This window comes from Psittacula echo (genome assembly GCF_963264785.1).
Source record: "Psittacula echo genome assembly, chromosome: 7".
NCBI classification, from domain to species: Eukaryota; Metazoa; Chordata; class Aves; order Psittaciformes; family Psittacidae; genus Psittacula; species Psittacula echo.
The window spans coordinates 6,644,878-7,221,593 of record NC_137740.1 but is presented as its reverse complement, the minus strand read 5'-3'; the positions used below and the strand labels follow the sequence as shown (position 1 = coordinate 7,221,593).

Sequence of the window (576,716 nt, the reverse complement as noted above, 5' to 3'; positions counted from 1 at the left end):
TGTGATGACTATCTCCAGTGAAAGAGTTTTGAGGATATGCCTGACACTCCTTTTCAGGCTTTGGACCTTTCAGTATGGCACCTCCCCAGATTGTTCACCTTCTCACTTCTTCTCAAACAGAAGTGTTTAAATGTCTTTTTTCCTCAAGTCAAAAAACCACCTATTGCGAAAATACTTGTGGTGTGTATTGCTAAATGTTTTTCATTCTAGAAAAGCATACAAGACCTTATGTGGAAGATCCCTGTCCTCTTGATATCTTAGGCTGGCCAGGAAAAAACGTGAACAACTAAAGGCAGAGAATATTGGAATTTGGCACTTGCTCATCAACTTCTTCCAAACACTGACCAAAATGGATGCCAAACAGGTGATGATATTCGATTAAGAAGTGTGCTGTTGAAAAGCCAATTCTTCTCTCTTCTTGAGCCACACATCTGCTATAGTTGAGATAAATGAAGTAAACAATTAGGAATTAGCACAAGATGCAAAAGAAAAGGACTGGGTGAAGGAAGACATTGGAGATCTTGTTTCTTCACGAGAAGTGGAGACAAGTACTCCACAAATGAAGTACTTTACTCAGGAGCAAATAAAGACATTCTCCCTCAGGTTTCAGACTGGTTCTCTGTCAAACCTTTTCTTCTTAGGTTGAGAGGAAGTCACTTTGATCAGTGCTGGAGAAAAGTTGATAAATGGGATTGATATCAGCCTGTATCTTTTTGCCCACACTCTCTGTGGCCACGCTAGACTTACTGAGGGCAAAAAGATTATCTTTCAATCCTAAAGGCATGACACAGAGCCCAAAAGCAAAACACTGAAGAAAAGAAAACCCCAAAACAAAACCACAAGTAAGACTTATGGTCAAAGGTTCAAAGCAAGGACATCACTTGAAGATGACACACAGAGGACACCAGACAGCCAAAGATTCCAGGAAGCCTCTAGATTCCCAGAGGAGCTCTGCCAGGTGTGCAAGACAGAAAGTAGGGCTGGTTTCTCATGCACACAATGCTTCTTAATAAGTGGTGTGATCTGAACTGTGGATGCTCTTTTTAATCAGTGCCTTGAAAAATTTGAAAACCTAAAAGCCTTGGAAACTGAAGTTTGATGTATCCTCAGAGCAGGATAGGGTGAAGAGTTCCTTCCAATCATCCTACCAACAGACCTCAGCCAAGACTTGGAGAAAATGAACTAAATTGAGTTTAAAGCTTTTGGCACATGATATTTTGACCTTTTTATATGAACATTCCCAAGAGAACCAAAATGGGAAGTGGTTCCGAGACAACTAGTGAGAGACTAAAACCAATTCTGAATACATGGCCTGTGAAGCTCTAAGATTTGTTTATTTCTCATTCTGTTTCAGCAGTTCTTTTCTGGAGTGACTTAGTGTGGTCAGGCAGCGAATATGTGTTAAACTGGAACAGCTTAAGACGTCATTGCAGCTTATTTTTCTTCCTGAGAGAAAAGCATTCCTTATGAAGGCATGTAAGCATGCCTCAACCAAACCAACACAAAGCCACCTGACATTTCAAAAAGCCGCCTTCAGTTATTTGAATTGAGAGGGCAAGTTGTGTACTGAGGCAGTGCTGAAGCATGCTCAGGCTGTTCTGTCAACTGTTTCAAGTAATATCTAGAAGATGGTTAGGAGGAACAGATGTAATAGATCTTATTGCTTCATCCAGTTCTAAGAGAACATCTGACTACTGACTAACATAGATGAAATGAATCATTCACCTGAGATGTAGCTGGTGACCATTTCACCAAACCAGGACTGATGAGGTGAAGACCTGACCCAGATTCAAATGGCCTCATCTATCACTGAGAGTAATTCCACCTATTCTGGACTGCGTGGTAACCCAGTGTTCTGATAATGAGGGACACACAAGATTAACAGATAAGGATCACATGCCTCGGTTACCTTTTAATAACTATTGTGCAAACATAATATCGGCTGGAGACTGGTAACGAGTGGTGTCCCTCAGGGATCGGTGTTGGGACCAGTCTTGTTCAACATCTTTGTCTGTGACATGGACAGTGGGATTGAGGGGGCCCTCAGCAAGTTTGCCGATGACACCAAGCTGTGTGGTTCGGTTGATACGCCGGAGGGAAGGGATGCCATCCAGAGGGACCTCAACACGCTTGTGAGGTGGACTGATGCAACCTCATGAAGTTTAACCATGCCAAATGCAAGGTCCTACACCTGGGTTGGAGCAATCCCAGGCACAGCTACAGGTTGGGCAAAGAAGAGATTCAGAGCAGCCCTGTGGAGAAGGACTTGGGGGTGTTGGTCGATGAGAAAATGAACACAAGCCGGCTTCAGTGTGCGCTCGCAGCCCAGAAAGCCAACCGTATCCTGGGCTGCATCAAGAGGAGCATGACCAGCAGGTCGAAGGAGGTGATCCTGCCCCTCTACACTGCTCTCGTGAGACCTCACTTGGAGCATTGTGTGCAGTTCTGGTGTCCTCAACATAAAAAGGACGTGGAACTGTTGGAGCAAGTCCAGAGGTGGGCCACAAGGATGATCAGGGGACGGGAGGACCTCCCGTATGAAGAGAGGCTGAGAAAGTTGGGGCTGTTCAGCCTGGAGAAGAGAAGGCTGCATGGAGACCTCATAGCAGCCTTCCAGTATCTGAAGGAGGCCTACAAGGATGCTGGGGATGGACTCTTCATCAGGGACTGTAGTGACAGGACAAGGGGTAACGGGTTAAAACTTAAACAGGGGAAGTTTAGATTGGATATAAGGAAGAAATTCTTTACTGAGAGGGTGATGAGGCACTGGAATGGGTTGCCCAGGGAGGCTGTGAGGGCTCCATCCTTGGCGGTGTTCAAGGCCAGGTTGGATGAGGCCTTGGGTGACATGGTTTAGTGTGGGGTGTCCCTGCCCATGGCAGGGGGGTTGGTCCTTTCCAACCCTAACTATTCTATGATTCTATGATTCTATAATTGAGTTGAAACACCTCTAGTGTCTCAAAGACATACAAAACCATTTAAGCCCCAGTTATTATTAGTAGCCTATATTTGTTTAATTTTATGAAACGTCTCATCAAATCGTAGGCTATGTTAGGTGTTCATAATAAGAATATACCTTTTACCTTTCCTTTGAGTTATCGACATATGTTGGACAACTGCTTCCTGTCTCCACTGTGGAAGTGAAAAGGGATTTGAAACAGAATAAGGCTTTCGAGCTTCAGCCAAAGGTAGAAGGGCTATGGAAACAAATTCTTTTTGCAGCATCTCAAATCAAGTAGTGTTCCGAAAATGGAAAACAAACTCAACTCCAGCACCAGAAAAGAGGAATAAAAATGAGTTTTTGTGGGTAGAAAATAAAAACAAATCTCTATCAAGAAAGCAACTATTAAGAAAGGCACATCATTGCTTGTGACTAACACATCAGTATCAGGAGTGAAAAGGACAAATTCCCATCTTCCGTAACTACACGTAATACATGAACCAAGAAGGAATGCACTATGTGACTTTTTTGCCACGAAAATTACAGCGTTGCCATCAGTAATGAGGTTGAACTGACACTTCTATTATGATTCTGATTGCTTATGGAATTTTGCAGTATCTTGACTTCTATATTTTTAAATGAGAACACCTTTAAAGTGCATTTTGAAATGCAGAGGAAAAATGCATTTTAGTTGTCAGCCAAGTGACAGACAGAAAAGTCTCCTTTCCAGGATTAGTAATAATGGTTTTGCATGTTAATAAAATGTTGTTCTAGTCATTAGAAGCAATACTTTGAAGTCTTCTATAATTTTCTGCTCAAGGTTCTCATGCATTTTACAGATATTAAGTATGTCTCAGCTTTCCTGTAACAAGAAAAACTATTGGCCCTGCAATAGACAGCTGGGCCTCTAGAGCCAGGTGTGAGAAACAGGTATGTAACAAATTGTTATATCTGAAAAATAGATAAATATCCCATCTCCTCATCACACAGGGCTCTGGAAAAATGAATTAATATCTGCAAAGCAGTCGTAAGTGTTAAAAAAAAACAAACACAAGGCTGAAATAGTTCTGCATTTACAGTAGGTATGTTAATGTGCAGTACATAAACATTTGACCATGCATTAGAAAAGAGTAAGAAGATAAAATCTTTAAAAACTTCATTGCCAAAGGAAATGGAATCTCTTCAAAAGCAGTGTGTGATCACATTATTAGCTGTAAGTCTGGCATTTCTAAATTCTGAGCAACCTAATGTTCTTTGACTGTAATCTGTACATGTAATTTCTTATGTTTGAAAACAAATAGAGAAAACAAGAGCAGAATTTCATCTTGGGAACCCCATAGGTAGTCTGAAATATTTCAAACTATCATACAGAACTTTGCCACATGGATTAATGAAATAAATAACAGTCATTGTATGTGTGAAAGAGAACTAAATGGATTTAAACATATTTGCTGACAAAAGAAGGAAGGGGGCCAAACCTTGGTTCCAAGCTGAATAGGTAAATGACCTCTAGTGAGCACAGGCTTTTTTTTTTCAAATTTGTATCCTCCTATTCAGGTAGAAATTGCATTACAACATAGAACTGTATTTCTAAAATTACAAATAATTCTATTTTACAAGCAGAGTAAATAAAAGCAAAGTTAAACGATTGAGGCAGTGTCCCTTTGTGAAATTTTTGGTAAGGCGCATGTCAACTCTGTGCTAAAGCTCAGCTCAGTAAAAAGAATTTTCTCTTCTGAAAAAGAAATGAAAACTCTATGAAGACAAATTGCAGTCAAGACTTTTTGTCTAGGTTCATTGTTGGAAACTATATTATCCTGTATCATTCTATTTCTAGACAAATGAGTAAGTGCAAAAGGGTAAGATTTGCTTATGGGAGCCATTATTTTGAAATATTTACCAATAACAGCACATAAAATATCATAGATACTGAGGCCATTACACATACAAACACAAACTATTTATCAGAACTCCATCCTCACCTCAAAATTACCAATGTCAACACTGAAAATAGATTTTGCTCCTTCACTGTTTCACTGATTCTCCCTCTTCCTTTAAATTTTGACTGAAACCTCTTTTTACTTCCTGATACTCAAAATTACTTTCTCCCTCCTCATTATTTAGCTCTGTAAAGCAGAGACAGTATAAAGGCAAAATCTATACTATATATTGACTGGGGGAATCAATTAAAGAATCATGTGTATAAAAGTTAAAATTACTAGAAAAAATATGTAGGCTCTAGAGTGACATGAAAAAATGATAACGATTCTTTCTACATGTGTTCACTTTCACAGAGAAGACCTCAAAACACCAACTCTTTAGCAAACAAGTGTCAGGCAACTCCACCATTCTCCCAAATTTACAGAGTTAAACTGAAGGACAAACTGGGAAAGCAATTTGCTTACAGTGTACATAATTTGAATTGAGAGCAGAACCCAAGACGTATCATACTCTCTTGTCAGATTTCCATCCTTCACTAATGCACAAGAGTCAAATAAGGCAGTGCTGAACCAGATCCTCCTCTTTAGAATGCACCTAGCATCAGTCCTTCTTTTTTAGTCCTGAGTGACAGCATCTCACTGTACTGCAAACATGCACCCCTTAAACTTCTGTTTCCCTTTCAGTTTTAAACCTTATGCTGTCATCTGCCTACTACTTACGTGTGATAAAACATGTTGTCTACACTAATCCTGATGTCAGTTTGAGCTGTTACTCCTAATCAGGGCTAGTTACACCATCTTGGCATGACAGTTTGGTTTAATTGCATAATTTGCCACCAGATTACTTCTGAAGGTAATTTATGCAGCCCTTTGCCTATTAATAATTAGATTATGCTCCTAAAGAAAAACATTCCATGTAGGTCTGAGGGTGAGGATTGATGCAGATCCAAACAGCTCTATCGGTGGTTCATAATTGATCTGTTTCTTAGAAGCTTGGCTGGTAGAAATGTGTCCCAAGACTGTTAATGTGAATACTTGTTCTCAGCATTTAAGTAGTGGTCACTGCAGAGGTACAATTCACTTCACTGCAAATAGAATAGCTAAATCAGAAGGTTTAGCTTCTTCCCCAAGTCCCTTTTGCTCTAAGCAGTGTTCAGTCAGAGGAGCTCTTTCAATTTGCTGGAAAATTAAACCATCCCAGTTCTGGTGGCCAGTCTATTGTGAAGTTAGGATAATTAAATAAGAGGCTGCATACTTTTCACATTAATAGTAGTTTTGATGAAGATTGCAATTATTCTTAACAATTACAAGAATTGCTACTGTTATAATTATACATATGTTTATGTTTGTGACTTCACTGAGAAGGCTTGTAAACAGTTGTAAGATATAGAAAGACAAAGAGACAGTTCCATGGCACCAAGTATTGCGAAAAGGGGACTTAAGTACAGCCGAAACAATGTCTTGGAAGTCAGTATGAGCACCAGTAAGTCAGTTAAAGATTTGCAGAAGAGTCTGGGTTGTAAGCATCTGCCAAAGTTGGCAGGTTTTATCAGGCTTGGGAGAGCTAGAGCGTCACTGCAGAAAAGACTCGTATTTACAAGAATTACAGTTCAGCACTCAGAGAATAGAAGTATCCTGTTTTGGATACAGTTCTGAAAGCTGCTCCTGAATTACCTAGATAATTTGCCTGTTATTGAAGTGTGTCCTGCAAAGGTCTTTGATCTGTGTTTGTTTTTCTGAAAGCTGAACGACGTCGTTGTTAAGTTGAAACACACTCTTCAACAGAGAGAACCGTTTCAGGCATCTGTGTAGTAACTTAAATTGATATTAGTAATAGCGGAGAAAGAGAAAGGTCAAGATGTGTTACGGAGTCCAAACCAGTAGTTCTTACTGGAAGAGGTCTGTGTTTTGCAATTGGAATGGGAAAACAAGGTGATGTGGTTTTCTTCTGACATAAAAGATGGTGCCCATGGTCAGTGAACAGCCTCCCACTCCCACTTCAAGTCCTTAACATCTCATCAAAAGAGAAACTGCTTTTATTTCAATCCTCCAGCCATTACATAGTTAATTCAGTCACTGAGGCAGGTAACTCAAAGTTTATTTCTAATGCTTTATATAAATAATTCCAAATAACTGAAGAACAGAGCATGTTAATTATTCTCACCCAAGAATCATGGCAAGTACAAATTAATTGCATTATATAAATGAGTATACTAACTGATATAAAAAGATTTTGGCACTTCATAACATTTCAGCCTTCTTTGAAGCCAAAATTCTTTAAGTTTGGAGAAAGAAACCACCCTTACTTCAACTCAGTTCTACGTTATACTCAGTAAGTACAAGCAGAAGATTGTGTAAGACTGAGCATTAAACTGTGATAAGTAACTTTATTTGTTCCAAATCAGTGTTGTAATAATTCCAAGTAGAGAATTGTTATCTGGGTTCTGAAAAATAAGAGAAAAATCTCCAAAAGTAAAATAACATGAAATACAAAAACAACTGAGAATGTCCTATATTCCTAAACATCTCTTGACTACCTGATTTGGGAATACTCAAGTTGAAAAAGTGATTTGAACCCTTCTGGATTCAATTGGCTGATAAATCTCTTTTTACCCTGGTGGTTGAATTCTGGTATGAACAGAACCTCAATGGAAACAGATAAAGAAAGGATAAGATGGAAAATAAACAGAGGAATAAGGAGAATCAAAAAGAAAAACAAGGACAGGAATTCAGGTTTTGGAACAAAATAGTTATTAGCAACTGAACAAGATGTATGAAGATATTTCAAAAGACAAATACCTGATAGACTGGAATTAGATGTTCCTGCACCCCAGGAAGTTGTAGGACTTACATGAGTTCTCTTTTTTCAACACAGTATTAGTAACCTCACCAAATCTTGAATTGGACTCTGAAACCATGACACTTACTACTGTATTTGGTTTGGGTTTGTTGGTTTTTTTTGTATTTTCTTGCATGTCTTCTGCTTAAACCTAACTTAACTGGAGAGCAAGGTCTCTACAGCTGTGCTGCCTGTGGGGCTGTCAATCCTGCAGTTAATTAGCTGACTGATGCATAAACACTATCTGGCCAACAAACTGATGGCTTTTGAGCTGAGGTTCACCCATCCTTCCCTCACTAGACTCTTTTCTCAATCACAGAAACACAGTCTCCATGTCTTTGAAAGGCTAAGCTACTGTACTGAAACAAAACTCACTCTAAATCAAATGACCAGGGGCTTGATCTTTAAAAAGGACCTCAAGTATCACAAAAGTCATTATTAAATCCTAACATGTAGTGACACTAATGACGTAACTGAGGTTAAAAGGCTGCTTTCTAGTATTTTCCTAACATACATTCTAAATAAGTTAATCCTCAATTTTACCATAATTGATCTGATTAAATCTGATTTCATCTGAACAACATAAGTGATGAAATTACAACTGTCACAAGATCTGATAGCAATCTAGCTTTTTTCCTTGTTTATGTTCAATACTCATTGATTCCTCCTGGCCTCCTTTACTTGACTCTGCTCCAGCCACATCACTGTCATTCATCCTCTCACTTTGTACAGTACAACATCAAGCATTGAGCGTGGTTTTGAGGCCCCTAAGGTAAATTTCTCAAACTGCTCAAAATTAAGGCACCCAACAGTTGAATAATTTGAATCTTCCCTGGCTATTCATATATGCATCTAAATATTAGGAAGGCAAATCTGTAACTCAATAGATAGACCCTGACTGAATTTCTGACTTCAATTGGTGCTAAGTCAGGGTTGATTTCACAGAATAAAACCTACCAAGCAACTGAAGAATATTTATACTTTTAGGAAGTACAGTCAAACACCATAACATAGGGGGACTACATGTTGTGCTAGAAGATAGCTGTATCAGGGCTTTAAGTGACCCCTATCAGCCGCTCACCAGCATCACCTGGGTCCCCATCACACCCACAACCTCTGCTCATTGGTCCAGGAGCCACATTTAAGCTCCTGCCAGGAGAGCCTGACCTTCCTTAAGATACACCAGAGGTATGCCTGTGTTCATTGCTGTTTCCTGCTGGCCTGGATTGCTTGCTGGTCCTCCTGGATACACTTTAGACCTATGCTGTAGGTAACCTGCCTCCTGTCCTGTCTCTCTAGATGGACCCTGGACTTCATATGGTAGCCCATCTTACCTGGGACTGTTGATGGTGCCTGTTACCAGCCTAGAAGTGTTCAAATCCTGCACCCTGGTTGGTGAGGACACTGCCTCTCTCTAAACTGCCATTGCTCCTGGCTCTTGCTGTTGCCTGGCAGTTAGCTCAATGACGTTAAGTTCGTACTTGTTTGGAGTTCATCTCAAGGCAGGACCTGAAATTAAAAGTGAAGTGTTGGTTGAATTAATGTGGCCTTATGAATTTAAGTCAAGCTCTGCTGATATTGCACAACTTCCCTTTCTCTCTAAAACCTGAACTTTTCCTTAAGGCAGGTCACTGTGTGGCAAAGCACTTGATTCAGGCTCTCTTGTAGCCTGGAAAGGAGGGCCAGGTCCTCAGAGGGGATTGTGTCTACCCATTGCTCTCCTGGAAGCTTTTTATTATCCTTTTTTCCATGAGCGAAGTTGCATGTAGAGGTGCGCATTATCTTGAGCTAAGGTCTACCCACCTTTCCCTCAGGAGAGGACCTTTCATATAAGTAACAGAATGACTCTCTAGGGCCCACTTTTAAAACTAAAAGATGCCAAAAGGAAATGCCCTCTTAAGTGTAGGATACTGGTCTCTCAGAAATGTTAAATGCTACGTGGTGTTTTTACCTCTCATAAAGCCAAGGTGTGACCTCTCTTAATTACCTTCTTGCTTTGGCTGTCCTGAGACCCCACCGAGGCTAATGGCTGACGGCAGACCCCTAAAGTATCTCCTCAACGTGGGACCGAACGCTGAGGGGAAACCAAGATGAGGGAGAGACGCTGCGTGCTGCCTTTGAGGTGAGTACCCCGGCGGGCCTCAGCCCCTCAGTGCCCTCTCCCTCCGTCCTCAAAGGGCGGGAAGCGCTCCGCGCCCTTCCTCACCTCAGGACGCGGCCGGCTCCCGCCTTGCGGCGACCCCTCACGGGAGGGGGGCGGCGGTTCCCGCCCGCCGCCAGCGCAGCCCCCCTGCCCGCCCGAGCTCCGCCCGCTCGCCGCCCCACCTCCCGCCCGGGTGCCGCCGGAGCCGAGGAGCCGGGCAGCCCGGGGGGTGACCGCCGCACCATGAGCGCCGAGTGCAGCAGCTACCTCAACGCCGACAAGGTGCTGGTGAGCGGGTTCAGCTGCCCGCGGACGGGCGGCGACGCCAGCGCCGTGTACTGCTGCGGCTTCCAGGACGTCAAGTACTGCTGCGATGACCCGCACAGCTTCTTCCCCTACGAGCACAGCTACATGTGGTGGCTCAGGTAGGGTGCTGCCCGGTCCCGCATGGCGGGTGGTGTGGAGGCTCGACGGCCCCGGGGGGTGGGAGACCTGCGTCCGCCTGAGCTTGCCTGAGGGTTTGTTTCTGAGGGACTTGTAGCCTTTGTCCCGCTGAGAGTAGCGGCGGAGCTGCAGCTGCTACTCAGGAGTTCTGCTTGTACCAGGGTGGTTTCTGACGGAAATAACTTGTGGCTTTGGTAAGGAAACGCTCAGTGCCCGTGTACAGAGCATCTCTCCGACTTTTCGGTGTGAGGTGAACTGCTGGCTCGGGGCCTGAGCATGTAAGATGCTGTGTGAATAAAGTTCCCGATGACTTCAGCTACTTTTCTGTGTGTTTAAGGTCAAGCACTACATAACTTTCATCTTGGAAAGTGGCAGATAATCAGACGTGCTCTTCTGGGTCCATCTATATCCCAGTTCATCTCCAGCAGTGGCAGAGCTGCATACACGCAGCCCGGCTGCTCTGTGCCTCATTCCTCGCAGGCTCTTCAGTGTCCACGTGTCAGGGTGTTTGCACACCTCTGCATAATGCGTCTGCTATCTCTTTATGGACTTGTCTAATGATTTTGTCTAACCCCTTTCTGGACTTGCTTCTGCCGTCTGCTTCTGCAGTTCCCGTGGCAGCAGTCACTACCTGTTTTTTGAAGATAATATCCTTTACCCTGTTTTTTACTGTTTCCTACTAGTTTTCTGGAGTATCCTCTAGCATTTGTATTGTGAGATTTGGTGAACAACAGTTGCATGTTCCATTTCTGCACAATGTTCAAAATTTTGTGTTTGGTGTATCAGTTCAATGCTTTCTTCTCTCCAAACTGAACAGTCTTAATCCTTTTGAGTTACCATTAAGGCAGATGCTATGTCCCACTGATCATTTTAGTTGTCTGTCATCCGTTTTGCACTCCACAGTGCTGCTCTCAGAGGGACTATCTGGAGCTGTCTGCTCAAGAGGTGGGTGTAGCAAGGTTTTGCTACAGTGACAAAATGCTGCCTTTAATCCTGCTCTCAAAATCCTTTTTGTTGATGGCCAGAGCTTTGATGTCTTTGCCTGCTGGTGCACATTGACTGTGATTTCGGTGACCTATCACTAATGGTTCTCAAACTTCTGTTGAGTTCAGAATGGTTAGATCCAAGTTCACTGTCGTGTAGGCTTGGTTTATGTTTGGTTGTATATTACATTATGTACACTGAAGCTCATCTACATCACTTTTGCCTGCTCACTCAGTTTTTTGCAAGTCTTGTAGCATTTGATTGCTTGCGGGGGCTTAGGATCATCAGAAACTCAGGTTTCTTTGTTCTCCAGGTCATTGATGAAGACACTGCAGAAAGTCAGTCGCAGAACTGATCTCTGAAAGCTTTTCTTTGTATTCAAGACAATTCAATCCGGTGCTTTATATTTTTAAGCAGCGTTGAATCTGTAACAAAACCTTTTCCTAATCCTGCATCAGTTCAATCTTTTTAGACCCACTTTCAGTGTGGGGATTTTCCAAAGGCTTTTTGAAAAATCTGTCTGCTGGGTTCCTTTATCCATCTGCTTGTTGACACTTTGTGGACTCCAGCAGGTTAACAAGGCAGCATTTTCCACTTGTAGTAATGCTGACTCTATAATGAAAGATTTTTTTCAGGAAGCAGTGAGTGCCAGCAGCTTCGTGAGAGCAGAGTGTGGTAATAAATGGATGTGGGTAGTGGCTTCACTGTCAAAGGACTGGTTTCTTGCATACAGGTAGGGTGATTCTGAGACAGACCTGGGAATCATGGCTTGGGGGTAAAAGTCAGGGTCAGATACAACCGAGATGTGCTCAGTGCCCTGTTGTAATGGCCCTGATGCTGTGTCTGTCCCTTGGCCTTAATGATATTCCTTTTTTTACGGACCTTTTCTGTCTTGCTTAATGGTATTATTCCTTTTTTTACAGACGTTTCTGTCTTGCGAAGGGTGGAAATCATATTTACTGGTCTGTAGTTCCTGAGTTCCCCTCTAGAACTCTGTTTGAGGTTGGAGTTATGCTCCCTAGCTACCAGTCCTCTGACAGTGTCCTTTTTGTAATGATGGGTTGCCTTGGGCAGCAGTTTTACATTGTCACATGTGAATTCCTTCAGGGCTCTTGGGTAAATGTTATTGAGTACTGCAGGCTTGCTTTCATTTAATTAATCTTATCTACTATTTAATGTATAGTTATTTAAAGTCTGGATTGTCTGGTAAAAGTAGTCAGCTGAATGTGGGAAATCTCCCAAGCCATCCACAGCTGTGTCTGGCACGGAATTACTCAGCTTCTCATGTGAGAAGACATCCCTGAGAGTCCTCTTTTACACTTTTCTCATTAAACAGTACCCGTACTGTTTTAATGTTACATGATCTTTTTGCATAGTCTAGGGCTATTTTGGTCACAGGAAGCCTTCCCAAAATGGTAGAACTACTGAAAGATTAAGTTACTTTTGCTCTTGCATCTGGATGAGATGTTGCAGTGAAGACTGTTAAAGCTTCATCTTTTCAGAAGGTACCTCAAAGAACTGAATCCTATGAGAGGCTTTAATGAAGCACCTCTGAAGGATCTTCCTTTGCAAAGATTTTCTGGGTCTGAGAAGTGTGACTACTTGGCCTATACCTAGGTCATAAATTTGTGCCAAAACTTTGGAACTTAAGAATTTGTAGAGTTTTGGTTTTTTTTTATGTCTGTGATGGCTTTAAGCTACTGAAAGGATCTGAGGAAACTGCGATTGATGAGGTTTTGGTTGTGCTTAACTTCTGCCATAACTGTGAAGAGATGAATAAATACAATTTACACCTCTAAGCAAAATTATAGAAGTGTTTTCCAATAACAAATCACAAAGTTTAGTTGCTAACACACTGGAAACCCTATGGTATTGCAGCACTTTGGAAACTGGATACATTTGTACATGATAGTTCCCTTAGGAATTTAAGGAAAACATAAAAAAAAACCCACAACATTTTCTTGTCTCTCAGAATGTTTTGGTGATCAGTGCCTTGCTTGGCTTTGTTTCAGACCGTTATTTATATCAGTATTTAACAACAATATATTAAAATAGTACTTCAGATGCTTCTTATAGCCTTTGAGGACATGCTTTTAAGACTTGAAACCCTTAAGACTTAAAACTATTCAAGAGTTAGCCAAACCAGCCAAGGTAAGTCTGGAGATTGAATGTACTGACGAAGGGAAAGGAGCTGGAAACTCTGATGAGGTAATTGTTGCAGGATTTGCTTTACTCGGGAACTTTAAGTTTCTCATTCTAAATCTGTCTTTGCTTGACTCGCCACTGATTTGAAAGCAGCAACTGAATGAACCACCAAGTGGTTGGTGGCATCTCAGGGATTATTTCTGTTTGGTGACACACCAGGCAGAATTTGAGGAAGCTGTTGCCTATTTCTCTTGTGTTTTTCCTGCTGTGGGAGATCTGTTGCTGGACCACTTAGCAGCCAGCTCTGACGGAAGCAGTTCATGCAATAACCAGCAGCCTAGGCAACCTGAAGCAATAGTTGCCTATGCTATTTTTTTGTTACCAAATCACTGCTGCCTGTACTATGTTGAGAGCTGTATACTGCACTACTTTTTACCAAAATGGAATCATCTTTTCCCTCCCACCCCTGCAAAAACAGCAGTATTTGACAAGTGCCTCTTAATACCTGCTGTGTTAGGAGCTGCTGGACAATCATAAATGACCTTTGAGCAACTCTGACACATTTCATATTTTCCTCTGAATTTATTATCTGTGATACTATTAATTTCTCACTTATGCCTTCTTTTTTGTTGATACTTAAATAGTATAGGTTTTGAATTTGTTTTTTTTTTGCCAAGATTCCTTTCCTGCATTTCTTGTAAAGCTGATCTCAGCAAAGAAGAATGTTTCTTCTGTCTCTTATAGCAGTCAAAAGCCCATGGAACAGGGAAAGGAACATTAGGAAAAGTCAGGGGTGTACAGAATTCATAGAATCAGCTAGGTTGGAAAAGACCTTTAAGATCATCAAGCCCAATCAGAAGGATGTGCAGCTTTTGAAACCACAAAATGCAGGTGCTGTGAAACACTAGTGAGCAGAACACTAAACAGAGCTGTGTGCTGAGCATAACATGCAGTTATCATGACATCTACTTATACTGCAAAGCAGAGCGGAGGGGGAGGAATGCTGGACATGCGGTATTTGTACTGCTCTGTCATGCAATTAGGTTCAGTCAGCACCTTTTTTGTTTCTCATTAGTATGAAATATTTTAGAATCATTTTTGTCACTGTTCAATTAAGTTTTAGTTTGCAAATTTCATGGCTTCTTTCAGTATCAAATACAATTATAGTATCTATTTCAAATCTGTACTTTTTATAAGTTTCATGTCATATTACATACTCTATTAAAACTCCGGCAGGCCGAGTACAGATTTTATTCAAAGTGCTTTACTAATGAATACTCATAGAACCATGGTGACCCAATGCTGTAGCCTAGCTTTACCGTACAGATCTCCAGAAGTCTGTTTTCTCTCTCCAAAATAGCAAGTCTTCTGTTCCTGTATGCCCGTTCCTCCAGTCTCCTGGAAATATTTATCTGTTTGCTTTGCAAATACCATGTACAACATGTCGTTGCAACAGTGGCATTAGGAACATCTGATTCATGTGGATCCAGATGACTTATGAGCATCCTTCCGATATATCAGTGGACATACTGCATCTGCTTAGTGATATTTAAATTTTTCCTAGCTCTTGTTGGTGTGGATGGACTAATTTATGGACTAAAAGTAACTGCAGGTGTGTGATGCTGAGCATCCACTAACAGAAATGTCAATGACCCACTAAGCATCTCTCTGGACAGCATCCTGGGGAGTCTGCTGACAAACTGCAGTAAAGCCTTTGGCTGTGCAGAGATGTGTGGCAGTGCTGCAAGTGTGTGTGGTGGTGTGGCACTCGGTGCAGTAGGAGCATCACTGAAGTGTGTGGTATGGCTCTATGTAGAAGGTTAATTGGGAGAGTTCTGTTTGGTCTGTGGATCTTCTACCAAGCATTGCTCATGTTTGAAAAGCTGTGTAAATGCTGCCAGGGTTATCCCTGGCCCTTCCTTGCTGTTTTTATGCTAGATCACCATTTTGGGAGTGGATGAGAAGCTTGTTGATGCCAGGTTTTGTTAATGAGACCACAGCTGGGGGCAAAAGTGACTTTTTAGTTTGCTTGTTTAATGCCTCTGCTTTAATGCTGAAGACACCCCCTGAAGCCTGTGGACTGCTGAGTGGCATTTAAACACCTAGTGTTTAAGGTAAAGATGGGAATATGATAGAACATTTTTAGCAGAGACATTCCTAGATGGATACGCAGCACCATAGTAACTGCTGTAGAATCTAGAGGACATGCTGAAGTGCTGTCCTTATTTTCAGAGGAAACTGGTCATTAAAATGATCAAAGAACATACTTATTTTGATTCTGATATCAGTTTCAACTTTTTTTAAAAAAGAAAAGGCTATGTTCTGGCTGGGAAACTTGAGTGTTCAGAGCTGTGGAAGGCATACTGAATCTCTCTAAATTCAGCAACAACCCTCCACCCCTGAACTTTAACCCCAAAGTAACCTTAAAGAACTTGCTAATATATTTTAAAAGGTTGATGGCCTCAGAATGTTGAGAACAATCTGGTATTGAAATGTGGTGCTTAAAAACAGTAAGTACAAACTGAATCTTAATTTCCGATTGATTTAGGAAGTGAGATCTGGGGTGTATTTGGTTTTGTGATGCTGATCTCCATGTTTTGGATGATATTTTCACATTGCTGCTGGAGCATAACAAATACTTAGTGACACATAACCGATCAAAAGTCCTTGACCTCTACTAGGAAATAATGTAGAGTTCTTCAGGAACTGCTTTTCTTACCTTTGCCATTTGTAACTCACAAAGCATCTTACATAAGCTGTGTAGTGATACAGAAGATGTGTGTGCTATACAGTGCAGAACTGTATTGTATTCTACAACTGCATGGAGGAGAGCTACAACTAAGAAACAATAGATGCCCAAACAAAAACATATAATCCTTAATATGTACTTAAACTATTCAGCTTTAGAACAGCTGACTCCGCTTAATATTTGGATAATGGTGAGCAACTTCTTTTGTCCTGAACTGCAGACTGTTATTTAAATGGAATCTTAAAATAGAGCTAGTACAGACATGACAAAAAAGCACAAATACCTGTTTCTGAAGAGCCTTTGGGTTTCTATTTCTTCCTCAAATAGATTCAGCTGTGGAGATCATTCTTGGTTCAATGGCTGCTCACCTCAGCCTCCTGTGGTATATTTCTTGTGTTTTGTCCGTTTGGGTCAAGGTGTTCTACGTGAAAATGCATAAGTAAGACCAGAACCTAGATGACATCTCTGACTGCAAGGTTATATGCAGTTCCATATTGAGCAGAATACCGCTTGCCTGTAAGTTTTGTTTGAACCAAAAAAGATAAGGAAAAACTTGCTTAATATGTGCATATATACACAAACATATAAGAACACTCTAGTTCATGCAGATGATAAGTACCATGGAAGATCTGTATAAGGGTGAAGTTATTGTTTCAAGAACCAATCATTTTGCTGATAACTAATCATTTGAGTTGTGCAAAGAGCTAAATGTTGCACAAACTTCATTAATGGATCGGACCAATAACTGATGTGATTTGTATTTTAAAGTCATACTGATATCTGCTGATCTTTAGAGTTTCTTCTGTAGACATATCTTTCTACTGGTGTTACAGGAGCTTGGAGAGAAGCTTTGCAGTAGCTTGAATGTAAAATTCGTGAAAACATCCCAAGGCACAGTTCTTCTCATATCCCTATAAGGCCACAGTAGAATTGACTTCTCACTGATAGTGATGATATATAAAGGCATTTTTATCACTAGAGGATGGAGTTTGTAGAATTTAAGACATTCATCTCTCTTCTGTCTCTTTTATATCTGTCAAAACTGTAAATATACCAGAGTCGTAATATAAGGATTCTCAGTCCTTGGATTCTTCTTCGTCCGTGACCAAAAGGCTGCTGTTTAATTTCACCAGAAATCAGGGTCTTTGGCATGGGCTGTGGAATAGGGGACTGGAACACTGTAGGCATCAAATGGCCCAGAAGAGGTTAGTAAGTGATAGCTACACTATATTGCAGTCAGTCCTTTATTTCATCATGAGAATTTTATAGTAGGAAAAGAAGGGTTGGAAATAAGGAAACTTCTGAAGAGATTTCTGTATATACAGATACCGTCTCACTGAATGTTTATGGAAAAGTATAAAGTAGCTTCTATCCTGCAGAAGTAGTATCTTGATAAAATTTACATATACAGCTATATGTTTGGCCTCCTGAATAATTAAGATCCTGTGTAAATTAATTAATCTTTAGTCTTCTTTTTACCCTGACAAATATCATGGAAGAACTTATCCAGTCTTGTTTGGTGGTTTATTGCATGCCTAGCATGAAGGCACAACAGTGATCACAGTACTGCACCCTGCTCTACAGAGCTCCTAACAGAACTGAACAATGTGGCTTGCACACTTTTCACTCTATTTTTTACAGGCGTGTCAGCCTTGGTGAGAAGTCTGTGACAAACATGCACTTTGCTTGAAGTGCTCTAACAGGCTCTTCTTCCAATAAAAATGGTATTTCACACTTAAAATATAGCTTTAATAGTTACGATGTTTGAAAAAAAGGAGACTGTATGGGCTGCTTGATCTCTGGAATCCCTCTTTGCGTGTGCATGTGATATTTCTATAATCACAGAATCACAGAATCCCAAGGGTTGGAAGGGACCTCAAAAGATCATCTACTCCAACCCCTCTGCAAGAGCAGGGTAACCTAAAGTACATCACACAGGAACTTGTCCAGCCGGGCCTTGAATATCTCCAATGTAGGAGACTCCACAACCCCCCTGGGCAACCTGTTCTAGTGCTCTGTCACTCTCACAGTAAAGAATATCATGCTTATCTAGGAATATGCGCTACATTGGAAAAGTTCTTGATCTCACTGATGCCAGTTACTGCATGAAGTTATTTCTGATTTTCATAAGCACAGTTTAAATCAGACTCAGGATTACTATGCATAGATAACAGGAAATGTCACCAAGGGCCAGATGTCCAACTGCTGTGTAATGGCATTGATCCTTCTGAGGGCAATGAAATAATTCCAGTTTATGCAACTTAAGTATTGAGCTCTAAACTTCTGAGTACAGTAAAATACAGTCACTCCCCTGCCTGAATACAAGGAACCTGCAGATGTGATCCTGACCATTGTTTTAAAGGGTATCCCAGGCTGTTTGTGCACTTAATTTCTTTGTTTTTCTTCTCTTCTCAGTGTTGGAGCACTGGTGGGCCTGTCAATAGCAGCAGTGGTCCTCTTTGCTTTTATCATCACTGTGTGTGTTCTCTGTTATTTGTTTATCAGCACGAAGCCACGCAGCAAACTGGATACTGGTTTAAGCTTACAGATGGCAGGTAAGACCAGTTGTTATTGACATACATAATCTCCTGCAGAGATAAAGCCTTTTTCTGTGTTTAAATGGAATCCAGCAGTGTGTATTTCTCACGGGGACCTCAAGATGTAGACAAGCTATCCTGCTGTTTTACCTTCTGAATGCAGTGTATACCAAATGCAAATAAAAACCATGAACACAAGATCAGTGTATTTATTTACTAGTAGGAAGAGTAAAACTTTGTAATACTAAGTAAGGGTGCAACAAATAAGTCCCTTTATTAGGATGAGGTCTAATAAGTTAGTTGCTGTCAAGAGTACATAAACATACAGTAGTGATTTCATTCTAGGAATAAGAATATCAAAAGAGATTTTAGGTGTATTTTCTTGTGACAGGGAGAGATCATTCGTTTTTCTTTCTTCCTGACATAGGGTCCAGTCCAAATCTAAGACTCTTTGCTTCAGTTCCAGTAATCCATATCTTTGTGCCCAAACTACGTTGGCAGATACCAGCAGGAGCAGTGCATGTAGCCAGCACTGGTGTGGGAAAACCTGTGCTGCTGCTATGTTTCACTACCTTTGTGGAATCTGACTGCAAGTTTTGATGGCAAAAAGTTTCACCCTTTGTCTTGGACTTCCTGAGTGTTTAAATGTGACTTCCCACATCCAGTAAAGCTGTAGGAAGCAAAGAGAATGTTGTACTTGGAAGTTGAAAAAGGGGAATAGTGACCAATGAGTTACTGCAATTATAGTCTATTATACAGCAGCAAGTCCTATCCTGAGTGTCTAGCTAACACAGTCCACTTCATACCAAACTTCCTGTGTCTTGTTCTCCAAAGAATGCGGGCTTTGGTCTAAAAGTGTTTTGCAGGACCATCAGGAAATGCAAAGCCTTCCTTTGGAGCTGTATAAGCTAAGCAAGCTGCTGAAGTGGAAGTCACACATTCAGCAAACTGCTACTAATCTGCAAATTGAAAACTTGACACCATCCTGGAGAGAGTGGAAATCAGACCTGCTACCTAGAGCAACCTAAATAAACTTGTGGGTGGGATGAGCAAAATGCCTAGTGATCTTTTACAAGATGGTTATGTTCTAATTATAAACTGGCATTATGCTTTTAAACATGTTGCTGTTTAACTTCTTCCCTCAGGTTTTCCTATTATGGCATCAGCTCTTGATCCATTGCCAGGACAGTAGTGCTGTTTTTCTCATGCTTTGTGTTTTTATGCCAGACATGTTTGGCATGTAAGGAGCTGGGAAGGAGGCAGGTGCTTGTGCACCACTGCAGCCAAGTGATTTCATCTTTCTCTACAGACTCGAACCCTGCTGCAGAATCGCATCCTGCTTGGGCATTAGAGATTATTCCTTTCTTCCTACCATGAGGTGAACAACATCCTGAGCTTCCCCACTGATGACCCAACATTCATGTAGGCATCCTGTCTCTCATGATTCCAGGTGTTACGACTCCAGGAAGCTGAGGGATCTTTGCTTTTTCCAAAACCTGTGTTGTTTTGAGCTTTATTCAGCCTGCATTGCTTTGTATTTAAACACTGTTTTGACTTTGCTCTCATCCTGTGTTCTTTCACTTTTATTATTCTGCTTCTTTGGCTGCTCTGAATGACAGTTATTTTACATCTAAATTCTGGTAGCTTTAGCTGTTGATGAGGTGGTTTGCCAGAAATTGAAAGCCAGTCACTTTGCCAGGGTTGAGAAATCTTTGAAAATGTTAAAGGATTTCATTGACAAGCTTGAGTGCTTCCCTTCGTCATATCGGGTTTTCTTTTGCATGGTAGTCATGCAAGGGCTGAGTGTCTTACAAGATGACTGGTTAGCTGCTTTGAGGCCTGGGGAACAATAAAAGCAGCCTCTTTCTTCCTCTTTCAGTTCTTCTGAGATTTGAGCATAATCATATATAGGCAATAAAAATGAATTAAAAAAATTAAAACAGTTTTTAGAAGCTGCAGAAAATGTTAGGCCTGAGGACCATGTATTTTAACTGTGAACTTGGCTCAGCCCTGCTTTTTCTGGGCTAGCATAATCTGCTGTTGAGACAAAAGCTGCGTCACACATCAGGTGTTGTGCATCATCTGTCCCCTTGGAGCATTCAGAGAGCACTCATTCATAAAAGCAATTTTTTTATTATATTCAATTTCACTGATAATACATCAGCTCAGTTGGAGCTTTGTATTTCATTAAACATAAAATTCGTTATTGTATGCCTTTCCTCCTTCATGTAATAGTCAAAGTTGGTCATTGTTCTGTGGGCTCATCCAAGATCTCCTAAATATTGAAGTAGAATAGCTGACTTTTTTACAGAAATTACTTCAAGATTGATCATAATCTACCTTTTGTGCAGCCTTTGTTAAAGCTTCTGAGTTCAAAAAGTACACTGCCTGGAATTCGCCTCTATTTAGACTTGAACAAATGGTCTTTGGTAGCATTGATACAGATATTATATATGGGGTTCCTGAGTTAGCTAAGCATGTTGCTAGCCCTAATAAATACTAGCATTTTAATCTGACTTGAATTTCAAGAAAAATGAGCTCAGTCACTGGTGTAGATGAGGAGGAACTACTTAAATGTTAATAGTTCTACTCATTTCTATTTGTAGTAGCATAGTGTAGAGTTGATCCCGTATGTGCAAGACTGTTTCCAGGCAAATGAGGAGATCCCATATCTCAAGGACTTTACAGTCTAGTTTCTTAACAGATCTACTGTTTCTCAATAAAAAGCAGCAGCATACTGTATGTATTTAAATGAAATCCTCTCCTTTACAAGCCATGTCTCAGCTCTTTATGCATCACTTGTTTATTGTTTGCACTCTGCCTTAGGATGTGAGGTTCACCTAGGGTTTGGCTTGTGGGTTATAATGGTCTGCCTTTCTAAAATGTCAAAGTACTTCAGTTTTAGCTCTATCCTCACAGCTACCTCTCTGAAGTAGGGAGATACTATTAGCCCCATCTCACAGAGGCATAACTGCAGGGAAGTGTCGTATTTTTAATGCTTTGTGTGTCAGTTCAGACATTAGTGTCCAGTGGAATTTTGAAAGGGCACTGCTAACCAGAAGCCCTTTGTCCTTTTGCTTATAATATGTCAAGACTAGCTTGACACAGAGATTTTGTGGTACAGAGAATTGAGCCATGCTTTTTGAGACCAAGGGGAGTATTCAAATCATTGGAGCATACTTTTTCTTAGTATAGTGAACTCGCTTTTTAGTCATACAAGTTGCTCAGTGAGCTCTTCCTGAGAGAAAGGATTTTTTTCATTGTTTCTCCCATTTGAAGGCTGGAGAACTATAAGTGTTTCTTGGTAAACAAAGGCCCCAAAGAATTCCAAGCCCTGAGAATGCAAACTTTATGGATTTTCCCAAGGCGAAAGGGAATTTGGTCATCCACTTTGTCCTCCTCCTAACCAAAAAGCTTCTCTTTATGCAAAAGTTTTATACCTTTTAAAATGTAGGGAACTAGGGAGTCACAAGATTGCAAGTGTTTTGTTAAGGCTGAGTGAACAATACTAGAGCATCTGGGGGAGATGAGGAGGACTGGGTCAAGATGGCATAATTGTCAGGAGAGGAGAGATAAGCAGGCAGAAAAGGAAGAATCTAGAGGCATATCTGCTGCTCAGCTCTGGGAAAAGATACACATGTGCTTCTCTGGACCACACAGCTAATGGGAGAGGAGTGATCATCTCTGCTGGCCCCTTAGAATGGGTTTTGCCACCAGAGGTAAAAAGGTAGATAGAGACTTTCCACCTTGGTGACCCAAACAGTTTGTAAACACATTTTCTGAGTTGTCCCTGTGTTTCCGCCAGAAATAGTCCAGGAGGACCTTTGGGGCAAGGTGTCCTATACCACTGTAAAGTGAGAATAGCAAATTAGATTTTATGATGGTAACTAACATTTTCTTTTAAAGCTTAGCACAAGAAGACCTCTCTAATGCATTCAGAGTCAGACAGCAGGGACCTTTGGGTTGGAGTGTGAAGAGAACTGTGGCCTTCTAAATTACTCATAAGTGCTGGGGAAAAATGTTCTTTAATAGAAGAGATTAATTCTGTATTCTTACACAGCAGTGACATCATAGTATGCAAAAATTCATGGTTTCATTTCATAAGGAAAAACTCAGCTCAGAAAATAGCCAGATGACCTTCCTGTCCCTATTTCTCTCCTTAATTAAGATTCCTTATGGGACACTCTGCAAATATACAAAACATTCAGATACTTTGATGAAAAAGCACTGAACTCTCACATTCTCCTCCTTAGCTCTATAGTTATCTGACTGCTGGTTCTGAAACCAGAGAGTTGTTGTCTGAATTCAGTAACACTGTGCTTGTGTTTTGGAGTATGCATTGATAGCTTTGCTTTCTAGGCTTATCAATAATTTCCGCTATATGGTCTTTCTGCAGCTGGCCTTAAGTTTTCCCTAGTTAGGCTATCTTTTTTTTTGCCAGCCATTTGCCTCAGGTACTTGTATATGGGGAAAATCAGCCAAATGGGCTTCACTTTTAGAAGAAAAATAAATCCAAACCCCCCAAAATATTATTTCTTTTCCTTTAGGAAATGAAGAACTTTCCTATTTTGGAGCTGGGAATTCAAATTTAGTGGAAGGGTAGCATTAGCTCGAAGTTCTATTGCTAGGAAAGATTAAATCTGGAAATGTTAAATTGGACTCGTTAGCTTTTACATTTCCTAAACTTTCTTGTACCAGTGAGGCTTTTGCAGCTCATCGAGTCAGATTTTATACTGCAAAGATACCCATAGATGCTGTAAGCTGGTTTAGATATGAAATGTAGACAGAGCTCAAAACCAGGCTTCCTTCCTCTTATAGCTGATTAGGAATTTTATAGTTTTGCTTTTTGGGTTTCTTTTGATCACAGCTGAACTAACTCACTGAAAAGACTTGGTTTCAACTAAGATCTTGGCTTAAGTATTATTTTGCAGAGTTTTTGAAATGTCAAACTATCAAATTCCGAACTGCAGTTTTTTCCAATTCAAACGAAATAAAATGTAGCTTTCAAAACCAGGTAATTCTTTTGCCTCATTTTCTTGGCTTCCTTTTATTTTTTAAATGAAAATACTAAAATTCTCAACTATTCATCCCTTTTGGTTACAGGAACTTTTTTTAATCCCTTCCCCACACTCTTCCTCTAGACAGAAGTACCCTTCCTAGTTATGCTTCTCTCTTCTCTTCCTTTCTCTTTAATCTCTGTGTTGGCCCAAGCAGTGGGAAACTGGAAAATGAGGTCAGACAGTGCTGGACTCGAGGCTAATGGGAAATATGGGGAGAAGACTGATGAGATCCATAAGGAGACTTAGATGAGAAGGTGGAACAAGAAGTTTTGGAGCCAGTAGATAAAGAAGAAACTTCAAGGGCCTGGGTGCACCTGGGAAGGTGTGGAAGAAGGATGGGGCTAGCAGGGTTGAGAGCATCAGAGCAGGAAAGCAGGTGTCTGTCAGTTGCCTGGTAGAATGTTAATGAACTGTTACTTATTTTAACCTTTGAAATTGTGCTCTGAAAAACAACACTCAACTACTAGTGGGCTTCAAAATCCAACACTGAAAAGATGGGAGGTGCCAGAACTTAAATTTTCCTGGACGACAGGTGAAATGCCTAATTAAAAATTGCTTTATTTGCAATTTTTCCCTTTAATCTTTCTAAAACCCGGGGTGACACTTCTTTCATGCAAAGACAAATCGTAAGCCTCCCCCCATGCAGTGCTTTGGGGTCATTGGATGGAAGGTGCAGTGAAAGCAATAGTGACTGGTCATGTTTGGAGCAGGATGAATGTTTGAGATTTCTGATCTATTTTCTTGAGTAAGGGAAATTTTTATGCCATTCCTTTAAGGAGACACTCTGATTTCCTGCTATAAGTCCTTCTTATACCACAGTACTGCTACCTTATGTTAGTTTTGATCTTAATGTTTATTCCTTTTTAACATAAGTCATTAATTGCAGCCTCCCAGACGCTTAGGAACAGGAAGGGGAATAGCTCTAGTTTATCTCATCCTCCAAAAACTATAGAGGAAGATTCCAGGAACTGTGTTTTCTCTGGTACATCTGTATATTACTATGCAACTGAAGGAAGAATAATGCTATTAGTTTTGCTAAAAAGGCTTTTGTTTTACAGACAGTGAGACCAGAGGGAGTTCAATATGTTAAAAAAACAGAGGCACTGGATGGATTCTGCCAATGGTGTCATGAAAATAGGTACAGTGAGAACATTTGTTTTCCTCTTACTCTATTGTATTTGTATACCCTCTGATCTGTTTTATATGTGATGCAGATATGATAAGCATTTTTCAAAATGCCTGGAACCGTTATGTGGGTTTTTAGGTTTCTGAAAAGGCCTAGCAGATTGCTTATGATTTGAGTCCTTATATATGATTCTATATCATACAGTTCTTATGCATTGCCCTGATGCTGAACTTCCACAGGAGTATCTGCAGAGACTTGAAAACAGTCCTACCACAGAGAAATCTCTTCTTACTGATTTACTTGTACATGAATATTCCATCGTGGCTGTGTGCACCAGACATTACATTCCCCTTATGCTGCCTTTGGCCTTTTCCTTATGCTGTCCTGGATGTACCAGAGCATATTAAGGAGGCAGCCCTTGTAACTTATCATTTAAAACAAATTGTTTAGTGATGAACTGCTAGAAAGGCTCCTGTGTGACCAAGGGTAAAAGCAGTGAACTGTCTGGTGGGTCGTTTAGGTTAGCATCCCCTGCTTCCTGTGGATGCTACCTACAAGTGCTGAGTCAAGTCTGATAAAGAACTGAAGAGTATTATCTTGCAAAAAGTGAAGTCTCATATACTGACTTGATTTTTGTGCTGAAATCGTGTTTAAAGATCAAACTGCCTATGGCACAGACCATGCAAAATGGTATTTAAAATGTATGCCAGTACAGGTGAATTCTACTTCAGACTTAAGAGGAATTTATGAATAATGCAAAAGACTTCAGATGGCATGAAACTTGCATTTTACTTTCTGTAGGGGGTAAAAGCTCATGGCTGAACAGGCACAGAATGTGAGAATAGCTGTACATCAGCAATGTCTGTCACAGTTGAAACAAAAAGAAGTGGGCTTGTTTGCTCAGCAGTTGTTAGATGAACAGGAAAGTAAATGTGTCAGAGTTCCTTGCTTCATGTCTTTTCTCTTGTACCCCTAAAAAGAAAGCCACCCTGTGCATTGTAAGTGTAAATGCATCTTTCTCAAGCACTCTATTATCAGTATAATAGGTTGGTTTGGGCTGCTTGTCCTCATGCAAATACTTCAGTGTAACAAAAACTCATTTTGAAACTTCTAACCCACCTCCACACCTATTTTTTTCTTACTGCTGTTGCAAATGAAATGGCTTGTGGAAGCAAAATGCCACGGGAAGACTAAAAAGGATCCTGCAGTCAGAAAGCCGTCTGTGACGAGAAAATCCCAAAATATCTGAGGCAGGCGCTAAGTGCTGAGCTGAGACCTCAGTTCAGGTCTGTGAATGTGACATTGCTTTCTCAAGGCCATGAGCCTTTCATTTCCTCATGCTTCAGCTTGCCTGTCTTCCCCCATGTCATAGAGACTAATGTTTATGGAGTGCCCTGAAGTGTAGCCTGCACTATTGCTTGCAGGGAGCGAATTGCAAGGCCAGTTGCAGAGGATTTTATTGTAGGGGTTTGAATGCACATAATCTATAAAGACCAAAAAAATGAGACGCTTATTTTTGTGGATGAATTATCCAATTATTTTTTGTTGGCAAAGTGAAGCTGGTATTGTCATGAAGACTCAAAATACTTGAGACTTTTCGGGCTAAAATCAGGAAAACTATGCCCTTAGCCTGTGAGACTTTTTGCTTCCAGATCAAGAATGGAACAGCTGGGAACTTTCTGTGAAAATGAAATGGGAGGCAAAGATCTTTTCTGAACTTCAGCAGATTATCCCATAAAGTGTTGGTAGGAATTCCAGATCTCTACCTGTTTTCTATCCTCTGCTTTTCATGTAGTCTGGTTGTTGAAGATTTCATGCTCTCACCTGTTATGGAGAGCCACAGTGCAGTGATAAGCCAGAAAGTCCACCGGTGGCTGCAAGCCTTCCACTGCTGTGAGAAAGCTCCATGTGGCAATTAGATTTGATTTAGCATGTGTACTTCCTCTGCCAAATTCACAGGGTTTTAATGAGGAAGAGGACCCCCTACACCCTTGCAGCTGATGTAGCTCAGCACACAATTCAAGCCTGTTTGCATGATCTTTTTTTCCAGCAAAAGGGCAAATGCAACTCTTAGCTTTGAAAAGGGAAAACAGAGGAAGAAGGCAGCTGGAGGCATCGCTTCTAACTTGGAGTGGTAATGTATCAAATTATTAAACAATTGAGTTATGCATAAAGAAAAACCTAATACAGATCTCATGAAGGCAAATCATGACAAACCAATCTGATTTCTCTCTTTGTCAAGGTAATTTTGCCTGTCAGAGAAGTGGGAACAAGTGGTTCATAAAGACTACAGGTCTTTATGAAAAGGCAGTCAAAGAGAAGTTTTCTGTGGCTCATTCTCAAACACATTTTCAGAGGGAAGGATGCCTCAGTACTCCATCCCAGTTGAGTAGTAAGAGCTTGGCTGAAGGACTAAAGAGCATGTGTATAAAATTTATGATGGCACCACCCTGGGAAGGGTTGCAAGCCTTTGGGGGTAAAACTGCCTTTCAGAGTTATCTCAGTGCCCTGGAGACATGGTCTGAAATCAAAAAGGTGAAATACAATAAAGATAAAAGCAAAGTGCTGTATTTAAAAAAGGGAAATCAAATCCTCAAATATACCTAAGGGAGATTAACTAAGTATGTGGGGGGAAAAAACCGTCTTGGGGTTTACAGTATGCCATACATAGAGTATTGATGTTCTGGGGTCTTTTAGTCTGACGTATCAAAGAGGGGAACTGTATATAGGATGTAAGGTAGTAATTTGTTCCAGTTAGCGCTGGCAGTTTCTCTGTCAGTAATGCTTTTAGGTATTGATATACTGGAGAAAAAGAGAAAAAATGAGATAAAATACTTAGATTTTTGAATGGCAGGACAGGCTTAAGTGTAGAAAAGATGAGTGACAGTGTGCAGTTATGTAAAACAGGACAGTGAGTATCCTTCATGTCTGTGGCAGGCAGGGTAAGTACTGTGTTGAATTTCACTTTGAAGTAGATCCAGATTTAGTAATAGAAAATCTTCCAAACTATAAGGGCAGTAGTAGTACTGGACCAGCCAATGAGGCAACTTGTGGGACTTTCTTCCAAGGGTATCTTGAACAGATTAGTCTGAAGGATCTCCTCAGCCTTTGTGTGCGGCTGTGGATTAGCCCCAGGGATCCCGTAAGCCACACCAGTAACCCCTGGCTTTCGCTAGAGTCTGTCCAGGTCTGGGAGGGAAATGTGTGTCAAGCTGCTGTGATTAGCGAGGGTCTTGGATGCTGTATCAGGCTGTGTGTGGGTCTGGCCTTGGTCTGGAGAAGAAGTGTGGCCATAATAGGAACATCTGAGATCCCTTCTGATATGGTATTTAAGCAGAAATGCTGTATGCAGAGATAGACTAGACTATTTCAGTTGAAAGGGACCTACAGCAATCATCTGGTCCAGCTGCCTGACCACTGCATGGCTGCCCAATTAAGGGCATTGTTAAAATACCTCTTAAACACTGACAGGCTTGGGGCAAGGACCACCTCTCTAAGAAGCCTGTTCCAGTGCTTGACCACTCTCTGGATAGAGAAATACTTCCTAATGTCCAGTCTAAACCTCCCATGGTGCAGCTTTGAACCATTCCCATTGATATGATGTTATTGTAACCAAGAAGAAGAGGTCATAGGATCATGAAATCACAGAATGGTTTGTGTTGGAAGGGACCTTAAAGCTCATCCAGTTCCAACCCCCTGCCACAGGCAGGGACACCTTCCGCTAGACCAGGTTGCTCCAAGCGCTGTCCAACCTGGCCTTGAACACTGCCAGGGATGGGGCAGCCACAGCTTCTCGGGGCAGCCTGTGCCAGGGCCTCACCACCCTCATAGATCACCTCACAGATCACTTCCTCAGAAAGGTGTACAGAGCAATGAGGTTGCCCCTCAGCCTCCTTTTCTCCAACCTAGACAAGACCAAGGTCCTTAGCCACTCCTCACAGGACATACCTTCCAGCCCTTTCACCAGCTTTGTTGCCCTCCTCTGGACTCACTCGGTTACGTTAATCCTTCTTAAATTGTGGAGGCAAGACCTGCACACAGTACTCAAGGTGAGGCTGCACCAAGTCTAAATACAGAAGGATGATCACCTCTTGCCTGGCTGGTGATATTGTGTTTAACGCAGCCCAGGATGTGGTTTGCCCTCTTGGCTGCCAGGGCATGCTGCTGATTCATGCTGATCCTGCTGTCAACCTGATGGCAATACTGGGGGAGGGTACAAACCTAAGTTTATGTGTATGTCTTGTATGTTTTTATTTAGGTTGGTCAGGAACATGTAACTATCCCCAGCACCTTAAGGAGAATAAAATAAGAATCTATGAAGTATCACTGATAACTTAGATATGCATCATTCCTCTTGATGAACCGGCATTGGAAGTGATGTTCTTTGCTGTGATGCTGTTTGCTGCTAGTTGCCATTTGCCTTGTAATCCAAGATTTCACACTTCAGAACTTCTGTCATTAGCTGAATTTGCTGAGATTTTCTGGCCAGACTTCAGTGGATGTCCATTGTTTTTTGCATATCCAGACAATCTGCTTCTAAACCCAGCTGTACTAACAGCTGTTGTGCTTCACCTCAGAAGCAATCCTGTTTTAATGAGCAGTGAAGTGATTTCTTTGTATAGAAATCCTTCAAGTGTAGTCTGGAATATATTTTGGTATCCTTCAAGATTAAAGGCACACATTGTGAGTATGTCTATCATAAAAAAAAAAGAAATGTGTGGAATAATGTAGATATTAATGATGCATATTTCAGGAGGCACTGCATAGAAATGTTAGATGAAAGACACATCTGCTAAGCCTTTGTTTTGTTTTGTTATAGCACCATTGTGCCTTGAGCCTTCACATGTAAGGTGAAATCCTCACTTGCACAGAGGAGAAGCAACAGCAGATCTACCCGTCCACATATATCCACAGAGGAGCCATTTAGTGTTTCATAGTTGTAGTGATGCCCTTCAGAGGTGCAATTTTCCACATGATAAAGTAATGAGATGCTTGGAAAGAAGTGATGCCAGTGAAACAGATTGAACTGTGTGGTTTGTTCTGGATTTGTTTGCAGAATCTCCTTAACAATTCTGCTGTGCAGCACAGTTAAAAAAGTCTTCCTCTGTTCAGGCTAATTCTTAACTCTGATTGGTATTTTGCAGATAGAGAGCTGCATCCTTCGCAAAACCCCCACCAAAACAAGCTGTTGACAAAGCCAAGTGGCTTGAAGAGATTTCCTGAGCCACAAGGATGGACTGTGACTGTAAGCCACAAGAGCCTGACTCACTCTTCCAGAGGAGTTTCCTGGCTGTTACAACCACTGTTGACAGCCAGAGGCCAATCTAAAGCTGTGCCAGGATATGTATTTGTGTATGGTTGCTGTACTGAGAAGTAGTAAACTTTGATTTGCACACACCAGCTCCTGCTGCTAGTCATTTTCATGTAAACTGTTGTCTTTACCCTGTGCAGTTCCAGTGAGGTAACACAGTTGTCAAGCAGAGCAGAATCTGGCACACCATGTTGACCAAGCTTTGTTTTAAGCTTTCCCTGTATGCTGTCTTCATGTGGTGTCTCCACATCAGGAATATGATTGTCTTTTAGCCAAGTGTAATTGTTTGGTGCACAAACAGATGTGAATGCAGTACCTCAATAAAATCTGGCATTTGCGGTGTTGTATTCTTAATGTATTGTTTTCCCTCACCTTTGTTTCCTCAAAAGATTCTCATGGAACCTAAAATTACGTTGATGGAAGAATTTTCCAACAAAGTAGTGAAGTTTTGTAGGGAAGTTTTTGACTTCAGTAGCTGTTTTCATTGGAAACAGTAAACACTGGAATGAGTTGAAATGAACATCCACAAACATTTTGGAGGTTTTACATCAAAATATGTTGGAATATTTATTTTGAAGCAAGTATTAAAAATTTTCCAATAGTATTCCTGTTTGGAGCATTACTTGTGAATGCTGAAATTACTTCAGGTAATCAAAGAGCTCTAACTGCAGATTTTATTTCTCCAGAAGTCTTGGGAGCAACCAGCATAGTCTTAGCTGTTGTATTTTAGCTTTCAAGTCTTTCAAGCTTCGCCTTGAAATCATGAGCATTAATGATAAAGGATTTCTTTTTATCTTGTGAGGGTTTTTTAAGATCAGTGATCAAAAGAATTTCTAAGCTATTTAGCCATGCTATGTATTGTTAAGGCTGTGGACAGATCATCCCTTCCATTTGCAGATAAAGCCTTAAAATACTTACCTACCCCATCAGTTTTGTCTCTGGTTATACTTGACCATTTTAAGACCAGATCCTTAGCTGCTATTTGAGAGTGACACCCTTGTATGTGATAGTGCCTCTTTACAGCTATTTGGTATTCTGCATCAGAAATCCTCAAGTCACATTATTTGTGTGAAATAATGCACCAGTGCCTCCAAACTACATGGAGATGTGGTATATGATCTTTCTATAACTGTTTGCATGTACCATCTCACTAAACTGGGGTTCTAGAAAATTAAAACCACATTGGATGCACAAAGAGAATCTTTTTATAACGCTAAACATAAACCTGATCTTCCAGCCCAGTGACTGCCTTGATTGGGACTGTCAAAGAGCAGAAGGAAGAGAGATTTATGATTTTTGCCATCTGGTTTCCTTTAAAGATCCCAGCCTTGAAATACCTATTCCAGAAGCATATGCTTAATTTTAAACCACCAATAAAAGACATAGTAGATGAGAAAGAGGAGAAATTAAATATTTTCAACTTCATAAATACTTGAACTTTTGTAATTTTTACATTTTAAAGATATTATGAAATAATAAAAGATACTCTCCTGTTTTGTATGTTGCAGATGAAAATACCTTTGATTTTTGTCGCTTAGGTGATTTCTACATGCTTTATTGCTCAAATGACAAGATTCTTTTTCCCTCAAATATTAGGGTTTTTATTCATTTTGAGTATCTTAAAATACCGAAGTAAAAGAATAAAAGTAAAACCAGAAGGCAAAATAAGCTTCCAATTCTTTGCCTTCATCCAGTGCCTGTTTGTTTTCCTGGTACTATTGTTAGGAAAATCTATTTCTTTGCACTTTTAGCTCAGTATTTTGTAATTGAGGGTTTCTAAATGTCACAATAAAGTACCTCCCATGCTGGTTTGATTAGGGAATTCAGTACACTGCCCATAACTGCTTTCAAACGTAATGTGCAGTTGCAACAAGGGTGGCTCCCTGGGCTTAATAGGCATAATAAGGTTTAATGTACTTGTTAGGCATAGCCCTAATTTTTGCCCTGGGACCATTTTAAGCTTAAGTTGTTTAAATAAGCATAGTGAAGCAAATTCAGGGCTGTTCTGCTACTATCAGCCATACTGAAGCTGGTTGGAGGAGTTGCTATCAGCATTTCTTGGTTTTCAAAGTTGAAGAATTTTTCTAATCGTAAGTGCAAAATAAAAATGGGAAATGCATTGTGTATGCAACAGGCCTCATGGCCTATGGGATATAGAAAGTGTGCTTTGTCTCTGTGCATTTATAGATACCAACAAAGCAGCACAAGCAGCAGCCCCTGATTTGGGACCGGACTGGCTGGGTCTGTCTTTGGAGTCACACTGGCAGAAGTGGCAGCTCCATCCAGAGTGTTCTACCTTTCTCATCCCTACCATTCCTTAGATATTTCAATATTAATAACTGGCTATTTACTTGTAATCTCTAAACTGACTTTGTGTCTAAGCAGAAAATACCTACTCAATGATCCTTCAATGTCAATCAAGTACTTAGTGACTTTAATAATTAATTATCATTATTTAAGTATAATTCCTGAAGGCTTTGGCCTTTGCAATTTCGAAATTATGGAAGAACGACCACAGAAAACTCAGTTTCACTGAATGAAAATAATGTCTGTTTTAATTGTTTTCCTAACCTGATAAATGTTGGAGAACCTCACAATTGCTCCTTTCTTCAAGTTTTGAAAAACATGAGGCAGGAAAAGCATAGAGATCCAGCTACTTCCTGGGAAGAGAAATGAGAAGCTTTTAAGTTTTCACCTGTTGGCCTGAAGCTCACACAAATCCCATCTCTCTTAATTTGAAGTAAGGAATTCAAAACTTTATTGAATAGATTTGGAAGTTGTTACAGGAGAAGGTCAGAGGTGTAGTCAATTTGTAGGTGTCTGTGGAAGAGCTGCTTGTTCTTCTCTCACCTATTTGTTTAGAAGCTTAGAAAGTTAGGAAAAAACATAAGTAAACTTTACATTTTAACAGATTCTAAATAGTTGGATAAAGATCCATTAATATATTGCATTAAAAGCAGAGGACAAGGTAATTCTGCAATGAACAAGTTTCGGGACAGTCAGTTCCCAGCCATATGAAGCTATCTCTGGTTCAAAAAGAAGAGATCTCTGCTACACTGAGCAACTGAAAAAATTGATAACCTGATCTGAGGAACCACCAACACCAGGATGTGTCTGAGTTCCCACCGCCATCTGTTTCCAGAGTTGATCAGTGGAAGCAGGTGGTCAACATGGTTCTTCTAGTGGTCAACACGATTTTTGCACTTAGCTTCCCTTTTCTGTCATTCCGTTGTTCCTTCGTGACCATGAGAGTGTGGTCTACAGGTAGAGATAACTAATTTTTGTATGTGTGTGTGTGTGTGTGTCTGTAGAGCACATCTGTATAAGATGCCTTTGTATGGGAAGAATCCATCCAGGTATCTCTGAATCCGGAAGTCCAATGTAATAAAATTTCGATTTTAGGTATGTTATACACTTGCCACTTAGAAACATCTTTTTCGGCTTCTCCATTATTCCTCTGCTTTTTCCAATCTGCATCCTTTAGAAAAACTGTTGAAGATCTTTGCTTTATATGAAGAAGAGAGCATTTTGATGGCAACAGCAACACAAAGCATTAAAAAACTTGAAGAGCCTGAAGAGCCTTCCTTTATGTACAGAGGAGTACATTTTGATGGCAACAGCAGCACAAAGTGTTGAAATTGATTAGTGGAAACAGTGTAAGTACAAAGAGCTGCATATAAGTTCCTTTTTTGCAGATGATGTTTCAGGATACTCTGGCTTTAATTTCTTACAAAACCACAGCTTCCCTTTCCTCCTTGTTAAAAAGAAGCTGGTAGCAGTAGGGTATTAAGGACCATAATGTTTTTCCTCTGCTCCATCAACTGTGCTGAGCATTACAACAGCTGGGTCAGGCAGTGTCACCTAGAGGTTTTGGGAGAAAATGGGTTCTTTAGGCTGTGGGTGGACTTGTGCACAGGGGCAGGGGGGTGTTGATGGGACAGCCATGAGCATCCTGAGCCCTCATTCAGGCAAAATCAGTATCAATTTTAAAAGGGTATGCAAAATTGCCCCCAGAATTAGAGGGAAACGGTAGGGAGGGTGGACAGCTGGCTGAAGAACATTATATGTTGTTAATTCACATGTTTACTATGGTAATCTGGATTCCACTGGTAACACCTTGCAATAACATGGTCCTTTGCCATTATTTACCTCTTTGTTCTCCCTTTTCTTTCACACAGTGTGAAACCCTTCAGATGTTCATGTACTCAGGGCCAAGAGAGTACCAAAATGGCTCTGCAGGTGGCCTTCAAATAGCCATGGGACAGGACTCCATCTGGGAAACCAGAAAAACCTTGTGGAAACCAAGCCTCAGGTCAGAACCATCCCTGTCCAAAGCTATGACTTATTCCAGGGAGCAGTGAGATGTTCCTCTTGTTCCTGACAAATGACTACTTGGTTCTGCAAACAAATGTAAGGTAAATACATTTCCCTTAATGGATGTGCTGCAAAATTGAATCAGTACTTTTTGTCCTAAATGCATCAACAACAGAAATTCCAGTAAATTGAGTCTGCTCTTTTTACAGTGCTGAATCAAAATGTCAAACCAGCACAACTCAGTTATAGGAGAGGAAATAAAGCAACATGCTGAATACCAGCAAGTTATTTAGGAGAAACTTCACTTTGCCAATTCCGTAGGTACCTGTGGGAAATGAGAACAGACAAGAGCATAGATCCAGCTGCAGGAAAATTGACTCAGAGCAACTTGTTTGCAAAGTTTCAACATTCAATTTTTCACCCCATCTGAGCTTTATAGACTGGTTGCACCCTTTAGTCTGTTACTGGGTTTGCTAATGACATTTTTTAAGTGCAAAGAAGTGAAGGGAGGGAAAGGAAGAATGAGAATTAATGCAATTTGGCTTTTTAAAGAAGTAAAGGAACTCGTTACTGTTTCAGTGCAGTATTGTTTTGCATTTTGACATTCCTAAAAAAGACCTTTCACCCCAAAATCATTTCTACAAAGGAAACAATATTGTAGCTGAATAATTTTCCTTTGCATTTTTAAGCAGAGATAAGTACCTTATTTCTTATTTTAATGATGCTGGGAGATAAAGTGCAGTGACTTTAAGGTCACATGAAGTTGTATCTAAGTGCTTCCTATTGAATGAAAAGCCAGATATTTCCAGTGAAATAAATGGCTTTATTTATGACAAAGGCAGCGAATTCAGGCTCTTTTCACAATTAATGGGAGACATCAAGTAACTCCAATAAATACATTTGGTATTCATGCAGTACATTGGGTTTTAAAGGTAATGACAATAGTTTAAGCCACAGTTGAGAAATCAATTGCTAAAGTTATTGGCTCCAATGACTACATGTACAGAGCACCTCTGAGTAATACGATTCTTTTAAAGGGCAAGTTACTAGATCCTGTAATTTGTCAATATTGCCTATGTTTTCATTTTCTCCACTGCCATGGGAAGGCAGAAGCTGGGAAAGCAAACGATATGAAGTCTGGTTAAACCTTTTGAGGAGCTGGGTAAAGTGGTACATGTGTCCTACAGAGCCTTACCTCTGCAATGGAGTATCAACATACTGAGACTGAGCACAAGCTAGTGGTAAAGCTGGTACAACAGTACTTTGGTAGGACTGTGATTTTAGAGGGACATATATATACACACCATCATGACATATCCATATCATGATACTAATCTCATGCTTCATTTGGGGCTGTTCATGTGGTCTTGCTGTGCTTGCTTTTCATTCTTTCCTCTTCTCTCCCCATGGAGAGAATGATGCCCTGTAGAGCACCTGTACTCCAGGAGAAGATGGGCTGGAGGCAAACAGCACTTTCCTTTTCTTCCCTATCACATCCCTCTCTCTTTCAGCAAAGCAGCAGAACAGAACTGGCTGCCTCATCTGCAGTTGCTGGATCCCAGAAGAGAGGTGTACTGAAAAAGAGAATTCTATATGCTAAAAAGTAACTCTGCAAGACAGAAAAGGTCCCAGCAAGTGCATTGTTTCCCTGTGCTGGGGTTTATCACAGATGATCTCAGACCTCCAGTGGGATTGGCCATGAAGAAAGAAGTGAAGTAAGAAAGAAACCTACAATTGTCTGAATGTCTACTGACCTCTTCATACAAAGCTGTCAGAATGTGAGAGCAGTTTGATATCAGCATCATGAAAAATTCAGCTCAGTCCACCTGTACACTGTTCTCAGCCTCAGAGTCTGACAGCTGCACACCACGGCCATGTTGATGACAACAGTGTGAGTCTGAGGGGCACAGATGGAAAAGAAATGCACTAGAGCTAACAGAATAGAGGCAACCACTGCTGCGTGTACCTACTTATCCCACAAGAGCCAGGCTGTGAACTCAGGCCACTCAAACTTCTTTCTGGCAGCTCTTGAGTTTCAGTCATGTCCTGGCAACATTTTCTCGTTTTGGTTATGTGGAGGGAAAATGCCAGAATTCACTCAAGGCGATTGTATAGCAGGGAGTTTGTAAGATACGGTCTAACACGTTAAATAACTTCACTTCTCATTGACTAGATGGAGACTTGAGAGCACTCAGCCCTTTGCAGAATGGAGGCCTAAAGAGCAGTCAGCGAAAAACAGCATGCTACTTCCTGCATAGCATTGCCTGTATCTGAGCTGCGTTCATGTTCTGAGCTGCTGAGAAAATGTGGAGGTAAATGCACCTAAGCCAACACATTAGGGATGTTCATTTTGTGTTAGAGGCAAAAATGGTGTGCCTAAATTGCATTGGTCAGCTCATTTCTTCCCAGGCAAGAAATCTGAGTGCTCAGTCCGAGAATGTGAAAATTTCATTCTTAAAATCCCTACTGCATTTAATTGTCTAACATGTAATTTACTTTATCTGATACAGAGTAATTGATCACAATGCAAATAAAAGCATATCTGTCCCTTACTGTAAACCCAATCCCCTCCGAAAGCTTCCCTTTCCACCCATGGGGAGTTAAACTATCATTTACATACAGAAGCCTTTCCCTCTCAGATGTGAATATGAATCCCAAACCTGCAGCACATCTCCAGTGTTAGGGCAATAAATAGAAAGGATGAAACTATAAGGAAAATAAGTAGCTATAAACTTTAAAGTGACAATGAGCCTGAGTGGCATGACCTAGTGTTCGGCCAACTCAGACACACACGCTACCTTGGCAGGCCTTGGAGCTTGGAAGTAGGCAGATATCTGGGAATGTGTCCAGCCAGCACGGGCCTATAGAGAGGAATGATGCTGGCATGCTGTGTGTAGCAAATGATCATGGACTATTTTCAGATGTATTAACTGCATTTTTGAAGATGGAGTAATCAGATCATTTGACAGGAGGGGGGTAGAGGTACCGGTCACCCATAGGAAAGCAGAGAAAACGTCTAGGTTAATTATTGACAGCAATTTGGCATGGGTGGGAGGTGAAAGGGAGGTAGAAGAGGATGGGGCTGGCATTGCGCAGGGGAAGTCTCTAATTCTTACACCCTCTTCCCCTCTCTCTGACTCCACTTTTCATTCAGGAGTGGTGATTCACTGATTGATTCACTGATGTCTCTTTATTATTCTTTCTTCTTTGTATGGATTTAAAGCACCCAGTCAGCACGGAAAATACTTCTCACATAAATGTCATCTGCTCTGTGGAGAAAAGACAGAAACAGAAAGATCATGAAGTTACAGTAAATCTGTGCCAGCCTTGCTGGTGAGTAACATGCAAGTGATTGCCTTCAAGTTTTGACTAGTATTTGGGGTTGTAGTTTTGGCTCTGACTCTTCACTTTGCTGCTGATTAGCATGTTAATGGGTGGCAGTTGGGGTAAAGGTCCCTCCAATACGTCACAACTAGAGACCTTGTTCCACTCGAGGAAAATAATGTTCCTTGCAGGTTATCAACAGGCGATGTTTCATATTTATCAGCTTGGCAACAGCAAGTGGTATGAGGAGCTGAAGAGTCCTCAGTTGTAGCAGTATCATTTCAATAACGTCATTGTCTAATTTATCCAGGATACCATAGTACCTTAAATAATAATAACAAAAGAAGTGGTAAAATGGTTGCACTGAGCAGTCACTCTGAGGTGTTAGGCAGGGGATGTGGAATAATACTTTAACTCAGCAGGTAACTGTTAATTATGAGCCAGCCAAAAATAAAACCATTACAAAACATGATGCTTTGTGCAGCTGGCATGTCTTTTTGGAATGGCATAAGGAAACGTAAAGTATCCCAGGGGTGAGAATGAGGAAAGTGCAGCATTCTTTCAGTGATATAATGGGAGTAAATTAAATCTGGAAGTTATAGTTGGGGAATTCAAACACCCATAGAATGAATTCACTGGCAGATCATTGAGCTGTATCTGAATGGTGCTCAGCATCCACTGCTAATCCCATCCAGTGACATACACAAAAAGGGAAACAGAAGAGCCACGAGCGTGCACAGTAGGGAAAGATGCAGTTAGAAAGGGGTCTTTCTACAGAAAACCTGTGGAAGGCATTGTTCTGTTTGGTTGTTTACATTAGGAATAAAATCTGTACAATTATGCTGATATATCTTGTCAAAGACTGGCCAATAGACTGCCAGGTTCTGCTTTATCAGAATCTGCAAAAAATTCTGTGGTTCAGGCTCATTTGGGACATTTGGGACATGCCTCATTTGTGAGGTGCAACAACGAAGTTGTGAGGCATCTCTTTTCTTGTGCTATTTGAAAAGCTTTTAAAGAAAGAGGAAAGAAGGACTGGGTGAGATAAAAAGATTCTCCACCCAGGGCTTATTGACCCAGAGGGGATGCAGATGTGCTGCTGTAGCAAAAGAATTCAGTGCAAGTTATTTTCCTTCAGCAACTGCCAAAGCTCCCACGATTGTACTCATCAACACTTGCATTACAGTCACCCTTGTGACTTGCTTTTAATGGCACATCACACAACAGCGTGACACATAATCAGGTGTTCACACCCAAACGTTCACACACTTCTGTACTTTTCCTAGTGTCTAACATGGCAACAGACGTGTGAGAGAAAGATTCTTGGGAAAGCTATTTTCAGATGTCAAATTCTTCCTTGTTTCTGCCTCAGGAGGGAACAGTGTTTGTGCAGATGTCAAGTCTCACAGCATAAGATGATTCAGGGAAAAGTATTTGGAGTTTTGGCTTCTGGCTTATACCTCTCCTAACATTTACACTTTTCCAATTTGCCATTCCCTTTTGGGAACACAGTGGGAACACTTCAGCACCTAAAACTATGGGGTTTGACTGGAAAATGTTGGACTAATTCCTGGTAACTTTCAGAATCTAAGCTCTGATTTGTTTTAAGGTACGTCTTGAAACCAGTTTGGAGTACGAATATTTTAACAAAGGTTTGGGTAACATACAGCTTTCCCAGTCTACTATCTAGGAAGAGTATGATTCCACAGTATCAAAGCCACATAACAGCCTTTTGTAGAACAAGGTTTTAGGGAGCAGGAATGCTGCATGTGCTTAAGAAAGGGACTGGAAGGAAACATCCAGGAGCCCACATTTCTTTGGCAATTAAGGAGCAGATTTAATGTACTGTTAAGTATAAATGGAGCCTGAGAATTAGATCAGTGATTATCACTATTTTGTGCTAATGAGGAACATAAGTTTAAGGGGAAGAGTCATAGAATCATAGAATAGTTAGGGTTGGAAAGGACCTTAAGATCATCCAGTTCCAGCCCCCCTGCCATGGGCAGGGACACCTCACACTAAACCATGTCACCCAAGGCTCTGTCCAACCTGGCCTTGAACACTGCCAGGGATGGGGCATTCACAACTTCCTTGGATAACCCATTCCAGTGCCTCACCACGCTTACAATGAAGAACTTCCTCCTTATATCTAACCTAAACTTCCCCTGTTCAAGTTTGAACCCATACCTGGGTAAGAGATACTCTATTAAGAGTATCTCTTAATAGAACAAAAATATCACAATCAGTTTCTTATTTTAGCATAAGGAAATAAGTGGTTTCATGGTGCAGTTACATTATTAGAAGCAATTTAAATGTCAATCACAGAAAGTTTAGGGTTGAAAGAGACCTTTGGAGATCATTTAGTCCTACTCCCCTGCTAAGGCAGTTTCACCTAGAGCAGGTTGCATAGTGTCATGCCCAGGTGGGTTTTTAATATCTCCACAGGAGACTCCACAACCTCTCTGGGCAGCCTGTTCCAGTGCTTTATCACTCTCCAAGTACAGAAGTACTTCCACATATTCAGATGGAACTTCCTGTGTTTCTGTTTATGCCCATTGCCCCTTATCCTGTTGCTGGGCACCACTGAAAAGAGTCTGGCCCCATCCTCTTGACGCCCACCTTTAAGATACTTGTATGCATTTATAAGATCCCCTCTCAGTCATCTCTTGTCCAGGCTGAACAGGCCTAGCTCTCTCAGCCTTTCCTCATAAAAGAGATGTGTCTAACATTCCAAGAATGTTGTTGGATATTTTACTAATTTCAGGACACAAGAACTTTAGACACAGAAACCTGGAAACCCTAAGGAGCCACTAGCTGTCAGTGTTAGCAGCTTTACGGACTATCACTTGTTTATACTGAAATGATCACTTCTGACTGCTGTGACTGTGGCTCACAGGGGCTCTCAGCATCATATTCTGAAGCCTAAGAGTATCATTAGACATTTTTTCTTAGGCTTCTGCTGTGCCCTGTCCCACTCTTCAAAGCCCTTTGCTCCATAAGGAGACACTGAGCTTCATGGCTAATGGAAGTGCACAGGCCCCTCAGCATGGAGAAGGATCCCCAGCGGCACAGGGCAGCGGGTACAATAGCTGTGGATGGGTAGTAAAGAATTAAAATACTCACAGGATGCACATAGCTGGTATTTAACCGGGCACTTGCTGGACAGAGGGTTAGAGATGGTACAATGAGGGACTCAGGAAGGAATCTGGGTTTTCTGGGTTGCTTCTGCTTACTGCTTTGAGCTGCTTTGAGGGGAGGCAATTGCTCTTCAGTTGGCAAGGCTCCATAGCTGCAGGTTCCACTTCATATCTCTTGACTCCCTTTTTGCTTCCTACCTGCATCCTTGGCAGATGATGTTTGCCAAGCTGGACCTCCAGGGAATGATCCAGAGATTAGGCAGAGTGATGTGGCAAGAGAGAGCTGCTGTTCCTCAAAGAGCAGCAGCATGCTCCAGTCAGCCACAGATTTGCTGCCTTGTGCGACAAGCGGAGAACTGAACCCTCACTGAAATCATTCAGACGTTTTTCTTTGCTGTGTACTAGGGCTGAACAAAAGACTTAAGGACAACCAGGCAAGCATCACATGCCTCAGCAAATTAATTTCTTCCATTTTCCATTTTTTTCAGCAGCAAAAAGTAATGAGAAATACTTGGCTACTGCTATTTCCTGCTCTATCTATTCAGTCTTCCAGAACTGAATGATTTAGCTGGATGCTAGTCTATCAGAGCAAAAGCCTCCTCATCCGTTAGTGCTCAGAGACCAGCCACAGTGGGCTTCGTCCATTGGGGGCTCCTGTAGTATCTGTCCAACATATTTCAAGTCTGTGTTTAAGCTCCTAAGAAAATATACACTTGACTCACTCTTGGATGAGGCCCTGAGCCTCCCACTCTGCATCTGTGATTCAGAAGTGCTTTTGTCAGGTCAGAGCTGAAGGGCCTGATGCTGCCCTTGTGTGCCCTGGTGTAAGCTGATTCTTTCAGAGCCCCTGGTGTGAATGTGTCTGAACAATGTCTGAGTTAGGCCTTGAGTCTTAACTAAGTATCGTGATCCTTCTAAATTAGTCACTTTTCTGTCTTCTATTCTTTATTTTCTTAAATAACTCTTAGCACATGTTTAATTGTGCATACTGTGGGTATGCAGCAAGGTCTGGGCTAGAATGTCCACTCTGTATGGTTGGTGCTACGCAGTCCCTTTCCCCATACTCCTTACCATAGCCCTTCCAGCATGTTACAACAGCAGACAGAGAAAAGACTGTGTGATTTTTATAGAATCATAGATTCATTTAGGTTCTAAGAAACCTTTAAGATCATCAAGTCCAACCATTCCCCCAGCACTGCCAAATCCACCACTAAACCGTGTCCCTAAGTGCCACATCCACATCTTTTAAATACCTCTTATAAATCCATTGAATTAGGATATTTTGGGGAGAGGGGAAAATGAGTTACTTTTATACAAACAAATAATATCTTTGTCCCCAGTGTGTCTACCACTACTGAAGTACCAAAGTCCCACAATTTACAGGAAATAGATAATTAAGTCCAGAGGAGGGCCATGAGGATGCTCAGGGAACTGGAGCACCTCCCGTATGAAGAGAGGCTGAGAAAGTTGGGGCTGTTCAGCCTGGAGAAGAGAAGCTGCGTGGAGACCTCATAGCAGCCTTCTAGTATCTGAAGGGGGCCTACAAGGATGCTGGGGAGGGACTCTTCATTAGGGACTGTAGTGACAGGACAAGGGGTAACGGGTTCAAACTTAAACAGGGGAAGTTTAGATTGGATATAAGGAAGAAATTCTTTACTGAGAGGGTGGTGAGGCACTGGAATGGGTTGCCCAGGGAGGTTGTGAATGCTCCATCCCTAAAGGTGTTCAAGGCCAGGTTGGATGAGGCCTTGGGTGGCATGGTTTAGTGTGAGGTGTCCCTGCCCCTGGCAGGGGGGTTGGAACTGGATGATCTCAAGGTCCTTTCCAACCCTAACTATTCTATGGTTCTAATTACAGTAATAATCTTTTAATTCATGACTTCCTATTCATCAAAGGACATCTTAAGTACCTACTTGAAACTCAAAAGCACCTAAGTGATACATGTAAACATACAGAAGGAGAAGTCTACTGGGACATCTGTAGTATGTAGCTGCTTCCTTGCAGTTTAATTTGGTAGTTTTAGTACCTAATGCCTTGAGGCAGCTTTAGATGCTTACCTTTGTCCTTCCTGTCTCAAACATCTCTTCAAAAACTCATCTGTATGGTTGATGGGATTGTGGGAAATCAAGGGAAGGTAAAGCAACTTTTGTAGCTTGAAAAATGGAATGTGGACACTTTTTAAAAGTACTTTGATTGTCTTCCTGTGCCCCAATCTCCTCATTTTTAAGCAAAAGTGAGTGGTCCTGGGTACACTGTAGTGGTAATGTTTAGTAGTCAGGTACTGTCTGTTCCAAAGTGCTTTGCTCCCGAACCCAGTTATGGTTGCTAAGTGACAACAACCTAATTGTGTCTCGTAACTTTGACTAAGCCAAGCATTTAAAAGCAGAAAAGTGAAATGCTAAGGACAATGCATCTCTCCTGCTGTCCGTATAACAAACTAGGTTTGGTGCTAATCTGTTTTCTAGGGCAGACGAAAGGATTTATTTGCTGTTCTTCTCCAGTAACTTTATTATTCCCTATAGTATTATAGAGAATTACGTTAATTGCTGTGGTAATCACAACAGGAAGCAATTACTTTCAGAAAGTAACAGTTACTTCACCTTCCCAAATTTGTTTGTGAACACACCTAGCTTTAATCCCAGATTTATAACAAGCATTTTTCTGGAGACAAAAGAAGAACAGACAGCGCTTGCTCTTTGGTGGGGAGTGCTGGTGAATCTGCACGCTTAGGTCTTAACCCCTGCCAAAACCCAAGGGCATAAGCAGTTACTTAAAAATCTCATGCTTTTTGTAAGCATCTAATTGTACCTTCAGGGATGGCTTCGGGCTGCTTTTTGTGATTGGTAGCTTGGTGTAGACAAAAACGCAAAATACCTGGGAAAAGGTTTGAATCCATGTAAAAACTGGGACCAGCTTGGTTTCACTTGAGATAATCCACTATGTTGTTGTTACTTTCCTATTTAAGGAAGGTACCTGTGTGAATATAGATTTAGGAGAAAAATCTTAGCAGGAAACATCAGAGGGCAAAACTGTTTGGTGTGTTAACGTATGATTGTTACTATGCAAACTGATCAAATACTGTGGCATTAACAGTACTAAAATGTTAAAGAATGCCTTGCAAAGACAATAATGATGTCTGAAGATCAAATTCTTCAAGTTAATACTATGTATAATAGTTTTGCCCTGTGTTCCCTTTGGTTTTTAAGCAAACTTGTATTTTACCCAGTACTGCTTTATAAACTGTTTTTTTAAATCCACTGTTCCTTAACTAGATTGAAAATGTTCACTGATAAACAACCACAGCTGTGTTCAGCTATTCACAGCAGTATTCCTCAGCATCAGTAGTATTCATTAAACCTGGCTGAATGAGAAATCCCCAAAATACTCATTACCAAGGTGCTGTGCTGTTCACCTAAGGAAACTGAAAAATGTTTTGTCCTTGTTTTGTCCTAGGGAAGATGGATGGCATTTGCTGCTCTGTTTGTGCTCTCCAGTACAGGACCAGCACTTGAAAATACCCAGGGGTACTGCTAGCAAGGATGCTTTCATCTAGCCAGGATGAAGGTGTAGATAGGGGATTGATAAGAATCAATGCCCTGTTTCCCACCTAGCTTCAATCGTCAGAAGTGTTCTTCAGGGACTCCAGAGAAGTACAGTCCATAGCCGGAAGCTAGAATCAGCACAGCAGGCTAAGAAAATGAAAGGGAGCTCCCACTAGGTTGGCTTACTAAAATCTTCCATATGTACTTGGTAGCCCAGGTTCTGTTTGCCGTCACATATCCATAAGCTGTTTCATTCCTATAGCAACTGTTTTCTCTGGAGAAAAAACTCTACAATATTAGATAATGTTGAAGTTTTTCACTGCTACTTATTTCTAGTACAATAATTTATGGTTTTGGGCCTCATAGCCAGGCTAAGTAGATTCCCCATGGGTTTGCTGGATGAGAACATTTGCTGAGCCCTGAACAGCACAACACACAAACAGTGTTAAGGCCAGATTTGCTTTTAATCTCTGCTTCGCCCTGTGTGCCAGCAATTTGGAGGAGTAATTGATGTTACCTTCATATCTAATGGTCTGCCTACACTTTTTTATAAGCAGACATGATCTCATTGTGCTTGCTAGGAAAGTATCATCTCCAAACAACGGTTTAGCGAAGCCCTGACTCTGTGCTGGTTGGTGTCTGCATTTCGCTCATCTTCAGGACTGTGCTGTCATAGCTGTATGGCTTCTCAGACAGCCTGAAACCCAGGCTGGGAGAGCTGAAAGCTGGAGAAAAGAAAAGAAAGAAGGACCAGCCTTAAGGAAGTTGCCGTGAGATTTATAAAACAGACTGTAGGCTACTTCTCCACTAAAGTGTATGAGATAGGCACTTTGCTGCATCTCCAGATACCTGAATGTAATTGAAAATCTTGGTTAATGTGATTGGAGTCAGAATTCATCTTGCTAGGTGCTTTCTTTAAATGAAATATAACCTAATTATACATCCCAATTATCAGAGAAACTGGCATCAGAACTCCCTCAGCACAATTCCAGAATATGATTCCAATGGTTTGGTGTTTTGTACAATGCTACAGGTTTGGGCACCATGTGATCTTCACATCATACAAAAAGTCTGTAAACTGCCATTGTACAGAAGTTGTCTCCCAATAACCATTTTTCCAATAGCAGTTCAGTTTTCCAGCTTTGTTTATGCAGCTCAGAAGAGTAAAGCACTGAAATAAACTAGTTTTTCATAGAATCATATTTCAATAAAGCCATCTAATTAAAACCTGACACTCAGTCACTAAAGAGTTCCCCAGTGGCCAAATGAAAGCTGAAGAATGTCGAGGGATATCAGTGACGTGCTAAGTCATATCTGGCTTCCAAATTGCAAACAATAAGAATTAGTTGAGGGAAAAAAATGGTTCATTCAAGTCAGATTTTAGAAGATGCTGAATTATTGGAGTGAGGTAAATCCACAGGGAATGTGAAGGACAGCTGGGAATGTGAATTGATTGGCAATACGGATATGTAGATCGTGAAAACCAAATTGTTCAACAAAACTGTAGCAATGTTGTTTTTTATCTCTTCCCAGACAATTAACAAATGAGACCATCTTTCCATTTTAGCACTGATGAAAAGGCTGAGAAAGTCCCATTCTGATGTGCCAAAAGACAGCAAGAATAAGCATCCGGTTGTAAAGCCTGAGTAGTGCCACTGCCTCGTGCGCTCTTACTACTGACAAGTGCTCTTCAGTTACTCCCTAAATACACCAGGCCACTGGCTCTTGATACTTAAATTCTCTAGGTTTGCTGGGATTCATCACCAGCAAAGAAAAGATGTAAATACCATTAACCTAAATTACCAGGGAGCAGAGGAGTAGGCTGGCTAACAAATTATGTATTGTCATAAAATAAAAGCATCCTTTCGCATATGAGCCTTGATGATACATGGATAGTTAGGAACACATTAAGAAGCTGAAGAACTAATTTCACTGTTCTAGTTTCTTTAGCATGATCTCAGTGACTTTATAGGATTTCATCATGTCCATGTGGTAACTTCATTATACAATCCTGCCCTCAGTGTCTTTTGGGACCTCTGATCTTACCACTTTCTTACCTTTGACTCTAGGCTTGCACCAGTTGCAGCAGTGTGTCCTCCCTCCCTTCCTTCCACCAGACCCATTGGTTTCTAGCACCACTTCCCTGCTGTGCTCCTCCCTGGTCCTAAAGCGCATTGGACTGTTAGTAGTGAGGTTGGGGAAGATGATTACTAAATGCTTTGCCATGGTATGTCTCCCAGGAGCTTGCACAGATCTGTGAGGAATCTTCTCTCTACAAGAGCTACACTGACAGGTCTCCTGCTTAATCATGCTTGTGCACAGACTTGCTAATTCAGATTTTGTGGTAACTTCTACATGCTTGGTGAAGCTGTCTTTTAATTCCCTGTATTTCCTCTTGGAATACTTTTTGAATCACATTGTGCACTGGGGAACCAGTAAAACCCTTGAGCAGTTCTGAATGTCACTGCTTTCCAACAAAGAACTGCCCTGGTGTGGTGCTGTCCCCCTCCTTTTGTGCTCCCCTGCTCTCTCCACTTGTCTTCAGGCAGAAAGAAGTAAATACAAGTGAGACAATTAGATGGAATCATACAATGTTCTAGTTTAAAAAATCCAAACCAAACCAAAACCCAACACAGGCCAATTCCAAGTTTACATTAGCAAATAAAACCCCATCCAAACCATTCCCCCCAACTCAAACCCTGTTGTACAAGCACAATAGTTCCAACACAGCAAATAGGTGTAAAAGGCAGTTTCTCTCCCAGCATCTGGTATGGACTATAACTTGTGGCTTTCTATTATGGATTCCTCTGAGTGTCCTACAGATTAATTGCAGTTAATAACTACTGGTAAAGTCGTCTCTTATTTTTAAAAGACTTGGGGTTTTCTCCTTCACTGCATAGTTGATAGCAATGATATTAATTGATAGGGCCCCCTTTTAGTTTGCAGTTCTATAGTCAAGGATTGCTAATGGGCTGTCACATAAATAGAGCACTAGATAGAGGAAAGGGTTGCATGTGTTTCTCTTGTCAAAAGCAAAAGCCAGTCAAGGGAAACAACAGCTCAACACAGGTTTTACACTGGCTCTCTGCAGCATTGACTGGTAAAACAGACGATGTTCTTTCAAACTAGCAGTTAAAGAAAAGCAAGGAATGTCTACAAATGTCAACTTTCCAGCAGTGTGCCTGTGCATGATTTGGTGTTCCTTTCTATCAGAACCCATGTGAAGGTTCATTTCAATCCAGGAGCTACCTCAGAGTGCCCACTACCAGGTGCTTTGTAGGAAAGAGTTTAAAAACCAAGTAGTAGATGGCTAGGGAAGAATAACAATGTGCCAGTGGGGGAAGGAAGTTGCTTTAGTCTTCCTGGCTTTGTCCTGAAAGCAAGAATCTTGCTTATGTTTTGTAAAACCAAGCAGGTCTTTTGAAAGCAAAACAGAACAGATACAGCTGCAAAGGGCAGATTTGTCTCACCTTATTTTAACTATCGAAAAATTAGCCAGCTTCAGCTATTTGTCCACGCTTCTCCTGTAGCCAATGGAAATAATGAACAGCAACCTGCACTTGGCAATTCATCATGGCCCAGGAGAGATATTTCACCCTGTAGCAACATGTGTTCTTGCCATTTGCTGCTGGAAAGGACCCAGGTGTCTGTCTTGGAGCAAAGGTCTGCTTTTCAGATATTTATAGGCATGTGAGATGAATTGCAAAAAGCAAGACTGCAATGTGTTTACCATTAACAATAGGCAACCGCTGAAAAGCAAAGAGATGCATAAAGATTTTGTCCGTCCCTCACAGTTCCCACAAGTGTTTATGGAAGACACGAAATGCAGATCAACTCACACTTTGATAAATCTGCTATACTGATCCTATATCACTGGAATCATCCCAAAAAACCCCAACAAGCAAACATCCATTGGTACTGATATGAGTAAACAAGCATCCAAAACTACCCATCATGAAAGCTGCTGGTGGTTTTGCCTCATGATGCTCTCTTTGCTCCTACTACTCTCCAACAAAGCCATCAAGCATTTGCACAGCGCCAGGAGGGCTCTGGTTTGTGGGTGCATCTCTAACTGAGAGGAGCTGGGGAGAAGGATTTAACATTTAAACCACAAGCAGTGTGTGACATCCTCACAGCGCTGTGGGATGGCATCACTGCATTTTAGAGTGCAATGAAAATGTGTTGTATAAGAAGGTGCCGGAGGCTCAGAAAGGTTGAAACATTCATACAACCTGCAGATGGCTATTTTCGTGGAATATGGTTCAGGCGTTGCATTGATTAACTGTTTTTTGCCTAGTCTGGGTGGAAGAAATGCACTAAACCATTTATTCATTACTGAAACACATACTAAAAACAACCAAAAGAAAGAAACAGAAACCCAATTAATTTCCTAGGAACATGGAAAGTCAATAGAAACTTGCTTTGTAAGAATTGCTATTATCCTGTACCTGTGAAGTGTCTCTCATCCAGAAATGTTTTGGACACCCCACACATTTAGGCTGCTTTAAGGAGTGGTTCTGAGATGCAAAGAGCATGTAAAAAGCAATAATGGTCTGCTCAAAGAAAGAACATTTTGTCTGCTGACAATCAGATTCTGACCATGTTGAATAGAGCACAACTGCCCTGCTTCACTGAGTTTCTTTTACTAGCTCTCGTCCATAGCAAATTCATGTTTTATTATATAGATGCACATTACATTTATCCTTATGTACCATCTGCAGTTTTCACTGCTTCTCACTGGTGATTATTCCTCTTGAAACAAAAACATCAAGCAAATTAACGGACAGCATTTGCCATGAATCCTTCCTCTTTCCTTGGGACATTCCTCAAATGCAAATGAGAGCAAGAAATAGTTCAGTACCCTTTATGACAGATGTCTGTGTCTGGGTTAATTAAACTCTGTCAGGTAGCCAGCTATACCTACAGAGACAGTCTCTGTAATTAATAAACACATCTGGCTTGTGTTTTCTAGTACACTGTCTAGTTATATCACAGAATAAAAGACTGGTAGCTGACATGGGCTTTCTTCCCAGCCAGATTTGACTTTTACATTTAAAATGCATTGAGTCTGTCTTTCCTGAAGAATGAATTCTGACTCGAAGCACAACCTGGGAGCCAGATTCCCTTCAATAATTCAAAATCTGAGGCATGCAAATTATTTTCTAAAGCCCCAGAATGAAAACGGGTCATGGGTTTAACATGAAGCCTAATCTAAACCAGGCAGCTTCATGAACAAGGGTAATCATGTTGTGATGAAATCTGAGCTAATGGAACAGGCTATCACTGTAAAACCTTATTGCTCGGAAGGGCATTTCCGCTTCTGCTCACAGTCCCGCATCTCCTCCTCCCAGATGATGCAATTCCACCATAATCCTAAATCTGGTGTTGTGTAACAGGACAACTACATGGAGGAGGAAGCAGTGGGGGTGTCAATTTGAGGCAGAGGGCAGTTAATGTGGACTTGCCCAAGGGACTCAAGCAAGAGCAGACCTGGGAAGGCACCTTGACTGTTCTCACCCAGGACTGGGATGGATTGAGGTTCCCCTCCCCTGACAACTTTGGTTTAAATCATGTAAGTATCTTGCAAGAGATATGTGGCAGATTGGGAAACAAAACCACATTTGCTGTCAGGCCTTTGCAAACATGAATAGCACGTTTTGTATTTCCCTTGGCGCACCTGCATACACTCTGAAGGGCGTTTTTCTTCCTCTAGGACTCCAATGCCTTGCACCATGCCTTGCTAGGACTGCTTGCCCAGCAGTGCTGGCTTGGAGCAGGCAGGTTTACAGCAGTTCAACTGCACACAGCTGCCAGCTGGCAGCTCCACCGAGCGTTCTGAGGAGAGATAAAGCCAAACTTTTCCAAACTTCATCTCATTAGAGAGATTTTAATGATTTTTAAGAAGGGCAGAATTACTGCACCATGGCGCTGAAGCAGGGAGCTTGCCATTACGTCTCAGCAGGGACATAGGAGTTGCTGTGCTCTCTCAGATCAGCTCTTCATGTGCTCCAGAGGTCTGGCTCTGAAGATGCGTGGGATTAGCTCCATCTGACAGGGCTACCACAGAGAAGAGCCTTGAGAGACTCAGAGGAAATTATTACCTTTCGGGAACTGATTTATGCCAGGAAGCAGAGTCTTTTGCATCCCTTTCATGTTTCCCTTACCTGAGGTAATGACCGTGCTTATCTGTGATAATGGGCAAAAGGACTTTTTGCTGGAGAATGGCCTGCATGAGAAACAATATTATTTAAAACCTATCTGGAGAGCTGGTGTATGCATGTTCAGGCACATTGCATTTCAAGCATTCTCTTACGGCACATCCTTCCTTAGCATTGAGATGTCCTATCTTGGCATGCTCAAAGGGCAAATGTTTTATGCAGGATGAGCTCTTCACTGAGTCTCTGCAGTACCCAGAACCATAGGTTCAAGGTGAATGAGGAGGAGTCTTGGGCTTCTCGACAGTGGTAAGTAATATACTGTAACTTAGTAAAACAGGGCCTCAGTGTGGCCGACTTGGAGGCCAAACCCCTAAATTCCAGGTGCTGTGAGAAGTTGTTTTTCTTCCATAACCTTTATTCCTTCTCTGGTTGCATGCTTTTAATCAGTTTGCTTGGGAGATGCTCATTGATCAACAAACCATCATGGAACTGGTACATCTCAACATCCATCAGTGACAAGAATTAACCATTTTGCAAGTCCTCCACTGCAGATTCACGCTGTGAGGAAGCAGTGTGAGGTTGGAAGAGTGGGACAGGAGGCTCTTGTGATGCAGAGGGATGCAGGGAAGAGCTTCTTGGGCAGAGGGCTCAGCCACTCCAGCCTGCAGGTATGAGGAGATTTGTCCCTTGAGTAAATCCCCTCTTAAATGGCTATGGGGTTTCCACAGAAGGGTGCTTCAACTCCCTAGCTGCATAAGCACGAATAGAAATCACCTCCCTTCAACTGATGGCTGTGTCCAGCAGAAAGCTATTATGAAGTTGTTATTTCTGGGAGGAAAAAAGCAAATCAGGTTTCATGGCCTTATGTTAGTCCCATACATAGTTTTCAGTTTCCCAAACTAGGGATTACAACTGCAAGAACCTCTGCACAAAGTCCTCTTTCTCCCCTTGCACCTTTGCTGACATACGCAGGTGGGCACTGATGCATGGTTGAGCAGGCAGTGGCTATGATTATGGCCCTGTAATATATTTTGGTAAGAGAAGTGCAGCAGTTACTGTGATGCAGTATGAAAAGCCTATTTCTGTTAGACTATTTCAGCTTGAGTACTTGTGCTCTGTTCATGCCAGTTTCAGATGGAAAACAACACTGTGCTGCATCATGACAAATTTGTAAGTGAAGGTGAGCTGTTCCAAAAGCAAAAGCCAAGGTATTCTGGATAGATGTAAAAACAGCCACCAGCTGTGCTTTGGGATAGACCAGATGAAAAGACTTTGAGATGGACAAATGAAAAGTCACAATAATATTGGGGATAATCAAAATTCCTGCATAAAAAAACTGTGGAAATGGGGATTGGTTACTATAGCAGTTGCACAGATGGAGCGAGCTGCTGTGCAGCGCCTACCATGGCTGCAATGTGCTTCAGTATAGCTTGAGCAGTGTGCATGGCTCTCCCTCAGCTGTTGCAGGGAGCAGAGCAGCAGCTTCTGCTTGCAAATCAGGCTTAGAGTTCTGCAGCTCAGGACAAAACTCCTCCAAGACAAAGCCTGGCTTTAAGCTGAGAGAGATACTTCACACTGCATCGGCTTTACGTGCTCCAGTGTAAAACATCGCCAGGTCAGGATGCTGCATTTTAGAGAGCCATGGTGAAGAGGTAAATGATCACAGGGTGAGTAGAGCCTGGGGCAATGAAGGGTTGTTTTGTTGGTAATGGGAAAAAAGGCAGGATACAGAGCAGAGAGTGGTTTCCCAGTGCAGAGGGCTCCTGGGCCTCCCTGTTTTTGCTGGGAGCTGTGGTGGGAGGGGATTCACATACTGTGGGCTCTGTGCTGGCACCTGGGAGGTGGAGGGCTCATCAGCTGAAAGGTTGTGCTGCTGCTTACCTCTGCTCTTCCATCCACAGCCATGACATGATCCACTGGGCTTCCTTTCTGGAATTTGTCTTTGTTCTGAGTTTAATTTCTCCATCTGTTTTTCCTCTTCCAGCACAAGATGTTTCCCAGAACAAACATCTAGAGCAGAGCTGTCCCTCCACTCCTCCATGGCTGTCCTTCCCACAGTGGCTGCTCCTCAAAACGGGAATCCAACTGAAGCAGTGGGTAGGTTTTGCATACTAAAATCTGGAAACCTCCTCAGTGGTCCTTTGCAGATCTCATGTATGTCCTGTGTTTAGTCCTATACGTGTTTTCCGAATCACAACTCACGTGTAAACATGCAGCATATTTAATCTGGACATATTCTCAGAGCTTCTTTGCTGCGGACAGGACTTGCTCAAATGAGTAAAGAAATATATTTAACTCTTTAAAACTGAGTGGGTTGTTTTGTTAGACACAGATATCACCCACAGCAAACGTTTTTAGTTAGTATCTCTGTAGCCACTATGTTCCATTTCTGCCATGTTCCCTTTCTGCCTCATACTGAGGACAGTTATTTTTTGTGTTTATCTGGTCAACTCAGGATGTACATTATGTGCTAATAGAAAGAGAGAGAACAATAATGATGCTTAGCAATTATTCCATTATGCTGCCAAAATATTAATGGATGTATCCTCACAAGAGCCTCAATAATAGATTAATACTATTATCTTTCTATTTAGGGAAATAGAAGCAGAAAGGTGAAAGACAATATGAAAGGAAACAGAAATGCACAGATGTATTTTTCTGAATTTTTATAGCTTGTACATGTTGTTTATAATTCTGCTTACAATTTACCTTTAGGTGTAACAAGAATATTAAATCTTGCCTTGCTCTGGCCTTCCTGGGAACTTGACAAATGAGGAGCAGAAACATCCTGAGAATTTAACCAAAAAGTGAGACAGTTAAACCATCAGGGTGGATTTTTCTTCCAAATGTTTTATTTCAACAGGCATTAAAGATAGTAAAGACTTGGAAATAGAATGAATAGGAATCACTTGTCTGAGTCTGGCATTGCTTCCTTGCCGTTCCGCATTCTCCAGATATAATCATCCTTCTCCTCCACGGACAGCCCTGCTTCAGTACTTCGTGGGCTGCTTTTATGTCAGGTGTAGGTCCCTGCACCATGGTCCTTGGACTTGTGTTTTAAACCTAAACTGAGCAAGAAAAAATGGGACAGATGATAAGCACTGTCTGTTCTCTCACCCAACCTTTGAAAAGCTCTCCAGTACTTCTTTAGTGACATTGAGTATATTTAATTTCAAAGAACAGAAATTAATCCCTTCAACAATTAAGTTACTTCATTCTCTGACAGCATTACTATCCTTGAAGAAACACAATACATGAATGAATTTAATAGCTCCTATTCTCTGAAAGAAGCATTTGTCCTGTCAAAAGAGAGACATGTTCTTAAAGTCCTTTTTTAATTGAAAAGCCTCCCGCTGCTTGCATATAGGTATAGATGTTTTTGATTTCCGCTACTCAAACTTCACTGTTGATGCATTTCCCATTCAAGGGAGAGCAGGATAAACTCAGGTTAATGAAAGAGAGGAAGCAACATTAGTCTCAGGGATTAAGACAGATGGGCTTATCTTGACTTCCACTGAGTTTGCAAGGAGGGAGTGACAATTGATTTTAGATAAAGCATGTTCAATTAGGTGTAATGTTTTTGTATACAGAGTATATAATGAAAAATGAGGTTATATACTTAGTGACGTCTGCTCTGCAAGTTAAGGTATGAGTGTAACCGTGTCAGTTTGCCTCCTGTCTGTATGAGAGTGGTGCTGTAGCATCTTGTGGTTTAGCTTGTGAATAGCACTGCTGCCCTTAGGGCCAAACACGCTGGTGACATCTCTGCCGAGACAGCACCTACGAGTGTGTGAAAGGAGACAAGAGCTACAAGGCAGGAAAGCTAAACCAGAAAGTGCTTCAGGAGGACAGTGGAGGGAGAGAAGCTCTCAGAAGTACAAGTCCTCCTTCCTGGGCAGGCTGCTTGCCATGGGAGCCCCTATGTTGACACCACGTGTGGTCCTGGCCTGTTTTCAACAAGCACTGTGGGTAGCCTGTGCCCCTGCGCTTGCGGATTGCCAGGCACGTGCCAAGCAGGAGAAACTTCCTGGCTCCTGGCCTTGCACAACAAGCCAGTGTACACCTTGCAGCTCTCTAGCTGCTTTGTCAGCACAGCAGTGTAAAGGTGAGCTTGGCATGTCTTGTTGAAGTACAGACATGTAAGAACCAAAGCTAAAGAGAGGTCAAAATAAACAAAGCACATCACCTGTAGTTAGTTATCCCTGCTTTTAACAAGTGTTTCAGGAATTTCTTCCAAACTACCACAAGCTATGAGGTAACTTGGAGTTGAAGGCAGAGTCTAGTAACCATTCCCAAAGCTGAAAGTGATGCTGAGGACCGTGCCCACTGCTATGACCGTCAATCCATGTTTGTACTCCAGGTTCACTGGAATAGCCACGAGACCCCAAGATTTTCCTCCCCACAGTCTTTTCTCTGGGGAGATATTAGTGAATGTACAAATAATACTTTGACATTGCAGGCAGAACTGCCTTCTTCAAGTCTTCACTCAATATACACCTCGCATTCCCTAGTTAACACTTTTCTACTTCTTATCTGTTCAGGACTGTCATGGATCTTGTACCTTGAGAAACAGCAGTTGTGCTTTGTAGAGCTGTGGCTTCCAGCTCATGTGAACTTGGCAGTGAGTCTCTGCTGGTGATTTTGCTGCCTGTATTAGTTAAGTACTTTCTCTTAGTTAATGTTCCTCTCTGAACCGCACTTGCTGTTAGCCCTGTAGTCCTGGCACTGCAGCCTTTTAAGGTGCAAAATGAAGTTTGTGACTGGGGCCACTTTGAGAGTTCCTTGTTGGCAGTAAGAAAATGTACCATTTCCTCATGTAGCTGATGCAGCAAATGTTGTAGTTCACTTCTGTTAGTGGATTTTGCTGTAGAAAAAGGCTCTGTAATGAGCAGCAGTCCGGGGGAGACTGCAGCCATGCAGGTGAGCACTCACTGGCCTCCTAAAGTCAGAGCAGCGTGTGCCACTTGTAGGATCCTGCAGCGTCTGCTGCCTTCTTTAATGGAGTTTTTGCTCACAGCAGTTTAATGCTTTGTAGGGTTTTTTTGGTTCCCAAAGGAAAACAGTGAAACTACTTGCAGTGATGCCTCAATAAATGTTCATGTCAGTAAAATAAACCACGAGCAATCACAAGACAAAGAGGCTGCTACTGATTCACGCTGTTTCTTGTGATTTTCTTTTTCTTTTTAACAATGACACCTGCACCAAACACTGCACTTAAAAGTGTTCATTTGATCTGAACTGACCCTACTCAGTGTTCTGGCAATTAGAGGAACCATAAACCCCATCAGTGTAATTTTGTTTTCTTAAGTGAGCAAACACAAGCATGTGTTGCTATGGTCAAATTGAACCTCACTGCATCTCCTGGTCACTCTGGACCATTCACAGGCAAAAATCGTTCTAAATCTCTCCCTTCCACACAGCTGCTCCAGGTACTTTTGGGGAAGGTGCCTCCCCAGCAGGCTCTGGTAATTGGCTGTGGGTTTACAGAGGTCACATGGGGCTGATCTCTTGTATGAGCCCATCAGCTTTTGCGAGGGAGGCTTAAGGCAGAGATTAAAACATGTTAAAAGCCACGGGGTCCTAGCAAGTATAAAGAACATAGTTATCCCTTTGCTTTTTAATGGAAATTGCTCCCTTTGATATATATGAACGTATTGATTTCTCTTTTGAGTCAATGATAAACTGGTTTCACAGCTTTTTGTTCCGTTTGGCTGCATTTGTTACTTGCCATCAATAAATGATGATGTTGAGCTAAATGGAAACTATGGTCTGCTACCCGTGATGCTCCGACTGAGGCCATTGATCTGCTCTGTCCGAGGGGAGCAGCCTGTGGTCAGAGATGCTGTCTAGGGGCACCACTGTACCTGGGAGGCCCAAAGGAGAGGGTTAGGAGGTCCAGAGATTCTGGCAATCCTCCCTAGTGTTTGCTGGAGCTACCAAGCCAGCAACTAGGATTGTAAACTCTGAGACATGAGGGATGAAGTGAATATTAATTCAGTTTTACATACGACTGAAGCCGTTCTGGGGAGGATGATAAGGCAGCACTGACCTGGCAAGGGCAGCTCAGTTTAAATGCAAAGAGGAAAGTCAGCATGTGCAAATGGGATCTGATGTTTTATCCCATGGAAATCTAAGAGAATTGTCAGTGAAAGGGGTTTGAGGCCTTCTGCGAAATGAGACACTTGAAAGGAAATGGGCTGAGTTATGAGGTTGCACCAAGGGTCTTTTTACTGAGCTGGGCAGGTGGGTGAGTTCTGTTTTCACATGATCCTCACCGGGCTCCCTCTGATTTCCTTTGAAATGGGAGTTTTGGGCTGAAAAATTATATATTAAGCCATCTTTGCAAAGGACAATGTATTCTTCTCTACTCCATCTCATTAAACAAACATTTAGAGGCACATTTATCAGGTTAGGGCTGGTAAATCATCTCAGGCTGCTTGGTCAGATCAGCAGCTTTGGCCTCTCAGCTGTGCTTCCCAGGGAGGTGACAGAGCAGGGCTCTGTGTGCCAACAATGAACACTGCCACAGGCCCTCTTTTCCGTGGAACTGGACCGCAGCCACTGGAGAGCTTTCATTTTCAAATAGAAGTGATTTAAATAAAATCAAGATGTAATGCACTCCATAGCACCTGTCCTGGGACAGAAACTGGGAGTAGCAGATATCCACTATTTGCCTTTCCTCTAGTTACAGATATTAATCATCTGGGTGGGATTTCTGGTGCAGTCTTTGTACAGGTGTGAAACCAGCAGCACATCACATGGCAGGTAAGGCTAAAGGGAGACCTTATAACAGTCTTCCAATATTATAGGGGGCCTACAAGAAATCTGGAGAGTGACTTTTTACAAGGGTATATAGTGACAGGACAAGGGGAAATGGCTTTGACCTGCCAAAGGGGAGATTGAGATTAGATATCAGAAAGAAATTCTTCTCTGTGAGGGTGCTGAGGCGCTGGCACAGGGTGCCCAGAGAAGCTGTGGCTGCCCCATCCCTGGCAGTGTTCAAGGCCAGGTTGGACACAGGGGCTTGGAGCAACCTGCTCTAGTGGAAGGTGTCCCTGCCTGCGGCAGGGGGTTGGAACTGGATGAGCTTTAAGGTCCCTTCCAACCCAAACCATTCTGGGATTCTAGGTAAAGCTTTTTTCATACCAATAAATAAATAAGGCAGTTAATTTCTAGCATCAATTGCAATGATGGCACTAACAATAAAAATGAAGAGCAGCTTCAACTTTAACACAGTTGAAAAATAAATCTCAGCCAATCCTTATCACTAGTACAAGAGACTACTCTCATCTATTCTGCCTCTTTCTTTTGCTGCAATTAACTGCATTTTTAGATTGACCCTTTGCTAGGTACCTTTTCTGATGCTGAGGAATTGTTCTTCACCTCTACTATAGTCCACTTGAACTAAATAAACACTTGAACCAATCTGGGCTTCCTTTAGATTCCTGGGACTCCTTCATCTGTGCTGCTGGGCTGTTCCTGCTTGCTTGCATATTGCCATATTTCTCCATTCATTCATTGTATTTGTGGTCATTGAGGAAATAATGAGTTTTCTGCTGGGAAGATCCATAAACACAGGATAAAAATGATGGCGACTGTGAAGCCTCCAGTAGAGGTTAGACAGAGCAGATGTCTTTCAGATATGATAAATGCAGGTAATTCTGGCTTGAGACAGAGAAATAGACTGCAAGGCTCCTTCTAGCTCAGTTTGCCCAGGTTTCTATATAGCACATACTTTAGTAATTTGCCTATTAGTGTCCCAGTGTGGTTCATTTTAATATCACTCATACTGCAGTAAAATCTGATTTTGCCAGGAGAACATTCATACAAAATTACCTTGTGCCATCTGCAAGAAGGAGAAGTATGACTTTTGTATCTAAATACAATGATGTTGTCAGGGCAGAAAACTGGTGAACAGTGGCTGATGTGCTGGAGAGCAGTGCCTGGTGTGAGTGTGCAGTGCTGTGCACTGAACAAGGATGGGGCATGATTGAAACTGGTGCCTCTTGAACAAGCAAGGAAGAGCTGAGCCTCAGGTCATGGGTGATCACAGAGGACTGGACCTTTGGGAAATAGCTACACTTGCAAAAGAGACAGAGAGAAGTTTTGGAGAAATAAAAGGGAGAGTTCAATTTGTTCAAAAGGAAGATAGGTGCCGTCACAGTCTGGGCTGGGTGCCTGACTCAATGGACCCACTCCTTGGACCCCCAGCACTTTCATGCTCTTGGATTCAGGGCAGTTCTTTGGTCATAGCTCACGGCTGCCAAAGTGAAAGTGAACTCCAACACTTCTTTATGAGCAAGACCCTCTTTGGCCTCTGAAAAGAGAGGTTTCTGCCCTCACATCTTCCCAACAAGAAATGCAAAGCAGGTATGCAGGCTGCTCATCACCACCTCTGTGTTCTTGCATAGGCAGGAGCAGTGCAAATTCTTGGGAAACAGCTAAACCCTGAATGCAGCTCCTGCACCAATGCCTCCCCATGTGCCTCCTCCCCCGGCTTTCTGGTGGGCAAAGCCAGCAGCCCTGCTTACAACGGTGGGATTGATCAGCATGTGCACCAGGCACATCCCTGAATTATCACAGTTGCTCATATTTTCATCTGCTACGACCATACAGAAAACATGGGGGGTAGAGGAAGAGAAGGAATATAAAAGCAGTGTAGCCTTTCTATCTATCCTTGTATCTTTTCCTTTTTTCTCCCAATACGGATTAGTGGTGTCAGTATTTGCTTTACTGTGCCACAGGAGTTGGTGATTACAAATCACAAGTCCTTCCCAGGTTCCAGCTACCCAGTGTACAACTCTTTGTCCACTCACCACACTGATTGCCTCATTTTATCAACCTTCGTCTGTGATCTGATGGTTTCTGTTCATCTGCTGGACCTGTGTTCTTGCTTCTTCTTGTGCCCTGTCATTAGACCGGTCTCCAGTTTCCATAGAGATTGCAAGCCTCACCTTGCCCTCTGAATCACAGTCCCTTTGTTGTGTTTCATGACTACGGAAGAAGGACATTAGTTTGCAGCAGGCACTGAAGTAGAGAAAAAGATGTATTTGGTTCCCTCAGCATAACAGTAATTTAAATGAAAGCAGCCTCAGCACATGGTGGGACTACAGAGAGCAGGTTATTGTGCAAAGGTCACTGTGTGGAGGCTTTAATGAAACAGTTTCGTGGAGCGCTTGATGGCAAATGAAGGTCGGACCTTGAGGTCTGGAGACAAGGCTATTTGCATTGCTCTAATGTGAAAGCAACAATGTCCTTAATACAGAACGCCAGAAAGATTAAGAGACACAGATTACAGCTCTGGGGCATTAGCTGTCTGTGCTGCTACTTGCCCCTCCTGTTAATGTGAGAGTGGCTGTGAATGTTATGCCTGGTGATGTAGCGCTGCTGGTGAGGCATGTGGCTAAAGAGAAGTTCATCTGGCTGGAGCAGCTGAAGGCAAGTGTGTGCTATGTCCTGTGCAGGAGTGCAGAGAAACAAGCCTCAAACCTTACCACCCATTAGCACTCAATCTGACAAGGCAATGGCCAGCAGAACTGTACCGGAGCAGCACCTAGAAAGGTGCATCAGGGTAAAATCACATCACTCGATGCAGTGGTATCACCTGGAGCTGTTGCCTATTGGAAACCCATCCAGTTGTGTTCCCTGTGCTCCTGCAGGAATGCAAGAAAAGCACAGCAATGTTTTCATCCCGTTAGCGCCAAGTGCCCAAATGCCAACTATTAGAGGCCAGCACTGGTAGCCAAGGGAACAGTCCTCCCACAGGAAAATAAGAAAAACACAGCTGTGGAGAGGCCAGCACACAAAAGGCTCACCAGATCATGAGAACATTTGGCATTTGTTGTGGGGTTACGGGGGGGTTTAAATACAGATGGCTAGCTCTAATCTTTTCTCCATTCTGAGCACTTAGACCGCCTGCAATCTGAAGTGCTGGGGCACTCTTCAGCCTTTAATGGGTTCTGGGAAAGCTTCAAACAGCTCTTGCAATCCAATCAAATAAATGCACAGCTGGGTAGGACCTAAAAAACTTGCTCAGTTTCCAAAAACCAGACCTTTGTGTATGCGTATGCACCTACCCACTGGCTCAGCCTTGGCTGCAGATAGAAAACGAAGAGGCCTGTGGTGAAAGGCTGTGTTTCTGTCCCAGCCTCTGCTCCTCAGGGGCTTAAACTCTGTGCAGGCCCTTATTTAATACATGCACATTAACAGCCATGCATTGGTGCCATACGAGCATATTCCTACTGGGAGTTTCACCCTGTATGGATCGTAAAGGAATTAACAGAGGAGGTCTTGAACTTGTGACTGATTTTTGTTTCAGGTTGTCCAGACACTTTGCAGATATCTAAGAGCTAATTTGATCTGATTTGTGATTATATTCCAAGAAAAACCTGATCTGAATATGCTATGATCTGGATCTGGTTCCTTTGTTAAATGAAAAAAATAGTCTGGATTGTGATGATTTCCTTGAGGAACACTCATAGACCAAGCTCTAGAAATCATCATCTGTTTAACTTCAGGGCTAAACAAGGTAGTCTAAGCATCTGTAAGGAGTCCCAGCAGGCTTTTGTTGCACATGGTGTTACTGCAGCTCTTGCTGCACTCTGGAGACATCAGGGAAGAAAGCAGTTTGATAAGATGCTTTCCTGGGATAAGGAGATGCTTCAAGGGACAAATTTAATTACATGTTCTTTTCTTTTACCTATTGAGCAATAAGAAAATGTAGAATTCATTTTGAATTAATTAATCTGTTGTTTTTATTTCATATAAGAACAGATAAGCTTTAGCTAGAAATAATTCCTCTGCTATACAATTTATTGTGCCTCATTTTTGTTGTAAGCCCACCCCTCCTTTCAGACACTCTAGTATTTCTTCAACAGCTCTGCTATGAATGATCTTGGAATGTCTGGGCCAAGCTAAGTTACACTCCAGCAAGTCCTTGGAAACAACCGCATAGGTCCCAGCTGAGGGAAGCCAGCTCGATGTGCTGCAGACCATGTGCAGGGTCCCTTTGGTTTCAACTGTATTCATAGGCTGAGTTGTACTGCACATAGCAATTTCTAAGAAGAAACAGCATTTATGTTTGTCACTTGTTAGTTCAAGCTGCCAAACACAGAGAGTACTCAATCAGCTCTTCTCCACACACTTATCTCATCAATTTGTAGTGTCATGACAAAAGCAGAGCAGTATCCCAAATTGCACAAGGACCTTTCTGAAAGGAACATTTCCAGTATGAAGGTTCAATGCAGTCAATTCTCAAGGTTATATCTGTTTCCCAATCTCACAATATCTCTGATCCAGCCTGATGTACAGGAACTGAATCAAAAAGCCTTGTTCTTTCATACTTAAACTTATCAAAAGAAGTTACTAACTTTCTTTCTGTCACCGTATGCATATCCCCAGGCAATGTTAATGCCTCTGAAGAGCACTAAGTGAAGCAGCCTGAAGCTTGCTGCTCTTCAGCAGTGGCAGCAGTAGGCTCCTGAGCACCACATGTCTTCGCTTGCCTCTGTATGCCATTACCCCAGGTTGTGTGTGTGATGCTGGCATTGCATCCTGGCAAAGGACCTCCCCTTGGGTTCTCAGAGGGCAACATTTCGACTGGTGCTTGTAAGATGTAAAACGTCTACAATTTGGCCCAAAGTTCTCATCCATGTATCTGCTTGTGGGATGACAGCAAGTATTCTGGCTCAGTATGGCAAAATGCTGAGGGAAAATATCTACTGAGATCAGGTGGAGGTTATTTATTCAAAACATAGATCAAAACCCTTTCTTGAAATTGTTCCCCAAAGATTATAATAAAAAAATAAATAGTATATATAAAGGGTTTCCAGGGCTCTGCTATGGTATAAATATAGCCTTAGGTTGCAGCTTGTAACTGCACAATGTCTAAGGCAAAATCATTCTGCATTTGAAAGGACGGAATGCTTTACATCCTTACCTAAAGATTACTAGGGACACATACAGGTACTGCATAAGAGAATACATTCTGACTTTAACACACATAGGAGGATGGCATTAGATTAGGAAAGTTCATAGAGAATTAAAATTGATCACTAGGGATCACCTATCTGCTATAATTTATGTCATTTATCATTCATAGCAGCCTTCCAGTATCTGAAGGGGGCCTACAAGGATGCTGGGGATGGACTCTTCATTAGGGACTGTAGTGACAGGACAAGGGGTAACGGGTTCAAACTTAAACAGGGGAAGTTTAGATTGGATCTAAGGAAGAAATTCTTTACTGTGAGGGTAGTGAGGCACTGGAATGGGTTGCCCAGGGAGGTTGTGAATGCTCCATCATTGGCGGTGTTCAAGGCCAGGTTGGGTGAGGCCTTGGGTGACATGGTTTAGTGTGGGGTGTCCCTGCCCATGGCAGGGGGGTTGGAACTGGATGATCTTAAGGTCCTTTCCAACCCTAACTATTCTATGACTCCATGATTCTAACTATATTAACTAGCTTTTACTTTGTGTTGCAGTTTAAACCATCACTGGATCAGCATTGTTACTGCAATGTGATAGTGTGATCTGGAAATGCCCATCATCTGTTGTGGGAGCAACGAACAGAACATCCAGCACATACCACTCATTGTCATTTCATCCTGTAATACACAGAAAACAGGAATTACAAAGGTAAGTACAGTGCAGAGACATTTTTGTTACCTGTCTGTGGGAAGTTTTTACTCTTTGCTGTACCAAAACCTTTGTGCTGCTCCTACAGAAACCATTGCTTGTATTGAATATTTGTTCACACATTCTGGTGCTTTTGTGACTGTGTCAGTCCCTGGGTTCCGAGGAACATGTAAAAACTCACAAAACCCAGTGGAAAAGAACTTAGAAGGTGTTCAGAGATTCAAAAAGATCTAAATCTTTTAACCTCAAATTATGTATAATGTCTCTGAGGGCCAGTGTCTATTCATCATAAACACCATGGTGTGTGAGCTGCCACTCTGAGGCAGGTTTGGGTCCCTATGACAGCCAGCGTCACTCTCTCAGCCTACCTGACAAGTAAGATAGTATCTGCTTTCTTCGTACCAAGCACAAAAAAAACCAAAACAATGCCATAGAGAAAACATTCCACTTAAGAAGGCAGACAAGAGAACTTCCCTGAAAGTAACACAGCAAGATTGCTTGCAGTGTTGACAGTGTCACAGCTTCTTATTTTCTCTGCAAGGGTTATTAGTAACACTTGTGCCGAGGTGGCTATTGCATCTTCCCGGAATAATACTCCATAAATATTATCAGAATAACATTCAAAGGCCAGTTTCCCATTTTAGTGTATTTTGGCTTGTAAAGAATTGACAAGTCCTTGCCATGCTGAATATCGTTTGGAGAATGGGCTCCTACTGACATCAACAGTCATTCAATGCCTTGTCCTCCTTTCCTGAACTATAGAGATAATCCAGGTTTCCTTTCCAGAAGTTTGCAGAAAAGGTTGTTGCAAAGCAATGACAGTTTCCTGGGTAGGAAGCTCTACAGGAACACTGCATGCTTCCAGCTGCCCCAGACCTGGAAGGAAACCAGCTCACTTCCTTTCAGTGCTTTTTGTGAGCAGTGAACTGCTCAGACCAGGCCACTAGTGTCACCCAAGGACTGTCAGGATAAGGAATTTGTGACATAAATTCAGATTAGCCTCATCTTCAAGTTATGAAATCACTGAAATCATGGTCAAACAGTTAACATTTTTCTGTGTTGGTTTCCTTACCCCAACTCCATGTGTAATGGCTCTGTGAGCTGAAAAGCCACTCTGTTTCTTGTGATTCCCTGGGTGAAGTGCACTAAAATGCTGCAGGTGGCAAGTGCTGTATAAACATGCAGGGGTTTCATCTTTTTCTTTCTATTGTTTTACTCGAAGTCTCTCAGTTGCTAAGAAGAACTCTCCAGGGTATGTTTTAAGCACCATGTTTCAGTGTTGCTTAGAATGAAATCTTACAGAGAACTCCCACCATACTCGTGAACTGGAGCGTACATATGCATTACCATTACACTGCTCACAAATCCCCATCTGAAATCACCACTCCAAAGTGGCCTTGATTTTAGAGTTCCATATCACACAAATTTCTTACTAGTTGGTCTAGGGGGAAAAAGGGTTCTGAGAAAAGACTGTATCACAAAAACATATAACCATATGACAAAGAAGACTGTAGAACAAAGAGTGTATGGAAGAAGTTGAAAACATCATATTTGGAACAAATGTACCATTGGTAACTAGTAACCATTGTAACTAGGTTAGAGTAGAAGGCAGTAACACCAAATTATAAATATGTGTTTTAGTCTGAAATTAGTGTAATTTGTGGTTATTGTGTTTGCTACAAGTGTGGATACTGAAAAATGAAAGCATTGGGAGGCTACAGATATGCCAAATGAAATTAGACATTGAAAATTTGGCACAGAATTGATCATTAAAGTCTGAAGAGACCTGGACAAATCTGTTTTGTGAGGATTCTGGGCCATGTTGTTGATAGAGTGTCTGGAAAACCAGAACAGGATACTATGTTTGGTACTGAAATATGTAACTAGGGACTTTGTACAGTCCTGAAACTTAGGTTGTGGGTCTCTGGGTTGGGGATGTCAGTCACGGGTGCTCACAAATAGCCTAATACCAGGACCTGAATGGAACCCACTGGATGTTACCCCAGCACAGATTATGGCCATAATACAACTGGATAGTCTGCTTATTCTCTAATCTGTTTCTTGCTGTGCCATGAATCCTTTTCCTCCCTCTGCCTTCTTGCTTCTTGTCCAACCCTGAGCAGAACTGTATCATTCTGAGGTCTAGTGGGTGAGATCATAGAATCATAGAATCACAGAATAGTTAGGGTTGGAAAGGACCTTAAGGTCATCCAGGTCCAACCCCCCTGCCGTGGGCAGGGACACCTCACACTAAACCATGCCACCCAAGGCTCTGTCCTTGAGAACACAAGGAAGGATGCTGGGAAGCACAACAGAAGGAGGAATTCTTCCTTCTCCATCTACCAAAGGAGGAGAAGTTCTCCTGGGAGAACCTGGGAGAGTTCTCCTCTCACATGATGAAGTAGAAAAACTGCCAACAGAGTCAGTATCTTTCCTTACTTGAACAAAATGTTTGTACTGTAACAAGGAACACTACTTTGTTTTCTTGGTGTGGTGATCACACACACAAAGTCTCCCAGATGGTCCATGTGGGTGCATGTACAGCTACAGAACTACCTTCACACATACATTGCAGAGAGGAGTTGTTACTGACAGCTGAATAAAAGGTAAGCAAGCTGCAAACTGCTTTTATTACAATATAACACAGAAACAGAACCACCAGAACAAGTCTGGTTTTCTGTTTCTACAACGTCATGCAGCTTCACTACCCAACAGCATCTTTTGTCCAGAATTAATCCAAATGATATTTAACAACACAACATGATGTGGTGCCAGTGTTCTTTACAAAACCAGCACTCCACTGGCCATCTTTTCACAGCTGCAGGAAGCATCCTGCAGTGAATACTTTCATCATTTAAAGCCATGTATTCCTAAGTCTATTTAATTAATTAGAGCTGGTCACCATGCCAGAAGCATACTGCTGCTTTATTAAAGGAGGTTAGCTGTATGCTTAGATCAACACAAATGAAAGAGAAAGCACATGGTAGTTTAGGAGCAGTGAAGCTGAGGTAAACTCCTTTATTTCTTAGACAATTCACTGATCCTGAAGAGATCAACAGGTCTCCCATTTTTTCAAGTAGGCTATTATGATCATGTATCAATCACTCTTTCCTTCTGACCTCAGAGGCTTTGGAGGAACAATTTTCTTTCCAAGAGGAAATTTAGCCTTTTAAAAGAAAGAGCAGGAGGATACCAGCCGTTTGGTAATACCTTCATGTCAGAAGAAGGTGTTTTTAAGCCAAGATCTGCAGTAAAATGTTCACCTCTTAACTGATTTTGATTACATCCCCTGAACATAATCTCTAGGCTGAGAATCGACTGCTATTAGTAGAGTCCATAGTCTCAGCTAAAGACTCCATTAACCACATATCATTTATAATACCCTCAAATGAGACTGGCTGATCTTTTTTTTTTGATGCTTTGTCACTTTGGAGGGAAAAGACTCAAAAGAGAAGAGGGCCTCACCCATCTAATGCACTGGTTACAGCACCACTGATACCAGCGTAAAAGAGATAGAGGTGTGTCTGCAGCAGGCAGCGAACAGTTCAGAGTCAACCTAAAAACACCTTAAACTGTTTTTGATGGTGTTTTAGTGTCACTAAAGAGCCTTCCTTAATTTGGGTTTGCCTTTTCAACAAGTGGCACAAAACTGGGTGATGCTTCATAAACCTTTCTGTACTAACACATGGCAGCTTTCATGAAAATAGTTCATTTTATAACAGTAAAGCTCTGCAAGTCTCTGACTTCTCAAGTGCTATGAGGAAGCCTCCCCACAACATGCACTTTATATGTGGCTTTACTTGCCTGCAATGTGTGTCACTTGTATGGAGGATGTTCCCAGGTGCTCATTGTGTAGACTGGATGTTCCCACGGGGGATCACTGACAAGTGTTATTCCCAGTGGGAGGCTGCTCTGGGGAGGCAGGTTTGGACTGAGGAACTGAACATGCCACTTAGAGGCAGGGAGCATTAAAGACTGCAAAGAAGATCAGGGCTTCAAATGTCACCCAATTCTTGACACTATGAGCCACCTGTAATTGCTGGCTTCTGGACACATGGCTTCCAAACCGCTTTACTGTTAGCCTGTCACACTCTACAGAGGCAGCATTTTCTTACCTTCCCCAAGTGAAACAAATGCCCAGGATAGGATCTAGCAAAGAATCAGGCAAAGTGAATTTCTCTAAAAGAGCTCTATCTTCTCAAACTGCCACAAAACACTAACTGTGGTAACAGAAATAATCTCGCTTTTGTCACCACTGCTGGGTTTTTTCCAGGCTGCTGAAAACACGAGCCAATGGCCTAACACCCACTGTATGCAAGAATGTTTTTCCTATACTGCCACCTCTCGTTACACTGTGCCGCTGGGGTTTTTATTCCAGCAGCAAGCATGCCCTTCCCAAGGAGGCTGTTAAAAGTGTGGCTGAGTTGGAAGAACTACTTTAATTCATACATGCTCTGCCTGAGACAGCATGCAGTGAGATTCTGACAATGCAGTGGTGGCAAGAGCCAAATGAGTGTGGGGTTTTTTTCTCCCACTTAATTTACTTCAGTAGTAAGTTTGTACCTTTACCCAGACCGCAGCCAGCGCATTCATGTTCTAAATCAGTGGTACTTTGCATATATTTGTACACACCAAAATGATAAAAGATCTTGTCAGTGCATAAATACATACACATATATGGCAGTGCATAAATACATATACATATATTGCCTTGCTCATTTAGACAGCGGTTTCAAAATATATGGTTAGCTTGTACCTACAGAAGCTATGGATTTGAGCCCAAAATCTCATCAGTTAGCACCTCGTTCCCTAAATCCATATTATAAGCAGTAGAACATAATGTTTCAGAAGCTGGCAGCCAGGTAAATCAATTTGTGTGTAACTGAATAAGGGGTGATCACTGTGTGTTCCTAAAACGGTCAGGCATGCACGGCAGTCATACACACTTGGCAAGATGCTAAAACAACATTCAGGGTAAAGGTATTTAAAACTTGTGTGCCTGCCTTGTCTGAAAGGGAATCTGGCCTTAGGTACTCATCTGTAATTCCGTAGATCTAGGCCAATTCCTAGCTCTCTTATTTTCTCCACAAGCTGGAGGAGGTCTCTTAAACTCTGCCCAGCAGAGCCAATTAAGTTCCTTTCTCTCCTACCTGTTTCATTTGCAAGATCTATAAGTAAGATGTTTCTATGTACATATTGCCATGCAGGCTCATTACTGTTTTGGGTTTGGCATCATCTGAACACGACTGAAATGTTTCTAGATCTAAACTTCACACTTTCAGGGCCTAAAGCAGCATGTCCCTGGACCTGGCATCATTGCAGACAGCAAGAGGCACTGTCCAGAACAACCTGCTGCCTGGGTGGACTTCTCACAGCTAAAAAAGCTGACAGTACAATTGAAGTACAAGTGTTCAGAGAGAGTAAAGTAAGCTTGGTTTTAAAGTGAAGTGGTGAGACTTAAACATCATGTGAAAGCAGCTCAGGTTGGGTTGGGACTGGATGATCTTCAAGGTTCCTTCCCACCCAAACCATTCTACGATCTTGAAACTGGGTGCTGATACTGTTCAATACATTTGAAGCAGAATACATGCAAGAACCTTCTTTCACTTGTCTCTCTTGAGGCTGTCACATACAGACCGAACAAATCATACAGTATCAAGGTTTGCTTGTACACTGGATTAATCCTGCAATCTTCCTTTCAGTTTGCATCTTTTGATGATTTATTACCCTTAATTTTCCAAAATCCACTGTAAATGTAAATCTCAATTCTTTTAAAACAAGTATTTCCCTCTAAGACACTGGTAGTGAGCTTTGTTGATGCTGCCTTGAAGAGTGACGGTACAGTTGAATGAACCAATTAAGACACTAAAGCTTTCTCAGCATAGTGAAGCTTCAGTGACAAAGATGTTTAAGAACAGCTTTGAAAGAACTAAGAACTTGAACAACAACTATGTGGTTTGGGAATGTCAACAGAACACATCTAGAGTGTTTAGGAATCTGTGACTGCTTGTAAATATCAAGCCATCAGCTCTCACACAGGAACCATCTCACTGCACTCAACAGAATTACCCCTGCACATATTAGTAAGTTCTGGGCCTTCAACTTTTAAGCCACAGCTGAAGAGGAGGGAGAAAAAGCCAGCTGCTCTTTGTGTAAATCTGCCAAGTTCTGCATTTTTCAAGCAGTAGGTAGCAGAAAACATGCTGCCATGTTCACTACCGTGTGCTCCTTGGAGGAGAAATAAATCCACTATTTGCACAGGAGTGCCACTTCCCACATCAGGATGTTTCGGAGTTGGTGTGCAATGGCATTTTTCACTTGGACATAAAAATTTGGTGTGGCTTCAATGGAATGCTCAATTATTTAGAAATCAAATTATATCCAATAATTCTCTAACATGGATTTACAATTAAATAAACATTTGCACTAATGGAATAATTATACTAACAGCCTGTGAACCTTACAGACCAAATTGAGAAATCAAAAATTCTCAGATGAAATGATGACATTAAACATAATCTAATCATCAGCAAGATACCAAATTATTATTGCTGCCTCTAATAAGTCTTCTCTTTCTCTCCTAGTTACAAGTGTTGTTTACTGGTAGGACAGCAAAGTAAGTAAATCAGCAAGCGTAAATACAGCCTGAGGATAACAGATTTCACTTGCAGTAAATAGAATCATAGAATAGTTAGGGTTGGAAAGGACCTTAAGATCATCCAGTTCCAACCCCCCTGCCATGGGCAGGGACACCTCACACTAAACCATGTCACCCAAGGCCTCATCCAACCTGGCCTTGAACACCGCCAAGGATGGAGCATTCACAACCTCCCTGGGCAACCCATTCCAGTGCCTCACTACCCTCTCAGTAAAGAATTTCTTCCTTAGATCCAATCTAAACTTCCCCTGTTTAAGTTTTAACCCGTTACCCCTTGTCCTGTCACTACAGTCCCTGATGAAGAGTCCATTCCCAGCATCCCTATAGCTCCCCTTCAGATACTGGAAGGCTGCTATGAGGTCTCCACGCAGCCTTCTCTTCTCCAGGCTGAACAGCTCCAACTTTCTCAGCCTATCTTCATATGGGAGGTGCTCCAGTCCCCTGATCATCCTCATGGCCCTCCTCTGGACTTGTTCCAACAGTTCCACGTCCTTTCTATGTTGAGGACACCAGAACTGCACACAATGCTCCAAGTGAGGTCTCATGAGAGCAGTGTAGAGGGGCAGGATCACCTCCTCCGACCTGCTGGTCACACTCCTCTTGATGCAGCCCAGGATACGGTTGCTTTCTGGGCTGCGAGCACACACTGAAGCCGGCTTGTGTTCATTTTCTCATCGACCAACACCCCCAAGTCCTTCTCTGCAGGGCTGCTCTGAATCTCTTCTCTGCCCAACCTCTAGGTGTGCCTGGGATTGCTCTGACCCAGGTGTAGGACCTTGCACTTGGCATGGTTAAACTTCATGAGGTTGGCATCAGCCCACCTCACAAGCGTGTCGAGGTCGCTCTGGATGGCATCCCTTCCCTCCAGCGTATCAACCGAACCACACAGCTTGGTGTCATCGGCAAACTTGCTGAGGGCGCACTCAATCCCACTGTCCATGTCACCAACAAAGATGTTGAACAAGACCGGTCCCAATACCAATCCCTGAGGGACACCACTCGTTACCGGTCTCCAGCCGGACATCGAGCCATTGACCACAACTCTTTGCGTGTGGCCATCGAGCCAATTCTTTATCCACCGAGTGGTCCACCCATCAAATTGATGTCTCTCCGATTTAGAGACAAGGATGTCATATGGGACAATAAACCCACTCAAGGTTCTCAAACCATGCTGGTACAAAGCAGCCCTAGAGCAGCTCTCCAGAGCTATCAGAGTTCCACAACTGCTTGTAAGAGATCACACAGTTCTGACTGTTGAAGCTGGGATTACTTTGCAACTGTCACTTGTGTGTGTTAGAAATGGTCCAAACACAACCCTCAATACCAAAGCACTAGACATGAGAGAGTGCCTTTTGTATTTGAAATCATGGCGACAACCTTCCAAAAGGCCAGAAGTTTTTGGCTTCCTTAAAGAAGAGCAAGGATCTAAGCAATACAATTAAAACTTGTGTATTCAGAAACTCAGAAAGGCACAACAGTCGTATGTTGCATCCACAAAAATACAGCTTTATTTGCATATCCAAATACAGGATATTTATTTAAGTGAAGACTCTGCATTCACAATTTAACAAGTTCACTTACTATTTAAAACTGCAGTCTTAGTAACTGCAACTGACCATTTTACACCCCAAAAGTTATAGAACTTGAGGCTTCTTTCTGCTCTTTATGCAACTGTTTTGCCCTGTTTTTCAAATCCTCTGCCTTAGCATCATTCTTCTCAGTGCCATCTCCCAGACTGTACATTCGACTGGCATTGGCACAAGCCCACGCGTGACCCAGCTCACACCCTTTCAGTGAGTACTTCAAAGCATGGTTCATGTCCTTGGGGACCCCAGGTGCTCCTTGGAGGTATATTACACTGAGGTTGAAGCAGCTAGGAGCAAAGTTGCCATCGCAGGCTTTTGTGTAATAGTCTCTAGCAACAACGGGGTCAGGTTTATCACCATTTACTCTCCCATCATGGGCCAACAGCCCAACGCTGTGACACGCATTTACTGACTTCTTCCCACCTTTCTCACATGACTTCATAAAAGACTTGTAGGCAGCTTTCAAGTCTGGTTCGAATCCACCTGTAGGCCAAGAAACCAAAAGATTACAGTAAGGACACCTAAACCAGGTGGGTGCTCTCTGCTTTGCAGCAAGTACAGCATCCCTCACTTGAGATGCGGACTTCAGAGACACTATTACTGTCTCAGTCACAAAGGTTTTGCTCATGTCTTTCAGTTAGGAAACTCTCCTCCACTCCCCAGTATCACAACAGCTTATGCAAACAAGAAAACCCTCCCAAAGCTCTCAAACCACTCTTTCTGTTACTACATCTATGATTTTCTTAATAGCTTACACTAGGCAAGGTAGTCTTTTGCCAGTATACCAACACATACACTGAGACTGTTATTACTTTTGAACTGTAGTAAAAATACCATGTTCCTTGTAAGTATTGTTAGTATTGTCATTTGGAAGAAGCTTCAGTAGTTGAACTGCTTCCCATTACCGCACCAGCAGATACATTTTGGGCAGAATTGGGGCCTACTTATGGTTTGTGGACTTTTAAGCAGTGTTACCAGTCTACAAGTTTATTTCTTCCTTACTTTCTCTAAAAGAACAGCCAGAAGAGAGAATAAATTCAAATTTTAAGAAGAGAACACCGGGCAAAATTCAGGTACACTTACCACTTATGCAGACATAATAATACACGTGGTTAACCTAAAGCTGATTCTTCAGAAGGAAGCAATTTAAGGTTTTCCACCCTTCCCCACTGTTTTTTACATGGCCATAAAAGAAGCAGAACGGGCGGTTAGTTCCGCCTTCAACGTCAGGAGGAAATGCAGGTGCTCAGCACCTTTGCAAAGGGGAAAGCTGTTTCCCCACAGGCATCAACCACGCACCGGAGCCCGCACTCAGGACCACTACGGACGGCGTCCTCCGCGCCGCGGATGAGGAACCCGCGACCCCGCGGTACTCCGCCGCCACCGGAGGCGACTGAAGGCCGGAGAGGCGGGCCCCGGGGGAGTGAGCGGAAGCAAACCCGAGCCCACCTTTGCCGATGGCCTGGTAGGCGCCCAGCTTGTAGCAGCTCTCGCTGTGCCCGTGTGCCTCGCAGTTGTCGCGCAGCACCCGCCCCGCCGCCACAAAGTCCTTCTTCACGGCGTCCAGATAGTCGGCGAGCCGCTGGCAGCCTGCAAGGCACCGAGAGGGGCTTGAGGCTGCCGCCAGCCCCGGGGCGGCGGGCCGGGGCTCACGGCGGTGCCGCTTACCGTCCGGGTCCTTCTCCTTGAAGCACTGGTAGCTGTACTCGATGTGCATGTTCTCCAGATACCCCCGCACCTCCTCCTCGTCCTCGAAGTTGATGAACGCGGCCATGCCGGAGCTCTTGGGACCGCCGCGCAGGGCCGCCTGTGGCCGCCGAGCCGTCGATGCAGCGTCTTCCGCGAGTGCCGAGCGATCGATGCAGCGGCGCCCGCCGGGGCCGGTAGTTCCCCGGTCCCCGTCCCGCACCGGCGGGTACTGACGCTTGGGGCGCCGACCCGGCACGGCTCCGGGACCGCTCGGCGGTGGCAGACCCCCTGTTGGCCGGCGCTGCCTCTTCTCTCCCTCTCAGCATCACTGAGCAGTTTTAAGCAGTAACACACTAACAGCGTTTGACTTCCCGAGGTTTGTCCCGCTGGATGTGTACTGCTGAGGCCTTACACAGGACAATCAAGTCCGTAAGTGGAGACGTTACTACATATATATCCATACCCTACACATGGCCTAGAAGCCAGGGCTGCCCTAGTAATTCCCCAGCTTTCTGCCTGCACTTCTGTTATGGATTAACTGATTGATTTTCAGCTCAGTTTTAGAATGGGGGAGTTGCTGCTTGTGACTGCTACCCGTGACTGTTCTTTCCTGTGGTACAGCAAAATATCTTGCAGGTGCTTTGGATGGAACCCCATGTTCATCCGAGTGTCACCAAACAGGCAGTGACAGGGTTGTCAAAACCACCTGTAGATGGATAAGCGATTAACACCACATGACAAACACTAGTTCTCTAGTTATGGCTTAATTTAATCCAGATGTGATACAAGGTTACCTACACAAAATATGGCACGCTGTTCAATTCCAGCAGTTTTGAGCATAAACGGAGTGTTATAAATGTCTATTTTCTGAGACATTATAAATGTAATGTAACAGGTCAGGGTTAAAATGAATTTCAAAGGACGTCTGAGTTAAAATGAATTTTGAAGCATATTTGAGAACGCTTTGTCCCGGATTAGTTCAGTAACATAACATCAGCTTGGTGAGCTCCTGGGGTAAATAAACCCTGTCCATAGGCTCCTATAGGAAGAAACCCGGTTGCCGGTCGAACTGGCGGCACCACCTGCTGACGTGCTGCCGGAATTCCAGTTGCAACTTCTGATCGAGTGTTTCCTTAAAACTTGTCAGACCTTGCAGTATCTGGGTTGGAGTTGACACACATTGTCCACGTGGCGCTAAAATCTGGCTTTCAGAATGCATTGACCAAAACCATTGATGTGTCCATGAGAAACCAAGAAGATAGATGTAGTTTGGTCCATGCTGACTGCCACCTGGAAAGCTTTGTGCGCTTTCCTCTGCTCTGCAGAAGATGAGCTGCTTTGGAACCAGCAATGCTATTTCCCTGAAAATTCAGCTTTGAGGGATTTCCGTTTGCAGAAGCTTGGTAGAAATCCCTTTGAGTGTGTTGGTTTAAATCTCTGCAGGGTCTGTTCTCGCTGGGGTTTTGTCTGTGCAGTTTCTGATGCCAAGGTTGAGTCAGCGCCAAGTTAGTGGCACAGCCTCTCCGTACAAGGAGCGAGGTTGGAGTGGGTGAGTGAATTTGTTAATGGGTATGGAAAGAACAGCCTGAGAGCTCCGAAAACCACCAGGATGTGGAAGGAACACGTAATGGACTAAGAATAACAGCACAGGCCCCTTCCTAATCTGAGCCACTCTCTGTGTCCATAATTATATACATTATTTCTTCTAAGCAAAGTAGACTTTTAAGTAGTTAAATTCAGAGCCAGACACTTGTCAGATCCTGCATATGTAACTTGTTGTCTCTATGTCAATGTTCTAATCTAAAGAATTAGGACTGTAACTGAACTTTGCTATGTGGTCCCCAAACAGACAAAATTGAGAATATTTGTAGAATATTTTGCCATCTTACAATGAGGGAAACATAAATGGTATCAGCAGTTGTTCCCTAATGTTTATTTATGTGTTTTGCTGGCTTGCAAGCAGCTACTATTCAAAGCTGCTGCATGTAGAATCAGTAATTGTTTAAAAGGTTTAACAGTGAACACCTTATAATGTCATTTTACTTGGACACGGTAACTGTATCAATCTACTTTGTGTCCTGAAACAAAAATATAACTGTATTCTCTTTTCTAACAACACATTATAGTATGTATTTGTTGGGAGACAGGTTTTCACCCCTACTACTGCATCTGAAACCTGGAATTATTTTGTATTAAAGCTTGTGGCAAAGCTTCTCTGTGCAACTTTGAAGCAGGTGGCAAAACCTATTGTCCAGGTGCAGGTTATGATTCCTCTTTTCAGAATAAACTAGTTTGTTCAGGAAACATTTAAATTAGAGAGGTCGATCTGTGAGCAACAAGCTGATGTTGAACTCTGGGTTGTGAGAGGTTGCCCAGAGATAAGGCACTGCTTCAGTCCCCAGCAGCCTCCGCTTGGACAGACCCACTGGTCCTTTGCTCTCGCTTAGAATCATAGAAGCAAGTAGGTTGGAAAAGCCCTTTAAGCTCATAAAGTCCAACCATTACCCCAGCACTGCCAAGGCCACCCCTAACCCATGGCACTGAGGCCTCGTCTCCACGGTGTATGGACACTTGCAGGGACGGTGACTCCAGCACTGCCCTGGGCAGCCTGTTCCAATGCCTGAGCACCCTCTGGGGAAGGAATTGTTCCTCATGTCCAGTCTAAACCTCCCCTGATGCAGCTTGACCCAGGCTGAAAACAACCTGGCATCAGGGAAGGTCTCACACTCCCCGTAACACACGAAGCCAATGCGTTTTGCTGAGTAACAGCCTCTTCTCCTCACGTTTTGCACTTTACCATCCTTAAACCTGCATTTTAAGCTTCCCACTCAGCCGCCGAACAGGCAGCGTGTTCCTGGCGCGGCCCCTTTAAGGGAGGCGGGCTCGGCGCTGCCTCCCGGCCGGCTCAGGGACGTTCACTTCCAGGTCGGGGGAGGTGAAAAACGGGGAAAAGGCAAAAAAAAGGAGCCGTGCTCCTGGACCCGGCTCGCTGGGCGCTCGCCTCCGGCTCCCAGCGCCGCGATGGTGAGTGAGCGCCGCGGGCCGGGCAGCCGCTGCGGGCATGGGTGGGCTTCGCTGTCGTGCAGGTGAAGGCAGGGAGGGAGGCAGAAGGAGAGGCTGCCCCCCGCCTCAGGGTGACAGAGCCCGGCGGCGGGGCGCTGAGGTGAAGGGGCCGTTATGGCGGCGCCGCGGGCCCCGATCTGTCAGGCGGGCGGGGGGCAGGTGAGGCCGTTGGCCGCAGCGGGCGTGAGGCGGGCCCTGGGTGCGCGCCTTTTCCTCCTCACCGTTCCCCCCTGCGCCCCTGCCCGCGCTGAGGGGCAGAACGGGAACGACCCGGCGGAGCCGCGGCGGATCCTCGCCGCCCGCACACGCGGGGCCGGCAGCCCTCGCTCTTGTGTAACCGGTTATATAAACGGGGCGACCTAGCCCCGGCAGGGCAGAGGTTGGAGCTCGGCGCGATGCGAGGGGGCAGCGGTTCAGCCCTGCCCGTGGCGTCCCGGCATCGCCTCAGCGCCGCGCCGCGAGGGTGATGGTCGACCCGGCCTCGCTACCGCTGACCGGCTCCTCTCACGGCACTTTGTGGGGTCGAGGACCAGCGGCTGCGGCCCGGGTCCCGCCACACAGGAGCGGGGGTAGCCCGGCGGGCAGAGCCCCTCGGCCGGCCGGCATGGAGGGCAGGACAGCCATCTCTCCCCCCTCCAGCACATGCCTCCCGGCAGCCTGGGTGCCCTTCAGCCCTCCGATAGCGCTTTCCCACTGCGGCTTGCTTTATCCAGGGGCTGTCTGGAAAGAGCCGTGCCCCCGAGAGCACGGGTTTTGTGGTATGCACGGTACGTGGGCCTTGCTAAGCGGTGTGTAGTAGCGTGATCTTACAGCATGGAGCTGGACAAAACTGGCGCTGGAGAAACAACCCTTCTTTATGGAAGGCCGGCCTTGGCGCGGAACATATGGTTGCTGGTTTGGTCGCTCCTGTCTTCGAGATGAGTGTGCATATTTTGCTTTTAAAGGAGTAGCAGGAGCTTCCTGGGTTATCTAGGCGCACCTTTTGTTATTAAAAGCCTAATTTCATTTAGTCCCCTAATAAACTTTTTGTTTTTAAATAGGTACCTTTTGCACCTGCTCTTCTATTCAGTGGTTGAAAGTAGAGCTTCATTGTTTGATGTTTTGGAGCTGTATACTGACATGTAAATTTATGGCAAAAATTCTACTTCATGGCGTTTATGTGCACCTTTGTTGCTGTGCTGTCTCTGTGCTTGACCTTCATAGCTTTTCTGCTTCTATAGTTTTGACTTATTGTGCTGTATTTATAGGTGGCATTCATATCTCTCACCTTTTGAACTCCTAGCCTGAGAAAGCCGGTTTTGTTTCCTACTCCAGATAATCCCCCCCAGCATTCTAGTAGTTGTTTTGTTCAAACTGAAGTGCTGCAAGTATCTCTTAACATAAATAGCGCCATGGGGTCTCAGAGTGTCTTAAAAATGTCATAGTACGTCCTTGTTTTGGCTTGATGCTTCTCCTGATGACTTTTTTGGCAGCCTCACGTTGCTTTCTTGTGGTTAAGCTAACCATTCAGGTTCTTCAGTCATTTCTAATTGATGAACTCATATCTGAAGTTCTTGATACTGATCTTGAAATACATGGCCTTACTATGTAGGTTTAATGTGGCACTACTTAACTTCAGGCCTTTCGTGATCTCTGCCAACTTTGTATCACGAGCAACCAGCAGTTCCCACTCGTGCCAGAATAGTTAATGTTAAATTTGAGTTGTGAGCATAATCCTTCCTTGAGCCTGGTTAATAAATTGCCCGTATCTGTTTCATCCTGTTTAAGTAGGATAATCATAAAGTTTTCTTCGTAATGTAAATCACTGAACTATTTTTCACTGCCTTATTAGTGCTCAGAAGAATTTTGATGACTGCTGAGTTAGTATTTCTTGGTTTTAAGAATGTTCATTTTAAAAAAGTAAGTGAAGTTTTGGGGCTGTGGAGAGGCGGAAAACATGTTAGAAACATGGTCTGTCCAACGCAAAAAACTAAGGCTCTAAATAATCTCTTATTTTCCTGCTACCTCTGAGAGAAATAACTGCCACAGTTTGAAAAGTCCCTTCTCCTGTCCTCCACCTCCTTCTTTGGGACTTCAGAGAGGAAAAAAGCAGATGGGCCTGGTATACACTGACCTTACACACTTGGGTTTTGTCGTGCTGAGTCTGCAATTGGGTATGAATATTGAGGAGTACCTTGTAGAAGAGGCTTTATTGGAGCTGGAATTAGTATTTGTTTTCCAATGCTCTATACGGGTTTATTGAGGTGGGAAACCCTCACCCCAAAAAAACTACTTGTGGAAAAGGTTTTATTTCTTTTAATGAGTCTTAAGATACAAAGCCAGAAGGAACTAAATGTTTCAGTCTGGAGTTGGTAGGATCTCAATACATATAGTGAAACAGGCCCACACAGCAGCGGAATTTGATTTCTGTGTGAAGTTAGGTTAGAATTACTGATGGAAAACATGAGTTAAAACTGTCTCTTCTTTAGTTATTGTTGCATAATCAGGGGGTTGTGTGGTGATCCTTCCCCAAAGGAACAGGATTTTGTTTTGATACTCACACTCAGCAACTTAATCTAGGCATAATGTCTGGCTTAAGATCCTCTAACTTATTCCAGGTACTTTAATGCATGCCCTTAAGCTCTTTTTTCTTTTTGACTGCATTTTGAAATATAGGTTAAATATATTCTAGAATATTTATAGTTGATTCAAGGAGTTTTTAAAAGAAAATGTGGAGGGTGGTGTTCCTTTTGAGAACCTTTCCAACTGCACTAGTGTGTGAGCTATAAGCTGACCTGGGTAACATCATGTTGAAGTAGATATTGCGTTTCAGTCCGGTAGTGTATTGAATTACTGTCAGATGCCAGTAGCCATGCAGTTTACTCCCCCTTCACCTCCCTGGACACTTGGTTGTTTGTTTGTTTGCCTTGGTTATATTAAGCACATTACAAAGTTACCTGTTTAAAAGAATTAATTTAAATAAGCCTTAAAAAGCCCATCTAAATGCAATTATTCTACTTTTTTTGTACTATTCCATAAGCCAGTTGTTTTTTATGTGTCACGTTTCTCTTATAATATGTACTTTAGCTAATGAGGATACCCAGACTTGAATCATGTAATGCAGAATTGTGTGGTTTGGAGAATTTTTTTTAATACTTGTTTTCTGGCCAAATTAATTTGATAGAATGAAAGAAATTATGAGGTAACATGAAAGTACCAGATAATTAAGATAGCTATGAAGAAATCAAATACACATAATGATTTCTACTCAGATATTGCTGGATGATCTTCATTAAATTAAAAACAATAATCCTGAGCTATGGCTGACACACATTTACAGTGTCTTTTTGGGGTACTAGAACCAGAAAGTGAAATGAGCTGAAAACAAGCACCAGCTTTCTTTTCAAGTTGTCATCCAAAGCATAACTAGAGAAAGGAGCCACTTAAATCCTAACCTAAGATCTTAAATACAACTGACCATGTTTACTATGAGGTTTTTAACTGGGCAATATCCTCTTTAAGTACAGGGAAGTTCAGGAAAGGAATGCAACAAGCTCACATAAAAGGTTTACAGGCTGCATTCATGCTCTTCTATTTTGGTAGCAGACAGTCTAGAAAATGGTTTTATGATGTTTGTCAAGGGGTTTTATTAGATACAGATAAAAACGTTTTGCCTGTCTACCCAGGTCACCTCAGGAGCCTTCCTGAGGTGTATTTCTTCAGCCTTTTGGCAAAATTGAAGAAACATCACAAATGTCTCCTTGTAACTGGTATAGGTGGAGTTAAAAATGACTCTGTGGTGTTCGCAAGTGTAATTGATCCCTGCTTGTGGATTTTGTTCCTTTACTGTACAGAGATGTCCTGCAGGGACTTCTAAAGCGATTAATTCATATGAGAATTAAAACGATCTCTCTGAATTACACATTGGCTGGTTAGAGGTACTGATTGAAAAAATAATGTTCTGAGTCATATGCTAGTGGTCTATCTGCAAGGCTAAAAATTCCCAATGGAGTTTGCTCACTGATACCTCAAAGTGTTTTAATTTTTCTGGCAGAAATTGTGGAAGAGGGCCAGAAAGAATGAAGAGAGGCAGGATTCTGGTTTTGTCATGTTTAAGCGTCAAATTAGAAGCACAAGATCTAATGGGAGATGAGGATGTCTGTCTCAGTGGGAATAGTTTTCATATGCCTTTCAGTAAGGATTCTGATTTGTGTTTGAAGCTGCAGCTGTCACACAAATCCTGAGTGTGTGCATTAATTTCAGGTTAAAAAGAAAAACTTTAAGAAAAAATGTGCTAGTTTAAAGTAATTGGTTAGGTTTTTTCTGTTTAGGAGTACTTCAGGTGTTGTTGCACATTATAAAGAAACAAAAGATGTTCAGAGTTCCGAAGTCTGCCCTTGCTTTTCATATCAGCCTAAAATTGGAGGCAGCCAGATTGCTGTTTTCTGGTAATACAAGCAGGTTGCATCACAAAGTAAATCCTGGTTTTCAATAATAAAATATAATAATCAAGCTTAAAAAAATGCCACCAAACCCAAAAAGTAAGCACTTAGGAAAATGGAGTCAAAGGAGTTGGAAGTTGCATGTCAAAAGCTGCAGAAAGAGCTCGTATTTGAATAATTTGGAATTCCTAGTTCCCAAACCTGTACTTAAGTCCTCAGCTGCTATTAAACTGCAGTCTCTTATTGCTGTCAGTGTATGATTCATTAAAGATAAGTTCCATTCCATCTTTGCCCTGAAGTGGTCCCTCCCAGTCTCCAAATATATGCACCTTTTTTGGAAGACTTATTTCTGTCATTTTCTTTATATTTCTTCTATATAACCTTTCATATATATCTCTACTTCTGTGATGAGCATAGGAGGCAAGAAAAGCAACAAAAGAGAAGTTAAATGAGCTAGGAAAGAAAGGTGAAATTATCCAGAACTGTCAGTATAAAAGGGAAGCTGCAGTTTTTCCTACAGATGAGATTTGGCAAGAGTTCATGCTGTTATTTTCAATATTGTCTGGGGGAGTATGTACCAGTCACTCGCCCTTCTTTTGTGTAGTGCTGGGGATGATTCATAGTGCGGCGACTCATTCTTTATGTTGATTAATCTGTGTGGCTGAAAACAGTAGACTATTATTAGATATGGAATAAAAATCCTTTGAGGTTTTCATATAGCACTGGACGATCTCAAACTCTGGAAGAAGAGTTCAAGTTTATATTCTGCCTTGTCCTTTGTACCCTGGGTTCTACTGTAGATGATTTTCAAATACTTGGTGTCAAAAGGTGGAAGTTGGTATCTATAAGCAGGAGTACTGTAATACTTGTTACTTTGCTGCACAGAATTTGGAATTAAAATAGTTTTTTTTGAGTTTCCTTTTTCAGTATAAACTTCTAAGTGCCCTTTTCAGTATCAAAAATTGCTCCTAACAATATATGAAATTTATCTGCATTTCTAATGTATGTCAGTAGTAGACTTCTAATATGAATTGACTTAAATGAAATATTGAAAGAAATAGCTTAAATCAAGAAGTAAAATTTGATTTCAAATCTTCTCTCAGTCTGCCTTGCTTGCTTAATTCCCAGTAGACTTCGTAAACTCAAATGATCTTATCAGCAATTACTTTTCCTCCTCTGTGGATGTGAGCAGTGCTCAGCATGACAGATCAGACTGGCTGTGGCTGTTGGGGGTGACTGTAGGAAGAGGCTGCCCATCAGTTTAGTCAGTTGTTTATTGTGTGACCGAAGGCTCTAAGAGGGATGTCTCCTTTTCTAATATTTGCCTGTTCCAATGAAAATCAGACTATCAAATAATAATGATTTGCCTAAAACCAACATTATAGAGTAATGGAAGATCCGTAGATGGAGAAAATTATTTGACTAAATCTCCTTTGTCTCATTGTGTTTTGCATATGATAGGAGGAAGCTTCTCCTTATTCTTTACTTGATATCTGTTTGAATTTCCTGACTGCCAACCTAGAGAAGTTCTGCACAGAAAGGCAAGATGGAACATTGTGCTTGCAGGAGCCAGGAATGTTTCCTCAAGAAGTGGCTGATCGACTGCTGCAGACAATGGCATTTCATGGTAAAAGCAATTATTTGTGGGATCAGTGAAAATGTTTTATTGGAATGTGCTACTGAAGTTCTGGTGTGTTTTGGAGTAGAATCTGCTGTTAAAACTGTGTTCTTTAATCTCTTAATGGAAGATTTGTTATTTTTGGGTTTCCACAGCTTCAGCTCAATGTTGCATTGACATACAGATGATTCTAAATAGAAAGCCCTTTATCTTGGGTTTATGATTTTAATGTTCCTTCAAATGAACCTCCTTTTAATAGATCTTTCAGTAGCTGAAAAAGAATATACTATTTGATTGTGCTACTTCCAGCAGCACTCAAATATCAATATCTCTCACAGAGCAATTAATTGACTTTTCTTTACTGTGTGTCCTTGTGATTAAGCTAGGAAATGATTTTGTGATTTTAATTAAAATAGCTTCTCATCACTTCTAGCACTTTTGTTGAAGTGGAATTATTTGCTGGAAAGTAGTCAGTTTTAAGAGTGGTGTACATATCTATGAAGAACACCTTGTGGTGGTCTTATGTTTTATGTACTGGCCTATCATGTTCTCAGCACATCTTTGAGGAGAGGGCTGCCCTCTCCTTTGTTTGCTTTAAGCATGACAAAGAGAAATGTGTCAATAAAAGCTTCATAGCATAAAAAGAGTGAATGTACAGATTTCCCTAGAGGAGAGGCAGGAGACCCCTTCCTGAGGATCCTGGTTATTTAAGAGGTGAGACATGACACTAGAAAAATTACTGTAAACAGGCTAAGCACCCAATACTATAGGTGCAGATTTGATTGGGTCTTACGGTTCAAAAACTGGCATTCTAGTTTTCCCAAGTTATTCTAGTCATATACAACAGAAGGAATGTTCCTAAAGAAAGGCAAATTCAAAAATCTTTTACATCTTCAACATACGTGAACTTTCTGATAAGTAATTTTTAGAGTAGTCCCAAGAAATCAGATTCAAGGAAACTGAATTTGGGGCTGTTCATCCTGGAGAAGAGAAGCTGCGTGGAGACCTCAAAGCAGCCTCCCAATATCTGAAGGAGGTCTACAAGGATGCCAAGGGGGGACTCTTCATCAGGGACTGTAGTGACAGGACAAGGGGCAATGGGTTCAAACTTCAACAGGGGAAGTTCAGGCTAGATATAAGGAAGAAGTTCTGTGCTGAGAGGGTGGGGAGGCACTGGAATGGGTTGTCCAAAGAAGCGGTAAATCCCTGGCAGTTCCAAGGCCAGATTGGACAGAGCCTTGGGTGATGTGGTCTAGTGTGAGGTGTTCCTGCCCATGGCAGTGGGGTTGAAACTGGGTGATCTTAAGGTTGTTTTCAACCCAAACCATTCTGTGATTCTATGAATCACCAGAAACTTATTACCAGTACTAGTAGTGATGCAGGCAGTTTCAAACACTGACACATCCCAAACTGTGTCAGAGTGTGGGATGGAAAAATGGCATGCCAGGTCAATGGGATGTGGCTAAGGTAGACCAGGGAGAGAGCTTAGCTTGATCCTTAAATGAAAAGATGGAGGAAAAAAAAAGAAGAAAAAAAAAGGAAAGAGAAGTAATTTAGCTATACTTTAACAAATTAAACGGAATAAATAATGATAATTTGTTCTGCTGGGTACCAGTTGTTTTACCCCATATGTTTGCTCTCTCTGCGAAAGAGGAATGCCCCAGATACTTTGTCAGAAATACCTACACTGTTTGCTCTTTGGAACTGTCTGCAAATCTTAGTGTTAATTTGACTTTGTCACAGAGAAAATCATTAGCTTGTGACTTAAATCAAAACTATAGTGGAAATTATGCTTTTATTCAACTATATTGCATTTTCAGTTCTTGTCTATGTTTGGAATGCTTGGAGATAGGAGGTAAAAACCAGGGGTGTTGACATAACCCTCTAGATTAAAACTAGAAGGACATGTTCTTCCTATTCTTTTTCTGTGGATGCTTGTGCAATCTCACCCTTCTCCTATAGCTTTTTATAAAGCAGTAATCCTTCCACTGAGAAGATATGAGTAAGAAGTCTTGGTGTCCTCAATACGGTTGTGGGATAATCCTGTGCATAGAACTAAGTGTGTGTATTATTTCAGTTAGGATGTTGCCAATATGCTAGAAAGAAAAGACTACTTATGCAGAATTCTTGATACAGAGCAAAAGGATAATCTCAAACAAGATTGTTACATTTCCTTTTTCATTGCTGTCTTTCTCTCCTTCCCACCCTTTCCTAGTCCTCTTTGAATCAGTTCTTAGGATTCTTTCTCACATTCAGCTTGTTCCTGAGCAACACTCCTACCTTCTTCGTGAGGGATATATAGAACTTAATTATCTCAGTTTAGTTTATTGATTCTACTTATGAATTCAGTGAAATGCTGAATTAGTCAATTGAGTTAAAGCAAGATGAGGGCTGGTCATTGATTGCTGTGGTACTATTTTGAGGTTGCTTAGGGAAGAATAACTTCAGAAATGTTCAAATCCTGGTTTTAGCACATTTTTAACTGGTTCAGTGAGAAAATCCAGAAATGCAGGCAGCAGGCTGAATGCTTTGGAATCATATCCACATTTTATTTATTGCACGTTCCATGTTCTGAACCAGACAGGTAATGTGTGCATAGTACATCTTAATTTATCTGTCCTAGACTTAAACCTGGAAAATACTGAAGGTGAGATCATAATCTTAAAAGTGGAATCTCAAGTATAAACCTTTTCAACCCATGTCATAAAGATCTCAGAGAAACTACTTTGCAGTTATTTTTCTTTGTTAACACCTTGTACCCTTGAAGTGATGTTTTGTGCCACTGGAGCCAAACACTAATGCTGTTTTCCAACAGGGCTTCTCAATGATGGAACCGTGGGCATTTTCCGAGGCAACCAAATGCGTTTGAAACAAGCCTGTATCCGAAAGGCCAAAATCTCTGCTGTGGCTTTCCGGAAAGCATTCTGCCATCACAAGCTGGTGGAACTTGATGCTACTGGGGTGAATGCAGATATAACAATCACAGACATTATAAGTGGACTTGGCAGCAATAAATGGATCCAACAAAATCTGCAATGCCTAGTGCTGAACTCACTAACTCTTTCTTTAGAAGACCCATACGAGAGGTGCTTCAGTCAGTTGTCTGGGCTTCGTGCATTGAGTATTACCAATGTTCTGTTCTACAACGAGGACTTGGCAGATGTTGCTTCACTTCCTAGATTAGAAAGTCTGGATATATCAAACACCTCTGTCACTGATATAACAGCACTTCTTACCTGCAAAGACCGACTCAAGTCTTTGACCATGCACCACCTGAAATGCTTGAAAATGACCACAACCCAGATTCTGGATGTAATAAGAGAACTAAAATACCTGAATCACCTTGATATTTCAGATGACAAACAGTTCACATCAGACATAGCGCTTCGTTTACTGGAACAGAAAGACATCTTGCCTAACCTTGTGTCTTTGGACATTTCTGGAAGAAAACATGTGACAGATAAAGCTGTAGAAGCATTTATTCAGCAGCGACCCACAATGCAGTTTGTAGGATTGCTTGCTACGGATGCCGGCTACTCAGAATTCCTAACGGGAGAAGGAAACCTAAAGGTTAAGTGGGGGAATTAATATTCCTGAAAAATTACAATGTGCAGGAAAAAGAGAGCTGATCATTTGTAACAAATGTATGTGGGTGTTTCCGAAGGAGGCTGTAGGTTCATTTTTTTAACTGTAATTTTTTTAACTCTTAAAATTGTAACTACTGACTTTTATGTCAAATTCCTACTTGATTCTGGCATGAATAATGCTAAATTTACATAATACTATTGTAAGAAACATCTATTTTCTGTGCCTTTTCAGTGAGCCTTAGGTCTTGATTTAACATAGCAGATCTAAGAGAGCTGAACCTTGTCTAGTCTGAAGTCATTTACTGGCATAATACTCTCTGATTCCAGCACAGTAGCAGTGTGTAAGAGGTGGAGGTAGAATCTGCATGAGCTTTGAGCAGTTCGTGATTAACACAGCAGATATAATAAAACTAAATAACTGAGCTGCTGTTGTACTCTGTCACCACTTCTATTTCCTATTACAATACTTCTACTCATCTTGAAAGGTCTTTTGGTGCTGAACATGTAAGAAGCAATTACTTAGGATGAAAAACTTCCTCTTCTTGAACAAATCCTGAATTGCTTAGCCCCATAGGATGAGAGGATGCTTGCTGAAAGTGCATTTACCTTTTAGTGCCAGGCAACAAGATGTTGTTCCCTGTTCTGTCATTATGGATGCACTTACTGGACAATGAGCCTATCCTGTTCCTGCTGTGAAGGAGTCAGAATTAAAGAAGAAAAAGGGATGGTTTAGACATGTCAGTGGTATATCATCTTTGACTCTGAGTTTTGGTTTCTGCTGTGCCGTGAGGATGATGGAAACTGCAGAGGTTATGAAGAAGAGTTTGCATAGCGTATCCATAGCTTAGTCTGTCTCCTATGCAAGTTGAGTTTTGCACTTCAGTTTTAAAATGCAGAATGCTCTTGTTATAGGTAAGTGAGGTAACACAGCTACACAGTTGTGTAATCCTGTTCTCCTGGAACGTTTGACAGTTGTTAATGTCAGCATGTCTTGAGTTGTCACAGCTGATAGCGCTCGGAATGAATGTTGAAATCAGTCGTTGAAGGAAAGTTCCCGTTTGGCGTGGTGATGTATGGCATCAGGAAATTATACCTCATGTTTGGATAAAGTAATTAAATATAATCCTTGCTATTTAGAATATGTTTCATTAAAGTGACTGTGCTATGAAAAGGCAGGAAGGAAGAAGATTCTAGTAATGTGAAAATCATGATGGACTTGTAGCAGTGTAGCTTCCATTTTGTAATAGCTGTCAAGGATCTAAAGAAGAGACTGTAGGCAGTGGGTGGGGTTTCTGCTTTCTTTTTGTAACTATACTGAAATATTCAGGAATATTCAGCTGCTTAGTTAAGGTACTGCTAAAGAATACACAGGACACAGCACTTATGCAGACAGCAGAAATAAATATTGCTGTCTTTCCAGCAGTCCTGCGGAATTTGGTTATAGAAAATCCTTGAAAATGGAACACAAGGCAGACATAACTGCTGAGAACATGCAGCTCAAGTAGAAATTCTTCATATAGTGTATAATTGGCTGCAAAACGTGTCAGTAAATAGGATTGTCTTGTTCTGATCAGGAGAGAACATAAAGTGAAATCCAACATGGTATCAGTTCTCTCAAGGCTGTAATATACTCCTGATCTAGCAAGTTTAAAAATACATATATACAATACAGGATGCACAAAAATGTGGCACTTTAATCTATGAGCATTTGCTTCCCTTACGTGGCACAGTAAGAAGAACAAGTTCTGCATGCTTCCCTAAGAATGAAAAAAACCCAGAGATTGCAGCAATGATTCATTAACTAGTAGAACTGAGGAACAAACAGTACAACTTACAGTTATCAAGTAGATAAAATAGAGTTAAATGGAAAATACAGCAGATTGGGAAGTGGAAAATTTTGCAGCTAGTTGCTGATTTAATATTCTGAATTTAAGCTTATATTAGTTAACAGCTCATAGCTTCTAATGCAGTCTTCGCTGAATTTAGCTCATTGTTTAGTTTTCATATGCATCTAAAGTCTGGTTTTAAGAACTTTTGCAGAGAGCACAATTTAGTTCTTTAATAGGGTGCCGGCAAGCTATTGTTACAACTTACAGGAAACTGGATGTAGACAAAGAATGGAAATACCTTTTTTTAATGCCAGAGCTAGAACCCAGAGCCAAAAAATTACAGCTAAAATACCATCTTCATCAGTTTATCACCTGCGTTTCCCAGAGCATTCAGTTACAAATAGTGCTTTTAGGCATTTGGTGCATTGAAAGCAGCTTTTAGTTATGAAGCGCTGCTTTTACTTTTTTGTTTCATACAGTTCTGCTTAAAGACATGACTGAAGCCTAATTTTGTTTATAATGTGGATACTTCTTCATGGAAAATGTCTGAAGATTGTGTAGCTCAGGATTAAGATGGCCTGATAAAGTAATCATTGGGTTACTGAAGTATCTGGTTAAAAATATTACCACCTTTGAAACTGCAGCTTTGCACTTCGTTAAGAAGAAATATAAAGTAAAATGATCGCATCTGGAACTAAAGATTATTTCTCCGTTCATAGGTGTCAGGAGAAGCAAATGAAACACAGATTTCTGAAGCACTGAAGCGTTACAGTGAACGGGCTTTCTTTGTGAGAGAAGCACTTTTTCATTTATTCAGCCTGACACATGTAATGGAAAAAACTAAGCCTGAAATTTTAAAGGTAAAAGAATATAGTTTTGGTGATTGTCATGCATTGTTCCTTAAGCTGAGCCCAGCCCTCAAACCCGGGTATAAACTATTTTATAAGCTTTTACCTTTTTTGAATGTGATGTTTATGATTGAAATTGTAATAAAAATTAACAACTATTAAAACTATTAATAGTTTATTTTAAACAACTATTACATTAACAACTATTTAGAAACAGTGAAGTAGAAGATGCCCTGTAGTGTTTTATGTTAAGTAAAATTGATCTGAACTAAGGTATAAGTATCTAAATTTAGTAGCATCTGAGTTTTTTTCCATGTAATTTTGAAGATGATATGAAGTCCTCTTCAGATGCTGAATTCTGTCCTTAGAACATATCTGTACTGGGTGAAATCAAAGCTCTGTCTAGTCTTATTCCCCAGGTACAACAGTGACTTCTGCTGATGCTTACAAAACAGTAACAATAAGGAAGGCGTTCAGTGATACCTCTTTCCACTGTCACCTTCCAGTATGATAGCAAGTGAATAAGTACCATTACTGTTCTGTATTATGCTCTAATTTGGAAAATCCTAGAAATTTCGTTAGAAATCCATTCTAGGTATTGGCTTCCCATGTGTAGAATAACAGAGATGGTTTAATTTTTACTGTGATCATAAAAAGAGGCATCAGTAGGATAGATGATTTTTGTTTTCCTATTCTCTTTCGTGTTGAACAAGTGACCTTGAATTTGCTTTCTTCAATATCAAAAAGACTTTGGCAATCCATAGCCAATATGAAAAACGCTTTAAGTTAGATCCCAGTCAGCATACATAGTTGAAATTATGTTTTCAGCTTCAGGAAGAAGCTGCAAAAGCTCTCTCCTGACCTAGCAGCTTAGGATGTGATCTGAAATGTCTGGTCTCCAAACAACAAGCAGCTACATCATTACCATTACACTGCAGAAACTGTCCTACCTCATTCACCTCTGAAAGGGTTTGGTGTTGTTTTTATCCCAGTGTGTGTATAGCAAACCCTGGATCTTTCTAGGAATCTCTTGCATTCCATGCAGCCTCTCTTTTGACAGGCTGCCATAACCTGTGCAAAAGGACTTGGAGAAATAGAAGTTGTCAGCTTTGCATCACTTAGCAGAAGGAAGTGTTCCTCCTGAGATCTAAAATCACACCAGATGGATTTTTCCCTTAAGTGAAAGGGAGAAGAGGCAGAAATTGGGTGCTGTGAGTCATTGTGGCCTCAAGCAACAGTGGATCGCTCTTGGGGTATGCGTGCAAATGTCAAGGAACTAACGTGGGCAAAACTCTTGCGTTTCAGCTTGTGGTTATTGGAATGAGAAATCACCCCCTCAACTTGCCTGTGCAGTTAGCAGCAAGTGCGTGTGTCTTTAATCTAACCAAGCAAGATTTAGCAGCAGGTATGCCTGTGCGACTTCTGGCTGATGTCACTCACTTGCTTCTGAAAGCCATGGAACACTTCCCAAACCATCAACAGGTAACAGACGTTTCTTTATTTTCTGTAAGATTCCCTGTCTCTTTTGGATCTTAAAAGGATTCTCCACATCTCATGACCTCATAGAAATACATGTAATGATTCATAGCAAGAAAATACTCTGAAATACGTATGTATCTGATGAAGTAATTCTTTTTCCTCACAGCTACAAAAGAATTGCCTTCTTTCACTATGCAGTGACAGAATCCTTCAGGATGTTCCATTTAACAGGCAAGTTTTATATGTCAGTTACAGCAAGTTGTGGCATTGCAGAATATTCTTGCTTTGTTATTGTTCTTTGGGCAGGTTTGTTTCTGGTCTCAATTTTGCTCAGTTTAAATCATTCCAGTGTGCTGGATTTGTCTGGCCTATATTGTTTTGGGCCTGTAATTCACAATTGATTATAGGTCTGAAACTCCTTTGGTATACAGGTGTTTTTTACTTCACTTGGATGGGTCTATCACTAATTGTGTGTAACACAAGCCAGGATTTCTCTGAGGAACTATGGGATTGCTTTTTGTAGAGATTTTTCTACTTAAATGTATTGCCTAAATGCTTTGAAGTGTGTTGGTCTGATGCTTCAGATGATTGTGCCAAATTGTTCCTCCTTCTTTGGAAGTAATTCCTGTGCACTTTGATGTATAATTAGAAGAGACCCAAAGACAACTTGGAGCTGACTGAGGCTCATGCAGTACCTGTAATTTCACGATACACTTCTACATTGTTTTGGTACACGGCATAATATTCCAGTTTCTTTTGTCTTGTATGCATTTCTGTCTGATGCGTTGTCTCTGTACCTCTTTCTTTTACTGAGACTAATGAGGCTTCTGAAAACTAACATTATTCTTAACTTCCAGGTTTGAAGCAGCCAAACTTGTTATGCAGTGGCTGTGTAATCATGAAGATCAAAACATGCAAAGGATGGCTGTAGCCATAATTTCCATTCTTGCTGCAAAGGTACAAAATACAAGCTTGTGATTATAGGGTAATATTTCTAAAATCTAGACAAAATTGTTGATATGGTTTTATTTGTTTACAGCTTTCAACAGAGCAAACAGCTCAGCTTGGTGCAGAACTCTTCATTGTTAGGGTAAGTCAGATGCTTTCCTGACAGTCATAGAATAGAATCATAGAATAGTTAGGGTTGGAAAGGACCTTAAGATCATCCAGTTCCAACCCCCCTGCCATGAGCAGGGACACCTTACACTAAACCATGTCACCCAAGGCCTCATCCAACCTGGCCTTGAACACCTTTAGGGATGGAGCACTCACAACTTCCCCGGGCAACCCATTCCAGTGCCTCACCACGCTTACAGTAAAGAACTTCTTCCTTAGATCCAATCTAAACTTCCCCTGTTTAAGTCTGAACCCGTTACCCCTTGTCCTGTCACTACAGTCCCCAATGAAGAGCATCCCCAGCATCCTTGTAGGCCCCCTTCAGATACTGGAAGACTGCTATGAGGTCTCCATGCAGCCTTCTCTTCTCCAGGCTGAACAGCCCCAACTTTCTCAGCCTGTCTTCGTACAGGAGGTGCTCCAGTCCCCTGATCATCCTCGTGGCCTCCTCTGGACTTGTTCCAACAGTTCCATGTCTTTCTTATGTTGAGGACACCAGAACTGCACACAATACTCCGAGTGAGGTGTCACGAGAGCAGAGTAGAGGGGCAGGATCACCTCCTTCCACCTGCTGGTCACGCTCCTTTTGATGCAGCCAGGATACAGTTGGCTTTCTGGGCTGCGAGCGCACACTGAAGCCATCTCATGTTCATTTTCTCATTGACCAACACCCCCAAGTCATTCTCCACAGGGCTGCTCTGAATCTCTTCTCTAGTCAAAAGTGAAAAATACCATCCTCTCCAGCTATTCATGCTAACAGGATTCCTGAAGGTGCATAAGGAGATAGAACTCTTAGAAACATATTAGCCTGTATTCATTTGAAAGCTCTTTAGAAGGAAAAGCCTGGAGAATTTGTTTGAGATAATATCAGAGACAGTAGCAATGAGATGTATTGGCATAGATGAAAAGAAACCGAAGGGGGGAAATTGGACACAAGTAATACAAAGTAAAATAGCAAGAGATCTGTCAGATAAAGAGATTTGTCAGATAAAAGATGCTCAAAAAGAGAATATTTGAAGTAAATGTTTAATGCTGTCAATGTTCATGTGGAATCCAAAGTTCTGTGGATGGCTTTGTGCCATCTATAATAGTACTACGTGTGTAATTATGATGAAAACAAAGGAATTCATCTAGCAGGCAACCATGTTCAAAGGACAGGTAAAAAGTTTAATAGCTGCTTTGGTTTTGTGTGGGTTGACCCTAAACATGTACATCTTTGCTGTGCATTACTCCAGTTGGTGCAGAAAGAAGCAGAGGAGCTAATGCATTTTTTTGTATGCAATCATAACTGAGTTTTTTGTGTTTGCCTCTTTTTTCAGCAACTTCTACAAATAGTTAAACAGAAAACAAATCAGAATCTCGTAGACACTACCCTCAAGTTCACATTGAGTGCACTTTGGAACCTCACTGATGAATCACCAACAACATGTCGGCACTTCATCGAAAATCAAGGGCTAGAACTTTTCATGAGAGTCTTAGAGGTGAGGAGTACAGTTTTGGTGGTGGGTTATCAACATAGGTCTACAGTTAACATCGTTTCAATAGTAAACATAAATGGTTACCTATAGTTTTTCTTTTTTCCACAGTCTTTCCCATCGGAATCATCCATCCAACAGAAAGTTCTTGGACTTCTGGTGAGATGAAAAAGAAAACTTGCTTAGTATTTTTATGTTCTTCTTTAATCTTTATAGTGCCCATTAATCACAATTGACATTTGGTTTTGATTGTTATACCAGTTCTCCAATAGCACTAGTTATGTTGACATTGATGGTTATAGTAAACAAAAAGAGCTTTTTAAGAAAGGACAGAGAGTGAAGCTTCAGGTGAGTCCAGATGCAAAGAGTAGGTTGAAAATCAGTGGAATTCAGAGTTGTGCACTGGTGAAATTGTGTTTGAGACTGTTCAAACTAGCCTTTAGTTTAGTGTAATCTGCATGCTAATGGCCTGAATTACTGATAAGAAAAGCCTCTTTGTTTTGAGGTAAATTCCTACATTAGACTGAAAAAGTGTTCAAAAGCAAAATTAGTATTTTGGCATCTACTGGTCACCTGGATGTATGAAGGTCTCATTCTGGTGTTCACTTACACAATGTAATTCAACTTAAACATTTATCTCACTCATATCATATTCTTCCTGTTGATATTTTCTCTTTTCCCCCCTCCAGAATAACATAGCTGAAGTTAAAGAACTCCATTCTGAATTAATGTGGAAGGACTTTATAGACCACATCAGTAAATTATTGCACAGTGTGGAGGTGGAAGTTAGCTACTTTGCAGCAGGGATTATTGCTCATTTGATATCTCGAGGAGAGCAGGCCTGGACGTTAAGCCGCAGCCAGAGGACATCTCTCCTTGAACAGCTGGTACAGAAAAGATGGTGAATTTTATCATACTCTTTTATGTTTTTTTCAGTGTTTGAATTTAACAATGAGTGTTCTTGGTTCTGTGTTTTGCAGCATTCTGCAATCTTGAATTGGCCAACCCCAGAGTGTGAGATGGTGGCTTACAGGTAACTATTGTCTTCATTTAGAGTTTGGAAAATAAAGTTAAGTAGATTTAAAACTTTTTCCCAAAGCAGAGTGGACTGCTGGCCAGACATGGGTTTTGTCCAGTGGAAAAACTCCTATTGGCTTAAAATGCACAGTGTGTTAATGTTCCCTTTGTGACCAAAGAAAGTTAAGGACTCCTGTAAAAGACAAGCATAATGTCATTCTGCTGCTTTCCTAGTAAAGATACTCAGCTGCATGCCTGAAAGACTCAGACACAAAGACTAACCAGTAAGGCTGTGCTGGTGAGCTCTAGGTTAGCACTATCTGTCCTAGATAAAGAAGCTTGAGGCCAGAAAGTACAATTAGATAATTACTGCCCATCTGGTCTTTATAATTTCCACTGGCTTTACTTCTGGTTTTAAGGAGCAGGAGGCATCCAAATGCTATGGTAAAGCATAGCATATACTCACTGTATATGATTTTAACTAGTAATTGCCTTAAACATTAAAAGGCTTGCCTGCTGCATTTAAAACTAGCTTATCAACTGTCTCTCCTAGCTAAACCTGTAGCTGAATGCATAGACAACGTGTGGCCTCTGAAGCAGTAATATCTAGTAAAGTAAGTTGCTGTTCTCCTTTTCTTACAGGTCTTTTAATCCGTTTTTTCCGCTACTTGGCTGTTTCATGACGCCTGGTGTCCAGTTATGGGCAGTGTGGGCCATGCAGCACGTCTGCAGCAAAAATCGTATGTATTAAGATAATATCACCCTTAAAAGTTGTGTTAGTATTATTATTCACTAGCCTTAAATGGGGAAAAATGAGAAATCCTAGGGTATTCACTCCTAATCCTCTAGGAAAACTACATTTAGGCTTTGGCTAAATGGGGCAGGAGAGAGGAAAGTAATATAATTTCTTTATATCCTTTTTACTTACTGGAATTTTACTGTTAAATGCACAGTGTTCATTCCAAACTGTGGGCATGTGTTAAGATTAACTAAGTTTTTGGCTTGCAAAGTGTTTTTACTCAGAAATGTAAATATTAATAAGGGGCAACAAATTTCTTTTAACAGCAATGGCTGTAGCAGTTAGTGATGCCTTTACTATCAGAGCAGAAGTTTTAGGTAATCCTCATTGCTAATCACCTTTTTGCAATGACTTGCTGTTACGTGAAACTCAGTTTCTTGATTTGGCTTTCCTATCTGCACAATGAGAACACCAATGTCTTGTTTGTAAAATGATTTGGGGGCATGTGATGAAATGCCCAAATGTTGGGAAAGGAAATAAACCCCCCAAGCACTACCTAAATGTAGGAATGAACAAACCTTCCTGCCTTTTCATGCCCTTTTCTTGTTTTTGACATTAAGTTGGTATGATATGAATGCGTGTATTGTCATGAATTTCTACCAGACAGAAAGCAGCTTTCCTCTGAAGCATTAGAAGTGTTTTCTGTGCCTGCTGTTTTAATCTTCCTGATAGCAGTATATTTATGCTTGTTTATCCCTGTCCCATAAACCATTATTTTTACAATGAGAAGTCATCTATTTGGGATCAAACAAAAACATTGCATGTTATATAATTGCACCTAAGTGCAAAGTACTGTGAGGACTTTTCCCATGTTGAAGTAGGACTGTTCTGACAAAGCTGTTGTACTGGTCAGACCCTGGATAACAGTTTTTGATTAAGATCCTGTAATTTCTCTTTGGGCCTCATATATGTTCTATTTATTTTTAGCACCTATTTTGTGTTGTCGTAATCTCTGAGCTTTCAACATGCCACAGAGGTTTGTGTTGACAGTAACTGCTGTGTAGGATGGAGAGGCTGGAAGTACTTGGTGTACTCCTGATTCGAGATCAGGATGGTATTCCTGAAGTTTAGTTCTGATGGTAGTTGGTGCCAGAATCTTCTGGACAAAGTTGCAGAGAAACCAAACGTAATTAACTACTGAGGGGAAATACATTTAATTTTGAAATATGAATATTTATTTGATGCTTGGCACCAAGACAGCTTTTTGTCCTGGAGAGGGGATGCATTTTGTTTTGACTTCCTCTTTTTAGCTGAAGTTGAAAAGTAGTCTGGAATTAATGGGATTGATTTGTCTTGTTTATTTTTTCTCCTTTTGTTGTTTCTCTGTATGATATGAGCTAACTTCACAAAAATATTAGCAGCAGTACAGTAGATGTGATCTGCAGTGGAACACTTAATGTCAACATTTAGACAACTCTTGTGTTTCTTCACTGTGATGAATAATGAAATAGGGCACATCCGAGGTAACACTCTGTGGATTGCATTACAGCCCTCCTGACCTTTATGTAACAACTTCTGAAGCTTGTATGTTACATTAAACGTATAGCTCTTTTTATACCTGGTCCCTGCACTTAACACTGGAGCTGATGTAGGTATGCTTTCAACTTCATACAATCAATAATGAAAGTAGAAAGAAAAGTATTATTTTATCCCTGAAAAGGCATTCATAGCAGCTTCGAACTAGTTGAAGGGCACCATCAATAGTGTTTGGCAAACTGTTTCTGGAGGAACCAGGTCCTATATGCTCACACAAGGCTGTTCAAGTGATGTGATGTATCTGAAACCATTTTCTGGTACCTTTTGTACCAATGTTTGGGGTAAAGGTGATATTTTTACCTGGATACTCATAGATACTGTAGTATTTTAAAATACATGTATATGCACTTAAAATACCTGTAGAGGAGGTGGATGGAGAGAGGAAATACTATGCATATTACAGGGCACTTTTCAGTCAGCTAAGACAGACATGGAAGCACACTTGATTACGACTGGAGTCCTGTCCAAACACCTCTGTTGTTCTCTTGTCACTTGGTAAAGTACAAATGCATTTCTGCAGACACTTTAGGGAGTGTCCTAAATGCTGCCTTGTCTAGGAGATGAAAGTGGATTTGAATCACTGTTTCCAGTATCTGCTACATTTACCCTAGGTAATGGTTTTTAATTCCCTTTTTTAAATCTTATTACAGCTGCCAGATACTGCAGCATGTTAATTGAAGAAGGTGGTTTACAGCACTTATACAACATCAAGGAAAACGTCCAGACTGATCCACACGTCCAAAGGATTGCTATTGCCATCCTAGATAGTTTGGAAAAACACATTATGCGTCATGGGAGACCACCGCCCTGTAGAAAACAACAACAGAACAAACCAAACTGAATGCTGCAGGTATAGGAGTGTAAAGTATTGTCTCTGTAATAATCCTTTCTGATGTGTGTGTAGTTGGAGTAACTTGTAACATTGTGGTCACCATTAAAGTGATTTGCCAATAATTGTGGTACCCAGAGCCATGTACGGTAACTGTTGGTGAACGTCAACTTTAATGGCAACTGCATATGCACCATGTAAAGGGTCACTGCTTGAGCTGGTCACACCTCTAGGATTACTGCTGGCTACAAAGACAGGGACTTGTACTGATCTGGAAAAAAGACTTCTAGGAATATCTTGTTTTGTGACCTCTGGGAGAGAAAGTTATTTCATCCCTATGATTGCTCTTCATAACACTGTTTACCAGTTTGGTGTTTGAATAGAACTGTGTGTGGTTGTGAGATTCAACACTTTTACACATTAAAACAAAGGTACATGCATGCAGGTTACAAGAGACTTCTAACTAAGGCGACCAAAATGTCCATTGTCTCATAACCCTTCTAAACACAAGTAGGGTCTTCAACTTCCTTTTCCTTTTGCCTGCAAGCTGTGTTCTTTTGTTTTCCTGACTGTTAGAACAATGCATCTTTGCAGTTCAGCTCTCCTGAGCCCTCCCTGCTCTTACTAAGGTGAGGACTGGCATTGCATAAGGGAAAGGGGAAACCTGCTAAAGTAAAGCAATAGAAACAGGATTAAAATGAGACAATACTGAAAGGATGAGGTAAGCTTGAGATTTTAAATTTGATAACAAGAAGGAGGTTTTGTTGTTGTTTGACTGCTTTTGGTTGTGTGTGATATCTTTTGTTTTCAGAATACTGATAGGGAAAGGAGAAGGCTCATTAGAGCAAAATACTGACTTGTCTTCATCATGAAGGGGATTGCATGTCTTCGTAAGAGGCCCAGGATATTTGGTCACCTTATTTATAAGACTAATGATTGCTCTGTTGTTTTCTGTAAATACTCCGTCAGTATTGTGCAGTGAATTATATTTCCAAGTCATCACAATGCAAAATACCACCCAATGTTCTATGTAAGCCCTGTGTCAATTGCTTTTTGTGGAGTGTGTAATTTTACATAAAGATGCTAATTGTAACAACTTCTTTCTTTCTACGGGTTTCAGTGATGTGTTGAATGAAACATATTGCACAGCATACAGATGCCTGATAAAATGCAAGTGATGGAAGCAAACTGCATGTCCATTCAAATTCAGTTTAATTTCAGGTATTGTTTTTGTTTATCTGGTTAGTCTCCATACTTCCATGGCAACTGACTGATATTCAGAGACACTTCTGTAAATACATTAGTAATGAAGCAAAAAAGAAAATGTTTGGTAGTTTATTTGCAGGGATGGCTGCTTCATGATGACCATATTTTGCTATTTTTAACTCCTTCCTTCTCCCAACCCCCATCCTTCAAATAAAAACATCACCTCTAATCTTCAATAATCTAGTTATTGTGTAATTCAGTAACTTCAAAAGGTACTGATCCAGTAATTTAATCAATGTTGTGGAACTGCTTTTTGTATGAAAGTATAATTAGGCCTGCGTAATTTTCATGTGTGTATCTGGTTATATACAATTTTCTTGATTTGGTTGTATGGAGGTGGTTTAAAAAATGAAATTGGGCCTGCAAGCCTTTACTTACCACTCTTCTGAGCTGTCTGCTATAGGACTTCTGCTATGAACCTTCCGTTACATGAAATGGCACACAAAACTTGTCAAAATTGGTGTTAATAGAATGAAAATAAATCAATTGCTACAAGATTTTAAAATAAAGATGACAACTCTCCTTACAGTATTGTTTTTTCCTAGTAACAGGAGAACTTGCTGAAGCATCTTAACTAAAACTGTGTGTGTGTGTCAAGGGAAGTCTTCTACTAGATGCAGCTCAATATGAATGTGATAAAGTCTCAGTCAGATGGTGAAGCTGCCACTTCATGAAGTTCTGCAACCAGCAAGTACAGAGATTGTAAATAATCTTCCATACCCTTCTTGTTTTGTTCCCCCATACTTCAAGCAGTGAGCAGAATTCTCTTAAAGCAGAAAAGTATGTATAAATCCACTAGATTGACTTGCAGTTACAGGAAGGTCTTTTCACATTCCTGTGCAGCCTTTAGGCAGGGTAGAGTAATTCTGGAAGTGACTTTTAAACTCTTACATTTCACCTGTGGCATTTGACATCTTTTTTTTTGAAGGCTGAAGATCCTGAATCTTGTTTACCTTTGCAGATCTTTACATAGGAAACTTGTATATGTATAATCTGGTAAGGTTACCTTAACCACAGAATTGCTGGGTTAACCTTTGGCACAAGGGAAATTGTGTTTTGCTTTGAGACTGTCATACCAGGAAGTGATGCCCAGTTCCAGTGTGGTAAGCTACTTCTTATCAAGTATGTATTTGATGATCTATGCTGTATTTACTAAAAATATATTTCCCTAGCTCTACCAATTCACTTTTGCTTGAAAGCCCCAGTCTAGGGAAGTGAGAAGCTGTAGAGTTAAACTGTGTGGCATGTCTCAGTGCTGGAGAATCTCTAAGCAGGAGAAAAGTAACTTCAACTTCCAATCAGGCAACATAGGAAACCAGGTGATGGGAAAGTGGTGACATGCCTATGATGCCTGGCATAGAGCGATCTGATGGCCATATATATACACATACATACACATACAAGGTCATGCATTTTCCCATGCACTGATACCAAAGAGACCTAAGTTCAGCTGCCTGTAGTGGTAGTGCTTTGCACTATTCACAACAGATATGGGGTAAAACACCATTGCTCTGTGTTAATACAGCTTGTTCTGTCTGATTAGGTGGAAGAGCACTGATAATGAATGGGAAGCAGCTTTAGGAAGGGGGTTTTTTCCCCTCTGTAAGTTAACTCTCTTCAGAGTAATTTTTTGTCCTATCAGTGTTTAGATGGAGCACGTTTCAGCATTTTCTTTTCATCCTTTTAAATTTGCTTACAGTGAGTCAAAACTTCTCCTTTCTCCTTCCTTGACATCTGTTTGAGGGCCCTAACCGCTGCCTTAAGATGTATGCACTTTAAAAAGGTCAGCTGTACAAAGTTAATGCTTTATTTGGGAATTCCTACAGCAAAGTGATCCAGTGGAGTATTCAAAAATGCAGTCCAAGGCAAGGAACTAAGTACACAGAATGCAGTCATAAAAATAATCCTAAGAAATCAGTGGGTCCTCTTCAGTCCTCCTTTACTTTCAAAGGACCAAGGGGAAGCAAGGAAACATTATTTGCCAATAAACCGAGGTGGTCGTTTCTCCCTGAAGGCAGCCATCCCCTCCTGCCGGTCTCTTGTGGGAATGTTCTACATGTAAGGAAAAAAAGGTATGTTTTTCATTGGTAAGTCTGATGTGCTTTTTAAGTACTGATTAATTTGGCAGTAGCAGTCTAAGACTGCTTTTCCTTCAGTGATATATTAACTGCTACCTTTCATGTTTTGCAATTAGGTAAATAAGAGACTGGGTCGTAGTGTAAATCGCAAGCAAAGCACCTAAGACAAAGGCCATAAGGCCAGAGAACTAAAGAGGAAAACAAGTTTTCCATAAGTTTAATGCTTTACCATCTTAAAATACACTGAGAGGCATAACAGTTACATTGTTCCAATTAGCTGAGAAAGGTGCATGCTCTTAGAACTTGTCAAAAAGCGTGACTACAGGAGAAATCTGGATTTAGTTTAAAACCATTTGTAAGACTCATCCTATAATTAACGTTGGTGAAACCAAGACTGCGCAATTACTTCAGACAAAGGAGTATTTAAGGAAGGACTGTGGTCTCAGGCAGGCAGAGAGAAGGAGCTGTGCATGACACAACAATTAATATTTCAAAATAGAGATCTGGAACTGCATTCAAGTATGTTCTCAAGAGTTTTAGATTTAGCTGATAGTGCTCCCTTATGGAGAGGAAAATAGAAGAGGATGATGTGAATAGCTGGCTTTACGAAACATACATTTGTTCCTTTCAGGAATGCATTATGAAGGTAACCAACCTACCTGGGCGTAGCACATTCCCTCAATAGCCATCCCTGATGCAATGTCAACCTGGGGATAAGAGGGCAGGAGTGAGTTTTGGCTGAAGCATCACTCTAAAAACACTTCATAACCCTCAATAACCATTCTCTCCTAGTGAGGGACCTTCACTCCTATATTAGAACAACAGTGTTAACATCTGTCTAAAAGGAAAATTCTGCCACATTAATTTTATTTTTAAAGAAAAAAAGGCTTTAAAACCCCCAGAAAGGTTTTCAATGTCTTGTCAAGGTATGGATTATAACTCATCTGTCCCAAACATTTTCAGCGTAGCACTTTTTTTAAGAGCTGCCCGTCTGCTTCATTCACCTCAGTATTTAAAAGAAAAATAAGGTACCTCCATTCCTCTGTTTATTGCCAGTTTTCCCATTTTCACAGCAAATGGAGCCTTTATTAAAAACAAGATGAAAACCGATCAACTAAACCAAACCACAACAAACATTTAAAAATAAAGCCACATCAGTTCATAATAGTGTAGCTGCTGCATTGTTTTCCTAGCGCCTTAAGGACCTTCTTGCATATAGAAGTTTGCAGCATGTTGGTAAGTATTTTTAAGAACCAATTTGATGTTATCTGCAGTTAACAGATGTACACGGTGCAAGGTGTTGGTGTGCTCTGCAGCTCTGTGTAACCACAACTGCAAGGTAAAACTGTCCTGTGGGTTAAACAGCTGGATGTTAATGCTTGTTCCTACAGAAACTGCATTCACAAAAAGGACAGAGTTAAGAGACCTGCGGGAACCAAGGCTCTCATATTTCATAAAACTGAATTTCAGTTGTTTGCTCTCTCTCAAGGGAAGCAGAACTGCCTTTACACTGACCACAGGTACAATGCACTGACCTGAGGAAGGATTTCGTTAGCCAAAGTTAATGCTCTCTGGTAAGCTGCATCTCCTTCGTTGTTTTGTGGCACAGTGTGATTTACTAATCCAATTGAGGCAGCTTGTTGTCCATCAATCTGTCTACCAGTGAAAATGAGTTCCTTTGCAAGACCTATTCCAACACATCTGGGCAGGCGCTGGGTTCCACCTTACAACAACAGCAAAAACACCATTGTCCATTTCTGAGAAATACCCCAAAACAACAGTATTTTGTCTTCTTACATAACAAGGTTTGTGTTTCTTTAAGAACTGCTAGCTGAGTATGTCAGCATTTTGCAAGGCATCTGAAAGGCTTGAGCATCTCTGAGTATTGTGATAAACAGGAAAAAGTAAATGGACTTTCCTAAATTCATAGCAAGTCCAAGATAGGGCTTGGAACAGAACTTCTTTGTTCACGGATCTTTTGGGTCACCATGAGATGCTGCTTCTAATTTACAGTCAAAACACTTCAAGTGCTCCAATGGTAAAATATTTACTATATGGCTGAGAAAGTAAGAGACTGAAGACTTAATGAAGGTTACCTGCTCCAGGAAGAAGGCCCCTTGTGGTCTCAATAAGGCCCATTTTAGCTGATGAAGCTGTTTGTTAAAAAAATAAATATGGGGTTTAGGTACTTCTTAATCTTTGTAACTCCAAATTTTCCATAGTGAACTGATTAATGAAACTACAGACTGCCAATACTCAGCTGGAACTATTTCTCCAGGAAGCTGGAAAGTCTGAACACTACAGTGTTTATCAACAGCCATCTCAGGTCAGCTAACGGATGTGTTGTATTGGCTACTTACCCGTAATGTAGCAATTTTATCTAGAAAAATGAACCTTGGGTCCATTCTAGATTAAACGTGGAAGATGGAAGAATGGAAACAAAAGAACAAGTCTTCCACTCCAGACTGATTTAAGTAGGGAAGGTTAGATCTAGCCAGAGGGCTGATGCAGTATTACATGATAATAACTACTTAATTCTAACAAGAAATAGTTCTCTGAAATAATCCTAATCTTGTCTAAAACTGGGCTTTACTTTTTTAAGCAAGGAAACTGCTTTCCTATTAATAACTAAATGTCACGGTTTTGGGACAAACATTTATTCATTTCCTGAACTGTGCAAGTTCCTCTCTCTGGATTCCATCACCAGTCAGCTATCACTTGTGCAAGGTCTCTTTAAAATGCAGTCAGCAAATACAAGAAGATTCCTCTATTATGCAGCACACAAACCTGCTACTCGAAGGTCACAAGCTAACGCCAGTTCTAGTCCGCCACCCAGTGCATAACCATCTATTGCAGCAATTGTGGGTACAGGCAGGGCTGCTGTAGAAGAGAACACAGATTATACAGTTTTGTTCCAGAAGTTCTGTTCCACTCACGTCTGGAATTTCAACGCTTAAATTCTAAAGCTTTTAGTTCTCAAATTCAGAATGGCTCAAGAATTCATATTCTGCCACAAGACTTCTGACTGTCTCTAAATGGTAGGAACTGCCTTTCTGTACTTCTCCCTTCTTTGTGAGAAGGATGCAAACCATTCTTGCATGTGAAGAAGCATGTAAATACAAATACTACAGCACAAAACAGGATGAATTGTCTCCTTGCAAATGCATGGTGTGAATATCCAGCTGTTGCAGTTAAACAAAGACATAATTCCTAATCACTGTTACAAGGATTAGCCTTTCTGCTGCTTTCCTTAGGCAAGGCTTCTGAACTTGGTAAACACTGTTATCATCTTATAACTGAGGAGCCTGAGGTACATGGAGATTAGCTGCTTGATAAGATACCTTTTAAAATACTCGGGCAGCTGAAAGCAGACTTCAGCTGTGCTAGTTCTATGCTGAAACTATCCCCTGCATCTCCAAATGCTTCTCTGGTCTGAGAGACAGGGTTTTTCTCTCTACACCCTTGTCTGGTTTTTAATCAATGCAATTCTTACTGTTATTTTAGCCATATTTCACTTTGGTGTTCCTCCCCAGTGAGAGCAGAATAAGTCAGAAATAGGGGCAGAAAATCAACTGCAGAAGTCCATACTTCTTTCAGGGAGGAAAAAAAGAGGCAGGGAGGAGGGCTGTAGGTACAAAACCTCTGACATTTAACAAATCCATGTAGCAAATCCATCCAGAGATCCAAATCCATGTTCTTAGGTCATTGCCATATGATGAGTACTTCTGAGCATGTACTGAAACTGGGACAAATAACAGACCTCATTTCATCTAGCATTGTCTCCCAAGAAATATACAGAACTGCATATAGTATCCTTTGTTGTAGCAGATACTATATACATGTGTGTGTGCTACTCTTCATCATGGATAAGGCATCCTGTGTTTGGAGTGTCACCAGGATAGTTGGTATTTAAGTCTAATATGATCTTTGTTTCTTGCATAAGCTGGAGCCATTTGGGAAGCTACTCCTAAAGGGGTAACTTGCTGGGCCTAGCATCCTTCCCCTCCTGCAGCATTCTGAAATGTCTCAGTACAGGCAGTCAAGGACAAATTTCCTGAGATAGTGATTTACCTATTTCATCCATGAGATTCCTCAGCCTTTTAACAAAGTGCCCAACTTCTGCATCATCCATCTGTGCACGTTCCTTTAAGTCTGCACCTAAATAGAGGATTAAAAGGTTAGAATCCAGGAACAGGGAAAAGACATCTGAACTGCGTTACCTCCTGTCTCTCTTGGGGCACAGACCATTTCAGAAGTCACAATACAGTGTTCTGGTTAAGTAATGTCAGTGGAGGTTGGAGTGGGGCCATTTGGGCTGGAGCAGTGGCTAGGTTGCTCTTCTGTGCCCTTTGAACAGATTTCAGAGAGCACGAATCACTGTATGTAACTATGATAATCCATAAAACTGGAAACCAAGGACTTCCAATACCAGAGGTACCCGTGCTTGAAGACAGTTATAAATAGAAAGCAAATAGCAGCACTATTTGTGCAGCTCACTCCATCACATCTTCATCACCAAAGCAAGCCAAGAGGCAGAAAGAAAGAACAATGTTTATTTGCTACACAAAAGCCAGCCTGTTCTTCTAGCATGCATTTCCAACTGCTTTCCTGCATGATCTGATCAGCACACAGCCCTAAGAGCCGTCAATGTTTGTAAGCTTGCAGAACCTTTGTCACTTACCAGCACAAAAGACACCTTTCACCTCGCTCTTGAACACCACCACACGAACCTTCTCATCCAAGCGGAGCTGTTCCAGAGCGCTGAACAGCTATGAGAGGGAGTACAAACAAGAGAAGAAAAATTTGTAAGCATCTGAATCTGTATACCTGAATTACAGCAAGCTCCTAATCTATGATACGAATTGTTTTTCTCCCCCTGCAGGGGCCAGGAATTTCCTGGAAATCATGTATGTGGAGCTAGGAGAATCCTTCCACGACACCCTCAGAATGAGATGTTTCTACATCTCTTTCTTCCATTCAGAGATGAACTTTTCCTGTACCTTAACCTCTCCTGTAATTATGCAAGTAAGGACACTACCTTGAGTTAGCTAACTAAAATAACTCCAGTTATTAGTTAATAGTGCATGGTACGTTGATAGTGCAGTATCAACACGCCATGACCTCTTTTCTTTAGGCTAACCTGCCCCAAGGCAGTCTCCCACTCTTCAGCAAAAGATGAACTTTTTGTTTCAGATTTCCCACTACTGTTCTTAGTGCAGTTAGTTATTGATCATGATTCCAAACACGTTCACAGGCCAGGCCCATACTCACTTCATTTACAAATACTTTTCCCAATGAATTTCTCGCGTGGGGTCGGTTCATTAGGATTTCAGCAATACCTTAGTAATAGGAGACAATTTCAGTTATACTTCATTTAAGTTCTCTGACACAGTAATTCAACTGGGAACAATATCTGCATGTGCTGCATCTTCTCTTTCCTGAAAATGCATATAAAGTATATTCTAAAACAATTAGTTATTTAAAAATGGAGGTGCTAGACCATGTCTATGAAAACCAGTTATACAGGACAGCTGTGAAATTCAGCAGCACTGTGAATAATATAAATAAATAAGGCAGACTTTTAAAAAGAAGATGATATCCAAGTATATATGTCTTAGAATCATTGCATGGAGAGAAAAAAAACAACCCAAAACCAACAAACCCAAATGATCCAACTTAGGTTTCTGTTTCAAATGCAACTAAATGCAGTTCTTTTTGTCCAGTCTTCAGGTGCTGAGGCACTGGCACAGGGTGCCCAGAGAAGCTGTGGCTGCCCCATCCCTGGCAGTGTTCCAGGCCAGGTTGGATGCAGCTTAGAGCAAGCTGCTCTAGTGGAAGTTGTCCCTGCCCATGGCAGGGGGTTGGAACTGGATGAGCTTTAAGGTCCCTTCCAACACAAACAAGTCTGGGATTCTATGACTAATTACAAAAATCCTCCTGGGATTGCTGTTTGAATGAGAGCAGCACAAACTGGTCACCCTCACTTCATGCTTCAGAACCATTTTGAAATTGCACCTCCATTTAATTTAAAGTTAGCAAGCTCATCTGTGAAAGGACTTCACTCAAAGTTCGTAAGTCCAAGCAGAAAACCAAGACCACAACATCTACCTACTTCTCCTTTGCACTTGTGTTTTGTAAATTATTATCCAATGTTTTCTGTATGCTTTGGCAGGAAAAAACCTCTCTCCTGTTTCCTTGTGTGGACTTCTGCTCCCTTCCCTGGCCTTAATGTTGGCAGATGCTCTTTCTACTGCTGCAGGTGCACAGATGCTCCTCACATCTGCCATACTTGGTCCTTCTGCCCTGCTGGGAGATCTCTATTTCTCTGCCTGTGCCAGTGGCCAGTCAGTGAACAAGATACATATCACATAGGAACAGAGACACTGGTCAGGCACCCGCAAACAATGGAAACTCACCATTCCAGGAACTACATTCATGTATATGCAAAACTACTAGGAAGTGTTTACCAGCTCTTGCAGCAGTTGCTCTTATCATAAAGTAATTCCAGTGGCAACCTGCACCAAAACTCCAATTGCTGCTTAGTGTCCCATGCAGAGACATGCCCTGGTCCTACCCACCACGCATCACTGAGACCAGAAAAATCTAAGGTATGCAATCCATAACTTCTTGTATCAGTATCTCCTCCATACATAACTTTTAAAAATGGATCTAGTTAGTTATTTGGCAGCTGTGCCCTTGAAAAGCATCAAGGCATAACCTGAAGCAAAGATACCGTAAGCACCCTCCCTGCTGTGGACCCTGCGGGGCTGTTGGTCACCTGCTGGGCTACGAGGGACAGCTCAAGTGCGGCCAGGGCCCGCCTCAGGGGCTGGGGACACGAGGTGCAACCGGCGCCAGGTCAGGAGCTGGTGTGTTTTGACCAGGAACTGGTACAACGAAGCACACGACGCGCTCCTCCCGCCCGCAGCACCACGGAGCCGGCCTTGCCCCACTCAGCACTGCGGGCAAAGGAGCGCCGGGGCCTGCCCGCGTTCTCCGGGGCGCAGGTGGGGCGGGTCCCGCCGCACTCACCGCCGCTCTCCCCGCCGGCCGCGCTCACCAGCACCTCCGCGCCCCGCCGCGGGGCTGCCCCGCCATGGCCCCACCGCAGTAGCTCGCGTCCCGCCCGGCCCAGCCGCATCATGGCTGCGCGATTCGCCGCCAGCGGGGACGGGCCTCGGGAGACTACCGGAGGGGGCACTGCGCTTTTAAAGAGGAGGGGCGGGAGGGGCGGTGGTTTCCCGCCTCCCGGGCGCTCACCCCGCCCCTTCGCTCTGGGTTCGCGCTGGGCTGTCGGCGGTGGCGCGGCCGGAGGGGAGCGGGCTCAGGGGTGCTGCCGCCATCATGATGCATCGCCGGGTGTTCGTGGTGGGCGTTGGCATGACCAAGGTACGGGGCTGCCTGCGCCGTCCCCGGTGAGGCGGCGCGGGAGGGCACGGCGGGGCCTGGCGCCGCTGCCTGTGCCTGTGTGTGAGGGGGGTTCGGCCCGAGCAGGTCTGGTCCCCTTCGGGCGTCCCCGCTTCGCGCGTCCCCTGTGGTGTACGGCGCCGGCCTGGGCCTGCGGATCGGGCCTGGGCCACAGCGGCTCCGTGCAGAGTTCACCTTCGGTTGGTGAGAGCTGACCCACCGGCCAAGTTAAACATTAAGAAACTCCGTTGAGAAAGTGAGCGTAACAGATCCATAGCGGGCAGAGTGGGTTCTGTGTCACCACAGCTTCTGGTCAAGGGCTTGTCCCAGTGTTTTGAAGGGCTCCGGGGGAACTGGCAGCAGCAGAGCAGGTGCCCTGTAGATGTTGTGGTGGGGACTGACACCAAATCTGGTAATTTGGTGGCCGACAGAGTGCACACAGCGTGGCTCCTCTACAGCTACACGAAAGGCTGTAGTGAGGTGGATGTTGGTCTCTTCTCCCAGCTGTCCAGTGACAGGGTAAGAAGAAATGGCCCCAGCTTGCACCAGGGAAGGTTTAGATTGGATATTAAGAGAATTTTCTTCCCCAAAGAGTGCTCAGCCATTGGAACAGGCTGCCCAGGGCGGTGCTGGAGTCACCGTCCCTGGAGGTATTGAAGAGACATGTAGCTGTGGCACTTAGAGGCATGGGTTTAGTGGTGTTAAAGTTACATATTGCTCAGACTCACTTGTGATATGCTCAAGGAGGTAACAGTAGGGTGGAAGAGACAACTAAAACTTGTTAGACACCAAACTGCATCTTAACTATTCTATCCTGAAGTCCTTTAGCATTGTATCCTTTCTCTTTTTTAATCTTAATGATGTAATGTCTTCCAAAGATGAGTGTACCTTCTCAAAACAACAGTCTGTGCTTCCCGCGTGTGTAATTGTCAGTCCCACAGACCGTGCCTTGCGTTTTTATAAGTGGATGAACTGAAATCTCAGTTACCAGTTTAGTGAGAAACCATCAATATTCTTTTCCGCTCTTCATTAGCTATCTGCATCAGCTGCTCTTGCAGACTTTTACAGTGATCACCGACTGATTTTCCTTGTGACCTTCAGTACGAAGGTTCTCTCTCTAAATTAAGGAAATGAGGCACTACAGAAAGTACAGCTAAGTGTTGTGAACGGCTGGAGCTGGGTGGTGAGCGTGAGGAGTTAGCATATTACCTTTCCTATACTAACAGTGAAGGTCAAATAATGTGTAGAACTACAAGTTGTTAGTATGAGGTGGGGTTTTTTAGCAGCGACACCTTTTGTGAATGATGTAAAAATGCACAACATATTTTTGGGGGGTTTTTAATGTCATACTACAGAGGAAATAGAAATACCACCTCTCTGGTGAGAGGTAAGGTATGATAGGGTTTGTAACAAAAGGGAGTAAGGCTCAGGAAAGGGAGGCTTTATACAGAATTAAGTTCATACAAAACCCAGGCATTTTCATGTTACAGAGAGGAGGATAACCACATAAAGTGGAAGGGAAATACCTATCGAAGCCTTAGTGAAGATTATGTCATATGTTACAATGAATCAGTGAAGATGACAGTTATTCTCTGTGCCACCCAAAGGCTTTGGACAGGGTTACTGTATATCTCCATTTACATCGTGGATCTTCCTTAACACTGAGCAAAGATGGTCCTGAGTGCTATTTTCTGTTGTTAGCCATCACAAGCTAACAACAGGGCCTGTCAGTAGCACTTGGGAATTGTGCAGGTTTTGTGCATGTGCTTTTGAGTCAATTAAATGAAATTGTTTGCGTTATTTAAAGCTGATGGTTCACAAACCTATTTCCAAGTTAAATATAAAGCTTTAAATATACCAATTGGAGCAAAAGAGCTATTAAATCACTGTAATTTGTTCTTGTTTGTTTTCTTGTTTGTTTTCCTTGTTTTTTCTCATCAGTTTGCAAAGCCTAGTGAGAGCATGGATTATCCTGACATGGCCAAGGAGGCAGGTAATTTAATAATGAAGCATTTAGTTTGATTGCTGACACTTATTTTAAGTCTGACAATTAATATTTTTGTTATACAAATGAGGGAATACTACTGTTCAGTAAATAGATATGTATTAAAAGCAAATCTAAAACTGATAAAATCCTCACAAAATCCATAACTGACCTGTTCAACTTGCTGCCTTCCTGTGCTGAAGTCAGAAGGACAGCTTAAAATTGACTGGGACATTTATTTTAAGTGTCCTATATTATTACCTATATCCTACCTATATTCTTCAAATGTACTTTCATTGAGACAGACAATGTGCATGAACACAGATGCATGAAATTTTCTGATAGAGGAGCTTGTTCAGAGCTCAAAACACTGCAAAATTGTCTTTATGAGAATTAAGATGCAAGATTATATTAACCATCTGCATCATATAATAAGTAATTTTTACAGCTATCTCTTTTTCTTGTTTGTGAATGCATGAATAATACATAGTACTCCAGGTTTGCTTGTTCTGGTTGTGAGAGATGGGTTTGGTGGGGATTTTTTTTCAACTTTTAACTTCTTTTCAACTCTTTAACTTCTTTTAGGCCAAAAGGCTTTAGCTGATGCTGGGATTCATTACTCAGCGGTGGAGCAAGCATGTGTGGGTTATGTTTATGGTAAGCAATGTCATTTGGTTGAGATGTGACATTTGCAGACATCTGTGTAGATAAAGCTTGTCCACATACGTGTGGATAAAGTATGGGGGATCCCATCCATTTCAGGTTATATTTAATTGTGTAGAACTGTCTCAGACTTTAAAAAAGTCTGTTCTTTTTAGTGATCACAGATCCATGTCTGTGTATGTGTGGAATTTACAGCTGTAGTCATGGGTATGGAGAGACTTCTTCAAAGTTGTGTCTTGCAAATATGTTTTATGCAAGTAGCTCTTTCAGTAAGACCAGGTTGTGTATTTATTCAGGTGGTGCAAACCTTATGTATGACAATGTTTACGGCAGTGGACTTGAAGTTGTTTATTCTCTGTGTGATGCTGTGTGCACACTGGAGTGTATATGCTTGTTTGTCCACTGCTCTGGACTTGCTAGGGGGTATTTTGGGGATCAAAACTGTACCGTGTCCTTGCACTTTCAGTCCAAGAACACAACAGAGGTATGTGCTTGGACTCGACTCGTAAGTGATAGATGAGATGTACTCTGTAAGAGGTTCATAACTTTTTCAATCCTATGGACATATATAGGAAGATAACCATGATTTAATGTACTGTATAAGATTATTGAAGCACATGCAGTAGTGTGGCTCCAGAATAATGCTTTGCAACGGAAGGAGCCAAAACCAGCACAACCCTCCAAACAGTTTTCTAGTAGACACCCTTAGCAGAAGCTTTTAACTTGCAGTCACTGCTTAATGTAGTGAAAGAAGATGGTGTTAAGCGACTGGTTTGAATCTTTTCTTGCCACTCCAGTACATAGATGCCTGGTATATTTTTCAAAGCAGCCAAAGTCAGATTTCTATTATTGGAAATTTGTTTCCATTCCAGAGAGAGTTTTCTGTTTACTTTCTTCCTGGTTCTCTATTAATGACTGTATTGGGACATTAGTGGGGTCACTCAGCTGGGATACTTCTAGCAGCTTCCAAGCCACACCTGTAAGATGTTTCTGTCCTGTCCAGTTACCTTCCATTTATTCACAGCCTGTTATCACAGAAGCAGGACTAACTTATGTTTTTAAAATACAATGATTTTCATCTTGTTTCTAAGGTTCTTGTCCAGTGGATGCTTGGGAGATACTCAAGATGACCGTTCAAAAGTTCAAGTTTACTGTTGAAGTATTAGCATTGCACACACATGGTTGGATTTTGTTTTGCTAGTCAAGTTTGAGTATGTACCTTATTTTAATGTTGTGTCCATGCGTAAAGGTGATTCGACCTGTGGACAACGGGCAATCTATCATGGTTTGGGTTTGACTGGCATTCCTATCATTAATGTTAACAACAACTGTGCTACCGGATCAACTGCTTTGTTCATGGCCAGACAACTAGTAGAAGGAGGTGAGTTGTTTTGTTCTGGGGCTGGGTAATACATATTCTCTATTTCTGTAAATACAACTTGAATGAAGAACGGAACTAGTGAATGTGCGAGTACTGCAAGTTGTAAGTGTACTATCCTCATAGGCAAAATGGTGTTTTATGCCTCACTCAGCTGAAAAGGTTGATCACTTATATGCAAATACAAGACCAAACGCTTAAAAGAGCAAGGCTATCACTAGAGCGTCATGTGTGCACCTAAAAGACTATGTCAGTGATGCAGTCATATGGTGTCTATGGATAGAAATGTTCTTTCCTGTGTCAGAAACTGCATGAACCTAGTAAGTAGGAAGCCAGGTAAGTTTTTCCTTGAAGAATTGTCTGGAGTAGTGCAGAAGAAGTTGCATTATAGACACTAGACTCGGCAGGATGAAAAGGAGAAAAGAATCTGCTAAAAAGCTTGGCTTTTTTCTTCTTTTTTAACTTGAAGTTAACTCCAGTATTTGACCAATGCATTTTTTGGAAGGGAGGGGAAGAGAGCAATGCCTTGTGACAGACCATGCTTTGAACTGACAGATGAGTCTTTCCTTCTGTTTCTGCAATTCCTTTGTGAACTTTGATACTTTCTTGCACTTAAGTGCTGATGTTTCTGGAATGAAAACTATAGTAACATTCTGTATGGTTATTGTAGTATTTGTAGCAGAGATGTAAGTGCTTAGTCATCAGTGATAATTGCTGTCAAACAGGTTGGAAGTAAAACCAACCCCTGTAGTGATCTCTCATTCTTCAGTATCAATATGTTTGTATCAGTACAATTCCCATCCCAATTTGTCTCTCCTTCAAAAATGAAGAAAGGAGGAAGAACAGCTGGTAGGTATTTATGTATATCTCTTGTTATTGAATTGTTAGTACATAATGTCATTTATCATTACACTGTGTTTTAAATAGCCACAATTTTTATCTTCAGGTTTGGCAGACTGTGTTCTGGCCCTTGGCTTTGAGAGGATGGCAAAAGGATCCCTTGCCTCAGGTGTAAGTGTCTGAAACACTCCATACATTTCATGACATTCATAGATGAAATACACCTCCTCATTCTCTGAGACATATGCTGATAAATACCGGTTGCTTTAAGATGTTGCTGTAGATGGTTACAAAATAAGCCATAGTTTTGATCCACAGAAACTTTTAATGAGTTTTATGATTCTGATTGCAGCTGTGATACACACATTTTGTGGAATGTTCTAGAATGAATTTTTTGGTGGTATGTCATGCTTTTAGTATTTTGCCAAGATGTTAAAGGCAGGGTAAACGGGGAATAACAAAAACACTGGATAGAATACTGAAGCACTGAGCAATTGAAGTGTCTTTATCAAAATGACACAGCAAATCAAAGAAAGAACCTGGGTCTTCTGGCTTTTTGCTTGATGCTTACTCAGTTGAGCACTTTCCCAAAAACTAATGGCTTTTGTAAACCTTTCTTTCCTGCCTCTACTTTGTTTTTACTGGAGAAGTGTCTGTGTGGGTTGTTTGTATTCTGCCTTATGGCAAGCAATATTAGAACCCATATGCCTGGCAAGCAATATTAGAGCCCTTTTAACTACACAACTGCTAAATTTGCTTATATATGCAGAGGTTTGGGTGAGAAATGTTGAATTTAACAACTGATTTGGAATAAGAGTTATCTTTAACATGCTTTATGATACTTCATCTAAGCTTCATTAAAAATACTAATACAGTGTTGATTTTATAACTTGGAACTACATTAACTGTAGGATTTTAAACTGAGGTGAGAAGTCATAAAGGAATAGTCCTTGCCATGAATCAGTGCAGTGATTATACAGTTACGGATTTTCTGCTTATTTACTCTTTCTTATTGCTGGGAAGTTATGAATGCTTCAGTGCATGTCACTAAAGCACAACATGTCCAGTGGAGTTGTTAAAATATCAAAGCCCTCTGTTTTGCTTGAAATACATAGCGCTTTTGTGGTGATCTTGTAAAGAAAAGGAAGTTATGACTTGCTTTATAACTCTTCCTCTTCTTTTTAGTTTTCAGACAGAACTAATCCAATTGACAAACATTTGGAAATTATGATAAATAAATATGGCTTAGCAAGTGCTCCTGTAGCACCTCAGATGTTTGCAAATGCTGGCAAAGAACATATGGAGAAATATGGTATGTTAAAAGACATCATATTTTTTTCATTGTCCTCTTTAATGAAGTGAATTAAAATTTATTAGGATTTTGGTTTTTAAAACTGATGGTATTCAGTGTCCGTTCTTTTATCCAAGTACTACAACTGCAGCATCTACAGCTAACACATACAGGAATACATTTGGATAAAGAGTTACCTACAGAAAAGTTGGTGATGTGTAGGCAAGCAGAACCATCAGGAGGCAAAATAAGGCTGTGATACAGAGTATTTGGTAATCATGCTAATGAAATGGTTTGTGCTTTTGTAAGATCTAGGCAATAAGATTGTGTAACTCTCTGCATTTTTTCCATGTGTCTTAGGGTGGGTAGAGAGGCTTGAGACTCACAAAAGCTTTTGGGTATTTGATCAATCTATAGCACTAGGCTGCTGTCACTGGCATTTGTTACCCCCTCAGCAGACAAGGGAATTGGCTCCAAGATAACAGGCTGGTGGGTTGAGCATCTTCTATTTGCTCTTAATTTTAGACTAGTATGCGGGAAAATTTTAGACAGTATTTCACCACAGCTGTTTTGCACTGATAGGAAAATGGGCATTCAAGTTTCAGTAATATAATAATATCTCAAATAAAATGCACTTATTTTCTGTACTTTGATGTCCGTAAGTGTTAAATATCCAAATAGGATGTCTGCTAGCTAAAACTCAGTTCTTTTTAGTAGCCTTTATCTAATTTTTAGACCTGAGTTGAGTTCTAAGGAAAGCCTTGATGACAATGAGTCTCTTGTAAAGATGCTTGTAAACGTCAAACCAATATTTAAAATGCTGTTTTAGCACTGCTTGGGTAAATGAACATTTCAGCACAGCTTTCTTCCCCCTTCCAGGGACAAATCCAGAATACTTTGCAAAAATTGCATGGAAGAATCATAGCCATTCAACTAACAACCCGTGAGTTACATACTCTACCTCTACACTGAACATATGTTGCTGTTAAAAACATCATGCAAAATGGAGTATTATTTTTAGAGTATATTATTTCTTAGGGTGTGAAAACTATACCCAGCATAAACTCTATATCCAGTGCTTTACATTTTGTAAAATCAGCTCTATATCTGCCCAATAGTGTGATATTGGTGTGTCTACTGCTAAGGGCTGTACTAAAAGATGGTGTCTGTCTGTTCTTGCCAGGTATTCCCAGTTCCAACAGAAGTACACATTAGATGAAGTTTTGCATTCTCGCAAGATTTTTGATTACTTGACTGTCTTACAGTGTTGGTAAGGAGAGGACTTAGCATTGTGGAATAAAACTTGATGTTAAGCCAAATACGGTAGGACATCTAGTTAAATAAAAGTCTGTTTGCATGTGAATTAAAATTGACAGATTATTTGAAGTAAAATGTCTTATAAATAAAACAGATTCGGAATCTCTGTGCTGATCAAACACTATCTAGGTACTTCTTCACAGTATAACACAGTAAGCTGAAATATATTTAGTACTTTGGGGTTCTCTTGTCATTCATAGAATCATAGAATGGTTTGGGTTGGAAAGGACCTTAAGATCATCAAGTTCCAACCCCCCCAGCCATGACCAGGGATGCTTCACACTAGAACCTGTCACCCAAGGCTCTGTCCAACCTGGCCTTGAACATTTGATGCTGTATCTTCTATCAATGAGCATCCACTGCTGTTAAGTGTTAATTCTTCTCTTCAGCCTTTCCTACACCCTCCTGAAAGGCTTGTTGCTACCAATGTCTGTAGCCAGGTAGAAGGTCTGATATTCTTTCTAAATTGAAAAAAATCATAATGATTTGTTTGTATTTTGTTGTCATGCTTTTCAAATGTCTGTTAAGATTATTGCTTAAAGTGTCCAACAAACACTGATGGAATTTATAGTTTCTGTGACATCAGCCAAAGTGTCTTTTTGTTTGTCCTTTTTGGGTTGTTTTGGTTTGCATCAAAAGATAATTCAATGGAAGATTGACATTACTAATGCAGAGTGCTGACATAATTATTTTTCTTCCAATCAGTCCAACATCAAATGGTGCTGCAGCTGCAGTTTTGGCTAGTGAGGAGTTTGTGAAAAGGCATAAGTTGCAGCCCCAATCTGTGGAAATTCTGGCCCAGGTGATGGCTACTGATTATCCAAGCACATTTGAAGAAAACAGTTGTATGAAGATGGTAGGTTTACAGTGCTGTATTCCCTGGTACTCCTCAGTGCTGGGCTTTTTAATAACTGCAAGTCTTAATGATACTGTAGACATTTCCATGTCAGTTAGCAAACAAATTATACTCTGTGGCAAATAGAAAAGTAATTTCATTTGGGCAGGTGAAAGAAGCAGTGAGTATGGTTGTGGAATAATAGTCAGAACTTTATAAACAGGCTGTCAAACCCCTCATTTTCAACCAGTTATTTAAAGGCTGCTCTTAAACAATTGAAAAGCAAGAAGAACATTTCTTTATTTAAAACAATGTTACTTATGTCTGTGTAATGTTGAGCCTGAAATAACCTGTTGGGTATAGTCACTACTTGGTTAAGTAGAATGAAGGGAAAGACATGAACTGTGAAATCTGGATCCCACTGCAAACTGATAAAAATAATTGGATGTAAGTCAACCATTACAATACCCAATAGTTTCTACTGCAGTCATGTCCTGTTTGGGTTTCAAATATAATTCTAGTTAGATGGCTGATTGAAAAAGGCAGCAAGACAGTTTGAGGCTTTGTTTCAACGCTGTTTGCCTGAGTCATGCAAAGGAGCAATTTAGCTTGTGAGCAAGGTTGAGAAAACAGAGAATATTCCCCAGAAAAGCTTTGAAATGCCAACACCAAGACTTAGAATGTATTATTTCTTTCTATGCACTTCATACTCTATGGATATTAAACTGTGATATGAGATGCATGAAAAATAATTAGAATGCCACCTCCTACCTCAATTTCAAGATAGATAGAAACACGTTTAAAATTAAGTGTAGAAATGGAATTGCTTTTAATTTTAATGTGTCTTTAATGATATTTTAAGGTACGATTTCTTCTCCCTGCAGGTTGGCTATGATATGACTAAAAAAGCTGCTGAAAAGTGTTTTGAAAAAGCAGGCCTAAAACCTACAGATGTTGATGTGATCGAACTTCATGACTGCTTCTCAGTTAATGAGTTCATCACCTACGAAGCGCTGGGACTCTGTCCAGAAGGTAATAGCATCAATGGAGAGCTTTGTTTTAGTAAAATGGAAAGCATTAGAATTGCCTTTGTATCTGTTCATATAATCAAAACTTTGAGCTGTCTGTTGGACAGTCTGTATTTGAAAGTCTTATTGGCTGACTTCCTACGAGGGAAAAGCAGGTTACCACTGTGGTAACATAAGGAAGACCTGCGAACTCTAGAATCACTTTACTGTGATTTCTGAAGAAATCTACAAAGGTAATTAAAGTGTTGGGCAACTATGTGAAATCCTATGGCTAGCATGTGCAGGGATGGGTCTTTTAAGCAAGCAGAACAAGGAAACTGAGGACTCCTGTGATCTTTCTCGGTGTTATGCCCCCTTTTCAGGGCCATATAGCTACCTACCCCAGGATTTCCCTCCATCTTTGTATTTCCTTTTAAGAAGATAAAAATGAGACAAGAACTGCCTGTAGAGGGCATGTTACTCATCTTCAGTGTGACTTTCCTCAAAATCTTGAAACATATTTGCTGTTGAAAGTAAGGAGTTGTTGGCAAGTTGCAAACATGCCTCTAAAGTCAACAGGGTAACAATGCACAATCTGTCCAGATTAGTTAATTCATTGAAGTGAGTGGATTTACAACATGTTAAATGGCAGTGGGGCTTAGTTCTTTTATGTAAGTCCAACCGTTACAATTTTCTACTGAAGAGGTTTTTTGATTTCAAATAAATAATGCATTGAACTGCTACTTTGGCATTTGATGTATTTAAATGTATTCTTGCTTTGTAGAAATAACCATCTGATGTAGTCTTTCTCTAATTTGTTTTTAATTAGGGAAAATATCATACTCTGTCACTAGATGGTGTATTGCATTATGTCTAAACTTCTCACTGAAACAAGTTTATGGAACTTCAGGAAGACTTCATGTGTTTGTAGGTCTTCCAGTATTTGCCATTGATTGCTTTCTACTGTTATCCTTCTCATGGTTTTTATGGTATCTACGCTAAAACCAGTAAATATTTGATGCTGTTTAAATCAGAACATTAAGCTTTTTAGATTAATTCTTTTAATTGAAGATAAAGAACAATTCTGATGGTACTTGACTGTCCAGTAAGTCTTGTGTATAGTAATTTAATAGTGCAATTCTCACCACCTTTCAGTCAATCTGACCTTAATAGTATGTGAAACTTATCTTGAAATGGTAGGCTCATTAGACATTAGTCTAATTAGAGATTAGTGAAATGGCATAAACCACATTGTGGATTTAGATGTGCAAAACTGACCTGGTATTTGCAACTTGGTGACAACAGAATTGAAAAATCACTTAAAAGTGATTACTTTTGTAATTATTGTTTTATAGGAAAAGCATGTGACCTGATTGACAGAGGAGATAATACTTATGGAGGAAAATGGGTTATTAATCCTAGCGGTGGCTTGATTTCCAAGGGACATCCACTTGGTGCTACAGGTATGCAAAACCATGTCATTTAGTCACATCAGTTAGATACAAGATACAGCTCTTGGACCAGCAGATGCTTCCCACTTGCATTTGTCTGTATGAAACATGAGGGCTTCATGAGAGTAGAAGGAAGCTCCAGAGTTGATTCTCATTTCCAACTAAGGCAGGTTGACCATGTAGGATTGCTCAAACCAAAAGACTTGGAGTGTGATTTTGATTGTGAGCACTTACTTAATTTTATGGGGCTTTTTCCCCCCCTGTTATTGAAGCAACCTGCAAAACAGCTTAATTTTTTGCTAAATAATTGCTCAGTAGTACAACTCCTGCTGAATGTAGTTTGAATTTTCCTGTTTTCATCCTTTAAAATTCAGATTTGGAAGATTTTTACTGCAGCTGAATAGCCTGTACCCTTGTTAGCTGTAATAAAAGCTATTTCTATTAACACTTGGATGGCAAAATATTTACCTGATGTTTACAGCGGAAGCTCAGGCATCATTTCCCAGCAGCATGGACTTTCCTTTTTCCTTTTGTTTTTTGTTTTCTTCAAACTGCTATGCTTGCTTCCAAATGAGCAAGCATATATATAATGGATATATAAGTATATATAAGCATATATAATGGATATATAAGTATATATAATGGATATATAAACATATATAATGGATACGCAAGCATATATAATGGATGTAATGTATTTGGATTTGTGAAGATAATTCACCTTCCTTGTTTGGAAATGAGAAGCTGTTAGAAAACTGGAGAAGAGGAAACCTTGTAAAAAAACAAATCTTAATCTTAGCAGCTGGATAACCTGCAGTTGATGGGCGGGGAGAGTATTAGGCAGCTTTGGAAGGAGAACATACTGCATAAATGAGACTGTGGGTATCTATAACAGGATGGGAGCATTTCATTGCTAGGTTTGTGTTCAGTCTTTGTCAGTTACTCAGTGATATATGTAGAGGCAGTTACTGGTGTGCCCATTTCTATTGCCACAGGATAGGGGAAAGAGTTAACATGCAGAAAATGACCATGTCTACAGGCTGTCAGCTTAATTTCACTCTAAAACAGTCTGGAGGCCAGCTGTGTGCCCATCAGAGGTCATACAAGTCACCTTAAGTTTCCAAATCATTCCAGGGCAGGTTGTACCACTGTACACATTCTCTCCTTGAGGCTGAGAGAATGTAAGTGAAACCTGTTAATTCTCCTCTGTGCCTGGAATGACAACACTCTTACTCGCCCTGTTTGTAACGTTTCAGTTGGCAGTGTGTACAGTGCCATGTGTAAAATACAGATGCCTACACAGTTACCTGGGAGAAAGGAGGGGAAGGGATGGAGGGAAGAAGAAACGTGTGGTGGAACGGGATTGCAGTTGCAGAAATAGCTGATAGTAAGGGGAGATGGAGGGGAAATGCCAGCTGAAAATCAGAGCTGTAATGGAAAGGGATCCACCTTCATTCTATGTACCTGAATTAACGTTCTCAAATCCTATCTTTAGTAGTGCCTGAATGTCTTTCCAAGGAGGGAGGTTTATGGAACATACCCATTGTGCCTTCCTTGTGTCGCTCTGTGCTCGATTCCTCAGGCCTGGCGCAGTGCGCCGAACTCTGCTGGCAGCTGCGCGGCCTGGCCGGGCGGCGGCAGGTCCCCGGGGCAAAGGTCGCGCTGCAGCACAACCTGGGCCTCGGCGGGGCCGTGGTGGTGACGCTGTACGGCATGGGCTTCCCGGGACACCGCAGGTGAGACACCGGCACCGCGCCAGCCCGGGAGCCGTGCGGCTGCCTCTGCCGCGGCTGGATCCGGAAGAGACAGCGGGACCCTATAAAGTGCGCGTCCTTCACACTGCAGAGAGCGCTCCTGAGGGCTGCAGCACGGAGAAGAGAAGGCTCCTCAAGGGGAGGCCTTAGAGCAGCTTCCAGTGCCTAAAGGGGCTGCAGGAAATCTGGAGAGGGGCTTTGGACAAGGGCCTGTAGGGACAGGCCAAGGGGGAATGGCTTTAAACTGCCAGAGGGGAGACTGAGATGAGCTCTTAGGCAGAAGCTCTTCCCTGTGAGGGTGCTGAGGCGCTGGCACAGGGTGCCCAGAGAAGCTGTGGCTGCCCCATCCCTGGCACTGTTCAAGGCCAGGTTGGACACAGGGGCTTGGAGCAACCTGCTCTAGTGGAAGGTGTCCCTGCCCGTGGCAGGGGTTTGGAACTGGGTGAGCTCTAAGGCCCTTTCCAACCCAAACCGTTCTATAATTCTATTTTGTAATTGGAAACTTCAGCAGTGGGTTCAGTGATGGTGTAAACTAAGGTCACTTCGTGCTGACCATGCTCCCATGTCTTTGTGTTTCAAAATGTATTATTTTTAGTATTATTGTTTACCTCTGTGCAAGGAAGAGATTGCACTGTAAACTAGAACTTGCTCAGCAATTGGAACTGTTGTGTACCTGCAGCACCACAGGTGTATACAAGAGATTGTAACTTACACAGTGTGTATTCTTGCAGCGTGAGTTCTGAATTACTGAAAAGAACAGACTGGCCCATAGAAATGGCTCACATGAGTTCCTGTAAGGAAGAGTCTAATGTCTGGAGAAAAAAAAGAGCTAACAAAAAACCCATCCAAGAACAAACCAGGCCACATTAAAATGATGTAATTGAAACTAAGGACTTGCCAAAAAAAGCCAGACATCCATGGGAATAGACATACCCACTGTTTTCACTGCTACAATTGTTACTGGTTTGGTTTCATGAAGACTTGTTTTCAGCTCTGTATTACATTGGTATTCAAAGCAGTCCTCAGAATTCAGGCATGCTGCTCCTTCCATCCTGGCTCAAGAATTTGCACTTGCAAGGTAGCACACTTCAGGGTGAGAGGAGAATGCTGCTATGAAGCTGGCTTGCAGTCTGCTCTAGTTCTGTGCCAGGATGGACTGAGAGAAGATACTTCAGAATTGTAACTACACCAAAATTTCTGTAATGCTCTTTTAATACACAGGTTCCTTTATGTTTTTACTTTCAACTTCGATTAGAAAGATTGAGCTATTCTTTGTGGGTATTGGTTTTGTGGTTTTGGTTTTAAAGCTTGATACCAATACTTTGTATTTACTCCAAAAATGTATCAGGTATTGGACTTCCAGATAGAAATATTCCCCTCCCAACTCAGGTTTCTGATGTCTGTGTTAGCTAGACCTGTGCCATTCCTGGGAGGTGACAATGTAATCTTTGGATTAGGTAATGAGAGAAGCAGTTGAACTTTGAAGGGCTGTAGCAGTGATTTTCTATAGTTACAGTGTCAGAAGTGGCAATTCTATCACTTCTACGAGGGTAGACCACATGAGAAAATGCATGATACGTGTCTTCTTATAGATGCCCTTCAAACATGCTTGCAAAACTTGGCAGTGGGAGTTGGTGCAGTTTCAAATCAGAGGGCGAAAGATTTCTATAGGGAATATACTGCTTTTCATTGCTTTGAGCATTGTCTTACAAAATATCGTAATTGTATGGAACAGGGAATCTGTTGCTCTTTGTGTACTGTTAACCTTGAGGTACTACTAGAAGTAGTTCCTTCCTATCAGGAAAAGCTTTGCATGTATAGATAATATTTCTCCTGAAAGAACTTAAGCCTCATTTACTACAGCTCACTTCACCCTCATTGGTATGGAGATAGTTTAAGAGTCTTTCTTAGGCATAGCTCAAATCTCAGCAATACTAGCTTGATCTTGCATTAGAGAAGCTTAAAGCCTTTTAGTTCTCCCAAGGGTTTGGTGTGCAGCAGACACCTGACACAAGGATTTGCACTAATGTATATAAATCAGACTTTGGAATGAAACAGTGTGGCTGATGTCTCCTGACACTGCTTATGTAATTGAGTGATGATGTGTATTGTGTAAGTAAGGCAAAGGTGGTGACATTTCATGAATGGTAATGAAGATACTTTGTACTGTGTTTTCTACAGCAATGCACAATCCATCTGAATCACTGGATTAAGAGCTAGCTTGTAATTAGTGACTTTAGTAATAGCTGCTAAGAATGTACATCAAGGTAAATGACAGCAGGATTTGATTTGGTTTGAAACAGTTCTTTTTCTGACACATTACAGCTTTACATCCTGTTAGTACAGCCTTGGTTTATTAGCAAAATTGATGTGCCGTCTTCAGAGGAGACAGTCACTACTGCTACCGTTGCGTACTTCTGTGGAGTAGCGTTAGTACCACACAAGTTGTAGCGATGTTGTTTAAGCGATTCTGTCACTGTAACAATATCAGACCTGACCACAGCTTTGAACTGTGCTGCCAAGAGATAGTAATACCTATAAGCTTGTTTTTCCTGCTGCTTGAATTGCCATTTCTTTGGACATATGCATACTTCATCTTTGGGAGCCTCTGTAGAAATGGAGAATTAGGTTTCATGCTGTTAATTCAGGCCATGCAAAGTGACTGCTCCAGAGAATCGGGAATAATGCATAGTACCTCTTGTGACGGTTGAGACCCACATGAATTGGGAGGGAAACAATTTGTTTTGCCAAAAGAAGTATTTCTCCGAGATGGTGCATGTGCTGCTCTCCCCTCACACCAGCTGTGACAGTAGTGTTTGCTCATTTATCTTAAGATGGATGATCTGCTATCATTATAAGATTAGTGTCATGTCCATACATGCAAAGACATGTAGGTACTTCAAGTGATTGTCATTCAGACTGTCAAGCCCATCAGATAGTAAGCTTCATATAGATGTCATATATTTGCTCTGTCCTGCTGAAGTGTTTTGGTGTGGCTGTTCTCACTGGTGTGAGAGGCCTCTTGATGGTAATTTGAGTACGCAGAAAATGTGATTAAAGGGATGTAAATGACTGGGTTTCTCATTGCAGCTCCGGCCGTATTGCGGCTGTACCTCTCAGCGCAGAAGTGGATGGATTTAAGTCACATTTGGTCTTCAGAGAGATTGAAAAGAAGCTTCAAGAGGTATTTGACTACTTCTTTTACCTGTTGTAATTTATGACAGGACATGTGTGAAGCCTCATGGGTATATAGTATCATCAACCATTTCCTCAGTACTCCTTACTGAAACTAATTTTACAGCTTTGAGTTTCACTGTGCCAGAAATCTTTCTATGCTGTGCCATGATTTAAAACCATCTTTTTTCAGCCAGTTCCTACCTGCATAAGTGTATTTCAGAAAAGGCAAGTTCAGATTGTACAGGAGGAGCTTGGAGCTAATGAAGAAATTTAAAGTTTATGCTTGGTGTTTGTTGCTTGCTTTGTAAGTGGGATTAGAGGAAGAAATCACATTTTGTCAGGCTTGCATCAAGACAAGACTGTTAGGACACTGGGCATTTTCTTAGTTGATAGATTTTAATATAAATACCTGGATAGTCATAGTTTGTGGGGTTTTGATATTTTTGTGTGTCTTTATTTTTTAGTACATTCTTTAAATGAAGCCTGATAGAGGGAAATGGGGATTGCTTTTTATTGGAAAGGGTAAAGGTTTTTAGATTACTTTATTTCATTCAAACTATGTTAAAGTTATTTTGAAGTAAATGAATCATTCACACATTACATGGTCATTCCAGGAAGGAGAGCAGTTTGTCAAGAAAATTGGTGGTGTCTTTGCCTTCAAAATAAAAGATGGTCCTGATGGGAAAGAAGCAACTTGGATAGTAGATGTGAAAAATGGCAAAGGCTCTGTAGCAGTTAATTCAGGTGAGTGCTATTTTAGTATGTCATTGCAGAAAACACATCAGACTAATGACAAGAATATAAATTCATACTCTGTTTAAGCTGTAGTGACCTTGAGCAAAGGTGGTGTAGAGCTGCCTTAACTTTAAACTTAGCTACCTTCAGTTTAATCTTTTCTTATTACTGACACTTCTAATCCATGATGTTTGGACCAAGAATGAAATGTCTTTGAATTCTGTCTACGTAACTGCACATTTTGTTAGAAGCTCCAGACAGATCTGTCAGATGACTCTTACAGGAATAACAGTTAAAAAACCCCTATGAAATCATTCAGATCTCAGGGGTTTTGTTGTTCTCACCTTTTAAAATTTGGGCCAGAAATGTAAATTGTTTGAGACACTGGTAGTATCATAGAATCATAGAACAGTTTGGGTTGGAAAGGACCTTAAGATCATCCAGTTCCAACCCCCCTGCCATGGGCAGGGACACCTCACGCTAGACCATGTCACCCAAGGCTCTGTCCAACCTGGCCTTGAACACTGCCAGGGATGGTGCATTCACAACATCCCTGAGCAACCCATTCCAGTGCCTCACCACCCTCACAGTAAAGAATTTCTTCCTTATATCCAATCTAAACTTCCCCTGTTTAAGTTTTAACCCATTACCCCTTGTCCTGTCACTACAGTCCCTAATGAAGAGTCCCTCCCCAGCATCGTTATAGGCCCCTTCAGATACTGGAAGGCTGCTATGAGGTCTCCACGCAGCCTTCTCTTCTCCAGGCTGAACAGCCCCAACTTTCTCAGCCTATCTTCATATGGGAGGTGCTCCAGACCCCTGATCATCCTCGTGGCCCTCCTCTGCACTTGTTCCAACAGTTCCATGTCCTTTTTATGTTGAGGACACCAGAACAGTACACAATACTCCCAAGTGCGGAGTAGGCAATAAGCTGGTCTATCTCATCAAGTTACTTCTCTTCAGCGATAAAACTTGACTGATTTCAATCCTGTACGAGCTGATATAAACTTCAAGTTCCATTAAAAAAAAAAAAAAAGGCATAAATAAGACACAAACTGGGTGGTGGTGGGGAACCTCATAAAATTCTTGGATTTTATAGAATCCTTGGAAACAAAGGATTGTACTTCTCTTTATTGGTTTGTCTCGTTTCTGTAGTCATGCATCCTAGTGATATATAAAAAGCCAAAGACAATAGTTGTCAGAATTTCCATGAACCTGGATTGTAAAGCTTTTAATTAAAAACATGACAGAGGGTTTGATTTGGAATTCATTGATCTAAGTTACTACAAAAAGAAAAGCACCATTTTCTGTTCCATGGACATTTTACCAAAGAGTCAATTTTCATAATAAGATGAGTGTAGGAAAACATGCATGCAGGTTTCAGCCCTTTCGTATATACATCAGTATTTCTGTTGGCGCTTATGAGGATAATTTTTCAGCTTATTTCTAGTAAGAAGATCCTAAAAACTTCTGGAATTGAACTAATTCGAATGAGTGCTTTTAGAATGCACATGTTGTTCCCATTGAAGGAGAGGGCAGGAAATGCCAGAAATGTCAGTGACGAGTATCTTAAGAGAGCATCACAGGGGAAAACACATCTCTTTGAGTTGAAATATTAGCAAATTTAGACGATTGCCAGTGCTTGCAGTTAACATTCTGTCTGATTACAAGATTATTTCTTTACAAGGAATAAATTTGCTTAGCACACTTCAGAAAGGTCTATCTTTCTTCAGTGTTGGGATGTAGCACCTTGTCTGTGCTACAAGGTGGCACAGATGCCTCTTGGCTGTCTCTTGCTGATCTTGTGAGCTCTTGCTGATACTTTTAAAGTGGCCGCTATTTGTATTTACTTATGGTACCATTTTGCTAACTTGTAGTATCAACAGCTACTTCATAGAGTTGCAGCCTCTGTTGCTGTTTCGTTTCTCAGTTTAAATCTTCATAGTCAACTCTGTCTTACAGATAAGAAGGCGGATTGTACAATTACAATGGCAGACACTGATCTGTTAGCCCTCATGACTGGCAAAATGAATCCTCAGACAGTAAGTATACTGAAGATGAGATAAGAGGTCTGACTTGCTTGTTTTGGCTGTGTTTAAGTTGAAATCATTTAAATAAATCCCCCCTCCAAAACTGCCGTGGCAGATTTGAAGAATGACAGTTCTTGACTTCCCCTGAACAATTTGGCCAAAGTAAGATTAATCAAGGAAGACAGTATCTACTCTCTTGAAGAGGCACATATTATCTCAGATATCATATAGGTAATCCAGAAGAGGATATTATTATTGCTTGGTTTGCAGAGAAGAGGGTAAAACTACTGTTGGCAGTGTGACTTAAGAAAGGAAGAACACTGGCCCTCTGTTTGAAGGGCTTTACAGTCATAACTGGCATTAGTGTAAGGAGCTATCGTGATGCTGAAAACCAGAAATTGAGGTGAGCATACCCTGAATGTCTGTGATTATTTGGTTGGGATTTTTTATTCATCCGTGTCTCGAAAGCAGCTATAGTGCACAAGTAAAGCAGATGTTTGTGTTAATTGTAAGTTGCTGTTCTGTACTTCTAAATTTGAAGTGCTTGGGGTAACATTCTTTTAAGTTTTTGGTCTGGTAATACCATGAACTAACTTGTGTCTAGGAGAAATTTGAAGGTAAAGCACATTACAGAAATGTTGAAATGTACATATAGGAAACTCGGAAGCAATTGCAAATTACATCTCCAGTTTGGATATTCTGGTGTGTGCGGTTCATCTTTTTACAAAGTCTGCAGGAAAACCACACATCTTTAGTGTGTGCTTCACAGACTAGATTGGCAAAATTGAGTTAATCACTAACAGACCCAGTAATGGCTGGGGGGGATTTGAGTAACAATTTGTGGCATCTACTGTGCACTTACTGCTTTATTGCCTTCAACTGAAGTAGTGAACTTTCATTCTATGAACTGTCATCACTGAAACACTGGGTATTCTGTCCTGTTTTGTATACACATCCATCATTATGATAATCCAAGAAGCAAGCAATGCCAAGCTCATTCTCTTTAAGTGTCACAAATATAATAAGCATACAACTTTCTCAGTTTACTATTTTATCTTCTAACGTCAGAAGATACATTTCTTGGCGAATGCTGGTATCTGCTAGAGCTGTTGGAGTTACAGAACTCAGGCCAGGACCTGCACACGCGTAATAGCCTATAACTATGGAGGGTGTATTTGAGGTAATATGTTATATTGCATTTAATTGAATCTCTCTTTTTTTTTTAGGCATTCTTTCAAGGTAAATTGAAGATCTCTGGGAACATGGGCATGGCAATGAAACTTCAGAATCTACAGCTTCAGCCAGGCAAAGCTAAACTTTGAGCTCCTTAGAGAAAACAGTTAGTACTCGATAATTCTTCACAATGAAAAGTAGAATGAAACTAGGCATTATCAATAACATGGTGCAGGCTGGGTTTGTTTGGACCTCTCTCACCTAAATTATGTGGTTAGAAACCTTAATTCTCTTAATATATTCCATCGGTTTCTCTATGGCAAAGATTTTTAAGCTAAGCTTGAGGCACTAACTCTTACAAATGGTGTATGGTAGGTATTTGTGACAATTCTGTTTTAATCAATATGAAAAGTTTTATAAACCTTAGAGCTGAATGCGGCTGCATTACTGTTCAGCTTCATTAGGAAGAGAGGGAGGAAGGTGATAGTTTGACATAATCAATTACATTAGTTGCATATTTTTGAAGCTGTAATAATGCTTTCAGACTTCCATTCTAGCAAATTTGTTGCTGCTTAAATTAACGTGGTCTTGTACAGAGGATCTGTAACAGCATTTTTTTAGAACAGGCTTTAGGAATTTGCTATGAAATCCTTTTCTTATTACTTCTTTGGAATTAAAAAAGAAACAAAATACCCAGAAGTAAGTTGGAACTAGAATGTTGCTTTGAGATTCACAGGATTTGGTACCTTTCACCTTGGACAAAAGATCAGGTTTGCCAGGAGAGCAGAGAGGGAGTATAACCAGTGTTCTACCTGCTTTCTCCTGAGAAAATGTGATGTTGATCATTATGAAATGTAAAAGCTTTAAGTTCTGTTTTGGGAAAATGTATTCTGGTTGGAGGTTTAATAGAAAATTAAATATACTTTTACTGTTCTTCTGTGTGTCTCTTCCTCACATTTGTAAACATGGATTTCATGTTAATGCACTGAATTGACTGTTTTAGACAGGTTGTCATGAAGGGTACCTGCAGTCATTTGTTTTTAACTCCTTGGACATTGCCAGTAGATAAGCTGACATCTCAGTCCGGAATATACACCTCACATCCTCACACGTGTGGGCCATGACTGAGGAACTTGGGCATGAACTTCCACTTCCCTGGTTTAACTAAAATCATACTAAAATGAGCTAATTCAGGTTAATCATTCTGCTTACCTAGTGCAAATGCTTAACAGATTGCTGAGCAGTAAGAATGGGTGCACTGAATCAGGCCAAAATCAAGCTAGCCCACTGTATGTTCTGACCTTTGATACCTTGGAAGGAATAATAACATAGCCCAAATATCTGTTTATCCCAAATACTTTCCTAGCTGCAGGTGGTTTAATTTTCTTTTCCAGCTCACAGATGTGACCTGTGGTAGGTCTGCATCTAAGCTTCTTGGTGAATGGTCTTTCATGCATTTGTCCAGTCCCTTTTTGAATCCTCAACAGCTTTCTGACCATAGGTCAGGAATTTCTGTAGTTTAGCTACATGTCATGTAGAATTAACTCTACTGCTTTTCATCTTACCCATTGCAGTTTTGGTTTACACCTCCTAGTTGCCTTTTTTGTTGGTTTGTTTGTTTTGTACTGGAAGAAACATTGAACAGCTTCAAAGCACTTCTGGTGTTTACAGCCTCGCCTGATCACTTCCAGGCTTCACAGCTTGGAAGAGGACATTCTGTTTAACTGTGTCACATGGGGATGACCTTTTGGCCATCCATGTATCCTTCCTCTATGCTACATACCAATTGTCCTGTTGAAAGGCTTTCAAGATACAAGAGCATTTTCAGGTTTTACTTTTCTTTCCCCAGTTGCTTTTCTGACCCCCGCTAGCCTTGAGCTGATGGTTTTTTACATCTCTGAAAACTGGGGGTTCATTTCTTTCATACTAACTCAGTGCTTATTTTTGCACAGTGAAGCTGAAAGTTGTTCTATGTGCATTGCTTTATTTATACTGAATTTCAACTGCCTGTTTTCCTGCCCAGGCACTCACTGTTCAGACCTGCCTGCACCTCTTGTACTCAGCCCTGGTCTTTAATACCTGAATGAATCAACTTTCATCACCCTCTTTTCCAAGGCATTAGTTAAATAGGACATATGCGGCCTTGCTTCACTGTAAACTTCTTAAAATACAGTCTGATATTAATCAGGTTTCCTTTTGTGTACTTGTTTATTGACTTACCCAAAGGGTTGTAGTAGACAGGAATCCTGTCTCTCAAATGAAAGCAGTATTAGCTCTCTACAAACCTATGTTTGCTAATGTATCCACTGCTTTTTCCTAAATTCTTGCCGTTTGGCTTGTGGGCTAAAAGAAAGGGAATTACAGGATTGCAGAAGTAATTATGTACTGAAAGCAATTTGTTCCTCTGCACAAAGTTATAGCTACACCCTTTCATTAGCAAGCTTTGTCCTCTTGAATCACTAGTACTAGCAGGAGAGCTTTAGTGATGAATGTTAGGCAGCTCAGAACATGCCTTTTCCAAGAATTTTGAATACAGACACGTTTTTGTTGCTGTTTAATTAAAGACGCAAATGAATTTTGATGTGTAAACAGGCTGACACAGATAGTAGACCGTACCAATAGAGGTTTAAGTAAGATGTGCTCACCTGCAGATTGAGATCAGTTTCTAAGTGGGAGGAAAGCTTGCACAGGAGTATTGAAAACCAACCAACCAACCAAGGGGAAAAAACAACCCACTGCAAAAATGTCTTTGGAGTTTGCTACCAAGAGAAAGAATATCCAAGTGTGAGGCCCAGCCTTCAAAGGAATCCCTGGGTTTTCACAGGCCCTGGACTTTCAGGTTTGGGCGCTTGCAGATACCATGTCATTATAATGGGAAAATCCCAGATTAAATCTAGATTATTTTGCTTGTTGATCGTAGCTAGAGGATGTAATGCAGAGGTTTCACAGCCTGCTTGCCTGCTTGGGAGTAAGAGAACTTGTCAGTTTTGTATTTCTCAGTAGTGCTTAAGAAGATGGCATAAAGGACTCTATTTACCCTGTCTACCAGTCAGTGACTCACTTAACCCATCTGTCTTGTGCTACTTCTTCACTTTCAGCACCTTCTCTGTGACATAACTTGCTGAGTATTTTTAAAAGGTAAAACTTTTTCTACTTCTCCTTTTTCCAGGAGTGAGGTGTGTGTGCAGGGGGTGTCTTTTCTAAAAACCCCAGTCCCTCCATTTACATTCTTGTGTCTTAGAATCCAGTAACTGAATAAATAAATTCCACAGTGGGCAGAAATAATTTGCCCTGCTCATCATGATGAGGAAGGAGGCAAAGCCCTGTGATACAGCGCAGATTGTGACCTTAAGCTCTCTTACTTACTTTTTGCATTACTCAAATACAGCATTACCTCAGTTAGTACCATTTTAGAAGTCTCCTTATAAAATCTTGTTTTCTCAACCCATTCTGCTCTCTTGACCAAGCAGCATTAAGCACCTCTTCTCCAGCTAAAATCCTCTGTAACTTTAGATCCGCCTTTCTTACAAAGTTTATGTTCCTGCAGTTCTGTTACATTAACTTGTTTCCTTGAGGGCAGAATTAAAGGCAGTCAGAGCTACCAAGAGGTGCCCAGTCACTGAACATAGAAGAGTTTAAATTTCTGGTTTCAAAGGCTCTGCATAAAGGAAAAAAACCCTAATCCTCTAGGCAGGGGGTTCAGTGCTCTCAAACTCCCAGCTCACATGAGAGGAAACTTCAGCTTTAGACATTAAAATGCTTGGGAGGGTTGTTCTTCCCTTCATGGACTCTGGTGAATCCCGTTTGCAGCTATTGGTTTTGTTGGGGTGTTTTCATCAACTGTGATAAATGTGTTAATCATTTGACAGGCAGAGATGCTGCCAGATTGGCACCTCTATCTTACCTTTACTTCCTTTTATAAATTCATGTTATGTTTTCAGATAGGAATTTTCACAACGAAGGAAAACATAAACCATGTTTCATTGCTGTAAGAGAAGCATCTTTGTCAAGAGTTGGAGCCAGTGAGTAGAGTGGTGCCTGACTCAGCAGGTCTGGCTTGCAGGAATTTGAGGGAACGCTTTGGTTTGGGAGCACAGGTTTTACTTTCTGACTTTTACTTGAGTTTTGTGTTTCAGTCCTGCTGCTTTGCCTGGTCAGGAGTAGGTACAGTGCATACATTACACTTACACATTTAACCAGTATGTATTTTCAGAGGTGATCACTGCTTTTCTTACAATTAATTTGAGTCCTTAGAAGAAAAGCTGAAGGTCAGGACATGGCTCCTTTCCTTATGAAAGTGTGCTGCTTCAGGAAATCTCAGTTCCTGTGTCCATCAGGATAACAAATAGGAATTTGTTACAGAATTCTGAATTAGGCATATTTGCAGGAGAGCTCTCTGTAGGTAGATGAGGGCATATGGAGCAACTGACAGAGGGGAGATTTAGCATAAACACTGAGAAGAAATTCTTTACTATGAGGGTGCTGAGGCACTGGCACAGGGTGCCCAGAGAAGCTGCGGCTGCCCCATCCCTGGCAGTGTTCAAGGCCAGGTTGGACACAGGCGCTTGGAGCACCCTGCTCTAGTGAAAGGTGTCCTTGCCCGTGGCAGGGGGTTGGAGCTGAATGAGCTTTAAGGTCCTTTCCAACCCAAACTAGTCTGTGATATCCATGGGCAGATGAGGCAGTTTAGGGGGCAGGCAGTTAACTGCAGCTGTATGTTGCTGTATGGACTGACCTTGTCTGCACTAACTTCATGGGGGGGTGTGACAGTGCTTAGTACAGGTGTTTGTAACTGCAGGTGTTAGAAGGGGAATGGTGGATCTGGCAGGTGGCTCTGGTGGCTTTAGTTGTGTAAAGCAAGTCTTCCAAGTACAAGGTAATTTGGGATCCCACTGGTAAGCAGCAGAGAGAGATCAGTTTCCTCAAGGGAGGAGGTTGTCAACAGCTGAGCATGGTTTGTGGCAGCTGGGTTAAGGAGCTATTCTTCTGGGTGACAGACCCTTTCAGGATGCAGGAGAATGGGACAGAGGGACTTGACGACATCTTCCCTCTGACAATAGAAGAAATCTGAAATCATCACAAGGCTGGATTTGTCCATTTCCCATGTGTCCAATTCATCTGAGGTCAGTTTAAACTATTACCTCCTTGGAACAGGAAATACATCGCTTCCTGTTTTACAGAGCACTGAGCTGAATGTCAGCTCTCGTTAAACAGAAAAGAGTAAGAATGCAATTAGCCTGGTGGATAAAAGGCAGGAAAAAAACCCTGAACTGTGAAAAATCAATACTCGAGGAAGCAAACCACATGTGGAGAACAAATGCTGGAAAAAACCCCAACTGTTTGGAACAAATTCCTTTATTACTTAAACAAACAGCAGCGTAATTTGTTGGAGTGACAGTGTGAGCTGTCTGTACCCTGTGTCTGTAAGAAGAACTCACTGCTAACTTAAAAGCAGATGGCTTTATGTGGCCCTGGGTGGGTTCTCTGGGAAATGTTAGTTATATTCTGTGATACAGGAACAGAAATATCCTAATAACGCTGCAGCAGGCTGAAAGGAACATGGGGAGTATAAAGCAAGTACAAAATATGCTGTGTCTGTATCACATATTTCAGATAGGTTAAAAGCAGCCATGAATTTTCATTTCGTATTTTGTAATAGTACATATCCTCTGGGAGAACAGACATCTTAAAGTTCATTTGGATCAAGACACAGATGCCAGTAGGCTCATGGCCAGGGTCTGTTGTGCATTCTTGAGTTTGAAAAATACTTCCTTTCCTGCTTTGGAGACAAAAACCCCTTTTACTCTTTGTGTTTGGATTATTCATTTTCTGAAGCAAATGATGGCAAGTTACTAAAGAGAATTTTAATGGGCTTTTTTCTCTTTTCATTTAAAGGCAGTGAAAGTATCACAGTATCAGCACATAGCAGTGGGTGCTTCAGGAATGCCAGTATTTCTGTAGTCTTATTTAAATCAGGTAAATAAAGTAAAAGAACAATGTATATGATGCAGCTAAAACTCTCCTGAATGCCTCATGTCTCACTCATCACAAGTGAGCCGATGCCTGCAGAACCACTGTTTTTGGAGCTCATGCCTCATAGATCTACTTACACCTTCTGTTCTCTAACGCGTTGTTGCTTGACTGGGCTGTTATCTGAGTTTATGATATCACATCAAATTTAGCCTATAATCTCTTTAGGACAGTGACAATAGTTGCAGAGTCAGAGCTGAGCAAGTCTTTCAGGTTTGAGCTGCCTCTGCTGTCCTGATACCCTGTGGTTCCATGGGCAAGTGCAGCATTGGTGTAACTTAGATAAGTAATCCAGCTTTCTGAGTTACAGGAGTGGACTATAGTGTACTGCATACTACAGCTTGGCCTCGGACATGTCCTTATGCTGAAGTCTGCAAGAGCATGTTGTAAAAAGAAGAGCTCAAGTAGCCAAGTCTGCCCTTGACCACCACTGGGGGCTTTATTCTGCTGGAGCCAGAGCAGAAGGTTGATTCTTGCACAGCGCTCGGTGTGCCAAGCTCATTGTGAAAATACCATGGCACACGCTGTCTGCTGTAGCTGCCAGTTGTTCACTGGAGTAGCCAGCAGTTGTTTGGCCAAGGACTTGTTTCTCTGCTATCTATGGGATCTGAAGAAGTGATCATGCCCAAGTTTAAACTTTGTCTTGAGTCTTCAGTTTCTGAACCTGAAAATGTTTCTTCATTGAGGCTGCAACCACCACTCAACTCACAGCCATCAGCAGGGAACATGCAAGAGTACAAAGACTGGAGTTTGCCTGGAAATGGTTCCTGCAACCAATTCTATGTTGTGAGTCTGGCAGTGGAAGTTCTTTCCTCTGAAAACATCAGAAAGTTGTAGTGCAGAAACCACAGAAACAGTGGTTGCCTGAGTCCACGCACCATGCTAGGGCATAGCTTAGTGGTGGGTCAGAACACTGTTAGATAGATTTGACTCCAGCTCTGGTTTTCCTGGGAATTTGTGCAGGTTCTAATGATGGAAATGCAGCAGTGGGCCTGGATGACAGCAGATTGTGAGTTTGGGGTATGTTGATGTAAGAGGGTAAGATGTGGAGGAAGTGAAAGCTTGGGGAAAAAAAGAGATTATATAGGTGATTTGTAGCATAGTGTAAGGGTGTGAGTGTTACCTTTGCATGTGGGGCACCTGGTTACTGGCTTTGTCCTGCTGGATAATCCTGGGTTGGTTGTGCTGCTTGTGTGCCTCTTGTTTCCCCACTAAAGGAGGCATAATACCCCTCTTTATATTGTCCTGTAGTACATCCAGATGCTATGTGACAGCCAAGTACTGTACTTACACACCAAAAACAGAGATACAAATGCAGTTTTGGGGAAGGGTGAACAGCTCTTCCTCTCCTGTGGGCTGCTCTGACATCAGTAGCAAGCCCTGCTCTTCCTTCTGTCTGTCTGCAGGCTGGGGTACAGAGGGGTAGTCCCCCAACATAAGCACACAGCTTTTCTTCTCTCTGAAAACACTGTAAATGTTGTGGTATGGACTCTGTACTATAGAAATAGGAGCAGGCAAATGCATCCTGGGTCTCTGAATCACGAAGAAAAAGCAGGCAGCTTTGGTTTGTTATTATTTTTGTTTTAGGAAAAACATACTTCCCCCAGCAACTTTTAAAACTTACACGTGGCACAGAGGGGGATCAGTTCCAGTTGATATGAGCCTGGACCAAGAGAGGGAGGAAATAACTTGATTGCTTTAGACTTCAGTTCAGCTGGAGTCGAGAGGAAAGAATCAGTGTCCCTTTATCTGGAATTCAGCAAGGAGGTCGTGTTCCTGGTGAGGACAGATCCTCTGCCTGTCTTCTGGAGGTACTGTATGGAGCACTGTGAGGCAGGCACAAAGCAGGTGGCTTTAGATTTAAAACAGCAACTTTGCTGTTGGTGATAAAAAGCTGTGTTGCTTTCTTGAAGTATTGCTGCACTTGGAGCATACTGTGTTACAACAGCATGTTCCTCTTTTTTTTTTTTGTGCCAAAAAGGGAAAAATAAGAAATGTGAGGCTTCTGGGCTAAACATGACCAGGGCTGGTGTGTGTATATGTATGTATGTGTAGTGGAGGGTTGTTTTGATGTTTACTGCTGTAATATAGGGCTTAGAAGATAAAGAGATTGGGTAGATGGGGGTGTTACGTCAAATTGGGGGACTTTGCCTCTTAGACATTTGTAGTTTCAGCCTATCTACCTCTGGTCCCTAAAGATCAGTTGGTGGGTTGAAAACCAGGGGGTGTTAAAGGGGAGGGAGATGAAACGCAGGAAAAACTGCTGATCTGTCTGTTCCTGGCTAATTTGGACCAGACCCCCAGGGAATGGGAGGACATTCCCACCTGGAATTCAGATTTTGTGTTGAATGTGGCTAAAATTAAAGATCTAGTAACAGAGAGTGCAGCTCTGGTATCCTGCAAGGCAGTGCTAAAGCACACGCCATCTCTGCTGCTCTGCTGTCAATTCCAGCATGCTTTCTTTTGGCATCTCTCCTTGATCTTACAAACTGTGTTGACAAAAAGCAATGGGAGATTGTTTCTTCCCCAAGTCTTTATATTCAGAGCATAGCTGCTTCCTCTTTCCTACTCACATTTTCCCATATGGTGACTTTGGAAAATTCCTCTCCGATTTTGTTGGGAAGTGCAGGAAACTCTCGTTGGTAGAGGGTTGCCTGTTACTCTCTCTTAATTCTGCTGCTCACATCTGGAAAGGATCTGGCTTGGAAAGGGGAGACTCGCTCTGAGCTCAGTGCATGTAACTGACATGGCATGAGCCGCGGGAGCCTGTGGGGGCAAGAGAAATGTTCTTCTCCATTCATCTGATTTCTGACAGCAAAGGTGAGTTTTTCAGTACTTTATTTGTCCTTTTACAAGCTGTATTGTCAGACAACACCCAGCAGCCTGCCTTTCAGCTGCAGCTTTTAGAAAGGATATTCAGTGGAAGTTACAAACTCACTTAACCTGTTGATTTTGGAGGAGAGGATGGTTTTGCATCTCTGTGTGTGTCCTGAGAGAATATGCTTGGAGAATAGTAGAGAGATGAGATATTTTGGGCATGATTTTGTTGTTTATTGAGGTAACTGTGATCACTGAAAGCATACAGTAACTCCTGAAACTTCAGCTTACTTCTTGAGACAGTGCCTTTTGTAGCACTCTGCCTCTGGTGCTGTGTGGCAGCAAAGTCCAGGAATCAGTAGTGGTTCTGTCTAGACTCACAAAGATGCAGCCTCTGAGCTGGTTTCAGTGCAGCTTCTGTCCTTGCGTGGAAGGACCTGATCCAAACCCCACTGACAGCAAGGGAAGAGGGCTGATGCTTTCATTCAGGTGGGTTTTGAGCTACCCTTTAGTAAGGTTTCTTAAATAAGGCTTTGGATCAGGCCCATGGGAATGAGCTGAAATGGAGGGAGTTACTTCAGGCTTTCTTTGAACTAAACGAATCAAAATTGTGCCTGACTTTACTGCCTGCAGTCCAGATGCAAGCAGATGTTTCTGCATCCAGAGTGTCTCCCTGTGGCACCAGAGCAGCATGCACTTCAAAGGCATTGTAGCAGAATCATAGAATCATAGAAGCATGCGTATTGATGACAGCAGGGTGAGATTGCCTCAGAGATCTTACTGTGCCATAGATGCAGTGTTTCATGTTAATTTTTTAACATCTTTTCACCTCTATGTGTGGAAAAGTCAGATTGTTGAAAATCTGTAGAGCTGAATACCAACCATGATGTAACTGTGCTGTAGGAACAGCGTTGGTATTGTTTGTGGGAGGGCTGGTTGTGACCTGCATATAAAAAGGGTATTTTTCTTTAGTTTCTTTTGTAAGTATCTATAAGGATAAAGATATGTATAAAAAATAATCTGTTAGAAATGTGATAGATCATACTTTCTGAGATTGTTTCCTCTAAGGTTTCTGAGATTAGGTCACCAAATAGTAAGGATTTTACTAATCCACTGTTGGCATACTCATATGGCCAATTTTGGTCTCACTATTAATATCTAGATGCCATATAAGGAACACCATCTGATCTCTGGAATGTTTTATAAAGGAGATTAATTTCATTATATTCAGCTTTTACAGATATGGAAGCTGTGGAATAGTGGAGCAGGGAGAGGAGGTATCAAGCAAGCAGTGTTAAATGCTTAAAGTCACCCAGCATGCTGGTAGCAAAGATCAGGACCAAAACAAAACCATCCATGAATCAGGATGCTCTGTCCTGTAGTGCCACCTTCTCCCATTTCTTCAAGTATAAGGCAGTGTTTAAAGAAGTTGTTTTAAGATGTTCATGACTGTGACTGAGAGCAGGGGCTCTCCAGTGCTTCCCAAGCACCCACAGTCTTTTGCACAGCTGCAGCTGGTGCAAAGCAGCGAAGCCCTGTGTGTGTGAACAGAGACCTGCTAGTTCTGATACTGCCAGTCTGGCTCTGGCAGGTTCTTGTTTCTGATGTAAAGAAGGAACCTGGGCTGGCAGAGGTGAGCAGAGCACTTCATAGTAAGGTCATGAATCCATTGTGCTTTTTCACCCTCAAAGATAAGCCTAAATAAGACTCTCTCATCACTGTCCAATCCTTCTGTGCAGGATAGCTAAAGGATGTAAGACAAGCCATTACCAGCCCTTACTGCAAATCCTTAAGTATGAAACCTGAGAAGGGCAACAGCGGAGGCCGAGGGGGCTGGACTGGGGCCAGCTGGCCGGTCCTGTAGATATTGAACTTCTGTTGGAGTTATTTTAACCTGCTGCCAGAAAGATAAAAGCTGAACATTAGCTAGGCCTCTACGGTTCAGATCTGCACTGTCCAAAATCAATAGGAAGCCCATTTTGTTTTCAGTAGCCATGAGGTTTCGTTATTGTTTGAGGCATGTGAAGCAGCCCCTCTGAGAGGCAGCCCGGCAGCACCAGCCGCTCCTTTTCCAGGGCACCTTGTTTACATTAACAAGGAGAGTTCCTTCCCCGTGCACAACTGTGAGGAACAGTAGGACAGTCACATTGCAATAACAGTGCACAACCTCCTCTATAAACCTCTGGGATCATTTGGTGTTTCTCGATATAAAAAAGCAGTAAATGACCTGAGGAGTGAGGGATGGTGCAAGGGATGGTGCCAGGCCCCCAAACCACCTTGAGAGAATCACAGGATCAAGGAGGTTGGAAAAGACCTTTAAGATCATCAGGTCCAACTTGGACTGCCAAGTCCACCACTAACCATGTCACTGAGGGCCTCGTCTACACGGGTTTTGAGAGGACGCGACATCGGGGGAGCGGGAACCCGGGCTCCAGGGGCCGTCGGTGCCTCCCTCCCTGCGGGGCTGACCCCGCTGCTCGGTGTCACTTGCAGGGGCGATGCCGGCCGGCGGCCGGGCGCTGCTGGCGCTGCTGGCGCTGGGCTGCGCCGCCGCCGCCCGCCCGCCCGCACACAACGACTTCCCCGAGCGGCGTCCGCCCGGCCCGGCCCCAGCCTGTCCCCGCGACTGCGGCTGCACCCAGGAGGGCGTCGTGGACTGCGGCGGCATCGACCTGAAGGAGTTCCCGCTGATGCTGCCCGAGCTCACCAACCACCTCTCTCTGCAGGTGAGCGAGACGAGCCCCGGGCCGCGCACTGCCACACGCGGCCCACCCGCGGCCCACCCGCCTCAGGGGCCTCCGCGGGCCGTGAGGCCCAAGTCCTGGCCTTCACCCAAACCCGGGCCCTTCCCACTTCTTCCAGCAGCTCCTCGGCTTCGAGTGGGAGGCAGGAGGTGCAGCAGGCCCAGCACTTGTGCTTGACAGGCACATGGTTATCAGCAGTAATTCTCTCCCCACAGATCAAGGGAGGAAGCAAGATAGGAACATTTTCTCGACCCTCTCTCTCAGCTCTACAAAAAGAATGGTCAAACTAATAATTACTGTTCCTGGTGATGTGCCTTTGAAAAGGATGGGCTAAATTACTTCATTACTGAGAATTTTTCTGTCAGCACTACATGCTGGTTGAAATGTTGTGAACACCATGCACCAGTCCAGAGACAGACCCAGCACACAGACTTGGCAAGGAGCAGGTGTGACACAGAGTCACTGAGTGGTTTGGGTTGGAAGGGACCTTAAAGCTCATCCAGCTCCAACCCCTGCCATGGGTAGGAACACCTTCCACTAGAGCAGGGTGCTCCAAGCCCCTTCCAGCCTGGCTGAAGCCATCTGTCACCACATGGCATTGCCTGGTGCTGTGCTGCCTGCGGCTGGGAGACTAATGCCATGCCTGCAGCAAATGGTTCCGCTGCAGAGACGCCATGTGTTGTCAGGATAAGGTTATGTGTGGATATGGGATTTCAGGTAGAAGCAGCAGTCTGTCCTGAGCTTTCAGCAGGTTTCCATGCTCTGTCATTAGTTAAATGACCACTGTGACCAGTGTTTGGGCAGGCGTTCTGTCCCTGCCTGTGCTCTGAGACCCAAGGGTCTGAGCAGGGCCACAGCATGGCAGCTCTATGGGTGTTCCTCTTCCTCTGGGCAGTGGCAGCACTTCAGGCTTTCCAGTACCTCTTTGGCCCTTAACCAACTGCTTCTTGTTTATCGCTCCTGTTTGCCAATTCTGTTCAATGGGTGGAATGCAGATTTTGTTCAGAGCTTTCCGTCTGAGTGCAGCATACTCAGAGAAGCTGCAATGTTAGCTGGCACCTTCCTGAGCAGATCTGTCCTGGGCGTGTGCTAGCCATGGCTCCTGCCTCTGCTGCCAAAACCAAAGAAGCTTTTTGGAGCAGCAGCTGTCACTTTCTGTGTATTGGCTTGGCTTCATGCATGGTGGGTTCTTAACTGGTCCCTTAGATGCTGAAACACTGGAATCACTCATTAATGGTCAAAATGTTAGTCAGCATGTTAATAAAATTCTGATGGCAGTCAACCAGCAAAAGTGAGCCCAGTTTGGCTCTCCTTGCCCATAAACAGTTGTTTTTAAAACAACCCATAAATAACAGAAGTAATAAACTTGGAAATCCATGGTGCCAGCCTTGTAGCGAATGCTCTGCTGCAGCTATGAGGTTTGGCTGTGGCAGACGGATTGCAGGCCTTGCCCGACACAGTCACACTGTTTGTGTGCTACCAGTGCATAAGCTGGATGTTTCTCGTGGTGAGCACGAGCTACAAAGCTTGGTTCAGGCCTTCAAATGCTTCTGGGTTTGGATGTCTTGGTTTTGACATCTGGGTTTGGCTCACTGTGGGGTGAAGTCTTGACAGTGATTTGACACGGTGGGTTCATTTCCAGATTTCACTGGAGTTCACAGTCTGGGTTTATTGGGATCCTTCTTGAACTACTTTGCTGGTGATTAATACTCTTCATTTTCTTAGAATAACCAGATAGAAGAAATCTTTCCAGAAGAGCTTGCTCGGCTTTACAGACTCGAAACTCTCAATTTGCAAAACAACAGGCTAACTTCAAAAGGTAAGCCAGCAGAGCCACAAAGTGGACAGAGCCTCCACAACACCAGCTTATGCAATGAGGCCAGTGACAGTTGATAAGGAAAGCCGAAGAGTGATGGATTAACTTGGTGGGAGTAGTTAGCTATAAGCCTCACTCCTTTGGCCATCACACAGGTCATGGAGGCACTTTATCATCTGAAACATTATACTCAGTATATAAGAATGCAGCCTTACTGAACCAGTGAAGAAGACCTGGCAGCAGCACTGTGTACTGCAGCGTGAGGTCTTCTCATCCAGGAAACTCCCGCTGGTCCCACAGGCACATCAATGCAGCATGCTGGAGAACCAGAAACATCTACATGCTAAATGATTTCCTTGTGACTGACCTTGTTTCTTAATCCACTTGTTTGGTTCAGGCTAGCCGGTCAGTGCAGTTTAGTCCAGTTCAGTCCTTGTTGAATTGGTGTAAATACAAGTAATATATATTGCAAATAAGACAACTTCTGCCCTTATAAAACCATTTTGATTTATGTAGGGAGGTTTTGCTTGCTAGGTCATAGAATCATAGAATAGTTAGGGTTGGAAAGGACCTTAAGATCATCCAGTTCCAACCCCCCTGCCATGGGCAGGGACACCTCACACTAAACCATGCCACCCAAGGCCTCATCCAACCTGGCCTTGAACACCTTTAGGGATGGAGCATTCACAACCTCCCTGGGCAACCCATTCCAGTGCCTCACCACCCTCTCAGTAAAGAATTTCTTCCTTATATCCAATCTAAACTTCCCCTGTTTAAGTTTTAACCCATTACCCCTTGTCCTGTCACTACAGTCCCTGATGAAGAGTCCATCCCCAGCATCCTTGTAGGCCCCCTTCAGATACTGGAAGGCTGCTATGAGGTCTCCACGCAGCCTTCTCTTCTCCAGGCTGAACAGCCCCAACTTTCTCAGCCTGTCTTCATACAGGAGAAATTCGCCAAGGGGTTAGTAAGGAAAGCAAAAGAAATGGAGGAATTGGAATAAATATTAAGAGAAGAGGATATGCAATACAAAAGATATAATAATTGTTAACTTGTGTGTCACCCAGTTACTCTGAATGCTGTTGCTACCCTTATTCCAGTAACAGAGAACAGGCTTTATTGAGAATGTGGAAATACACGTGGTGCCCAAAACACGGCACTCATACATAGCACAAGGAAGGCTGTGCTTAATAGATTCAGGCTTTGACATTATTACCTTTGGGGCTTGGTGTTTCTTTCCTAAGCTTCAGTGTAGCCCTGAGTTTCCAGTATGTTTTGACGTGGGAAATAGCTTCACCTTTGACTTACGATTATCTAAGTGCCAGGTGAAAATGTTATTTGCAGCCTTCCTATTGTGATAGCAATTATGCTTGGATAAGCTGGATGTGGAGTGATTCAGCTGAAAATTAATAATTATTGGGGATAATAAGCTCCAAGTTGGATCAGCTCTCTGAGGGGTTTCCTGCATGGCTATATGGATTGTGGCAGAGCAGAACAAGAGACGGGTTATGACATGCAGGTGTTGTGTTACTTTGGTAACATCATGGTCATAGATCAGATTGATCTGATCATTAAACAACCTCAGATTATGCCCTTCCAGGAAGAAGGATTGGCTGATCCATGAGCAAATGACCAACTTCTCAATAGCATGGTGCTGTGAGCACTGATAATCAGCTGTACAGTGAGTCAGCACAGCTCTGTACGTGACACTTACCACTGGGGTTGGCCACAGACCAAATTAAAATGCTTCCATAGTTAGGATTTTAATGGTCTTCCATTATTGTTTACAGTCTGGGGGGGGGTTTGGTGGTGGTGTTTTGTTTGCTTGTTTTTAATTTTGAAAAACTAAAACAGAGACAACAATAGGTCTTTCAGTGGCAATAAAAAATACTTAAATCTCACATTAAATGTAATATCTGAGAGAGGAAGCTGCCCTCTGGTATCTTCAGTCAGAGAGGCAAGAAGATGCTGATGTCTCTGATGAGTTATTCCTGTTCTTAAGGGTTGCCAGAGGAAGCCTTTGAGCATCTGGAGAATCTGAATTACCTGTACCTGGCAAACAATAAGGTAAGAAAAGCTCACAAGGCTTTCATAGTTATTTTCTAACCAGGTTCTGAAAGTTAAGCAAGAAAGTCTTAAATTCTTTTAATAAATACATGCTACATAAGTACAGTTGTGCTAAAGTGATATTCTAATGCAGGTTCATCTAAGGTCAAGACAATCAGTATGCTAAAAGATTAGAGGGTACACATGCCAGTGTATTTTGAACACTGATTTATGTGTGCAACTGGTGAAGGGTTTCCTTTGTATGTAGGGAGGTACAGGGAGCCCCTGTATTTATAAATTACCACTGTCTGCAGTAGGTTTTGGTGCAGCTGCATGCAGGTGTGGTAGCTGCCTGTATGCAAATAAACTGGGGGGTAACCATAGAATCACAGAATGGTTTGGGTTGGAAAGGACCGTAGGATCATCCAGTTCCAACCCCCTGCCATGGGCAGGGATGCCTCCCACCAGACCATGTCACCCAAGGCTCTGTCCAGCCTGGCCTTGAACACTGCCAGGGATGGAGCATTTGCCACTTCTTTGGGCAACCTGTTCCAGTGCCTCACCACCCTCACAGTGAAGAACTTCCTTATTTCCAACCTGAACTTCCCCTGGTTTAGTTTAAACCCATTCCTCCTTGTCCTATTGCTACATATGCTTCATATCTCATCAGAGGAGGCTGGTTGAAAAAATTTGTGAACAAACACATCCCAGTGTTTTAGCCATCAAGATAGATAAAAATCTATCCAATTTTCCCTGACTCCCATTCTTACTATGTTTGATAGAGAGGTGGGATATCCACATGCAGTGAAACTGCAAGTTATGAATTTCTTCTTTTAGCTGCAGTGGTAGGAGCTGGCTTTCTGTTTTAATGAAGAAGATCCTAGGTGCTTTCCTATTAATGGCCCAAGTTGGATGTCCTCACAGAAGCACATCTTTCCTGCCAAGCCTAGGAAATGAAATAACTTCTCACATAGACTTACATCTGGGTGGTTCCCATTATGGCTTTCTTTATCCCCAGTGATTGTCCACAAATATTTGCTACAGAAGAAACTGGGATGCCACAGAGAAATGCAAGTTAAAACATCAGACAGAGCTTCTTTTGTCTACAAAACCCTTCCATCCCTCCGTCTCTCTCTCTCAATATATATTTATATGCATGCCTGTATATATGTTTTATTATCCTCTTAAAATCTGTGACCTTTTAATGTTTTGTTTATATACATGAGCCCACATTCAGGTTACAGTCAGGCCAAGACACATCCAGAATCACTCCACAGATTTCTGTATAGAGTGACTGAGAGTAGAACCCATTCCTCAGTACAGTAACATTGTGTTCTTTTCTCCCTTTCAAGCACCATTTCCATATAACAATCTTGGCAGTTAAGAACTCCATAAAAATGAACAAGCCAGACTGTGACTAATATTCCAGAACTTTGCACTCCAATTTTCCCTGTGTGACAAAACAAAGTGTTTGGTTTTTCTGGCTTTACTGCAGAGAGAAAAGGATCCCAAAAGAAAATGCAAACATCAGCTAATGTCAGAACTAGTTATACTGAGAAGTTGTGGACCCACAAAAATAACACATTTCTTTATAAGTCCCAAGCCAGGACAAACCAGATTGGCTTCAAACTGCATCCACTCTGCAGCAGGAAACGCTACAGATCAAGTAACTGTGGTGTCTGGAGGAGAGCAGGGATTTGCTGGTAGTTTGCTCCTTGTTTTATGGATCCTCTTAATGCTGCTTTATCTCCAGTTGCGATCCCATCGGATGTGGCTGAATTATCTGCTGTTAAACTTGCATAGTTGGTCAGAGAAAAGAAATAGAACAGACTAAAAGCCTTCTGTGGCTTACAAGTAACGAGAGCTTCAAGATAAAGATGAGAATGAGCGGGTTCTGTAGTTTCCTTTTTAATTTTTCAGCCTACTCTCATAATTTGGATCTATTACATCACATCCACACTAAGCCCTGTTAATAGCAGAAGTCTATTCCACCAAACTGTAGACCAGGTCTCAAGCTGTCATTATTATTTACTATAAGCTGATGATTTTGGTGACAGAAGGTCTTACATTTCCTGATATCCCCAGAGTGATTTGGGATTCACTTGCACCAGTACTTCTGTCAAAGCTTGTTAGAAGCAAGAAAACTTGTTCTAAAACTGGCAGTAACTTTTGTATAATCCTTGTGAGTTCATTGGTTAAGTCATTAGTTAACAGTAGAGAAACACTATCTGCCATATGAAATGGAAGATCCAGCCATAAAGCTGCAAGATAATTGTAGCTGGAGAAACACAGATTGGTACTAATTAGGCAGTGTGCTAGATAAAGCTATTCTGTCACTTACTTTTGCTAACAGTTGCAGCAATCCAGCACTAAGCCTTCAAGCAGTCAGCCAGTGAGGATCAATTAGTCTCATGACTAAGTGCTGAAATGCCAAAGCAAAGTCCTGAGCAAGTGAAAACTCTTTTGGGATGAAACTTCTCTCTTTCCTCTTTCTTGTGGTTCTGATGGCTCTCATTTCACATATCTGAGCCATGCCCTTTGTTATGTATAAAAGTTATGACCTAACAGACCGTGTTTATGGAGAAAAGCTTTCATGTGCCACTGAGTATGAAAGTGATTAAGTTGGTTTCTTGTGTCTGAATTCCCAATATTATGTCATGGTAGTGTTTTATTTCTGAGGCAGTGCCAGACCTTCCTAGTCAGAGATGAGTGCCTTTATCCACCTCCCTGAAATCATATCTCCCAGATCAGGAGCTGAGAGATTCCCAGCAAAGCCAAGAGCAGGACTGTGGCACTTGTAGCAGTATGTCAAATGCCTATTACCACTGCTTACATACTCTCTAGAAACACTGATAGGAGTGTGATTTGTGGGAAGGATCTTTCTTGTGTTTGTGACCATTAAACATTTAACACAGCTGAAGGACGGAGGTTTTGGCACAGGTGAACATGAAAACCAGTAAATAATGTACTTTAATCTTTTAAAAACTAGGACTGTATTATGAGTCCAGTAAATTGCAAGTTCATGGATATAGTCCATCAATTGACACTTGACAAATGAGTGAAGACAGATCTAGGCAACCTTTAGGTAAGTGTGTATTTCAAGGCTTGGGTTAGGCAGTTCTCCAGTGAAGTGTCTGTTCTCTCACACATTGTTCATCTTTTAAGTATTTCTCAGTTTGCAATATTATTAATAACCAAGTGCAGTTTTATGGTAATAAAAACTTGAAAACTAAGTTTCCCCATCATGTGAGCCTTGCTGTGCCTTGCTGGCTGTAAGGGCTGAGCTCTGCTTCATGCAGCAGTGCTGTGAGGAGGAAGCTTTACAGATTCAAAGAATTTCAAGTTAGAATGCTTGATCTCTTCCATTGCCCAGAGTTTCCCATCCTGATCTTGAAGCTTTAGATGACAAAGAATTCAGAATCTCCCCAGAAAAGATGTTCTCTCCAGAGCCCTTCAGAGTGGATGTAAAATGCAGTAAGAGTGGTCTCATTAGTACTATACTTAACATCTGTAACCATGGTAATGGCACCTGCCTACTGCTGTGTGCTCCAGGATCATGCCTACTACAGCACTGTGTTAATAATCTGTTTCCCAAGGGCTTAATAGTGATGCACAAATCTTTTAGGTTTATGCTTCCCAGAAAGCTGTCCACCAGCCTGTATTCTTGTTCCTAGGTTTGCTGTTAGCAGCCACTCAGTGAATGGAGCTATTGTATTATAGAGGTACTCTGTAAGACTGAGCTTTTTTGATCATTATTTTTCACTCCACCAGTTTTTGTTCAGGTGCAGATGTTCTTAGCATTTTTTTATAAAATCACTGATAAAAGTAGCAATAGACCAAGAGCAAACACATCAAATCCTCTTGTCAACTGTCAGCTTCTGGAGACAGGACTTTTCTATATGTTGTTTCTCATACATCACTTGTTTAATGAACAAAGTACCACTATACAGTAGGTCTTTACTTTGAAGTCCTGTTTGCTTATTCCATCATTTGGCTCAGAAGCATCCCTGCCCTTTGAGAACCTGAATCCTCCATTGAAAACATCATCATAAATAGATATAATATTGGAGCAGACATATGAAGTGACACTCCTCCCCTACAGTATACTTTGATAAGAGGGTAAATAGTAGGCCAGTGTGAGGTGGGTTGGATTGTTTTGGCACAGCAGGCTGAGGAATTAGGAACAATAATAAGCAAAGTGTTTGCTCTCTGAATAACAGTTTCTTGATTTCTTCCACCAAAAGAGGACTCCTCCAACCAAAACAAACATTCACTTACCTTGGAACAAAAGTCTGTCTCCTTCCTGGAGAGATTAGTGAGTGAGGACAGTTTGTTTTCATTCATGCAATCTGCATTCAGTTTCATTTATTTTTGCCTGTTTAGAGAAAATAAATCTGCAAGTATTTTGTTGCTGGTCTAATCACTGGTTAAAAGATTTGTTGCATTTAATGGGAATACTCCTGTACATTTCTTTTACAGCTAACAGTGGCTCCGAAATTCCTACCAAACACCTTGATCAGTGCAGACTTTGCAGCCAATTATCTCACTAAGATCTATGGGCTCACTTTTGGACAGAAACCAAACCTGAGGTAATGGGTTGGGAAGTAAAACAATGACAGTGTTCTGCCACTGCCTGGATGCAGTTGGTGGCTGATAAGAACTATCTGGCTAAACCATGTTATTGCTTACTTACGGTTTTTGGAAAGAAGCTGCCTGTTTGTTATTCTCAGCATGAAAGATCAAATAATCCCTCAAACAAATACATTCCAAGGGCTTCTCCTAGCTGCCAAGCAGTTTTCATAGATAAAAATTAAACTGTCTCCATTTTCTTTGTGTGTCGGTTATGAGTTGAAAAGAGTTTCTCAAAATGGAGATGAACTGTTTAGAAATCCCTAGTTGTATAATAAGTCCATTCATTTAAAAATGGAATCAGGTTGAGAGTACAGCACTTTGCAGTACTCAACTATATTAAAGCTAAGCACTTCAGCACCTTCAGAGTGGTTCATACCCTCAGGTGTGGTTTCAAAGGTCTCTCTGCTAGTTTCAGGTTGTGATCTTCTCAGCTGGATCCAATGCAGCACATTGGCCCCTCTCAAATTCAGATGCACATGGATGACCTCCTGTGAGATATGGTCTTTTCCAAAGGCGTTTTGAGTAATCCATAAGGACACCACAGCGTCTAAATCCTGCAAAGACAACTCAGACTCTGTTGGTAGCAATGTACACATCCAAGTTGGGAAGCAGTTAATAATAGCTGACCCAGTTGAGCTCCTAGAGCTCAGTCTTGTGATGAACTGAAGAACTTTCCATTCCCACTGAATTCATTGAGAGCTGAATCTACACTAAACTTGGCCTTTAGTCTGGTAGGCTCTTGGTAGCTGAAAAGGCTGATTTGCTCACCGATTCCTGGCAATATCTCATCATGAAAGAAGTTAGATTTATACATGTGTTATTTCTTAATCTAAATTGCAGAAGCTGCTGTGTTTTGATTGTGTACTAAAATTCTTGCGCTCTTCTGAAGTGACTTTCACACTCCTCTATACCAGCACTGCTTTTAATCAGAATAATAACTCATTGATTTCCAAGATTGCTGATATAAAACCCTAACAAACACAGTTGTTCCAGTTGGTTTATTTGCCCTCAGTAGAGTTCATAGTCTCAGATGGATTGTTTGAAAAGCAAGGTTTTAGGAAAGGCAAATATTTGTGAGTTAAAAGTACAGTGGACCAGGCAGGATGAACAATATTTGCAGTGTGGCTCTGAACTCCCTGGAGTGTGTGATCACATGATTGTGTTTCCATACTGAGCCTTTCCTTCCTTCCAGGAAGATGTTGCCAAGTTCTCTGCAACTGGTAAAGAATCCAAGATCAAGTTAGAAAAGCACACTTTGACACTGTGCTCTCGGAATTTTAACCTGCCTCCGCAAGTTTAGGGGCTTGCTGCATCTTGGGGTAAGCACAGGGAAGGAAGAGGTAATCAGTCAGTAAAATCCTGTCATTTCTTTTGTTAAAAATAAATCAAATGAGTTCCTTTTGCAGTTAAAGCCAGTGAAAAGCAGGAATAATTTCATAGGTGTCCATTGCTTTATGCAGAATTAAAACCTGTGTAAGAAAGAACGAATCCATTCTTAAAAATCTGATTGGAGAACCTCTTCCTTGAATATTAAAGGCTAAAAGTAAGAAGAGCAAAAGGAGATTAAGAAACCCTCTTTCTCTCAATCCCAAAGGTTCATTCAAAACCCGAATTCTTCCAGATTGAGTAAATCTGCTCTTCCTATCAATATTCTTTGCCTGAGTTCTAGGAGTAGAACAGAAACTGTTTCCTGGGGCATTTCCAGCTGTCATGGGAACAGAAAGAATGGAAGGGTGAGAGACATCTCTTTCTTGAGAGATCTGCAGGTTGATTTTGCCCAGGTTTGATTCCAAGCAGAAGTTAAAACTGGGGACATATCAATTATTCAGATATGAGTTTTAACCCTCTCACATGAGGCCACCACACTGACATTCTCTATTTCAAAGCACTGCACAATCCCAGACTTGCACTCAGTTTCTTGTTAAGAAGATAAAGCTACATGTGAAATCAGTATTCATGTGCAGGTTTGGATTTTGAATAGAGCTAAATTTCAGAGAGTTTTTGGACTAACCGATTGGTTTTGCATCTGTATTCCTTACTGAATTAAAGGGCACATTTTAAAACCAGATTGAATCATCTCAAGGAAAGAAGATTGAAATACAGGTTTTAAACAGCCCTCTCATGGTAAACAAACCCTCCCCAGATCTCACTGTCTGTTTAACTTCATCTTTTTTCTCCTTCTAACAGATCTGTGTATCTTCATAACAACAAACTTTCAGATGCTGGGTTACCTGATAATATGTTCAATGGCTCTAATAATGTGGAGATACTCATCATGTCCAGCAATTTTTTGAAGTATGTTCCAAAGAATCTCCCTCCAGCACTATATAAATTACACTTAAAGGTAATGACAACAAGGTTTTGTATTCTTTCACGACTGTGACAAAGTTCTGTGTTTGTACAGCCAAGCCATTTCAGTGCACTTGGAAACATTCCCGGGCCCATTGCAAGTCTTGTCTGCTATATCCCCAACAGTAGCTGTCTCCCATGCCCTTGCTTTTTGTTCATAAGCAACAGTTTGTTTTTGCAAAACACTAAAATGCTCAGAGGGAGCAAAATGCTTTTCTATTTTCAGGGGAATGTGTTGCCAGTGCCTGTGTGGTAGCATTGCTGGCCTCTTCCCTGCATGTAATGATATTAATACATGTTATTGCAAGAAGGTAGATCATTCTCTATGGCCATCCAGTTGTTGGCTTCCCAGTTAAGTTTGCCACTGATGATGCTGGTTTCCTGACAGCTGCTTGCCCACTGTGTGCTGGCGTTGCTTGCTAACTCACTTCAGACAGACTACTGTTTCCTAGCATCAGTGGTTTTTGTTTGCTACCAAACTGGCGATTCACATGACACAGAGGAAGTTTGGATCGGTGATTCTTTGCTGCTACAACTTCTCCAGCGATAGTGCAATAGCAGAAGTTCTGGTATTAAGTAGTCTCCAGTATTCTTAATTCCATGTCATCTGATTTTGATAAAAACACTTCATCATGTCTGTGCTAGAGATCTCAGCCTTGTTAATGATGGGAGAGCAGTAGCAGTGGGGAGTCCTGGTTCTACTTCTCCAAGCGTTGACAGCTCCTTGGACGTGTGTAGAATGGAGCCTGTTATCAGCCCCTGGACTTAGGCAGTTCTGTGTTGCCTCCCAACTTTCTTTTCCCTCGAAGGTTTCACCGCTAATTCCCATTAAAGTCTTCTAGAAAAGAGGCTTCTTCAGCCTGAAGAAAAGTAAAGGCAAACAGTCTGATCCTTTAAATTGCTGGAATTTCTCTGCAAAGTGTGAAGGCACTAGTCCCCTGCATTGTATTGCCATTTATAGGTGATTATTATCTCCCAAAGGGATCTCAGACTTTGAGGATTACACTTTGAACTCATATCGTTCCCTGCTGCCACCAGTTGTGTTCAGAGCAGAGCAGCTGAAGAGAGAAATGAGCATTTTGTTTTCATGTGCACTGCCTCTCAGTAGTAACATTTACCTTGGTATTTTGACTGAGAAAAAACCAGGACAATGAGAAATGAGAGATGGCCAGTATAGTGGACCAAGAGTGTCCAAAAGGTGTACTTTAGATGTGGCAGAGCTTTGCTTTTTCTTTCACTATTCACTGAGACACTCAGCCAAATCTGTCTGTGATGGCATCCACTTTATGTTAGTTGGCACATGAATCCAGTTAGTCTGTCCACCGCATTTTTGTGTATACATGGATTGTGGGAAGTTTAACAAATCCAGTGGCTGTGTTTCATACATCCTTTTATAATTCCTACAGTTTCCGTATGGAATTTCTAAGTGGATTGTTTTGTTCATGTCTGCCCACTGGCTACTCCAGAGTGACGCTAAGGCAATAGAAGTAATTGTTTTGGGATCTACACTGCAGGAACTGCACCTTTTGGAATACCTGGGAGGGTGGCAGGTTCCCAGCTCCCAATTGAATTCTTCTTTATGGTGAAATCTGTCTTAAAAATTCCAGAAATCTTGAGCAAACTCCAGAGGTAGTTTTCTGGATCACATTATACATTTGCACGTAGGTGGGAGGGCTATGTGAATACAAAATAAAACTATCTGGGAGGCAGGGGGCAAATTCTACCTTCTTAACCCAAAGATTTCATGGGGAATCAATAAAGGTCACTTGCAATATTTCAGTCTAGTATTTATTTCTTAAGCAGAATTATCATGCTCCCTGAAATATCTTACGTCTGGCCCTTTTGAAGTTTGATTGCCTGATGCTAGTTGAACAGAACCTGAATGTCTTGTGTCGTTTCGTGCCAAATAATGTGCTTTGTGCTTCCGGTGGCTCTAGAACAACAAGCTGGAGAAGATTCCCAAAGGAGCCTTCAGTGAACTTACAGGTCTGCGGGAGCTGTATTTACAGAATAACTACTTGACAAATGAAGGAATGGACAATGAAACCTTCTGGTGAGACTGAGATCTGTAGCTTGTACCTATGTGTCTTCTACCTCCTCTGGTACAGTAGTACATCTACTGAACAAAGTATCTCTTAAAAAGTGCATTTATTAAAAGCTGAATGATGTTACACATTCCTCTGCAAAATCTACATGAAAAGTCTTAGATTCAGATGCTGCCATTCAAAAGCAAGGGTCTGGGTGAGTGGTTTGAATTCCCACTGCAGAATACTTTTATACAAAAGACACAACACATCAGCCTGTACCATTCCCTGATTGCCACAGACACAGTCACACCAGGTACTGAGTGCCTTCTGGGAAAAGGCTACCCAGAACAGTGTTGAAAGCTGGTCTCTGTTCTTCCGAACTAGCCAAAAGCGATGTTACTTGGGACTTTCCAGTTTCAAGGACAGATCATTGGAAGTTAAGGCCAGATCTTCATCTTTGGTAAAGCCACTTCTGTGTTTCTGGGAAGATGACTTGAAAGCAGCCACGGATAGACAGCAGATGATTGCTGGAGTAGGCAGGGATGCAGTGGTGCTGCTCAATAGCCAGATGGCTGCAAAAGCTTTGCTACAAACTAGTGCAACAGAAATAACCTTGGGCTGTCCTAAATTTAGCTTGGGACTTAGCACTTCAGAAAGTTAATGGTGTCTCTGCCTGCACTGAGTTCTGCCCTTCTTCCGCTTGAACATCCAAGTCACATAATCTGTCCTGCCCATAAATTCTGTAAACTTTTCTAATGTCCAGACATGAAAATGTATCAAACTGTACTTTCCTTTTCCACGTCCCACTCCCAGAGACCTCCGTTAGCAATTTACCATAGCTGTGTTGTGTCCACCTCCAGGTCATGTTGGACATACCATTTCTGTTAAGATTTTGATAAATAGAGTTCAGAGGCTATAGCCAAGGCACCAGTCACAGCAGAGGGGTGGATTTTGCTCCTTGCTCTCATGATACTGACTGTATGCCACAGCATAGAGCTTCTGAGATGTACCCAAGCAGGGAAAACATTTCAGCTTGAAGCAATGAACTGCTTTATCTGAAGAGTATTATTTGCTCATTCAGAGCATGCTTGGATAGTTATGAATAGCAGCATAGTAACCAGTAAGTAATGTCTGTAATACATTAGTTCTTGCATTTCCTGAAGACTTTCTAGTCATCTGTAGTGGGTTATGTAGTGCCATGTGCAGATTAAAAGCCTCATTTGAACTGAGAAACTGACTTGATATAAAAGGGACTACAGGGAGGGCTCCTCAGTCTTGGCATATAACACCACTGATCCACATCCAGTTGGTATAAGTGGCTGGTGTGGGGATTTATTTTTGCTTCAACTGAGTCCATGGAATCCAGATTCAGTAGCTTACACAAAGCAGCTCTAGCCCTGACTCACTTCCATAATGCTGGAGGGTCAGGAGAAGTTCACCATCTTAGCCTAGGCCACTGAATTAAGCATTTCTGCTTTTCCTAAGAGTAATATTTTATCATCTGGAAAGCAGACCTTCAATATACACTTTTAGAGTGACAGAAAGACTCATGCTCAGGCTATGTTTCTGTGAAACCAGGGATAAATTCTGTGTTCTAATGGCACTCCTGTGGCATCTTTCGTGTGGTGTTGGTGCACCGAAATTGCTCACATGTTGCTATCTGTGGTGTCAAATAAGAGAGCAATAGACTGCAAAACTGATCTTGAGTCTCAGCCCAGAGGCAGTGTGGATGTCTGGGGACTTCAGCAGGTAATGTTGCAAATGTGGCTGGGGAGCAATGGCAGCACCTAGTCCTGATCCTCATGGCTCCCTGTTTTGCTGTCCACATCAGTCACATCATGAGATCAAAAAGGGCAGCAGTGGGAGCTGTGCTGGGTAAAAGACTAAAGCAAAGATTGTAAAATCTATGGGGAAGTTGGTTATCGTTTCACCTTGCAGAATCTAAATGGAGAGTGTTTTCTTTCCTGCTTTCCCAAGGAAATTGTCTAGTCTGGAATATCTGGATTTGTCCAGCAATAACCTCTCACAAATCCCAAGTGGTTTACCTCGAAACATCATCCTCCTTCACCTGGAGAAGAATGCAATTAAAGTGATTGGCAGAGATGTCTTGACCCAAATTAAGAATCTGGAGTATCTTCTCCTCCACAATAACAAATTAAAAGCCCGAGGTATTCACCCATTAGCCTTCCAGGGCTTAAAGAAGCTGCACACTGTCCACCTGTACAACAACATGCTGGAAAGGATACCCAGTGGGCTGCCCCGGCGAGTGAAAACACTTATGATCCTTCATAACCAGATCTCTGAGATTAACAGGAATGACTTTGCTACCACTTACTTCCTTGAAGAGCTGAACCTGAGCTACAATAAGCTCAAAACTCCCCAGATCCATCGGGAGGCTTTCCGTAAACTAAGGCAACTAAAGTCCTTGGATCTCTCTGGAAACAACCTCAATACGGTGCCCTTTGGCTTTCCAAAGAACTTGCAGATTCTGAAGCTGAAGGAGAATGAGATAAGTGTCATCCCAAAAGGGACTTTGTCTGGGATGACAAAGCTGCGGGAATTATATTTGAGCAACAATAAACTGAAAGTAAATTCAATTTATTCAGGAGCATGGAGAGAACTCAGCAGTCTCCAGGTAAAACATTACCTTCTCTTATTGTTTTAGTGATGCTGATGTCCTCGTCTGTCTGCTTAAGCCACTTTGTATGGCACCAATACTAGATGTGCTTGGTCCTCATGTGTGGGGCTTGTAAGTGCTATGCCCTCCGTTTCTAGACTAGAAATGATGTGCTATTGTGCCAGAGGTGAGTGCCTCCCACTGCTGACCAGGGTGCTAATTCTGGGAAGTGTAAAAACAGCTTTGTTTTTGAACCCTAACAGTGTCCTATATTTCTAGATTAGTGAAATGTTGTCGTTATAAACTGAAACTAGGCCTTTCAAATAGCTTGTCTCCCAAAAGATTTAAAATCGGCTCTGAAGAGAGACAGCAGGAGGAAAGAATGCATAAACAAAAACACTCAATTCTCAAAGCCCCCACATCAGCTTATAGTCAGACAGGCCAAGCTGCAGGATTTAGCAGCTGAGCTGGCTAAGGCACCTGGATAGCCGCTGGGAGGCCTGGATTCAGTCAGCAGCCTTCTAATTTGCTTAATTGTTAGAGAAAGTTAAACACAAACCATAAGGCAAGCAGGAGAATCACATTTGTGCTGTGCAAAGTGCCCTTTCAAAGTTGTTACATTACCTGAAGGATTTGTCTGCATTTCCTTTTAGGCAACAGCCTGTTTCCTGCAGTGAAAAGTATTACCTGTGTCATATGGCAACCAGCTAAGGGTGCATATGGTTAGGTCACTGTACAGGCAAAGTTTGTACATCTCAGAGCAGACCAGGTATAAGGGACATGGAGCCTATGTCACACTGGCTTCTAGTGTGTTCTCAGATAATGCAAAAAAAATTTATCTGTAGGAACCTTTCCCTTTCAGTTGTTTCTGGGAATAAATAGTAGCTGGGTTTTCTGTTAATGTGAATCAGCAATGCAGCAATAGTATCTATAGAGCTTTTGGCTTGCATCAGCTGCAGATTTGGTCCATGGCTTTAATAATACTTTTTGCATTTGTTTGGTGCCTCACTGATAGGTATAGGGGATGGATGGATGTGTGTGTGCATGCAAACGCATCTAAGATGAAAAGTAGCCTGGAAGGAAGATGCTTTTGTGAAACACAGATGCTGGAATTGACAGGCACTGTCATTTGGGTTGGGTCTTCCCTCAAACAAAAATGGGTCATGAGACCTGTTAGGCAGCGTTGGTTGTTGGTTGGAATCACAAGCTCTTGTTCTCAAAAGGCCTGATTCATAGTTACTTCATGTTACTTTTATTCTACTGTCACTCCCTGGTAGTCAGTGTCAGTGTTGCTGTGTAAAACATTGGTCTTTCAGTTGTGCCTACCCCCTTGCAAACCCTGTTCATGTTAAATAAGGTTAAGATAATAACACATACGTAAAATCTGATTAGACTAATGGTGCATTTTTGGCTGTTTCTTTTTTCTGGAACAGCATTCCTACTTGTAATTTATTTCCATGATAGTATATTATGAATCTTTTTAACGTTAAAGGCTTAGATGTGCCATTGGTTTATGAGCTGGTCCACTGGAGTTGATTTGAAAAAAATCATCACATAAGATCCTGATGGTGCATGTACTTAGCATACGCTTCGTCCACACTGTTTCCATGGAAATCACTGAAGACTATCTGCAATTGCAGAGCCAGACATTTGCATAATTGTTTGCCACATTAGGATTATGTGGGGAATAAACCTACTGAAATAATGACAGTCATTTGCAGAAGTATAGCTTTGAGTAATGTGCAACTAGCGTGTCAGCTTGGTGCAATGAAAATGCCACAATACAGGATAACAAAACACTTCTATTGATCCATTTTCTTGCGTAAAATCCCTGGCCTTTAGTCCTGGTGTTTTCATACAATCTCCTTGTTAGAATATTTGCAGATGTTTTTATGTGTAACTCTAGTCACTAACCTTAGCTAGGGAAGTGTTTGCAGCAGCAGCATCTTCCAATGACTTCTCATGCAAATCTGAAACCCAGTCTGCTTTTAATTCATGTAAAGCAGGCATGGGCTAAAGCTTGGGGGGAAAAATGCTGGGACTCCTGTCGTGGTTTAAGCCCCGGCTGTAAATTAGAACCACGCAGTCTACTTCCCCCCCCCCACTCCCCAGAGGGATGGGGAGGAGAATCGAAAGAATGTAACTCCCACGGGTTGAGATAAGAACAGTCCAGTAACTCAGGTATAACACAAATCACTACTGCTGCCACCAATAATAATAATGATAAGAGAAATAACAAGGGAAGAGAATATGATACCGCTCGCCGGAAAAGAGCCCGACCGAAAAGAGGACGTGCCCTTCCGGGTAGCTCCCAGTTACATCCCCGGGCATGACGTGCTGTGGTATGGAATACCTCTTTGGCTAGTTTGGGTCAGGCGTCCTGTCCCTGCTTCCTCCCGGCCCCTCCTCCTCCCTGGCAGAGCATGAGACTCACAAAGTCTTTGGTCAGTCTAAACATCACTGTTATCAGCTTTGTTCCGAGGCTGAAAGTCAAAAACACAGTGCTGCAACAGCTACTAAAAAGGAGAAAAACTGACTGCTACTGCTGAACCCAGGACAGTATCCACCCCTTATTCCATACCATTCACGTCATGCTCAGATCCCACATTTTCCATATACCCTCACTCTCATTTCAGTGCACTCTTATCTTAGTGCACGGACCAATTCCTATAAAGCTACTGAGTCCGTTCGGTTCATGATGTTGGGCTCCATCTCTTGTAACAGTCTTTCAGGGCAGGAGAGGCTGTGTGCAGTGTTGGATCGTTGTCTGCTGATGCTGATCGTTCCTTCACTGTAAAACTCATCCGGTTCTATCAAAGTTCATTCTCTGTTGGGATGATGGTCGGAGGGAAGTCAGGGCCAGTCGCTGGTGCCCTGCAGACTTCTAGTTGATGGCTATAGCAGGCAACAGCGTACAATTGAGTTCATTGTCTGTTTTCCCCTAAAATCAAATCCCCTTGAGGTACGCATCGGACTTCCCCATCTTCCCGCATTACCCACCAAGTATATCCAGGTCCCTGAGCAAAAGCAATCCCACGAGTGAGTTTGCCTTTACCTGAAGCAGGAATAACCCAGACTGTCTTCCCCAGCAAATTCTTCATGTGCACCACAGGAACTTTGTCCCCCTCTACAATATGTAAAAGTTCCGACTGGGCTGGGCCAGCCCTGTTGGCAGATCCTCTGGTGTTGACCAACCAGGTGGCCTTTGGTAAGTGTGTATCCCAATGCTTGAAAGTTCCCCCGCCCATTGCTCTCAGTGTAGTTTTTAACAGCCCATTATACCGTTCGATTTTCCCAGAGGCTGGTGCATGGTAGGGGATGTGATATACCCACTCAATGCCATGCTCTTTGGCCCAAGTGTCTATAAGGTTATTCCGGAAATGAGTCCCATTGTCTGATTCAATTCTTTCTGGGGTGCCATGTCGCCACAAAATCTGGTTCTCAAGGCCCAGGATAGTGTTCCGGGCAGTGGCATGGGGCACAGCGTATGTTTCCAGCCATCCGGTGGTTGCTTCCACCATGGTAAGCACATGGCGCTTGCCGTGGCGGGTTGGTGGGAGTGTGATATAATCAATCTGCCAGGCCTCCCCATATTTGTACTTCAGCCATCGTCCTCCATACCAAAGAGGCTTTAACCGTTTGGCTTGTTTAATTGCAGCACATGTTTCACACTCATGAATAACCTGGGCAATAGTGTCCATTGTTAAGTCCACCCCTCGATCACGGGCCCATCTGTATGTTGCATCTCTGCCCTGATGGCCTGAAGTGTCATGGGCCCACCGAGCCAAAAATAATTCACCTTTATGTTGCCAATCTAAGTCCATCTGAGCCACTTCAATCTTAGCAGCTTTATCCACTTGTTGGTTGTTCTGGTGTTCCTCAGTGGCCCGACTCTTGGGTACATGGGCGTCTACATGGCGTACCTTCACCACCAGGTTCTGCACCCGGGCAGCGATATCTTGCCACAGTGCAGCAGCCCAGATGGGTTTACCTCTGCGTTGCCAGTTGCTCTGCTTCCATTGCTGCAACCACCCCCACAGGGCATTTGCCACCATCCATGAGTCAGTATAGAGATAAAGTACTGGCCACTTTTCTCGTTCAGCAATGTCCAAGGCCAGCTGGATGGCTTTCACCTCGGCAAACTGACTCGATTCACCCTCCCCTTCAGCAGTTTCTGCAACTTGTCTTTGAGGACTCCATACAGCTGCCTTCCATCTCCGATGCTTTCCCACAATACGGCAGGACCCATCAGTAAACAAGGCATACTGCTTTTCACTTTCTGACAGTTTATTATATGGTGGGGCCTCTTCAGCACGCATCACCTCCTCCTCTGGTGACATTCCAAAATCTTTGCCCTCTGGCCAGTCCATGATGACTTCTAGAATGCCTGGACGACTGGGATTTCCTATTTTCAATTCATGCACCCGTTCCTCCAAAGCTGAAGTAGGTTTTCCATCCCACTTCGTCATGTCTTCTCCATGATCCCGCAGGTAAAACCATAGGGTGGCCCGTGGTGTTTGCCTTCTATATCTTCTGTCTCGAACAATAGGACGTCTTTTGTTAACAGCTGAGACCTGTGTTGGTACACGTGAGGAGCTGGATAAATCAGATAGATCGTCCCTCAATTGTTTGACATCCTGGGACAGTTTTTCCACAGCTGAGATGATGGAAGGGGTGAGATTGTCTTCGAACTCTCGGAGTTTATGAATCATTTCATCCACTGTTGGTGTTACTATGTCACCCCAGGTTACTGTTGCCAATGAATGGGCATATGATGACGGTGCATTCCGTGTAAGTTTTCGCCACATGGGTCGTGTACATTCGACTTCATCTGGGTCTATGGGTATATCTCCGTTATTCGGTTTGATGTGATAGATCATCTCTACGATGGCTGATTCCCTCAGAGACTGGATGCCTTTGTCTAAAGTAGTCCACTTGGCCGAACGACTCGTAACATCGTCCTTGTATGGAAATCTTTCTTTCACAGCTGCCAAGAGCCGCCTCCAAAGACTGAGGGACTTTTTCTCTCTTGCAATTGCTTTGTCAATTCCCCCTTCTCTAGCAAGTGATCCCAGCTGCTTGGCTTCCGTACCTCCTAGTTCGTGACCATCGGCCCCATTGTCCCAGCATCGCAGCAACCAGGTGATGATGTGCTCCCCTGGTTGACGGGTAAAATCTTTTCGCATATTCCGTAGCTCGGTTGAGGTCCGAGGTCGAGAAGTCACCTCTTCTTCTTCTTCGTCATGTGATGATGACTCCTGACCAGATGCTGTCCTGAGTGGTGAATACATTGTTTCTTCATCTCGCTTCACCCTTCTTGCCTCTTTTTTGCTTTTTCTCTTGCGTAGAGGGGCAATCGATATTGGTACGAATTGGTCCTCTGGTTTAGCTGCAGTCATCACTGTGGTTTGAGTAGCAACAGTACTTGTCGCTGGGGGTGGTGTAGCTGCTGTGGTTGGAGCTGGGGTAGCTTCGCTGTCTGTTGCAGTTGAAGTTTGAGTAGCGGCTGTACTTGTCGCTGGCGGTGGTGTAGCTGCTGTGTTTGGAGCTGAGGTAGCTGCACTGTCTGTTGCAGTCGAAGTTTGAGTAGTGGCTGTACTTGTCGCTGGGGGTGGTGTAGCTGCTGTGCTCGGAGCTGGAGAAGCTGCGCTGTCTGTTGCTTCGCTCTCAGATCCAGGGACATTTTTTCCCTTTTGAAGGTGCTGGATAGCGTTGAACAAGGCCCGGTAGGCATAGGCCAAGCCCCAGCACGTTGACATGATTTGTCCCTCTCTGGTATGACCAGGATGACAGCACACCTCATTTAAGTGTTTTACTAATTCTTCTGGATTTTGCAGTTGTTCGGTGGTGAAGTTCCAAAGCACTGGAGGGGCCCACTGACCTAGATACTTGCCCATACTATCCCACACACCTTGCCACTCATGGCTGTCCAGCCTTGGGGAAAATCTCTCGGTCCCCCTATTTTGTCGTCTAACCCCAGACAAGACCCAAACCCGACTCTGCTTAACTCTTGAGATCAGACGTAATGGTTGTGGACAAAACACACTCTGTATGCGTGCCAACATAACAATACAACAGTAGACTGCGTGGTTCTAATTTACAGCCGGGGCTTAAACCACGACAGACTCCTAAACAAAACAACATGATGTCTCATGCGAAATCATGGTGCTAAATTGTAGTGTAAGAGAGCGTAATTGTCATGGCCACACTTAACCTTGATGCAAATTAAAGGTAGTTTAAATTAGTTTATATTATAATAAATACCGCTTCAGTTTTTCCACCACAAACTCAAACTGCACCTTTTTGTATGGCTGACAATCTGCAATTGCCATTGTACACACAGTGTTTGTATTTGCCTGACCTCACCAGAAGGGAGAGGCTCTGCAGCAGACTCACCAAAGTGCCATCTGCAGAATAGAGCCTATTTCCAGATGATTTTGAGACACAACAAATCCTGGATAAGCTTTGCATAAACATCTCACTTATGCAGTGTTAACGTACTAAGTTTTCTATAAGGGCATATATATACCTATAGGTATTTTTATAGACTTACATGTATGTGTGTGTGTATATATATATACACATACATATAAAAAAACCAATGGGTAAACTTCCAAAGGAGGAGGGGGTGTGTATAGGGCCAGCCTTTGGAAGCTCATTCGTTGTCAGATCTCTTTTTGGAGTGCTGCCAATATTTAAATTCAGCCGTTTATTTGACTCATTGTCTGTTTCTTGCAGTCCCTAGACATGGCTGGCAACCAGCTGACTGCTATCCCATCAGACCTGCCAGAATCTCTGGAGTATCTCTATCTTCAGAACAACAAGATCACAACGGTTGCAGAGAGTGCTTTTGAATCCACACCCAAAATAAAGGGGATTTACCTCAGGTAAGGTCAAGTTTCCACTTCAACACACACTTTATAATGGCTTACTTCTTGGAAAATACTTAAACCCCTAACTTTCAAAATAAGCAATTTTGTTTTCCAGTAATGTATGCTGAAACTGTGTTCATCTGCTCAGAAGAGACATGGCTACACATAATAAGGTCTTTCTGTTTGGAGAGTGTGTCCTCTCTGTGCTTGTTAGAATGGATTAGGCATGTTAGAAATTCTCGGAAATTAGTGTTTAACATTATGTCATACTCCAGTGTTCAGCTGTGAGCTCAAAGTTTACACTCTGCTTGTAACACTACAGCTTTTCTTGTGTCTTGGATTTTGACAGAATCCCCCTTGAGTGAGGCGTGAATGACTAATGTTGGAGTTGTGCACATTCCCTTGACAGCTTTGTCAGAAATAAATGGCAAGTTACAACTTACGTAGCTAAGTTTAGAAGCTTTTTTATCCTACTTGGTCAGCTGGATGAGGACTTTGTTTTTATAGGTGACAGATACAGACCTTTTTTACATACAGTATAAACTCACAGTAATGTAACTGGTTTAAGCAGAGATCTATACCACAAGAAGTGAAGCAAGAATCTGTTCCAGTAATATATACAGTTTTAATCTGATGGAACATTACTGAAAATATTGCTTAGAATTAATCTATGAACCCTTATGGAACATTTCATTAAGGTGATCCAATGGATATGTTCAAAGAACCTAGGCTGCCTGCTGCACAAGACTAAACATGGCCTTATTTTGTCTGTATGCAGCTAAACTGTGCTGAAGAGTTCTGAAGCATACCTTTTCCGATGAACGATTCCATACCAAGCAAATAAAATTACAAAGTCTGGTGTAAATTAGAGCAGTCTGTCTATTCAGCTGCTCACATTTATGAGATTTTAGTGAATGCTTGGATGCAACCCAGAAACCACATACCACATTCTGTATTTCTATCTAAAGAGAAAAAAAGGAATTTGCAAAACTGTTTTGCTGATGTATTTAGGAGGCAACTCCACCCAAGCTATGTTTCTTAATGGGAGGCTATTAATCACTGCAGTACTGTGAAACAACAGTATACATCTGGAATATTAGACAGAATATGATTTGAAGCTTGTTCAATAGTAACAGACCAAACAGTATAGGTGAGAGCTTCTTAAATTGCAGATTAGTTCTTGGAAACCCAAATAACAGATGAAAAATTATTGCATGTTGCTTTGTTTCTAAAGGGATTCTTTGTGCCAGTGTTTTGAATTTCGTGGAAGAAGAATTAAACTATCAAGGGATGACACTGAATCTCATGAAAAATCAAGTTACACTTTGAAATGTGGGCTGTGGAGCAGAAGCCTGTTCTCTCTGTGAAGGAGAAAGCAGAATACCAAGAGAAAGAATTTGTGGGGGTGGAATTCCAATATTATGATTTTTTATCTTGTAGAATACAGTTGTAGAAGGAGGAAGAAGGGCTGAGAAAATTAGGAGGTTTTTGAAAGCTTGATTAGTGAACTTGAAATCAATGGGAGATTCTTAATGTTTCCCAATAGTTTCCTGCAAGGTCCTTTGTGGTGGTAGAAAGTGCTGTCAGCAAACTTTGTTCAGTCGTTTCATTTGCCTGCTTGAAAATCAGAACCTTCTTTTCCTTCCCTTTCCCATCCGGAGTAGTCTGTACTCCTAAAGTGCTGTTGTGAGTCAGTGTAAAGTTAAGAGTAACTTATGTCAGTGTAAGGATGTAACTAGGATTAGAGTAACTGCAGAATAGTTTCCTCCTACTCTACACATTTGTGTGTTGGATATGAAAATGGGTTTATTTTAACAGGAAGGCCCTTTTGTTTGTTTAAAGGTTTAATAAGATTGCTGTTGGAGCACTGAAGGAAAGTATCTTCCAAAACCTAAAGCACTTACAAGTCCTGGATATTGAAGGGAACCTTGAATTCAGCAACAGTTCTAAGAATAAGGATGACTCAGAAGAGGAAATGGAAGATGAGGAAGAGGAAGAAGAACTGAGATAAAACATGAACTCACACAATCACATCATGTGGCAGGTAACAACTCTAGTTAAATCAAGGACCCACTTCTCAGACTCTTGCTTAAATAATTCCAATTTACAAGTGTGACTAAAGCATAACAAGTGCGTGTCTGAGCCCTGGACTCAAAGACTTCCACTGAAACATGGCTGGGAATTGCAGAATCAAAAAAGTTGAAAGTATGTCATTTTGTAAAATGAAACAGTATATATCTGGTTTTTATCAGAGGCAGTGGACTGTTCATAGCGACCTCTGCTTATAGCTACAACAGACACAAAAGCTAAATACGAAGGTCATTATTTAGTAATTCTGATAACAAAAAAAGAGAAAAGGTCTTTAATGTTTTTAAGCAACTGGTTCAGAAGGAAAATAGAACCACCTGTAAAGCTTACTGAATGCAGAAGACCATGTGAGCTGAAAATGGATTAAAAAATTAGACAGATTAAAAGAAGATAGACCCATTGGTGTCTGTTAAACATGGCATTAAGATTACAACCTCTATCTCAAGCAGACCTTACATCACTGACCACTTAAAATGGGAAGATAATGCTATACTTGGCATATTTCTTAGGGAAAGGGTATCTACTGCAGATCATTTTTGGAGACAGTATGTAGGGCTGGATTAATGCCTGATCCCGAGTAGCCAGTTCTCACAACAGCCTGTGGTTTTTGCTTTTGCGAAGTCTTGGTGAGGTCTTCATTGCTCACCTCACCCAGATTCACTAAGAGGAGTCTGGGCAGTTACAGGTGGTTGCTGCTGAATTTGCACTGGTAACTGAAATTAAGATCTCGGTGTTCCATAAGCAATCTGGCCAGCCACTCAATCTCTCTAGAAGAGAAGAATCTTTTCTCTTTTCAACTGCAGAAGAAAATGTGAAGGGAGAATAATGTTTGAAGACTATCCAGGTTTTTTTCCATAAGAAAAATGGGGATCTGCTTAGTGCATCTCTTAAGCATTTTATGTTCAAAGATGATGAGGTTCAAGACACTACTCTCTACTTTTGGAGGTCTAAATTCTATGACTTGAAAGAAAAAAAGGTTTAAGTTTTTCATTTTGTCCCTAATAAACATTTTGTCATGAAGAATGACACAAGGAATTGCTGGGAATAGTGCTAATACATTGAAAATATAATGGGGCCTGAAATGAGCAGAAGTTACTTGGCAAGTCAAACATCAGACCTCCTAGCTGGGCCATATGAAAACTTTGTGAAAGAAGAAATAACTCATATCTGCAAATTTCAAGTACACATAACTTCTTAATCAGTACATCTCTGGTTTAGTTTGGGGCACGTGTAGCATGTCAGCAGGTACTAAGTTTAATATATTCTGAATTCTGTATTCCATTATATAACTGATTTTGTTTTTCTGATTTGCAGGAAAGCATATGGAAAATTACATATATGTCTATGTGTAGATATCTATACAGATATACAGAGAACACTTAGCAAAATGTGCAATGAATTATGCAGAAACTGTCATGGCACTGGGCCAGGCTTATGGAAGACAATGTGTTACAGTGCCTTATTCAGGGAGAGACCCTGAATGCCTTTCCAAAGCTTCCAAATCATCTTATACAAGACCCAGGATCATAAGGGATTGCTCTGGAACTCACAAAAGCTGGCTTTTGTTTCTTCTGTTTCTCTTCCTTCACTGTTTCCATCTGTAATAACAATATGGGACTGTTTTGAAACATGCCTTCAAAGGCTGGTTTTGTCACTGCATTTTAAATGAACCATGTATATGCTTCTTTTCTTTTCCTCCACCCCAAAGAAGCTGTTACTGATCAGGAGAGATGGATTTTTGCAATAGTTTCATGTGTGGAACAGTATATGAGGCATTTTGGCCATCAAGCAGCAGTAGTAATTCTGGATGCAACTCTTCCTCTGTTATAACAATGTGTATATTTGGATGAGAAAAACAAAGTAAGGCTGGATCCCATAATATTTTATCTCTACTGCCAAAGCCTGCAGTATATTCCTGTTTTAGAAAGGTTTTAAGATAAAACAATTGCTCTTGTGAATATATATATATATATAAAAAATCTGTATGTCTGCCTTCCAGAGCTCTGGTAAAGTTTCTGTCTTGGTGTTGTTTGCCCATGTGGCAGTTGTGTAAATGTCTCTGAAGGTATACCCAGAAGACTGAGTAACAATATGCAGCTTAATGTATGTGGTAGAATCTTTCCCATATTGTAGATCATTCACATTAAGAGTCAGAAGTGAGACAACTAAAGCAAAATGGATAAGTGAGTGTGGGATGTCTGAGGAGAAAGCTGTCAAGTGTCAAGAGCAATTTGTTTAGTTCCAGTCTGGAGGCAGTACCTGCTGTCATACTCTTTTAAAGCCTCACCTATTTTATGGTGTTCAGTATTCTCAGCTCCTGTTGGAATCGTGAAAATTAAAGAAACCAAGATAAAGAAGACCTATAGAGGTACCTGGATAGCAAGTTTCTTTTTTGATTAAAATGTCCTTCGTCTGAGGCAGCTAATCTGCTTGATGAAATGGTCTTTTCTTTTGAGGATTTCCGATTGAACACATGTTGTTTTGCATACTGCATTCCAGGATTTACTTGGAAACACAGTTGGCTCTGTTTTTTAACAGCTGTTTTTCCTGCTGGAGAAGATCTAGTTCCACGCTCTTTCTTTGCATTTCCATCACACATGACAGTCATTTCAGGCTGATGTTTCCTACCTTAGACAATTCAATACAATCATGAATCATAGAAGGAAGTATTGCTTCCTGGAAAAAACCAAACAAACTCAAAACTTTACCCTAAAAACTGCAAAAAACCCCACATTTTTTAATTTCCACTATACAGCCGAGCAATAAAATAGCTTTACAGCTGATAGATTTCTATGTAAAATCCTTACAGAATACAGCTCAAATCATTTAGCTATCTCTAGCAAACCCCACTGGAAGTTTTGCTGGTCTTTGGTGAAACAGACCAATTTAGTACACTCCTGAAGAAGCTGAGAATATGCAGATTTGTACAGTTTTGTGGAGAACAGTGCTATTACCTTTAAACTGCAGCCCCTTATACCGTGATTCTGTGAGAAGTCAGGTGCCCCAGACTCCCTTTAAATCCCCTGAGAGTCTGATATGGTAAATTCAGGGGTGAAGGTACATTTTAGCACCTTGTAAAATCAGGCCCAGAATTTCAGGCTGATAAATAACGCTGTTCAACTTCTTAATCAAGCAACAGCTCTTGCCAAAGGACACCTACCCACAGTATGTCCTGTAGGCCACGCAGAGTTAGGAAATCCTTTTCCAAGTTCATTTCAAGCTAATTGCATGCAGAATCTGTCCTTGAAAGGAGAGAATGGTTTCAATCAGAGGGAAGAAGAAAAAAGAAGATACCTCTATTCCCCAGTGAAAACCTCAAAACCCAAGAGGAATGTCTACTGATTATTGTCTAAGAGATTGATGAGAGAGAACCACAGGCTTGGTTCCTCACTTAGCTGGTATCATCACCTATGACACTGGACATAAAGCTATCAAAGCAAAATGGTAGTTTCTTTCTTTCAAAGGAATATCATGAGAGATGATGAGGAAAAGTCAGAAGTCCCCAAGACTAAACCCACATACTTTTATGGCTAATCTGAAGGGTCTAACTTTATTAATGCCTTCAGTGAAAATGAGGGAACTTGAGAAGCTGGCCTCTTAAGCCACAAAATTGGTCCAGAAAGAGACACCACCACCATTGTTTTCATTAACTTGATTCGGTAAATTGCTTAGATTTGTGCAGAACAGAAAGTTCTTCAGGCTGAGATAGATGTTATGGATAGTGAAAACGTGAAGTCTAAAACATTCAATTGGCAACTTTATTCCTAAGCATGCATTTGCACATGCTTTGTATTCATGTGTGGTCAGTATGCAAACTGAGGTTTAAGTTTATTTGCTATTTTAAAGGCCAGTTTCCTCATCACATAGAATACTGCAAAAAAATGGGGGGGGGAATGGGGTTTCTTTTTGAGATTGCATATGATTTTTTACAGCAAGAGGAGTACAAATGCAGCCAGTGAGCTATCGAGAGCTCAGCGGGTGCCAGAAATAGCCCCTGGGTAATGAGCTTTGATTTCAGATGGTGGGCACCTAGCCCGGCTGTGTCTGCAGTGGGGACAGACCGTTCTCCCCTTAACCCCTTCCTTCAGGCTCCTCACCCCCATGGCCATCCCCTCCCAAGGACTAGGGCACCCAGTGTCTCCCCCTCACTCCTGCCCCACACCGCTTCACCCCAGTGCCTTGTTACTTGGGGGCTTCTCAGAGAAAAGGCCAAGGATGACTGTATTTTCCCCAGAGGTTTTATCCCCTCACAAGGGGGTACGGCCCCTTTTCCTGCCCTGGGTGCTGGGAGGGGGCTGCAGGGCTCACGCTGAGGCAGTGGGGGTCAGACAGGACGCGGGGGGCCTGTTTCCTTCTGCTCCCCACGTTCACAGAAGTGGAGGGCTCCTCCTGCCCCAAATGGGCAAAAAGGCCTCACAAAGGAGCTGGCACCATCCCGCCTGCAGTGAGGAGAGAAGGAGCCATGGCAGCTCCTCTGTGGAGAGGGGAGTGGCACAAGGCGGTTCGCTCCTCCAAGATGGCGCCCTGGCACAAGCCCGAGGCCACCCCTCCTCCAAGATGGCTCCCTGTGAGCCCCTCTTCAAGGAGCAACAAGACCTCATGGGTGACCAACAGCCCTCGGCTGGCAGGAAGGGTGAGTTGTGGGGGACACCAGCAGCCATGCTGCCAGGGAGGGAGGTAGGGTGAGGGGCTGGGGAGGCCAAGTGCCATTATGTGGTGAAGAGGCCCCTGCTTTGCCCTGAGGGCCTTGCCACACCATGCTGTGTGGTGTTTGGGGTTTAAGTGTTATGTTTAATGAAAAAGAGGTGCTTTATACAGTAAGTAGATACTCTTCTAGGGAAAAATGGGTTAAGAAAGAAACAAAAGAACTCCAAAGGAAAACTTTGAAGTCAATTTGAAGAGGGATGTGGTGGGGCAGGAAGGAGGCTGCAAAGTGCTCCCTTGGGGCAGCGGCAGCAGCTCCTAACAAAACCTGCAGACTTCTGGCAGCAGCACAGCATCTTTGCAGGGCTGCTTCCCCCGAGAGCTGCCAACCGCCCTCCTCGCAGTCAGCTCTGGGTTAGGCAGCCATGCCCAGGGGGCTGAAGATTTACTGGATCATCTGAACAAAAGAATAACTGCTCTGGGGACTTGGAGATTGTTTTTCTTAGCTCCCTCCCATAAATACTACAGGATTGTCCATTAAAATGGCAGTTGGGGAAAGGATCATCCAACTCCTCCAGATGCTGAAGAGTCGGGCTGGCAGGCCTGCTTCTCAGGCATAGGTGGTACAAACCCGCTCCCCTTCTGCTGCTTTGCAAGATGGATAGAGGGGACTTTTGCCTGAAAAGACTGAGGATCTGGAGTAGCAGAAGACAGGTATGTGCAGGAGTGAGGCTATGGTCCTGCATTAACAAAGTGAATGAGAATACGAAATGTCCTCCCCCCTGGGACCCTACTGCCATTTCTTCTGTTCCTCAGTGGCCCACACAGTGGGGAGGCAGGAGGGGCATGAGCAAAGCTTCATGATCTCTTTCAGCAGTGGTTCCTGATGGTTATTCCCCCTCATCCTATCCCTACATGCTCTTGTAAAATATTCCTCTGCAGCTTTCTTGTAGGCACCTTTAGGTACTGGAATGCTGCTCTAAGGTCTTGTAGAGTTTATGATGCCCTTTGTCACCATGTTGACTGAGCCCACTAATGTTCTTACATATTTTGCTTACAAAAAAGGTAATGAGAATAAAAACGTATTTCACACATAATATTTTTTATGGAAAGCAATCTCTTGGAAAGCTTCTATGATACAGCCTAATATTCTAGTAATTTATTTCATTCTATACTGTAGTATTGGTGAGTCTTTCTTATTTGGTTTGAGAACAGTTGTTCTAAAAGCTTAAACATACAGAGTTTTATATAATATGAATTCAGCCTTGTTTTTTCAAGATACTTCCTTGTCTAATGGGATTAATTTATGAAGGTCATTGTAATTGTTTTACTATGTTGCTAACATAAGAACAGTGAGTAAACTCTCTAAAGAACTCCATTTCATTTAGTGAGGAAAATACTGGTGTGCCCTGTAGCTCTGATTCATAGTGCTATTGTAAAGTCAGCCAGCTGTGAGATGTATGTGGAGGATGGATGATAAATGTGTTCTAATAATCCAGTATACAAAGTGTTTCCATAAAAATTCTTCAGTAGTATCCAAGCACATTAAACAGTCCATCAATAAAGTCCTTCTTCAAATGGTTTTGAATCAGGCAAAGGCTGTTTTTAATGCACAGTTATACAGTCTACCTCAAGTTTTCCCCATGGTAGTTCCAGAATCTGTTTTTTAGCATACGATTTTGATACTGCCGAGAACGTTGCTTCTGATAAAAACTGAGATTGATTTGCAGTATTCTCAGCTCCAGTTGCTGAAATGAAATGAATGAGTTTGAAATTAATGAGTCTCATGCTTTTATTACTTGTGTGTTTGTTCAGTCATCAAAGAAATTAGCTTTAAAACCTCTTTACTTAGGATATAACTTTTACGCAGGATTAAATTAACTTTGATTACTTAAATAGTACTCTAGATCTCCCCTTCTTTGCAGTGGACCTCTGTTTTGGTTCTGTTTAATTCAAATGCAGTAGTGGGATAAAACTCAAAGCACTACTGATGTGCTGAAGACAGGAGAGTTGCTGCACTGAGAGGCACCCTCATCACCCACAGCTTAAAAGATCTGGCACTGGAAGACTCACTTTGGTTGTTCCTTCTCTCTCTGTGAAGCAGGTAGGAAAAACCAGTGAATCTTCCAATGCCAAACCAGACAGGAACAACTGAAGTGAGTCTTCCAGATTGTTCCCACCTGCTTTCAGAGAGGAGACAAACAAAACATCTGGGACACAAATAATCTCTAAGACCTTTTGTGAAATTTGCTCTGCAGAGCTGCAGATTACTTGCTCAGAAAAAACAGTCTGAAGCTGTACATCAGTCCTGTGCACTGCACCAGTGAGAAAACAACTAAGAACGAGCAGTCACAGGGGAAATTCTCTTCATTAGAGAGCTTTGAGCCTTTCTGTCTGAACTTTTTGCCGGAGCTAGCTCCAACCACAGTGGTGGCCTGATACATCCTGTCCATCCGGATTCCTCCTTCCCCAGATATTTGGTTAGGAATGATTTCATGTCAGATAAATGCTTTTTTCTATTAAAACCTGAGAAGATTGAATGATTTATTCTAAAACAACGATCATACATTTCCTGAATAAACTCTAAAGAAAATATAGACTGTACAGATCTCTGTACTTTGTTTTCAACAAGAGTCATGAAATATAGAAGAACTATTTAAAATATTTAAATGGAAAAGAAGATGGAAGATTAGGGTTGAAAATACTTGGTTTGACTTGGTTCTGTCTAATCTCCACATGTTTTTAATAGCCTAGTGGTAAAACCCAATAAAACCACTAGAAGCAATGAAATCATAATGAAACATCTCAAGGTCAGTCTTGTTTTTCTTTTGGTTTTGCCATTTAGCCCATACAGTATTTGTACCAGATGTAATGTGAGAGATCTGTGAACATAAAACACTTCTTGTTTTGCTTCCCCTGTTTTTTCCATCTTATTAAAATACCCTTCTTTAGGGTGGGGGGAAGCTAAAGCTATTGTATACTTATTAGGAAAGTTCAAAAGCAAGAATTAACTACAGTAAGTTTCATGTGGTGGGTCAAATCCTGACTTTCAGCTTGTGTTGTGTGCAGACACACGTAAGTGTATGTTTCATTCCTAAATGAAGTGCAGATACCTCTTTGTGATGAAAGATGACTGCTTTTAAAGCAACAGATGCAGAACTCTGTACCTTGCAGCAGAAAAACTCCTATGATGGAACCTGAAACGCAGAACTGTGATCTACCCTAGCACATCTGGAATTTCCAGTGGCATGGGAAGTCTAGGGTTCTGTAATGACTTAATTAAAAGCACTTCAGGAACAATATTTGCTTGTTTTTGTGCTGGACTGATTGTGCTATGCTCATTTGGAATGAAGAACAGCATGCCCTACCACCAAAAGTCTTTGAGGGAGTACAAATCAGTTTTCATCACATCACAAAGAGGAGAAGGAAGAGTTGTTCTATTAACTGCATAGTCTGTTCCAATAGTTTTCAGTGAGTGAAGAGATAGCCAAGAATATAAGAATATAGCTTATTATAAGCTGCGTAGGGATGACCTGTGAGTCACAGACATGGATACCTGCAGATCTGTCTTTAGTGGCTGTCCACCAGCAGAAGCTCTGTGAGGGATGGCTTGCTCCATCCCTGCATCTGCAGCTATTGGTACCTTCTTATCTTGGAGCCAGCATGAAAAGGAAGTTTGATTTCTATTGCAGGAGAAGAAGTGATTAAACACTTCACTTTATGGAAGACTCACCATCTTGTCTTCCTGAAGCCTTCTTTATTCATTCCCCAAAATACCACTCTCCCAGTAACAGATTGCTGTGATTTTACTTTGACAGCCTGTAAAATATCTAAAATATCTTGTGACACAAATCTGCCAAAAGTCTCAGCTGTGCCAAATCCGTTCCCATCCATCATCTTCTAAGCTATGGAGATGCAACTGTTGCTACTTGATAAATGATGGAATCTGAGGTTTTGTCACTTCAAACAGGAGCCTGGCAATTCCTGTGAATATTGTGAGTAGTGAAGCTGTGCTTCTAGAGAGATAGAAGTGGCTAATCCAAGGTAATCATATGTCTTATGTAACTGTCTCAGTCTTCAGCTGATTTATCCTTATCATGCAACACCCTGCTGAATGAGAAAACTGTTTTTTCTCTGTTTATAGATGGGAAGCAAACCCTGAGTTCTTGTGGTCACTTGACCATGAGATCACAAGAGAAGTCTGAGGCAGTGAATAATGAACTGAATTGAAGCGGTGACCATCCTTCCTGTTCTGTTGATCTCACCTGTTTGTAGTTTTGTGAGACAAACTCTCTTATAAATTCCAGAAGTATCAATCAGTATGCTCCAAAGTAATTGGTGAGGAATGTAATTTTGAGCATCTATTGCTGCCTTAGCTGTATGTGAAATCACAGGCTAAAGTGAGAAGTTTAATAAATGTATTTAATTTGCAGCTCATCCCTTAGTGAATGGATGCATTAAATTTGTCTATACTGGGGCCTCTCTTCCAAATGCAGCACAGTCAGATATTTTCCAGCCATGATTATTGCAAAAAGATGTGCTCCCCACTGCAAGACAGGCAGCGGTAAGCATCCCTGTAGGAAAACCTCACTGCTATCTCTCCTCACTGCATATAGTCCTCAGCTGGAAGGCTGTGATCTCAGCCAGCTTAGTGCCTGGAGGGGAACAGCAACAATTTCTCACTGCCACTGTAACTGTAATGAAAGATAGCTGTCTGGATATAAAACCGCACCTGGTCGTTCAGTAGAGACACAGGAGTACTTAGCAATGGGCAAGATCAAAGGCAGCCTGAGTTTTCCAAATTCAATTCATTTCCCAGGTTACACATTTTGCTTGCACACATCAACCACCTTCTGCAAGTAGTTACCTCATTTTTATGGAAAGCACAGAAAGGACTGAGGTCATTTCCAAGATCATCCATCTGGCTTGAAGATGGAGCTTTCTGTCTGCTTTGAAAACATTATGGATTAGTTTTCTATTGGTAGAAATGAACTGAAATTGATGTTTTTTGTAGAATTGAAAGCAAGAGCTCATCAAATGGGGATGCCACAGAGTTACTGTATTTTCTAAGTAAGTGCTTCACAATTGGCAGTATAGCATGGAGGAAGCCTATGATTTCATATTTCATCTAATTTAGATCATCATTTGTATGTTGGGATACATATTCAGGTGGCACAAAGAAAGCTTAGCTACAAATAAGTAATTTAAGCTGCATCAATTAAGACTAGTTGGGAATATGAGCAACTCTATTAGTTCCATAAGGTTGAGTATTTGTGTTGGCAAGCAAAAGTTCTTGGGAGGTAGTGGGATGTGTAAGTGCTCTGGTTGTGCCTCTTTCTCCCAGCTCTAGTTCTTGCACATGGTTTTATTACAGCAATTCATTACTTCAAAACTTCCTTAGCATTTCCAGAATCCTCAAGAACCTATTTTAAGATGTCTTTAAGGATCTTTTTATAGCCCAACAATCTGCAGTGGCTTCTTTCTTCTCAGTAGTATCTCTAAAGCAATGCAGCTGCAAAATAATCAGCATACAACTTCTGTCTCTGATAAGTATATGTTAATTTGGGTTATTTCCCAATGTATTTCTTCCATAGCTGTATACAACGCATCACTCTTCTTAATCATCTTCTCTCTCTCCTCAACATTCTCCTCTAGTGTGTTTTAAGTATACTTTTATTGGCTAAGTTCCCTTTCTTTTTAGCAGGGGGAGGCAACTTCAAAATAAGATTGAATGTTGCCAGTTATGAAATATGTTCTTTCCACATATACTTGAGATTATTCCATGCAAACTGTTGTAATTAGTGATTGATTGATTGACTGATCTTTTTCATATGAACGTTTTGAGACTATAAAGGTCACATGTTTGTTTTTATGCTCTGAAAGTAGGAGAAATATATTTACCAACACAAAGCTTGCACTCTAACTTGATAAGCAACAACTTCATTATTTTTGTTGGAAGGAAGTGTGATTATAACTGGAAAATATGAACAGATCCACGCATGCAATTATCATATGGAAGCTTCTGCTAGCCTAATTGCTCTGTGTGTCAAGCTGCTTGACAACGAACACTGTGAGACACAAAAAATAGCTAACATAAATGAAAACTTACCATCAAAATTATTTTACCTTCTGTGTTTGCCTCTTCCCAATTAACAGAGGGGTTTTGTGTTCAGTACAGGAGGACTGTTGCAGCAGTCAGACGCTCCAGTCAAGGTCACACTTCTCTAAGCAATGTGTATTTACCAGAACAAAGCACTAAAGTGCTCTAGGCCTACAGTTAGCAGTATTTATACCACAAAGAATAAAGTTATTTAAGTGATAAACTGGACCATTGCCTTCCTCCCAGCTGAGTGGGAGACATATATCAGTATAAACCCCAAGGTTTAAAGATGTGAACAGTAGAATGTAGAAATCCCCAAACAACTGCATTTCAAATTTGCAAAGCAAAACTGGACATTCTTTGAATAAGTTTTGAATGCTGAAGGCTAATTTTAAAACAGCCTGTTGATTCCATAAAGATATGCCCTCACACGAGACTTCCACAAAGATATGCCCTCACACGAGACTTCCACGTTGCCTACTTGCCAGAGTGTAAAGGGCACATTCATGGTTTTCTTTGTTGTGCAGGACTTGTGTAACACAGCTGGCTGCTTCTTCTGATCTTTGATGCTTTATCTCATCTGAAGCTCTCCTTGTAGAAGTCACAGCTTCTTAGTACTGGGGTTGGCTTAGACCTTTTGAAACACGACTAAGCTGAAGAGTGTCAGACTATGTAAGCAGTCTCAGAGAAGCAGACAAAAGGATTTACACTTTGTAGTTAGCCAAAGGTCATAGATGACTGGAGAAGGTGGTGGTGGTAAGGCTAGCAGAACTTTCTGCTTGGCAGACCATGGCACCTTGGCACAGTGTGTGGGCAGACTTAGCCAAAACCATTTAGTTTGGAACTACTCATTCCAAATCTTGGATCTACTTCGCCCTTTCTTCATCATTTTTATCTATGCAAAGTTATTGTAAAGTGATGACTGGCAGGGTTTTACTATCACTTCACATAGTTAACTGTGAAGTAACTGACTGTATGAAGTTAAAACTTTGTTTTCTTTGCTGGCAAAGGCACACATGCTTACACAGTTCCATCCCTGGCTGCTTGTTCTTGTCCCTGTGTTACCCCTTCACTTGTGTTGACACAACTGCCTGTTACGACTGTGCTGAGAACATATGTGAACTGGTTTGAATTAAAAGTACTTCTCATCTGATTCTTCATCTGGTTTCATAAATAACTGAGCCTGTACAGCTGGGAGAGGAGAGAAGGAAGTGCAGGGAGGAATGGGCAGCTGGGGAAGGAGGAAGAGGACCTCCTGGAGCTGTCAGTGCTGCTGAGATGAAAGGATCAGATGCTGTGTCAGGTCATGCTTCTGCGCATTCACAGAGGCACAGACCAGCCTCAGCTCTCTCATATCACCCATTTTAATGGCACTCCATAGAGCAGATCCATTACAGGACCTGTTCAGGAGCAAATTGTTCTGATTATTCCAGTTCTTCCCTATTCTTTTGTTCTGTGTTTGTTGTTTTCACTCTAGGATCAAATGAAGTTACCAACTGTGTGTATTTTCTATTGAATACATCATTTCTCAGGAACTATAGGCAAATAAGACATTTAAACTACCCATATAGACCCCTCTCAGGCAACTAATTAGTGCATGGCAAAAGAAATAGTCTGAACAGCAGCCCTCAAAGAAGAGGTAAATACCCACTTCCAAGGAACACCATTAATCATGTGCATGAAGCACCTCTGCTTATGGTGAGTGCAGAAATTGTCCTTTTTGACTGGGTTATTTTTACTCTACAGATGAGAGAAGTGTATTATAATACAAGGCACATGTTATCTGAAACTGATATACCACAAGTAGCTAAATATAGTCAAGTGTACTGGTATGAACTAATATGTCATCTCTGGATTGAATCCCACCATTTGAAAAGGTCTCCTCACTTCCACTCTCCATTCTGGCACAGAATGAAGCAGACACTAATAGCAGAAGTGCACAGGCAGCCTGTTTTTAAATGGCAGGTTTATTAAAAATGTTCTCTATCACAAACATTGGAAACATACTCAGCAGATTTTATTGTAACTGAAAGATTCAGTAGACAGTGGAAAGGGAGTAACCGTCAATGTAGATCAACCACTGAATCATAAAAAAGACCAGGCCAGTTCCCACAGCAATCTCCTCTCAAAACCCCCATGTTACTTCAGCACCATCAGGTTCCAGTTTGTGTCCAGTCTGCTTTTAGGAGGAAGCATATGGTTCACGAGCTTGAGCTTTGTGTTTATACATATTTACAGTAGAACAGCCTACAGATTACAGGAGAGGACACATTAGCACCAGTGCTTACGGATTAGGGCTCACACTGCCTCTGCCACTGCAGGTGCATGGTACTGACTCTACTGAAGAGTTAGGTTAAAAAAAGGTTAATAAATCTGGCACTTGGAAGGCAAACTGTGCTCTGTAGTGACCTAGGAATTCTGTGTGTTATGTATCACGCCTGAATGCCTGTCTCTGAAGGCTGCCCATCAGAATTACCTTAATGTGCTGTCTTGCAAAAATGCATGCTCTACTTCACCTCTGCTTGAAGTGTTATTTAGTAATACACATAACCCCTTGAGATGAGGAAATCAGTGTGATTTTCTTCCTGCTGTTCTAAAACTAAGCACAAACTCTGTATTTAGCAAATACTAGACAAAACCTTTAGCAGTCGTGGTGAAACATAGCAAAAAATACATAAATCACATAGCAAAATATCTACATAAATACAGTGTTCATAATTACTGAGAATCACAAAAAAAAGGCTTTGGTTAAAAAAAAAAAAAAAAGGGTCAAATAAAAAAACTTTAAAAAAATAAGCCAAGGGAGTGTCAAATATTATATTGGAGTCAAATGAGTGCAGAATAAACCAGCAGTTGTCCATTAGTTATGTTTTTCAGTATTGAAATCTTTCACTTAAAGAAGCCCATGTCTTGTGCGAGCTGTGTGCCTTTCCTGATGGTCACAGCTGGTCTCCTTCTCCAGTACAAGCAGAGTGGTGATAATCACACATTTTCCCACATTTTCCTGTTCAAGGCAAAAAGTCCTTCTTCCAGCTGTGAGGTAGAGATTGGTTATCAGGTCACTGGGGTATGAGATACCCCTGAGTGTAGCAGTTACACATTTGTTTCTAGTTCATTTATTTCAATAGTGCAGTGGTCTTTACTGTTGGATTTCTTGGTGTGATTCTCCACTGGACTTTCTTCTTGCTCCGCTTGTACAGGTATGTGGTGCTGAAATGCTTTCACTGTTTCTGGTCCACGAGATGCATTCATGGTCTTCACACAGCCATTTCTCTGGTAAGCCACAATCTGATGGACGTTAATAGGCTTAGTTTCACAGATCAGTGGTACCTATGTGAAAAGCATTAAGATCTGGAATACTGCCCCTGTGTGCTGTATACAAAAGGAAAGGAATTTTTACTTTGAAAGCCTGTGGTCTGCTTTACATTCACCAGGATTACCTAGGGCCTCCACAGGCTTTCAGGACCTATTTCTCATATACACTAAAGCATCTTTGCACCATCCGGATAAAGTGAAGGTGTCTCTAAGTATTTAAAACAGCAAATTCTATCACAACTCTATTTTAACTTACAGTAACTGCTTGCATCAGTAACGCAATAAAAGTACAGTAGATAAAGACTAAAATTTCAGGGCTAAGTGCATCAGTAAAGCAATAAAAGTACAGTAGATAAAGACTAGAATTTAAGGGCTAAGTGCATCAGTAAAGCAATAAAAGTATAGTAGATAAAGACTAGAATTTCAGGGCTAAGTTTGAGAGAGGTGGGCTCACAATGACCAGTATGCTCAGCTTTGGGCAGAGCTTGCTCTTGAGTGCAATTACATAGACCAGTAAGTCATTTTGCTGTTGCCTTCTGCCTTTCTTCTAGCCCAACAAAGTAACACCTGTTTTTTCAGTTTGCACTGTTTCAAAAGAAATAAAGGGGATTTTATTGACTGTTTCGTAAGTTAAATATTGAAGTGTTCTTTAAATCAAACCAGAAGTTCTGATGAGGAAAATAAGACGTAAATACTGGCAGAGAAACGAGGTGGGCTTGCAGCTGAGAAAATTTGGCCTTTGGGTATACATTACTAAGTCCACATATTATGCAGCCAAAATATATGGCAGACTAATGGTATATTTTAATACAAATATAGAGCATGAGGCAAAGAAAAATCTCATTGCAGATGACTAAATAATCCCTTAGGAGGGATTTTATATTCTTGAAACATCTCTTCTTGAGTTCTGAGTGAGTTCTAAATACAGTAATGAAATGTCAGGAGGCCTGTGTTATGCAGGAACTCAGACTACACTTCTGGCTTTGTAATACACCTTACCATTAGGCTGGATGTTTGTTTTTTGTAGTTAGCTATGTGTGTAGCCCATATATTCAGGCCTAATCCTGTCATCAGTAATTACTGCAGGTGCAAAGTATCTCAGAGGATAAGACTGTCTTTCTGTATAAAGCTTGAAAGAGCAGGAATTTTAAATGCATATTGCAGGAAGGCATGAGAATGGGATTTACCAGAAAGACTGTCTGTAAAATAGGAGAAACAATAATAACAGAAATTAAACTTTGCTATTAATCCTGTTGTTCTTTGTAGAATACTACAAGTGATGCACAGAACTGAAACATGTCTTGTGAAAATCACTCCTCGGGAAGAAACATTTCTTTGTGGGAGAAAGGTAGTTATGCTATGAGCTGACATGGTTGGAGCTTAGCACCTCCAAGCATGGTGGGCTTAGTGGAATTAGGAATCTTCTTTGGCAAGGATTTGAAGGAAGATCATGAGAAGGAGTTCCTGGTGTAAGGAACGACTGAATGATGCATGCCAAGGAGGAAGGAAAAAAAGCATAGGACTAGATGGAGGCAGGGGCAGAACGTGTGTGGTGTATGGAATAAGACATAGAAAAGGAAAAACAAAGATGTAAGGAGGCGCTTGTATTAAGTGTAGAAGGCATGAAGATGCCTAAGAATGAAGTTTAGAATGGAGCAATGTGTTCAGAAAAGAAATCATTGCAGTGGTGCCTTCAGATCATGCTAACACAGATGCTTGAAACACCCACGATTGCTGCTTTTGTTGTGAGCTTACTGATGATGCGTATACACGCTCATGGGTAACTTTACCTCCCGCTATACACAAACACTCAAGGATTATTTGTCACCCTGCTCTGTTGCTGGTCAGATTTTCAGAAGCAGGATGACTTACTGGCCAGTCAGGACTTGGCTATTGAGTGCAGGACTCAAGTTCCAGCCTCTTGTGCATCTGCAGGACAGTGCAGCTGCTTCTGCTCCCAGCCCTGTGTGCCAGACACAGCTGGCTGGCAAGCTCTGAGCTCGAGTGGCTTTTGTGCATGACCTCATGCAAAAAGACCCTTTCCTCACATGTGGCCGAGCAGCACATTGCCCAGTTCTGTCCTCTCTCTGAAACACCCTTTATAAAGTAGATGAAACAATCATGGGAGGCTGAGAGCTTGCAGGTTCTTTGCCATAACATGGCACACACTGGCGCACCCCAGCTTGTAGTGCTGTTACCTCATCACCATCCTTGATAAACTCCTTCCGGCAGATGTGGGCCATGATCCCAGCAGCCAGTGCATCTCCCAGGACATTGATCATTGTTCTAAACCTGTCACTGGAAAATGAAATAGTAATGGTAAGTTGTTGGCTCTTTGGGTACATTCCTAAGACTGCATCACTGCAGTAATTACAGCTGAAGGCCAGTTTCACCAGTTTTATGAGCTAACAAGGTTAGAACTGGTAGTAAGGAGTTGGCACAGGGCAGCCACTAGTTACAGAGCTGCTCAGTTGGGTCTTCCAGCCTTTATTGAGCTCAGTGTGCTGTGCTGCCATGTACTTTAATTTGTAACTGAGCTAACCAGAGCAGCTCTGCCTCCCTGTATGTGCAAGTTGATTCAGTGCCAAAAAGGTTTAGCACAGCAGATCAAGACTGCATTTATGGCTGAGGTTTTGTGTTAAGGTCCAGTGTTATGGCCTGATTCGGAAGCTGGTGCTTGCAAATATCCTAATTCAACAAAAGTAGAGGGCATCCACTACAACCAGTACCTTCTATTAGTTATCAAGGTCCCAATCTCAGCAACTGAAGTGCTAGTTAAGAAGAATATTGTATTAGTAGAATGTGCAGAATACAATCAAAATGATTCAGAAGATTGCTAAATAACTCCACTCACAAACTGAGCAGGCACTGACTGTGTTTAAATCATGTTAGTTTCTGAGAAAGCTGTGGTTGCTATGGCTACTAGCAGCTCTGAAAGCTTCTTCATTTTCAGTTATCATCTTTTCCAACTTCAATTTAATATGCTTGACTGTACTTTATATATGTAATTTCCCTATTTTTGATTTATTAATTGATGGGATCATTTCTTCTCTGTTTACACCTTCTACCCACTGCCTAAAAATTAAGTCTATTAAAAACCAGCCTGTAAATACACAAAAGAAAGTGGTTGTCATAGACAAATGTTACACTTGAAGCAGCTTGGAATCTATTAGTTAAAACTCACCAGCTTTCAAATAGATTATCTAGCTTCTAAGTCTGAAATATAGCACGTCTTTTCCAAGAAAAACATACACATCTGAAAACTGTGTCACATTAGTAACTTAATTTATAAATGTGGGTTATAAAATGGAGGTTCAGAAATCTCCAGATGTTTGGCTTATTAAAGTCAGTGATGGTCCAGTATCAACACTGCCACATTTCTGATCCTGTAGCTTAATGCAGTAAAGAATTCAAACTCTGTGCTGATTCTTTTTCAGATATTTTAGGCATTTGCTCTGTGCATGCAAATGTTGATGCAGTTACTTTGCCTCATTAGCATGAAAGCTCCTGCATGAAAGGTTATTTGTGTGTGCAGTTACCCAAATTGCCCATGCCATTGCAAGTAACTTCAGCAATAATATTCCACAGCCTACACCTGGATGTGGTTGTTTGCTCCAGGACACAGTCCTACACTTGTTTGCTGAATCCATTTTTCTAATTCCTGCTGTTCTGATTTTGGGTTTTGCCTGGACGAAAATTCCCACAAGAATATATTAAGAGGGGAAAACCACTGTTGCAGCACGTACTGATGGATGTTCCTGCTACACATGGACTTTTCCTTTTCCTTGGTTGATTATCAAATTTTGATTCTTGGAAAGATACTCTGAGTCGTTAATTTTGGATTGTGCAAAGAGTCAGCTGTGGTAGAGCAGTTGTATGAGCAGAACTCAAGAGTTTGCATTCTCTTGTGGGCCCTGATTAGCATCTCTTTTGAAGATAGGATTTATCTGTGGAAACGGGGCACCACACTGTAAATCTGAAGCAAATAGATTGCCTGGCATGTTGTTTGACCAGTTCTATTCAATGTTTCTGTTATGTACGGAGTAGTCTCCACTACACATAAGTAGAACCACGCTGCACACCACTGAAATTTCCATACCAAGAGGCCAACCTGCTGCTAGTGGCTTTTTCAGTGCAAACACGTGAGTCAGGTGTTGTAGTGGAATTTTAGCTTTTGATGATATTATTTAAGATGCAAAACTTTTACCTTGTGTTTGAATTAGATGAGAAATGTCTTGGTATTCTTCTTTATGCCTCTAAGTACTAGCTGAAGGTATGAAGTTCACATATATGTTATAACTACCTAAATGCATTGTAATACCTGCAGAGCATTGTAATGGTATTTCAGTCTCATGAGATCATCTAACCAGCCTTCTTTAAGCATTCTTCATACTCCAGTACTTCCAAAACTAATACTGAAAATATTCACCATGTCAACCATGTTGACACTTTGCATCTGCAGGCTCTTGAAACCACCAAGTGCTGAAATACAGAGATACACTTTTTGCATGAAAGGTCATCTGCAAAAGACAGAAAATTGGGTCTGTTCCTCACTCACTTTTTAATACCATCTGGAACTAGAGCCTGAAAAAGTGTTTGGTCTGTTGTTTTGAAAAGTTTTGTAAGACAAAAAGAACCCTAATTCCCATATATGCTGGAAGCCTTACTGGAAAAACAATGAAATGTTGATTTTGCAAGAGCTGGGAGAAAACTGAGCAATATAGAGGGAAAAGGCTTTTGTAATACCGCTTAAAATACTTTTACTTTATTGTGCTTCATTAACTATTGAGTTTCAGTGAGTAGTGTGAGGCAACCCTGACGATGGCAAGGGGTTGGAACTGGATGACTTTAAGGTCCTTTCCAACCCAAACCATTCTATGATTCTATGAACTGCCATTCCAAAGTTTAGGTGTCCACAGCAGATATTATTTATCCTTCACAGAAGAATATTCATGATATTCCTAAAATAAAATATGTCTTAAAATATAAATAGAACACTACACTCATGACTCCTATTACTAATAATATCCTATTACACTGAACGGGAAAGTAAATAACTTCTCACAATTCCATGAACAAAAAATCAATGGCTTAAAGTTCACTAAAATAGGATATGTAATAGAAAGGACTCATAACACACTTTTAGCCAGAACCTTGATGTAATGAAACTCCAGTGTATGAATAGAGATATATAGATTAAATAAGAAATAATTTGGGCTGTTTCTTTGTGGATGCATACCCCAGTTCTGTAGTTAACTGAAATGCCAATGAAGTAGGGACCAAGATTTTACAATTCACCTTCCTAGACTCTTCAAAATTGTTTGACTGATTTATAGACATTGACAGAAAATTTAAGAGTTCAAATAAATGACTCCGTATGAGTTTTTAAAGTGGCTCTTCTCATGGGTGGCACAAAGTGCTTTTACTCTGAGTGTGTTAACTTTTAACCTCTGCCTCTGCTGTTAAATCCTCAGTGAATAAGGATACAGCAGAGTAACCTCTAGAGAATGGCTGCTCTTGCAAAACATGGCTCTGTGCAGGAGGGCTACAAATTGCTGCTGCCTATTTAGCACTGAAATCAGAAAGGGAAGAATTGCACCAGGATCTGTAATAAAAAGATATTATTAGTCCTAATGCAGTGCATTGCATGTATTACATTCAGGTTTGTACCATGGTTCTAGTTACAGCACTAGTAGCTATGTAGAGCACGAACTGTTACTGTACTGTCATGGTTGTTTCAGGCAGAGTGGTATCTATGGTGCAGGAGTACTTGCTTGCTGTAGCCCTGATTCATGCCTCTGCAGAGTGCTTGAAGTGTTATTGAGATGTCCTTGAAGTGTCAATGGGCTCATAAGCAGAGTGGAAGCAAACCACATTTCCTAGGAATGTTGGTCCCTTGTCCTTGTCCAAGGCAAGGTACCAGAGCTGCACCTGATAGACATTTGTCTGGCCTGACCTTAAAACTTCTCATGAAGGTCATCCTTGAACCCAGCTAGGTGCAGCCACTTCCACTGCCTGACTATCCTTCTAGACAGAAATAATTCTGAAGTTTTCCTGTGATCTGACTTAAGGTAGTTAACTTTGGTCTACTTCATCCACCCTCCCCGTGAATGGGAAGAACAATTGATTACTGTCCTATTCAGAACAGTCTTATCTATATCACAGACTTCTGTGGTGACCTTTTTCAGCCTGCTCTGGTTTTAGACTAAACAAACTCCACTCTTCAGTCTTTCAATGTAGGTCATAATTCAAGTCTCATCTAGACTCTCTTACTTCCCTATGCCTTTTGTTCAATATAATGCCCACTTCAGCAGAGTATTCAATCTGAGGCCACATTAGCAGCATTTCAAACAAAATAATTACTTCCCATGCCTTTTATGTCTCTCTGTATTGCTATACCCCTGGAGACCATTTGCCTTTTTAGCAATGTTGCCACACTGGAAACTTCAAAAGCTGAATGTTACTTACAGTGCCCAGTCAACGGCAATGATCAGCGTGATGTCATCTGTTGGGAGCCCAACTGAGGTCAGAACAATGACCATCGTCACCAGGCCAGCTTGTGGGATCCCTGCAGCACCTATGCTGGCAGCTGTTGCCGTGATACTTATAGAAAGAAAGAAATAAGCTTTACTAGTGATGGGTTACTCAGCAAGAAACTACACCATGTTTCTACAGGAGCTTTCCTTAACCATCATCCTTATTACACGAGCCACTGCACAGAACTGCTAGTGTTTTATGGACAGAGGCCAGGTCAGACAGCAAGAGCAGGCCAAATTGTCTGCTCAGGGCTAAATTCTCACCCTCTATCTTTGCACTGGTGGGGCAGTTCTATCGTCTCCTAATATCACAAGTGCAGAGAGAGCAGGGCAGCCAGGCTGTGGTCTTCTCTGAGTTATGTCATCTTCCTGTGGGTCATGGCACCATGCAGCGCTGTGTGCCATGAATCTGCCAGCACTCCTCATTGCTGCTTCCCCCTTGGCTGCAGAGCTCCCAGCAGATGTCACTTAGTCATCAGCAGCAGTCCCTGTGCCAGGCAAATCCACAGCTGGCTGCAGCCAGGGCCTTTAATATCAATCCATCACCAGGCCAGGCCAAGGGTAAAGACGCTGGGCCAAGGGTGAAGTCCTTTCATAGCAGATGGCTTTGCATACTTGGATCTAACTGTGAAGCAAGCATGAATGTGACTGTACCTCTTCAGTTTCTGGAAAGTATTTTTACTTGACCTTCACACCATTTTTTCAGCCAGGCAAGCAGAAATGAATGGGAGACAAGGGCACGAGTGGACCTGGCAGGATTAACATTTTTTTTTATAATGTTATTTTTAGGGGAGGGATTTCATTCCTTTTCCAGAAGCAAAAGTAACTGGATATATTCATTTCTGCCCATCTGGCTACTTCCAAGAGCTAGGCCATCCAGGAAAACAAACTCCAAATGTTGACAATTGTAAAAGAATGGCATAAAGCATATACACTGATAGTCCAAGCACTTACGTCTCAACCTCCTATGATGGAAAATGAGGGTAACAGTATTTGCCCATATGGAAACTGAGACACAGAGATATCCACTCTCTTGCTCACAGATGCACAGTGTACCAGTAGAGCAGAATCAGAATTTATAACTAGAGCCCTTTCCTGCAATAAAAACTACACTTGCCTGTGGGTGTGATGAGAAATGAGAAAGATTTAAAACTACGTTTTGAAAAGTCAGCTCATAGAGCATCCTAATAGCATTGTAGCAGGCAGAGGGTAGATAAGGATAGAAAGGGCTCATGACTTAAATGAGAGCGAAACTAGAAATGTTTAACTAAGATGCACAGGCAGGCTCATCTGCTATTCCATTAAATGTTGACCTTAATGTAGATGTATCTTTCTATAATATACTCTAGTACTGGGAATAGGGTCTTTATTCTCTTTTCCTGCTACGTCTAGGTTTGCATAATCACACTGATAGAAACTGTCAACCTGGATTTTACAAACGATGAGCAAAATAGACTGATTATTTAACTAACACTTTTTTTCCCTTCTGGCAAAAAATATCCTGGCACTCAGGCATAATTGAATTTTAAATATCCAGGTCCTAAATTATCAACATCTGGGGCAGGTTTAGTCCATAGAATACAGTTAGAATTTGGCTTCAGATATTCAAGGTACTGAATCCACGGTGACCTCCTTTTTAATCCCTTTTTGTAAGTAAGTGAGTCTTTTTCCTTTCCTTTCTTGGATTTTCCAATCTTCATTTGTATTTTCCTTCTACTGTCTTTACTTCTGTCTGGTCCTTATGTACTAGCACTTAACATTGGGGCTGAAAATAAAGAGATAAAATAGGGTTCTGCTAAAAGAAAGCTAAAACTTACCTTCTGTCCGTTTACTAGGACCCTCTTTCTCCTTCATATTTCAAACCACATTCTCTACTTCAAGGTGTATGTCATGTCTACCCATGCTCTGGGCCATGTTTTGGGACCACATGCTAAAAATATCTTCAAATGCAAAATCATGAAATACTAAAGTTTAGCACACTGTCATACCAATAACTTTCAGAGAGTGAGCCTGAAGCAAGAGCTCACATGGGCATGGTGTATTTCTTCTGCTCCGAGTCTAACCAGCTCTTGACAGAAGCAGTTTAACAAACCTAAGCTGTCCTCTGGGGTTAGTTTCAGAACTCTCCTCTTCTTGTCATGAAGGTTTTCAAGTCCTGTAGAAGGCGGGCAAGGCCCAGCAGTGTAAACAGGGCAGTGACAGGGTCACTGGGTGGGTAGGGCAGCAGATCTCAAACATGTTGCACAAGGCTCTGACTATGAGGAATGTTTTTCTAATCATTCCCTGCTGGAAACCTGCAGGTTTCAGTCCCTGAGGTGTTCTTTGGCAGCCACTGGAGTTATTCTGGCGGTAACTGTTCAGCTGGATCTTCTAGTCTTTTGGATCTATTACAGACCTTTCAAGGACGGAGTATGCAGCTATAGCATTCTCTACTCTCTGACAGCATGGTTGTTTAGGAAGTTTTTTGCTTTAACAAGCAGCAGAGGAGACATTTAAGAAATATCTGAGTGATATAAATCTGCATGAAAACCTGCCCTGATAGCAGCATGTGGCCTCCTTCCCTATTCCCTTACTCCTCCAAGGTTTGACAAAGAGCTTCCTAGCACACACTATTCCCTCTTATCTGATACAGGACTTGTAGGTTTGCGTATTTTTGACCTTTTCCTCTCATACAAAGATGAAAACCAGGACTTGAAAACAATTCTGACATTTAAAATAGTTTTTTAAGCCAAATAATAATATTAAAATGTTTCAATCCTAGAAAACAATCAATGCATTGCCTGTAAGTAAAAGTGAAGCAGTTATCCTCAAACAGAAACACATTTCCTGATGTCCATGTGCTTCTATTGAACAGTACCACCACAATTTCTCTTGTACAGCCCCTGATCTCCATGTTACTCAAAAATAACCATCCTACAAGGAATGCATCCTTTGATAAGTTTTGTTCTGAACATTGCTACACACAAGGATCATTAAGAGTGTCAGACTCAACAGCACATCGAATTTGAGGTTTATACCTTATCGTAATAATCTGCCCAAAGTCCAGCTCATAGTTGTTTACTTGTGCAATGAAAATGGCAGCCACTGCCTCGTACAATGCCGTCCCATCCATGTTGATAGTGGCTCCCACAGGCAGCACGAACCTCGCAATCCTCCTGTCCACATGGTTATTCTCCAACAAGCACTTGAAAGTAATAGGCAGTGTGGCTGAGCTGCAAACAAGAGAAGCACACATGGAATTATTTTTGTTTCTGGGGAATAGAAGGAATTGTAGCAAAACTTCTCCAGGCAGGGTACAGTTTATGCTAACCATCTGAGCACTGCTTCTCATTGCCTGGTCGGCATGTGTAGTCACTTGCTGTGTAATGCTTTTGCTTGAGGGAGGATGAAGACAGGGACATGTATAAATGCTAGAGTCAGTGCAAATTTTGCTTCCCCAGAATTAAAATGTTGTTCTCTTTTCCTCTTTCTGAAGAAAAGGGACAGAAAGCTCACATAGGAAGCATTGTACACTCAAATGCAGGACAGGAGAAACATCCTATGCAGTTTATTAGTAAAATCTCTGAAAACTGTTGTGCACTCGTGGTATCTAAAATTTTCCTTCCAGACCTTCTGAAATAGAAAGCCATTTATAAACAGCAAGTGTAACCATAAACCAAAAGGTAAAAGCAAGAAAGGCTCTTCACTCACTGTAAATAAATGCTATATAAGTGTCCTTAGGAATTGTTCCAGTTCTCACTGTATACTGACAGTAATTAGATGACCAGTTTAGGCTTACAAGAGATTGGAATGTTGGGTTGAACTCTAAAACATCCCAGTGGACAAGCTCCAACCAAGAAACTGCTCCTTCTTTTGCACACACTGCATTAATGCAGTTATGTCCTACCTCATATGTAAGCAATTTCTTTTTTTCTACAAGGTGGGTGGCAAAGATCTTACCAGAAGCACACCTGAAAATCAAAGCTATAGACCAAGCTCCTGTATTCAGGAATAGACAATCCCATTTCCTCTCTGGAAGAGGTCTGCCTGTGTTCCTTGTGTGCCCATATAACAATCACATAATTGCAGGTCATATAATAATGCATACCTATGTAATTGAGATATAAATATGTATGTATGTGGAATGGTATGGAATGGAGTGGAATGGTATAAGGCTGTTTGTCAGGTTTTCATTTTAAAATGATCTTGACCTCTTCCAAGTTTTAACCCTTGATTTCATACTCTCTTAAAACATCTGATTTTTGTTTCCATTAAGTGAGACAATATTATCTGGGTATAAATTTCCTCATTTTCACAATGCACACACATCATAAGATGTCTGCATTTTTAAACAGTAACACACCTAAACATGTTTCTCTTCGTACTTTATCAGCCTTCTTGTAACATTTTGCATTTTACCATATGGTGCCACATTCACTAATATGTCATAAGAAATTAAGCTGCATTCAAGTGAGTGAGGGCGTATTTTTTATGGCACATCATTTTGTAAGGGAAAAAAGTAATATCATTGAAGAAAACATACAAATGGCAAAATATTTTCCTTGTTATCATACTGATTTTAATATACTGCTCAGTGTCTGAGACTGTTTAAATAGATGTAAAATAGGAAATTCCTACAAAAGCACAGAGAGATGCAGAAAGCTCTGAAATCATAACTGCCAGTTTGCAGGAATGCATTAGCAAAATGTTTCCATGAGTAGGAGTTGTCACTTCGTATTTGTGCAAGCTGTTGTTTGAGAAAAGTAACAGTGTTTGGAAAGGAAAAGTAGCTTCCTGCAATAAAAACACAAAGGGAAAAAGACAAGTCTATGCTTCCATTACGATATCTTTCTATGAATTATGATTTACTGCAGGCTGAGAGTCACTGCCATGAAAATCTGGACAAAAGTCATTCTCTAAAGATGTGAATAAACTGAAAGGGCAAAGAGGCAATAATAGAAACCTGATTACCTCTGGTAACTGGAGTATGTTAAACCTTTTAATTCCAGCAGTCCTAATCAATATTTACTCTGAAAAACAAACATAGCAAAGCATAAACCCCCCCAACTACACATTAGATGTCATTTCTCTCTGGGGCACCCCTATCATTTTTCACACATTCGTGAATGACTTACATGTATTGTTTACTGTAAAATATTCATACAATAGAAGGAGGAGGCTGGGGCTCACAGATAACCTCTGGTGTAGCTGCAACTATGAGCAGACCTCCACAGCAGCACTTCTGGATGTTCTTCACTACAGGCATGGCCAAGAAGCAAGTACTAGAATTATTCATTGTCTCCCTTCCCTGCAGCTACTTCAGCTGTGGAGGGTGACTTGTTTTTAAAGACAATCTTTCTGTGGCCATTTGGCTTTTCTGTAACAAAATCCTGTCTAATTTTTCTGTGGGGAAAGAGGAGAAAAAGGTAACCTTACAAGTCCCTTCCACCTTGCCCACACTTTGACATTCCAGGATTTTAAACCTATATGTCTTCCTGCTGTTAGGGCAGAGAGCTGAGCTGTGAAACATGCAAACTTGAAGTGACTGACATGTTCTGATTTGGTTGACATGTGACAAAGACTGTGCAAAACCATCCCATAATACCAATGGTACAACCAGCAAAATTTGTATCTGTTTCCACTGTTGTAAACAGAATATATAAGATGGGTTTTGCAAGAATTCAACTTTAAACTTGTGCATTATCTCACAGTCAGCTGCTTCTTTCATTTTAATTTTGGTCTGTTAGAAGTAAGATTTCTAGGACACATAACTAGTATAGCATTTGTTATTTATTAAATATTATAATATAAACCAAAATGGGCAGAATGTAAGTGTAATGATGATAGTGCAAGATATTTAAGCAAAGGCCACATATTCTTGTACCTTCATAGCACAGGCAACTGCTACATACAGTCTCAGTCAAATTTATGATAGCACATCTTAGAGCTAGTAGCCTGTCTGTCCTAACTATCCCTCTTGAAAGGCTTTCCAGAACTCACTGTTAAGGTGTGAAATTTGATTTATGGTGTAGATGTGCTCTTTTCAATTTACACTAAATGTGCTTTTATGTGCTTTATGCATTTCTCCTTGCACAAATTAGTCCTGCTGTTACAACACATATTGTGAGGAATCACTTTTGTCCCCTCTCAGCCTGAACTGACCCAATCAGACTTTTTAAAGTCTTCTCTTACAAGACTGCTACTTTCCATCCCTGATTACCCTTTTTATACCTCTTTCAATCTGGATGAACGTTTCCTGAATGCAGGTGACAGAAGTTATGTGGAGTATCCTAGGAGAGGTTATCTTGTTCAATGGTGGTTCATTTTTACTCAGAATGTATCATCCTACTGTCTTTTTTTTTTCTTATATTAATACATAATTTCAATTGCTGAAGAAAAAACATTATCAAATTAATACTTTCATTTGTCTTCCCAGTTAAATGAGGGGAAGTTTGTTTGCTTGAAAGCTGCTTTATCTAGTGTTAAAACAGTGAAGCAGTAATATGGAAGCTTAACATTTATTGGGAGGAAAAAATACTCTAAAGGACTGGTCTTAATCTCTTAAGTCTTTTAAAAACTGTCCTAAAGCTTTGAGCTAAGACGAGAGGTATCTTCTTCCAGCACTAACTCTAACAATTAAAAAAACATTTTTAGAGTCTTATCTCAATTTTGGGATAAAATGCTGCAGCTGCAGAGACTGAGCATAAGCCAGTGCTGGATGAGGCCAAGCTCTTCCTCGTGTGAGCCACGAAGACAGCTAGTCACTGTGGAAGAACAGCTGCTCAGCCTGCTCTGTTTATCTTATCATTCAAATGCATTTTGGTATTTGCTCCAAAAAATCAACAAACTTTTCTCATCCCCCTTCTGCTAAATCTGCCTTTAATTTACACTGCGCAATAGCCAAGATCTGAGTGTTTCATAAGCAGTAAAACCTTTGCAAAACTCGTATTTTATCATTTGTCTTCAGAGAAGATGAAAATTGCTTCTTGTAATGGTATGGGACGTACCACTGAGAAAATGCTGCTTTAATTCATTAATGATATGGAAAGATGACCTAGAAAAAATTTCCTCTTGCCATTGGAATGAGGAAGGCTAAAATCAAATGGAATTCTGCTGTAGACTGCTTTTTCAGTACAGTTAAGGGGTGACAAGATCAGGAGCAATGTGAGGAGAAGAAAGCAGCAAGTCAGAAATCTACCAGTGATGCAGCCTGAACACCACAGAGCAGGGCAAGGTAGGCAACGACAGCATGTGTTGTACACACCTTACTGCTGTAGTGAAGGGGAGCTGCCAACATTGCTGTGGGTGCCTGCTGCCAGCCTGTACTGGGGCCAAGGGTCTGGCTTCGGGGGCTGGCTGGCCAGGTGACTGGTGCAGGGACTTGGTGCTAGTCATAGAAATTGAGTTCATTGCATCCTAAATGATGTACCAGAGGAATAAGAGAACTTCTCTGTCCCTGCCTCTCCAGTAATGTCTGTGCAAACTGAAATACTGCTGTGATTGAGATTGCTGAAGAAATATAAAGGGACTGATGAGGGGATGCAGAACCTTTCACTAAAAGGAAATGGGTTCAAATAATGTTCAGATTGGCAGGAGATGGCTGCTTGGTGACTTTCAGGTTCCCTTGTGCTATATTCTTGGATTTTGTTCATGTGTTGTTTTTGATGCCTGCAGTTTTACTTTTAGCTTAAAAAGAAAGCTCTCCACAGGTACAAAGTAGCTGGAATGAATATCAGGACACTGATACTCATCAGATTTTCTTTCTGTCTTTAGAGGTAGTCATGAATTGACACATAAACATCTCCAAGGAACACACCAGTAGGCTTAAACCAAACTGTACTTCTCTAGGACAATCTGAAAATCCAATACCCACATTACAAGTGTTATATAATGCCCCTGTGGCAAGTATTATTTAACCAAATACAGATGTGTTGACTGTCAGGAGAAACAGCTCTCCTGTCCAGTCCCAGTGATTTGTACATGTTCTTTTGGCAACAGCTCGGTTATGTGCAGTATCCATTCCTTCGAGTGTAACGAAGGTGAAAAGTTCAGCTATCTCTAGACAAGGCACTGCTATTTGAGCAGAAAAACATTAAATACCACGTTGGGCTTGTGCTGAATTTGCACAATATACACAATCTTAAGAAGGGGCAAATAGAGCTAAATCCATCAAATATGTCCAAGCCCCAAATCCGTAAGTTCAGAGCCTTTCCTCAGGATTCACCTTAACTTTGGTGGTACATTAGCTTCTGATAATAAAGATACTAAATCTGGTAGGAAGTCCTACCTGGTGGTGATTCTGACAGGCTGAGCTGCCAGCTGGTGCCAGAGCTGTGATCCCAAACTACATACTCTCTGGGCCTATAAATATGGAGCTATTTCCTTCACAGTGAATGGGAGAGAGCACTACCTCAATTTGATATAGAAGAGGAGCTTTCCTGGTACTGGGAGCTCAGGAAAGTCAAATTCAGCATAGGTTTAAGAGAAAGATGAATTCCCCGTGTATTCCCCACTGTCAGTGGGCAATCTCAGATCAGCTTGGGGCTGGAGAACACCTCAGGTAAGGACTAATTTACATTGAAGAGACAGCAGGGAGAGACAGCTCTCTCATCAGTTCTGTAGGTTGATGTTTTTGCTTTATATCTATGCCTGATGCCTGTCAAGTTCTCCTTGCCATGCTGGCTTTTGGGGCTTTTTCCTAGGAGCTCACCTCTATCAAAGAGGGGCTGAGTTCCAAGATGAACTATAGGCATCCTATGTGGTTGAAAGTTGCCTACAGGTTAAGCTTTGCAATGATGACCACTGTGATATGCTGGTCTTTTAAAGAAGCTAGCTCACATTTGCTACAGAGTATGCATGTTCTTTCCTTATGTTTCTGAAAGCAAATGAGAGAAAAAAAAACTCTGATCTAAAACTTCTCCAATGTTGGACTTCCTGTAAGTAGTAATGTAACTTAGGCACTCATGTAGAACAGGGAATCAAAGCCTCACTTCCCTTTGTAGATCCGGTTGTGTTCTGTGGTGACTACCTACTGTGTCTGCCTTTTTCTTTTATCACTTTGATTGATGATACTGGCATTGAAACATTTCTAACCTCAAAATATACCATGAGCAACCTGGACCTGAATATATTATCAATTGTAAAAAGGGCATTCCATGATTGTAATGTGGCTGGATATTCTCAGAGCTAAAGACAGAGTTAAGGAGATGAAATCCAATGAAGAAACAATGAACTGCCTTGATATGAGTGGGAGATCACTACTTAAAATAGCATAAGCTCTGAAAATGTCCAGACCAGTAAAGGACTAGTAAATTGGTTATGAAATCAAAATGCGGTGCTGATGCAACATAAGGAAAATTAAGAACAATAATCTGGTTTTGAAAATGGTGAATATGTGCTGATCTTTTAAGTCTTGATTAAACCACGCTTGATAAAGGGATCTATGCTGGTGAAAAAGTTGGTTATTTTTATTGCTTATTAACAGAAAAGGACAAACTCTTCTACACATGCTAAAGGTAAAATGAGGAGCAAACTTTTCTCTTTTTTTTTTTTTTCCTAAAAAGAAGAAAATTCAGATTAGATTTTAAAGAAAAATTCTCTTGTTCTAGAAAAAGAGAATGAATGGAATGGCACAGATTAAAAACCTTGAGTTGTCAGCAAAAGAATTCTTCAGAAACAGAACTGTTACAGGAGCAGGGCAGATAGTCAAGTGTGTCAAATGTGAACCTGATGAGAGCTTCTTCCAACACTAACATCTCTGAGCGCAAAATTGGCATCTTATTTGAATCTGGGGATGTGACAACATCTAAAGCTGTAACCTTTTTATGCTCTAATAAAAGCTTGCCTTAATTAGATAAGCCTAATTAGAGGTTAAAACACCACCCAGCACATGATCTTTTTCTCATGCACCAGTCTATCTGGTTAGGAGTCATTTTCATAACCAGTTCACAACAAGCCGTTTCCCATTTTCATAGTACCTTTGTTCAGCTACGGTTAAAACTCGTTGTACATCCTCCCTAAAAAGTATGCAAAAAGTACTATTCCTTGAGCAGAACAGCTAAATACTTTCCCAGTGCTGGACAATAGTTTGCAACCACAGCCTTTCCTTTATGTACCAAGAAACAAAGATGAGTAGAAAGGGTAAAACGTTTCCATATGGCTGAACTAGGAGGTTCCCCACTAAAACCAAGGATGAAGGCTGGACAAACTGGGTGTCCCTTATATATATTAACTTTGTAGGAGCATGTTTGTTTTATGAAAACAAAACCCCAACATTATTTCCTTTCTAATCCTTTAAGAAAAACCATTTTTGTCCAATATTTTTGAAATTAAGGGAAAACAATGTGACAAACATTATTGTGAAATAGCTCCCACATAACTTCCAAATGTTGAGAGACCCATCTTTTACAATTATGCCAGTGAGTTGGACACAGGTCATTGTTCAGATAGATAAAAATATACCTGCTCCACTACAGCTCTAGTGTGCTTTTCCCAAGAGAAAGCTGTAACAATGATCTAGCAAGTAGAAGGACTCTTCATTAGGGACTGTAGCAATAGGACAAGGGGTACTGGGTTTAAACTTAAACAGGGGAAGTTCAGGTTAGACATAAGGAAGAAATTCTTTACTGTGAGGGTGGTGAGGCACTGGAACAGGTTGCCCAAAGAAGTTGTAAATGCCCCATCCCTGGCAGTGCTCAAGGCCAGGTTGGACAGAGCCTTGGGTGACATGGTCTAGTGTGAGGCGTCCCTGCCCATGGCAGGGGGTTGGAGCTGGATGATCTTAAGGTCCTTTCCAACCCAAACCATTCTATGGTTCTGTGATTCTAAGTGTTATATTGTATATGTCTAGAAACTGTGTAATACCTGGAGGACGTGGCCAGAGCGATAAGCAAGGCTTGAAGAATCCCTCTGATGAAGACGATGGGATTCTTCTTGGTGATAAAGAAGTACATCATTGGCAGAATAAACAGCCCATGCACCACGAGGCCGCACACCACAGTAATGGCATAGAAACCCAGTTTCTTCCCAATGGCTGAAGGGTCATCCATTTCCAAGATTTTACCAGCAATTAGGAACACAATTCCGAACGGGAAATACCTGAGAAAAAGAAAGTCATTATTAGGAGATAGCTCACTTCCATCAAACAGTATGAGCTGGGAAATCCTGCTAGTAGCAATACAGTCACAGCAGCCTGTCTGGAAGCTGCACAGCTGGATTCTGTCCATTTATCAGCCTAAGCCCCTCTTACACTTGAGGAGCATGCCCAAAGCACTGAACTAAACAATCTTTTACGTGGAATACTCCTCAGCACACCTGTTATGGTGCTGGTCAGGAATGACTTAAAATGTTTTGGTTCAGAAGGCAGCTCTGACTTTCCAGCTTTAGGCATTTACTAGGGAGAGGGGAAGTGAATCCTAAGCTCTGCGCATGTGCTTGTGCTCATGTAACTCTTCACGGATTTTAGTTGGAAGCTGTTAAGTAAATGTTTATGTAGCCTTTGGAAGACATAGGAGAAACACCAACATGCATTAGACATACTCTTGAGCTGCCTGGAAGCTTAGATTTGGGGCAGACAGGCATAAGAACTGTTAGTTTCTGGACCCCCTCAGTACTGGATGTGGGATAGGTGCCTTATCAAAACTGCTGCACATCTGTGCACACCTAAACCAAAGCAACGGGTTAGGAAAGAGACTTAAGAATAAAACAATAATAATAATAATCTGTGGGCATCCAGCCATCTTCCACTTGCAGCTGTGCCATCTCCAGAGAATTCCCCCTCATTCTTCCAGAAATAACTGCTCCTTTGCACCCATCTAAACAAGTATGATCATTCCCTGAGCCAGCTTAGTCAGACTGGAAGGTAGCTGGAAACAAAGGCTTAGTGCTGGTAGTGGGATCCCCCCATGTCGGGCTGAGCAACATTGGGGAGCCTTCTGCAGTGTGGGGAAGGTGCTAAGCTCATAGTTTTTGTTACTGGCAGTCATCTACTGTTCCTCTGATCTTTGGGGCAGGCGGATTGGCAGGTCAAACCAAGGACTGGCAGTGCACCTAGTGCATACAGCACATACACACCCAGCTATACCATGTTCCACTATTTGGGTGTAATATATAGTATGCCTATGTTCAAAATGACAGTACAAGCCAGGGTGAGGATATGTGTGTGTGTGTGTCTATCTTCCTTCAAAATCTGATGCTCTGCAGAGCTAAGGTCCTCCTTTCCTGGAAATAAGTTTATGAGATTTCTGTGCATCCTTTTCTATTGAAATTTTCTTACTCTTTTTAAAAAGATACTAATTTTCTTACTAGAACAGTTACTTACCAAACAGCAACTGCCACGATCTTCATGACAGATTCGTTTAAACACTGGCAAAAGCTGACCAAAGGAACTCCGCTGTTCCCCATTCTTCCCAACATTATACCTGCAATCAAAGGCATTTGGGTTCAGTCTCTCAGGTGCCTTCATGCAAAGCCCCAGTGCATTCACCTCTCTGCTGTAACTCAGACTCAACTGAATGAGAGATGACTGGATGAATACAGATCTTCATGCCGTATAAGGAGATGTGGTATCTGAAAATCTCACTTTACACAAGTACAAGAGCATGGGAGAGCCAAGCCACATGCTTTGTGCTTTGCCTCCATACAGGGATGTCTCCCCTAGCTGGGTGGCTTTTCATTTGCAGTTCCCTGAAGGTTTCCTTCTGGAAGCACAAACTTTTGTGCTGTAGATTTAGCCCTCCTGATAGCCTGTTTCCTTAACTGTCTTTCATAGAGCCTTGAGAAGGATTTATCTGCTCTGAGGGATCAAAGAATCATAGAACCATAGAATGGTTTGGGTTGGGAGGGACCTTAAAGCTCATCTAGTTCCAACTTCCTGCCATGGGCAGGGATACCTCACACTAAATCAGGTTGATCCATAGAAGACAAACTGAGAAACATTTTCTAGTGAAGGAAGCTCTGTTTGCCTGCAGTGTGCCTTACTGCTGTGTGCTGTGTACAACTGGGCAGCATCCATGAGACACTCCTGGGGCTAACCCAGTATTTGGGGTGTGTTCTGTTAGTACGGGACTCCCCATCTTGTTTTTAGTAGTTATCTGTCTACACAATAAAAACCAACCCTCATAATCAGTCAGGCTTTGGAAGCTTGGGGAAGATAAGGAAATTCAAATCCATGGGAAGAAAAGCCAAATTGCTATATTGACTAACTAGCAAAGATGAAAGCAAAGAAAACCCATTTATGTTCACCCAGTGCTCAGAAAGGAAAGGAAAACAGCTCTGGGATGTGTCATCTAACCATATATTCTCCAGATGGTGTTAGTCTCCAGTAATTCATACAAATAGAACTCATTTTCCTATGTTAATTTTCTGCCATCGTTCCCTGAAAGGATTGTAAGTAATTGAGTTAATTGCCCAAGGAAGCACTTCCAAAACTATCTGCCCTAAGTGAGCCTGCCTTTGAAGGGAGTTCCATGGGGAAGAAGGGGGCTATGAGTGGGGTGCATGCTGCCACTTGCTCTGAGTATGTAGTGTCCTTGCTTTGAGCAGAGCCCAGGTTCTGATCCTTGGAGCCCACATCTGCATGTGAAGCCATGGCTCTGGCAGCACTGCTTCCAGGGCAATTCCCTCCTGAGGCAGGGAGGGAGGCTTTCAGCTCTCTCATCCAGGGATTTCACAATAGCAGTGCATTCAAGATGTGAGTTTGTAAGCCTGTTAATATTCATCGAAGCTATAACTCTTAGGTCAGAAAACAACACTTTTATTAAGCATTTTGCTCATCATTGGCAATAGGATATTAAATACATTTCAGCTCCTCTAGCCTGGTTGGTGGCAGTTTTATGAGAGTCTTCTAATTCTGTATAATTTCAAAACCAATAAAATATCTTCTTTTTCATTTTACAGGAATAATTGAAATTTGCTCTTTAAAACACTGTCCTACCTAAGCCTGTGGCTATTGGTGGGGGCAGGACTGGGGCCTCCTGTCTGCAGCCCTGATGCACCAAGTTATGCGCCTTGTAATGAGTGAATAATGTGTGCTCCTCCAAGAAAACATGATCAGATGTCCCAGTACTTGGCCAGTGCCATAATATCTAACAGAAATTCCTGCACACTGTGTGAGAAGAAATATTATAGGTAGTCATAGCTGGGCTCAAGCTAAAGCTAAAGCTTGAGCCCAGCATCAAGGCTTTACATCACACTCCCTCTGTCAAACTTTGCCCATTTTAATGCATGCATGGCAAAGAAGTCCAGTCATTCATGCACGGGATTTATCCTTGGACTGAGGAGATGATTAAGCAATTCACCTCCTGCTTCAGGGAAAGAGCTCAAATCTAAACTCTTGTCCCTTTATGCTATTCTTATGCTGTTCAAGGACCTTAAAGAAGATGTAATAAGAACTCATACCCATGCCAAATGCTGTTTTTCTATGCCCAAAATGGTATAAAAAGACCTCTGTGAAAATAAGACTCAGCCAAAGTGAGCAAAACTGTTACAAAGCACCAAGACTTGCATGCTTTTTTTTTTTTTGCAACAAATAAACACTTTTGAAGGATGCTCTTATTTTATAGAGATTGAAGCCACATGTCTTCTGTTTCATTGCTTCCATTTCTTTTGGTGCAGAAAGCTGAAGACAGTGACAAATGCTTGGCTGCATCCCTTGTTCAAAACGGCAGACTGAAATAATCACAGGTAGATGACAAGTGTTGAGGGTTTGGTGTCTCAGGTTTGTTCGTGGCTGATACAGTCACACGTGGCAGTACCAACAGGTCATTTTCTGTACCTCAGCCAGGAAGAAACCAGCTCTCAGCTCCCATCCATTGAGCCCCAGGCCAGCAAGACTTAGGGGCATGGTAAAAGCAATACATTCAATTCTGGGAAGACAATGGATGATCTGTGTTCAGAAGTATAAAACTGCCCTTGATCCTAATAAGCACATATAATGAATTCATTCATATCCAATAATTTTTTGACTGGAATAGTGTTTGCTGTGACACTGTACTATGGGAATTGTCTATACTGTACTACAAACTGGGGGACAGCCAGTTTCCAGCTATGTTGCAAATGGAATACCACCCACTGGAGAAACCAAAAAAGAGGAAAATCTGCTAATTCCAGGCTTGACTTTTGGCCCCTTGTGCTGATATGAACCATAATATAATAAACACAGAGATGTTTTGTGGAACTACCTTTGCTGAGCAGATTAACTTCCAAGTATAAATTTAGATAATGCAAATTTGATCAGAACATTATTATTAACTAGGGCGTGTTTGTTAAAATTTCCTTTTCCAAATCCACAAAGATAATGTAACACACATGGCACCAATATGTGCCTCCAGCAAGTTAAACTGAATCAGTCACCCAGACAGAAGCTTTTAGAGGCCACTGTGGTAAGCTACTAGATAGTATATAACTAACAGCATTGCAGGATGGCAAAAATAAAAATCTGATATAACAATATACTTTTGTAGCTCACTTATTCAAGGTCATAGAATCCTAGAATGGTTTGGGTTGGAAGGGATCTTAAAGATCATCTTGTTCCAAACTGCTTCCAAGGGCAGGGACACCTTCCACTAGACCAGGTTGCTCTGAGCCCATTCCAGCCTGGCCTTGAACATTGCTAGGGATGGGGCAGCCACAACTTCCCTGCTTCACTGGCACAACCTGTGCTGGTGTCTCACCACCCTCACAGTAAAGATGTTACTGAGGCTCATTATCTGAGTTGGGTTCTGACAGTGTCAGTTATATTCTCCACTAATCATGGGGCAAAATGTGACTAAGAATGGGTAAGAACAACAGACAGGGCAGGTTCTAGGGATAAAGTAATTTTCTGCTTGGTGAGAGGAACTTTGGCCATGGCCTTGGTCTGGGAACAAGTTTTGCTTGGCCTGCATGGATGATACCTCCAGTCATGAGGGGGTGTTTCAGCCTGATCCCCCTGAAAGCAAGAGCAGTGCAGGAGGTTCTTTATTCCTGTCATACCACACCTGGAGCTCTGGACATTAGAAGCATACTGACTTCTTGGGCTTTGGGAACAAAGTCTGCTATGGACTTGTTTACTTCAGAATGTCTTGAAACTTTGTCTGGGAGTTTTGCTGCTGTCTGGAGAGTGAAACAGAATACTGGAAGAGGGGAGAGTGAAACAGAATACTGGAAGAGGGGCCATGGGTCTGACCTGGCATAGTAATTCCTGTCTCCGCTGAGCACACTCTGTTGTGGCGTTTCTTACAGTCAGGAAAAAATGGGTCATAAATAAAAGCTCAAAAAGATCCAGAAAAGAATTAAAGCAAAAAGAATGTACGTGCATGCACAGAAAACAGACCTGCACGGAACAAAAATCATGAAGGATTTTGAACATTTATCATTGACAGTTTAGGAGAACAGCTCTGTAACAGTTTTGCCTTTTTCCCTGTGAAGTTTACGTAGAAAGTGAATTGAGAAACCAAACAACTGAACCTGTATCTTTTTCTCTTAAATGGATACTTGGATGATTATAAACCAAACGTGTCTGAAACCTACCCATTGTGGCAGAGAATATCACAATCCCCAGCACATTCATGCCATCACTAGTGCCTGGCTCTGATTTGTAAATCACTTCAGGAGGGGGAGTGATATCCAAGGCAAAATTCTGGACGTTGGATCCATTCTCATCCTGGACTCCATATATTATAATGCGACGAGTGGTGCTTTCAGATGATGCTTTGCTAGATTTAATGATGGGAATACTTTTGGTGCGATACTGAAAGAAAACAAAATAGCTTTTATTATAATATCCCAGCGGGAATTAATAGTTTAATGAGACCTCCTTAATGTTCTGTTCCTAGAAGGCTGCCTTTTAGAGGGACAAGCACGAAAATAAGAATGACAGCTCCTGTCCCTGTGCTGCTAAAATCTGTTAAAACAGTTGAATTTTTGGGAAAGAATAAGAAAAGTTTCCTATAATCAGACCTTTATGCAGCAAACACATAATCTCTTGATAGAGCTACTTTCCTTTAAGACATAATCAGGAATGACTCCTTAGAAGTGCTGTAAGTAAGAGAAATGTAAGTTCTCTTTATCTCACCAGAGATAAGGTTCCCATGAAATATTCCCCCAGGTGAAATAAAGGTAACCATGCCTCTTGCTCACTTGGAACTTTTAGATGAGGTTTTCTGACCAGATTCTCTTAAAGAGATTCCAGCTACCCTGTGACTGCAGTCTGATGTTAAAAGAAAGCATGCTTATACTGTCATAAGTTGTTCTTTCTCAAGGTCCTCAAAGACCTGGGCTCAGGTGGAGGTGCAGCTGACCTAGGTGTGCATGTCCACTCTCTACTCACACTGTGCATTTCATGCTTGTTTGTTATGCCTTCAGGTACCAAGACTGCTGAGGCTAATGGAAAGAGACTCTTTCTAAATGCTGAAGGTATTAACAGTAGCTGAAGTAATATTCAGTGTCTGTATCTGGATTCTGTTTTACAAAGCTACATGATTTTATATGATGCTGGGTCATCTCTTTCATCAGTTGTAGAAGGAATATAGCCACTTACCTGCTTGAATGTCGCCTCAACAAGATTGGCTGGAAACATGTTCCTAAAAATGAACAAATAGGAGAATAATTTATATGGAACTGAAAACAACTTCTGTTTACTGTGTCTTGGGTCTCCCAAGGTAAATCAGTTATTTACCCTCCTAGACAGCAAGGGCAGGATGGGTACAGAAGACTGTCCCTCTCTCCTACTCATGCCATACAGCTGTACCTGACTGAGCAAAGCTCAATAGAGAGACAGCACCTCACACAGTTTCGGGACTTGCTTCTAAATATCTGAAGTGAGACCCAGGAGCTCTCATTTCAGTTTCTGGCTCTGCATCAGCGTCCATGTTGTAACTGAGGCCACATAATTGCTGTCATTCCCTTCCCCATGTGCTAACTGGGGAGAAGAGTGTTCCTTTATTCCATATTTTGTCTTTCCTACATAGATAATGAGCTGTTCAAGACAGAGTCAGTGTTCACAGATGTATTCCTGAAACCTCTGGGTGCTGTAATCTACTTTGGGACTTCAAGTACTCCTGTGAGATAATTCACAAACTGTAGCACCTCCTGATGAAAGCATAACTAAAACTGGAGGTGGTATAGCCTTTGCAGTGGTTTGGTCAAGAACAGTTTGCTTTTCAAAAAGAGGATCCCATTCCTGATTAACAGAAGTGAGATTAGACCTGTCCAGTCTTGGCTAAATTTTCTTTTAGTATGGTTCTGAGGCTTCAGAACAAAAGTCTGAGGTGAAACCACAGTTTCAGCTTTGCTTATAGCTACAGAAGAAGAGAATGACCATAAGCCGCGAGATCTGCAGTGAGACTGATAGATGTTTAATTCCAAAGGGACACTTGTTGTCATCTTTACTGACTTTCTGTGTATCTCAGTCCACAGCATTTCACCCAATAATATCTGGAGCTAATTTGTAACTTCCATTTGAGCTAGATTACTGCTTTGCAGAAAGACGTTCAATCTGAATTTGAAATGGAGAGCACACCCTCTACAGGCTTCAAAGAGGAATTGTGGTATAATTGGGGAAAAAAGCTAAAACCTCATGTATTTCCAGGCAGCATTTGGGAATCAAGATTTGCGTGATGATTCTAATAGGATAATTTTTAGAACTAATTTATTTGCAGCCCAAAGCTTCTGAACCCATGGGCAGAAGACAGTGACAGCCTGTGACCCAATTACATGCTTTTGTGTACATATATTTAAGCAAGGAGAAACTCCTGAATTCTTCATCCAAAAGATCTTTAATTCCAAGTCAACCCCAAGCCAACACAGAAGTGTTAGTGAAAAGCCCATTCTCGTTTCAAAGAGAATTAATATGTATAGATATATAGATGGTGAAATGCATGCTGCACTGAACCATTTTCTAGCCCTACTTTCCTCTTTGCAGCAGCACATGCACTTGCTGCTGACAGCATTGCAGCAAGAGCACACTGTGCAGCACTGGCTTAGAAAAAACAATTCTACTGCTGTTTTAAGTGATCATAATGTGACATTATGGTCACATTTAAAATTATGAGATAGATTCTGTTTCAGTAACATCAGGCACTGAGAGCAAGTGCTACAAAGAGATAATAATTAACTTTTTCAGGGTAAAGCAAGGGGAGAAGAATTGTAATTAAAGGGTGGTAGTATTGTCTAATGGTTGAAATAGAAGACTGAAAATGAGAGGGTTTCTTTGGTCTGCTATCTGAGAGCAGACAAGCCACATAAAGGCATCATATGTCATTTTGGTAAGGCTGTTGCCGTAGGGCAAACTAGTGTTACACAGAGAAATTACCACCAGGCAAGACAGGAGGTTGATGAGCAGCACTTCAGTTACTCTTTATTAATTGCCCTGGCCTTCCCTTGCCACAGTGAGGTGACACACTTCTGATTGCCTACCCCTTGCAGTCTGATCTGCTACCTGGCATTCCCATGGGATAACAGCCTACACCAGCTGTGCTGTACACTGCAACATCTCCTTCCATTTTGCCAGTCCTGCTTAAGAGCCCTAGGTATTATGATGGCTGTATGCTACGGCCACGTGATAGCAGAGGGAGCAGCTTTGGCCATATAGAATCATAGAATGGTTTGGGCTGGAAGGGACCGTTAAAGGTCATCTAGTCCCATCTTTCCATATAACGAAGCCATCATAAGTTAGCAAGGTTTAGTTAAATTAATGCAGTCCCTTTGCATACATTTTCATTTAATTGGAATGATTTAGCTTAAGACATTTAAGACACTGTAATGATGTGGTTAGTGATGAACACTCACTACACAACTGTAAGCAGTGCTGTGCTGCCATCAACAGAGCTTTCACCCCGGTAACAACAGCAGAAAGCATTGGGTTATTTCTGCAAATCATCCATAAAGCTGATGATTCTTTGGTTCAAATGTCGAATCCGTAGCCAAAGCAACACACAGACTACGCATCCAGCTACGCATCCCTTTCCTACCAGATGCAGACACAACTGTCTGTCTGCCTGAGCCCCAGGGCTTGGCCAACATAGGGGAGTAACTGAAGAACAGCTGGATGGAGCTGGAGCTGGGACAATGGCGAGGATGTTTATAGGAGGGGTGAAGCACTGGAGAGAAAAGATGGTTACTGCCTTGTTATGCTTCATAAGGGAATTCTGCTTATGCCAGATTGCTAAAGGCTTCATTAATACAAAATCATCTTTGTTTTGTGATTTGAGAGGATCACATTAAAGGTGCTACAGGAGTGTGATGATTGTGTTCTGACCTGCTGTGTGAATGTGAAATCCACACCGTGGGCTCCTGCAGAGTTCTGAATATGCATGTCACTCGTGAGCTGTACCTTTATTAAGAAATATTAATTTAATAGCTGATGATTTCCACTTTGTCCCTTAGATTTATAGTCCTAATTAGGAGAATGAAGAATAATTAAGACTGCTTGAGAAAGAAAATATCATCTGGTTAGTAGCTAGATTAAATGTTAGACGAATTTGTGGAGGATAAAAGCTTTTTGTTTCTTTATCATTCTTCATCGCACAGGAATTAGAACTACCCACTTAATACTGGCTGCTGGAGTTCTCTCAATATTTTTTAATACATTATGCACTGTGATCCAGCCTTTGAGACTAGCCTTACCAAAGTTACACAATTTATCTAGTGAAGGGCTGACCTGAATGCATTTGCCAGAGCCTCAGCTTATTTTATATTTTAAGCTGGTTTGCTTGGACTGAAAAAATCCAGTCTTAGCCAAAATTTAGTTTTGTTAATTAAAAACATTCAAGAGAGCAAATGGTGGATTGCTTTCTCTAAGGGACTAAAGACAAATAATGAGAAGAAGGTATCAAACTGTCACCTACAGCTGCGAGATGACTGAGAGTGTTTGCTGGTTCAGTCAGACCTCTTCAGAAACACTCGAGAAACTCTTGCTTTAGGGGTATGTTTTCCTGCACACTGGTAATTCCAGCCATGAGATGGATGGCCTTGGCAGAGATCTCCTAGTAATGTTTCAGAAGTGAGACTGGCAGTGGAGGATTTGACTTCTTACCATGGAATTGGGATGAGGAGAGCAGGTGGGATCCCCACAGCTGCCCTCAGGGCAGCCCTCCTATGGGTCTCTGGCCCACTGATCCTGAGCACGGGCAAAAGTTTGCTGGGGTGGGAGCTTCAGTCTAGCACAAAATCCAGACACTTGCCCAAACAGATTACAAAATGACTGGCAGGGTGATGCAGGGTTGATCTCTGCCCACCTATCTTCCAGGCACCAGCCTGCAATCACACTGGCCTCTGTAGATCTCTACTAGTTTTACTGCATTTCTGGACAGAATAAAGATCTACCCACATGGATTCAGTATCAGGATCATAAAGTGAGGCTGTCTCTCTACTCAGAACAGGCATTGTGTTTATCACTGACATATCCTGAATTAAAGACACTGCCAGTACTTGTGAAGTAATAAATCAAGTTGAGCTATTCATCACTCTCACCGCCTAGAAATGCTGTTGTGTTTATTAAGAAAGCTAAGCAGAAAAATACTTCTAAACTTCCGGCATTACTCTCAGATTGCTTACAAGACACAGGACACAAAATAATAGCACAGGAAACTTAAAGTGATCTGAGATTCATTTTTCTAGTACAAGCAACAAGTGAGGCTGGTGTTAGGTCTAGGACAGGGTATGACTTTAAAACAGAAATTGAGACAAAGAGTTTCTGGTTACATAAAAAATTAAGAGCTAAATACTGCCTGCCCTGAGGAAGAACATTTCCCAGAGCATCTTCTGCTTGAGGAATTCTGCCAGACAGAGCAGGTGTGTTCAACACAGGCTAAAAAAGCGAATGCGCATGACAGTTCAGTATCAGCTCAGTGAACCTTCTAAGGATTATGGGCCATTAAGCCCCAGCTGGCAAAACGTGCCTGGCCTGCATTTGCTGTGACAGCAGCATGTAAGCACAAGTGACCTACTAAACACCTTCTTTGACTACATCCTGCTCTGATGCACAGGCTGGTTCATTCTACTAGCAAATTCTGGAGTCCTTCCTTCCCTAATCATGTAAGGGCTAAGAGGATTCAGATGCAAGGATGGACCGAATTACAAATGTCTATGTATGACTAAGGCAATATATGTTCTGCGATTTGGGAGCCATGGCATTTGAAGAAAATCCCGAAGACTTGTATCAAATATGAAAAGCTCTGAAGGTGCAGCTTCCCATTAGATATATAACTACTTAGCACCTTTCCGCTACCAAAAGTGGGAGATCCTCTTTCCTTCTCCATCGTCTCCCAGCAATTATCCTACCAATTGACACTAGTTGCTTGTTTTTACTCCCCTAGATTGCCACTGCTTTAGGAAGCTGAATTGTGTAGGAATCCCTTTTTCAGCTCAGACTGTGGGAGCCCTCTTGCTCTGTTCCGAAGGTTGCTGACTCTGAGAACTACAGTAGTGATACAAATTTCACCACTGTTAAACTGCTTTACTGCTCATGCTGTTAGCTGAATTGTCCACAGAACATTAGCCTGCAGCTACTGGGATAGCCACGTGGATGCCTCCTAGATAACTGCTGTTAGAAATAACAGGGCAAATTCTGGTTGCAGTTACACTACTGAATATCTGAGATAGTCATTCTGAGTCCTAACTACAACATCTGTTAACTCAAAGCACTCAGCTTTTGCAGATCTTTTAATAAGAACTTAGTCCAGTTGCTCTGGCAGAAGAGTGGCCACAGGTACAGCACATGTTTTTCCCTTGATTCAGAACACTCATTCCCTCTGAGGCACTCTGCTCTGCAGCAGCAATCTGGGTTTGCTCTCAGATTCTGATGTTATCAGTGCCTAATCCCTGCCACACCAGACAGTCTTTGGCTGCAGTCCCCCATGCTGTGAAATTAAAGCCACCAGACTGAGGTTTTGCTACATGTGTGTCCTAATAATATTTTATTGGCCTACATTTGCACTGGGCATAAACCAGCTTTGGACACTCTGATCTCAAATTTGAACTAGTATAGCTAAGCTTGCAAGAACATTGATTTAAGACAGGGTATTTGACAGTATTCTAATATTTCAGTGTTTAAGATCTTACTCTGTCACTCTAGACAGCAAGGGTATAAAGAGAGTGAAAATGGAGTCTGAGGTGGTTGACAATGACAACTGTAAAGTTTTCAGTTATCCTTTTCCTGTCTCTGCAATGATTTCATCATCAGCTGTGTAGACTGCTGACTGCTGTTACTGTACCACAAGCCACAAATCCTGTCCTTAGTCATATGGGTGTACATCTGAAATACCTTCCCGCTGGTGTCAGTGAGCTCCATCAGGGTTTGAACTCCTGAAATCAAGGGCAAAACTTAATTCAGCAAGACCAAACAACTGGTCTATCTCAGGGCCCATGGGAGGATGCATCTTGCACACCAGTGGTCACCTCCAGTGCCTCATCTCATTTCTCAATATCAATCTCTACCTCCTGCTTAAAGGACTAAAGAAAGGCTTTTGCAGAATTAATGAGGCATTTAAAAACTCATTACTGTGATAAAAGATACTAACAGAATGCAAAAGTCACTAATCGGCTCTAAGCCATTTCATCTTGCTTGTCTTTTTTTGCAGATGAGAGCAGAATTCATCTTATGGAATAATTTTGTCAAACATACGGACTTTTTGTCTGTCCTGAGGGTGACACTGTTGCATGGTCTTGGGAGTTCCAGGAAGGGATCTGGAGGGTGAACTTCTTTACCCTGCTTCTACTGAAAGAAAAGGTCCTGACACAGCCCCAACAGGGTTGTGGCTTTCTGAGAAGATCATTCTTTGGAGTGGAAGCACAAGTACATCACATCTTTATGAATCTTGAAAAGGCTGAATGATATGAAAGGTAACATGATAGGCCCAATGCATTTCCACTAGGGTTCCAGCAAGGCAAAGTTGTTTCATTAAAAGTGTATATCTACATTGGAAGATGTCCAGGCCAATTGTCAGGAGCATTGACAATTTTTCTCCTTCAGGGTTTAAGCTTTCCTAATGCAGTTTTAACTCCTGCCCCTCATTCACCTCCCCCTCTGTGACTAAGGCCTCTTGACCAGTGGGCAGAAACTGCTCCATAGTCCATCTCCCCAGCATTGTTTTCATCATGGAATTATCTTTTTTCCATGTTGGTTTCCTTTTGTGCCAAATAGGAACCACACATTTAGAGGCTCCAGAATCCTTTGTAAATACTTGAGGATCGGGCTTCTATGCAGCTCGAACTGCTTAACCAGAAGTGAACATTTGGTCACATACAGAGCAGAACCGTGCTGGCACCAGGCTGGATTTGTGAGATAAAAGAAAACTGGCAATCAGAAAGGAGTAAAAATATTATTTTGCCATAGGGGGACAGATAAGTATTTTTATCATCGCACGCAGTGGCTTTTGGCAAAAAACCCATGGATGTAGGCAAAAGTTACGAGAAGAATTCTTCATAGTTTAAACCCTGAATCATTGAATGCACTCTTAAATATCTTATTGCATGTAAATATACAACTCACTGTTCAGCTGTGAACTTTTTAAAGTGTGATTTCTGGTTCTGAACAGCCTGGACATTCTCCAAACTACAGCAGATATTTGGTTTCTCCTGCCCTATTTCCAGCACAATTTCAATAAAGTAGAATATAGCTTGAAAAGAGAGAATGGAAATTATTTTTAAAAGATCTCAGGATTCCTATGAAAACATAAATCCTCTCCAGTGTTTATATCCTCTTCTAACTAGTAATGGTATACCCCCCCCCCCCCCCCAGCCCTCTCCTGGTTAAAACAGATTGAGTTCCCTGGTACCTGTTATTAAATTGGATGCAATCTGGACTATTCAGTGGTAAAATGCTCTGATTTATCCTTCCAGTAAACTTCAGAAATGTACAAATTTCTGTGTCATGGTTTAAGGCATGATTTGATCCTGGCTCTATTCACTGAATTGTTTTATTTGGAGCTTTTGAATGGGATAAGCTTGGGATGTCATGCTGTCTGTTTAGACTTGAGGAAGATTAAAGAAGTAGTGAACCCTGTACTTGCTGGTGCCCAGATTGACACATACAGTTAGACTACATAAAAGAGGAGGGTGAATCTCCACTTTGGCTGGGATTTACTTCCTCATGTGAATATTTATGGTGTTTACTTGTTTATTGTCATCTCACAAGTTAATTTTGTTTTCCTTGGTGACAAATCATGCAAGTGGCAAGATTTAAACTGCAGCAGGATTTACCCATCTACATCAATGGTATTTTGATAATGGCAACAGAATGTGGTAGAAATATTAACTACTAACATTAACAGCAGGGTCCTGAATCATATATCTTGTTTTACAAATGTTCATCCCCAAATTATAGACTTTTTCTATTCTGCTTGTCAGGTGAATATATGTGGCAGAATTAAACAAATCTAATGCTTAAAACTGAACATGATTCCTGTAAGCAAACCCCTTTTTGTCCTTTTGACTAAAACATTCAAAGTCTGAGTTATTTTCAAAATCAGTAACTTGCCTTTCTTTATTTCTTAACTCATAAAAGGCTACTAAAAATCATTCTTATTTTGGGGGATATAGTACAAAGTTAATAATTCACATAGGAAAAAGAAGGTAAAGATGTGTGTTGATTCATTGCTATTACTTCCATTGATGTGTCCCAAAAGCCGTGTTCCTAGAACAAGACCCCCACTAGGTCTTGTATAAACTGGGAATATTGCCTCTGGCAGCACAGATTTATCTGAACAGTCCTCAGTGAGGTAATTTCTTTTCCATATGTCTTGATTCTTGAGCTGTAAGAAAGGAAAATGGTCCCTGCCTACCCCACACAAGTATTGCACATCAGGAGAATAAATCCACTAAAATTCATAAAGCACCAGGTGTGTTAAAGAGAATAAGATGATCCTTAGCCTGAGGATTTATAGTTTTAATGGAAGAAAATACACTTTCATGAGCTTTGCAGTGCTTTCACCAGAAACCTTGGATGTAATTAAGGCAAATTTGTACGTGTCTTTAAGTAGCAATCAAATGGCAGCTGAGGAGAGAAGCACCATGGGAACAGCATCTTCTGCAGAGCTTCAGACTCACTGAATTACTTGGCCATAGTCTGGATCCTGGCACACTGCAGATAGAGAGGGGCAAGTTACGCAGCACAGAGTCCTGCAGAGGTGCTAAGGGTGAGCTACCTATTTAAATGGATGTCTTCCACAGACAGCAGGAGATGTATTTGGTTTAAAGATGAATCAGATTGAAGCAAAATTTCACACATTTAAGGCCAAAGCAGCACTAAAGAGTTTAGGTATAAAGCCTATTTGAATGTTGAAGCCACTTCTGTCATCCTGCATTCAGTGGCCTCTCTGTCCAGATTGAATCCAGGAGGAAGTCAGTAGGGATGGATTCACATCCACAGATCTTGTCCCCAGTCTCTTGGGGTTCCTTTTAGAAAGGAAGTCTCTCAAATACTGCTCTTTAGTGTGGCAACAAATGGTTGACTCGCAGATACAGTTTTTGAGGCACGAAATTCAGTATGTTGGTGAGTTTGTTTATTTCCTGATTGCTATGAGGTTTAGAGCCATTTCAGAATAATGCAGTACAGTGTCATTCATGTCCTAATCAAATCATACACACTGGAGGCTTTATTGCTGGTTTTTTTTGCATAACACACAAATATACAGGGGAAACACCACCTGGAAAATAATGCAGGATGATAATGTGAGTATTGATTAATGTTGCAGGTGGTTAGGATGACCATGAGGCTCTGCAGTAGTTCTTGGTTTCTTTTATTCAGTCCATTCTTTAATTTCTGATTAAAACCACTTCTAAAAGCAAAATCCTTACCCCCAAATTCAAGAAATTCAATCTCTAGCAACATCTTCCCTGCCAAAAATTCCAGACATGACAATGCATATATAACATCACAAGAAATAGCAAGGTATTTCATCATTACAAAGTGGCTACAAATCTGAAATCAGTGAGGGTGAATACATGTGTCACCATGCCAAGATTTACACTTTTGAAACAAACCCCTCAGTTATGTCACATATATCATCTCTCCACTTGTGCATTTAGCATTCTTCATGTGCAGAATACCAGATGTTTCCTGTGTAAACTGTGCACACATGCAATTGATAAATTGAGAGGAAATTAATGAATTGAGAAGATAAGCCAATCTGGGCTGAAAAAGATGGTCTCCAGCTGTGAATGGAAGTGATTTATCATTGAGCTAAAGGATCAGCTTTTCTAGCTCAAACCAGCAGATACATCATTACATTTAATCCAGACTTCCACACAGATATTTAGGAGTTCTGCAATTGACTTCAGCAGAGCCAGGATTTCACCCGTAGTGTTTGCCTAGGCTGAAAGCCCATTCCCCACAGTTGTGTTATTCTGATTTATTTATTTAGTAAATGTGGTTATTTCTGTAGTGGAGGAATAAAAACCATCAGTCTGTGCACTTGAGGCAGAAAGATTGCACAGCTGTGACTGCTGCTGAGCACAGCAAAAGGAGAGTCAGCTTTAGTCTTTCTGTTAAAGCTTGGGTAATGAGAGCAGCTTGTTGGCCTGTCATGGTTGACACTTGCCCAAACCAGAGGTTTTGCAGGCTGAAAGCACATCTGGAAACATGCATACCTGAAATATTCATGTAAACTGCTATAATTTGCTCAGGTAAGTGTTTGCAGGAGGTGATATTATAGATGATACTTGAAAATGTGTAGGTCCCGACATAGTATTTTACCTGCAATGAGGCTCAGCAGGATACAGTGTTCCCAAGTCTCACCACTAAACCTGTGGTGTACAGGGACTAGTCAGAGAGAGGTGAAAAGATCCTAACTCAGCTCTCAGGTTCCAGTCGTACAGACATTTGGCTGTTTTATGCAAACTTCATCCTGTATACCTGAATTCAGGTTTTGTATGCCTAAATTACTTTTCATCTGACTCATCTCCATGAACTAGCTTACTCCAGGTCTCAAAAAAAGCAACTTGGCTGGTGTAAGGAAGGGAATAACCTACGGTGGGGGAGACCTTTTCTAGAGACAGCTGTAAGGTCAGTTTGGATGTCACATTGCATGATATGTCCCACTGTGCCTTTACTTGTCTGAGGCCTTAGAAACGGCTCAGCTTGCCTTAAAGGGTTTCTAAACACTATCACTTCATTATTATGAAGATAATAATTAAGATTACAGTTTTCTTATATTCCCTTTTACTCCTCATGCTACTCTGTTTTACTAAGGGATTCCACTGCTCAATTTCTTCCTTTTGGTGTAGGAATTATAGTCCTTTACGCGGCAGAAACAGAATAATGTGATTTCACATTATGTCACAAACACATACACATTAATTCCACTGCACGTACATCATGGCAAAGTCCCTGGGGAGATATAGATGCCATGAAGTGGGCATCTTCTCATTGCAGAGGAAGATGATGGTTTTGTGGAATGCTACAAAAGAGAGCACTCTCAGCTGCTGCTCCATGACTAACATCATGTGGCCCATTCTCAGTAAGACACTGATACAACAGAAAATGATGCAGGTTTCAGGTGGCCTGGATAAGTGCAACTTGGAGGAGGAAAAAGAGATTTTTATAAGCTTTCCAACCCAGTTCCTTTTGAATTGAGGTCCCAGGAACTCAAAGTACTTTGTGTGCTGACACTGTCAGGGTCAGGAATTTGGGTTTTTGAAAGGCAAATTGTGCAACATATTTCAATACGTCAAACTCCAATATTGTATGAGATCACCAACTTGAGGTACTATCAGCCAAACGCAAAACTTGGTCTTTCTGCATGAGCAAAACAAATCTGAGGCACCTACTATGTTTAGTCAGAAAAGTAATCCTACTAGCACCTGAAATGTTGAGACAAAGAGAAATATTCAGGCACAGCTATCAAAATACCATCAGTGTTCTAATGCTGGTCTAAAAGAACAACCTTGCCTTCTGCCAAACAAAGTAAAATAAACAAGGAAAAGCCACAGAGCAGAACAAATAATATGGCAAAAATAAGGAATAAAAGATCATAACAGTAGACTAATTGTGTCCTTTATCTGAGAGTTGCTATGAGCAGCTGTAACAGCACTTTTGCATATTATTTCCTGAAAAATGTGGATTTCAGCCCTTATATTTAAGGTTTTGCCTATTACAACTGTCTGCCCTTATTCAAATTAGCATTACACTTTAATACGCTCTTGACCTTAATAATAGATTTGATGGTGAGGTCCACAGGCTCCATGTATTTCTGCAGGGGTGAAAAAACCCTGACCCCAATGTTGTGAGTATCTCTGCTACATTTGGTGGCCATTCATTTGAATTTTACTAGAAACAGACAGTATAAACATCTGATAACTTGAAAATAATCTTCTGAAATTCACTTTTTCTCAATTTTAGCAAACTGTGCATCCTTAGGTTCAGAATTTATCCTCAGGCCACAGTTCCTCATACAGGTCTGTACAAAATGCTACCTTCAGAAAGCAGAAAGAATGAATGCAGTTACCGGATTAAGTCAAGCAGGGCATCTGCAGAGCTCATGATGGGCTTTCCGCCCTCTTCAGTGCTCTCCTTCTGTGCTGCTCCACCAGGATGGATAATGGAGACCATAATTATTCCCACAATCACAGCCACAAATGTTGTCCACAGGTAGTAAGTGACGGTTATGATGCCTAATCGACTGGAAGTCTTGGCATCCAGGGCTGCTAGCCCAGACATTAAGCTGTGGAAAGAAAACAAACACAACACACATAGTATCATTTGCATAACATTAATGCAGCTGAAAACCTAATTTCCTAATTACTGCAGTTTACCTGCTTCTGTTAGGATTGCCCATGAACCAGCCTAGAAGCTTGCAGTAACACTAAAGCTATAGCCTCTGTGTCTGAAGTGATGTTCCCCAATTGCCACATGAGACCCTAGTTACTCGAAGGAACCTGCAGGCTCAGGCTGCACACATAGGGACTGAATCCTACCAACTGTTCCCTGGAGTTGAAAGAACAGTTTTACATAACCTACACATCTGACAGCTCAGTTCACAGGAGCAATGGCAATAATCAGTCATAAAAACTTAGGTATAAAACTCAACACATCATTTTACAGAGCCATAGTTCAGGTTTGAAGGGACCTCTGAAGGAAATGTGGTCACCCCCTCACACCTTCCTGTGTGAGGGAGGACCACAACATTGATATTAAAAACCTAAGGGGCACATAGGACTCTTTTCAACCTAAAAGAATAACTCTTTTTTCTTTCTAAATCAATGCAAAACACAATATATTTTTGCTTTACCAGGGGATACACTGGGGAGCAGACTGTGATTCAGCGTGCTTCCAGTCACAATGGAGACAGTGTATGGCATGTAAAGGAAACTCCTTCATGGCAGGTGGGGAGCAGATAAAATGCTATGGTCACTTCAGCCTTTTCTTTCCTCTTTAGCTCCTTTCCCACCACTGCCAGAGGATGACCAGTGTCCATGCTCTTGCTTGTATAGCTTGCTACTGCCAAGCTATACAACTCTCCACCAAGTGCTTTAGATCCCACTCACCCTCTTTTATAGGCAAATTAGGACATGCATAGTTTAGTCCCCGAACTTGCTCCAGCTGCTCTGACATAAGCCTTGAGGCAGTTTCCAAGAGACCTGAGGATGGGATTTGAGTTCCCAGTGGCAGCAGCATTGCCTGGGGCTTTAAATTGAGATTTATCTTTGAATAATTCTCTGTAAACTCTTCAAAGTATAGAATCATAGAATCATACATCTCAAGAAAACTGAGGGTAAAATAAGACCACATTTACTGTTTAGTGTGCCCACTGTCCAGCTCTCTTATCAGAACAGAATAATTTATCATGCTTTTCCTCATAAACAGTCATTTACTAAGCTGCACCTCCTTGAATAAGATCCCTTGACCTCACTCTCCTGAGTGAGGTTGTCTAGAGCCAATGCTAAAGTGCAGCTTAACCTTTATAGTAGATTTAATGAAACCAAATGGGTGGGATTTAGTGCTCAGGTTCCTGCTATGCACTAGATTAATTAAGAAAATGTACTGCTTTTCTGCATTGCCAATCTCTCATCTAGCATGGGTTTTGTTAACTCTGTAGGAACAAGAGGAAATATTGACTGCATTGTAATATGGATCGTTTTGAAAATTAACATCTCTATAACTCTCACATTAATAACCATTGCTTTTCCCTCTCTTTTATCATTGTATTTGACAAAAATCACACCTTTCTATGTGTCTGTAAAGTACCATGTACAAACACAGCACTACATGTTGAAAAAACCAGTAGCCGCAATACTTCCAGAAAGGTAAATATTCTAAACCATTTAGTTTAATCAAGCAGTTGAGTTAAATACATTTATCTCAAATTAATGTGTTTGTTTTCTGTAAAACAATTTCTACGTTGTTATTAGATTTCTAGGACTGAACTCTTCTCACAGGCTGAGGTTTCACAAGCCATTGAGCCAGTTCAGCAGCTCATTGATGTCCAAAGGAGATACCTATATTGTACCAGACTTCAGCACTGTTCCATCCCCCACTTGACCTTCCAGAAAAAACAAGGGAAAATAAGAATGAGGTTGATTTTTAACTAGCTAGATGTTTCTCATGGTCATCATTTTCAGTGTTCTTCATGGACATTTCATGCAGGGAAACGGACACCAGTGGTATCAATGCCTGACCATTGACCAGCAGATCTGTAACTTTAGATAGGACACCATGCAGAGTGGAGAGGGCACTACTGAGGAGGCAGGCAGTGCACTTTTCTTCCTTGTACTGACCTGAGGCCACTGTCAGTATGGTAAAACCACACTGCTTCTGTTGTCCTTGATGCGTTTGTGTTTGTTCTACAGAACAATGGACAGATGAGCCCTGCACATAGCACTTGAACTGTCTTGATTGTTCACCTGAGAAGTATGTCCAGAAGTACTTAGGGACAAAACCCTAACTAAATATGTCCAGTGGTTCATGTGCCTTTGGGGGTGCTACCTCAGCCTCAAGATGTTGGGACATTTCGGATCTGGGAGGGGGATGTGCAGCTAGAATCTAATCATACCTTGGCTCTTAGGTGACAAATCCTGAGGGGGCTAATAATGAGATTGCTCTGTCTTGGGGATATTCATTAACAAGATCATCATCTATAATGAGATTATCCTGTCACCAGATAAAGTCATGCTTGGTTCATGCTGTGATGAGAAAGTCCTGAAAAGTAATTAACTATGGAGGTGCAAAAGGGGTAACTGGTGTGACAGAAGCATGAACAAAGGTCTGGGTTCAGAAAAGCCCTGTGTATTTCATGGCTTACAATGCTCAGAAGGGACCAGGGAAAGCAATTCTTCAAAAGCTGTGGAGTAACATTGGTCATATCATTTTAAGTAATTGCTAAGAATCATTTTCAGAAAGAAATGCCTTTAATATTTTAACTTTAATAGGACATAGTAATCTGTCATTAACTATTTTTCATTTGACTTTGTATGTTTGATGCCAGAGGGAGCAGGACAGGAGACATAAAGATTAAGAGACATATTGATTAGCACAGTTATTGTATGAAGTATATCACAGTACATCACAGGAGTCCCTCCCTGTTGATCTCCAGAGCTCTAACGTTCACATAATGTAGCCAAAGCACACCAAGAAATCATAGAATCATAGAATCAGCCAGGTTGGAAAAGACCTTTAAGATCATAAAGTCCAACCCTTACCTCAGCACTGCCGAGGCCACCACTAACCCCTGGCACAGAAGGCCTCGTCTACACAGTGTCTGAACACTTCCAGGGACGGTGACTCCAGCACTTTTCTTATTTCCTACGGAACAGGGAAGCCAGGAGGAATAAGCTTCCAGATGGTTTAACTTAAGATCACTGCATTATGTTAAATGCATTTTTAAATCTATTTCTCATCAGAGATTCTTAGACACATTAAAACCTCCCCAAGAGTTTCCCAAGCTTCATCAAAGATGTTCCCATGCCATCCACTGCTAGGCTCTCATGAAACACAATGGAATGAAAACCAGTGCACCTTCAGCTCTTGTCAAGTCTCAGAATCTGGTTAGGCTTGAAATAACAGGACAGATATTTGATTCATAGATTAAAAGAATTTGACTTACTGTGTAGCTAAATAGCTTCCACACATAAGATTCATGCATAGTTTCCATGACATGTTCTAATGTTCAAATGGACAAAACAGGATTAAGACAATGAAAAACAATCTGCAGCTTTTCTGAATCATTACAGTGCCTCTCATTCATTTAATCAGTTTGGGGGAAAGAAAATCCACAAAAGTGTAATTTCATGTTCAAGGACCATTTCTTAATTTGTATAGAAAAAAAATTATCTCAATTCTAAGGCTTCCTAAATATGTGTTAAGAACTTTTGGATGAGATATTAAATCTTGTAGTGTAGGATCCAAGGGAAATCTCTGGCTCCCTATGATTTAAGAGGTGTCATGCACCTTGCTCTGAAATGTCTGGTGCTGGATATAATAACAGACACCATAATAAACTAAGTAGCCCCATGACCTATATCTCCCACATTTTTCTTTCTTCTGTCTACAAGAGTCTGCTTCATTTTTTCTTAACTCTATCTTGTTTATCTTGGACACAATTGTGTATTCTCAGAGACTATACATGATTTGAAGAAGAGCCTCTAAAAATGTAACAACTGCTCTATATCTGTGTAATGATCTGTCCCATGGCCCTTATATGCCTGCGGCTTTCAAGCATCTTCAAAGCCGTGTTTTGATAACCTGAGGATCTGTACACAATGAAAACCCAATGCTCCACAATATCTTTCTAAGGTTCAGCTTTGTATTCTTAACATGTAAAAGATATCCGGCTCTTTTACTGGGACTTAGGTAATTCTAAATCTACTCTGCGTTGTTTGCTGTGAAATAAGTTGTTTTTTGAAATAATCTGTCTTGTCTTTTCTCTGAACTATCAAGCCACATTTTTATAGGAGAAAGTCAGAAAGCCAGTAAACCAAACAGGAGCATTTTGATCTAAAGCTGAATATGGCAAGTAATAAAACAGATTTATTTATTTGCAGCATTTTAGTTGGGCAGATATTTAAGACAATAATTTCACTACGACTTAGATTGTTTCATTGCTGAGTGTTAGTAAAATAAAAATCCTAGCCACATTATTTTGTCTAGGATGGCCTGATTAAAGTTTGTTTCCTTTTTTGGGACAGTTTCCATGTGGTTTATGAAAGGTTAGAATAAATTATTTCTTTCTGGAGTCCTTGTTGAGGGAGGAAAGTGAAGAGTAAAGCCAGGATCTAATGAAACCTAGATTAAGCTTTCAAGGGGAAACTAGAAGGGAAGAGGAAGACTTCAGCAACTCCAGGAATTATTATTCTATGTGACTTACTGAAAATGTAAAGTCAGTTACTAGGTTGTTTAAAATATTGGTAAGAGTACAAACCAATGAAACTAGTGAGTTTCACGTCTGCTTTGAGAGAAATCTGCATAAATCCCCCAAACTACTACAGCAATTTTGAAGTAATGAGGAAGGGAATTCTTTCAATATCTTGCAAATTGAATTAGTCCCATGCAAACAAGTAGCTAAACATTTATGAGTACCTCTAGGCTTGTTCTGGCTGTCACTGATGAGCATCTCAGTACTTATAAAGTATTTTATTCACAAAGAAAAATAGAACTTTCTATCTTCTCTGCAATGCTCTAGTTTATTTCTGTTGCTGTCTGATAAAAGCGCATATTTTGACCTGTCTCAAGATCAAAACCTATATCCCCAGAAAGGGAAATACAAGAAGCTGCTGCTAAGACCCCATTCTGCATGTTTACTTTGTCTTTCTCTCCACCAGAAGCCATCTGGATGTTGCTTTGAAATAGATGGATTATGGATAAAGTTATCGGAAGGGATTAGTGTGATTAGAAAGACATTAATCCTGTCAAGGAGTAATGGACAAGTATTAACCACCAACAGTTGTTCCTAGAATCATGCAGGTTTTCATTCATTCTGCACCCTCCCTTGCATTCTCATTTTGTAATGGCATTCCATAGAAAAGACCTTTCTAAGCAAGTTCTCCCAATGAGGCTGAGAGGCTCCTCTAACAGCTACATTAGAGATGATTATGTTACAGTTGAGCATCATAAAAGTGAAGTGCTGGCTTCACTACTGCTGCTTGATCATGTAGGCAGGCTGTCACTTACCTCTTTGTCAAGGTCAGTGCCTTCAAGTTTCAACATAGTAATAACCTCCATTTCCACAAGCCATTTAATCATCTTAAAATGCTTTACTAATATAACCTACTATCACACAGGAAGGCAGTATCTCCAATTTACAAACAAGCAAACAGAAATGAAGGCAGTTTCTTTAAAGACAATTTACAGTGAAGAAAGATATGCCTGAAGTGATGTCTGTATTGCAATGGACCATCAGACTTTTCCTCATCTATGCCCATCTACCTGTGCTTTCACGACAGGCTGCTTCACTTCTATGGAGGTACCATTTATGGAGGAACAGTTTGCAACAGATTCTTTACAGTAATGAGAGAAAGAGACAAGAAACTTCCTCCGGCTCTTTCTGTAGTTTGATGTTTGATTTTGCTCTTAGTCCCCAGTGCAGTTAAAATTATTTTAGCAGGATATTTCTTTCCAGGATATTCTTTTGCTCTAACATGACAGAATACCTACAGAGCAAAACACTGCCATGGCTGTGATAGAGAATTCTGCTGCTCTCATCACATGCTGAAGTGACAGTGGTACTGGTGGGAGGGCTGTAGCCTGTCCATATCTCTGCTGCACCCTATGTGGTCTGCCCTTACTTAACAGTGAAATGTTAAAGTTTTGTTGTTTCATCTCTAGATGTCATATCTCACTGCACAGGAAAAAATGCCTCCTGCCCATACGTGTGCAGACAGGTAGTTAGCACATCTGTTGAACAGTACCTGTATATATATTACAATCAAGTAGCATCTTGGTTGGAAGCTCATGCCAATCGAAACTTCCAGTCCCATTCACCCACTTTTAAGTGATGCTAGGGCCTCTCATGTGCGTGACACCATTTGTCTAAGTACAGGATAAAATCCTGCAATAATCTATGCTCACACCCTGAACTAAGCTGGATCTGGCACTTGTAAAAGGGTGGCCCATTTGTTTAGATGAACATCCTTTACATGTATGTTTGTGTACAGTCCAGACAGGCAATAAATGGCACCTCAGCTCTCTGTGAATTGTATTTGGACTCCAGCAGTTTTATAGTCTGCTGGTGTGCTAACAGGCTTCTGCTGATCTGAACACAATCAAGGAACTGTCATGATCACCTGTAGTCAGTGGAATAATCCCCAATGTCATGTATTATAAAGTTTCACACTATTACAGCCTGATTTTGTAAGGAGATGAGAAATCGAGAATCCTCCTGAAGATCTAAGCTACTAAGGTTCATTCCTTTGAAAATCAACTACTAGCAAACAGAATTTTTCAAGTTTAGATATCTTAATGCAAATGAAATAATGTCTACAATCAAAAAAAAACCCAAATAGAGAAAGAGATAGCTGTTTTACAAATAGGACTGTCGCAGCAGTTTCTCTTATGGTTAGATTATCAGTCATAAATAGCACTCGAAATGTGAATTAACTTTTCAGAGCCTCAGTATACAGCTATTTTACTATATAGAATAGCTGCAAGGTGTCAGGAATGATGGAAAATCTGGCTCTTGATCTTCAAACAATGAGCAGCAGTACGTTAGAAAATGCTGTCTGCAATACACTGTTTGCAGTGATTGTGTTTAATTTTACAGCTAAGCTACTGGAAGAGAAATTGACATCTACAAAAGAAACCAAATCTACATTCTAGTACATCATAACATGCAGCTTTCTGATATTGTTTCTTAAACAATGCTTTATAAAATAGTAAGAGTTTTATTTTTCACCCAGAATGTTGAGATCTCCTTTTCCTTATTATCTAACACTTGTACCTGTTAATGATAAACTGACACACATAGCAAAAATCCTGCCAGGAATTTGCACCATGCATTGTATTTCTTGGTGTGCAATAGGAAATCTGTTTTTATGGACTAACGTTAACAAGGCAGGACTTTGTACAGCACACTGTGAAGATCAATGTCCAATGGCTATTCTAACATTGCTTCCTCCCAAATAGCCCAATGAGGCTACTGCGATCCATCTATTAATGCCAGATGAAAGCCACCTTTAATCACTGACTGATAAAGGAGATTTGAGATACTGTAGTGTAGCTCAGGCAGGATTCAGGCTGGCTTGTTGACTTCAGCTGTTCTGATGAAAAAAATGAAAGTATTTCCTAAATTCAAAGGTCAGGATGCAAACAGAAAACAAATTATCTGTTAAATATGGATGTGCAGCTTCACATCTGTGGGAAGAGCCAAGAATCTCAGTAACACTTGATTTTCTGTTCTGTCAGTTTTCAAGTGCTTTCAGATTAAGAAAAGGACAAAAGGATTTGAAGCACAAATGTGGATTATAAACAAATGTCAGATTTATTCAGCTGTTTATTGTTCATACATGTTTCTGTCCTAAGGAAACAGAGGGAATCCAGCCAGCTCCTCAAGCTTCACATGTTGTTGCTTTTTCTTTTGTGAGACACTAAGTATTTTAGAGCTCTTAGAGGACACCAGAAAAATTCAGTCAGGTCACAAACATCTCTTACCCCATTTGTAATCACTTCAGTGCTTTCCAAACCCATTCACTTCATGACCATAGATTTCTATTGCACATCGCTACATCCCTGCTGACATTGCCTACGTAATTCGTACTGAGTCAGGCCAATTTTATCATTATGACATGCATAACTCTGCAACATGTAATTTTTCACTGAAACAGCTTGGACCTCTGGGTTACACAGACAAAAGAAAGGGCTGGAAAACAGTATGGGATCTGACCATTTGACCCCATATTCCTAAACATAGCTAAGAACATGCTACAGATGATAATGCAGTGAAACCTCTGAGAAGACGAAGCACAAAGGAGGGATTCTTAATCAGGTTTCCTAAGAAGGTAGAATGAAATTTTCCTCTACAAGCTCAAAGCATCCTTTGGAAGACTTCTGGGGTAATCTGACATCAGTTCTACAATAAAATAGATAATTTCAATATTGATAATTTCAAGTAGTATAAAGGTGTCAAGTGAAATTGCTTTCTGACCAGTTCTTCTTACCCTTGGGTAATCCTCCCCTTTCAGTTTCATCCAAGTAGAGTTTTGCTTTTTTCACTCTGGATGTAAATATATAGATTCTCTCTAGTCATCCCCTTAAACCACCTATATCTATTCTGACTTTCTCCACTACAGATACTGTATATTGCATATCCTAGGAAAGGCTAACAGCTTGTTCTCCCTGGGGTGTAGTGTATTTTTCTTATGATGTACATTACAGTGACACACCTGACAGGTAGTTCAGAAATGAGACATTATACACACTTTATGCTATCATTCAGGTAACCCACAGAATTTCCCATACTAACCCAGCAGAAAGTTTACCCTCCTCTGTTGGGGAAGACCTGTTCTTGGGTGTCAATATTTTCTTATTGGCAATGTAATACAGGTGAAATAGAGGGAAAAGTTCAGAGTCCAGTAACGTGAAGAAAAAGCCCTCTGTTTCCAAGAGCAATTTAATTCTATGACAAAATACAGCTGCTTTGGTACATTGTAAAGCACTGCTCTGAGCAGGCTCCTTAGAGAGCCCCAGGCATCATTTTGCAGCTGCTCCTCAACACCTCTCAGGATAATACAGTACATAAATTTGATTGCACTTGATTATGCCCCAGTTTGGCAGCTGCACAAGCATAAAAACAGTGACTGGTATTTACAAAAGAATGACCAGAGAGAATAGTTTAAATCATATACAGCAGGAAAGAGCAAGCCAAAACTGACCAGAATGTTATCCATCGTTTCCCCTTCAGTCTTCAGGTAAATTTTGTGAATTTGTCAAGACAACCCAGAAAGTGTCTCTCAGTACCAGGAATAGCAGGACTGCACATAGTGCCTTTCACATAAACCCAGTATTATTGCATGAACTAATCTGGGCTGTCCTTTTGGTTTAAATTTAATGATAAATAAGAAAAAAAGATAGATGTCATAGCCTTTTTGAGATCTCTATTTTCCTTCTGAATAGGCATTGTATTGACCATGTAAGGCACTAATTTATAATCATGGTAGAAGATTTAGATTGCAAATGTCACTACTGGCCTGAGTGTTTGGGACAAATTGTTCATCCCTAACAAACAGTAATCTTAAGTAGTAAAACAGATAAATCATCTCCAGTCTGTGGTTTATTACCAGTTCCATCTATAGCTGACAGCAAGCAAAATAGTGCACTCATAATTTACTGAAGCTAATGGTCTGCCTCACAGCATGTTCTTAACCAAACCCTGAACTCCTAAAGAATATACTGTTGCTCTGAAGTTATTTAGGTTATGTCTGCAGAGACAGCTCCAGACAGGAACTCACTCTGCCTATGCTCTTAGCTGCCAAGGCTGCTCCGGAAGCCATACAGTCAACATTAGCCCTTTGCATACAAGCTTGGGCGCAAAGCCACACTAATGCGGCTATATGGCTTCCGGCATGGATCTGCCACTAGCCTGCCCAGTTTGGCTGGTGGGCTGAGTTCCCATCCGCTTGTTTGCACCCACATCCTCTTGCACAGTTTATACAATTGTTAACTCTTCAAATGTAACTGAGTTCCAACAGGCAAAATTTGGTATGGCACAGTAACATTTGTTTCAGCACAGCTGAACAATGACAGAATTCGATTAGGACAGGATGAGCAATGTTTTTCATTAGTGGGATGTTAAAATACCAATCTGTTCCCCAAATCAGAGAGCTGTGGGGAAAAAAATTATATGGAGAACAGGGTACCATAAGGGAGTAGTTTCTAGTTAAATACTAGGCTGTAACAGCATGAGTAAGAATGACCCACTCCGGAATCTGAGCAGAAGGTAGAAGGGATTACCAGAACTGATGGCATTATGGACAGGAATCCCCTTAAAGACAGACAGCTCTATATTTAGCATATTGTATTTAATTCAGCAACAAAACCCCGATAGCAACACATATTTATTATTACCCCCAAATAAGGTTTCAAGAAAATATAAAAACGTATTACACTTGTATCAGGCACAACATACTCAGAGGAAGAGGCTTTATAATCTAAAATAATACAGGTCAGATCAGCTATTTGACTATAAAGGGAACAATTTAACAGATTCTGTATGTGGAAGAAGGATCAAGTCTTTGCTACTCACTATTTCTTAAACATCTAGAAAATGGTCAGTGGTAAATTAACACAAAATATAATAATCATCCTAAGCTTAACCAAAACAAACTGCTTTTTCTAAAGGGAATATTCACCATGGAAACAAGCCTGTAGCAAGAGCTAAGCAGCTCAGTTCTGCTCTGAAATTTCTTTCCCACAAGCATTTGCTTACTACTAATCATAGTCTTAGAAAACTGAGCCCTGTATCTTTTACCAAATAAAAGCTTAATCATATAAACAAGGGGGGGTGCTGAAATAAAGGTTGCAATTTTCTATTACATTATATATGTATATAACTAGACACATGATAAAGAGAACCTCAGTAGGTTCAGCTGGTGTTAACCTGTGTGACTCTGTCTTTAGCCTGCTTTGTTGAAGAAGGAAGGCTTGTGCAGTGAAACTCCATGTGTGTGAAAGCCCTTACTAATAACTTTTCTTTCTCTCTTAAATTACACAGAAAGAATAGAAGGCTTCAAAAGGGAGAATAAGCTCCTTAAGGTCTGTGAAACTATACAGCTAATTACAGGGAAGAAATGACCCATGTGCATCTCAACATTGCGTGGGTGGTGAGACCCTGGCACAGGTTGCCCAGAGAAGCTGTGGCTACCTGGTATTGTTCAAGGCCAGGCTGGACTCCTCCGTGGGCTCACAGGAACCTCCTTGGTTTGAATTTCCTTTCTAGGGTAAATGCCACAGTGTAAACTTTCTGTCTATAGGAAGAAACCCATGCCAAAAAGAAGCATTATAAATGCCTCAGCAGTGGTAAATTTCTCAGTTGGAGTTTGCAGCTTCTTCAAAACCTCAGTCACAAGATACAAAGTCATAACAGATTAGGTCTCAGATCTAGCCTCCCCAAAAAAATCAAGTCAATGCAGTTATGCTTACTGAAAATGAAGTTTCTGGCCCACTCTAAGTTGATCAGTCCAAAACCTGTTACCTGAGATGAAGAGGATGGCTCAGGGAATGAGCACAAGTACAAAGAAGCTCAGAAGGGAGGTGACAGCAGTTATGGCACAGTATGGAATGGCATGGCTGGCCTCTGCTGGAGCCAGCAATAATGCCTGGCACTGCTGGCACAGACAGGGTTAGGTCAGAGGGTTTACATTACCTTTATCAAATGTGAGAAGGTACTAATGGGAAAAATTTGCGGTTTTTCCCCTCCTGTTTTTTGTTTCATGTGGAGCACAAAGACACGCGATATGGTTATTTCAAGCATTTAAGAAGCTGAGAACCTAAAGTGATGCACAGGTATCTCTGCCAACTAACTTGTCCTGAAAGCACTACCTGCAGGTGAAGGATATGTGTGTGTGTCTGGGCGAGATTATAATTAGCCACAGTGAAAGAGAGTAGAGATTTTATTCTTTTCTGAGTAGGTAGCACTATTGGAAAATGCTGGGATGACTGAGGACCGCTTAGAACTCGTGGTTCCTCAGTCTTCCAGACAGAGCCACCTCCTGGCTACAGGGTGTAATATAGATTGAGTCTCTCCATACGTTGGGAGATGCATTAGGTGGAACGAAAGACGGTTTAACAAACTCGAGCACCTTGGGCCAGCTTATCAGCAGATCTCTGTCTGAGGACCCGGTCCCATGGTTTTTGAAATGTAAGAAAGCACTCAGGGCAGGATGCACTGAGATTCACCTCTGTCACTGCCACATATGTGTGTGCCTGTTGGAAAATCTTACGCATGTGTTGAAACCTTTTGCATGTAACAAGGATATGTATTACTTGCATTGCAGTTGTCAAATGAGGATCAAGGCCTCTATCTCAAAGAGAATCAGGGATCTTCAGATCTCCTGCAGTTGATCTTTCAGGTTTGTTGAAGACATTCCCTTATCCAACTGCAGTAAGAGCTCAGGCAGAGCCTAAGTGTGTAACTATGAGTTCAGACTTGGCTCCTGTTCTCTCTGAGCTTTCTTAATATTCTCATTCCCAGGCATAAAAATGGTATTCTATGTTTATGGATATAATAAGCATAAATACATCTTCTAATTACAAGGTCTAAAATTTGATCTTGTAACACTCCACTACTGAATATTCCTAAGTCAGACACAAACTGTCAGACAGTTTTTTCTTTATGTTGCTAATAGAAGTGGCATCCTTTGCTATGTGGTACCTGTTTTCATCACTAAGAAGAGCAAACTCTATACACGATACACAATGAATACTAATAGGTATAAGCAGGGCTTATAACCTCAGGCAGAGAATATGGCAATAAATGTATTTTAGTTGTAGCATGATGCTATGACACTTGTTTATGTAACCAGATAAATGAAAAAATATCAACCCCTATCCTTAATGAAGACCTATGTCACAACAAACACAAAAGCTCATGCAAGGCTCAAACTGGCAGGCTGGTTGTTGGTGGTTGCTTTTCCAAGATATTTCTGTCTGTGGGGAAACAGGTGACAGGAGACAATCAGAAACAGGCAGGACCTCAGGGATACAGCACTTCCAGGTGCTGGGGCAGAGCTGGGTAAAACAAGGAACTGTACATTGAAGAAACCGTTTCCTGTTGTACAGCTGATTTCTTCTGCATTCGAGGAGCTTTTAAAATAATCAGCATTCAGAGGTACCTGACCATATAGTAAATTTTTCATTCCCAATAGATACAATCTGAAAAGTTCCTGGTTTTAACTCTGCAACTATCAGGTCAGAGGAGGGATAGTACAAATTTTAAGCCATTTCTGTTTAAGGCTGGATTTGGGCTAGTGACCTACAAGGGTGAGATTTTCTAGTCTATTATCAGTCTCCCAAGCCACACACTTGCCATCTTTTACTTCTGCTACAACCCTTGAAGATAAACTCTGGACTTGGAGACATGATATGTTGCATTGGGTGCCTCTTTTAACCTTTCTTTCTCACCTTCCCTTTTCATTATGAGTAATTTTCTTGCTCTAGGAAAAACTTGCATTAACTTCAACTAGGAGAGTAAGATTTAGAGCTCTTCTTATGGTGCTGTACCCCTGGCTTTTGTAAACAATAATAGAGAGCATTTTTGGAGATAATTTAAATGCCATTGCTCCTGCAGGGCAAGATTAGAATATTCCAAATCCACAAAGAAATTTCAGTTAAATGTGCATGCAGATTGATATCAATACTGAGCACTATTATACTGATTTTGTGACATGTATGGGTGGGAAATACTGTGCTTGTTGGAGAGGAAAAAAGGACTGTACAAGAATATAACTGCATCTGGAGTATTTTTCACTTGAAACCCCCTGAAATTTCATTATGCAATAGCAAGTAATGGATAGTTTGTTATACAGGGAGATAGATTCATACTGTCTTGCAAGGTGAGTTAATCCCCTTGAAGATCTGGAAAGTTTCTTCTCTTTCTTCCTCAGAGGATGGTGTCCATCAGCTCTAACAGTGTAACTCAGAGATTCCCTTCTGACACACCTAGAGCTATCACAGGGCATGTCAATGCAACTCTCCTACTGTGTTGTTACTCCTCCTGACATCTCAACACAAGATCTAAAGAACTATACATTTTTGGGAGGGGCAACCCTTTTCTGCCCTCATTTCTACGTCACTTCCTGATGTGAGATTCCTGTTTTCTTTGGAAAACTCTCCTTCCACCTCTCAAAAAATCTTCTAACGTGTTTTGTCTTGATGTTCTTTAGCTGCTTGAGGCAGAACTAAGTATGAGTCTACAGTCATACAGTTAGTTTCAAGCACAAAGCACCATGACTCAGCTGCATACTGTGAAAAGCCATGAGGAGGTAGATGTAAAGGTAGATGATTTAAAAATAAAATTAGTGCTGGGTTGTGTTTATTTTTAGCAGCTCTCAGAGATCTGGTCTAGAAATGTTTTTTTTCTGAACGTGAAGATAAGGTTTTGGTGTATTAGGTTCCAGAAGCTGAGGCTTCAAGGAAAGGCACCAAATATTGCAAGAATTTATTAACAGATCTGGTAATGTAAAGTTAGCTTTGGTACTCTCTGTCTCACTGTCTTTTCTCAGCACTGGGCACAGGAGAGGTTTTGGCCATCAAATTGGTGTTTTGATGGTGACTGTAGTCAGTTGGAAGACTCATAGAATCATAGAATGGTTTGGGTTGGAAAGGACCTTCAGATCATCCAGTTCCAACCTCCTGCCATGGGCAGGGATACCTCACACTAGACCATGTCACCCAAGGCTCTGTCCAACCTGGCCTTGAACGCTCCCAGGGATGGGGCAGTCACAGCTTCTCTAGGCAACTTGGGCCAGTGCTTCACCACCCTCACAGTAAAGAACTTCTTTATATCTAACTTGAACTTCCCTTGTCAAACTTAGATTAGAGGAAAACCTATCCAAGTTCACTTAGGATGTCACCTATCACCTGCAGAGACTATCCATCAGTGTCAAGATCTAGATCATCAGTTCTGCTACCAATAAAGTGGCACCATCAAAGGTTCTGCCTTTAATACACTAAGAAACCCCTGGCAATATATGCCAGTTGAAGCCAGGCATATATTATTAGTTCTCTGAAGAATGGTTTTGGTTTTTGCAATACTAACCATGCTACAGCATCTCTCACAATACTTCATAAGACTACAAATTGTGTTTTTCCATCTTATTTGTATAATGTATTATTTCAATTGTTTAGATTTAATATAGTTTGGATTTCTTTATAAGGTGGGTTATTTATTCCATATATTTAACTTCTAGTTAAGTTTGAAGGAAAAGGCTCTCCCATTACAAGTAAGGAAGCAAATAATACCTATATGAGGTATTGGGGAAATGAGCCTATCAATTAAAAAACATGTTCATAGCTCCACTGTGAATATAAATGTACCTCAGTCAGTAATGCTTCTGGCACTTTGACATTCATTCTGTTATACCTAAAATAGTGGTGATGACATGTCTCATTTAGGAAACTTCATTATTGGAACAATCACTGTCCTCACTTACCTTGAGACAACCAGTGGGAGAATCAACATTTTCAGCATCCTCATCAGCAACTCACCAGGAAACTGGAAATAACTGATTTCCTAGAAATACATGGGAGATGCTTATTGTTTCCAGATAAAAACTATTTGTCTTCAAGAGTTTTTCTAGAGCTCTGAATCAGATAACACTGCTAAAATCCACAGCTTTGGTGTAGAAGGTGGCAAAGATAGCAGGCTTTAAAAGACCATTTAAAAATTAATTAGATTACATATTGTGTTGTAATTCAACACAGTACGTTGTGTGTTCTTTTACGAAGGAAGATGAAAATGAAATATGCCACCTCATGGGGACACCCATTAATAGGCTGCCCTAAATAATCTCTTCATTCTGCATTTTTTGTGTTTTCCTCAGTGTGTATGAAGCTACTGCTCCGATACAAAAGATTTTCAGACAGCAGCCAGCAGTAGAACATGGAATTGGTTTAGTTTAGCTGCATTTACTAAATGCCATATTTTTTAATTGAGATTTCTATCATCTCTTGCATGCTCAAGCAACACTTTCAGCAATCCACACTGCCCTGTCCAGTCTGTCTGATTACAGCAGAAAGAAATGCGTACCTGCAAAAAGCTTAGCTGAAGTGTGCTGGGGAGAAATCCCTGGGTGACTTTAGTAATGTCTGCTAATGATGGGAGAGCTCAAATTTATTAATACAAAATACCATTGGTGTCTATATATAAACATCTGTACCTCTGATGAGGAAAAATATCCCCAGTGTTTTCTTTAGGTGTACATGTACCAAAGTAATATGAAATCCAATCAATATATTGCACTAGCAGTTTTTAGCAAGTCTATATTAGACACTACATGTCTACTACATCTGGCTTAAACACCCACTATTATTATCCACACTTCTATTGGTCATTATAAGCACATTATAATGTGCTTATGCTAGACGAGATGTCTTAATGACCAGAACCATTGCAAATGTATTGAGAATGTGTGAAAAGAACAGCGTAGATTAACAAGCAGATGAAATGACACAAATTTAACAAATATATATATAGATGCTTTTTATCTTCAAAAGTCCACCCTGAATTTCCACCAGTTGCTACTTCTGTAGTTACATAAGTGTGGTATTTTCTCTGTAGTGATACACTGCCGTGCCACACTTACCTGTTGGGAAAGCCGCCTCGTCCTCAGGAAGAATCCAAGAAGACAGCCGATGGTGACTGACAACACTGAAAGAATAAGCAAACCATTTCTTTTACAAACATCCTTGATCCGAGCTAGGATTGCATCAAAAGCCACTGCCATGCTGTCCTCCGTGCTCCTTGGAGAAGAATCAGCATCCCATGGAGAGAGAATCCACTTGCTCCTCTTGTTTGGGTGGACAAGCTCTGTATAGATCAGATCAAAGCACTTCAGTTCTGCTTAGCTGACCTGCAAGGTCACTCCTCTGCCAATAGCCACCAAGCAAGCAGCTGGCATTATTGTTCCAAATTAATACCAACAATCCTATTATCAACTACATCATTAAGAGCCTGGAAGAAGATTAGGGGGCTCTGGAAAATTAGAACAGAATGCAGTAGTATTTCTATATCAAGACTGGTTCAAAACAAAGGGACACTCCTGGGAGAGAGACAGGGTCTGAATGCATTCCCCTGTCTCCCTGGTCTGGGGTCTGGACATCCAAACCTAGAAAGGGGCCAGTGCAAGTCCTGCATTCCAATGGGTAACAGGAATGTTCCAACAGTCTTTCTACAGGGCAGAGCAGGTAACATTTTGCACTGGACTATCACAACAGGGTAAGCTAGGTGAAACTGAACTTCATTAATTAAAGCAGGCTTGGGGGTTTTGTTTTCACGGCAAACAAAGGCAGCATGAGAAGCACAAGAGACAAGCGTTGAACTGAAAATAGCTCTATACCAAAACACACAAGGACACCTCCTGGCATCTGATATTTATTCTCTTGGAAGTGAAATGATTTCACTTTTCTTCCAACAACTATGTTGATTAGAGTAGGGCCAACTTACTTTCAGAGGATTATCAGACTAAGCCACAGGGATTGCTTTCCTTTCCTTCGCTGTGTCTACATTCAATCCAAACGCTGATTTTTATGCTAGTGAGTGTCTTTTAAAAATGCATCACCATTTCACCATGCCATGCTTTCTTACCAGAACATTTTGTCATTCCTGAGTTATTCTAAGATTATTTGGTGCTTTTGTGGAAAATATTCCACGCAGTACAACAGAATTGTGTGCTTACAATATTCTGGTTTATACTGTAATACAGTTTTTGTTGTTAAATGCTCACGGATGAGTAAAAAGCCCACCAGAGATTAAACTGTTCTCTATGGAGGCAGGATCTGCATACTGGATGGTCAGTAAGGCACAGGGACACACAACAAAAACAAAAGAGTGGCATTTATATAATGAACAAGAGTTCTGTCAAAACAAAGAGGATCACAGACCATTTTATTAATGTGGAATTTTATTAAAAGAGGACTGAATTAATGTTGATCCATCCCACACCAGACATGTTCTAATATCCAGATAGCTTTGCTCAAGGATCGAATATACCTCACGAATGAATTAAGAGTTTAAATGTGCTTCATGAAATCACGTCCGTCTCCCCGCCCGCTGCTGCTGGTGCAGTTGCGACCCTCAGCTGCGCCTTTCTCAACCCGAAGAGAGCTGTGCGGGTCCTGTCCGGTCCGACCTGCCCGGTCCGCGGGGCCTGCCCGCGGGCCGGCCGGGTTCCAGGGCAGAAGCCCCCGTTACTACGAGGCGCGGATGCGAAGGCGCCGGGAAGTTCCGAGCTGCCGCCTCCGCCCCGCCGCGGGGCGTTGTGAGTTCATCCCGGATGGGGCTGGGCGCTCCGCCGCGCCGGGAGGGGCTCAGCGGCGCTACCGGGAGCCGGTCAGGGTCGCAGCAGCGGCTCCTCCGCCCCCGGGGCGGCAGCGAGGGCAGCGGCGCGGACGGCGCCTCACGGGCCTGACCGGGTGTCATGGCGGCGCGGCAGCTGGTGCCGCGGCGGGCGGCGGCGTTATGCTGGCGGCGGGGCTACAGCAGCGCGGGCGCTGCCGAGTACCTGCACCGCAGCATCGTGCCCACCATGCACTACCAAAAGAGCCTGCCCAGGTACGGCGGCCGCTGCTCCGCGCCCCGGGGCGCCCGCCGGGCCCCTTGCCCTCCGGGCCCCTTGCCCTCCGGGACCGTCCGTCCCGCGGCCTGCCGAGGCGCCGCTGGCTGGACCCGGGGTAAGGCCTCCAGCGAGCGACCTCCGGGAGGCGAGTGGCACTACCAGCCCCGGGCGGCTGCTGAGGGCAGCCGGCGGGACGGGCTCCGGGAAGGCGGTTGGTGGCCGTGTGGGGCCGGCGGCCTTGGGCGGGAGTCCGTTGTGAAGAGGGGAGAGAAAACGCGTCCTGGCGTGTGTGCACAGCCGCACTCGTGCTGCTCGCTTCTCGTATGTGCCCTTCGTAAGGCACAGCGGAGAGGAATGACTATGTTTTAAAGCCTGAATATGACTATAAGCTTACCACTGAAACGTCCTTTTGGGTTGCAAAGTAACCTCTGTGAGTGCTATAGGATTATTTTATAGTAAGAAGAGTGTTTTCATGTTTAGGCCATGAGGAGGGTTACAAAGATACTGATTAAGGCATTTGCAATAAAGTAGGAGGAAAGGGAAGGCGAAAACCAAATGCAGGGGGAGCTACCAAACTAAGCCTTCTTTCTGTATAGCTGCTTCTCCTTGTAACAGTTCGTGCCACTGTATTCCCTGTAAAGTATCAACACCCTTCACTACAGTACCTTTGTTACAGTCCAGTTGGTTTTCTACTTTGTTTTCCAAGAACTTTATGCTGTGATGACCTATGTTCATCTATTCCCTTTCTTCTCTTCTTTCACAAGAAATTTTTGAGTCATTCGGATAATACAGCATTTAAGGAAGGGTAGGGAAGAGGGGAGGCAAAGAGAAACCACTGTGTAAGAAACTTAGGCTTCATTAGTACCATTGTTCATGAAGTCTGTGTCTCTCTGTTCCCCTTCCTTCAGATTGCCGGTTCCCAAGCTAGAAGACACAATTAGGAGATACCTGAATGCCCAGAAACCACTTTTAAATGATGACCAATTCAGGTATGGCGAAACAAGATACACGTACTGCAGTGACATGTGCTGCTTCAAAACCAGGTATTACAGATAAATATGGCTTGTGACAGCATTCCAACTCTTTTACTGATTACTGTAGGAAAACTGAAGAACTTGCTCATCAGTTTGAAAAGGGAATTGGAAGAGAGCTCCATGAGCAACTGGTTGCTCAAGACAGTCAGAACAAGCACACTAGTTACATCACAGGTACGTTGGATATAGGAGTCTGTAGATCGTCATGTTTGACAACAGCTCATAGTGCTACAAGCTTAAGTTCTGTACTGCATAAGCTTGGAGTAACATGCTCTGAATACTGTGACTGTATTTGAGCAAATTCTGAGTCTGTGATGGAAGGAAAAATAATAGCTTGTATGTATTAGAGTTCTTGATACGTGGATACTGGAGGAAAGGTATTTTTTCTTGAGTTACTGTACTTAAATTTGAGTTTAGAGGTTTTTCATCAGTGTTTCAGTGATGAAACATCTGTTTCTGTTTATGCTAATAGAGGAGCTTAACTTGTAATTCTCTGAAGGAAACTAAAGCAATCATTTTCAAATACTGGCAAGTTATTTAGCAAGAAGACTGAACTCTGAGGAGGGGAGAGTAAGAGAAAAGAACAAAGTTTTTGGAGGTAGAAGTGGTTTGTCCTCTGGAATTAACCCCCTTCCCGAACTACAAAACCGTATTCTTTTAAAGAGCAGAAGAAAAGGAGTGACAGAAAGAGGAAAATGAGAATAAAAAATAAATATGGGAGAAGGAATATGTCACTGAATAAATATGAATATATATGAATAAAGAATAAATATGGGAGAAAATATGGGAGAGCATATAGGGGGTTTTTATTACTTTTCCTTATTATTATATCCATAGACTTCAAAATACAGGTGTCTGCTTAGGGAAGTATTGGATGGATAGCAGTAGAGGTGGAGATATTCAAATACCCATGGAAGTACAAGTTTGCATGTTGCCCAGCGAATGCAGTTCTATCCTTGCTGTCTGTTGGGACTGCTTGTAAGGGTGTTAGCTGCCTTAAATTCTGTAGAAAATACCAGATAATTTCATAAAAGCTGCTGTTTAGTTTGTTGCCTGTTACCTTCCATTCGCTTTGAACACCATCCAGCGCTTTCACTGGTGGCTTTATGTTAGTGCTGACCAGCATGCTGCTTTTTGCCCATGAACCGTGGGGTATTTGCATTCCTTTTTGTTTAGTTATTAGTCATAGTAAAGCCTCATAAAAGACCTGTTCCACTTTGAAACTGTTTTCTGAGAGTATGTATAGTTGCCTTCGCCCTGGACTTTCAAGTCCAAGGTTAAAGATTATGTGGTAATGACAGATGAGGTTGTAAAGGTGTAGATGAATGCTAGTTACTCACTTGTGAGGACCTGAAATTAAAATTGTAACTTAGGTACTTAAGTTCCTGTTGCTGTTCTTACAGCTCAGCTAGAAGGTTCTACCTGGGACTGATCCAGGCTTGGAATCGTAGTTGTTAATACATCAGCTGCCTTGAGATGAAGTTGGTGTGCACTTGCTTCCAGTGCCTGCATCCAGTGTGTGATGCCAGAGCTTGTTGAATTTGAGCTTGTTAATGATGATGAAATACAGCCTACTTTAAAAATCCCTTCTCTCCCTTTGCCCTCTGGATTTTTGTTTACTCATAGGCAGGAGTAACGACGTGACTACTTTTTAGAGCTATGATTGATTCCATTGGTGCTGGTAAGCACAGAACCTTTGGGTCACAGTGATGCTTCTGAATATGCTGACAGACGGAAAGACCTGTGGGTATCAATTGTAGTTCCACTTTTCAAAGAATGTTCTGGGCCTGGAAGAATAACTGTGAGGTCCCCTCTAACCCCGTCTTTTTGGCAGCTTCAGAGACTGATGGTAATGCATCAGTGTCAAGAGTTCTGCCCTGTACTGATCGTTTTAGTGGATAGAAAGAGGAAGGAGGTGGAAATGCAAGAAAGCAAATGCAGATGGAGGAATGCTGCCAGGAATGAGGGAGACACTGGATCAGAAGTAAAGGTGGTTCTAAAGAAAAGCATGCCCTCAGTGCCAGAGTAGCAGAAATTAATAGCTTGAAAGTAAGTAAAGACATGTTCCAGTCCAAATGTGAGATGTTAACCAACATACAGTACTGGAAGCTGCGTTGTATGTCATGGGAGTTGTAGTTTATCATGGAGCCATATAGAAAACAAATTGTCCCTTGTTGGTGATGACATTTGCACTCTTGATACATATTACTCCAAATCCAGCATCTTTACAATTAACCAAACAGTACCTTTCTTCATAATTGGAGGTTGGGAGAATCCTTGGGGGAATTACTACATGTGTCTGTTTGTGTGCACTTTAGTAGGTGGGTATTCCTGATCACTGTTGGAGGCAGGATGTTGACTACATGAACCTCTTTTCCACTCAGTAAGCTGCTTTTATGTTCTGACCTATTTCTCAACTCTCCATTTTCAGGTCCCTGGTTTGACATGTACCTAAAAGCACGTGAATCTGTTGTTTTAAATTTTAATCCATTTATGTCTTTTAATCCTGATCCAAAATCTGAATATAACGATCAACTCATACGAGCTACAAACATGACTGTTTCTGCGATACGGTTTATGAAGACCTTCAGGGCTGGTTATCTGGAACCAGAGGTTTTTCACCTCAATCCAGAAAAAAGTGACACTCAGCTCTTCAAAAACATTATCCGATTTGTGCCTTCTTCAGTTTCTTGGTTTGGTGCCTACATGGTCAATGCATACCCCCTAGATATGTCTCAGTACTTCAGGCTTTTCAACTCTACACGGCTGCCTAAGCCTGACAGAGATGAGCTTTATACAGATGAAAAGGCAAAACATTTACTAGTACTGAGAAATGGAAATTTTTATATATTTGATGTTCTTGATAGAGATGGCAATATGCTGAAACCTTCAGAAATACAAGCACACTTGAAATACATCCTTAGTGACAACAGTCCAGCCCCGGCCTTCCCTCTTGGCTACCTCTCCAGTGAAAATCGAGATACATGGGCATTGCTGAGAAAGAATCTACTGGATAATGGCAATGAAGAAGCTCTTCAAAAAGTAGACTCTGCTCTGTTTTGTTTAAGTTTAGATGATTTTCCTATTAAAGACTTCGTACACTTGTCCCACACTATGTTGCATGGAGATGGTGCTAACCGCTGGTATGACAAATCTTTCACTCTCATCATAGCTAAGGATGGCACTGCAGCAGTTAATTTTGAGCATTCCTGGGGAGATGGTGTGGCTGTGCTCAGGTTCCAGAATGAGGTTTTTAAAGACAGCACCAAGGCACCAGCCATTAGCCCCCAGTCCCAGCCTGCTTCAGTAGACTCTTCTAGAGCAGTGCGTAAACTTGACTTTAAGTTGAATGATGCCTTAAAAGCAGGAATTACAAAAGCCAAAGAGAAATTTGATGCCACTGTAGGAACACTGTCTCTTAATCTGATTCAGTTCAACGGAGGGGGCAAGGAGATTCTGAAGCAGAAGAAGGTAAGCCCAGATGCTGTTGCTCAGCTTGCCTTCCAGATGGCTTTCCTTAGACAATACAATCAGACTGTTGCTACATACGAGTCCTGTAGTACTGCAGCTTTCAAACATGGTCGTACTGAAACTATACGTCCTGCTTCTGTCCATACGAAGAAATGTTCAGAAGCTTTTGTCAGGGAAGTATCCAAACACAGCACAGAAGAGCTTCAGAACTTGATAGTGGAGTGCTCGAAATACCATGGCCGTTTGACAAAAGAAGCTGCTATGGGTAAGTAAGAATATATCAAACACTTTTGCCTTTGCATTAAAATGTCTGTTGAGGTTGCTGTGAACATTTACTGCACAGCTAAATAATTTTGATGGAGGTCTAATATGAATGTAAACTTGACAAAACAATATCGTCCTCTTGATGGAGGAGAATACCTCTGTGCTGCCCACTTCGCTGCCAGTGTATTGAGAATTTCTTTTACTGTTTTGTCCTTATTGCAACTGGGCTATTTAAAGATTTGATAAATAGTGTGTGTTGTGCTCCCCAGGGAAACAAAGAACTTCAGCTTTATGTCTGAGGAGTTACTCTCTTACCCCTGCAGGGAATAAAGGCTTTATCAACTCCAAATCAAATTGATTCTTTGGCTGTACTACTCCTCGTATTTTTCTAAATGCTTTCTTTCCAACTGTCCTTCCCAGAAGCGTAAGTTAGTGTCTTACTTCAGTAAAATGGACTGTTTAACATTACCCCATAGAGTCTGAAGTTCATATTCTTTTGTTGTTGCAAGATCCTCTTCCTCTTTAGATTCATAAATTTTAGGAAAGCCTTTCTCTGTTTTAAACAACTTGGATATGTTCAGATAAATAGTTAATCAAAGCATGTAATATATTATTAATATTGTTTGTTAACATCGCAGTTTTGTTTACCATCATGATTCCAGCTTGAGGCTAGCAGTAAACCAGCAAACCCTTATTCCCAGGATACGTGCCTTGAAAGTGCAGAATGTCTTGGTTCTGTAAACCCCACATCTGTAGAGCTCCTCTTTTGTGGCTGAAAACCAACGTGATGTCAAAATGAGCAAGTTCATTCCTATAAAAATTAGTCATCTCTCTAACACTTGTCATTTTATTTTAACAGGTCAGGGATTTGACCGACATCTGTTTGTGTTGCGCCATTTAGCCTTATCCAAGGGTATTGCACTGCCTGATTTTTATCAAGACCAAGCCTATGCTCGGATTAATCACAACATCATTTCTACAAGCACACTGGTTAGCCCATCTGTGCAATTAGGAGGCTTTGGCCCAGTGGTGTCTGATGGCTTTGGGGTAGGATATCAGGTACATGATGATTGGATAGGTTGTAATGTTTCCTCTTACCCAACTAGGAATGGTAAAGAATACCTTCAGTGTATACACAAGTCACTAGAAGATATCTTTACTGTTTTAAAGGGTAAGAAAATTGGCAGTTAAGACATAAAAATGTTGGAACACTTTACAGTTGCAGTACAAAATGCAGACTGTGTCTAGTGGGCAAACTAATCAGTGTTCAGCATGGCTGAGGCTGCCCAGGTTAATTGGCTTCATTTATCTTCACTGGACTTGAATACTGTTAGGTTCATAGGAAATTTGTATCTATTTTAAAGAAATCAAGTACAGCCCTTGAATGCATGTTTGAGGAAATAGAACCATTCACAATGTCAAAATTAAGTAACACATCTGCTGTTCCAACAGATCCACGTGTTCTCAGAACACTTTATTTAAAATAAAAAGCATTCTTACTTGAGTTTATGAACATGGAACACGTGTTCCATGAGTGTTCAGACAGACTGTAGTACTGTGATACCACTCTTAAACTGTTTGATCTAATAAGTAAAAAAGCAATAATTTGAAATGTGAAGGAGTGGTTCCATTTGCACTCTTGCAGTAAGCTTGCTTACTAATGGTCACACTTACTTTCCTCTTTAAACTTGAATCAGAACTGATTGTGCCTCAACTGCTTGAAGCTTTTCCACTGTAGCAGCTTTTTGAGAAACATAAAAATGAAGTGGGAGGCTTTAAGTGACCTGCAATCACCAACTGTGTTGTTAAATTGACTGGAAAAGACCGTATTGTAATAAAGCTATCTGTTAATAACCACAAAGTTCTTTTATTGCCAGATCAAAATTAGATGATATGGGTAGTCCCTTTATTGATAGCTCATGTTTCTTACAGAGGTTGAAAAGAATGCTGCTGAAAGCATTCTGTAGTGTTGGCTCTCCCCTTCCATAGGGTCTCTCCAATAATCTGCTGTTCTTTTGCTATGTAAACCTGTGCTCCTGGGTCTTAAAAACGAAGAATCACTGAATTTTATCTTTTGGGATTCTCTCTTTCCAAACATCCTCTTACTGTGGAAGAGTAATCTCAACAGAATGTTCTCCTGTTTCCTCCTTGTTCTGTCAGCTAGAACTTTTGATGTTATTTATTGTAGTAAATGCCAGAGTCTTAGTGCCTAGAGCTGCATTTTCAATTCATTTGGGCATTCTTGTTGCAGATATTCTAAAGCCTAAGGCTCATCAGAAGGGCTTGAGCATAGACATCAGTAAAACTTAATGATGATGTGAATGCGAGATGAAATGGATGCAGACAAGTTCCTCATGTGCTTTTCACAACAGGGACTCTGCCAGCTACAAAGTGGGTGATAGCAAAGGGGGAAGGTGTCTTCACCAGTCAGGAAGCCAGAGGTACACAAATTATACCCCTTTTTGTGCAAAATTCATGGTGGTATAACTTGAACTCCTCTGCCTTTTAAACCCTCTTGACTCTTCTGGGAAGATGAGTCTTTCTCTGGAGCTGAACACCACAGTAGCACTTGTTTCTGCAGCACTGTGTAAAACTTAACACAGCTCGTGTCTTTTAGCACAGCCCACTGTGTCCTAGAGAACCATCAGCAGAACATTAAAATCTGAGCATGTTGGTTGGATGTGACAGATCAGGTTCACTCAGAAACCCATTTGCCTTTACTTTCTTCACATACCTCAGCTTCCAGGTTCTCCCAGTGTCTCCCAGTGTTTCTTCTTTATCACAATCAGTGTAAGCAATACTGTATCTTGGAAGTATGAATTGCAAGTGCTAGGAAGGGGAAAAGCATGCTTCAAATATTAGAAACCTGAAGGCTTATAAACTTTTCCTAGCCAGGGCTTTTTGCAGCCTTTAATGTGCTGTTCATTTAAACGAAGATGAAGGAAATAATGTATCAGGAAACAATAATCAGACCAAAAGTCTTTGAATTAAATTCACTGAAGATGATTTTGCCTTTATATTGTTGTTGTTGTTGTGTTTGTTTGTGGTTTAAACATGAGAACAGCTGGCAAGATTGTGTTTGCCAAGAAGTAGAAAGTCAGTCTTCAACTAGAAATGAGTGAGGTTTACTTAATAAGATACTCAGATAACTTGATTTTCAGAAGACTGTAACAGCTGTGTGTAAATGCCAGTAGCGGTTCTCAGTAAATTTACCTCAGTGTCTTTTCTTGAACTGGCAGAAAGCTGCTAAAGATGTATCTTTTCCCTTGAACAGTAAACACAGTCCCTTTATTAATACTCAGCTATTTCCTTCTGATAGGAGTTGGGGATTAAAAGGCTTATTTGCTTATATTAGAGAGTCATATACGGGTACTTCAAAAACTAATTTGTCTAAGTAGTTACTGTTGATACAGTAGCTAAGTTCTAGTCCACCACAACCATATATATTCCCCAAAAGACAACATTAGGAAAATGGCACAGTTCAGTCAAGCATACATACTATTTTCAGTTTGTACTGAGGCCATCTTAATGTGCTCTGTGGAAAATATTTTATTAGGGCATGCTAGGGACAGGATGTACAACTTAGGTTTCCATTCCTGAAGTACAGCCATGTGAAAAGTAACTGCAAGGAAATTGCGTCTCAGATGGTTAGAGCTCCTTCATCAATAAGCATGTCAGGATTTATCGGGGTATAAGCTTCAGCATTTTACAAATTTATGGGTAACTTCATAGATCCCAACAGATTCCTTTGTCTTTTCATCATAGTCATTCCAATCCTATAAGAAATAAGATTTCATAGTATTAGTCAGAGAGGATAGAATGTAGTTGTGTCTAAAACAGAGTGGAAATCAAACTGAAACTAAACCTTACTCAAAATTTGAGTCTTAGATTTGTCAAAAGCACTGTGCAGTCACTAAACTAAGTTCTGATAGCTGAGAGAACCGGGAGCACTGACCTGAAATTAAATGAGTTTCAGTCTCAGTGGTTTTAACAATGACTTTTTTCTTTTTCATATGTACTCCACAGCCCGTAGTGGACATGACAGCAACCATGACAGATGAAAGGATTATCTATCATTTACAATACCCCAGTCAGGCGGGTAAGCAGACAAGCAGATCCCTGCCAAGTAGGATACCAGGGAACAGATTTGACCTTGAGATTCTTGCTCACAGCCAAGGAAGATTTGCAATGCTGGAGTCATTATCCTGAGCTTTGAAGGACAGTGTCGTTATATTACTTTTTAATATCTCTGTGCACAGGAAGAAGTGCAGGCATCTTCCTACAAAAATCAGTTCACCACACTGAATAATCCCAGCCATTTAGGTGTTTCCAATTCCAGGTATTTGCTCTCTGGAATTCCCAAGTGACTTAGAAGTTGCATTTCTAGCTGTCATCTGCTCTGCTATCAAATGAGTACTTCTAAAATGACACCTTTAGTAATGCTGGTTCAAAGTTGATTCAGTTTTTCTGCCCAGATATGACCTTTCTATGCCTACATGAAAGAGCAGAACTAGTCTCTTGCATGTGCAGCATATGACTAATGACTTAGGGAAAGAAAGCTGGATAATTAGATTTACTAATGAAACAAAGACAACATACCTTTTCTAGCAAGTTTATGTCATTGAAAGGTGTGCCAGATTCTGCACCTTCAGCAGCAAACCCTGCCTGCAAACACATTGACAGTAAGTTAAGAACAAGTTGTACCAAGAAAATAATACATATGAGCACTGTTTAAAGAAAGTAACTCGGCACAAACTTTTCTTGTATTTCTTTTAAATTAGGTAGAAAAAATGGTCAAGCTCTTTCCTGGTTAAGGTTGTGACCCTGCTTGTGAATTGAGAAAATTCAATCTAAGCAACCACAGTTGAGAAACAAGTTTTCCTCCTAAAAAAGGTATTTCCAGGTATTCCAAATAATGTTAAATCTGAGTTTCTAAGTTTATAGCAGTGTCCAAGTACTTATAGCTTTAATTTGTGTTCAGAATCCATACACATTATGTACAAAATAGCTTCATAAGAAACTTACACTGTAAGAAAACAATAGAAAGAAAATGTGGAAGAGAGTTAATAGTTTTGCCTTAAATACTGTTAGAATCCAAGACACACTAGAGAAGGAGCAGCTTGTATTGGATTTAGGTACAAAAGTGACTAGCAAGAGCAGGATCAGATGAATGAATTAACAGATAAATACACCCAAACAATCATTTCCAAAGGAAGAGTTCTTCACTGTTGTTACTGTTACTGTTTTTAACGGATTGAAGGAAAGGCTAGCATTAGAAGGAAACAGCCTATCAGTGGGGTTACAGCACAAGAATGAGGTGTTCTGGTTTACCTTCTATAGGAACAGCTCTCTCATTTTAGGGTTATCAAGCTGTAAATTAAGTTTTATTACTTTTAAAAGTAAATTTACAAATCTCAGCCACCTGTGTAGCATCCAGGAAGGTTTCTTACATTGCTATTTCTAACTGAAGGGTTTTATTCAGCAGTGGCTAAAAAGTAAAGGCAGCTTCTTCCTAGTTTTCTGCAAGGGACTGACACTTGCATTTCTGATAAAGAAATCCCCATTACTGCCCGTTGGACATTCAACTGCCCAAGAATGTGTGAAGCAAGCCACATGATTTTAAAATATTTTGGGATTTGAATGGAAGGTTAAGCACTTGGGAGTTAAATAAACCATGGAGTGCAGCAGACTAACAGGAGAGCTACCTGCAAGGCACAGTGTGTATATGGCCTTTCTGTAACTGTCAGAAGCCCTTCTCAAGGGAACTGCTAGGGGTGAGATGAAGATCATGGGACAAAAATGCAGACCTGCAGTATAGAACAAACACTAGCAAAATAAAAGAAGCCCTTCTTTTGCCACCTGGAGATACGCACCAGCCCTCCAAGGAACTGCCATGTGACTGGAATTACAGGCTTCTGTACCAGACACTCAGGGGGACTCGCATTCTTTACAGCTCTGGCGTCAGAGCAGAGACTCATTTAATCTCTGCAGATGGGAGCTAGGACATGCAGTGACTTGTCTGGCAAAGAACCAACAGCTAAAGCATAAACACACACACCAAAGAAGCAAAAATGCCTGTTGACTTTACCACATATTGAATTGTCACAGTTCTGTTACCAATGAAACTATTGGTTGTGTCACAAAACAAAGAAGCTTTAAGAGAAATTTTATAAAGAACCCTCCATTTTTCATTGAAACATTTACTTGAGGGACAAGAAGGAGCTGAACTATCCTTCAGTATAACAAAAAATTATGTATCAGTTATGCAGTAGATGTATCTATCTAAGCACATGAAACAACAATGAGAAGTAACTGGCAGGGGAAAACTGCCCTTGCCCGTATTAGAACACACAAGTACCTAGTTTGAATTTGTTGCTGCTACTAGGTAGGAAAAGAGGGTTTATAGCAGAGAATCAAAGGATACTTTTTCAGACTCAAATGAGAAAACAACTATAATTTAAATAAGACAGGCAAGCATTGAACCACTCTAAACTGACTTCAGGGTATGGTGCTATTATGTCTATCAAAAAAAACCCCCCCAAAAAATTAGAGTAATGCTGTATTTTCTGGCCATATGCTAGTTTGGTGCTGATCAAAAGCCAGATCCAGACTGTGGAGATGATGCCAGGCTGACTTGGATCATGTCAAATATAAAGCAGCTTACAGAATTGTTTGGAACTGCAGAAGTCTGATATATTTACTCATTAGGCATCAGAAAATTCACTGAAATACGCACTCAGGGTTTCAAGTGTACTCTCCAACAGAGTGCAGAGGCCAAACTTTGAGAATTATTAAAAGCTTCGGTACATCTGTGAAGTCTTTGTTCAGCAGGTAAAACTCACAGCTAGGATGCAAGCTGTAAGCATCTCCTACATTTTGTAATCGTCCCATAGATTTTTCTTGGAAGTGCAAGTTCCAAAGTCTGGCTGCAAAGCTTTCCACAGGAATAAACTAATAACCATTCTGTTCCTCAAAAAGATGGACTTCATTTGTACAGATAGATAGACAAATAGACAGGCACACATACAGACAGACAAAGACTTCCTGCAGCACACTGCAGTGGTGATTTATTTATACAGAATTCGTTGTAGGATCAGCTTTTTTGGTCTATTTCTTAGCACAGTGTCACAGTCTGAGGGAAGGGTAAGACAGGTTTATATTTGTCAGTCTATTTACACCTAATCCGACTGGAATAATAGGTTAAATATAGTGTGGCATTAACTTGCATCCAGCATGACCATGCATAAGCAAATGGATCACTGAAAACTAGCTTGGCCCTGAAGAAGTCCTTCAACTCCAAGCTTGAGGTGTGCTTTGCAAGAGTCTTAACTGCCACAGATCCTCAGTCTTTGACCAAGTTTCAAATGCAAAAATGCCAATATTGATTTCCTACGGCTTGGGTGATCTCAAAGGAAATCTGGATATTTTTTTAGAAGCTGTATACTGAACACTGTTCACAACCTGAATTCATTTACTCTGTGTACCATACCAAGAACAAAGTGGCACTGTCCTGAATGTGACATTCTAATTGTGCACTCTAGCAATTCCGCTTTGGGAAAGACTCTCTTTTGCAATAACCTGAGTAATTAAGACCTTGCAAGTGAATTCATGAGAGCAGCGCTGAGTCACCCGTAAGGCAGTTTGAAAACAACTCCAAAGTGTGTTTAATTTTACAGTTTACTGGCACAAAGAGTAATAAGAGTTGTTAGTGTTAGCTCCTTGTGGGTTGGGTTCTGGAGACAAATGATGACAAAACTGTAGAGGGTATGGAAAACCGGGGAGAACGTAGGACATTCTAGGAAGAGCAGTACAATTTCAAATAGTGTGTATTTTAATACTCTAGAACCTGTAGGAACAAAAACTCACCTGTGGTTGAAAGTCAACTGGTTCCAGACCTCGGCATTCAAACTCCACTATTGTCTTGAATTTCTCACTGTCTTCAGCCTGTAATTGAGTCAGAATACTGTTAGTTTGCATCTAATAGACAGTGACAAGCATTAGTCTAGAAATGAACTGCTTTAAAGGCGATACTATCAACTGTGATGTCCCAAGTGACAGCAAAACCCTAGGGCTCACTTAATAAGTGGCAATTAACTAAAATTTCTTAGTCTGCCACAAGGAAGCCTTCAGAAGGAAACTAATAGGGACACCATATGATCACCTCTCATTTGAGTGATATAATTTTATGTTTTGCTTATGATATATATCAAATTATTCTACACTTGAGCCTGTGTGCAGGAGTCTACATGAGACAATTTTCTGTCAGGAGAAAAGACCAGCTTTTTGTGTTCCTGAAGGAGGAATGTGATGACAAAGAAAACCTCAAAATATTATTAATGCTCATTTATCTTGTTATATAAAAGAGAAAACAAACTTACATTGTAAGGCTTGATTGTCTGACTTAAAATATCTAAAAAAAAAATCAGAAGTGTAAAAGTGAGTGGCATTATGTCTTCAGCTTTATTCAGCACAAACCAAGCACCAGCTGCTTCTCGCAAACAAATTTCAGTAGACACAGTAGAAGAAACAGGGTAACCAAGCAGTTCCTGCAGTTGGCCCTCAAAAGGTGCAATTCAGTTTTTCTCACTTCTCCTGAGAAGTTGACATTACACCATTTGTAATGATTTAATGCAAAAAAAAAAAGGCATGCTTTTATAAAATGACATTAGGGATATGAGTTTTGTTCATGCAGAAACCTGAATGCACTAGGAGGCTGTGCTGTCTCTTTCATGTGCACAATGACAAGTATGTTCCTGTTGTGAACTCGAGCACCAGTGTACACAGAAAAAAATCCCTGGTGAGTGCTCTTTACTAACAGCATCAAGCAAAATATGGGGACTGAAAAATAAACCTAGGAGAAAAAGCATAAAATGGATGATGCCTCTTAAATTCCTAAGCACATACCGATGGAGTTCTCCCTGGAGCACAGCTTGCATTTCTGCACCATAGTGGCGCTTCCTCTGCCTCCTTTCAGGGGAGCACTGTCCTAAAAACCATGACAACAGAGACACCATTTTTAACTGCACTCTGGCAGAATCCTCTGCAAAGGTAAAGTAGCTTTTACAGCAGTGGTCTTTAACTTTTTACAAGTATTGCAATGAGAAGGTGTTATAGACTAGGCGTCTATAACTCAGAAAGCTGTGATGATCAACAAATAGCTCTGTTCTAGACTTAAAATAGTGAACAATGTCTTGTCCAATAAAGGCATGTTCTGTTAATTCCTCAAAATACATTCTTACCACTCAGTAGTATGCAACCAAAAGGCATGATTATTCCCAAGAATATTGCTTCTTTTACCACTGACAAAATGTATCCTGCCTTTTCGATTTCCAGATGCTAATTTAGCATGCTTAACTTGCCTGGAATTACCTCAAGTTCCCCCAAAAGTTTCCATCAAGATCAGAGAAATACGCTACAGGCACAACCTTATTCTGATACCAATCCAAAGCTTGTGGTGTTTTTACAGAAAGGTGGCTATTTCAAAGCAGTAAATACTTTTGTCACCAACAGCTGCCATCCCAATGGCATATTTCAATTAACAGTCCCCAAATACTGTTTTTAATATGGAACATGACATCATTTCCTCAATGTGTACAGCTATTAAAACACTGCATTTCATCTAAAGTGCAAGTCATGACCCCTGATGCAGATATCCTTGTGTGCAAGAGGGAGGTTGTGTTTCTCGTTTTTGTTCCGATGCAGGTTACAACAGGGGAACGTACCATCAATCGCAGATACTGCCATTTCTCAGAAACTTCACCACAGTTCCCACATTTCAGCTGAAAAATGAATCAGACAATTTAAAGCTGTCAATAATTAGGGATTAAAAGGCTGAAGATGATGTGAGCCCTCCAGATTCACAGTCCCTGCTTTTTCCCAGCTGAGAGGAGCCAGAGGCAGGGATCAGTGTCTGGCTATCCCGACAGGCCCATGAGCTGACTCAGCGTGGCAGGTATGCCCATTGCACAGGGTCTGCCCTTTGGTGGAAAACACATTACAAAGGATGGCCACAAAATGGAAGATGGGAGTAGCATATCTTGCCATTCACCTGGGTTACCTGCCAATGGATTACCCCATGAAGGCACTGAGCAACATTTAAACTTCAGGCTTTTCAGTACTCAAGAGTAATGGATAACGTCACGCATGTACTAAATGAGCAACTTGGTCTAGTGGAAGGTGTCCCCGCCCATGGCAGGGGGTTGGAACTGGATGAGCTTTAAGGTCTCTTCCAGCACAAACCATTCTGTGCTATTTGTATACTTAGTCCATCACATTCGTTGCTCCTGCAGCAGCCTGCTTGCGTTGTGGGGCAACAACCACATCACTTTTTCAGCTGGGTGCTGTGATCCAACAACACAGGCCGCCACCCCATGGCCCCGCCGGACTCTCCGAACACTCCTCACAACGCGGAAGGTGTCTCCCCGCTCCCGAAGGCCCGGGACCGCCGCCCCCCGCACCTTGAGGTACCATCGGAAGTCCTCCCCCTCGGCTCGCAGCCGGGTGATGTTCTCCAGCGTGGCTCGCAACTGCAGCCCGATCCTCTGCAAGGCAAGAGGCAGGGAGAGAGCCCGTCAGCCCAGCTCCGCTTAGCTCCGCTTGGCTTGGCTCGGCCCGGCCGCGGCTCCTACGTACCCCCATGGCCTCCCAGGGAGCCCAGCTCCGGGCTCACGGGGCCGCCGCACTGTCGGGACTGCCCTGACGGCTCCCCCTCAACCCCGTCCCGTGTCGCGGGAGCACTTGCGCGTTTCAGAGCTGCTTCTGCGTATTTTGAGTTGGTTTGGGTTTTTTGCCCCCCTCCACCCCGTTGCGCTTGTGCCCTAAGCCAAGCTGGCCGCCGCCTCCCGGTGCTCTCTGCCGGCTGAAGCCGACGGGAAGCCGAAGCTGCCCTCAGTCAAGATGGCGTCCTCCAGCGCGGCCTGTTGCCCGTCCGCGGAGCAGCGCCGGGCGAGCTGTGCGGCCGGCTTGGGGGGTGAAGGCGGGACTGTGGCGGTGGGGAAACGGGGCTGGCATGTGGGGAGGGAGCCGTGTCTGCTCCTGGGGAAAGCAAGGGCGCTGTTTGGCAGAGCTGCTGTGGGGAGCGCCCTGGGATCTCCTACAGTACTTTACAAACATTACTTTAAAGCTGGGTCCTCTGAGTCTCTTAATTCAGCACAATAGGTCTAGATAGATGTGTTTCTAAGCAACCCAACCCTAACTATCCCATGTTTCTATGAAGATGTCCCTGCCCATTGCAGAAGGGTTGGACTAAATGAGCTCTGAAGGTCCCTTCCAACCCAAACTATTCTATGATCTGTTAGTCTAGAACTTCACTGAATACATTCTTCATTGCTTTTAACGTCCATTTTTATAGTTGCAACTTACAAGTGAAGATCCTGGATGGATCCTGGATGATGCCTGGGTGGCCTGTCATCTATTTCTCTGAAGGTAGATGGGTAATCATAGAATGGGTTGGTTGGAAGAAACCTTAAAGCTCATTTGGTTCCAGGGACATGTTCCACTAGATCAGGTTGCTCCAAGGCCCATCCAGCCAGACCTTGAACACTGTCAGGGATGGGGCAGCCACAGCTTCTTTGGGCAACCTAACTTCTCTAGGCAACCTAATCATAGCAGCAGGTTGTTATAAAGTTGACATATCTTTGCTGTAACCAGTTATGCAGTCAGGGCTTCAGTTGTTTTCCATGTTTGAGCTGGCTAACAGAATATCCTCCTTAGGATAGTAATAAAAGTTTATCTTGACAGCCGGCAGAAGCTTCATTTCACAGAGCCAGGCTTAATTGCATTTTTCTACTGCTGCATAGAGAAGCAGAATACAGCTTGGTCTGATGAGTGCATTAACGTATCCTGAATGTACCACAACAAAAGAAATGTCATGAAGTCAGTTTCTCACCAGAACTTGTAAATTAAAAATACAGACCTCACCATTTTATTAAAACACTGACAGTTCGTAAAAAAAAAAAAAAAAAGAAAGAAAAAAAAAATCTAACATACATAAAAACTTCAGCCAAAAATATGGGGAACTTAAACAGCATCCCTCCCTCCCACCCCGTACAGACACTGCGGTACAAACTTCAGCTTGATTGATTTAAATTGGCTTAATCTTGAAGTGCAGTCCAATAAGACTGAAGACTAGACACTTCAGGTCCTGGACCAGGTAGTAGAACACTCGCAAGCCTTCTGGATCCCTGCAGTGCACAGCAGAAGGGACGAAGAAAATAGAAGTTAGATTGATGTTTTAAGAGAGCAGTTTATAGAAGTGATCTATTAAGAAACAAACCCCAAAATTTACAGGGAGATTTTCCAGAGGTCGTTTGAGATATTAACAATTTGTTGCATTCTACATTGATTGATAAATATTGTGTACTCCCAAGTTTGCAAGTCTTAACAAAATGAGCATTTTTATCACGAAGGTTAGTAGCAACATCACTTTGGATTTAAAACCATGATAAACAATCGTTTCTGCTTAGGTGAGATACAGACGTCTTGGTATGGGGCAGGCCAACAACAGTTCAGACTCTGAATGCATCTAACAGGAGTTCCTCCAGTGAGGTTAGCTGCTCTGTGAGTGAGAATACAGCATGTAGTGCCACCATCTAAAAGCACTTGGTACATTACGCTGGGACACAGATCACTTGTGATCCCAGGAACTGATTTGTACTTTGAACAATACAAGTACCTAATAATCAGAAGTTCCAATATAAACTGTTACAGGCCAACAAGAGCAACATAAAAAAGCAAGGTACATACTTGGATTGATTTACATCAATGAGCGAACCAATTTTTGACGTAGTAAAGGAGATGTGCTCATCACCGATCACTATTTCAAGCTCCTAAAAATTGTAAGAATATACAGATTATAGAAATGATTATATATAAAGGAAAGATTATAGAAACTACTGCTTTATGGTATTAGTTACAGAAATACGTAAGTACTGAGATGATGGCTTTTCCATTTTTATTACAAAGGTCTTGAATGCACCAGATCTGTGACTCTCATAAATAAATAAAATTAAAGATAATAAAATAAATAGTATAAATTAAATAAATAAAAATAAATCCTGTTAAAACTGCTGTTCAGGCACTGCTTGGGTTTTAATATAGCTTTTGTTTCCCTCTTGGCTAGAAACAATACTGACTTGAGGAAGAAGTTCCATTATACTTCTAACGAGCCAACACATAAAAATTAAAGCATCAGTTACTACACCACCACACACTGACCTGTCGACCCACTCTGTCGGGAGGAGGCCATAGAGCATCATCTTCTTTTGTGATCTCGCTGTCGTCGATTATTCTCTTCAGCTCCTCCATCACGCTCTTATGCACGTAAGCCTGAAACAACATCCCAACATGGAAAACCAACCCAGGCACTGTCCTGGCTGCTCCATTCACACAAACTTGGCCGTGTTCAAGGCCAGGCTGGATGATGCTTAGAGCAACCTGCTCTAGTGGAAGGTGTCCCTGCCCGTGGCAGGGGTTGGAACTGGATGAGCTTTAAGGTCCTTTCCAACACAAACCAGTCTGGGATGCTATGACAGCGCCACACAAGTGCCTCGCGTTGCCGATTGCCCACAAAACACCCGCTGTAGGACCGTTCGAGGCGCGCACCCCCTCTCCCGTTCCCCACGTCTCTTCCCCGGCGGCGGCCGCCGCCTCTCCTCACCTCCTTTCGGATCATGACATCGTTCTTGTAGTTACTGTTGTTGGCGTAGCGCAGCTTCCCTGCCGAAGACAGTGCGGACATTAAAGCCCCGCCACGGCAGCACCAAGCGGGCTCCGGCCGGGCCCGGCCCAGCGTCCTCCCGGCAGCAGGGAGACTAGCCCTGCCGCGCCCCTCCCTCCCGCCCGGTGCCTCCCGCCGCTCACCGTCGGGCCGGAACTCGAACTCAAGGAACTCGTGACCGAACTTGCCCTTATGCCCCACGTAGTACCGCAAGTAGAAATCGCTCGCCATGGTCCCGCCACCGCCCCGGCATGCACCGCGCCGGCGCGCGGCAAGCGCGTCACAGCGGGCGGGGCGGTGGAACGTGTGCGCAGCTCCAACCGCCACGAGCGGAGCAGCGGACGGGGTTGTAGTCGCCCTCTGGCGGGCGCCGGTAGCGGCAGCCATGAGCGGTTCCCGTTCCCTGTCAGCGGGCGGTGGGAGGACAGGGCCTCCACCGGGACGGCGCGGCTATGGCCGGGTCCCCAGCGACACGAAGCAGGTGAGGGGTTCTGTCTCCCACACACATACCCCTACGCTGACCACCTTCCGCAGGGGAAAGCCTTGGCCAGGTGGCTCCATGGGGTACCTGATGCAAAGCTGTTTTTTTGCAGTTAATATTTGAAGTGTTTGACAGGAAAAAGTGAGACTGGTGCTTGGTTATCACCTCTCCCGTGTGGTGGCGATGGGCTGAAACGGAGCAGGCCAAAGTCCACCCAAGTGTTGGTATGTCTGTCAGGACCACGCAAGACGGCCTGTGAAGGGCACATTGTGTGCTTTGCCCTAAAGCTTGTGATTTCTAGGTAGAAAATTATTCAAGTGATACTAATAAAAGTTTTCATGTAGTATTTAGATGTGGTGGTAATGAACAAAAATGAGGCACAGCTCGCCTTTTACTATGAGTCCAGATGTTAACATTTAATGTTACTGCATTAGAATGTGGAGCAGGTTTGTGCCTCCCTCTGATGAAGGCAGTAACCCATCCAAGCTGTTCCTTGGCTTGGTTTTGTGCACATACAGCCAGTGCACCCCTGTGCTTGCTCCTCAGTGGTACTGGTTTGTTGAGTTACCGTCATCAGCACGGGCCAGAAGTGTGAAACAAAATGAGCTGGTGGTAATATCTGCCTTTTTGCTCTTTGGGGAACTGTTGAGAGAAGGGAAATAGCTGGAGACAATGCCCTGTTGTAATTGCTCCCTATGGAAACATTTGGAAATAGGATATCTCTTGTGCTGATTGCTAGAAGGGACACTTTATTGAGAGAACGGGGGAGGACACTTAGTGCAGTGGTGATGTTGAAAATGGGTCCTACACTGATGAACTTGATTTCATTCAGGTGGTGCTGTGTCACAATCCCAGGTGTAGGCAGTTAGTGCTGTGCTGATGAAGCGCATTGCCTGCTTTAGAGTTACGGCAAGGTTAAGTCTGGCAATATTTACTGTTATAGTGGAAATAGCTGGACTGCTTCCAGTTCTAATCTGTCCATGGCAATAACATCGTCTTTGGTATGGCATTGTGTAAATAATGAAATAAGCCTTCTTATCTCAGTTAATTCTGCGTGGAGGGAAGCCCTAGGTGTCCATGTCAGGACATAATGCACACGTAAACTGACTAAATCCCCCATTGATAGGTCAGATTTGGCTGCAGTTTGTTTTTCAGGAGCACCGTATGTTTTGTGATCTAGTTTTCTCTTCTGGCTATGTAGGAGCTCTAAGCTTTCACTAGTACAGTCAAAATGTGTTGAGCTTGGTGGTTCATTTCTTTTAATATAAATCATTGCTGTGAGAGGCAAAACAGTAATTTTCTGGAAAAATAGGAATGTTTAATTCTAGGCACTTATAAATCAGGGTTACATAGCTACTTTGGATATATTTTAGGACTTCATTGAGTTAAAATAATGGAGGAAAAAAATTCCTTTTTGTCTTGTTTAACTTGAAATTACTATTTGCTTGCACCTAAAGACTCTATTCACTGGGCAGACACAGAGAACAATTTATTACAGACTCACCAAGAGTGAGAGAAGAAAATAAAAAGGTAGGTAGAGGGAGGTGAAATATTTAAAGCTCACCCTTGAACAGATAATGGACTTCTGGTGCCATTTTCCATGTGGTAGTAGGTCAAGCTCCTTCTCTGCTGCCTGTGTTAGACAGCTTTTCTTACATTCTGTTCCCAAGGGAATTGGAGGATATTGAGGGACAATGATTAGTAACCTGGAGAAGTCTATTTATGAATAAAGATTGAAAACTAAATATGTCCAACTCAGCTAAATGATGAAGTAGAGCATTTAGGACTAATAATACAGCAGTACTTGCATTTGTGTTGCTTGAATATACATGGTTGCAATCCACATTTTTTATGAATTTCCATTCTATAAGATACCTGTACGTTGACTTTTCAGTAGGAGGGTCCTACTGATACAGAAACAGCTAACCAATTGCTTTCTTAACATTTACAGGTAGTGCAAAGAAATTAAAACAGGAGCCTAGAACCCATAATGTTTATATCAGAATGAAGGATTTTTAGCAGAACTATTACCCTGTTTATTATATGAACTTGGTTGTTCAATCTAAAGGTAATACCAAGTATAAGGTTTGCATGTTCCTTTTAAGTACTGTCTGGTTTGACTTGAAGTTCAGAGTTTTGGGGTTTTTTTTGTGAGAGAATGACTCTATTGTAATTATCTAAATTGTTTTAGATGCTGTTTCAGGAATATCAGTGCTTAATGCATTGTTGTTTCAATTACTGTGTTGGAAGGAAGAGCAAACTGGAGTATGAGTTACCCTGAAAGCCTGCATCTAGGAGGTGTCAACCGTTTTTGAGTTCTATATACTAATTCTAACATGTTTTATGGTGAATGCATATTATGGGTGAGATAAAAATGTTTTTTACTTTGTGTGCATTAGGTTGTTTTGTCTTCTTAAAAGAAATGTCATGTTTGATAGCATTACAATGGGTAGTGTATTGCCTCCACAGTGCTGTTTGGGTTATCTTGACACATGTATATTCAAACAGCATGCCACGCTTGAATGCATTGGCTTGAGGCTGTATTTGTGAGACAGAAAAGTGTGGATTGTAGTTCTTTTCCTTCTGCTTAAAAGCATATACAAACAGTAATTGCTCTGTCTCTGAAGAAAATAGCTGTATAAATACACATTTTTAGCATTATTATTTTAGATATGATAGGACTATAATATAACAACGTGCATATCAAAACCGGATACTGGTACTGCTTTATAAGGTTTCTTACTTCTTGTTGTTCTAAGAAGAGCAAAATTCACATTATTTTCTCTTATGACCTGTGGGGAGCAGGTATCTATGGGACTTGGAAAAATGGTAGAAATCAGATAACCATGCTCTGAATATGCCTATTTGTTGTTTGTTTGTTTTTCCCATGTCAGTAAAAGCTGTCAGAAAGCTCTTAATAAATCAACCTACTTTGGATCCCTAATTTAACTTAGTTCTAAGGTTGCAAGATTTAGGAATTGTTTATATTTTTCTGAAAAGCTGCTTCTGGTGTTGCAATAGTTGTATTTCTGCTAGTTTCTTCACAAGAAACATTGAACACTTTGGAGAACTGCGTGACAGAATTGTTTTCATAGATCCCAAGTAAGTTGGGTTCTTTTCTGATAGTTTCCATGTCTGTAACTGTGTTCTAAATATGCAGAACCTTATGCAATTGTTTTTCCTTGTATCTACAGAGGCTTTAATTCTTATTGATTCCCTTATCAAATAAACTACTTTTGCAGACTAAATTAAGACAATATAATATGTGGAAGTTAATAAAGTCATAAAATGTTTCTTTAAAATGTATTTGATAGCATTTAATGCATTCCATGCTGCGGATCTTGACTTTGCATGTAGATCATTGTTATGCCTGTGTGACTTTTTTAATTGCTGGGAAGAGCAATTCTAGTTTTGCACAATGTTAATTCCTATGTCTCTGCATTGTGTGAAGAGTACTTAGTAGGCACATATAGCTGAGTCAGCAGTCTGTTGTGGCTGTTAGAGAGAAATTGACAGTGGGTTTCTGTGTTCAGACCATATGCTATTTAGAAAAGACATTCTGGTTTGTATCTTGATTTTGCTATACAGATAAGTTTTAGCTACTTGGTTAAAAAATACAGCTCTGGAGGAATTAACATCTGCTGTTTTGGTGCCAGGTAAAATAACTTTATTACTCTCTGAGGTGAAGTTTTCCCTGCTGTTGCCAGCTCTTGACTGAAAAACATTCTTTGCCAAGGCACATCCTTGCTTACAAGACAATACTGGCTGAAGATGACTAAGTAAATAAAAATGATTGACACCTGTATTAGAAGAAAAAAGTCTTAAGCCCAGCATAGGCTCAGATGTGTGAGTGAGAGTCTGAAATGGAGAAAGATTAATGGAAATTAATAGCAAACTGGACTGGAAGGGGCTGTCATAGTTGCCATGTTCATCTCCTGAACTCAAACAAGATCAGCTCTCTCATGTGAATCTTTTTGTGGATTTTAATGAAGCTTTTGACTTGGATTGGTTTTAATTCTCTGCTTTTTCTAGATTTTTTTTTTTTGTGGCAAATGCAAGTTTATAATGTAGTTTACTTTCTCATTTGAAAAGTCAGCCCACATATGAGTCTGTCTAGCTCTAACCTGCTTGGTTTGGCAATGCTGGAAGTTGGTGTGTAGCCTGGTGTGTTAGAACGGCTTACGGAGTAACATGAGGGTGATACAGGTGAATCCACCTCGTTGTGGTTTATAATTTAAGAAGAGCTGTGGCTTCAATTTGCTCTTTTTTAAAAATAGATGTGTGTTAATTCTCACTTCAAATAACAGAGATTTCTAAGGGCTGACATGGGGAAGCTTGTCTCCAGTGGTTTTTTCTGAGATGCAGAAAGAATCTGGCACATCTTGACTGAAGTTAGCCTTTGTGAGCTGTCCTCTAATTAGTTCCCCCAAAATGGTGCTATTAAATAAGAAGGAGGTATCTTATATCACTGTATGTTTCAAGCTCCTTCTTTAGAAGTTCACCAAGTGCTGTAACCTATGAATGTATTTCTGTGGAAGCTGATTTTGATTAAACAAATATGCCAAACTGGTTGAGCTCAAGTGATAGGGAGCAAAGGTATTTGTCTAACCTTTAACCAATGACGTTTCCATAGGGGTGGGTTATGTCCACAATAGTTCTGTATGTTTGTGGAAATAATCAAAGGAGTGGTCAGTGTTTTACCTCTTTAACAGAAATGTCCAGGTTCTGGTCCATGTCATTTGAAAGGCCATCTTAGTTGTGTTGAGCTGCTCAAGGTGATACTTCAGACCTGGGCTACTCTTACTTGCTTCCATGTGGCCTGGTTTTGTCTTCAATAAACGTTGTGCTATTTTTCTTTCAGTTGAAAGGGTTTACCAAATCCAAGTTTTGATCATTAGACAGACCCTTTTGACACACCAGAATTTCACAGACTCTACAGAGGTGAGAGACCCGGAGCAGTGCATACATAACAGAAACTTGAATTTTACCTTTAGAGACACGCTTGCGCTGCTCTGAGTGGACCTCATGGTCTCTGTTATGCTTTGACAAGAACCTGCATTGAATTTTCTTTATAACATTTTAACCTGTGTTTCTGCATACTCTTGTTTTTTCATGTAATTTTTTCTCATGTTTATCATCTCCTCTTAAACAACTCATGTTCTTCGATTGTGTTTGATTCCAATATTTAGTTCTTTGCTTTCTCCTTATTCTATAGAGAAGGAAATCAGTGTAGTAGGTCAGGAAATCCAAACATAAGGCTTCATTAGCAAAGAGGTAGAGACCTCTGGCATGTCCTGTCTTCTCACAGAAGTCTTCCAGGCCTTATTTGTCCCCCTTCCAGTCTCTAGAGACATTTAAAAGCTTATGTCAAAAAAATACATTGCTTTCCCTTTATGTAGTTAATGTACCTTGTTTGTAAAACCTTTGTATAATCTTTGGGAATCCCTAGCAAGAAGTAGGCAAACCCTCAACTTTGAAGAGAGCCTTGCAAGGGCTCTATGTGCAGGTGATGTGCTGAATTCATTCACAGTGTTGCCATGGCAACCTTTTTCCTCTTTTTTTTTACCCAGAAAATAACTGCTTTATCAGTAGCTGTACCCTTTCACAGTACCCTGTGACTTCTGTTCAGGGGTCTTACAGCTCTTAGAAGCAATAGATAGGCCCTGAAACTATCAGTATCACAGGCCCTCTTGTGCATTATTGCTCTCTAAAGCTCGTTATTCTTCAGCTGTAAGTATACCAGTATTTATTCTCTATGTTTTTTTGGCAAAAGACTGTCCCTTCCATATTGCATGGGGACATGCAGTGATTTCAGATTCTGGGTTTTTAGATCAGTAAGTTCAGATTCTGGGTTTGAGCAGTATTATTTCATAGCTAGGAGATACAATTCTCAGCTCTGCTGTTCCCCTGTCTGCTTTCCCTAAGCTCAAAGAGTTCTTGGTCATCTGTTCCAAGAGTCCATTTTGTTGCACATAACTGCTCTCCTGCCCCTAGGAGCCATCAGATTGCTTCTCTTTCATGTCACTGGCAATTTTTCAGTGATAAAAAAGAAAATGGGAAGATGGAAACCCAATCTGAGATGAAAATGATGACACGGACTGTAACAAACTAATCCCCTTCCAGAAGCGAGGGAGTTATTTCTCTGGGTGTAGATCTCATAATAAAGTGATTTCTTTCTCTCAGAAAATTATTCTTGATTCCAGTCAGTCAGGATTACTGTAAGTCTATCCAGTGAAACCAGGGGGATGGTGCATTAGCAGTACCTTATTGGCAGTGGTTTAACAGTGGTGGATGGCAGCTTAATGAATCAATGTATATTTATTTATATATTTCCACATATGCAAGTGCATATGCATATGTTTTTTTCTACATCAAATAAAGTATCTTGCCCACAGATGGCTCTTGGGATTAAAATGATTGAAAATAATAACACATTTCTATTTTCAGTGAATAAACCTATTTTGCAGTTATCCCAGTTAGCAACATCCATCTGTTGAGCCTTATTTGGGCACTGCCTCCACAAGAGAAAAATTACAGGTAATTGTATTGTTAATTTACATTACATTTTGATTCCATGCTGTTTATTAAACAGTTTGTGTAGAGAATCCAATATAGGATCAAAACCTCTTCTCGTGGTAAAACCACAGAAAGGGTCATTTCTCAGAATCCCAGAGTGGTTTGGGTTGAAAGGAACCTTAAAGCGCATCCAGTTCCAACCCCTTGCCATGTGCAGGGACACCTTCCACTAGAGCAGGTTGCTCCAAGCCCCTGTGTCCAACCTGGCCTTGAACACTGCCAGGGATGGGGCAGCCACAGCTTCTCTGGGCAACTTGTGCCAGTGCCTCAGCACCCTCACAGGAGAGAACTTCTTCCTTATATCTAATCTTAGTCTCCCCTCTCTTAGTTTAAAGCCATTCCCCCTTGTCCTGTCACTACATGCCCTGTTAAAAAGTCCCTCTCCAGGTTTTCTGTAGCCCCTTTAGGCACTGGAGCTGCTCTAAGGTCTCTCCTTAAGGAGCCTTCTCCAGGCTGAATCAGTCCGGTTCTCTCAGCCTGGCTCCAGAGCAGAGCTGCTCCAGCCCTCGCAGCATCTCTGTGGCCTCCTCTGGACATGCTCAAGCAGGTCCATGTCTGTCTTGTGTTGGAGGCCCCAAAAGCTGAATGCAGTGCTGCAGGTGGGGTCTTAAAAGAGGAGAGTAGAGGAGGAGAATCACAGTATTAGGTACAATATCTCAGTGTTGACATAATAGATACAATATCCCATAACCATAACTCACTTTTAATGATCTTCATTGCACACACCATGAGCTGATACTTGTTTGCTGTAGGACCCTGAGGGGATACAGGGCTCATTTGGATGGCCAGTCATATCCCAGTCTTCATTGCTTTTGGCTTCTGGGCCCCTAACCCAAATACCCAGTCCCATTCCAGTACCAGCCTATGTTGAGGTTAGGAAAGGTGTGCATATTTTCCTTCCTATGGTGGCACATGCCTCTGATTTAGGAAGAGCAGAAGAGCTTAAATGCTTTCCCAGTCACTTTGCATCCTGCAGTGGAATAAGAAAGGTCAGGCAATAACTTATGTTCAAAAGGAAGACTTCAGTAGAATGGATTTGGTTTATTTAATAGTAAAGAAAAGGTCATGTCTTTTGTTCTTTTATTCTCACATAAATAGACTTTGTAAATTTGAAGTTGGTTTATCACCATTTGTGTTCTATGGCTTTGTTATTTCAGACTGGAGAAAAGGTCATCATCTTAGTGGGTACCTGATATTCCATGGTCCATTAAAACCGCATTACTGCTGCTGAAGCTGAAGTTATTTTTTTTCCTGCATTTTTTCTCTTCTTTTTTTCCACCAAACTTCACCTGTCCCAAGTCAACCCAGCTCCAACTGAGTACTTTGTCCTGCAGTCCAGTATAGCAGAAATGCTTGCATATGATCGTATCTTTGATTTATTTGGGTTTTAGAAACTTGGATATCTTGGCTGTGCCAGCTTCATAAGCCATTTAAATTCACATAGATTTGTGTGTGTGTGTTTTGTTCACTGTGCAGGAGCTTGGACAGATTCCCACTCTAGTATCTTTCCTTGGGGAAGTGAATTGCATTAGTTATCTCAAAATGAAGTGTTAGTAGAAGACAGTGACTTGAGTACTGGCATTCTTATTGTTTCATTGACCTCTAACTTCTCAACATGAAGCTACTGTAAGAACTGAAAACCTTTCTAACAACTTAATCTATTTCCTCATATTTTTAATTTTTTAATATCCTGCTCCTGATTTCTAGTAGAGATTGAACCAGGCCTCTGTGGTGTGAAAGCATCTGGGAGGAAGGAACCAGTTTGGGGCTTGGTAAGACTGGTAGTAGTTAAATAAAACCAAACCCAAAAATTCAAAAACCCCAATCCAAAATGTTGTAACCCTTCTGTCTCCTCAGACCTTCACATTCTCCCGCTATACTCAGAAAATACTACCTGGAATCACAGAGACACAAACCAAAACAGACCTGTATTACCATTACTAGTATAATGATATTTTGTAGGATAACACTTTAGTTCTTATTGAGAAGCTTTTTGAAGGAACATTTATATACTGCAAGCAGATTTGTTACTGTTTTAGAGGCCTTTTTATTGCTTTTGACACAGAGGGGTAATAGTGGCATCTATAAAGATAATGGACACAAATAAATACATGATGCCAGTCTTGAGCAATTTACGAACTGAGGAAAAATTAAATCTTTGGGTTTTTTTTTCACCAGAAAGGTGGCTTTTTCTGTTCTTAATGCAAAGTGACCACAATTCCAAGTCCTCTTTAGTTTTAAATGTAGTTCAAAAAACAAAGCAAGTTGGTGAAAACACTGAACAGTCTAGAGGAGAAATTTTTGCATAGTGTAATTGAAGCTGACAGTGTTTCTGCTGTCCTCTCCCTCTCTTTTCTCACTTTAATCTTTTCTCTTTTGCCTTCTCCCCCATTTCCACCCAATTTCTTCAGAGGTCTGCAGAGAGCTAAGAATATCTCTAATCTGCCTTGAGGACCAAGACAGAAAATTAAGTTTTTGATAAAGTAATAACAATTAAAATGTCCACTGCAGATTAAATAGACTTCCATTCTTTAAGTTACATTTCTCTGTGTCTCGGTAGTTATCTTGTGAGATGGTAGGAGGAAGGATATACATTCCAGGTGTTAGTGCAGCTGGCTCACTTACAACCCTTATGGAGTCAGAAAAGTCTGCTAGAACAGAAAGCTATCAAAACCTCTGCAGGAATGGGCCATCAGCCGTAGGCAGCATATCCAACAAACTGAGAGCTCTCTAATGTGTAGCCATAGATTAAACTGATACAGAGCAGTAGTTAAGCGTGTGTATATTACACAGCCTTCTTCTTGTAACTTTAATGAATATCTTACATCTCACTTCATGTAGCATGCCCGCTAACCTTTGATCAAGACTGCATTGTAAGAAATTGGACAGTGGTTGCATTGTAAGATCACTGAAGAGCTTCGTGAAAGAGAGAGCAATTTATTTGAACTATCTTTAAAAGCCTATATTTCACCAGGCCTTAACAGTATAGCTTTTGAATTTTTGATAGAAATGTTTGATTTTAATACTCTGGGGCATCTCACAGTTTTTAACCATCATGAAAGATTCCTTAAAGTGATAAAACACGTTTATATGTATTTTACTTCATCATGGCCACTTTCATGTCTGATAAAGCTATGAATCTTTCAAATGTCTTCTCTGCAGCTACCTCTGACACAGTTTTTTTTAGCAGTCTTAATATACAGCAAACACATTTTACTGTGAGTTAATGTAGTCCTTGAAAAGTAATTCTGTATCCAAGGTAGGTGTTACCCTTCTATATACTCTCAAGAATGCTGCAGGTGTAATCATATGCTGATACCTCTTTTTTTAGCTCTGGCATACAAATTTTCTATGTCTTATGCCAGAAAAAAATGGAAGACATCCTTGTGTATCCTCTGCATGAAAAAAGTAATACCTGTCTAGGTGTTTCAATGTCTCAGCCTGAACAACTTCTTGTTCTCAGAGCTAGTGACTTGAATGCTTATTTCTTCTCTATGTTAATTCCCACAATAACATCCTTATTCATGTAGTGTGATGCTTCTACACACTTTGAAAGCATCCTCTCTCTGAATCTGCCAGACCAGCATATGGAGCTGATACTGCAAAACTGAAGTACAGACTGGTGGCTGGAGAGCATGGTGTGGGCATTGGAGTGAAAGGATTAAATCATAAGGTAACAGTAAGTACTAACAGCACATTGGCCTTAATAGAGCTCAACAAATCATTTGTTGAACATTACTTTCTACATTAGTCAGAAGCCTGAAGTGCTGAGGTTGACATTGCAACTCACTAATACATAGTTTTACATGACTTTAAAGACTACAGAGGGGTAATGGTTTTGCATATAATAAAGAACCATCTGCATTTTTGGCCTCAAGAGCTGTAAGATTAGTGAGGTGAAGACTTATGGTTTAGGGTGGAGATTTTATGACATGAATTGTAAGAAGAATGAGTGTGGAGTAAAGGCGGCTAAATACAAAGCAATTGGTGTTTGACTCAGGCAATGGTTTTTGCACGGAGCAAGAAGGAAAACCAAATGAAAATGATTAAAAATACTGAGGTCTGATAGGAAATTTATAACGTGACTCTTCCACTGAGGAAATAGTGTTTTCTTTACAGCCAGCTCATCACTGACTATTTGACTTCAGTTTTTCTCCAGCAGTCTTTGAGATGATTAAAGAGGAGCTAAAAAAGACTTACTTCAACATGCTTATCAAATCAGAGGTGTTAGCCAAATGAGTGTCAGTGGGGAAAGGCTTAATTTTAGGGTAGTGGTAGGAAAGAAAGCAATCATCTTTGTTCTTCCTGTGTTGTCATAGTAGCGTAAAGCAGTGGCTTGAGGAGGTGCCTGTCTTTTTATCAGAAATTACCATGCAGCCTTGTTGAACATAGTGAATGCAGCACAATAATTATATGTGAGCACAGTTTTCAAACTGCCAAATAGTTTTGCTTTATCCCAAGGACTTGTACTAATGACCAGGTGCCAAAGGCTGACATGAACTCACATAGAAAAAGTTGTCCTGTGTATTTTCTTCTTAGAGTTGCTTGAGATTCTTCTGCAGCAGCACCTGTGTGTGTGCACTTGGGGGTTAAAATTCTTTTTTAGAGGAATATCAAATCTACTGAATAAGCATCAGCTGGGGCCGTTCCAGCCACAGTTCCAGCCCAGCTGCCCTTTGCTTCTTCCTAATTGCCACTGGTCTCAGATCACTCACATTTTGTGCTCTTTCCACATCAGTTCCTCTCATCCTCTCTGGAAGCAAACTTTATTTATGCTTTGGTTATCATATAGACAGTTTTTATTTCCTTTCTTTTTAAAGCTTTTAGTAGAGAAGAGGAGGAACGTGAGGCCTGCTGCTGCAGAGGTGGGGTAAGTAGACAAAACTGGTGTTGCTTAAGATCAGTGTTAACCAGAAAGATTTCTGCTTGATTCAGAAAGGGAAACTTACTGGAGTCAGAGCTGCTTCTCACAAGAGCAAGAGATACCTAGAATCTTCTTGAACAGATCTAGGGTAATGTCATTACTGAGTCTATCTTGAAAAGACAGTAGCTAGTACTTTATGAATATAATCTAACGTCTTAGTGGATATTCATTGGACCTGATGATCTAAATATTCTGATAGCACTGTGTGTTGGTTTTTCTCTAAAGAGTAAATTTTATTCAAAATAATATGTAGCTATCAACTCCTCATCTGCCGGAGGAGCTAGAGGTTATTCCTCTTTGGCCTTCTTGTTACGAAGGTAGAGTGCACTCTAAAAGGGAGACATTAAATCAAAGCTCAGTGTATTCTGTAGCCTTCATAGCAGTAATAGCTATTAACACTATAAATTGTTGTCTTCATTAGGATTTTACCTAGAATCTAAGCTGAAACTAAAAGGCTTCTGTGTACTTGCACATTAGAAGGTGCTGCTCCAGTATTTAGGATTAAACGGAGCCTTCTTGTAGCCTGCCTGTATAGGTAGCACAAACAGTGCATAGGTTCCTCAGGAAAGAGGGAGATAACTGTGCATCAAATAAACGTATATACTAATACAGATTTGTGTTTTGGCTGAGATGCGAGCGGTGTTTGAGGCTTTGCTGCTTGTACTCCCTTCAGAAAGCTCCAGTTCGCTCCCCTGGTCCATCCCTGCCCTGTTCAGTTCTGGGTGGTGGTTTTGCCACATACACATCTGCTCTGTAAGGTGAAAACTCTTAACAGATGCCAGCTCCAAAGTAAGTGTCTGTTATCGGTTAAGGTATGAGAGATTTGCATGTAGTTGTTCATATTACCTGTAGTAGTTTCCTGTGCAGTTGTAAGTGAAAGCACGATCAATGCAGGCCCAGTCTGCATAGTCAGTGTGTGGGGAAAGTGAACTGAGTGATGGTGATCTCATGAGCACAGTTCCTGTGCACAAGACTTACTGAAATTTTTGATGAAATTACAACTTCTATTATTTTGTGCGTGCTTATTTTGAGGGTGTTTTTTGCTTTCCCCTGTGCCACCCACTGTAGCCCTGGTTTTGTCTTTCTTGCCAGTTGATGTTTTTTCCCCCTCCAGTTAATTCAGGATAGTTTTACCACCCACCCAGATGAAACCAAACCATTTGCTTTCTGTTTTGAAGGCACAGTGGGAAGCCAGAAATTGTCAGCTTGTTGCTTTGAATGGTGACTTATTGAGTATTTAATGGTGATTCCACCCAGGCTGGATTTATCTGTTTTAGGTCAAGGTGAGGAGTTCAAAAGAATGTGTTCTTATGGGGTTGCTTGTGGTAAGTTTTGAGCTCTTCTAAGAAAGCTTGAGTGCTTATTAGTGTGTGTATAGGCTGCATTTACATACTGTATGATGTTACTTGGAAAAATAATGGTTAATATTAGGATAGGTCATAACTCTGACATGTACACTTGTTATAGCCTACTAGTACTTGTATGGTGTAGGTACCTGGGACTGTCCTGCTATGGTACTTCAAACCATACCATGCATTGTTTCACTTCAGAATTAATAAACATTTTTGTTACAAACTGTAAGTGCTGTAAGTGGAGGTTGATCTCCTGCCTTCTCCTCCTGCAGAGACATAGATTTAAATCGGTGAGGATAGGGGAATCGGGGGGCAAGTTTAGTGGGTTTAGTCCATTCTTCATTGATTTGACCAGGCTTGTCTGCAGAGTCTGAAATTGAGGTGTGGTAGAACACCTGCTGCTGTGAGCAGGAGCAGGTTTTGACTGAATTGAAGCTGTGTTTCAGCTGCACATGGAGTAGCCTTGTTCCAGTTTCCTGCCAATCCAGGAAACACGTGGAGAGCTCACTGCAGGAGGTACAGCTCATCAGCAATTTGTGCTGGAACAACTAGACCCATATACCTTGTTGCTGTGGGAAACCATAACTGTAGCTAATTCCTGGAAGAGTGTGGCTCAAAGTCCAGAGTAATGTACCGCAAACAAATGCAGCATCATCCCCAGGTGCTTCAGTTGTAGCTTCTCATTTGTCTTAGCCTACATATGGGCCTGTGTCTTATCTTTGGTTGTGTGTAAATCAGGTTTGGGGTGCGTCCCTATGTGTGTGTATTTGTATTGCTTACAGTCTGAATCTAGGCCAGTGATCATACTTTGAATATCATATCTTCTGTAGTGTAATTGGTTTGGTGCCTTATATACTGAAGTTGTATGAGCTTTGTATGTGGCTGCTCCATCCCTGGCAGTGTTCAAGGCCAGGTTGGACACAGGGGCTTGGAGCAAGCTGCTCTAGTGGAAGGTGTCCCTGCCTGTGGCGGGGGTTGGAACTGGAGGAGCTTTAAGGTCCCTTCCAACCCAAACCAGTCTGGGATTCTGTGATTCTGTAAACTGATGTGACTGAAGAAAAACGCTCAAGATATTCTGTATTTGGTGATTGCATTGCTTAAGACATCATTGTTCATTTGAGTTATGTTCTGGGCAGAAAGTGGTAGCTAAGGCAAACATAACTGTCATTTGGGACTGTGAGCCAAAACCCTATATCTTTGTCTCTTAGACTGCAAAAGACAAAGGAGGTATTGGAGTCTGTAGTGGTAGTTCTTAATGGGTAGTTCTTCAGTCACTAAAGAAACCTCACCAAAAAGGAGAAACCAAAGGGAGGTGTAGTTTGGTGAGCTCCTGTCTCACCACATGGGGATGGAGCTCGCATCTTCCTAACACCAAAAGGGCAAAAGGATTTGAAACCTGACCTTCCCTGCAGAAAGCTCAATGCTCAGAAATGGCAGCCTGGCAGAGCATCTCGTGTGGCGGAAGACAACGATCTCAGGCTGAACTTACTGGGCTGGCTGTACTATTTAAAATGGCCTGTTCTTGCAGTGCTTGTATTTTCGGTGCAGTGATACTGACCTGGGAAGCTTGTGTTTATCTGTCAGTTTTGGAACTGAAAACAATTTTGCACAGTTCACAACCATGTTTTGTAATGGTGAGATCACACAGACTGCTGCTGCGTGACTCCTAGGCCTTTTAGTAGATAGATGATCTTTTGAGGTCCCTTCCAATCTCTAACATACTGTGATACTGTGACTTTTTTTTTCTTCTCAAGGCCATTGCCCTTAAAATTTTGCTGTTCCCCTTTGCTCTGTTAAGATTCTAATATTGATAACAAAAAAGGCCTGTTGGAAACAGCAAACCCTCCTAACATCTCTATCTGAAATTATTAACATGAAATTGTTTAGAAACCTGTTTGCCTGTTGGTTAAGCACTGTTTTAGTGCCTGAGCAATTCTGCACATGCCCTTTTGGGTGAGGATGCTTCTGCTTGAAGTCTGCTGCTGTTCCTGTTGCAGTTTCTTGGGGCTGTCTTAAAGGGAGAGCAGCAGGTAAACATCCCAGCCAGGGCATCCTTCCCACTCAGCTCCTGAGGGTGTGATTAATGTGTGGCCAAAGTGACTCTGCTGAATGTTGCCTTTTAAACAAGGGATATCAGGTATTTATTGGGGAAGGGTGTTCCAGAAGGATCACAGGAGGTAACTGTGAGGGACAAAAAGGCAGAGACCCACGTGTAAAGTGCTACTGTGACCTTAATGGCAGCCCAGAAATAGAGACCTTTGGTCAGGTGTTGCCTAAAAGAGGTAAACTGCAAAGATTTTCCTTCTGTAAGTGTTAAGAACTCAAGGAAGGAAAGGTGTGTGGCTGCCTGGTGTGACACCGTGTGGAACCAGAGCCGCCCTGGAGTTCTGTGAACGGCGTTGTCCATGTGGACAGTGTCTGATCAGCTTCATTTACATTTTCAAACAAAAATTTGCATGGTCTGTAGGCAGTGATGATAATAAGGAAATGATCAAAGAGGAAAAGCAGATGTGAGAAATCACTCATCTGATCATCAGGACTGTCATACTGGATCAGACTAATTCCATTCTCCCCACCTCCTGTCTGGTCATAGTTAGTAATGGATACTTGGAAATGTCCTAGTGCTTTCTCTGCAGCAGTAGTGATTTGATGGATTGGTATCATACATCCTCTCAGCTGTGGCTTTCTGAGTTGGAGTTCTGAATAATATAAGTTCTTCCTCAGTTATCCTTGTGGACCTTCCCAATGTCTCTTCCAGCTGCGTTGGGCCTTTTTTAAGATGGGCAGATCAAAGCAGTATGCCAAATTAAAAATGCACATTCACCGTGAGCTTCACCTGCAGCAGCAGGTTCTGTAACCTCAGCTGCTCTTCTGCAGGATTCTGCTGTGCTTGAAAAGCTTTTATTAACTTTGTCCTGACTTTTATTGCTGCTGATGTATTTAGGATGACTGATTTGAAGTCAGTTTGTGAGGCCAGTCTTTTCAATGGGGCACATGCTTTGGGTAGTGCTAATAACAATTTAATGTAAATTTCCAATAACTTTGAGTCAGTTTTCATTATTACAAGAAGTCTGAAAGTCAGCTTGGCCTTTGTAGGGGAATTCCTAACACCAAAACTTAGACCTAAGTGTTAACTTTCCAAGTACATTTTTATCTTCTAAGCATTACTACAAGGTGTTCTCTGTGTTTAGGTCTTATTTAGGACTGTGCCCATTAGCAAAATACATAGGTTCAGGGATTTTTCTTTAATGTTTGCTCATAAGGCTTTCCATTATCTTTTATGTGTAATGGCTTGAATGAAATGCATGTACATGCTTTCAGCTAAGCCCCAGTGGGGGAATAGGTGCATGAAAATAAACTGCTGCAGTTGGAACTGATTAATTTCTTGACTGACAGACCCAGGAAATAGAGTCCTGAATAATGTGAAATGTCTTTGTTGTTTGGCCTTGGTTGTATGTGGCTGAGAACTGTCATTTTAACCTGGACTCTTCTGCCTGACTTTGTAGCCTGAAGGCAAGGTTTGAAGAACTGAACTGATAGGAAGACATGCCCCCATCAGTTCAGCCTTGTCTTTGCTGTAATCCCGTGTGAGCCATCCCTGTAACCAGGCTGAGGCCTATCAGAGTATCAGGAAGATTTGGTCTTTACTATCTTAGCTCCCTGCTAAGATGGTGCCTTATCATGACCAACACAATTTCAGTGCTTTCCTTGGCAGTGCAGAGAATATCACAGGCAGCTGTGGCTAATCCCTTGAGGGAACGTTCTCCCACTGAGGTACACAGTGAAATTTGAATGCTGCAAATAATCTGAAAAAGATTATTGTTCTTTACATCATGTTCTATTCTGCTCATTGATGCATAGGGACAGACACAAGTTAGCATTAGTAACCTCCTGTAGGAGCTAAGAACATAGCTTGAAGTTCAACAATAGCTTGTTGGTTTCTTCTGGTAGACACTACCACTGTTGGATGGGAAAGTCAAGTTCAGCATCCTGAGGCCAATGGCCTCACTTCTGGGGACTCTTCTATGAGGTAATCTTTTGTGAAGCTCATCTTCCATGTTACCGTGCTGCTGTGTTATCAAAAGCCACAGACAGGTTCACCTCTATCTGCGTAAAACTGGATTCTCTGAGACTTGGCTCATGTGTGGGGAGAGCGTGCTTGGAGCCACACCAGTAAAACCTTTCCTCTAGCTCATGGGAGCAGATCCTTTTTGTTGGAGCTGTTTGAATAGAGGGCACCAGGTCCTGCAAAGTTAGAGTGTGGGTGTTTTGTGCTGGCTGCTGAGCACCAGCATGTTGATGCGCAAAGGGCTGAATCTAAAAGGTGGCTTGTGTGGCCTACATCTAAATTCACTGTCTCTGTTGCTGTCTTTGTCCCATTGAATCCTTCCAGTGTCAACACCATGTTTAGGAGACAACTGAACTTCTGCACTGAAGCAGCCTGCAACAGGCCTTCCCTTCTTGAAGGCAAGGGTGTAAACCAGTAAGAGATTTAGTTATAGCTGTTTCACAAAGTTAAAGGTGTGATTTGTACTAGAACAAACTCAGTTTGAGGAAACGGTGGACACGTGCTCTGCAGACGGCAGCAAGGTAACTGAGTTACACTATAGAAACACTAAGGGGATTTAGATGAGTATATGTTGTTGTACAGCACCTTAGTGACAGCAGGCAGCACTGTGTTAGTGCGGATTCTCTCCTGCTGTACAGTTACATGTGTACAAAGGGAAAGAAAAGAATTAAAGTTTTATTGCTAATACAGTAGAGAGTCAGAAAAACAAAGGGGAAGAAAAGGTGATTGTTTTGGCAGGCATCCCTCATTGCCCAGGTAGTTTTGGGACTCTTGTATGAGGCTCTTCAACTTGTGCTGTCCTCTCTCTTTAGGCATTTTAGTGACTGTGGTGGTGGTGTTTTTTATTTGCCACTATATTATTCTGGTAAAATACTTAACAGAAATGGAGAAATAAACCAAGAAAAACCTATTTCCAAGTTGAAAAGAAAATTAAAGTGTATTTACCAGTACATAAGTCCATATCAGTTTGGTAATAACTGTGTGTGTGTCTGAAAAGTGTTAGCTGCCCGGCAGCATTCCTTTGGGGATAAAACCAGACTGGAAGTTAACCGTCAATAAAGACCCTGCTTCCCAAGGCCTCCTAACAGCAAGTGGCAGTGAAAGACTTCAGTGTTCTGGCTTCTGATGCTTCTGTATCTCCTGCAGATCACCCAGTCAGTTGGTGACCAGCTCAGCTGTCTTAATATGGTTGTTAAGAGGCCCCTGTCAATGGGTAATGGTATTTGTGGCTGCTTTGCTTTATTTCCCTGGCTGGTAACTGGGATTTTAAGTGATGCAGTGGATTTCCCACATGAACTTAGGCACTTTGCAACTAGTTGTTGGGCAGTTCTAATGTGTAAGAGTTCAGGTTAAGAATGACACCAGTTTTGTTGCATGAGCCATTCATTTTTGAGACAAGATTATCCCGGTGGGCAAGGACTAGTGCACATGTAGTGTACAAGTATTCGTACTAGTGTACTGGCACCACTGGAGGTTTTACTCACCTGTTTTAGTTACCTCAGTGGCACAATTGTTCAGCTCATGGAAATAACATGCATGGCACCATTTTCCATTCCTGTGGTTTGAAGATGACCAAACCCAGAGTGGCAAAGAAAGCCAATTCTTTATGTGTAGAGTATGAACTGTTTGCAGTGCTGCTGTCACAGAGCTGCAGCTGAACAGCTGGATTATAGAGTTGCATTCCCAAATCCCGCATTAGGTTTGGAAAGTAGGAGTTTTCCTTAACTCTTCCCACAATACAGTAGAGCCCCAGGTCTAGGATGGTGTTTCAGGCACTACAAAGTAATTAGCTCAGTAGTCCCGGATAAAAAAATTTAATCTTTCTATAGAAACAGTGCACTGTGTTACAAATGTGTTCATTTGGTTTCCAGTGACCCTCATGGATGTCCCACAGCAAAGTGTCTCCCTCCCCATCCCCACCCTGGTCCTTTTGTCCGTAACATAAAAACTGGAACACAAAAGGCACCAAGCAAGAACTTACACTAACAGAACTGCGACATGACAACAGAGATCAGGATGATTACAGTGTTTGTTAAACACCATCCGACCAATCGGAACCGTTACGGAAAATAAGCTCTTTAAAAAACCAATTTGGTGTTTGACTTCTCAGTCGTTATAAATCTGTAAAGGCTGAATCCAGCGCTGCACATTGAGATCATTTACAAGGGCTTGAAAAGCTGCAGCCTTCCAGAGATGGTTTTTACAGGTTGGGTTTTGTGGCTGGGTTCTTAGAAAAGTATCAAAACTGGAGAACTTCCAAATCTATTTACAGGGGTCTGTTAGTTACAGTGTTATCACATACAGCCTTGCCTCAGTTTTCTCCTTCATGCACACAGCACATGCAGTTGTAGAAACAGCTTTCTACCTTAGAACAACACGTGGGTATCACACTCATCTGTCACTGCCTTCAACTCTAAAATTTGAATAGAAGGATGCTTCATTATTTAGGCATTGTCTCTGCAGGCCATGGAGGATTCTGAGAGTTCACCTTAGGTTTGTAATGCATACAGGGGCTTTATAGACACTTTCCTCCTTTTCTTAGTCAAGAATCAACTCCCCAAACACTGAATTTATTCTAAAAAAAGGAAAACTAAAGGAAATAAAGGAAGAATCACCGCAGACCTATTCAGGCTGAGTTTCTGCTACTCACGGGAATAGAAAAGCTTGGACTGACGTAAGAACACCAGGAAGGTCTCCCACGCTTTTGGTATGGGTCGGGGGGCACTAGTCCATCATGCAGTGATGGGTATTTGCTTCCTATAGAATTCCCTGGGAATCTTGTAGAATGAGGTGAGAAAAACATGGTTTTTCTGCAAGGTGCAGGATGAATTTTAACCTCCTTTAACCTCCCTGCCCAGTGCTCTGGTACTGGAGACTTGCCCTGGTGCAGGTTGTTCCAATGGCAGCAGTAAGGTAACTGCTACATATGCTGAATTAAGCCCCTGCCCCACAGCATCTCCTAAATTTGAACTCTTAATATGAGCAGGGGAAAAGGAGAAGGAGGGAAGGAATCAACTTCTGTTATTGTGTTGGGTTTCTTTTCCTGATGAGCCAGGTGACAGTGCTCACTTTGGGTGTACAGAAATGTAGGGATAAATTGTTTTTTCTGCTAATTCTAAGCTAATTTGAGAGGTGCAAGATTCCCAGTGGGGAAAAGAACTTAGATTTCCATTTAGAAACAAACCACACAAAAAACCTAGATCCAATGTGTACCAAGCTGTACAAAGCAGCAATACAACACACAAAAACTGGGAGCTGTAGGAGTTTCTCTTGACTGAGAACAGTGATACTCTTCACATACAAGCACTGCAGATGAACCCTTCGGGATAGAGTGGGGAATGTAAAAGCAACTCAGGAGCTCTGCGTTTTATTGGAGTGCTTCCTCTGTCAGTTACCTTACCTCCTGCCTTTAGATTTCAAAGCAAACTTCTCAAACATCTGGTAAAAATTCAATTATCCCTAATTTTCATAAATGTAGGCTAGTAGTTTTAAAATATAGGTATATTCTTTATATATATGTATATATTTATATGCCTATGTATCTATCTGGTCCAGACAGATATAGACACAGATACTCTATGCACAGCAAGCCAAACATACAAAAAATAAATACTCTCACCCCTCTACTTATATTTACAGAACAGATCTTATAATCCAGATTTTTGTTAATAAATATTTCTAAGCTGCCTGTACAGGATTGGTTTTACTTATGTTGATGGATAGCCACAAAGCATAGTCAACATATTTACAAAATCTCTATAAATATAGTCTTAAAATAAAGCAATCGCTACCGAACCTTCAGCCTGGCTGGTTATGGACATTGAGTTAGTAGCTCAGCCGTCGCTTATTCACTATCACAAATGGGTAGTGCAACAAGTTAAAGTGTGTATAAAAGATTATACATACAAAACTCTCACATCCTTTGGATGTTTGCAGTTCATTATAACTTTGTGGTTACCCTTCTGCAACATAAATAACGATCAGAAAGAAGAAGCAGGTTCTGGGATCCAAAGCAGATTTGTTCAATGTGTTGTTTGGAGCAGCAGCTTCATCCTCACGGCAACCCGTCATCTTCTAAGCTTAATGCTACACGCTGTGAAAGAGAAACAGACACACTTGAGAGCATGTGTGATGTGATACTGTTCCTGACTTGTATCTCTTGTTAAAAATCTCATTGTTGTCCCAGTGTACTGGTGACAAATCTATTTCAAGCACTGATGTTCTTCCCCTCCAAATGGGGTTTCTCACTCAAGTGTTACTTGGGAGCTTTGCAAAGTTTATTTCACTTGTGTATTGGATAAAACTCCTTGTGAGGGATGACACCTTCTCTAGTGTGATCTTTCACACAATCTTTAGATATATGGGGCATCACCTACGTGTCTCCCTGCCTATAGAAGCTATATTGCCTTAACTCATTACTTATGGAGCTTTATGCTGTCTCTTAAAATACAGTGCAGTTATAACTGCTGGCACTTCCTGTCACCAGGGCTGCTGCTTTGAAGGAGGCACCTTTACAGACAAACTGCCCTACAGAAGAGAGGCTTCTCCCTCTTCTGCACAGGACTTGCTATCAAAACAAGTGTTTCCTTTTTGTAAAGCTTAATCTCACCAAGGCAAATGTCCTTAACCTCTTACAGAACATCATTCACTCCTCCTTGTGAGCAATCTGACTCATCTTTACACTGTTATTACAGAGAAAATATTCTCCCTGATTTGCAGAGAAACTCAAGATATACTTAAAGTAGTTTAGATGCTTAGCTTAGCAGTCTAAGCACAGATGTAACGGAATCCAGTGGAGGGTAAGTAATCAGCTGTCACATACTGAGCTCTTGAGGCAGGTATGCTTGCTAGGTATATTGATGAGGACAATTTGTCTTCATTTGGACAGAATATCTGGTTATACAGAGCACCGTATTCTAAGACAAGTAACTGCATGAGCTGCCTAGAAGTCAAGGCTTCTGCCTATACAAGTGAATATTAAAGAAGTTCTTTTTTCTTGTCATTATATGGCAAATAACCAACACTGTAATTGGCTGGTGATAAATCTATATCTAAACTCTCAATAAAATGAATCTTCTCCATCAGCAGTTTCCTCATATATATATATGAGGAATATATATATATATGTGTATATATATATATATATACATGAGGCATATATATATATGTATTTTATATAACCCAGCAGATACTTACTGCTGGGTAGACATGTCCAATTTGGGCAGTCCGCCCAATGTGGATTTCATCTTCATCTTCCTCTTCTGTTGTCTTCCTGTACACTGGGTTATCAAAATTCATGCTTTTAGTATTCTTCCGTTTCCAGTTTCTCCAGATGAGGTATCCTCCCATGCACAGCAAGCCAATGACCACTGAGGAAAGGGAAATGAAAAGAGAAAGATAAGGCTGTTGGCCAGACAAGGAGTCTCCTGGGCTGTTCACATGTACATACCCATTTCTCAAAGCCAGGGTGCTGTTCCCTATTTCAGCAGTTCCTGTGCTCCTTCCCACCCCCACCCCTGAAACTCAGAGGAGTGTATTTGCATTAGCACATTGGTGTGATCTTCAAAGGTTACATCAAATCAGCTTACCGACAGGAATGACAATGCCAATGACAGCTGCTGTCACGGTGGAATCAAAGCCTTGGTCATTATTCGCATCTGTAATGACAGAAGTTGTTCTGATCATATAACTCATTTGTGCTGGTTTTAAAGCCACGTCTAAGGAATGGTTTATGTTGGTAACCATGTTTATGAGAGCAGGTACTGAGGGAACAAGGGGTTTAAATTGGAAGAGGGGAGATTAAGATTAGATATTAGGAAGAAATTGTTTATTATGAGAGTGCTGAGGCGCTGGCACAGGGTGCCCAGAGAAGCTGTGGTTGCCCCATCCCTGGCAGTGTTCAAGGCCAGGTTGGACACAGGGGCTTGGAGCACCCTGCTCTAGTGGAAGGTGTCCCTGCCTATGGCAGGGGTTGGAACTGGGTGAGCTTTAAGGTCCCTTCCAACCCAAACTATCCTGTGATTCAGTGTTGTTCTGCCCATCAGAAAGCTTTTGTAATTAAAGAGGTTACAAAAAGTTGTAATAAAATCAGTACGGAACAGACAAAAAGCACAAACACCTGAACCTGGGCTGCTCCATCCAAATGGATGCACAGACTGGCCAGAAAGCGCTCCTGCCCTTGCAGGATGCAAACCCCACACCAGCAGGGTGCCGAGGGTCAGGGAAGTGCTCGGTGCAGTGTTACCAGATGGAGAAGCTCTGCCCAGCAATAAGTGAGTGGTTGCACTTGTGTTTTCAAGCACACAAAAGAAGGGTGGTTTTAAAAACATGATGTTTAATGGACAGTCTCTGCGTGGTCAGGGGATGGTGAAGAGTGCTCTTTGAACTCCTCAGCCGAACGCTTTCTAAGTACTGACACAATTAATGATTTACTGAGCTGTCAGAAAAAGAATGTGGTTCAAAGTCATCCTCACAGCTCCTTTGTAATTATTTTTCGTCTTTCTTTGCAGCTGAGGAGTGCATCAACACGTAGAGCACTCACTGCTGCAGCCTGCCTCAGCATGCAAGGCTGACGCCAAGACTCAACGCTGGACTTACAGGAGGAAAAAACCCACAATTATAGAGGAAAATGATTAAAAATATATCATCGAGGCACCTTTCAGGTTATACATTTAAAACTGTTTGCTCTGAGCTTTTATAATGGGGGATGAGCACAGAAAATCTGTTTTTGCTAAAGTGTCAGGAATTGAGAGCAGGAATTACCTGTAGTTTTTCTTTTGATACACCAATCCATGGAACTTAATAGGCATTTTCTCCTTTTAAATACTTCCCTGTTATTTAGTTATTTACTTGCTAATAAAAGAGACTATTTCAAATGTGGACTACAAAATCTTCCATGATTTGTTAAAAGATTAATTATTGCACTGGAAAGACATATGCACAAAAAGAACTGAAAGAAATGAATTTTAGAAATTGGAATATGCTTCCCCACACGCAGTATGGAGTGTGCTCCATTGCTGTTCCTGAAACCAGGCACCCAACTCAAATGGGGATGGCTGAATTTTGCTTTCTGGATGCAACAGAAACTGCCTATTCTGCTCAGGGAAATGTTTAAGGCCAGAAAGCTTTTCTCAAGCAATCTGGATCTGTTTGAGGCCTTGAACTACAGTCCTTGAACTTCACCTGAAGGGTGAAGTCTTCTTCTCTGGGCTAGAACTTGGGGTTTGTTCTGGAAAATCAGTTCAGCTTTTCTGCTCTCCCTTGGCAGCAGGATATGGAGGGGTCTCCTGTTTGAACTGAGGTGGTAGGTTGGTTTTTTATTACTCATTTCTGTCTTGGCTGAAGTAATTCCACACTTCCAGCAGGGCTGAGGCTGGGCAGGAGGCATTTTTCACCCACAGCTTGTGCTGAATCACATTAACAATTAAAATAGGTGAAGTGCCTTAGAATCATCCATCTTACAGTGTGCAGCACTGCAAACAGCACTGAAGCCAGGATGAACTAGTACTGGGCACAAGGCAAGGACTGCTGTGAACTCTCAGGGCCTCATCTCTAGAATCTGCTTGATGTGTGCTGGATGAAAACCTGATGTAAATAAGTTCCCTGACATCCAGAGTGAGTAGAATCACATCAGCCATCATAATGGAGATGTCTGCAGAAATAGTACTTGATGTCTCCTGCATTTGACCTGTTTCTAACTGTCCTGGATTCAGCTGGGATAGAGTTAATTTTCTTTCTAGCAGCTGGTGCAGTGCTGGGTATCAGCTTTAGTCTGAGAACAAGGTTGATAACACACTGATGTTTTAGTTGTGGCTGAGCAGCACTTACTCCGATCAAGACTTTTCAGTCTCATGCTCTGCCAGTGAGGAGGGGCATGGGAAGCTGGGAGGAAACAGAGACAGGACACCTGACCCAAACTAGCCAAAGGGGTATTCCATACCACAGCACATCATGCCTGGTATAGAAACTGGGGGGAGTTACCCAGAAGGCCCAGATTGCTGCTTGGGTTGGGCTGGGCATCACTCAGCAGGTGGTGAGCAATTGTATTGTGCATCACCACTGTTTGTTGGTTCTTTTTTTTCCCGTATCTTTTGTTATTTCCCTTTTCATTATTATTGTTACTATTGTTATTTTTAGTAGTATTATATTGTATTTATCTTAAATACTAAACTGTTCTTATCTCAACCCATGAGTTTTACTTTTTACCCCCCTGATTCTCCTCCCCATCCCACTGTCAGGGGTGGTGAGCAAGCAGCTGCATGGTACTTAGTTGCCAGCTGGGGTTAAACCATGACAGTGACACAGATGTTAGGTTAGTGCATGAGTTTTTGTGACACGGTGTATATATCGGAAAAGAAAAGAGGAATCTCATTCTCTTACAGTGCTGTGATAAATTGCTGTTTCCAGTGGTCATCTCAGAGTCTATCAGGATGGATGTGGTGGAAGGTAAATGGAAACTCGGGGTGGTAATCGTAGCTTCTGATACAGCTTTGGGGACGACTTCAGTGGTGTTATTGGCGCTGCCAAGTACAGGTGTGATGGTCGTGGTACCAGCAGTACGTGATGCTGTGGTTGTAGAAACCAGTACAGTAGTTGAAGTCATTGGGAGATCTGAAAAACAAGAGCAACAATGATATTTGGTTAAAGTCAGTACACAAGCAAATCACAAATGGTGCTATAAACCTGGGGAGGATTGTTATGTTTAATGATTAGAAGCAAAAACCAAATTCCAATTCTATCTACCAAGCAGTCAGACTATTGATAGGTCTCTGAAGCTACAGAAATGATTTCCTGAAGTCAAGCTGAATTTATTAACAGTAATAAAGCATCTGGATGGAGGGTTGTTGAGAAGTTAAACAACTCATGGTTTGTTCTGTTCTTTTCTCAGTACCTCAGAAGACGATGACCTTGTACCAGGGAACTGAATTTTGCATGTTAGGGAAAACTCACTGAAACCACTTGTCTCTTCAGGATATTATCAGCATTGATTGTGGCCTCTCCAGATCCAGTATCAACATGGCAGATCTTAATGATTTATTAACCATTCACACTTTTAGTGTTGGGTCTTACACTTTTTTTCTCTTTCCTCCTGTATCTTTTTCTTATGCTTTGCAAACCAAGCAAGCTTTCAGTAAAGGGCACCACAATGCTGTGTTCAGAAGGCAGCAGGTGGTGGAATACAAAAGCCAGCATATTCACTGTAAGTATGATTGGTTGGAGTAGCACAAGAGGGATGTGATTGTATTTACCTTTGAAGCATTTTTTCATGTCAGGACCCAGCCACATGTTGTCAGGACAGGCACAGGTGTACTTGGGAGAATGGGGAGAGATCTGAGGTGCAGGGAGACACAAATACTCACAGCCTCCATTGGGCTGGGGGCTGAGCTCGCAGGAATCTGGAGCTGTTCAAGGATGGAAGAAAAGACAAATTACTTTTCTAATTATTTATTTCTTGTTCTTGGCAAAGAAATACCAGTTCAAGAAGACTCTTCCACTCCCTACCTCAATTAACTGGGCTGCTTAAACACCTCTATAGTTTGGAGTACAGTGAGACCTTACACACTCCTGCCAAAACTGCCCAAATATGAGATGAATGGCAGGCAGCACAGTGACAAGGGTAACTCACTGTTATCAGAGGTGCTAATTAAACAGCTATTAACAAATTGCAGACTTCTCAATAATTGCTGCTGAATTAATCATGCAGGAACTTCAGACTTTAGGCACTGATTTCACATTATTACCTGTGCTTTCTCTCTCATTGAGGGCCACCAGGAAGCATTTAATTTACTAGCTCAAATAAACCTCATTTAGGCCTTACCTTTGGGCTGCTTTAACTCGTGGAATACCACAATGTCATGAGGATTATTGAGGTTTTCTGCCAGAACGGAGATGTCCAAACCATTCAGCCTGTTGGCGCTGAAGATAGCTTCATTCTCCAGGTCAGTCCAGAACACTCTGTCCTGCAGGAAACATCACATTCCTGAACTCCTCAAATCCAACTCAAGTTGGATTAAACTCCAGTAGTCTGTCACTGCACTGTGTTCCTACCCTGGGGCACCTCTGGTTCACACCATGGCAGCTTTATGGGGTTTTTTGGGGCACTGGCATTTTGAGTGTTCAAAAGCACAACAATCCTACATGTCTACAAAGTGCTTAGCCATTTTAGTAGCTGTGAGACTGAGACGAGGGAGCAGAAATTTGGTTAAGTACAGAGCTGCATCTGTTCCATTTCTCAAATGTTTGGTTTTTGAAAGACAGGCTGGAGCACAAGCTGAACCTAAAGGCCACACCAAAAACTTTTGTTTTGCTGATTTTTTTTCTCCTTTCCAAAGTTAAGACCTGCACTGAACAGGTATCCATGAAGAGGCCAATGCCTAGAGCACACCTGGGAGATGAGTATCTATTTATTAATATTTTTTGCATGGCATACTATGACTGAAGATGCAAAATAACTGGTTAAGGAGGTACACAAGAACTGCAGTTATCAAACTGTATTTAGTTGCTTGCTCAGCTGTGTGTGCTGCTGCCTGCTCAACCCACATGTAATACAGTAAGGAAGGCCACATTACTGGAGAACAAGAGTTATTTATTGAAATCATAATGAAATAAAAAATACAATTAAATTATCAAAAGCAGAAGGGTTGTCTGTTATTCAAACCAGCCATTCAGATGAGGAAGGGTTTAACAGAGGTGATAATAACCCAAGAGATCCTTCCAAACACTGCTGTGAGCATCAAAGTAAAGAGCAGCAATGAATGCCCTGGGGAAAACTCTGCCCAGAGTAAGATGCCCAGATACCATACGCATTGCACCGGAGGAGTAAGGGTTTTAAGGAAGAGGGTTTTCCTGAGTCAAAAGCCAACCTATTAAAGTGACATGAAAAGAAAAGAAAGAGGCTGACACACTCTGTGACATGGAGCCAACCAGACACCTTTCTCTGCTATAGCTTATTTAAGTGAGGGGCCAAAGTTGAAGCTTCTGTCCCCATAATTGTTTAGGTGATCACAGAAAGGAGCTTGGCTACAAGAGAAGACTCCGCTGTCCTAGGCTAGTGACACTTGGCAATCCTCGACCAGGGCAGGAAGAGCTGGATTGGCTCTGCTTCCACCGAGCCACAGCAGGAATTTCAGTTGTCTTCCATAGCCCTAGAGTACTCCTGAGATAAGATGGGGAATGCAGTTTTGAATGAATGTATCTCATATATTAGATCTTAAGCATGAGATACAAACTGCAAAGAAGCTGTTTGTTAGCCAAGGGCCCTGCTAGAGGGTAGTTCTGTATGCGCTAATGGCAGCAATGTGGAGCCCATTTAGGTAGCAATTTCTGCAGATCTCGGCAGGTCCGAGTTCTTCCCTGATGGCATTTGAAGGTTGGAATTGTACTATTTAATTAATTACCAACTGCTTTTAGTAATGCTGCAGTCTGACACTCAATGGTAACAAAAGTACTGAATCTACAGATCAGTGGGTTTTCAGTGGAAAACACTGAAGTAGGAGTTGGGAGCCTTTGAAGATGAACTTATGTCTTTGTAGAATTAGAGCTGTAATTCTGGGGACAAGGAGGTTCCTCTGATATGGGGCAGGGTTTGTGTGTGTATGTGTGTGTGTCAAACCTGGAGCAGTTCAACCTGAAAGAGAATTCTCTGACCCCTTCAGCACCAGGTTAACACACATCTTTGTAATGCCAAGTACCCCTCCCTCAGCAGTGCACTGGTTACAGTGACTGCAGGGGGAGCCCTGCCAGGCCCTTGCTGCACAGATACTCCCAGGCCTTTGTATGAACATTTGGCTCAATTCAAACCAAGGAAACCCCATTTTCCAAGTCTGTGGGAGGTGTTATGCTGGGCACTGCTACCCCATGGATCCAATCATGCTACATTCGGTAAAAGCATGATACAACCGACACATTGCTCCTGATTAAGGGCGTTAAAGAACACTTTTCCCCACTGAACCCACACCAGGTTAATCAGTTTCTACCGCAATGACCGCCCTCACTAAGCTTTCGTTGCTATGCAAAATGCAGAGCTTTTAATCAAGAGCTGAGACCTCTCACAGCCTCCAGTCTGTTCCGTAGCCAGTTTTGACTCTTACCTCAAACACTGCTAAGCCAAAAGGATGGCTCAGATCATCCACAGAAGAGATCAGAACTTTCCTATTGCTGCCGTTGAAATCAATGCAGGACAGTGAATGCAATTTGGAGTCTACCCAGTAGAGACGCTGATTCAGCAAATCTGAGAAGCGAAACACAATGAAGCAGAATTACACACAGCTCCTGCACTCTTTTTCTCTTGCCCAGCATGTTTTTCCTGCTGCAGCATGACTAATCTCTTTATTATTGGGCCCTATTTTTTTTTAACACTAGTTCTGATTTTGACTCTGTGCCCAGATATGCTGGGATAAGACCCTATAAATAAGATTAAAAAGGAGGAACATTCTGTTGTGTGTGGGGAATGGCTGACTGACAGCTTTGTACAACGAGGTTCTTTTGTTACCAGGAGGAGTAGGCCAGTAGCAGTTTGGGCTTCCCAGAGTCACACTCATCAGTGCCTGAGGGAGAAGCTTCATCCCTCTCAAGACTATTCAGTCCTTGGCCTCTTGCTGGAGGACAACTGTGATTCAAATGAAACACTTCTCTGAAGGAGCTGTGATTTACACGTTTTCAGGGAAGAATCATCCTGGGTCCTGAAGCCTTGCTGTGCTCCAGGTTGGGGAAGGCTGGTGGGGGGGACACTCCTACCAAAGCCAAACAGGTTTTGGGGAGGGTGCAGGTCAGAGTAGAAGGGAAGGATTCAGTGTTACTTAGAATACTTAAGCACTGAATTTCTCTTCTGGAGTAAATTCACTCATTTTGGATGAGATTCACTGAACAGAATGCCAGTGGATGAGTGCCAACACAAAACAAGTTCTGTAATTAAACAAGTTGTTAATTAATTTCTTAATTACTAAAGGATAACATTATTTGTTCACAGCAGTAGCACTTCAACACCATGCACTGGTAGCAGCACTTTCTCCTCCATCCTTGTCATGGCCAGAATTTTCAGATATAAACCCAAGCAGAGTACCTCACATTTACATGATGTCGAACACAGCTGTAACTCCAGAGGAAGGTGTTCCCTGTAGGAACATGAGAGCAGGAAATCTCCTTTCTCCTGCGACTTGGTGTGCAGTGAGAGTGACCAGAGCCCACTGTGGGCCAATAGGATCATAAAATGCTTTGGGTCAGAAGGGACCTTAAAGAGCATCTTGTTCCAACCCCCTGCCACAGGCAGGGACACCTTCCACTGGAGCAGGTTGCTCCAAGCCCCTGTGTCCAACCTGGCCTTGAACACTGCCAGGGATGGGGCAGCCACAGCTGCTCTGGGCACCCTGTGCCAGCGCCTCAGCACCCTCACAGGGAAGAGCTTCTGCCTAAGAGCTCATCTCAGTCTCCCCTCTGGCAGGTTAAAGCCATTCCCCTTGGCCTGTCCCTACAGGCCCTTGTCCAAAGTCCCTCTCCAGATTTCCTGTAGCCCCTTTAGACACTGGAAGCTGCTCTAAGGTCTCCCCAGAGCCTTCTCTTCTCCAGGCTGAACCACCTCAGCTCTCAGCCTGTCTCCATAGGATGCAAGGTACAAGCCAAGATGGGTTCCATCTCACCACCCTGACCCCGAGTGGCTGGGCAGGCATGTCGATGTGAAAGGGGCTTTGCAGGCTGCGTGTCTTCCCTTGATGTACCCACTGAGCACTGCCTTTGTGCAGTTACAATTTTGTTTTCACAATTAACAACAAAAATGAATTGCTGTCAGCCACAGTAGGTGCCGTAGCTCTTCTCTGGGCTCTTACCAAGTGTGATGCCATTCGGCCATTCGATGTTGTCAGTCACCAGCACTTGCCGCCCCACGCCGTTCAGGCCGGCCTTCTCGATCTTAGCTTTGTCTCCCCAGTCAGACCAGTACATGAACCTGAAAGAGAAAGATGGAACAACACAGTAAATTGGACTCTAGTGTAAGAAATCTGCACTGATAATCAGGGTAGAACGTGCCCTGTTCTCTTTTCAGCCTCTTCAGTGAATCCTAGTATGCACCTAATGGACCCACATACTGCTCCACAGGTTCTCTGCCACAGGACTTGCACCACAAGTGCAAGCTGTGGCCTTTCAAAGACTTAGTTGAACTATCTCAGCAGTCCCATCTCAGTTCAATGGATCTATCTTAAAGGGCACCTGAAGTCTTGATGAGGTTAAGAACCACTCACAAGTTTGTAAGAGAGGCAGAAAGATGACTGGAATGTCTCAGTTGGCAAAGGGAGTGTTTGTGGTCTTTACACCTACCTCCGTGTGGGATCAACAGCAATGGCTCTTGGCTCACTGAGGTCACTGTTGAAAAGTGTCCTCCTCCTGCTTCCATCTGCAGTGGCCACTGAGATGGTCTTGTTTCCAGAATCCGTCCAATAGATGTTCTTATGGACCCAGTCTATTGCCAGTCCTTCGGGAGAGTTCAGCTGGCTGTCTATCAGAATCACCTGCTCGGCGGTGTCACTCGCTTTGTCTATGTAGGCACTGCAAAGACAGGACTCGTCATGGCACTGACGTGGCACAGAGAGGGCTGTGCACATATGCGTGGGGTTGTCCCTCAGACAGCTGAATGCCAGGTAGCACCTCTGCATCCCCATGGAAAGAAAGTGCACAAGTGGCTGCGTAGGGTGACATAGAAACCTTTATGGCATGCCATGCAGCAACCTTCAGCTTTCCTATAGCTTGTTCTTATTTCCCTGCACCTGGGTGACAGGCATTTCTAGAACAGGGAACTGGCATTCCATTTTTCTACCTGCTTCCTGCTATAACTGCACAATCCAGGAAAACATTTGACTTCAGGCATGTGGATTTCAATAGCATCAATTCATGGGATTTATGGACATTAGAAATATAGTCTCCAGTGCTCAGCCGAACAGTTGAATTCAGCATGTAAAGAAAGGTGCTTAAATGTACTGCAGAATTAGGACCTGTGTAACTAATTATGATTCATCAAAGGGATTCATGGAGCTGTACTAATTTGGCAAGTGATCTCGTTAGATACAAAGAAAATGTTCACTAAGGATCAATGGCAGCCTCCACATCTTTCCAAACACTAATGGAAGGCAGCAAACTCCACACGGATATTTCATAAGAAACTCAGTGTTGCTCCTACAAGCACACAGGCTGTTGCCCCTGCACCAGTATCAATTGTACCAAGTGAGCGGAGATGGAGTTAGAGTTTGCATGCTTAGTCTGGCTCTTGGAGTAACTTGGTACATCTTAAAAAAGACTGTTGTTTCAGTTTGATGAACAGCACATGGTCTAGCTATGCAAGTCCAGGCCAGGTAACTCCTCCTCAGTGTTAACAGCGTGTTCAGTACTTCCTGTCCACCACTGCCGCCAGCTGCTGCACTGTACCCTCACAGCCTCACTCGCGACACTTGGTGGGGAAGCCAAGAGAGGCTCCTGTGGCTTTCAGAATGGGAGGGCTGAAGTACAGGTGACATTGCAATTTTCCCAGCAACTAAATCTTGTGAAAGATCTGACAGCCCAAAAGGGACATCACCCAAGTAGGAGAGGAGCTGGAAAGGCAAGTGAGGTGCATTAAGAAAGATGGGATCTCTTGTCAGCAATTACCTCCTGTCCCAGTTTTCACATTGTGACAGCCTCTCAACTAGAGACTGCTTTTCCCCAGAGGACTCCTGCAGGTGAGTCCTGTTCTCTGCTGGAAGGACATGGCGGCCTTTTGTTTAGAAGTGTTTGATGTTAGTGGTGGTAGCAGTATCTTAAACAGTAATTGTTGAGAATTTACAACTGCACAGCTTGCTCTGCAGACAAGGTGGGACTTACAACAAAGCTCATGCAAGTAGCATTAAGAAAGAGAAAAATCCTGCTGTTTGGAGAAAGACAAAGGCTTGGTATAGCCATGTCCAGGGTATGAACACTGTTCAGTGGCCCCCAGTGTCCCAGGGCATTCGCTGTCAGCTGCAGAAGGAGCAGTGGGTCTCAAGTAACTCTGTGTATGCATACAAAACCCTTACCCAGCCTGCCTGTGCCTGCAGAATCAGGCTCAGTGAAAGCAGCTTTCTCCTATGCTATCTCCCCATTTTCAGAGCCCCACAGACTCAGGGTACCTGCTGAGCTACTCAAGTGCTTCATACTCAGCACAGCCTGTGCAAATTTCCCTGCCAATGGCATGGGTGATACCAGAGCCTGCAGAAACCCTGCCTTGGTTCCCACACACTGAAACCAATCAACCTTTGCCTGATCATTAGCTAAAATCCAGAACAGATCACTGTAGAAGCTGCAATAGGGTGCAATAGCTATGCAAATCAGAATATACATGGGGGATTTTCAGCAGATAAATTAAATACATTTTTAACTAGGCACACTCACAAAGCCTTGGTACATAATACTGTGATGGATGCCATAAAACAGCTCAAGGAGGAAGGAGAATCACAGAATGTTTGCTGTGGTCAAGTGCTGTGAATTTAAACCCAGGCTAGCAGAGTCTACACTGGGCAGCCAGTATCTGTGTTGCTACCTCCTTGCTCCCCCCATTTGCCTCCTTTGTGCTTTCAGTCCCTTGTGGTTTCATGTATGACAAGCACACAGCACAGCAGCAGTCTCACACAGCACTGCTTGGCAATAGTATGATTCAGTAAACAGGAGTCTACATGTAATTGCACAAATGCAGCAGGATCTATTACTGACAAAAAGCCTTCCTGCACTATCAAACCAGATCACTGCACAAGGCCCTGATTTCTTTATCAGTTCCTAAAGAAGCTTAAAAAGTCTGAGCCACAGCAGATAATCCAGTAAGGGAAGAAAAGCCCTCGGGTACCCTGCACTGCTCTCTGCAGGTTGTTCTTTAAGGGTGCAGGTTGAACCATAGCTTTGGGAAGGTACCAAACCACTCATCCTCTCTTGCCCCTTACCTGTAGATTTTTCGGTAGAACAGATCACACCAATATATCCTGTTTGTGGACACCTCCACGTCCAGAGCCACGACGTTCTTCAGCATGGGAATGAGGCGAGAGTAGTCCCTTTTCACCAGGTCTATCTTGCGGACCTCGTGGCGGTTGGTGAAGATCAGGTATGGGCTCTTGCCTGCCACAGAAAAGCAGTCAGTTTAGCAGCTGACCCAAGGGCTGGACTCAGCTTTCATTTCTCTTATCAGTCACTGATAGTTCTGCTTTGTAAGGAAGCTTTACACCACACCAGAAGCAAGTGTAAATGGCTTCCAGAGGCAGAGCTATCATGTGGACATAGAGGACCACAGCATCTCTGTGGTCACTAGAGGTACACTAGCTCTTGGTCTGCCCATTCTGCTAAGCCACAAGCAAAAGTCTGGAGAATATTCTCACCTTCAATCACACATTTTAGATACAATATACATAGGCCAGATTTTGGTGACTCATGGCCAGGACAAGGAAGAGAAGGAAGCCCAGGCTTTGGGTTGGCTGGAAGGAAGGCAGACAGACAGACTCAAGGTATCACAGAGCCATACTGAATCCAGCAAAGCCAGGACTGGTTGCTGGAGAGGAATTTTGGACTGCCATGTACATGCAGAACTCACAACAGTCACCTGAGCACTTGGGCTCAGGAAATTCACATCTCTCTTGGGGGGGGGGGGGGAGGCAGAGCCAGCAGCCTGGGTGCTGATGATACTGCTATGATACTGCTACTCCAGTCACAATCTCAAGCCAGCCAAGGCTGGAGCCTCTCAAGCATAAAGTTGACCTGAATTTTCCAGGAGACAGGAGAGCAGGACACACAGATATCAACAGTTACTTTGCTTAGAAGACCATAGCCAGCACCTTAGCCTCCATGGTCATTCACAGTGGGCCCCATGGAGGCCAGTTTACTCCTGAAGGAGGCAGGAACCTGTGTCTCTAGCTCAGACCAAGAGGTGCAAGTCCTTGCCTTCTCCAGCAGTAGCCAGTTAAAGATCCTAGCAAAGAGTGTCCTTCCACTGGGACTAAGGAACATGACACTGAGAGGGAAGAGCTGGGACAAGGTTCTAGCTCTGGAATACATCATGCACAGAGTCTTGGGCACAACAGTTTTCTAACCAACAAGCAGGTCACTGCCCCAGGATTTGGGTCAGTCCTAACTCATGGCAGGCGTGAGACTAACAGACTTTATGAGGACAGCAGGGCACTGTGTCTACCATATAGAACTTGGGAAGGAAGAGGCTACATGGATGCGGAGGACAGCACTAGAGAAGCAACTCTGTATTGCAGGTAACACACGCTTCCCCAAGAGAGCCACCATTTCCATTAAAAAACCCCCCTGCATGGCTAATGCTCGGTCTTGCGCAATTCAGCTTTCCATTCCTCTGACATTAACATTCATTTCTGCAATAAGGTCAAGCAAACTGCTGCTGTTCATGTTGGTATTTGCATAGGAGGGTGGCGAGGTGGCTAACCCACTGTGCTTTAATTGGCATGTTTTCTTCCTTTTAACAGCACCACCACTAAATGCTTTTGCTGCACTGTTTTTAATAACACCTGTCAAAAGACTTTCTTTTCTAGTTTCAGCTTCAAACAGCCAGCTAGTGACTGTAATCTTGCTCTGTACACTGTTAAAATATTCTGATCTGCATGATCAGTAGTTCTTGCCTAGAGACGCATCTGCTATCGCTGCAGCAGTTCTGTGCTGCTTGGAATGAAACGTCTTTGCTTTCCTTCTTTGCTAGTTTCCTTTTGTTTCTGCTCCTCCAGCCTCAGCCCTGCAAGCATGTTTTCTTATCAGAGTTGGGATGCTGAGCAAGCAGGGTTGAAGTGCCTGTGGTGTTGTCTTACCTACAGCTTTGCAGTTCTTGGACAGGGTGTCCATCTCGTATCCTTCGTAGCACTCACATTTGTAGTCCCCCTTGTAATTAATGCAGATCTGGCTACAAGCGTCTGGATTCTCACATTCATCTATGTCTGAAAGGAGTGTTTGAAACCCATCAATAACTTGAAATCAAACCATCTGTGATGGAGCAACGCTGAAGTGAATATAATCACGTCCCTGTATGGTGAAACACAAGGGACTGCTGTTTGCATGTAAATTACCTCCACACGTTTTTTTATCCAGAAGCTTGTATCCGGGCGGGCATTCACATTCATAACCAATCTTCAAGTCTTTGCATATGTGTGAGCAACCACCGTTGTTCATAGAGCACTCATTAATACCTGAAAGGGATACACAGATTATCTGTGACTTTCAGTTGTAAGACTGAACAAAATTAAGAGATGTCCTGAGACATTTTCCCATATATCATAGCTTTTGGTAGCCAGGAGCTGGCCACAGAGCGTATGAGTGACTTCACAGATAGGAAGCCACCACCATATCACTTTCTAGCTCTTTATTATTCCAAACCAACACTGTAGGATCGTTTCAAAAGCTAATGCCTAAATGAACAGGGAGCCCTGGGGATACAGTGTATGTGATTCTCTGCATCTCATCCCATCAGAGAGCTGCTGCTTTGAGCATGTTCTTCCACATGTGAGAAACTTTCAAGGGACCTAAGGGCTCTCTCCAGGAGGCTCCTTCTTCCCCATGCGCTAGTTCATGTTGATTTTTCTGAACAGTCTCTCTGAGCTTTAATAATTCATGCTGGGGGAGTCTCACCTCCCAGGGGCCAGCTATTTTGAAATACTATTTTCCCATCTAGCTCCAAGGAATGATCTATGCGAAAATTCCAGAAAACACCACAGTACAGTCTGTCAGAGATACTCCATTAACACCGAGGTACAGTCCTCCCACAAGCACATCCCACACTACAGCCTCTGCTGGCAGCCTGCATCAGCCCAAGTGTGCAATTTATGAAGCAACAGCCCCAATCCTTTCCTTGGGTCCCTGCTGCATCCCAAGGCCACCTTTCTGATCCTGCTTTCAAGTGCTGAAATGAAAAACAGACTACGTGGATCCTTGTAACTGGAACTGCATGAGAGGTTGAGGAAAGCTGGTCTCCTGTCAGAAATAACATTTCTTGTTATAATTAACCTATGCAAGGTGTAGAAGTCCTCTCCCTACATAAGACTGTTGAAGAGAAGCTGTGGGATTTCAGGGATAGTGGGCTCACTAAAACAAGCAAAACTGATTTGCTTCAATCTATAATGCAATTTAAAGGCAAATTTTTCATTTATCTCTTACTCCTTGCTTCCTTGCACACTGCAGGTGAGCAGTATAGCAGAGCCATTAAACTAGTGCTCTTCGAAGAAAATGAAAACAACCACAAGCTAATGAAGTCTGGGAGACTAGGAAAATACCATGCCAGAAGGAACCCTGTCTCAACTCTGGGATGCTTTCACCTTCCTATCAAAGCCACACACATACAGATATCAATACATTATTAATGGAGCAAGTTCACTAGGCTCCAAGAAGACATCCACAGAGTCACTGTGTGTTGTCACTGATGTTTATTAATGGGTATCATATATTCCTGTCCTCGCACAGAACTCCAGAAAATGGGGTCATAAACATGCACAACTGCTCTCTGCAAAATACTACAAAGGCTGTTTCAACTAACAAGCAAACTCACTCAGATGATTCCCATAGTTTCAGAGGTACTTTGTGGAATGGAGAGACTGTAAATCAAGTGCTGGTTCACTTGCTGCACTTCTCAATCGGAGCTGAGGAGGAGCCTGGCAGAGACATGAGCCTGTTCTCTTTCTGCTGGGCAGCTGCTGCCCATTACCTGAAGTTCAGCAGTATATTCACTGCCTGCCTAAAATAAGACAAGTGATTCTCCGTTTTCTGTCATGCTTTCTTTTGGCAATCTTGGAGGGCACTGCAGCGTCTAGCACACAGCTAGACAGACACACCAAGATGAGGAGCATGTCCTGCATCTCCTGCCTTCTGTGTGGATTACTTCTGTGTGGGTGTTACATTCACAGCAATCCACATCACTCAAAGAAACACGTTTTCTTTGGGGGCTATTCTCTGCTCAGCTTCCTGACTCAAAACCACACTTCACTGCCAGCTTGGGACTGCACCTCGTCAGCCGGGGCACCAAACTGAGCACCAAGCCCAGCTGAGCTGTGCCACTGCCCTGTCTCCTGAGATAAACTGGGCTGTCAGCTTTGTTGAGAGACCTCCACAGACAGACAAGTTACAACACCCACTCAGAAAGACAGGGAGATGTGGATTAGTGTAAGAAGGAAGCAAGGCCATACTGAAAGCACAAGGTAAGAGCATCCTCACTAGGCACTGATACGGAAGAAAGACTGACAGTTCTTCCTGCGTGTGAGTTATTTCTGAGGCACACACTGAGCTCCATGACGTCATGGAAAGAGTCTCTCTGCCCGAGACATTTCTGCACTGGGGAACAAATCCAATGTGTCTCAGTAATGCTGCAGATCGGGGCTGGTGCCCACAATGTCTGGTGAGAGGGAAGGGTGAGAGAGGAGCTGCCCGAGTGAGAGTGGCACAGCTCTCTAGTGTGGGCTTTCCATTCTGCTGACTCTGACAAGCAGAGCTGGCTCTTATGGCTTGAGCATTGCCACCAGCCCAGAGTGAGCAGGAAGCTGCAGAGAATTACCTGCTGTCATTTCCAAGGGAAGCAGCAACAACATGTAAAATCCAAAAATGGATGAATTCATCTTTCAGTTATCTCTGTACATCTTTTCACATCTGAAGTATGTTCCAATGTTAAATTGTTATGATGCTATCATCATCTTACAATTCAGAGATAATTTAGGCAGTAAGGCTAAATAAACTGGTCTGTGCTGTAGAGGACACTAGTATCTGAGGAGAGGGGGAATTCCTGCTTCCTAGACCCATGCCCAGTTCATACGTCCCTCCAAGTATAAAAGCTGAGCTGAGAAGGGCACAGTTCAAACTTACAGATGATCAGACTAGGCTACTAATTATATTCATATGAAGGGTGATGAAAGAATAAAGGCAAGGAAAGAGAAGCGGAGTGAGAAATAGCATTAGCAGCTACATGTGGTTACACTCAAAGCTGTGAGCACCAGATGGAGAAGAGGGGAAGCAGTTACAACAGGAGCAACACGTAGAAGGCAAGTACTGTACCACATTCTTTCAGAGGCTCGTCAGACCAGTCCCTGCAGTCTCTATGTGAATCGCACACTTTGCCTCCGTCAATGCACTCTCCACTCTTACACTGAAACTTGCTGGGACTTTCACATGCTGACTCTGTCATTTCGGGCAAGAGAGGAAAGCAACTAAGTTAGACGAGGCTCGTGATAACGAACAGCCTGACATAAAGCTTCAAGAGGGTGCCATTAGCAGAAATAGGATGGGATTAAGCAAATGAACATTAAGCCTGAGTATCATGCAAGGTACTTTTCAAGTCATACAGTCTGCAGGGTCAGCACAATCATCTCTCCCAAGCAACCCCACTGCCAGAACGGCTTAAAACTCTCTACAGGAACAGCCTGCCATGGCCCGGAGGAGCAGTACAGGCCTCTTTCCCTTTCCAATAGCCACACAGCTCTCACAGGCTCACACCATGGAGCATAAGCACTGCAGATCTGTCTGTACCTACCTTGTATGCAGCCTGCCTCATCGCTGTTGTCAGGACAGTCATGCACCTTGTCACACTGCTTTGTTCCATGGATACAGGTCCCATCACCACACTGGAATTCATCCGGCTGGCAGGTCACCAGAGCTTTAAGACAATGCATCCAAGCATTAGCTACATAGGACTTGAATCTTTTGTGGTACCTTTTAGTCATGTACACTGCTGGAGTTTTGCAACCTCTGTCAGCAAATCTCATAGAGCATTGGCAGCTTCCACCAAAGCAACTGAGGCAGCTCCTGTGCCCCTCTGCCACCTCAGAACACTCTCTACGTCCTTGGGAAAAGAGCCCCAAAGCCCATATGAGCAGATCTAGTCAAAACAGAATAGTGCAGGCAGTGAAGCTTCTTAGGTAAGGCACAAGAAAGCAAGTAGACAGCAAAACGATTAGCAGTGGAGCCTCTCTGGGGTCCTAAGTCTGTGAGAGAGGCCAGGCTGCCTTCCAACTAGGAGTGCAAAGTGGCACTGGAAAGGCAAAGGCAACTGCTCCTCAGCTGTCCTTCCTTCAGAAAAAGGTGTATTTAAGATATATTTCAAAACACGTTCAGGCTAAGGGCATGGGCAAGACACACATGTATTGACTCTGCCAAAGCCAGTGTGGCCACACTGGGAACAAAGCTTAGTAACTCAGACATATCATTCAGGTTACTAAATGCCCATGAGCTAACAAGACAGAAGGCGGCAGAAGAGCTTCACTGCACTGCAAATTGGTATTCCTTGGGGTTACAGGCAAAAACCACCTCCACAGTGTCAGGCCAGATTTCAAGCCCAAAGCTCATTTGCCCATGTCAGATTATTACAGACTCAAAAAAGATCTGGTAAATATCAAAGTTGGGGGAAATAATAAAACACAGAGCTGCACTGACCATACTAAAAGAAGTCAAGTTTCCCTCCCCAAGGTTACACAAATGAGAGACCTCCCTAGCTGGGACCAGACTTGTGCTGAGAAGGGTACAGGCACTCACGAGCCAGCAAAAGGCTGTAGCCTGTAGTTTACTGGCAAAACCAGCTCCTCATTCCTGGGACATGTTCTGCAGCTTACTTCTGAAGGGCCCATCTTACAGATGTTGTCTTCAAATCCTATTAAGGCAGCACACCCTGGAGAGCTCTTGATTCTAACCATAATCTTGCTGATTATGTCCTGGTATCACATGACAGAAAATAACTGCCTCTGAATAGCTACAGGAGGTCAGCACTAATGTTACTACACGGGAGGGGAGAGCTATGCGGCAGATCTTCCCTGACAATTTGACAAACTGGTTCTAATATAAAAATCACTACTTGCAGACAACTCAGGACGAGCCACAGATACGAAATGAGTTAGCATTGATACCATAAAGTATCAGTTGCACAAAGGCTCGGTATTGTTGGTGACTGCATCCCACAGGACACAGGATCTGGATTCATGACCACTTTGCTGGACTTAGCTCTAGTGCGTCTTCAGCTGGCAAAGGGCACAAAAGACAGGAAAAGCCACAACTGCAGGGCTGGTGGGGGAAGGGAGGAATCCTGCCTTTAGAAATACACAGTATTCACATGAGGAAAGTTTGGAAATAGCACTGCTCCTTGGAGAGGAAAGCCATATGCACTATATCCATAAAAAGCTGAAAAGAGAGAAATATCCCAAGCAATAAGAAGAGTTATGGGACCAGCTGTGTTGCCACATTTCAGTTAATAAACCCAGGCACAGAAATGGGAAACCTCAGTGGGACATCTGGGACAGCAGCTCCAAACTAAGCATGTGGGAACTGCGGCTCTAAATGGAGAAAAATGAAGGAGAGGAGGAAGCAAAGCTGTGGTCTGGAAAAAGCAGGCCACACATTTGGAAGTGGTACTGAATGCTCCTGCAGGGAAGCAAAGGTACTTGTGCTTGAACTGCTCCTGCCACAATCAACCACCTGCCTGGAGAAGCTCTGCCAATAGAGAGACCACCTTCTCCCCTCTCGACCTCTTCTGAGCTAAACCTTAGCCATTGCAAAGGTTTTCCTACTGCCTAGCCAAAAATAGCTATGCCACAATTATTTCTTGTCTTCACCCCCAACATGAAAACCAGTTTACTTCACCTCTTTTAAGTATTAACTCCCACAAAAGTGTAACATGGAATGAAAGCTAATTGGAGTCTTGTCTTTGCTGGAGCAGGAACAAGACCATTTTATCAAGTAAATCTGCATGACAACAGCTACAGATTTGGAAGATAGGCGTTACAAAATCTACTAATTGTTCTCAACTGTAATCTTCAAAGCTCTTCTAAAAAGCAGTTATAGTTAGATGCTAAGAATAGAAAGGTTTCTAATCCTAAAACAAGATGAAGGAAAATTTTGCAGGAATTGTGAAGACAATGTTGAACAAGCAAGACTGAGAGAAATGACAGCACAGCTCTTAGCTCAGTTGCTAGAGGGACTGCAAAATATGCATGTGGGATTGTACATCACTGCCCAAAGCTTTTGCTTCAAGATGGGAGAGAAGTTTGGAGGTCAGGCTTGGTTTCCTGGCTCACTTCTCATTCAAGCAAAGCTGTGTAAATTCAGAGCTTTGAGAATTGGCCCCTGAGACTCTTAACAGACATCTAAAAAGAGCAGATGCAGTAACAACTCTTACCTCACAAAGATACTAAGGTACACATACAGCATTTCTATTTCTTGGTGCATTTTTCAGTAGGAGGAGAGAGAATACTATGTTTATCCTTAGCCTGGAGAGCATAAGTTTGAGGGAAGAGGGCCAGAAACTTTGTTATCCTGAATCTGGGACACAAACCCATCTCAGCACCACTGGCAGAGTTGACAGCAGGTTGCCATGAGGGCCATTCCCAGAGCAGAGCAATATCCTAAGAAAAGGGAAGAGCTGTGCTGCTTATTTGCACAAGATGTTCAGAAAATTGCTGTGCTATTTTGGAGGGTTTAAATCAGGGAAATCTCAGCAGTTTTACAGCCATCTCCTCTGCTCTGCAAATCAAATACAGAACGATTTACCAAAGCCCTGCTAAATTAACAGGCACACTCAGACAGACACACTTCCCATTTGCAAATACTGGGCTCAAAGCTGTACTGCTCAAATTCAGCAGATACATTCCAGATTCCAAGTCTCAGCATATGTTTCTTGTGTCTTCTGTTTCCATACCCCCAAATAAACTTAATCTCAAGAAAATCCCTGCATTTGCAAAATGTATCAATCCCATTTTATAGATGGGGAGACAGAGGCACAAAAGTGTGAGGTCAAGTCCCAAGGGATCTGTTCTATTTGCATTGTTCAGTTTCCCTCCTGGATGCCCTAATGTGAGTTGCAAAGGGTATTTTAAAATATAATAATTCCAGATTTGGAGACCAATAAATCTAATGTAATGCTAATTCTATAAATACATATATACATATCTGTATATATACTAAAGAAAAACCCCAATCACTCCATGTTCTCACACAGCTTTCCTGAAATGACTCATTCCCTATTTATTTGCTGTCTTGCTGCCAAAACTTGTTCACCAATTGTCACCCTTCATTTCTGCTCTCCTTGTTTATCACCCCAAAATGCTTATAACAAATGACTGGTGATGGCCTCATGACATTCTTTTTTAAAGCATTAGCTCCCAACTCTCCCTTTTATAGAGTGCAAACCCCAAACAATTCCCATTTGTGAGAGGAGATGTAGTGCTGGAATCTTCAGTTTTAATCAAGTCAAGCCTAGCGGTACTTATGCCATCCCTGATGCTAAGGGGATAGAGCACTGTCATACACCTCTAACTCCCTGTGTGCCACATGGTACTGATCTCAAAAACAGAATTTATGGAGAGGGGAAAAAATAAAGGTCAATCCCTAAACTCTTCAGTCCAGCAGATGAGCAGTGATGCTGAGTTTCCAGAGTTCTTAAATGTCACTTTCTTACTGCAGACGTATGCACCCAAGCAACAGCTGCATTTAGGATGGGGAAGCAACTTTGGTTTTGACCCCTGACCCAGCTGAGCCATCAGCTACACAAGCACTCTGTGCCACAAGTCCTCTCCTGGCTTAAAGATTCGCCCCCCCCCCCCCCCCCGTGGTGTAAACAGCAGCAGGCTTAAGCACATCTGTGGCACTGGGGTGACTCCTGGCTTGCATGGGTGAAAATGGCAGAACCAGCCACTCTGTACAGAGAAGCAGTGGAGTAACTAAAACATGGTGCTTTGAATCCCACTGTTTCCTGGACCACAGGACTGAAAGCAGCAGGAGCAGCTCACATGCTTATTTCTCCTGGGCAGACAAGCTGCACATTGTGCCGTGCTGAGACTTAGAAAAAACTTCAAGTGCTGAATCTCTGCTAGTCAGAGATACCATTGTCTCAAGCCAATTCTGCCACATTTCCTCCTTCCTCCACTGGTTGTCAGCACTGTGCTGTGCTGCAGCGGTGTCCAGCTGCGTCTTCTGCCCCAGGGAGGCTGCCCTTGGAGTACCTGGAAGTGCTACTTGATGAAGCTGCTCTGTAGCCGAGGGTTGCTGTCAGAGCTGTGCTGCTTTTGGGCCTCACGTCTCGGCAGTTTGAGCTCAGCTGGATATTGTCGGTGTCTGTCAGATCAAGGAAAGAAAGCTGGGGAACAGAGAGCTGCATCTGCCTCAGCAAGGTACCTGGGCACTACTCATCCAGCAGTGTCAAAGTAAATGGGGCCTGTGAAAGACTTAGACCAATTCCTTTCAAGCTGAAACAACAGGGACTGAAATTCCAGGAAAATTTCATCAGAAAGCAACATCTATAAGCTGCTCCCTTCTTTCACCATTTGGGAATGCAAGGGAGCTCACCTTTCCTTCTCCTAAGTTGTCTGAACTCAGCCATCTTGCCAGGTTGCCATCACTGCAGGGAATGCAACCTGTGGAACAGAGACCGGCTCCACTGGGAGTCTCCTGCCCGAGACACCAGTTCTTCACCTCTGTTTGCAATGTGGGCTTGGCCACTATGTCCTGATTCAGAAGGGACACAAGTACATGATTGCCTACAGGAGGTCTCCATGAAAACAGGTACCAAACACCACAGGCTGTCTCAGATAGCAGTGCACACCTCCACTGGACATGCTCCTGCCCAGCCTTCTTACACTCACTTCACACTGATACGGATGCCAAGACCAAGCTTGGTCTCCTGACCCCACTGTCCCTGCAACACTTCAGTCGCAGGAAGTACTGCCAGGGTACCTGCCGCCCAAGAGCTCTGTCTACTCCTGTATGCTTTCTTGGAGATGAAGAAAAAGGCATCCTACCTAATCCATCCCTACTCAGAAGGGGGCTGTTAGCAATGATATCCATGTACACAGCAGTCAAAACTGCTCTCTTCGTAACAGAATATACTTGGCTTCACCTACTCTGCTCATTAGAGTCCTTGGCTCTTTTATAGGCAGTTCCAGGGTTACCTGTGCCTCATTCCCCACTCTCCTGCAGCGTAACCAGTGGTATCGAGGACTTACTACATCCTCCTCCTCTTGCTAAAGCTGCCACCAAATTTACATCTGCCATGGGTTGTCATGGGTATGAAAAGATGGTGTTGGCAAAAGTGGTAAATTTTCTTAGGCACCTTTGCCAGAGTGTCTGTTCTCTGCAGCTAGTTGCTGCCTTCCTCCCCAGAGGTGGCCCAATGTCAAAGCTGCTAAATATATACAGCTATGTAAATATTTTATTTTATTTCAATCTTGTCACTATGAATATTTTAGTACAACATTTTGCTCTTAGTTTCTTGTGTCTCTCCCTCCTAAGGTAAGTGACCAGCGTGAACCATTTAGTGGCTAAAAATGGATGAAACATTCAAAATACCATGCACAGCAACAATACCATGTTATATGCATAAAGCCAGCTGAAAAGAAATCCATTATTTATTAGCTCTGTGCCTTATCAAGCCAAGCTCAAAGTGCATTTCCAACTGGATTCTTTAGAGGTACTGCTCTTGACTGCCTTGTTCCGTATACTCTAACTTCAGAGGCAGAAAATGAATTATTTCTTTTCCTGATGATCATATATTCCCTTTACCACTGTGGCTTCTAACCTCCAGGCTGTGACCCCACCATGCAGCCCGAGGGCTTTGAACATTTTTCCTATTTTCCATTCATTGCCTTTCTAGTGAAACAGATCTCTTCTGAGGCATAGTGCCATCCAACAGCTCTTACACCTTTCTAAATCCTCAAGGAAAAAGCATAAAAGGGAGTCTGGAATATACCTGACCCTGCTGGGTTGGGCACCAAGCCATTTGGGACACAAAACACTCCTTGTCAGGCACACAGCTGCTGCATAGACATCAAAGACTTGCCTTGAAAAACAGCCCACAGGGCCCCTCTCCCCCACAAAGGAGGGCACTCAGCCCTGTTCCAGCCCTGCAGACACTCACGGCAATCCTGCTCATCAGACTTGTCCTTGCAGTCTTCATCCCCATCACACTTCCAGTTCAGGTGGATGCATTCACCGTTGCCACACTGAAACTCGTGAGCTGCGCAGGTGTTGAGGGCTTTGGCATCGTAGCCACACTTCTCCATGGACTCGTCCGACTGATCCTCACAATCCGGCTGGTTGTCGCAGACCCACAGCTCTGGTATGCACACACTGTTGTTGCACTGGAACTCATTGGGGTTGCAGGTCAGAGGGGAGCATTTCCTTTCATCGCTGCCATCCCCGCAGTCATTGTCACCGTCACACACGAAGATGATGGAGATGCATGACTTGTTACTGCACTGGAACTCATTGGGAGAACAGGCTTGGGAATAGAAACAAACAGGTGAGCTGTGAGTCTCCAACCTGCCCCTCACCAATGTGCCAGCTTTAGCACATTAGGAATGTCTGAGACGGGGGAGAGCAAGGACACTAAAGCATTATATTGACTGTCCTAACCCAGAACATTACATTCTCAATGGTAAACTACATAGCAAGGAGGAGATGAAGACATAGTGGTCATCTCCCCAGCTGTGCTATAGTATGCATCCTCCATGGGCAGCCCTGAAGAACAAGGGGCAGCAGGGCTGCAAGAAGTGCACGTAGGAGAAGTGGGGGGCCAGCTGCAACACTGCGCTGGTGATAAGGCAAGGGCAAGCCCCAGTGTATGGGGTGGCAGCAAGGAAAGAGCATGGAGGTTGCAGGGTGGGCTGGAGGTGCACTGGCACGCACTGGTGGACGTCGCAGCGCTTCGCTCTGCTCCACACTGACATTATCAGCTTCCTGACTTTCACAAGCACAGAATCAGGTTTCAGGATTTCACAGTGTGCCTGGTTTTGGACATATTAAGTGGGATGTGTAGGGTAAATATTTAGTGAGTTGAGCATCAATTTAGCTGCAATCTGCCAGTAAGGCCCTTTACAACACACTGAATGCCTTCCCTGGAAATCACAACTCAACATTAACATACAAATGAGGCGTTTGTCAGATAAGAAGCTGAGTACTCTCCTCTTCAAGCCTAATGGGCAGCTGAACCAGAGAAGCCTGCTCAAATTAAACTTTCAGGTACTCCAAAAACGTACAGCTCACAGTCACTTTATTTCATCAAGGTATGGAGCAACCACGACCCTGTAAGACATTCTCCCTAAGCACTTTTAGGTAGTTACTTAAAAATAATTCTGCTTCTGCAGTTGCAGTCATATACAGGAAAGTGACAGCTTTGATAAATTACAAGTGCAATAAATATACAAATAAATTCCAGTAAGGTTGGTTTTTTGTTTTACATTGTGCTTGGGAGTCTTTTTGTCTTCAGAAGCAGAACTATTTACCACAGAGCCCCTGGGATAAACCACACAGTTCAGATAGTACCGATCACTGCGTGGCAAGTGCATCAGCAGAATCTGGGTAAAGGAGTTGTCATAGCCTAGCTTTCAGCCAACAAAAGGAACTCAGCAGTATTCTACTGAAATATTATGTCTGTTTTATACCTGGAATGAAAGCCTATTTATCTAGCAATTAAGAATATGTGCACTTGTACACAGATACATATTTACATTCCAGCTTGCAAACTTGCTGGGGTATCTGCTAACCTAACCAGCCTGTAGTTTTACATCACAGTGTGACAGTACATATATCTCTCGCTTCCTGCCCTGTGTTCTGTTCCATTTACTCCCAAACTTACAAGATGTTACTGTGTGTACCAGATTAGCAATCTGCCTAATTAGAAGAAAAATAGGTTTGCCTTCCTTGATGCAATACTACCATGCACTGGCTACAACCCAAGCTCCCTCTAACAGGGATAAATGTTAAAGAGAATCTTAACTGCATGCTGCTGTGCCCAACTTGACATCAATAATTAAATGCAACAGAGTGTGGTCATCAAAGGAGCATCTTGCGTTAAACACCAAAGTATCATCTGGCTCAGGAAGGTTGCTCAGGCTCCTTCTGTACCCAGCAGACTATTCTGCATATAGAAAGATGCCCTTAACAAGCAACTCCTGCCACCTACCTTGGGACAAGCACTGTCCCTTGGAGGGGCTTATATGTCTCATCTCCAAACAGAGGGACCTGAGATTAGACAACTAAGGATAGGAGATGAATCCCTCTTATATGGACATGAAATATGAGCACAGTCTGGTGGGCAAGTATCTGAAAAAAACCCTTCTTTGCATAGGAGAATCAAGACCTTTAAAATGCTCCATTTTTCACCCAAATGCTGCTCTTTTTCTTCATAGACCATACTCTTCTATCCTTATCCCATAACTAGAAATAATCTACTAACCCTACTGATCAGTACACAGCTGTATAACCTAACACTCTCTTCAAGTGATGCATAATACGGGAGTGACAAGTGGAAATGTAGGAAATGTAAGGTCACAGTTATAATCTTACCAATCTATTTAAAAAAGGAAGTGGAAAACAGGAACATTTCCAGAGCTATGTGCAGTTTCTGTAACAGATCAAGGCTGAGAAGAAGAAATTGCTTTTTTGGCATTATTTTTGATGAATCTCAGAAACAGATCAATGAGCAGAATCTTGCATAGTCCTTTGATCCCTAATTTCTGGTCAAGGTTGAATGATTCACACACTCCAAATGTGCATTAATTTCCTTCCCCCCAACTGCAATGAGCCCATCTTTTTCCCTCGTTGTTTCCCTGGTCCCACCTCCACCCCTCCTTCTGTCTGTATGCATTTTCTTTCAGATCCTTCAGAAATCTGCTGCACTGGCAAATTAACGACTGATAAACATATGTGTGGGATACAGACAATGGAAGTTTGCACAAAAGCTTCTCCTCTGCACCTACAAATCCCAGCACAGATATAAAATTACTGATAATCGCAGCCAGAAAATAGCAGCACTTCAGTTTTTGCATCCTCTCATGAGGACTTTCTCAGTGAAGCTTGTGAATTACTAGCTAGAAAAATTGCATGGTCATGATTATTTTATTTCCTTTTAAATATTAAATTTAGTGTGATGACAGCACTAGACGATGAGTTCTCCCTCCACTGAGCAAGCACTGCAGTCTGGCTGTTGCTAACTCCCCCCTTCCCACCACCACAGTCCTCAGGTGGGGATTAATCCCTGTAACTCACTCAACACAGCTAAAGCCAGGGGCAGAGGCACCAGCACTGACTGTGCTCAAGATCTTCCTGCCTGCAATTACAGCACCCATGCACTGCTGGGACAGCCAGTAAAAGTGATGGGCTACTACCACTGTGTCACGACAAGAAGGCCTCTGGACAGCCACCAGAGCTGTCACAGGGACCAATGCAGCCAGTGGCAGTGCCAAATGGGAGCACATGGTCCCTTCACTACAGAAGGCTGCTCTTGGCACATTTTAGTGAACTGAAGAAATAAAAATGCTCTTTTCCATTTGAAGACCTAATGACCATCTTCAGGTCAGCTCATATAGGACAGTTCCTTCTGGGTCACACAGGTCCCCAGCAGAGATCTCCATCTCTTTGTGCAGCTGGCCCTCCTGCTGGCCATGGGAAGACAGATAACCTCACAATTCCTCTCACACTTCCATTATCCTCTCTGACAGCTAAAATCTGCAGGGCATGCCAGGATAAAGCAAAGTCTGCAGCTTTCAGCCACTTGGGAGCTTGCTCTGGCACAAACAGGCAACAGAGGAGAAAAGCTGCTTATAATCCCTCTGTACCTAGGCAAGAGCCAGCACACTTGTGCTCTTTGGGATCCCTGCTGCATGGTTTGAAGAACCTAGTAAAAAGTAGCACTACAAATCATCTTACATAGCACCTGGAGAGACAAGGATAGGAAAGCAAAGGCCCAGAGACAGTTTACTTCACATCTCCTTTCATAAATATGCTAGAATACCTAGGCAGTTCCATCACATTTCAGTAGAAAATGTGTGAATAGTAATTAAATGATCACTGGGGTATTTTTCTTTTACTTGAGCAACTTGCTTGCAGTCTCTGATTTTGCTGCCTGCCCCACTGTAAGCTTATCTGTGCAAAACAAAGGAAACTAAAATTAGCTTGCTTGCCTTAGTGCCAAAGAAACTAATAAAGGTTGTACTCCGAGATGCAAAAACTACTTCAAATATAAAGTGATCCCAGCAGAAAACTTGGAAATGTTTGTCAAGAAGTGTTTAACCAACTGTACTGTAATCTGTTAAGCTTCTTTATAGTTTTAGAAAGCAAAATATCAAATCTAAATGACAGTGTACATGTGCTCTGGCCTATAGATAATATATTCCAGAGGTGTTCTGAATTAATTTCTGCCTCGTACTATATACCAACACATAGAGCACAACTGTCACCACTTTTCCCTCACAGCTGCAGTCTTCTTCTGTCCCTTGAGGAGAGTGGAGCAGAAGCAGTCTTTGAATAGAGGAAGTTTAAAAAAGAAAGAAAAAAGGAGAGAGAGAGACTGCAGTTGTGGAGTTAGTGTTTTAGTACCGGCTGCTTCTGTTTTGCCTAGAGCCAGGATTTAACCACAGGCTTTAGTGAGTAATCTGGTGCAGCAGGAAAAATCTTAGCTCAGGCTCTGCACCCAAAAAATTAAACTAATTCTACCTCATGCTTTTGAATGCTTACAGAGAAAAGTAGAATGTTGTGAAGATACAGAGCACTCTTTGAGAACTGTAATTGCAAAAAATATACATTTATACAGTGTTTCTACAGTGGACACCTCTACCAAGCAGGGATCCTCAAATCAGGATAAAACCTAAAATATGAAACAAACAGGATATTCATCATTAATAGGAGCTGTACAATGGACTATAACTGCTGCCACTGATAATCTTTAAAGATTTTCTAGCTTTTCAGTAGGAGTCAGTTATTTAATTCATCACTTGCCTCCAAAAAAAAAAAGGTAAAGGTACTTTTTTGTGGTAAAGTGGATAACAGCAATTACTGATGTGCAAGACAAGAAAATATGAATCATTACACTGTATTTTTCTGACACCCTCCCCAGAGCAACTTCAATAAAAGTGTGGCTCAAAATTCCTTGTTTGCTTAAAGGACCTGATAAAGGATCTTCTAAAGAAGGTGAAGGATGATTTGCACATATAATGTTTGCACTGGGGAGGGAGAGATCTGCTGGTGATTTTCCACTGCTTCAACATTGGCAAGAGAGACTGGTGGACTTCAGAACTTATCCTAAGCTTGTGAGGTTTAGGGTCTAAGCTCCACTTGACTGCAGGAGTAGAATGACCGAGCTTCATCTGCCCAATTATTCTGCATGAGGTGCAAACCCAGCTAACACAGCTCACATAAATTGATCTCTGTGCTGGATAAGGTCACAGAATCCAGACAGGCTAAATTAAGCTGGAATTCCCAGTCCAGTTACTAGTGCTGTCATCATGCTAGTTTTATATAAACTGCATGTATTTTCAGGCTTAATTGTATCTAAATTATTTGTTTTGTCTGCAGATAATGGCTGTGCTTACCTAATATCTGAGTATTTCATACAGATTTCTGGACAAATGTCAGTCTTTAAAGCACGGATTCACGCCTAGAAGGACAACTTTCCCATGGAAAGCTACTCTCCAGAAAGGACAGCAAAAGAGATGGAGGTAAATGAAGATGACCTTGAAGTGCATTGCTCTAAAAAAATGACAGGCCTCCCATGGAGGGAGTAATGCAGCTGAATTGCAGCCTCACCACTAACAGTGGTTGTTGCTATGGTGATTGATACCGAAAAGCCCATATAGATGAAGACTGCAGAAGGAATAGTAATTCCTGATATTGTTCACATCACTAATGTAGCTAAGGAGCCATCTCACACACTCTTGCAAATTAGTATTTGCATGTGCTTGCTGCCTTTGCCACGCTCTCCCCTCCAACACAAATGAGTTATTTTTCTATTCTGTGCAGCACTATTTGCATACTATTAGTTAATTATAATGGAGCAACCAGATACCAAAGCCCCTGCTGATAAATAATAGTTGGTTCAAAAAATGTATTTACTGATTTAGAATGTATTTCCTGAGAATCATATATTCATCCAAAGTGGCTTAATTTTCTGAAAATGGAATTAACTATAACCCCACAATTTATGGAGAGAAGCTGCTTACATGCAAAATGTATGCACACGATGAATTTCTTCCCTGGCTTTAAACTTACTGATGTGCAATAAGGTTGCTAACTCATACCTGAAGTCGCCTCAACTGTACTTCATAGCAGGAAAGCATTAGGAAGTTTAGCATAGGTTTGCCTGGTTACGTGACTGAAAATAACCTCAAAATAAGAACAAGTGAGTCCAGTGTAGAGGGTTTAAGGATAAAACAAAACAGCTTGGGAATAAAAAAAGGATGGTCAGAATGCCTAAGGTTGATATTGTGCTGCTTTTTGTTAAAATCCAAGATACCCTATGGATATCATGGGGATAAAGACATTATCGTTGCCCTTCTGTATTCTGATATAATCAGCTGAATAAGACTGGAGTTGTTTAGTACTAGCCAAAATTTAAATGGAAAAGAAATATGCTGGGATGTGTTTGGTGGGTTCATTTTCTGACTCTGAAAATTGAAACCTGTATGGGACAAGCTCACTGCTATTCCCTCAGACATGACTTGCTTATTAAAATGGCAATTTTACAAATCACACCAATTTGGCAAATCCCTCAGAAACATCTGATCATATCCACATAACTAACAGCTGCTCTAACAGCACCACATAAAATCCTGTTTTTCTGAGGAATATATAAACAATCTTCCAGCAACCAGAACTGAGTATTACTGAACAGGGTCTTGATCCTGTGACAGTAGGCACAAAACCCACACTCTGCATATGCAGACCTCCTGGATTCAACAGCCCTCCCTGTGGTTGTGAGGACTGCCTGCACCGAATTTGCTGTATTAACAGGACTTAATTTTGCCATTGCAGAGTTTAAATCCCAGACTCTTTGCCAGGAAAAACCTACTCCATTGACCTCATCTTCCATCCACTGGGCAGTCTTCAGCTCTGGTCTCAGCTGCTAATACAGAGACATGAATTGCCTTATTATACCTGCCTCATTTTTCCATTGCTTTTTGGTTTCCTATGTCCAGCTCAGGACAGAGACTTCATCAGGATCTTAACAGCTAACTTTAGTCACACTGGTAAATTAAGCTCTGTTTTTTTCTGACTGGAAAAGGCAAGGAATTCAAACCCATGTCTGTTGGTCCACAGCTATGTTACTGGCCTGCCACTTCCTCCTTATCCACACATTCCCAAGCACAGGGATGGCACCAGTTTAACCAGCTGGCAAACTGAACTGTTCCACCAGAATCAATCAAGTTTTTTATGCTGCCATAACCAAAAAGGGAAGCCTGTAACAATCCACAATACTTATCTTTATTGGACACAGACAAGGAACAAGAGAGCAGCAACTGCCACTACAAAACTGCATGAGTTACTCATGCTTGTGCAGCTACTCTTCATGTGATGAAAACTGCACACATCTCGCTACACAGGCCTATCTGTGAAAAAGAAGACTAAAGAAAAGCCACATTTGCCAGGATGCTTCTGAACCAATATGATAAACATGTAAGGCAGAGAGAAAAGCCTCGCTTCAGCAGCTGAGGGCTCACAGGTTTTAGCTCAGCTGAGTAATGAGTAACAGAGCAGTGCTCATGTTGCAAGCAAAAAGGTCACTGCCCCATAAAATCTCCACTTCCACTAATCTGTTTTGCTTGATGGGAAATCTCTGTAAGAGGAGATACTTCTTATTGCAGTTTGCTTCACTATGAGACTTAAACATTCATGGGATTTAGAATATGGCACTATTAACTCTTCTGGAGCACACACAGAGCAAGGAAACACTTGAGAGTTGTCGCATCTCACCCCCCCCCCCCCCCCCCCCCCAGTTTATTCATCTCTCACATTTCCCTACAAACATGATTCAAAGTGAGTTTGGATACAGGTTCAATAACAATTAAAAAGATGCTTTTGAAATAAAACAGTTCGCAAGATCTGAAGGGAAGAGTACCTTAAAAAAGCATTGAGATACAGTGGAGACAAGCCGCAGAATTCAGTGTAGCCACATTCAAGGTTATGAATATATGGCAAAGTCCATAACGGCAAGAGCACTGCGGTGGTTTTGGGAGGGAGGGAGATTGACAGACTTCAGGGAACAACAAGCCCCTAATTATTTTCAGCTATGTGATATTAGGGGGCACAGCTATTATTTGATACAAACAACATACCCATGTAACATACCCACAATTCCACAGAAGAACAGCAATCATTTGTGGAAAATATGCCTTAGATTTTCTACTCAAATGGGAAATTTAAGCACTGAGTGACACTCACTGCAATTAAAAGTGTAAGGGTCGTGTGCTAACTGCACTCATTTTAATAGTAGTGAGATTTCTATGGCATTAGGCTCTGCCCTTCAATTTCTATGGATTCGAAATAGAAGGTAGCACTTTACTGGATTTGGGCTGAGATAAAGAATCAATTGTACATTACCAGCAATTATCTTAAACTTGTTGGAAAAAACAAGTGTATTGAAGTGTATTTTTATATTCCCAGTTATATTTTATCAAATAAACTAATTTCTTTGCAAAATATAAGCAAAGTTAATCCAACCATTATATCTTCCTCTGAATGAAGATAGCGTCTTTCAGCCACTTAGATAGCTTTCAGATGTTGTTTTATCCATTAACGTGACTCATAAACCAGCTTTTTTTCGCTTTTGCATCAAACATTACATAGTCCCCTTCTGCGTAGGATTCTACTGAGTTCAAACTAACCAATTTTGATTCAGTCTTCAGATCATATGCTCAGGAAGCGTAACTGTTAAGCACTTGTTAATTAGCCCAACGCATATGTACCCATAGCCACTGAAGGATGGAACTCCTACCCACGAATCTGCCATCCTAACATGCTTGTTGGCACTGACAGCTATGGAAGATTTCCCTTAATAAAACTAAACAGATTCTTGCTTTTTGGATGAATAGGCTCAGAATTATAGCTCCATTCTTATGAAAAAAGCACTTCAGGGATATGAAACACAATGACATTTGCCAATAAGAGATGCAATTTCTTGGCTATTTCAACTCCAAGAGCTCTAACTGTTGAAAGATAGACTGCCCAGAAGATAAACATAACTACAGGCCAATATTTTCTCCTCTGACAGTATGACATGTGAAATTGGAAAGAAGAATCAGAGACAACTTCTGTTAAACTACAGAAAGAGCAGCAGGACAAAGCTTTTTTGTGTGTGCACATGTAACATGCAGTCAAGCAATATTAGGCTTTCATTATAATTATTCACAAATCTTTGTGTAAATCCAGTTCCTTTATACCCCTCTACCACAACTTTGTGAAAGAAAAACTATTTGGGATGTGTAGGATGTGTGTATGTGTAACTGTGTGCTTGCAGTGGGTTCTTTGCACGCTATCTATTCTTTTTCTCTAGCGTATCTTCAGGAAAACATCGTAAAAGTATCAAACTCTAAACTGTCTTGTTTTCATATTGTGTTTGCATCTATTAGCTATAAAGAATAAATTATTCATGGAACATACCGATAGAGACAATTTATCCGTAAGGAGGGATCAGCAGAGAGCAAATGTGCAGAGGTCACCACCAAAGGCTGCTGTGGTGAGCAAGGCGCCTCTCAGTACTGGGAAAATCCATTTGCAGAATGTTACACATGCCTGTTCTTTTTTAAACCGAAGCTCAAGAGACAACAGTTGGGAAAAAAGTGCAATTTTTACCTAACCTTCTGCAGGTAGAGCTCTGGCACAGCTTAGCCCATGGCTTTAGAGTTTAATTCTTCATTTATGCAACAATTATCTTACCTCTAAACCAAATTCATGTAGTTTTTTTACATTTAATTACAACAAGCATCCAATATGTTAAAAATGCAGCTACTTTCATTCTTCCTTGTAAGAATGCAATTAAAGGCAGCTACCAATCTCATTTTTCTTGCTGTTTTGTTCTGAAGGAACTCAGGACAAATATGATTATGGGCTGAGATTTTTCCTAAACAACAATAGGGATTTTCCTGCAATTACCATTGCTTTTGAAGGAGCCCTAATACTTTAAGCAGTGATAAAGTGGCAGCTGTACATATTTAATTTCTGAGAGCCAGGGCATAATGCACAAGCATTAATCCCTCCAGCTGTCCAGTAATTAAACACCATGTAAAGCCCAGAGGATATCATTGCTGTGCTACCTTATCTTATTTATGGAGGACTTTCATTTGTTAAATCTAGATATTTCCTTGCCATTCTTGGAAATAGCTAGGTTCCTCCATTATGGCAAGTGTCCTCAAGTTACAGGACCTTCTATAAAATAACAGGAATTTCAGACTAGCCGTGTCTCTTTTATCACATGCTGCAATAATAATGAATAGTGATGGTAGATTAATGTTTCCTCTGCAAGCCTGAATGCAATACTAGGGGCTTTAGCCCCATCAAAATGGGTGCATTTCTCGGGGATAATATATGGCAAAACCTTTGGGTTTGATTTCTCTCTGAGCTGACTGAGGAACAGAACACTGAGTACCTAGCCTGTTAATGAAGGTAATGAACAGTATTTGTAACTTGGACAAAAGCATGTCTGAATCAGGCTGCAACGGAAGATTAAATTAGTGCTACATTATCACCAAGTAAAAACCTCTCAGTAGGATCTGTGGAGATGTGGAACAAACAATCAGTACGGTCAAATCCCCATAGGTAGTCACATAGAAGTGTGAGAACACAGATACCTTCTGCTGCATGAAGAAGAAAATGATGCTGAGATGACATAATGCTCCTTACTGCTACAGGACAATGATAAAAGATGATAAAACAATTTAACTGTCAACAGAAAGGTCATTTCACATGAGCGTAGGTGCAGCAGCAGTGTGAAGGAAGGTGGCTTTAAATAGCTTTGAAATTTACCCATTTCAGCTGGCTCATCTCCAGGTAGATGTGATGGAGGGATCAGACCAGCTTTAGCCTGCTTTAAATTCTGCCTTCTGCCAATGTTTCTCAGGTGACAGTAGGACTACTGAGCAGCGCATTGGAAATAGTTGACTCTGAAAATTTTCTACACTTGGATCTTCCAAGAAAAGGACCCATCGCTGCAGCCACTGCTACTTTTTATGGAGAATCACACATGTGTCTGGAGCCTTGCCAGGAAAGAATAAGTGAAAAGCTCCTACCCTGAGGATCTTTTAAATGATATACATACCATGGAACTGTGAAGACTGTGAGCCACCATGGCAAGGAGGTGTAGCTTACATCAGAACAAGACTCTGCTTACTGTTGTTTCCATTATTAAGAAACTCTATCCAGTTTGTTAACTTTTAGTCTGGCATAGAATCATAGAATAGTTAGGGTTGTAAAGGGCCTTAAGATCATCCAGTTCCAACCCCCCTGCCATGGGCAGGGACACCTCACACTAAATCATGCCACCCAAGGCTTCGTCCAACCTGGCCTTGAACACCACCAGGGATGGAGCATTTACAGCTTCCCTGGGCAACCCATTCCAGTGCCTCACCACCCTCTCAGTAAAGAATTTCTTCCTTATATCCAATCTAAGCATATCATAAGGCTGAAAATCCAGAACTATTTCTGAGATATATGGTCAGCAATGAAAAGCTGGAAGACCAGGGTCCAAAAGAAGACGCTCTCAGTAATGAGGGTGTCACTGTCATGAGATTCCTGCAGGAATTGCTGACTCGCACCCTTTAACACCTTTATGAGATCAGTGTGTGTACCTGCCCAAGGTCCCATGGATCGCTGTCTCTGTTAAGCAGAATAAATCTTGGTATGGGAAAATAGCTTATTATGCTATCGATGTATCAATGAATACATCATTTCATTGTATCTGACTATTGGGAAAATTGTACACTTCCAAAACTCCTCATCTGCAAGACATCATTTCCATACTGCACGCAACAAGTGGTCCAGGTGAGAACCAGTAAAACAACCAGAAGAGATGGGGCCAGAGCCTTGCTTTCTCTGTTGAGCATCCCAGTGTCCTGTCAGGAGGAACAAGTGATGTGTGCATTAAAGGCATTCACTGACTACTTCGGCTCCTACTGGGTGGGGTATCTCTTCTGTTCTAAAGCCATGCTGAAATGATCTCTGCCTTCCTGAGCAGCTAAGAAAACACTGGTTAGTACCTCTCCTAGCAGAAATTTAACAAGTTCTGCAGTAGTTAGCAAAGTCCAGTCTGACCCTGAGTTGTGGTGCTTTAATTACAGTCTCTCATATTTAATTTCTCTTTTTAGTCTCAGTAAATGCGTTCCTAAGCTTATCCAATCAATTGTGACAAAGGTTAGGGACACTGGGAGCAAAAACCTCATCCAGGGAAATAAGTAAGAGGATGCCAGCACCTCCAAGCTGGGAAATTCAAGACTGCTCTTACATTATTAACTGTTGATGTCTATTTTAGAGGACTAAACCTGACCTATGACTACAACACTTCTAGTGTTGTAAAGAAACAAATTACTTCTGCTTTGAAGAACTGAAAAATAAGAGGGTTTATTCTTTTGTATACTCTTTTGTTTAAAAAAGGCAGATGAATTTTCAGAAGTTGTTTGTGCACTGGAAGTTAGCAGTGGACTTAAAGCCTACCTGGAAGTAAATTATTTAGGCAGACAGGCACTTAGCTACCTATATGTAAGGATTAATACCCACTACTAATCCCTGGTGCCATTACAGCCTTGCAGACACAAATCTGAATCCCTAATCACTGGTACTTAATCCACTGCAGGTTAAATAAGTCACAGCTTCTACTGCTTGCTTGGGAAATTCTTCCACAGGTGAAAATCACACCAGTTTTATATCTTGTTCATGGGTGAACAAGAACAATGAAGTGCCTTACCATCCCCTGATAATGGCTTCCAAGCAGTATGATGGGGTCAATGCTTATGAAAATAACTGCTCTCCTAATATTGGTACCAAACAAGGCCTAACAGGCTATCAGAGGCTGACAGATCTCTTTGGAATTTTTTACTTTACTGGATTTCACCTATCAAATTGTTGTTTCTCACTCCAGACATGGCAAACAGGACCCTTATTTCAGATAAATACAGTCTGCTTTGCTTATTCCTAAGGCAGATGAGAAATCCAAAGGAAATATTTTATTTATCCATTCTTTGAGATTATTTGTCTGGGGTTTTTTAGCATATCTGCAGGTAAATCCACATCTTACTAGCTGCAGCTGAACCCTTTGTCTAAAGGGGATTGCGCAAGGACAGCATAAAAGACTGCAAATTCTCTCCTTCCTTGAAGGAAAGATATTCTGAGGACTGCTTTGACAAATCTTTTTCAGATCACACAGGGTGCTAATCAAAACAGCAAGTCTTCAACAGTGACCAAAAGCAAAGGAGAAGGATGTAAAGCACAGTTTGTTTCCATTTGTGCAAGATGATGCACCAAAGATATGGGTCGTAAAAAGCACAAAGGAAAATCAAACCCAAACAGAAGATTCTCTTATTCATATTCAATACTTTTGCCCCCAGATTTCTGGACAGCAGCTTTCTTCCTCCAGCTGGCTGTGCCAGTGCTTACAGTGACTATGCTGGATAAATTTCACACTGATTCAAAAAGCAATTAATTCTGAGAAGAAAAATCCATCAAGAATTATCAAATCCAGAACCATGTCTGAAAAGCAAGTTTTGGAGGCCAGAAGCAGACACAGGAGTAAGAACCGTGACACACTTGAACTGTTCTCACAGTTTTGGATGATTCTACCACCATAACCACAGTTTTTCTTTCCCACAGTGGATCCTCCCTTGACTTGGACTGTGAACATTTTGACACAGGGACAGGCACTTGCACAGTCTCAGCACAACCAATCCTTGCTCTTGTATCTGTAACCAGCACAATATTATTAGTGGTACAAATTACCAATGTAGAAATGCAGGCTCAAGTAATGTTCATAAACTCCATATTAAGTCCTTTTGAAGAACTTATAATACAAAGAGCTAGCTGTTCCTCTCAAAAAATAGGAGTATTGATAACTTAAATGTTTGAAGTGTCACATTAGCTTGAAACAGAACTAATAGTTTTGTTAACATGGATTTAGAAAGAGCTTAGTGTTTTTCTTCTGGATGCCCTCACAGTATCTTCAAGTCATTTTCCACTTGTTTATTGCACATGCAGGTTCTCACCATAGAAATTATCCTGAGCATAAATAAACTCCCTTCTAAATGTTTATCCAGAAAGATGTGTTATTTATAGACAATATGGTCAGCTCTGTGAGCGGTGCGCCTCAGCTATGACGGGTTGATCTGCTCCAAGGGGTTGCAGGTGACAGGCAGTGCTAAAGCTTCTTTTAAAATGAGAACAAAACCATGAGTGCAGAGGTTAAACAACAAAAAAAGAGAGAGATAAGAGCAAATGGATAGAAGAGGATTCTAAACAGAGAAGAAATGGGAATGTTAACAAATATCAGTGGATATAGGCTTAGTGAGGTTTATCAGATCTGGATAAAAGACAGGATAGCTATCAATCCTCCATAAGCTCTCAGAGTTTAAACGGCTAAGACATTTGTTCTCATCCATGAAGAAAACACCTTAATTTGACAAGCAACCTCACTGAAAATGCTCCCACTAGAGCCATTCAGTAGTGCCTCCTGTTTCCTCCTTCAAGCGAGTTTAATGCCTTCGAAAAATGTTGAGTTGACAGACCTTATGACTGAAAGCTTCTGATGTTTGCCCCCACCCAGGAAGCTCCAAGTCTGCCTGTCAGTGCCTTTCTGCCTGGTTCTCTTGCCACAGTATGACCCATCCCACATTCAGACTCTGGAGCGACTTCACGGTAGAGATTGACAATGTGCAGCCACCGAGGTAGCAGCCAGTGTGGAGAAAACGTTCAGTCGCAGAAGGAACTAGGTGAAAGTCGCTAATTCTTTTCCCATGAGTTACTGAGCAAACATCAGAAGATGTATATTTCCCTTAAATTTCCATTTTAAGAACCCACGTGTGCACTAAAACTGTGTAAGATAAGCAGGACTAGAGATGCTGAAACATCCAGAAGAGAAACACTCAGCTATTTCTAAATCCATTAATAGCATCATTATGCTGAAATTATGTGGCATTCGGAACATACTCACATTCATGTTGGTGGTTACCTAGCGCTTGGAAAAAAAGAAGTTCAAAGAAATTTCAAGTAGATCTTTGTGATAAACGAAAGACTCCATGTGACAACTCCTACTGGTGTAAGCACCAGGAGCAGTTTCTTAATAGCCTGGGATTGTTTGCACTCAAAAGAATTTAATAACAAACCGAGTTACTTAAGAACAGTATTAGAAAGGTGATTTTACTTCTGCATAGACTGGTAAGGCTGATATTCCCTAAGTTCTGGTGGTCCGTATAAAAATAAAATTAGAAAATCAGCTGGGATACTGAAGGGAGCCACAAAATGAATCAAGCATTCATTTAAAAGAAAATATTTGACAACAAGAAGCATAAAGAACTAAATATGCTTAGTCTATCAAAAAGACAGTTTGAGAAATGGCTTGATTACACAGTGTAGGAGTTTTCACAGAGGGAAAACACTCTTAAAGAGCTCTTTCATTCAGCAGAGAAAGGCCTAATAAAAGGCAATGGCCATTTAGGAACTGAATGTAAAACAGTTACAGTAAATAGTATATCATTCTCTTTCTGTCCAGAAACCAACAAGCTATTAATAAAGAAATGTCCAGGCCTATCTATTATACCCCAGCAGAAGCTAGCCTTAGTCTATAGAGCTACACTCTGCAGGAGGAAGGACATGGCCATAAGCTGCTGAGCTACCACAGAGGAAGGTTTGAACATTATTATTGAAGTCCTTACCACAGCATCTGGGTATTAACCCTGACAATCATGTTCCAAACTGACTAGCTATATTCTGCTACAGTAGCAAAAGAATACTTAATTCTCCACAGAGTTCACTTTATAGTTTCCAGCCAGCTCCAACTGGAGCATCCTTCTTTCCTCTCTCTCTCTCAAATTCACTACTTCGCACTGCAAATGTAGAGTGAATGACTTTGTTGGCAGGAAAAGTCATCCCTTTACATGCAATTTGTAATAGGACTTTCATGGTTGGAAAGGGAGATGTCACATACATATTAAAGTATTACTCTAACTCACCAGGAGTGCAACCAGCTTCATCAATACCACTTTCACAATCCTTCTGTCCATCACATCTCCAGGACGACGGGATACATTTGTTGCTTAAGTCTCCACAGCTGATTTTTTCAGATGGACATACTTGCTTGGCTGGAAGAATAAATTAAAGGAAAAAAAACAGTAAGTTAAACATAATTCTAGACATTCCTAACACTGTTTACCGTTTTAAAGTTACTTTTATTTTGCATGGCTCAATCCTGAGACGTATTGTAATGAAATCTCAGGTCAACGCTGATTTTGAGGTATGGCTGCTTACATGTCCTGTATGTGTTCCCCAAAAGAGAACACAAAACCTATATGGAAGGGAGAGAAGAAAAGAAAAAGTGCACCACTGTTTATTTCAACAAAATCCCAGAAACTTAATTTTAAATGCAAAGAAATTAGGAGACAAGAACAGAACTCAGGTTTATATGCAACTTCTACCTAGCATTTTCTTGCAGGCGGGGTCTTACTTCTGGCCATCCCAGGGACCCGGAGCTGCAACAAAAAGTGCATAGGCCCCGTGGATCTTCAAACATTCTTGGAGCCTGGCGGGGCCTTTTCCCACCTTGTCCTTGTTATCCCAGTCCATGCATGGGCTAGAAGCGCCCAGCTTCATGCTGCCACTTTTCTCTCTGCAACATGCTGCTTCTTCTTGAATTAGGTCTTCTTGCACAGGCTTCCCCAGAAACAAGGACCTTCCTGTCCTTCCAGCCTGTTCCTGACCCAGCCAATCCCTTTCAGAATGCAACTGTACAGGAACATGCAAATAAAACAAATACACACAGTTGCTTCAATGGATCAACAGGGATTTCAACTGAGAACCTAGGGCACTGGCTGTATGTGACTGCCTCAAATCCTCAATACACTGTACTTTTTGCTATTAGAACACTAACATCCTGCACGCACAGCAGCAGTAGTACTGGATAAACTACTCTGAAAACACTACCTCAAATTGAATCAGGAAAAACAAATTGCCTAATTTTATCATAAGGGTTTACTTTTATGTTTGGTATTACAAGGCAATTTCTAAATATAACGATCTAGGCAGATTATGGTCAGTAAACCTCAGGAAAAAGTGGCAAGCAAAAGCGTGAACTTAACATATGTTAAACTGAACTGTCTACATTAAAGGCAACTGTGGTCTAAGACACAGAGACACCGGAAGACATGCAAAAGCAATAATGCTGGTACATGCAAGTATACAACTATGAAAAAAAACCTGACAAATTTATCTGGAACCAAGTAAGCTGTGAAGCTTGTTCTCTTATTCTGCATTGCCAAAATTCCTAGGGTTTTTTTACATACTAGTGTAAAGAGCAACAGATCTACATTTATTGTGACAAGGCTGCTTGAATGCATAATGTTCCACAGCTTCAACAATTATTTAGTATTCTGGAATCATCATCCAGTTTGGCAGGATTTGCTTATTAAACAGACCAGTTTCTCTCTTGAAAAAAATTACATGTTTTCAAATAGTTCTTCCATTGGTATTAATGATTATATTTAGATATATATATGTATACACACACACATATATATAACTGCAGGTCTACTGAAAAGGGAGGAACCTAACTTCTGCATTAAAACTTTTCCATTACCCTGCTCTGGTAAAGGTGTTTATGCACAGTCAATCCATTTCCAATGTGCTGAGTAAAAGAAGATGAAAATGATATCCCTGCATTTCCACCTGCACAAGAAAGTTGTAGAGGAGCATCTTACAGCCCCAAAGCATCAATCAGCCACTTAGAAGGCAGCACCACTTAATCCCAGGATTTCTCCATTTTAGCACCTTGAAGTGCTATAAGAAGCAGTCTCTAGAAGCTATGGGCAAGCAATATATCAAGAAAATTTAGGTCTTGCCACATACAGTTAATAACAGATGTCATGAAGTTTTAGAACCCTGAGGCAAGACAGCATTTTTGTTGAAATTTACTCACTGCATACCTAAATAACATTCATGAATGTTGCATGACGGGGGGTTGGGGGTGGGAAAGGGATCCTTACTCAGGCTTTTTGAGCGTTGTACCAGCAGTTAGTAATAAAAATCACCTAAGGCTGGAAAGGCTCCACACACCACTCACCAGGAACAACATGCCTGCCAGCTCACATCGGTGCCCACCCACAGGCCGGGACCCATGTCCTGCGTGTTTCCCTCAGCCCTGGTCCTTCTAAGCTGCAGGTTTACAACTGCAGGGACGCTCGGCGGCACTGAGCACTCACGTCCTTCCACAGAAGTGAGACAGCACATCTGAAAACCAGGTCACTTGCCAACTGCGCATAATGGTGCCCGCCCTCAGCCTCAAGAGAGCTGGCATGTCTCACCACTCTGGACACCATCATCCCCAGAGCTGTATGTGCTGGGGTGCACCATCCTTAAACGTGCCCAAGTAATTCCTGGGTACAGCAGGAAAGCATTCTGTATCAGCAACCAGCAGTCCCCTCAAACAAGAGCCAAAATGGAGGTCATTTGGCCTAGAAGCCCCACAGCCCCTCAGCACAGAGCTCGCACCCCAAACACATCACTTCTGCCAGCCTCATCCAGTCCTCAAGCATAGAATCGTAGAATCATAGAATAGTTAGGGTTGGAAAGGACCTTAAGATCATCCAGTTCCAACCCCCCTGCCATGGGCTGGGACACCTCACACTAAACCACGCCACTCAAGGCTGCATCCAGCCTGGCCTTGAACATCGCCAAGGATGGAGCACGCACAATCTCCCTGGGCAACCCATTCCAGTGCCTCACCACCCTCTCAGTAAAGAATTTCTTCCTTATATCCAATCTAAACTTCCCCTGTTTAAGTTTGAACCCGTTACCCCTTGTCCTGTCACTACAGTCCCTGATGAAGAGTCCATCCCCACCATCCTTGTAGGCCCCCTTCAGATACTGGAAGGCTGCTATGAGGTCTCCATGCAGCCTTCTCTTCTCCAGGCTGAACAGCCCCAACTTTCTCAGCCTGAGCCTGGAGGCTTCTTAATTGTTTTGGTTTTTAAACCTCTGTACAAAGCCTCACAAGGATTATAGACCACACTCTGGCAGGACGAGCCTGCAGGGGCCAGGGAGGGAAGGCACCGGGGGCCTCATCTCATTGCCATCAAGGAGAAAGGTGGCCATTCTGAGGCAAAACCAGCAACTTCTGGGGAAGGAATGGTCACAGGCCCTGTGTATGAGGCAGCACAAGAGGCCTGAGGAGGTCAGGGAGGCACAATGCTTTGCAGTGGGGAAGGGGCCCCAACCCCAGCAGCAGGGCTGCCTTGGTTCCTGAGGGCATAGCAGTGTTGGTCAAAACAGGAGGTTTTGCCACAAATACTGTACAAAACGATGACATGACTGGGGTCTCCAACAGCTCCCTGGGTTTTGCAATCCTCCATCAAGGCCTCCAAAGCCTCTCAGCTCTGAGGTGTGCAGCTCCATGGCCACCAAACCCCAGCTGCCCCTTCCCAAAAGTCTTCACCACCAAGCCCTGGCTGCTGAGCAGCTGCCTCAGAGGGCCGGTAAGATGGAGGGCAAGGAGGTTACAGCTCCCTTGTGGCTGCATGAGACAGAGCACTCGACTGTGCCCCTTTCTCCCCCTCCCAAACCAATTCAGTGGTGAGCCCTGCGATGAGGTTTGCTTCTAGGCCACCCCAAGTTTCGACCGTAAGTAAACACACACTTGGAATACATGAGATAAAAGTAACTTTCCTTGCTAGATTTACTACTCCAACTGGATTTACGTGCTTTTGCACTTTGTAAGTTTGTCTCCTGGCTGCGTTTGTGGAGCACATTCAAGAACAAGGTTTCTATTGGACTGGCATTCTGGGAAAACTGAAACACCAGAAATAGTAATGGAGTCATTTGTTAATCAGGTTATTGGTCCATATCCCAAAAAATTGTTCCAGTTCTTCTCACTCAGGCTACGAAATGGAAAAGAAAATGTGTTTTGATGACAAGTAGCACCAGCTGTTTCATCCTCATAGTAAATCTCCATGGAGAACTAAATGGGTCGAGACAGGTAAGAACACTTTCCACACACCTGATTTTGAAGAAGGTAAAAAATAAGTTATAATACAGCATTGTAACACAGTGGGATCATTAACCAGCAATCTAGTTATTTATTGGTCACAGTTTAAGTACAGGCATTCCTTTTGCTTGGCTGCTGTGGGCAGATGCATAATAGCTTTTGGAAGCTGAAAGGTTTGGAAAGGTATGGGCAGAAGACTCCTATTTATGGAAAGCAATTTTTGTGTTAATCATTTCCCTGACAGAGTAATTGCAGCCATTTAAAAAATATAAATCAAAGCTTGACCTTTCAGGGATGCAGCAACAGAAGTTGCTGTTGGTCACAGATCATCAAATCTCTGTGTTCCAGTAGTTTCTGCATCCAAGCAATCGTTGCATGGAAGCCAACAACTTGTAAGCACTGGCAGATAACAGATAGGGGATCTAGCATAAGACTCAAAGCAAAAGTTTGATGAAAATGCTTCTGCATTATTTCAGCAAGTTGGGCTTTTTCCTTCCTGCCCCAAGATGCTGCAGCAAGTGGACTCTATGGTGTTGTTCACGCTACTAAACAGGCTTTTATCAGCTGCAGTCCAGACGTGACATTTCTGTTTCTGCAAACTGCTTACACACACCCTGGCCTTTTGGGTTTACGTGACCAAAATGCTTTACTTCCTACTTTCCTCTTCATCCACCCAGAAAGGAAAGAGTTAGCGCTGCACACGATGGTGAGTGCTCTTACCCTCGATATATTCTGCACCAATGCAAGTTATAGCAAGATCTGCCTCTTCAGAAAAGCACCATTAAACAACTTGGTTGAAATGTCAGACACATCAAGACCAATTTATCACAATGAACTGCAAATGCCAAGGATGGACAACAATGGTTTATTTATAAGGAGACAAGAGCAAAGAAGACAAGAAGGTTCCATTTACTCAATACCGCCAATGGCACATTCTTCTTTTTCTTTATAGGAGTCTACAAAGTCTTTCAGAGAACCATAGAGCCTAACTGGCGCCCCACTGTTTGCTTCCTCTTGTGCCACTGCTGTGCTTTTCAGGCTCCGGACATCATGTATATTCAAGAAAGCCCAAGAAAACAGAATTGATTTACTTTCAGAAGACCATTTGTCAGGTTCTCACCAAACAGGTACTCTAAGAGCATACACAAAATGTAATTAAGCAGCTTCTACTGGTGGGAAACCCACAAGACTTTTCATCAGCAGACTGAAAAGAATGCCCTTTGTGAAAATACATCATCTTACAGGTCTGAAAAGTTTCTCTATCTCTGCTGAAATAACTCCCCACCCTCTCCAGACTGTCCCCTGTGTTTTTCCCAGGTTCTTCAGAAGAAAAATCCCAACCCAAAACTTCATTCTGCAGAGAAAATACCACACTAAAATGGTATTAATTTCTGACATGCTAATAAATTGTTCCTGCAAAACTTCCACTACTACTTTTATTATGGAGCTTAAAATTCCTACCTCCCTCTTTCCACCAGCACTAGCCTTTTTTCTTAAAGAAGAGCAGTTTTATCAAGGTAGCTCCCTCCTCAAATATTATCTTTACATCTTCTTTTGTCATAGCTGGCAGTCCTATCCCAGAGCTGCACCAAGAATAAATGTCTATACCTGCCCAAGTACAGGACTGGTACCTCTATGTTTCCAACCAAGACAAGCACAGTTAGTAAAGGAGCAACTGTTCAGAAGAGAGGAAGGGACCTGACAGGTAGAGATTGCTTAGGGAAATTCAGACTTCAGAATTCCCAGTTTCTGGAGATCTGAGATTCAGAAAAGCATTTCAGTCGCAAGTTTGCATGTATAGTCTTTTTATGTATGTGTGCATATATATATATGTGTGTGTGTGCATGTGTGTATATATACGAATGTATATCCCAGTCTACACTCACTATTTATACTTTCCCATTGAAGTATTTAGGGTGCGTAAGAAACACATTTCAAAATCCATCTTGTGACTTTAATTATTGTCACAGCTGAAGGTGTGTCTGCACTGATATTTTCCTTCCCTCACCTCTTCTCTCACCTCAGCATGGGTGCTATGCATGTTGGCTTCTACTCTATTCATCCATTAGTTCACTCTGTAGCCCAGGACAGGTTGCTGTTGCCTTAGTTTACTTCATTTAACCCTTCAAGACACATCAGATTTTCTGCTAAAGTGTTATATAATCATGCTTGTTATATTTAATCTCCCTTATGTCCTCTTTGTGCCAAGCCAAACCCAAACCCAACTACATGAAACAAGAGTCTCATTTACAATGAGAAGAGTTTGGGGTTTTGGGGTGCAATACGCAAAGAACATATTATGGGGAATGCTAACCGAAGTATTGTTTCCATAAAGGTTAGGATTTTGCAGTGAACTTCCCTTCTGTCATGTAAAGCAACACACTACAAGCGTCGGCCTGCTGGGATAGCAAGCTTTATGTGAACTTGTAACTTCTACTAAAGCCAGTGGAACTGCATCCAGTAGTAGTGTTTGGTTTGCTCACCACAGCTGTATTAAGCACACACTTGAGATCACTGAGAAAATAAAGGCAACCCAACCCAGGCCAAAACCAATGTCATGAATAGTGGCTTAAGTGAATTAAGAGAGACTTGGAATAAGACCAAACCACCACCACAATCGAAGCCTTTGTTGACAGAGGAGGCCAATCCATCCATCTGCTAGCACAGGATGGGTCAGGTTGAAACTGGGGCATGCTGACAACATTCATTCCCAGGACCTGGGAGCTTGGACTGGTGCTACCTGCCTGTTTTTGAGTATGTAAGTACACACTTACGTGCAATAACCTTTGTGGAAGCATGCAAAGGCAGAGAAATAGTGAAAATCTATTCTTTCTGCACAAAAAGGTAATTAACTTATGGATGTTACCTTTAAACAAATTACTGTGAGCAACTGAAAAGACAGATTAGGAAAGGCTACTAAGAAGCTATACTATAAAGTTCAAGAATCATACCATAAACAATATTAACAGTTGATACACCTGATAAAACGTTAGATTCTATGGTGTGATTTGTTTGAGAGTGACTTATTTTCCATTCCCAGGGGAATGGAAAAGGATTTATGCATCTTTAACTCCATTGCACTGCGTAGCACAGGCCTTATTAAGTCCATTCTTGTGTGCTTGTAAGAAAGGCTTTTTTACAAGAGCATGGGTTAGGAGTCTTCGATGAGTCTCCAACCCCTCTACCTAAAAACTGGAGGGAAGGAGAAAATAAGATTAGTGTACAAAGGGTTCAGCGTGTCTAGAATAGACAGCATGTAGCTTGGTTTCTTGCAGATTATCACATTGGTGACTATCACCTTTAAGATCAGAGTAAAATAATCAGGAATTCAAAATCCCAGGATTAATCTTAATTACTGAAATACAGCCTCACTGCCAGAATAAAATGAGGTAGCTTTTACAGGAAAAGCATGTTTCAAAGACACTACAAACAACCTCAGAGAAGAAAACGATTCTCAAGGTACTGCCAATAGTTTTAATAGTTAATATAAACTGTATTTGAGCACGGTGTAAAGAGAGAAGGTATTTCTATAGTAGGTTGAAAAAACAAATGTCATCAGTTTTTGTAATAACAACTAAGCTTCACGTCCCACAATTTGAGTCATCTGCATGGGTTAGGAAGTGATTCTTTACCCAGGTTCAGACCTATCTTGATACACTTTGTTTTCAAATCTTTCCCAGAATACTGAATGTTGGCACAGCTCAAGATAGCATGTTGGACAGAAAGGACCAGTGCTCTTGGGCTTCTTTCTCAGATTCCCAATTGCCATACTCACCCACTTTAAAAATCAAAACTACCATCAGACTTGGATAAGAAAAGCATTCCCTTCCCTCAGTCAGACTGGCAGGACTTCAGCTGATTTTGTCTTTCTCTAAACACAGCAAATGTTCACTTGCTGCAATCATCTGACCGTGTCTCCCCTAAGTTATCTCATAGCTTTGCAAGATACTGTCTTGATGGCACTTCTTTTATCCACCTGATACACTCAACAGGCCCTGCTGCTAGCAACTAAAGTCCCTTAACTGAAGTCACTTGGCTCATTCCAGGTAAATCCAAGTCAATGTTAATGGCACATGGAAAAGAGGTTAAACTGGCAGATTTTACAATCCTTTATAGCCTCAAACTATAGGAAACTTGTGATAGGTTCAGTACGAGTCAAGAAGCTTTTTTATCTTTTTTAGCCAATTCTTATGGTCAAACCTTCTAAAGTTTCAGAATTTACAAACTAAGATCAGATGTTTAACAACAGTCAGGATATATATAAGTTATTGAGTCTAAATAAACTCCTTTTTTTTGTTTTAAGCATCCAGCACTTGTAAAATGACACTTTTATAGTGGGGCCTGTACAATACACAGTGACATTCCCCTGCTGTCAAGTCTGGTTGAGCACAGAGAGAGCAGGTTCTAAGAGATCATGACAGGTTTTTAAGATCTACATGATACAATAAGGGTTTTCTGGTCCCAATCCAACCAGATTTCATTATCTGCCATTTCACACATGAGAATTACAGAAACTACTGTAAAGGCTCATTCCCTCAGCAGCTTTTATGCCCTAACAAAAGTTCCCTTCCCACAGGACACCTAGAATCTCCACACAGATGGTTAGCAATTCCTCATCAGTCCTTGGACTGTCTTGGCTTTTGTACTCCACCTAGCTCATTCAGCTTCTTATGATCAATAGTACTTGGATTATAGAAACACAGGATGGTTTGAGCTGGAAGGGACCTTAAAGCTTATCTAGTTCCCAACCCCTGCCATGGGCAGGGACACCTTCTACTACACCAGGTGGCTCAAAGCCCTGTCCAACCTGGCCTTAGCCAGATATCTCTTCAATGTTAGTGAAATGTCTCTAAGCATTGATTTGGTCAGAGATGCAGAAATCCTTTAGCCATGTGAGATACCATGAACCACGTGCCACCTCTAAATGCTACAGTTGTACATCCTTCCTGACACCACAGCCATATGGTCACTAGAAACGTTTACTCAGATTAATCCAGAGAATAAATTAATACTGCCCTACAATGCCAGGCTAGTGCCTAGCTTAGTCACTATGAAGCACAGCTCTCATTGTTTAGGTGAACAAAAAGGGGATTTCAACAAACTGAAGTCTGAGGCCATCTGCCAACTTTCCCCCCTATTTCTACCAACTTTGACGCTTTGTGTCTCTTCTCTACGGATGAGACAAATCCATGATTTTCCGTGGACTTAAAAAGGGAGAAATATTCAAGCATTCATGGAAAAATCCTGGCCCAAGAAATCTGTTGCCGACTTCAATTGAATCAGGGATTAAATCACAGATCACGTTGAGATGTTGCCAAAATGGGCCCAGCTACTACTCCATCCCAGCCAGTTTCTTGAAGGCCAACATTAAATATGGACACCAATAGAAATATATCGATGCAAATTGTGCCATTTACTTCCTTATATTCAGTCACAAAATTACTACTACAGTGATCTTTAAGAGGAGAATAGCTATACAGAAAATTTAGGTTTGCACTTTAATCAGGAGCAGTAGTCATAAAGCAGACAAGCCCTTCTAAACTCCAGAGAGACGAAACCTTAACTTATATCTGCTTACAGGAAGAGTTCAAGGGATTCATTTAAATCAGCGCAAAAGTAGTCTCTGGTGATAATTATGGGTAAAAAAGTGCAATGTCAGAGACTTAAATAGGCTGGTGTTACACATGCCACTGAAGCCCATCAGGTAGCCAAGCATGATAAATAGGCACACAGTCAGTGGCTGGATGCTTCCCCCCCTCTCCCTGCTCAATGAAGCCCTAACATAGTCCCTCCTTGTGAAACAACCAAACCTTCTTGCCCTTCTCTCTGTTCCACTTCTAAGCCAGAGCAGAACATGTCTTCAAGAGGAGTTGTGACACAGAGACATTATTCTGATTACTGAAAACCTGAGTTTCCACAGTAGAGCTCCTCTGATCATTTTGCACTACTAAAATCTTTATTTTCTGGTCATTGATGAGCACCTCTGATCTCAGGGATCAGCTGCTCATGCTCTTTGCACAGAGTAGAGAAGGTATTACTAATAAACACAGGGGAAAACTTAGACATCAAAATAAGAAATGAGAACAGCTGAAGAGCCACATAAAGCAGGAAACTGATCTCAAACCATTTAATAATTCAATAAACTGAACAGTTGACTTTGTTAGCTAGCAAATGCACAGCTCTGTTAAAACCCAGGACTCATCATTTTCTTCAGAGAGTTTTCTAATAGCAAAGCTATTAAATGTTCCCTTCTGTGAGAGGCACTTTTCACGCTCAAGCAAAAGCAAAGACTAAAACAATCCAACAATGACATGGCTTTATTTAAGGTCAGTTAAAATATTCCCCTTTTTTTCTATCCTGAACATACATCTTCTTTTATACTCTATTGTTTTTAGAGCTAGTTTGGAAGCCAGCGATGTACATTGTCCTGTCAAACCTGCTACCCCACCACTATGTCCATAATTACCCTGTCAGTCTGTGTATACATTGCTAGTTGTAATGCAGTTCAGTCTCCCCTCCTTTTCACATTAATAATAATGGGTGAGGTTGGGGAGGTTGTGGAGGAAGAAATTTGCCTTCCCTATAGCCCAGACATCAAACTGAACTCCAGTCTTTGGCTTAGTTGAGAGCAGAGCGAGCTGTGCTCCTCAACACAGATCCTTTACCTATGCTTATATCCAGGGATGCCTACTGTGAAAAAACAAGTCTGGCTACAGACAGCCTTTAAAACCTATCACGATCCACTTCATTCCCTCATGATTAGTAATGCATGATGCTTTCAAGGCAATCCTGATTCAAGCAAGCCTTAGGAGAATAAAACACTCAAAGGTAACAGCTGACCCAGCACAGACTGGTAGTGATGTGGCTGGGAATCAACGAAATTCAAACACAGACATGCTATGGGAAGAAAGAAGAGTGTCAAAGAAGAAATGAGAGTCATGAGGTTAAGGCGGCACAAGCTAGGCATGAATGGAAGTCAGCTAATTAACCCTGAGAAATGCAACTTTTGAAAGGAAAACTTGTTCCCTGCCCTAGATCAGTGATTCCGAAGCCTTGTGGGCAAACAGATCTTTGAACAACTTTCAAACTTTCTCACGCAGCCACACAGCCGACAAATTGATGCATTTAGCTGCTGAATACAGCTCTCAGGGCCCAGGACAGCCTTGCTGGACAAAGGTGCACAGCTGGGGAACAACTGCCTTCACCTTCCTTCACTGAAGCGTGACTTACTGCAAGCCTTTTGTCATCTATTCAGGTATCAGCCTGGCCATGTCAGCTGTGCGCCTAAGTAGCACAGACTAATTCCCATTACCTGTACATCCCATGGGCACATCAGACCCCACTCTCAAGCTTTGACTTACAAAGCCCTTCCCTCATGGCCTGACTTAGCAGAGACTGTGGAAAGAACTGTTCTGCACAACAACACAGGTAATAACTATATTCTCTAAATCTGTACTAATGTTTCTTCCTTTTTTCCTCGGCTTTTGGTCTAAATACACTGCAGCTTTATTAACATCAACTTTCTTCACTATAGATTCAGTGATAAAATACTCCAGATTGCAGCACACAATAAATCAATCATACCTCCCCCTGTGATTCGTAACTCAGCAGTTTGAAAGCATCTTGGAACAATTTCTGCACAGATACTTTTAGACAGAAGACACATTTACTTCTCTGTTGAATCAAGTGTTCTTTGACGGTTTTTGGTTTAAGGATAGAAATGACGGAGAGTTTTCAAGACCCTTCAAATCTGTGGCACTGTTAAAAAATTAGTTTCTCCAAAGAATTCATGCTTTTCACTAACAGTAATCTCCCTTAGTGCAAGCCTACCAGCCACAATCACCTTGGTCACTCATATAAGCTGCTGAACACAGCACCAGGACTGACCTATTTCTCCTCCCATACATTAACTTTCAGAATTCCCCACAATATGCATACCACAGTGCTCCATTCTTATTACAACAAACCCGGAAACAAATTCCAGAAGGCAGTTTATTTCATACACATTCTGGCACATTTAAGCTCTTGACTTTTCAACTTCTTCTGAAGCAAATTAATGCTTAAATCAAAATTAGGTTTCAAGCACAGCTTAAAAAACAGCTCACCAGAATATATCACACAGATAACAAAAATCTGTTACCAGATGTCAGTCTGAACTTGAAGACAGAACAATTATCATGTTTTGTAAGTACTGAAAGTCATCACAAGAATCACTGAAGTTAGAGAAATGCCTCTGCAAAGGTGGCTCTGTTTTACAGGGCCAGTACACAGGCTGGAGTTGAGAGTACTAAATAGATCAAAGCAAATATGCAGAATGATACTGGGATGAACCCACTGGTCAGCTACCTCGGTAAAAGGGGCGTTGTGGGAACAAAGGATATAAAACCCCCTGTAATAAGCCTTACAGTAAGTGGCTATACACGGTAGCTATGTAGCAACCCTGTAAGCCAATAAATATGTGAGGCCAACTTCCATCTACAGTTCTTCCCAGCAAACCCCACACTCCCTAGGCAACAGGAGAGTATTTAAACTGAGATATAAAAGTATATATATATGTAAACTGGCAGATAACAGATATGGAAACTGTATTATATAAATTTTCCCGTAGCAGTTTCTGTCTCTCGCTCTTATCACTTAAGCAGTAACTACAAAATTGTCAGATATTCCAGTACTATCCAGAAGATAAGCATAGTTTGATAGCTGATGAACTCCTAATGAATATACTGTTAATTGCATAACCTTCCTTCACACTAACTTTTCTGTTCATCAAGGGCAGGATTAAACAGCTTTTCTGCTTTAGAGCATCCTCATAATTAATAATATATTCTTCCCACTTCTAAATATAATCTATAATGAGATGCTTTAAAGAATCCAAGCTGCACCTCTCACTAAGTACTTTTGATCAGAAGAAAATGAGCCAGAGCTTGTACAGACAATGGAGCCTGCTTTAACTGTGACTGTCAGCTTCCCAGTGGGCCCAATTCTGAAACGCAGCCAGCCTACTTCAAACAGGTCACGGCAGCAAAAGCTACCAAGGGCAAGAAACACCTTCTTCTCTCTAAAACATAATGTCTCTTTATCTCTGGGGATATTTTGTGCAGATCAGAGATGAAAAGAAGTACATATAGATACATGAGATACAGACAATATATTTAAGATAGTATAGGCAGATATATATACACTAGATAGCTTCTACTCAGTGATGAATAATTAACTCCATAAAAACTCTGCCATCAACCCGCCTATCAGGCAGCAAGATAACACTCTGTGCAAAATCTCACTGATTATGTTTTCCATCTGCATGACATGTCCCTTCTCAGAGGTTTCTCCTGGTTTCCATTTGTTGAGGAAAGCCAGATCTCCAAGGATCACAGAACAGCAAAAAGGTTTCTTGATACATATGACTGCCTTTGGACATCTATGAATGATGACCCATAGCTGGTGAGAAGGAAGGAGAGTGGCTCTCCCCTACCCATGAAGAAACTATTTCCCTTAACCAAACAAGGGTATTTTTGCCCTGAAAATTCCTTCCCGGTGTTCTGAATGCCCAGCTCAATTCCCAGATGGAGTACCTCCCAGTGTCACAGCTTACTGTGGTTTACAGTAGCTTGGCCAAATGTCTTAATCTATAAAATGCGCAGCTTCACCAACATCTGTGTGTATTGGTTGGGAGAACTCCCCACTTTAAAAGCTACAGGACTGTAAAGATCAGCCCAACGTCTGCACAGCAAAGGTTGTCTTTCTACATCAACACCCCATTTAACTGACAGCATACCTTTAAGACAAGTATCTATTTTGATTTAAAGATTGCTGGACAAGCGAGTCCAATTGTTTATTTACCACTACTGTTAAGAGCTGCATCTTATCTCTAGCTCTAGTCCTTATCTCTAGTTCTCTTACCTAGTTTCAGCTTCTGTTCACTGGATCAAATTATACTGTTTCTTGCTAAGCTAAAGAAACAACTGTGTGATGAAACTTCTCCTCTAAGGAAAAAGGCAACTTTCAACCCTCTCTTCAATAAATCAAATACCTTTCTAATAAGGTATATTTTTCAACTCTATAATTATGTGAAATTGTAAGATTGTTCACAACCCCTTGACCTTTGCACTTTACAGCAGCTATCCATGTTTTTTACCACCTCTCAGTCACCTGTTCCTTGATCTCAAACTTTCCTAGTGCTTCCTAGTGCACTTTCAGGTGCTCCAGATTTTTATTTGCTAACCTAGTGACTAAATTACTTATTTATATTTATATATTTATATGTATTTGTATTATATATTTATATTCATTTATTTGCAAGAATCCAGCCCACACAGCAAGTGGGGGGAAAGCTCACAGAAATCTAGTACAACGCGCTGGCTCTTAAAGGCTGCTGTGTGGCTTTTTAATGTTTTCAGCAGGAAGACTTTCTTTCCAACCTGGCGTAACTAAAAGAGGTAGAATAGATCTCTGAGACAAAGTTCAGTGGCCTGTATAGTAGGTAAGATTGCATCTGGTCTAGATAAAGTAATTTTTATGACTTTCAAGTTGAAAGTACACCTCATTTCCTATGCAGGTCAGCTATAATTTCCTATGCAGCCACTTAAGACTTGAAGGAGCCTGATGCCAGAACTTTAAATAATTTGATGCATTCACGGTGCCTAACCTTTCCAAAACCTCCTCTGACAATGAGACAGAGCTGCCTTTGTGTAGGCTTCTCCACCTGCCAACTGCAGGAGAGAAGACACATAGAGCTCAAGGGGAAAGGGTATATCAGACTGAGAGCTTCACTGTGAGGCTCAAAGCACTGCTCAGCCCTGCTTCACACTGAAGAGGAGCAAGAAAGCACCATCCCTATATCTGCTAACTTCAGGGACATGGGGTGACTGGCAAGCACATATGCACCTTCCCTTCATCATCCCACGCCTTGCAGAAAGGTCAGCTATACCACTGTGAGTCAGCAGTATGGGCATCTGTGCCATCCTCCATGAAGAAAACAGATGCCAGGCTGCTAATCTGCTTTTAGAAAAGGGGAAGGAAAGCCTGGCAGAGCTTTTGATCTGTGTCACAATTACAACCAGCCTTGGAACAACACACACTGCTGATGATCCCAGGCTGGAGGTGATAACAAAGGCTGACCTGAACCAGTATAACCTTCAAGATGTAAAGGAAATTCTCTTATATTCCCTCTAAAAAGCAACTGTAAGTATGAAAACTGTCTGAATACCTAAAGAATTCTTCATTCCGTTGAGTTAAAAACCCCAACAACATAAACCCCCCCCCCAGCTAAACCAAACAACTGGACACCTAAAATCAGCAAAATAAAATACCCATCAGCACTGGTGAGGCCGCACCTCGAATCCTGTGTTCAGTTCTGGGCCCCTCACTACAAGAGAGACATCGAGGTGCTGGAGCAGTTCCAGAGAAGGGCAACGGAGCTGGTGCAGGGCCTGGAGAACAAGTGTGATGGGGAATGGCTGAGGGACCTGAGGGGAGTTTAGTCTAGAGAAGAGAAGGCTCAGGAGGCCTTACAGCTCTCTACAACTACCTGAAAGGAGGACTGGAGTGAGGAGGTGGCTGATCTCTTCTTCCAGATGACAAGTGACAGGACAAGAGGAAACGGCCTCAAGCTGCACCAGGGGAGGTTTAGACTGGACATGAGGAACAATTCCTTCCCCAGAGGGTGCTCAGGCATTGGAACAGGCTGCCCAGGGCAGTGCTGGAGTCACCGTCCCTGGAAGTGTTCACACACCGTCGAGACGAGGCCCTCAGTGCCATGGGTTAGTGGTGCACTTGACAATGTTGGAAGAACATTTGGACTTGATGATCTTAAAGGTCTTTTCCAACCTAGTTGACTCTATGATTCTACGACTCTATTTATTATTGCTTGAAATAACCCCAATATCCTGACTGACTACACGGAAAAGTGTGCTCCTAACAATGTCTAAATGTATTACTTGATTTCATCAGCCTTTTCAATAAAAGCAGCACATGAGGCCACATGAAAGACCAAAACCAGCCTATAAGTTGCCCCAGCACTCAGTTTCCAGCACTACTTTGAAATATTGCCTAATCCTGACAAACCAGGGTATACAGAAAAATCAAATGCAAGTTCCATGAACATTATTCAAGAAGTAGTTATAATATTCATTGACTTTCAATCAACGAAACAACCTGACTTGCTCTGTCCAGTGTTTCTGCTGTCTACGTCCAGCTCATAATACAGTTCTAGCTGACAGCACCTACACACTATGTGATGCGCAGGAGCTCCAGGCACAGGCAAATGTTTTTTAAGACAGATTTGTGCATCCATGTATTGCATGTATTGGCCTGCGTCATCCATGGCTGCCATGTGCATTGAATCATCACACTCAAGAACTGCACGCTACTGTCCCTCCTTTGCCTCCTCTCCATCCTCCCCATCCAGTCAGTTTTGATCTTTAAAGATCTTTGGGATTTGGGAAACTGGTTAAGTAATTACTGTACAGAGGAAGCAAGTCAGCACACTCGTGGGTATGAACTATCAGAGTTTTTCCTTTGGCTCAGTAGGAGAGAAAACATCTCTTGAAATCCAGAAACATCAGCCCTAGTTCTCATAATATTTGATGAGCAGATAGGGATGTATTCACTCCTTCTGGGACATATGTTATGCAACAGCTTCCAGTGGCAGCTGCTTTATACTCTATGGAAAAAAACACTTCTTCCAAGCCAGGACCACAGGAGATGGATAAAAGAAAAAAGCCAAGTGAAGGAGAAGAATATGCAGAATCATTGTTAGGTTATGAAAAGATAAGAACTGATCCCACAGTTGTGACTTGATCCTGCATTATCATTGAGCACACTTTTGTCGGGAACCTGAATCCCAGACATTTTAATTTTAATTTTTTAAACTCTTTTTCCCAATTTGAGAGATCTGTCCTTCATTTATTATGTATAACAGGGATTACTTTTTAATTTAAACTAAAATTGCTAAACAACATTCTACAGCTTCAAGCTATTTGCCTTTGAAATGTTTTCACAGTGGTCATCCCCCTGGTATTTAGAAATCACCACGAATAACTCCTCATAGCTTCTTAAACATATACAAAAAGAAAAGGACTTTATGTTACTAAATATAATCACATCACAGTGTCTCCTAAAGCCAACCTTTAAAAACAATCATAAATATTTTATACCATATGATGAAAATATGATGGGCTTCCAACTCATAAAGAAAACACCTCACATACATGGAAACTTCTTGCTCACCAGTCTGTGGAAAGAAACTGTAGTGCAGAACTTAGATACATGTGTGCATAGAAGCTGGTATGCATAAGCACACTGCAGAAGCCACTATTAGATAAACAGAAAATCTTGCACATTAGGACTCAAACTGTGCTCAGAATTCAGGCACCAGTGATCTGAGGCCACCAACAGCTTAGATCTGCTACTTTTTTCTGGTTTTCATTGCAAGCGTAACTTAAAAGGATAATTCTGCATTTCAACTAAACCAGGTATAATGTTTACACCAGCACAGCTCGGCAATGAAAGGATGGAAAAAGAACAATCAAAACTCAGCTTTTTCTCTATCATCCTGACATACAATACTGCTTAAATGTTTCCCAAACAAGATTACTGGCTCATGAAAAGCAACGAGGGATAGCTCAAAGCACACTCAGCGATGGAGCATGACTGGTACTGAGACAATGTCATACTGCTATTCTGCAATGATATGCTGACTTCCTGACAAACCAAAAATCCATGCTCCCAGTCCATCAGCAGCTGGAAGTAGCAATAGTGACCTTTACAACTCAGGACAAGCTACAGCATGCATTAGAACAGCAAGATGCAAAATCCGAGAGCACGTGGAAGGGATGATCTGTGCCTGAAGGCTGCACAGATTCAAAACTCCCACTTTAACAAACCAAACCAAAACAGAACAACTTGCACACGGATGGTTTTGAAGTTGTTCCTTGAACTCAGTTTTTGTCAGAGCCTGTGCACTCACTGCATGTGTGCATGATATTAAAGCATGAGCATGGCCAGATGCCCCCTTCCCACTAGCACTACGGAAGTAATGGCTGCAAAAGAAACTGCTTCCTAGAAGCCATTAATGTAGGGCATGCAGCTTAGAAGAAACTGCCTACACTTAAGATCCTAAAAGGGTGCATTAGTCTTTTTCAAATGTCTCAGCCCAGAGCCCATAGACATTTCCTTGTGCACTTCAGAACATCCAGGCTTTACTCCTTGCCTACACTTCCTAGAAAAGGGTAACTTAAGAAAAAAATAGGTTTCTTGACTGCCAGACCTGCATCTCCACAGCTTTCCTGAGCAATGTCATGCAAGTCCCCTGAGAAACACATTCCAGTTATCTTATTTCCTACCACTACCTCAGTGTGGAAAGCAGAAGCAGTTGTGCTGCACCACTGGCACCAGACTCCTGATTCTTCCACCCTTTCCTTTTGCTTCCTACCTCAATTGCTGCTTGCCCTGCCCTTTGTACAGAGCATCCTCGCATACTTCTTGCTTGTGTTTTTCCCCTTTCTCAAATCCACCCTTCATAGGTTACTTTTGACAAATCTGTTAATAAGCCTATGTATCTATGTGTATATATTTATATATTTAGACCAGTCAGTCTCACCTCTGTGCCTGGCAAAATCTTGGAGCAGATTCTCCTGGAAGGCATGCTAAGGCACATGAAGAACAGCAAGGTGGTTGGTGACAGCCAGCATGGCTTCACTAAGGGGAAATCCTGCCTGACCAATTTGGTGGCCTTCTATGATGGGGCTACAGAACTGATGGACAGGGGCAGAGCAGTTGACGTCATCTACCTGGATTTGTGCAAAGCGTTTGACACTGTCCCACATGACATCCTTGTCTCTAAATTGGAGAGACATCAATTTGATGGGTGGACCACTCGGTGGATAAAGAACTGGCTGGATGGCCGCACACAAAGAGTTGTGGTCGATGGCTCGATGTCCGGCTGGAGACCGGTAACGAGTGGTGTCCCTCAGGGATCGGTGTTGGGACCAGTCTTGTTCAACATCTTTGTTGGTGACATGGACAGTGGGATTGAGTGCGCCCTCAGCAAGTTTGCTGATGACACCAAGCTGTGTGGTTCGGTTGATACGCTGGAGGGAAGGGATGCCATCCAGAGGGACCTCGACACGCTTGTGAGGTGGGCTGATGCCAACCTGATGAAGTTTAACCATGCCAAGTGCAAGGTCCTACACCTGGGTCAGAGCAATCCCAGGCACAGCTACAGCTTGAGCAGAGAAGAGATTCAGAGCAGCCCTGCAGAGAAGGACTTGGGGGTGTTGGTTGATGAGAAAATGAACATGAGCCGGCTTCAGTGTGCGCTCGCAGCCCAGAAAGCAACCGTATCCTGGGCTGCATCAAGAGGAGTGTGACCAGCAGGTCGGAGGAGGTGATCCTGCCCCTCTACTCTGCTCTCGTGAGACCTCACTTGGAGCATTGTGTGCAGTTCTGGTGTCCTCAACATAAAAAGGACATGGAACTGTTGGAACAAGTCCAGAGGAGGCCACGAGGATGATCAGGGGACTGGAGCACCTCCCGTATGGAGACAGGCTGAGAAAGTTGGGGCTGTTCAGCCTGGAGAAGAGAAGGCTCCGTGGAGACCTCATAGCAGCCTTCCAGTATCTGAAGGGGGCCTACAAGGATGCTGGGGAGGGACTCTTCATTAGAGACTGTAGTGACAGGACAAGGGGTAATGGGTTAAAACTTAAACAGGGGAAGTTTAGATTGGATATAAGGAGGAAGTTCTTTACTGTTGGAGTGGTGAGGCACTGGAATGGGTTGCCCAGGGAGGCTGTGAATGCTCCATCCCTGGCGGTGTTCAAGGCCAGGTTGGATGAGGCCTTGGGTGACATGGTTTAGTGTGAGGTGTCCCAGCCCATGGCAGGGGGGTTGGAACTGGATGATCTTAAGGTCCTTTCCAACCCTAACTATTCTATGATTCTATATATATGTTAACACTGAAGCTATGCTTCGCCTCAGATAAGAGATCCCTCTGACCTTATTACTATAACCTTTTTTCTACTCCTGCTATTACTCTGTTTCATCAGTCTTCTTGCTTCAACTTTGGTCTGTTCTGATACCAAACCCACTCCGCAAGCCCATGTGTGAGTAACTTCACTGTGGCCTTCACAAGCTCTGTGCTAGAAGGCAGCTGCAGAAGTCCGTGCAGAATCCCACTGATTTCAGCAATGCTCTCTTGCAAGTGCAATTACTTAATTACAAAGGAAACGGTGAGTGCTATTACAGGACCTATGTTTGATCTGCTTTCCTGAAGCACCTCACACACCTCTTGCTGCTGAAATAACCACCAAGTTTAATCACAGTTTGTAAAGTGCTTGGTGGTTATCGGATAGAAGTGCAATTTAGAAGAGGCTCGTAGCAGTGAAGTGCAAAAGGCATTTAAAAACGTAATTTCTAGCATTACCATGTTTGCTAATCCCTTAAAAGCAGTTCAGTTTGTTGTCTGGCTTGAATATAACGGATCAGGAACTGTTTCTGCAGGTTTCACATCAGATAAGCAGTTAGGTAATTATAGAAACAGAATGGAACTTTAATTATGAGAAAACTCATAGATTGTCCTATTGTGATCTTCCACAGCATTGCTGTTTCTTCTAAGTGAACATATTGTGCAAGCTGGGAAGAAACCATTGATTAAAATAATCAAAAGCCCTACTAGAAACTTAGACATGTTTTTCCTTTGTAAAAAACAAAACATTGTATCTGGTTGAGCGATCTGAATTACCTCTTCCACTTCAATTCTTCCTCACAGATAAATTTAATTAAATCTATTATTACAGGGTAGATTTTTTCTTCATTACACATAAACTACACAAAGCTCGGTGTACTCTGGGACACACAGAAGATCAGAAAATTTTACTGACAGGTTTTTATCTCTATTTCCTCCCAGTCATTTGCAGCTGAAGCAACCTGCGTGATTAACCTGCTGTTGCCAAGCACGCCAGCAATAAAGCGTTTCAGAAGTGAAACATCAGTGGCTGTATGTACAGGTACTTGATAAGCAGAGCAAATTCTCAGTCCCTGCTCTGAAAAGCTGGACTATCATTAAACACACAGTCACAGAGGTCAGGGTCATAGGGAGGTGTCCATCACTGGAGTTATCCACCATGTCAGGCTGCTAATTGAATAGTCACCAACCTCTTCCCCAGACACCAGTGTTCTGTCAGCAGAGCGGGTGCTCTGCAGCTGATGTCAGCCCAGGACAGCCACATATGTGCCAATATTATAACAGCCTTTCAATACGTAAAGGGCACCTGCAAGAGAGCTATAGAGAGGCTTTTTATAATGACATGTAGCAACGAGACAAGGGGGAATGATGTTAAACTGAAAGAGGGGAGAGTTACAGTAGACATTAGGAAGAAATTCTTCATTCTGAGGGTGCTGAGGTGCTGGCACAGGGTGCCCACAGAAGCTGTGGCTGCCCCATCCCTGGCAGTGTTCAAGGCCAGGTTGGACGGGGCTTGGAGCAACCTGCTCTAGTGGAAGGTGTCCCTGCCTGGGTTTGGGAACTGAATGAGCTTTATGGTCCCTTCCAACTCAAACCATTCTGTGATTCTATGAATGCTTCAGGGGATATCAGGTCCAGGGGAGTCAGCACTACTTCTGCAGATGCTAAAGTACAAATGAGACTGGGGAGTTCACATACAAGTGTGTGTGCTGGCTCCTTGCCTTTCTTTCTCTGGCTAACAAGAGGCAATTCTGTACCCTGGGCACTGGGAAGGAGGAACACTCACAGGCCACACACTGGGCTCCATCCAGAGCCTGCTGGTTACAAACAGCAATGAGAAAACAGCCTCTTCAGAAGTCTCTCAACTGTGGCTAAGAGTCCAGCATCACCCGTGGGGCTCTCTGAGCCTCTGTAGCTGCAGCTGCTCTTTCATCTTCCCTCTTCCCAGGCTCATTTTCTTTCTCTCGTTCACAGAGATTACGCTGATTCCAATCAAAACAGGGAGGAAAAAAACCCCACAGAATGCTAGGGGGACAGAATTATACAAAAGATAAAGGAGTCAAGCAGCACTGAGACCATGCCCATTTGTAAGAGAGATTATGGTCGCAAAAGTGCTTCTTATCAAAAGGGAAAACAAAGGCACAAAACGTCCCTAGATGAGCAAACATAATGAAACCTGACAAGATGAGTGATAAAAATCATAGAAAGAAAAATTAGAGAGGTCTCCAGGAAACTGCCATATTTTATCATGAAACACTTTTTCCTGCCACCTGAAGTCTGCACCTTCTGTATTTATTTAATTCAAATGAAAAGCTTGGCTAAGTATGTCGCAACATTGGTATTTCACCTTGTTTCTGCCATTATGGTATCTCCTCTCTGTTCCATCAAAGGGCTGAACACACCAAACAGCATCCGGGGCTTTTTATAACTTCATACCATAAAGGAAAAAATGGAGCGCAGCATCACACTGCACGAGGCCACCTCCAGCAGCCACAGCGGCTGGAAGCAAGCCATCCTCCACCATCCCTGGTCACATCTACATGGCCGCAAAGGCAATACCCAATGAAGATGCTGCTTTTTCATGCTCAGGTGACAATTGTTCTGAGGTATTAAAGGTACCAGTGAATGAACTGGTGCTCAAAGGGACCAACAGAACATGAAGAACTCAGGGCAAAAAAAGGATTCAGTAGAAAAGCATAGACTTAATAGTTTCTAGTATTTTTTCACTCTTACATGTGCAAAAAAGTAAGTCTGAAAAGGCTCTGCTGCTATTAAATAATTGTGTTTCTTCATCTTAGAACGAACATTTCACCTTTTATATACATACAAAGAAACCCCACCTGTTTTTTTTCTTTAGAGGATGGAATAGGCAGCTTACATAGCAATTTTAATTGAGTACATTCAGGCTGCTGCACAAGAATAATGGTGAGTAGACCTGTGGCTGAGAAGAAAAGGCCTTCCCCTACCAACTACACCTTTACTTCATTACAAATACCCCTGCTGGTTCACAAAACTCAGCTCCAAGTTTGACACCTGCAACATGTCTACAGGCAGGAACTGAAGCAGAAACATATAAATCCTAGCAGAATTCAGTATGTTAATTGCTATTTCTCATTCACATTCCACACAGGGCCAATATACCTACTGAAATGCTGGAATATCACACCATTATTTTCTGTACATGTGCACATGTGCATTTCTAAATACACATGTATAATTCCCCCCGTATAAATGCACACACAATGGCTAGAGATGCAATCACTGTTTGACAAACATGCTAGACATGCTTCTCCCTGTACAAAAAAGCCCCAACAAAACGGGAGAAGCACGGTTATGTTTGTGCTAAAATGACTGGTGTTTGCTACCTCTATGCCAAAACAGAGAATTCACAGTCTTCATACAATAACTTGAGTCTTGTACAACAGTACACTTGGAGAACTCAAATGACATGGTAAGATGACTACCCTAGCAGTGTAAGCCAGAAAAATGATACAATAACTGGCATGAGTCCATTCTTACGGGAACGTGTAAGCATGTGCAATCTAACAAAGCTACTAAGCGAAGTCCCCTGTATTTTAATGCAAAGGATTACCATGTTTTAATATGTTAAAATACAAAACAGAAAGGGTGAGCTGAAATCTGTCACTTCAAATACAGCCACTGAATACAGCGTCACTAGGAAGGAGGCTAGAAGCTACTGCTAAAGCAAAGCCCTGATCAAGGCTCTCAGCAGCTATGGAAGCTTATTACACCCCACAGATGCACAGGGTGAAGATCTAAGCTACCCTGAGATGTGCAGGCAGTGCTGCCAGTGACCGTGCCTCACCCCAAAGCACAGTCTGACTTGAAAGCATTTCAGAGAATTGGAAATCTCCAGTGCAAGGTTTAAGTTACAAAGCATGCAGAGACTGCAAATTAAATCAGTCTTAATCATGATCCTAATCCTCAGGGAAGTAGGATGGAGTGTCACGAGACCCTTCTTCAAACCTCAAATGATTTCAGTGGGAGTTTATCCGGAATGAAAACATGATCTACAACTGTAGAAATGGAGAAAGAGAGGAGAAACATCTACCAAGGAAAAGGTGGTGGAACCAGGAATCACAGCTTCAATATATGATTCATTACAATACTAAAATACAGAAGCTGTTTAGATGTGAAGAATGTTAAAATCGTCATTTGATGTTCACCAGTTTTCATCACACCATAATTCACCCATTTAAGAAAGAAGGTTTGCTTTCTGTGCTCTTGCAATAGTGCTTCACTCAGTACAACATTTCAAGTTCCAAATTATGTTTTTGCCTTTGATTCCCAGGAATTATTCCCTTTTGATTTCCCCCTCCCCAACAAACAAGCAAAATATACATAGACAAATCAGGTAACATGAATTTCACAGAGCAAACAGCAAGAGAATGGCAAAAATAAAAGCATCAACCAATGAAAAACTGCTTGAGATTCCTGAAAACCTCTTCAGTTTTTACTAGTTCAATATTTATAGCCAGTAAATAATTACATGTACAAGAGCTTCCCATGTTCAACTTCCATTTTCCAGCTATTCTCTGCTATTGAAATAACAGCAAGATTAATTATAGCCATAAAAAGGCAGCATCAAACCCTATTACGACCGTTTCTGTTTATGAACTGCTTGAACACATTACACCAATAGAAAAAATATTTAATTGCAGTGTCTAAATCTCTCTAGCAGTCAAATAGCAACAGCTCAAAGTGGGAATGGGAACATTGCAAATGTCAAAGCTTGCAATGCTATGTGAAAAAGTGACTTTCTCACAAGGCAATACTGCTTGGGAAAAGAACAATAAAAACATCAGAGGAGACCCCATAGGTATTTTCTATTGGTTTTCCTTCAGGACTCAGCCCTCTGAAAAGATCCTCTGAGATACAAGCTCTAAACACCTTCCCCCTTCAAGGAAAAACACGTTTTCTTTCGAACAGGTATGACTTAAAACTCTAGCACTGGCAGAACTGGAGCACAACCATTACAAACCAAAATTCATTTACATCTGTAGGTAAGTAAAATGCTGAGATCACTAAAGCAATGTAATCATCAAAAAGGAGATGTAATTCATTAGAGCCACAGCTAAAGTTATCCTACTACTAGGGATAAACAGCTTGGCTTTGAGTTCGCTGTATTTCCTTTGATGTAAAAAGGTAATTTCACACTTCAAGAAAAGGAACAGGATACAGGAAAAACTAGATTTTGCTCCTTACCCTGACAAAGCCTTCTTGTGTTAATCTCTACAGTTCTGTGCCCTTTGGGATATTGAGGTCAATTTAGGGTTGTCCATAAGGACACAGCTAGAGGCATTCAAAGCAATTACACTAGTCAAGGAACCAGAGGTACTTAGGAAGCAAGTGTACAGTGGCTGAGCCAGGATGATTAAACCAGGAGTGAAGGAGCATATCTGAGAATTTGAAGAGTTATAGACACTTAAGATAAAAAGGACTTTCAAAACTCTGCATGGAACTATAAGCCAGCATCCATAGGGAACTACTAGTCTGCTAACAGGCCTCAGTCCATCTCTAGTGTACCATTAAACACTTCCATGCAAACAAGTTTTCTCAAGCATGACACTCTGCTAAGTAAACCTGGAAGCTAGAGCACAATGAAGACAAAAATGAATTAGTTTTTTAAGTTATATTTTGGATGTGGTGAGCGAACAATGGAAAACCTGCATCCTGACTATCCAATTGTGGCACTGAACAAGACAAAAACTGTATCCTAGAGAGGCTGAGGGTACAGTATTGGTTCAGCCATCAGAAGAGAAGGCTAAAGGAAGATTCTATTGCTGCCTTCAGCTACGAAATGGGAGGGACTAGGAATGATGGAGCCAAGACTCTTCTCAGAGCTGCACAGTGACAGGATGGGAGGTGACAGACATGCTGCAACAAAGGAAAAGTCTGGTAATAGTGATTCTTTTTCATTAGTAAGAGTGGTCAAACATGAGGACAGGGGTCTCCTCTGAGCAGGGGATTGGACTAAATGACCCCAGAGGTCCTGCCTATCTTAAGTTATTCCATGACTTCATGGAGAGATGATCATGGCTCTTTTAATTTTATTCTGTCTCAATACATTCGGTCACATTGACAAATCCAAGCTTTCACCATTAGCCTTACAAACCAGCCTGGGCATCTGGAAAATGAGACTGCCTCTTTTGCGCTTTGTCACTGAGAGGATCCTGCAGCTGTGGAAGTGCTTCCTCACCCTGTATCTTGTCCTTGTTTTACAGATGTTTTACAGCAGTCCTCAGCTGCTGTAATTCAGCAGGGATCCCAACAGATCACCAGGGACACTGACAACACTATTAAAGCTGCTGTATTTAATGCTGGCAATAGCCAATTAGCATAGTAGGAGCACTGTCAAAATGCATACCTGTACATCTGACATTACCATCACCTTTTTCAGTTGCCTGAATGATCTGTAACAAATTAACCCAACAGAATGGTCTTTAATTTTCACATTCTACCGCATTTACAATCCCCCACCATCGTATCACATATGTACAAACAGATCTGCTCTTCACGTTGGGGAAAAAAAACCCCACATCAAAACAACAAGGCAAAAAAATCCTCTTTGTTACAGCCCCAGGTCCTACAGCTTGATTTGACCTAGTTTTTGATTTTGCTGCTTGGAGTTCAAGGGCCAGTGTATGTGATGCCCTGAAGGAGACAGTCCATCCTTCTCCGGGATAAATTCTCCACAGGCAGGGAAGAAGGGAATAGTATATTAATTCACCTTCCACAAAAGCACAGTAATGTCACCAAACTCAGTCATGCAGGAGATCTGTATCAAAGAGTAACAGAGATGTAATATCCTTAGGGGTGAACGTAGAGGTAAGAAAGAACTGTGCATTTGGGGGTGAGCAATACCATCAACACCACCAATAATTACAGGATTTCGCATTTGGGCAACTTATCAGACAATGAGGACAGACCTGATCACCACAGTGAGAGCTCAGCATACACAGCAGCAGCACACAAAGCGCCTAAAACCATGGAAAATACCCATTAAAAACATAACTGTCAAGTTTGGATACATTTCTCTGAACAACTCGTGACATGCACTACAAAATAAAAAAGCATTGCTATGGTATTTCAAACCAATGCTCAGGGTTTGATTTTATATTCCATCTCCATTTAAAAATCTATTTCCAGGACTGCTGCAAACCACCCTATTAAATGCAATATGAATTCAGGTTTCCCCTTCCTTTTTTTTTTTTTCCCCTCATAACATCCTACTATACTTTCCTGTATAATAATTTCTGCTCTTAACTAGGAGAATGTCACATATCTGATAGAGAAATAAGTGGTGAGTTTATGCTGCCTGCATTCCTCGATCTCATTATATATACAGTGTCCTAAGGCAAGAGTTTGCCAGCTTAGATTTTCACTTGCTCCATCCCTTTAATTTGTGTTCCCATCAGTGCTGTTACTGTTTGTTAGCATTTGTTCTTATTCTTCTCTAGAGATATTTTTTGTTTTAGTCTCTGGTTAAATAATCAAAATACTTCAGAGGGAAATTTAACATTTCCTTCTTGTAAAAACCAGAAGGATTCAGTACCTGTGCTGGAACAGCATTAGGTGGGTAACATTCATTTTGCTGGAGGTCTTTTTTAGCTCAGTAAGAAAATTACTTCCCTTCCCCCTCTCTCAGCTTCAAGAAACTAGATAGGAAAAGGTGAGGAATCTTTTCATATGCATAAGCAATGCCTGTGTATATCAGCAGTGGCTGCACCACAGCTCCAGGGTGATCACCAAGCCACGCTGGATTGTTTTTAGTGAGAGCAATGAAGACTAAGGTCAGGGCTCTGGCCATGGTGGCCTCCACAATGAGACAGTACATGTAGGCTACTAAAAACCTCCTGCAGTTGCCAGGGGCCTGCTGCTGCATAACCTTGCAGCAAACAGTTATCAGATCCTCAGCATTCGAGCCTACTCTGAGGTCAAAAGTATTTCTGTATCCCAAAACAGCTGCTGGTGAGGTACATGTGAGCTGCAGGCATTGGGCTGACAGAGGCACTAACTCGACTCCCGCCACTTCCACATGCTTGGCTATCCTTTTAAACGATCTGTGGGGAGCTCCTTGCATGCTAACAAGCTGGCACAAGGAAGATGAAATCCATTTTTGTTTCAGAGCACCTTCCAGCAGCAGCAGTTCTGCATCCACAAGGCTCTCCCTCTCGGCAGGCAGGGAGAAGCAGCAATGGCTGATGTCAAACAGGAGGACAAGCCTGTTTCTTCCCTTTCTGGCATGTATCCTGCAAAGCCAATGTGGTTCATTTGCTTTGTGTACCAGCAGCCAACCTCTCCCAAACAGAGGCCTAGTACAGGCAATTGCTGAATCTATAGAGGCTTTGTGATAGAAGATGAGGCTGGAAGCTGGCAGGGCCAACTACAAACTCTTCTCCTTTCCTACCAGCAGCGCCACTGCAGCACAGCTAAATGGTGGTTTTTTTGTTCCCTCCCACCCATCATCCTATTTCTTTTCATTTACTGTGTTTCGCAAAAGAACTTTCTTCTCTTCAATATTAAATTCCTCCTCCCTCTTCTCCCACCCCAGCTTCAATCAAACACAACTTCTTGAATGATAAATTCAGTCCCTTCCACCCCATGTAGACAGCACTAATTTCTGAGTTCACATGGTTTTGCTTCTCTTGATTTAGGGGCTCATTCTGCTTCCACACAGAAACAAAAACCATAACAAAACACACCTCCCCCCCAGACTAACAGTATTTCTGATGATGACTCCAGAGAGAGCAGATCCAGCCCACAAGATGCCCCTGAATAGATCAGCTCACAGAAGAGGGGGACACATTTCTTTGAAACCTTAATATAAATGAGACAAAATAAATTCAGCAGCCAGATAATAACACTGAAAAACTGACAGATGGCAGAACACCGAGGTTTAGTGGTGACACTCACATGCTACATGAATAATTCACTTAGGCCAACCTATGGATATGAGAGTATGTTTAGATTAAGGATCCAGCTCAAAGAAAAAGGAGTAAATGTAAGCATTTTCTTACCAAAACCAATTTCAAACCAAAAGCCTGGATAACCATCTTCTCCAAAATGAGCCCATCCTAGAAATTAATCAACCTTTAGCTAGTACCAAAACCCACAACAGGAAGAAATCCTATAGGCTTTGTCAGTTGAGCATTCAGCTGAACTTGAAAGATCCCCTTACACTGCCACTCTCAGCCACATTCAGCGGCTTGAGGAAAATGCAGGCTACAAAAAAAAAGCAAAAATTTCATGAATAGCAGAAAAAGGCCCACACATCCAGGTCCAAGAGAAGTCAGGCAGCTGGGATGCTGCCTCACCCATCCGATGGGAGAGAGGTCATGCTGTCCTCAACACCTGGGAGCCCTAGAGAGGATATTATTAGGTACAAAGCTGAGTAACTTCAGTGATCTGGGAAACAGGAAAAGCCAAATACTGTTCAGGCTTTGCAGCAGGGTTATTAAAAGATTACTATAAACTGTTACCTTTAACCGAGCATTAGAGGTGGGGACACAACATCTCTACCTACCAACAAGAGAGCACAACACGTATTTAAAAAACACACCACAAGAGCATTCAGAAAATAAAAAGCCATTTAGCAGGTGCCTATAGGCTGAGAGGAACTGCCTTGTTTTCATCACATTCTGAGATGGAAATACTCCTAAAAATGCAACAGTCAGCATTATCAGTGCTCTTAACCTCCCTTGTTTGAAAGGACCACGGACAATGTCCAAGTGTTGCATTAACTGAGGAATAACCCTAGATCCTGGCAGAGGTGCTGGCAATTACGTGACCTGTCTGAAAAAACCTGATTTTAGAAAGCAGTTTGATCTTGGCAGAGGTAAGAAATCTCTATTTCCCAACCTGCTCATTCCCTAAGGAAACTGCAGTGTAGGCTCCTCCAAAGGGCTGTGCAGGAAAACCAGTCATGGGTGCCTGCAGTCACTCCTCAGGCACAGGGAGAAAGTTCAGCCTTGTTTTCATCGGGGAGAAACAAAATGGGACTGGAAGGAGGAACCATACAAGAATATCCAACTACACATTTTACCTCTCACTACATTTTCTGTCTGTGATTATGGCCTCTTCTTTGCCCTTAACTAACATTTACACACACAAAGAGCTAGGCCTTTTAAATTAAGGGTACAAATTAAAAGCAAAGCCTAACACCCCAGTTTCTTGTGTAATAGCCTACCAGGTTTGTAACTCTCTGCTGTCTTGACCAGTGTGGTTGAAGTCTTACAGACATATGTGAATTATAACCCCACAACCAGCACTGTGCTTATACATTACCAAGTTGATTCTGTTTCCCCACAGAGCAGATTGGATCAGCCTTTAAGATGATACATACATTCACAAGATACAAAACATCTGGAAAGAATGTCCTGAGCATGCAAGTTAAAGCCTATAGCTATCAACAGTCATAAGATTAAAACTACGCGATCTTCATCGGATTAAGTGTGAACTTCAGATCTGAATAATCCTATAAAACAAGTAAAGTTCCAAAATTCTACTTGCAGATATCTTGAAGATTTGCAGGCAAGCTTTTAATTGGTAGAGACAGAAACACTGGTTTTTCCTGTGAGCTAGCCACAAGTCAAGACACAGGCTTGTATCAACTCTCATGTGAACATCGAGACATGAGTTCATGCATCTTTTCAATACTTAAGTTTTAAACGTACAATGAATCATAGAATGGTTTGGGTTGGAAGGGACCCTTAAGGCTCATCCAGTTCCAACCTTCTGTCACTGGCAGGGACACCTTCCACTAGACCAGGCTGCTCCAAGCCCCTGTGTCCAACCTGGCCTTGAACACTGCCAGGGATGGGGCAGCCACAGTTTCTCCTGTGCCAGTGTCAGGGAAGAGCTTCTGCCTAAGATCTCATCTCCATCTCCCCTCTGTTAGTTTAAAGTCATTCCCCCTTATCCTGTCCCTACAGGCCCTTGTAAAATGTCCCTCTCTGGCTTTCTTGTCAGCCCCTTTAGGTCGTGGAAGCTGCTGTAAGATCTCCCTGGAGACTCCCAGAGAGCCCCATGTCCACAGAGGATGAAATAAGTGGGAGGGAAAACAGAAGATGAAATAAAAGGAAAGGAAGATGAGTACAGGAAGTTGTCAGTGGTCTCAGCATTGCATGGCCTATACACAGTTCATGCTATGGCATCTGATGAGAGATTTAGACAAGGACTGCAGAGAATGGAACTTATTTATTCAGCCCCCCTCCAGACCATCAGGTAGTGGAAGTAACATTAATAAGATGGCTTTTGACTAAGAAGGATGCAGGGTGAAAGACCAACAACTACAGAACATAAATATGTTAATGTAGTTACTGAAGAGATTTTTTTTCCCCTGTAGCCTGTATATGGCTGCAAAAAGGACTCTATTTTATGCAAGAGAAGCACATTCATCTTCCTTAATTAGGGGGAAAGCAGGACTAGTACTAGGCTTAAAAATGAAAGTATGGTTAATTTTTAAGTCCTTTATGTGCCCTGTTCTGGTGAAATCCAATAAAATACTTCCTCCAACACTCTTGAGACTCATGGGAATATATTTGTGAAGTACATGACTGGAAATTCAATAGAATACGTTGTACTAGTTTCTTGGTCTGCCCAAGAACAAATCCGCAGGCATAAGAAAGCACACAAATAGAAGTCTGCATATTAGTTAGTGTTTTCATTAAAATACTCCTGGGATTCCCTTCAATTCAACATCAGACAACCCCTCAGAGTCCTAGAACAACGGAGCACAAATGGACCTCCTCAGAGAGTCAAAAGAACAAGATTATATGTGCTACATGAAAACGAAGCATATTCTTTTACTTACTGAATCAATGGGGTTTTAAAAGGTGTTACCTGCAGTTAACATCTGTCATACTTATTCTCAGTTTCAGTTATTTTACATCATCTTTCATCTGCTACTTTCTTCTTCATTTGTTCTCAGAGGCAAAACCAATTAAAATTGAGCAATGTTCTAACATTGCGAAGTTCCTCTCTTATGACAGAAGTGCTGTCTGCACTGATGATAAATCCCAGTATGCTACTACGCAGAACACTACAAATCTGAGATTCCAAAAGGCCTGATCCCAGGTGACTGCGAATCTTCATGCACTGCTGCTGATCATGAGCACTACAACCAGATAAACTTAACAGAGCCAAAGATGTTTTGAACCCTGTTACAGACACAAACACTCTAGATAGATAGTAGATAGTGCTGCCTGTATCATAGTCCAGAAAACTCGTACATTTTTTAAGTTTGGAAACCATGTGATTTGAATGACCCGAATCCTGTGTCTTTCATTTCTGTTCTAATAGAAGCAAAGGTTGACAGATCCTCCTGTAAGTGCTGGGAATAACACCTCCAGTTTCTCTATACTTTGATGAGACATCGTGTCTGAGAAGTGACGGTGTATGTACCATCACTTCTCTGCGCTACTCACTGCATGCTGCTTCTGATTCATCTGATCCATCAGGACATTCTTCTTCACCATCACATTTCCACCTGGCTGGGATGCAGTGGCCGTTGTCACAAGTGAAATCTGACTCAGCACAAGTTTTCTTTGCTGCAAGGGAAAATAAAATACATTACTTGGCATGAATGTAGCAGTGCAGAAGAGCTCCATTGCATCCAACCCCAGAAGGATAATACTGAAGGCTCTGCATTGAGAGGATTCATTTCACATTCAACATTGATTCTTCATGACAGAGTCCAACAGGTATCAAAGATGGGCACTTCTCACTAGAGCTCTTACCCCTCCATTATTTAACATGGATTCACTCCTTATGTCTTTTTCCAGACATTCAAAAATCAAAGATATTCTTTTTCAAAACATTTTTCTAAGGCTTTTGCTACAAAAGGGCTGCTGCCTACATGCAACTGAAAGTGTGCTGCATAATTTACAGACAGGTAAGACAGACAACTCTCACCTTCGGAGTACTATAACCTAAATAACAATGTTTTTATCTGTGCAATCTATTCGTGACTTTGAAGTACATCTGTCACCATAGTAGATGATCACAGAGCACTCCTCCAGACACTAAAAATCATTTCATTAAATGTCAACCACTCCACACTCTTTGCTTTGTTTGCATTAATCTAGGGCTTGAAAAAGATGCAAGACATGAGCTCAAGCAATTAATTGATCTACTTCTCTGTGCCAGTGGCGCAGCACCACCAGTGCCCTGTAATACTAGTCAGCATCTTTCCACTGCAGCAAAATAAAGCTGCCTACAGATATCTGGCCTCTTCAGCCCGTGGCCTCACTGTCGATGGGACCACCAGTCAGTCACTGCTCTTGCAATGGTGACTTCAGTGCATTTTCTGCTAGCAACTGGATTGAACAGCCATACCGTCATCAGCAATGGCTCAGGCTCAGTGTTACCACCTGTGAAGTGCAGGACTTTGTGGCTAACTGGTATCTACCTTTGTTGGTGACCAATTTACCCGGGAAGTGTTGGCAGTGAGAACAACTGTTTCTACCCTCTGCAAAGCTGCTCACAACCTAATAGGATCACAGGAAAATTCAGGTAGTAAAGGATCTCAGAAGGTCAAGTCCAACCTCCTGCTCAAGACAGGGTCAGCTCTGAGGTCAGACTGGGTTACTCTGTTTTATCCAGTCTGATTTAAATCACTCCAAGATGGAGACAGCACAACCTTGCTGAGCAATCTGCTTGCCTGCCTTCGTGATGAGGTTTGGGCTTTGTAGCTATTGTCTGATATAAGCCACGTGCACACATGATTCCTACATCAGTATTTCTTTCAGCAAACATTTTCAAAGCATTAAACATACAAATAAGCCTCTAGAAATTGATCTTTTATTCTGCTTCCTTAGATGTGCTGCTGTCAGGGAGGGAACACATTAAATATTGTTCATGTGCATACACAGGAAACAAGCATCACTGTGTGAGGTACGGGAGATGTCTACATGGTCAGAACCAAGTACTCCCTTTCTAGTACACAAAACATACAGCTTCCCTGAATAGGCACCCAGCAGAAACACACTGCAAAGCATCACTAAGTGGCTGTACAATCTCTTAGGATGCACTTTACAAAGAGAACACACATTTACTCCACTTCTGTTGCTAAATGAGCCAGACTCTGGGGAGGCGGAGAAGACAATTTTCAGGTATTCAGAACCAGAAACGAACAAATATGGGAAGAAAACCCAACCCTATATAGGCCAAGAGTTTTACAGAAGACCAGTCATGCTAAGAATCCAGTCATTGCAAAGACATTGCACATCCGTTATCAGGGGGAAAACTTTCCTCTTGAACATCTCTGGTTAGAAATCCAAAACTTGTGAAACCAGCTTATGACGCATCCTTTTTGGTGTATTTAATGCAAATTTGGTTTCATTAGTTTGTTGTACTTAAAAGTCAGAAACTCTGACCAGATACTGATGGGATATGCATGCGTAACTGAAGTTGGAGCACTGTGAAACTGAGTGGGTAAAGTGATAGTATCTGTTCTCAGGGGATGGTTAGGGCAACTACAAATGAAACAATCACATCTTCATCTGCACAGCAGCGACTAGTATAATAATGGAGACATAAGAAGCTTAATTTTTAAAGAGTATTTAGTTTTATACTAGCTCTTTCAATTTCCTAATGTCTTGTTTTTTCCATAGGAAAATCAGCCTTTGACTTACTCTTTAGAGATCAAAACAGCTACTTTTCCACCTCAATATAAACCTCCTCCTTTTCCATCAGCCCAGGACTGATCTCTGTTATTTCCGGGACACATGGATGCAAGCACGAGTGAAGGGGTCAGCTGCAGAGAGGAGCATCGGGCATCCCCTTCACCACGGCCAACCTGCTCGCAGCAGATGGTGGCACTGATTGCTTTGTTCCCCTGACACTGCTCCTCGGCAGCACAATTAATAGATTGCCAGGATTCACAAAAGGGGGAGAGCAGCATCACTGCCAGTCCCAGGGTGTCGTTTGGAAGGTGTTAATGTGTTCCCCCAGTGCAGCTCCTCTTTGCTAAATGAAGCTGGGCATAAGCCACTCCTCAGCAGTGGCTGAGATGGAGAGTCTTATCCCCATCCACAAGCCCACCTGAAGGTCCAACAGCCCCGTGCCAGAGAAATAAGCAGCATACAAATGCATTTGGTACTTTGTTTGAATCTAAGCTGTCTAATCTCTAAAAGGAACAGGATTAAAGGAGGTGGAGCTCAAACCTCTGATTACTATATTTACTTCTACAATTATTATTTTTATTCTTTTTATTATTTACATTTTATGTACTGTATTTTACTTGTTACTCTTTAATACTACTGTTACTCTCCAAACACTGGGGCATGGCCGTGAAGACTGTCTTAATCCCAATAAACTCTGCTTTGTGTTACAATCAGCAACCTGAATTCTTCAAACTGCGAGAACACTGACGCACTGTCTCATTTCTCACCTCTAATACAAGACTGGAATCACTTTATTTCCAACCAGATTCACCTTCTGGCACTCAGTCGTCATGTCTCTGGGATCACAACACAGGCAGGGAGCAGTTAATTAAAATATCAGCTCTCTGTCTTTTTCCTCCTTTTGCTGTTTCAAGTCTGATACCATTTTATATTAATCTCCCATGTTACACACCTTGCTTCTATCAATTCCCTATTAAAATTTCATTGAGGCTCACATCATAAACTGGCAGTGGTGCATTAAGATATAAAATAAATAAATACATCCCTTTTAGACAATGGGGAGGACACAGGTTCATTTTACGGTTTCACCTGGCTCAGAAATAGCCAAGCAAAATTAATTGTTCCCCTGAGATCCATTTCCTTTGCCGTAAGCAGCCCAGGCAGCTCCGTTCCCATGTCTCTTCCCAATGAACATAAACAAACAAGTCAGTAGTCACAGCATCCCTGTGCCTCTGCTCCTTGGGGGGGGGGGCAAACTGATACCTGGAACAAGAAAAGAGGCGGCTACTGAAGCGTACACAGAGCCTTTCATCTTCTCCCCTGCTCAGATGCAGAGTGACACCAAAGAGACTGCCTTTCTTTTGACTCTTGCTTGATTTGCCTATGGTACCTGCTTTTTCCTTTCCCACATAAGCAGCTGGACAGATATGTTGGGAACTCCAGGGTGGAAGTCAGTGCCTGGCGAACATGGACTTTCCAAAGGAAGGCTTGGTCAAAGAAGTCCTTCCTGCTTCTCTTCACCCAGGAAGAAAGTCAAGGAGGGGAAAAAAGGGTTCAGCTTTATCCTGCTATGACAGAAAAATACCCCAGCATGCTGAATGTTAACTGAGCTGCATCAAAGCAACAGTCACTCATTCTGCAAAACATCCTTTTCCTTTCATTACTCACATCCCTTTACCCTGAAACTGCAACTGAGGATTCAGGTTCATCCCTGCAGCAAATTAAAAGCAGGGTTCCCAGGGTGACTGGTTTAGAATATGAACATTTATAGAGGGAATTCATAAAAAAGTAATCACTGGGGATACGTGTAATTGGACTGGAGGAAATAAACATATAAAGAAAGGAGCAAATCTTGTACTGCCTGTGAGCAGAGCCTGCATGATCTAAATGTGACTTCTAGCTCCTAAAAACACCTCTCTGAAAGGTCAGATCCCTGACTCTAAAGCCAAAAAGGTATCTGAACCTAAATGAAAGGTCCAGGATTTATTCTTTCTTCCTCTTTCTCATAAACCCCAACATCTTTACACCGCCCTCACAAGCCTATTTAAGCTCACTTAACTTTTGCCTCAGTTCTAGAGGCTTTATGGGGCAAGAACATCTTTATAGTTACTCTTTATAAAATACCAGGACCTGTGATTCCATTTCCAATTCATACCTCTTGTTTACCATTTTGCACATCTGTAACACTAAGCAACACACCACTCTACAATAATTTCATAGTTTGCTAATTTCAGTGTGAAAAGCACAGTGAACACATTTCCTCTCTTATCACCCACAGTTCTGTGAGCAAAGCTGTAGCTGTTCAACAGCAGCAGTGATGTAGAAGGACACACAAAGCACGTTTTTGGATTACAACTTGTGAAGGACAGTTATAATAAAGATCCCCCAAGTGAATAAACCCCTGTGTAGCAATAACAGACTCTAAACACAGGATTTTTAGATTAAGGGTTTCATTCAAACCCCAGGTTGTGTTTCCAGACAAAAAACCAGGCTGATACGAGTATTCTTGAGCGTTAACACACAAAGACCCTGCAGACTGTGCTCTATCCCCATATTCCCTTCCCAGTAACCGCTTGCCAATTTCCACCTATTTTGAAACGAGGGAAAGATGTGGAAAATAAGCCTGCACCTCCAAGTTCCATAAAATTGGTAGCTGAATAGAGAACAATCAAAATTACAGCTCCACAGAGGGAAAGGAGGGCAGAAAGCAGCCATTGGACTGGTCTATGGCACGTGTCACCAGCCAGCTGGGGCTGTGCAGCTTCTGCACCTCCTACCCCAGGTAGGTTTGCTGCGGAGGGAGGAAGGCAGCTAGGGATTAAAACACAAATGACCAAAACCTGCAGACACCAAACCCATTGAAAACTGGTTTCATTTTTTCTGCTATTCCTTTACACAGCTCCTATTTTAACTTCTGAATCAACACCAGACCTACTATCAAACTGTATCTGTTCTCATTTGCAGCCACTATTCAGTCTTCTTGCAGAAATTAGTTTCAACTATGCCACTGTAGAAAGCAAATAAAATAAAGGCCACACAATGAAAGTTTTGCTGTGATCCTTCTGCAGCTGTAAAATAGCACAACCCTGTAGGATGTGAGAATGGGAAGAGGATGGTAGGCCAGAAAGAGAAATTGAAATTCAGAAAACAGGGTCTTCATTTCATGTTGGGAAACTTCAATGGTGCCTTTGATCAGTGACATATCAGAGACACTGACAAGCCTCCACATGAGAGGAAGGAAAAGCAGCATCACGAGTTCAGACACTTAACACAGACCATCACCATCAGTCAGCCCCGAGAGGGGGCAACTGCAGCTTGCAGTGTAACACAGGACACAAGCTGCCTCCTCCCAGAACAAAATACATCATTACTATGGCTCACTCTGCACTTCCTAAGGACCACAATCCAGTCTCCCAGCGAGCAAAATACACCCCAGCTGAATCATTTGCTTGGCCCAAGGTGGTTTTCTGCTTACTAAGAGAAAAATAGAGGCTGGGTGAGTTATTCGGCTCTTAAGAAAGATTCTGGACTATACAAAACTTGATAGCAAACAGTCATCTTCAGTTTATAACCTCAAAGCTCACTCAGTTCCAACCCCCTGCCACGGGCAAGGACACCTTCCACTAGAGCAGGGTGCTCCAAGCCCCTGTGTCCAACCTGGCCTTGAACACTGCCAGGGATGGGGCAGCCACAGCTTCTCTGGGCACCCTGTGCCAGCGCCTCAGCACCCTCACAGGGAAGAGCTTCTGCCTAAGAGCTCATCTCAATCTCCCCTCTGGCAGGTTAAAGCCATTCCCCTTGTCCTGTCCCTGCAGACCCTTGTGAAAAGTCCCTCTCAAGATTTCTTGCAGTCCCTTTTGGCACTGGAGCTGCTCTAAGGTCTCCCCGGAGCCTTCTCTTCTCCAGGCTGAACAAGCCCAGCTCTCTCAGCCCATCTTCTCTTTGCTAACTAACATGGTATTGATTTTGCAAAGGAGGAAGCGTAATGTTGTGTAGGACAATCCACCCTGGTGTGGGTTCCTGGTCACAGTAGGTGGGCAAAGAGCACTCCATTCCTGACAATGGCCAGCTGCCTCTTCTTAGGCACCCAAACACTGGGCACTGGGAGCTGGCAGCACCTCGCTGCCAAGTCCTTGGCATAGGAAGTCCCTACAAACAGCAGCAGCAAAGATCCAAGAGCTGAAATGTCAGGAAATCCTAGCAGATGTGGATTGTCGAGTCCTTTCAGTTTTCAGACAGCTAAAGACACCTTGAAGCAACAAAAGGGAATATTTAAACACTCTCTGAATCTGGCCACCTTCTTTTTTTTCGCACTGCCATCCCAGCAGGCTATTACATTTCTAAAGCAAGATGAATCAGATCACCTAAAACAGACAGTGCTCAGACACAGACCACAGGCTCTTTGATACTTCATACATAAGAAACACATTTTAAAGAGCCTTCTCCCCAAGACCCCCTGAACCAGCCCCAGAAAACAACACTCAGTTGAGAGAAGCCCAGTCAGAGGGTTTGGGACTGTTTGAAGCTGCTATCACAGTAACCAAAACATGAAGCTACTGAGCCTAAAATAGCCCCTCTGATCGATCAGATCAATTAAAGAAGAGATGTGATTTTTCAGTAACATCAAAGGTATCAACCTTTGTGCATTTAAATGGTAATACATGTAAGCCTATTAATTAGAATTATTTAAATACCTTTTCAGCATTTCATATATAACACCGAGTTTAACGCGAGGAAAATGGCAGCACCTAATTACAAGCTATGGAAAGCAGAGAACACTGAAACAACATTTGGTTTTGTGTATGAAATTAAACTGACTTCAACCAACAATCACGTGCCTTCATTGCTAAGCTCACTCATGTAATCAAGGCAAAGCCTAATAAATTTTTCACAGGCTGCTGCTGTCATTTCAGACTTCAAGAAGGGGCTGTATGCTCAAAAGGTGCTCTGTTTTTTGCCTAACATACAAGTTGGTTTAATGAATGCAGGGTTTGTTCCTACACACTATGGTTCACCAGTAGGAAAAGCAGGAATTTCAGAAGAGAATCCACAGACAAAATGACCATTTGTGTTGGTGCGCTCCTTCAAGGACAGCAGGCATCTGTAAAACTCACTATGTGGGTCTTCAAGGTAAGCTCTCCTTTGGAGTTCAAAGGCTTAGGCAGGGCTCTGGGGCTCTGGCTTGGGGGGCTTCGCAGCTGGGAACTGCACGGGCAGAGCTCAGGCACTGCCTCACTTCAGAGGAACACGCTCCACACTGCTCCGGGCAAGGCTCCCTCCAACATCTGCTCCCTCCATTCTTCCTTCAGCTTGCTCAGGTTTTCTTAAGATCCACTCATAAAACATCAGTGATCTTTTAAGCTGTACAAACCCAGGCTCTGTGACAGTTTTCTCATTGCTACTCTGCAGGAACCTGCATCACCTCGGTGTTCAAGTCTCTGGAGTTTTAAAGAACAAACAATCAAGCAACAAACCCATACAAAAATCAACCTCTCTCCTCCACCATTCTACCTGAAATGGGAGAATCACGTCCTTCTGGAGAGGAAGGAGCAAAGAAAGAAGAATTTTTCCTACTAGCATCATATATACACTCCCAGCTCTGCTCAGAAATATGCTGACAAGCCTGTCCAGCCTGCAGTCACCTCTGGGTGCCACCAATCAACCTTAGGGCGATGTGGCAAGTTGTCAGGTGTGAAGAAGTCCCTGCCACTCAGTGTCAAAACATGCCCACTGTCAAAACCTCACTGACATCCTCACACAGCAGCAGCAGTGATGAGGAGGGTGGCAAGCATACAGAGAGGGTCAGGCTCAGAAAGGGACATTTTTATTACAATAAAGTTTATTCAAGGTAGCACTGTATGAAAGGACTATCAGAAAGCTCCTCTCGCACAGATCTAAGAACCTCAAAAGCACAAGTCATGCATGTCCTCAGTTACAGGTACATGGACACAGACACATTAAACACCACACCAGAAGTCATGCCGCAAATCCATGGCACGGCCAAGGTTCTGACTCACATCCTTCAGCCACATCTGCCACTGCGGTTATCTTAGTCTCAAGCCAGAATTTCCTCTTTATGGAAAAGAGCAGCCATCACTCTGCCGTGGAAGCTGAACGTGTTTCCAGAACTCCATATTGCTGCAGTCACGACCTCTTCAGAGGATTTGGTATGCTCCGAGTCTCCAGTTTGTTTCTAAATATTTCTTTGACTAAAGCTCATCTGCACTGACTTCTGCTGACAGAATTGCCAGCTTTGTCTGCCTGCTCTCAGTTTTGTTTTGCTTCCTTTTAACAAGCAGCAAGACATTGTTGCAAGACACAAGCTCTTGGGTGGCACCTACACGTATGTTATCTCACAGTGAAGGACACCTGCTACTCCTCAAGAGGCACTTGACATTATTCTATTTCTGAGAATTAAACACTAGGGGCCATATTCTACCCCGATGAAACATCACCAAAGTCTATGAATAATTATTAGCCTCAGCGGTCTCTGTGCAAAATAGGGACACAGATGTTTTCATGACACTACACGATGTTTATTTTCCATCTAGGCTTTATAACCCTCAGCTTAAGTCAGGTACGTGCCTCAAGGAAGCACCTGTAAGTTCCATAGGATGGTCACAGAGATACAACGATGTTCCTGCACAGAGAAGTGAGAACACTTTAAGGGTAAATTGGTCTCCAGTTATTCAGAAAAGGAGAGAAAGGAAGAGGCTAAGACATGTAAATACAGCTCCTTCCACTAGGTGATGCTGAGAAGGAATACAAGGAAAAAATTCTTTACCATGAGGGTGCTGAGGCGCTGGCACAGGGTGCCCAGAGAAGCTGTGGCTGCCCCATCCCTGGCAGTGTTCAAGGCCAGGTTGGACACAGGGGCTTGGAGCAAGCTGCTCTAGTGGAAGGTGTCCCAGCCTATGGCAGGGAGTTGGAACTGGATGAGCTTTAAGGTCCCTTCCAACCCAAACCATTCTATGAACAGGAGAGCCTCCTTATACAGAAAAATTTCTGCTCTGATTGGTGTTAGCTGGTGGTAAGAAAATCTCCAAGACCAGTGGAAAGGATAGCAAAGAACATCCTCAAAGCCTGAAGTATTTTTCCTTGCCTGGGCTATGCTGTCACACCAAAACACTACAACACTGGAGTTTATAGATGAAACATCATGTTGTAGAAGTTGCCTTTCACATCTCGGACACAGTATTTAAGTTCTCATTGCCTGAATTTAGTGAGGTTAAAGTACACCAAACCAAAACATGGCACCTTCAGCAGAATTTCATGCTAAGTTGCTGCAAGTCAAGTTTGCAGCAGGAGATAAACCCAGGAGTCCCAAACTCTGTGTAGACACAGTCACGACAAGCCCACGTCACACTCTCTCAGCAGGTGCTTGATCTACACTGTCTTTGGGGTTAAAATCGGGCATTTCTGGCTACCCTCAACCCCTGGCAGCACATTTGCCACCTCACTGGAGGAGTCTTTCACAGCTGTGTGAGTGTTTTGCAGCCCAGGTCACTTGGCCAACATGGGCTGAGGGAGCATAAACCACATCTGCTGGAAGCAGCAGCGATTCCACCTTTCAGCCACCTTTGCAACTGAAAGCAGAGCACTGCAATTACACACCGGGAGCCCCCAAAACTGCAGGCAAAGTCACTTCCTCTTCAGCTCAGCCTTAAAACAGCGGGAAGAGAAATATATACCATTAAAACCCTGTTTTGCAGGACTTGGCGTGGGTCCAGGCTGAACACTGTTACTACAACTGTGTGGGAAAACAGGAACCTGAGATTTACACCTGTGAGCTCTGTGTGCGTAAGCATGGTAAAGCATGCAAATAGGACATTCCTATGAACAAACATTATATAGTCTCCAAAACGTGTCAGCTGCCAACAGCCCAGGTATCTCTGATCTGTAATATAAATGATCCAAACTTAATGTCATACTGGAAACTCAGCAGAACTCAATGCAAAACTCAACCTCTAATAAAACAAAAGGGTAAAAAGGAAAAGCAGCAAAGGCTCTTCAAGAATCAGGATTGACGACCTAAATCTCGAAGACTCAATCCTCTGGGTGGCTTTCTGTTGGTAGGAAATAGGCAGAGGGGACAAGAGCAGCAGACAGCAGATCCAGGATGACTAGGCAGATATCGTCGGTTCTGTGCACAAGTACATGTGGGTGGCCAGTAGGGAAAGGCAACACGGGTCTGTGCTCCCGATTAGGGAATTACATGTGTAGTACCACACCTGAGCATCCTGTGTGGAGCCAACAGCAAGTGAAATGAAGCTGTTTCTCTGCTTGCTTCTGCTGCATTTATTTATTATTTCTCTTTAGAAGCAGCACTGCAGTTGATGTCACTTCTATACATGGTCCAGTTGCTTAACGCTGGATCAATGTTTGCTCTTGGTCTCCTGTTCCTACTTTAATCAATACATTGCAGGGTGAAAAATGCAAGAAATGCTCTATTCGGTTAAAACACCCCATGTACCATGGTTTTCTTTTCTGGGAAGCTAAAATACTACAATTAAAATACCCACTGCACAGTCATGGAAGAATGAAGAGTCAATAGCAATAAAAGGAGTGGGGATTTTTCTAAAGACTTAATCCATTGTTTTCAGCTTTATCCTCTTTCTCATTTGCTTTGTTTTCAGTTCAATTATAGCACATTTCAGAATAAATTTGCTTTGTAGAATTATTAGAAGAAGTTCTATTTTCTGACCATTATCCCAAATGCTTTAACTGCTTCAGACTTCAGAAATGGAAAATAGAAAGTAGTAATTGGTGTGCCCCAGCAGAAACAATACACACAGGAAACTCCTGTGCCATAATAAACACTACTGAAAAGCATTTTATGTCATAACAATATGTATGACATAGGAGCTTGCATTGAATTAACTGGGTAACAACACAGAATGTCCAGATAATAAAAAGGAAACTCAGACCCTAGTTCTTAATGATCTTTAGACAGACCAGGGCCACAGATGTCCCCATGCATGTACCTGTGAAGATACCTCTTCTCCAGCTCTGTTAGCCGCTCTGTAAAGGAGACTTGAATTGCATCCAATGACTAATTTGCCAAGAATCTTGCTTTTTAAGACCACTGAATCAGAGCTCTGGGAATTCTAAGGGATTGCACACAAAAGCATTTTCAGAAACGTCTCCAAAGCCAGCATCGTTTCAGACTGAACAGCAGGTTCATCCTTTGATCCAAGTCTGTTACAGCGGAACAGCGCCAAACACATGTCTGGTAATATTCTGCCAGGAAGCATGAGCGGATGGGCTCTTGCATTACATTAAGTGAAGTGGTCAGGTTATGAGTTAGGCATCGGTCATGTAGTTCCTCTATTCAAGCACAAACCTCTTCACCCATCATCATGTGTTGTCAAATGCTTTTGTGCATGGCAATATTAAATACTAGTACCCTGGGGATGGGAAATGAATAGGCACAACATGGAAATTATGATGCATGCAGCAATATCCTTTAACCTATTAACAAGTATGACCAAGATTACTTATTCTGAGCTGTCTAATCATCAAGACAAGAAGACATCAACAGCTACTGTGTCACACTGACAGGGCCTTCAATGGCAAGTTGGTTCAAAGGTCCACAGGAAACACAAAAAGGCTTTATCTTTTGATGTAAAGAACAAAGCTACCATGTGGCACAGCATCACACATGCAATTAGTCAGGAAAGTTAATACAGTAGAAGCAGATGGTGGAACCATGTCAACATTTTTAGTGGGCACATGTCCCCTTACTCTTGAGTTGCTGTGAACTGAGGTCACGGGCAAGCAGCAGGCAGATTGACAATAAACTGGACCACACCAGGGATCAACATGACCCTTTTATCTACCCATCTGAGGTACCTGTGTGCTTCCTCCTCCACTGGCATAGCTCCCATCTTTCACATGCTTCCTCCAGCATATCCTCACGCCACACGGTAGCTCATTAGCATCATTAGCACATGGAGGGAAACTGAGGCAGAGACACAGTCTCTATCCCTGGTTGTGCTGGGAGATGCTGACAGGGAAAGGCATTAAAAACCATACTTCCAGTGGCCCTTACACTGCTCATTTCTGCAGCCAAATGAGTTACCAAATGCTGTACCAACTTGTACAGCACAGCTACACGGCACATGTCACCCCAAAGTACTTTATATATTTGCAAAGAGCAATGGCTGCTCTGATGGTTCACACCTGCCAGTCCTAAAGCTCCATTAGCACGGGACAGGACAAAAGGCTTCTTGTTCACCTCCAGTAGCACTGGATCCACCGAAAATCTCAAACCCAAAACAGGAGGATTACACAAAGAAATACAACACAGGAAACATTGTGATTCCTATGACTTTGAAGTGCCAGCCCTGCAGACTTCAGACAAAGTCTCCTCTGCTGTTATTGTCAACCAGCTCTACCCAATTCCCCCGCTCTGTACCTTGCAGGTTTCAATAGTACCCAGGTGAGGATGGGAGGAGCTTTCAGCTCTCTAAATCATTAAATTAAAATAAAATGAACAACCAGCAGTTAGTGAAGCTGCACGTCTGCTCCAGCCACTACTGCTGCCGAATTCTGCAGCCCTTGGTCCAATCTGATTTCCTTTAGAGCTCCTGGCAGCCCATTAATTAAAACACATTATTCACAGCTTCCAGTGGCTGGAAACCATGGGATGCACTTCATGGAATTTATGCAATTACGTACAGCCAGTCGTGGTGACAGGCTCCATTCTTGCTCTTGCTCTCCTCTGCTCCCACACTCAGCTGTTTCCTTGCCTGCAGCTTGTCCACGCGGCGCCGTTCGGCTGGGGCCTGCCATGGTGGGATCGGCTGCCATGGAAATGAGCAGGAGACAACAAAGGAACCACGAGTCTGTCGCTGGAGATGGACGAGTTGCGAGGCGATAGTGCAGGAAAGCCAAGACAAAGAGAAACCAATTTGCCTGCTGCCTCTAAACAGAAACAAACCTCCCTCTTTGTGCAAAGAGATGTTGATGAATAGAGTTTTCCCCTCATTTAAAAGACCAAGCCCCTTGCAGCCAAATGCAAGCAGGCTAGGCGGATGGAGCATCACGCCTTTGGTCCTATGCAGCGGTCCATCTGTTAGTACTTTGTGGTTTACATCAGTAATGAGATGATCCCAAAGCAAACCCAGAAGATGTGTAGTTTAACTTACTTATTAAGCAATCCTCACGTAACTCGTACAGCAGCAGCAGCTGCAGACAGATCTCTACTTTCAGAAGGAGTTTTTCTTTCTTTACTCCATTATTAAGTAGTCAGGCTCATCAGCAATTCCCTCGACTTGGTAAGAAAAAAGCATCTTAAAACATACATAAGAAGGTATGACTGAAAAGCATATAAAGTCTGTGTCTTTGAACTGATTTCCAAAGCTGTATGGAAGGGATTAAAAGCAGCCCTGCCATAGAGGACCTGGGGGTACTGGTGGATGAAAAGCTGGGCATAACCCAGAGGTGTGTGCTTGCAGCCCAGAAAGTCAGTGATATCCTGGGCTGCATCAAAAGCAGTGTTACCAGCAGGCTGAGGATGGGGATTCTGCCCCTCTGCTCTGGTGAGACTCCCCCCTGCAGTCTTGTGTCCAGCTCTGGGGCCCCAACACAAGAGGGACGTGGAGCTGCTTGAGCAAGACCAGAGGAGGCCACAGAGATGCTGCAAGGGCTGGAGCAGCTCTGCTCTGGAGCCAGGCTGAGAGAGCTGGGCTGGGTCAGCCTGGAGAAGAGAAGGCTCCTTAAGGAGAGACCTTAGAGCAGCTCCTGATGCCTACAGGGTGACTATAAGAAAGATGGAGAGAAACTTTTTAGCAGGGCCTGTTGCAATATGACAAGGCAGAATGGCTTTAAATTAAAAGAGCGAAGAACTGGACTAGATATGAGAGTGGTGAAACAGTGGCACATGTTGCCCAGAGAGGTGGTCGATGCCCCATCCCTGGAAACATTAAAGGTCAGGTTGAACAAGGCTCTGAACAACCTGATCTAGTTGAAGAATTCCCTGCTCAATACAGAATGATTGGACTAGATGACCTTTAAAGGTCCCTCCCAACCCAAACCATTCTGTGATTCTATATGTTTTATGAGAATAAAAGAAACAAAATTCTACAGAACTGTGAACTTTTTACTGGTTAAAGAGACCCACATGAACACTGCTGAAAGACTGAATACCATAAGCCCAACACAGCCACACAAATAATCCTCCCACTGATTATTACTTCCCCCCCTCCACGTGCTTCTCACTCTTGGTTGTTTTTTATTATGAGGCCAGTGACTTTCGTAAAACCTATGGAAACCATACTTAATGCGATGGAAAAAGGAGAAAACTCTGTGAAAATAAGCTGCTATCAAAGCCTAATAGCTTTCTTCCAGCAATACAAATGTGGATTTTGGCCTTATTCTCCTGTGGTTAATGCACAATAGGAAAGAAAGGCAAAAAGTAGAGAAAGCATTTCTCGTGTGATGCAGAAGCAGCTCTGCAGATTTAGGTAATTCCAAACACCCAACCTGCCACCACCGTGCCCTCAGCTGCTGTGAGAAATGGCTTATCTGCTCTGAAGTCACTGCAGCCACTCCAATTCAGATTAGTCTAAAAGCCTCTTCCACCAAGATGTATTGCAGTAGTGCACTGCCGTTACTTGGGTGCAGATTTAAGTGTACTAAAGAAGAGGTATTTTTTGCCACAAGAAGCCCACAGACACAGCGGTTTGTATCGATATTTGGCTCCTGATTAAGTCTTTTGTCACTGTGATTTTCGTAAGAATATCTAGGAACAGATTTATAGGGTATGAGTGATCATGAAAACGTCTTAGATGTCTGTTCTGTTTTCTCTCTTTTCCAGCACTACCCATTCTGTACTAAGTCCTTGTAGGTGATAAAAGTACCAACGCTTTCTATCCAGAGCAGCCAGAACAAAACACCAGCCAGTTTTCAACGTGAAAATCAGCAATATGTTTTAGACTGTTCAAAAGAGGAGTTTCTTCAAGCCCACTTGTTGAGGATGGAGTCCTAAACTTGTGATCCTTCTGTAATTTTTTGGGCCCCCATACACTAGAAACATTAATCTAAGGGTACATTTTTAATTCAACAGGATAATGTTAGTATTTTTAAGTTATCTTTTAAGTCTGTTACGTCACGCACACAGGCAGTACTGTGTGGCTACCACTGTAGTACAGCAAATGATCTATAGCCCCCAGCTACAGTACCCTCTAGAAACTAAAAAGTGGCATCAGAACCAACGAGTGAGATTCAGGGGTGAGAATTCTGCCTCCAGAAGGAGGGACAGCATTCCCGAACTCAGCATGTCAGAAATGAAGGAACAAACTCGCTTTTCCCTGAACGGCAGCACAGGTAAGACCCTATGAAGACTATGGCTATAAGGTAAAGTTAAAAGGTTCAGCTATCAAATACCATCCAGTCTGTCACCACCAGAATTGGGACCGGTGAGTAATATCACAACTAAGCTTCCCCTCTGCAAATGGTTTCCAGTCACCTAAGTGTTACCAAGACGACTCCAGCGACCAGAATACAAATCACCTTTGGGGTACCACCATAAACTCTGAGCACTCATCAACTCTGCACGCAAATTTACATCACAGCAATTTAAGTGACAACTGTGTAAACAGCAGAAACTATTAAACTATCACAGGAGTCAATGGTACTATAGTCAGGAAAAATGTTACTGGAGGCAGCAACAAAACGGAGCAAAAGGAGGAGGAGACACAGACTAAAAAGTTCAGTCTTGTAATTCATGAGTGCCAGGCAAAGGCTTCTCATTCCCTAGGAAACCTCACTTTTTCTTTGACTTCTTGTCCTAGATATCAACTATAAATCAGTCCCAATGTTGGGACTTTATGTGGAAGAAAACCAGGCGGCTTTGGGAGTCAAGAGATGCCCAGTTGCAAACAGCCCTGGAGCTATTTCCATTGTTTTATTTCTGACAACTGCAAACATAAAAAAGATGAAAAGGAAGAAATGTACCTTTTTATGCCTTTGGCACCTGTGTGTGAGGCCATCGTAAAACTTAGTGTTTAAGAAATGACCTGCATGCACAAACCTCTTTGGGAAAATACTGATAAACCAAGCACAGCGGTAGTTACGTTACTCGCCTGAAAAATTAAGTTAGTAAAGAGCTTCACAGGTGGGCATATAGGGACTTCAGCAATGTAAATTAGAATGTTAAGATACATGACAGGCTCAGAAACTGAAGAATGGGGATGAGGGAGGGGTGGGAAACACTGAAAGCTGCACTTCTCATTATTGCTGAGTAACATACAGTAAAGTTTCATTCTGTTGGGACATTTTTCACTGGAAAATCCCAAACACTTTACAACCAGAACAGTCAGAGACAGATTTTCAGGAGAAGACTCGTGATACCCTCAATTTTAGGCTTCTATCAGGAGGTAACTTCATCTGAAGCTTCTCATGACCAGCAAGAGCCAAGAGAGCTCTGGACATACTCCCTCCTCTCTCTGCTATCCCATTTTGATGCAAACCATAACAGAAACAAGGGCCCAACAAAACAACCCCCCAAAACCCAATACCACCACAACAAAAAAAACCCCAAAGTCCTGCATTTTGGTGGCAGCACGCTGAACTGGAGCCCTCGAGAACAAGCAGTGGGGCAATAAAAATAAGAACAGAAAGCTAAGTGAAATAAACCCCTCAGCTACCAGAGCCATTTAAGCTGTTCCTTGTTATGTTAGATATACAAATAAATAAAATGTATTATTAGGCTCCATATTCCTACATCAAGACTCTTGTAATATTCCTAACAGGAGGTCTGGACCCTCTGGCAGCTTTGCAGATCCCCCCGACAAGTGAAAGCCAGCACAGAAGCCCTGCTGTCCACAGCTTCTATAGCTGCTTGGGTGCTGCTGAAGTGTTCACACACCTTTTTCCTCTTACAGTGACACTCTGATCAAGTGCTTGGCTACAAGAGGATTTACTGATTAAAGCATCAAGTGCAAGCAGTTCAACTGCAGAGAGCTAAAAGCAAGGCAACGTGAGCCTGATCGCTCTGTTCCACCTTTCTTTTGCTAAGGTGAAGTCCTCTCTACCAGATTAATAAAGTGCAGGTTTTCAGTAAAAATCCTCATTCTCCTGCCAGGTTAAATTACTGCTGGATAGTCTGTATGACCAGGCAGGAGCCTCTGTTACAGAACGACAATTTGCCTGGTGGGACACTCCGTGCAGCTACAATCACTTGAGACATCGATCGTTCCATAGGAGATGATGTGGGATACAACCTCCTGTTTTATTAGGCCTTCCCTTGCCCAGCTGGGAGCAATTCATTAAATCACAGAAGAGTTTACTTTTGAAAGCAGGAGAACTCTCTTCGTGCCTGTGCACTAAAAAAATCCTCATGTTTTATAGTATATGAACATTCAGGAAAGTATTTTGTAGAGCTTATCACGTATGCTGCTGGCTGGCATGCCAAGGTATGTAGATCTCGGAGGACTCCAAGGGGTCATGGCATGCAGTCATCAGACAACCTCTGGTGTTTTGGGTCAAAAAATATCCATTTTCAATTAAAATCTAACTCACTGGATTTTCAGCTTGACAGTGAAAGATCCAGACCGTACTTCCGCTCATTCTGTAAACTCCAGAGCCTTTGCTGCTTGTGTGAGGAGCCAAGGAAAGCAGTTGTGCCAGCACACAGTGGTTATCATACAGTAAGGGAGCACCTGATGGAGACCTAGGGTTTTAGTGACAACTCAAGAGGAGATAAAATGGGATCTCCCTGCCATGCTGGGATACATAAGCTACACGGTAGGCTACATGAGCCCAGTATGACTTGGACATTAAGTGCAACTGGGGAAGAGGAGTGCGACACAGCAAGCTAGTCATCAGTTCTAATGACAATGTGTTGAGCTGGCTGTGCCATGCAGGCCCTCCTCTGCACATCCTGAAGTGCCTCCAGCCCGTGGCTTATCTCGTGTGGTCACCAGAGCTAGGAGAGATGAATGCACGTTTCAGGCCAAATTTGCCGAGCAATCACCTTGATGTGAATAAAAACCCTGGACATAAAGAACTCCAACTTCCCAAAAGATCACTCTCAATATTCGCCACTGTCAGTAGCTGCCCATAGAGTGGCTGAGCCCTTTCAGAGCCAGGCATGGGGCAGTCAAAGGGTTGGATATCTAGAACAGTGTGATATCCATAACCTGCCAATAACTCAACATCTTTCCATCTTGGAATCAATCTGGCAGCTGACCGAGGTTATAAAACTCAGAACTTCCCTCAGGCTTTCAATCTCAAACAACTTGTCTGCTCCTTCTCCCTCCTGTCCCATTGCAAATCAAGTTGTAAGCAATACAGACTGCTCACACCTCACACTTGCATTAATCATCTCACTTTTGCCTGGTTTCATGAGACATCACATGTTACAGAAGAACTAAGTCTAAATGGAAAGCTCGTAACTCCCAACTAGATGCAGCTCAGTGCCCTGCCGTGGTTCCTGGCCAGCCAAGTGAAGCAAGACTCTCTGAAACCTCCTGGCAACCTAGAGTATAGGAGCAGCAGCTAGCAACAGCTCCAAGGATCAACCTGCATTCAGAAGTGCTTTACTACTGTAGCAGCCACTATGAGCAGAGGAACTCAATGGCATTGAACAGTGACCAACTCAGTAGAAAAAGGCAGTTTGAGGACTAATTCCCACCAGACTCCTTAAGCTTGATGCACATCCACTGTAACTCCACCTTTAATAAAATCAGAACAGGATTCAAATATAAGCCTATCTACATCATCCCTTCAACAGTCATACATGCAGAAACAGTTAAAGACTGGCAGCTTATTGACGAATTCACCACCCCTAGCTCCCTTAGAGTTTTTCTTTGCTCCTTCACTTTGAAATACGGGCATTTAACATTTGAGGTTCTGCACTTTCCCACTTGCTTGTTCAACAGCCTCAGGTCATAAAATGTGTCATTTCTAGCTCTGAGGAGAAAACATGCTGTGCTTCAATAATTAGCTTGAGTCCCTGATAAAGTTACTGAAGCACTAAAACCAATATAAGAAATAACGGTTTCAGCATCGTTGCGAACACAAGGATGAAATAAAATCTGCATTCAGAGTACTTGTCATATTCCAGGAGGCTGAGTGTGTGCTGGTGAAGTCACAGCAATGCAGTAATTAAACGCTCAGTGGTGTGTGATACAGCGATGAGGAAGAAGTCTACCCAGTCTTCTCCTTATCCGCCAAATCCTTCATTCTCAGACTGGAGACACTATGGAGGAAGGAGGCACCTTTGTTGCACATTCCTTTCATAAGTCAGTTCATGGAAACAATACAGAATCCCTCACTTCTCTGTCAGGCCTTTAAAACTACAATAACCAAAGCCAAGCAGGAAGATGAAAGAGCACTATGCTCAGTCATAACCTCCCAGCTCACCAGCCATTCCCTCTGATTGTTTTGAGAGGGGAGAGGGAAGGATTCTTCCAAGACATCCTGCTTCACACTATGGGAGGAACATGCTGCTCCTGCCCATGAACAAACCAAAGACACTTCTAACTCAGTAGGAGTGGGACAGGGATGCGTTAGCCTGGCCCTGCTTGTAAGCCAACAGCAAGAACATTACTGACTTCAGTACCAACTAGAACTGATGCACAAAAGCACCAAAGGTTTCCTCCAAACTGACAAATAAAGGCAAGACTTAACAGAATCACTTAAAATATTCATTCTAAGAAGACAAATAACAAAGGGCATAAAGAGATCTTCACAATCCCTTACTATGCAACAGCTACAAGGAACAGCTGTTGGGAAGTTGCAGGATGTGGTTCATCTCATCCCTCCATTAACATGCGCTTGTTTTCCCAAAAGCAGAAGATGGGGATGAAGAAATCCCTCAGAAAGCCTAAAGAAGTCAAAAACTACAAATTACTATTGTTATTAATAATTTTGTTCCAATGACTCTGTCCTACAGTACTTGCCATTAAGAGGCTCAATCCCCGTACCGTTACTCAGCAGGTGACATCTCAATTTTCAATCTATGTGCACATTTCTCCATTAGTTTCCTCTGGGAAAGGAAACTAGTAAGGAAACAGAGGGAGGGGTCTAGCAGCATGAGGGGGAAATAACTTCATGTGGGCTTTGATACTCTTTGCTTCTCACACATTTATTTGATTGTTATAGGCAAAAAAAATAAGCAGAACAATGAACAGAAAGTGAAAATCACTGCAACAACAATAGCTATAGCCAATAGCAGCTCAACCCCAGGTCAGGTAATCACCTAACGGGTATCTCTGGATATGCATGTGGCAATTTATCACGAAATTAATTACTGAGGACAGATGTCTAAAAGCAACTACACATCATCCCAAAGCAAACAAACACCCCAAACCACAATTGACATCAAATACGGAGCAAATGCAGCTGCAACACTCAGAGGTTTCTCCAAATGGCCATATGTTTAACAGTCCTGGTCCTTGAAACCACAGCCCCTGGCCAATACACGATTGACAGAGTCATTCACACGCCCAGCAGAAGCAGGTGACACACAGACAGACCCATCCTCCCTCCTCTGCCTTTGGCTTTTGACTTGGAGTGGTGGAAGGAGGAGTGGGTTGGCAGAGAATCATTAGAGAAGGGAAGGGGCCTACGCGCAAACATACACCAACTTGAAAGCTTCCTTTCTCGTGAAAGGATAAAGGATTCAAGGATCTGAAGCTGCAACAGAAAACAGAGCAAAACCACTTACAATATAAGAGTAAGAAAGCTCCTATTTCCTGCCTTGTGAAAAAGTTTCGTTTCTCACAGAGCTGGCTCCATTCTTTCCCTTTTTTCTTCTCGGCTCTCACTCTGTGGCAGTTCATTATAAGATATCAACATTTAATTTCGTTCCTGGGTCAGTTAGGTCCTGCCATACAATTCAACTGGCAGGTGAAATTTTAAATGGGCCAGAACTGATAGTGTGCTGCTAAAATGAGAATAAGCTGATTGTCCCTGGGAATAGAAAGGAACAGAAGAGACTTTCAGGGTATCGGTGTCTTCACATAACCTTTGTTATGTAATGGAGCTGCCTTACACTGATTTACTTTTTTCTCTTCCTTTGTCCATGGAAGCAGCTATGGCAAAGCTTGCTAACAGTGGAATAGCTGTTTGCCAAGGAGGAACTTGGTAAATGCATATAATGCCTGGAAACGCTGCAGGACTCTCAGGCTGCAAGAATCACCACCTCTGAGTCCTGCACCCAAGTCAGAGCTCCCCAGGGGGTCTGCTCCTTGCAAATGCAGGACCGAAGCCTCTCTCTGTCCCTACAAGGTTGCTGCATAGTGAGCAAGGGGAAGCCACAGGTCTAAGTCTACACCACACAGAAGTGCCCAAATGCAAATAAAGGACTGTTATCAATGACCTGCCCTGCGTAGCAAAGATTTACTGGATTGCTGGCCGTCTCCTGAAGACTAAATTTGACTCTCCCCTAAGGCCAGATGCACTATGTACAAAGTTATTTTGGAGACAGAGCAATTTATAAATAGCTGCTCAGAAGTCTTCAGGCTCGTGCCAGTTTTCTGTGAAAACACAAAGTCCTTTGTTAATTCAATTCAAACGCAGGCTTGTGATTTAGATCAAATCCTCATCCACACGATCCTTGTCTCCACAAGTCATCTAAGGCCAAATGGACACCAGTCACTAATATTTAAAGCATAACTGATGACGGCTACTAGCTCCTTAGAGACCACTGAGAAAATTATATCCTCGCAAGAAATCCACACAGATCAAAATGCAAGCCAGAAGACAAAAATCACCTGCTTCCCCAAGTCATGCTGTGCTGTTAACATAGCCCAGAAGAGTTCTCCTAATGGGTTAATCCAAATTTACATAAGCTCAAAGGGAGAACAAAATCTGATCTTCTGTGTTTTAGCTGCAGTAAAAGAAGAAAAGTGGAAAGCTATAGACAACCTGCTGCTGTGCTTGCAGTCACAGCCCATTCTTCTTTGGACTTACTTTTCTGCTTTGAGACCAGAATGGTTAACAAGTTTTTAAATAGCAGAGCAATAGAAAGTTATTTCAGCTTCAGGCCTGTCCTTAGAGACTCAATATTATCTAAAATCTAATAAAAACATTCAGAACAAACACACGCAACAAAATTACAATATGAAATATTTTTCCATAGTCAGCAACAAGAGACTACTTACATTTTATTTATGCAAACATAAAATTGTGGAAAATATAGAGCCCGAGTGAGAATTCCATCCCTTTCCCAATCACCATCTTACAAAGTATGTACTGTTTTCTGCTTTATCTGAATTAGTTGTTTTCTCAGTGCAACTTTATTGTACACCTTGCTGCACCGCAGGATCTTTTTTTATTCATACAGCAAGGATGCTGCGAGGGTAAAGCTTTAGTTTGTAGCTCAGTCCTTTTATTATTGGGCTACGTTGTGATCTTTTATAAATCAGTAAAATATAACAAAGCGATAAAGAAACTAAAACCTACCATCTAACCTTGCAAGGACACAGCAGAGTCCTAAACCAGTGACAGCTCAACACCTATTCTGTGGCTGCATTGCCCCATGGTTTCCTTCTTTCTCTGGATCTCAAGAAGAAAACCCACACGAGGCAGAACAAGCGCATGAGCACACAGACACATCAGGCCGCAACCTCTGCTCTTCTGGAGCAATGTGTTGCCAGCTCCAAAATCAGCTGGGAAAGGTGGAAAAGCAGAGTCAAGCCAATATCCACATTTCCTCCTACATCATTCCCTGCCAGGATTCATTTGTAACCTGTTGGTTATGAAAATCTGCTCACCGCAGGGACAAACCTCCTCTGGAGCAGCTTCATCCCAGATGTCTCCAAGCCAACCATCCTGCCAACAGCTACTGTCATGCTCAGCAGCAATCATGTCCCAGCCAACTGCTCTACGGTGTTGGACAGAAGCAGGGTGAGATGCCATTCCCACACTGTAGTGCTTTCCAATCTACATTATGACAAGATATTAAGTCAAGAGTGTTGTAACATCACATTCAGCGACAGTACTCTTTCACTGCCCCCAGGGCAACTATATATCAACACCACTCCCCTCCCCTTCCAGAATGTATCTGTCAGTGATTCAAAAGGTCAAAGCTTTACCTGCATTTACTTTAATGCTATTCATACATTATTAAAACCTTTTAGGAATCACCCGCTTGCTCCAGGCCCTCCCACAGAGCTGAGCAGCAAGGGCATGCTAGCTAGGGAACTATTATTATATAGTCCATGTCAAGGACAACATTTCAAAGTCAAGCACAGAAGAGAAAGATGTAAAATAAGGTAATGTCCTGGTATTTCTGATTTAGCTCCAAATTAACAATTTTTATTTGTGTGCATTGCACAACTAATACTGGAATCTCTCATTTGAACACATACAGCCCCTTAGCCAAAACCAGTAAGATGCTCCAGAAACCTTCCCACATGAATTGTAAGGAGCAAACAAAAAAACCAATCAATCAACCTACCTGCACAAGACATTCAAATGCTTCTAATCTGATTACGAGAGGCCAAAGCACCAAGTAGATTATGGAGATAGAATAACACTGCATTCATCTGGAACTCTGAGAAAAGATCAATCCTAAATAGCGAGTCCTCTTTCCTTCTCAGTCTATATGTACTGGAGAGCCAACACCCGCCATAGCTTTATACGCTCGTACCAGTACTAAGGAATATTGATTTTTTTTTTGCCCAGGAGAAAGGACGAGAAAAATCCAAAGACATGAACAATGTTTAACAGCACTTCCTAAAGAATTCTTCTTTTAAGACTTCCTTTGAAGATTTCTAACTGGTTTATTTCCGATCAGTTTGAAAGATTTAATTCAAAACATGGCAGAATGCAGCACAGCAAATTACGTTGATTATACACCCGGGGATGGTCACCATTTATTGTGACAGCATTGTCTACACCTTAAAAGGAACCTTCAGAGGGAAAAACCCATAAGCAGAAAATATAACACTTCCTGAAGAGTTAAAAGTTTTAACCTGCTTGCTGGAAATCAATCTTCTAGCATGCATGTGCTTGACAAACATACACACTCATGTATAGGCTAGTATGCCCTTAGCCATCCTTATTCAGAGAGGATCTAACTCTTCAACTGCTACAACCACTTAACTAGCAGAAATACACCTTTCTAAGCATCCTCAGACTCACAAATAATACTTACATGGTTTTATCTTTTGCTTTCCAAGAGACATTATTTATGTACTAACAACTACATGGTCACTGTTTATATTGCTCAAGTACCTGTTAGTGCATCAGAAACTCTGCTAGACTCTCTTAGCCATGCTAGCAGGCAGCCCTTCTGCAGCACCAAATGTAGTGAACGGCCTGATTTTTAATGACACAAATGAACCCAAGTGACACATCAGGTTTCAAAGTTACTTTTTAAAAGAGCTGAAAGAAACCTCAGCCTGCTGCTAATGGCAGCAGGTATTTATGCACCAAAGAGATCAGATTTTACTGGAAATCTGGGGAATTCAGGGAGACCTGAGTTTAGTGCTTCCTCTTCCCTCACTACCAGCAATGGATGTACATTGGAACAGCACTGAGGGCAAGGACCACCAAAGCTCAGCCATAGCTGTGGGCAGCACTTTATGAAGACAAGCAATCCCTGAAGCTAGTTTCAGACCATGTGCTGTGTTTTGACCACCCTCTCATCCACTTGATGGAGCAGATGAGAATACTGCTCCTTAGTGAGAAAAAAAATCTTTCTGATAATAAAGATTGGGAAGCATCTGGCTGCCTTCTCCTACCCTAATCTCATGGGAACAGTAGCTACTACTCAATAACCTGACCTTTCAACTGGGTTGTGCTTGAATTATTCTGGCGGGCTCACCCTTTTGACACACCTCCTGCTTTCAGTTCATCTTAATTTATTGCCTATTTCCATAACGTGCTCCTTTGATGACCTGTGTATAAACAACAGTTGCTCAATACAAATCAACTTTTCATTGGTTCAAATGCTTTCATATCCACCAAGCATCTGCACAGTATTCCAGACTAAAAATCTCTCACTTCAGGTACCCTAGTTCTCATTCCAATTTTATATTTTCTTCTTATTTGCCTTATAACATTTGCAGGAATGAATCATGAAATAAATATAACTGTTAGGTTACAATGCTGTTGATGTTGCTGTGCTTGAAATAAACAGACCTTATAATTAAAACAAGCTGAGCCACCCTAACAGCTGTCAGGACATCATAAATTCACCACACCACAATATCCATCCCTAAAGGTACAGGTGAGGTTTCTCCAGAGCCTGAGAACTCTAGATACACTATTTCTTACCATCACTTGAGAGGTCATTATCCTGGGAACACTTCCTATGAACAGTCAATATCAATGGCAAAGTCAAACAAGTTTAATTTCACTCCTAAGAATGTTCTTCACTTTAAAGACACTCACTGAAAGCATTTACTGCACTGCTCCCTCTAACTCACAGGACATTCTAAGTAATAGTTTGATGGACACACTGGCAGCACTGGCTGCTGCCAGCAGAAATGAGTGATCTGACTTTCATGTTTGACTAAGTACTAATATCAATTACAAGTTCTTGTACACTTAACAACGTATCACATTCAATGGTCTGAACTTGTAAATCAGTAAACTGATCATTAATGTAGCATCAAGGCTGTACCTCTATCTTTGCTGTAGAGAAGGAGAGCACAGCATCTTGTATCAAAGCCATAAAAATCATTCCCCAGTGAAATCAAGCAAATAAACATGTTTCACATGAAAGATCAGACACATCTTTTTTTCACAAAAAGATCAGACCTCTCCATGATCCAGCATTATTGATACATATCAGCTCAAGACTGGAACCACTCACCCCTCTCTTCTACCCAGTTGCCACATAGCACAGAGTACATACTGGTGCATAGGCATCAAAAGCTTTATGAAGTTATACATGGCAATGAGCAGTCGAGTTCAAAATACAACCACATGAAACTATGAAAATCAAAGCACAATGAAATTCTGGGTCCGTCAGGGCGAGCGTGCAGATGGTCTTGGGTTGTAGCACACAGGAAGCTTTGTGTTTCACCTTCTTTCTAACAGGTAAGAAAACTTCTTGTCTTCATTTTATTACCTACTCTTGAATAGTTCAGACTATTTGCTCAATGGTACAGCATCTCAGCACACGAATAAGACTAAACAAATTTATTTCAAGTAAGTCTCCAGTAACTTCATTAGATTTTATTACATCTACATCCCAGATTGGCAGAAGTGTGAAGAAGCATGAATCTCATGTTCATGTTCTAGGACCAGGCAGCCTGGAGAGTCTCCACTCTAAGCTGGCTCTGATCCCAACAACTTTAGCTGAATAACTTCACCTCTCTTATTGGCTTCCCATCTTTCATCTGGAACATTAATACATACTTCAGAGCCCAGATGAAAAAAGAAATCCATTATTTAAAGTTTGCACAGTGCTTTGAAGATGAAAAGGGCTGTTTTGTCACTAGCACAGCTCCAACAGAGACATGTAGTTTATTTTTGCTCAGGAAGTTTCTGCCATTGAGTTTTGTTTGAAGAACAGATTTATCTGGAGAAAGAATCTACTTTATAGGAATAAAAAGTATTGTATTTAATAACACGGCTGGTGGAAAAAAATAAAAGAAGGAAAAGAAAAAAAGAGGAAACATGGCAGAACAGGAAAAGATCCTGGACATGAAATGCTGGCAGGAAAGCTGCATTGTCTCTCCAAAGACCCCTGCAGATTTAGGAGATCCCTGGAGTGAATCCTATGTGTCCATGATACAAGCCAGAGCGGGCAACTGTACTGAATCAAAAGTCTGAGGGTCCTAAGCTTCAAGAGGAGTTTGCCTTTTGCTCAGTTCCCCATACTTCATACTTAATAACATAGCACAGACCTTCCCTGGGAAGTCAGAACCTCACCTACTGTTGTCAACAGCAATTTTGTGTCTGGATGAGCAGTTCTTGCTCCACTTCATCACAGCTGCATCAGTGCCTATTACAATAATAAAGTGCACGTTGCAGAATGTAACCAAAGGAATATCTTGCATCTTCCTTGACTTCTTGCTGGTCAGAGGCATATGACAGCTGGGGCCCGAAGCAAGGAGGCTACATGGATCTAGACTTGCCTGTTGTTTCCACACACTCACCCAATCCTGCTGCATGAACTGCCAAGTTTATGCTACTAGCACAAAATATAACATCATGTGATTATTTTTTCCCCCTTTCTTTCTTTCAAAGAGGGGAGTTGCTTTTGTTTTGTTCAATTTGTTGTAGCTGGCGGCATCTGTGAAGAAAGCAGCATCCCAGTTACAATAGTTTTGGGAGCTGGATTCATTGTGTTGTGATCGGTTGCTCAGGGCTCTCTCTCCATTTTTCCATTTCCTTGGCAAAGCTGCAAGCAGTACAATGTCTGAAGACAAATTACAGAAGCATTTACCCAGTTCTGGGGCCTGTTGTTTGCTACTCAGCCTTGACCGAACTGGCATGATGTGCTGAGTGTGCTCCACTGCTTGTGGGACAATTTTCTTGGCACTGCAAAGAGACTTGTCATCATATTTTCTTGGACAAATGCACTGTGCTAAACATACCTAAGTATCTTAGGCCACAACCCTTGTCAATATAAACCAGTGTAGCTTTACAGAAACCAAGAGAGCTGTTTACATTCACTGCTGCTAAGGATTCAGTCCTTTATGGCATATCAGTTTGAAAACAGGGACTTTAAAACATGCAGCACTGCTGGATTTGTGTTTGTTTATTGCTGTACAAGCTTTAATATAGTCACCGTAAGAGTTTCTAATACAGTCATCCACCAACACCATTCATGCAAAAGCAGTATGTGAACTCTGCCAGCTTATAAGTAACGAGCACATGTATTACATGAGTTGTTACCAAGTATACTTGCAAAATTGCCCACAGCTCAACAATGGTAAAAGTCACACCAGGACAAGTTTACCAGAGAAGCCCACTTCATAATCCAGTAACCCGACCTACTCTCACATCTCTGAGTGTTAATCCACCTTCAGTAGTATTCTTGCCCCTAACACTCTTCGCTTTTTAACCCCAAAGCATTTTTTTCTCTATCACAACAGTCATTTCAGCCTCTGATTTCAACTGTGTTACTTTGTGAACTTCTTTTCATGCACCAGTTCCTGACTACCTGAAGTACACGCAGGTACCTGCATATTTCACACATAACCAGCTTGGTGACCTCTCCCTGCTGGTTCTCAGGTCCCACGTTAACCCATGTCAAGCTCTCTTGAGCTTCAGAGCTTCAGATTCCACTGAAACATTACCTACAGTTCATGTACTTACAGCTTTGTGGGAGGACCTGTAAAGCCAGAAGGAAACTATTTTTCCTGTTTAAATGAAATATGTGAGAAATCAGACAGTAGAAACAAAGGCGCAAATTCTTCCCCTTTCCACGTATCTCCTTTAGCTCGGCCTTCCCTGCACAATCAAGGCAGTGCTGCTGCATCTGAGGCTGGGACAAGACATAAGGCATCACAACCAGGACTTAACTTACTCTCAAAGTGCAACGGATTTATGAAGTATCTCTAGGTAGATACTGCTATTTTAGCATCCAGTTCTTTTATCCCTAAAAACATTCAGAAGCAAGGAGAACACATTCCCCTTCAGAGAAGAGTGGATTCCTCCTCTTCTACTCTGTGGAGAGTGTCCTCTAATTCAGGAAGTGCCGTTTCAACTGGTTGAAAAAGGAAAATTCCAAGCAAAATCCCTTCCTCTTTAGAACAGAAGAGCAAGCAAACGTGAATGAACTTCAGTATAAATGCCAGAGTCCCTTCCAACCTAAAAAAAAAAACTTTTAAGAACCAGGCTTGCTTCTAGGACATCAACAAGGTACCTGATGGAGCCCCAAATGCTACTCACAAGAAGAATTCAAGTGAGAAAGAAAATGAAAAGCACATTTGTGGAGATGGAATGGATCAAATCCACTGTGGCAGATGCACTTCTACAAGTCCAAGTTATGCTCCCTTATAGCAGTCCTGTGTTCAGACATACATCAAGAAATCCCACCAGGTATGCAGCCCTGATGCAAGGAAAACATGTTTTCTTAAATACGCAGCACTATCTATTATTCGCTTCAAAGCCCTTCCTCATGTGCTATTAAGTTCTGGAAATTATTCCTTGAATAGGTTAATTCATTAAGTTGTTGAAATAATTTCCATTCTTTGCTTACACAAAGAGTTTATCCTGTGGTTTTACTTTAATGATTATTTGTATAAGGTATTAAGTTGACTAGTAATAGACAATTTAAAGGAAAACGTAGATTGGTTAAACCTATTTAAATTAAAGTACCAAACATGGAACATAATACAATTCTGTTTTGTTTCGCCACCACTCTGATGGATGGTGATATTGTGTAATAGGGATATTACAGGGAAGGAGAAACCTTGCGTTAGGCACAATACAGCAGTGCAAAAAGGATTCAAAAAAGAGCTGCACTGCTGAATCTGGAAGTGAAGAGGAAGAGCTAAAAGAAGGAATAATCTAGCTGGTGATTCAAAGCAAGGATGATGGCCACTGGGTTCATCTTCTCAGCTACCTTCTCTATGTAGTGGAATGGCTCAAAATTAGCAATGTCTGTATTATCTTTAAAGCTCTCAATAATACCAATATAGGAACACAGGGAATAGAGAAAACTCAGTTTTAACAGGAATTGCTCATCCTCTGTTCTTCTGTCAGTCCCATTCCCTCCCTCATATTCTCCCATTTGCCCATGTTGCTCAGTCCCTGCACCCAGTCTCACCCCTGCGCAGTCACAGCTCTGGGACAAAGATTACCTTTTTATCACTATTATGCTCCTAGATCCCATGTGTGTGGGCACACATGTGCATATGTACATCAGAAGGAAAAGACTAAGACAAACACTTCCTGATTTTATTCTTTGCTGAGGCACAGCCACTGGAGACATTTCTGTTTGTCTGGGCAGCACTAAGACAAAAGATCAAGTAATGCAAACATGCCAGCTCTTGTTCCTTTAATCCTTTTCCCAATTCTTTCTTCTAATATATACTGTCACGCTGCACCTAGGTGAACTTTAGCAATGTCAAGGAGTCTTTTTGCAGAAAATACTAAAAATCTAAATAATACAATTTAGGAAGGAAGCACTAAAGATCAAAAGCTGGAAAACTGCACTACTGAGCCCAGAAAATGGTTCTTGATACTTCAGCAAGCCCAGGGGGAGCCCAACAGGGATGCTTTCTGAATTATCTGAAGGAAAACAACTGGAAACCTGAAGTACACAGGCACCGAGTCTTTACCTGAACAAGTCTAACGTTTGGGATATCTTCTCATCCCATGAAGGAAGCAGGAGAAAAAAGGTAACCCTACTTCCTAGGAAATGACAGCTGCAAACTGCAATAGGAATTACGCTGTTTACAGTCTCAAATGCTCCACTTTCACACAGAAGGTTTTGCTTCTACGCAGACTCTTTCCTATGCCAGGGATCCCCCAGTCTTTCAGGGCCCATCCACATTGTCACTGCCATAAGACAGAGACCATCACTTCTGTGTCATGTATATCCACAGTGAATAATAACTAGGCCCAGTCAGACTCCCCCATCAAACTGTATGCACATACCCCAGGTTGAAAGGCTCATTTTCTTATCAGAGTCTATCTTCCTTCAGGCTAAATCCTTCACCATCTTTTCTCTGCCTCCTGCCATATGCAAATGTCAAAGGGTCACATACAAAACAGTGAAATGGAAAGGAATGAGGACAGAAACACCTCCTAAGCAGGGTGCTGCTGCCTGCAGACTCCCAATCCTGGACCAGAGGGGTTCTCCTCCTTGCTGTCTTTCAGCATAAAGAAATAAGCACTGTGCAAATACACAGTGATAAAGGAGATCCTGAGATGCAAAGGGATTTTAATGACTGGCTTTCACTGGGATCCTGATTATGATCTTAAAGGTCTTTTCCAACCTAGATTCTATGATTCTATGCTTTGCTCGCACTGATCTTGTTTGGAATAATGTTACATCATTTCCCTGGTAAAGAGAAGGAAGAATGACAATCTACTGGATTCATTAAAACCCGGAAAATACAGATTGCTCTCTTTCAGTTCAAAGAAGTGGCAGTGACAAATTTTCTAACAGCTATTCAAGGACTTAAAAGAGCAGTTAAGCTTCTACTCTCAAATATATCCCTTTCCCTAAAAATATTTTGTAGGCCCCCATACCATTTGTGTATTTGGAATGGATTTCCATACTTTTGAACCGAAACAGATGGAGATAAGTGACATAAATAAAGGGCCCAGAAATTTTTCCTTTAGCAATCATTGATTCAAGAGTTTTGAAGACTAATTCAGATAGCACTAAAGAAGCCATGACAAGGCCAACACTGTTGCTGTTTGTGCTGGGTCACAAGGGAGCTCGCTGCTGAAAGTCACACGTCCTTCATGAGCTGAACTTCACAACTTCAAAACTCAGGCCTTTTTCACCTCCTGGACTTCCCCTTTCTTTTTTGCTCCAAACACATTCATGTTTGCACATCAGACAAATGGGAGAGAGAGCCTATAAATTAACAGTCGTGCCTTCTGGAGCCTTGAAAGGACAGAAATAAAGAACTACAATATTGGTAACTGCTCAGACACTGCGGTCCCACGGCCTGAGACACAGGTTCTTTTTGTTACATGATATGCCACAACATTACCTAGCTGATAGGTCAAATTAGCACAGAAATGCCACATCACTCACACACACACACATATTTGCAATGCCAGTGGCACACTTGTACCCTTGAATCCTCAAAGTCTCCAAAGAGATGCAAACATGGCCAGGCATTTGCATCCTTCTGTAGTAACAAGGAAACCTATAGATCCCTCAGAGACCCTCGTGGGAATTCCAGGCATGGAAAAGCAGCAGCCCTCCCAAGCAGAGGGCCATGGAGGTAGGTATCTCTCACAGCTGCCCAGGATGACTTTACCTCCCATGCTACTGACTCTGAATAACATGACTGGGTCTTTCAAAGAGTCTCCACAAGTTTCAGAGCAAGTCAGGCTGAGAGCAGCTGTAGAGAATAGAAAGAAGTCTATTTCTCAGGAAGATCAGCCTCCTGTACAGGAAGGACGGGGTGCCCAGCGTGCCAGAGCCCTGTTCTTTGCCAAAACACCAAAAAGAAGCAATAGAAATCTGTAAGTCAGCTGCCAGTTCCACAAGCACAGACTGACTCCAAAGCTAACACTGGATTACAAAGAATTACTTTTCTGTTTGTGTTAAGCAACCCTTTCCAACACTAAAAAAGCTCGCTATTTGAGCAGCAAGAGACAATTATCAGCATAGACAACAATAGTTAAAATAGAAACCAAGTATAACTAACAAGAGGCAAGCACTTCCAGTTTACAAGTCCTACATTTCTCCCCCACAAATATTGTATTTCTACACAGCAAAACATGTGTTCTGGTTACAACATGCCTTAAGCAGCCGTAATAAAATCAGAGCATGGAAATCACAAAGCAAGTTAAACAAAGGCAAAGAATTTTCAGCATCCTGACACAAGAGGAAATATTTAGAAATCTAATTAGCACTGACCACTATACATTAGGCTTGCTATTTCCCAAGGGCCCTGACATTTTGGATGCTGAAAGAACACTGAGGAATAGCGGCTCTTGCAGAAAGAGCTGCTGTTAAAATCTAAACCCCACTTTGAAACACAAAGACTATTTGCACAGCATTAAAATAACAGCTGGAAGTGTCAGCCTAGGCTCAGAGAGAGCAGAACTACCTGGAGGGAGCACATGAGCCTGCCAAGCCATAGGCTGCAGGGATTTCTGCAGGATGTTGCCGCATCTCCTTGCACCTACAGCCGAGACCACCACAAAGAGCACAACTGCATCTTCTCCACTAGACGATGGACAGCCAGCACTAACTGACCTGTGTTTCTCTACCTGCCTTCAGAAAGTCAGCTCTGCAATACCGTTGGTCATTTCTGACCAATAAAAACATAAGATCATCTGCAAATCCTATGCATAACTACTCCTTCAAAGGTCTTCTTCCATTAAGGTCTCCTACAGAGTCATCTCTGCAGGGTAAACAGACCAGCCACAGCTGGTCTGCAGGCAGGCAAGGCACACAGGGCTGCTGCTTCCAGGTTTGGAGAGGAAATTGCCAAAGGAATTCCTTTGGAGGGCAGCCAAAACGACCACCACCCTGAGGACCATATAAAACCTCCTGGGTCCTTGAGAAGATCTGCTCTGGGGGGAATGTACCAGATCATGTTGTATTTCTATTTTTTTATGTTGCTTGATAGGCCATGGGGTAATGGCTTTTAATTGAAAGAAGGGAGATTTAGATTACATTTAAGGAAGTCCCTGTGCGGGTGCTGAGGCACTGGCACAGGGTGCCCAGAGAAGCTGTGGCTGCCCCATCCCTGGCAGTGTTCAAGGCCAGGTTGGACACAGGGGCTTGGAGCAACCTGCTCTAGTGGAAGGTGTCCCTGCCTGTGGCAGGGGTTTGGAACTGGATGAGCTTTAAGGTCCCTTCCAACCAAAACCAGGCTGTGATTCTATTCCACTCCAAGCGATGCACAGCCTCGTTCTCTCTGCCCTAACCTCTGACCCACACTGAATGCAAGCACCAAAGGCTCCACGTAAGTCTCACTGATCAACTCATCCTTTCACTGCATTTTTCACCCCAAGTTTCCCCTTGCCTTTAACGGTCTGCTATCAGACTGTTCACTGGAATCTCCCGGTTTCTCTTGTCTGCTCCATCCCGCCAAGAAGTCCAAGGATCTCAGGTATTTTCTGTGTTTCCCTATTCCCAGAAAGCCTCCCTTGATGGGATGCCTGCTATAGTACCTCCATTCAAACCCCTCTGAGAGCCTCGGCTTTGTCATAGTACTGAAGAGAAACCTGGTAGAGGCCACTCCAAACAAAGGGGTTTTGTTGTGAACAGCAAACTACTGACTCTGAAGCCAAACCTGGTAACAACAGAGGCTTGCTTGGGGCACTTACGATCGTAAGTCATGCCACCTTCTGAAATAAACATAGCATCATGACAAATTCAGTCAGTGACTCTGTATTTTCATGCAAATAAAAAAAGGTATTGATCTGCTTAAGGTCAATTCTTACCATATCCGTTTCTATTTGTATCAGTTTTATTAATTTATTTAATTTGCTTTGAGTTCCTAGAATCTTCACAACAAAATCCTCAATGCCTTTTTTACCACAGAAATAAACAATAGCACCCAATTCTGCTGGTGCAAGTACAAAGCCGTAGGCGCTACCGTCCAGAGGAATTTTCCAGTGCCATAGAGCTCTCCACCATCACAGGAGGTCTGGATACAGTCATTACTCTTGTTGATCAGTAGGACCCAGAGATCAATAGCCAGCTTTATCATTCCACCCTTTGATGAGCTTAGATATTGTGACCCCTGGAAATAACGACAACCAGATTCTGTGTCTGCCTATAGTTATTATAGGGTTACACTGCATGAACCAAAGCTCACTGGGAAGGTTCACTGATTTCAGAGCCTGTGTCAACACACACAAGGGAGAGAATTTGACTCTTTCTTTGCTTGATGGCAAGACAAAAGCACAGCGCTTCTCCTGCTGAGCTTGTGAGCCAGATTTGTGCACCCTGACTCTCCTGATATTTGCAGTTAGCCAAATGAGCTGAATTCATACTTAAAAACAACCACCCCACCCCCTCATACCTGTTACATTTATCAGAGAAAAAAAGTGCAAGTTATAGGACAAACACCTCTGTCTAGACAGTCACATGCACGGAACTCCACGCATTTAACTCAACGGTGCATAGCAGTGATACTGCTTTGCAACTTAAATGTTTTCTGAAGCCATTATTTATCAGTGTAAACCCACCTTGCGCATTAGCGATCAGTCATGGAACCCTCTTAAACTTTGAGATGCTTGCAGGTTGTTTTTCTCTCCCATAAATGGCACTTCAGCTGCTGGGATGCAACTATAACAAGCTATCTCCTGTTCCTTTTGACCTGAGAGCAAGTCTGAAATTGGAAATGTTATCACCAAAACCACAAGCAACCTGAAGCTTTGCCAGATCCATTGCTGCTGCAGCATGTTGCGTTTCCTCATAGTTACTAGAGTAAGATAATGCGTGATACCTACTTACTGTTAAGTATTACGGAATATACACTAGGAAAGTAAGTTCCTGTATGTTTTCAAATCATTATTGAATTCTTGCAAAGAAATGCACAATCTTTCAGGTACTTCATTAAAACAGAATACCTTTGTCTCCCCAAAGAGAGCACCTGTATTTCAGCAGAAACCACACTTGCTAAAATAAGGTGCTTATTTGTAGAGCTAATTTAGGCAGATAATCATCATTTTTCACACAGAATTCACATTCTACAAAGATACCCGGTTCAAAAGTTCATCACAGCTAGAAAGGGGCAGTGTTTATTGACTCTGCAGGTCCCTTCCAACCCAAACTATTCTATGACTCTCCAATTTCCAGTTTTCTCACAGAGCACTAAAATCACTGGAAACTACCACCGCTCAGTCCCTTCCTCTTGATCCTGCATTACTTAGAAGAAAAGCAAGGGGAAAAAAAAAGGGGGAAAAGCAAGTCTTTTTGGTCCCATGGTTCCAAATAACACTCCCCATACCCCTTTATCTTTAAGATTACATCAAGTTATAACAGCTACAAAGAAACCATGGAATATCAAATCTGGTTTTCAGCTTTTAAATACCTGAAACAAAACCTAAACTAAACTGCAAGGTGCATTCGCCAAAAAGTTAAAACATGTGCCTAGTTCTCATCATTGTATTTCTGATTATTTTTAGAGCGCACTTTTTGTCATTTACAACAACAACTTAAAACAAAAGCTATTGATTTACAGCTATTTATAACTCACACTGTAGTAAAAACATAAAAGCATCATTTTTAACCATCTTAGCATATCAATGCATTACAATGATCCAAAAGATTATATTAAGAGCAAAAGAATTAAAAGGCAATAGCACACCCGTGTGAAAAGCTAACATAGACATCTGCACTTATATTTAAGTGGCCCTCACTAGAAGAACCAAATCTTCTTTCTACACAGTACAACCCTTGTTCATATGTCTGCTCAGAGCAGCATGATTAACTTGACCAGGCTTGGTAACAGAGCAGCACTCTTCAGCCCAAAGAGTGAAAGATGATATAATTACTCTCTGAGGAGAGGGCTACAGGCAAGCCTCAGAGCTGACCTTCTCAGACACTCACATACAGTTGTGCCTTAGCATTTGATTAGTCTGATCTGACCTGAAAACATTATCACATCAGCTCTGTAAAAGAACGTGTGGCTGAAAGCCAAAGTGGCAGTGACTCAAAACTAACCCAACCTACCACTGTAAAATATTCACGATCAAAAATAAAAGATACAATCAGTGTTTGAATGGTTTTTAAAGTCATTGAGCGTTGCCATGTGCTGATTTCCAACAAGGACCAGCAGCACTGAGCAGAAGACCTCTGGGTCCCACCAGCTGTGCAAGAGCTCATTACAATTGCATCCAAGGAACAATTTTCTCATGCTGCAAGTCAAGTTGTATTTAAACAACTCAAAGCCTCACAACAAGGAAACCACAGGGAACCAAACAGGACCACGCATCTCGGAATCTCATGGGCTTTGTGCCGGAGAGCAGTCACTCAGCCCTAAAAGCCCAGGCTGGACTCTGCACAGGAATACAAAGAGCTTCCCTTTTCCCCCATGAATCCTTAATTCCTGGGAGAATGCTGTTGGAACTTTAAATGATTGAAGCCAAATGCAAGGTATTAAACAAAAAGAAACCCAAGTTTCTAATACTTAGTTTTCTGTCTTGGTTCATACTTGTTTCACAGGAACCAGCAGATGCGGCAGAGGATGGTTACCTTGTACTCAGTCCACTAACAGATGACATGAACCTACAGTGCTATATCTCACCCAGGATGCAGTATCTCTTGAAGCTCCCAGGATCCTCAGATCTTCCTCCAACTGCTTACTGCAATTGCCTCTGAAGATGTGGCCCTTTGAGCACTCATCCTAAATGCTCAACAACCCCAATTTCAAATCCCTAGCTCTTGTTCTTTCCCTCTCTGTTTGCTCCTTACGATGAAGCTTTGTGCAGTGTAATTCGGAGGCAATGAGGCAGTGGTGTTACAGACCTTCTCACACAGCCTGAGCATTACACTGAAAGCTGAACAGTAAGTGAATGTGGTGGTAAACAGCGCAAGGGAGGCATGTGTGTGTGGATGGAGCAATTAAAGCTCCCTATGCTCAAGAATCAGCCTGTTTTTTGGTTCCTTCTTGCAGATGTTCAGGTTTCACCACAGAGTCTGTATGTCTAAACCAAACTCTGATCTCTATTGCCAGCTCCCCATAACCTCTTTTCTCAGTCAGAAGCTGCCTTCACATTACACTACTCACCAGTAGTCCGTGCCTCATTTTTGAACTGATACCTTTTTAACCCATTCAAATAGCAGCTCGCACACCCTGGCTCCTCTTTGCTTACAGGTACAGGTCTTGTCTGGAGTCTAACCAATCCCAGTAATTTAGGATCCATTTCTCTATTCCTTGATTAGACACAGCCATCACTTTTAGCTCTCCATCTCTAGCCAAGGACTGGTACAAACAAGAAGAAAAACTGAGCAGCACTTTGGCCCAACCTCTGCGCATCCCTCCATCGACAAACACGCGCTTCTCATGTTGCAGCAAGGAACCAACTTCTACCTTTTCTCTAGCTTATTTTCAAAGTAGTCTTTTTTTGCTTTCTCTCACATGGTCACTAACACTCCAGAAGAGCTGCCAGAATCATACGGAATCACATTACTGCTCCTAAATACTTCCTTGAAAATTCTACCCCACCTAAGAAAAACACAAGTAAGCTCATAATGGCCTCTTTCTAGCAGTTATTATGCCAACCTCAGCACAGCAGCATCTCCTTGTGCTTCCGTGTGCATGGACTGTAACCCCCTCATGTCAGAAACAGTTTTTGTCTGTGGTAAAACAATGGCAAATACAACACTGTCCCAACCACACTAATAATAAAAACCCAAACGATGTGCATTGTTACTATAGTCAGGCTGGTCCTTATGTCTCTATTTCATTTACCCACCCCCTTCTAATACTACTCCAAAAATTGCAGAATATATCCTTCTCACTAGCTAAAATAAATGAGCTCATCAGCCCTGCTATGTTTGCGTCCACTCTAAGTCTGAAGATCTTCCAGAAGCAACAGATAAAGCCAGGACCGACTGAAGTGCTACAGAGTAGGGCACAAAACCCCAGGTAAGTTCCATTCTGCTTTTACTTTTGGATCCTCATTTTGGTAGGATAACCCCCGGAGATGTCTATTCATATGCAATGTGAGGTCTCCTTGTCCTTCCCCGTGCCAAAAATAATGCATTCCCATCTGTTCACAACTAACAGACACGAACTGCTTCCACAATGATCCTGTGTAAAGAGCTGAGAAACTCACGCCAGTCTCTGCCCAACACAAACACAGGCTGAGATAAAACCAATGAAAACACAACAATGCCATCCCCTCAGCCATGCCTGTCCATCCCCCCCTCTTGTCACAGGCAGAAAGATGAGCATTAATAAGAATGCTGCTTCCCAAGAGCTTTGCTGAAGTGAACAAGGAATAGATCTGTCTCTTTCTGTTTTATTATTTATAACACCCCAAATCTCTCTCGTAACCAGCCAGTGCAAAAGCAGTGACAAGAAGTGAATATGAATGGAAAGCTTCGTACACATATAAGAAATAAGGCCAAAAAATCACAACAAATTTCTTCGAAATGAGAACTCAGAACTTCAAAGTCAAGTCAACCGAACAGCAACCTGTCAGGGCAGTAACAAAGGAAGCTGGTGCCATGTGCATGGCAATTATTCCATCTGCAAATTCTGTCGACGAGCAGAACTGACTATAAAAAGAATCACATCCAGCAATGAAGGCCCTCCCTGCTAGTCAACTGAAGGAAACACATCCTTCCAAAGACAACATAAGCAAATGAGGGAAGAAAGCTAAGGGAACAGAACAAAAGGAACATCCTAAAGTTCTTCTTAGAGCCCATCTCCTGATTTCACATGTGCAGTTAAGAGCTACCAGAACCGCAGTCACTATTACTGCATGGTCATCATCAGCCCAAAATGCTTCTTGAAGTTACTTGGCTCAGAGGAAGGAAAACAAGATCAAGGACACACACAGTTGAGCTGCTGACATTAAAATGCTGAAATAGAAGCAGTGTATAATGAGAATTTCTCTTGGTATACGCAGCAGTGCTGCAAGTGGAAATGAAAATAAAAAGAATTCTGCCTAGACTTTGACTACCTATTAATGCCTATACTGAATAACGGCAATTGTTTTGAATTGGCTTGTGCAGAAGCATATGTTCCACCATAGGCTTAAACATATAGTAATAATATATATATTAATAGGATCTGAAAGTATACTGCAATTCTCATACACAATTATAGGAGTAACCAACAAGATTTCTGGCTCAGAACACTGATGATCTACCCCAGACCCAAATTAAAAGAAGATGGAGCTAAAATGATTTGATACTATCCCACAAACAGGAGGATGCTTTATAATACATATAAGGCTGTCAGGTGGCCTCTGCAGGTTTCCACTACAGACAGCCTGCAAATTCAACTTCAAGGAGTTACGTGACATTTGCTTGTGAAAAAACTTAGAAACTTAGTGGTTTCTAAAGTTTTTGTACTGTTTCTTATGGCTGAGACAGCAGCTGACCAAGCAGTCTAGCTTTAGTGCTTCAGTCAGTGCTCCCATTCCAGACTGAATGTCCAAATACACCCTGAAAATGGAAGATAAAGAGGATCACCTCTTTGGCTCTCACTGGTATCCCTGGGTCATATAGAAGACAGGTTGGCAGAAGAGGCAGACAATCATAGAATTACAGAATGGTTTGAGTTGAAGGGACCTTAAAGCTCATCCAGTTCCACGCCCTGCCATGGGCAGGGACCCCTTCCACTAGAGCAGCTTGCTCCAAGCCCCTGTGTCCAACCTGGCCTTGAACACTGCCAGGGATGGGGCAGCCACAGCTTCTCTGGGCAACAAGTCCCAGTGTCTCACCACCCGTTAAAGCCATTCCCCCTTGGCCTAGCCCCTACATGCCCTTGTAAAAAGATCCTCTCCAATTTTCCTGTAGGCTTCTTTAGGCACTGGAAGCTGTTGAATGTTTCCCCTGAGCCTTCTCTTCTCCAGGTTGAACAAACCAAACTCAGCTTTGTCAAGCGTGCTTCAAGTGCTCTTGAAGAGTCCTTGCGATTTACTACATTGCTGATCATGATGTTTATGTCAGTGTTCAAAACAGCTTATTCAGGGGTCTGCCTTACTTTGGCTGCTGGGATTTGAAAGCTTTCCTTATTGTTTCTTATCCTGGAAAATCACTAGCAAATACCAACTAGTTCATGGATCAAAGATAGCGCTTGTTGTCTTTTTAAACCACCTGATGGAGAATTTTCACAGGGAAGACCAGCTGTGTGCTTCTCAGGTGCCATCACATCTAATGAAGTGAGGCTCTTTTCCAGATTAAACTGATAAGTTCATAACCCAGATGATGCAAGTCAAGCCACTACTGTTTACTTCAGGCCTCTCAAGATTTTACCTTAATATAGTCACACCTCTATCATGATTTGAGCTTAACAAGCATGACTTGATTAGGAAGGCTCATATCTTTTGGGGAAGGCAATAGAGGGGAGATTTCCACTTAATCCTGCATATACAGACACAGAAATTAGTTCTTTTGCTCCATTAAAATGAAGCCTCAATATACTGCTTTTTTCTTTTCCTTAATTATTCCTGCTTTTGCAAAACTACCAGCACATATGTCACTGGAATAGAAAGAATCAGTCTTGTAGGTAATAAGTTTTATTGAGTTCTCAGAACCATATCATCCGTCCAGCAGACTTTTTAATTTGCCACATGAATGGTTCAGCGTAACACCAGCTCTTGGTGTATTTGGGTAGGAGGGAGTCCATGCTGAGTGCTTTCCTGAGCCAAACAAAAGTATTCTCCAATGTGTACAGAGATTAGAGAATACTTCCCCCCACCAGTATTTAGATCACTTTTTATCACTTTAAGAGCAGATAGCTAATTTATATAGGACTATATTCATGCAAACTTTACCTGCATCTTGCTTGACCACACTGTAAATATTGGGAGGGTGTGGAACATCTGTACTGGTTAGAGACCAATTACTGGGGAGTTCGCATCACAGCCCTGTAAAAATTGCACTCCACTTGAATGGAGAGTACTCAAGGCTGAGAGCCAAATCTTGTACTTAACTCAAAACAAAAAGGTAACTTATCAAGGCGCTAATCTAAGTCAAAGTGAAAACAGAATGCATCCCAGAGCCCCACAGAGTGCGACAGATATGAGTCCTTGCAAAAGCCTTCTTCAAGGCTGGGTTGGACAGGGCTTGGAACAACCTGCTCTAGTGAAAGCTGTCCCTGCCCATGGCAGGGGGTTGGAACTGGATGAGCTTTAAGGTCCCTTCCAACCCAAACCAGTCTGGGATTCCATGTTTTTCCATTTTACCAGCTTGTGAGAATCAATACAGCATAAACTGGGACAAATTCCAGCCTAATACACAGTGTGTCTCTCAGGGCCAGAAGAGGTCCTAGGGTGAGACTGACTGTAAAGCAGGTGACAGTACAAAGTGAGAAGAATTAGTGGCAGTCCTGGCAAGCTGTGATACCTTTGGAAGTGATAAATCCCAGGATTTGAATACACACCACGTATTATTAAGACTTGAGCAACATTTGAAATCCATGTCTGTGTTCAGTGGCAATTGCTTAGATTTATATAATCAACCCATCCTTCCCACCATCAGTAAAGACACCCACTCAAAATACCCAAAGTATTCACAGAGTGCCTGGTATCAAACCCCAGGCAGGAGCAGCTTTCTTTGCATGGGTAGATTCCTGATCCCTCCTCCCTCCATCCCCACCATCTTCAGTTTCACCAAAGGTCCTCACTCTTTTGCTGTCTTAACATATTTTAAATGTTGAAGTTAATCTAGTATCAGTAACTCAGTATAAAACTCAAGAGGCAAAACACCCCCTCAACTGGACATTCCTAATTTGATTTTGAATTTCTGTATTTTAATTATGTTCAGTGAGAAACATATTTAAACCCCATCAATATAAGCCACGTTTAACCCTAATTAAGGACATAAGCACAAAATTCTGTAACAATTGGCTAGAGAGATCTAATTGAAATTGATGTAACTTCTGCCTATTGCATAAGCCTAGGGTAAGTAGAATACCTGTGTGCTAAGTGGAATATTTATCTGGAAACGGGCATACATTTAAGAGTATTAATCCTAAATAGATGACAGAATTGTAATTGGTTTTGTGGAAGAAAGAAAAAGGCAATTCATTTCAACTTGCAATGAACAAGATACATTGGGGTAAAAATATTGACAAAGCAGATGATTCTGTTCCGTATGCAGAATGCTAACTGGCACCCAGTTTCAAAATGCCAGTTTCAAAAAACAAGCCAAAATAAGACTAAAGAAATCAGCCATCCGAAAGACTACATTGCACATAACTGGATCACAAGCAAATTACTTTTCTCTGCAGGAACAGCAGAGTTCAGGGAAGCAGCCACCTACTTTTTAAGAACATGTATCAAGGACCATGTTAGTATCCAGATGCGTGTGTACTTCTCATTTGTGGTCAAGACCTGTGTGACCTCAGGAACTTAGTACAGAGGTCAGAAATCTGGACAATTCACTCATCCTGTGTTCAAGAGACACATTAGCACAATACCTGGTGGTGCTTCCGTATTATTCTACAATAACGGAACTCTGTGGTTATTAACAATTTGAAGAGTATCACCCCTCACCACTCTTCCAGCTATTGGTGAAAGAAATCTATAAAAGGAGGACAGCATCACCTTCAAACAACCCACACAGTTGCAGCTATCACAGACACAGTCACTGCAGAGCCTTGGAAAACAAACCAGCCAGAATCTTCCTTCACTGTCTAGAGATGCTCCTACCGAGAGCTGGAGCCAAGCACTGTGTGCACAGATCCCTCAGGGATCGCTCAAGTTGTGACATTAACAGTGCCTTAAACTGCTGCTTTCATGTGAGTAGAAGCAATTCAGGCCTCCAGCTTTCATCCACACAAGGTTTTTAAACTTCTCTCAGGATGGACAGCAGTAGAAGCAGTAGTGGCTGGACTTCACTAAGCACCTGATTGCTGCTGCAACCAAAGGTCCACAGCAAGTCCCTCTCACATCCATCTTCTCCTCCCAATACTGCCTACAAAACACAGGCTTGTAAAAACAACCACCTGCCTGAATAAATTCAGTGCTGAGATTTGCCTGCTCAGCAGGAACCAGGTGCAATCAAGGAGCACACAATTGGTCCTCTCCCAGCAGCAAGACAACTGCATACATCAGTGTTGGCATCGGATATACTGGCTTCCAGCACAACTCAGGCTTCTCTATTAGCATGATCAGTATCTTGTGTGAGCAGCCCTCACATGAGCTGAATGTATCTCTCAGTTTTTGCTTGCAGGTTCCCCCTGAAGGAAGTACATTATACGCTTCTTTAGAAAACACACAGTAGTTCAGAAATGACTGTTCTAAAAGAGCATTAGGTTTATAAAAATCACACATTCAAAGCAAACTGTCAAGCAAGATTTCTCGAACAACCTTAATTGAGCTCCCTTGTGCATTTACAGTATAATATAGGCTTATATTATCCTGGGCTATTTTCCTGCCCTACCGTCTGAGCCTCATTTACAGAGCAGGGCGTTACTGAGTATTTCTCTTCATCTCTTTGATTCTATACCTGGTTATTCGATCTTCAGCAAACATTATCCAGTCTCTCCACTGAGTGCAAAGCTGACAATTCCCTTGTGATATTTTATAGTATCAGACTTATTTTAACAAAAAAATGTGTATGTGATAAATAAATAATAAAAGGCTTGAAAAACACATCAACTGCACAAAGAAAAGGTCAGACTGAAATGTCACGCTTTGGCAAATGTTAAAACACAGGGAACCCTGTCGTAAAAATCAGAAGTGTCAGACAAGTCCCTGCTATAAAAGCACCACCAATTATGTGTAATTTTAAAGAAATGATGACCTGTGAGGCTTGAGCTATTAATCATTCAAAGCAGAGACAAGTCCAACTCTTGTTGCAGATTCCTCCTGGGCACCCCTTGCCTGGCAGAGCTGGCTGCATCCCGCTGCCCACTGGAGATGGAAGGGACTCCCACTCTACCCTCAAACCCAAGAGGTTCTCAGTGTCACACAACAGCCCAATCCCAAAACGCACCTAATAACACGTTGTTTCCGGGCAATGTGGTGTCAGCAGCTCCCACAGGCACTTGGGATTTTGTTCTTCTCTCGCTGCCTGGGTTGCAAATACATTTCTTTCTCTGCTCGCTCTTTTTTATTCCTAAGTCAGCAGTACGGTAATCCTTGGAGAGTTACCAAGCTGCTCTTCAGGGAAGTAGTTAAAAACACTAGTGTTTGGCAAACAATATTCTTGCTATAGGTCTTTAAACAAAAAAAAAACCCACCCCCCAACCCAAAACAACAAATACACCCAGCACAACCAGAAAGCAAATTTCTGTCATAAATTCTGAGGCATAACTATACTCTTGTGCAAACATAATCACATTACTGTGTATAAATTTGGAAGTATGTTTCATGCATTCTGCTTGAAGATGAGCCGTAAAAGGAAGAAAATGTATTACTGCACCCTATTTCTCCCTCTTCTTGGTTTTATGAGCCACAGAGGAAGTTTTCTCACACAAAACCGCCCCTATTTGTTTCTGCCTTTCTTCTTAAAATTAAACATTCGGGTCCCATCTCCCCCTGAACATGTGAGATCCAGCAAGCTTATGTTATCATGGGCAGCAAACAAAATCTGATTAACTGAAATGGAGAGGATTTCTTTTTAATAGTGTTTAAACCTATTAGATGGCAACAAGAAACTTCTGTTTCATTAAAAACACTAAAAAAAGCTTGTTGCTAAGTATACAGCAATGCTGCTTTGTCAGTAATACACTGAACGCTTTTAATCCATAACCACAGATCACACAAAGAAACTCTCCCACAAAGAAAAGATGAACAAGCATCAGCCCTGCTAGTTCAGGTGACACAAGCGAGGGAAAGCCACATCAAGTCAGACAATGAAGAGAAAAAGCATCCAAAATTTTCCAGAGGTTGATGGGTTTTTTTCCTCTGAAAGCAGAACTGAACTGATTTCTGTTCTCTGACATGCTTTCCTTTACAAAATGAGTTTCAACTTTATCTGTTTTCAACAGAAGTGCTATTAGGCTGTGTACAGAGTGGAAATGCACATGCAATTTAGATATAATTTAGCAGCTAAATTATCTTTGTGGTGAAGGTCTGTTACTAAATCACTTCACTGGAAAATTAATAATAATGAAACAGTTATTAGCATCCCTTGGACATATATGCCATCCTCAGCATGTTTCTGATAATAAAGTGGTCCTTAGCCCTGTGCCTGCTAACTCAGTAAATGCATATTAACTTACTTCAGAATACACAGAACCAAAGATGAGCTGCAATCTTTGCCTCACACTTAAAGGCTGGAACATTTTACCTGATGTTCATTTCACAGTCAATAAAAATGCAAACTAAGTTTTAAAGAAAAACCCCAACCTATACGAAAGGTGACTCAAAAAGCAAATTGATAGCAATAAATACAGGGCAGGAACTCTTGAAAGCAACATTCAAACAAGATGATACAAGAAGAAATTCTCCAGGAAGCAAAACTGAAGACAGACATTTAAAAATACCCTAAAGAGGGGGGGGGGGGTAATAACGTAGGAAGCGCTCAAAGAGAGTTTCCATTCCACAGCAGAAGATAACAAAATACTTCAATTTTAACACCTAAAACAAGGCTGTTAATCAGCAGTTATTAAATTCAGACTTTCTAAGGCAAGAAACTGGTACTTGAGAGTTTAAGAGATGGCTGAGGGGAGGCAATAAAAAATCCTGTTTATTTTCATTGAATCTTGGACTACTCACATCATTCCAAAAGAAAGCAAGTTTTATGTCATAATCTAAATACAATGAGTGCTTACTGACCTGTCAACATAACATCAGTCCTACCTAATTTAGATTCAACTTTAGTTTTAAGACAACCAACACGAGTTTATAAAAACAAGGCTCTGTCAAATTAACCAGTTGCTTCCCTTAGCATGCTATGAGCCTTACAGAAATAACAGGGTTTGTAGCTTGTCAAAGCAGATGTGAAGGGCGATTTGACTGGGAGCCCCTGCCTGGCAAACAAAACTGAGGTATTAGAAGGCTCATTCAGTCTAGCGGGCAGGTCTACCATGCTCCAGTGACACCAGCTAAGTTCAGACCGGAAGTGTAACATCATTTCTAGGAGCTAATGAATCTCAGAACAGTGTTGCAGAGTCCAGTGCTGGTTCTGCAGCAATAAGCTGTTAAATAAAACCTGGGTTTTTGATGGGATGAAAGGAAGAAATAAAAAAAGGGGATTACCTGTCCGTGAAGCAAACAGCAAATCCCAGGCAATCACACAGATGACAGCTCTGCTCTCACCTGTGCCCAAACCCATTTCAAAACATAAATGTTCATAAAGATTTGTACTTCCACATGTGCTTCCCCCATCGGCTGCTCATGCCAAGTCAGGGCAAGAACAGGCCCCCACACAGCCAGACAGACACGTGCTTCAATGAGAAACAGATGCTAAAGTACCACTAGTGCTGCCAGACTATGGGTATTAACCTTCAAGAACAATTACTAAAGCAGTAAGAAGAAAATTAATAGTTATCTAGCTACTGCAAATTGATATTATGAAAACAAATCCTGAAGTTATTACACAATTTCACGTGCTTCACAAACAGTTAAGTACTGAGATGCAATGATGTAGCTATCAAAGCGGTCAGGAAACAATCACTGGAAAATAAACTAACCAACTGTTTAGCACAGGCCCTGATTACACAAACAGTGTCTAGGCTCCTCAAGCAAAAGTCAGCATCTATCACATCAAAATGCCCAGGAAACATGAGTTGGAAAATAAATCCATGGCCACTGCACGCAACAGTCCTAACTGCAGCACTTTCCATCAAACGTTATCAAAGCAGAGCAGCACAAATACACCCTATGATGTTTAGAAAGGCAGAAGCAACAGAGCTGGAATTACGCTAGGCTGGGCAGGAGACAAAGTCTCAGCAGCAGACCATAAACCATAAAACCAGCTGAGTGAAGCAGGCTTAAGAAGCACTACATCCTGAATTATATCTCTTAAGATACATGTCACGGCTTGACTTTGGGAAGGGCTTTACCCACACTTACTACAAGCGTGCTGATGACTAAAAAGGCCAATGGGGGATAGGCAAATCTGCTTGCAAAAAGCACAGTGAAAGGTCTCCTTGGGTGGTATAGGCTGGGTGCGATTCTTTCTACGCTGTCTTTTCTCCTCGAGCCTAATTCTGCGTGTGCTCTCAAAGGAGACAACGGCGTTATGTATGGTGTGTCTCCAAGTCTTCCGATTGGAGGCCAAGGTGGACCAGTGGTGGTAATCAATATGGCCAAGGCTGAGGTATTGTTTCAGGGAGTCCTTATATCTCTTCTCTGGGGCACTTCTCTTGCAGTAACTGGTGGCGAGTTCACCGTAAAACACAATCTTAGGGAGGCGGTGATCCTTCATCCTAGAGATGTGCCCTGCCCAGTGCAGCTGTGATTGCAGCAATAAGGCCTTGATACTGGTGACCCTTGCCTGTTCAAGGACAGAAAGATACATGTAGACCAATGCAAAGGGAGCAACACAGCACAAGTGACATGCTGAGGGAGAGCAGGACAAGACCATCTGGGGAAAACAAATGGAAGATGCTGTGAATATAAAGAAAATATTTAATTGCCAACATCTGACAGTAATTCAAGAGATGATGCAATTAATTTGGTTACGCTTTCTGGATTACCCTTTAAAGAACACACATTTCCAAAGACTGGCCCATTTTTGCTTTTACTGAAGTCACTGAAGAGTATAAGCCATTGATTTCAGCAGGGAAAAACTCACAATCACTATGAGCAAGTATTACATGACTACTGCCTGCTTACAAAGACAGCAGTGAGGATGTCTTCAGCTTGGATGCAAGCAAAAGGCATCATTTTACACCACTTCTCAAATGCTCCACTGCCCCTCTTTCTGCTTCAAACTACTTAAATCCCTCCAGAATATTTGCCTATGTACTAGGTATGCTGCAGAGTGTCCTGTGCAGACATGGATCCTAGCAGAATTCAGGCCTTTGGCAGAACCAGGCCATGCAGCTCCAGAACAAAGCTCAGGCAGCTTTGTAACCAGGTAACAGTTTGGAATTTCTAGGGAAAGATTAAATAAGGTTACCTATAGGCATCAACAGTGCCCAGACAAATAGGAATACAACAGAAGGCATGTTTGAAGCTTTGGATTACATTTTGCCTCATCTTTCAGTGCGTTTGGAACAAGAAAGTAGTTTCACTGTAACATATATAAAAACTTCCACACAAAAGTGAGTATCTTGCAGTACAGTTGTTTTTACTTGAACTTCTCCAAAATGACCTACCTAACTTATGGCCCATGTATTACCTACTGTAGCTTTCCCAAAGGCATGCTGATAAAACCTTAATGTTTCATCAAGGTCTGGACCTTCCGTAATTTACAACTCTACCAAACCAATCATTTCAACTGAAGTGTCCTACACATGGTCTATGTGCACTATGTGTCTACTATGTGTCACTATGTGTCTACGCACTTCATTCTCCCACTTTGAAGTCAGACAACACAAATTTAAGCTACACCAGTCTGTAAAATCAGAGGAAGTGTGGTTCTCCCGATTTCATAAAATGCTTTCAATTTTAACATTTAACATTCAATTTTAACTGTTTTCTCTATTTTTTACAACTACTTTCAAACCAACAAAGGAGGAAATGCAGATTTTCTTGCTTCCAGTCCTCTCCTTGCAACAGTGAGGAGATGACTCAGGAGATGGCACAATGTACACAATTAGGGTCACAAATATTTGCATAATCCAAAAGGCCACAGTTCAGTGTGCAACCGTCACTCATGTTCCATTATTCATAAATGCTCTGATAGCATTTCCAGAAACGCCCAGTGGTTAACAAATCCTGAAAGCTTTTAGTTCAAACAATTATTCCTCATGAAAATGTCTACCAAAGCACATTATTTGTTACTCTCTTTGCTTCTCCCCATTTATATTTCAATTGCTGAGCAGGAAGCAGAAACAAAACCTTTACTGTTGGGTGACAGCCACAGTAGAACAAATCATGAAGGTGAACGAGCTGAGGAGAATACACTAAATAAGTCCTGCAAAGAATACCACTGAGAACACCACCCATCTGTATAATGTAAGGGTCAGCTTATTAATTATTTACAAGCCAAAAGGAGGATAGAAATGATGAATGTTATTTGCTATTTTCAGTTCAGAACAGCTGCAATTAACTCTGCCTTTGCTGCTACCCAAACAGTATGAAAAACTGACACTAGAGGAACAACGCAATGATACCCAGTTCCACCTGATAACCATGGGAATTGCATTACAAGAGTCACTTTCAACAGCATCTCTAACCCTGCCTCCTACATGGAAGTGCTATTTTCCGGGAACGCTGCAGCTCAGGGCTAGCAGCAGGCACATAACTCACAGCCCTCCACGCCGCACCAGCCAGCAGCAAAGATGTTCAGGAATGCTGAAGGCAGATGCTCTTACATCCTCCTGACTGCTCAAAAGGGGAGCAAGTCATGGCTTGATAAAACATGCTTTTTATGCACAGAATTTGGACTGAAAGAAGAGTGGAGAGGGGCAAGTCAGTTCGACTGGCTTTGAAGTCTGACCTGCCTGATAAAGCAGCTTCTGCCATGCTGAGTAACAGCCTGCGCTCCCCCAGGAGACAGGCCAAGCTTCACGCATCACAAGGGAGAAAAATCTGGTTGTGGTGCTCACAGTCTCCTCCTCACCACGGGTGAAAGGTGCATCGGGAGATGTTACAATCTGTTTCCATCTGAATTACTTGAACTGATAAGCATTTTCAAGTGCCTGAATTTTGCCTCCCAGGGAAGCTGGATCTGGGAGCTGCCCCATTATATCTGTATGCTTTCTCACACACATACATCCTCCCTCTATGGAGGAAACATTTGTTGTAAACATATGGAGAGGCCCTGCTGGAGGCCAGCATTTAATGCTCTAGTTAATAACATTTTTGGGAAAGGGGGAGAGGAAAGAGGAGAGAAAGAGAAGGAACTAAATTCAGTAGGATGCGAACACAAACGGGGCTCTCAGGTGTAACAGGATTTGCCAAGGTTTGATCAAGCAAGCTTAAAGACATCCTAGTGTTCTAATAAATAAGGGACATTGCTCCCATACAATACATGACCTAATTGGGTGCCCATATATATATATATATATGTATACACACACATATACAGAGGAAAGGGGGATTCAGCCTGCTTGTGGTCATTTTAAGGCATCCTTACAGCAATTTGCATTGGGCTGGGCTTTCTTAACAACACTCTCAAACACAACAGAACAGTTGTTTTTAAATGTCAGACAACATTTTGCTGACTTGTCTTGCATGGTCCTCCTCTTCTGTACAGGGAGTAGCAGCCGTCTGGCTGATGCTCCGGGTTGTTTTCCTCCTGGCTGGATCTCTCAATTTAGCTGCCAGCATTTTTGTTCTTCGATGACTGGGTTTTTAAGCTGGTACCCACTGCTAATGATAATGGCTAGTCAGGTCTATTACAGCACAGTGCAATACTGATAGCCTACATCCCAGAATGAGGGGAAAAAAAACAAGAGGGTTGGATCAGAGAGAGGCAGAATGTGTGGGTATGGATTTCGCTCCAGGATCAGCTGTGCCTTCCTTGACTAATTAATCTGTGAGATTTGAACAGTCGGTAGAATGGAAAAAATAGGTCAAGTTGGCAGCATGGGACTTAAATAAATAAAAATGAGGCAATAGCTTAGACTGTGCTTCATGCAGGTTTAAAAACAACATAATATAAAATACAGTCTTAGAAAATGATGAACTGGTGACGAATTAGATGAAGGTGCACATGGAGGCAAATTGTTCCACACACACAAAATACAGCATCAGTACCTTTAAAAAAGACCACCCCACGACACTGTTAGGATCAGAGATGGGCAATGTGCAGTTAATGTATGGAAATTAAACAGTGAAGGCTAACACCTGAAAGAGAAAGGCAGGTCTAATCTATATATATGCACAACATAATTATATTGTACATGTTTTCTTTTCCAAAGTCTGGGAGCTTAAACAGGCAATCCCAAAGAAGGAAGCCCAGCATCCCAACCTGTGTGTTACTACCTGGTTTGCTCATCCAGTTTGTGGAAGCACAGCTGAAAGACTGACCACCATGGTGAAGCTTGTCATTCCTTACTGCAAAATGAGCTTGTGTCTGACTGGAGTAAAGACAACTGCTCACCACTGGGACATCTCTGCTCTTGTAAGACCTCACTTGGAGCACTGTGTGCAGTTCTGGTGTCCTCAACATAAAAAGGACATGGAACTGTTGGAACAAGTCCAGAGGAGGGCCACGAGGATGATCAGGGGACTGGAGCACCTCCCATATGAAGACAGGCTGAGAAAGTTGGGACTGTTCAGCCTGGAGAAGAGAAGGCTGCGTGGAGACCTCATAGCAGCCTTCTAGTATCTGAAGGGGGCCTACAAGGATGCTGGGGAGGGACTCTTCATCAGGGACTGTAGTGACAGGACAAGGGGTAACGGGTTAAAACTTAAACAGGGGAAGTTTAGATTGGATATAAGGAAGAAATTCTCTACTGTGAGGGTGGTGAGGCACTGGAATGGGTTGCCCAGGGAGGTTGTGAATGCTCCATCCTTGGTGGTGTTCAAGGCCAGGTTGGACAGAGCCTTGGGTGACATGGCTTAGTGGGAGCTGTCACTGCTGTCCTCGGTTCAGCAGCAGCAGTCAGTTTTTCTCCTTCTTAGTAGCTGGTGCAGTGCTGTGGTTTTGACTTTCGGCCTGGGAATAATACTGATAAAGCCGATGTTTTCAGTTGCTGGTCAGAATGTTTACCCTGACCAAGGACTTTGTGAGTCTCATGCTCTGCCAGGGAGGAGGAGAAGCCGGGAGGAAGCACGGACAGGACACCTGACCCAAACTAGCCAAAGAGGTATTCCATACCACAGCACGTCATGCCTGGGGATGTAACTGAGAGTTACCCGGAAGGGCTGGATCACTGCGGGGTGAGGCTGAGGTACCGGTCAGTGAGCAGTTGTATTCTCTTCCCTTGTTATTTCCTTTATTATTATTGGTGGTAGCAGTAGTGGTTTGTGTTATACCTTAGTTATTAAACTGTTCTTATCTCAATCCGTGGGAGTTGCATTCTTTCGATTCTCCTCCCCGTCCCTCCAGGAGTGGGGGGAAGAAAGGTGGGGGGGGAAGTGGACTGCATGGTTCTAATTTACGGCCTGGGCTTAAACCACGACACCTGCCCATGGCAGGGGGGTTGGAATTGGATGATCTTAAGGGCCTTTCCAACCCTAACTATTCTATGATTCTATGATTCTGTGATTCTGTGAATCAGCGCTCAGGAACAAGAACTTTGGTTTCAGCCACAAAAGCAAATTAATTTCCTGCCCTCCTTGAAGCTCAGTTTTCAAAGGATTTGGTGTAGAATATGGTCAAGAGATGAAAGAAGTGGGTTTTGAGACCAGAACATGACTCCTCCTTGCAGATTCTGTGGTGTCTTATACACTTATGCATGACCCTTTCTCCAAACCCCACCTCAAAAATCCAAGAAACTGAAAAAGATAGAAGCAGGAGACCTACTTCTTTAGTGCCTTGAGACCTCCATCCCTCATTCAAATGCCATTAAAATCAGTTCACAAATAAAAGAAGCCAGACACCTATATGCCAAGAGTGAGCATATGCAAGTCTTGTTTTCACAGGAAAAAACCAGATTAGGCAGCCAAACACACCTTGTGACAGACTGGGCTTATTTTTAATCAGATTCATAAGAGGTAGGCCCCTTGCCCCAAGAAGGGAAGGTGTAACATACACTGAGTCAGTCAGAGGATGTCAGCCATGTTCAGGTCCAGGCACTAACTTCTACCTCTCTCAAATACAGCACCGATTTAAGCTAAGAAGGTTTACAGAAAATAACTTGTTCTCACCTTCCTTCACAAAGTGCCTCTCTCTCATTTGCCTCTGCCCACTCCCTTCCTACCCCTGGAACATGAGCAGTCTGTTACCAACTCACATTTGGGAGAAATCCTGCCTCATATGAGGTACCAAAGAGTAAGAGCCAGAGGCTCAAGAACATTTTAGAAGGATGACTGAGCAGGACAACGTTACAACACAAGTTCTGGCTCGCAGTCATGCACACAGACAACGGAGCCACCTGCCAACATTTAAAGCAAATGAGTAGAACAAATTCCTTTGTGAATATACTGACCAACTTCCCCTCCTCCTCCACAAAGGGGACACTGTGCTCCATCCCAGCCTTCTTTGGGCAGCTCGCTCCCATCCTCTGCCTAGAAGTTTACTTGGGGCTGTGATTATTGTCTGCTACAGAAGTTACTTACAGCTACACAAGACAAACGGCAGCTAAGAACCACTGAATTTGTCCAAAAGCATTACATGGTATATATTTCATCCTGTAACTTAACCAGGCAGCCACGATAAAAGCCCCAGACTTCCCTCCTTGTCCAGAAGCAATTCAGGCCCTGGGGAATGTTCATGAATAGTGGCTAATGTGGGTGATGCCATCTCTAGTGCAGCAAGGTCAAAATATGTAATTAGCATTTTCCTCTCCGGGTTTCTCTCTCTTGCTGTAGCTTTCACTCAGCTTTGCTTAGGCTGGGGGCCCTTCTCACTTGCCGCAGGGTAAATCAAGAGCAAGCTCCAGTGAAGACAACAGCGATAGCCCAGCAAAAGAGAAACCCAGATCTCAGCATTCACTAGTGCCAGCTCAAATGTTACAACCAAGACAACTCAGCCATCCAAGAGGTTGGTCTTTCCATTCATATTGGATTACAGGAAGGAAAAAGAACCCCATGCAACCTTGATCTACATTAAAGCAACAGCTAAGAGCAGAGCATGAGAACTAGCTGAAAGGGACCTTGTGAGAGCTGTTAGCTGACCAGGAACATAGCAATAAACTTTCACTGGGATCACTGCACTTTTAGTGGTCTTAAAGACATTAAAAGGGTAAAGAGTTGCCATAACAATGAAAGAGAAAGATATATCTATGAGGCAGGGCTTTACCAGCGTGGGTGGAGGACACTTGCTGCTGGTTCTATGGGACAATGACTTCATATCCCTGGTTAAAACCATTGCCCTCTTTTCCACATACAGCACGGGTAATAAGAAGTCATTTAGGTATTTCATGGACATCACCAAAGGACAGATTCCAAATGGAGGGCACTGGGGAGGCAATCAGCACCTTATGGCACAGTCAAGATTTATTCTTTATATGAAGGCCTGCTATTATCTTTAGTAGGCTCACATCCTCCTCTCTCAGCACATGTTGCAGTGCTGCTCTTCCATCTCACCTGTCCACAGACCTGCTGCATCCCTTTCAGTGAGGTCAGCCTGTGGGGTGCAGTTTGCTGCCACTTCCTTGCAGGAAGGTGGCAGCTGAGAGGAGGAAGAGGTCACTGCCCATGGCACAAGAGCCTGTAATGCATTAACACAAATCTTCCACATTGTCACCCGAAGCAAAGAGCACATCTTTAATTCCATCTCACACTAACTACCACAACCTGTGATGTCTCTTTGATTCATGTAAGTCTCCCCCCCCTTTCCCTTCCTGGCAGTTTTCTTCTCTTTACCTGAAATTCATAGCACGCTTGAAATCTGTCAAATGGTTTCCATTTGTATCCAGGAATCTCAGTATTAATAATACATTTTTACCCTATTATTTCTACTTGCAGTGAAACTTCACAGCAAGCTGACAATTTCTACCTTATAAGCACTCTCATGACATGATTTCATGAAGTCTGGATGGCACCTAAAGCAGCAGAAGGAACTGCAATTCAGCCACACAAGTGGGTTTTGAGGAGGTATGCTCACATCCTTCACTGTGGTACCTCGGGTTAGTTGTCATCAAGTCACTTAAAATAGTGTGAAAGGTGCAGATTTCAAATCCCAGCTTACTAGGGAAAGGCAAGCCCAGCTGTCCTCTGCTCTGAGAAGTGAGGAAAGCAACCATCACCTGCTCTTTTCTCCATACAACAAGCAAGGCAATGAAATGGGATAATACTGCTTCAAGAGCCAAGCAAAAAAACCCGCTCTCCCTTTCTTCTCAGCCCCACAAAAGGGAGTGCAACGTAGCAAAAACAAGAACCAGCAGACAAGCCCGTAGGACAGAGTAAGGGAGGTATAACACGACAGGAGACCCTCCAAAGTTTATGGCTTATGAAGTGACTGATCAGACATTACAGTCAATGCTGGGACTCAGTACTGGGCACAGTGGATGGCTTTCCATGACACAACACAAAACCTGGTGGTTTCCCTGAGGAACAGAGGTTTAATTATACTCACTCTAAAGCCAAGGGAGTGGCTCACTCAGAGGCTCCTGAGCCTCACTCAGGAAGGCTGGTTTCAGATTAAATCCAGTGTTCAAAACATCACCATTCCTTTTCAAGTTTTTTTTTCTTCCTAACTCTTTCACAAAGCCCCTTGATCTCCAGGACCGATGCCTCTGCCTTCCTGCTAATCACAGTGATCCAATTTAACCCCATGTCCCTATCTTTCCTATTGCTCCACCCCAGCTCTCTAGACCTCTACAATGCATCTCAATGGAGACATGCAAAAGCTCCAGCCTCTTCTCCTCACCTTCCGCAGTGTTATCTCTGATAATGCTAAGCTTGGTTTATGTGATGTATATTCATAGAATCATAGAATAGCTAGAGTTGGAAAGGACCTTAAGATCATCTAGTTCCAACCCCCCTGCCATGGGCAGGAACACCTCACACCAAATTCACACTATATTCACTCTGCCTGCTCCTAGCAACTTTTCCTTGGCTGCTCCTGCACTGGCAGAGTTGCTTGCTTCCACTTGCATGAACTGTCTTCTCCTCTACAGAGTTCACCCGACTCTTTCCCACACCACGCACTTCCAGCCGCTCAAACACACACCAGCCCCACAGACATGTGATCCCTGACTCACAGCTCAAATCAGTTTAAGCTGCTTTCCCAACCCAAATCCAAAGCATCTGACCACGCACACAGCAGAGTACAAACAAAATCCACCTCGAAAATCACAGTGCTGTGACCAGGCATCCTTTGCTGAGGGAAATTTCTCCCTTGCTGCTTCAGAACACAACAGAATAGATAGACAATCTAAGTGCTACAAAAAATGCCCCTCCAGTTTGAGTCCATCCTACTGCTTCAGCTCTCCTGCCATGGAAATACTTCTCTTAGCAAGATTTATTACTTCTATTATCCCATGTGAAAATTAAATATGGTGTGGAACAAATTAATAATAATAGTAGATAAAATATACAAATTAACCTGTTACCGACATTAGAACTAAGAAAGACAAAGCCAATTGTTGCTGGCAGCCAGATTTGACACTTAAGCATGCATCATGCACAGCTGGAGATACTCTTTTAATATGAGTGCAGATGAGAAACCCTCACTGTGTGACAGATGCATTCAGCAGCTCCTGGAGCAGGCGCAACTGAGAAGTGCATTTTGGTGTGGCCCAGTCTCACAGTACAGCAACAAAACAACTGGAATACAGATAACTGTGAGGATACCAGCAGAGCTAAAAAGCTGTATTCTGGAATCATTATTTCATCACTAAACACAGGGGGCCTAATCTTGTTCTCAACTACAGTGATATAAAAAGTTACAGGGGAATCAGGGTAATCACACTGGAAGGAAAGAAATGTTAATAACAGAATCAGGTCTGTACTACCTGTAATCAATAGGCAACAGCATCCGCTGTGCATCTATATCTGATTTTGCTTCAAGATTTTTAGTAGTCCCTTCCCACTTGCAATGGGAGATACGCAAATAATTGCTCCTGTTGGTAGTAAATGATACCCTGTAGCAGGCATTGCAGAACATCTGATGAAGAGCTGCCTCTCTGCTTCTCAAGAAGGAAACAGACATTGCACTTTAAAGAAGCCGAGCAACACAATAGCCTTGTTTAGACATAGCCTTCACGAACAATTACAAGTCAAAATTACATGAAGGTCATGTTCAATGTATTCTCTACTTCAGGTTTTAAGTAACAGCCATTAGCAAAAGTGCACAGACTTTGACCAAATTGCTAAAGTTTCTTTCAACTTGGACCCACTCACAAGATTTCAGGCTCTTGAGCTCATCTCATTACCAGGCCAGAAGCATGAGCTGCTTGCTCATTCCCAACACGTGCTACCATAAGCTAGAGGTAGGGTTCCTTTCACAGCGTAGGTTTTTTAAGTACATGTCACCACAAATTCCTAACTGTCTATTCCCCTCTTCCCACCCTCCCAAATCATCTGTCATATTTTCTCTATTCTAGCAAAGTACAATTCCTTTTAAGGAGCCAAAAAGTGTGGAACTCTGTCTCCAGGTTCAGATGACATCCAAGATATTTAATGTGCAGATACAGAGTTGGATTAAAATAGTATTTGAGGTTGCAAAACCCAGCTCCTATTGTCAATTCTGACAATATCAAACTTTGAAGTGCTCGACTGTGCCTTCAATGTGCTTTTAATAGAAATCCTTGAAGATTATTCTCAGGTTTTGGAAAGAAAACAAAAAAAGAATCAGACAGAAAAATTACAATTCCAGGATGGAAGCTAAACAGAGATTTGCACAAAGATTCATGCCCGGCAGAATTTTAATGGGGCTATTAAAAGCACATCCTCAACACCAAAGAAAAGCCATGACAGGTTTCAAGCCCTTAACCAAAACACAAACACATAAGAGACTATTTTCCTTAAGTCTATCTGGTAAACAGCTAATCTTCTGCTTTATCAACAAAAGCTGTCTAAAGCAGATGCAGAGAATATGTGGGTCTAGATAGCTAAACTAGGACAATTGAAAGGACTTTAAAAAGCAAAGTTTTCAACAGTGTCCATTACAACTATTGCTGCTACTAGAGCCATACTCCAATGCAGTTCCTGTGGCAGATACAGAGTCCCCAAGCCAAGCCCTACAAAAGAGAAGGAGAATAGAATGACAGAATGGTTTGGGTTGGAAGAGACCTTAAAGACCATCTAGATTCAACCCCCTGCCACAGGCAGGGACACCTTCCACTAGAGCAGGTTGCTCCAAGCCCCTGTGTCCAACCTGGCCTTGAACACTGCCAGGGATGGGGCAGCCACAGCTTCTCTGGGCACCCTGTGCCAGCGCCTCAGCACCCTCATTGTGAAAAATATATGAGAAAAGAAAGAATAAATTGAGAAGTAAACAGTTTCTATAGCTTTTGTGAATTACAGCTGCAAAATGCTGTAAGAACATCCAGCTACCTTCACTATACTCTCATCCTCACCATTTCCTTCCAGTGAAGGAATGCTGGAGAGCTGTATACAAACTGCATATAAAACCTGAAACTTATACATGTATTTCATGAGTTCCCGTTAACATCCAGCAGAATAACAAAGTAGACAATACCTGTATGTATAGCACGGACTGCCTAGGAAAAGTCACTGTCCTTGGGAAGACTGATGTGTACCAATATAGCAAATGCTTTTACTCCTTTATTCTCAGACTGCAAACTATGACTCCTAAATGCTACCTCTCCTCTTACCTTAGCCTATTAAATCAGTATGCTTTTTGCAGTACTGGATGATTTTCATTTACACAACCTACCACACACCAAATACTGTTATCGAGATCTCACAAACTCATGCAGCAAAAGGTATGGTCTGGCTTTACATTACTCCATTTTCTGCAGTGCTGTTTCATTAAAAAGAAAACAAACCAACCCCAAAACACAGTCACTGTGGTGATAAAGTTCTAACACTGCCCCAGAGTAACCGCAGCAGCCCAAGGGAGGCTGCTGTGGGCCAAGGTGTGGGCTTAGCACACTGGGAACAGGAGCTTCGGAAGGTGTTTTTTCTCCCCCACCTGTGAAAATATAACAATGTGCCCATAAATCGATTAGCCTCCAGTGTGTCTCACACACAGTGAATATCTGGTACCTCAAGGCCTAAACAATGTCCGAAATTAGGGGAAATAACCCCCCTCAACCATATCTAAATCAATCAAGTCTAAAAACTATTAGAGCCCTGTCTTTCCATCCTCCCCCTTTCAATTTAGTTAGTGTCAAAAGAGTAACAAGTAATCAGGAAAATTCCTGTTAGGCTTATCTCTCAGTCCAGTGGGATCTCTAAATCCTTTATCAGCACTCACAGTGAAAAATAAGATAACACTCACACTTGTTTAACTCAGATTTACAACACACTGATACACACTCACTGGAATTCACACCTTGCAGGAACCCAGGAATCTCCTTGTACCCTTCACTGTGCTGAATTTTATGTTTAAGTACCCAAAGAAGCAACAGCATCTCACAGTTTCCAGAGACCTTCAGTGACCGTGTACCAGCCTGTGCATATCACTTTCCATCCAAAAAGAAATATGTTATCCACTAATATATCCAGCACTGGTTACTGCTGGAGGCAGGATGTCAGCCACAAAGGGCCAGTAGATTGAGCCCACATGACAATCCTCTATTTCTGTGTATTTAACCATATAATTAAAACCTGCTGCTGCTACACATACTAATTAGATGGACAGCATTTATTTCAGCAGTCAGCAACCCCTTGACTGACAGCATGGCAGCACCAAGTGACTACAGCAACTATGCAAACCCTTAGCTGTTTGGCGATGTCAGCGCTGGCTCATGAGAGCACACCCTGGTAGGGCTGGATGGGGATTAACACGAATCTCCACTGGAATGCATAAATATCCTTAAAAATCACCAAAGACTGAACTGTTCCAACCATAAGAGACACTGCCTGCAACCATCTTGCAAAGAAACAGTGACAGAGGTGGATTCCAAGGAACATTCATAGGGAACCTGGCAAAGGACCCTCAACAGAGAGGCTGTAACTCAGGTCTTTAGGTAACTAAAGCTTCACACACCTGTTTCCAGTGACAGGGCTGTGTCCAGTTCTGATCGTTTCTGTAGACGGTGCTGTTTGCAGCACATCCTAAAGCAGATGAATCAATGCAAAGGAAAATCTGCACTGAGGAAAGAACATGCCTTAAGCTACTATACCTACAACCCTTCCAACAATGGCCTCCAACTGCACAGGTCCTTATCTCCAACCAAATGCAGCAAACCTTCAGTCTTGCCTGCAGGTGCGTGTTATGAAGCCCCCACCCACCACACAACCTCAGCACCAAGTGCAAGATTGTCTGCAGACCTTCAGCTGCTCTTCAGACTTCTAATGGCCACTAATGTTTATAATTAACCCTTGCAGTTGCCCAGAAAGGCCAGAAGACACTTTCACATAAGAAACAGTTGTCACAAACCACACGACAGCAGCATTCTCTGGGCTGCAGAACAATACAAGCATCAAAGGCCCAGGGAAAACTTCAACACTTGCATGCATAGAAGCATACACAGTAATAGTCAGCCAGAATCACAGAAAGGTTTGGGTTGGAAGGGACCTTAAAGCCCATCCAGTTCCAACCCCCTGCCACAGGCAGGGACACCTTCCACTAGAGCAGCTTGCTCCAAGCCCCTGTGTCCAACCTGGCCTTGAACACTGCCAGGGATGGGGCAGCCACAGCTTCTCTGGGCACCCTGTGCCAGCGCCTCAGCACCCTCACAGGGAAGAACTTCTTCCATTTACATATATATATATATATACACACACAGATACATATACACAGAGAGAGAGAGATCGATCTAATATAAATCTCCTCTCTGGCAGGTTAAAGCTATTCCCCTTGTCCTGTCCCTACAGGCCCTTCTAAAAGCCAGTCTCCAGATTTCTTATCAGCCATTTTAGGCACTGGAGCTGCTCTAAGGTCTCCCCTTAAGGAGCCTCCTCTTCTCCAGGCTGAACCAGAGCAGAGCTGCTCCTACCCTCACAGCATCTCCATGGCCTCCTCTGGTCTTGCTCAAGCAGCTCCACGTCCCTCTTGTGTTGGGGCCCCAGAGCTGGACACAAGACTGTAGGAGGTGGGTCTCAAAAGAGCAGAGTAGAGGGGGAGAATCCCCTCCCTTGACCGCCTGGTCACACTGCTTTTGATGTGTGACCACACACATTCATTCACACACATCATCCTGTGCTGTTAACCGAATTGCTTTCTGCATAAATCCAAAGGGAAATAGTTATTGTATCTCAAACCTCAACTGATAAACAAAGTGGCCACCACAAACCCCATAGGCCTGGGCCAGAGCTGGTCTGGCTGCTCAGAAGGTAAGTGCCTCCACACGCAAGTACAACCTCTGGTCATTAGATTTAGCACAGTTGCCTGGCTCTCGTTAATCCCTGCCACTCAGCTGCCTTCAGGAAATTAATGGCTGTAATCATCACAGTGCTTTTTAACTGAAAAGACAGCATTAGATTTCATCAGCCATTTCACTGTCACACTGCATTGTCTGCAAAGGATAATGAGCCCAAAGGCTCTGCCACTCCAGCCGCTTTAGTTTGATAGCAAACATATTACTCCATGGCACACAGTGACAGCAGACAGTCCTGGAGCAGGGACAGAGCCTGCAGATGCTTGTCAAGACAAGGCACACCTGTGCCTCCACTCCATTTTTCCTTGTAGATTTGTATTGAGGATTGGGGTTCAGTTTTCCCAGCTGTCATAGCAGGAACTTGCAGCCCTTATGGAATCAGACACAGCACCATTCTTTAAGGGTTTCCCTGTCTAAATAAATAAGTATTCCTTAACGAAAAAGGAGTCTTTGTTGTGTTTCACAGAACTCCTGCATATCTGTAAGAGAAGTAATTTTAGGTTGTCATTTACCTGACCACATCTTACACTTTGTGCTTCTTTTTGTTTCACCCTGGATATCGCAGAAGTGTGTTGTTTATATTCTACTTGCATTTCCACATCCCTAAGACACGCTAACAGCTGGGCTGGAAGCACTGCACTGAAGTGTTAAGTGCATTTTTCCAGCACCTCTCTTCACCTTTCCACTCTTCAGTTACAAAAACCTTTCCCAGCTGAGTTCAGCCAACCTGTGTTTCTGAGCAAAGACAGCAAGACCCCACACTGTCACAGCAAGTTCAGGTACAAACAGCTCCAAAGCAGAATTAAAATGAAACAAACAAAGCCAACCACAAAATCCTGGATGCTTATTCAAAGCTGAGGTGTCGATCTAAAAATCTGGTGCTGACCAAGGCAAAATAGAGTGAAAACATTTTTCGTTTGTGAAATATTCGCAGTACTGACTGACAGGAATACCAGACTAAGCTAAGCACAATCACAAGGCACTAATAAACACCAGAGCTCAGTGACACTGGGATAAATTCAGTCTGGATTTACAGTGGCTAGGAAAGCTCTGTCCTCTCAAATCTATCCAACAGACAGCAGGAAGAATTTAGCTTCAGAGATCACAAGGGAAGGAAGTCCCATTCACATGGACCCTGTACCACTCCTGTTGTTGTGCCTGGATGTGTTTTAGCTGGACAGCATCATTGGTATACTGCAGTCACCCGCCTTCTGCACCACAACATAATACTATGATTTAATCCTACATTATGTCATCTTGAGCTCCCTGCCTAGACGTGGCTTCTAAGAAGCAAGTTGCTTATAAACTGTACAGCAACTATTAGGCCATACATTATGTAATTAAATAAGCTGGAGAGACAAAAAAGAGAAGAAATCCATTACATTGGTGGATGGCTAAGTGCCCTGTTTCCAAATAGACGAATGTCAATTTGCTGCTTACCTGAACAGCGCAGGGATTACAGATTTCACCCATGTTGACAGATGGTATTTTACAGTTTTGATCCATGACACATTTAAAGGAATGCATTCATGAAGCAAGGCACATGAAAAAGACTAAAGAACCAGAAAGAGGGAAAAATGGACTGCATAAAGCATTGCAATATCCCACCATGCAAGGTTTCACTCTGCTGTTACTCCAGGACTGATCCCATTAACTTCCATGGGGACAGGCTTGATTTACTTAATTGTAAGTGATCAAAATGAAGCCTGTGGATCAAGTCCAACAGAGCACTTCATCCTAAGCACAGCAGGGTCTATGGGCTCCATCAGAGCCATACCCCTGCTTATGGCCAGGCACATGCTCAGGAGATTTGCTAGAGTAAGCCATGGTGTGCTCAGAGAGGCTCAGTGTCACAGCACAGCTCCCAGATCAACCAGACTAATCCTGCTTTCACTTATCCACTTCCTTACCAGGAAGTATTATGGGGCAAATACAGTAACTTTATCATGTGGGAGCATTTAGCCAGCACTGGGTCCAAACTATCCTGCTCACTGGTTAAACAAATATAAACCCCATGAGGAACTGCATAAATATGACACTGTATCTTACTGCTTATCATCCTGAGAGTTGTTCCTATTCAGAGGTGAGTGTGCAAGGGCAGAGAGAAAATACAGCATCTTTAACGAGAAGGTAAAATACATGAATTAAAAATGAGCTACTGAACATCACATCCTTACATGACAAGGGAAATTTCCAAGGTTCCTGTTTGAAATCTAAACAAAACACACCCTTATTTGCAGTTCATTTCACTGTCTCTCCTTCCTCTGTATTCTCAATGACTGTATGAAAGCTGTTGGCTACAAACTCTCTGCTCTCGTGCCCACATTTCACTTACTGCCTTTCACAATAGTTTAAAATGTTGCCAAAATGTTGCCAATTTTATTAGTTTTGTATAAGCCACAGTGATCAATCACAAAGTAAAGGGTATGAAGTAAAAATGCAATAATGTTATTGCTTGACAGCTGCTTGGTGGCCCACATGAGACCAGCTGATGGCATTACTCTAGGATCTAATAGGGAAGTGCATGCCTTCAGATTAACCTTAACTGGCATCCTGAACAGCAGCACAAGGAAGCCAAGGACCAAATGGGCCACGAATATAACTTCTCCCTATGCCAAGGGGGAGGCAGAGGCAGCCAGCAGCAAAGAAACTTCTTTGTTATTCCAGTTAGAGGCAGGTACACAGACAGTGCCCTGACAAGTCTCTGCAGAGGGTGACAGATCATTTCATAGACTAGGAAGCTTTAAACCAAATAAATAACAATAATATAAAAGAGCAGATTGCCTCTGATGTGACCAGAGACATTCTTTGAGGATGCTAATGGAGTAGAGAATTGACTTTAAAGCTTGCCTTTTTGCACCACATACAGTAGGAACGAGCGCTTGAATCAAACATGAGCATGCATAAAGATTCCTTTCCCTGGAAGCCAGCTTCAGACTCAGTTGTTGGCAACAAGATATGCAAAACTCTAAAACATTTATCAAACAATGCTGAGCCAAAGGCCCAGGCACATGCTCGGCACTATTCTGACATGGGTCTCCTGTGGCAGGCCAGGGTGCATCTGAAGAGATCAGCTCCTCACAGACTGGGCTCTTTTTGTTAATCCAAAACTAGAGACTTTGTCTTCGGTAACAGCATTCAATGTAAACACAGCTGTTAGGAAACCAACATCAGTGACTTCTCCTCCCCTGTTTATTTGGGGTTAGGAGGGCAGTTTTATTTGGTTTCCTCTCAGCAAATTCTAGAAGCTTCCTCCTCTGGGCAAGAGGCAGCACAGTGGTAAGTGTTGTGCACCAACACCTGGGCATCACATGGGATTTCTCAAAGTCACATCTTCTCATGCAAAAACCTGTCACTCTCCCATGTACACATGCAATAGGCTTGTTATTAATACATCAGACCTTCTTAAGCTCTCAGGATCCAGGTTCTGTCGCAGATTCCCAGCTCCTGACACTTCTCACAGGTCAGCATTTAAATGCTCACAGCAGGAGCCTGCTTGCACCTGCTGCTTCCCCCTTTTGCCTTCACCCCACTCACCATCCTAGAGGCAGTGCTGGATTCAGCACTGCAACACAGGAGCAAAAAGCACCTTTTCCTTGGAGCTAATGCTGTGCCACTGTTGGGGATAAATGAGAAAAGCTGTTAATTTGTCAATGTGAACACTATATATCATTAAGTTGAACTATGAATTCAAAGATGTGACTCACTGTATTTTATACTTAGACAGGGGCAGTTCAGATTAGATATATGGAAGAAATTCTTTACTGGGAGGGTGGTGAAGCACTGGCACAGGTTGCCCAAAGAAGTACTAAATGCTCCATCCCTGGCAGTGTTCAAGGCCAGGTTGGACAGAGCCTTGGGCAACATGGTCTAGTGTGAGGTGTCCCTGCCCATGGCAGGGGGTTGGAACTGGATGATCTTAAGGTCCTTTTCAGCCCAAACCATTCTATGGTTCTATGATCCCCTGCAATGGCTACAGAGCACAAGCAGAGGCAGTGTGTAGGCACCTGCTCCCCTCCAGACCTTCTTCCTTTGTTCAGCTTGTTACTGACACAGACCACACACCCCAAAAAAGGGTGGCACACACGTAAGGTGTTGAACCAGGGCAAGTTTATTGCAAGGCTTGTACTGATTCACAGGACATTCAGATGATCCCATGATGTTTTCAGTCCGGTACTGAAGGATGGGATATCTTAGAGAGAGCCTAGGGTTCAGTGAAGGTGAGATGCATCAACCAACTGCTTCTAAGAGTAATAAATGGTCTGGGGGGAAGGCCCCAGCAATCCTTTCAAGCTGTACTAGCAACGCTATCTCAGCCACCACCTCACAGTATATGAGTCTTGCTGGGAACAAGACTCCACTGTGTAGGTACAAAGCTGTAATGCAGGCCACTAAAAGAGCACACAACATGGATGTAACTTATGACAAACATAAAAGCGATTTTCATAACCTAACAAGCCAGGCTAGGTGTGTCAATTCCATTTAAAAATATATGCTGGCCAAGAACCATCCTCTAAAGAACTACTCTGCATGCAAAGGTGTATGAGGATCCAATTGATATAGCAGATAGAGTACACCTTGCAAAGAGACCAGTGCTGTGGGTAATGATGATTGTAATGAGAGATCAGCAGGGGGTGTGGGGGAATAAAGGGGTTAGGGTGAGCTGCCAGGCTGCAGTGCAAGGAAGAAGCTTTGATCTAAGACAGAAGGAGGAAAAAAATTAAGAATCCTTTAGACTATATCAGCATGGTTTATTTATCAAGCTAGAACCTATTATGACTGCACTGATTGCTTTGAAGTTCCTTGGCCTATGTCAATTGTTTATTTATGATTCCATAAGTGAGTTATGACAGAAGTGCCAGCTTGGGAATCAGAGTGATTCCTAAGGGACAGCCAACATGAGTATGTTGTATGTGTTAACTGTGCAGTACTTCAGTGTGTGCTGTCAGGATGCACAGGTTTCATTCCAAACTGGGCTCCTCTTCCCTAAGGGCTGAAAGATGTTGAGTGCTCCATGACAATGACACTAATAACTTGATCGAGAGAGGAAGAGACTGCCTCTGTAAAACCAGCATCTGTCAGACCATGCGAAATCAGGAATGCCCAATTCACCATGATAATAGGAACATATGGAGGCTGATGCTGCTGGTCAAGGGTGGGAACTGAGCTCCACCTCATGACACCAAGCAGCGGCAGTCACAAGTGAAATATTATGTATTAAAAGTTATCGGGATTTCCCATATTCCAGCCACAGCGAAAACAAACAAAATACCCTCAAATCCACAAAACAAAAACCCCATCACATTCAACCTGCAACAAAACTCACCTAACCTGAGCCCACAAGAGATTTGTGATCTGGGCAGCTCCTATAACACATCTGAAGGCTACTTATACTCCATCTTGTGTTTGAATATATTTCAAGTATGCTGATCTCATAGATTTCCCAACTTCTGTTCTTTTTCTCCTCAGCAATATATTTATTGAATATAACACAATCATTAACGATCTAATGCTCTTTCCCACGTCTGGGGTAGTTTTTCACAGCACTATATATATCCACTCCTTCCCTCCTCGCAACATTAGTTAACACTGGCATTTTCAATTCCGCCTGACCTTCCTCTTCCTTCCCCCAGCTTTCATACTGCAATCTGCCTTCACTGCTTCCATGTCTTCCCTTCTGTACATTGAAAATCCAACTATGGGAAACAAATACTCTGCCGTGCAAAGCCATCATTAGCTTCTTGTTTCTCTCTTCATCATACTTTGGAGATGCTGAATATTACCAATAATTCCAATTTCATATATTTTTAGACTTAATTTTGTTCTCACTCTTCCCTGCAATACACACTGCACTTCTCAGTGAAGTATCTTTTCTGTTTTAGCATGCAACTATTTCCATGGAGTTTGAGAAGCCTACTTATTTCTATTAGAGGTTGTTATCAACCAGGTATGAAGGATTTGCAAACTCTAATGACTGTGCCCCAAAGCACTCCTGGGATGTAAAGTCAATGAGTTTCTCAATGAGGAACTGGGGATCAAGAAAGGAGGTACCTGATCAGTGCCTCACATGCCAGAAGGAGCACAGGTCTGTAATCTGACAAAAATGTTTAAAACAAAAAACCACAAACACAAAGTGAATCACATAATCATTTTCTCTCAAACACTTTGTGTGCACTAGTAAGACATCACTTAAAATACCTGAATTCTAACCGAACCCACATCATTCACTGATTTTGACTAGTTTCAGCAAGATGTTTTCTGCTCCACATGAGTCCTGTTTCCAAGGCACAACACAATCAGGGCCTTCAAAGTCACTGGGTATCGCACTAGGTAGGGAAGCTGAACATGTTAAATGCAGCTCTTTTAATTGTGTCTCATTCGGTCTTCAAAGTCCACATCAGCTGCCAACTGCAATTTCGTCTGGGATTTGAAGTACTTACATCCTAACTTCAAAAATATCTCTGCCACAATCCCCTATTGTCAAATGCTGCTCACCAGCAATAGATGTCAGTAACCTGCCTGGCCCTCCCTTCTCTTCTCCTTCAGGTGACATAGCTTGACACCATGCTTGGTTTTAACTATGCTCACTAGAGTCTTCTATGGTAGATTTTAATTTAAAGTCTTTCATATTTTTATAGTTAATTTTTTCCATATACCTTTCATTACCATACAACATTTCAGTACATTGACACTTCCCTAATTCATCCTGCATTAAAAAATAACTCCATCTTCAGTCTGTCTTTCTGTACAGGAGAAAGCTGCCAGAATTTAAGAGCCTTTTCTCCTCTCGGTCTATTTAAGACTATAGTTGATGAGCACTGGCATGTCCAAACCCAGCATAATTCTTAGAGCTTGAGGCATACTAACATTCTAGAGTATAACCTTGAGTCCCACATCCCTGGTCATCCTAGACCTCATGTTTTCTGTGCTAATGGCTGGGTCTACAGCATTCATCACCTCCTTTTTTAATTTATCTCTTATGCTAGAAACATGTCTGAGAAATCTGCCTTTTCCTTAACCATCTGGATGACATACGAAAACAGGCTGAGAAAGTTGGGGCTGTTCAGCCTGCAGAAGAGAAGCTGCACGGAGACCTCAGAGCAGCCTTCCAGTATCTGAAGGGGGCCTACAGGGATACGGGTGAAGGACTCTTCACCAGGGACTGTAGCGATATGACAAGGGGTGATGGGTTTAAACTTAAACAAGGGCAGTTCAGGTTGGATACAAGGAAGAAGTTCTTTCCTGAGAGGGTGGTGAGGCACTGGAATGGGTTGACCAAGGAAGCTGTGAATGCTCCATCCCTGGCAGTGTTCAAGGTCAGTTTGAACAGAGCCCTGGGTGACATGGTCTGGTGTGAGGTGTCCCTGCCCATGGCAGGGGGGTTGGAACTGGATGATCTTAAGGTCCTTTCCAACCCAAACCATTCTGTGATTCTATGATATCCCATTGTTTATTTCCATACGTAATTAAGTGAAGTCCTACCCAACCATCTCTCCCTTTTCCAGACTCAGCAGTGGCTCTGTGCCCCATCTGAACTCCGAGAAAGCAATTGGATCCTCCATTTGTAATAGAGCACTCCAAAATGGCTCTGCTCTCTGGGGCAGTCTTGCAGAGTAGAAATGGTGATGAACCAGAATTCAATTATGTAATGAGGAATTGCTTTAATTAGCCAGTTAATTGCCTCAACTGCAAGAAGTAAAATCACTCATTTTTACAAGGCACAATATATTTTTTCCTAAGGCCTCACAGGACTCAGCTCCGCATCTCGCTTCCCCCTCTAAACCCTGACTAAACCCTATAAAGGATCCAAGTGTGCAGGCATGCTACTGGAGGATCACACATTTAATTACTGGTTCAGAGTAAGACATGGGCCGAGGTGCAGAGAGCTGCACTAGGGTAACTTTCCTCTGGTGGAAAGAAGTCAAAATCTGAGACAGGATTTGCAAATTAATTGAGCTGCCCTAACACTGACATCTTCTTAGTTTTGTCCAGATTGTCCCAGCTCAGAAGGACAGAGACTTTTCAACACAAGTGAGATCTAAGATCCATGCAAATGATCAACAGATCTGCTCAAATGTCAAAGAAGGGGTAGAGTACCTTGACAGATCTCCCAAAGACACAGTTCAGGGTCAGTAAGGCAAAGATGTAGTTCTAGATATCTCAAAGATGATCAGGGGAGGCAATCGAGGCCACTTCTGCTGCACTGAACCCAGTCTGGGATCAGAATACAGCCAGTCAAGACCCAAGATCGATGGCAGAATTTAGCCGAAACAAGCCAGCTTCGGTTTACTGCAAGTTTGGATTCGGCAATCCATTTAATGGGGATGTAAAATTGTACTCTTGAAACAGAAAAGTAAAAAAGACAGTACGACTTGTGAATCAAGCAGTGTATTAGCATAAGGGAACTTCCTGATCTGGAACAGGAGGTATTGCGAGTTCAACTAGTCACCAGACTTCACACACAAATGACAACCAAGCAGGAATAAAGAGAAAGACTGAATGGACCATCAATCTCTCTGTCCCAGGACCCTGCACTCTGGTTATCCCCTGGAGAGCTACAAGGTCTCATGAAGAATACATCTCACTGCACTGAACCACTGGGATTTCCCAAAATCTCCCACCTTCTTTATCCTCCTATCCTGTTCCATAAAGCTTCTGTGACAAGGTTCCCTGCCTGGTGCCCCACAACATATGCCAGTGCTTGGATGTCTTAGCCATAATGAATCTTCACAGAACAAACCTCTGTCTTTGAGGGACAGTCTGCCTTAAAGAGCATCTTCCTCTTCACTCAAGAGAACTGCAGACAAGCCTTCAAGCAGGGTTCTCCAGCAGCAGCCACCAGTAATACTCTGTCAATGCTCTTGCTGTGCTTGTGACCTTCCATCTAGGAGGTGACCTTGGGTCTCATGCAATTCACTCGCTTACCCTCCTCTTTAGTCTTGAAGCAGGTCATCACCAGGAGGCAAATAAATATCATAAATTAACCGTGCTAAAGGCAGGCTGGTGACTTCTATAACATTTTAAACATCTGGTTAATAGCAAGGCACAGAAACCTGGCTGAATGCAAAGCAGCAAGACACATTTCCTGGGTGGAGTGCAGAATCTGACAGCACTTTCAGAAAGCCAGAGAGAACATGTTACCTTGGTGAAAGGGGAGGTAAAAAGAATCAGTGCTGTGGTACCTTCACTGGAGCTCACACAGGATTTGAACAGGAATTGCAAACATTATTTAAAATAAACTCTTGTAGGAAACCTTAGGCATAATCAACAGGGAACATCTGCGTGTATGATTAGGGCTGACATCTGAAACTAAAGCCAAACATTCTGGAATAACAATAAAATCAGCAGCAGGGTGCCAAGTAAGTCCTTGCTTTTGATGCAGATGTGCCAGGAACGATTTTGGCCCAGTGTTCTGTGCCTAAAGCAAGAATACATATCACCAGAATTACGCCTTTCAGGATTGGAGCAGGGGCAGCCACTCGTGCTGGAGCCTGCAAGGAACACAATACACTTTTATGAGAGTTTAGGCAAATGGCTCCCCAAACAGGGCAAGAATCCCAGGAGGGATCACAGATCAGATGAAATTCAACTGCAGCAGAAGAACTGCTGCAGAAAAACAGGACACAAGCAGAGACGTTCCAGAGCCACACGAGTGCAAACAGCGTGGAGAACTGGCTTCCCAACAAAGCATCGGATTTTAAATGAACCAGCCAGCTTGGGGAAGCACATGTTGGAATGGATGGCACACCGAGCCAGATAATTATAAAACCACGACAGAGAGAGGAAACAGACCCTAGATACAGAAGGGGGCAAAACCTGCCCTATTCCCTCTCTTACACTGCTGTCTGAGCATCCCTAATATCTGGCTGGCACCAAAGAAGAACCTTCCTCCTGAGACGCTGTCACCAAATGCCCAAAATATACTGTATAGCACTAAACCAAGTAAAACAGGCTTAATTACAAATTACTGTTAAAACATGTGGCAGATCTTAGGTATTTTTCCTTTTTGCCTGATGACCTTCCTTTGTTAGACAACAAAAACACAGAATTGCTGTGACAGAATTACACTCATTACAGGCTTCCTTCAATTGAGAATATACTGTCAGGACCAATTCTGCACCATCTCAGTCCTTAAACCCTGATAAAACACAAGCTGTTCAGAATTGTTATCATCACTGAAGATGATGATAACTCCGTGCTGCTGGTATGAAGAAATTAATACGTAAAACACAGAGTTTCTGAATTACACATGATACTCAAGGCTGGACTTTGGCAGGCTTTAAAAACAGTAGTGACATTGACACAGAAGAGTTCATCATCATCATCATGGCTTGACTTCGCGAACAAAGATTTGGGAAGGGCTTTACCCACACTTACTACAAGTGCGCTGATGACTAAAAAGGCCAATGTGGGATAGGCAAATCCAGCTGCAGTGAGTAAACCCTTCAGGCCTGCACAGTGGATTTTTTAGGTGAGGCACAGTGTGCATGGAACTGGCCTCACCCTTTACACCTGAGGTTTATCTGCCAGGGCCTAGCAAGCTTGGACGGTGACAGCAAAGTCCTCAGGTCATAGGTTTGATTAGAGTATCCTTCTCTTAGATGGATGGCCTTACACGGCTAAATGAGCTCCACCTGCCCGGGTTTGAAGTTAGAATTGTCCTCCTAGGATGGCTGCCCGAAGGCTAGCAAGCCCATCCTGCCCATGGACGCACTTTGTCTGACCCTTCAGTTGAGACCTGTCTAGCACGGGAGACCCTACCGGAGGCATGTGCCACCACCAGCATAGCTCCCAACCTCAAAAGGGCAAACAAGCTCTTTCCCCACGACCAGGGGGTGTGCGTGAAAGAGAACAGAAGAGTTAGAGACTGGAATAGATGCCATGTGTGAGGCGGTTGCACAGAAATTTAAAATAAGCAAAATCAAATTCCCCATGAGAAATCTAGCCTGAAACTCTGCCCTGAATGTGGTCAGAAAGTTTGCTTTGTCTAACTCGCTCAAATCAGCAGCAATTCAGTGCAAGGCTCAAAGATACGAAGGTTTAGAGGATAAAAAATGAGAGAGCATGCAGGGTAATATACAGAAAGCACTGTGCCAAAAGGCAAAAGGTGCAATGCTGTATAGATTAAAAAAAATCAAGCACAGGATCTCTGCAAGAGAAGGGTGTTTCTAAGAAGCCCTGCAATAACCTGGGAGCCCAAAGATTCCCAAACAATCGGGATTCTCTGTGTGACCACCAAGGGATTAACAAAACCACTGCCATTTAGCAGAAGTAGTAAAGAATGGAAAAATTATCTTAAGACTCTCAAACCTGGACAGATTTTGTCAGTAATAAATGCTATGCACGTATCAAACCAAGCCATAACCTAAAACAAAACAGCACTGGCACTTTTGTGAGAGAAAGCCTACTAGATGATATGAACCCAAGTTGATTAATAGCTCTGTGGTATGGCCAGCAAATGAAGCAGGCTAGTCCTCACCACTCTACTTAGTAAAGTAGAGGTCCATCAGTTATGGGACAAGCCACAGTGTTTGATATGCATGGTCAAAAGCCTCCATCCCCCCTTGGTGTCCCCTTGCATCCCATTTTGGATCGAGCATACAATCTCTTCCCATGTATACGCTCTTCAGTGTGTTTGTTCATAGGCACCCACAACACACTGGGGCAGCTCCCCCCTGACAGACCCCAGGGGCTTCATCATTCATCCCACCCTGAGTGCTAGGGCATGAGTAGGCAGCAGCAGAGGAACTGAGTGGTAAGGAAGAAGAATTAATGTGTGTCCAGTTTCCAACGAGCATTTCTAAAGGAGCAAAGAGATGCTGGATGCACAGACGGTGCTTTACACTTCACAGCAAAGCCCTCATCTGGGAAAGGAGAGCTGACAGACAGCATTGTATGTACTGCAAGGGGCCACATTCACGGAAACAAGGAAAGAGAAGCAAGCGACCCCTCCAGAGCCAGCAGAGCCGTCTGTTCATTTCCCTGTTTGTTTGCTCTTTCAGACTTAAACGCTTGAGCAGATTTACACAAGTAAGTGCACTCAAGAAGTGGGCAAACTGAATATGAACACTAGGCCAACTGGCTGCAGCGTCCAAGGAACAGAAAGTAGTATTAATCCTCTGAATTGGATACCAAAGCACCGCCTGTGCCCCATGGAGCTTCCCAGTGGGGTCCCCTCCCCATCCTTCTGCAAAGCTGCCCGGCGGGGAGGCTGCAGGGCAGAGCAGCTGGGCGGGCTGCCTGGCTAAAACACACACAAGATCTGGGCACAGTCCATCCCCCTGACCCCAGCTGCCCTTCGTATGCAAGGGATGGACAATTGTTAGCAGGAGCCTAAGGCAGTACAGTAAGTGGAGAAGGAAAAGGAGACGCTCAGAAGTTATTTGCACTTGGAAGTTTACCAAAGGAGCTCTCCCAAAATGCATATTCCAGAAGAATTACTGCAATGGATTTCTTTAAAACACAACCTGCCCCTTAGCTCGCCAAACTCTGGCCTACCTGGAAAACTTGCCTCTTCTAGAGCCAGCAGTCAACAGCTATCCCTCCAGGCACACTGTTTCTTAGGGTTACTTAAGGTACCCTGATGCTATAGCAGATCTGATGCCATTTGAAATGCCAACAGCACAATTTTAGACTTCTAAACCGTCAACGAGTTTGCAATGGGAACACTGCCTTCACGGGTCTTTGTGCATGTGCACACAAAAGAAGCCTACAAGTCCAGAAATGAAAATGAGATTTCAAAAATGCTGAAATGGTGCAGCTTGCATGTCCTCCCCTGTCTGTCAAACCCAGTTTCTTAGGAATATATTTATACAATGCCTAGACAACTGCTCATCAAACCCAGTGCATGTTTTCCCAATTTTTGACAGTTAGGAGAGCATATATTTGTTTGAGTTTATTTTTATAGTGTTCAACACTATATACTGAAGACTGTAGTACGGAAACCAACAGCATTTTCTTCCACCCAGCTGTAACTTTTACCCTGCCTCAAGCCCGCATAGGAGGATGGAGAAAGAGATACCTATTCACATCTTCACATCCTTCTGCTTGCTTCATGCCGTTTTCATGCCAACAGAGAGAACAGAACTTCTCCTGTCCAAACAGAGAATACTAGTGAAAGACAAGCTGTTCTCTGAAAATGAACCATCTACAGCTTTCTCTTTAGACCAGTGAAGTTACATGACAGATCCTCATCACTGACAATGACAGAAGCAGTTGCTTGAATTATTAATTCATGTAAAACTCAATTGAACTTGAAGATAAAGCACCCATACCTGTTACTTCTAACCACCAGCATATTCCAGATCTGTCAGTGGCAGCGGAGAGTTTGCCCACTTTGTTGTTCCTGGCAAGGATGCAGTAACCTTACCCATGACTGCACACGACTGCTTTCAAGTGCTGAATTTCAAGGGATGGCAGGGTCCACCCCATCTTGTTCTCCTCATTTTCAGCTCTTTGTGCCAGCAATCAGACTTCCCCAAAGTGTATCAGATCCTCTGTATCCTCTACTTTTGCTTACTACAATCTCCAAATTCTCATAACTCTTCCTGCTTTCATTGCTGTTTAATATTTTCATCAATGACCTGGATGAGGGAACTGAATGTACCCTCAGCAAGTTCGCTGATGACACTAAACTGGGAGGAGTGGCTGACACACCTGAAGGCTGTGCTGCCATTCAGCGAGACCTGGATAGGCTGGAGAGTTGGGCAGGGAGAAACTTGATGAAATTCAACAAGGGCAAGTGTAGAGTCTTGCATCTGGGGAGGAACAACCCCATGTACCAGTACAGATTGGGGGTTGACCTGCTGGAAAGTAGTGAAGGGGAAAGTGACCTGGGGGTCCTGGTGGATGGGAGGATGACCATGAGCCAGCAACGTGTCCTTGTGGCCAAGAAGGCCAATGGCATCCTGGGGTGCATTAGAAAGGCTGTGGTTAGTAGGTCAAGAGAGGTCCTCCTTCCGCTCTACTCTGCCTTGGTGAGGCCGCATCTGGAATATTGTGTCCAGTTCTGGGCCCCTCAGTTCAAGAAGGACAGGGACCTGCTGGAGAGAGTCCAGCGCAGAGCCACAAAGATGATTAAGGGAGTGGAACATCTCCCTTATGAGGAGAGGCTGAGGGAGCTGGGTCTCTTTAGCTTGGAGAAGAGGAGACTGAGGGGTGACCTCATCAATGTTTACAAATATGTAAAGGGGGAGTGTCAGGATGATGGAGCTAGGCTTTTCTCAGTGATGTCCAGTGATAGGACAAGGGGTAATGGGTGTAAACTGGAGCATAAGAGGTTCCATGTGAACATCAGGAAAAACTTCTTTACTGTGAGAGTGACAGAGCACTGGAACAGGTTGCCCAGGGGGGTTGTGGAGTCTCCTACATTGGAGATATTCAAGGCCTGGCTGGACAAGTTCCTGTGTGATGTACTCTAGGTTACCCTGCTCTTGCAGAGGGATTGGAGTAGATGATCTTTTGAGGTCCCTTCCAACCCTTGGGATTCTGTGAAATATTTGTGCTGCCATAAATAGCCCACACTGCATTATCTGCATGATGTATTTAAAAACAAAACAGTTATGTCGCAGTGCCAGCACACAAAAGAGCTGTACGATCACAGTTTTACTCTGTGTCCAACACGTTCACCAGAGGGCAGGAGAGCTTTATGGGGCAGATCAATACACATCATATCAACAAAGAACATAATTCCAGAATAACAAGCATGTAACTGCAAGCAGTATTCACAAGCACACAGATATTCTTGCATATGGCTTTGTTCCCTTAGCAGTAACCTAGCCCAGTGTTCTAGAAACATCCTGCTAGTCTTATAAAACAACCCAGCAAAAGGAAAACACAATTTTTATCTCAACAAAACCTGAAAAGAATTTTATACTTGGACTTTTTTTGGTCTGCAAGCTTTCTTCCTGTTAAGAGTTCTAATGCCTGCCACAAACAGAGGAAAAGGACATTAGCATCCTTCCCACAAACCATGGGAATCCTTTAAATTGAGCTGAAAAGCATTAGGCATTCAGAACAGAGGAACTACTGCTGGGTTTCCCTACAGCAGACTTGTAATGTTCTGCAGCCTTTTTGTCCAGCTGCCACGAGAGATTCTCCTTCTCTGCCCTCACAGTTCAGTGCCAGACAGCTCTCTGCAGGCCACAGCTTGAGCCATGCTACACCAGGCAATCCAAAATCATCAGGTGTTTCACACTGTCACCACTTCTGCCTTCACCTATCTAGGTTTTCCTTCCAGCAAATCTCAAGGCTGGGCTGTGATCTGACAGCAAATAATAACTTGGCTCTGGAAATGGAACAACAAACAGCTTCCTTCTGGCTTTTAATAGTTATTCCAAGTTTTATTTTCAAGTTTTGGTTAAAAGCTGTACCAAACACAGTACCACAAATGCAATCTTTCTATTCTCAAGGTACTTCCTAAGAAGGTGGAACATCAAGATACATAACTTAAGCTACAGAGCCTATAATGCTCTGCCCATTCCTTCCTTTCCACTCTCTGCCCTTTCCCCAGCTCCTGTCTTGCTGTGTCTGTCCCTTCAGATTTCCTTCTGGTTGCCAAGACAGTCTCCTGACACAGCCAACATCCATTCACTCCATCTGTCACCAATGTGATGGACTCCACGAACTAAAGCCAAAACGTCCTCTTAAGTTCTCGCTGAGCTGCACTTTATGTCCTCTCATGCTGCTCTTCAAAACCATCATTATCTCATCCCAGTCAACTAGGCTCAGCCAGAACGGTCAAACCCCAGGTTGTATTTTAGGGATGGATGCCCAGGAAGCTGCTGTTATCTCCTGAAGCAGGAGCTGGTGAATGAGGACATGAAATTCCCTTGTATTTCTCATGGCTCTGATTATCATGACAGATGTATTCTTCCCTCCTTGAAAGGCAACAGAGTAAGAGAGCCAAGGGAAAGAACACCTAATAGAGACCAGCAATCCTGCAAACAGTCTGTAAGTACAATCTGCAACACAAACTGTAAAACTCTGCAACACTGTAGTTGACTAATACCAACTTACCCTAACATGGGCTGAAGATGTGGGATTGTCTTACAGCCTGAGAGTTCCTAATGCGGACACCCACGTTTTCGTGCAGCTGCAGGCACACAGCTGCTTCCACTCCTCACAGGAGTAAGGCTTTCATGCCCTTCAGCCAGGTACATTTAAGCCAGCAGGGTTTGAAACTCCATGGCTTATTTTTGCTCAGCAAACACAAACTCTTAACTACAGTCTCAGCAATACACATCACATCACTCAACTGAATTCGACATATTTCAGAGGGGCACAGGATATACAATGTCAGTAGGAAGATCCAGCCAGAGAAGCATGATTAAAAAATAAAGGGGGAGAAAATAAAGTAATTAAAAATAATGGGGCACTTTCAATAATTCTTTTGAAGCCAAATTCAGTCGTTACTGGCATGTTTTGAAGCACTCACTTATAAAAGGCAATGAGATCCCAGAGCAAAGGACACTGCTTCCAAGACCTATACAGCCCTTAAATTCCTACAGCAAAATGAAATGATTAGGTATATTGTCTGCCAAAGGGGGGGAAGCCTGAAACTGAAAAGTCATTCTTCTGAACATGCATAGTTATTTGAGCAGCAGTAGAAAATCCAGTAAGATTCCAGGCTCTTACTAAAAGCTATTAATATCTCTAGCCATTTCCTCATATGAAAAGCTTTTCAGAACAGGAGAATGTTCTGCAGTGACCACAAAGAGCAATGCATCATACTGTATATGTTCCTGGAACTTAAGCAAAAGGTCTTCTGCCTAATGGACAGCCAGGAAACAATCTAGCTGCTGAAAGTTATCCTTTTGGTTAACAGTAATAAGCAGCGCACAGAAAAGACAAACCATAGGACACACAGTGCATTGGGGTCCAAGAAAGTACTCTCCTCCCTGGGTCTCAGGCATTAGAGAGTCCATACAAGTTATTTTTCCGGCTGTGTTAGTTGTTTGCCAGGTACAGGCTGGGAGACACCTTTGCCCTCTCATGATCCAGGCTGGGCTTTCCTGAAAGCATCAGTAATGTACCTCACAGAAAAGAAAACCTAAAACCTCTTTGGGGATCTCAGGGTTCACTGGGGATCCCTGCAGTGCCCCACTCACAAGGCATTCCACTTGGAAGCTATATAAACTCAGTCTGCTGTGTAAATAAGCGACATCATTGCATGGCTGTGCTGTAGGATTGGGGTACTTTTACAAACAAACAAAACAAAGCACCCAGTGCAACAACAAAAGCCAACTTTAAACACACGGTGCCTACAGGCAGCAGTAAGGACCTCTGGTAAAAGAACCGAACCTGTCTAACCTGAGAAAGGTGCTCAAAAAAATCCCTCACCCTACACCTTGCTTTTATTGTTGCTTTAAAGACAAATGAGCACAACAAACTAAGATAAACAGACTGGTGTGTCTTTAAAACATCATGACCCAGCAGAAAAGACTCATGATTCTTCACGTCCCACTCTCTTACAGCAAAGACATTCCCCCACAGGCTTCCTCTTCTCTTTAGGAATTACCTAAATTGTGAGTTTGCCTTTTTTAGGCTCCGATGTTCTATGGATCAGTTGTAAAAGCCTCAGCTTCACCTTCAAATAAGAAGTCAATCACAGTTTGAGCCCAGAAAGGCATAAAGCAATGGGAGGCTATATAATTTAGAGCCATCTGTTCCCACACTCTCTTCCTTTTGCTCATAACCAAGGAGAAGCCACCCCCAACCCCTCAACCTTATTTCCCCTTGGCTTTTCCAACCCTTTCCAGCTTACCTGGCTTCATAGCTTCCCAGGCTCCACCATGAACGTTCTACACCTATGGGCCTTTGTCCTCTCTTTCCACCCTCTCCCACTGATCTATTTTATTAAACACACCTGCCTGCCCCTTCATCCAACTGTTATTGCCATGTGTGTTCACACAAATACCCAGGCACACATGCTGCTAGTTAGTGCTAACTATATTAAGCCACTACTCGTAGATGCACTGACGGGCAGGGAAGAAAATAACATTGTCTAGCTGGGGTAAGACTTGCTAACCAAGGACTTTGAAAGCAATGCATCAACATTGCATTCACAAGACACCCCTGGGAATCTGGGTCACCCTGTCACCGTGTGCTGAAAGTAGAGCCTCTAACGAGACAGGAAAAGCAAAATGGGATTCAGCTCCTCACCACCACCAGAGCTGAAGGCAGCTCGAAATGAAGCAAGAGGCATAAATTATAAAGGCAACTGCACAGCTATGCATCCGCAGAAGTTTTTCTTTCCTAGATGTTTTCTAATGAGAGTAAGTTCTCTCTGCATGATGCATTGACAGCTTTTGCCCTCAGGTAAAGAAAGCAGCATGACACAGAACGCAGTAAGACACTTGTTCAGAGATTTTGTAGACCCTCCAGTCTTCTCTTTACTGCAAAGTATGTAATACAAAAAGATTTCTCCCCAACATGTATTTGCTTTTACTTCCCGTTATTTTAAAACACACCCCCCTCCATGGCCTTAACATTGGGCAATGTTTTCTTTACTGTCAACAACTGTTCAGAATTCCACATTAGTCATGTTGAGTGCACTAGTGTACCCGCTCCCTCTTAATATTTTAAGCACTAGAACAAGATTAAGTAATATAATACAAACAACAGCATGCATCCAAATTCCCAATTCTGCTGAAGAAGCTGATGGAGCTGCCACAGTCTTAAAAACTGGGAAAATGTGCAAAACGCACATAATGGTAAAACATTCATTTGTTTGTCTTTCTTTTCACAGTTCTTTTTAAAGAGAATTCAGTGATTCATGTGCTGATGCCATTTTCTTTGTAACCATTCTTAGGAACATCACAATAATGAAGATCACAATAGAGATGCACAGCCGGTAGAAAACACAAGCTGAATGAACACAGAACTAGGAAAAGCACATGCTCAAAATCACTCTGAAAACAAACTGATTAGATAATTAGTATATGTGCACATGTGTATGCATCTATATATGGATAGTCTTCTCCCTTATAAAGGGAAAACAAGAGTTTGATATCAGTATTTGAAGTATGTGAGATACAGGTTTTAATTTTATTTAAACGGTGGAACACACAAAGTTAAGCTTAAATAGGAATTTAATCCACACCATAAATACAATAAAAAATCTGAAGTAAAGGTGAGATGGTTGGGATATTTTTTCCTTGCAAAACAAGATGGTTCATAGATGACATGTTTCATTGTAAAATCTGGACGGGTTTGCTTTCCCATGAGCTAGACTGACTGTGCACATAAAGCTGGGCTCCCTATCCATGACGGATTTCAAAGCTCTGCTTTGAAGAATGTGATATTTCCAGTAGTTCCACAGCACTGATCAGCACTGCCACGGTGTGAGGCCTGACAGACATCAAGTGGTTACCCGCTCTGCCCTCAGTGCACAGAACGGTTTTCATTTGGAACCCAAGTCCTCTCTGATAGCTTTCACTGCAGTAGGCCATGGCAGAAGCATGGCAATAGATAACTGCATACCCAGCTGGGAATCATCTGTCTGTAAATGAGGAATCACAACTCCACAGGGGTGGAGAAGTAAAGTTTAAAACGGGTATCTATAAAATCCCTCAACATGCTCGGCTCAATTACATTAACTGCATGGAGCACTACAAGGTAACACCCTAGCTCTGTTTTGCCTACATTCACATTACTTATCTGTCATTTTGTGTTTAGTCTTCATTAATATTGTCTAACAAAAGAGGTTTTGAAAACTTTCAATTATTGTCAGCAGGCCATCAATTTAATACATTGCTTATGAAAAAAATGCCATCATACCTGTAATTTATTCTATATCTTGTTCATTTCTTTCTATTACCAGCAGTAAAGACATTTGCACGTTTTTGAATGTACAAGAGGTCTTGCCTGTGTACATCTTATTTGCCCGTAAACCCCCATGTTAAAGTGTGAATACTGCTGAGGGATACTTGCCAGTCAAATCAGATGCTCAATTCCAATACCAGGGAATGGAGCACAAATACAGGATTTGCTTTAATATATTCACAGTGCAGCCCCAACTACTTCCGAGACTTTTCAGTACAAATTGCAGCAGAAACTGGCTTAGAAATCAAGTTTCTGTTGGGAAGCTAGTGTACAGCAAGGAACTTTGGAGGCAAAAATCCGTCCACCTTAACACAATGTTCTGCACTAAAAGAAATATCTACATAGGTAAATGTTTTTTTATAGTGGCATTTTCCTATGCCAAACTTCACAGACTGAACTAAAGGAAGTCACAGAAAACAAGTATTACATCTCAATACTGCTCATGTCCAAGCACAGCTCAGTAATTTTGGGGCTGATGTGTATTATGGCAATGGCTATGGAGTCTTCCCAGGAGCAGGGGATCAGCTGGGGAAGGGAAGAAGATGACCAAGTACACTAGAGATGTGCAAGGATGACATTAGATATCAATCACTATGGTGACTTCTGGCCAGTAGACTGACTTTTCTAGATGGCACAGAGCAGCTTTCACCTAAAGGGATGATGTCAGGAGCCAGCCAGGCTCCGGTGCCACCTGAGGGTCATAACATAAAGGCAAACCCTCCCTTTCTGGAGCCTGATCAGAAATGCTCTAAGTCAAATGCAATTTCTGCTCCCTACGCTGGGAGCACTGGGTGGAATACACCAAGAGGTTAGAATTCAAAACCAAATCCTATGTATTTGTATCTGGGGCTTTGAGCACCCTGCTGTAGTGGAAGGTGTTCCTGCCTGTGGCAGGGGTTTGGAACCGGATGAGCTTTAAGGTCCCTTCCAACCCAAACCATCCTGTGACTCTATAATCAATGAGCTATGGCAGCCCGAGCCCAAGGGTTTTAAAACTGACCTTTCTAGAGTAAAGGATTGTTATCCTTTCCAGACAAGATTACTTGCCTCAGAATCTACAGCACGTACCTTAGATTATAACTAAGGGTAACAATTGTTATGTTTATCATTCTGTGCTTTGTCTTCAAACTGATGACTATGATACAAAATCTTGTACTATGCTAATACTACTGTTGGGGATGGGTAGGGGATGGACTGGAGGAGTTGTTCCTTTGGACAGCACTAAACACCAGCTGGGATTAACCCTTTTCACAGCTCCTGGATGGGAACTTTTGCTTTGTCTCTGAGCACAACCTACCACAAGCTTTATCTTACAAAGCACAGCAAGCCAGCACCCAGCTGATGCTTTATGTAAAACCATCACCATTAACATTTAAGAGCTGTACTGACAATGTGAGCTAAGCCATAAGAAAAAGAGAAACCCCTTTGATTCTAGCAAAATAACTTGCAATAGTAAAAACACTTGATTCACAAGTGCTATAGCTGGAGAGGGAAAGAGTCAAGAACTAATGTACCATAGTAATTGGATTGAAAGATTCTAGGTTGGTGGAATTTAGTGGCTGTATTAAAAAGCCATCTCCTCTTCAAGGCAAGGAGCCAACATAATGAAGAAAAGACAGGAAACAAGTTAGGGAGTGCCATCCAAGGTTAAAAGAAGACCTTGTTATCTTTAAAATAGGACAGCCTATTTCCATGAACCTGAGTTTGTCTTTTGCAGTCTTAAGGCTGTTTTTTATTACAAAAATCAGCAACTGGAAAATACATTTACCAGAGCATTATTCCCATCATTATAATAATAAAAGGGTCAATTAAAATTTGGTTAAGTGGTAAATCTGTTGTGTAGTGGACTTGGAAAGAGAATTTCAGTTATTTCAATCAAAACTAAGTAATACTGGGCATAGCACTGCTTACCTTTCAAAATGCTGGATCTCTACAGCTTTAAGAAAGTTAAATCCCGTTTTACATCCCTGTTCCTTCCCCTAGAATGACCAAGCAATTCTGAAACATTTCTCAGTTCAACACTGGCACAGGTTTCCAGGAAGAACTGATTTTCCAGAAGGATTAAATAGAACTTAGAAATGCAACTTCATGCTTACAAGCAGGAAATGACCCAACTCGTCTCTGGTTATCAAAAAAGAAGAAATAAGATAGATTTGATGAACTGGTGTTCGCATTATGCTTATTAAATGGGAATCAATAGCTCTACGAATCTATTGCATGGCAAAAATAGCAATGAGGGCCTAATTTTTGCACAAATCCATCACGTTGTAATACGCTCATCATCCCTGCAGTGTGCAAACAAGTCCTGAATTCACACTACATCTGAGCTGTATTTGGAGCTGACAGTACACTGACAAGCTATGTACACTCAACTGTCTAAAAGGAATCAAGGGGAAATTTTGTGCATTACTTACAAGGGCTTGTCCCATCAGCTGCTCCAACACAACTACATGACTTTCATAGCCAGGGTCTATGTACATGTTTTTCGGTACATGTTTTTCCTCTCTTTCTACTAAAAAAAGGATGAAAGAATAAGCTTTGCAGAGCTAGAGAAAGCTAAATCACAACTTGGCTCCTTGCAAGGCAGAACAATGACCAAGCAACTATGAGGAACAGTGATAGAAATAACTTCTCTTGATCACTCAGACTAAAAGGTTAACCACGTATTTCACATCTTACCAGCAAAGAGTTGCTTTACAATTCTTACCAGAAAGTCTGTAATAGCATTTACACACCAGACTTCCCTAGTAGGAAGTAATATTTCCTTTCTTTCACCACTTCTCTTTCTTCTGTCTCAACACTAAAACTGCTCATTGGCCAAAACCCAAGAGCTTAATACTGCCAGTTTCAGGAGGCCTTAAGATACACACACAAAACCCTCTCAACCCAGGCCTGCATTTTGCAACATGGGCCCACTTTTAATTAAAAGCAGAAGCTCAGATTAATGCACCCAACCATTAAGCAGTGTAACGAGTTTTCTTAGTGCCACTTTAATAGCCTGCTTTTTTAAGCAGCTTTTAATTCTGCATTCAGCTTTGAGACATCAGCATTGACTGATCTCAGCACGACAGGGAAAAGTATCAGTAGGTCTCTGCCCCAGCGTTCCTAACAAACATGGCTGAAGCAAGTTATTTGCCTGGATTATGAGGCTAACAAACATCCCCCAAATTAATGATCAACTTGCATCAGTTTTATTCTTCACTCTTGCTGGTAAGCAACAACCAAAGCTTGCTTCTAAAACCTCTGCTTCAGCCACAGCAGGGATGACTAATTAGAAGCGCTGTTTCTGGGCTAGAAAGAAAGAGTTTGTCTAAGCTTATGGAAATGGAGCTGTGCACTTCACTTTCTGCCTTTTCTTCCTGTCAAGCAAACAAAGTGGAAGGGCGGGAGGGGGAATGGCAGCACAAGCAATGAAACAGCCTCGAAATTCAAAGCTGAAAAGATGTTCCAACTGATGAAAGGCAGTAAGAGGAGGCTGCTCAGTTCTTACTCTGCTGTACCAGAGAAGAAAGCTTAGGACAGGCAAAATCTGTTCCCTAAGCGTGGTTCATCAGGGCATTATCAAGGCTTCAGAAGCATTACTGCATTTTTGGTAATTCAGGAATCTGCCTGTGTCCCTCTTAATTAACGTCTATGTAGCAATTGCCCAAGCTTCACTGGGGTTGTCATTTTGATGTCTGGAAATATCTGTAATTGCTTATACCAGCTGAAATGGTTATTTCAGCTTTTCAGTGTCTTTTAAAGTTGGCATCTTAATGAAGGGGCAAATTTTTTGACAGCAGATGCCAAAACTGCCTGAAAAAAAAATCAGCAAAGGGGAAAGAACAAGGCGAAAACCAGAAAAATTCATCTGCATACATGGAAATGCACATTGTACAGAAGCCCTTCAGAGTATGCACTTGCCTCTTTAAACCTGTAATCACCTACTCGCAAGACCATATCCATGAGCAAGAGCGTGCACGACTGTTTTGGCTAGTTCAGTAGTAACCAGTATATGCATGTACAGCTTCCACCAAAACCACAGAAGAAGGAATGAATGCTTTGTTCTAGCTTTTTTAACGGCTGTAAACAAGTGTTAAAGGTTATTGGAGAAGAGAAGGCTGCGTGGAGACCTCATAGCAGCCTTCCAGTATCTGAAGAGGGGCTATAGGGATGCAGGTGATGGACTATTCATTAGGGACTGTAGTGACAGGACAAGGGGTAACGGGTTAAAACTTAAGCAGGGGAAGTTTAGACCGGATATAAGGAAGAAATTCTTTACTGAGAGGATGGGGAGGCACTGGAATGGGTTGCCCAGGGAGGTTGTGAATGCTCCATCCTTGGCGGTGTTCAAGGCCAGGTTGAATGAGGCCTTGGGTGGCATGGTTTAGTGTGAGGTGTCCCTGCCCATGGCAAGGGGGTTGGAACTTGATGGTCTTAAGGTCCTTTCCAACCCTAACTATTCTATGATTCTATTATATACCAAAATTAGCAGGAGTAATATCATTCTTCTGATAAAATCTGCTGGTCTACACCATTCTACACTCTTCACATCTGTTTCAGAAGTTTATGCATCTAAATACGCCAAGACACTTTTTACCACCTCACAGTTCACTGCTGAACTATTTAGCTGTGAACCAAATTCTTCTGCTAACGAAGGTCTGCTAACTGAACAGTGCTCCAAATCCCGAACAATTAACTTAAGCCTATTTCTGACATTCTCTAGAGGAAGATCCCTCTCCTTAATAGATCTTTATAGATTATAGATCTTTATTTTTATTTTATTTTTATTTTATTTATTTAATTATAGGTCTTTATTATTATAGATCTTAATAGAGTAGCTGATCATGTTCTTCTGTTCATTGCATCAAAATCGTTTTGTTTATGCTTAAATGAGACTATAGAACAACTTTGTTACTCTAAATAATATATATTTTCTTAAGACAGGTAGGTAATCAGCACGTTTTTCCATGGCAGCACAAACAAAGCCAAAACTTGGAGCCGTGAAGACATCAGACACGCAGAGATGGTTGGTACGACAGCCTCCAGACCTGGGGGAAGGACAGACACCATCTATCTTCAGCAGTCTGGAAAATAAATGTACGTATTTGTTTTGTACTGGCTACAGCAGTCTCTTCTGCCCTGCACCATGAGGGATGTGACAAGGTCCCTGCATTCTTACTGAGAGTCCTAGGAGGTCCTGGTGTCTCCCAGGAAAAGAGGATTCACATTCAGTTGAAAACTGCATACGAACAACAGGAGCAAGACGTGGTAAGCAAGTTCCCCATGATATTAGTCCTTTGCGTCCTCCTGAATCCTTGTGATTACTAAAGGGGAGACCATGACAACAGCAGAAAAGCCATTCACTGCTGACACTGGAGACACAATAGCCAACTAGTACTTTGGGTGAAATAAATCATCCACTAGCTGTTTTATTAATGACCCAGCCAGAAAGCTCATACTTCATTGCAGAAGATGAAAGAGACAAGTAAACCAAGCTGCTAGTCGACAGGAATGCATTAATATTCATTTAGCTTCTTATATACTGCTGGTCAGACCAGGAGAGGAGCTGGGCATTGCTGCTATGTCAGCGCTTAGCAGGTTGTAGGTCTTGGTTATGTATTGAATTCCATTTTAAATGCAAGATAAGCAAGTGAAGCCAGGAAGGCTGACACTGAAAACCACATACACACCAAACTGACAGCTCTCTGCTAATTAACACAAGAATAAGAGTCAACATAGTGGCATCCTGGAACTCTGTCTGCTCTTGAATGTAAGCAGTAACGGGAAGGTGACACTGCTAAAGGAAGCCCTGCCATCAGTGAGTATGAAGGAAACTGTCAGAGATAGCCCAGTCCACATCCCTGAGAATTTATTTCTCCAGCTGTTCACTCATAACCACATTCCCATTTCACTTATCCACACCAGAACTGCAAAGCAGAGGACAAGGAGTTAAAATGGGTAAAAATGTCACCAAGACATTATGGCTTCAGTATTTTGTCCCCTTTCATGCTTTGCTAGCAATGCTTTCACAGGTATTCTATAACCACTCTTCAGACCACGTACATTACTTTTTTCCCCGTATGTCAACAAAGTCAGGATCAGAAATTCACCACAGGTAAAATTAAAACACTATCAAGATGACTTAGGACGTTATCAAACCAATCATGTTACACACCTATAACTCCAGGACTTACAATATCAATGGCTCTGTCATCACTAAGCCTGTCAGTGATGAAAAATCAATACTGCAGTAACACATAACTTAATTACCTGTCATACAAAGGCACACACACACTTAGTACTCTTTAGAATGCGTGTACAAGCTTTAAGAAGGCCTTTGATTTCAAGGTCCTCGGGACAGAAGCTCCCTAGGAATTCAGGAAGCTTTGCACTGGCCAAGGTTACACATGCAGATTTGCAAGTCATGATTACAGTGCAGCACTACTGGGGTATAGGCATATTCAACATCTACATCTATTACATGAGGTAAACCCTGTTTAAACAAAGAACAAAAAAACCCACATGAAAACACCAATAAAACCTCCACGAAACATTCACCATGCTCCGAAGAGCCTCACCTGCCTTCCTTTTTCTGAAAGAAATAAGATACTGAGACCCACAGGAGGTTTTCCTGAGAAGTAACGTACAAGAATCGGTGTTTCAGAAATGGGCTGTAAAGAGGTGAAACCTTCATTCCTTGACATCTACACACCCTTATTTAAGGGAAAGCATTGCTCATGAAATGTACCAGAACAAAGAAAGGCTCTGAAAATGTAAGTTCACAGGCTAAGTACACCACAACGACAGCGACTCATGCATCTTCCCCTTTCCTCCAGCGAGCCTGAACTGTTTAGCATAGACAGGAGCTGGAAAAAGCATGGGAAAGTATTTTAATTAAGTAAATGGCACAGGAAAAAGAAAGGAAATGAGGAACTCTACAGGCTCTTACAGAGGATGGATCATGGCAGACTAGGAGCTGAAAGGTTTCCAGTATAAAACATGGCCCTACATGCCCAAGATTTGGGATGAGAGAAAGGAGGATGTTTCTGAAGAAAGGGAGAAAAGAAATTAGACCATCATTTTGACCATAAGTATAGTTGTAGGGGGTTTTTTAATGAGAATTCTGGTTTTAATGGGATATAATGTCTTCAGTTTCAGAGCCTAAGATAATCACTGAAGGAGATTAAGTAGCAACTTGCACTGATGGTTTTCTAACTGGCTTCTGGCACCATCACTTTAAGCCCACCATCCTGGGTTCTGTGCCCTGGGCAGAGTAATGAGGATGGGTTCCTGCAAAGACTCCCTGCGACAGCTCCGGAGTGTCCTGCACACTGGAATTTCCCATTGACGGCTGATTTCTGTGAGCACAACTTTTCCACCAGAAAGAGAAAATAGTAATAATTACTATTAATAATTAGAAAATTATATTAACAAGGATTCATCAAATTTTCAATCTTGGCATCTTTTCAGTTTTAAAATAATTTCTGGGCATTTGAAAGTAAAAAGAAGAAAACAGAGATTGCTGTGAAAGAGGCCTACTTGATTTGTCTGCCATGAAGTTCTCACCACTCTATTTAAAACCACTCATCCAAACACAAGGTATTCTCAGAGGCACTATTGATAAAAGGCTGTACAGAAGCCAAGCGCCGCAAGCAGCAATTTTAATTATCTGAACAGGGCACTGAAAACATGCACAGCTTTACAAGTGAACCTAAGGCTGGAGAGGGAAGCAGGGGTTAAACACAAATAAAATCACAGCAACAAGCTACATGTTAAGAAAAATCTCCCAATGGAACCTCCCTGTCTGGCCCAGGACTGTGTATCAGTCCAGGTGAAACATTTTGGGCTATTGTAAATGAAGATAAAACATGTTGGCATCTGTGTGACAGATGTGGCCACAAATAAATCAAGCAATAAACAGCATGGCATGTTACTTCTGGCTTTCTGCCTCCTTTTTGTCACATTAGGGTAAAAGTTGCATTCAAAGACCACAACTGTCTCTGAAACAAGAAGCTTCCCAACACCCCCCGCCATCTAGGCAGAAAAGCAGACAAATCCAAGTGTCTGAAGGGATTACGGGATAACGGGGAAGCCTGCTAACAAAAGCAGACAGCCGCTGTGGCTTAAGGAATCAAAATGAACACCCCAACATCTTCCCCCTAGCTTAGTGCAAGGGTTTTGTGATGACAGTGCTTGGCCTAAAACTTCACTGCAGGCTACAGATGCTTTCCTGTCCCAGCCCTTCCCTGGTGTTCTTTAAGTCCTAGGCAAACCTTAGCAAGCTTTTGAGGGACAGTCTCACAGTCATTGCCAAACACAGCTTGAGTTACGCCACATTTGCCAAGCAAAGTTTTCCAGCAGTGAGGAAACATGGTTCTACCAGTACGTCCAAGAGTCTTGAAACACAAATACCAAAGTGTCACACAGACAAGGAGATGGGCTGATACCCAGAGACATTTGTTCTGCCCTTATTGTACCCTACCCCTACAAGACACTGTATCTTTGTGCTTCCTCTCACTTCTCAGCTGCCAGCAGCGAGCAAAGAATTAAAAACCTCAGAGCCAGGTCTTTCCTATGTGTCTGTAGAGTACCCAACACTGTGGTGGTGTCCCAGTGCAGAACTGCCAATGGGTACTGGATGAGCCAGATTTCTCACATGTGTTGCCCTGACTTGTGCTCACTATTCTCCCATACTGGCCTCTTCTTTCAGCTGCTCTGGTTGAGAATCGCAGACCATGCACTTTTCCATTGTAACGGTGCCCAAGGACAATGCTGCAAGATTTTCAAGTCACTCAGAGATAGTGACTGTCTGATATGGAAAAATGCATCTGAAAAGCACAGCAAGTAACTATTTCAGTACAAATTCATTAGACATGAAACAACCTGGCAGCAAAACTCAATACTTCCAAGAACTACGTGAGGGCTGAACATCAGCTCAGGGATGGAAGACTGGGTGATGGTTCCACAACAGCAAAGCAAGAGGACAGAGCTGCATGCCAGAAAGACAGGGTATGGAGTACTTTCAGAAACAAGCAAGTCCAATGGACAAGATTCAGTGTGGGCTGCTAATTCTAAGCACACATGTGCATAAAGATGTCATCTTGAATGGAATCCAGGCTGATTTTTTTATCCTCCATTCTTAAGGATTTAAGTCTAAACATTGTTTTAAATTTGCATGCTGGAAGTGAGGGAAAAAACACCTCAGAGGGAAGTGCTAGCACATCAGCTGATCTTCAGGACCTGTCCATGTGTACGCTGCTCCTTCTAGGTGGAGTAATCCCAACTACCTTCCCTTTAAAACACTTTGTCTGTCTCTGACATTTGCCACTTTTCATATTAAGGCTCTTCCTCAGTCAAGTCAGCCCACTACTTTTTAGTAGTGACAGGACAAGGGGTAATGGGTTAAAACTTAAACAGGGGAAGTTTAGATGGGATATAAAGAAGAAATTCTTTACTGTGAGGGTGGTGAGGCACTGGAATGGGTTGCCCAGGGAGGTTGTGAATGCTCCATCCCTGACGGTGTTCAAGACCAGGTTGGATGAGGCCTTGGGTGGCATGGTTTAGTGTGAGGTGTCCCTGCCCATGGCAGGGGGGTTGGAACTGGATGATCTTAAGGTCCTTTCCAACCCTAACTATTCTATGGTTCTATGTAACTGTAATGAAAATGTTTGCTTAAAAATAGGAGGTTAAAGACAAAGATCCAAGGAATTAAACAAAGCAGCAGATGGGTTATTTGGAAGTACAACAATGTGTTTTCTCTTCCTCTGCCTACCCTGGTTTGCTCATGATGGCTGTGGTTGTCAGTGTCTGTACTGTCATCTTCCTAAACAACTCATGAAAGCATGGAGCTCAGAGAGGCCATTAGAAAGAGACAAGCTCTGCACTACATCAAACACTAAATAAAACCTATTTAAAACACATTTCTAAACCTCTCTCAAGAAATTCTAGGTAATCTTAGTTTTGGGGCTACCCTGGCTCAGGCAAACAAGATAGGTCGCCTCTCACCACTTTCGGCAGTGGTGATATTTCAAGGTAACCCAGCTGCTTTGTAAGAAAACAAGATAAAATACATCATAAACGATGCTTACACTTCATACAGCAATTTTTATCCATTAATCCAGGGGTAGCTCACAAAGGTTGGCAAGAATATTGACATTTCCATTTTAAGCAACGATGCCCAGAGAGGTTAAGCCATTTGTCCAATGTCACATCAAAATGCAGCTAAAGCCAAGGACAGACCCATTTGTGAAGAGCAGTGAAGCACAGATTCCTCACCTCTCTGAAAGCTCTGCCATCACATCCCAGCCGTTCCCTCTCATCTGGAGTCACACTTCTTCCAAAAGCTACTAGATACAGACATAGCAAATGATTTACACCTCTAGGTCTCACTGGACATACTGTTACTTACTACCTTCCCTCGGTACGCAGACCTGTAACAGGACAGTGAGTTATACAGCCATCAATTCTATTCACTCGTGTACATGCACTGAGTCCTGTTGATTTTCCTCATTGATTACAAGGACACATCACAGCTTTATGAACACAGCCCACTCCAGCAGGGCTTCAACTGCTTGATGGCTCTCACCACGGGCTACTACAGGTTGCACATCCTAAATCCCACTGTGGGATTTACCTAGAGCAGCCATATCCAGCACAAGGGCCCAGTGCCATACTGACCTCCTAAATTCTATCTGAATTTATGAGAGAGGTTGCACTTTGTGAACTAGTTGAAGCTTCAGGATAAACGAACATGTAAAAGACCGGTCAGAGCCACATATTGGATTGGCTCACCAGAAGCTCACGAACAGATTTGTTTCCTCTAAGGCCACAGACTGGCTGCAAACTACACAGAAGCCAGTTGTCTTCAGTTATTTTTAGGGCTGGGTGTCCAGATTTTCTCAGGAAATGCATGCCAATCTCCTGTAGAAAGTCAATAAAAGAACTAATCTTTGCTGAGTAACCAGACTATGGCAACCCTGCATGTAGATGTCTGACACCAGCACCATCTCTAATGAACACACTTCAGCACTAACAGACACCAGGAAATCCCAGCATGGAGTCAGCAGCCCCCTGAGATGGAACCCAGTAGCAGACATGCTACCAGACCCAAGGCATCAAATTCCACAACCAAATTTGGGCCTCCAGTCTTCAATTGCCGGGGCCTCCATCTCACATTCAAATGCAACAGGGTTTTCTGTTCAAGGAGCAGACCGGTCTTTTACATCCTTACTGCTTTTTGCCCTCAAGCAGTGAAATAAGAGTCCCATGCATGCATATTTTCTGAGATTACTGCAATTTAACCATCCTTGCATTTTTCTCCCCCTTGTCTTGCCAAGGAAGTTATTCCTAGCACATCATAGCACAGAAACCAAGTAGCAAAACACCCCATGACTTTTTATTGGGGCCTGTAGAAATAAGACAATGAGAAATGAGTTTAAATTAAACAAGGGTAGTTTTAAACTAGATGTTAGGCAGAAGTTCTTCCCTGTGAGGGTGCTGAGGCACTGGCACAGGGTGCCCAGAGAAGCTGTGGCTGCCCCATCCCTGGCAGTGTTCAAGGCCAGGTTGGACACAGGGGCTTGGAGCAACCTGCCCTAGTGGAAGGTGTCCCTGCCTGTGGCAGGGGGTTGGAACTGGATGAGCTTTAAGGTCTGTCCCAACTCAAACCATTCTAGGACTGTTTTCTCACAACTGGGACCTCTGAAGCCTGGAAAGATAAAAAAAGATTAAAAATAAAAATATTTATTGCAAGATTTAATTTATATCTTTTTTTACCAAAATACAGTAGCAATAAACATCAGCTGTTGAAAACCATGTGTATTCTATGGATAGATAAGATTTTGAGTGGTTTTTTGTGTGTGGATCTGACAAATTGCAAAACTCATTCCAACAGACATAGCAGCTGCAGCACCTGCAGAAGAGCTGAACTCACTGTAAGTAAGCAAGCTCAACAGGCAGCTGTCACAAAGAGCATCTTCTTCTCACACTGAGAGGATCAGTTTTGTGACTGGTTTTTAAATACAAGCAATTGCTCAACCAAGAGCCAAGCATTTCATCCCTCTGAACTTGCGTACAAAGAGGAAGCAGCAGGAAAATCAGGCAGCCACACATTCCTTCCCAGCAAAGGGAAATACATGGGGTAGCACAGAAGAGACCTTGGAAACGTCCTCCACCTCCAGGTCTTGTCCCAGGGCAGGATCAAACGCTTTGAGCCACTCCTGACAGACATTTGTTTGTTCTTAAGAAGTTCCAGTGACAGACATAGTCCCTAAATAGTTCACACCACACCTTCATTGCTGCCACCCTTTAGATGTGTCATCTAAATCTTCTTTACCAAAAGTCTGAATTTTCAGTACTAGTCTCAAGGTACTTCCTTGGAAAGAAGCTCCATTAGTAGGAAGGTTACCTTGCATGTCTCTCCTTATTCACACACCAAAGTGCATTTTTCATCACAGTCATCACACTACAGCCTTCTACCATTTCCTTCAGTAGTTGGTGACTACCTTATCTACTTAAATTAAGCCCCCCAAAAAAGAAGAAAGTACATAAATAAACTCTTTTTGCTTAGTCCTAATACCAACCTCTAATACTTCATCAAGGCCAGACTTCATCTGCAGGTCAGTAACAAGAAACTCCAAGAATACACTTGCCTCTTCTATCAGTCTCATCCTTGGAATTACCATTTGCAGCTTTAATTCCTGCTACAAGAAATCACAGACGTTCTCTAGTCTAAACTAAACAGCTAAAACAGATTAAAATGCAAGGGCTTGTGCCCAAGGCTTGAGTTTAGTCATTGGAAATGAAGAGCTCCATCAGCCCAACATGAGAGGAGGAAGTGCTCAGCAATTTAGACAATCAGAAACAAACAAACATGAAACATGAAGATCCTCTCTCCCTGCACCTTATGTATCCTAACCAACACTATGGCCCCATTATCAAAGGCTGCACTCCTGAAGGCCTCCAGGGCTGTGGAAGCTGATCTCTGCAGTCAAGGTGGACTAGTGAGGCCTCTAGCAAGCATGGGCCAAACTGAGCACAGGGGAGAGCACATAATCACTCTGCTCTGCATAGTAAAGAGAAGGAAACCCAGCTTGAAGAAAATCAGATTGCCACGAGGAAATCCAGATCAATAAGAGTCGAGGAAAAGGAAATCCATCTTTGCAGTGGAATAAGGTAGTTCAAGGGAACAGTCACCAGCCTGAGACTCGGTACCAATGAAAAGGCAGCAATTTCATAGCCTCTGCTGCCAGAGGGGTGTCAGAGACACTAAGTGTGAGCCTCAAGATAAAATGTTCCAGGATTAAGGCCATAAACTGCTTAAGAACTTGAACAGTGTCAAGCCTGGATCACCTCACAGCACTGTGGCAAGTGTCCCTTGAGCCAATGTGGAACAACTGCATTTTGGGGATAAGCAAAATTTCACATGAATATACATAAAAAAATATTTATTATGAAGATAAAATATATCATGCAATCAAATCAGAGGAAGAAAAATGTCTGGGGTTTAGAGGAAGATGAACAACAAAGGGATATCTGGAGCACCATGTAAACCAATCAATATGTCATGCCAAAACCTGATCACCTTCCTCTAATTCAGAACTGTATTTCTTACAGTGACCTTAAGCCCTGGACATCCTCCTCTACTTCTCTTTAACAAAGACCAGCAACATAAGCAATAAATCCGCCTCCATTGGCAATTCATCAGCTTCACGGGAATTACAGGGGATTTCTGCGTTGATTCCCACTCTGCAGAGTGCAACCAACTGCACCTATGAAGCAGTCCAATTTTTCATTACTCTGGAGCTGTGAGCATTGACAGGTCTCATATTTTGGACGTATCTTTCCTGTATGGCATCCCCACGGAGCCATGATACGCCAGATGCCTCTATTCACACTATGGTATTCAGCCACTAGATGTCTGTGTTACATGTATCTATAACTTACCCCTGCTACTGGCACAGACAAAGCTGGAACTTCAGTTAAAAAGTTTAGTGTGTCTGCAGGCTGGTATCTTAAGGACAATGATTATGTATGTGATCAGGTTGTTTTTCTGTGTCTTGTACCTCTCGCTAATACCCAGTAATCAAACCAGCTGATTAATTTCAATCAAGTCTGAAAACAAAGTATAGTTCTCCAAGATGATTATCTTTATAGGAACTTTATTAAGATTCAGAAATGACAGCCAGGGTGAGAGCGCTCTGAATTAGCATCCTCACGGAAGGAAAGCAAATGTCAACCTGCGCACACATCCTGTTTGGTGGCAGTCAGCAATGCACTGACAAGCCAATCAAGAGTATCTACAGCTTCACACTGAGTACCTGGCTTTTTCTGCTCTCTCAAGAGCAGATCACAGAAATCAGGCTGATTGCTAGGAGGGTGAAAACGCAGGTAAGACACATAGGACAAAAGTACATGGCTCAGATTTTGTTAAGCTGGGTGCTTATGGAACATCTTATTCTGTATCTCTAACTGCAATTTTCTTTAATGCCTCCTGACTAAGTAAAAACCTCTCATCTCACTAATCGTGACAACTACAACCAGACCAAACAAATCAAGCAAAAACACGGACAGACTTATAAACTGAGTATGGAAGATTGCGGACTGAATTTCAAACCTACACTGAGAGTAGAAGCTCAAACAGACAATTTCTCCTTTTATTTTGTGAAATGGAAAAGATTCATTTTGGTTGATATGTGACATCATACCATCATAGAACGGTTTGGGTCGGAAGGGACCTTAAGATCATCTAGTTCCACCTCCCTGCCATAAGGACTTACATCTTCCAGCGAGAGCCAGGGTGCTCAGAGATCTAAAGAAAATCAGACGATCGTCTACAGCCAAAGTGAAACATCAAATTTTAGAACCTGATAAAATTATAAGCAATAAAACCCCACGCAGTAGCCTGAAACATTGCTGGGCTGGGTTTGGATTTGCTTGTGAGAACGCTTTAAAAAACACTCATTAGCTGTAATTAGTGACATGAGTGTCAAGGATCGGTTGTGCTTTTCAGGTACTCATCTCAGTAACTAATACTGAACAGGAGGTAACCAGATGAGGCATCAAACCAATGGCTTTGTATTTTGCAATAAACTACATAAAGTGTACAAACTATATATTTTTATTTTGCAATAAACTATATAAAAAAGAAAGGCATTAGAAAGTCTAAAAGCAGCCTTGCTGCGGGGCACTGGCACAGGTTGCCCAGAAAAGCTGTGGCTGCCCCATCCCTGGCAGTGTTCAAGGCCAGGTTGGACAGGGCTTGGAGCAACCTGCTCTAGTGGAAAGTGTCCCTGCCTGTGGCAGGGGGTTGGAACTGGATGAGCTTTAAGGTCCCATCCAACCTAAACAGTCTCTGATTCTTTGCTATGACTTAGATTGGAAAGATGGGGATCCTATTGAAGACTTTCGAAAACACCCACAAGGGATAGCTGGATATGTCTGTTTGATAACTGCTGAGAAAGGCTTCCCACTTAAAGCCCTGCTTCCTTTCAAATCAACATAAGCAGTGATCAAAAAATATCTGGGAGCAAATTGGTCAGAGTCTGAACTCACCCAACAGTTCTTTACTTCCTAAGTTCTGTCACCATGCTTGCACCCTTTCTGCAGGAGGATTTTAAAGGCAAAAACAAACCACACTTTTCCTCTGGTTTTGGTGCTGCCAAAACAAATCTGTAGAGAAGATTTTGTCACTACTCTCTTAGCAGACATAAAGTCACAGAGGGCACAAAGGCCAGGCAATCCTAAACAGAAGAATGAAGCCAGGAACAGGAACACAGCTGTCCTTCTTTGGGCCACACGTTATCTTTTCTGGTCTGCCTATACCTGGGAAGAGCAGCACAAATCACGCTGCGCCACTTGGCCTGAATTCCTGGCAGGTTTGTAAGCCTGGTAGGCTGCTGAGTCACCACTAGACCAGTGGGTAAGAGGCGAGTCCTCCTTTTGTCATTTCGACAAAATATGAAAAGCATCTAAAAAGAATCAGGTCAGTCATCAAGCAAAACCATTATCAGAGAGCACCCACCATGATGAAACAGAAAAACTAGATTTAAAATGTCCTATGAGGATATGAAAGTCATGACTCCAAGAGCAATGACGTGATAGGAATGCAGTGCCTTCAGGAGAGGGAGAAGAGAATGAGCATTTGCCACATGTTAATGGAAAACCTAATGTCTCCTGCATAAACCCACATCAGACGATCCCACGGGAGCAGCAGTGCTGACTTCAAAATGTGAAAGCCACAGAAGTTCATATTCTGACTGAGGATTAAATTGGACTTTATACAGACCAAAACCACATCAACACAACAACAGACACTGTTCAGGGCCCAGAGGTTAAAGCAAGGTCTTGTCTACTCTGGAGATTAACAGTCTTGTATCTGGAAATATCTCAATGCTTTCCAAATCTCTGTTAGCCTCACACACCTTTGGCTGCATCAGATTTAAAGTTCAGCTCTCCGTGCTGACGATCAGCAGCTGAGTTTTCCAAAACGTAAGTGCCTTCCAGCTTGGTGAGGCTTTTCTGCCTCAGAGATAAGAAGAAAATAAACTGTCTCAGCAGGTACTAAAATATTACAGTGCCCCTTAAAAGACCTTCCTGCTGTTGCTAGCATACGGGAACAGTGCACTGCTCCCTCTCCTCCTTGTAGCAGCTGCTGTTGCATACGGGAAGCGCTGTAGCACTTTGGGTTTTGACAGTTCATCCAGTATCCTTGGAGCACAGCCCTGACAAGATATTAGAACATTGTGGAGGGATTCTGTGGAATGATTCAAGGGAAAATTGAAGCAGACTTCAAACTTTGCCAGCAACAGAAATTGTATATGCATAGCAACCCTCTGCCATATTTATTGCTTCCTCTCTCCCGCACAGTAGCTGGTAGATCACTGCATAAACTACTGGAAGTAATTAAGAGGAAGGAATTGAATATCCCTGTGCATCAGGCAGAAGGAGGATTCATCCTGTGTTGAGGATGAAAGTCACTCAGATGACTCAGCTGTCAGGATGTCTTCCTAATTGCTGTGGTATTTAAAGAGGAGAAACGTGCAGCTCTCAAACATGATTCTGCCAAAAGTGGTATGAAAATGAGAGTCTCAGAACAGATAAGTGCCGTGGCAATGAGACCTCTGGAGAAAGGAGAAAATTCTCTGACCAGGACTTTGCAGAGATTTCAGGCGACTCAATGCAAAATCGGCATGAATTGTGAAAATTAACTAGCTCTTCTGTGGTTTATTTTATACGTGCCCAAAGCAGAACAAAATATTGATTGAGCGAGCCGCAGGTTTTATTTACATACGGATCTGATTGCCAGGTTCATTCTTATGCAAAGCAGAGGAGAGAAAGCTCTTTGAGCAGGCATTTTAAAAAGTCAGATCTAAAAATAACATTCTGGTTTGGCTTTCCTTGTAAAAGGCCTGAGATTACTTGCCCTTGTTTCTTCCTTCAGTAGTCACAATGAAACACAAGAACCAGATTGAGGAAACCCCTGCCATTTCCATTGACTTCAAACTGGAGATGAGTTTGCTCAGAATTGCAATGTAACTGACCCCAACTCAGCAGCAGTAAGATGGAAACAAGAAACTGGTGTCTGTTTCTGATTCTCAATTGAAAGCTTACACACCCCCCACTCAAAATCTTCCACTGTATCACTTTGAATGTGTAGTATTTTTCCCCATACATGCCATCCTGTGAAGCTTTGAAAGCTTTTCTTATTCTAGTGCTGTGTTTCCAGGTCCTTCCTTGAAGCTATTGTTGTTTCTCAAACCATATCTTTTTGAAGCTGAAAAACAAATGTGTGTGCTGTACTGGACTAATGCCAGAAGGCATGACCTAGCAAAGTCATTCCTGATAGAGACCTCACCCCTCTGGAACTGAAGCAAATTGGTGACCTCTGAAAGGCAGATCAGGTGCCCTTGTGAAAAACATCCATACCTGACTAAATGAGGGAAAGCACATCTGCATATAATGTTATCTGTGCAGTAAAAAGTCAGATGTAACTTCTTGATCAAAAAGGCTACCTCCCTTGAATACCTTTTGGCATTTAATGCTTTTCAGAAGCAAACGACTGGTTTTTAAATAGCAGCTACACTGGGAACAGCATGCAACCTTGTGTGATGTTATAAAACTGAGCAAAACCACATCTCTAGCCCAAAAAGTGCCATGAAGACTCAGAGAATCACAGAATGGCTTGGGTTGGAAGGGCCCTTAAAGCTCATCCTGTTCCAACCCCCTGCTATGGGGTCCCCTAGACCAGGTTGCTCAAACATTTTGGGTTTTATGTAAGAACACTTTGTGTTTTATAAAGGGAGTCTTAAGTCACTCTTAGCATACATCCATATTCATAATTCATATCCTTGTTCCTATCTGGCTATCTCCAAAACCCCATTTCTTCCTCCAACAGGCAGAACACACAAGGTAGTACACAGCAAAAGGCAATTCTGGGATAATGGTAGAATTCCGCTTTCCCGGGGGGCTTTTCTTCCTTTTTAATTGTTATGCCTCAGGAGAATGGAGTGGGAAATCTCACCATCGTTGCTTCATTGCAAACACTTCTGCTCATTTTGAAAAGCCACATTTCAGTGTAGAGTAAAACCTCAGTAATAGCAGCTGAAATAAGATCTTGAGAGCAAAACTGTTCCTTTCTAAAGCTGTCAGTGAAGCACTTATGATTAAATCTAATACGAGATCTTGAAGTCCTTACTGGATAGAGAAGACTGTTTGGGAATTTGCTGTTCTCCTACATAAAAAGAAAACAAGTGCACCCAGGAGTAAATCTTTGTAGCCAGAAACAGCCAGACATGCTGCAGTGCAAGCTTCCAGAACATCTGCTCTACAAACCTCATTATCCCTAGTCGCACAGATGCAAAAGCCATCTGAAATGTTAGCACCTGAGACATAGAGATAATTTTAAGTCCCTTTAAAATGGACTTTCAATAACCAAAACAAAACAGGAACGCCATAAAGAAGTATTTCTGTAAGCTGATGCTCATTGTGTAAGTTAACAAAAAACAATTCCAGGTCATTCCAGTATCAGGTAAGTCACATTCCCACAGCTGTCCCATAATGGGTGTTCACTCTCACCGTTCTTTCAACTCGGTTCTCAGTGGGATGATACGAAACCATGGTACTACAATCTGCTACAGTGCAGCCAGTTCTTCAGGGATTTGGCAGCTCCTTTTGAGTCCAGAGTGCGACAACTTCATTAAGTCTTAACCTACAATAGAAATACCCTAGTCCTAAAACTCTAGATAAGAACTTCATTTCCAGAAGAAAATGTTAAATTGAGCTCACCTTTAGTAGCTACAAGGGCACTGATCCAGCTATTGGTGGCTCTTTTATTTGCAGATTCCTTCCTGAGAACAAATTACATGTAAAATTTGAGAGAAGTTTGAAATGGTTTATTTATACAAAGAAATGTATATAAATGAGGCTGAGATATGTGGCTGTGCAAGAGCAGACAGCTTAAATCATTTAAGAAACAGTACCCACAAATCTCTTCCCCCAAGTGAAGACATCTTTCTCTTTGTCTCTCAGGAACTCTATTTCAACTCATTGCTCTTGGATTTTCACTAGCAGTCAAGTGGCAAGCTGCCAAGTAACTGAAGTTGCCTGGAAGCATGGTCACCTAAAAGCTAATTGATGCCACAAAACTTCCCTCCAGGATGCCATCTGGGTTGCATTCAATATTCTTACCGGATTCAGAAGTCCGTCCCCCTAAACTTGAAAGCTGCTTCTCTTGACCAAATGCCAACTTGCTGATTTTGTTTGCAAGCACACACATTTAACTAAATAGCAATACCAAGCTCCTATTCCACTCTTTTGACCATATATTGACTGCACTACTATACAAAAATAGAGATCAACCATTTCCCCATCCCACAAGTAGGTAAATTGGGAAAATCAGAGCTGAAGAACCTTATCAATGACAACTTAGAAAGGCACCAATATAAAATAAAACATATTTTACACCAAGACCCTGCCCCTGCCTGAATAAATAGCCCACATTTTAATAGAGCTAAGTACTCCGCACCTCTTGATGGCCATAATAAGACTTCTTGCTTTCATTTTTAAAAATAGGGCATTTACTGAATAACCTGAATATTACTTTGGGGGCCTATCTGCCCCACTAATAGTCAGATGGGTAAGGTAAGCATTTTTGCTTTCCTAATGCTACTTACTGCAACACAAAAACAGCTCACTGACACACAGCTGCACCCTTCCAGTTCTCTGCATTGATAGCAATAGCTTTCTGTATGCAAAGCCAGTTCTACAGGAAATAGCAACAATCAATCAGTGCAGAGGTCTCCTGCTTCCCTGTGGCGTATCTGCTGCTTGGCAAGTTTTAGCAACTGTGTTGTCACCCCATCAGACTCAGTCATGAGGGTGAAAGCCACTCACCTTCACAGCATGACACCTGAGATCCAACTAAGTGTCATCTGATGCTGGGAGTTATTTACTCCCAAAAAAATGGCAAGATTTATGTGATGCAGAACACACCATCACAATTATTGCCAGCAATGTGAGACTAATAAACAGACTTGGGCACAAAGAGCTCTTCATTTCCAGATGAGGACTTCCTCTGATGACATCTGAGGTTAAGCTTACAGAGCTTCGTTGGGTGAGGAAGGGACAGCCTGCCTCAGAGCCTGTTGAAACAGGGATGCGTTTTGTCAAGCTTTCAGCCTGCCCTTCCCATCATATCCTCTTTCTGCCCTTTACAGGTTGTCCACATCAGGCATATTTCTCACCAGGCATCACGCAAGCTGCATTTATGAAAACCACAGAGCTCAGGCACGGCTGAGATCCGTCTCCCTCACCAGACCTTGCACAGGGAGGTCATTCTCAGGCCCGGTGACACTTTATTTCTCTATAGATTTCCTTTGTCTTCCAGTCTCTGAGCCCAATCAGGCAAGCTTATGCTATAAGGTCTGTGCACAGGGAGGCACGTTTCCAGTGGAGAACTGGACATAACTGCTCAAAGCACAAAGCACATGAATCACCCTTCAGCAAGGCTGGCTCTCACCTGCATGTTCCCCCAGAACACAGGCCCTGAATGCTGACCCCAGAGGGGCTGCATGAAGCCTTCATGAACAAGGATCCTTGCAAGAGCAGCACGATTTCACTTTATAGCCGTCTCCCTACAAGAACTTTGTATCACAACAGATTCAGCAGGACTGAATCACATCTGGAGGAGAGACAGCATGCTGGCAAACACAAAGGCAGTTTATTTGACTCACCCAGCCATAATACTGTTTGAACAAAAGCTCGTCAAAACAAATCTCCATCAAGTTCATGCACTTACGAACAAAAGCACGTCAGAGACAGAAATGTAGTGCCTACACATCTGGCAATTCTTCCTGGCCATTCTCTGCAGTCCAACTAAAATTCTAAACACTGGAAGTGGCTTAGTATCTATATACTACAGGAAAATCTTATTAATATTAGCTGAGAAATGGGTACAGAAAAAGCAGGATGTAAGTTACAATACTGACGTAACAGAATTAGAGAGGTTGACAGTGACTCACTAAATACTCACACAGCAACAATAAACTCGCTTTGAACTCACCAAGAGTTCTGCTCCGCAGTCATAGCAGCCTGCAGCGTAGCAGGAGGAAACGCCTCTCCACATGGCTCAGGGTTGGGCTTTTCTTGTTTTGGTTTTCTGTCAGTTGAATACATTGCACTATATCCAAACCAGAACAAGAACTTAAAAGTTTTTCCACAAGGAAGTGGGTTACAGCAATGATATTGAGACTTTCCAAGCCATATTCATACCAGGAAAAAGACTGTTGGGCAGGACAAAGACCATCAACTGTGGATGCTCAACCCAAGCGGTGGTAGAGGCACAGCCTGCCCATCACTTTGTGGGACTGAAAAATGCTTCTCATTTCCCTTGAGTCCATCCCTGCTGTGACAGATTAGGCTGCAACTTTGGCACACAAAGAACCTGCTTTAGCTGTAGGAATAACACACGAGCTGTTGGGAGTGAGTTCAGCACCTTCCACAAAAGAGGAAAGCTGTAAACGCTGACTAAGCAGCGTACCAGCAGCTAAGAGGACTATTTTACAATGTCCAAATTGAAAGTAAGACCATTCTTTAATTGGGGATAATACAAACTAAAATAAGCCTGTGATTGATCTTCCTTTCAAGCAGGACACTGGAGAACACAGGCAAAAGAAGTGCTGGATACAGACTGAACAAACAGTCAATAAAATATGGATGGTTTCTATTTTCATGGCTTGCCTGTGGCAAGTCCTCACACAATGATGCAGCTGGGGAATGCACAAGATCAGGAAGTGAATGAAACTGTACTTTCTTCTCCTAGACAGAATCACAGAGGAGTTAACCCTCACTTGGAACGAAACTGGTCCAAGCCCAGGAATTGCTGCCCTCACATCGAGTCTACTCTGCACATAACTGGGTGGGAACCGACAACTTGGCTGTGATGAAGGAGCAGCCAACAAACATATAACCATAGAAGCATAGAACAGTTAGGGTTGGAAAGGACCTTCAGATCATCTAGGTCCAACCCCCCCCCAGCAAGCCTGCTGTTCTTCCTGCACACCATCAGTCCTGTCCACAGTACTGCAGATATGTAACAAATAATACAATTACAAAGCACACATTACAGACCAGGATTAGACCTTGATTTTCTGTAGGTCCACAATTATGCCCCATGAGCTTCTAGAGGGTAAAAGAAAATAGGGCAATACTCTAGTGAAAACTGCTGCAGAAAACAAAACAGGACTGAAACCATTGATTGAGTTTGGAAAGGTTCCTCATTGTCAGCTGTGATTGTTTTTAACTGTGGAGGGCAAAGGTTCCCTTGAAACATCACTTAAAATGTGATGGTTTATCCAGCATATTCCCCTGACAACATTGCTCCCCTGACCATCATCTCACAAGGCTCACCTCAGGAGATAAAACCTACCTGATGTGAAACTCTGCCCTGATGGGAGATGGTGACCTTGAGTAAACCAGAGGAGCCTTTGCCAGCACAGCTATGGGGGTACAGCCCCACAAAAACACCAAGGCCAACCAGGGCTCTTCTCTCAGCAGAACCTCACAGCCCACACAAACCCATCTCCTTTCACCCTTTCTAGGCCCACAGCAGCAGATTTTCCAGCTAGGAGACATCAATCTCACAGAGCTATGCCACCAGGGGGTCAGGCCATGCTATGAAGCTACAGGGCCAAGTTGTTAGTCAGCAACCTGGAATAACAGATCAGCATTTCCTCAGAGGCTTCTGCAGCACAAGATCAGGCTGAGGATTCAGGCAGACAAGATGTTTTCTTTCATCAAATATCAACAACAGGGGATAGGGCTGTCCACAGATTAAAGTAATAAGGAAACCCCACCAAATGCCACAATGATCTTCCCCAAATCCTGAGATACCCATCGCTTAATAATTTGATTTCTAACCCTTCAGAATGAAATGAAATCCTCCATCTTCCATTTAATACCCAGTTCTCTCTCTCTCATACACACAGAGCACTAACAGGTATGAATCTTCTCCTCATCGTGAGAATTTATCCAATATAAGACAGTGAAACCTGCATCATCCTTGTGTATGAAACTGCTGGAAAAATCTCTGCTATCATAAAAACAGAGGAAAAAACAACCAACACAGTAACAGATGATCCCAACTGATTACTGCAAAAATTGACATTTACACATGGCCTTTTTCTATGTAAAGGTCAAGCTGATGCACCAAAAGCTTCATCCACAGGAAATTCACTCCCAAATAGCTCAAGGAGAGATGACACCAGCTTCCAGGTGTGCCACAGTCACAGCAAATGGCCTTAGTTTTTAAAAGGAAAGCATTAGGGAATTCTGGTTTGTTGTTCTAGGTCTCATCATGCTTGTTCCTTCCCTCAGGAAACTAATCCCACAAGACTTCAGTAAAAACAAACAGCAGGGAGAGAAACACTACAGCAAGCTTCTGCCCTAAACCATTGCATATGTTTCTAATGCCACATTCAAACTCACACTCCCCCATGGGGGCTAAACAGGTCCCGCACTTGGCTGCCTTCCTCCCCCTCTGTGGTTTTCACTGCCAAAGAAGCATCTTTTTTTGCACTGTAAAATCAACCCTGTAATGTGATAGTGAAGCCTGCATAACACAGTACAGAACAGAAACCTGTTAGTAACAAAGATCACTGCTCAACCTTTACATTATGGACAACCCACTGACAGCTATCCAGCTTGTATTGAGAAGGAAGGAAAGAAAACACTCTTCTAAAAGGATATTTTGGTTTCAAGTTTTCTTGAAACACTCCTACAGTGTGCTGAGCAGGCAGAGATGAAGCTGCCAGAGCAACAGCCCTGTAAGCCGAGGACCCTGTAAACCCCTGCACAAACCTGACTCTTCCTGCAGGAACACGCCATTTCTCATGGTGCAGAATGTCTCAGTCCTGACCTCAAAAGCAGGAGGATGAGAACTGCTCAGTGACAAGTGATGGCTTTTGTTCTGTGAGCTCACATCTTCTGGGTTATCCCCTCCCAGTCATATGCCCAACAGTGTGGTATACAACTGCCCTGAACCGAGTTGGAGTCAACAGTAGGCAGGCGTGAAGCTCCACGTCAGCTCCAGCCTCTCCAGCACTGTCACCCCAGCAGCCTCCACCTGGATTTCAGTCTCCAAGTTTAAAAACACTGTAAATGAACTAAACAGATGTGGGCAGGGTGAACTTAGCAGACTCCAGCCAGCTGAAATACAGCATTTGTGCAGGAGCTGTTAATCCTTTCTTCAAGTATTTGCACAAAATAAGGCTGGCAGCATTCACATGATTGTGCGCATAATTGAATGCGAACAAACGCCCGCTGCTCTCAGCCAAGCTTTGCAGATTCTCCTTCGACGCCTGAGCAAGAGGTGTTAACAAAGGCTTTGTGCACTGCTGTTGAGGACAGGCACTCTGTGAAACAGGGCCATGAGAATGAATGGCTAAACTCATGCTGAAAGACTTGAGGAAAATGATTCTAGCAAGGCAATGAGATGCTGCATGCAAGCCTGGGAAAGGCTCCACATCGCTCAGGCACATGCTGATCCACAACCATGAAGAAATATTAACTATGTTATTTATCATTCCGCTCTAGAAGAGGGTGCCTGGATTTCTACCGCAGGCACCCCGATCTCTCCCCTGCTCTGCACTCACACTCTTTGAAGTGCCATACCACGATCAGAAGCCCTCCAGCCCCGAACTGGACGGATGTGATTCTTTTCAGCACCTGTCAAGGCAGCTCCTTAATCCTCATTTCACTTCAGGGATCAACACACACTGGCACCTTGGGCAAACATACATAACACATTATTTTAGAGAAAATAGGACAGAAATCTGTGCTAAAGAGCTCTTGTGTAAAGGGGAACAGAAATCATCCACCAAAGAGCAATTCCTTGAAGGAAAGCCTGCAATTTTAACACACCAATGTTATCCTGGTAGAGGTTGTTCCAGAGCTTCCCTCTGAAACTCGTTACTTATCATCCACCAAAGAATTGTGCCCATATAGGTTGCCCCTTCAAAAGCGTATTACAAGCCCAATGGGATCACCCAGTAGTACCCAGCTAATTTAAACGCTACCTGTTATTGCCACCAAGTTAAAGATGAAGCCCTACTTATCAAGCCAGCAGAAATGGATGTTGTTGCACAAATCTAAGAGTTGTGCAATCTAAATTGTATCTTTATTGCTTTACGCAAGAGAGGAAGAAGGAAAAGAGAGGTAGCAATAAAACAAATAATAGCAAATTAAACTTCCCCAGTCATCTTGGTTCTTGCCAGAACAAGGATATATTACAGCTTATCAAGGCAAGGGTGTACTGGTGATAAATTACTTCAATAGCCACTGCTCAGATAACAGCGAGGTGTGAGCATGGAGGTAATGGAGGTCTGGAGAGACATTGTCTGCACATGAAATGGAAAGAGCCTCTTCAGCAATGAGCAACATCTGTCAAGTGCAGTCTCAAAATGGGGACAGTGATGACTCCCCCTGCACAGGCTGTGCTCTGTTATTCTTCAGGGTATGTTAGAATGTACAAGAATCATAGAGTCATAGAATAATTAGGGTTGGAAAGCACCTTAAGATCATCCAGTTCCAACTCCCTGCCATGGGCAGGGACACCTCACACTAAACCATGTCACCCAAGGCCTCATCCAACCTGGCTTTGAACACCGCCAGGGATGAAGCATTCACAACCTCCCTGGGCAACCCATTCCAGTGCCTCACCACCCTCACAGTAAAGAATTTCTTCCTTATATCCAATCTAAACTTCCCCTGTTTAAGTTTGAACCCGTTACCCCTTGTCCTATCACTACAGTCCCTAATGAAGAGTCTCTCCCCAGCACCCTTATAAGCCCCCTTCAGATACTGGAAGGCTGCTGTGAGGTCTAAGAAGAAAGAGGTCCATGTTGAAAAGCAAAACAAATACCATGTTCCCCCCCAGACACCTGTATTTTGTGTCTCTGATCCTAAATACAAGAAGTGATGCATGTGAGGTATTTCACGTACTTGACCCAACACTAACATGGCAGGAGGGTTGGAACTAGATGACCTTAAAGTCCTTTCCAACCCTAACTATTCTATGAGTCTATTTTGAAACAGTGAGGTCTCTCAACACTGGGATTTATCTGAACATCTAATAGTTGGACTCAATGATCCTAAAGGTCTTCTCCAACCTAAATGATCCCATGATTTTGCAAACTCTATGACAGAGAATAAGAAATTAGGAACATTCTTCATGGGTCACTTATGGTCACGATGAGTTGCTGAATCACTCTACAGCCTTGAGCAAAGGATAACTTCTGTAAGCATCGGTTTTCAAATCCATAAGATAATATTTAGTTCACTTATATGGTGAAGATTTATAGAAAGCTAAACTGCTAACCAGCCACTGCATGACAAATGTGTAATCAGCATAACACAGCTACACCAACAAGAATAGAACCACTCGGTTACAGGGACTGGAGGTGTATTTCTTGGCCTATATCAGTCAACACTGACACAGGGTATCAAAGAAACTGGGGCATTTCTCACTGTTTATAAGTAGCTGCATAGATTCAATTGTGATTCAGGGTAAGAAGTCTACAGGAACAGTTGTAAGTTTACATTTGACATTCTCAGTGCATTTCTCCTGCTATTGATGATCTTTATGCTCTTAACTACTCTCTGGATCACACAGAATAGCATCATATCTGGACAGAAGAGGTCCAGTAAATCCAGCAAAATTTACTAACGTACAATCACTGCTAAATCAGCAAACCAAGCAGCTAGTATCATGGGAGAACCATGCATCACATCTGGAAGGATACCTACAACCTTACTCATCTAGATCAGGAGTATCCAGATGAGTAAGGTTTTTCTAGACCACAAAAAGCCTGAAAAGCCACCAAAGAAATTAACTGTATTAAATATATACATGGAACGCAAAGATGGACAGAAAACCTCTACTGGGTAACTCACAGCTGAACGAAGACTTGGGATCAAAAGAAAATTCTAATTCACCTTTTCAAATGAAGCAAAATATCACCTCAATGCACATCATACTACACATTACACCTCTAGAAAGGCAGTTTGGGCTGAAACAAGGCCAGTTAAAATAGAAAGTAAAGTTAAAACCTGGAATCGGAGCAGTTATCTAAAGGAGGTAAAAGTACAGTTAAGAGTTTACTGCCTGTTGTACACGCTCATTTCTTCAACACTTATTTTTTTAAAGTGATAAATCTATGCTATAAGCTCCTCGGAAAGGGAGAGAAGGCTACAACAACATAACATTTCAAGTTTAATCAAAATCAAGAGGAAATTTCCCTCCATTTCAATGGATCCTAAACGTACTTTTTCTCCTCTCTTTCAGTGTTTTGCAAGTAAAAGAAATCACCCCCATGGAAGCTACAGAAACCAAGCTAGAACTCCAGAGAAGATTAAGAAACTTACAGCAGGCAAAACTCTCACCCCGGATGGACAAGATTCTGCAGCACTGATGAACTAGACTTTAAATTATATCTATCTTTAAAAAGAAAAAGTAATCACAGCACAGAAAGCAGCTGCCAAAAAGAGCCCTTCTGGTTCTGCAAGTACAGGACTGTGCTCTGGCTGCCATGGAAACTGAGTCCCTGACTGCGCTGGTCCTGGTACAGTGCCACACACGCTCTCAAGCATTTAATAAATACTAATAATGCAAAAATAATATTGATGTATCAGAAACAGGATGCCTAAGGAAAAGAAAACTAGCGATAAAGCTCACTTTATATGGCTGTAGCCCAAAGGCTACTACTAGCCTTACTCTAAGCCAACTCTAAATCCCTTTCTCTCCTGGTTTCTAACACTTGCTCTTGGCATTAACCGTAACGCCTTAGCTTAGACTGAAGAATAGCCAGGAAACCTGGAGAAACAATTGAAATACTTCCATTAGACCAACATGTACCTCTGCAGTAAGCAATATGGTTGCGTGTATTGAGCACTGCACTGGTAGGTAGGAGACCTCATTTCTTGGCTCTGCTGCTGACAACTTGTACAATCATAGAATCATAGAATAGTTAGGGTTGGAAAGGACCTTAAGATCATCCAGTTCCAACCCCCCTGCCATGGGCAGGGACACCTCACACTAAACCATGTCACCCAGGGCTCTGCCAACCTGGCCTTGAACACCGCCAGGGATGGAGCATTCACAACTTCCTTGGGCAACCCATTCCAGTGCCTCACCACCCTAACAGTAAAGAACTTCTTCCTGATATCATGAGTCACTTGGGGCCAGCTCCCACCTGCAGAAAAGCTGTAACAATATTCATTCACCTCATCATGAGGAGCAAGGCACAGGGCTGCCAGGTCAGCCTCAGCTCTGGGGAGTCAGTCACAGCCCTTGCCAGGAATAGAACCAGGGCATCATTGCCAGGGCATGACACAGAGTCTACCTCATCCTGAGAGACCATCAGAGACAGAGCTGACATCCCTGCTTCAAAAACCTTCCGGCTTCTGTTAAGTTAAAATCTAGCTTTTGAATATGTTTCACCTTGGAAGGGTTTAGCTTTATTTTTCAATTAGCTTACAGTGTTATTATAACTTTTAAAGTATAATCAGTTTGTTATCTCTTAGTGGTATTTCAGACAGAATTTTTCCACAGAGCAGAAAATCTGCATTAATTTTATCACAGGGCCTTTTAGACCCTTCCCCTCCCTTGTGGCTATCTAAATATTAATAATTTTAACAGGAAATAGAGAGTTAGGAAAAACACACTCAGCATTTTTAACACTTCCCACACACGCACCGTAAAATAGCGTAGGCTTCCCTTTGGCTAGAACCAGCTGCCTGCACTGGAAGCAGGGCACTCAGGAGCAGGCAGTCTGCTTTGCTAGCAAGGACATGCCACTGCTTAAGAAAACAAGCAGCAACACAAATCTTCATCCCCATCACTCAAACTTAGCTTCACTGATTTGTTTTCATGGGCAAAAGAAAGAAAGAAAAATTGACATCTTCAGGCATTTTACAAGGCAGACAATCACAGAATATCTTGGGTTGGAAGAGAACTTAAAGACCATCTAGATTCAAGCATCTGCCACAGGCAGGGACACCTTCCACTAGAGCAGGTTGCTCCAAGCCCTGTCCAACCTGGCCTTGAACACTGCCAGGGATGGGGCAGCCACAGCTTCTCTGGGCACCCTGTGCCAGTGCCTCAGCACCCACACAGGGAAGAGCTTCTGCCTAAGAGCTCATCTCAATCTCCCCTCTGGCAGGTTAAAGCCATTCCCCCTTGTCCTGTCACCACATGTCCTTGTAAAAAGTCCCTCTCCAGATTTCTTCTTCTTAGGTACTGGCAGACTGCGATAAGGTCTGCCCAGAGTCTTCTCTTCTCAAGGCTGAACAACCCAGCTCTCTCAGGCTACCTTCACAGGAGAGGTTCTCCAGCCCTCTGCTGCATCACTTTCCTGTAACGACACAGAAAAGCAAGAGCTGAGCAGTAACATGCTTTGGGAACATCTCTGAAATCACCATGGAAAAGCTGCAGGTAAATGGGAAAGCTGTAGATAGGAAAAGGGCATCAGAAAAGCAACAGTAGAAGAACGAGGAGAACTTCACACCAAACCAAGTCTACCACACATGTGTCTCTAATACAACATCACCCTCTCTGAGGCACACCAAGGACATGGTACATTTGCCAGTGAATTAAGAAAGCTGGTGCCATTAAGAAAGCAAGCAGAAACAAAAGCTGCGTGTCTGCTCTATTAGAAGCAGCTAAGAGAATCAATAATTGTCAGACATTTTCAGGCCTTACAGAGTGTTTAATGGTCCTTCAGGTGGACAACGGAGTCAAGAAAACTCATTACTTCTAGCACTGGCAATCTCTTAAGCCTAGATAAATGTGTTCACAGCACATCACACTTGGTTCCTTCAGCCTCATGGTTGTAATTTGTTATTTGAATTATTCTCTAAGCATTTTCCGATTAATATTAAATTATCCCAAGTATCTTCCACTCTAAGATGGACCAGTAAGAAATCACACTCCAAACCTGTGCTAATCCTGAGCCTGTAACGCTGCAGCAGACAAAGCAGAACTGATCTACACTGACTTATTTTTATCTTTTTATACATTATGATGCTCTGGATGAAAGTTGCCTCCTTTGGCTCAAAATGTAGAACATGTTTCTGTGCTTTGGAAGGAGAGTTCTGAGCTCTTGGATAAACCAACCAAGCCACTGTCTGCACTTGCATAATCTTCCTCTTGAACTTAATCATTTTCAATCTTCCCATTCTCCTTGACCTCAGGAAAGTTTTTCAGATCACAGCTTGTTCCTGTACCTGTATCTAGAGCAATCCATGTGCTTTCTTCCTATAGCACAGCAGCACTCCATAAAATATAGTTTTCCTTCTTTTGTAGCCATAATGCCCCCGGTGGCTATCCCATGCATCCCAGCTCCCTCTTCTGTCTTCTTAGTGGTCCTATTCCCACTCTCTCTTCCTCAGACCATGAGCACGAACAACAGAAAAACACCACCTCCTGGAAAGCAGTTTGTATCTCAAGATAATATAATTCCTCAAGTGAATGTGCCAGGAAATGGGGAAGTGGGGAAGGACGTGTTTCCCACATATACATAATGCTTGATTTTCTACATAAAGGATGCAGCACAGGAAAGATAACTTGCACATTTTTGGGGTTTGGGTTATTTTTCTCAGAGCAGACAATGAGAATATAATGAAAAAAAGGAAGATAAGCAAATAACAACATTCACTGTGGAACACAAGAGGTCAGTAAACTGGTCTTGAGCTGTGCTTGCACATGAACACGGTACAGACCAGGACAGGCAGGCACACAGGCAAGCAATTGTCCTGCCTCTCTGCACCACTCTTCCCAGTGCTCCCAGTTTTGGGATGAGCAAAGCTGGTCACACAACCCAGTTAAAACTCCCACTGACATAATCAAGAGCATATGACCATGTGTATGTCAAGGAAACCCAAAACTCTCCTCATGGCAATGTGCACATATTGAAGACACACAGGCAACGCACAGGCATCTCCAGAGTAATACGCAGCCATCACTCAGCACAGAGAACACTGGCTTAACATTGAACAGGAAGAAAAATGGACCAACAGGTAGGGAAGGACAAAAAAACATATAGAATGTATGTGACTTCCTGCTGTCTCACCTTGCCATGGCCCAAAACCTACACACCATTACACTCCTGGATTTCAAAGCCACTCAAGCCATATTTAACCCTTTGCACATCCAGATTTTAGTTCTCAAATAGACTTTGGATATATTTTTATTCCCAAATTCCAGCCCTAGTGAAATTTGTACTGAAAAGCAAGGAGAATATCAGGCTACCTCCTGGACTTCTGCATAGGCAGCAGGAGTCCAACTCTGCAGATTCTTCATGGACAAAGCCAGCGTGAGAACCGGAGTCTGCATCCTTCAAGATAGATAGCAAGGGAAGCGTGTCGCAGCTATACAGTCACATACTGCTGCACCAAGGCAGGGCAAGGGCTGAGGCAGGGGGAAGTTTGTGGATGCCATGTGTTTATCCTGAATTCTAGACACCTAAGAAGTCTTTGAAACAGTAACTCCCTGCAGCCTGCACTGCATATCTGAGGCAATCTCAGTCCTGGCCAGTAAGACATATCCTTATGAACAGTACTCACCAGAAAGCAACACCACAGAATGAATCCCAACACAAAGACAGAAAATGGAGCTTTAAAAAGAGAAGCAGTCATTCTGCATTTGGCTGTGTCCCCCTGCAGGCAGGTATTACAAAGCTGAAGTGGCCTTGAAGCTGGTGTTGCATTTCAGCAAATTGGGTGAGCTTCTTATAGTTGCTTTCTGCAACTATGCCACATTTCAGGATGGGTTAAGATGATGTGAACCCTATTTGCAGCAGGAAAATAAAATGCTATGAAACACAACCATCTCTTGTTTTGTGTCAAATACATTGTGTCTGGCTGCAGTTTGCAAGTTCTTCCCTGCTTTCTGCTAGCTTCAGTGGCAAGCAAGAAGAAACTTGCAAAAATTGGGCAAAAAGTCCCCCAGAACCACTTCCCCACCAAAGCAGCTCCAGGACTTTCCATTGCGGGCAACACGTCACACAGCAGCAGGCACCCTGGGCACACAGCTTGTGGGCACTGAGGCTGACCTGGTCCTGCAGCCTCCACCTATCCTGAGGGAGACACAGAACAGAACCCAGCATCCCACATCCTGAGTATCTCAGCAAGAAGTGATCTTTTGCCAAAACACTGTGCTTCAGAAAATGGACATTTTCCCCACTATAAAGATAGCTCTGGTGCTTTGTAATGCTGCTGTTATACCGTTAAGGAAATGTCTTGATGACTGGGTATCTACAAACATTCTCTGAAATGGGTTATAAAATTGAGTCTTGACTTTCCATAGTTTCCTGAGAGGAAAAAGCATTACTTGCCTGTACATGGAAGGAGTAAAATACATCTAAAAAATCATGTTCAGAATTACCCTGGAGCCCTCTCTTCATTCTGTGGATCACATACAGTGCAGATCATAAGTGTTCAAGCTGTAAATTGCGACTGAGTTTTCATCTTGTCAAGCCTGCATAGACTGGATTGAGCTCAAGCAAATAATTTTCTATGGGGCAGAGTCAATAGTCTTACACAGATGTAAACTCTGTAATAGCTATCCAACATTCCTAATTCCAGAGCTTAAGACTTTTATTTCCCCAGCAGCCCAAACACTGGAACTTTCAAAATTTTTCTCTTTGGTGCTCTTTTAGTAGACGCACAGGAACATTTTAAGGAATTTCTCTACTCCTTTTTTTTCTTTTACTTCCTATAAAATGCTGTAGCTTTCTGAAAATGAGACAGGAAAAAGGCATCTTCATATTTAAGCAATCTATGTACAGCTTTACCTACTTCCACCACACACACAATTAGCATCTCCTCTCAACGCTTCATGAGCCACCTGCGTCATACAAATGAGCACCCTAGTAGACTCCTTTGCTACAGTTCTTTTGCTACCAGGATTTGTTTCCTTTTACTTCTTGTAAGGCAGTAACTTTATTCACACTTACTTGCTACCTACATCTATTTGGTTCTTTTTTTTACCCTTGCTCAAAAGGCAAGGTACTTTCTACAGTCCCTACTTTCCTGCTCTTCCCTATACCCTCAGCACTTTGTCTTCATATTGCAAGAATCATGCATTTTTTTCTGGTGGCTCCCTGCCCTTTTTAAACACCAGCATTACTAAAAGGACTTGCTAACACTGAAATATGCGACATGAAATACGCACCATACGCAGGACGGATACGTGCTCAAATGAGGAGGACCTCGGAGAGGCAAGAAGTTTCAGCTCTAAAGATACTTCTTGGAGTATGCTAAAATTGTGAAGATAATTTAAATTGAACACAGTGACAGGCAGTCTATTCTGTATTGCAGTGAGTATCTTACAGAAACAACCAATGCATGATAATCCAAATAGTGTGAGCAACAAATCCCATTTCTCTACTGCCTGCTGTCGCAAGTGAACCATGTGCACAGAGAGCTCGTCAATTCTGCCTTCATCAGCAACATCAGTTAAAGTTAAGAAATGTGTTACACACCTTTTATTCTTAAGAAAGAAAACCCAACTGCATTCCTTTCATTTCATTCATTTCTCACAAGTAAAACCTCTGAAGTCGACTGCTACACGCCAAGAAAGAATTTGGCTCCATAATATATAAGAAGGTTACCGAGCAACCTAGGATAAATTCAACACACCTTATAAACCACTACTGAGTAAATCTGGTTTGAGTAAGAGCTGAGATCACTACTTTTTCATGCTTCAGTTCCTATGTTTGCCAATTAACATATTAACATCATCCTATGGCAGATAACTTGAACTACCAACCACAATAGAAAAGTATTACTGAATGGAAAGCAAATTCCAAGGGGACGATAGAGGATGACTACTGCGATGTTCCTCTTACGAGTCTAAAACTGCTTTAAAAAAAGCCAACATTATACCAGTAAAGCTTCAGGGGTGGTGTGGAAACAAACCAAAAATGCCAAAACACAACCATAAATGTCAGTCTTGCATAAAGATGGCTTCTAGTAGGAAGCACACAGGGCACTGCCAGAAATACTACCTCCTTCCAGAAGTATATTGGAGACTCTTGGTTACAAAATCTTCCAGTGTATACAGACCACGTAGGCCAAGCTTGTTTCATAAACCAATCCTTAACACAGATATCTCTGTCTCTTTCTGCAAGGGACAATAAACATAGGCAGCAGTGAGCTATTACAAATACACTATCAACTCTGGACAAAGGTATCAGCAAGTAATTCCAGGATTTATCAGGGCCCGTATCAGTATTCATTACCAGCAGGCTATTTGCATGTTCTTTTCCCTCTCCATCACCACTCCAGCCGAGTTTTCCAGAACAGTTTCTTCTACTGCATATGTTCATAAAATAGTTTTAAAATACATATCTGTTTATTACTGCAGTGATAACCGAGGTGGTGTCTAGAAACAAGAACACACGGAACGTATTCTTTCACCCAGTGAGTAGAACTCTGAACATCACATATGCTGAAAGACAGTATGTATTTTTAAAAGAAAACTATGTTCAGAACAATGTAGGCAAGAAAAATCTGTGAAAAATGCGATTTAAGTGTCTTTCAGACTGCTTGGAGAAGCAACTGCAAAGTCAACAAATATATGAACTAAATTAGGAGTCCGTGAGTAATTTCTGTACTATGCTCCCCAATGAATAATAAATGCCAAGTTCAGATTAAAGTGAAGAACTCTTCCTGAAGTCTCCACATCGAACAATTCTTTTTCCTAACATCTCAAAAGTTACCTCTCTACCACAATCTAGCATTATACGCCTACTACTCCCAAACCCAACAACTGTAAACCCCCCTCTGAAATAAAACTAAAAAAGGTGCAATTCTCCATCTAACTATTCTAACACAGCACAATACACACAAAGCTGATATTCACCAGGATGTTGTTTTACACTCTCCGACACAACACTTAAAGGCTGGATCACAAGGAAAAGGGAAAGATAAAAAGCAGCCCAGTGAGATCTGTTCACTGCTGCTAGGTAAGGAGCTCAGGCCACAAACCTACTCTTCAGTGTGGAGTGTGAGATGAAGAATCTATTCCTCAGGATGCTACCCCTGAAACAGCAGCTCCCAAAACACGTCCTGTAGGTCACCTGCAGCTCACCAAGCCTTTGTACAACTGCCCAAAGGGACTTTTAAACAGGCAGCTTCAAGAACACCATTGTCAGCCTGCTCAGAGGTTGCCAGGGCTCCCCTCAGATTCGTGCCTCTCTGAAAACTCGTAAGCTCTGAGGAAACGTGCCCAGTTATGAACAAGTCCAAGCAAGTTTTCAGCTCGGCTTTGCCGAGTCTTTTGTAATCTGAAATGTTCCAAACCTAATTTGCTTCTAACTAGTGCCAACGTAATTCCTGCATAAACCATTTCTGTATCTGAATTAAGCAACGCTTCTAACTCCCCAGATCACAAACTTAGGCACATATAAAGCCTGCCAAGACCTCCGAGTACAAAAGCACCAGATATAGATGTTATGCTTTACGTTATAACATTGAGACATTTCCCATGAGCAGGAGGTTTGGGAATCCCTGCTCTCCTTACACTGATCTACTCAGGCTTCACTCTGAGAAGACAGATTTATCAGTGAAGCTGTTAACAGGATAGTCACACACATAACCAGTGACTGTTCTTGATACATCCCTTCTGTCTATAAACTTTGAAGAGTTCATTCCATGAATTATAACCTGATGCACATTCAGCATCTGTAATCCTACAGAGATAATTCAAGATATGTGGTATTTGCTACAGTATTTGCAACTCAGAGTTAAAGAAATTTCTCATTAAGACTTAGGCCTCCATAACTACTTTCACAGATGCTTCTCACACTCTGCAGTTGAGTCAAGTTCTCTCAGGCTGGCAGAAGGAGTGAGCAAAATAACAAAGACGTAACAAGACAACCCTACAAACTACCCAAAGTTTACTGGGTGCCACTTACACACTCCAGGACCACAGTCCAGGAGAAGGCAGGACTGCCACCTGCTCAGGATCAGAAGTGCAAATCTTGCTCTCTCTTCCCCTACACTACCAGGGAATCAGTCAGTGTTACACGGCTGATACTGCCAAGCAGCTCTCCCTGTTCACCTCCCTTAGCACCAACACAGCAAGCACACATTTAAACACAAAGCTCACGCCAACTCCGCACCGTGTAGGACGCCTATGAGTTAGCAGCGGTTCACGCCACCACCTGTCACTGGCCCGAGCATTGCCTTCCCGGGGTTTTTCACCACTCCCAGCATCCCCGGACACAAACCGCGCCGCTCCCTTCGCAGTTCCGAGCAGAAGCGTGGCCGCAGGCGAGGGCGGAAGCTCCCGGTGCCCGCGGCCGGCTACGAGGAGCCGCTACCCGCGGGGCGGGGCGTGCCCCGAGGAGGACTCGGTGCCTCGTCACCGATCGGCTGCTCCCGGCAGCCAATCGGCGCCGGAGCCGGTCACGGCGCGACTTCATTCATTCATTCATTCATAAAGCAGAGGTGCAGAGCTGGTAGGAAGCGCGCCCTTCCCGGTCTCGGTCCCCCTCCCCGCCGTGCGGTGCACGGACACTCACGGCAATCCGCCTCGTCGCTGTTATCCGAGCAGTCGTCGTCCTCGTCGCATTTCCAGATGGCGGGGATGCACCGCTCGTTCCGGCACTGGAACTGGTCCTCCTCGCACTCCTTGACGGCGCCTGCGAGACACGGGGCCGCGCCTGGGTCAGCGGGGAGCGCTCCCGCGGCGGAGGCACCCGGAGCAGCCTCGCCGCCCGGTCCCGGCCGCGCACAAGCCGGGCCGGGAGCCACCGGGCTCGGGTAGGGGCTGGAACCGGGGTCGGTGCGGGGCTGAGAGAGACGCGCCTCCGCGGGAGACCAGTGCTGATGCCTAAGATGCTTTGTGCAGGGATAACGGGGGCCATTCCCGTGCTTCCCGGCATCGTTTGAAAGGCAGGGCGGGGGGAAAGGAGCCTGGGAATAGAAGATGGTTAAACCCGAAATGCAAAAGACAAAGACAAATTATAAAGCACAATGATGCTGGGATCTCCCGCGCGTCCGTCACCGGGGCAGAACGCAGAGATACCTGGGGAAGCGGGGGGGAACGGACTCCGGCGCCGGCTCGGGAAAACGGAATTGACCCAAGTGAAGTTGAGGGCGGGGGAGGATACACGGGGACAGACACATGGAGCAAATCTGCTTTGCAGACGCACGGTGCAGCGCTGCTCTCCGAGGCACAAATCTCCTCAGAGGGGGATTAAAGGTAGCAGCTCTTGTCACCAGTGGCCGCATTGCTTCCGTGGGATGAAGAGCGTACCCGGCCCCGGCAGGTCGCAACCCCCGAGCGTGCCCGGGCCCTCGCGGGTCCCAGCCCGCCCGTGTGGCACCGCACCGCGCTGTGGGGCGGCTGGGGCAAGGCAGGACGCTCACCCCCTCCTCGGGAGCACCGAGGCGAAGCCGCCGGGGCTCGCCGGACCCACCTTTGCCTTGGTGCGCGTTGATCAGCAGCAATAGCAGCTGGAGGAGCAGCAGCCGGGCGAGCGCTGCCCGGCACATGATGCTTGCTCGCTCCCTCGGTGGCAGCGCCGTGTGCGGGGTGCGCGCAGCCCGCGCGCCGCTCGCCGCCCCGTGCCGACTGCGCGGCCGGCGCCGCCCCCCGCCCCGGCGCGCGCCGCCGCGCCGTGACGCGCCCCGCTGGGCGGGCCCCGCGCGCCGCCGCTCGGCCGCGGCCGGCGCTTGGCGCTGCTGCTTCGGGGAGCACGCGATGGGCTCGGCACTGCCGGGCCCGTCAGAGGAAGAGGAGGCGGCCGGGATCGGCCCCTCGGGGTGGTGGCGAAGGGGCCCCAGGAGAGCGGGGCAGGTCCGGCTCCGTGGCGTAAGGCCGGAGCTCCGGCTGGGGCAGATGGGCCTGCCCCGCTCCGATCAGGTGCGCAAGGTCCTGAACTCCCCTCTGCTGTCCTAGCTACAGCGACATAGAGCTGGGTTGTTCAGTCTGGAGAAGAGATGGCACCGAGGAGACCTTAGAGCAGCTCCCAGTGCCTAAAGGTGCCGACAAGAAACCTGGAGAGGGGCTTTGGACAATGACATGTTATAGTGATAAGCGGGTTGACTCCACAACTCGTTAAAGTTGTAAAGTAGGTACGCTTTTATTCAGCGCTCATGTGCATGGGGATAGCTCTTCCAAAGTATGCACACACCAGTGTCGTTTTCCCTCTATATTTATCATCTAAAGTTATACATTGGGTTGCTCAAAACGCCTATACATATTCATGACCTATCCTTGCTTCATATTATAATAAGCGAAAAGGTCCTTTGCGCATGTGCAGTGCCCCCCCCCCCCACGTGGTCATGAGCGAGGATCTCAAGATGAAGTAGATAGAATCATAGAATCATAGAATCGTTAGGGTTGGAAAGGACCTAAAGATCATCCACTTCCAACTCCCTGCCATGGGCAGGGACACCTCACACTAAACCACGCCACCCAAGGCTCTGTCCAACCTGGCCTTGAACACCGCCAAGGATGAAGCACGCACAACCTCCCTGGGCAACCCATTCCAGTGCCTCACCACCCTCACAGTAAAGAATTTCTTCCTTATATCCAATCTAAACTTCCCCTGTTTAAGTTTGAACCCGTTACCCCTTGTCCTGTCACTACAGTCCCTAATGAAGAGTCTCTCCCCAGCATCCTTGTAGGCCCCCTTCAGATACTGGAAGGCTGCTGTGAGGTCTCCACGCAGCTTCTCTTCTCCAGGCTGAACAGGCCCAACTTTCTCAGCCTCTCTTCATACAGGAGGTGCTCCAGCCCCTGATCATCCTCGTGGCCCTCCTCTGGACTTGTTCCAACAGTTCCATGTCCTTTCTATGTTGAGAACACCAGAACTGCACACAATGCTCCAAGTGAGGTCTCACGAGAGCAGAGTAGAGGGGCAGGATCACCTCCTTCGACCTGCTGGTCACACTCCTCTTGATGCAGCCCGGGATACGGTTGCTTTCTGGGCTGCGAGCGCACACTGAAGCCGGCTCATGTTCATTTTCTCATCAACCAACACCCCCAAGTCCTTCTCTGCAGGGCTGCTCTGAATCTCTTCTCTGCTCAAGCTGTAGCTGTGCCTGGGATTGCTCTGACCCAGGCGTAGGGCCTTGCATTTGGCATGGTTAAACTTCATAAGGTTGGCATCAGCCCACCTCACAAGCGTGTCGAGGTCCCTCTGGATGGCATCCCTTCCCTCCGGCGTATCAACTGAACCACACAGCTTGGTGTCATCGGCAAACTTGCTGAGGGCACCCTCAATCCCACTGTCCATGTCACCCACAAAGATGTTGAACAAGACCGGTCCCAACACCGATCCCTGAGGGACACCACTCGTTACCGGTCTCCAGCCGGACATCGAGCCATTGACCACAACTCTTTGCATGCGGCCATCCAGCCAGTTCTTTATCCACCGAGTGGTCCACCCATCAAATTGATGTCTCTCCAATTTAGAGACAAGGATGTCATGTGGGACAGCATTGAACGCTTTGCACAAATCCAGGTAGATGACATCAACTGCTCTGTCCCTGTCCATCAGTTTTGTAGCCCCATCATAGAAGGCCACCAACTGGTCAGGCAGGATTTCCCCTTAGTGAAGCCATACTGGCTGTCACCAAGCACCTCCTTGTTCTTCATGTGCCTTAGCATGCCTTCCAGGAGAATCTGCTCCAAGAGTTTGCCAGGCACAGAGGTGAGACTGACTGGTCTGTAATTCCCCGGGTCATCCATTTTCCCCTCCTTGAAAATGGGGGTTATATTTCCCTTTTTCCAGTCATCGGGAACTTCACCTGACTGCCATGATTTTTCAAATATGATGGACAGTGGCTTAGCAACTTCATTCGCCAGCTCCTTCAGGACCCGCGGATGGATGTCGTCAGGTCCCATGGACTTGTGTACGTTTAGGTTTTTAAGATGGTCTCAAACCAGATCCTCTCCTACAGTGGGCCTAGGGTCTTCATTCTTACAGTCCCTGCATCCGCCTTCCAAGACTTGGGTGGTGCAGTCAGAGCCTTTGCCAGTGAAGACTGAGGCAAAGAAGTCATTAAGAACCTCAGCCTTCTCCAAATCCAGGGTAGCCAGTTCTCCTGATAGCTTCCGAAGGGGGCCTACGTTGTCCCTAATCTGTCTTTTATTTGCTAAGTACCTATAGAATCCCTTCCTGTTATCCTTCACATCCCTAGCCAAGTTCAATTCTAACTGGGCCTTAGCTTTCCTAACCTGGTCCCTAGCTTCCTGGACAACATCCCTGTATTCTTCCCAGGCCGCCTGTCCCTGCTTCCACCTTCTATAAGCCTCTTTTTTCCTTTGAATTTTCCTGAGCAGCTCCTTATCCATCCAAGGAGGTCTCCTGGCCCTCCTGCTGCACTTCCTTCTAGTTGGGATGCAACACTCCTGAGCTTGGAGCAGGTGATCCTTGAATAACAACCAAGAGTCTTGGGCCCCCTTGCCCTCTAGGGCTGTATCCCATGGAACCTTACTAAGCAGGCTCCTGAAGAGGCCAAAATCTGCTCTCTTGAAGTCCAGGGCAGTGAGCTTGCTGCACGCTCTTCTCACTGTCCTGAGGATCTCGAATTCGACCATCTCATGGTTGCTGCATCCAAGGCTGCCCTGGAGCGTCACATTTCCAACCAGCCCTTCCCTGTTGGTGAGCACGAGGTCAAGCATGGCACCTCTCCTTGTCGGCTCCTCTATTACTTGCAGAAGGAAGTTGTCTTCCACACAATCGAGGAACCTCCTGGATTGCTTGTGCCGGGCCGTACCTTCACTCCAACAGATGTCAGGGTGGTTGAAGTCCCCCATGAGAACAAGGGCCTGTGAGCGTGAGGCTGTTCCTATCTGCCTATAGAGCACTTCACCCACAATACAGCACTTAATCCACAGTTCATCCATACATAAGTCTTCCTTTTGTGAGTAGGGGTCTTCAAGATGAAGTAAATGAGTCTTCCTCTTCTTAAACTTTTCACCTTTTAGTCTTCATGCATGCGCCTTAGGATTTGGTTGATGTCCAAGCCATGAACCTGGCCCTCACTGGAACCAGGCGTCTTCTTCTCCACTTATCAATGGTTAGTGTCTTGGTACTGCTTGGTAGGCATGATAGGTATTTACAACAGGCAATACTTTTGTTTAAGCAAGCAAAATTCCTTTAACTCCCTTGTACAACCCCCCTGTACTACCCCCCCTGTACCTTGGCTAAACCCCCTGTATCAATAGGACAAGGAGGAATGGTTTTAAACTGCCAGAGGGGAAACTGAGATTAGGTCTCAGGCAGAAGTTCTTCCCTGCGAGGGTGCTGAGGTGCTGGCACAGGGTGCCCAGAGAAGCTGTGGCTGCCCCATCCCTGGCAGTGTTCAAGGCCAGGTTGGACAGGGCTTGGAGCAACCTGCTCTAGTGGAAGGTGTCCCTGCCCGTGGCAGGGGGTTGGAACTGGATGAGTTTTAAGGTCCCTTCCAACCCAAATCATTCTGTGATTTTATGACAGTCTCATTTGTGATCCTAATTTTAATATGTCAATTAAACACGTGGCCTGGAGGCACAAATTGTGTGCTCTCCTCGTTAATTCGCATCTCCCATTGAGGGATTTCATTATGACCATACTGATGCGGTCACCTCCATTTAATTTTCTTAAAATCAGTAAAATGAGTATGAAGTATGGGAAAGGCGCAGTGTCCCTTCACAGGAGCTGCTCACCCTTGCTACTACTCAAACACAGGAGCCTGGATGAGCATCTACAGGGGAAATGCTTCAAGCTCTTGAGGGCCATATTTATCACTCTGGTTGCACAGCGCTGATGAGGAAGCAGGTCACTGTCTTTAATTAACACCGCAGTGTTGTTCATCGAGTCAGGATTAGGAGAATTTCAGTAATCTTATTATGAAAAGGTATTTTTCAGAAGCAACTTGAATCTAACATCACAACAGGATTAACGTGATTGTATGTGGAATGTTAAAATAAATCAAGCACTAATTTTACATAACCCAATGTATAAAACTTTCCCATTTCAAAGCCTGAAATGTCATTGGCTTCAGAACTGCTTCTCCGCTGTTTAAAAATGCACCTATGCCTTTAACAGAAATTTTGCAAGTCATTAGGCAGTAGTGTCACTAATGCGTTTGAACCATGGGAAGAGGAGAAGAGCTAATCATTGAGCTATTTCACTAGCAGCTTTTAGACTATTAACAATTTATTCAAGCCTTTTTGAACAACTTTTCAGCATGCAAAATGTAGTGCGTGTTTGTGTTGGCTGGCTCGATGTGATAGATTGCAATAATTGCCGAAAGCAAATGAGGTATTTATAATGCATTAGGTCAAATTTCTTTCTTAAATGTGCCAAAACACAGTTTCATAGTGTTGCTGTAATTCCTGGCCTCATACTTCTCTTTCTTAAAGTAGCTTAAATTGGAAGTGACTCCAAAGACAGTAACGAATTTACCTGGTACAAGACAGGTGAGTGCACACAGCACCAGTCACAGGAGCATTTTGCTGTCACAGTTTTGTTTCATTAAATAAAACCCCCAAACAGGTATTTAGGCCTGATGCTTCTCAAAGGAAACAACAGGAAAAGGCTTTTTTTTGAGTGAATTGCTCTGATGCCACCTGCCAAACAGCAAGTTCAACAGCCTTCACAGACCAGCCATTGTAGGGGCTACTGGTAGCCTAGTACCATCTTGTGGACATCTGTGTCTCCAAGGGATTGCAGAGGCAAGAGGGAAATGAGATGCCAAAGGGGAAGGAAATTGGGTGAGGCAAACCATTTGGTGTGTAAAAAAATTAAATCTAGTTTCATCCATTATGTTCCAATAGTTAATTAAGACTGTTAATTTACCTGCCAAGGTGTGTCTCCTCCAGGAGCTCACCTCTTGAGTTGGAAACTGGAACAGGAGCTCAGGATTCTTCTCTCCAGACTGTGGAAATCTGTAAAGCAACAGCACAGATATATTTTGCTACAAGCGCTTCCACTTGGTGTGCAATACCCAGAAGCATTTTAGTGTTCACCACATTGCAGCTGAAGAGACCACAGACTAGCCATGCAAGAGGAGGTGTCCAACACCATCCACACTGACTGATTCTATCTAGTTTAACACTGAGAACCTGGGCACAACGGTGCCAAGTTAGAGCAGTATCAGAATTACTCTGACTTATTTAGTGACACCCAAGGAGCCATAGTCCTCCCCTGCCCTGTGACCACTGTCAGAGAGACAGCCCCAGCCAGAGCTCTCTCAAGGATGGATGAATGGGGGGTGCTTCATATTTTTGTCATTAAAATCTTTGCTAAATTAAAAACAAAACCCAAAACAAGACTGTCAGGGCAGAGAAAGAAGAGGACCAGTGTACACAGACTGCCACTGGGAAATCTCCAGTCTACCTGCTGAAACTCTTTAAGCCATGGAGGCAGTTTCCTAAGCTGTTTGTACTAACACCTCCTTCACGTCTTTCTTCAATATATTTTTTTCTTCTTTCAATGGACATTTAAAGACCTGTTCTCCTCTATTTGTATAATAACCTTTGAAAATATCCCCTGTCCATGAGGTTGACTTTTTCAGTCTTCTCTTTCAAGAGACAAATGTAATTGTTTCAATCCCCTCGTAGCTTTCAGGTATTTTAATGAAACCTTTTAATCAGAGTTAGTTGAAGCAATGCAGTAGCAGCCACATCCTTAATGTGACGTGATGGCCCAATGCCATGTCAGTACCTGCAGTTATTTACATTTTAAAATAAAACTCTTTTCCTCAAACTACTGTGAGTTTTCAGCTGGAAGTACTGTTGTATATCACATTGAACAATAACTTTTTCTGCTGCTTCTATGAAGTGAGGCACAAAATAAGCCACAAATGAGGTGGAGCATAAATAGAAGTTCACTTCTGATCAGGACTTGTTCCTAAGACTCTTACAGAGCTCGTGGTTTTTACATATTGTGCTCAAAATGACTAACACTTTTCCCAAGCTTCCTTCCTACTTTTGGGATTACCAAACCTACTTTTGTTTGTACCTTGTTTAATAGCCTGGTTTAAAATGTTCTACTTACTGGTTTTATCTGGTACGATAATTTGGTCTTTAGCTTCAAACTCTACCCATTTTACACAGAAACGTTCCATTTACTTCCCTTCTTTTGTTTTAGGGCTCTGACTATTTAGAGGGTTTTTGTTTCCAATTCACATTTGCATTCGTATCTGACTAAATGGTGTCTATTGATCTCCCTTCTCTATGCTCTTATTTTTGCAACTTTTGTTGTATTAAAATGCTTCATGCAATATCTTCAATAATCTCTTTAGTTTCCTAACTTAATTTTCTTCTCTTTTAACTTCATCTTCTTTCCAGGGGAATCCAGTTCCCTAAATCAGCTGTTCAATGGGGTTTTTTTATATTTCTTATTTACATTCAGGCTCTGTACTACTTTGTCTATGGGATACATTTCCACTTTCACAGCCACTGGGACTTGGTTTTTGCTTGTTTCAAGCCTAGAAGGTCAATTTAACTCCATTAGCACTCTTAACGTTTTCTAAAGATACCCTTATTTTAGTTATCTCATGGCCTAGTAAGGAAAGGAGGACATCACACAATCAGATTTAAATCAGACTACAAACCCCATCACTTTATCATCCAAGAACTGTCTCTCCTTCAAGCCAGGATGTCTTCCTTCCATAGCCATAATTCTTCTTTGTCCTAAAACTGTCACTCAGTTCTCCTTTACTCAAGCATAAGTAGCAGGATGATGTAACACTGACACACCACTGGCCAAAGGTATGGAACCAACATTTAGTGACAAAAACTTCCATTTAAATGTAAAACACACTGCATCACACCTTCACTAAGTGCGTACACAGGTGCACAGATAACAGTATGTATCTCACACTCATGGATTCTTGTCTTCAGGGCAATTCTCACTTACAAGCATTCCCTTCAATTTTTATATCAATATATCTATAACTGCAAACCCAATTAGTCCACTTTGACTAATACCTCCTGGTTTTCTTTAGCAAATCAACTGAAATATTCCCTAGCACCATTCAGCAGTACTCTGGCCATGTAAGAGTAGCTGGGAAGAGCAGCTCCCTGGGAATCTGGTTTCCTGGAGAGCACTGCGTTACTCGCAATACTTAGTGTGGCTTCAAATCCATCTTCCACTTCATGCTGCTGCCTTTCTATAGCAGCTCTTTCATGGGAGTAGGGGGAAGGTAAGAGATGCTTTCCAGTCCATTAGTGAAGTTTTTATTTAGCTAGCGAGGAGTTAACAGTGAAGGCTTCTACCCTTAATTCCCTTCCCAAGGCTAAACACCCTGCCATAGCAGTATCCCTACACAATAAATCTTTGAGTGCACCCAAACCTACAGTCACAATAGGGACCTTTCCATCAATTTTAATGAGCGTAAGAATGAAGGGACCAAGAAGAAAAAAAAGTGAGGATTAGGTGTCTGGCAAGATCTTTTGCATGCCAGAGGAGCACTGCTCTAGACTGATCTACTCTTTGCTGTTGTACAGTGACTAATGACTGTGAAAGCCAACAGAAATGCAGACTTGAGGCCATGGTTAGTAACAAGTACAGTGAGCTTTTTTCAAGATGTTTCACTTCAAACTATTTATCCTATTACTACAAACAAAGGAATCATGAATTGGAGCAAAACTCAAGTTGACAGTGTCTCGTGTAGCTCTACAGTCACCATATACCAATGCTGTAAAGCAGCAGATTACTACCACAGGCTGCTGTTTTCTCTGTGGCTCCCCATGGTCTTAGACACAGCCAGGGAAACCCAGTAGCAGCACCAAGCCTGGATTCATTATTTTTTCCCCTTTTTAAACATTCTGTGGGCTAGACATTGCTCCAGTTTTCTCCCTCACCTTATTTGTTTAGGCCCCCGTGCTCCAAAGAAGTGGTGTATCGTGCGTGATGGCAGAAGCAGAGACAAGGTCTGGTTCTGTGAGGTGCAAAACTCCCTCAGCTCCTCACAGCCCTCTGGAAAGCTCGAAGCATCTTGAAGGCTCACAGACAAATTATTTTAGCATTAATTACAACATCAATGAGAAAACAATACCCAAATGGGAATTGAGGATGATGTCTGCATGCAATGGTTCTCATTATTTTTGTATGGATTTCATATGACAGCAGAACACTTGAAACCCTGTCTTGCTTTAAAGCTAGTGCTGAATCTGTTGCCTTTGTGCTAAGCAGCAGGCAGAGTCTAAGTCATCTGATTTGTAAATTCTTACAGCTGCTTGACAGGGCTGTCCTCCCTTATGAAGGAACAGGAACCCAGCATTTGTTTTCCTTTTTAAAGTGAAAGCTCATTAAAAGCATATTTTTCAAGGCAGGATTCTGAATGTGTTGGGGTTTTTTCTTGCTTTCTCTTTTGATTTACTAGCTTGTCTTTAGTAATTTTTTTCAAAGCTATCCCATTAGATATTGCCATCTCATCGCTTTCAGTTCTTAAATAACAAGGGAATGAATGGAGTCTCATGCCTAACCAAAAGATCTGAGCTTGGTCAGAGTGGAATTACTTGGTTTTCAAAGTGGATAAAAATCAAACTAGTTTGAAAATCCCCTTCCCCCAAAAAAAGAGGAAGGAGGGGAGAGGAAGAAAAGGGAACCACTGGGAGAGAAAAATATTGTAATTATCATCTTGCAAATGGATGTTTAAGTATCTCCTCACTTTGCATGGTGGTTTGCTTCTTCTGAGTGTCTCTGTGTATATCTTCATTAGAAATGCATTAGAGTCACACAAATGCAGCCTTGTTTACATACATTTGAGAAGAGTTATCCATGTAACTGCATTGTGAAATACTTGTTTCTTTGAGATTGAGAAACCTTTCCTCACTAATGTTAGGACAGAGCTCATGCCATGTGTAGAACCCATGCTTGTCTAAGTGACGAGGTGTGTATGTGCACTCCCAGAGCTACAGTTCCTTTAAAGAAGGTTTCAGAAAACATGTCCTTTCAGATTTTCTGCCTGTTACACCATGTTGCAGCAACAGCAGTTGACGGATCAATCCCTGTGGCATTTTGTCGTATCACATAAAGCATCAAGTGATAGATAAACTTCAGAATAATACGTCCTAGAGGCATCGTTCCTAGAAGCACAAACCAGCTTTCCTCCTACCCTTAGTAGTATACCCTTCATAACATTCCATCCCATATTCTTTCTTCAAAAGCAGAAGTGTCTCTCAGTTCCACAGATGTTAAGTTCTAGCTAAGATGAATCAAGACTGAAAGAATAAAAGCATATAATAGATACCTGTAGTCTAAATCAACCTAAACCAACTCCTACTAATTCAGTCGGTCCTTGATTTGCTGCACCTCTTGTGCTTCAGCCCTGGCTTCTCCTATGGCTCTGATAAAGCACAGTATTTATGTACTTGTCTGTTTGCACAGATCTAGTCAGACTGATAGCTTGAACTTCTACAAGCACTTTCCAGAGCACTTTAATTTTTTCTTCATGAGATTCCTGCTATTGCCCACTTTAGAAAGCTGAAGCATGCCCAAACTTATGTCAGAGTTGCTGGTTTTTAAATACCTTTTCTATTTTAATACAACCTGGGCCACTCAGTAGGATTGCTAGATACTTGTTGCCCACTAGTCATCAAAGCTTGGCATTAGTACTTGTGAAGGAGGCCCATGATCCCCAGGAGGACAGAAGGGCAACACCAGCCCAACATAGTGCCGGAGGAGAGCACTGAAGGGCTGCAGCCAGCACCACAGCTCTGCACAGCTCTGCACAGCTCTTCCTTCTCCCCTAGAAAATGATGCAAGTTGTGTCCAGGTCAGGCTAAAGCAGCTGATGTTCTTTGGCTGGTTCAGAGGGCCAGGACCTAAACCATGGGCACATTCACCTGCTGGAGGGCATAAGCCTTAAGGACTAACACGGCTCCCAAAGACCACAGGTACTTGTAGATCACCTGAAGCTTGATTTGGGAAGTGGATAGTTTCTCTTACAAAGCAGACATTGGAGAAATGCAGCTATTCCCACCCAAACATTTGGGGTTTGTTGTGATTCAATACTAGCCAACTCTGTGGGTCCCAGAAACATGCTATAGTGTTTGTATCTCATAATTCAGTGTAGAGTAACACCTGCTTTCAGTCTAAAAGTGAAACTTCAATTCAGCAAATCGCCCAGCCATCACAAAGACACGGGGGAAGTAAAGGCCACCTCCCTTTGTACAGGTTCACAATCTTATCTTTGTCTTGCCAAAACAGAATCAATAGAACAAAACACCAAGGTTTAGGCCTTTTGTAAATCATTTGACAACCAAAGTCTATAAATTCATTTCCCTGTTTCATTCCTTTATTTATCCCGCTGCTCTGAAAGTCCTGACAGGACAATAAAATCTGGCCTGACTCGGGCTGCCGCAGTCAAATGAAGCTGGCATGGACATGGAGTTACACTTAGCCACCCACCCAGTTTTAGCTTCCCAGCCATGAAAGCACAATCCAAACTGCATTTTCCTGACTGTCAGTTTCTCTATGCATGTTTTAGAGCGCAGATGTAATAGGTTTTACAGGGAGTCCCTTTGATTCGTGCCAGCCCTGCACATTCTCATTCTGCCCCTAATCTCTCCTTTGTGGCACACGGACTCGGAGCAGTGGGCATGGATCCCAGCGGACACTGATTACCATCCAAATTCTCTTTTGGAAATGAGCCCATCTGGCAACTGCAGAACCCAAAGCTTCGACCCTTGGCCATTGTTCTTCTCCAAAATGAGCAGATTCAACTTTATTGCAGATTAAACATTTGCTGTATTTTATGCTTGAAGCTAATTCCAAGTTTTGTGTCAAAACACAGAAGCTTTCTCTGCTGACCCTCCTGTAGGGTTTTTTCTTTCAAGGATGAAGAAAAATTAATCAGTCCAAGCCTTTATTATATTTTTTTCAGACTATGTACGAAGAATTGCTCCCCAAGCTTAAATTTTGCATGTCAAGCTTCATCTGGGAGCAGATTCATTTTTACAGCTCAGTTATCAGCTGTGCAAACAGGCTATTATTCATGTTCATCTCAGGCCTGACAGCATTATTGGCCTCTACAAAAATTTGCCAGGCCAGGAAAATATGTGCAGGGCCCATTTTACAGAGGGAAGAAAAAAGAGACAGGACTGAACAGGCCCACGAAGGGCAACCAACAGCCTTGTACATCTTACCCACAGAGCTGAGAGCAACGCAGTTCTGTCCTGTTGCACGCTGCGCACAGTGAGGCTGATATCAAAGCCATGCACAGCTCTGCACTGTGACCTCTCTCTCCCCATTTGTGGTCACATATGCTGGAAGCAGATGGTCAGACTGCTCTGTGATCCACTGTGGAGAAGACACAGGTAGTATATAGGCAATGCCACTGCCTTGCAACCAGGGAGTCTGTCAGGTAGTAGGGACCTGCATGCATAGAAACCTGTCCAGAGCCCTGTTCCCCACCAAATGAGCCTGCCTTCTTACCATTTAACCCATCTCATGCATCTGATTCATGGTCTTAATTCATGACTCAGGTCCCCCTACAAAGTAGCCAAAGTGCACAAATCCAACCTTGAGAAAAGGTGTCCAGTCATTTCTTGCAGTGGTCTTCATAGCATAAATGTTTCATGGATAGACATTGCTCTTCTTAAGCAAAGATAATCTCTAAAGCTAGAGTGTGCCTTATGTTTGTGTTATGATGTATTGATCATAACATATATCATATACTTGAAAATTAAATTTGTACCAATGACAGCAGTAATCATAGAATCATAGAATGGTTTGGGTTGGAAAAGACCTTAAGATTATCTAGTTCCAACCACCTGCCATGGGCATCATACATTATATTCTTAAGACTTCAGTAACCTGAGGTTACTCATCTATATGAAGTACATAAAAAGTTCTAGGAATATAAAATCGAAGTCTTCCCTTAACAAACAGAAATGCAGCAGAATTAAGTTCTCTCTGTTGTTACCTGGTATCTTCATGGATTTTATTACATCATTTTTTTCAAATATCAAAATGATTTCCGAATCAGTTTTAAGAATCTGAAAGCATTGTATAATGTGTCTGCAAATGCAAAGGAATCTTCTGACTTTTATGCAGCAACACCAGTGAGTATTTCTTGGCAGTCTTTTAAGACAGACTGTCCTGGTATTTCACCATTAACATTCAAATTGGTTATAGTCCTGCTGTAAAAGTTTGTCTCTCTGGGTGGCTTAAACGACTCTTTTGTCAGTCTCTATTAAAAATACAGAAACATAGCATCAAACCTTATAAAAAATTAACCCAGCATGGTTGGCATTTTATAAAATGTTTGAGTTGTCATTGTTCTCCTGTGAAGTTAAAGCCCCCTCATTTGGTTTAGACATCTCTGGGAATTTATCCGTCTTCAAAGGTAACTCAAAGGACAAGACAGTGTTCCTGTGATTAAATGCAACAGCAAACAATGAACATAGCACAACATGGAGGTTTGACTTACTATTCTAACCAGGATTCAGGTGCAAAAGATACCAGTACTTCAGAAATCTGTCTTGAAATAAGCCAGAGTCAGAGTCCTGCATGGCAGAACGGGAATTTGTCAGTGGACAAAAGCCAAAGAAAACCCCTAAAAAAGGCCAGAATGTAAAAGTGAAGTGGAATGGCTGCCTTTAATTATTTCTGTGGGCAGCAGGTTTATTACTTAATGTCCTTGAGGCTGTTCATGGCTTTCAGCAAATCCCAAATTCTCTGCCTTCTGCCATATGAGAAATCAGACTGATCACCATTTCCTGATGCCTTCCTGTGTCATCAGCAATATTACTTATCCAGGCAGCAGCAAACTCAGTATAAATCCATCCTCACAACAACCTTGTGAGCAACCTCAGCACCTCACATGATTCATTTAGCTCAGATCTCTCTATACTGCATTGCTGTCTTCCATGTAGGGTCTCCTTGAAACCCCATCAGTGTTAACCTGTATTTGTGAATGAAAGCAGGCAATTCATCCTCACCCCTGGAGGCCACCCAACCTGCCCCTCTATCCTTGAAGGTGGAGAATTACACGTAGCTTTCTTTCTGTGAGTAACAGCAGCACAGGACATAATCTGGTGACTTTGACTATCCTGACATCTCCAGCCACTGCTGTTCTGAGGTGCCTGAATCGCCACCATGTTCCTAAATAACAGTGGTACAACAGGAAACACTGAAGTAACCAATGCATTGTTTTCACTTACAGTATTAATAAAATTCATCATGGGAGATAACTGCACCGGGCTCACTGTTTTCTTTCTTAATTTAGACAAAATAGTTCACATATTTCAGAGGACTAAAGCAGGGAGAATATATTGTTCCCTCCACATGAAAGAATAGAATAACCCTTGCACCATTTAGCTGAAAAGGCTTCAGAGCCTTCAGATCTTGAAATAGGGGCTTCAAACCATGTAACTTAGTTATTGCATACAAAAACCATGCAACACTTACATTACAAAGGCTTCTAATCAAGCACATAGAATGGTGTGGCTGCCTGTGAAACAGTAATTTGTGTGCCTCATGCACAGGCCCCACAACAGCACTGTAAATGACACTGTCACATATGCTCTTTTCCATAAGACCCTTACCTCATTCAGTGAGCAGAATGAACAATGTTTAACTAATGTGTAGCTTTCAATAGTTTATTTTCCCTTCTTTATTCACCCTCCCCAGGCATTATTTACTGCACACTATTCACATTCTGCTTTGGAAACAGAATTATTCATTTCTTCATTGGCTTTTCTGTGGTGCTTATCAGACTAGTATGAATGCTTCAGACATCAATGCATTCATTTTTATAAACTTCCTGGAATGTTAAGTTCCTGGGGTTTGCCATCTTTATGGAACATGAACTGAGTAAGAAGTAACAGCTAAACTTGGGGACCTAACACAAGCTCTTTAAGACCTGCTTTCAGACTGTTACACAGTACTTCATATATTCAAGGTTAAGATCCCAGTAGCTTCAGCTGGAACTGTGATTACTGAAGCAATTACTCAATTCACAACCCTGGGATCTTAGATGTGTACCATGAATAAAGACAAACTCACAAGTAGAAAACAGCCTTGAAAAGTTTCGTTTGGTGCAAATAGGATGCTCATAATCAAGAGTTCTCTGGCACATGTGCAGATAAAATCCATTCCTCTACTATTCACTTGCCACAAGAGAAAACCATTGCAAAACCATCATGTTTCTTTCTGCAGATCCTTACATCAGTGGCTATGTGGTCTTCACTTTATCCAGCAGGAAAGGCTTTGGCAGTCATTCACTACAGACGATTGATTTATATCCCAAGAACACATCATTATGTCAGTTTTTAAACAAAGGTCCCAAGCAAAAATATGTAGCGTGGAATCCCATTGGTACAGATTATCAACATCTGTACAATAGCGAATTAATGCTGCACAGGAAACAGGGGAAAGCTCAGCTGTTGTGAACTTGGTCATTTTAACACCCCTTTGTCATAGGTTTTCTAAATACACATTTGTAAAGGCTGTTTTCTTTCTCAGCACAAACCATAGGCCCAGCTCTTATCTCCTCAGACTCTCCATCAGACCACTTGCTTTTGGGCAACAACAGCCGCAAAAAAAGAAGGAGAGGGAGGATGAGTGTCCATCCTGACTTAAAGTATCCCATGACTGCAATTAAACCCTGCTCAGCTGGAGCAGACCATACTCACTGCACAGACATACCAGGTCTCAGTAGTGAAGCTCTGGCAAGCCTTTTTGGAGCCAATCCACCTGGATGTTGGGCTGTCAGCACGCAGATGATTATCCACAGGAATATTCAAATACGTAAAAGTAAAACTCCAGCCAGACTTTAAATGATGCCATAAGTATGCTGGTCCCTCAGTGCCTCTACAACTTACAACTATCTCTGGATCCTACTGTCCTCTCTGTTCCTGGGCTGAAAGCAGAAACAGAGTAAATGAGTAACAAGAGGGTTTGAGAGACAAAAATGGTTTTTATGATGAGTTCTGGCATTGATTGTTTTGAGTGTTGAGAAATCAAGTCAGTCTTTAGCATAAGTGAGTTTTCTCTTCATGTAGTTCATCTTAATGTCCAGCCACAGGGAGGTTTGGCCTGTATAAATGGCAGATGTGTCTTGGTTCTGTTGGCTGAGATCTCATTTTAATGAGGAGACAAGGTTGAGGCAACAAACACCAAGATAAATCCTCATTGTGGGAAACCAAGGAGCTGAAAAACTGTCACAGGAAAGGTCCAGCTGGGTATATATAGAACTTGGATGTGCTCTTGCAAGCATTTGCAATTGTCTAACTCTGAGTCAGGAATCTGTCTCCTGAGAAGGGCCCTTGGCTTCTGGAGAGTTGATTCTCTGATTCTATGATTATGCACCCACCACCATCTTCTCAAACATGTTCATTGTAAAGTAACACATGGGCAACCAAAAGAACAGCTCAGAAATGCCAGATAATTTCCTCTTTGCACATATATTGGAGGGCTTCTGTTAAGAAACACAACAGCAGCTTTGAGCTTGCTCCAAATAGCACTTGTTCGGAGCTATCAAATTTCCAAACAGAAGAGGGGGATGAAGAAACCCAAACCCATCAATACCAATTCCCTATGTGGCAAATGAGCCATTTAAACTAATCACACCAGCAAAGCTTAGACTTCAAAGCCTGGAGGATTCTCATCACTTCACTAGTTACTCTTTCAGAAATACCTTTCATATTACATGAGAAAGAAAATGAATTCTGGATGCATCCTTCTGCACAGCACAGATACAGGCTGTTGTGCATATGAGCACAAGATAAAGGGATATGGAGCACCAGGAAACTGCACTTTCATTAATGGAAACATTACTGTGCAGTGATGCGATATTCCTGGCTGGTAGCTGGCATGAAGCACAAAAAGGGAACACACAGCAAGGAACCTTATTAGGCACATTGGTGTTGTTACTTAGGATCAGAGGAGTGGGTGCACAGAGAGCCAGAAAGCCTTGTCACGGTGCTCTGCCTGAAAAGTGAGAGCAAACAGGACCAGGGACCTAACAGCACAGAGCCTGTTGTGGCCAAGAGGAACTTTGTCACGTCTTCAGAACAGGGAAGTAAGAGAAAACGGGCTTTGAAGTACTGCAGCACAAAAAGCAACATCCAGGTCTGGGCATCCTTAAACTGCTGCTCATGCTTCTCCTCGTATGTGTGATTTTGTCCTGATTGAGCTCGCTACAAAACTGCAATGATTTCAGTGGAGGTGGTGCACAAGCATACTCCTTACTCAAATCTCTGTGGAGATTGACATTCCTGTGGAGCAGCATGTGCTCCCCGGGACAATGTTGACCTGCTTGTTCAAATAAGAACTGATTTAGAGCCACTGATTTTTTTCCACACAAGGATTAGGTTATCTGGGTGTAGAATTAGTTAAAAATCAATTACATGCTATGAAAGCCAGAGGTACTCAGTGATGCTTACTTATTCTCCTAACTGAATGGATTTAGCCAGCTGCATATTTCTTTGTTCACAGAAGAGAGCAAAAGCTTCTCCGTGTTATTGTATTTCTTATTAGTAGGTCTGAAAGATCACTTCTTTTTCTATAATATTGGTGTTTTCTTGCTGAAAAATATTGATCTTTCCCACGCTTCCTCCATTCTCCATGGGTATTTCCTTTTGCTACTCTGTCACTGTTTTGATCTAACTGAATATAGTCATCATTAACACAACCAGAGAACTTTGTGTTGCAGCCATGAAGCAAGGAGCATTTAAAAATCAAATTGCTGACTCAAATTAATGTAGGTGACTTGAAACAGGACGTTACCCTCAGCAGGCTGTCAATTTGAGGACATCAGTTCTGCACTGGCCAGGCATGAACCCTCATAGCACAGTATCCTCCTTCCAGCAGTGGTCAGCAACAGATGCTTGGGGAAAAAGCATATCCTGTGCAATCCTTTCCTGACATAGGCTTCAGAGAAGCAGTACTTCAGGGAATTCCTGGTCCACACGTTTTCCCTAGGCCATTTGCTACCACCACCACTGGATTTACTTTTAAGTAGAACTGTGACTTTACATCATATTAGATAACAAGGCCTTGTATGGCGGGATTGGATGTTTCCACTGATAATAGAAAAACACCCAAACTATAGAAAATCTTTGGCCCTCAGTTGGTATTAACATTGTTTTTAGAAGGTTCTGAACCACTGTGGAAGAGGTTGAGGACAATATCCATTATCACTGCCCACACTATCTTTGTTTGACAACGAAAGTATGTCCAGTTTTCAGGACCACCCAGTACCACTCATGAACAAAACACATGCTTACAGAAACATTTATCAAATCAAAGAAGATTTACTGGTTTGTTGTCATAGAAGTCCCCAGAAGTCATAGTGAAGGATGAGGTTGAGTCAGTGCAGGAGGCTTACGGCAAGAACTGAAACTGGTGATGTTGCTATGGACTACACAACCCATTTGATACGCTGTGCAGAAAGCATTGTGCTGCTATGCAAATCTTAGAGCTCAAGTGCAGGAAAATAAAGACACAACTAAAGTAGGATAGAGTATTAGGCAGCAAGAGAAAAGGAAAACAAAACATCTTGGATATGACTTTAGAACCATTTCCTTTCAGACTGCAATGTTGACATCCCAGAAATTGAGTGTAAATCCATGCCACCGAAGCTTATCTGACTTCAAAATAACCTGCTGTTACAGACCTGCTAAGAAACAGCAGTACATAATTTATTAGAGCTATTACAGTTCAAGGCAACACAGCTGTGCACTGCACACATCAACATTTAGCTCAGTTGAATGATTCAACAGTTAGCAGGTACTCGTGCTGATGACAATGTCAAATATCTGCCACACTGGGTTTCCCAATACAACACCAGACAAAACACCTTTCTCTATTTCCAGGTACATTACTTCCTGGTGTTCCAGTAACACAAGCTAAATGCCTATCACTAAGTCCACATGCCAGCACCATTCTCAGGAATGGAGCAGCACAGGATCTGCAAAGAAAAGGTGAGGGATTGTTTTGCTTCAGGTATTGCAGATACCAGGCAGGGGCTGGGCACCCTGTCTAGCTGGGGTTCGGCAGTCCAGCCTTGCTGCAGCTGACAAAGAGGCTCCTACTGTGCAAGCTACACTGTATTACTCATCTGATGGCTTCAGGTTAAAAAATGGTGGTAGATTGGTTTGTTTGAACCATAGTGGAGCACTGACACGTAACCAGAAGTCTGAATGACAAATTAACACCTTTAAAGCAATTATTTATGAAACTGAAAGTATGGTTGTTCAGAAACACAGATGATCCCTATCAGTACATCTCTGATAAAGTTGCAGCAAGCTGATTTAGATTAGCTTTTCTTTCCCTGCTTCATCTTTTCCATTTAATAATGGCCTAGATCTCATTTATATGGGGTGGGCATGTCCAGAGACTTTACTGCATTAAATTAGAAACTGTATTTCCATATTATCTGTGACATTCAGATGCACCTCTATTGATATTTTTTCCTTGGTTAATTAAGCACTGACTTGAGTATTAGCTCACATCCTGGCTTGCCTTTCAGAGGTCATAGTAAGCTCTACATTCTCTCCGGGAGCTAATGTACCTCAGCCGTGATAATAAGCATGTAAATTCTCTTTGCTCTACCTTGTGGAGAGTCTTTCCTCTATCCTGTATTCCTATAGCTATATGTAATATTTCCACAACATTACATAATCTGCGCCACATTTTTGTTCTCTGAGGAATCATAGAATAGTTGAGGCGGGAAGGAACCTCTGGAGGTCATCCACTCCAACCCCCTGCTCAGAGCAGGGTCAGTCAGAGCAGATTATCCTGGGCTGTGTCCAGTCAGGTTCTGAGTGTCTCAAAGGATGGAAACACCATAGCCTCCCTGGGTAACATGTTTTAGTGTTCAACCAACTCATAATAGAAAAGGTTCTGACATTCATATGGAAAGAGACCTTAAAGCTCATCCAGTTCCAACCCCCTGCCATGAGCAGGGACACCTTCCAATAGACCGGGTTGCTCCAAGTCCTGTCCAACCTGGCCTTGGACACTGCCAGGGATAGGGCAGCCACAGCTTCTCTGGGCACCCTGTGCCAGCACCTCACCATCCTCACAATGAAGAATGTTTTTCCTAGTATCTAATCTAAATATACTTTCTATGATTTTAATTAGTGCTCATTGTCTCTTTCCCTGTCTCTGGGGACCAGTGAGAAGAGTCTGCTTCTGTCCTTCATATACATCTTTTAAAATAAAGGAAAATAAGCAAGAAAGAAACAAACAAACCAAACACACACACCCCCAAACTCAAAAGGAGATTCAGTAGAATTTGCGTTCTGTCCTAAAAAGCAGCTTTGGATGTGACTAGTGCCTGGGCATATCACTTTAAACCTCTGAGGATCACATGCATCTGTGTGCATGTTTTAAAACACAAACCCTGGCTGTGTATCAGGAGTCCAGGTAAAGTTTAGTATGTCAGTACCTGTGGTTCTCACGTTTCCTAGTGTTATAATACAGTGGAGAGTTGGAAATGCCTTTGGTGTACCTTACAGTTTCATTAGTGAAGTGACATGACACTGTTAATCTACAGAAAGTACTCCACAGAATTAGCAACATATTCCAGTGCCTTTTAACAGGATATCGCCATCACCCAGGAACATTGTGAAAAGAGCTACTGAGCATAAAATAATACGCTATTCTCCTGAGAGGCTGAAGAAACTGCTACTGATCACCATTTTCCCAGGTGCCAGCTGGCATCAGATGTGAACTAAACCCATAGGTAGTAATACAAGCTCTAACATCTCCTGAGGGGCTGGAAGAACACAGCTGCCCCTCACACTTGCAGCTAAGATACCTGGCAGCAGACTCAGCTCACTTGTCACCACAGAGCTTTAGAGGGAATTAAAACCATTATGGAAATGGAGAAGGACCTCATCTATGAAAACTTGATGACTCACCTCTCCTACGGTGCAATTTAGCTATAGGTGAATCACAAGACAATACTACTCAGCTATGGATGTCTTTAATAGTTATATCTAAAGGACTAAAGCTGAAGTTCTCAGCAGTGTTTTGGACACACTCGATGTATGTATGAAGAGACGTGTGAGGTAAGGCAGTGCCAGTGCTGTTCCACTGCCTCAGGTCACTGGTCCCACGCTGCACAGGAGCTCTGCAGCAGCAGGAGAGTGGAAGTTACAAGTCCCTGTCTTTTCATCCAAAAGCTTACTGACTAAAGAGAGCTTGACCGACCCGCCTGACATTTAGTATATCAAATTGTTCATAAGAATTCCTATAAACAGGCATAAAATATTATTAATAGCATATTCCTACAATAATAATGACCCAAAGCTGAATGCATTGTAGCACTAATGCTTTATGATTTCCCTGGCACTTAATGAGGTTATTACTGTACTGATAAACTGATCTCTGTGAGACCCCTGAGGGGTTTGTATCAAGATGTCAGCAGGGAAATGACCATGAGAGTGGCCTTGCTGTACAACAAGATCTCTTTTTTTCACACAGGCCAATGAAGCAGAGAATGACTGTCATGGCCCTTTGTTTGAAACCAGCAGCAATAGGGCAGACTACATATGCAGCTTCACACAGCATTCATCAGTTGCTTGCACCATTTAATTACTATTATTTTATGGTTTTGATAAAGTATTCAAAGGAATTAAATCCTGAGCATCACTTTCAGCCATTGTTATCCCATTTAGCTTTAGCAAAATTGCATAAACAAGTACACAATCTCAACATGTTTCAGCACAATTTATGGCTCCAGGGATGTAAGTTCCAGGAACAATTTAATAGAAAATAAACATGATTATTAATAGAAATGATAAAGGAGTGGGATGATAAAGCAATGTGACTATCACACAAATTACCTAATGGAATAATCAAGTCTCCATTCTTTTCACCCAGCTACTTAGATTTAAAATCTCTTTTTGTCCTATAATAACTATATGGCTATTAGTACCTTTGCCTGTGTGTCCCCCTGAAGAGGAGAGAATGAGGCTTTTACTGTTCCTGTTTTTCGCAGACTTGTACAAAATAGGAGGTTATAGAACATAAATTTACAGTGATGCCATAAGTAAAGGAATGGAGGAGACAGAAAGATGAAACTACCATATAAAACAGTAACAAGCAATAATGACAAAGTAAACAGCTCAGAATAGAGGACCCATTGCTGCTGCTGTCAGAGCTATCGGTAAACTGAAAGATGAGATTGTTCTGAAGGAGGAAAAGCATGAGACTGTATGACTGGCAAGCTCTTAACAGGGATTATAAATATACAGATCTCTCTGATGAGATACTCAGCAGTGAATGCACTTGAAGTTATGACTTCAATGTGACTGAACTGGAAAAGAAATTAATAGTGCTAATAAAACACACAAAGGAGACTTCAAGATAATTTTTGCCTGTCCTGTGAAAAGTGATATGGAAAAACTGCTCAGGACATAAGGTTGTGGAGTTTAAAACTGGATGAAGTGTGAGCCATTATCGATCACGCAAAAAATTGCTGCTGTCGATTTCCTATGAGTTTATAGAAACACAGCTCAGGAAAGCTGACAAACTACAAAGAAATGACTACATCTGAGTCCAGTAAATTGGAAATTTATCCCCCCTCCTCCCTCTTCTTCCTGAAAGGAAAGGGAAGATTTCGTTTTGCCATTCAGAACTAGCAACTTCCTTGCCCTGCTCACCTGCCAGTGTGGCTGCAGGAGCTGAGAGCAGTGCCAGATTTTCAAGTGGTGTATATAGGAAAGTAGCTGGAGGATTGGTCTCTGCTGTGGCCTGATCACTAAAATCTAAGGGAATCATCAGTGACCAACCAGGGATGGCTTCAACATGGGAGACACAGAAGGCTGCATAGCAGCATCACAGAAAACTGCGCAGATTTAAGTTTGCCCTTGATTAATTTGAAATACTTCCAAATTCTTAAAGAAAGATCCTTTGAACATGAAAGGCATTGTCATTAGAGCAAAGCACTACCAGGAGTTTGTAACATTTAGCCACCTACAGTTCTATCAAAATGGTATTTTTATATCTTGCTACACCCTTCTGTGCGTATAAACCATGACCCAAGTGTGGGTGCCCCTGCCAGGGGACAGAAACCCAGCAGAGCAGAGCAGTACACGCAGCATTTCCACATCCTGTTCTTTACACAACCATAACTTGTAACTTCATCGTGGTACACACCTGGATGTCACACTCCCCTCTGCTGTCTCCCTTGAAGAAAACGTAAAGGCTGATGTTGCCTGAGATTTCTGGGGGCTTTAGATGTTTGTCCCACATTAGCACTGGTCAGTGCCCACCATCATCTACCACAGTTGTAACGGCACCATGAGTTGAATGAGGGCTGCATATACCCTAGATACCACAGAATTTCCTTTATGTCTGTCTTCAGGACCATGACTAAACTCATCATAATCTTCTTCTTTCCTGCTTTTTGTTCTTTCCCCTTCTTGTCTCCTGCTTCTTCTTTCCTCCTCCTCCTCTTCTTCATCTTCTTCTTTCCTTCTTCTGTTTTTCCACTTTGTTTCTGTTCCTAGTGTGGCATGTGCATTCTCTTTTTTTATTGGAATATTCTTTAAAAAAACCCAACTGTTTTAAAAAGAATTTTAATTACAATGATGTACTTTTGTTTAAAATTCTTCCCGAGGTACAATAATTACAGCAGTCATTTTTAAGAAATATTAATTAGAAATAAATCAGTTCAATTTTTCTGGCTTTAGCTGTTACCTGACAAGTGAACACATACCTTTGCCAGTCTGTTTCTATTACTGACCATAACTACGTACATTACATGAATTCTGTCTTAGCACTGTATCCTTCCACGCCAACCTGCTGATCTCTTCACACATACAAGCAGAGCAGGTCTGATTTTCAGATGTACACCAGTTACGGGTTTCAACAGACAGCTTCTCTCTCTGTGCCAGGCAACAGCCACTATGCATCCCTGAAAGCTTTGCAGGATTCAAACAGAAGTGTTGTTAGCCAGGCCCATTCTGAAGCAGCATATGAATCGATGCTTCACTACGGCATCAGGCCAGGGAATTCAAGATGCTTTTCCTTTTAGACCAGTCTAGAAAATTAAGATTTCTTCAGTTCAGCCCAAAAGACAGCCCTAACAGAAGGTGGGAGACAATACTAGGATCCTTTATGTCAATCATCCATTTGGAATCTGTTCAGAGGATGAAATGTGGGGCTTTTTTGCCTTTTGTCTTCTCCTTTAAAACCTTTTCCATCCTTTCATCTGTCTCTTTTTCCTTTGGTTCCCAGTACCTTGGGCTAATACAGCAGGATATTAGTCTCTCACAGAAAATGCTGCTGCTGAGTTTATTTCTGTATTCATCCCAGATCAATCCTGTAGGCTGCAACCCAGCTACCAGGCTATTTCGAAGAAATCCTGCTCACCTCTATTCCTGCAACATGTTTGTACCAATCTGTCTTGGGTTTTCTTCAGGATTTATAAAAATAAAATATTAAGACAGACTTTTCTCCTCCTGTGGTTTATCTAAGAACCAGATTTTGTCATCCTTACTCAAACTGAATGGTCACTTATAACATATATTCTTTAACTGATTTCAGTGGGACTTCTTATGTAGCATGCAGGGTAAAATCTGGCTTCATAAGCACAAATAAATGCCCCTTTCCCCCAAGGAAAGAATGGCTTCGAAAGAAATATTCTTTATCCTCAGAAAAAGACCCTTATATTCTTTCCAGAAAATTAATATAGCAGCACTAGCAGGCGCTCAGCTTCTAACATAGAAAAACAAGAGGTCAGTTGTATTTAATGCCGCTATTTCGCCCAGTGCAATGACCTGACATCCTTACCCTCCTCAGTTCCCCTCTGTGCTATTACCCATTTTTTTTAAATGGTTCTTTCTCTCCCTTCTGTCTTTATTAGAAGTTTAAATCCCCCTTCAATACCATGAGCATCCAAACCTTCTGAAAGCTAAAGACTGCTTTAAAGTGTCATTGAGGCTTAACCTACCCACCAACTACCAGTAAATATGGTAGGACCACATTATAGCCCCACTGTCAGTTGATAGATTTTGTGATGCAATAATCAGGTCACTGTTATAAATATAGGTCACTATTTGCTACACAGAGTCCTTAAAAATAGAAGCATATAACCCCAGACTAGTTTGTGTTGGGAGGGACCTTAAAGCTCATCCAGTTCCAACCCCCTGCCACGGGCAGGGACACCTTCCACTAGAGCAGGTTGCTCCAAGCCCCTGTGTCCAACCTGACCTTGAGCACTGCCAGGGATGGGGCAGCCACAGCTTCTCTGGGCACCCTGTGCCAGCGCCTCAGCACCCTCACAGGGAAGAATTTTTCCTAATATCTAATCTCAATCTCCCCTCTGTCAGGTTAAAGCCATTCCCCCTTGTCCTGTCCCTACAGGCCCTTGTAAAAAGTCTCTCTCCAGATTTTTTGTATTAAAAATAAAGTTTCAAATAGAATTCAGGCCCTGAAAACCACTGGAAACCATTATCTGAACCTCAAAGAACAAACAAACAAAAAATCCAGATTTATTTTGGCTTCTGTCCCTCAACCAGAAGCAGTTTGGGCTCATCAGAGCCACCTTTTGCAGGAGACCTGGTATTCCCACTTTAGACTGAAGCTGTAGTTTTCACACGTCAACTAAAAACGGAAAGGCTTTTCTACTAAAGATGTAGTAATACCCAGTTATTTCACCAGTTTCCAGTTCTGTTCATCAGTTACACGGATGACGTACATCAGGCTGAGGTGGGGCTGGAGAGACAAGGAAAAATGTTGCTGGCTGAAGCAGCAGGGTGAAATTCTCATCTCCCTGCTTTTGCATGCTCCAACATCTGCATCTCTGAGCAGCGGGAATGAAGATGTTTACTTCACAGGATACATGGGAGTGCAGCATTACTGTGAAGTCAAACTGCTGCTGCTGCTTGCTTGGAAAGTACTTTAGTCAGCATATATATTAGAGTCAATAGATAGATACTGCCGCACTCTACATGCCTCTCAAGCCCCAGGCTGCTGCCAAGTACATTTGTATTGATTGCAAAACAGTATATTCCAAGATTTAATTTCTAAAGGAGTTTTCTCCCAAGAAAAACTAAACTACAAAAATGTCCTTCAGTCCAGATGAGGCAGGATGGAGCTGGGAATGGCTGCTGAGTTGCACGTAGGATTGGTTAGATCGTGCCCACACCACAAGTAGTACTGGACAGGGTAAGTTAAGGTTTGGTCTGCCACATTTCCCTCAGCTCAGTGCCAAAGCGGCTGCAGTGGGGCCAGAGCACCCTACTGGAACCAGCCACGGAAGCACCTGCATAAATGCCTGGCAAGAGATAGGCAGAGGAGTCTACCTCCAGCCCCTCTGCCTGCTGAGCACCTCTCAGGGAGCAACATGGCACAGGACTCAGCTATGAAAGAGAGGAGAGATGCATGGTGGCATCATGGACTCAGGAGTCAGGGAATTGGATGCATGGAGGTAAGTTGCAGGAAGCCCAGCTGCAGGTGCACTGTGCCCTCCTAAGCCAAGTGCTCCCTGGAGGCACCATCAGCCTAAATGCCCATCTAACCTATCCTTCTCTCCTAGATTCCCAAGAATGATAAATTAAAATGCCCTGAGCTTGCTTTGGGATATCCAGATTCAGGCTCCTGCTAAATCTCAAACATCTTGTGGAAACCCACATAAGAGACAGTGAAAGGACAATTCCCTGTCAGTGAAGTTTCCGTATCTCCACTTGTGAAGTGCTGCAAGAGAATGCACAAAGTAGGCAACATAAATAAAAAGAAAAATAATCTTATTCTAAGAGGTCAGTGCAGCTTGTCTGTGCACCATCACCCATGCAATGACAGAAGCAGAGAGAGCATGCTGGCTGGCACACAGACACCTCTGAGACACTTCACAGCATATTGAGGCTTCCCAACAATGCAGGAATACTCTGTAAGTTGTTTCCAATCATTCTGCCTTCCTGTTCTCAACAGAAATAGAAGATTTGGCTCCAAAAATGTCAGTTACATGGAAGTGCTGAGATAAATACCAGTGTAACAAGCTCAGGATCGTGAAAACCTGTGAAGTAAATGAGGAATAATCATGTAAACACTGTAACAGATTTAAAGAATTAGAAATTAATCAGGTCAAAGTAATGTCAGTCAAGATTTTGCAATAATTTGACAATAGCGAGAGCCATCATGTTAGAATAGTACTAAAAATAACCAACCAAACCAAACAAACCCAAAATGGAAGGCTGATTTATGACACCTAAAGAGAATTTTAAAGGGTGGTCACAAAGTGCTTTGCAAAATCATCTGGCATTTGCAGACTTGCATTTTGTGCACCCAGTTTCATCTCACAAGGCATTTGGAGAGAGTTTTTGCAATCATTCTGCATGAGCACGGAGCTGCCAAATTTAACCAAAGTGGAAAAAAATGAGTAGAGGCACCTTTCAATAGACTCAGTCAAGGGTAGCTCTCTTCTTCTTCCCATAATTCAAGGTAATGTTTTGTGTCTCCCCCTTTCATACCAAAAAGAGAAGTGCCAATATCCAGGAAGCAGACAAATCTCAGGAAAAAAAAAAAAAATCAGGGAAAAACAGTATTTAAATTTTCCTGAGCAGCTTCTTTGTGAAACTCCTGGACCAATTCTTCAAGGCCTAAAAAGCCTTGATGGCATGCTGATTTTGTCTGGGATAGTGTTAATTTTCTTGATAGTAGCCAGTATGGGGCTGTGTTTTGGATTTGTGCTGGACACAGTTTTGGTAACACGTTGATGCTTTCATTACTCCTGAGCAGTGCTTGCACAGAGTCAAGGCCTTTGCTGCTCCTCACCCCAGCAGCGAGCAGGCTGGGGAAGCACGAGGAGCTGAGAGGGACCCAGCCAGGAGAGCTGATCCCAACTGACCCAAGGGATATTCCATTACATGCGATGTCATGTTTAGCATGTAAAGCTGGGAAAAGAAGAAGGGAGAGCCCCACACGTTCGGAGTTAGGGTGCTGGGCTTCCCAAGTAACCATTACATATGATGGAGCCCTGCTCTCTTGGAGCTGGCTGAACGTCTGCCTGTGATGGGAAGTGGTGAAGGAATTCATGAATGGATTCCTTGTTTTGCTTTGCTTGTGCATGCAGCTTTTGCTTTACCTATGAAACCGTCTTTATCTCAACCTACAAGTGTTCTCACTTTTGCTCTTCCAGTTCTCTCCCCCATCCCTCCACGGAGGGAGTGAAAGGCTCTGTGGTGCTTAGTTGCTGGCTGAGGTTAAACCACAACAGATGGTTATCACCAAACTCATAATGGCTTCCACAAACCTACAGCTATGTCTTTTTACAGATATGTATCATGAAAATACTTCGAATTTATTATTATTTCCTATTATTTATTTCTTCACCACCACCACCACACACATAATTCATTTGACTCTCAGAATGATGAACAAGGTAACATGGACTCTTACTACTTGATGGTGATAATAGAGTTTTTTGTTTCTCTAGATTAGTTTTGTTTCGTGTTTCTGAGTTTTGAGCCTTACCATGAGGTCTGAGCTTCAAAGCAGCGCAGCAAGGAACAGGAGATGTTTGCCACACATTCTGGCACTGAAGCCAGCTGCTTCTATTGTCTGCTGGCTAGATCCCATTACACAACACAAGGGCACAAAAAGGAAAACAGAATAAAACATTTCATATGGAAGACAGCACTGAGAACTCATATAGTGATGGATGACAAAGTATTAATTAGATATGGCAAGCTATCAAGGGGAATAAAAGACAAAGAACAGGCAAAACTTGGTTGTCCTTACTGGCTTTGAATTAACATATAAAGCAGGAGCTTGCTGCATGCAGAACCAAAGTCAGGAACAACCTGACACTTCTCAGAGGACTGTTGATTTTGTCAGACATTGAAGGGCACTAAGAAGTTTTTCCTAAAGACAGAATTGCCATAACTGCCACTGATACTGCAATTCAGGCTTGAAGTCCTGGAATCAAATGATTAGAAAGCTTTTTCAGTTATAGATCTTTTCCTGTCTAAGTTACTATTGAACAACCACTCCCCCATTTCTTTTATACTTCATAAATATTTTATATTTGTATTTCTTTTATGTATTTCTTTCCTGCCACCTCCTCTTTTGTGGGAAGTGGTAAAAGATGAGCCTTTCATGACAAAAGCATGCGAGTTGCTAAGATTAGTATCATTATTTGTTGATCTTTCCTCAGCAAATTTGCAAGCTAACACAGTAAATATAACAAATAGAAGCGAGCATGAGAGGTGCATTAAAGAACTAAATAATTTTAATTAGTGTGACTAGATTAAAAGCCTTCTTAAATATTTCAATGTGGCAATCCTTTAGGAAGTGTTTACGACAAGCTTATAATAGTGCCAGGCAAAAGACAAAGTGGAATCTATCCAGGCTCATCCATATTTAAATGTGTGTGCTCAGTGCAAACATGGCTTAGGGAGAAGTGATGACATCTCCAAACGTACGATAGGTGGCAGGCAAGAATGCTGGCAGGAGCAACCTGGAGACATAGAGGGGATAAATAGGGAAGCTGACAGCAAGAAACCATTTGAAATGAGCTCAGGAATAAAAACACAAAGCCAGTGCAGGTCCTGCAGTACAGGATGGATTACAGGACACCAGAATGAGCCAAACCACCTGCAAAATTTTTGCTTGCCTTTTGACTATTGTGAGTGAGAAGTTGGTTAACATGTACAAGTTGGTTATCAAAACTGAACAAGTTTTAACAAAGTATTCAAGGAATAAGAAAAGGGGTGAAATAATCTGAGATGCAAGAAGATGGCCAAATCAGTAATTAAAGGACTTCAAGCTTTCAGGAATGAGAGGAAGACAGTGGGCATGGATCAAGCCCTCATGAACAGCAGCCTAAGTGAAAAGGAATGGGAAAAGAAAACGTTTTCAGCATTTTTTCTTTGTGAACTGTTCCAGGTGCCTTGACTACAGCCTGTCTGAGGTGGAAACCTCCTCAGCTGCTGCGGACATCTAACAAAGGGGCAGTTCAGCATGCCCTGACTTGCTGACTTTAACAGTCATTGCAGGGAAGTAGGTGTCCCCACATTGCTGGAGGCTTGGGTTGGCAGCATACACATGCCAGCCCTTCCCCTTTCATTTCAGGCCGGTAAGTCAGTTATAGAACCAAGTGCAGCTCCTATTTTCTGCCAACTCAATTATTCTCTGCAGCTGGAACACAGGCCAGCATTACAATACAAGATTAGCCTTTTCCAAGATACCCATCTGGAGAACATAAGCTATCAAAAGGTGAAGTTCTATTGTGTCCAGCTCCTTTCACTTTTAAACACTTGACAAACCCTCAATTTTTCCACTGTATCATCTTGAAACTAGCCAGTAGAAGAACACCTTTTGCCCCTTTTCCTCCCTAATAAGAATATTGCTTAGTTTCAGCCTCAGAGGGTCCCTTTGGGATATCAGCATGTATCAGTGTCTGGATGTAGACAGAGCAAAAAATATATAACTGAGTATGTCTGAATCTGGAGTTGGCAGATTTTATTTAGGGGAATGAATCACCAAATACACAGTCCAGGATGAGGAAACAGTTGTCATCACAAGTCCTGCTCTAGAAATCACATCTGAAATCACAGTGATGTTCTACTGACAAATGGAATTTGCTTTAAATGGCCATTTAGTAGGAAATGTAAAACACAAACAGTGGGACAAAGGGATGAAGCTTTCAGTAAAGCACTGGTAACAGTGTCCGTGCTAAGGAGAGCCACCACAAAAGCAGCAGCTGACCTATATACAGGAGATGGAACATAGTGCTGTGGTCAGTCCCGTGGGTTTGGCCAATGCCAAAGGAAAAGAGAGCAGCAGGTAAAGAAAATCCCTCTCTCTCCAAGTGACGGAGTTCACTCTGTAAGAACTCTCTGGATACTTAATGCACAACATGGAGCTCTCTAACACAAGCATCAACATGAGATGAAAACATGCCTCAAGGAAGAAGGGAAGAAAGAGGCCAAGCAAGTAGAGCAGGAAAGGGGGCAAAAAGGAAAGGGGGCTACCAAATCTCCCTGTATTCTGCTCCTTCATGTCTCCTTACTGCTGGTATTTTGAACAACTGTTCTGCAGAGCTTTCCCTCCTCTGCTTTGTCATTTATAACAGAAAGTCAGAAACCTCAGAACCCACAGAGAAAACAGTGTCAACAGTGGCTTTTTCCATTTAAATCTACATCAACTTTAGGAAGGGAAAAGTAGGAAAAAAACTTTTAAATTTGCCTGACCTCTAGGTTTTGGGTTTCTTTCCCCCCTCCCTTTTTTAACACCAATTGAGATTTTAGGTCAGAAGTCTCTGAATGCTCAGTATTTAATTGCCATTAGGCACACACCCAGACATAGTTGTATCTTTCTTGTGGTTTGGGCCTCCTGACTGTAGGCTTTCCACTGATAGCACTTGTGGACAGTCACCCTCAGGAATTACATTCGTTTTGGTACGAAAACCCTCTTTGTAGGTCGTTGTATAATCCCAAATCTGTTTTTAAAACAGTGAATGTGAGAAGAGCTGTTCCTCACAGTGCTGCTACCTTAAAAACAGATTAGTCTTAATATATGTAGACACTGATGCTTTCTTCTGTAACACTGTATGCACAAACCCCTTTTTTTGCTCATGCCAATATCTCAATTTGCATGCTTTCTGTCACATCAAATGAAGCTGCTCACTGGAAATTGGGACATAAGCTACCACTTGCATTCATGAATATATGCAGCCTGCTTTCATTTACCACTTCACATTCTCATGTGCTCTTGAGCAGTTCTGCAGGTGAAAAGGCCAGCCATTATCAGCAGCCATAAGAGATAAGAAATATATGAGAAAAGCTTATCTGAATCCCAAGATTTTCAGCTTTAGCAAGTTTTTCACATTATTCAATCTTTAGAAATAAACCTTGAAGGACAAGGTTTCTCCCTCTCTGCTGCTGAGATGGATGTCTGCATATTCACAGCAACTTCAGCAAAGGATTTCTGTGCACTTCCACCATTCCCTGCATCGTGCTTTACATGGTAAGAAGCAAGACAGGACAACTGTCCCATAGCAACTACGAGGGGCTTCATTTTGTTCAAAGGTGAAATGAGACTTGAAGAGCATGTGGGTACCAATGTCTCTTCACAGCTGCTCCACATCAGCATTAAACACTTTGAGCTGTCAGTGTAAGAACAAAAATAAAGCCATTTCTCTTAAAGTGACCCAATGAAATAATTTGTGCAGTGTAACATCATCATTTATTCATTTGTAATTTCTCTCACCATAAACACTGCACATAGCTACAAACATGTGTAAAGCACATTTCCCTTCCTGGTTTTCATCTGTATCCTCTCATAGCTGTGGGTTTCACAGGAACAGCCTTGTTACTACTCTGTGGAAATGGAGAAGGTTCACCAAATCAGTCACCTTGGTTTTGCTCACATGATGACCATAGATCTGGGTTAGGGCCTCAGGCTCTAATCCACCACACTGGTTGCCACATGTGTCTGATCAACCCAGTGGTCTGTAAACTCATATTGTATTGAGCTTAATCAATGGGCTCAACCAACTCAAAGGTCTCTGTATCTGCTGAGAAATTAAATATGTACCCATTTTCCCATTGGATCCTGCTCCCATGGAAAACAGACAAAATTTCCACCGACTTCAGAGAATTCAAAGTCAATGTAACAGCAATTAATCAAAAGAGAATTTCATCTTATTTTTAAAACCGGGAGCTTTAATTTTCAAGTTTGTAAGTTTTACCTTTCTTTTCCTCAGCACTTCATGCAGTTGTCACTGTTGTTCCCTGCCCTGGCATTGATTTTCCAAGGAAAGCCATTCATCTCCATATTCGTGAGACTGACAGAGCTCATTGCCAGCTCAGAGAAATGATGGAGATAAACAACATGCACTTTATTCAGATTAATGGGTGCAGTGACAAGGAGCTCCTGACAAGGAGCAAACAAAAGGTCTTTACAAGGCAGTAATGACTGTTGCTGTGCTGAGGTATGAGTGATTTTTACAGGCTGGAAACTGGCAATAAAAAGATTCACTATCTGCTAAAGGCACCTATTAATGATAAGGCTTCCTGAAGAAAACAGAGCATTTTGAAGACAAATTGTCAGCCACATCTCTTTTATCCAGGGTGCTTAAGGAAGTGGTTCTGCCAACAGAATACCTCAGTCTGCAGCAGAGGACAGCTTCTAAATGAAGGATTTATGCCTGGGAAGTAAGACTTTACCTGCAGCTTGCCAAATGAACTTACCATGTTAGTGCACTTGCTCATAAGCATTTGTTAAGAGAAAGCCAAAACTTGTTATTTTAATGGTGACTGTTGGTAAGGTAAAAGTTTAGTGATGTGCTATCCCCAAAATGCCACTAATAATGAATATGGTGCTAGGAACTCAGATTATCATCACAAAAGCCAAGCATTAAACAATCCTCCCCCATAGCTAGATAAAGCCCATGTATAAGACATGACAGAAATGATCAGCTCTGGTAAAAACCTATTGAAGTACATTTGCAATCAGTTTCTGAGACATGAGGAAAAAACATGTTCTGTAGGGAGCCATATGAGGTCTGTCATTTCATGGATTAAATTCAGTGGAGTTGCCAATGGATCACTGGATCAGTGAATCACTGGATCTGAAGTTATATCTGCTTATGCCTGTCCAAACTGGCATCACCAAATGAATTCACAGCAGGATGGATCATCATGTTGAATGCACTTCCTATTATGAGAGACACTTCAGCAAACCTGACCTGTAATCAATGGCAATTCTTTCATAAAATGCTTTTAGCAGTTTTCATATAGTCAATCATATACCCAACTCCTACTAACCTAACAGGCCAAAGAAGGGATCCAGGAATGCAGGATCATGACACTATTTTCACCTGCCCATGGAAGTGCCAGAAGAATTGGAACAATTTGGGGTCAGGTATTTGAATGCAAAATAGCAATACTGAATATTTTCAGATTTCACATTCTGATCGAGAGAATTTTGTTTGATGGCACTTCAGGTTTACTGGGAATAAAAATAAACCCATCTGAAATCAACAATTGAGAAGGGGCGATTCTGTGTGGCCACAGCTCTGTAGTACACCTATGGTGGTTACTTTAAGAGCTGAGTTCAGGTGGATTGCTTTGGGTTTGTATCACAGCACTATAATCTATTCTTATTTGAACTGGTATAATTCTGGAGTACTTTCATTACCAATAGTGGGATTACTCCAGATTTGCACTGAAGGCAGGTTTGCTTTAAACTGCATCATATGAGCAGCATAAACTAGGACACTGGCTACTTAAACACATGGCACTCATCTAGAAGCCTTTGTAGTGTTCAGATAAAGCAACAAAGAGGGGACAGAAACCAACACAAATGAACTTAAGAGTAGGTTATTTCCAGGAACTTTCCAGATTCACACGGATTACAAATATCCCTATGAAAACTATACTTTTCCTCATTGTTTCTGAAATCTTTAATGATGGGGCTGAATATGAAAACAATCATTTAGATGCAGCTGGAAAAAGAACTTATCACAGCTGAACTGGAACTGACTCCTCAGAAATCAGTAACTGAGCAGATTTTTAATCATTACTAAGTGCAAAATTATGCAGCAGTGCTCAGGGCTCCCAGGCTGCACTCCCTCCAGCTGCCTGCAGCAACCAGGCTAGGAAAAAGGAGGAATGGATATCCACTGCTGTTGCTGTCTGTGCATGTCTCTCTTATTCAGTATGTCATGACCCTTCACTTTGAACAGGGTATGGAAGGATACTCCAATGCATCCTTTTCAACTGTACAGGTGTAGAAGTAGACTTTGTGCCCACACTGAGATGCTCTAGCTTAATGTGTTTGGTTTGCATGGCAAGGTTTTGGTATGCTTTGCTGTGCTCCACCATTCCTTCTTGGGATGAGAATTCCCACTTCTTCATGTCCCTCTCTATCACCACCACTGCGCTCAAGTCTCAGCTGCCTTATTTCTCATTCTTCTTCTGAAAAGCCACCTCACTTCTCCGCCAGGCCCTGACACCTTCTCTACAATCTGGGAATGTCTCCTAGATCCCAACAATCCTCCTGCCTCTTCTGTCAGCAATTTCCAAACCCTGTGTACTTTCCTGTTCTCTGTTCTTTCCTTTTGCTGCCTTCTTCTTTGGCTTTCCCCAAACCAGAGGAAGTGGCCAGAAGCATGAAGGACGCTGAACCAGCACTCCTAGTACTGGCAAGGGAATACAGATTCAGCAATTCTCCCACTTCCAAACCACTCCATCTAGCCTCTCCCTCAGAACATGCTTGTCTACAGGAGCAGTCTGGCAATTCAATAGAACAATCCACAGCCATACCATTACGTCCTTGTATGTATCCAAGTCCCCTGCTCTGGAACAGGCAGTGCTTTCTCTTTGTATTTTAAAGCAGCCAGCAAACTCTGAATCTCCAGCAGAAACCTTAGACATCAGTTCAAATAATCACACAGATTTGGAAATAGCTGCACTGAGGGATACTCTGTCCTCATTACAGAACACAGAAGAGATGTGATCAGTCTGGCTTGTTATTACAGCAGGCAGGTCTTGCCCTGTGGCAGGTTGATCTTTTACTCTTCATCAGGTGCTGTAGCAATAGGACAAGGGGGAATGGGTTTAAACTTAAACAGAGGAAGTTCAGGTTAATTATAAGGATGAAGTTCTTTACTGTGAGGGTGGTGAGGCACTGGAACAGGTTGCCCAAAGAAATTGTAAATGCCCCACCCCTGGCAATGTTCAAGGCCAGGTTGGACAGAGCCTTGGGCAACATTGTCTCCTGTGAGGCATCCCTGCCCATGGCAGGGGGTTGGAACTAGATGATAAGGTCCTTTCCAACCCTAACTATTCTATCATTCTAACATCTAAGGGCTCTTTCCCATGAATAAGACAGCAAGATCAAATGTTATGATCAACCCAAATATAGTTTGAGAGAATGTTGCTTTTAATTCATAAAACACAGCCATGAATCAATAGCAAGTATAGTAACACAACTCCTGAAAATTAGGATAATTTTCCTTTAAAATAACAAATCAAACTGAGGTGAATTTTCTTTGGAATTTAACTTCATTAAACCATGGCAAGGTACGTATTAGATATTAAGTTAATAAATTTAACTACTACGTTATTAACTTGAATTCTACAGGATCCCACTGATGGAAACCTCCATACTTTTTGAGATAGTAACCTATACACAACACATGGCTAGCAGCAGACTTGTTTCGGATGTTTCACAAACATTGTTTGTTTGCTAAAGCATAACAAATCAATATGGTTCCCCTTGTGCTGTATACTCAGGCTATCAGAAAGTGAATAACAAATCACACCATGCTTAATGTTGGAGAAGCACCATTACAATCCCTTGCAAATGTCCATGTCACAGGTGTTTTGCTGCAGATTCTACCCCGATGAGCACACAGCTGCTTACCATCAGATGAGGTAGAATTCAGATAAAGGGAAGATGTGACATGTGGGTTAATCAGGGAGAAGAAAAAAAGAAAAAAGAAAAACAAAATTATGTCTTTTCTCTAACTATGTTTTCTACATCACTGAGCACTGAGACACAATGTCATTTATTTCAACCATATAAACCATGACCACATATTTGCAGATGCAATTACTTCAACTTTACACTCACTAGCTTGGAAACAAGCCCCTTTTGTCTCATTCCTCAAGGAAAATAACAGTCGTAATGCAGAAGTAGAGAATAGAGATGTCACATCCATTCAATTCACTCTTGCAGCTCCTTTGACTCCTGAACTAATCTCTGTTCCTGAGTTACTGGGAACAGGTTTGCATACACCTTACAGGAACTGATTTGCGGTAGGATTAGTTTTGAGGGATAAAGATAGGAGGAAAGAGGGAAAAATGAAAAGATGCCAATGTGGACAAACATCCCATATAGACGCTCAGAGCTTCCCTAAGGAAGATGAGCAACAGCTCTAATGCTCTTGCAAATATTCCTTTGCTGTCGGATGGCTAAACAGTCTGTTGAAGGATATTTTACTTATTCAAACTTAACCATATGAGAAAGCTGTGGTTAATTACTTAAGAGTAGAATACTTCAAAACTAAAAGAGGGGAAGTTCAGGTTAGCTATAATGAAGAAGTTCTTTACTGTGAGGGTGGTAAAGCACTAGAACAGGTTGCCCAAAGAAGTGGTAAATGCTCTGTCCCTGGCAGTGTTCAAGGCCAGGTTGGACAAAGCCTTGAGCAACATGGTCTAGGGTGAGGCATCCCTGTCCATGGTGGGGGATTGGAATTAGATGACCTTAAGGTCCTTTCCAACCCAGACCATTCTTTGTTTCTATTATTGTTAAGTTAGTTTAGTGAGCAAAGTGAAAGACTATAAAAGTGGAAAGATCAAACCAGAAAATAAGATAATAGTAATTTTCCTAAAATGAGTATTGGGGAGAAGAAAGATTCATCATGTAAATGCAGCATAGAAGCCAGCAAGGTGTGTCTCCCAGTATAGTGAAGTTGGATGCATCTGCAATGATGACATGCAAACCAGTCCTTAGACAGTGACAGAAAATTACTTCAGAGTATCTTCTCTGCACATTCTTAGGGCATTAATACTTCAAAGGCTGAAATCCTCATAAAACCACACACAAGGCATTAGCATTGTATCTGTATGCTGAAATGCATTTTCTCATGGTCATGCTGATAAAAACAGATTATCCAATTAATGAGATAAATAATTACAGATGCATTTCATGGAAGAGCATGTGATTCTCAGAAAATTGCTGTCATTACTGGAAGTGCCTTGCAAAGCATCATCCATTCCTGGCTGTTTGAATTTTAAAACTTCAACTCAGCTCTTAATGATGTATCCTAACTAAAAGTGTTAGCTATGCCCTTGATAACTAACCTTGGAAATAAATGACTTGTTTATCAATGAAGTCTGTCTGTCTCTGTTGTAGACAAGTCAAATCTGTATACCCTGAATCCAGTGCTCATCAGATAAAGAGAAGGCAAGCCAAATTAACTGCTGGGAAAATACCTGTAATGTAAGCAAATATAGAAGAGTCTGAGGATCATCAATAGACACTGCCAGATACAGGCTGGCTCTGCAGCCCTTCTTGCTTGGGTCGTCCCCCTGTATTTGGCACTGGTGAGGCTGCAGCTTGAATCCTGTATTCAGTTCTGGGCCGCTCACTACAAGAGAGACATTGAGGTGCCAGAGTGCGTCCAGAAAAGGGCAACAAAGCTGGTGAAGGGCCTGTGAAGAATAAGTCTTATGAGGAACGGCGAAGGGAACTGGGGGTGTTTAGTCTGGAGAAGAGAAGGCTCAGGGGGCATCTGAAAGGAGGCTGTAGTAAGGTGGGAGTTAGTTTCTTCTCCCAAGTAACAAGCGATAAGAGGAAATGGCCTCAAGCTGTGCCAGGAAGGTTTAGATTTGGTATTAGAAAACATTTCTTCACAGAGAGGGTAATCAGGCATTGGAACAGGCTGCCCAGGGAAGTGGTGGAATCATCATCCCTGGAACTGTTCAGAAAAAGTGCAGATAAGGCACTTACTGGTACGGTTTAGTGGTGGCCTTGGCAGTGCTGGGGTAATGGTTGGACTTGATGATCTTAAAGGTCTTTTCCAACCTAGTTGATTCTATGATTGAGATGCCAGAGAAGTGTCAGAGATTTGGTGGTGAAACAGATGATGCTTGAAAACTAGTTCAACAAATTACATGTCACTCCATTAAAATTCATTTCAAAATTACAGAGTTGCACAATCATAGCTGCATCCACATGCTGATACAAATAGTCAAGAGGAAAATGACTGTGATGCTCTGGGAGAAGAGTCCACCTGCAGAATGGCATGATGTCCAAAAACCTCTTTTATCTTCATCTTCAGATGAATGAGCATCAGCATTTTGATGGTAACAAAGACCCAGAGCAGCACTGTCCCCTTTGTTTTCTTTCTGATTTTTTATTCTGTATTTAGTTTTGAGACATAAACCAAGGAAAAAAAATGTTTTGTTTGTTAAAGGGGGAGAATTGGTTGCTAGTGTCTAAAACATGTTTTGCTCACATACCAGTCTGATGTCTATAAATCACTCCCAATTCCATCCTTTTCTGAGAAAGACAAGGAAAAGGAAAATTACTAATGCCCTAGTTGGTGTGGATCCCAGAATGGTCTAAGCAATACCATAAAATAAACAGTTAAAATAAGTGTTTAGCGTGACCAGCAGGTCGAAGGAGGTGATCCTGTCCCTCTACTCTGCTCTCGTGAGACCTCACTTGGAGCATTGTGTGCAGTTCTGGTGTCCTCAACATAAAAAGAACATGGAACTGTTGGAACAAGTCCAGAGGAGGGCCACGAGGATGATCAGGGGACTGGAGCACCTCCTGTATGGAGACAGGCTGAGAAAGTTGGGGCTGTTCAGCCTGGAGAAGAGAAGGCTCCGTGGAGACCTCATAGCAGCCTTCCAGTATCTGAAGGGGGCCTACAAGGATGCTGGGGATGCTCTTCATTAGGGACTGTAGTGACAGGACAAGGGGTAATGGGTTCAAACTGAAACAGGGGAAGTTTAGATTGGATCTAAGGAAGAAATTCTTTACTGTGAGGGTGGTGAGGCACTGGAATGGGTTGCCCAGGGAGGTTGTGCGTGCTTCATCCTTGGCAGTGTTCAAGGCCAGGTTGGATGAGGCCTTGGGTGACATGGTTTAGTGTGATGTGTCCCAGCCCATGGCAGGGGGGTTGGAACTGGATGATCTTAATGTCCTTTCCAACCCTAACTATTCTATGATTCTATGTAAAATGCTAACAGGTCACATATTAACACTCTTAATAATTTTCCTCTTAATAATTTTCCTGTTCCTGATGAACTGGGTACTTGAAAGTAAGTAGGGGAATTCTCTTTCATTAGAGGCAGTTAAATACAAAGTCTAACTCCAACTTTGATATTTTCATCACAAAGTCAGGCATTTTTACTGCATTTCAACTTTAAAGCCATACTGGGTAACAATAAACAGCAATATTTTAATTCTTTCTGTCAAACTGGCCTAGAAAAATGGGACTTATTTGACATCCTCCTATCTATTCAGCAAGAAAACAGATATAAATATGTAGGCAAGCAAAAAAAAGCTAAATGCTGCTGTCTGGAGATATTCCCTTAGAAGTCCAATGATAACAGAATATTACTGACAGAACACAAATGTAAGAAATAAGATTCTTATTACTAGATGGCAATTTGTTTTCTCTCTCCCCAGGCCCATTAGCCCTGACATCCTTGGATCATCCCAATTTCTTCAGTCTTTCCTCAAAGCCTATTTTTTTAGACCTGGGATCCTTCTGGCTACCATCACTGAGGATTAGTTGGTCCAAATCTTTTGTGAAGTGCAATGTGCCAAATGAGTTAGATTGTTGCAATAGAGGTAAGGGAAATATGGAGCATTTATCTCCTACCTGCTGTCCATCAGTCTGGGCAGCTCAAATGGTGTTTCTTATGTGCACAGTAGTACAACACTGGTTTAAGTCTGATTTATGATCCACTGAAGTCCTCTAGATTCCTTTCTGCAGAACTCCCTCTAGCCATCACCCCGTTTTCCTGATGCTGGAGCAATCATTCCTACCTGTGCTGCACTTGCTTTTACATTGCCTTCACATTTTTTCACTTAATTTCTCTAATTTATAAACATTGCTTTGAATACTAATCCTATATTCCCAGATGCTTGCAGCCCTTCAGTCCTGGTGTTAATCTGAAAATTTAATCACCACATTCTCTAATACCTCGCCGAAATCATTAATGAAGTTATTAAACAACGTTTTCAGCTTGAGTAGCCCTGTTTGACATAGGGATGTCAAATGTCCACATATGACAAATTTAAGCTTCCTGATAACAAGGGGTTTTAATTACCTTTTCTGGTCTCCAAAGCTGAAGCATATTCCACAGTAAATAGTGCAGGATTCCTAACTCAGAGCTCTATATTCAGCCCATATTACGTGTCCTTTCTCTTCTGATGAAGAGGTAATAGTGTTTTCTTTTCAGTCTCAGAGTCTTAGTTCCTATAGTGGAACCACCAATGCACTTCCAGGGTGAATTAGTGTTAGGATAGGGAATAGACAATGAAAGATTCAAGATATTTTTATGCCAGTCAGATAACTGGTAAGAACACAAACATTTGTCTTTCCTGCTGTCTGGGAAGATATATTGTGAACTGCTATGTCAGTTCCTTATGTTTTCATTGTTGCACATACCTTGAGACTAAGAAACATATTTGATTGAATAGAAAATAAAATACACAGAAATCTCCGAGTTTTATATATCACATAAGTGAAAGAAAATAAAAGCAAAGGAGGTACTATATAGCAAAATGATTAATTGCACTGCTGGTTATTTTTGGTATCTGTGATAGCAAAAGAAGCAAGATGCTGAAAAGATACAGTATGTCCTTAACTCTGCCTTTCTGCCCACTAATCCCTGTATTTGTATAGGTCCTATAAGATGCTTATGCAAGTTCTGTCACAAAAGACCTTTTCTTTTATGCCCATTTTTGCCACTTTATTACTAGATGCAAACTAAGCTGTAAGTGCCCCAATATGCACATCTGCATATCCTGAATAAAGGGTATTACAAATTCTATTTGCAAATGTTGCAGTTGCTCCATATCAATTCTTAAGTCCATATACACTCCCACTCGTTTCTTCAGAGATTCTTCATGTGAAGGTCTTTGTAAAGTTGGCATTAACCAGCACTACCAATAGAGAGCAGTTGACATGTATATCCTAAGGCAAGAATGGCTATGGTATCAATTAATGCATTTATTTCTCTCTTTCCAATATGCCATCTCTCAAGGACTAGCCACAACAAACCCTATTTTATAAGACTTCTACATTTGTATGCCTCTGGTTCAGCAGCATTTGGAGCATGTCCACAATGTACTGCATGCAAATGGCTCTCCCATGACATTTTCAAAGAAACCCTTATGCTAGTGGCACATGAAGACAAATTCCAGTAGTTCTGTGACAGGTGAAAACCACTTTTGCTCTGTGAGATCTAAAGGGATGAGTAAATGTGTATTATGGCAGGAAGTAAGACTGCCTTTGAGTCTGTATTAGCAGTGAAAAGGTTTCAGTGTAAGAACTGTGTTGTTTTGCATGCATCTGCATCAGTAGAAGTTGGTCCTTTATTTCCAAGTATGAATTACATGCTGTTGCAGCTTAGTCCTACTACTAAGAATTGCTTTGGCCAGTGTGATGGGGTGAGCAAGTCTATGAATGGAAAACTGTCTTGTCTCCAAGCAGGTGTGAAGTCTGAAAGATGCAGAAGAAGGTTTGATCAGGCATCTTCCTTCAGGCCTAGTGCTGCAGTGTAATGGAACACACTCACAACATGGAGAACTTCTAATGCTGTGGAATGGTTATTTTCAGAGACCTAAATAGCTTGATCTCTTGAAAATAATGAACATAAACATGAGAATTCTTTATATAGGGCTACGAATTCTATTCCACATACATGGGCTACAAGACTTAGTAATCTCTGTGTTTTATGCCTGAAAAAGTAGAGAGAAAAAGCAAATCAGTCATTGACAACATCTATGCTACAGCAAAGATTCACTTTGACTTCCAAAATGTGTTTGATGTTCTGGGATGCTTCCCTTTTCGAACATTCAACTTGAAAGATAAGAGTGGGAGTTTGCCTTCAGAAAGTGCTGAGCATGCACTGTCTGTAAATCATGTGCTCTTCCAGTTACTGTATGTGAGGCAAAAGAGAACTAGATTTGAAAATTCAAGATCACCATTTTACTGACCTGATTTAAAATACATTTTGTGATATATTACTGCTGCAGCAGAAAAGCAAAACTTTAAACTCTTCCAAAACTTCCAAAGATGACAATGTATAGATTCAAATACACATCTAGAAGCAAGGACAGCTAGTGATGTTTTCAAAGTCTCCCTCAGATGGCATTATTAGATTGAGTCTTGACTTGGCAGTTCATCTGGGTGCTTTTTTGGCCGAAGACGCGGTCGCTGTACCAAAGGAATTAAACTTTAAAGCCAACACACAGCTCAAACCACACAAATATAGGTATTTCATAGGTAGAAATGTTGCGATATGAATTAGATGAGGGAATATTTTGGTGAACGAGACAAAAACCAAAGCAAAACAGAGAAATTGATGATTAACTTGGCATTATTTGTGTGTGTCTCAATCTGTCTGTCTCTCTGAAGGGGAAAATAAATTCTCCTACTTGTAAAGCAGGGTGGGAACCCAGGAGAAAGGAGCTATATTTCGAAAAATAAACCCCAAAAACAAACCACCAAAAATTAAATATATCCAGGTATCTTTGAGAATGTAATTTAAAGAAATAACTAGTGCTTATTTGTTCATTCTCTTCTTCTCCCCTACCTGCTCTCTTGCTTTCTTCTTACACATACACACTCATGCATACTTGTGGAAGATAACACTGGAGAAAAAAGAGCACCAACCAGGCAAGACCTCAGCAACTGTACTCTTAAAGCAATGAGCAAAGACAAGAGCCACCAGATCCACTTCTCACATATGGAATTAAAATGACACATGAAACTAAAGCCAGAATTTACAGTGGAAGCAGGTCTGATGAAAATAAGTAAGATATTGGGAGCTGCTGGCTAATAGGAAAACAAGAGCGACCAAGAATGGGCATAGAAATATTTCTTTGCTGTCTTTCACTGGCTGGGGGTGATCTATCCCCATGCTTCTAAGTGATTCCACTCTGCCAGAAGGCATCTTTCCAGTTTAACTTTGAGCAACAGCATATTTTGTAGCAGCAGTCTTTAGTGACATGGAAAACTCCATTTGTAAACATTTCTTATAATGCTGTGCTTAAGGGACCTCCTCAGGGCAGCTTTCATGTTCGTACACTGCAGAAATCATTGCTTTATTCTATTGAACTGTTTTTACTTGTTATTTTATGCATCATGAAGTTCATTCTTGTTTTAACATTCTCAAAACTAGGTGTGAGATCCAGGATATGGTACTAAAATACACACCATCAGGAACTAACTTTATAGTATATATGAATTAAAGAAAAACCAAAATATGAGTCAATACATTTGCCATTGTCAGTTTTGATTTAGAGTGACAGGGATTCAAATGCAAAAATCCATTCAGCAGTTTCATCAGTGGCATAAATCTAGATCTCCATCCTCAACTTCTATGTTGTACCCAAGTCAACCTTCTCTTTATGCCCACATCAAAACTACAAGTTATTTTCTACCATTATTGCAAAAGGGATTCAGTTAATAGGAGTAAGGAATAATTCTGATGCCCAGACAGAAACAAAAGATGACAGTGACCAGTGAATTGCCTCAGTGAATTATAAATCAGAATGAAAGTAAGTGTGGTAGACACATTTATTGCCACTGAAAGAGCTGATAAGGAGCTGAAGGGATACTGAAACTGTGCATAAGTCTTTGCACAGAAATGAAGTTTACTGTAAGTGAACACATGCTAACTCAGTGAAGATGGTGAACCTACGATTCCATTAATTTTTAGATTTCCATCCAAGCAACTATAGAAAGAAGCATGACTTTGTATGTGAACATTTCTATCGCCTCTGTCATTGCTCAATCTGCACCTTCACACTTGCACTGTGGTAAGAAAGACAAGGGAAGGGGTAAAAAATGAACTGACTGCTTTTGCAGATTAACAGCAGATTGTCCTTCCTAACTCAAGAGTCTCAGACGTTCATGTGTTCAAAAACTTTTGTGGAACCTCTCAGCCCACTGACAGTGGTTGAACAACAAGATCAGGCTGTTAGCCATCAACTTAATGACAGATGATACTGCTACAGTCTTACATACTGAGAATACTGACTAAGACAGATTTAGAGGCAAATGTGAATGACAGATTTCTTGCTGCTTGCAAAGGAAATGAAGTAAAGGATATGTATATAGACGACCTACATCTTATCAATAAAACATTAACTATGTCATCTGCAAGTGGAAATACCATTCCGCTGAAGTGTTGTTATTTTTTCCACGCCTTCTTATATACACTTACTGGTTGTATAAATATTATCATCATTAAAGAAAAACAAGCACATAGAAAGACATATCAGATGTCTTTCTAGGGCCAGCACAAAGTGCATTGCTTCCTGATTTTCAACAGGGCAGGAGGAGGATCTGTGCTTGTAAGTACTAACCTTTTAGAGGGATGATTTTCATCCACTCAAAATAATTCACCATTTGAAAGGCTCTTGATTTTTCTTCTATCTGCATACTCCAACTAAGAAAGGAAATATATTGGCATAAAATGTTGGGAAAGTATTTTCCACAAACACCAGATACTCAGCATCAGAACTCAGACCCACCGATCTGCAGAAGTCTTATGTAAAGAAAAAGGTTTTAATGGCTTTTTTTAAATCCTCAGAGTCTCAGGTAAAGTCTTATTTGAAGCCTGATTCATGCTCAAAATAAGAGTCCCTGTCATGAAACAGAATTAATACCTTTGAAAATTAATTTACATGTTATTTAAAAAGGACTTTTGTTTGGAAATGCTGCTGTACGTGACAATCCTGATTGAAAGGCAGAGCTACACACTAACACACAACAGGACAGGAGGTTAAGCAGGTGTATCAGGTTAAGGAAAACTTGCTTTTTGGTTTTTTGCAGTTCTAATATTGCACAGCTTTTGCGCTTGCATCATTTCACTGATTTCAGTGGAGTTGCTCCACTTACACTGACGAAATAGAGACTCAGGTACCCTCTGTGCACTGGCACTCAGGGCAGGATGTTTGTCAGGATCGGAGTTTGTAACTTGTTGTGGTGGGGGTAAAATGAAGACGATGTCAGGTCAAAAGGACAGTCTCCAGTATAATTGATATAGGCAGCTATTCTGAATCTGATGAAGATGATTTGGGAGCACTGTTGAAGATGCATCAGATGGTACTAATTTCACTCTTCTCCGTAAGGTTCACAACTATTTGTCATGTCAAAATTGTAGATAGAGAATTATCAGCTGTAGGTTGATTGTTTTTATTGATTATACCTACACAACTATATTTTTGAGGTGACCAAAAATGAGAAGCTTCCTTTTGCTGCAATTTCCCAGTTAAATGCTAAGCATGCTGGAGGGATCAGAATACAAAATATGGATTACTTAGTGTGCAGTACAGGCATGTGGCAGCACATATGGCATGATACATGAACATCAAACAATATGCTCAGGCCCCAATGAGTTTGCAGGAAGCCAGAGAAAACACAAGTAGGTGACAACAATAATATGCAGTGTAAGAGGAAAGTGTGGACGTAGTGGAGCATGAAAATGCATTCACTCCCCCTTCTCCCAGGACAGAGTACGGAATATGGCTGAAAGCGAACAGGACTGTCTTCTTCAGATCCATGTGAGACTGTCAGGGTAACTACAGTTGTTTGTTTGATTTATTAGTGTTTGTGCTCCCACCCTGAGAGTCTATAGATGTTCAATGTCCTCTGTGCGTCTGGAATGGGGAAACAATAGAAAGCAACAGTCATTTTTGAGATCCCAGCTTGTACAGAATCCAGAATGTAGAGCAGCAGGACAGAGTGATGTACAGCACCAGAACAGAGTGATGTACAGCAGCAGGACAGGGTGATGTACAGCAGCAGGACAGAGTGATGTGCAGCAGCAGGACAGGGTGATGTACAGCAGCAGGACAGAGTGATGTACAGCAGCAGGACAGGGTGATGTACAGCAGCAGGACAGAGTGATGTGCAGCAGCAGGACAGGGTGATGTACAGCAGCAGGACAGAGTGATGTGCAGCAGCAGGACAGAGTGATGCGCAGCACATCTGATACCCTTCAAGTAAGGCTACACTGGAAATATTTTAAGTAGCTACACTTACAGTTGCACCACAAAGATAGTGTCTCTATTTCACAGACGCATTCTGTACCAGTGTTATTTTGGAATCAGATAATATTCTGCTTGTATTGTACTGCCTTCCAACTGCTACTTTCAACTGATTTTGGATTTTTTACATGCTTTCCCAATATTTCTTTTACTATTCATTCCATTCTCCTTTTCCACAATTAAAGCATAGATATTTGATGAGTTAAGCATAGGCTGGCTTAAGATGAACAGATAACTAATCAAATATTGACATCATGGTGTTTTGAAGATATGCACTACTAACATCCTGTGTGTTTCTTGAACAAGAAAAATGCACAGAAGCTACAGAGCATGACTGCACACACAGCCAGTTAGATAGCAGATTTGCTGCTCAAGTGCAATTTGGAATGAAGGCAATAACAGTTCCTAAATAGGGAGAAGCACTTGGATCTTGCTAGATAAATCTTGGTATTTTCATGATAGAAAACCTTTGCCACAAAACCATAAGTGTACAGTTCACAAGCCTGAAAGATTGCACTGTTAATCCAAAAGTTTCTCACTGGTTCGATTAAAAATCTCTGTTAGAATGATAATTAAAGAGGGTGTGTGAGATGGGAACTGCTAAAGCAAGAGAAAATCACTGGTGTCTTCCCTCTGCTGGGGTCTGTACTGATTGTATGAAGAGCTGCTTGCAGGATTACAGCTGACAGTGCAAAGGGAAGTTGCATTTCAGTTCCTGTGCAAAGGGAATTGAGGAAAATTTGCTGTTGCCTTTTCTCTATCACTGATGATGGGAATACTCTCTTCTTTGGTGGTGTGGAAGATAAAGATGTCCAAAGGTTTAATGGTTTTCAAAACAAGCTGTAAAGACTCCTCACAAATGGTACCTGCAACCACACACAGCACATTCTGTTTAGGGATTTTTTGTTTGTTTAGGATAATCATTTTACTTGAGAATTTATTTCCTGAGCAGATTACAGAAGGCTATTGCACAGGTAAGCATTTTTATGTCCTCTCTGCCATATCTCAACAAGATCTAAAGATTTAAAAGCTTCACATGCATGATAAAAGTCCTGCTTCTGCCTAGGCAATTATTTTTCGCATTTAAATGTCTCTGTTATTTTAGTAATGTTTTTTTCCATTTCCTGAAGGGCTTCAGCTAGCCTGGAGAACCAGCTAACATCACATTTCCCTTTTTGAAATGGAGGAGAACTCTAATTTTAAAATGCAGTATTTACTTGGTTGCCATTTAACTGAGATTTGATCTATTTAGAAGCCTCCTAATTTAGATTCAGGATCACCATTTCAATACCACTGATCAAAATTTCATACATATTTGTGCACAGCAGCCACTGTATGCATACTGATGAGCACTTCCCAAGGCATTCCTGCTGCACTAACACTTGCAAATCATGTGTTGATACAATGGTCTTTCAGGTGAAAAGACTGCACATAGACAAAGACTCCTCAGACCACTCCTATGTGGACTGTCCAGTGAGGACTGTCAGTCCAAACCTAAGATACTGTAATGAAAAGGGGCTGCAAAATGCAGGAGGAGGAACAGAATCCCTAGAAATATATGTATATAAGGATAAATGTATATAAAGAAGTTCTTTACTGTGAGGGTGGTGAAGCACTGGAACAGGTTGCCCAAAGAGGTGGTAAATGCTCCATCCCTGGCAGTGTTCAAGGCCAGCTTGGACAGAGCCTTGGGTGACATGGTCTAGTGTGAGGTGTCCCTGCCCATGGGAGAGGGGTTGGAACTGGATAATTTTAAGGTCCTTTCCAACCCAAACCATTCTGTGATTCTATGATCTATGAAATTCCTGGGCATGCAAACCTGTCTTGGTAAAATCAGACTCTTCTATTTTTCCTGGAAACTGAAGGTTTTGTAGCGGGTTGTTACACACATGATTGAGGAATCTGCATTTTGTTAAACATGCTTCTTGTGAGAAGAGGAAAATCAAGACTTCTCCCCAAAGGAAAGGAAAGTTATATTATCACTTGCCTTTGATTTGTATCACATATGTATGATTGTATGATTCTGTGTTTAAGAAAAGTACTGAATATCAGCCCTGCCTTGGAATGAAACAAGGTCAGATTATCCCCACATACACTCACTAAAGCTACTGGCTACAGTTTTCATTATCAGGGACATGTCAAGCCCCTGCGGAGATCAGGGTCTGCCATGGGAAGCGAAGTGTATAGGCACTGTGACTGCTTCAACCTTAGGGAATTCAGCCTTCCCAGGTGAAGCAGACAGGAATAAATCTGAGCACCTCCAGGACGAATCGCTACAGCAAGTCAAAGAACAGTTTCTCAGAGCAACCCGACACGGCTCTTTGAAGCTCGCATCAGGAATTGGCAGAGAGGGGCACTGAATTAAAAGCTGTGCAGATTATAAGCCACTTCTGCCTTTGCCACGTGACTTACTAGCTGTCTGTTAAGTCTTTCTTCACCAGACCACACACTACTAAAGGATCTCTTTCCTTCACAGAATGCTGCTTGTTAAAATTCACATCAGAATGTTTAATGGCTACTCCTAAAACAGAAAATAATTCCATCCGATTTTTGACTGTTTCAGGCTCTGCTGTGCAGAACACGGCTAAATCTACTCCCCAATAATGTGATTTCAGATGCAGTGTAGCATACACAGCTTCGCAATATACATCTGTGGTTCTGCTCCTCATAGACCCATTTATCATCTTATCACTGTATCACAACTGGAATGATTTTATAGCTCTTCTCTCTTTTTCTCTAGTGTCTATATCTTGCTATATAAAGAACTTAATAAAAAACATTAAGCTGTTTTGCTGACAGAAAGCATAGTCAAGAATGATAACCAGCTTTTCTAGTTATTATTCCCTTTAATTTCTAGAAAACACGATTTTTTCAGCCATCCTTATTTCTAATACGGAGCTAGGCTGACTGCCTGTCATTTCTATTTTGTTTTACAGAAAGGCTGGTGAAAAGAGGCAACTTTTTTTGCCTAGTAAAAGGCAACTTACTAGGAACTGCAATCCAACAAGTTCACTCTTACAGTAAGAGTGCATATTTCCCAAGGGGTGACTGGCTAGGAAAACCAGCCTGGGGATTTTTGCAGCAACTGCCTCCCTGTCACTCAATGTGTCTTCTCATAGTCAGTGTCATGGATGCCCCGAGATGGCTCTGCCCCAAAACTGTTGTTGTGCCAGAGCAAAGGCACATTAAATGTGCAAGCTGTGCTCTAGGTGTTTTGCAATCCCACCTGCCTGACTATAACCACAGTGACAGGACCCTTTCGGTGCTCTACAGCGGTGCAATGTTTTGGTTTAGTTGCTTTATTTTACAGAGGATAGCCCAAGTGCAGTTCTTTACTTGCACACTTGCTGCTAAAAACTACTATTTATTAGTTTCATGAGACATATAAAAACTGAGTAACAACATTGCCTGTGAACTGTAAGCCCCCTTTAATAAAAGTATTTCTCCATTTGAAAATAATCAGGAATCATCTTGGCCTTTAACAGTTCCTTCTACAGAAGCTGTCCTGGGCAGGGGCACGAAAGTGTGGTCTGGTTTTCCTAAGGATCTTCAACCAAGTTGATAAGTCCTGTTTTAGCAAAGTTTCTAGATCTCTGGATTTGAGTTCTGTGGATCTTCCACAGGAAGACAGAATGATCTGGGATGTAGGATAAGGCAGAGGATATGGAGACTCATAGTGCTCATCAGAAAATCCTTATTGTAGCATTTATCACTATTCCTCCAGATTTTCTTTCAGTCTGGCCTATCTGCCATATAACAAATTCTAACTGGGTAGTTAAGTTAGCTCTTCAGAAAAGTTTTGCCCCTCGTCTCAATCATTTACCCTGTCGTTTCATTCCCTGATATGCAGCTGTGCTGATACCACAGAAAATCTCTTTGCAAATCACCTTGAGTAGACTGGTGGGCCCTCCACAATGGTACAGAGCACTCCGTGAGGGGAACACCACTACGGTTATGTCCTCTTTTCTAGTTCTTAGCACCAGTAGCGCTTGTACACTGGGAAACTGGTAAAAGAAACTGTATTGATCCAGATACAGAATTGGTTAAAGACCACTGAAAACAAGGGAAAATATCTGTAGAAATTAATAAGCTCTGGACTGCAGTCTTAGCAAGGGTCCCGCTTGCATTTCTTTATATTCCCCACTATCACCCCACTCAGCTTTATTTTCACTTACTCTGCGATTCCTTGCATTTTGTAAAGTCCCTTCTCTTTTTCACATTACACAGCTCTTCTGAATTCTGCAGGAGCCTTAAATCATGCCTCAGAGGAAATAAAAATGTTCCTGTTACATTCAGCAGAGGAACTCTTCAGGTGGGGGGGGTTAGTTAAGAAGTCAATAGACAGCATTCCCCTCATAGCTGCTCTACCTGTAGTGGTAGGGATGACCATGCACCTTGCCTGCTTCAACCTTTCTGACAGGCTGGGATGGAAAAAGCCCCCAAAATACCTGTTCATTCAGTCCTGGCTTTAGAGGTGCCACTCTGAATTCAAATCCAGTTATTCTGCATCTGTATGTTAGCCAGGCAAAATAATTTATTGGCTTTGCTTTACCGTTCGTCTCTCATATGAAGTCCTGTCCTTGTCTTTTTGGGGTTTTTTTGCCTCACTAGGAGATGCCAATATCTTTTAATGGAGAGATTTTGTGATGGGACACAAATCCAGCTGTAAGGTACAAGTATCAAAGCTTGGACACCTGGTTTCATCTTCTGATTCTATCAAATCCACACTCAATCTCCTAACATGGCACTTAGCCAGTAGGATTATTAATGGGTCATAGGAATGGCAGCATCTGAGCATGCACAGCTATGTATTAGCACAGCTTGGCAAGTCTCTCCTTGGCAATATTAGATTTTGGAGGAAATGTGGCTTTGAGAGGACGAGACATCAGTGCAAAGCTATCTATGTGCAAATGCAGGAATGCAAACCCTAATGTAGTTTGGAGAACTGTAAAATAGCAATTACTGGCACATGCTGTGAATAAGATCCTCCAATTCCACCATCTGAAATATGCAGAGATGTGTGTGCATGTTTTCCCTCTCTGGCTTCCCTTGCTGTTTTTCAGTGGCAGTGCCTTAGCTTTTTAGCACTGCATAGGGAAAACTATCTAGTAACATTGAGGTTGTTCACCTTTGGTTCCATTGACATGTCAGTCATATATGCCATGGTTTTGCTGGAAAACCTTTGCATTTCAATTGATTGATACCTTGGGAATCTGCAAAATTAAGGTCTCCTACATGCTCTTCCCTAAGCACCAGAGCTCCTGTTCTCTCCCTTGCATTCTATCTAAGCATTCTAGCATGTTACAAATAAGCTGAAGAATAAACTGGACGAAACAGGTTTTCCTTTGAGCCCAAATTTGTAAAAAACTTTATCACAGACAGGAACCTTCTCATGCCAGGAAATCTCTGGATGCCTCAGGAAAGAGGAACCATTCTTTAATAAGGAGTTGCATTGCTGAGCTCACAGTTGAAAAAGATCAAATTTGCTACACCCTATAGGGCATAATAATGAACCAAAATTGCAGATATTTCCAGGTGAGGAATCTCCTTGTGCCTTACAATTATATATGGGAAGACATGTAGGTAAGTATGTGGCTTGCTCCAAGTGGATTTGTTCAGAGGATTGTGGAAGCAGGAGGGAGTGTGTCTGCTTTGTATTTCCTGGTGGCCACTTTACTAATCAACTTTACTAGTCACCTTTGATTAACTTAGGTTTTCCTGAGTCCAGCCTGGGAGCTGCAGTGTTTAGAACAAGGGCTTGGGCAACCTAAGCTAAACAAAACAAGGGTCAGACTTTCAAAATTACTTCAAAACACAGAGATAGGCATCTAGTGTCATACTTTTCCTAATAGGAACAACCTGCCTCACTTCCATTGGAACTAATTACCTCCTCTCCCTGGACATCTGGGCTTCCAGCATCTAAATACCACTGAAAACCTTGCCCCATTCTGCAGCTGATTCATAAAACTCAAATATGGGGGCAGAGCCTAATGCTTACCTATAGCAACATGTCCCTCAAAACTGGGTAGATCAGGGAATTGGAATCCATTAAGATTTTCTGTCCAGCACTGGGCATTTCCTAGGTGTCTTTTGCTGGAAAGCCCTGACTTGCTTGCGTGTACCTGGAGGCTTTAGTCTGCACCTCTCACACAAGCTTGTCTGTATTGCCATGCAAATTTTCCACTCAGAAAGATAAAGCTTGTGGGGATGAGTGGGTTGTTCCAGCAGAACTGTGCTGCAGGGTCTCCTATGTTCTTCCAAGTGTTCTGTGGTGGGTGTTTGTTTTTACTTCTTTCAGAATCTGTAATGACTCCATCTTTTCTGCTTTTCCCCAGCTGCGCATGAAAGCAAAGTCAACAAGATCAGTGGAACTAATATCTCATTGATTTCTTGAGGATAAGTAATCAGAATTTAAGCCATCAGGAACCAGCCTATAATGAAAGATGCTCCAAAATATCTGGCAACAAAAGGTTTTCACAGACATGAAGAGCTTTTTTTCTTGTTTTTCACACATTCTCTTTAATCTTTACTGGACAAAGATATAAACCCCAGTTATCTTTGGGGAGAAACATGGGCTGATAAATGGTCTAATATCAATTAAGCCTTAATATTAAGATGCAGAGATGATGATTCTTCTCTGATTGAAGTGAAACGGCTTGCCTGCTTATACTAGGAGAGAAAGAGAACCTTTGTGAAAGCTTTTTACTGATCTTTCTCAAAATGCTATTTATTAAAATAGTAGTTCACTGTTTGAAGTCTGGTGCATAGGTTGGATTCTATTCTGATTCATATGGGTATTTCTGCTTTAGGATTTCCTCTGTATTTTCTCTTTGGAAGGCTAGATAGGATTTAATTTAAACTCAGGCAGTGAAGATTTTCATGCAGAGTTCAGATCTGGTTAAAAAAAGCTGCCTGAAGTAGATCCATGTGGCTATGAGGAGAGAAGAGAGTTACAAAGTCCTGCTTTCTATTAGTGGATGAATTTATGTTTCCCAGCCATTCCCAGGTTTTACTGATAGGACCTCACCCCTTCTAGACCTTCTAGCTAAGTTAAGTGGACCAAATTTATCTCTGGTGGAAGCCCACTAAAGACTGTGGCATTAGCATACCGGGACTGACATGCTGCAAAATCAGGTTAGGCACCAATTTCTTCAGCAGCAGATCTTGGTAACTGTCATGCTCCCATCCTGACTTACAATTGCTCTGCTCTCTTCCTTGTACAACTGCATTTAGAGAGGCCCCATGAATCATCCAGTTTGGCTTTTTACTGAAAGGAGCACAACATAAGCTTTTTTTCTCTTCAAAATGGAAAATTAAGCATTTTTGTACCAGTACATTCGTTATCTCTAGCATAGCTGCACACAAACTGCTTAATTGGTCTTTGAGACATATGAAGCAGAATAGTGCCCAGTTAGACTGCAGCTTGGAAGACATTCTCCTGATTAGGAATATAACTGAATCATGGCTCATTAGCAGATTTCTATCTGGAGAGGTAGTTTCTAAATGGTGGGGTTTATATTAATGATGTATAGCCAAACAGTCTGTCTGGCTTTATCTTCCTGTTATCATGATCTCTGACAGAACAAAGCTATTGACTAGGTATCTCTGAGTAATTACTCTGCAGAATGAGAGCCAAGGTCTTTTGCTTTTTTCTCCCTACAATTTTCCACTGAAAATGGTATAATTTTACATAATCTTTTGTACTGCAAAGTGGGATGGAGTTTTTGATCAGCCTTTTTAGGACACTTTCTTGAAAACAAGCAGCTAAAATGCACTTTTTTATTGTTCCAAACTGGTTTTGAATCCTTTGACAGACAAATTTCTTTCTCTTTCATCATGTCACTGCTGTAGACTTCTACTTGTGACAGCTTCTCTCCTCTTCACAAGAACTGGCCTGTCCTTACCTCTGTCAAGAAATGGAGTGGAGGTGATACACTACTCAGTTATGTTTCCCCAGGACTCAGTCATCAAGCTATGCTGATTTACACTGCCTGAGGTCTTGAGTGACTCTCTCTGAAATAAGCCATCTCCTTGGTCAGAGATTTCAGGCATATTATTTCACATGGGCTGTTTCTCCAGTAAATGAGCCTAACCTGTCTACCTTTGAAGTCTCAGTCTAAAGGGGATCACTTCCTGAATCATTCACTGTATTATTGATGCTATTGCTATCTAAAAAACCTCCCATGACTCTAGGTCTCATCAGACCATTAATGTTTGCCTTGAAATTCATCTAAAGCTGCAAGAATTTTATGAGAGGAGCTGGAATTCTGTTGCTAAATTTGTCTCCTTATTTCTTTGCTCTTCCCTAATTCCTTTGAAACATTTCCAGGGAGAGATTGCAGTCCTGAAGGATGATAAAGGAGGAAATGCTCAGAGGCCTTTAGGATTCCCAGGCAGAGGCTGCAGAAAAACAAAGCATTAAGAGGGAGCAGCAGTCCTGTTACGCAGTTTTGTGCTACAGCTCTTGCTTTCTGGCCAGAGAGCATTCAATGTCTGTGTATCCTGCTGACAGGATGTAGAAGAAAGGATATGATATATAGAGTTTTCTTCTATCAGTAGCAAATGGGCCCCCTCCCCTTAGTATTTCCCTCCTGTTGCTGCTATATTTTAGCTCAGTAGTGGATTTTTTACCCACATTAACAAACATATGAGAGCAAGCTCCCTGAAACCACAGTGTTTGTGAGCAAACTGTACCTACTCCAGAAAAAACAAATAAGTTGTAGCAGGTTTTAACACTTTTGCCTAGGACTGCTTGTTTAAAATTCTGGACAGGTTTGGCCTTCAGGCAGGTGGTGCAATGTAAAAAACGAACATTCAGTATCTTTCCAGGAGAATTTCTCCTAGAGCACTGTTTATAATGAGTGCTTGCTACTCTGCTGGTTATGCCAGGTGGAAAGGGAAATGTCAAAGCCTCCTGATTTATCCTATATTTCTTTTTTCCTGTGTAACTTCTTGATATCATTCTCATTCAGCTTACTTTTCCACTTCATGCAAAGACAGTCAACCTGAAGAAATGAAATATTTTACATAGAGAGCATTTCCCTATCTACTTTTCTCCCTGCAGGTGCTGTTCATATAGGTACCTTCACGTAGGTACATTGAGACTGAACTAGCTCTGATCATTTAGTTCATGGTCAAATTAATCTGTGGTGGCTTAAGAATTCAGAATGTACTCCATAGCACTTTCTTACCAAAATCATCTGGCTTCTCTGCTTCGTCATAAACTTCATCATAAACTTCATCATATATATGGCTGTCCCTTCTTTTCTTTCAAAAAATCCCAAAAGATTTTAAAATATGGAAATTTCACCATTAATGTATTTTAGATACTCCTTTAATTGAAATGCTATACTTAGCTATATTTACCTTTAATAATTAAAAATTAACAATCAACACTGAGGGTATTTCATAGAATCATAGAATGGCTTGGGTTGGAAAGGACCTTAAGATCATCCAGTTCCAACCCTCTGCCTCGGGCACTGACACATCACCCTAGACCATGTCACCCAACCTGTGAGGCCAGGTCACAGGCAAAGCCAAAGGCTGTGCGCTTTTCCAAGCTGCTCCGCAGCTGGTGCTCTCTGACAAGGTTCTTATTGCTATTTTAACCTCCTTTTTTTTAGAAAAGAAATCCAATATACATGTTCTGTGTTATTCGCAACAGAGGCATCTCTCCTCCAAGGCAGGATGGAAGAGTGGGTTTTAATAGCAAAGCTGTATTGCAGTACAAAACATAGCTGAAAAATCAGCCACAGTTCTGAGTACCGAGTGTTATAGTTGAGTGGAACTGGATTTTCAAACAGCAGAATCACAGAATCACAGGATGGTTTGGGTTGGAAAGGACCTTAAGATCATCCAGTTCCAACCCCTTGCCATGGGCAGGGGCACCTCACACCGGACCATGTCGCCCAAGGCTCTGTTCAAACTGACCTTGAACGCTGCCAGGGATGGAGCATTCACCACTTCTTCGGGCAACCTGTTCCAGTGCCTCACCACCCTCACAGTAAAGAACTTCTTCCTTATATCTAACCTGAACTTCTTCCCCTGTTTAAGTTTAAACTTAAAGAAGGTGTGTTGCTTTTCCCCCCATTAATTTACTTTCTTTAAAGCCTTCCCCTTTGAAGTCTTGTTTTTTTTTTTTTTTTTGGGGGGGGGATACGCGTGGATTTTGGTGAAAGTCAGCTGCAAGAGGCATCAGTGGAAATCCTGAATCCTGCATGCAGCTCTCTTGGGGATTCACAGGGTCTCAGAAGCTCAGCCAAACATTTTCATAAATATTTCACAGCAAGAAAACTCTGCAGAACCTCAGAGAAAATTTCCACTGCAAAACTCCAGCAAACCGAGCCCAGCTCTTTACAAGCACAGACTTCAGCATCCTCCAAGGTCAGTGGAAGAGGAGAGAGCTGGTTCCCTAAAGTACAGCCATGTTGCAGCAAAGACTCATAGAAGGCAACACATTTGCATTTTCCTGCTAGCCTGCAGCAGAGCCTGCAGCATGCTGGAGCAGGGAGCTAAGTAAGGGGTTTTGTCCTCTACCTTTCAGCACTGTTCCAGTGGGATGAAACACTATCTCAGCTTTCACGGTCAGCTGCACACTCTGGCTCTAATGAATGTGCTTTCCAAAAACCACTCACAATAAATCTGTGTCTGATCATTTTCAGTATCAATCTGCTCTTCTCCCAAAGCTGGGTTACATTCTTCCAAAGGCACAGGAAGGTAAACTGGGATGCAGTGTGAGGTGCAGCCTTGGGAGAATCACCACAAGGAATCTAAGTGAAGATGGAAACAGGTCCCCAGGATATGTTATTTGTCCTCTCCAACAATTCACATTTATAGGATTCCCAACACTAGGTCCCAGCATCCTTCCATCATCTGCCTGAGGGTTACTATCCCTCTGTCTGAGTGGGAAGAACAAGCAAGAAATCTTTCGTATTGCAGCCAAAGTTCAAAGCCCAGCCTATTAGCTCATATCACTATTAATTTCCTTTTACATTAATATATAATATTGCTAATGCTTCTCTGTGGATTTCTCACTCATCAGAAGAAGCAAATACATAGTTTTTTAACTAACAGGATGCAGCCAGAGTCTCAATAAATTAGCACAGTCACCTCAACTTCACTGGTACCTCAGGAAGTTATCAGACAGCCAAATATAAGACAAAACCATCAGCATTTCCCATCCCATTTACAACATGGGATGGGAATTAATTAAGGTTAGGACATTAATTCAGACCTAACCCAGGTTTCCTACAACAATCAATCCTTATCTTGTTTTTCACCTCCAAAAAGCTGGGCCTGTTCTCATAACCTTCTAACTCTGCCTAATTTCACTTACCCAAAAAGAAGTGAAATGGCATTCTTCTTGACGTGTTCTGATTAATTTGTATGTATCTGACAACTATCTTACTAAAGATCCAATTCTCATAAAACAAACTGTCATTCGTGTCCTATCCTCACCCATTAATAAATTTAAGACCGTTTGTTTGTGCTCTGACAGTTTCTCTTTTACTGCTGCCACAATCACAATATTGTTGGTAAACTGCACCTTTTCTAGACACCACAGTTTAAGGGGGTAATTCTTATTGTTGATGTTTCTACTGGTTTACTCAAAGCAGTTTTTAATCAGGCAGGCACTCAGCAGTCTCCGCTTCCTGGAATTCTAAGTGATGCATTTAAACAGTGGGAACAATTAGCAAATCTGTGAACAGTTGAGGTCAAAGACAATCTGAAAAATAATGAAAAGTGCATTAAAGTAGAGGGCTAGATTTTTGAACAATGATTGTAGCACTAAATATAGACCGTAATCGGGGAGACCAAGGGCCAAAATGGTGAAGTGCAGAAAACATGGAAGTCAATACTAAGTGTTCATATTATATGGGAAAAAATGCAATGAATTTAAGACTGAAAATTAAAGCCCATTATCATAAGCAGGTTTCTATAAACTAGACTGTGACAGGCAGTTGAAGATAAAGCACTGAAGCCAAGGCTACACGTATGACTTTGGCTATCATTCAGAGTCTTCTAAACACTTGGAAAGACACCAGAGATATCTGGCAGAGAGACACTGAATGTATTTTCTCCCTCTAACAAACCTCCATGTATGTACGATAAGATTTGTAGAATACGATGTATAAATCCCTAGTGATTATTTAAGGATATAATTTAGCCTTGTAATTACTATCGTCTCTTAACAGCTGTATGTTTAATTGATTGCAACGCTTCAGGGCTAGAACGATTTATCTTGGAGCTCCATCTACTGATTCAAAGGTGGCACGACGTGTTATAAACCATCCCACAGCCTTCAGACAGAACTTGGCTCTGTTTCAAATCAAGGTAAATCCCACTGCAAGAAAAGCCAAACAAACAAGGCTGAGAACTGCTGGTGCATATAGGAGGGCGATAGCAACGTTCTGCTTCATTGCTGCAGCTAACACATTGTAGTTTGACAAGCATCAATCTCTAGTGTCCCCTACTTGCAAATGCTCAGTCCTTAAACCTCCTGGTGCCACAGTTAACACTTGTAAAGCTATTTTTCCAGGCTTTGTACTGAACACAGTGAACTAATTCAGAAAATTCCAACTTGTTTTAGTCCCATGTTCTGGGACGAAAGCAACCTTTTCCCAGGCTAGCACAGCTACCATCCCACCCCTCCCCAGGATTGAGAAAAACACTGCACAGACTAAGCACATTCAAATTGAAATAATGTATGTCATGTACTGTCAATGCATCTTTAGAGAATGAATACAAATAGATCCTCTTCCTATAAAAAGCCAAGTATATTTGCATAAGATTACACTCAGACAGCTCCACCTTCACTTCACTAGGATGAAATGAGATGCATCAGCCTAAAATCATTGTTCTTTGGTCCATTATTGTTTTCATAAAATATATTCAGCGTTCTGTTTTAGAAAACAGAAGTCATGCAAGCCATCATCTTCAGTATTCAGCACGAAAAGCACTCAAAACAGATTTAATGCCAGCTCTCTTTAAAAAGAACTGAACTGTTATTTCCAATCATTTATACCAACTTGCTTACAGAGAGACCAGGGAAAATTAAACTTATATGAAGGTAACAGGGCATTGGGAAATAGACTGCAACTGAGATTTCAAAGTCTGGAAACTATGCAGACAGAACAAACACTTTCTGTAACATCAACTGTATGGAGACAGGCAAGTGACTGTATATTTGTATTTGGGTCTAAATTTATCTTATTGTTCCCCTATTCTTGAGAAAAGATGGATGAGATGTGACTTGCATCTCCCTGACCTGGCATCTAGTGCTGATTAGCGAAGTTCTGAGAGACACTTTACTTTGCAGCTCAGTTGCTTGCACACCTACAGCTTTACATGCATCCAAGTACCCAAATGTACTTAGTCTTTTGCCATCCTAAATACAGCTCACCATGTAAGAGTGGTCTCCAGAAAGGAAGATGTACCGCTGTGGTATAGAAGAGACAGCAGCATAGCCTGGCATGCCCTGCCAGGCTCCAGGTTTCACAAGGAATTCACTGCAGGAAAATCTATGGGATTACTCTGGCTGTGCTAGCACTGCACACAGCCTGCTGGCAACAGAGAGAAAAGAGGGAAGTGTAGGGTCAAAAATACACCATTTTACCAACAAAGAGAAAGAATGCTACAGGCAAGCGCAGTTACACCTGACAGCAAAATGACCCAGCCAGACATCATGTGCACTAACCTCTGTCCAAACTGGATTCTACTTAAAGAAGTAAGAATATTCAAAGAGGAAAACTAGGACATGGAAGGTCTCCTTTGGGGATTTGTCCATATAATAAAGCACAACAAAAATACTTCTGTAGGATTCTATTTCTATCCCGAGTTCTTTACCAGCTATTAATTAGAATCATACTGTCTGTTTCTACAAAGTCATCCAGGAACTCAAGATACAAAGTAGACCCCATATAACTAAAAAGAAGTCTGAAAAATGTTTAGTTACGGAAAGCAATTTGTCATTTGCTGTCACAAATGACATTAAGTAGATGATTTTCAATCATCTCAAGAACCCAGTAAATCAAGAACCCCTCAGGAATATGAACTATGAAACCAGGCCCGTGTACACAGAGTATGCATGCACAAGGCAGCAGTTTCTTCTGGACCTGGCTGCAATCCCTGAAACAGTGCTTTCAACTCAATTTTTTTTCCAAATGTATTGGACATTTACATTTTTCTTTATTAATATGCCTGATGTGATGGAAACACTAAAAGCTTTGTTGATTTCACAGGTCACTATGAACAGAACCAGCATTAAGGCAAATTAATCACTGCAGCCTTTTGCTTCTCTTCATCTGTTTTGCTTTGCTTCTGCCCTTGTACAAGGAACACCCACCTAATCCATAATATTCTGCTAATTAATCTAGCCAAGAACACTTTCATCCATCTGAAGCTTCCACCTGCCACTGCGACAAAAACAAAGTGTAAATGCCTGGCATAAAGGAGTAAGATCTAGCAGAAACTCGTAACATTTTCTTGACAGAACTGTCTAGTTCAATTTGCATTTCTAGAAACACCACTCTGTTGAAAAAACACACCACCCCCATCCCCAAAACCCATTCCATGGATTCTTTATCTAGATCCACCTGAAACACAGCAAACTTTTGCCACAAGAGACAGCAAGTGGTAGCACATTAGTTCCAACCAGGGAGGACGGCGGCTGGCAAACAAAATCTGTCAATGCCATGGACTAAAAACTCTGCAGTGCCAGGCCGAGGAGGCTGAAGCAGCCTCCTGGCCCAAGGAAGGAAGGCAGAGCAGACTGCTCTAGGAGGCCATTTTGAAGAGAATATAACCCCCCCAGGTTTAGCCCACCTTCTTCTCCCACTCTCATTTTTATCCCTGAGTTTTAGAACAAGCCACAGCAGCTACCACAGCTGCTGCCACAGCCCCAGGTACTACACAGCAAGTGCTACGAGAGTTCTTAGCTGCAGTGACGCTTGCAATGGCAGAAGAGCCACAAAAAAACCCTCCTTAGTTAAAAAAAACTAACCTTTTCCTCAGCAATTTCTTCTCCTGAAGCCTGGTATGCTCCCGGTGCTGTCTGCTCCTCCTGTGTGCTGCTGCCCTGCACCATCTGCCAGGCTGGTGAGAGCGCTTCTCTTGCCGCCTCAGAGACAGCCATGTCATGCTTCAGCTCCCCACCAAGCAATGCCCACTTTAGCTACTCCACATTTTGGTGTCTTTTTTCCTATTTCTTCCTTTCTTCCTGTGCATTTTTCATCTCCAAGGGTGCCACACGCAGCTCTTCTCCCCACCCGCAGCACTGTGCCTCAGTTTCCCCTGAGGCAGCCATGTTATTTTTCCCACCTCAGCCCCTTCACTGTGGTGCAGGGGTAGCGAGGGCCCTGCCGAAGCACCATGGCAGGCAGTGTGCAAGGACCCCTGAGCAGCCCCAAACTGCACACAAGTGAGAAAGCTGCCATGAAAATCTCCTTCACCTTGCCCTGAGGAACATACCAGCCCCCAGACATCACAGAGGCTAAGCTGTGGGCTCAGGAGGTAGTGCTCTGTCATCGGCAAAATGGCTGCTGTGGGCAGGGAGGGCACACTGTGAGGGAGACTGGGGGGCACAGGGCAGCAGGCAGAGCTTTCTGCAGCTACAGTGCTGTTTTCTTTCAATGAAAATACTACAGTTGTTTAATCTAGGCTTTCATTGCTCAGACACAAAGAACAGTGGAGAGTGAGGGGACTCACGCAGTGAAGCAGCAATGTGAAAGGCAGGAGGAGCTCTGCTTGCCCTAGGTGACTTTTGGGGCTGAATTTGAGGAGCCAAGTGCCCTTGTGGTTTCCTCCACAGCATTTTTGACTGAAACTGAAGGGTAATGTGTGCTCCAGTTCCACGTTTACATAGAAATTGGCTTGTCTTTCACAAAATGCCACAGTTCAGGATGTGCCTGGTATGTACAGTCAAGTCATTGATACCTGACAAGATTTAGTAAAGCATCAAAGTTTGAAACAAAATAGCTGAGTATATACTGAAGCCCTCTTTTTAAGTCCTCTGGGAAATCCAATTACGCTTTTAACAGTCATTATACATGCCTAAATATCTGTCCTGTTACATGTATTACATCTACACACCATCTGCCTGCACGTGAACATCTGTGAGCCAGGTTCTGGCCTGCTGGAAAAACACACCGGTATGATTCTTTTATGAGTTTTTTTCTTTGCTTTTGATTATGCTGATATCAATTTAGTGTAATTTCATTAAATTAAGGAGAGCTTTTGTGGGGTTTTTTTATTCTAGTGAAAAATCAGGGCGACTTTCCTGCATGATGAGATGTGTATCAACCAGTTCATCCTCACTACTGCTTGGCTTAAGGCTGCCTAAACTGCATGTAGAAGTATCAACAGCACCAGGACTGGTACAAAGCACTTACATTGATGATTGCTCTGTTTTGACACCAGGTAACATACTCTAGAGGGGAGCTCTTTCTGAGCAACAAGTCTATTGTTACATGAATTGCTAAAATGCTTGTATTGTTCCACAGTTCCATGTGATGAATGCAAAAGCTTTCCACCCAATGAATTAGGGTCACCTATAGTAACTTCTATTAACATTACACTGCTGTATCCTGGAAGCCTTATTATGAACATAAAGAAATTAAAGATATAAATTACCTCCTCTTTCAGTGCCCCACAAAAGTTTTATTTTTCTATTAATCAGCCACTGTAGGACTGATCAAAATCAGGCTGAAAGCCGTGAGCACAGTATCTCCCATTTTCCCTTAATTCTGTAAATCTAACCTCCATTCTTTTCTTCTGCTCCCATACATATTCATTCCCTCTCTTTCCTTTTTTTCTTTTTTTCCTTGGGTATACATTTTCTTTCTACATTATTCCTCATCCATTCTATTTCTAGTCTGTCTTTCTTCACCACATATTCTAGTCTTTGTTTTTCTCATGCTTTTCTCCATGTGAACCCCACTTTCATCATGGAAATCAGTGTAAAAGGGAGACACTTTGCTTCGTCATTTTTCATACACAAGTGCACAGAGTTCAAACTAGGAAAATTAATAATAACAATTTATTTAATATAATTTCTTTAGTTCTTACTTTGAGTCTTGTGTAATTGTTTTTTGCCAATCAACAGTCTTGCAATTTTTCCCTTATTTCCTTGTTGTTACATATACAGTACATAAACTTTATACTTGCCATTACAGCTACTGAATAATTTGCACACAGAAAACCAGATACAGCCACAATTTGAGGGGAAAGAAAACCACCTCAAATCAGGATTACCCTTACAGGGTTTATATTTCATTATTTCTTTACATGAGTTTCTTTACATCAGGTTCTCTGATAATCCAAAACTGATGGAGTAGCCATTTGCCCACATCCACTTTCTGAGTATCTGGGGCTACTGCACCAGTAGCTGAAGGTGGAAGCTAAGTACCATATGACAAATACAAAAGAAACAGACTGTTTATTAGTTGTCCATTTGTTAGCACAAATTACTGAAGATTACACTGTGCTAATTCACAGCCCCAGCCCAGTGACTCTTAAGAGCTTTACCCTGGAAAACCCTCACAGTAATTATAACTGTTTCCTAACAGTCCACAAGAACTTACCCTAACTTAGGAAGTACCTCACAGGAGAAGCCACCCACAATCCTAAACTCTTATCTGTGAAGTTTTGCACTTCCCAGAAAACCTGACTCTGTCCTGTGGAGCTCAGAGGGATGCGGTGGAGGCGCCTGAATGCAATAGTCTGATAACAGACTGAAATCCCTCATCCTGCAAGTCATTTAATTGCAGTGTTTCCTGTTCAGTTCTGCCATTTGCTCTTCACAAATCCAGTTATTTTCAGATGTATTTGTATTCTAAATAGTGCATGGCCTGATAGTAGCAACATTGTCATAGCACTATTACATGCATGGATGCGTAACTGTTTCTATCCTTTCACAGTAAAGTTTTTATATAGAATTGGCTGTAAAACCCCACAACTGTGGTTTATTTATTTATTGTGGCAAAGCCTAATAATTCACATAGAACCGTGATTAATCAAAGGACCTTTATTATGAAAATAAATCCCAGTAAGAATGGCTTTGCCAGGCACTTTGCAATTAAAGATAAAACTATGCAGAAATGAGAAATGTAACATGTAAATGGAATGAGGCTATAGAAATGGAAATTGTCATATGTGAGGTAGAAGAAAAACTCATAGAGCTTAAAGCACTGAAATTGGAGGGACAGGATAATCTCTGTCCCTGTGTCCTGAAAGAACTGGCACATAAAATTGCATGTCCAGCAGCAAGGATTTTTAATAGAGCTGCCAACTGGTAGCATATTGCTACTGAAAAGCAAATCTCTTGCCTTTTCAGAAAGGGGGAAAAAAGGACAACCAGAAAACATTAGAGTGACCTCTACAATATTCAAGGCTCTAGAAGGCATTTTTAAGAAAACGTGTACGTAAGTAGACACAAATGGAAAATGGGACAAAATGCAACTTCAGTTTACCAAAGGTAAAGCAGCTTGAGTGAATATACTTCTCTTGATTAAAACAGTGGTTTTAATCAATAGAATGTGTTGTAGGTACTATCCATTAGGCTTCTGTAAAGTAAGGATTTCACTGTGATTCTTAAAGGATCAGTGTTGGGATCTGTCTTATTTAATTATTCCAGTAATGACTGTGACACAGAGAGAGTATGCTAATGAAATTTTGTAGAAAGCAAACACTAAGAGATATTACTAATATAGAAGAGGATTAAAGGCTCATATAGGAAAGGAATAGATACTGTGACAACTGGAATAACAGAAATGGAATGAAATTTAACAGCATACAATGTACGTATGAAAAAACAAGAGCGAGACCTCAGCACTTGGAAATCAAACAAGGAAGAGATCCATTAGTTGAAGACAGGCTACTTATGAGTCACTACTGTGAAGATAGCTGTGGAAAAGCTAAACACAATCCTAAAATGTTCCAGGTTTGGTATTGCTAGTAGATAGATGAAAATATTAATACCATTGTACAAGGCATTACTGAAATCTCATGTCAAATACTCATTTTTACTTTCCATGTATGACTGCTTGGACAGGTGAAAGAGACTTCTATAAAAATAGGAAAGCTTGTCTTAGTTGAGATAACGAAGATAGCTCAGCTTCTTTCCCCAGGTTTATTATCAAGCAACTAGCAATCTATAATATTCACCAGTTCACCATTGCAGTACAGATTTGTACAGTACAGACATGTACAGATCTGCTATTAAAGAGCAAGGAAGCCTTTGGATGTCTTCCAGTAAATATTCTGTGAAAATTCCTGCTAACTGCAAATAACAGTAACTATCATTAACACTTCAACCTTTAAGAATACAGTGTGCTCAAAAAATACCAAATTTGTTTGGTTTTGCATAAGTTCTGAGGCAAAGAATGCTAAAATGAAATACAAATATTGTAAATATGCAATTTCAATGAACTGAGTAGATACCCACTTTAGTCAGGAACACTCATCATGATGTGAATTTATTAATTCACTTTAGTATGTGTAGCCATGTCAGTGTTTATCAAAAGATAAATGTACTGTTAAATATATATGAGAATGTTTACCATAGTATTGCAAAACAGCATGCTTCAGTTCAGCATTTTCAGACTCGTTATCCATGGAAAACAGGAGCCATATGTTAAGAGACTGGAGTCCTAATAAACTTTAAGACAACAGTAATGTTGTGTGTGAACTGATTAGAGTGTGAAATCTGTGGGCTCAATCTACTTTGAAAGCAAAATCTCTTTCAGGAATAAAGACACTTCTGGTGGTAGAGGCCGAGGATGCCTGAGGTAAACCTCAGCACACCCTACAGCATGTTATGCCCAAGTGGGACACTGTGCACGAAACACACTCCTCGTGCTGGGGTCAAAGCAGGTGTACCTCGCCTCCCCCCAGAAATTCAACTGCTGTCCTCAGTTTAAATGTGCCATGGAAGTAATTTTAGTAAGACTTTACCCCTCCAGTATTTTATTTTAAATAATAATGTGAGTGCTTGCTGGTGCTGTTACTTCAAAGATGAAGATACATCTGTAGAAAGACCACTGTTGTTCAGCCAAAGCTAGGGACCGCTAATAGGGGTCATTTCTCCCCATAGCAATGATTTCCCACCACTGCTGCCCTTCTATTTCCTTTTATTTCATATGTGTATTACAGGCATGGGAAATATAAGTCTAGAAGGTTTCAAGCAGCCATGTCACATCTGTGTACTGGATGGGTGAAGGCTGCATGGTCTGCTGCTGGGCATTCAGCTGCCCTTTCATTTCTTCCTGCTGTTGTTGAGAGCCAGAGTGTGCACACGGCTGCCATGGCTGCCCAAAGCATGGTGCTTCAGAGAAGCTGGATCTGAGAGCAGAGCACCAGCCTGCTGCTGAGGAAAAAGCTAAAGAGGGGCTGCCCGGAGGAGCCACTGCTGTGTAGGTCAATCTTTCCAAAGCACAACCCTGCAGGAAAAGGCAACCCTTTGTGACAGTTCGGTCCCACAGCTCCAGGGAAACTGAAGAGATGATTTGGTGTCTTTTTCTATTTGTTTTCTGGAGTTGATCAAACTAAACTTTCCTGACTTAAAATCAGTTTTGGTTTAGATTCAAAAGAAATACTGCTAACTACCTATGGTCTGATTCTGTTATTTTTATGCTTCATAATAACTTACCTTAGAAATAGTTCCATTTATTGTGATGAAAGTCAGTCTAATTTTTTTGATCACAAAGTATGAAATGCCAAGAAAATGTGTCTCTTTTGCTTCCCTTTTGCTTCCACAGTGAAAATACTTTAGTATGGCTTCACACCACTGCCTCTTATCATTGTATCTGTTAAAGCTGCTGGTCAGCCCTCTGCTACTTTCATGTCTTATTTGTCCATAACTTCTCATGTCACAGATGATTTACTGTCCACTCTTGAATAAGTGGACTCATTTCTAACGTGCTGCATCAAGGAGGTAGAAGAGAAGGATGCCCTATCAATGCATTCATTTTATAGTCTATTCCATTTTATTAGTGGGCTTCAAGGTTCCATGAGCCAGTGGAGGTATCTTATCAACACATTTCATGCTGGAAAGAGAAGTGCAAATTGTCTTAACTTACCAAAAAAACAAGTCTGTCAGGGGAGGAGAGCTTTAATTCCTCAATTTGGAGACAGGCAGACATTCTTTCAACTTGTCTTTTTATGTTTATATTTGCAGAAGTCCTCTCCAGTGAAAATACCTCAAATATATGTACATTTACATATAGTGTACATATATATTCAAATAAACTGGGAAAATTCAATTGTTATTGTTTGTAGGAGAATTTTAAGGGAATAAGATGGAAAAGCAGGAATTCTCCTGAACAGCATCCTTCACTACACTTGGCTGGAATCAGCTAATGCAAATTCAGCAATGCTAGTGCTTGTTTCCCCCGCCCCACTACAAACCACAGTTTGACATATGGGGCTAAGAAGCCAGCAAGAAGCTTTATCACCTCACTGGGAATCTATCAACTCCCAGAATCATGTCCAAAAAGCAGATGATATGCTATTGGTATGAATACCAGTAAACCAATTCTAGCCTGCATGCCAGAGCTTCATCATCACTATTCTTGCCAGTTCTCTCTAAAAGGCAAATATTTTGATGATAGTCTTCATGCTATGCTGATAAGTAACTACTACTTGGTCATTTCATTTTCATTTGCTTCACTGCTGTATCTGTAAAGAGTCCAAGCTGAAGAGAAAGAAATTATGGCAAACAGCTGGTTTTATTTATTTTGCATTGTTTAAGCTACTTCAGATATTCTGAAATCTAATTCAGATGTGAGGTGGAGAAACGCAGTTAGAAAATGTAGGATATATACCAGTGTTGACAATCACAAATGGAATCCTGCCCACAGCAAGTACACTTGATGTTTGTAGTAGTCTTTCAGCTGTCCCCTGCCTCATCCATCTATTAGCTTCAGGGTTGCTGACAAGGTAACATGACAATTTCAGCACAAAGTAGGTGCTAAGCAAAGATGACTCTAAACAGGCCACCTACTTACAGTGGTAAGCATGACTGCTTCTGCCTGAAATCCCTTTTTTGCTGTTTAGGAGAATTCAAATGTGATTTTGTGTTCTTTGTATCTAACAGAATATGACAAGAACTATAGCTAAGGGGAAGGAGAGTGAGGGCATTGGATTAAAACTGTGTTTATTTCTTTAGGCAGAAGGCTGACTGACAAGCCTAGTGGTATCCAGGCTAAAACCTGCTAGATTTGGGAGCTTACTAAAGTAAAATGGTGGTGTAACTAAGGCATCCCTGCAGCTGCCAGAGCACTACAGAGTGGACTATTCTTTGGTTTTCAGGGCTTTTTATTAATGCCTATGAAGGTGACCTTCTAAAGAGACAAAAGATTTCTTCTGAAGGGATAATTATTCCATTTCTTAGACAGAGGAATATAAGGAAACAATCAGACTTTGATGACACAGTGATCCTTATTTACTGCAGACTGATGGAACATCTTCCACAGAAGGCTTTTAGCATAGATCTATTTGTTCTAGATAGGGATTTTTAAACACTCCATCACTTATTTGGGGAAATGGTCTCTGTGTGTTTATGTCTGTCTCATTCTCTTCTCAAGACATTTTATTTCCTCCTTATAAGGAAGACATTAACGCAGAGTAAGAACTGTTCTGTGTTTTGTTTCCTTGCTAGGGTTCATTTCTCTCCTGGTACTTCTGGTACTCATGAAATAACCACATCACAGACTTTCCAGTTTAATCACTATTGCTTCTCTCTTAAATAAAGATCTTGTTACAGTAACATACAGCCGTTGTACTAATAAAGTTTCTGTTGTTAATATTTAAGAACTGAGTTTCTTGTTATGTATTTAAAAGATCCACAATTTTAAGTACTCAAGCTTTATTTCAGTTGTGTCTGTTAAAGAAACCAGAAGTGCTTTATATAACTTTCATACTTTTTTTAAGATTTTAAACTCCTGTATGAACTCAATCCAGTTTTCTCTGATCATAGCATAGAGTTTCACTTTTTTGATACAACAGATGAAAATCAACATCTAATTGTGTTCCAATTACAACTTGTGTAACAGGAACAAAAAAATCCACTCCAGTGGAATTCCTGTTTGAATTACTGAAGACAACATTTTAAAGAAAAGGAACTAAGGCTGAAAGAGAACTGAAAAGGTGAATCTGTTTATATCAGTTTAAACAACTTAACTGGGACCAGGTTTAAAAATGGTGTAACCCAAACACATTTTGGCCATTTCAAATCTGAAGGCAGATATGATCTCATTTAATTGAACTGTTTCTATACTGCACTTTCCCTCACATTTAAAACAATGTTTACCACAGTACAATTTCACAGTGATTAGAAAGGTAGAAATAGTCTACAGAAGCAATCTGAAGAATTGTATTAATTGTCATTTGGACTTGGTTTGGGCAGGATTAGACAACCTCAAAAGTATGTCAGCAGAGAGCTGAACCTTGCAAACCTGTGACATACCATTGATGGATATGCACTAGTGTTAGCTCGATGGTGAAAGGAAGATTTTGTGGTACAGTTCAGGCAGAGAATGTTTTAAGGGCTTTGGTGATTTTTATAAGGAGCTTCTAAAGATGAGAATGGCTACAGAAGAAATCAGGAAGGTGTGCTATCAACGCTACTTAGTAAAATGATATTCTGAGCCAGGTGAAAGTGACAGTCCACATCTTGACTGTGAATGCGAGCTGATAGATATGACTGGGATAAAATGTGAAAGGGATTCTTCTTCCCTTGTGAAAGGGAAGCAAAGCAGGATGTAATCAATGCAAAACAGAAATAAAAGAAAGGCAAAGATATGCACAACATAACCCAGAACAATCCTTGCTGAAGGCTTCTGAGTGTGTAAAGTGGGAGAAGATTGCACATGTGCAGCTCAGAGGAAAGGATACTGTGCAATCCTAATCTAGATGGGAGGCGAAGGAAGGTTTTCTAGTCTTGTGGATGGAGAGAAGAGACATACATGACTGCAGAACAGTGTGGAGATAACCAAGCTATATTTTAACGAACAAATACCCCAGGGATGTGTCAGGAGATGAAAACAGAATCTTCCCAGCAACAAGCCAGGGAAGGAGTACCGATGTTCCTTGGCAGTTTACAGAAAGACTTCTTGCCAGCCTATGGGCTACACCTGACTAGAGCAGGGGATCAGTAAGGGATCAGAATTAATCTGCAAGCTTATCAGGCAGTACAGGAAGCCACAGTAGTCTCCCTGTAACTTCAAAAGTGTATGATGGCAGGAGAATAGTTACCAATCCACAGGTGGAGCATTTGAAGCCTAGAGAGTGCTCCTTGGACAGTTCTGCCTGTGCAGGTAAATGTCCTCATGTTGATTATACCATAACTGATAACCATGAACATGGAACTAATCATCTATAATGTAGAAGAGCTGATAATACTATTGCTGTGTCCATTTTAATATAATGACTTATGGCAGTACATAACAGGCACTTCCAAACTGCTAAGATTATTTTTAAGAGAGGATTTTATCTTCATTTGTGATGTCTTAAAATTTCCAAAGATATTCTTCAATGTTTTGCATAAAGTCCCCCATTTATTTTGAACCAAGTTTGCAAATATTTGTTAATAGAGCTCTCAGAGTGAACAAATTTCTTGATTATGTTGCTATTAGTGTGTGAAATGTCAGATCTAAGCTGAAAAATTTCCCTGCCAAAAAACATTTACTGCAGAAAATGTTAGCTGGAAAGTCTGAAAAGGAGGGAAAACCCAACCCAATTTTCTGCTATTCAGTTTAAAGGCAGACAGCCTTTTGATTTGTTCCCTTTTATCGATACCATTGTTTTTCTTCACTGTTTTACATTCAAGGCAAACTGCATACCAAAACGTTCATACACTTCATATAGTTCAGAAGTTGGAAAGAAGTAGAGACATTATTGCTATAGATTTCAGTAACACAAAATCAGCAGGTTGCTTTGTTTTCATTTTGGCAAGATAATAATTCTTATAAATGCTATTTCAAGGCAGAACTCTGTCCCCACTTTATGTTACACTCCCACCATATGTTACATAAAATGCTAAACTGAGTAAGTTTTAGAGAAAAGAGTCTTTATTGTGCCTCATTTTCTTTCAAATATGACTAAAGGAGAAAATGATAATAAACACAAAGCTGCATCCACATTTAATTCTACATCTCATTCCAAATATGTATCTCAAAATTGTTCTGTCTTCCCTGTCTGATGGTCTTGCTGATGGTGTGTGAGATGCTAACTCAAATGTAGGTATGAACACATCACAGGATTGGAATAGCAGCATTCTTTGAGCTGTCTGCAGAAATAAATACCTACCTCAAAAGCAAAGTAAAATGTTCACTTTCCTATAAAAAGAAAGTCTAGTTATGTTTAAAACAAACTATATGGAGAGTATAATAAATCCTGAGTGCTTTGGTGAACATTGTTCAAAAGAATAATCCACATGACTTTGAAAGACATGGTTTATTCATGGAGAAACTGGTACAGCCCATGCCTGGTCTACCTTTTTCAAAAGAGAAGAGAAATAAATGCAAGTATTTTTGAGTAAATGTCTTGAATAATAGCATTATGTGACTCAGAATAGAAAATTACTGGAGAAAATGTACACAGCTTACTATTCCCCTCCACTGCTTAAGTAGCCAAATGAACACAGATTGTGTATCTATGGAAAGATGTAATTACAGCTTTTTAAAACGCATCATCCATCCCCTTTCATTCTACAACTAAACATGCACATCTTCAACATACAGCAAAAAATATGGAGCATAAAATTAGGAATATATTATCTGTCTGTACTTAAAACAGAATCAATATTTAGAATGATTACAGGAACATCAAGGCGCTGGCACAAGCGAGCAGCACTTCAAGGCTGCATTTAAGAGTAGCTTCTACTGAAGGCCTATCAACCAAGTTTCCTTTTTCAACTAGGAAGAAATGATAACATTTACAGATCAAATAGTCAGATATATTTAGCCATGCACATTAAGCTGGCTTTCTAGATAGTGTTTGGAAGTCTTCTGGAGAAAATGATCTGCAATGGAGTACAGTGAGCTGATTATATTTGCATTTGCATGTGTGTTTTGCTGCCTGCCACTCAGAAAAGGAGGTGCTGTGCATGCAGTCCAGCACCCGCTTTCTACAGAGCACTACTGTGGTCTCTCTTACGTGACCGGCTGTGTGCCTGGGTAGATTCAGCCTTTCTCCTGCACGGGCTCCCCGAATGCACGGGTGCAAAGGCATGGCTGAAAGCCTTGCACAAACAGCAGCTACCAAAGAGTCTGCAAATGCAATAGCAAAATCTGCAGGCTGGCTGATCTGAGGATGTTGTGCATTTGAGGATTTGGGTCTGAACCCAAAGACTTAAGAGCAAGTCTGGCCTTGTATGCCCTCCCCCCCCACCCCCCCAGATACTGAGGGTGCACCCAAGTTTTGCAGGAAGGTTTGCTCTAAGGGCGTCTGCAAGGCTGCTGTGAAACATACTCTGTTGCATGTTAGAATTGTTTCAGAGCAGCAGATAGATGTTACCTGCTTCCCTTGGAACTAACTGGTAAAAAACTGACAGCTACTTGGTGGTTTATTTTTATGGTATTCTCTTTAATGTATCTCTCTTAAAATCTCAGGATTTTAAAACAGAATTAGCTATTGCACATGCGAGAAAAACCAGCACTGCCATGCCTTACCTTGCACAGTGGAGAGTTTTCCCTGGTAATGGGCTACTGTGTAAACCATGGTTTTGTAGCTACCAGCAGTAACAAATAACAAGTACTTCCTAAGCAATATTGAACTGAAGCATTCCTGCATTTCTAATTGTAAGCCTGCCTTTGTTTTCAGAGAATAAGGAATTCCAAGAGAAGGAGACAGGTCTTTCCAATGACATGCTTTCCACCTTCATCTTAGTACCTTGTTTGGAAAAACAGAATGATGAAAGCAGTCTTTTTTTTTCTGCTGAGGCAGTCACTCCCTCCTGATCAAGAGAAGCATGCTGCAAATTAGAAACGAAACGGAACTGAAACCCTGTGCATATTACAAGTAAATGCATGAGAGGTATGAAAGTGAGTGCAAATATTAAAGTGCTACAAGGGAAACCTATCACTTAAGGCAAATTGTAAGGGACACTGCATTTCTGTCCCATGCACACCCCGCTTGCCCAAAATTCCCCATCTCTGCATGTACGGGCAGAGGGAAATGTACCAAAACGTGCAGCATGTTCGCTCTTAACTCTTGCAGACACAGTCTTTTATCTCTTTATCTCCAGCCCCCCATGGCTGAGGTCTGGGTCCAGCCTGCACCAAGGGGCTGCAGGGGGAGGTGAGCAGGTACAGCCATTCCCGGCTGAGGGAGGGGAGCCCAGCGAGGCCGAGGCACCTCCTGTGCCGCAGGGCATTCCCCACCCGCCGCCATGGGCTCTCCTGCCCCGCCTGCCCAGGTTGTTACATGCTGGGGTAGCAGCGGCCATGCCCTATATAAGAGCCCTGAGGAGCTGGCCCAGCCATTTCAGGGTGATTAGCCGGGACCGGCGTGACATGGAGGCAGAGGAGGCAGCAGCTGCGGAAGTGAAGGCAACACTGCGCACACCCAAGTGCTCCCGCTGCCGAAACCATGGCTTCGTGGTGCCAGTGAAGGGCCATGCCGGGCACTGCCGCTGGAAGCTCTGCCTGTGCGACAAGTGTGCCCTCATCACCGAGCGCCAGAAGATCATGGCGGCTCAGAAGGCCCTGAGGCAGCAGGTACCTGACCCCCCTATTGGGCCAGCCGCTGGGCCTGTTCCTCCGAGCGAAGGCTCCGGGGCAGCCAGTGCTCCTGAGCAGAGCAGCCATGAGGGGATGAAGGACGCCCACCCCACCGGCAGCAACAGCAAAGGCATAGCATGCAGGGGACCACTGCCACCACCTCCCAGCGGCCCTGCCTTCTGGGACTATGGTAAGGACCTGTCCCCAAAGCCTCTTCCCTGTCTGACATCTTTCCACATTCATCCTCTTCCCCTGTCAAACACTTCCCCTTGTGCAGGTCGCACCTTCTGATTCCTTAGGCTCCTGAGAACCATTCATGCTGTCTCTCCTGCTTTCCTTCCTCAGGTACCCAGCTTGCATGTTGAACATGCAACCCTGCATTTGTTTTCCCTCCTGCAGGGTCTGCAATGCAGTCATGCAGCTCTGCAGCAGCAGGAGCAATGTGCTGAGCCTCGCTGCTCATTGCAAAGTTGAAGCTTGATCAAGTGGCTTTTCTCTAAGAGGGAAATCAGTCTGAGAGGGAAACCAAACTGAGATCCAATGTGCACTGCAGGTGCTCCTGCATCTTCTCTGAGTGCTGTCTCCCTGTTTCTGAATACACAGGCACAAGCCTCCAGCAACAAAACTGCTAAAAAACTCAGTAAATGGGGAAGTTACTGCTGCAGTTGCCTGAAGCAAGCATTTTATGATAGCATTTTAAAAGAAAGAGACCTTTTGGCCTTAATTCCCGCAGCAGTCTGAACTTGGCTGGGATCACTTGGTGTAAAAGGGTATGTGGTGTGTAAGGGCAGAGCATAGATTTTGCAGGTGGAATAGTTGTATGGTCAGTGACCTCTTAAATTGCTTTCTTTAATGTCTTTCATGTGACTTGTCTTGTTTATTACTATTTATTTCAGTAACTTCATGCTATTACTATTTACTGTAGTAATTTCACAGAAATCCCTACTGAGTGCAGTAGTCATTAGTCTGAGCCTCTGGAGAGCTGGAAGCCTGCAAGACAAAATGCTGTTCTGAGAAGCCTAGAGGAAAGACTCATTTTGGACATCTAGTTCCCCCTTTTCTTTTCAGCTTTGTTTCCTAAGAAAATTATGTTTATGGATGTGTGCCTTTTAGTCCTTCCCTTAATAACATTTTTAACCTGCTGACCAACTGAAAAGGTGAGGGACAAATAGTAGTAATTCTAGTACTCCAGAACTTGACCTACTCTCAAAGCAAATTCTTCCAGTTCTGTACCAATAGGAGGGGGTGCAGACAAGAAAGACCCTATTTGTATTCAAATAACCACTCTCTGTGTTTTTAGACTTCAGAGAGCCTATATGAGATTCCAGATGCAAGATAAAAAAATAAGGAAATAACTGATTTCTGCATCTGAAATTGCCTGTGTATGTCCCTGAAACTGGGCTTTTATCTGTAAATTAACTTAAGTGATAGGTAGGACTAAAGTTAGAGCTATATCCTTTCTGTAGATTTTTGGTTTAAGTTCTGCTAGAGTTAAAAGCCTTAAGATATGTTGCTTTGCTGTTGCTTGTGTAGTGAAAGAGTAAGATTCTGCACCCAGCTCTTCACTAAGGAGTAGCTTCACAAGGCACATATAGAAAAGAACACTGATCATCCTGTGTTACAGGATCATTTGCTGCACCTTTCCTTAGTTCCTTAAAAAAATGACAAAATAAATTCATGAGGAACTAAACATGAAACCAAAGGCTGGAACCTCCTGCCCAGGAGTGGAATTTGGTCTTGCAGCTACATCTGCTGAACTCCACAGAATTACATGGATGCTTTTATTTGTTCCTCTCTCATTTTTCCTAGCTCACTCTGCTTTTCCTCCAGAATTCATGGTCAAAACAGAATACCTGGAGAGAGAACCTCCAAAAGTGTACCCTGGGTGTTCTGGGGTATATCCTTACCACCCATTTCCCATGGGATTTGCAATCAGTGAGTCAAGCTGTAGAGGAGCATCATCACCTCCAGGGATACAACTTCAGAGAGGTTTCCGACACATTCCTAACAACTATAGGCCAGGGAATGCAGCTTCTGTGTCAGTAAGTAGCAGTCTTTCAATTACCTCTGGAAACACTGCTGTCTACTTTCAGCTGCCTTCTTGCTGTTAAAGTACCCATGAAAGTTATTCTGCTTATCACAGCATTTATATATATACATATAACATTATCATAGCATTACGTCATAGCATTTTGGTATGTTATGCTGAAGAAAACATTAGCAGATGGTGATGTTAATAGTCTGATGTGAACCCAGAAAAGCAAACCCATGAACTTGCAAGGGGCCAGATCTTGTGAAGTGTTTTGGGGCTTACACATCCTGCTATCATCTGCAGCAGCCTTTTGGAATGATGGCAGTTGGACACTTAATATGGTCGTGTTGTGCCAGTGTAGATGGCACAGAATGCACATTGGGAGGTTCTTCTTCCTCAGTGCAGGGCACATCTAATGGGGAGGGAGAGTGTCAGGGCTTAGCCACAGCTGCAGAGAAAAACAGATTCCCTGTCACATCTTAGGGGTTACTGAGAAAGAGGATGGCTCACAGCACTCTGAGCTCCAGATAAATTATTCTTACACACAATGCCTTGTCCAAACCATCTCTGTATGTGGGTTTGAATTTCAGTTTCAACTCTTCTGAAATAGATGGAAAGATCTCACACATGTTCTCTGTACCAGGGTGCATGGCCAGATCCAAGAGAAAAATGCCCCTATTTCTCTCATGCTAGTGTTCCTGGGGGATGGGAATATCTCCTTCCATGTGGAGTAAGTTTTATCACGCTCTGTCAGGTCTGGTGATCACAGAAGACCAGGGCTGTGGGGCACCCTGGCTGTTGGGCACTCTGTGGGAGGTAGAGCCACTCACTTCCCTGGGCTCAGAGGAGAATCATTAACTAGCATGGAGATGATGGCAAGGAGCATTTTCCTAGGTTGCCTCTCTGCTGCATGAAGACTTCCAGACTTGTTCAGTGGCAAGTGTACCAGGTCACTGGTGAAGGTGAGCTTCCTCCTGGTTTAAACCAACTGGTCTAATAGGATGTGACAGGTGACAAGGACTTAGGACAGTTTCAGCTATGACATAGTCTGAGAAGCTGCTAGTTCTCCGTTTCAGCACATTACACCATACACAGGCTTTGCACTTGGCAATACATGCACGGATGTGGCAGCATATGGCCAGAAAATGGATAAAAAAATAATATTCACAGGTAAAAATTGAAACAGAAATTGTTTGATACTGCAGATGTATCCTGGAGAGAGCCTTTAGATGGAAGATGCTTTTCTTCATGTGTTTCTGCAGATTCCAGACGGAGGTGGAGATTTACACCAAGGATACTATGCTCCTCTGCCTCAGTTCATCCCACCAAGTCTTCTGCCAGGGATTCATTACATTCCACCTCCCCTTTCACTGAACGTGTTGGCTGAAACAACCAGGGAAGCACAGGGTAAGGGAGTGTGAGATGAGCCCTGGGAGATCCAGTTTCAAACAGGTTTCACGATCTAAACACAGATGTGGAAGCTCCAAGAGACCCCAATTCTAGCTAGTCCACAGAGGCTCCCGGATCCTTGTGATAGAAGCAGGACTGAGATCCTGAAGTCCCAGGAAGGATTGCCAGCTTGTCTAGCTCTGGGATGGGCTCACTTAGGGGGAGCAGCCTGACATGCTCAGGCTTTCCAGCTGACAAGCACCTCAATCCTGCGCAGACGCTGAAGGCCCCAAGACTCAGAGCTATTCCAGAATATGAGCTGTTGATGTTCGCAAAATGCAAATATTTTTCTAAATAGCCAGATTGCAGGACACGTTTTCAAAATTATTTGGCTCTGTTTCAATTTAGACAAAATGTTAAAAAAAAAAAAAAAAAAAAAAAAAGAGGACTAACAGCATAAATAAGACAAAAATTCTTGCTCATCCAAAAATCCTACATTTTAATTGCTGTCAATGAAAGAGTGACTTGTTTTATTGAATCTCACAGGATTTTAGATTTCCAGCATAGGTTAAGTCTTTGTGCCCTTCTCTTTTGGGGTCTATTTCGTGTATTGCGCCTACATGTGGACATAGTTGTGGTTATATTTGCAAGTTCTTCATTTGGCTGCAGCTGGCTGTGACCACAAGAGGGTAGAACTGCTCAGAGAATTAATCACTGGCACTGGATGAGGGAATAGCCAGTTTTAGTTGCACTTCTTTCTGAAAAGGCACAAAAATAAATACAACTTCATTTATTTTCTTGAACATGAGAATAAAAGATTGTAAATCTATATATGAAGCAGATTACAATAGTCACCCAGTGAAAAATCTCTTGTATAAGAAGAAGGAGAAATACAGTATAATAATTCTCATTTGAATTGAAAAGATGCTGATGGTGGTTATGTGGGACAAAATACAATTAAGGGGTTTTTTTTGGCCTGGTTTCTCAACAACATAAGGCTCACGCAGTCTCATTTTCTGTTAATGTCAGTCCTCTCATAACTTCTCAACCCATTAGTTATTTTCAGCCAAACATATCTGTTGTGATCACAGGCCTACACAATATTTATCTGCAAGGGAAGCAGATGCCTCCCACACAACCATTTGTTTGCAGCCATGTCGTGGTGTTTGGCTGGCTGTCAGCTTGCACTCAATTCCTGACTGACGTGTGTGTACTTTGGCCAACAACCAAATGCCTGCCTGTCAAGCCAGCAGTGAGCACGTGTCTCCAGAGCAGTCGGAGCATACCTGCTTCTTGTCTGGCTGGGAAGCCAAAGAAAAGTAAGCAGGAGATGTGATGGATAAGGGGAATATGAAAAATGTAGCAGAGTGTGTGTGTGTACAGACATCACAGAAATGTAAAGCTACTTTAAGATACTCACAAAGGCATTAGGACTTCAATGCAGCATGTAGGAGATGCTGGTGAAATTATAGGGCTGTGTTTGAAGGGAAGAGAGGAAAACAAGGGCTGGCAGGCAAACCAGAAAGTGTATGTGAGGATTAATGGGGTTTGTGGTTTGGAGAGGACAAAAGATCTGGTGGAAACTGCAATGGCAGAGAACACATAGGGAGCTGCAGCTATTCTGTTGAAGTGTGTGGGAATGGGAAGGAACTGGGAGTAGGAGCCAAACATGAGGGACATGGAGAGAAGTAGTGGTATTGCATGAGGAAAACACAGGAAATCCAGACCTGTATTGGTGGAGTGAAGTTGTACTGGCCAAACAATTGTGAAAACAGGCAACTAGATAGAGAAGGGAGGTTGTAAGAGCACCCCCCAGAGAGCAAAATGCCATCTAATGATCTCAGCCCTTATTACACACTGGGGAAATGACAACCCAGGCACAAAGCCATTGGAAACAATGCATCATGGATTGTGCTGCTCAGAGAACAATCCGGTTTTCTTAGTACTACAGAGAAAGTACAATTTAATTCCACTACATTGCATTTGTGCTCTGGGGTAAGCAGTAATTTGGAAGTGTCACCCAGTGAGGGAGGATATTTTTGCATGAGGTCATACACAAAGTAGCCTGCAAGCAGAAGATGCAGATGCAGAGGCAAGCTACAGTGAAATTACTAATTCTTTGATTCTGGTATTCAAGATGCTTGAAAAACAACATATAGTGGATAGGAGTGTTTTAAGATTGCATCCTATCTTTTTTCCCCAAGAAAGGCACTGGGTCAAATCTGCAGTCAGACTTGGGAAGAGAGTGACCTCTGGAACAGAGGTGAAATCAGCTGTCTTGCAAAACTGTCGCAGGAAAATGGATATAGAAAACTCTAGCAGGGGACAACTGGTGAAATGTCTGTGATTTCTGCCCCAAAGGGAATCCAGGATGAAGACAAATAAAAAGTCCTGTTTGAGAAAGGTTTTCTAAGGCTAGAAGCTGCTACCAGAAAGATTTGAGTCAACAGTTCACTGCAGTTGAATGACTGACGCCAGTAAGGTTACAACAGTGATGTGAAGTATAGGCCATGTCATTACACAATTTAATCCAGTATTGACTAGTAACAGTATGGAAATTTGACAAAATAAACACAAGTTATGTCCAGTAGAAGAGCCAGTAGAGCATCTGAGGATGGAGCCTATTGCAGATGGTTGGCTTTCTGAAAGAGCAAACCACAGAAAAACAAACAAATCCCCAAGTCGCCTTGGTGAGGAAATGAGGAAGCTTTTCATTCAAATTGGCAAGTAAATACTTTATAAAATAAAAATTCCTAGTTGGATTTGAAGGGATTATTCACGTCTGTCACAGCCTTTAAGACTTCACAGGAGTGTTAAAAATGCATGGCATAGAATCACTGCAGTTAAGTGGGCAAAAGAGCCTATTCCAGTGAAGCTTCAACACTTGCCATCTTGAAGCACTCTTGCTACATTTCTTTAAGCATGGCTGAAGTAATCAGCTGCTGTCTGAAGTGCAGGATGTCAGCTCGCAGAGCTGCAGCTCTTGATGTCAAGCACCTTTTAATTAACTGCACTAGAAAACAAACTGAAAATGTGATTGATACCGAGTATAATGCAAATGGAAATACAGGGTTTGGGGCTTGTGTCTTCATGTTTAACCCTGACCTTTCTCTACTCTTGTGTTTCAGCTACTGAAGCTGACAGTCAGGATTCAGGGGTGGTTCGTGAACCTGGCCAAGCATCTTCTTCCCCAGAAGAAGCAAGCAAAGATGAAGAACGTAAAATGTATGCTAAAGAATAAATGGGCTGGAGAAGAGCTGAGTAGCAGGCAGTGCTATTGAGGGTGTTAGTTAACATGAGGGTAGAGTGACACTTAGTCATTGAGCAGTCACAACCACTAGGAGAAGGGGGTTAGTCCCCTGCCTCACTTTATGATCATGGTAGAGCTACCAGGCGCACAGCTCTGCCTCCCTACCACTGTAAAGCCCTTGTTCTTAAAAAAGGTTTTCCAGAGCCATGGCAAATCCCTTCCTTCTTAAACAGGTGGAAGCAGCAAATGATTATGACTCTGAATTTGTTTCCTTTGCTCCCTGACTTTGGAGTAAGGTCTCTGGACCATGTACATTCCATAGCCTTCTCCTGTTCCTGACAGTAGTCAAAATGTTTGTGTATCAATTTGCTGTAAAGAAAAGCTGGTTCTGAATATTATGGAAGAGTTAAGTGATGTGGTGCTTGAAGACAGTCTGAGTTCTCAATTTACTTGGCTGCCTAGGAACATGATTCACTGGATTCAGCAGGGTGTGGGAATAGTGGGTGCTTGTCAAGAACGACATGGGAGGAATTTGCAAGGTATGGTTGCAGGCTGAAATCCAGTGCCTCTGCATTGCTTTTTGGGTGAGCCACCTTTAAAGCACCTTCTGTTCAGGTTGGGGACAGACTGATTTCAAACACAGGCTTCAACATTTTAAATGTACTTGATGTTTTATACAGAATTTCAATGTTGTTTAACTTGGTACAGCTGAAATGAAACAGCTATTTGTTTCTAAAGGGCTCATGCAGACAGCTTTATACATGCATATTGGAAGTGCACTGTGGCGTATCAAAGGTGTGGAGAGATTGCCTAGGAAACTAAGACAAAACACCATTTAGGAAAATAATTAGTCAAATTGATACGATAATGTTTTATCAACGATGAAAGGTACATTGCTCTACAGTTTTGCCTAGAGGAATTGGTTTCATATTAAGTGGATCAGTTGTTAATGTTTGAATAATTGGGGGGGGGGGACTTTGTACAATTAAAAAAAGATACATTAAACTGTCGGTGTGGTTTTGATGATTTGAGGCTTGCATAGTTACACATGATTTTCTAGCCAACTGTCAGATGTTGCCCTGACCAGCTCTATGCAACAACTTGGACAGAGATTTAGGCTTCAGTATTTCTCTTCTACAGCTTTTCACTGCTTCTGTCGTGGTGAGCACAGTAAAATAAACATCTCTCTTTTCTGCTGCTTGTACTAGTAAGCCCTTGCTCAAGATGTAAAGTAATTGTACTAAGCTTCTCAGTTATTTTTTTCAATGCAGTTGATCTGCTGGAATGCTTTCCGGCACTTGGCATTTTGGGTCAAAAGTAAAAGTGGCAAACTGAGACCTGGCAAGAGGAAAAACTGAACCCCACCTGTATCTATAGCAAATAATCTGATGTACAAGTTGTTATATACTAGATTTACAACAGGAGTGTTTCTCCCAGGAGCGTCCCAAACCTGCTCTTAAAACTGCTGTCTGCTTGGGAAACTCTGGATACTTCTTTGAGGTGTCTGGACAGAGTAAAGCTCTTTTCATAATAAAATAATCTACAAATAGAAATACCAGCAGCACCCACAAAGCAGGATCCTCTGTGTAGAGAGGATTGTTTTTTCTATATATATAATATATAGATTTAAGGAAATAGTAAGGTATGAGATGCATGGTTGAATAGTCTCCTTGCCAGATATTTTTCTGAAGTCATATTCAGTGTTACATTACTCCTTAAATCTCAAAGGAAATGGACTTTAGCCCATTTCACTGACTATAACCCACAGCCATTGTTGATACACTGCATATACAGTTCTACTTTCTCTCTGTTGCTTCCAGATTGCCAAGCCAAACTCCTTGTTTTCCTCCATCTCTTTGAATTACCAGTGAGTGAACTAAAGCCTTTATTTTGGCTGTTTGAATGACAGTATGGCACTTCAGTAGGATCTCTCTCACTGCAGTGCTGCAGACCAGTGCTCATCTTCAGAGGGATATACTGAGTTCTTAGAAGAGCCAGAGAAAGGCCACTGAACAAAGAGATGAAGGAGTTGCCTTACAATGGGAGTCCAAAAATAGTCTTCAGTTTGGAGGTTCTTGCACCTATCTTTGAATGGAAGAGTAATGACTTGGTAAGAGTATGCAGTTGACAGGAAGAATTTTCTTACATGGTTAATTCAAAGTTCCATTCTCCCATTTTATGCTCAGTTTGTCCTTTTTAACCATGGAAAAAAATGTTCCTTGATGACTGGTATTGTCATATTGTACACTTAAGGACTTCAAAGTGAATAATTTTAATTCCAAACTTAGTGCCAACCAATGTTTCCAATAATTAAACTCTTCTGACTCCATTTATTTAAATAAATGACTTTGGGATAATTAAATCAATTTGGACTGAAATAGAATTATGTGGATTACACAAGTCACTCAGAGGTTGGTTCCAGCCTAAATCATCCCAGAATTTTATTGTTTTTTATTAAAGCCTTAATTACACAGACTTTTGGTCAAATTTATAAAATTTGGGAAGAAAAATGAAAGTTAGCTAAAATAACTGCTTCTGAAATCTTTCTGCATGCAAGCTGCTGCTGACTGCAGGAGGAATTCTGCACATAGCATTTGTCATCACTATTATTTTCTGATTTCTGAGGATTGACTCCCTTGCTAAACAGATCCAGACTTCTGAAGATGTGATTCCTGACACTTCTGTCAATCCTCTGTCCTCACTGCAAGCCCTTAGGTCACCACAGAGCAACAGGCTTTGTTTGTACCCTGAAGGGGAAACCCTGAAATAAGGAAGTGGTTTTTCAATATTTCCTCACACCACTAATTTCATTACTTTTAGTGGAATTACTTGCAAGGGTAGAGTTGACAGCGTTGGTTAGGTATGCAAGTGTAGGATCCAAGTTTTATCCAGAGGTGTCTGTGACACTCTCCAAAGCCTCAGATTCTTGTAAATGTGCATTTTCTTCAGGAGCTTTGGAAAAGAGAAAACAAACCCAAGGGATTCTAGAAGTATCACGTAATATGTCCGTTCTGCAAACATACGTGAGGTTCATTGTTGTTGCCTTGCAGCAGACTTCTAGACGTTAACACTCCTATGCTATCAGCTTCTACATCTGGACTGAAGCAGGTTTTCATATGACAGTAATTATAATAATCCATATCCTTTCTTTTTCTTCTTTGAGTTAGATGCACCCGGTTGGAAACCACTGAATCCACCACAGACTTATGCCTGGTTTTTCCACATTAATGAGGAATTAATTTTGAACAGCAGTCCAAAGAAATACTTAATTCCCTACCAATAAAGTCAGGTTGCTGCAAACAGAATCCTCCCTCCCCTTAAGAGAAAAATAATTGTCCTGACAGAAAAATTCTTTATGATGTGAAACATACCTATTTTGGAACAGTGGAAACATTAATTAAATCATTCTTATGGGCAAGTGGGCCTGGTTTTCCTATTTTTTGCCCAGCATTTTACTACTGCAACATTAGCATTAGTCACAGAGTTATGTCTCTGCTTGCCAGAATGTACAGGAGAAATCCAAATGTAAAGAAAGACTGTGTGGAACTTATTCTTGAAACCAGAGTGTCACTGCGTGTTTTAGTCTAGCCCAGGCCATTGAGAAAGCTCCAGATCCACCATAGATGACCAGGCAGTGATGTGCTGGTTCACTCACCCCCTGTACCCAGGTATGTCTTATACATGACCAAGACCTGAAGAGCCTAGGTGAGAACACTTCTGAAAACACCCACCAAAACTACCAGGCTTATTTTGGTATTTCTTCTTTCAGAGTAGGTAATATTTTCCTCTTGTTCCCCTTGCTGGCCCTTCCCACTGGCTCTTTGGATATTGCCCTCAGCTTTGGAGGCAACGTTACTGGCAACCTACTGACTACATGGAGTGATCCCCTATGGCTCTAATGATGGGCCAGTTGTGATCTCACACCATTTTCATTTTTCTTCTATGTACCTGTCTTTAGTCGAGGCATTTCTGGTTTTGTTCACTAATTATTGTCAGGGGTTTGTAGTTCTACTGGTACAATCTACTCCGAAGTGCCCAGGCCACACAAGTTAAAGCAAATACAAAACACTTCCTTTTACAAAACATGGTTTAAATAAGTCATACGCATAGTTTCCTGGGAGCACCTTCCTAGTTTTCTATGATAGGCTGTTTCCCGTTAAGAAATGAGTTCTTTTCGTCAAGATGCAAATCGACTGTTTCTTGTGCTCTTCCAACAGTAAACATAAATTTACATTCAAGCAGCTCAAGTCTCCTGTACCTGCAGATAGTTTTTTACATTCTCTTCCTCATGCACTGTCTCACAAGGAATCACAGAACCATTAGGGTTGGAAAGGACCTTAAGGTCATCTAGTTCTAACCCCCCTTGCCACAGTGAAATGGTTCTTTACTTCTTGTTGCTCCCCAGCCCTAGGATTACAGATTTGCTTTTAAATCTCTCTAACTTTGGCCATCTTCCTGCCTCTCTTTCCAAGGCATATACAAGGCCAGTAATCCCATTCCCCTAAAGCTGTAGAAAGATCTGCAAAGACCATATCTGCCTGGTTAATTTTCCTTACTGACCCAGTCTGCACCTGTATTTTGTTCTTCCTCAAATACACTGTCATGGCCAGAGCAACAATAGCATGCAAATGACTGAGAGAAACAAAGCTAAAAGGAAAAAAATAAATACTTTTAATCTAAAGAAGCAAAGCATACTTAAAAGAATATTCTACAGGAAGACGAAAATCATAACCTGCACTTGTGTTTCCTTGCAGGTCTGGGAGCTACCTACAGAGGAGAAAGCCACCTCTCCATCATCAGCAGGTGATCACCACCACCAGGAACTGTCCAGTGGCTGTATCCACACAGTGGCAGACACCACACCACTTTGCTTTTGAAGACCAAGGTACTATCAACACACTTCAGCGACTGCGTACTTCAGAGGCTGTAAAGAAAGGAGGTGTCATTGCATCCTTTCCCACAGCGACAGGCACAACACGGCCCCACCGTTCCAACCTGCAGTAAGAGGGTACAGTACAGTTAGGACACCCCGGCGACCCTCCCCACCGCCTCCCCTCAGCCCAGGGCCCGTACCAAGGCAGTCACTTACCCTGCCCTCGAAGCACTCTTAGAGCACTGGGCTATGAGGGAGCGAACAGCCATCTCTTCCTGAGGACACCCCGCTCCCTCACAGCGGCCTGTACTCACCCTACCACGGGTTAAGGGGGACGAGCGGGGCCAGCCTTTCATTAGTGGGCGCTAATGAGCAGGGCGGGGCCGTCCCTTCATTAACGGGCGTTAATGAACGGCGCGCGGCCCGATCGCGTGCCCTTGAGTTCTAAGTCTCGCGCGCGCTGAGGAACGGGCCGTTGCGGAGCCGTTGGGCGGCGGCGGCGGCGGCGGGGCTGAGGTGGCCCGAAGGCCGTTAGCGTGGGGCGGGCGCCTGCGGGTGCTGAGTGCAGCCGGTGAGTGTTGGGCTCTGTGGGTGCGATACATGTCTGTTTACTTCCGTAAATCAAACACCATCGGTTTGAGGTCATGACTGCTGGGTAGCTTTTCTGCTGCAGTAGCTGCACACGATGTGGAATTCCTCAGCGTCTTTCAGGTGTGGAGAGATAGAGTGCAAATGATGACTTTGTGGTGGGGCTGGGCTGCTGATTTGATTTGCACTTGTGATGCATGTGCCTTCACTACAGGCTTAGTAGTGCAAAAGGGAAAACATTCCGTGAAGAAGCTGATCTGATGGATATGTGTTTGCTCACTGGTGCAGAGCCTGCAGCTACTCCTCCAACAGAGTCCTAAGGGAAATGCTGACCTGTGCTGGCAGGGTAGCGGTGGCAGGATGGTAGTTTGACACAGCTCTTGTACAGCAAGACTTGCTAGAAAGGCGGTCACATCAGGCATCTGTGTATAGAGCTAAACTTATGTGTGTAACTTTTGTCAGCTAACCTTATGTAAGGCCTTATTAGCATGAAAGTGCCAAGTTCGCATTATATATAAGGTGGCTGACTGCTTGCATAGTAAGTAATTATTACATTTTAAACCCAAGTTTTGGAAGGCATGTATGGCATTGTCTTTCATCAAACCTGTTACCAGTACTTGTTGCTTTACATTTGATACCCATTTAAAAAATCCTTGTTTTGAGAATATTTGTATCATTTGAAAAATGTAAAAGAAAAAAGCCGGTAGCTTAAAATCAGGAAAGGGAAACATTTAAGACTTAGGCCAAAATACCTTTGTTTTTAAAGCAATTCAACACAGTTACTTGTGGCTTTGGATTCCTTGGACTTAAAACTGAGCTTCAAGCATTATTGAGCCATAATGTTAGCCCTGTGAGACTTGTGCTTACTCATGTTGAACTTCTTCAGTCTAAGAAAGATTCAGGGTCAGATGAAATCTGACTCTTCCAGGCCAGTTTATGTCTTCACAGTGTTTCTAGCCGGCTAAACTAATTTGGTTTGTTTACACCAGTTTCCAAGTTCAGAAGTGAAACTTCAGAAGATGACAGTTAAGCAGTGGAACAGATGACCAAGAGGGTGGTGTGAATTTTCCATTACTAAGTCTAAAACAACTAAGCATGTTTCTTTAGAAGAAACACAGGTGGGTGTGTTGAAGAAATACAAGTGGAATGTGATCTGTCTCATGAAATAATTCAGAAGGTAGTGACTGCTTTTGGTGCCATGGACTGGAGCTCAGGAGCACACTTGCTGTTTAGGGTAGGCAACTCTTGAACTGCCTGCTGAAAGGACCTAGTGCTATAAGAAAGGGCACTATAAAACAGAGTAATGTGCTGTAAGGGCTGCTCATTTGTTTCAGTACAGCAGACAGTGGTACTCATTCTCTCTAGGGTGTGTTCAGTGGTGGCTGGTGCAGTTTGACATATCCCATGATATCTTCAGTTTAAGACCCTGCTTTTGAGAGCCTCTTTGCATGACAGTTACATATATTTATGCAGTAATACAAAGAAATAAACTTCTTTATGTAACTGTAGGGAAAAGATTGGTCAAAAATATTTTTATACGAAGTTTCTATCTTTCCCCCTCTAAGCTCAAGCCTGTCAAATTGAGGAGTGATTACTACAGTGTTTGAATCACACAGCTTTTAAGTAGAGGTTAAGTAAGCTAGCTTTTAGTGAATGATTCATGAGGCAGGGTGGTATAGTAGGTGAACCGGCGTTGGGAAGGTTTCGTGCGATCCCTGACCTCAGGCCTATGAGTAAAGTCAGGCAGTTAATTCTCTTCTTATCTTGGTTCTGTCAGATCAGTGATTTTAGAGACCTTTTTTGGACTTGAAATGTGTGCAGCAAAATGATGTCTAAGAGCTGTTAAAACTGTATGATGTAAACCTATGGAAGTACAGCCTGTATACAGATCTGGTTTGCATGGTGTCTTGTGCTACTGTTCTAGAGTAGTAGATTATAATTACAGCAATTCTAAAAGCCTTTTTTTGTTATCATTCCTAGGTCATAAATCTCCCTCCCTGCAAAATGGCATTCTGTTCTCAAACATGAGTGAGAGAATGAGGAAACGAGAAACCTTAGCAGATAAAGGCCTAGAATGTATCACAAGGGAGTGGGATGTCCAGCAGGGGGAGCTAGAGGAAATGGCACTAGCTCAGAGCCTACAAAGACAATGGGGACCTTGTAGCAATCACACAACTTTGGATTGCTCACAGTTCACTTTTCAACCTAATGTATTTCAAGCTGATTTTCTACATTTTGTCATCTTCTGCTACATTCAAGAGTTCTAGAATATTGACTTTGCGAAGCACTTTTTCCTCTCGAATATACATGCTTTTACATCTTATTGAGAGCCACAGTTTAGACAAATTTAAGAAAGCAGAAACCTGCAAAGAAAAATGACTGTGGTTTGAGAGCTAGTGTTACATCCAATGAGTTTGGCTCCTTTTAGAGGCTTATGCAGAGACAACAAATACCCAGGCTAGCTCCGAAAAGCACAAAGAAAACCACATTGAATTATGATCAGAATGCAGAACCTTACAAGATTACTGTTCCATGGAAGAAAAGCAACATGTGATCCAGAATGCAAACCTGTAAGTATCTCTGTCAAAAGATAGAGTATGGTATCTACTTAGACTAATTAATCAGTGTTATTCTGAATTGAAAATTCCAAAACAGAATGTATTATTTTCCTTAGAATACTTGTTAAAGCATGAAATACATGCAGGATGATGCTGAGGGGCAGTTTCTCAGTAGGAGCAGGACTGAGTCACTGTTGGGAGAATGCGCACAGAACTGGTGCTATTCAGAAGTATCTGACTTGATTATGAGCTACATGTTACATGATAAGCCATTGAATTACAGCAATGCAGCTTTCCTTGTTGGATCAACCCAAGCAGCAGGTTGAATCCAAGTCACCATGCTTTGAGGCTGCCTCAGGTGCTTTGGTGAAAGTGAGCTGCTGTATGTGGGATTGGTTCTCTTACTCTGTCATGTGTTTTCCTTAACTTGGAGTCTGAACATAACATTAACCACTTACCATCAAAGCAAGACTTTTACTGGAATTCCTTTCTCTGACAGTAAAGAAGATTGAAACTACAACCTCAATATACTGCAAAGTTTCAGCAAGTAGAATAATCAGATTGTTTTGAGAGGGGATGATGTGTAGGCTGAGAGTGACTAGTGATAGAACTGTTCAACCTGAGCCGCACTGACCTCTTTCTCTAGGGAATTTTTAAATCATCAGAAGTTAGTTTTGTCTTCTCAGCAGAGTGCTGTATCCTCAGATAATACTAGTGTATGAATTAGGTACTGCTTATGTTAACAGTCAAACTCATGTTGGGAGGCTGGTTTTAGTGTCCTGACTGGGAAAATAAGATCTTTTCCAATAGATAGTTCATTTTTCTTGTGTGTGTGAGCAGCATCAAGTAGCCAGTTTTATTTGCTGTTTTAGAACACTACCCATTAAACAGACCTATTGTATATTTAACAGGTTGCAAAAAAATTTATCAGAAAAAGCATAATTTTTAGGCTACCTTTCTATTCCTTGTTAAGGAGCATTTTACTAGATATAAATAGATTAAGTGTAGCGTACTGAATAATAAGTGAGAAGTAAATTAAAATGGCTTTCATTTAAAATAAAAATACTCATTTTAGTCAGATTTTCATGAATGGTTTGATGCTTGCAGAAGCTCTGGTGCTTATATTGATTATATTAATTTTTCTGGACCTTAGTTTAAACATGAAGTCAGAGCTCCGTGAGCTTCAGAATACTTTTCTGTGTAACTAGTGAATTGAGTGCTGAAGTATAGAAGGAATAAGCATATGCTTTCTCTTGACAATGCCAGTGAACAAAATGACAACGGAAATGTGAATTTTGTTGTGCAGTCACTTAGCCCTTGAAATGGGCTTTCAAGGAGGGCTCTTTGCCTTTTCTGTACTGATCAAACCGAAGTTGATATCCCTGTAACAATTTGGATATTTGGATGCAAAGCTTGGTCTAAGCTAGAGAAGGGTACTTCTTCCCCTATAGCAATATGTCTATTTGTGTTGAAAAGTAACAACCTTTAGCCAAAGGAAGTAAATTCAAAGCTTGAATATGTAATTTATAAATTGCTGTCTTTCAGTGGGAAAGCTAGCAAAGGGAGGGCGGGTGTCTTAATGGAGAACAGCTACAAATGTGGCTGGATAAGTAGGATGGAGCAATTCTTGGCCTGGCTGGAGTCCTGTCTGCTTCCACTGAGCTGTGCCAGAGCATCCACAGCTCCCATCCACAACAGCCTGGGTCCCAGTCAGGCTGTACACAAGTGCTGTCAAAAGGGTGTGACTTCTGGTGGCCTCAGCTGCCACGGCAGCTCTTTCATGTCCCCATTTAGAGGAGGTGGTGGCAGCACTGAACCACTGTGTGGGCTGGGGCTGGAGGAGCTAGAGGAATGTCGTGTGTCCAGGGGAGAAGGACACAGGAAAACGATCTATGATTCTATTAAGTGCATTCACAAGTTTGGCATTTAACCTGTTTGAGTGCAAAATCAGTCTTTTAATTTTGCTTTTTTTTCATCTTACTTGAATGTGATGAAACTTGAAAACACATATGGGCACCTTCTGGAGGGAGTGTACAGAAATACTACTGGTGTATACCTCAGCACTTGTCCCCTGCCCTCCACTCCTCTTACACGTTCATGTTGCGTATTCCCTTAAACTGGTGAGGACTTGACAGTTTAATGAGCCTGACAGAAATTCCACAGTTACATTAAAAAGTCAATTTCTTCAATAATTAATCACAAAAACCTCTGCCATTTCTCTGAGAGGACTTCTCTTAACTAAAGGGAAATGTTTAATACAGATTTCCCAAATGCAGAGACACAAAAACGTGGCAGTGACTAGAACTAAAAAGACAGATCTACTGGTATAAAGAAAGTATTTTTGTTGCTGTATACTCTTACTTTAAATTTCAGATGTTTGTCCATTATGTTCATTAAACACCCTGGAGTATTTTGTCAGGTTTTCCAGCATTGTTGAACTGAGTTAAAATGTAATCGACTTAAAACAAATAGAACAAAACACTCATCTAATAAATGTCAGTTCCATGCTGGCTGGAAAGAAAACACTGTGTTCCTGCCCTGTGACCCCAGTGCTTGTGTTAAAGCACAAAGTCTCCAATCATACGAATGGAACATAAAACCTTTCACTATTCACTTCTTTCTCTGTGTAACCAGGCAAGCTGTGGTAGTGTGAGCAATATAAGAAGCAGGCTTTTTATTTATGTAAAATTTCATAGTGCCCCTCACTGAGTAGCCTTATAAAGGCTCAGCTGCAGGTAAGACTCATGAGCACCATGGACTATATCGTATAGAGTCACTGATGTTAAAGGTCAGTCTGGACTGAGCTACCTAAGGGCATGTCTCTGTGGAGCATGGGCAGACATCTCCCTGCTGATGATGGCAAGAACTACAGCTCACGAGTCATTAGAATTCTGCCTGCCTTAGTGCAGACATTAGATTCTGCAGAGCACACCTGAGCTTATCACACCAATGCTGGCAGCAGTCATATTCCTTATAGACAGCCAGGCAGATGGTGGCCATGATAACAACACTGTGATAGATGAGCCATGTCTGGCATTCCTGTGGGGGATCCACGACATCCTCTCCCTTACAGGGAATTTTGCACTCTGCCATATGCTGGCATGGCCTTAATGACTGGGATGGGCAGTGCCTGTTCTTGACTCTTGTTTCTTCTTCTTTGTGAGTGTATCTGAGTCAGCATTCCTGCTCTGTTTAGTTAAAGTGGACTTTTGGAGACCAGATGGTTGCAAAGAAATCCAGAAAGGCACTGGTTGAAGCTGTATTTAAGCATTTCAGTTGCATACTGATGAGTAGAAGATGAATGCCGAGATTTGTAAGCAAGGATTCAACAAACTGTTAGTGTGAGTATCTTATGTTCTTGGGTTTAACCTCCCTCTCCAAAATCCTTGGTGGTTGAGTTGTAGTGGTAGGCAAGTTGCTTTGCCTTCTTGCTGTCAGGAAGGAATGTCTCAGTATTGTAGGTATCCCACTGAGTGCTTTTCAGTTTTTCTTTCAATGTAACTCATTGCTTCCACACAAACCCTAATGACTTTCGCTTGTGCAGGATTGCCTTGTTGTGTGCTTTCTCCTGTGCTTTGCGCTTTCTATTTGGACAATAAAAGGACCAAAGGAAAAACAGTGTTTCTTTATGTTAGAAGTACAGCAGCCTCACATGTCAATATTTCTTTTCCCCCTATGCACTCTGACTCAGTTTATTTTTTTAAACACTTTGGCTTCTTTTGAGGAGATTTTAGTTCCAGAGCAAACCAGTTTGCACAATGTGCACAGCTTCATGTTGCACTGGACTGATGGCATTTGTTATGTCTACCAGCTGATAGAGTTCTCTGAAAATATTTAGCCTGTAATGTAACCCTCCGTGCTCTTCTGTTTTCATTGCAAACATGCAATTAATCACCCCAGTTGTTCCAATTACCTAAAAGCCCAAGTGATTATGATAAAACAAAAAAATAAAGATAGTGATGGCACGGTGTGGCTGTGGGACTGAGGTGAATCTTCAGCACAGCCCAGTAATTTTCCACTGATTCTTTTACATCTGGGGAGATGTCCTGGATGTGGCTTGATGCACATCCCTGGAGTCACATAATCCAGCCTCGGTGCTGCCCATGTCTTTCAGGCAGTCATTGCATGCTGCTTTCCAAAATGTTGCCAGATACAAGGAGCAGGGAGTTGGAGTTCATGGTCCTTATGGGTCCCTTCCAACTGAGATATTTTATGATTCTGTCTGGCACTACCAGAAAGTGTTATCTGACAAATAGTTGTATGAGAGAGAGTTGAGGAAATAAGTACATGTGCTCATAGAAAATGATGTCTTAAGAAATATTAGAGCTGTTGTTTGCATTAACATGATCAGCATCATTTAGAGGTCAGGTATATATAAATCATTCTAATTCCTGAAAATATCTGAAACCAAAATGCTGTTTCTGTTCTCTCTAAATCAAAACCAGTGTGGATTTTCTCCCCTTCAAATAATTCTCATGCTAGAGCTTGAGTCTGTAATAGGTTTCACTTGTTTGGCACATCCTCAGGCCCAGTTAAAAAATCCTTGGAAATGGTTCTAAAATTAATGCCCAAACACAAACCTGCAAGCAGTGATCCCTGTGGATGTGCCAGGGAGAGCTTTGCACTTGCATCACTTCTGAAACTCTCTGCAATGACTCTGCCCGGCTCTGGGGAGAATAAAGCCAACCATGGTCTGAATTGCTCCTGTTTTAAAGGAAATGGCATTTTAATCTTCCAGAAAAGTGCAAGCCACATGCTTTTATTTTGCTACTGGGAGGCTATTTGAGGAGTTTACACTATTCTCTTAAGAAATATAAATGTTTTATTTATGTATGTATAGATATATACATACATATATTTGTGTGTATATGTATATACACATATGAGGATGTAATTCTTCTCTGATACTAGCATTACATCACTGGTTTATCCATTGTAAATCTGGGTCACTCCTGAATTACATTCTGTGCATGCAGATGGAGTTTGGACTACAGCATGGCTCTGAAATGCTGTTTTCTAATATGATGAGTGAGTCTATGTCCAGATGTGGGTTTGTTTGGGGGAAGGGAATGGGACTGAGGAGGTGATATCCTGACTTCCGATCCCTGCAACATCCATAGGAATTTCTGGCGCTTCATTGTGTGTCCTTGCCACTCTTCCCCAAGCACAGGGAGCTGGAGCTGGGGAGAGCCGGGGAGCTCCTGGGCCACTATTCCTCTCTGAGGCTTGAGGCTAACCCAGAGAGAGGGCAGAGGTAGCCAGCACAACTGAGGTGTTTCCATGCTAGAGGGATTAAGCTGATAAGGACTTCTGAGTCCTCAAAAAGATGTGGGAATGGACTTAACAGAGGTTTACAGAATCCTTATCACCAGGGAGCCAGCAAATGCAAAATAACCTCTGTAGCAAAAAGTAAGGAGACCCCAGGGTACACGCTGTTAGGTGGCAGAATGCTGTCAAGACCCAAAAGAGTAAATTATTTCAATAGGAATTGGAGCAAATCATGGGGAGAGACCCACGAGGGCTATTACACACCACTATCCAAGGCAGGAGAACAGGGTATTGAATAAGAGATTTAGCTGGTGCAACCCCAGCCTTAATACTGACAGTACTTCTCCGTGGCACGGTGGTTCCTTGAAAATCTTTCTGCTGAGCAAGTATAGGCTGGCTGTTAACCTGTGTAGCGTCAATAAAGAGGTTGGTGGAAGTCAAAGGGTACAGTAATCTTTATATACAGGTTTTTCTTTGCTTGAACTCTAAAGGCAGTTTCCTATCACTTCCTGTCTAAGCTGACTGTACACAGCTTGACAGAAAAAAGAATTAATCCTATCATTACAGATATAGACATGTATATTTATGGGGAAAATTACTCTGCCACCCTGTTAAGTAAATATTTACAAAGCTCTGTAGCCTAGAAAATGCTAAGAAGGACAAAACAAGTGTCAGTTAATTCTGTAGACTTTGGATCAGATTTCAGCCACAGTCAGTGCCAATTATAAAACTGAATGGAGTGACACAGTATATTAAAGAACATATAATTTGTCAGACAGTGTCAACATTGCTGGCATTTTATATTTCTTGAGGTAGCACTTTTGAGCCAAGTGTCTCAAAATCTCATTTAGCATGTCAAAAAGTGCTTTCATTGTTAATTCTCTGCATTTGGGAGAAACAAGCCTTGTGATAGACAGCTTTTGACAATCATAGCTGGGCTAAAATCTCGCAATGGTGGGATTTAGATTGTTACAAGTATGCAGTGTCTGAAGCCAGCCTGCTAGAAAAAGCTGTTCCCTGCAGCTGCCTGCCTGACTGAAATAGCATTTACTTGGAATAGTTTGTGGGTATCTTCACACTCTGACCTGCTGTATTCATCACTTACTCTTTAAAAAAAATCCACAAATCACAACAAAATGGGCAGAAATTTACATTTTCTAAGAGCAGACATAAAAAGACAAACTAAAATTATCCTTTATTTGGTGGCTACTAGAATTGGAGTCTAAACACATCCTAAGTATTTGTTTTATGCCACTTCTCTGCCCTATGTCCAAATAGCTGAGACACTTGTAGCATGAAGTATGAGAAGGCAAAGCAGTTTGATACCTGATGTGGCTTTGTTACCTGAAGCTGGAGAGCTCTGCAATGTTGTGGGAGTAAAGCTGCTGAGGTCCCTCTTATTCTTATATAGAGGATGCATAAAGGCTGAAATCAGCTCCACAGCTTCAGTGATGCCCAGCACTAGGAAGGAATGGCAGGCATGGGCTGTACACTGAGGATACAGCACACCCCTCCAGTCACTCAGTATGGGATGGTGTTTGCTTCCTGGAAAAGGTGGGATTTTGTATTTTTGGCATAATATTTGAGACTTTGTGATGCGAGACCTATATCCAACAAAACCCATTGCCTTCAGGGAAACAGAAGTAGTGGGAATGCTGACAAATGGATGTACCCAGGGATTGGGGCTGGACCCAAGTGTCTGCACAGTTGGATTTCTTCTGTAAGCTCCGAGCCACTCCAGCTGGGCTTCTGATGCTGAGCTATGTTATATGGCAGTCCCAGCATCCTCAAGTGGGGGCAAAGTGGCTTAGTTGGACACAGAGAAGCTCATTAGCTTGTGCTTCCTTTTGTTCATCAACTCCTTTAAAATCTTGGCCTGCTCCAGTGTTAGGTGCTGCCACCTCTGTTTTCCTCACTGCCTTGTATTTTGGTTCCCTTGCATCTTTGAGAAAGCATCAGCTGCCATCAGTGAGCACCAGTGTATCCTCAGCTCTACTCATGCTTGTCCCTTCCATATACCTGTACTCCTGCCTCCTTTAATTTACCATATTGCAATATCATTTCAAGAACTCAAAACATGTTCTTCCCACATAAGCTTAATGAAATTGGATACTTTTTTAATTAAAAAGATAAAGTTGTTTTGGCTGCAGTAAAATTTAAGAACAATGTTTTACAATGAGGGAGAGATGTATGACATGCATGACTTTTTGTAGTACACTGTTGTTACACAACTTATTAGAGGATCTAAAAGCCTATTCTGGGCTAAGCCTGATTGCTGTGTTGCCCCTATATAATATTTTATAAATTCCCATAAAAGAAAGAAACACTAAGACTAAATTAATGTTTTTAAGTAGTAGGACTTCAGCTGCCAATGAGCTATAGGACTTTGAGTACTACCAAAAGATTACATTCTAAAATGTTATTTTACATGCTGTCCTAACTCAAGGCTTATTTTAAGAACAAGCTTTAGACAGCACAAGTAAATTCACATGACTATCTGCATAAGGCTGGATATATTTTGTGATGATGGTTTACATTACCATCATCTTTTCAGCACCTTTCTATGCTGTGAAAGCAAGCTTTCTTTGCTGCTTTTCAAAGCAGTGAGTCTGGCAGACTGAAATATCAGCCACACTTCCTAGGAGGATTTTACAACTACCTGTAAGTGTAATCGGTATTAGAAAGCTTTAGGCCTAAATTCTGCCACCTACGTGTACTGACCATGCAAATTATTCCACTGAAGCCAACATGCTCTTTGCGTAAAATAGCTTTGTAAGCCACTGGATGGAATTCTTTAAGCTGTTATTCTGACTGTGGTTTATGCTCTCATATCTGCTCCATGTAGAAAAGATAGTTAAAAATTCAGACAAAAGAAAAAGCCTCATAACTTGCATTAACTTTTATTTCATCTTTGAAACTTTTTAACAACCTGCTAAATGACAGTGAGCAGGAGTCTTCCTTGACATGTGCTCTTTGAAATTACAACTGACTGTGGGTCTTTGGTTGAAGGAATTTTTACTGTGGTTTCATTACTTTTTTAATTACTCTGTTACTTTGCTGCTTGGCTGAAAGGAAAAAGCTGGTTCTAGTCAAAACACCGTAATTAAATGTTCTGTAATGCAAACTGTTGCATAGTGGGAAGACCTGGCAAGGAGTAAGACACTTCACAGCTTAATGTTTGTGCTTGCGTGCCTGCTTGTGTAACAACTGTACCCAGTCACTGAGCGAACTCGGGCTCAGACATTGAATTCAGTGAAGATGCTGAAGTTTCTTTGAGCTTCTGACTTCATCTGTATCACTGTGTAGCCTCTATGCAAATTCTGCTTATGTGCCCAGATCTCCATCAGGCACAGTGAAAAACCAGCGCCCACCCCCCAAAAACCCAAACCCTTTCAGGTGTTCAAAAGTGGAGTTAGTTGTGGGATATTTAAGGGAAAGCAGTTGTATCACTCACTGTTATCAAGTATAGTGAAGAAATTCAGAAGCCTGAAAATGGAGGTTTTCTCATCTTTGTCCAGGAGCTTATCCACAAGGCATTGATGTATCACTATAATGAATTACTATTTGTGTTAGAGTAGTGTGCAGTGAGAGCAAATTCAAGACCCAGTTAAGCCACAGCTGCAAAACCAGCATCCTTTTGCTCTGAAAGATATATAGACAAAATTAACAAAACCAGCAGAGGACTGAAGAAAGGAACTGAACTAGTCACAAATGGGAATCAAAGATGGTAGATACAAAAATACTTTTAAAAATACCATATATACACAAAGAAACATGCTCAGGCTGGACTTGGAGCACAACTGCAGGCTTTTGCAGGGACAAAGCACTGCTTCTCTCCCAATTAAAAATGTGGGTTTATTTTAACAACTGAGATTTGTTCCAGGTTCTCTGCCGCGTCTTTGAGCCCAGCTGGTCTTTTGGGTATCTGGTTTACCTGTGTGGGTGTTCACACCAGGTTTGTTAGAGCAGTGTTTACTTCTAGTGCATTAAATGGTACAGCTGGCATCAGGCACATGGTGTTTCTTCTCCTAGTCTGTCCTCAGGGCAAAAACTCCATTTAGTGAGGGGACTATTTGTCTTAAGCTTTTTGATTTCTCTTTTATGTGTCACCATTGATATGTATCTGTTAGAGAAGGCAAAGCTCAGAGCATCCTCTGTACCTGGGGAAGTCTGGGTGAAGGTTGTGGTGCTCCTTAGCCCGGGCTCCATTCAGACCTCACCAGTGAGGAGGTAAAGATTGAGACAAGTCTTTGGCCCTCCTGTGGTGCCCAGGTGAATAATGAGGCTATGCTGACATGAGAAACTTCCCAAATCATGGAATGTTCATAGAATCATAGAATAGTTAGGGTTGGAAAGGACCTTAAGATTGTTGGAACAAGTCCAGAGGAGGGCCGTGAGGATGATCAGGGGACTGGAGCACCTGCCGTATGAAGATAGGCTGAGAAAGTTGGGACTGTTCAGCCTGGAGAAGAGAAGGCTGCGTGGAGACCTCATAGCAGCCTTCCAGGATCTGAAGGGGGGCTATAGGGATGCTGGGGAGGGACTCTTCATCAGGGACTGTGGTGACAGGAGAAGGGGCAATGGGTTAAAACTTAAATAGGGGAAGTTTAGATTGGATCTAAGGAAGAAATTCTTTACTGTTAGGGTGGTGAGGCACTGGAATGGATTGCCCAGGGAGGTTGTGAATGCTCCATCCCTGGCAGCGTTCAAGGCCAGGTTGGACAGAGCCTTGGGTGACATGGTTTTGTGTGAGGTGTTCCTTCCCATGGCAGGGGGGTTGGAACTTGATGATAGAATCATAGAATAGTTAGGGTTGGAAAGGACCTTAAGATCATCTAGTTCCAACCTAGTTAGGATCTTAAGGTCCTTTCCAACCCTAACTATTCTATGATTCTATGATCTAGTTCCAACTCCCCATAGATGTGCCCATCTCAAAGTAAAGGGAGGGGAAACTCTGGCAGCAGTTGGTGCCTAGCTCTGCTCAGAGCAGAGCCAATGCAGCTCACTGCCGGCCTGGATATTGCCCTGAGTTTTGTTATATGGAGTTTTCTTTGGGAAGAAGGAGGTAAGGCTTCCAGGGTGTTTTTCGTCAGTCTGTTGTTTAGAATGAAGAATATTTAATCTGCCTCTTTTGGAAGCATCTGCACAGTAACCTGTTGCTATCCTTGGTCAATAAATGATTCTGCATTTCCTTGTATTTTGGATTCACCCCTTTGGCTTTTCCCTGTGTAAGGCAGCTCTGTCTCTTTCCCTGCCTTTCCTCCCAAGCTTCTCACAGCATTGCAACCATTCATGGCAGGCTTGCATTTGTGTTCCTGATGTTTGTTCACTGGCTCCAAACACCAGTACTGCATCCAAATTGCTTATCCCAGGGAGAACTGGTACCAGCGAGGAACCTACATTAGTAAGAGGTTTCTCTTTAGCTTCCAGATACATCTCTATTTCTTCTGTCCTTTCCACTTCCCTGTTATCAGGATTGTCATGACCTGGTGACTCTGTCAGAGCCGCTGGTGTCTGTGCAGCCTTAAGCCTGGTTTATCCAGTTTATTAAACCAGTTTTACATCTGATTCACTTCAGAGGCACAAAAATGCTGAGTGTGGGGCAAACTGCCATCTGCCATAGGGAGGAAGCATCCTTGCCAGCCAAGGCTTGGCTGCTCTCCCCTCCTGACACATCCAACAGCCCATGAGACATTACTTCTGTTGAAACTTTGGTGAGGAAGAAGGCAAGCTGGCCAAGACCTTGGGATTAAATTCTTCTTTTTTTTCTTTTGAAGCATCATGAGGTAATTGCTGAATAATAAATGGTCAAGATTTTGGTTGTATTTCTTATATGAAAGATTGTCTTTCCAGCAGCTTAATTTTGCCAGCACCAAACTGGGAATTAATTCAACACTAACAAAGGAGAAGAGTGTCATATTCTGAAAAATCCCCTGCAGAACCTGCCTTTTCTTTTCCGGAGGGGTGAGATGTTGGGAACATTTTGTGCACATACTGAACAAACTGAAGAAAACTTGGCTTGTGACTAAAGGAATTTAAAACCTCTCAATCTTAGATCACAGCCCTCTGTTGCAGGCTGATTTGTACTGGGGTGCCTCTTCAGGTGCCCACTTTGTAGGAATATCTTTCTTGTTGCAAATATATCTCTTGTACTTAACAGTATGGCTCAGTGTCTATTCTGTTACCTTCAGGTTTTGGACAATTCCCATTCAGAGCCTACATTTCTGCTTGTCCTGGCTCCCTCCAATTGCTCTGATTTGCTTTACCACTCACCTTTTTGCACCCGGGATGGGTTGCTTTGAGCTTCCCCTGCCTACGAGGAGCAGCTCCTTGCTAGGATGACTCTCCTGACATGTCTCGTTCTTTTCAGTCCCCTCCATGTCCTGTACTGACCTTTCTTCATGAATCACTGGTGCTCAGCAGCCTCTGTGGCTTTATCTCAGACAAATCAGATTTTCTCCTCTGAACTTTTCTGTTTTGGCCCTTTAAAGCTGTTGCCCTTCAGAGGTCTCACTGTACAACCTGCAGAGCAGTAGGTTCACTGTAACTTCTTTTCTCAACTTGTTCACAATCTGAGGAGCATCTGGGAATGATTCACAGGGGGAGCCCCCACAACCTCCTCCTTATCCATCCATGTGTACTGCTGGGAATTGCTTCCTCACTTGCATCACTTCTCATAGATGCAAAAACTTGCTGTGAGGGGCAAAGACTGTGGAGATATTAAATATTGCTGATAGCATCATCTGCTGACTGTTCTGTGAAGGTACTGATGACGTCTGTCTTTAACTGGAAACTGCCTCGTGAGCCGGTTTGGAATGCAGGGTCAGTCATAGGTTGTGTTATTCAGCTTTAATCTTGTTAAGGAAAACTTCCAGAGGTATTTATAGCTTTGTTTAGTATGTAATATTCAACAAAAGGGCACTGGGCAGCATAACGTAAGTTAAAATAATAAAGGCACTAATTAAATGACAAGATGTTTTCACTCCGTTTTAATCTGCCGGAATTCAACTCTGCCTGGAGGACAGAAACTGTCTTCCCTTTCTTTTTGGTTTCCATACCTTGCTTTTTAGCACTTGTAAGGCTTTACTTAATCTAGTGATTATTGCTGAATTAGGTTGAGAAGCAAGTGTGGAAACAAACTAAAGTATTAAATGCACCTCTAATCTTTTTCAAGTTGTGCTGTTTGTTTTCTCTGAAGGATCCCATTTGACAGCAGCATTGCTGCATTTGCAAGCTGCAATATTGTATTTCTCACTGTTTCAAAGACTTCAGTGAGGACAAACTTAGAAGAGTATGACAGCACTAAAATACCTTCAGCAATATTGTTTATGTTTCCACAACATTTCTGGAAACCTTCACGCATCATTGTTTTGGTCTTAAATTAATAGTAACTTGCTAGACCTGAAGCCATTGCTTTTGGGGTAATTTCTGACATGCAGTTATTCCTAAGTTGTGTTTGAATGTTGTCTAATAATATATTAATTAAAGCAGATTATTAGCTAGACATCATCAATTCCCACATACCAGTTCCTGGTTAGACTTCCTTGGCCTCTCTAATTCTTTTCCCCCCATCTCTCTTGTGTTACCTTTAATTACCTCTGGCATTACCCCAGTGCCAGGCTTGTCTCTTCTGAGCACAATTTGGTTTTGGTGCTGGCAAGCCAGACAAGCCAGGCTGAGCAAGAGGAGTCCATGCTTCTCATTAGCACAAACCACTACAAGAAGCAAGGATTAATGTACTAGAGGGCAGGCACAGTGAGGTATGTGAGATGCTAGACTTTTTCTATCCATGCAAAGCTATTATTTGTAGAGGGGAGGTGGAATCTTAAAGGAATAAACTATTTTGGCTGATGAGTTTTATTATGGTTATCTCTTTTACAGATCATGGGGTTTTGAATAGTGTTACTGACTTTCAAGTGTTATTTTTAAGTGGGTGTTTAAAGACATGATCAGGTAATCTGTAGTGATGGATAAAGCTATCCCAGAGAGTGTGAGTACACATCTAGAGCTATCATTATTTAAAGCAGTTGCTGAAAACTCCCAATATCTTAGATGTTTAAATCATCAGACACATCTACAGCTGTTCTCCTGCAGTGTTTTAATGTTGTAATATGTCTTTCCCTTAGTGAACATCTAATGAGTGAGAAAAGTGGGCTATCAGAAGTGTGTGCAGCTGCATCACACTGGGGAACTACATTGCAGACCAACTTCTCTCCCTAGCTAGAGAAGTGCTCTAGGGACTACTGCCCTGTACCTCCTGCCCTTGGCATCAGGAGAGTGCCAGAATCCCTCCAGGGCCAATGGGAAAGTACTGCAAAGTTGTTTTATTATTGTTAAAATATTAATTACATTAATAATTATTGCCTTTATTAATAATTTACATGGGGAAAAGCAATCTCTGCAAGTGTTACCCATTTTTCATTTAAACCCCCCACAAATCCACTGCTTTAGAGGAGGAGGTTTATTGACATTGAGTGTTTACCCTTCCAAAATACTGCCTCTACTTCAGGTAGGGGCCACATGAATATTAAATACAATGAACATGAAGTATATACAGCATATTGTATGGGATAAGCAAAGGCTGTAGTGCACACCGGGAGTGTCATGTGTTTTCCATTAGCAAAGTATCTAAAAGTGAACTGGAAAATAACATTTAACAAATATTACCCTGAAATCAACCATAATTTTAATTGAATAAACATAAGCAGGCACTTGAAAATGAGATGTGAAATCTTCAGTAATGAGCACCATAACCAGTTAGATACTGCATCGGTGTTGGTAATGGATTAACAATACTGGGAGAGATCATATAAAATTGACAGTTTCTATTTCAGAAAGGCAGTTGATGAAATGTTGGCAGATATGTGGTGCTGGTTATGTATGTGGGGACTGTGTATCCCCCTGTGGCTGCACAGTGACTAGAAATGAAGCTTTTTCAAAGAAACCAGATTGAAAATGAATCCTTGCTTAGTTAGGGCTGTGCCTCAGGCACTCAATTTCCCCCATACGCTTGTCCTGGCATGCCAAGCGCTGGGTCTGGAAACAAGCCCTCCTCTGGTCCCTGGTCTGCTGTTTTTTGCCCCTGAGCAAGGCAGATGTCTTACTAACTGTATTAATGACAAGGTAGCAGGGGAAAAAAAACCTTCCAGAATTTAAATGTGTTATTCTGGTTGTTAATGGGGCTCCCCAGGTACAATGTCCAGGTATCTCCAGGTATCTTCCACCCTGGCAGAGATGGGCTGTGACCTTTTTGGTTTATGTTTGCTGTGACATTGTTCCTCTGGCACAATGAACTGTAAAAGTGGCAGTGAGAAAACTCATGCTCCTACAAAAAGGTACTTTTTAGAGACCAGTGTCTGTGGACTCTTCAAAGAGCTACGTTTTCTGCTGATCCAGAACTTAAACCAGCAGCAGAAAGTACTTGGGGGCAGAAAATACACAAAAGGTGAAGTAATAAGAGCCTGTAGCTGGGTTCACAGTGCAGGGAAAAGTCAAAACAAAACAAAACCAACAAAACAAACCCCAAACCACCAAACCAAGAAAAACCCCAGAGGAAACAAGAGAAAATAAAAGAAGAAATAACAGTAGCAAGCCATCTGACATGGGGCTCTGACATGGTGATGTACATCTCCATCCAACAGTAAGCAGTATTTCATGCTGGGGGCTCTGTTCAGCGCTGTAAACTGCTCAAAGTGGGCCATCCTGGGCTGGAGGAAACATGTTGCACTGTCCCACAGAGTCCTGGCAAATCGCATGGGCAGAGCCAGTGCAAGATGGTGCTAAGCAGGGCTGACTTCCAGACAGCTTGTAGACACTTCTGGAGCAAATCCCTGGAGCTGAGAAACGCTTTCGTTCGGGATCATCATCCTTGTTCTCCTGGGATATGATCCTTAAAGGCTCAGCTGGGATGTTTGGGGGAGCACTGGGCAATCTGCTAAGCTGCAATAGCTGTAAAATCCCATATATAGAGTGAAAGAAGTTTAACTTTGTGTATGTTTTCCTTCCTTTAGCCAGTGCAGAACAGCAGGCTGTCCTGATTAACCACAGTTTCCCTGACACAAACCAAATGGCTTACAGCTTGAGTAACTGTCTGTTGAGTCCCATGTTTATTATAAATTCGTTAGATGAAAAAAATTATTCAAGTCCCTATGTTTTTTATAGCATTTCCCACCAGAGAACACTAACACTTGTAAAACAATAAATGCTACAGTATAACAGCAAGACTAGTAAAATGCTGAACAGTAGATAAAATCATTTACAAAAGACCATTATGGTTTCTTTTGGAGAAATAATACAGCATTTAATTTTAAGATATATGTGCCAGGCATAACTTTTAGGTGCTACAAAAAGGAACATAAATATCAAAGTGGGGAGTAAGGTGCATTCACGATCTGAATTGCTTCCCTCACTAAACTTAATTTACCCCTGCATTTGATTTCATCTCTGCTCCACCAATTTCTGAAAAGTAAACTGCTTTGGTTCAAAGGAAAAATGTCAGCATCTAAATTTCTGTGTCCCACTTGGGCTGTTTTTAAAACAAGGTTTCATGGGAATTTTCATGCAGAGGATCAGAGAGAAAGTTGTGTTGTTTGGGATCGGGGACATTTCTTCAGTTAAGCTAATTTGTTCCCTGATGAGGTTTTTTCCATTCTTGCTGTAAGACTGAATTCCATTGCAAATGTTGACTGCTGCTGTCACAGGATGGTGGTTGGAAGGGAGATGCTTGGCGCTGCCTCCTGTTATTCATTGTGCAGTCAAGGCAGAGCCAGCTTACAAGTTGGGAAAGTGCACATCAGCATGAAGAAATGTAGTTGTGGAAGCGAAAGACTGGCCATTGCAGATCCTTCACCTACCTACACATTTCAACCTCTTTTTCTTCTTGCTAGAGAATTGAAAGCCAGTGGTTTTAGTGGCAGAGAGGAGTAGCTGTATTTCAAATAGTACTTGTACTCCATCTGCCTGCAGATGAATTTCCACCTCTGGAAAAGCGAAAAGTGGAGATCCAATGCAACAGGCTCTGCCACTTTAAAAATCCACAAAGGTGGCCAGGAAGGTTTATCGATTGCTCATGGGGAGCAGTTGTTTCCATTGATATAATCCCTAAATCAAGATTGTTTGAGATACTTTAACCCATACTAGAAAATAATGAATTTCCCAGCATAACACATCTGAATTTGCCAGTTTTCCTCTGATTTTCATTGCATCATTAAGTAAACAGAGTTGTAGTTTGCTTGGCCATGTGGCAGCTCTATCTGGCCTTGCAGCTGCAGGGGCAGTTGCCATGAGTCAGTGTGTGCTGAGCACAGGCAGTGCTGGGGATGGCCGGCATAAGAGTGGTGATGTGGGCTGCAAGTACAGGCTTGGGCATTGCTGCGGAGTGCTGGGTGGGATGTGAATGGAAAGATCTCTTGGATTGGAAATTGTTCTGGCTAAAATACACTGGCACTTCAATTCAGAGCTGACTTTAATTCAGGTACATGCTTCATCATGTATTGGGGGTTGGAACTAGGTGATCTTTAAGGTACCTTCCAACCCAAATCATTCTATGTGCCATAAGTCAGCTTAACTTCTCCCTGAAGTTTCAAATTGGGAGGGGAAAAAAGTAACTGAGTAAGAGCTGCAGATCTTCTTTTTATTCCCAAGTGAGCTCTATGCTTCCTTATATACTTTGATTTTATATAACTAAAAGAGCAACTTAGGCAAGAAGTTCAACATTTGACGGGTTTTATTTAGATGTCAACATGTGGTTTTTATATTCGTAAGTTTAGAGAGATGGCGAGTTCTGTCTTTGGGGCTTTTTCAAGTGTTTAAGTTATAACTGTGGGAATCTGCTGGGTGTTTAAAATAGATCTGAGCAGGAAGTAGAGTATTAGTTTTACTGGAAAAAACAGAAAAAATGCTTTGAAAGTTCATTTAAATCAATATTTTCCTGACATAATACAGAAGAACGTATTCATGGTGATCATAGTCTTTGATAATGTATAATGTAAATGTCAAGTCAGGAATGGTGCTGGAATGAAATATATATTTATTGTGTCATAAATATTTCACAGAAATAGCATGATATTTAGAGAAAATAAAATCGGATTAGAGGGAATCTATTGCATGGCTAAAGGTTTTATGTGTTGCTAATAGCACTTTAAACCCCATTTTGTATTAAATAGGCTGTATTGCATTTCTATTTGCTATAGACTGGGAGCAAAATAGATATTTTAAAGGCAGGCTTTTATCGTTGTCTGGAAGAAGGCTTTAGCCAGCACCACATTTGCATTCCCTCTCACAGTTAACTGTAGTCCTAATTAAACAAAGCTCAGCTGAATAGGAAAGCAGCGAGATAATTTTAGACCCTTAATCCATGGATATAAAATCCTTAATCCACAGATATAAAATCATTTCCTAAAACTGGGAGGGAGCATGAGGACATGGTTTGCATGCAGGGAAATTGAGGCAGACTGAGACTGCAAATTCCCTTGGAGTTATGCAAAAGAAGGCAAAGGCAGAGAGATGCTCAGGACACAGCACCCTGTGTGACCCCCAGGCTGCCTGAGACCAGGGCTTGCTTCCAGCCTGCAAACCTGCCTGGAGCCTCTGCACTAGCAGGCAAGCAGCAGGCTTTGAACAACTTGTTCTCATTATGTGAGGAGCACGCGAGCTTTCCACAGTCGCCTTTTAATCTTTTTTATGTTTTTGTTCACACTATGTCACAGATATGTCCTGCATTTCATTATCCAGCTTAGTTCAGTGTGCAGTAGATGAAACTCAAGACTGGCAAGTGGCTGCTGCAGTTGCAATGCTGACCCCACAGCAGAGCTGCCACACAGCCCTTATGCCCTCTTAACCTTATGCTTAGATAAATACGAAATTCTTTTGGTTGAAATCCCTACAGATTTATGTTTTCATGACAGATTTGTTGTTTGGGGTAAGTCAGAAGGAACCAAACTGCCCCGGCTGTGTGCTACTTTCCCAGGCAGTTCCCAGGGAATGCCACAGCATCCCCACTTGCTGGGGCCTGATCCAGAGTGCTCTGCAGGAGGGCACTGAGCCTCAGGCTGCATCACTGCTCCCCTCAGTCACTGCTGCCTGCTTCTGCAGTTTGTGAGGGGCATTTGTCCCTGCCTGGGCCACAGATGGGGTCCGTCTTGGATTGGTTTCCCTAGAAAACAGGAGCATCCAGCACATGCCACTGCTGCCTGCCCCAAAGGAGCCCTGTGCAGCTGGCATCGGCCTGGGGATACATCTCTGGGTTATTTGAGCCACTATTGGCATCCCTGTGATGGCAGAGAACTTCATGTTCTTGTATATTTAAATCATGGGGTCAGCAGAGGGAGCTCAAGGACATGCAGTCTCAGTTTTGGATTTCAGACCAGCAGTTTTCTGGGTGCTGAAGTGTTCCTGACATAAACTCTCTGCCTTTGAGTGTTGCAATAATTTACTTTTAAGCCCCCAAACTGTGCAGTGGCTGCGTGGGGCCACCTGGGTTGTGCTGGAAGGGAGAAAGCTGAGTAGGAGAGGTCTGACTTAATGGGAATCCCTTTCAGAAGGGACTTTTTTCTTAATATTGTTAATAATGGGATCAAGACAGAAACCTGTGTGCTAACATGAGCCTCTGGGGACATCAGTTCAGACTGAAAAATCAGGCAGGTCTTGCAATGTACACTAAAACAAGTGGGAAGGAAAAGCAATAGTATAAAGTGTAAAGCTGTGCCCACTGGGATACACACACACACACACACACACACAGACTGGAGTTAGCATACCATCACTAAGAGCAACTAGCAAAGGTGTGGAACAGCATTCCATGCACAGAAAGGTCAAAAATACTGCAGCTACCAAATATCTCCCACTGTAACTGTGGTGCTGCTCACAACTTTGGTTTGAAACTGGGTGTTACTGTTTTGAAGCGGTCTCCATGGCTGTCAGTCCAAGTGCAGGCAGCCTTGGTGCTGTGCTGTGTAAGATTGCATGTGGAATTTCATCTTACCCATGGACAAGGGCTTCTTCCTCTTCCCTTCCTCAGCTGTGATGGAAAGCAGTGGCCATGATTGCTGATGCCTGTGCCCCTGTGCTTGTTCCCCTGCTCGCATCCATGGTGAGCTGCAGAGGTGTGCATGACCTGAGCAGGAGGCAGGAGCGGACCTTGATAGCGTTTATGGAAAATGTCTGGAAAAGTTGATGACAATGGCAAATTTCTGGTCGTTGAAATTCATGTTGAGATTGTGATGGGATTTAACTGCAAAATGAGCCCTACAAGCCTGACCTTGGACAAGAGATAGGTGTTCTCAGAGGCAGCACAGCAGCAGGGTTTGGGCAAGAGACTTTCATAGCGTTAAGCCAGAACTGGAGCTCCCTCTTGTGAGAAAATAGAAGTATCAGAGAAGCCCAGGACTGTCAACTCCAGATATGCAGGGAAGGTGGTGTTCAATAGGCAGGCGGTCCCAGTAGTTTTTCCTCTAAGTCTGCACACACCTCCATCCACTGGGACAAGAAAACATGGCATTTGTGGCTGCAGTCTTGCAACATTTGAACTTGGCACTATAATCTGTACACAGAGTATAAGTGTAATCTGTGCACAGCTGGGATCTGTCAGAGTTCTGCTGCTTGGGAAAAATACGGAAGTAATTTTCAATGGAAATAATTCTGCTGTTCTCCTCCCCCCCTTTTAATGACTTTTGTCTCTGACAATAGGAGCCTACCTTTATGGCAGCTAATAAAAAGCAGAAAACAAAGCAATCTGTCAGGAGTGATAAATGCTGTTTGCATTTTTGTTCTTGCTGTGCTCAGCATCAGCAGTGATGAATTGGTGACTCTTCCGCCGGCCTCTCACGTGGTGCACCAGACCTGGGCTCTCTCATGTCCGTGCCAAGGCCGTCTGCTTTCGAAATGGGGGTGTCCAGCCACACACTGGGTATAATGGGATACATATATACAATAGCTGTATATATGAAGACTCTATAGATGGGTCTAAATAGGTTTGAGCCCAAGAGCATTTATGGAAAATACTTGGCATTCAGTGAGATCTGGTGCACTTCAAAGGGGAAAAACATGTTTCAGAAGTATTTTTATGAGTATTTTTATGATTAAGTTCTTTCTGGCAAGTGTGAGTTAGCAGCAGCCAAAGGGTGATGGCCAATGGAAGCAGCTCCGCTGACCCTCCCTTGACTTCAGCACTGAGTCCTATGGCAGGGTCTGGGCAGTCCCAAAAGCCTCAGGTGAGCAGTTGGGGTCCTCCATATGGCTGGGGCAAGGATGCCCTGTGCCTGCTGCCAAGCATGAGTTACCCCTTACAGAGAAAGGAAGTGTTTAAGGAGTCTTTTGCAACATTTGTTGGGTTTATTTTGTATCTGATAAATAGAGATCCCAGGTTTGCCATCAGCTTGGCTGCCACAGCTGTAACACCAAAGCCAACATATTTGAGTTGCCCTCCCCAGCCCTGTCCCCACCAGGACCTCTGGCACTTTATCAGGTAAAGGAAGACTCTTTCATCTTGTTGACCATCTCCCAAAACCAGGGTGTATTCAGGTGGTGGCAGCTCCGGGAACTGATGCACTGCTTTTCTGAGATGTAGTATATTAAATCAACTCCTTTTCCCTCTGCATGGCAAGAGTTAATTGTGCGAATGTAAGAATATTATTCCAAGGGCTTATAAAAAAGAAATCATAATTTTTCTTACAGCAGGGAACATGTCCAGTAATTGATGTGGGAATATTAATGCAATATGTGTGTGTTATCAATTTAGAAAAGTAGAAGACATATTTCCTTAAGCTTCTAATCATTTATACATATGACCTTCATTTATACAGCAGAAGGGCTCTTCCAGAGAGCTACAATTTGCTTCAGATGTTTAGCTTGGGTATTTTGCTTTACCTTCGAACTGCCAACTTTGGGGATTATTTAGCAGTAAAATTAGAAATGTGGCTTTGAGTATGGACCAAAGGCCTGACAGGTGTTAATGGAACTCAACTTGAATATTTTATTCTTTAAATAGTAAAACGTAAACCTGCATTTGTTTAGCTTTGCCTTCCCGCCAGCTATATCAGGTATCTTGTGTGACTAGAATCACTGTTTTCTATACATGGTCTTCATGCCTGCTCCCAGCTCAGCCTATATTTATAATCCGAACAGATTTCAGGTCCATGGAGAATTCCTTCAGCAAATGTGTGGTTCTGAACCCAAAGAAATAGGAAAGAAAACTCATTATGCAATATAGCTCTGATTTGCAGAATGTGCCTAAAGATGCAAATAGGCACCTAAGAGGATTTTTTAGAAGGAAATCAAATGCTGGAGACGAAATTAAAGCAATTTAAGGCAGTCTTGAAGAATCCCACTTAGTGCCTTTGTCAAAGGTTTTAGGTGTTTAGACACCTTTAAAAAAGTCTGTCCATCAGCCCCTTGCAATTCAGCAGTGTTGCTTTGGGTTATATTCAGGGCAAATTCTGATGCAGAGATTTATTTTGGTAGCAGTGCTCCCCAGTTTTGCTGAGAGAGGTGGTGCAGGTTACTCAGTGGGGTTGTGCTCTGTTCTGGAGAACAGCACTGGTTGCTTAGGAGAGCATGGAGGACACTGGCACAACACAGGCTCAGCCATCTTATTACAGGAGATGTGCTGGGAGGGATTTATGTTGTCTGAATTTTGATGTCCATCACTGGAGATTGCAGCTTCTCAACACCTTCCTGTAACATGGTGACTCCCGTTTGGAGGCATCTTTCACTTCCTAGCACCTTAGAGGAAGCCAGGGTGCTGTTCTGGCAACTCACGGATGCCTGAAGTAGAGTGAAATCAAGCCATCCCTTAGTTATGGGAGAGGAGAATCCTGAATCTGCTGTTGGAACCACATACTTAGCTTGGGTGCTGGGAGGGGAAGAGCTGCTCTGAGGCTCTCTTGATTGCCATTGCCCTGAGAATGGTGTTATGCTGCCTTTCGGAAATGAAGGGAACCTGAAAGCATGGAAAGGTCAGTCTAATCCTCCTCTAAACCACCTTAATGCACTCCCTTCCTAGCCCAGTCTCTAGCCAGCATCTCCATGTGTCCTCCCATGTCTCTGTACTGTCATTGTGTCCAGCAAAACATTCCAGACCACTGTTTGGCACTCAGACACACTTGGAGGGTTCAGAGATGTGGCCTGTCTCAGAAAGAAGGGAGAAAACCCTTTGAAATCAAGCAGGCCCAAACTTGCAAAACTCTTGAAAATTAATATCATCCTTTTCTTGGTGTCCTTGATTCGCTGAAGAGAACTTCTGTATAACACAAGGCCAAAAATACACTTTTAAACTTGAGTCACTTGGTTTTGAACTAGAATTACTGGTTCCAGCCAGAAAATCTGTGTTAGCACAGAACAAGAATTTGGGTTTATTTTCTGGCTTCACCACCACTACAGAAATTGTTTCTTGTTTGCCACAGGAATGGGCAAATATCTTTTCATCTCACTGAAAGTCAGGTAGAAAGCTCAGTCTTCAGCTAGTTTGGGACTTTCAATGGGTTAGATGCTTTAAAGAAAAGCCTCCCTCATGGTTTGACTGGTTTTGCAGCCATGAGTGGCTGACAGCCCCTGGTGCCAAGGTATGCAGCCTTGCAAGGCCTTGACAATCTAGATGTCTACAGCTCTTGTTCAGCAGATTCTGGGCCATGGACTTCAAAATCACGTAAGGGACTTTGCAGTTTGATTTGAAATAAAAGAAGAGAGGAGCCTTCAGTGCAACTGCAGATCTCAGAAGGGCTTGTTTCAGGAGGGAATATTCCAATGGCTTTTGCTGTCAGTGAAATAAATCATATAGACTGGCTATTTTTCTTCTGTTGCACTAATTTTTAATTTAATACAAATATATTGCTGGAGAACCGAACTAAACTGGTGTAGGTTTTAATAAGATCATAACAAAAACCATTGAAATCTTTGACTCTTATGCAATTTAAATTCAATTTACAGTCACTGTTTATTTTCACATGCTTGGTTGTTGTTTTAAGAAGTGGGGTTTTTTTGCACTGCTTGCGTAACTGACATCTATTGCAGTATCGGATCGGTGCTCATAATGTGCTCTGGAATTTGTTGGTTTGGACTATTACCATTTACAAAGTGTATCCAGTTGAAAGGACAGTCTCAAAAGCAGAGAAGCCCTCCACAGGCAGCTGGTCCTGCTGTTTGGTGTGTACCTAGCTAGAAACTATGACCTGTGTATCCATGGGAGGATATCTGATACCTGCCACAGACTCTC

General features: G+C 42.2%; 12 protein-coding genes and 1 long non-coding RNA gene across 14 annotated transcripts; 7 read left to right on the top strand and 6 right to left on the bottom strand.

Annotated features, from left to right (window-relative positions):
* Positions 1–10,106: 10,106 nt before the first annotated feature.
* Positions 10,107–30,151, top strand: SHISAL2A (shisa like 2A; the record flags this gene model as incomplete). Its single annotated transcript, XM_080623075.1, is given in 4 exon segments — positions 10,107–10,288; positions 18,601–18,740; positions 30,053–30,122; positions 30,124–30,151. Coding segments are annotated over 4 exon segments (420 nt in total).
* Positions 30,152–71,561: 41,410 nt separating this feature from the next.
* Positions 71,562–73,346, bottom strand: COA7 (cytochrome c oxidase assembly factor 7). The gene is made up of 3 exons (XM_080623591.1): positions 73,237–73,346; positions 73,018–73,158; positions 71,562–72,051 (listed from the first exon to the last, which is right to left on the bottom strand). Exons 1-3 carry the CDS (start codon positions 73,340–73,342, stop codon positions 71,603–71,605), a joined length of 696 nt encoding a protein of 231 aa, XP_080479717.1. The 5' UTR covers positions 73,343–73,346; the 3' UTR covers positions 71,562–71,602.
* Positions 73,347–76,207: 2,861 nt separating this feature from the next.
* LOC308223935 (protein zyg-11 homolog B) lies at positions 76,208–97,168 on the top strand. Its single transcript, XM_080623464.1, has 14 exons — positions 76,208–76,281; positions 82,203–82,368; positions 85,175–85,929; positions 88,495–88,635; positions 89,929–90,105; positions 90,269–90,333; positions 90,960–91,059; positions 91,142–91,192; positions 92,538–92,699; positions 92,805–92,852; positions 93,383–93,580; positions 93,674–93,726; positions 94,353–94,450; positions 96,696–97,168. The coding sequence occupies exons 1-14, from the start codon at positions 76,279–76,281 to the stop codon at positions 96,884–96,886; spliced, it is 2,208 nt and encodes a 735-aa protein (XP_080479590.1). The 5' UTR covers positions 76,208–76,278; the 3' UTR covers positions 96,887–97,168.
* Positions 97,169–100,061: 2,893 nt separating this feature from the next.
* On the bottom strand, positions 100,062–107,365 carry ECHDC2 (enoyl-CoA hydratase domain containing 2). The gene is made up of 10 exons (XM_080623271.1): positions 107,251–107,365; positions 105,490–105,557; positions 104,900–104,987; positions 104,290–104,376; positions 103,006–103,098; positions 102,315–102,371; positions 101,754–101,941; positions 101,251–101,301; positions 100,878–100,925; positions 100,062–100,192 (listed from the first exon to the last, which is right to left on the bottom strand). Exons 1-10 carry the CDS (start codon positions 107,360–107,362, stop codon positions 100,115–100,117), a joined length of 870 nt encoding a protein of 289 aa, XP_080479397.1. The 5' UTR covers positions 107,363–107,365; the 3' UTR covers positions 100,062–100,114.
* Positions 107,366–107,527: 162 nt separating this feature from the next.
* On the top strand, positions 107,528–128,183 carry SCP2 (sterol carrier protein 2). The gene is made up of 16 exons (XM_080623163.1): positions 107,528–107,607; positions 109,567–109,618; positions 110,195–110,266; positions 111,522–111,653; positions 112,597–112,661; positions 113,676–113,802; positions 114,661–114,724; positions 114,965–115,051; positions 115,804–115,954; positions 116,818–116,965; positions 118,296–118,403; positions 119,974–120,127; positions 123,236–123,329; positions 123,937–124,066; positions 126,020–126,099; positions 127,314–128,183. Exons 1-16 carry the CDS (start codon positions 107,563–107,565, stop codon positions 127,407–127,409), a joined length of 1,605 nt encoding a protein of 534 aa, XP_080479289.1. The 5' UTR covers positions 107,528–107,562; the 3' UTR covers positions 127,410–128,183.
* Positions 128,184–136,073: 7,890 nt separating this feature from the next.
* PODN (podocan) lies at positions 136,074–164,739 on the top strand (the record flags this gene model as incomplete). The annotated part of the gene is made up of 11 exons (XM_080624262.1): positions 136,074–136,110; positions 138,601–138,833; positions 140,577–140,670; positions 142,670–142,734; positions 147,193–147,302; positions 149,533–149,689; positions 151,632–151,747; positions 153,699–154,356; positions 161,077–161,225; positions 163,053–163,254; positions 164,613–164,739. 10 exons carry the CDS (start codon positions 136,074–136,076, stop codon positions 163,219–163,221), a joined length of 1,788 nt encoding a protein of 595 aa, XP_080480388.1. The 3' UTR covers positions 163,222–163,254; positions 164,613–164,739.
* An 11,619-nt stretch (positions 164,740–176,358) lies between these two features.
* SLC1A7 (solute carrier family 1 member 7) lies at positions 176,359–230,216 on the bottom strand (the record flags this gene model as incomplete). The annotated part of the gene is made up of 11 exons (XM_080623626.1): positions 176,359–177,372; positions 179,556–179,655; positions 183,826–183,960; positions 186,911–187,105; positions 194,736–194,969; positions 196,192–196,291; positions 200,382–200,601; positions 201,391–201,433; positions 213,296–213,511; positions 228,924–229,003; positions 230,076–230,216. The coding sequence occupies 11 exons, from the start codon at positions 230,214–230,216 to the stop codon at positions 177,136–177,138; spliced, it is 1,701 nt and encodes a 566-aa protein (XP_080479752.1). The 3' UTR covers positions 176,359–177,135.
* A 1,692-nt stretch (positions 230,217–231,908) lies between these two features.
* Positions 231,909–238,006, top strand: CPT2 (carnitine palmitoyltransferase 2; the record flags this gene model as incomplete). 2 transcript variants are annotated; one of them, XM_080624068.1, is made up of 5 exons in its annotated part: positions 231,909–232,042; positions 232,955–233,035; positions 233,148–233,254; positions 235,512–236,752; positions 237,680–238,006. In XM_080624068.1, the coding sequence occupies 5 exons, from the start codon at positions 231,909–231,911 to the stop codon at positions 238,004–238,006; spliced, it is 1,890 nt and encodes a 629-aa protein (XP_080480194.1). The 2 variants fall into 2 exon arrangements, with proteins under 2 accessions (XP_080480194.1, XP_080480193.1); XM_080624067.1 differs by having other exon boundaries at positions 235,512–236,816; positions 237,675–238,006.
* A 1,870-nt stretch (positions 238,007–239,876) lies between these two features.
* CZIB (CXXC motif containing zinc binding protein) lies at positions 239,877–247,657 on the bottom strand. Its single transcript, XM_080623653.1, has 8 exons — positions 247,448–247,657; positions 247,273–247,356; positions 246,538–246,594; positions 245,720–245,801; positions 245,194–245,225; positions 244,682–244,759; positions 241,415–241,480; positions 239,877–240,591 (listed from the first exon to the last, which is right to left on the bottom strand). The coding sequence occupies exons 1-8, from the start codon at positions 247,451–247,453 to the stop codon at positions 240,514–240,516; spliced, it is 483 nt and encodes a 160-aa protein (XP_080479779.1). The 5' UTR covers positions 247,454–247,657; the 3' UTR covers positions 239,877–240,513.
* Positions 247,658–248,180: 523 nt separating this feature from the next.
* On the bottom strand, positions 248,181–250,793 carry MAGOH (mago homolog, exon junction complex subunit). The gene is made up of 5 exons (XM_080623654.1): positions 250,676–250,793; positions 250,473–250,531; positions 250,031–250,141; positions 249,560–249,642; positions 248,181–248,997 (listed from the first exon to the last, which is right to left on the bottom strand). Exons 1-5 carry the CDS (start codon positions 250,761–250,763, stop codon positions 248,898–248,900), a joined length of 441 nt encoding a protein of 146 aa, XP_080479780.1. The 5' UTR covers positions 250,764–250,793; the 3' UTR covers positions 248,181–248,897.
* Positions 250,794–250,890: 97 nt separating this feature from the next.
* Positions 250,891–276,968, top strand: LOC308223867. Its single transcript, XR_013957425.1, has 4 exons — positions 250,891–251,013; positions 274,444–274,596; positions 276,316–276,379; positions 276,822–276,968. It is a non-coding gene; the product is annotated as an uncharacterized lncRNA (long non-coding RNA).
* On the bottom strand, positions 271,989–464,668 carry LRP8 (LDL receptor related protein 8; the record flags this gene model as incomplete). The annotated part of the gene is made up of 19 exons (XM_080623351.1): positions 271,989–272,027; positions 273,131–273,303; positions 273,523–273,591; positions 276,314–276,544; positions 277,183–277,335; positions 277,752–277,893; positions 280,024–280,163; positions 281,755–281,873; positions 282,242–282,469; positions 284,863–285,034; positions 286,732–286,857; positions 286,987–287,106; positions 289,952–290,074; positions 290,427–290,549; positions 296,790–297,152; positions 312,853–312,981; positions 345,285–345,407; positions 463,693–463,812; positions 464,593–464,668. The coding sequence occupies 19 exons, from the start codon at positions 464,666–464,668 to the stop codon at positions 271,989–271,991; spliced, it is 2,769 nt and encodes a 922-aa protein (XP_080479477.1).
* Positions 464,669–538,343: 73,675 nt separating this feature from the next.
* On the top strand, positions 538,344–550,225 carry DMRTB1 (DMRT like family B with proline rich C-terminal 1; the record flags this gene model as incomplete). Its single annotated transcript, XM_080623246.1, has 5 exons — positions 538,344–538,740; positions 540,360–540,592; positions 541,845–541,989; positions 545,100–545,196; positions 549,976–550,225. 5 exons carry the CDS (start codon positions 538,344–538,346, stop codon positions 550,223–550,225), a joined length of 1,122 nt encoding a protein of 373 aa, XP_080479372.1.
* Between the last annotated feature and the right edge of the window lie 26,491 nt (positions 550,226–576,716).

Coding starts and splice junctions, on each gene's coding strand:
- ECHDC2 (XM_080623271.1), bottom strand. CDS start 107,362: ATGATGCGGCTGGGCCGGGCGGGACGCGAGCTACTGCGGTGGGGCCAT. Junction 104,988..105,489: donor GAAAAGTATTTGTAAATGAA/GTGAGTATGGGC, acceptor TCCCTCTCATAG/CTGTTCAGCGCTCTGGAACA. Junction 103,099..104,289: donor GAATCTCATGGATGAAATAG/GTAAATCACTAT, acceptor TCTCTTCTACAG/CAGCCCTGCCTGTACCCACA.
- LOC308223935 (XM_080623464.1), top strand. Junction 82,369..85,174: donor GCAGACAATGGCATTTCATG/GTAAAAGCAATT, acceptor GTTTTCCAACAG/GGCTTCTCAATGATGGAACC. Junction 93,581..93,673: donor CATCTCTCCTTGAACAGCTG/GTACAGAAAAGA, acceptor TGTGTTTTGCAG/CATTCTGCAATCTTGAATTG.
- CZIB (XM_080623653.1), bottom strand. Junction 246,595..247,272: donor ACTTCCGATGGTACCTCAAG/GTGCGGGGGGCG, acceptor TTCATTTTTCAG/CTGAAATGTGGGAACTGTGG. Junction 245,802..246,537: donor GGCAGTATCTGCGATTGATG/GTACGTTCCCCT, acceptor CATGGTTTTTAG/GACAGTGCTCCCCTGAAAGG.
- COA7 (XM_080623591.1), bottom strand. CDS start 73,342: ATGGCCGCGTTCATCAACTTCGAGGACGAGGAGGAGGTGCGGGGGTAT. Junction 73,159..73,236: donor CAAGGAGAAGGACCCGGACG/GTAAGCGGCACC, acceptor GGTGCCTTGCAG/GCTGCCAGCGGCTCGCCGAC. Junction 72,052..73,017: donor CTACCAGGCCATCGGCAAAG/GTGGGCTCGGGT, acceptor CTTGGCCTACAG/GTGGATTCGAACCAGACTTG.
- MAGOH (XM_080623654.1), bottom strand. CDS start 250,763: ATGGCGAGCGATTTCTACTTGCGGTACTACGTGGGGCATAAGGGCAAG. Junction 250,532..250,675: donor GTTCGAGTTCCGGCCCGACG/GTGAGCGGCGGG, acceptor TGTCTTCGGCAG/GGAAGCTGCGCTACGCCAAC. Junction 248,998..249,559: donor ATTGATGTAAATCAATCCAA/GTATGTACCTTG, acceptor TGTGCACTGCAG/GGATCCAGAAGGCTTGCGAG.
- SCP2 (XM_080623163.1), top strand. CDS start 107,563: ATGATGCATCGCCGGGTGTTCGTGGTGGGCGTTGGCATGACCAAG. Junction 110,267..111,521: donor ATGTGTGGGTTATGTTTATG/GTAAGCAATGTC, acceptor CCATGCGTAAAG/GTGATTCGACCTGTGGACAA. Junction 112,662..113,675: donor AAGGATCCCTTGCCTCAGGT/GTAAGTGTCTGA, acceptor TCTTCTTTTTAG/TTTTCAGACAGAACTAATCC.